Here is a 522232-nt window from a genome sequence, read left to right on the forward strand (position 1 = left end):
GCAAAGTCATTCAAAATTCAGTGTATCTTTATTTCCTGGTCTGGTCACTGTATTCTTTAATATTATCTTCCCTGGGATCAAGAAAGTCACTTTGCTTTGAAACGGTCTCCTTGGGGAGCTGACTTACGCATGCAGAACTGTTCTCACACCTGCCTGGTTTGGAAAGGCACCAGGATACAGAAGGGAGACTGCATTAAAGTCACACAGGAGGGTGGGGGTAGCTCAGAAATCACAGACTCAAAGGAAAATGATCCAATATTTCAAACAAAATCATGTCTCATGTATTTCTGCTCCATTACAATAGGGTAAGTTAGATCTAGTCTTACAGGGACTGCTATCTTAGATGTGGAACTCTCTAAGTGCTTAAAACGTCTTCTATGTTATTACATATACAAAGGAGCTCTTTAATACAGCAACTGTCTGTGACACGGAAGTCATATCTCGATTTTCTTTGTCGACTAAAACCACTCTAACCTAGAAAGCTACACCACTACTGAAGAATTTAACCAGCATTCCCCACAGGTGAATGGGCACTAGGTATGATTCAATTTTAAAAGGAAACTGTTCATTGACTAAATTACCGAAATAGTCTACCTGTCTTCTGTTAGTACCGTATTTTTATGACTTTTTAATACATGCAAAATGTTTCTTGAGTAAAAGGCTGTGCAGTATTTCCTTTAAAATGGAAAGATCCTTTGTAATTTATAAATAGGTTCATCTCCCCATTGTTAAGCTATGAATAAATTCCATTGATTCATGGCTTTAGAAAATAAACTCTTCGGGATGTAATTACTTTTTCAACAACTTCTCAACAAATTCACTGCCATGAAGTCTTATTATGTGCTCCATAAAAACAAATCTAAAATGCAAAGCTAATGAACCAAAACATCATGCAAATCTGAGATGAAGTTTATGAAACATAGGGAAGATGTATGAAGGACTAGCTTCATGCCTAAACTCTGAATATCGTGACTTCTATATATGTAGCCATGAAGTCATGTACAACAGCTAATGGTAAGCAAAAGTTGATTGGCTGGAAAACACAGCATAGAATCTCAATTTTCATATTTATCCAACAAACACTTACTGAGAACCTACTGCGTGCTAGCCATAAGACTGTCTCTGTTCTCATGAAATTAGCAATTGCAGTGGACATACAAATGAATAAACAGGCATAACAAGAAGGTCCAACATTAAATTCTTTTTATTGGGCGAAAGAATAGGGTATGATGGGAATGTGTAAAAGAGCATGTTATAGGGAAGTTGGAAAGTTTAACATAGAAATGACATTTAAACTGGTACCTGAGGAGTAAACATGACTTAGCCAAGCAAAAAGTAAAAGTCACTTTAACTATTCCGGACAAAGGAAACCATATGTGCAAAAGCTGGTGTGCACGTGAGAAGAACAAATTTCAGGGACCGAAAAAAATGTCAGTATGAAGTGATTGGAGTGAAGAGTCTGTGCATCTGGTAGCAAAGATAACCTTGGAGAGAGAAGCAGAGAACAGGCAATAAAGAAGTGAAGAGATTTGTAGCTGGAGCAATGGCGATAAGGAAGGAAAACGTGCACCAGCTTGAGAGGCCTTTGGGTCTGATAATAGAATAAACAGAACCAGATGCTTGGGTCAGTAGAGGGGCTGGGGGAAGAGTAGAGATGATTCACAGATTTTAGGATGGACCAGGATAAGGAACAAAGAGGAGGGAGGCGGCAGGGAAGGAAAGAGCTCCCTTTTGGACTTGCTGAGTTATCCAGAGATGTCTGAGAGAAGATGTACAGTTCTCAGCTGGATACATGACTTTGGAGCTCAGAGTCGTATGAGTCCATGAGTTGAGAGTCATCCTCAATGACTGGTGTCTGGGGCTGTGGAAGGAGACCACATCGTCCCGTTTGCTATAGTAAGAACCAAAGAGGACCCTTTGGCACCTGTTGTTTAAAGGTTAACAGAAGAACACTCAAAGAACACTGAGATGGGGAGAGTGTCAAATAAGTCAACAAGATAAAAATGGTGGAACTGTGAAGATAGACAATGTTAGCAGATAGGTGAAAGAAATGAGTCAGCAAAATAAACTAGGAATGAGTAGCCAGAGAGGTGAGAAGAAAACCAAGAGTGTGTGATGCCAAACAAAAACTCAAAAACAGAGCACCTTAAAAAGAAGAATGGTTCCGATACGACAGCGTGACCAGGAAGAACAGGGACTAAAGATTGTCCATTGGGTTCAGTGATGGGAGAGGATGGTTGGGGAGGAAGCCAGAGGTTCACTAACAGAGGCGGGTTGAGTGAAGACTGGTAAGAGAGGGAGCCGAGGCGGGAATCTACACAGCGTCTTCAAGGAGTGAACTGCGAAGGCAGAAAAGCGATTATGCGATGGCTGAAGGGAAATCACTTGGCGGGAGTGCTTTGTTTTAAGATGGGAGGGACTATTTTAAAGGTCCTTCAACTGATACCTGCAAGATTCCACAGGGCAAAGATATTGTAAACATACATTTAACACTCACTGCACTTTAGATTATATATTTACAGAGCCACACAATGAATTTACATCTCTCAAAATGGAAATTGATCTTTTTTTTAAATTCAGATTCAGTGACTGCAAAACCCTATGCAGAAATATCTGAGTAATGAAGATGTTAGCAAACCCAGCATGGTCCCTGGGCGTGGCTGCTGTGGGTTTGTTTGTTTTTACATTTACACTGTTAGACCATGCATTGAACACTCCCTATTAGAACCACAGAAACCCACTGGAAAGAGCCTTTAAAGCTAATCTTATCTGATTTGTTCTTACATCTCCTTTATGTATCCCCATCAAGAGGTCATTCAACCTGTGCTTGAAAAGCTCTGCGGACCAGGTATTGACACATTTCAGAAGTGGCTTGCTCTGTCCTAAAGCACTTCTGATTTCTAGAAAGCTCTCCCTTATGTGGAATTGAAATTGGCTTCCCTATACCTTCTTCTGCTTAGGGGTGATGAATGTAACTTTTCAGGTCAAACTTCCTGGGTTCAAACCCCTGCTCTGCCACTAACACATCACGTGACATGGGCGAGTCTCCTATCTCTGTTGTCTCCATGTATCCATCTGTACAGTGGGGATGACGATCAGAGGCGACGTCACAAGGCCCCTGCCAGGAGTAACCTGGGTGCTACATGCAAAGCACCTGGGACTCAGCACTCGGTGAGCATTAGCCATTATCACACCCATCCTGTTCAACTCCATGGGTCCATGAAGGGAAAACAAACACACCAGGGACATCTAATAGTCTCGACATGTTCTAACCCTTCAAACATTTCAAGAAAATTCTCATGTGGCTGCATTTTTCTCTTCTAAATATCCTAAGTTCCTTCACAGCGTCTCATCTGACATGAATTTAAATTCCTTCGCCATCTTGTTTACACTCCTTTGAACATGGTTTTATTTATATCCCCTTAAATCCCATTTATTTATACCCCTCTCCTTAGCAGTGTGGTGCCCGGAACAGGACTGAATACTCCAGGATGGTATGTCCTGAGAGACAGAGAGAGGGCTTATTGCTTCCTGTTTTCCTTATGTTGAAGTTTCGCTAGAGCTGCCTAAGACACCGTTGCTTTTTCGTTGTTACAGTCCCAGCCCACGGCTGAAGCATGTGGAATACACGACAGTCCCTGAAACAACACTGCCTATTCGCAGTAGAGTGACGATTCTGTGGAAAAACTCCCTGTATCACCTCCCAGCTCATCCCACCAACCTCTGTGTGCCTTATTTTCCCCGTGATGAAATGATATCATGATAACCACGCCTGTCTCACAGAGGGAGTGAGGATGAAGAAGGTTTAATGTATGTCAGTGCTGGGCAGTGTGCCCAGCAGAGAGTAGGCCTGATGCCTGATACTAATGTTACCTAGCAGTATTATTATTATTATTATTATTATTATTATTATTATTATTATTGAGATGGAGTCTTGCTGTGCCCCTCAGGCTGGAGTACAATGGTGAGAACGCGGCTCGCTGCAACCTCCGCCTCCTGGGTTCAAGCTATTCTCCCACCTCAGCCTTCTGAGTAGCTGGGATTACAGGTGCCCACCACCACACCCGGCTAATTTTTGTATTTTTAGTAGAGATGGGGTTTTGCCATGTCGGCAGGCTGGCCTCAAACTCCTGACCTCAGGTGATCCACCCGCCTCCGCCTCCCAAAGTGCTGGAATTACAGGAATAAGCCACTGCGCCCAGCCTATTATTCTAACAATATTATTTTATCCTAAGTGCAGAATATTACGCAGTTCTGCTGCAACTCTTGTTTTGAAGATACACGTTTGTTCCAATGCAGTTGAGATAGTAGGGAACGATTTGAGCTCAGCCCCAAAGTCGTATTTGCTCATGGGCAATTTCATCTGTGATAAACACTAGCCGAATACAGAAAATTGCATGGGCTGAACAGAGCAGCAAAGAAATGTACAAAACCCACACATGTCCACGCCTCAAACATCTACCAACGATTTCAGTTCACTGAGATTTTAGGAACTACTCCATCCACGCCTGCCGACACTCCGTTCTTCCAATTGCAGATAATGCCATTTCCACCGCTTCACAATAACCCGCGGACTATAGTCCTTCCAGTACCCACTCCCGTGAGCAATCTTCGGGGTTCCCTCTGGGTGAAGAGCCATATTCATGGTGGTATTTATGTTATTTCTTAACCACTGAACACGTGTAAAACCACGCTGGAATTTGTATTAGCTTTCCGTCTTTTTCTCAAATGTGTCACTGACGTGCTTTTGAGCGCTGTGCCCCAATCCCGCTTTTCTTACCAGCCCTGTGATTTGCGTTGCATGATTTTGCATAGCACCGACATTCTCAGGTGCGCACATGTCGTGTTAAAGCAGAACTGACTGCAATTCTCTGTTAAGTTTTATGGACTCTCAGAATATTTTGATTCTGATTCTGTTATTCCTAACATCTGACATTTCTAATCCTCATGTTACCCGTGATTTTGATGAGACTCTAATACTGCATATCCGTAAATCATTGAGGTGAAAGGCTATATTCTGAAAGATGGCCTTACAAAAATGAAAAAGGCACTTCCTGTGTGATAAAGTGTTTTCAGTATGATAATGAATTTTAAGTCATGTTATTGACTTAATTAGGTATTTTTCAATTTAGCTTTAGGAAGAAGACACTTTTTTTTCTGGTTATTGAAATCTTCTTTTAAGAAGACACCTTAAGGAATACTACACTGTCCTATAAAAGAGCAAGATCATGTCTTTTGCGGCAACATGGATGCAGCTGGCGGCCATTATCCTAAGATAATTAATGCAGGAGCAGAAAACTAAATGCCATATGTTCTCACCTATCAGTGGGAGCTAAACATTGGGCACTCGGGGACATAAAGATGGAATCAGTAGGTGCTGGAGACTACCGGGGAGGGGAGGGGGCGAGGGTTGAAAAAACTACCTGTTGGGAGCTGTGCTCACTGCCTCGGTGAAGGGATCAACTGTACCCCAAACCTCAGGATCACGCAATAGACCCATGTAACAAACATGCACATGGACCCCTGAATTTTAAGTAAAAGTTGCAATTATTTTTAAAAAGTTGATGACAATGGACTCATTCATTCATTCATTCATTCATTCATTTTTCTGTTCATTTAAATGAAGATTTATTGAGCACCTATTAAAAGGAAAGAGGAAGGGATGTAGCACTTTGGACCTTGGATGGCGCGTGTAGAATTTCCTACTTGTCTCTGCTTCAGAGATGAATCCACGTGGCCCTGGGAAATGAACCTTCTTACCAAGATCGCCCTCCGCTGGTGACAGAGCCAAGTCTCCGGGCTCCTAGTTCACAGCTCTTCCTACAACACCAGGCTGGCTCTCCGCGTCTGATCCAGAGCCAGGCCCGCCCATGACCGCAGGCTGGTGTTCACTCTAGGCAGCTTTTAAGACGGGGAGGGATAGCAGGAACAGTTATGACTTTTTTTTGGATACATAATATGTGCACATACTGATGGGGTACCTGTGGTAGTTTGCGACATGCACGGAATGTGTAATGATCACGTCAGGGTTTTAGGCTGCACATCCCCTTGAGCACTTATCATTTCTAGTGCTGTGAGTGTTAAAAGTCCTCTCTTCTAGGTATCCTGAAATATACAATACATTGCTGCCAACTATGGTTACCCTATTGTACTATCAAACATGAGAACTTATTCCTTCTAACTGTTGGGTAATTGTACCCATACCAATTCCTAATGAGTACTGTACCCATTAGTAATGGATACTATAACTAATCTCATATGCATCCAATACCCATCCAATATCGAATGGGTGTTATACCCATTACCCAACCTCTCTTCATCTCCCCACCGCCCCCGAACACACACACACTCCCCACTCTGGTATCTATCATTCTATTCTCTACCTCCATGGATCCATTTCTTTTAGCTCCCACACATGAGAGAGAATAAGTGATATTTGTCTTTCTGTGCCTGGCTTATTTCACTTACATCGTGACCTCCAGTTTGGTGGCAGCTTTTTGAAAGCTTCCAGGCACTCTGTGATGCCCCTGATGGGGCGGCCAGGACCTGCTTTCTACCTGGGACAGGACACTGGCCTCACCCTCACTGGGGCATGGGGGCAGCTGCCCCATGAGAAGGGTTCTTTTTGCTCATTAGAGCAAATGTTGGCATTATAAACACAAACCCGTGCCATGAGGCAAACCCTGCTCCTTCAAGGAAGTCTTGAGGCTTAAAAGTCTTAAGTGACTTTGCAGGGCTTTTGAAGGCTGAGAAAGCTTTCATTTTCTGGAAGGAATGGGAGAATAGTTCTTTATTGGTGTTGCTGATGATAATAAAATCGGAAACACCTAAGTCACTGTATATAAGCATACTCTTTCATTTCACTATTACAGAATAATTCTGATGAGTTCTGTACTGGGCCATCAGGTTCAATTAGTTCATTCATCTGTAGGATGCCTCGGCATAGTATCTTGACTTACCCATTCATGCACTTGGTTGACTTATTAATTTAGCTCTCTACTTATTGACCTCAGTGGGAACTCCTGGCTTGAATTATGTGTTCATTTGTTTGGGTGTTTGCTTGGGATGGGTAATATCCACACAGGCCACAGGATTTAGAAGGTACAAAAGAGTATAACGAGAAAATAAGTTGCCTTTTCTCCCCTGTTCTTCTCCTTTACCTAGGAGAGGCAATGACTTTTGATGCTATCAGAAAGCACGTTGGTTTTCAGGATGGCTTCCGTGTTCACAATCACGTGTGTGTCACACACATGGTAATATGCTATATACACATTGTTCTAGTCATTCTCAGCTGGGGACAGTTTTGACTCCCGGTGCCATTTCGCCATGTCTGGAGACATTTTTGGTTGTTACACTGGAGGTGGGGGGCCACAGGTAGCTGGTAGGTGGAGGCCAGGGAGGCTGCTCACCGTCCCGCAGTGCACAGGACGGCCCCCACCACACAGAACCGTCTGACCCAAAATGACATTAGTCCTGAGGTTAAGAATATCTCGCTTTTATTTATTTATCTTTAACTCCTTAAGTTGTTTGGACTATGATTCCTCAAGCAACTTGGCAGGATGAGAAGAAAGTTTTAAAGTTGCAGGCGAACCGGAGCTCTATTTTATTTCTCGATATCCTAGCACCTGCCAGAGAACACGGTTCTTAGAAGTCTCTCCGGCAGTATGCTTTAAATGCATAGGCAATTTGTTAATTATGGGTGAAGGGCATTTAACATAAGACGAAAGGTACAGTAAGCTGTTCTGTCTTCAAATCTGAACCTCCCAATTGTTCTATAGTGTAGATTAGAATTCGAGTACCGTAGAGAAATACAGCTCTACCTGTTTGGATTTTTTTTTTTTTTTTTTTTTTTTTTTGGACCCAAAGGAAACAATGTAGGTTAGGATGAAAAACTTCCATTTTGGAGGCAAATGTTGGAGAAATTAGCTGCATAAAAGGGTCCCCAGGTCCTTCACCTGTCCTCTGTGAAAAACAAGTTATTAAAACAAGCAGAAAGCTTGCCTGGGCTTTTAAACGGTGAGGCCAGTCAGTTACCCTGAATAAAAGGCGTTATAATACACATAACTGAGAGGGATAGAAGGTGTTTCAACTTCATCAAAAGGCTTGAAAAGGATGACACTCTTTGCATCTGTGCTTTCAGGAAGTTTTTCAGGGCTGATATTTATTTTAAATCAGAATGGCTTACAAAGCAAACCCCCTTTATAAAACGTGTCACATGTAGCAATCCTGGAGATGACCTCTACAATTCTAGGCTGGACAGAGAGATTACTCTTAAGAGAAAAAACTAGATCCCTTTAATCAGCTTTAAAAAAAACATTGTGAACAGTCACTTCTCTTATTTAAAAGTTTAACTTTACTTTCATCAATTTATAATCAGAGTTCCTCTGGTATGTTTGATTCCTGACAAACAAGGATAAAAGTTGTGTGCCCCCATTGCTAATGAGATGATAAAACAGCAGGGATCAAGTTTTTAATTACTACAGGCGATGCACTGGAGAGGTACCGATGATATTTTCTATTGCATGTCTAAGTTGTAACTTCAGGCTTATGACAGTCCTGCTGAGTTCGACTGCCTTTGATGATCACTCATTTTTGTCTCCTGAGAACATACAAAAATTTCTGAGCTAGAATCCTGGGGGGCTGGCAATTATTGGCATAACCTGGCACAGGTTCCCCTCTTCAACCATCATTGCTCAGTGAGGATCCAGTTTCTTAATGCCTGCCCTTACACCGAAAGGGAAATTGGACATCCAAAATGTCTATGAACTTTCATACTCAAATAATACCCATTCTCACACTCCCAGCATGGGCTTTCCGTTAATAATAAAATATTTAATTGAATTGGGAGATTTCTAGTACAGGCTGTTTCATTTCTTTTCAAAGTCATGATAGAAATTTTTTAGTTAAAACCTTATTTATCTGCACATTTGTAGGTGCATATTATATTTATCGCTCTAAACTATTTAAACATTTCTAATAGTATTCCCTTTGTTACTGCAGACAGTTGATAATAGAAATGTTTAAAGGTGCCATTATTTATCAAATAAGGTCAGATGTTCTCACCCTGTTTGAAATGGAAACTAGGAGTGGATTCCATTAACTCTCTTGTTCACACAACACACACACATGCACACACGCACACACACACACACATCTCAGTGGTTGGCCAGAGCATTCAACAAATAAGATTTGCTCCAATCCCTGTTTTTAGCTATGAAAATATGAGCAGAGAGTTCATGTGATATGTAGACAATTACCGGGCCAATCTGAATACAACCACCCAACTCATCAACCAACTAACTAACTAGCCACAATCTTTGAGCACTCAAGTAATTTCAAAATTATGAAGTAAGAATTGAGTGTCAGAATTACAAGCATTGGCTGAGTTTACTAAGTAGTTTACATTTCTAAGATTTTAGATCATAAGCAAAAAAAAAAAAAAAAAAAATGCATTCTCAGCTACTCCATTGGGAAAAACCCATAAATGAAAAGAGATTTACAAATAGCAAAGGTAAATGAACTCTTTTTTTGTCTGTCTCCTTCTCAGAATCTAAATTACAATGCCCTTGGGGAATTTCTTCTTTCTTTCTTTCTTTTTTTTTTAGACAGAGTCTCACTCTGTCATCCACGCAGTGGCACAGTCTCGGCCCACTGCAACCTCCGCCTCCCAGGTTCAAGAGATTCTCCTGCCTCAGCCTCCCGAGTAGCTGGGACTACAGGCGCCTGCCACCACGCCCAACTAATTTTTGTATTTTTAGTAGAGACGGGGTTTCACCATGTTGGCCAGGCTGGTCTCGAACTCCTGACCTCAGGTGATCCACCCTCGGCCTCCAAAAGTGCTGGGATTACAGGCATAAGCCACTACGTCTGGCCAGGAATTTCTATTTTTATGGTCTTTTAAAAAAATCACATATGTAAAATATAAAGACCAGATACTTGCAGCTTATTTTCTTCTTGACAAAGGAAAGTTAAAAATGTTTTAATTATGCAATTTGTGTATAATATAGAATTCACATTGCTTGTGTTAGGATAGAACAGCCCAGAACCTTGGTGGCTGGACACAGTCGATGTGTACTTTTTGTTCATGGAAGTGCTGCGAAGGTGGCTGGTTGGGCAGCCCTCCTGGACAGCTGTCCTCAAGGACTGGCTCCCAGAGTCCAGTGGCTCCTTATCTTCTTGAATGGCAGTGCTCCCTTGACTCTCCACATCTTGGTGGTGGCAGGGCACAGCCAATTTGGAAGATCTCCTGGAAGCTTTGTCAGCCTCACCTGGAAGTGTCTGTGTCTGTTTGCTCACATTCCATTGGCTAGAAGGGCAACAAGGCACCACTAAGATGCAGTAAAGCCCAGAAAGAAAATGAATTGGTTTGCTAAACAAGTGTGAACAAAAGTTCTCTGAAAAGGAATTTGGAGGAAAGAGACTTTATTCCAGTGAACAGTTTGCAAACTGGGGAAATGGAGTCTTTCCTATAAAATGAAGGTGTGTTGCAAAGAAAAAAAGGAAGGCTCAGGTTTTAAAGCGAAATGTCCTGCCCAGGTTCCCAATCAGATCTGTTTATGCAAATGAAGAATTGAAACTTGCTTAGTTCTGATTGGTTGATGCATTTGAGCCCTGATTGGTTGATACAGTTGAGCCCTGATCGGCCAAGGCAGGTGAACTCTGGTTGGTTGGTTCATCTGAGCTCTGAAAGTCCCAAAGATAAAAAAAAAATGTAGGGTAACTCAGAAGATAAAAATGAGTGATCATGAAAGGCCATGAAACTCAGCAGGACTGTCATCAGCCCTGTCACACTAGAACACGTGTGTGGCCTCTAGCCAGCAAATGGACGCTGGGCTTAGTCTTAAAGTTGGGCTCCGTCAGCCACTCAGGATTCATCCAAAGGCTAAGTTCATATTTGTTCACACAGCTTAGGTATTTTCCTGCATTAATTATAATAATACTCTACCCATATAAAATGCTTTATACTTGTTGAGGGTTTTATTAATATTGTCTCATTTCATCCTCAGAGTTTGGAAACTAGACAGACACTATTATTTACAGATAAGAAAACTGAGGTTCAAAAATATTAATTGCCTTGCCAGAGGTCAAAGAGTCGTTAAGAGCTAGAACGAAATGCTAGTATTCTTATTTCTGTTTTCCTTTGATTTGTGTTATATCACATGCTTGCCGTGATTTATGAAGCATACTCTCCTTTAGAAACAGTTATTATAAAGCAATCTGTTACAGATAAACAGTCTCAAAACATTTTCATCTTCTGCATAATGTAACTTCATATAAATTGACCATAAAATCCTAGTAATCTAAGCTACAGAAAGCTTTCTTGTTTTTAATGATCACTCGTTGACATAATTTGAAGTCTTTTCAAAATTTCATAAAGTATGAACACAGAATAAATAAGTAACCACGGTTATCAAAGTGATAGATCTTGAAATTTGTTTACAGATCTTATACTATTGAAGATTATATCCATCTTAATTAGAGCATGACTAACATTTTCATAATTCTAGTGATTGCCATATAGTTAAACCCTTATATTCCTTCCATGATGCTGGTCAGACCAGAAAAAAGGCATACATGTTAAAAATAATGGCCTAACATTATTGTGAAAATATATTCATACAGTTGAATAATATAGTAGATACATGAAAAAGCTCTTTTAAAAAAATTCTTTCAAGAACACGTAGATCAGAGACCTTTAATGGTCAAATTGCTCAACTATGAGAATTTTTTAGCAAAGCGATTTATCCAACAGTTTAGATTTGGGCAGGTAGGCAGGTTAGAGCAGGTCGTTGCTGAGTGAGTTCAAAACTAGGGCTGACCATGAATGGGCCAGGGTGTGAGTGCTTTCACCTGGTGACTCCAATATTGTAGATATTGACTGATGCCTGCAGAATCCAGCCACCGTACCCAGAATCCCATCTACATTATGGTGAATCCATGCAACAGAAATGCAAAGTGTTAGTGTAGGCCCGCTTCCCTTTCTTCTAATAAAGATTCATGGAGACAAAGTGTCGGGGAGAGCCTCATTTAAATTCAGACGTGGCTGATTCTGAAGGCTGTGTTGAGATTTTTGAAATCTGCAATAAATTGTGATTTTTGTTCTTCTTCCTGCTCCACTCCCTTTTCCCCTCCTTCCCCTCCTCCTTCCTCTCCTCCTCCCCCTCTTCCTCCTCCTCCCCTTACCCCTCCTCCTCTTTTCTCCTCCTCCTTCTTCTTGTTCTTCGTCTTCCTCTCCTTCTCCTCCTCCTTCTTCTTCGTCTTCCTCTCCTTCTCCTTCTTCTTCTTCCTTCTCCTCCTCCTCCCCTTCTCTTTCTCCTCCCCCTTCCCCTTCCCATTCCCCTTCCTCCTCCTCCTCCTCCTCTCCTCTTTCTTCTTTCTTTTCTTCTTCCTTTCTTCTTTCTTCCTTCTTTCCTCCTTCTTTCCTCCTCCTCCTCCTCCTCCTTCTTCTTCTAAATTAATAGGCTTTATTTTTTAGGGCAGTTTTGGGTTCCCAGCAAAATTGAGCAGAAAGTACAGATGGGTCCCATGTACCCTCTGTATCCACAGAGGCACCATCAACATTCTACACCAGAGCGGTCCATTTGTTACAATCATTTCCCCTACACTGACACATCAGTATCACCCACAGTCCATAGTTCACATTAGGGTTCACTCTTGGTGTTGCACATCCTATGGGTTTTCACAAGTGTATAATGATGTGTATCTGCCATTCTATTATCATACAGAGTACTTTCACTGCCCTAAAAGCTTTCTGTGTTCCGCCCATCCATCTTTCCCTCCCCTGCAACCTCTGGCAGCCACTGAATGTTTTACTATCTCCATAATTTTACCTTCTCCAGAGTGTCACATAGTCGGAATCATACAGCACGTAGCCTTTTCAGATTGACTTCTTTTACTTAGTAATATGAATGTAAGTTTCTTCCACATATTTTCATAACATGATAGCTCATTTCTTCTTAGCACAAAATCATGTTCCATCTTTTCAATGTAGCACAGTTTATCCATTCACCTACTGAAGGATGTCTTGGTGGCTTTGGCTTTCGAGTTTTGGCAGTTATGAATAAAGCTGCTATAAACATCTGTGTGCACCTAAGTCTTTAGTTTATTTGGGTAAATACCAAGGAGCATGACGGTCTTCCCAGGTGAAAATACATGCAATGAATGAGAGCTCCATATCCTTGCAAGCACGTTGCGTTGTGAATGTTTTGGATTTGCACCATTTTATAATAATACATGTGTACTATCTCGTTGTTGTAGTTTGCAGTTCCCTAATGACATATGATGTGGAGCATCTTTTCAGGTGCTTATTTACCATCTGCCTATCTTCTTTGGTGAGATATCTATTCATGACTTTTTTTTCCATTTTAAAATTGGGTTATTCATTTTTTATTGTTGAATTTTAAGAGTTATTTGTATATTTTAGATAACATTCTTTATCAAATGTTTCTTCTGCAAATGTTTTCTCCTAGTCTGTGGCATATCTTCTCATTCTCTTGACACTGTTTTTGCAAGGCAGAAATTTAATTTAATTTATTATGTTTTTTGAGATGGGGTCTTACTCTGTCGCCCAGGCTGGAGGGCAGGAGTGGGATCCCAGCTCACTGCAACCTCCGCTTCCTGGGTTCAAGTGATCTCCTGCCTCAGCCTCTCAAGTAGCTAGGATTACAGGTGCCTGCCACCACACCCAGCTAATTTTTGTATTTTTAGTAGAGATGGGTTTTCACCATGTTGGACAGGCTGGTCTCAAACTCCTGACCTCAAATGATCCGCCCTCCTCAGCCTCCCAACATACTGAGATTACAGGCATGAGCCACTGCAGCTGGCCTAGAAATTTAATTTTAGTAAATTCAGCTTATCAATTATCTCTTTCATGGATTGCACCTTTGGCGTTATATATGAAAGTCATCAGCAAACCCATGGCCATCTAGGTTTCCTCTTCCTTTTTCTTCCGGGTGTTTTACAGTTTTGCATTTTATGTTTATAAATGTCTGTGATCTGTGTTGAATTAAGGGTGTAAGGTTTGTGGCTGGCTTCATTTTTTACAGTGGATGACCCATTGTTTCAGCACCATCTGTTGAAAAGATGATCTTGTTCCATTGCACTGCTTTTGCTCCATTGTCAAAGATCAGTCAACTATAATTACGTGGGCTGATTTCTGCACTCTCTATTCTATTCCATTGATCTGTTTGTCTGTTCTTTCACCAATGCTGCACAGCTTTGATTACTGTAGCTTTGTAGTAAGTCTTCAGGTTGGGTAGCGTCAGTCCTCTCACTTTGTTTTTCTCCTTCAGTATTGATTGGGTTGATCGTTCTGGGTCTTTGGCAACTCCATATAAAATTTAGAATCAGTCTGTTGATAGCCACAAGATAACTTGCTGGGATTTTGACTGGTATTGCATTAAATATATAGATCAAGTCTAGAATAACTGACATCTTTACAACATTGAGCCCTCCTGTCCATGAACATCCATTTATTTATTTCTTATTTGATATTTTATGATACAATTTCCAACAGTGGAGACAAATCGTTCTGTATCTCTGCTACAGAATGGCTGTAGGGTTCTGTGGTTAGATGTGTACAGTGGTGCCAGACCGCTGGGGTCAAGTTCTCCCCATCCTTCTTGGGCAGGTTATGCCTTTCTATAAAATGGGGTGATAATGGTACCTTGCTCATGGTGTGGATTAAATAGGGGATATGCACACAGCAGGTGCATAGCAACTGTGCTTTATCATTATTCAACTTGCTGAACTTCATGAATAGATCATGAGTCACTTTGGTGACATAGTCAAAGCACCAAAGCCAACTAGCCATTGGTCCTTGGAAATCTGAGAGAAGACACATCCTTTATAGCGTTTACTTTATGGCCATTTCAACAGAAAGGAGCATCCTCACCCCCTCTAGATAAAAACCATCATTTCTAAGCATCCCATTTCTTCTAAGAAGTTGGCAATTACCAAAGTCAACCCACAACATCAGAAAGCAAGAAAGAGATGAAACCCTTCCCATGGAGGAAGCTGACCTGCACGTGTCTTACCAAGTTCTCCTGAGCCCCCACTGTGGGTCCAGCTCAGCCCTAGCCACTGGGTTCCAGAGGTCAAAAACACATGTTTTTTGAGCTTGCATTCAGGTAAGGAATTGCAAATACACCTGCTTTTTCTCTGAGAATTGGAGATCTTGAGCACACACACTGCCTAAAACACAATCAAAGTGTGCCTCACATACATAGATTTGGATGAAGGATGACATCATACACAGTTCATGCTGAGTCCGATGACCGGTCCCTTCTGCCCTTTCGTGCATTTTACCCACACAGGGCTTGCTTTGGACAGGAGTAAATGTAGGTCCATGTTTCTGAACTTGCTGAATTTGAAGCATAGGATAGAATCCAGTCCTTGATTGATGTTTTTATTTCTTCGACCGTCTGTTTCCACCCTGACTGGCCCTGAGGACACTGAATCACCCTCTCCATGACACTTTTCACACCTCCCCAGAGGGGAGGAGGCTGTAACGTGGGGCTCGTGCATGAAACCATCTCTAAACCATGACCCCATCAGTTTAAAACTATTAAAATTTATCAATTTTCATGAAATGTAAGCTACAAAATTGAATATATTGATGAACTTCTTAATATGTAAAAGCTCACTATACCTGGCTGCTTCATAAATTCCTTCTACTACCTCCAAGGCAGTAAGAGAAACAGCTTAGAGACTGGAAGTCCTTTGCCCAAATACAGCCCAGGAATCCAGCCCCCAAATCCAGCCTCTTGGTCATCCACTCTCTGGTGCTGCCTTGCACGTGGTTTGCCACTTTAACTTCCTCCTAGCCGCTCGCCAGGCATCCCAGGATAACGCTGTGGCCTGGGTTCCGTGAGCACCTCTCCCACCCAAAACACTGGAGGGGCCTCTTCTCATTTTCGGTAGACTGCAAGTGTTAGCCGTCGGGACCAGCTTCTGTCTGGAAGTTCGTCAAATTGCAGTTAAGTCCAAGTATGCCACATAGCAGATAAGGGAATGTACAAGACACTCGGTGTCGTGATGGACAGTGATGGCTGTGATGATGTCGTACGCTCAGCTGATCCTTCTCCCTGCTGAGAAGAGTTCAGCTGGATGCAGGGAGCCTTACGTTACATATCAGGAAAAACTTTCAAAAAAAGAGATGTGTTTCAACTGTGAGAGTTAAAATACTAAAGACTCGACCCAAGGACATTGAGTAACATTCTTTCCTGAAAATTTTAAGAGTCACTGGATAATGGTGAAGAAAGCCTGGACTGGAATGTCAGAGGTGCCTGAACTCAAGTCCGGTCACCAGCTGGGTCAACACAGGATAGCTACTTAATCACTCCTCATATCAGCCCCCACCTCTATAAAATGTGGACATTAATATTATCATGAAGGTTTATGGTGAGGAACCAAGAGAATGTAGCTAAAAATCCCAGAACATCATAATTGCTTAATAAATGGCAACTATAATGATTCACTCTTAATACCAAGAGAAATGCCTAGCTCTCTTTTGCTACTTCATTGTAGATGAACTGAATAACCATTTTGGTTAACTATGAATTAAACAGGAATGATCAAACATATACACATACAAACCATGATTAGGAAGGAGCTGGACTCAGGTGACTCTTGGTAATTGCCTTGGGAATGTTAGATGCTGGTTTGCAAGTCCCCAAACAGAACAATCTCCCATAGCTAAATACACTGGGGCATTAGGAAGATGGAGTGAGATTCACAATGGCAAAGACATGGAATCAACCTAAATGCCCATCAACAGTAGACTGGATAGAGAAAACGCAGTGCATATACACCATGGAATACTATGCTGCCATAAAAAAGAATGAGGTCATGTCCTTTGCAGGAACATTAATGGAGCTGGAGGCCATTAACCTAAGCAAACTCATGCAGGAACAGAAAACCAAATACCACATGTTCTCATTTATAAGTGGGAGCTAAATGATGAAAACTCATGGACACAAAGAGGGGAACAATAGACACCAGGGCCTACCTGAGGGTGAAGGGTAGGAGTAGGGAGAGGAACAGAAAAAATAACTACTGGGTAGGGTACTATGCTTAGTCTCTGGGTGATGAAATAATCCGTACAATACCCTGTGACATCAGTTTACCTCTATAACAAACCCGTACACTAATCTCCAGAAAGAGGCCTAGCAACCTGAACCTAAAATAAAAGTTAAGCAAAAAGATGGAGTGAGATCCACCTGCGCCACCAAGAAATGATCCATAGAACAAATCATTACATAAGAAAATAAAAATCACAGACGATTGCTCTCTATGGACACATTTACACAAATCCAAGTAAATGGAGAGGAAAAGGCGCAGGGGGGGATATGGATAAACAGCAGGGTGTTGACCACCAGCCGCTTGGGAAGAAGACCTGCTGTGGGGATGGAAGGGAGAGAGCAGGGAGGCCTCCAGGGTTTATACCCTGTATATTGTTCACGTTTTTTACAATGAGCATTAATTCCTCTGTCACCTATGCAATATTTTTTACATGTTCAAAACAATTCCTAAAAATTATAATTTCAGAGTGTGGCATGATAAAAAATGTAGTGAGGGATAAAACACTACAAATCAGATTCAGTGTATATTGCTTGGGTGATGGGTACACCAAGATCTCACAAATCACTAAAGAACTTACTTGTATAACCAAATACCACCTGTTCCCCAATAACCTATAGAAATAAAAGTTTTTTAATGCAGAGCAAAATTAGGGTGAAGGTTTATGTGGTAGAGTGTGCCACTATTGGAGGAATTTTTTAAATGGTATATACAGACAGACAGACATATCTTCTTCTTCTTTTTTATTTTTTTTAAGACAGAGTCTTACTCTGTCACCCAGGCTGGAGTGCAGTGGTATGATCTCGGCTCGCTGCAACCTCCACCTCCCGGGTTCAAGCGATTCTCCTGCCTCAGCCTCTCAGGTAGCTGGGATTACAGGCATGTGCCACCATACCTGGCTAATTTTTGTATTTTTAGGAGAGACACGGTTTCACCATGTTGGCCAGGCTGGTCTCAAACTCCTGACCTCAAATGATCCGCCTGCCTCAGCCTCCCAAAGTGGTGGGATTACAGGCGTGAGCCACCATGCCCAGCCCAGACATATCTTCTTATATGGACGAAAATAATCTCCAGAAGTAGGCCTAGCCACTGATGAGAATGGCAGTCCATAAGCTGTTACTGTTCTGGGGTGAAATTGTTACGTTTTAAATTTGCTATCTTGTCAATGTAGTATCTATTTAAGGATAATTACTTACATGTTAAAATAAAAAATAGAAAAATTTAGATGCCCAGAGAATAAATTAATGCTTGTAAAACCAAAATAAACACAGACCTGAAGCATCCCAGGTAAGGTTATGTTCCCTTTGACCATTGCTGTTTCTTTAGCTCAGTTTTAGGTGAAGTGTGGATGAAGAGGTGAAGAAAGGAGGTGATTCAAAGAAAGTCTCCACAAACCCGAGATTGTAAAATGTCTCATTATGAGGTCTGGTGGAAATGGATTTGAAAAGCCTAATTTCCAAGTTAAAAGAGGAAAAGAGGCTGGGCGGGGTGGCTCATGCCTGTAATCCCAGCACTTTGGGAGGCTGAGGCAGGTGGATCACCTGAGGTCAGGAGTTCCAGGCCAGCCTGGCCAACATGGTGAAACCCGGTCTCTACTAAAAACACAGAAATTAGGTGGGCATGGTGGCACGCACCTGTCGTCCTAGCCTCCTGGGAGTCTGAGACAGAATTGCTTGAACCTGGAAGGTGGAGGTTGCAGTGAGCAGAGATTGTGCCACTGCACTCCAGCTCCAGCCTGGGCGACAGAGCAACACTCCATCTCAAAAAAAAAAAAAAAAAAAAAGAAAAGAAATAATTCTAAAAGTATTCAAGCAATAAAAGTCAGCTGATATTTATTATCTACTATAGCCAAGGCATGGAGTTGGGGTTTTATTTGCCTACTTTCAGTGAGAAAGATGAGCTAAATCGTTTTTATGGAAAATAAAAAGGAAACATTTAAAGTAACAACAACCAAAAGTATCCACCAATAGTCTCTGCATCACTTGGGAAGCCGCTAGGGAGTGTGGGACACACGCTCAGCTAAACGGCAACAGAGAATCAAGCAACTGCTGGCTTTAGTGCCCTGCTACTCCTAAATATGCTTCAATGTTTGCCTCTTTCACTGGTTAAAAGCACTGTTGTTGGTCTGACGGTCTTTGGTTTCTCTTCTCAGGGAATCTCAGACCGAGCACTTTCATTTCCTTCTCACCATGCAGGAAATGAGTAGACGTGACACTCCTGTTTTGGTAAGAATTGACACACAGCTACCCTCATCTGGTGAACGGACGAATTGGGGCTAAAGCTGAATGGCTGACATGTCAACAACCTGAAATAAAAACAAACCAGCCTTGTTTAAGAGTGAATTTGCTTTGTGCAAATTGTCAAAAAGAAAACACGGAAAAACCGTCTCCTGCAAAGAGGAAGAAAAGGGTTACGTTGTTGACAAAATCTGGGTTTCCTTGCAAATAATGGTCTGTTGCTTGTATGCCATCGTCACATTTTGGATGGCAGATTGTTTAAGAAATTAAAAAAATAAATAAATAAATTATCTAGTTAGCAAAAGGTCTGGAGCACAGAGGCTGGTCATTTACCCCAGGGCCAGGAAGATGAAAGCACGTTCACCCGCCATTTGCGGCTGCCCTAGCGCGTTAGTACCATCTCCCCGTGCCCACAGATATCCACACACAGCAACTCTCAGGGGACAAATGCGAAGCCATGTGATTTTCCCCCTGCTATGTTAAAAATGCATTCCTATTTTTTCAAGCATGCTTCGATTAAAGAGGGCACATCTGTTTTAAGTCCCCTTTTATGAAAATTACTGAGCTTCCTCGGCGTGCTTATCTTTTAATTTCGAAATTCTTTGTAGCAATCACTTGGGATAATAACCAGCCATATTTCTGGCCCCTTTAAAAAATAAAGGGGAGGGTGGGGAGGAAAAAAGAAAGAACGAACAAGCCATTTTAGAGCTTTGAACTCCCTGTTCTAATCCTCCCGCTTTGGGCCTGGGTGGAAAGGGTCCCCCTTCGTTTGCGTTTAGAATGGCTGAGCCCCGCGCGCACTGCCTCAGCCTGGCCTGCCAGCCCCCGAGCCTGGGCCCAGCTTGACGCTGCAGCGCTATTCATCGACTCCCCGGCAGGGGGAGCCGCTGCGCACCGCCACCGCCAGGCAGCAAAGCGCTCAGCTTCCTTTTAAGGCCTCTTCATCCCCCCACCCCCAAACACTTTTCACAGAGTTTCTCACCCCTTTCTTCCCTCTGGAGGGGCTCCTTGAACGGACACCACCCTGGATGGCTTTTTCCTAGGCAGACCTCCCACCCCCGGCGTTTTTGTTTCGAATAGCACCTAACGGGCGGGGTTGCATTTACCATCTGTGTTTCGAATAGCACCTAACGGGCGGGGTTGCATTTACCATCTGTCTTTCTGCTGTTTTAAACCCTTGTTTAAGGCTCAGGCTGTTCAGAGACGTAATCCGGGGCTTGAGCAAAGAGTGAAAAGTTGAGATTCCTTCTCTGGACTTCCTGCACCGATTTTTTCCTTGTTTCCTCCAAGCGTTGATGAGATGAGAGATGGGCTGTAAGGTGGGGAATGGAACACACGCTTAAGTGTCTGGAAACCGTGTGATTCTTGGGGATGGCCACATAGCTGGAGAACCGTGGAGTCGTCGTGCCTCCTGGGCCACACCCGCCACCTGGCTTCAGTTGGCTGATCAGCAGCAAGAGGCAGAGCTTAACAGTTCTGTTTTCCTCCCCGTGAAATAAGGATAACGACAATTTCAGCTGAGTCTTTATAATCATCTGAAGAAAGGGATCCCTAGATGTCCAAGACGATTTACTGTGTGCTATGTTTAGAGGCTAAAGATAAAATAAGAAGAAACGTGAGGTAACTGGTCTCTTCTCGTCGACGCACTTAGGAAGCCCAAATACTTTCATCCTGAAAGCGTGCAATCCCCTGCCACATTCATGTCTGCAACACTGACTTGGAAATTCCCTGAATAAATAAGCGCATACGGCAGGAGATGCTAATCCAATTTAGAAAAGTTCTGCGGAGCTTGATTTTTCCCTCCCACTGGACAATGCCGGGGTCTTTCCATCTTTATCTTGGCAAATGGGGTCAGGAGAAGAGTGAAAGGTAAAAGTATTAGTTCTGCTTTAGTTCACAGCGCTGACGATCAGTATTCAAATGGGACTGGTGGTGACATGTGGCTTTCAGTCACAGCACACGCTCTCCCTCACCGTGGAAGATTGGTCGTTGAATGTATTTACTATTTAAAAAATGACCTGAATCAACAAAATCTTGCTCACCATCCATACGTACTTATTGTGTATCTACTGCCTACAGGAAGCCTCCAGGCCAGGCACTCAAGAGCAACGCCCATCAATAGAAAGATGTTTCCTGGAGTTAAGATCCTAATCAAGTTGGGGAGACGAGGTCTATAAGAAGAAAAGAATATTAATCGTTAAATGTCAAAGAGTTGCAGCAGCATTTATTCAGAAATTAAACAGCAAAATTATTCTTCATGCTAGGAATATAATTCCTAAGACAAGCAAAGTCTCTGCCATAGTGAAGGCTACCTGGGAGGAGATGGAGGACAGAAAGCAAACACGCAAACAAATAAAAATGTAATTTCAGGCCGGGCGCGGGGGCTCTCATCTGTAATCGCAGCACTCTGGGAGGCCGAGGCGGGCAGATCACTTGAGGTCAGGAGTTTGAGACCAGCCTGGCCAACATGGTGAAACCCTGTCTCTACTTAAAGATACAAAAATTAGCTGAGTGCGGTGGCAGGTGCCTGTGGTCCCAGCTACTCAGGAGGCTGAGGCAGAAGAATGACTTGAACCTGGGAGGCGGAGGTTGCAGTGAGCCGAGATCACACCACTGCACTTCAGCCTGGGTGACAGAGGGAGACACCATCTCAAAAAAAAAAAAAAAACCCAGAAAAAAAGTGTAATTTCAGACAGTGACATGAGCTATGGAGCAAACAGAGCAATGAGGTGGGAGGGGCGGGTGGGGGTGATATGGCAGCACCTCTGGGAAGATGGCACTGAAGCCCCAGGGAGGATGGCTGAGGCTGGGAATAGGCTGGAAGAGGGCTGAGGGTGAGGCTGGAGAGAGGCAGGGCTACATCATCCAGCGTGGAGTTTCCCATGTCTGACGGGCATGGGAGTCAAAATGCAGATTCTGGTTCCAAAAGTGCGTGCACGGGTTGGGGGATGAGATTCTGCATTTGGAACAAGGTGACGGGGCTGCCACACTTTCAACCATGCCTAGAGTAGCAAGGGCCAGAGATTTGGTTTTTGACCTCAGCCTCGCTAGAGTCACCTAGAGAACTTTTACCAATCTCAGATGCTGGGGCCCCTTCCTGGTGGTTCTAATGAACATCAAAGGTTGAGAACTACTGATTTAGCATCTTGGCCATGGTAAATGATAAGGGTCTTATTGTCTCACCCATTGGGAGGGGCTAAGAGCCACCAATCGGCCTTCAGAGGAGGCTTTCCAGGGTAGACCAGGGCTTGAGCCAGACTTCGGTGCACATCAAGCTCAAAGAGATAGAGGTTCAAAGAGATCCATTAGAGATGGATAAAAGGCATAAGCCAGGTTTCTCAACATTTTGCACCATTCTAACATTTTGCATCATAATTCTTTGCTGTGGGGGGGCTCCTGTGTGCTGTGGGGGCACTCCTGTATTCTGTGGCATGCTATGAGCAAACCTGGTCTCTACCCATGAGATGCCCGTGGAACCCTCCCAAGATGTAACAGCCAGTAATATCTCCGGATATTGCCAGTTGTCCCTGGGAAAAGAAATGGACCCCAGTGGAGAACCACTGACATAAACAAAGATGAAAAACCAGAAAAGTCAAAGATCCATGCATTATCTGAATGACATTCACTCCACATCTGTGGTTTACCATCCTGGACTCCGGCGGGCTTTGGAGACAGGTCTCCCTCTCTGAAGGCAGAGAAAACACAGGCTTGGGGTGCCAACAAATGCATACATTTATTTGAAAAGAAAAAATTTGACATTGAAAAAAGGCACCTGATATAGTTTGGCTGTGTCCCCACCCAAATCTCATTCTGAATTGTAGCTCCCACAATTCCCACATATCATGGGAGGAACCCAGCAGGAGGTAATTGAGTCATGGGGGCGGGTCTTTCCCATGCTGTTCTTGTGACAGTGAACAAGTCTCACGAGATCTGATGGTTTTGAAAACTGGAGTTTCCCCGCACAAGCTCTCTCTTTTGGTTTTGAACACTGGAGTTTCCCCGCACAAGCTCTCTCTTTGCCTGCCACCGTCCACGTAAGACATGACTTGCCCCTCCTTGCCTTCCGCCATGATTGTGAGGCCTCCCCAGCCACGTGGAACTATAAGTCCATTAAATATTTTTCTTTGGTAAATTGCCCAGTCTCAAGTATGTCCTTATCAGCAGCATGAAAACAGATGAGTACAGCACCCAAGTAGACACCACTGGGAGAATCAGAATTCTGTTAGTCTTCCTCATTTTAAGTTTTAATATTTCCTTTATTTAAAAGACTGGGCTGCTAATACAAGCAACAATGTGTATGAACCTAGCAGGCAGTCCTGGAGAAGACTCAAAGGAGCACAGAGTATTCGATTCCACCTATGTGACATTGGAGAACAGGCAAAACGAACTCAGGGTCTCGGGGTCGGATTTGTGATTCCCCTGCGGGGTGGGCTCAGGGGAGACTTCTGGATGCTGGAAATGTCCTATATCTCAGTGTTCCTTTCTGGTACCAGGGACTGGTTTTGTGGAAGAAACTTTTTTTACAGGCTGAGGTGGAGGTGGGGGGATGGCTTTGGGATGAAAATTGCACCTCAGATCATCAGGCATTAGATTCTCACAAGGACCCACTGGAGTCCAGGATGGTAAACCATAAACATGGAGTGAATGTCAGGCAGATAATGCATGGATCTTTGACTTTTCTGGTTTTTCATATTGCTGATGTCAGTGGTTCTCAACTGGGGTCCATTTATCTTGGGGACAATTTCTCTTGGGGACAATTGGCAATGCCTGGAGATATTACTGGTTGTTACAACTTGGGAGGGTTCCACTGGCATCTAGTAGGTAGAGACCAGGGTTGCTGATAGCATGCCACAGTACACAGGACTGCCCCACAGCAAAGAATTATGGAGCGTGCAGTTCACAATAGGGTTCGCACTCCTGTGAGAATCTAGTGCCACTGCCGATCTGACAGCAGGTGGAGCTCAGGCAGTAATGCTTGTTTGCCCACCACTCACCTCCTGCTGTGCAGCCTGGTTCCTAACAGGCCACGGACCAGTACCAGTCCATGCCCAGGGGTTGGAAACCCCTGCTCTCTCTGGAACTGGGTGGTACTTCTGTGAATGCATACAGACGCAGGGATTCGTTCAGCTGAACGCTTACGATTTGTACAGTTGGCCAGGTGCAGTGGCTCATGCCTGTAATCCCGGCACTTTGGGAGGCCAAGGCAGGTGGATCACTTGAGGTCAGGAGTTCGAGACCAGCCTGGCCAGCATGGTGAAACCCCGTCTCTACTAAAAATACCAAAAAAAATTAGCCAGGTGTGGTGGTGGGCACCTGTAATCCCAGCTACTCAGGAGGCTGAGGCAGGAGAATTGCTTGAACCCGGGAGGAGGAGGTTGCAGTGAGCCAAGATCGCACCACTGCACTCCAGCCTCTTTATTTTTTTACATCTAAAAAAAAAAAAAGATTTGTACACTTGATGTATGTTCCATGTATATAAAAGAGGCCCCTTTTTACAGAGCATAGAGGTTCTAAAGCGATGTCTGCCTAGGACCCAGGGCATACCTGGTTTCTTTCTGGCTGGATGATAAGATCTATATTGCAGTATTGTAAGCTGGGTACGAATCTTGGTGGAGGAGCCTAATGAGGAAAAGGCCACTGTCAAGACAGGGAGGAGCATCCAATCCTTGAAGGGTCTGCTCTTCTGCTGCTGGGAGAGTACAGTGCCCTCTTCCGGCAGCCAGGGTGTGTGTCCTCCATATGCTCTTCAGACAGGCCCAATGGAGATGTATCATCGTGTCCCCTCCCAGAGACAGAGCCGCCGACAGCTCCAATTAGGCTCCTGGCAGCAAAAGACCAAGAAGGATTGATGGATGACTGGACGGATGGGGAGATGAGAGGCTGGGAGGAAGCAGGCCAAGCGGAATGCCAGGTGCACAGTCTCAGTGTGGGCATTACGAGTTCTCTCTACAGTTCTTTCCATTTTTCTGTATGGTTGAAAGTTTTTATAATATAATGTAGGGAGGGAAATCAGCCTTCTTTTCTGTTTCTGCTGAGCTAAAACACCATGAGGGCTTACTAATAGAGCACATTTTACTGGAAGCTCTGTTACCATTTGTAACCATCACCACGCGTTACATCCTTGTTCACAATGAGGTTATCGTTGAGGAATGTCGTCTAAGAGAAAATACTCAGATGCTTTTCTGGAGGTAAATGTTTTTAAATGTTGGGATGATTTGTCAAGAAAAGACTTTTCGTATCTACCCTCGGATAATATGTAGAATTCCTTATAAGCGTCAGATGTCTAGAAACATTCCCCAGCATCTCCTTTCTAAAGAGTGCCCAATTAAGGATGGGACGAAGGACTTTTTTCTTTTCTTGTACAACTTTGTTATAATAGCTGAGTGAGAACGAGAGCTCTGTGCTGGAGCTGCTGGGAGCATGTGAGGTCACCGGGGAGAGCAGAGCCAGTCATCGGCTGCCCTCAGGTGTTGGGAGCCTGGTCCTCCTGGGAGAGGGATTTAACAAAGGAACGCATTTCAAAGTAGACACTGTGTTTTCCATCCTTTTTCTGAAGTGTTTTCAAACACACTCCCAGCTAAAAAGTCTTAGAAGTGAGAAAAGGAGGCATATATCAGACAACCCCCAAAGCAGCTGACAATCCGGAGAGCAAAAGATAGGGTCAGATTGGAGATGCTGGAGTCCGTGTACATTCTCGCCATAGGAGGGCTTGATTTATTTTTGCCCCACCCACTGGGTCTCAACTTTGAAATGCTCAGTACAAAAGAATTGGACTAATGCCCTACTTGCATGCATTCTCTCCTAAAATGTGACATGTCTGATTTCAATCCACTTTAACCCAGTGTGCTGCGTCTTTGTTGTCAAAGGGTGTTGCATCTGCTTAAACTCACACATCTCGAAGGTTGCTGTGAAGGTAAACAGAAAGCAACGTAAGGCACGGATGTTGATTCGTGTGTCGTGTGTGTGTGTGTGTGTGTGTGTGTGTGTGTGTGTGTGCGAAATTTGTACAGCAGTACCTGCATCTCTATCCAAAGAAATCAAATCAAACATTAAGTGCAATTTCCCCCGACCTTTTCTCGCCTTTGTCTCTCTCCCTGGAAATAACAGTTGGGTATGAATCCTCTAGGGTGGATATTAAGAGAAATTAGTGAAATTGGATTTTGTGCCCATAAATACGACCATTCTTTTAAACGTTCGCGAGGCTAGTGTATTGAATAGCATTCAAATTAAGTTTTTGTATGAAAATACCTCTTGTTTATGATCGGTCACAGGAGTCTTGAGCCCTCAAGGAAGGCACAGAGGAGAGCTAGCGTATTTCAGTCTGCGTGGCCTTTGCTTGCTTGTACTTTTGTGGATCAGTTAATTTTTTATACAAGTGAAATATAGTTAACATTTCGTTTTCATTTTAAACATTTGTTAATTATAGACACAATTTACATGGTCTATATAATATAGATTACCTATAGTATATGTTTATATATGCACACACATATATGAATATATATAATGTTCTGGCTAAAATCTGACTATGTGCTTTAAGAATTTCATGGTAACATTAAAGATTATTTGTGATTACTAGTATTATCAAGTATTACAATATTCTCTATTAATTACTGGTATTATCGAGAAAACTATAACCTAAAATATTCAGATTTAAGAATTTCTGATTATCAGTGCTGCTAAGGTGTGGCAATTTTTTGCAACAAGACAGTCTAAAATTCGTATTTTGAAAAAGCTGAAAGAATATTCCCCCAGTGATAAACTTTTTGCATAAGCAAGATATAAATTTGTAGGACTGGTATAACTGGTTGGTGATTAGAATTTGCCAGAGCACTCTGGCCCCACACGCCTGCCTGTCTCCCCAGAATAATTAGAGTAGAGACTGGGGCCAGACTGACTCATCACCTGAACTTTCCACCAAGTACCGGAGGTATCCACCCCAGAATGTTACTCATATGTGCTGAGATGTTATTTCTGGAAGATCCCTATTAGAGAACACAGATGTTCACGTAAGCCACAGTAACATATAAAGCCATTATCACCCATTCTCCCTCCTGCTGTCCAGAACAAAATAAAAATTATAGTTTTGACTCTTAGAGAGTGTTTGGATTAGATTGTAGGCAAGGCTACGGAGGACAAACTGGAATGGGCTGCCATGGATCTGTGTTTATGTGTGTGTGTGTGTGTGTGTGTACTTTTTAAAAATCTATTTCTATATGTATCTTCACATAGATAGTTCCTCAACCTCTTATCCAAACTCCCTAGGTCCAGATGTGTTTTGAAATTTGGGCAGTGTCTTATAATAACAGTCAGATTTCTGTAGTGAAATTATGTATGTTCACACTGTGTCATCGTAATAAGGCTATAAATAGCCTCATTTCTTATTGCAAAGTGTAAGGTTTCCAGAGCTGTTGGATGTAGGCCAAGAAAGAACCATAGACTTGGATTAACTCATTTAACTCTTGGAACAACCTGAAGAGATTGATAATATTATTTCTATTTTATGGATGAGGAAGCTGAAGCACTGAGAGAGCTGAGGACCGTGTGGCAGAGCCGGGATTCGAACCAGGGCACGTGACTTCACCCCACACTGCGCTGCCTCTGTAGATGATGGTTTATAGAAACAACATGTGACACTGTCCTGTGTTGGTTTTGTCAACCCATTACATTCACTCAGGCACAGAAAAACAGAAAGACAAACTTAGTGTGAAAATAGTGTAAAGAAAAATTTGATGATGATATGACATATTAGAGATTCGGGATCTCTCACTCAAACTTATACAGACATCATTCAGTTTGTCCTTTGAATTCAAAATTACCCCCATGACAGCGGTGCTGTGTGTGAATACAGGTACACCTGGAGAGACCACCGTATCTGTGTAACCAAAAGTATTTTTGCAATACACACATGCACTGTATTTTGCAGATTCCTGAAAGAGACTGCCTGGGTCAAAAATTCTGCTCTAATATGAGGCCAAAGGTTCCTGACCTATCTTTGTCTCAGTCTTCTCATCTGTAGGATGGGAGACGGACATAAAACCCAGGGAGTTATTAAAAAATTTACCCGCTGTCTCTCCACGGCCTTTAGGTCTGCACGCCAGCCACTTTGAGAGGATCAATTGCAGAGATGTGCCGGGCTTTGCTTAAATTGGCCTTCATCCAGTTTCAGCGTTCAAAGCAGGAACGGTGGGAAATGAGAGGGAGATGGCCTGTGCCCATGTGGGCTGCCCCTCACTACACCCACAGCCAGCCAGGCATTCAGATGCCCCCTCTGCGGGCGTGTCTGTGTTTCTTTCTGCAACTCTGTCTTAAGGGAAGGACTTCAGGGGCACAGGAAATTCCCACATCAAAGGGTAAATGAGGAAATGCTGCTGACGTTCCCAGGACCCTCCCGATGAATCCTAAACCACTAATTTAATTTGAAGGATGCTCACCTAAAAGCAAGTAAGGCCTGACCTGTAAAAGTGAGGTCATTCCCACCAGGTGGCTGAAAACACTATGTCCCAAGTAAAATGGATTGTATCATAGGAACCGTGAGCATGTCCTCACTGAACACAATTTGACAGTTTCAAAGTCCTCTGCATTCTAAATTGAGAAAGAAGAGTCATTGACAGGCTACTAATATTACTGTTACAACTAACACTCACACTGATCACCAAATTAATCATGTGGAATAACTAAAAATGACACATTGCTCAGCTAACATTTCTTTGCCAGGAAAAGCTTGTTTCTAACAGTCTTTCAGCCAGCTTGAAGCTTTTACTCTTTGTTCAGCAAACACTGTGATTCCTTTGAGCTCTTGTATCAGTCAGGATGGTCTAGGTTATGCTGCAGTAACAAATAAGCCCCAAGTATCAGTGCCTTAAAAGAACAAATGCTTATACTTTGTGTTACGAATTCACTGAGAGTTGTCTGCAGCCATTCTAGGACCTGGCAGAGAAGACTCATCTGGATTGTGGAGGGGTTTCTAAGGCAGAGGGGAAGAGAGAAAACATGGGAAAACCAAGCACTGGTTTTGAAGCTTTCTGCCAGATGTTTTGCAAGCCACTTGCACTTATACTTCATTGACCAAAGCAGGTCATGTGGCTGCTATGGCTCTCAAGGAAGTGGAAAGTACACCCTACCAGGGGCAAGAAGAGGGGAGGTGAAAGTATTTGGTGAAGAGTGCTGATAATTGCTACATCCACCTGCTCTGACCCCTGTCTTAGTCCCAGGGAGTCTCCCACTTGATCTAGCAAAGCCTACCTCCCACTGGAGATATGGAGATGCCACACTCTCCTGAAGCTGCTGGCAGGCAGGTGACCCAGGCTCTGACCATCAGAGATATGCACTGGAGATTTTAAACCTGTCACTAGTGGAGGAAAGGAGAGATTGCATGGGATCCACCCTGAGAGATCAAGCAATGGATCGGCCTCCAGAGGTCGTCCTGGTGGGGAAGCCCTCAGGACAGATGGCAGTGTCTGTTTCTACTGTGGGAGCCCACATCATGCTCCTGCATGTGAACCCACAAAGCCTTGTTCTCTGGCTAACCTAGAAATTATATTTGCTGTTTAATATCTTTTAATTTTAAATTGTGGTAAAATACACATAGCACAAAATCTGCCATCTTAGCCACTCAGTGGCATGAAATACATTCACAGTGTGCAACCATCACCACCATCCATCTCCAGGACCCTTTCCATCTGGCAAAACTGAAACTCTTTTCCCATTAAACAATCACCCCATTCTCCCTTCCTTTAGCCCTTGGCAAAACACCATTCTACTTTCTAACTTTATTAATTTACCAATAACTATTTTCTGCTTAAATTAGTAAATCCTTTTTCTGCTTAAATTAGCCAGAGTGGCTTTCTGTGGCTTGACATTAAGAACCTTGACTGATATTGACTGTAAGTGTTTTGAGGGCAGGGTTGGATCTCTGCCCTATTTTGTATCCTCACTGCTAATAGACAACTGTTTATCTGAAGCACTGAAATGATGAAAAGCCTATCATTTCAAATGTGGTTGCTCAAATAGGACACTGAATAACCCACTTCAATACTGAACACATATCTTACGTTCCGCCTATAGGATTAAAAAGAAGCATCCTTTTTTTTTAATCAAGAAAGACAAAGTAAAAAATTAATAAGAATTCAGTTTTTTGAGGTTATGATACATGAGAAATAGAGAATTTATGCCCTTGTGATGTATTAATGCTTTTAAGGGACTTCAAAATGAATCTATTCTGCAGAATAATCAAGAATGTGGGTATGAACAGCTGGCATATTGCCTTATCCCAACTCTTGCTGTCAGATCCCACTTTCCTTCATAACTAATTGAATCTGCAGGGAAATGTCATTTGCCCTGAGATGCATTCATTTGTAGAGAGGTTAGAGCATCTGCAAGAATCAATCCAACAGTGAAAAAATAATAATAATAAAAAGCTGGGAAAGAAAACAGAATGTGTCATTCAACAGAAATCACTAAAGGGAAAGAGAATCTACTGTGGACTGAGTCGGATCCCTGCCCCCCAATGTGGTGGTGTCAGGAAATGAGGTTTTGGGGAAGTAATTAGGTTTAGATGAGGTCATGAGAGTGGGGCCTCCAGAATAGAATTGGTGCGCCTAATCATAAGAGATAACAAAGAACCAGCTCTTCTGCTGTCAACCAAGTGAGGACACAGTGAGAAGGCAGCCATCTGCAAGCCAGGAAGAGAGCCGTCACCAGGAAATGTATAGGCTAACGCCTTGATCTTGGACTTCCCAGCCTCCAGAACTGTAAGAAATAAATTGCTATTCTTTAAGCCACCCAGTCTATGGTACACAGGAGCTTATATGTATGTGTATGTGAGGTGGAGATACATTTTATGAAAAAAAAGTCAGGGGGACAAAGTGACAAATTGGGTATTACTTAAGACTGGGTAATGAGGGAAGGCCTCTTTGCAGAGGTGTCACTTGAGCAGTGTATCAGTCTAGGTTCAGGCCCTATGACAGAGGTCACAGCAGGTATTTCAGCAGAGAGAATCTAATACAGGAAATGGGTAACATGGGTGCTGGAGGACTGACACAGCCAAAAGGAAACAGAAAGAAACCCAGCAATGGTAACTGCAGATACTACTGTCACCCTAGGCTGGGGAGCAGGGGAAGAGATGGGTGATCAGCACTTAGAAGCTCAGAGGAGGAGCCCTTGGAGCCATGGCTCAGGTCCCTGAAGAGGGGGTGCTATCCAGTGAATGCAGGAACCTAACGAGCTTGAGGAGGAGCCCCACTTCTGTTCTATCAGAAGCTGCTTCTGGGAGTGCTAAAGAAGCTGGAAGCTGGATTCACTGCTGATGTTGGGGTGAAGTGTCCCTGGCTGGACAGTGCTATTGCTGGGGTGGCTGCAACAGGGACAGCAAGCAAAGAGGTAGAAGGAGGCCCTTCTTGAACCTCGTGTTTTCTCTCTAGCACCGAGCCCCTGCCCAACATAACTGGTTGGCAGAGGAGAAGCATTCTCTGCAGAGGCCAGCCCAGGAATGCTGAGCAGAGCATTGGAGGGTAGGTTTGGAGCTGAGAGGTGACAGGTCAGTAACCAGCATGCACTGAGATCCAGAGGTAGTGAGAGAATGAGCCACACTAACACCCAGGGAGAAACAGTTCAGACAAAAGGGAAAGCACTGGCAGAACCTGAGGTGAGAGTCTGCTTGTACATTTATGGGACATGGCCCATGTGCCATGAACAAGGGGAAGTAATAATGATTTCTCTACCTTCCTGATGGCTCATGTTTGCCTGACATAAATATTGACATTTCCTTCTATATTCCCCAAGTAAATAAATAGAGCTGCGTTCTGCCATTGTCTGTACTCTAAAGAGTTTCTCACAATCTGGCATTAAGCCTCTATGAATTGCCTACCTTCTACACTCCTTCTGAAGCTAATCAACGTTGCCTTAAAAGCTCAACATTGCCTTAAAATTTTTCAAAAGGTCATAGAGACTGATAATGCCATAAAGGTTTGGTTTATTTCTTTAGCCTCCATCTGGGATTTTCCTTCTTTTTCCCGCCTGGAATAGATGCAGGTCTGGAGGTGTGGCAGCCTCCTTGCAGCCACGAGGTCACCACATATATGAAAGCCATGCACTAAGGAGGGTGGAGCGGGAAGATAGTGGAGTTGCTGCATCAGCCAGGCTTTTCCATCTCATGACTTCTTGTTATGTGAGCAAAACAAACCCCTATTTGCTAAAGCCACTAGAGTCAGGTTTTTGTTTTGTGGAGACAAGTGTAATTCCTAACAGATACTTGCAATATCTGTTGGTAGGGCTCAGTTTTGGACATTCGTTTGTTTCCCCAGTACCATAGAAAAATCATTTTTTTAGAAAAACATTAAAATTTTAGACATTGTCAACATAAACCTGGAATTATAGAATTGAGTTGTGCTCTTTCTAAAGAGAATCCACAGTTCTTTTATTTAGTAATTTAAATATCTGCAGTCTCTTAGACTTGATACCAAGATGGTGCTGATTAAAACAAACACTCCATGCTCAGGAGTCTAATTGCAAATGATTTTTTTTCTTTTATGAGACAAAGTCTCATTCTGCTGCCCAGGCTATAGTTCAGGGATACAAACATGGCTCACTGCAGCCTCTGACTTCTGGGCTCAAGTGATCCTCCTGCCTCAGCCTCCTGAGTAGCTGGGACCACAGATGTGCACCACTACACCCAGCTTTTTAAATTTTTTTGTAGGGATGGGGTCTCACTATGTTGCCCAGCTGGTCTCGAGGGGTCTCACTATGTTGCCCAGCTGGTCTCGAACTCCTGAGCTCAAGCCATCCTCCTGCCTTAGCTCCCAGAGTGGTGGGATTGCAGGTGTGAGTCACCACACCTGGCCGCAAAAGTTTTTTATGCAGGAGATATACTGTAAAAAGTTACAAGCCTCGGCTGGGCATGGTAGCTCACTCCTGTAATCCCACCATTTTGGGAGGCCAAGGCAGGTGCATCATAAGGTCAGGAGATCGAGACCATCCTGGCTAACACGGTGAAACCCCATCTCTACTGAAAATACAAAAAAATTAGCTGGGCATGGTGCCAGGCGCCTGTAGTCCCAGCTACTCGGGAGGCTGAGGCAGGAGAATGGCGTGAACCTGGGAGGCAGAGCTGGCAGTGAGCCGAGATTGTGCCACTGCACTCCAGCCTGGCCGACAGAGAGAGACTCCATCTCAAAACAAAACAAAACAAAACAAAACAAAAAAAAGGTTACAAGCCTCAACAACTTGCACGGGATATTTTTCTTCTCCCAGCACAGAGAGCTCCACCCAAGCCAGAGGATCATCTGAAAATGGCCTAAAGTCAAGTGCATCTTAAAGGCAACAACTTAAATAGTCCAAAGATGGCAAAAGCATGACTTGGCAAACACTACGAGTTCACAAGGAAATTTGAGAATGAGATGGCCTCAATAAAGGCAAAGTCAAATTTCATAGTGACCAGGCAGGATATCCATTATTCATCAAAACGTAAATGTATGTTACAAGAGTGGAGCGCAAGCTGTTTGAGAAGTGTTATTATTCTCCTGAGGAGGAAGACACAGTTGCTGGGGAAATGATGGTTGCTTTCACAGGCAGCGTACCTTATCTAATACAGTGGATTGGGTGTGATGACTTAGAGATCAATAGAGGACAAGAGCTAGAGCCAGATGATCTGGTTTAAATCCCAGCCCCAGCATCTCACAACAGGATCACCTCCAGTATGCGGTGTAGCCTTTCTGTGCCTCAGGATCCTCATTTGTGAAATGGAAACTATAATAGCATCTATCTCTTGGAAACATGAAAAGTAAAATGAGCTATATTTAAAATAACCAGTTGTATCAACTATACGTCTTCAAATCTTAGATGCCGTCCATTTTAAGGCCCACCATTAATTATATACCACTACTAATTAGGTTGACAGTTTTCAAACAGAACCCCAAGTATTTTGACATTCTTCTGTATAAGAAGTGGGGTTGGGAGGGGAAAGGCTTCCAGATAGAAAGGAAGAAGTAAAACTATCTCTACTTACAGATAACATGATCTTGCAAACAAAAAAGAAATCCTAAGGTATCCACAAAAAAACCAATAGAGTCCACAAATCAGCTCAGCAAGTTTGCAGGACAAAAATATCAACATGTAAAACTCAAAAAAATCTCTACACACTAGCAATGAACAATCCAAAAATGGAATTAAGAAAACAAGTACATTGACAATAGCATCAAAAGGCATTAAATACCTAGCAATAAATGTAAGAGAAGTACAAGGTATGTACACTGTCTAGAATATCATTTAAAGACCTAGATAAATGGAAAGAATATCTCATGTTCATGGTTGGGAAGGCTTAATATTGTTGAGATGGCAATACTCCCCAAATTGATCTACAGCTTCAAGGTAATCTCTATCAATGTTACAGTTGGCTTCTTTGCAGAAATTAATAAGATGATCCTAAAATTCACATTGAAATGCAAGAGACCAAGAATAGTCTAAACAAATTTTAAAAAAAAACTTTCTGAATTGAAAACTTGGTACACTGTTACAGTAATCAACACAGCATTGTAATAGCACAAGGATACACATGGAGATCAATGGGATGGAATTGAGAGTCCAGAAATAAACCCTCATATTTATGGCCTATTGATTTTTAAGAAAGGTGCCAAGAAAACTCACTGGGGAAAATAATAGTCTTTTCAGTGAATGTTTCTAGGACAACTGGATATCCACAGAAATAAGTGAGATTCCTACCTCAAACCAGACACAAAAATCAACTCAGGATGGATCAAAGACCTAAATGTAAGAACTAAAGCAATACAACTCTTAGTAGAAAACAGAAGGGTAAATCTTCATGACTTTGAGTCGGCAATGCCTTCTTAGATATGCAACAAAAAGCGTATGAAACAAAAGAAAAAGATAAGTTGGACAACGTCAAAGTTAAAAACTTATGCACTTCAAAGGACACCATCAAGAAAAGACAACTCATGTAATGGGAAAAAGTTTTCGTAAATTGCATTTCTGATAAGAGACTCATATCTCAAACATATAGAGAACTCTTGCAAGTCATTAACAAAGTGACAAATAAGCCAGTTAAGAAGCAGCCATAAGATCTGAATAGACATTTTTCTATTCTTTCCAAAGAAGGTAGAAAGATGGCCAATAAGCACCTGAAAAGATGCTCCACATCATTAATCACTATTTGAATGCAAATCAATAACACAATGAGATACAACTTTATACCCCGTAGAATGCCAACAATCAAAAAGAGTGATAATAAGTGATGGCAGGCAGGTAGGGAAATGGGAATCCTCATACATTACTGGTAGGATTATAAAATGGTACATGTCCTTTGGAAAATAGTTTGTCAGTTCTTCAAAAATTTAAACATAGAGTTACTACCATCCCACCCAGCAATCCCATTACTAGGTATACACCCAAAGGAATATAAATCATTCTACCATAAAGACAGATGCACGTGAATGCTCATTGCAGCACTACTCACAATAGCAAAGACATGATATCAACCTAGATGTCCACCAATGGCAAACTGAATAAAGAAAATATGGTACATATACACCATGAAATACTATGCATCCGAAAAAAGAATAAGATCATTTCCTTTGCAGGGACATGGATGGGGCTGGAGGTCATTATCCTTAGCAAATGCCATATGTTCTCACTTATAAGTGAGAACTAAATGGTGAGAACACGTGGACACAAAGAGGGGCACAACAGGTGCTGGGGCCTACTTGAGGGTGGGGGTTTGGAGGAGGGAGAGGAGCAGTAAAAAGAACCGTTGGGTACTAGGCTTAGTACCTGGGTGATGAAATAATCTGTAAAACAAACCCCATGACGTGAGTTTACCTATATAACAAACATGTACATGCACATGTACTCCTGAACCTAAATTAAAAGTTAAAACAAATTAAAATAAACATAGAGTTATCATATGACTCCACAATTTCACTTCCAGGTACATACCCCAAAAAATTGGAGGCCTGTGGCCACACAAAAACTGGTACATAAATGTTCACAGCGTCTCTGTAATAGCCAAAATGTCGAAACTATCTAAGTGTCTATCTTGATAAACTGATAATCAATATGTGATATCCCCTACAATAGAATGTTATTCAGCCATAAAAAAGAGGAGAGTGCTGACACAGGCTGCAACACAGATGAGCCTTGGAAACATCACGGCAAGTGAAAGAAGCCACACCAAAAGAAACGTCACCGATCATATGATTTCATGTATACAAGATGTTGAGAATATGCAGATCCACAGACCCAGAAAGCTGATCAGTCATTTCTAGGGGCTAAAAGGAAGAGGTGAGGAATGACTCCTAATGGGTATGGGGTTTCTTTGAGGGGGGGTGATAGAAACATATTAGAATTAGATAGCAGTGATGGTTGCACAATCTTGTACATATAATAAAAGCCACTGAATTTTACACCTTAAAGGGTGAATTTTATGGCATGTGAATCATAGATCAGTATGTTTTAAAAACAGACAGGAAACCATGTCTTTTTTTAACTTTTATTTTAGGTTTGGGGGTGCATGTGCAGGTTTGTTACATAGGTAAATTGAGAGTTGCAAGGACTTGGTGTACAGATTATTTTGTCGCCAGGTAATAAGCATAGTACCCAATAGGTACCTTTTCAATCCTCTCCCTCTTCCTACCCTCTACCCTCAAGTAAGCCCCAGTGTCTGTTTCCTTCTTCGTGTCCATGTGCACTCAGTGTTTAGCTCCTGCTTATAAGTGAGAACATGTGGTATTTGGTTTTCTGTTCCTGCGTTAGTTCACTTAAGATAATGGTTTCCAGTCCCATCCATGTTGCTGCAAAGGACATGACCTTGGGGAACCATGTCTTGATACTGGGTTCTATAATGGCTTGACCAGTAGACTATGGTGGGAGTGACCCCCTGTCACTTTCTACTCCCTCTCTCAGGATGCCTGCTCTTTTCATGCCCTGGCCGCCATGTTGTAAGGAAGCTAAAGCAGCCTTTGGAGAAACCCATGTGGAAAGCAACCAAGGCCACCAGCCCTCAGCACCGGCCACACTCCCACCAAGTTAGAAGTAAATCCTTCACGCCCAGGCAAGCAGCCCTGGGTGACACCTCACAGAACAGAGACAAGCTGTCCCCCTGAGCCCTGCGCAAATTGAAGATTTGTGAGCAAGATAAATGATTGTTATTTTAACACTGCAAAATAACACTAAGGAAGAAAAGTCCCTGCCAAATACAGTCTGACACAATGTCTTAATTATAATCTCCTGTGGCACATGAACCAGCTACCCCACCACTCTTGGCTGTGAAGTTTCTCTCATCTCTTCTGAGTGCCAGGGCAGTGCCTTTGGCCAAGCCTGGCACTGCTTGGCACGTGAGGGCTCATCCTTGTGCTCAAATCTCAGCTTCATCTATTTGTGGATGTCTTCCTGGATTCCCTAAAGCCTTTGGATGTTGCTTTGGAAGAAAAAAATGTGGAATTGGAGTCATTCCTCTTAAGACAACTATTTGCCTTTTTGATAGCCTACTGAGGCCTGCTTTTCAAAACCAAACCAAAGTGTTATTTTTTTTTTATAACACTTCAACAGTGACTAAACTCAACACATGTAGTGCTGACAGCATACATAAGTCACTGATGAACAGCTACGACCACGCGTGAGCCTGGGCAGGCTGTGATGACCACCATGTCACCACAGTGACCTGCCCAACAGCAATTCTAAGACGCCATTGGGGGCAAAGCCCATGTAGACGTCAGAGATGAAAGATGCTAGTCTTTGAATCAGTGAAATACAGCCTAAATGCTTAAGAAACGAGGCGGTGGCTGTTATTTGACCTCCACCAAGGGCAGCTGTGTGGCAATGTCATGGCTGAATTTGAGATGTAGTTGAAAAGGTAAAACCAGAACCGAGTTTTAAAAATCGACCCATTGACCTGTTTGTTTTTAATTAGGAAGTATACCCCCCAAATTGGCTACAGGGTGGGGGTTACTTACTTAGGTAAAATAATGCCATCGTGGCAAAAAGCGTTCACTGAAATTACCAAGTAAGTAAAGCCAACATTTCAGCTAGTTCCATGGAGATGGGGGAGGTGGAGATTTAGGTTTCAGGACCTGTTTCTCTGTTCAAAGAGAAAGGGGCCTCGGCATCTCAAGCCCCCGAGCTCCATGACCATCTCTCACACACTGTCTTCACCTCCTGTGTTCTCAGGCAGCTCCATCGACTCAGTGACCAGCTCCTCCGCTGCCAGGGCTCTGAGGTCTTGGCTGCTCACCCCCTGGGTTTGCCCCACTGTTTCTGATCGGCCTCCTTTGCATGTCTGCACAGCCCTGCCCTTCCTCCTTCCTGGATGGCCCCTCCTTGTGGCTCTTCCTGCTGTTTCCCATCACCCGGCCCTGCTGCTGTGAGGAGTTCAGGCCACCTGGGATTGCAGTGCTGGCCTGGCAGAGGCTTCCCTTCCTCTGTGGCCCTGGCTGTGCCAGCCTCCTGTCTGCTGCCCCACAGCCTGTGGCCTGTCCACTCTACACACGGTGCCTTTTGTCCCTGCGCCCATCCCAATTCCTGTCCTTCTCACTCTTCCTTCAAAACAGCATTTTCCAAACATTTTGGAGTGCAGCTTATGGTCAGAAAAGCATTTTTATCACAACTGTGCGTGTGTGTGTGTGTATGTGTATGTGTATATGTGCATGTGTGTATGTGTGTGTTTGTGTATATGTACATGTATGTGCGTATGTGTTTTGTGTTTGTGCATGTGTGTTTGCATGTCTGTGTCTGTGTGTATGCATGTGTGTATGTGTGTGCGCATTATGTGTGTATATGTGGGTATGTGTATGTGTGTGCATGTATGCATGTATATATGTGTATGTGTGTATTTGTACGTGTGTATGTGTGTCTCTGTGTGTGTGTATGTACCTGTGTGTGAGTTTATGTGGGTATGTGTGTACATATGTGTGTATATGTGTATATGTGTATGTGTTTATGAGCATGTATGGGTGTGTATGTATGTGTGTGTGCATGTGCATGTATGTATGTGTTAATGTGTTTATGTGTATGTGTGTGTGCATGTGTATATGTGCGTATGTGCGTGTGTATATATGTGCATGTGTGCGTGCATGTATTGTGTGTATATGTGTATGTGTGTGTATGTGTGTGCATTTGTATATATGTGTATGTGTGTGTCTGTGTGTGTTTATGTGTGTGTGCGTGTGTGTGTGTGTGTATGTGTGTGTATGTATAACTGAAACAAAAGTTTCACAAAATAGCATGTAGTCTGCGCCATGCAATCTGTTTATTTTCCATTCTGTTCTATTAATACTTCATTTTTATAAAACGTGTTGGTTGCAACCCACGAAATTCATGCCCTGACCCCTGTGTGTCACTAGCGGCAGCCCAGAGCCACTGCAGCCCACAGCCCAGTCAGCGCCTCCCCCGAAGCCTGCCCACATCCACAGACGTGGTTTGGCTTCTGCCGTGTGACATTCTCGCTCTCCCTGGAGGTTCCCTTTGTGTCCCTCGTCACAGGCTCTGCTTACATGCGTGTGGTTGCTTCCCGGATGTCTGTGCTGCACTCTAGACGGTAGGCTCTGTCAAGACAGGAGCAGTGTCTGCTGTTTGTCCATGATTCCTCAGGAGAGACTCCCAGGAGACTTTCTCCTGTGCCCCCTTCTTGTGCTGACTTTCCTATCATAGGAGGTGGGGCATCAACAGACGGAGCCTTTGCTCTCTTTTTCAGAAGGACCCTGGACCCTTTCTGCATCTCCCTTTGCAGATGTCAGCTGCCATTCTAGATGGGGGGGGGGCGGTGCAGCTGTGACATCCCCACAGCACATACAGCTGTGAACTCCCAGCTCCTCACTGAGCACACACCCGCCTCCACCGTCCTCCGGCACCGCCCACGAGTCCTGCCTCCCTGGGGTCCAGGATGTCGGGCTGTGGGAGAGCCTCCTTGGCAGCTCATGAGGAAGAACTGGAGACCTTGGTGCCCTGCAATTCCCAGGTCATGACTACCCAAAGAGTCCACAGTTGAGCCTGAGCTCCCTGCCCAACACAGGCCAACCCTGACCTGTCATTCAGCCCCAGCGTCTACCAGCATGCCAGCATCCAAGAGTCGCATAACCGCTGTGTGCTAAACACATGCCAGGAGCAACAAACAAGTGGCGAGCAGTGAGACCAGACTTCAGGGCTGGGAAGACAGCTGTGGAGGGAGTCAGGCAAGAGAGGGCTCATGAAGGCAATGGACACGGGTCCAAGCCACCTGGATTCCCGCCTGGATGAGGCAGCCGCCTCCCCACGGGCCTCCCCACTACGGTTCTTGTCCCCACCCCTGCTCTCCCCAACACTGCAGCCTTCCAAATTCTCTCTTCCAGAGTCAGAGCCACGATCGCCTCCAAGGCCACAAAGCCTGCCAGGTTTCCGTTCCCCTTCTGATGGCTGCACCCTCTGCCCTGGCTCCCTCCGCCCCAGACTGAACGCTTCCTCGCAGTTTCTGAACAGGCCAGATGCTCCAGCCTGGACATCTCTACCGCTGCTGTTTCCCCTGCCTGGACCTCACCCTCTTCCCTCTGGGAAAAATGCGGCTGCCCTGAGTCCCCCAGCCCCTGCTCAGATGTTACCTCCTCAGTGAGGCCCTCCTCGAGGGTGCCATCCGAAATCACAGCACCCCTTCCCTGGATCTCCATCCTTCTCTTTCTCCACTGCATGCAGAGATTTGTCGGCTGTGTCCATCGATGTGTGGCATCACCTAGACGGGTTCCAGGCACTCTGTAAGAGCTGCTGAATGAGGGCCCGAGTGCTGGACTCAACCAGGCTTGCAGGATAAGGCAGATGTTGTGGGTGGAATTGCCTCTCCCCACCCCCCATAGGTCCTCACCTCCAATCCCTGTGAAACTGGCCTTATTTGGAAATAGAGTCTTTGGCAGGCCAAGTGGAGATGATGTCGTTAAGATGGGCCCTAATCGAATATGATGTCCTTGTCAAAAGGGGAAATTTGGACACAGGGCAGGTATGCACAGAAAGCAGATAGCGTGAAGACACAGGGAGGGTGCCCGAGGCCACCAGGACCGGGAAGAGAGGCCCAGAGTAGTTCTCCCTCACATGCTCAGAGGGAACCAACCCCGCGGCACCTTGATTCCAGATGTCTGGCACCCAGAAGAATGAGAGAATGCACCTCTGTGGTCTAAGCCACCCAACTATGGTACTTATTACCACAGCCTTGGAGAACACAAAAACAGCAGGATTTCATAGTCACACTTGCTAAGGGTGGGAGAGAAAGCCTAATATGCCAACATGTGCCAGCCGCAAGGCCACACCATCCATGCAAATGCCTTATTTAACGCCTGGGATGGAAACCCCGGTGTGCGTGTCCTGGCTGTGCCATCAGCTGTACCTCTGTCGGCCACTCTGATCTACACAACCAGAAGACAGGGGTCGGAGGAAGATTGAAGGAATTAATCTGCAATAGCCAGGGCAGGTAAAGAAGAGCCCCGTCATGCAAGGTGTTACAGGCACTGTTGACAGAGTTTCGTGTTTGTCCTGAAAGTACTGGGAGGCCACTGGAGGGCTTTGTGCAGGAGGGAGTTCCGTGGAGGGCAGATTGGAGGAATATGGCTGTGATTACAATAGTCCAAGTGAAAGATGCAAGGAGCCTGCTCCAGGGTGGGGTTAGAAATGGAGAACAGTGGTAGGATTTGAAAGATATGTAGAAGGTTCATAGGTAAGACTTGGCTATCGGGATGAGAGTGAAAAGGTGACATGCTGGATTGGAGATACCTTTGAGTCATCCCAAAGCAGATATTAACTAACTGCACTAGAGATGTACATTTGTAAGTTATCCACATATGGGTGTTGAGTGAAGTCATGTGGGTGAGTGAGATGGGAGAGAGGAGAACGAGGTGGTCTAGGACCATTCCTTAAGAACCCTCTTTGAATGGCCCTGAAGAGAAGGATGAGCTTGCAAAGGAGACAGAGGAGAGAGACAGGAGAGAGAGAGAGAGAGAGAGAGAGAGAGACAGAGAGAGACAGAGAGAGACAGAGAGAGACAGAGGGGGGGAATAGGAGAGGAATCAGTGTGGAGTATCTAAAGAGGACATGATCAATGGACGGAATCCTGCAGGCATGTATGTTACATATGGCTTCCTCATTCTATGTAGAGATGTCATGGCACCCACTTCATCAAGTTGTTTTGGGAGGTCAGGAAACGCACCACACACAAAGTGTTAGCTTAATGCTCGGCACAGGTCAGGTGGCCTCAATGTGGAGATGAGTCTCGGACCGGGGGGTTCCCCCAGGACCGGTGTGACAATGCATCCTGGTTTGCTCAAACAGTCCTGGCTGACACCTGCTGTCCTGCGACTTATGAAAAGCAATTCTCTTTCATTCTCAAGAGGTCCCAATTTGTGCCGTAAATGATATGAGCATCCCTTCTGTGATGATTAGCACAGGGACTACTTAGGATAGCATGACTCAGGGAAGGGAGTGCAAAGCACACGTTCTCTCACTGAAAGCTCCTCTTTAAGATAAACTGCAAAATGGTCACAGACATAAACCCAAATGGGAAGAACCCATCAGCGCCTGCTTCAGACACAAGGGACTCAAAAGTATCAAAGTCAGGTCTCCCCGAAGGGAGACACGCGTGCCGTTCATGCAAGCAGGAAACTACTGCCATATAAAACCTGATATCAAGGTTTTGGAAATAGATGATTATTTTAGCCTAAAACCACCCACAGATATTTTCAAATAGTAAATACCCGTGTAAACCAAACTTCGTTGTGAAATGCAGCTTTAAATATTCCAGCCTCGAAGAAAAAATATCCTATCCTAGAGATTTCTCTCCACTCATAAATGAGTCATGCACTTACAAAGCATGCAGAGTTTTTATTTTTAATTTATATTCTTTTGATAAATTGCTAGCTATGGTGACAAATATTCTACAGAGCCCCAGAGATCGTTATTATATGATGTGGTGTTATAGATCATATTATACTGATTGACTAATTGTAAAACAGAAGTATTAAAAAAGATTTACAATATGCAAATGGCATAAAATTTTTTTTAAAAGAGCCTTTTTCTTTTTTTGAGACAGAGTCTCACTCTGTTGCCCAGGCTGGATGGAGTGCAGTGGTGCCATCTCAGCTCACTGCAACCTCCGCCTCCCAGATTCAAGCAATTCTCCTGTTTAAAAAGAGTCTTTGATGTTTATAAACAAAAAATACTTTATGTCATTGCTGAGAGGTAAAAAAAAAAAAAAAAAAAGCTAGGATACTAGGATATATTTAAAGGGTAAAGAAACAAAGACCAGTGTGACATTACCATTTATTTTAAAAGAATTTATTATGTTTCTATAAATATAACATGAAGAAATTTTACCACAGTGCCAAAAAAAGAGCCTCCTTTTCCTGCTGAGGACACCCCACAGGAAAATAAACACAAGTGACCCAACCTAGAAGAAAATCAATTGTGTAGTAAGTGACCGTAATATGAGCTGAAGCTCGTGGGAAATTCCAAGACCTACAAATGATTTTATTAAAATACATATTTTGTACAAAGATCTTGGCAAGATTGCGAAAAATAAATTATTCGCAAAGGGCTAGACGTTTTAAAATAAATTTATTGAGCCATAACTCACATACAATAAAATTCATCCCTTTAAAATTTACAATTCAGTAGGTTTAAATAGATTCATGTCGTTGTACAACCATCACCAATCTATCTGGTTTTAGAACATTTTCGTCATTGCAGAAAGAAACGGCATCTCCATTAGCAGCAGTTGTTATTGATTCCACCTCTCCCTGGGACTCAGAATCATTCGTTCACTGCTCTTTTTTTTTTTTTTCCCCTCACTCTGTTGCCCAGGCTGGAGTGCAGAGGTGTAATCACAGCTCACTGCAGCCTCAAACTACTGGGCTCAATCAATCCTCCCACCTCAGCCTCCCAAGTCACTAGGACTACAGGCATGTGCCACTATACCTGGCTAATTTTTAAAACAATCTTTGTAGAGACAAGATCTCACTATGTTGCCCAGGCTGGTTTTGAAGTCCTAACCTCAAGCAATCCTTCCACCTAGGCATCCCAAAGTGCTGGGATTACAGGGATTACATACACTACCACGCACAGCCTCATTAACCTGTTCCTGACTTTACAGATTTACCTATTCAAAACATTTCATGTAAATGGAATCCTACAGTTTGTGGTCTTTTGTGGCTGGCTTATTTCATTCAGCGTGTTTTCAAGGTTCATCTACATTGTAGCGGATGTATTGTATTCCTTTTTATGGCTGAATAATAATCCATTGTATAGAATACCATATTTGGTTTATTCGGTTGTCTCTTGGTGAACATTTGGGGTTTTTCCACCTTTGGGCTATTTTGAACATACAGGTTCAAGTTTTTACGTGACATATGCTTTCAATTCCCTTGGGTATATACTTAGGTGTCAAATTGCCAATCATGTGGTAATTCTATGCTAATGTTTTTGCAGAACAAACAAAACTGTCTTCCAAAGTGCTGCACCACTTACAATCAGAGCAGGAATGTATCATGGTTCCAATTTTTCCACACCCTTACCACACTTGTTATTGTCTGTCTGTTTTTTTATTACAGTCATCCTAGTGGGTGTGAAGTAATACTCATTGTAGCTTTGATGTGCATTTTCTTAATGACAAATAACATTGATAATTTTTTTTTGTCTTTTTTTTTTTTTTTTTTTTTGAGATGGAGTCTCGCTCTGTCGCCCAGGCTGGAGTGCAGTGGCACGATCTCAGCTCACTGCAAGCTCTGCCTCCTGGGTTCATGCCATTCTCCTGCCTCAGCCTCCCGAGTAACTGGGACTACAGGCGCCCGCCACCACGCCCAGCTAGTTTTTTGTATTTTTAGTAGAGATGGGGCTTCACCATGTTAGCCAGGATGGTCTCGATCTCCTGACCTTGTGATCCACCTGCCTCGGCCTCCCAAAGTGCTGGGATTACAGGAGTGAGCCACCGCGCCCGGCCCACATTGAGAATCTTTTTATATGATGATTGGCCTTTTATATGTCTTCTATGGATAAATGTCTATTTGGATCCTTTTTCCATGTTCAAAAGGCATGCTTTTTATGAGTTGTAAGAGTACTTCATATGTTATAGATACAAGCCCTTTATCACATGTATGATTTACAAATATATTCTTCTGTAGATTGACTTTCCACTTTCTTTACAGTATATTTTGGGGGCACAAAACTGTTTTAAATTTTGATGAAACTCATATCTATTTTTTTTCCTTTCTCCCTTGTGCTTTTGGTATCATAGCTAAGAAAAAGTTGTTTAATCCAAAGTCATGAAGATTTATGCCTATGTTTTCCTCTATGAGATTTATAGTTTTATCTCTTAATTTGGGGGCTGTGTTCCATTTGGTGTTAATGTTTGTATAATACGGTATAAGATGGGCATCCAACTTCATTCTTTTGCGTGTGGAATTCTAATTGTCTCTCACCATTTACTGAAAGGATGATCGTTTCCCCCATGGACTTGTCATTGCTTCCTTGTGGAAAGTTAACTGACCATAAATAAGAGTCTATAATCTGGGCTCTCCATTCATTCCAGTGAGCAGCTATATGTCTGTATTCATGCTAGCACCTCACTGTTTTGATTGCTATAGCTTTATAAGCTTTGGAATTGAGAACTATGAGTCCTCCAACTTGGCTGTTCTTTTACAAGATCATGTTGGCTGTTCTGGGGTCCTTGCGTCCTGACCTACAAGTTCCTGCTCTAGCACTGCTCCCTATAGCCCCTGCATCCAAGCCCCTGAGTTTCCGAGTCTCTGCCTATTTCCAGTGCTTGTTTCCCATCCTTTTCCCCAATTCTGCGAGCTCCCTTTTAGTTCCTTTCATTGTCACTGGCCAGAGTTCATTTCTGTTGCTTGCAACCAATGTATGGAAGCAATCCAGTAGCTTCCTTCCCTTGGGAGAGGGCTGTAAGGTTACTGTTGGTTAAGACCCTTCCAGCCCCCACTGCAGGGCCCTACTCTGTGCCATGGGAGGCTGACACTCATGACTGCTATTAGTTCCTGGGGCTGCTCTGACAAATCACCCCAACTGGGTGGCTTAAAACAACAGAAACATATTCTCTCGCAGTCCTTAGGGTCAGAAGTCTGAAATCTAGGAGGCAGCAGGGTCCTGCTCCCTCTGAAGGCTCCAGGGAGGATCCTTGCTCATCCCTTTTGGCTCTGGTGGCTCCTGGCTGTCCTCTGTCCCTCGCCTTGTGGCGGCACCTCTCCAGCCTCTGTCTCCATAGCCACATGGCCTTCTCCTCTGTGTCTGGGTCCTCTTCTTACAGAGACACCAGTCATTGGATTTAGGGCCTACCCTGAATTCAGGATGATTTCAGCTCAAGATCCTTAACCAATTACACCTCTAAAGACTCTATCCTCAAACAAGCTCATTCTGAGACTGGGTGTGGACGTGACTGTTGAGGAGACACTCCTCAACGTCCCTTGGATGGCATCCCTCAGACTCACTTGCTGTTGCATTTCGAGGTGGGTTCGGCCCGTGAGAGGCACTGGCCAGGAAGCAGAGAGCAGGAGCAGAGACAGGTCGGACGTTTCTTCCCACCGCCCTCTGCTGTCACACTCAGGGCTTAGTGTGGCTGTGCCCCGCGCACCTGCAGCTCCCGCTTACCAAGCCCATGTCCAAGGCCCTGGCCGTCTGCAGCTCTGGGAACGCTACTCCTTCCTCCTGCCCCCCAGGCCTGGGGGAGAGGGTACTACTCCTTACCATCACTGCTCCCTCGGGGCCTCAGCCTCTCTTGTGTTTTGCTTAACTTTGCCCACCTTTGAAGGGAGTCCCTCTATTAAAATGTCTTCCAGGGAACCATCTGAATGAGATTCTTCTCCCTGCTGGGACCCTGATTGATTCGAAGATTATCATTTATTCATTTGGCTCAGTACAAGTGATAAAGATGATCCTCATTGGGATGAGTGACTTTTTCATTTTATCTACAAAACAGCAAAAAGGGAATCTACTGGGCTCAGCCGAGCGCTCCAGTGATGCTTCCAAATTAAAATTAGCTTTTAAAAACTAGGAGTCATAAAGGACAGATGTTTTAGTGAAGTCAGCTGGCATTTGCACTCTTCTCCCGAGGCACCTTAATTCTCCAGTGTCTCCTCTAACCTATAAATGCTCTTCCCTACCGCTGCTTTTGGTTTGATTACCAAGCGCCACTGGTGTCCCATTTGATAATATTCCTCTGAGAGACCAATCCTGCCAATGGTTCCATTTGCTGTCACTTTCCGCTATGCTCATTGAGATGGCAAAAGAGAAAGAATCCTGTGATCCCAGTTGTGAGGTCTGGCTGCCAGAGATAGGAGCACACCCATCTGTGAGAGAGTTTGTCCTTTCTGAAGGAAGAGGGTCTTCTATTTATAACCCCCCATGGAAGTTAGGCAAGAGGATAACCTCAGGGCTGTCAACGGGCAGGGGGATGCCTGCCTTTTCCAGAAAAGTCTTTGCGGAAAGACTCAGCCCAAAACAAGGACCTCTAGAAAGAAGTCCTGTGCTTCCTGAGCTGACAATTTGATACTGGCTCTGCAGTCCCCTTTAAAAAATTGGATATTTTTATCCAACAATTGCGTGTAATTTGTACATATGCAGCTTGCTCTTACCTGCTATTTTTTTCCATTTAAAATATACCATAACCATTTTCATGTGTCATTAAGGATTATTTTGTGACTTTATTGATAATTACTGCACAAATTTTCACTCCATGCCTTTTATCTTTACTTAGCCAATTGCCTATTATTGGGAATTAACTTTGTTAGCCATTTTTCAATATTATAAGTAGTGCTGTAAAGAATGTCTCTGTCTATACTTCTTAGAGCTTATTTTTTACCATTTCCTAAAGCGAAGTTCTTCACTGTAGAATTCCTACGTCAGAGATTTGCAGATTTTGAAGAACTTTGATATGTGTTATGGAAATATCCCCAAAAAGGCTGCACTCGTGTGTGTTCTCACTAACAGGATATTATTATTATCATTATTATTATTTTGAGACCGGGTCTCACTCCATCACCTCAGCTGGAATTCAGTGGTACCATCACAGCTCACTGCAACTTCAACCTCCCGGGCGCAAGTGATTCTCCCAGCTCAGCCTCCTAAGTCGCTGGGACCATAGGCGAGAGCCACCACACCTGGCTGATTTATTTTTGATTTTTTGTAGAGACAAAGTCTCACTTTGTTGCCCAGGCTGGGCTTGAACTTCTGGGCTCAAGCAATCCTCCTGCCTCAGCTTCCCAAAGAGCTGGGATTACAGATATGAGCCAACACACCAGCTATTGTTTTCTAGGTTTGCTTATGGGATAAGCATAAAATGAAATTCCTTTGTTGTTGCATTTGTTTGATGAATAATGAGATTATGCTGTTTTTGTTTTTTAAAAAATTACTAGCTATTGAAGTGACTATCTATTCTTTGCCCATTTTTCCACTGGGTACATTAGCTATACTTGATTGATTTATAAGAATTCTTTAGATATTTGAAATTTTAAAACTTTATCCACAATACTTTTTGTAGTTTGTTATTTGCATTTTAAGTTAGCTTTTGAAATTTTTTAATTTTATGGAAAAGTTTAAATGTTTCTGTAGTCATGAATATCAATCTTTTCCTTAGTCTCTTTTAAGGAAGATATTTCATTTTCATCCTTGGAAAGGCATTTTTTACCATGGAAACAGACATGTAGCCATGTAATATTGTGGTCTAGCATTTCCTTAGTTTCATTTTTTACACTTACATATTTAAACTGCCTAAAATGTATTCAGAGAAAGTCATATGTTAGGGATTTAAGTTAATTAATTTTATTTTAAATGGCTATGTAAATGGCTATCTAGTTGTCTCAAAACAAATTGTTATAATAAACAATTCACCCTTCAACTCTGATTTGAAATGTTATCTTTCTTCTTATTTGGTCTTCTCCTTGACTTTATATCTTGTTCCAATGACCTGTCTGTTCATATCCTTGCGAATCCCCTCTATCTTAATTACCACACACACACACACACACATTTGACTTCTGAAAGTATTTTATTCAAATATAATTTGAATCTATACATATAGATAGATTATACACAAATTTTGTTGTGTAAAGTCATTCCTTGTTCGTTTTCAAAACACACTTACCTGTTGTACTAGTTTGGGTACAATCGGGAGACACAAATTGCACAGTGATTTAAACAAGGAAAGTTTAATGTAAATGATGATGATGATAAGAGATTAACTATAAAATATAGGCTACTCTAGGACTGGGATAGAAAAAATAAGGAAGGACAAGCTGGAAGGCCCCTCCCCAGGCTGGGCTCAGACCTCATTGGAGAAGGCTGTCCTTGCCCCTTTTGGAATGGCAGAGAAGTCTGCTGGTTTGCTCAGGCCAGCAGGGTCCTAGTTTCTGGGCCACAGGAAGTCCCCCTCTGGGGCACAAGTGAGCCACAGCTGGTGTCCCAGTACATGACATGCAGAAGCCTGGACCACGGGGCCTCATGTCGAGGGTTGGGCCAGGGTTGAAGGTTGCTGAGGAACCATGTTTTCTGGGTGCATGACTGAGGCAGGCACCCCCTGCTACCTGGTCACCCACACTGGCTGTCATGCTTATTCTTCTATATGCAGGTTAGAATCATCTTTATCTAGTTCCAAAATTCATACTACGGGAACTGAATTCAGTATATTTATGATTTTGGAGAAAATGATGCCTTTGCAATACTCAACATTGTTGCCCAGGAATACATATTTCTCTCCATTTATTTTTATTGTCATAGCAATGTTTTAGGATTTCTTCTTATGCATTCTGCTCATTTATTTTAGTCTCTTCCTTTTTGTTATTTCCACCTCTTATTTCTGTTCCTTGCCTTCTAGCATTAGCTAGAAGGTTATCAAATATGAGTAATGATATTTAAAATCCTTGATTCTTACTCTTATGGGGATGCCTCTCCTCTGTACCTTCAGGACAGCATTGACTATTAGCTGAAGGTGGATATTCACCCTCACATTAAGTCAGGGTCTTTCTATTTATTCTCAGCTATCTCTGTGTTTTATCGAATGCCTCCACAGATGTATCAAGAGGATCATTGGTTTCCTTCTTTAGCCAATTCATGTGAATGGTATTAGTAAGTTTCTAAATAATGAGCTATCCTTGCATCACCCGAAATAAAACCGCTCATTTGCTATGGTGCGTTATCTTTTCAGCATAGTACTGAATTTGATTTCCTAGTAGCCTGTTTAGGATTTAGAGATCTTTAATTGTGAAAGAGAATAATCTCTATTTTCTTTCTTGAATTGTTAGGTTTTGGAATGAGGATTAGGCTGGCTCTGTAAAACACTGGGAAGGATTCCATCTTTCTGTGTATAAGCAAATGTGTCTTCAAGTCTTGGCGATCAGAGCTCTACAATCTTTCCCATCCACGCTGCCCCCCAGTCCCTCTCCTGCCCTTGTTTCTGGCCTCATCCTTGCAGATTCCTAGCTGGTATCCCTGCCTGCAGTCTCTGCCCCTGGAAAACACATGGCAGGTTCATGGCTCCCCCCTGCAGTCTGGCCCCAGACCCCATGCCCTGGATCACTGTCCTAGGCATATAAGCTTTCTGTGCCTGTTTCCTGATCTGTAAGAGAACAATGATAATGACCCCTTTGTATTAGTTTCTGGGGGCTGCTGTAACAAAGTGTCACACTGAGCAGCTTAAACAACAGGAATGTGTTGTCTCACAGTTCTGGAGGCCAGGTCTGAGATTGAGATGTGGGTTAGGTTGGTTTCTTCTGCTCCAGGCCTCTCTCCTCGCTTCCCATGGCTGCTGGCCATCTTTGGCAATCCCGAGAGTGTGAGGCTTCACCCTGATCTCTGCCTCCATCCTCACATTCTTCCTGCATGCAAGCCTGTGCCCAAGTTTCCCCCTTCTTAGAAGGACCCTCATCACAACGGAGGAGGGACCCGCCCTAATGACCTCACCTTAACCAGTTACAGTTGCACAGACCCTATTTTCAAAGAAGGTCACATTTGGAGTTTCTGGGGTTGGGACTTCCACAGATAAATTTGGAGAGGTCAAATCCAATCCCTAGTGCCCCTTAATAGGGCTGTGAGGATGAATGAGCTCATATGTACCAATTACTTAGAATAGTGCCTGGCAACTAGTAAGTGCTCAGAAGTGCCAGCTGTTGTTGTTTTGTGGTTATTCAAGGACTATATTGAATGTCTCTTCCTTCAGAAAGCATCTCTCCTGGCTCCGGCCAGACAGAACCTCTCCTGCTGTTCTCGAGTAGCTTTTACTTTTGACTCTGGTAGAGAAATGAACACATTTGGCCTTTTGTTATAGTTTTTGTGTTACTTGCTCATCACAAGGCATAACTAAAATACAATCCCTTAATACTCACTCCCCCACAGCCCCCCCGCCCCCCCCCCCCACATCTCTCATTAAACCCGGCACGCTTGCCATTCTCCACAGGCGCCTTTAGCACTTTCCATCCCCTGCATGCCTTGGAAGCCATTGCTTCTTCAGGTCTGTGGGAGGTGAGGGCTTCCCCATCACTGGGGAACCATCCTGGAGTGCCCTGTTGTCCCTTGAAGGTGTCCTTACCCTGCCCATTTGTCTGTTAGGGGTCCCCTCACTGAATTCTCCCGATGCCCAGTGATCTCTGAGCCTGCATCACATTCCCAAGAGTAGGGGATGACTGCTCACCCATGGTCCTTGCCTCTGGACCAACGCGGGGGTAGAGACACAAACTAGCATTTATTTGTGTGAATACAGCGTAGGCACAGATGTGGATGCTTTGCACATCATCACTTCTAATATCCACACAAAGCAAGCATTGTCGGCTCCATTTCACAGGGGAGGAAATTTTGACCTCGAGGGTCTTAATTATTGCCCAAGTTTACGGACATTTTACCCACTGTTTGCCCTGCCTACTGAGGTAGCACGTGGGACTTGACTCTATAGGTGGGGCTTGGATACTGGAACAAATTGAGGACTAGCTAAAACAGGGCCAAGGCATAAGCAGCTTTCCATAAGACACGCCCACCAGTGTGCCATGTCAGTTTACCATTGCCATGGCAAAACCTGGAAGTTACCACCCTTTTCCTAGAAATTTTTGCAAAACCTGCCCCTTTATTTTCATGTAATTAAAAGTGGGCATAAATACGACTGCAGCCCTGCCTCTGAGCTGCTGCTCTGGGCACACTGCCTGTGGGGAGCCCTGCTCTGAGAGGAGCAGCACCTCTGCCGCTGTGCACAGCCACTTCCATAACAGTTGCTGTCCAGCACCACCGTCTCCCCCTTGAGTTCTTTCCTGGGCAAAGTCAAGAACCCTTCCAGGCTAAGCCCCAGTTTTGGGGCTCCCCCATCTTGCGTCACTAGGGTATCTTTTTCCAACTCTCAGCTCCATCCACTGACCCCCTTCCCCCAGCATCCATCCAGTGGATGTCTAACCATTTTGAAAACCTTTCTCAAGGCCAGGTGTGGTGGCTCATGCCTGTATTCCCAGCACTTCAGGAGGCCAAGGTGGGTGGATCACCTGAGGTCAGGAGTTCGAGACCAGCCTGGCCATCATGGCAAAACCCCATTTCCACTAAAAATACAAGAATTAGCTGGGTGTGGTGGTGAGCACCTGTAATCCCAGCTACTCGGGAGGCTGAGGCAGGAGAATCACTTGATCCTGGGAGGCAGAGGTTGCAGTCGCACCATTGCACTCCAGCCTGGGCAACAAGAGCAAAACTCTGTCAAAAAAAAAAAAAGGAAAGAAAAGAAAGAAAAAAGAAAAGAAAAGAAAAAGAAAGAGAGAGAGAGAAAGAAAGAAAGAAAGAAAGTGAAAGAAAGAAAGAAAGAAAGAAAGAAAGAAAGAAAGAAAGAAAGAAAGAAAGAAAGAAGGAAAGAAGAAAGAGGGAGGAAGGAATGAAGGAAGGAAAAACCTTTTTCAAATATCCCCTTCTTGGTGAAGGCTCTCCTGACTTCTCTGGAGTATCTGGTATCTTGCTCATGTCTTCTTTATAATACTCATCCTGGGGTTATTTCTTCTCTGACTGTCAAACCAGACCCGAAACTTTGAGGATGGGATGAGAGTCCAGTTTCCTCGGCTCCCCTGTATTAGTCCATTTTCACACTGCTGATAAAGACATACCTGAGACTGGACAACTTACAAAAGAAAGAGGTTTTATTGGACTCACAGTTCCACATGGCTGGGGAAGCCTCACAATCATGGCAGAAGGCAAGGAGGAGCAAGTCATGTCTTACATGGATGGCAGCAGGCAAAAAGAGGAGCTTGTGCAAGGAAACTCCCATTTTTAAAACAATCAGATCTGGTGAGACTCATTCTCTATCACAAGAACAGCACAGGAAAGACCCACTCCTGTAATTCAATCACCTCCCACTGGGTTCCTCCCATGACACTTGGGAATTGTGGGAGTTACAATTCAAGATGAGACTCGGCTGGGGACACAGCCAAACTATATTATCCCCCAAGATCTGTGCGCATCCAGAACACATAATCTTGGGTACACAAGACACTTCATTCTGAGCAGGAATGTCTGACTCCAAGGCAGGTGCCACTGCTGTTCCTTGAAAGTGATAGAATGCTTTGTTGGTTGGTACTACAGTTGGGATTAATACCCAGGGCTATGAGGCCGTATCACTGTGCCAGTCAAAGTGTGGTCCACACACTCAAGACAGCCCATGCACTGCTTGTCACACATTGGAGAGAAATTGGTACAGAAGGCCAGAGGAGGCACCAGAGCAATTTGATGGTGTTGGTAATTGACACTGGCTTTAGTCATGAACTTGTATTTTGCATATCTTTGTGTTTTCTCATTTCACTTTTTTCCCTAGAAATTTATCTTTGTTGTATTTTATAAAAGTAGCAGTTTGTAGCATATGGGAAGTAAATAACAACAAAGTTGGTATTTCCACTGACAGTGTGGGAAGCACTGCTTTAGAGCAGCATCATCTGTCCAGAAACTTGAGCATCCTACAGTCATCCTTGAGACAGTGTCAAGAGAAGAAAATCACCTGTGAATCCTAGGACGGTAAAAGAGGATTGTGTGGATTGTTCTATCACAAGGACAGCATGGAAAGACCCACCCCCATAATTCATCACCTCCCACTGGGTTCCTCCCCCGACATGTGGGAATTATGCTAGTATAGCAGTGGAAAAATATATGTTTGTTACTTTTATTTGGAGTTGCACCAAAGTTTTTGGTTCCTAAGATCAACAGATGACTCTAATCCTTTAAAAGTTGAGAAACCCATGTTGTTAGGCATGGGGGCATGAGTTAGCAGTTCTTCCATGCTTTCTCGGTAGATAAGAAGTTGCAGGCTTCTATTATTAGATCCACAATCTAATGTTTTGGTTACACTATATAGCTACAGCATGCAAACCTCATAATTGTGAGTCAGGCACTTCCCATATGAGGGAATCACTTGTGGTACCCAGCGTTGGCAGCAACAAATGGAGACTGAGAAAGTTGAATCAATAGCACAGATGCTCAGATCTGGAAAGAAGCAAAGCTAGAATCAAGTGTGGTGCTCAGAGCCCTGATACTTTCCACCCTCTGACCTAAGCATGGTGAGATAACGTTCTAGTCTGGGTATAATGAGCTCACGGGTGCCCTACTATTTTTCTTTAATCAGGCACTGTCTCAAATTTTAAGTAAGAAGCACGAGAAACTAAACCATTCCAACATTCCACAACCAGGGCACCAAAGTTATGGTAGCTAGAAAAAGCAATCTTTTAAACTCTATTGTATGACACTAGTCATCTTTTTATTTTTTGAAAAAATGACAAAATGTAGCTCAAAGATCCAGTACTTCAGACACTCACATTCATCTTGAGCAGCAAGAAAATATTTTCTCAAACGCGAGCCTGTCTGCGGATTAAAGGCAAACATTTCAAAAATTATTCTGTAGCTTAAGAAAACATACTTCAACAATTACTGTTTCCTTTTCCATGTAACCAGATTCACTGTACATTACAACCTTAAAGCTAAGATCTAAGGTTTAGATCAACTCTTTAATCCTGGCTGTGGCTTTGGGTACTTCCTGCTCTTCATGAGAAGGGCTCTAGGCCTGCAGCTGCCTGTGAACAACATCAGGAAAAAAGAAAAGAAAGTTAAAAAAGAACTTAGCTGACTGGGAACAAGGTTCTATAGCATTGCAAAGGTTAAGCTATGGCATCTGAAAATCTGACACTTGAAGAATGCATAGCTTAATGACACAACTCAACCTCTGTGCCCTTTAGAGAGCTTCATGTCAAATAAAATAACTTAGAAGAGAAGTGGCAGGTAATATCCTTCTTGTCAACTATTTAACTTAAAAAAAAAAGTTTGCATGCCAGGAACACCTAACTCTGTTTTTCTCAATTGAATCCACTTTTGTCTTAATTTGATATACTGCTTTGTGGATTTGCCTAGCTTTGTGAATTCCTTGGTTTTCATCTATATCACCTTAGTTTGACTCTACTACAGACATTAAAATGATACAGGCATGGAGGGAAGCCCAGCAAATGGTGCTGACGCTCACACTGTACTTCGTGATGCCAGGCAGAATCTTCATGAGCGTGGATTCGTGTGTGGATGTGAATCCCGGTTCCATAACTTACCAGCCTGTGGCCTTGAGCAAGTGACTGAATCTCTCTGGGCCTTCACTGTTTCCATCTGTCAACTAGTCACAAGACTACGGACTCGGCAGACTTGCTGTGAAAACAAAGCGAGATGGTAAATATCAAGTGATTTGCAACCTCTAGCGCCCTGATCTTATTTATTGAATTGTATTCCATAGACCCCCCCGTGCTTCACACTTCAATGTGCTGCTGCTAACTTTATTGTCACTAAGGTAAAAAGTTACCTTAGATGTTCCTTAGAAAGGAGAGGAGGTCGTGCAGTCTTACCCTCTTAGAAAAAGAAAATGCCCTGGTTCCACACATGTGGAACCTTTAGGGAGAAAGGAGACATCGGTTTCAGTTACATCAGCTGAATAAAGCAGGAAATTCAAGTTCAAAGGTGTCATGAGAATTTCCCTTTCCTTTTCCTTTATTCCCCTCCCATTTTTACACCATTTGCTCTCACCAGAAATGTTTGTTTCTGGCTTCTGGCCCAAGATCTTCTAGAGTATATTTAACACAGCATAGGAGATGCTGTGGTCTCCCGATAAAAATCGAGTGAATACCAGGATTGTGGTTGTTTCTCCATAACTCCTGACACCCGAATGCACCCCTGACCCTGTTATTTATTCCAGCTTTTCTTAAATAAAACCAGGCTGTGTCAAAATCCAGCTTGACTCAGCAGCATGCAAAGACACTGCAACCTCCAACACTTGAACCTTATCCTCAGTGGCCTGGGAACGTCTCCCACTCCTCTGCCTGCAGTTAGAGTTGAGTCCAAGTCTTCACACCTTGAAAATCACTCAGAGACGAAGTGTCCAGACTTTTGTAAATGTCCTGCCCCATGTATTTGAACTAACTCCTACTGGTAAAGTTGAATAAATCAGACATTTACTCAAGTCTGCAAGTACAAATGTAACTTGAAGCAGCAACGGAAAGGCGGAATTTTCCTTGCACCCTCTCCTTTCCTGTGTCCTCTTCCTTTGCAAGTTCGCAGACAGCTCCATCTCCCTGAGTGCCACCGACAACACCCACTAACAGCTGTCTATGCTGACAATTCCGATCTCCCCTGGCATCTCATTCCTGTTTACACTTGCACATCAAATGTGCCTTTGGAAAATTCCCTGATTTCTTGTGTCCTGTTTTCTTTGTTCTATTTCTATTTTGAGATGACATATAAGGGAAACAACTTATTGTAGCAACAGGGAAGTGATAGGAAAGTGAACCAAACTATGCACACACACACACACACACACACACACACACACACACACACACAAGCCAGAAACAGAAAACCACAGGCTGCAAGAAAGTAAATCTCAAAGCCAAGCCTTCCCAAGTAACCACCGGCCACGGCTCATCTGGTAGGATCCAGTGAGGTGAACTGTGGATTTGTTTGGGGAAAACTGTATATAAAATGGCAGGTAGGCTGGGCACAGTGGTTTACGCCTGTAATCCCAGCACTTTGGGAGGCCAAGATGGGAGGATCACTTGAACCCAGGAGTTTGAGATCAGCCTGAGCAATATGGTGAAACCCCATCTCAATAAAAAGCACAAAAATTAGTTGGGAGGAGGCTGGGAATGGTGGCTTATGCCTATAATCCCAGCACTTTGGGAGGCCAAGGGGGGCCCAAGGTCAGGAGTTCAAGACCATCCTGGCCAACGTGGCAAAACCCCATCTCTAGTAAAACTACAAAAATTAGCCAGGTGTGGCGGTGTGTGTGTGTAATCCCAGCTACTTGGGAGGCTGAGACAGGAGAATCGCTTGAACCCAGGAGGCAGAGGTTGCAGTGAACCAAGATCGCACCACTGCACTCTACCCTGGGTGACAGAGCAAGACTCCATCTCAAAAAAAAAAATTAGTTGTGAGGGGTGGTGCGCACCTGTAGTCCCAGCTACTTGGAAGGCTGAGGTGGAAGAACTGGTTGAACCCGGGAGGTTGGGGCTGCAGTGAGCCGTGATCATGCCATTGCACTCCAGTCTGGGAAACAGAGCAAGACCCTGTCTCAAAAAAAAAAAAAAATGGCACGTCACCAGCTTCTCTGGAATGTCACCAGCTATACCTAAACACCAGTGCCTGTTGCTGGCACCTAGCACTGCCCTCAAGATACAGGCTCCACTCTTTGGAACAGGCAGCAAGGGGACTCCAAGACAGAGCACCTGGGGATGGGATATAGCTTAGTTCCCACCAGAGTCGCCCCAGATGAGCATAAAATTGAAGTATAAACAGCTTCTTGATATGCACAGAGGTAACGCCACTGCCCCAAAATCCATGGCCACCCCGGTCTTATCATGAAAACTCCGGAGCTGGCACCGTTGCCCAACGCTGTGACAAATGAAACACCAAGGGAGGACAGTATTCATGGACATTTGTTTTAATTTGTAGCATTTAATGAAGTGGGAGAGGCCAGGGAGAGGCCTTCAACCATTTCAAACTAAAAACAATCCATATCTGGAAATAGAACTTTGCGGAGTTGGGGCTGGGGTGGGCACGTGGCATCCTGAGTATTTCGTGAACACAACACTGGTGTTGACAGGTTTGGTTGTGATTAGACTTCCTATCCCTGCTCCCCCAACCCCACCCCCATCGCAGGGCATTTAAATAACATCGTAAAAAGGCTTTGTGAATCCCTCTCTTTACCTTTCCAACAAAGCTGAGCTCAGATGATTCTCAAATCATATTTCTGTAGCTTTAACCCCCTGACCCCCAGGAGAGCTCGGCAGGCTACTATATAATAAAATTCTCACTGTAGGGAAACCGCCCAGGGCAAGTTCAGTACTATCAGGAGGGACCATGCTGTGCATAACTGTGCTCCGTTTTGATGAAATATTCATCTATATTGATATTGGAGCAATCAAATTATGGTTGAAAAGCTCTGTAACCTCTTTGTGAGCTCAGTCTCGACATGTTAAATGTCATTCTTTCAAAGGGTCACCGTGATTTTGATTTGGTGGCTGGATTCCCGCCCTTTACAATGAAAATGAAAACACAATTAAAACCTCTGATCCCCTAAGCTGACATCAACAGCTACTGCTTGATTATCTTTTAATGGAAATAAACTGTTGTTCTTTTATTTTTATCATTTTAAAAGGAATGTATTTTCACAAAAAAATGATACAAAACGCATTCAGTGGAAAATAAGCATGAATACTGCTACTCTCCAGAATATCCGACCTTCCAGATCTATAGATTCACTGCAATATGCATGCACATGCATGCCACATGCACACACACACACACACACACACACACACACACGGGGAGTAGTTCTAAATACGTGGAGAGACAGAATGAAATACAGGAGAGAAAAAGTAGAGGAGCCAAGAATAAGGCAGGAGACAGGAGGGGAAGGAAGGAGAGCAAATGGGAGGGCCAGAGAGGGACAGGAATGGGAGGAGAGGAGAGGGGATGAGAGGGGAGGGAAGGGGAGAGGACATATATTCTAAGAAGAGGTCATATAATACAAGCAAGTTCACAACTATCTTTTACCAATAACAATAAATTGTGTATTTTTTGATGCCAGTAAACATAGACCTACACATAATTTTTAGTGGCTGCAGATATTACTGCTGTACATACTGTAATTTATTCCAACATTCTCCTCCGAATGGACATTTCTGTTGTTTTCACATAGCCTGTTTTAAGGACATCTGTTTTCTATCATTTTAGCTGGAGGTTGACTCAAACACAACTGTCCCTAGAGTGCATTAATAAAAGCCAAATTTGAACAGTATTATCAGTTATCTAGCTCTCAACTGTTATCAACTCAGTTTTTAGGAATGTATTAATATTCCCTTGATTTAAATATGTCAGATCTCCTTGAGGAACAAAACGGATTGGCATAGAGAAGAAATAAACCTAATCCAAATGAAAAGAATAATTATGAGAATGAGGCTACATTCGGGAAATATTCTAAGATCCCAAATGTAAATGTAAAAAAAAAAGTTAGATATATATCTGTAAAATTGGTATATTTGCATACATTAATAACCTTGACTTTCAAACAATGAGGTGCCTTCTTCATTATGGTATTACACTCATCAAGGGTGTATTTTTAAACTACACCAAACCAAAAATCTAGCCATCTGTCTTTAGAACCAAAGAATACATGTCAGCCACATGAATTACTTTATATGAATCTACAAATATCATATCATTATATTGATAGACTCAAACAGACTCATCGACTATAGAGAATTGTGTCAACATGATCGCAATGCATCAATTTACTATGCACTGAAATATATGTGTATTGATTTAGGTAGAGAAATACAAACACGTGGACGGGGTCTTTGGGCTTAATCATTTATTAATCATTTAGCTATTAAGAACATGCATTGAGGCTCCAAAGAGAACTGGACTCACAAGCTGTTGATTCTAAGTGTGTGGTGCCCTTGAACAAGTTCCTTAATCCATGCAAGTCTCAGTTTCTTCATCTGTGAAGCAAGGATGAGTGCAGCACTTAGCTCCCAGGAGTAACATTCTTAACCACTCAGCCCGGTGCCTGATACCTGCAAATATTCAGTACACATTGGTTATGATGGTGATGGCGATGATGAAAGAAGAAAGGCATCGTTTAAGCTGAAGCTAATGATGATGAACAATGCTGGACATGGAAGCAAAGTTTATAGCTGATCAATGATATCATTGGATCTGAGGGCAAGTGGGAGGCAGGAAGAGTGTTCCAGGCAGAAGGAATGGCACCTGCAGCAATCCTGATATGAGAGAGAGCTCATAGTGGGGAAAGGAGCCGAGTCCGGTTTGCTGTGGCTGGGGACAATGGAGAAAGGTAAGGAAGGTGACAGCGCCCAGGACAGGCTGAGCCTTGGGGCCCATGCGGAGATCATAGGAGGATTTTCTATCGAGTGCCAGGATCCAGTGTAGATGATCTACATGAGCTAAAGTAAAACAGATATTGGAATGAAACACCATCGTTTTGGATGGAACAATGAAAATTCATGAAGATGTCCATTTTTCCCAAATCAACATACAGGTTTCTGACATGACCAATTACAACAGAACTTTTCTTGGAGCTTAACGGTGGTGTCACAGTAGCATTAACAGTAACAGCTATCCTTTAAAGAGTGTCCAGGGTGCAACAGATATGGTGTTCAGCATTTCTTTAAATTTTATCTCATTTTATCTTCATAACAACCCTATGGACAATTATTTCCATTTTTATAGTAGTTTTATTATATATATCATACAATTCACTCATCAAGGGTATAATTTAAGGTATAAAACAAATGACTTAGTATATTCAGAGTTGTGCAATCATCACCACTATTTTAGAACATTTTCATCACCCTCAAAAGGAACCACGTACACATTAAAAGTCACTTCTCATTTCAACTCAATCTGCCTAGCCCTAAGCAATCACTAATCTAATTCCTGTCCCTATCGGTTAGCCTACTCTGGACATTTCATATCACTGGAAACTTTCAATATGTGGTTCTCTGTGACTGGCTTCTTTCACCTGGCATAATGTGTTCAAGACGCATCTGTGATGTGACATATAGCAGTCCTTCATCTTGTGTACTGCTGAATAATATTGCATTGTATGGGTCCACCACACTTTCTTCATCATCCAGTTGATGAATGTTTGGGTTGCTTCCACTTGGGTGGATTATTTATGATATTGTTATGAATATTAATGTAAACATTTTTGCTTGGATATATGTTTTTATTTCTCTTGGATATAAATCCAGGAGCAGAATTGCTGGGTCCTGTGGTATCGCTATGTTTAACCACTGAGAAACTTCTGGACTATTTTCCAAAATAGCTGCATCATTTTACATTCCCACTAGCAGTGTACAGAAGAACCAGTTTCTCCATGTCCTCACTCACACTTGTTCTTTTTATCATAATCATGTTAATGGATATGAAGTGGTATCTCATTGTACTTTTTATTTTATTTTTCTTGATAATAATGATACTGAGCATTTTTTGGTGTGCTTATCAGCATTTGTGTACCTTCTTTCTCTGTTCAGATCCTTCGCTCATTGGATTGTCTTTTTATTATTGAATTGTATGAATTCTTTATATCTTTTAGATGCTATTCCGTCATCAGATTATTTATAAGTATTTTCTCCCATTCTTTCACTTTCTTGTTTAAGCACACAATTTTTAATGTTGATGAACTTCAATTTATCTTTTTTTATTTTGTTTGTGTTTTTATTGTCATATCTAGAAAATCATTTCTTAATCCAAGGTCAGGAAGATACAATCCTATGTTTTCTTCTAAGAGTTTTATAGTTTCAGCTCTTGCTTCTAGGTTTTGATCTATTTTGAGTGAATTTTTGTATGCGGTGTGAGGTAGATATTCAACTGCATCCTTTTGCATGTGGATATTCAGTTTTTCCATCATTGTTTGTTGAAAAACCTATTCTTTCCCCACTAAATGGTCTTGGCACACTTGTCAAAAGTTATTTGACTGTGAATGTGAGAATTAACTGTTGAATCTTCAATTAAATTTTATTGATCTATATCTATCCTAATGGCAGAACTACAATGTTTTGGTTATTGTTGCTTTGTGGTAAATTTTGAAATTGAGAATTATGAACCTGCCAACTTGATCTACTTTTTAAAAATTGTTTTGGCTCTTCTTGATCTCTTGCATTTTCTTATAAATTTTAGAATCAGCTTGTCAGTTTATGCCAAGAGGCCAGCTTGTATTTCAACAGAGATTTATTGAATGTGTAGGTCAATTTCAGATATTTCCATTTTAACTATAGTAAGCCTCTGACTCATGAATATTGAATATCCTTCCATTTCTTTAGGTCTTCCTTAATTTCTTTCAACCATATTTCTTCATTTTCAGAGTATAAGTTTTGTGGTTCATTTGGTAAATTTATTCCTAATTATTTTATGCTTTCTAATGTGCTCATAAACAAAATTGTGTTCTTAATTTCATTTCTGATTTGTTCATTACTAGTGTTTAGAAGAAGTATAGTTGATTTTCGGAACTGATGTTGTATACTGTGTGATGAACTTGTTTCTAGTTCTAATAGATTTTTACTGTAATTTTGAGGATTTTCCATATATATCACATTATCTGCAAGCAGAAATAGTTTTACTACTGTCTTTCCAATCTGGATGCCTTTTGTTCAACTTTCTTGCCTAATTAGCCTGGCTAGAACCTCTAGGACATTGTTGAATAGGAATGGTGAGAGCAGACAACTTTCTCTCCTTCTAGATCTTAAGAAGAGAACATTCAGTCTTTTGCCACTGAGTATGATATTAGCTGTGGATTTTTTTTATAGATTTCCTTTTTGAGATTGAAGAAGTTCCCTTCCAATGCTAGTTTGTTGAGTGTTTTTTATCATGAAAGAATGTTGAATTTTGTCAAATACTTTTTCTTCATAGAAATGACCATGTGATTTGGGTACTTTAATCTATTCATACAATGTATTACATTAGTCGATTTGTAGATGTTAAATCAACCTTTCATTCCTTGGATAAATTCCACTTGGTCATGGTGTGTGATCTTTTTTATATGTTTCTGAATTCAGCTTGCTAATATTTTGTTGAGGATTTTTGCACCTGTATTCATAGGAATATTGGTCTACAGTTTTCTTGTAAAATATTTGACTGGTTTTACTGTCATGGTAATACTAGCCTCATTAAAAAACTTGGGAAATAGTCCTTCCTATTCTTTTTTTGGTAAACATTTGTGAAAGTTTATGTTAATTCTCTTTTTAATTTGCAGTTATATTTACAAGTGAAGCCATCTGGACCTGAGTTTTTTTCTTGTAGGTAGTTTTTAAATTATTAACTCAAAGTTTTTACTTGTTATAAGTCTACCCAATTTTCTATTTCTTCTTGAATCAGTTTTAGTAGTTCTTGTCTTTCTATGAATTTGTTCATTTTATCTAATTTAGCTAGTATTATTTTCATTTTATAAATGAAAAAACTTAGGCTTACACAGATAAGAAACTTTCCCCAGGAATAAAGCTAATAAACAGTCCTATCTTATGCCAATCTCAAACTCAGGTCTGTTTGAATCCAATATGTGCAGCTTTACCCACTTGATGAAATAATTCTATGTCTTATCTAGAAGAAAGAACAACAATATAAAACAATATTCTGGAAAGAAAAATTTTTAAAGTGGATGACAAGTTCTATCAGATATTAAAACACATTATAAAACAATAATAATTAAAACAGTGTAGCACTGACACAAAGCTAGATAGACAGTTCATTACAAGAGAATCAATAACTGGAAAATAAATACACACACACACACGTACATATCAACATATGATTGGAGTGCTTGTCGCAGTATTGTCCATGGCCCAACCAACATCCAATATCCTCTTCCTCCTTCCTAGGAGAACCTGACTTTATTGAATCCATTTCCCATTCAACCATGGACCTGAGGCTGGCCCTCACTGGTTTTAGGAATATGTCACTCCCTTGCTAGTGATTAGCTCATACAAAGATACAATACACATTTCTGGCCATTGAGACATGAGAAGAGGCTTGCTACTATTCCCAGAATCACTGGCTTTCTAAGACTGTTTACTGTTTAGTAGAGATGGGGTTTCTCTCATCTCAAGTCTTCTTTTAACTATCTTCCTGGAAATTCTTTTATCTATTAGCCTATGTAAAACACACCCTGCAATGGCTTTCTGAGAAAGGGAAGTAAGTGATTAATTACTTGCATGTTTCAAAATGTCTTTATTCTACCCTGGGCTTGATTGATGAATGGGGTTTGGTAGGGCAATCTGTGGTGGAAATCATTTCCCTCAGGATGTGGAATATATCCTCCCCTGAATTCTAGCTTTCAGTGTTGATGTTGAGTAGTCTAATGTCATTTTGATTGGCAGTCTTTGATTGTGACCTCTTTTCTAACATGCAGTCTTCGTTTTATCCCTGATGTCACTGTCTTTTGTATCCTACAGACTATTTGAGAGGTTTAATATCATATTGGAGGCCAGGTGTCATGGCTCACACATATAATCCCAACACTTTGGGATGCCAAGGCGGGTGGATCACCTGAAGTCAGGAGTTTGAGACCAGCTTGGCCAACACGGTGAAACCCCATCTCTACTAAAAATACAAAAATTAGCTGTGTGTGGTGATGGGCACCTGTAGTCCCAGCTACTCAGGAGGCTGAGACAGGAGAATCACTTCAACCTTGGAGGTGGAGGTTTCAGTGAGCCAAGATCGCCCCACTGCACTCCAGCCTGGGCAACAGAGCAAGACTCCACATTGGCCGTTTTCTTATGCTCCTTTATGAGATGTCTGTTTATATCCTTGTCTGGCTGTCCTATTGAACTGCAAGAACTCTTTGTATATTATAGACATGAACCCTTTGTCTGTCTTCTGTGCTGCAGGTATTTGCCTCAAAACATCATTTTTTCATGTATTTTATTCATGGTACCTGGTGCCATACAAAATTTTTAAATTTGTAAATGTGTTTATACTTTCTCTTATAATTTCTAGGTTTTCTAAGTCACAAAAACCTCCTTAATTCCTATGTTGCAATTGATACTCTCCCAACTTTTCTTCAAATGCTTATGTTGTTTATTCCTTGCATGTAAATCTTAATCCACCAAAAGTTAGATTTTGTATACAGTGGAAGCTAGAAATACAATGTGATTTTTCTCTAGATGCTATGTTAGTTGCACCAGTCCTTTATCAAAAAATCTATCTTGTTCCCACTGAATTGAAACATGGCTTTTGCTATATCAAAGTCCCATTTATGCCAGTGTCTATTTCTTATCTCCCTATTATTCTCTTCTGGTCTATCTATTCCAGTGTTACTTCTGTATTGTTTTGAATCTGATGTTCATACTCGATAAGAAAGCTAGTGCTTATCATCTTTTTCCTTTTTTTAAATAAGTATTCTAATTTATTTTCCATATAAATATAATTTTAAAAATCTGTCCAGTACAAAATTTAATTGGAATAGCTTTTAATTTGTAAGTTAATTTAGAAGAAATAACGTTTCAGATAGTCACCTTCCCAGCCAAGAACTTGATATCTCCTTCCCTTGGTTCGCATCTTGTCTTGTGTCCTTCAGTGGGATTACACATCTTGCTAAACGGTAATACCTAGAGCTAGACAGGATGCAGTAAAACTGCTATATTGGTTAGTGGCAGTGTGGATTAGCTCCACTCTTACTGAAAAGCAATTTTACAATGTGCAAAGGGTCATGAAAATGAACATTTTGCTGAGATGGAGCACCATGCTCTGGGGAATTTGTCCTCAAGATATTTTCAAAAGAAAAAAAAAAGCACATGTGAAATATAGCATCGATTATAATGTTGAAAATCTGGAATCAATATAAAAATCCAATCGAAAGGAGACAGTTTTTCAACATTGGGTAAATTCAGTTAATAGTTAAGTCATCAAAATGGTAATTTGAAAGTTATATAACAATTAGTATATGATAAGAGGAAAAGTGGGTTATAAAATTGTATGGATAAGCTAAGACTGAAAATATGTAAAAATATAGGGAAAAATCACAGATAAGAATACATAAATGAAGCTTGAAGGCATTATCAGCTTTTGGAAATTATAGGTGAGCTTTTTCCTCTATTTCCCAAACTTTGTATAGTATCATTATTTGTTTTGACTATTTTAAAAGGCATAAAGTGTAACTAATCAGGATTAAATGAAAGGGCAACTGATTTTTTTTTTTTTAATCCTTTTGGAATGTTTTCTCTAAAAAGCAATTGGACTGATTTTAAATATACGTGGCAACAAGGATAAACTGCTAATGATGGGTTTGCAAATACAGATCCTGCTGAAACAGATAAAAGTAACTCACGATGAGCAGTTCCTGTGCGATCCAATACGCCGTTTCTTCGAGAACAGTCGTTCTCTTAAGTTGGTTAAATCTGTCTCTGCAATCTTGTTTGGAGGATTGATTTGCATCTGAAACCCTCCTTGAAGTACAAAGATAAACTTCAACTCAATTAAGATTGCATTATCCAGCATTCTCATTAACGAAATTTAACATAGTACAATTTCCCCATGCACCATCGTTCATCACATGAATAACGTTTTGTGTTCATTGTGATCAATAAAGCCAAAGTAACTGTCACTTTCTCTACCTATAATGCAGGCTTATAAACCCATTCGTAGCTTGACCTGTAAAGTGTGTTGTGTACACACGACATTCTAGGAATAGTTTTGGGCGCTTTATGTACCTTATCTCATTTAATTTTCATGATCCTACTGATCTCGCAGACTCAATCCAAGTTTCGTCTCACACTAGAGTCTGACCTCTGCTCACCACACTGTACCTGTCATCCCAAAGTTCCGTTTTCAGTGTAAATTTCTAGGACACTTCTGATCTGCGCAGGAAGAAAACCCATACCCTGTGCAGTGATGCATCCTGTCAAACAGCTCCACATGATTTATAGCAACCAAAACTGCAGGCACTTTCCTTTAGCTCTTGGTGTTTAAAGAATTGAAGTGATGATGGGTGAAATTTCAAAGGCACCAATAGGTGACTAATTAAATAGTAATGTAGATGAGGTTGGCATATCACATCCCAAATCAGTTCCACCTCTGCTACCGGTCGGTTCATACACTCAACAATTTCCAGAAGAAATATATTTTACACCAGTGCAAAATCCAGGGTACCTGTGTGACTAAACATGGGGAGAAATGGAAATCTATATCAACAATTTTAATTCTATGTATGTGATTTCAGTATTACCAATTGAGGCAATATGAGTCTTAATCTGATAATTTTTCAAAGTAATCTCTTATGTGAATTATCTGCATGCTGCAGATACTGAAACTTTGTGATTATTTCTACTAACAGTTAAAGTAATTTGGACAAGGTAGAGTTTGGCTTTGTACAGATTAGAGGCCGATGAGTGATGGATGGATAAATACAACAGAATTGCTCATTTTAAGGCATTTGTTTACCGCAAAACAGTCACCCCTGAAGTTCACCAAGGTAAACTGCATATTTGCCCAAACTGAATGTGTCCCCAACTGAATTCCGAATTTCATTTCTGCTTCGAAACACATTACTCTGAAAACATAATTTGGCAGTGTTTCTCAAAGTTTGATCTTGACCAACTGATATCAGAATCAACCGGAGAGCCTCTTAAACCTTCAGATGGCTGTCTCTGGGGACTGGTTCAGTTGTTTGGGCTTGGGTCCAGAGATCCTCATATTTAATTAGCTCCCGGGCAGCCCTGCTGCACATCCTGAGGTGGGACCCGCTGCGTCTTCCGTTAAGGTGTCCTGGGTTGCACCATCAGAAAGCCCAAGTGTAACTGGCATGACCAATAAAGAAAATTTATCTCTTGGAATTTTGGTCATGGTCCCAGGAGGTCTAGAGCAGCTCTGGGCACCACATACTTCAAAGTCCAGAGGCAGGAAGAGACCATCTCTTTGTTACGTCCTGTTTTTTCCTTTTTTTTTTTTTTTTCCTTTAATGACCCCAGACAAAATCCTCTTATATGTCTTTGGCCAGGATTGTTTCACATGCTGAGGTCTAAAATACACCATTTACTGGCAAAGGTTTTGGAGCTGCCACATTTGTTTAGAATAATTTCAAAGCAACCCTGAGTTACTCAAGGCAGTGGTAGCCACCCCACAATATGCTGAGTTCTGAGAGCAGAGGAGGCAGTGAACGATTGTGTGAGGCGAGGGACAGCCCAGTTACCCCGATTTGATCCGTAGACATCGCACGAACCTATGAAATATTGTAAGTACCCCCAAAATGTGTACAACTATGACATGTCAATTTAAAAAAAAGGTAGTAAACAGTCTTTGGGTGTCTCTGGTGCCAGGAAACTGTGTTCAAACTAATTTGGGCATAACAGCCAGTAGTTATGGCCACTCCAAAACAAAACTACACAGCTCTTGGGGAGGAAATGGTCAGAGAGAAGGATGCAATATTTGAAGAAGAAATGAACACAACAGGTATATAAAAATTAAGAATGCCAAAGGCCAGTGACTTTGCCCTTGGCCTGAGTTCTGAGAGGTACACAAGAATGGAAATGGACAAAGTGTGAATACTTTGTCGTGCAAAGGTGTTGCATAAAGCTGAACACTATTATGTACATTCAAGTATTCAAGAAATATTTCCTGAGACCCTCGGAATGCCAGGAACCAGACGCAATGTTGAGTAAGACCAGGATTCTGTCCTCAACGTGTTTTCCCAATAATGAAGGAAACGGGTTAAGTACGTGTTTACTTACAATTGTGGTGTGATAAATGCTATTGGAGAGACATAGAAAGGCTGGTAAGGTAAAACCACAGAGGAGAGGCCCTCACTGCAGGGATGCTGATCCACAGAGAGGGAAATGAAGGAAAGAAAACCTCATGGAGGAAGCGCCCAGGAGCTGAATTTCGAAGCTCTCTATGGCAGGAGCTTGGAATCCAGATTTGGGGAGAGCCTGGGAAAGGAGCAAAGTCGGACAGGCCGATGGAGGGGGGCCAAGCCACACCACAGAACGTGGGTTTGACCTGGCAGCCTAGCAATCCCCAAATACTTCTGATCATGCAACCAGAACAGAAAGTTTTGAGCATGAGCATCCAATATATTTATATTTAGTTGCAGTATGCCACTATACCTATTTGCAACATGCCACAGTATTAGGCACATAATAAAATACACCACTAATTAAAGATTAAAAATAAAATAACAGTGAATTAAATAAACATTTTCATTTGGTAAGAACTTTTTCTCACTACCATAATTATGAGTGATACTTATTTCTTTTCCGTTTAACTGTGTGAAATGAAAATAACTCAGCCTTTCCATCTGCCGAAAGCTTGCAGGAGGAGTAGAAAGAAATGCAGGTATCAGCTCTAACCATTTCTTGGGGTTTGCTGATGTTTGCATTTTCCGTATGTCCCCCCACCCGTTATTTCTTTGCAGAGGAATCTTTTCCAACCATTTCTTTTTGTGAAGGTTGGTCTAGAGAGAGTTGGGTTAGTAATCCCAGCCGCTGCTGACGGGGCCCACCAGGCCACAGCAGGTCACCAGAGGCTGGCTACGAGTCAGAGATGGGGGCTACCAACCCCGCCATGCGGTGGGGCTCCCACCCTCCACCCTGGACACAGCCATTATGCACAAGACGCAGGAACCAAAGGAGGGTACGGGCGTCCCCCGCATCTTACATATATTACAGCTCAACTTATTTTCTTATTTTTAGAATCAACTTTGTTCTAAGAAGCTCTCCCTTTGCCTCCTGCGGTGACCTTCCATGTCTTGCTCTAGAGGCCACTGGCAAAGCAACCGGGCCTAGTGCTAGGAGGGGAGGGCCAGGGCCGCTGGGAGATGCGCATATAAACTGCAGGGGCTAACACGGGCCAGAGTCGTCCAGGGCCGCTCAGCTGCAGAGGCCTGAGAATCCTGACAGCGGGAGGATGTTGAGTGTCACTCCTGAGCTCCGAGGGTGAGCTCGCTTAGCCCAGTGGTTCTCGACTGCAGGGTGAACCCGAATGGACTGGAACCAACGTGGTTGGCAACACACACGGCTGGCTCAGCCCCAGGGTTTTGGATTCAGCAGGTCAGGGCTGGGAGGCAAGGAGTTGCATGTCCAACAGGTCTCGGTGCTGCTGGAGCTCCAAGCCACACTTGGACTTGGAGAGCCGCTTTGTCAGTGCGTATGCATGAGGAGGCGGGAGAAGGGCAAACTCCTGTGGGTAGCTGCAATGACTGGCTATAGCTGGAGGAAGAAAGCCGTATCACAGAGGGCAAGGGGGATGGTGCTGAGATGGATAGGGCAGGCTGAGCAACACTCATGTGTCCCAGGGAAGACAGGTTGTCTGAAAGGAGCCACTGGGATTAGAAACCAAGAGGGTTCTGGAGCCCACGGAGGCCTCTGAGAATCAAAACCACACTGTGGGAGGGCAAGATGTGGACGTGGGGCCTAAGAAACCATTCTTTCAAGGAGATGGACTCTGGAGGGAAAAGAGGAAAGGAGGAGCCGTAGGGATTCATTTTTGTTTTACTTCTTTTTCTCCCCCCCAACTGTTTTTATGGTGGCAAAATACACAGAACATAAAATTTGCCATTTTAATCCTTTTTATGTGTACAGCGCAATGGTATGAAATACATTCATAATGTCGTAATGTCAGACAACCACCACCAACACCAGAGCTCCTTCCATCTTGCAAAACTGAAACACTGTCCCCATCAAACACCAACCCCGTTCCCCTCCCCCAGCCCCAGCAACCCTGCTTTACTGTCTGTCCTTGACTTTGACAACACTAAGTGCCTCTTAGAAGTGGAATGATATTTGTCTGTTCGTCACTGGCTTACTTCGCTGAGCTTAATGTCCTCTAGGTTCATCCATGTTGCAGGGTGCGTCGGGATTCCCGTCCTTTCTAAGGCTGGTAATACCCACTGCACGGATGACCCCGTTCTGCTCATTATTCATCAATGGAAACACACTTGGGTTGGGTCCACATATTAACTCTTTAACAATGCTGCTATGAACAGTGGGTACAAATATCTCTTCGAGACCCTTGTTTTGCTTCGTTCTTAAAGACGAGGATGACTAGTAAGACCCTGTCTCTTAAAAAGTAAAAAGAAAATATTAGCCAGCTGTAGTAGCCCATGCCTGTTGTCCCAGCTACTCAAGAGACAGGAGCCCAGGAGGTCGCGGCTGCAGTGAGCTATGACTGCACCACTGAACTCCAGGCTGGCTGACACAGCAAGACTCTGTCTTAAAATAAAATACAATATATACAAATAAAATAATAAAGAAAATTGATGAAGACAGCTAGACAACATTGACGTGTCAAGGAGGAAGCCCCAGAAGAGAGAAGTATTGAGAAGAAGAAGAGGAACTTGGGAGAGAGGAGGATCTTTGAGGAAGCAAGAAGGGGGACCCTAGAGCTGAGCTAAAGGGACTCCACATGATGAGGCAGGCACAGGTGTGGCATGGGCAGCTCACAAACCCTGGCCTCATTTTCTCAGGGGGAACACCAGGGTCAGAGGCTCTGGGGCCTGTGAAGATCAGGAATCGCCATGAGAGGCGTGGAAAATGGAATTAACTGGGAAGGAGAGGAGAAAAGGATGACTGTGGACTGTGTCCCCTCAGGCAACACTCTGCAGTCTGGTGCAGGCCCCTGGGTGTGGGTGGTTGGGATCCCCAAGTCGGTTGGGGGTGGCAGAAAGGCCACAATGCAGAGGTGCTGACAGTATGGAGGGGCATGTGGGGGGAGAGGCAATGGCCCCAGGGTCTGGCTAGCATTGGAGTAGAGGGCTGTGGATTGAACTCAGTTCACAGATACTCTGAGCAAGCTCGTGACATGCAGATCCCTGGGCTCCACCACCAAGAGATCCGGATACAGCAGGCCTGGGCAGGGCCTGGGAATCTGCATTTCTATCAGGCTTCCAGGCGAGGCCGATGCTGATACATTCCATAGGGTGCACTTGGACACGTGCCCATCTGGTCCAACATGCTCATCGTCTAGCGTGGAAAAAAGAATGCAGAGAGCTTAAGCGAACAGAACAGAACCCACTTCCTGGGGAGCCAAGTCAGGACCCCCTGCCTCCGTCACCCTGCCCACCCCAAAACATCCCCCTTGTGGCCAGACTGTGATATTCAGGATTTGTTCACATTTTGTATATAAGAGAACAGACGAACTTCAGCCTCACCCATTGCTCTTTCCCTCTGGATGAATATTCCTGGATAAACCTCCGGGCATGCTGTCTTGGGTACACTTGCCATTGCCATGCCGTCCCTCTAGTTAGTCCCTCTAGGTCAGGGGTCTCAGGGCCAGGGGAGAGGCTGGGCAGCTCTTCAATTCAGCCCAATCAGAACGACATGAGTCTGAAGGGAGAAGGGAAATGCTCTGAAAAATTACATTGAAGGGATTCATAGGAACTGCCTTAGATCTTGTTTTTCAACTCCATCTCTTCCTTTACAAACAAAATCTGGATCATGGGTTTAAAGGGGCTTTGAGATCCTTGAATGAAAGGAACTAGGTCAAAGCTTGCTCTGAGTATGTGGTTTTCTGCTTTAAAAACTTGGGAAACTGATTGGTTACAGAATATAGTCCAAAGCTCTGGACACAGCATGCAGGGTTCATGATGAGTTTCTTTTCCATCTAGTCCCTGTCACCCCCAGCATAATCTACCCAGATCATATTTTCAGCTTTACATGAAGTAACTTGGGATTTTTCTGTTCTCTGAGTATCTTCCATTGTTTCCCTTCCCTGGGATGCTCCTCTGCCCAACACTAGAGAGCACTGGTGGCCATTCCTAAAAACGCACCGGAAAATGTCCAAGTTTCCTGCTCCCCTTTAAAAACGTTTGAGCTGTCCACCAATGGATGAGTGGATAAACAAAATGTGGTCCGTCCAAACAGCAGAGTAAGATCCAGCCGTAAGGAGGACGGAAGCTCTGACGGGCTACGACGTAGGTGAGCCTTGAGAATACGGCGCTGAGTGAAAGAAGCCAGACACAAACGGCCACCTAGTGTATGACCCCGTTTCTATGAAATGAACAGGAAAGGAGACAGAAAGCAGATTCGTGGTTGCCAGGGTAGTGGGGGGAAGAGGGAGATGGAGAGTGACGGTTTTATTTTGGGATGATGAAAATGTTTTGGAACTAGAGGTGGGGGGTTGCGTAACATTATGAACGCATTAAATATCATGGAATTGTTCACTGTAAAATAGTTAATGTAGTGTTATGTGAATTTCACCTCAATTAAAAAAACAACAACAACAACAACCAAAGCCATCATGTGAGGCCCAGCAAATCTGAGCCCTCATTCTCTCCTGGTAACTGGCTAGGACTAAGCAGCCACTGGCCCTTCAGGTCAGCATCCACGTTCCCAATTGTCACACTCCCTGCTTCCCTTGTTGGGCCATCAGCGGGAGGGCAGAGTGTGTTTTATTCACATCAATGGGAGGACAGAGTGTGTTTTACTCACAGCACTTAACAGGGTGCGTTCGGCAGTCCAGATGCTCACATTTCCTTGCTCGCCAACTTCTAGAACCCGGTCTGTCCCTTCTGCAGCATCATCCCCTACGACTCCCCTGCCTGTGCCTGGCGTTGCTCCCGTGCTGGATGACTTGCAGTTTTCTAAACACCTCACATGTGCTCAGACCAACGTGCTCCGCCATGCCGATCCTCCTGTTCCCTGCAAACCCAAATCAGCCTTCAGGGCTTCAGCAGCGTTGAGTCACGAAGCATCCCTCAGCAACCTCCCGCTGAGCACCCACAGGATTGGTGGCACTCTGCTCACCTTCCCTGGTGGGTACACCCCTCTAGAGGCGGCTCCCGGAAAAAGAATCTGTAACTATTCATTTTTTAACTTCCAGAGTCAGGCACGAAGTTATACCTAGCAACGGATCCCAGAAGGGGTCCTGGTGGTGCTGTCAACATGGAAATTTTAAAGGTCACATTTTTTTTTCCTTGAATTTCTTTTCAAATTTTCGTTGAGTTTTCCTTTTCAAATTTTAGGTGAGCTTCTTGCGACATGATGTTTACACTCTCAGAAGAATGAGGGGTTTTGCCTCTGTCTTGCTATATCACAACTTATGTCTTTAGAAACTATTTCATACTTCACACACCAAGACACTCCAGCGATGTTCTTTAGCAGAGGCAAGTAAGGAGTTTAGCATATAGAGAAAATAAAGCAGAGGGAAAAGTGTTACTTCTATAGTGTAAGGTGCATTCACGGTATTTTTCTCCCGAGTTGAGGCTGTAAACATCTATTTCTTGTTTTATGGCTCCATCTGCTGGCAGGTCTCAGAATGTCTTTCTCATCAACACCTTAAATCCTTGGAAAAGTTATGTTCACATTGTATTCCAAAAGGCACCATTTAGTTTTTACAAAGCGAAAGCCTTTGGAAAGCTATTTTTCTTTCAAACTACTGGCTTCCAACGCCTTTTGGCCTCGCCCCAAATTTATTAGCCTTCTCTGAGCATAAGAATAACTTGATGTTACTTCTTGAAATTCCTTGCACCCGTCCCAGACCTCCTGGAATCAGCGTGATCTGGGAGTCTGTATTATTTGGAAGTTCCCTCAGTGGATGCTTACACTCAGGCTAGTGTGGGAAACGCTGACATCTAACCTGCCCCTTTCATGGCACAGATGAGACGTAGGATTTGGGAAGGTGGCTTGGGGAGCCTTCAGCCCTCTCCAGCCCCCGATTCCCAGGCATGCGCTTTTAAGTATGAATAATAAGCAATATGTAGGCCGGGCTCTGTGGCTTATGCCTGTAATCCCTGCACATTGGGAGGCCAAGATGGGTGGATCACTTGAGCCCAGAAGTTTGAGACCGGCCTGGGCAACATGATGAAACCCTCTTTCTACAAGAAATACAAAAAAATTAGCTGGGTGTATTTCTCGTATTTCTACAAGAAATACAAAAAAATTACTACAGGTGGCACACACCTGTAGTACCAGCTACAGGGGAGGCTGAGGCAGGAGGATCACCTGAGCCCAGGAGGTCGAGGCTGCAGGGAGCCATGATCCCACCATTGCACTCCAGCCTGACAGAGCCAGACCCTGTCTCAAAACAAAACAAAGAACACAAAATTATGTGGGCATGGTGGTGGGTGCCTGTAGTCGCAGCTACTCAGGAGGCTGGGAGACGGAGGTTGCAGTGAGCCAAGATCCTGCCACTGCACTCCAGCCTGGGCGACAGAGTGAGACTCCGTCTCACAAAAAAAAAAAAGGAAAAGCACTATGTTTACCGTATAAATGCAGTTTTAAAACCTGTCTGCAGAGGCGACCCTATTTCTACTACCTCCTACAATCATGTTTATAGTTATGGAACATAACAGGTCAGGCAGTTAGTGAGCCTCAGTCCCACTTCCACCTTGACAAATAAACCTGTTCTATCTTACAATATTTCCGGTTGTTTTGTGGCTGTTGACTTTGCCTCCATGAGGAAATTAACTCCTATGGAGGGCACCTAGCTCGGCGTAGACCCGGTCGCTACCACCTGCGATGCCTTGGAAATGCAGCCGGCGGGGCCCACCTGTGGAGCCTGCAGACCGGAATCTCTGGTCTGTGTCCTAACCAGCCCTGCAGGTGATCCCCCGCAGGTGAAGGCTGAGAACCCCTGCGGTCCACGTTGGCATGCACCCAAGGCACAAGTCATTGAAAGCTAAATTTCCAGGTAACGGCCTCCTGGCACCTTAGACTTGCATTGCAGTTTTATTTTCTTTGGGGTCAAAGTTCAAATCTCTGTGTGCTGAGTGAAAGAGCTTCCGACGTTAAAGGCCAGACCAAGATCGAGTCCACTGCTACAGTAGGGCGCTCGGTGCCCACGTGGGCACCATTTCGAAGTCTATGGAGGGTCTACTTCGTGCGCCGCCGCCCAGTTCCACGAGCTAGTAGGGAACTGGCCCGACCCCGTGTCCGCCTGCAGGGGGCTGGCACTGGGGGAACTGCAGGAGTCAAGCCAGGGAAGGCCGGGGGTCTGGGCGAAGCAGAAGAGGAACAGGGCGGGGCCTGGGTGGGGCTGGCCGGGGCCTGTGGGGAGGGGGCAGGGCACGTGTTGGGTGTCTGGGCGGGGCCAGGCGGGGTCTTGGGGGGACAGGGGCGGAGCCTGTGGGGCGGGGGCGGGGCCTGTGGGGGCCTGGGCGTGGCGTCTAGGCAGGGCCAGGCGGGGTCTTGGCGGGATGGGGGCGGGGCCTATGGGGAGGGGCCAGGGCATGTGCGGGGTGTCTGTCCGGGGCCAGGCGGTGTCTTGGGGGGCCAGGGGCAGGGCCTGTGGGGCGGGGCGGGCCTGGCTTGTTGGGCCTGTGCCGGGTGTCCGGGAGGGGCCAGACGGGGTCTTGGAGGGGCGGGGCCGGGGCCTGTGGGGCGGGGCTCCTCTGGTCCCGCCCCGGCCACATCAGAAACCGCCGTTTGCGGGGCAGCCAATGAGGGCGTGGCGCGCGCCGCTTTCCGCCGTTACTGGGCGTATGGCGTACAGACACGAGGCCGGCGCCCGGGAGGCGGTGTTCATCCGCCCGGGAAAAGAGCGCCTGTTGCTCGCTGCCCGCGTGTCCCTGGCTCTCTCGGGAACCCAGCGCCGAAGGCGAGGTGGGCGCGGGCCGAAGGAGGTCCTGGGAGGTCGGCGGCGCGGAGGGATCTCCGCGGGAGCCGTTGGGGCTGTTGGCCTCGGGCTGAGGTGCAAGGACCAGGACTAGGGCGAGGGCAGCGGTCCAAGGTGCGGGGCCAGGCTGAGGTGCTAGGTGTGCGGGGGCCGGGATGCGGGGGCGGCGGCTGGGGGTCCGGGATGTGGAGGTGAGGCTCGAGGTGCGGGGACCGGGTTGCGGGGGCGAGGTCCCAGGTGCGGGGGATGCAGGAGCCGGGTGCGGGGTCGAGGTCCCAGGTGCGGGAGATGCAGGAGCCGGGTGCGGGGGCGAGGTCCCAGGTGTGGGAGATGCAGGAGCCGGGTGCGGGGGCGAGGTCCCAGGTGCAAGGGATGCAGGAGCCGGGTGCGGGGGCGAGGTCCCAGGTGCGGGAGATGCAGGAGCCGGGTGCGGGGGCGAGGTCCCAGGTGTGGGAGATGCAGGAGCCGGGTGCGGGGGCGAGGTCCCAGGTGCGGGAGATGCAGAAGCCGGGTGCGGGGGCGAGGTCCCAGGTGTGGGAGATGCAGGAGCCGGGTGCGGGGGCGAGGTCCCAGGTGCGGGGGATGCAGGAGCCGGGTGCGGGGGCGAGGTCCCAGGTGTGGGAGATGCAGGAGCCGGGTGCGGGGGCGAGGTCCCAGGTGCGGGGGATGCAGGAGCCGGGTGCGGGGGCGAGGTCCCAGGTTTGGGAGATGCAGGAGCCTGGGGTGCAGGGGCCGGGGTGCGGGGGCGATGTATCAGGTGTGGGGGGTGCGGGGCCGGGGGGAAGCGCTGAGGCCCGACTTGCCGGGGCTGTAGGGCCGGGGTGCGGGGGTGCAGGGGCCGGGGTGCGGGGGCGAGGTCCCAGGTGCAGGGGCCGGGGTGAGAGGCTGAGGCCTGAGTTGCCGGGGGTGCGGGGGCGGAGGTCTCCGCATTGGCGGCCGTGCGTGAGACTGCGGGGACCTGAGAGCTCTGCAGGAGGGCCTTCGGGACCTCCCGCACTACCCACGCGGCCGCGGGGCGCGATCTCTGCGGAGGGCGAGGGCCCCTTCCCGCGTCCGCCGCCGCTGCGCTGCGCCCCCGGGAGCCTTGGGAGCCGGACGTTGGGAAGAGGACGGAACTCCGGAGGACCCCAAGTGAGGCGGCGACCGCGACGGCCGGGCTCTGCGAGGCCCGGGGGTCCTCGCGGGTGCTGGCGGCCCGGCCCTTGGCACCTGTGGAGGGAAAGGGGCGGCGGGGCGGTGGCGTCCTGGGATGGATGCTCTCGCCGTCTTCAGCCCCGGCGGCCTCCAGGGCAAAGCCGGCTGCACCCCTGCGCAGCCTGTTCTCTGAGCGCTTTTCTTTTCGTTTTTAAGTTGTGGCCAGAGAGACCCCGCTCGCATAGAATGTACCGCTCAACGGTTTTTAGGCGTGTGGCGCGGTGGTGGTTCCCACGTGCACGGCGTGGTCCTGAGCTCAGCGCCGGAGGGACGTTAGGTGGAAGCGTCTTTGGCAGAGCTGGTAGCGAATCGGAGAGGTGATTTCCAGCGAGTGTGGTTATTGGAAGCACACACTTGCTTTCTGACTTTAAGAATTCAATATCCAGACTGAGGTGGTTTTGAAACTGGAAGGAGATAAAGCTGAAAACCAGAGTTGTGCTGGGAAACCTGGACGTAGAGCGCTGAGCCCCCCAGGTATTTAGTGACCAGCACAGCGCGCCGCCGTGGGTTTCAGGCCCTGGAGATGATGAGAATCAGCTGGAGGGCTGCTTCCAGTCGGCTTCTAACTCGGGAGGGCTGAGAGCCGCTCCCCACCCCGTAATTTCTGTTCCCAGCCAGTCCAGATGCTGCCCGTCAGGGACCAGGCTTTGAGAACTGACGTGCTGCTTTAGGAATATTTCCTGCTGGAGATGAGAGTTCAGCTTGTCACTGTTTTTTAATCACTGTTTCACACCGTTGTTTGTAAGGTGTCAAGCGACGGACTGGGTGCAAAGGCATCAATTGTGATTCGCAGCCTAGTTGGAGAAGCTATGGAGTGCAGAGATGTGGGGAGGGAGAAAACAGGTTACCATGTAGTAGGGTGACCGTGGTCACGCCGGGGAAACGGCTTTCGGAGAAGGGAGCAAGGGATGGCCTGCGAGCTGGTCCTTAAGCGGTTCACTGGATTCTTGTGGTTTCAGAGGAGGGTGAGGCTTTGTTAGCAGAGGGTGTGCCACGGTGTAGGGTGAGTCACGGAATTGATAGTGATAGGAAGCAAGTTGTGTTTGCTGGAGTCTCAAGCGGATGCTTTCAGATTGATTTGTAGATCAGCAGTCCCCAGTCTTTTTGGCACCAGGGACCGATTTCCTGGAAGACAATTTTTCCACGGACCGGTGAGGGATGGTTTCGGGATGAAACGGTTCCACCTCGGATTATCAGGCATTAGATTCTCATAAGGAGCAGGCAGCCCAGACCCTTGGCACGCCGACTTCACAGTAGGGTTCTCACTCCTAGGAGAATCTAATGCCTCCACTGATCTAACAGGAGGTGAGCTCAGGCTGTCCTGCTCACTCACTGCGGCTCACTTCCTGCTGTGTGGCCTGGTTCCGGTACAGGTCCATGGGGCGTGGGGGTTGGTGGTGGTGGTTGGGGGAGGGGGGGTGGGGGGAGGGGGGTTGGTGGTGGTGGTGGTGGTGCTGCTGCTGCTGCTGGGGACGCTGCCTGTAGATTATCAGTAAGAGACTTTCATGCGCCAGTATGCCCCGTGTGTAAGCCGAGCATGCATACGTAATCATTGTCATGATGCGCACATTATAAAATAAATACAAAGCAGTTTAAAATGAGATTTAAAATTAGTTGTAATATGCTGGCACCTCAGCGGATTATCCTGTGTAAACTCCTTTGGAAATTGCTGATTTAGAGTCATATTGTAAGGGGTCTTATACAATGAATATTTGCTTTAATCCTGTAAAATACAATAGGAAGTCGGAGGTTTTTAAAATTGAAAAATGGCATTAGATTTATCTTTCTGTGAAGATCATGAAGCCAAGAATTTTAGAAGCTGTTAAAACTCAGAGGATGAAAAAGATAATGTGATTTAAGGCAGAGTGATGGTAGATGATGTCATCGCCTGCCCCTATGTAGAACCTTGGATGGTTTCTCATGTGTTGAGTATCCAAGCTGTCTGCAGGACCCTGAGCAGTCTGCTCCCTGCCCACATGAAATCCTCCACTCCCCTTGCCCCTTCTCTTTCCAGTCCCACTGGACGTCTTTTGGTTCTGCATCCAGTTCAAGCACTTATGTGTGGGTTGTTACCGTTTGTGTGAAAGACTGGTACCACCCTACCTTCCAATTCCTAATTCTCTGTTTCAGCTTAAATCTTGTTAGAGGTGGATAACAAGGTGCAACAAGTGTTAGAGAATTCTACCAAAGATATTTTGGATTTATCCTAAGATCTAACTACTTCATATGAAAAAGATAACACTACTAGCATCCTGCCTTCGTGTAGTATTCTAAGAAGCTGACTTCAAGTTGCTTTTAAAGCTGTGTGTAAATAACGTGTATTAACACGTGTAGTTATAATTTTACCTGCCCTTTCCATTAGGGCTAATGTTTGTTGACTGCTCACTAGAGGCCAGTGTGAGTTCTCATTTGATCTTCACCATTGACTTGTGCAGTAGGTTATTCCAACCATTCGACAAAGAGTCACACGCTATGTTGTTTTCTCATGTTGTCTAAAATGTGAAGGAGTTGGGTTCAGGCAGTTGAGCTCTGAGGCCTCTACCCTTAATAGCCTGATGACATTGTGTACCACCACGATGAGGGTGAGAGATTGTTACAGCTGAGCCCAAAGCTGATCCCAGCTCACAGGAAGCACTTAGTACCATCATGATGTTGAAGAAATGGAGAGAACGGTCCTGGCAGATGTAGGAGAAATAAAGGAGTGGTTTTGAAATCAATGACTCCATTCTTTTTATTTAGATATAACGTATATGGTGATGCCACTCACCAAGAATGAAATTATGGGACATGAGGTAGAAGAGATACTAGTTTGGGTATGTTCAGTGTAAGCCACACATGGAACTCTGGGAAGATCCAGGATGACTCATTATGTATGCAGAAGGATTTTCTAAGGGGCCTGGCGGGACACTTGCCACAAGTGCCTGTTTCCGTGTGTGTGTGTGTGTGTGTGTGTGTGTGTGTGTGTCTGTGTATGGGAGTATGTGTTAAGTGTGTGTACATGTGTATCTCCAAATGGGAAAGAAAGAACCAGCCACCAGCATCCTAATTCTTTCAGCACTTTCTCCTCCTAAGTCTGTTTATAATAAATAATCCAAATGAAAAACTAAGTCTTATATTAAAATAGGTTTTCCCCTTTGGCCCTACTGCAGTGCCCAGTGCAAGGTAAGCAACTGAGTTTGTTGAATGTAGGAATGTTACATTAAAAAAAACTGTCATTAAAGATTAGAAGGATACATAATAATTGCCTGGGGAGCTTACTTTTGAAACTCAAAGAAGTTTAAAGTAACATTGTAGAAATTATCAAATGCGATTGCCTCCATTGAGTATTGTCTTCAAGATTGTTTCCTCTCCAGAAATAGAAAACAATGACTGGGAGAGCCCGAGCCAGAGCCAGAGGAAGGGCCCGCGGTCAGGAGACAGCGCAGCTGGTGGGCTCCACTGCCGTGAGTGCTTCACCGTTTCTGACTACAGAAAATGTCTTTGACTCTTGATCAGCCTAGGCTGTTGAAAATAAACTAAAAACTGTGCTGGGAAGGATATAGGAAGTGAGCAAGGGAGATCATGCCCTGTTTCCTCAGGATATTAGAAGCTGATTCGTGACTTTATTTGGTGACTCTTCTCTCAAATTTATTTTTAAGAATAAAATATTTGATTATTAATTTAGATAGGTGTTGGTTGAATTCCTGAGACTTAAGACTAGAAATTTTCTCTGGTGTCTGACCGCTTGACGAAAAGAATGTTCTTTATTTGCATGTAACTACAGAGTCAGCAACCTGGTTATATTCAGCCTAGGCCTCAGCCGCCACCAGCAGAGGGGGAATTATTTGGCCGTGGACGGCAGAGAGGAACAGCAGGAGGAACAGCCAAGTCACAAGGTGAAGAGAAAGTAAAAGGAAGTCTTAACAACTCTGTTCAACATATACAGCAAATTTTATTGAATTAAAACTTGGTACAAAAATTTGTGCTGAAACTGTTTAAGAAACATTTCCTTATAATGTTGCCACAACACACAAATCAATTGTGGAAAATACTTAAATATAATTTCTTAAACATTCTATGTATCAGTCTTCATTAATAAATGACTTAAAAAAATGGTTACTCAGGATTGCAAATTTAACTCTATGGAACAGTTCCCTATCTGTAACAAGGTAGTGTCTACCTGTAGAGGTAAAGATCATTGTGACCATTAATACATGGGATAACAAATGAAGGCCCTGTTTTGTCATCTCTCACTGCTCTTTAGGGATTATACCTGAGAATTGCTTGTCACGGTAAATGCTCAAATACCTAATGTATTGTAGAAATTAATATAAGTTTAACAGATTATTGTTAATTAGACATTGTTTGGACCTTGATTTTCATTCTGTAAAGGGATGTGGATGCATTGAAGGATTCTTTTTTTTTTTTTTTTTTTTTTGAGACGGAGTCTCACTCTGTCTCCCAGGCTGGAGTGCAGTGGCGCGATCTCTGCTCACTGCAGACTCCACCTCCTGGGTTCCTGCCATTCTCCTGCCTCAGCCTCCCGAGTAGCTGGGACTACAGGCGCCCACCACTGCGCCCAGCTAATTTTTTTGTATTTTTTAGTAGAGATGGGGTTTCACCGTGTTAGCCAGGACGGTCTCGATCTCCTGACCTCGTGATCCTCCCGGCTTAGCCTCCCAAAGTGCTGGGATTACAGGCGTGAGCCACCGCACCCGGCCCATTGAAGGATTCTTAAATAGCACAGTGGTGTGAGGTCTGATGTGTGTTTGAAATAAAATCACTCTAGGAGCTGCATGGAAGGGGGAATTAGCAAGGTTCCCAGTCTTGTCCATTCTGAAATCTGTCCTCTTCATCAAGTGACAAAATCAAGCTTTGGCTAAGTGTCATAGCAGTACTGTATATCTCAAGCAGAACTGATTTCATCATTGTTTATATTCAGAAACTGGCAATTGGATTTTTGCGTCCAGAACTGAATTTTTTTAAGACAAATTAAAAATTTTTAAGGAAAAATATCAGCCTTTATGACCCTTCAGTGTCATCAGGTTGGATTCAGTATGCGTGATTTAGTGTAGTTACTCACCCAGTGCCATCAATACTTCAAACCAAGCCTCTGGGATAAAAAGCTCACTGAGAGAGACAAGTATGAACAGTTACATGTTTAAAGGATTTTTAGGTAGAGCCCCCTCCAAATCATGAGGTACAGAAACAAACATGGAAGTGCCTTGTAAAGTGCTTTAGACGTGATATTTAAAACTTCTGACATGCCTGTGATGCTTATTCTCAATTTTTCAGGTGAAGGAATTGACACTCATATTAAATAACTGGTTTCCAAAGTATAGCAAGGACTGAAATATTTTAAGCCACTGTTATTTCTCTAAGGAAGTCTAGAGAGTAGGCAGTTCTGGTGTTTGTGGTCAGAAGAGAACTGGACTCTGATCTTTTTGTTCTTTTGTCCTGGGCTCATGACTGCCATCATTAAGACCTCTGTTTGGTTCAGAACTTCTGTATTTGAGCCCTCCCTGCCAGATCCAGATTCCAGGCTCCATGGGCAGGGCAAAGGGTCAGGAAGTACAAAAGTCACATGTCAGCTATTGGCTCTCTTATGGAATTTTTCCAAAAGTGTCATCCTGCAATTTCTGCTTAAGTATCTTAGGCCATCCCTAACCATGGGGAGGGTGGAAATTTTAGTCTATTAAGTATATTACTCCAAAAATAGAATTTATTTAAAGAATGAGGGGTTAGTTATTGGATAGTCAACTGGTAATCTCTTTTACACAAGATAACATGCCTATTAATTGACAGCTGGAATTTTAATGCTTGACTACAAAGTTCATATTTGTTTTTTGGCTCACATCAGATTGTTGATCTGAGATAATTGTATAATTTCAGCAAATCAAATGACTTGAATAATTTAGGTTCTTATAACCACAGCTTGTAGCACTAAGCATGAACTGATTAATCACGACCTTATTACCTATACCAGTATGAGATGCGTGTCATGGTCATAGAATATGTGCAGGTGCAGAAATCCATTCTTCTGATTCTGAAGAGAGTCAGGTAGTGAGGAAGTTGCATTTTAGATGTAAGTTTTCTAATCCAGGTTACAGATTTAAACCCTCTAAACCAGCAACTTCTGTAGTTGTAATTGCATCATGACAGACTGTGGAAAATACATGAAGACCTTTAGGTAGTTATCAGACTTACAATACAGAAAAATAATTTCCCAGTCAGCAAACATATGCTCCTGCACTCTTGCACCACAGTCCAGTTGGCTTGATCTCTTGATTCAAGGTGCACATCTCTTGAAAGGGTGCATCTGCAATTGCCCAGGACAGTGACAAGGCCTTTATGAATGAAGTTATAACTAGGAAACCATTCTCTCGTTAGGCTGGCAGATACCTAAAACATGTTGATAGGATTGTTTTATGCCTTGTCTTCTACACCTCAGTATCCTTTGGATTACACATAATAGCACTATGGGAGTTAATATTGTCATCCTTTATTTCGTGCTTTATGTTGCTCAAGTACACAATTTTTTTTTAAGGACTCCAGATATCTGCTGGATTTCAGGAGTTATCGTTAGCAGAGAGAGGAGGTCGTCGTAGAGATTTTCATGATCTTGGTGTGAATACAAGGCAGAACCTAGACCATGTTAAAGAATCAAAAACAGGTAGGTTAATTAAGAATAAGTTTTGTGAGATTACATCTCAGGAACACAGGACAGTGAATTGAGGCACTTTAGTTTAGGTGTTTATTTGGCCAAGGATCCTGCATGGCTTTTCGATTTTCCTCACTTTCTTTTGGCGTTGATGAAGTAGGTTATAGATATCTTTAACTGCACATTTTGAAACGTCATCTCATTAAATATTAATAGATCATTTTTAAAACTCTTTGCCATGAAGAGATTTAGTTGGTTTTGTTGCAAATTATTTGTAAATTACTTAGTCTAAGGAAGATTTGTTTCTAAATGTATGCTTCTTTAGAAATTCACCTAAAGAGAGAGACTAGTGGTCTCCAAAGTCAGATGTCTGAGGACTTTCATGTTGTCTGCTGCTCTTAGCCTTGTGTTTACGGAACTGTGCCTGCCTTGTCATGGTAGGAAAGATTTCAAGGAAAAATAAACTTGATATTTTGTTAATTGACTATAACTTCCTTTTCCAGGTTCTTCAGGCATTATAGTAAGGTTAAGCACTAACCATTTCCGGCTGACATCCCGTCCCCAGTGGGCCTTATATCAGTATCACATTGACTATAACCCACTGATGGAAGCCAGAAGACTCCGTTCAGCTCTTCTTTTTCAACACGAAGATCTAATTGGAAAGTGTCATGCTTTTGATGGAACGATATTATTTTTACCTAAAAGACTACAGCAAAAGGTTATTTGGGAAAAGGGAGATGGGGGATTTCCACTTCAAAGCAGAACTACCACAATGTAAGATAGCTCACATGGCTTTTAGAGAGGCCCCAGGAGTCTCCTGTCTGATATGACTTGGAATAAACACATAGGGTACTTTGGCATTATTGTAGCATTGTCAGATTTGTCTGGGTAACTTGATGATTACAATTGAGTTATAATACACTTAGCCACTCTTTTTCTCAGAGCCATTTAAAAAAAATCCAGTTAAAACATTTTATGGTTTTCAATGTTGCCTTATTAAGCAAGCAGTATGTGATTGGGCATAATTGTCCTTTAAGGATTTAAAGTTTGGGTTTTCCACCTCTCTGGCTTCAGGTTACTGAAGTTTTTAGTAAGACCCGGAATGGAGAGGATGTGAGGATAACGATCACTTTAACAAATGAACTTCCACCTACATCACCAACTTGTTTGCAGTTCTATAATATTATTTTCAGGAGGTATGTGTTTTATTTCAACATTTTATTAAGAAAACAGCAAAGTTGAAATAATTGTACATTGAACATCTGCATTCAGTTCTCCTAGATTTTCAGCATTGGTTGGGATTATTGAGTTTCTCTGTATTGCAGTAACTTAAGGTGTGGTTTACTGATAGAAAATTCATCTATTTGCTTTAAGCAAGTATCCTGCCTTTACTTCCCTAATTCTGTTGACTTCAAATACTGTCTGAGCTTGTGTTCAGAACACTCATATCCTCGAGAGCTATTGCGAACTTGGTATTCCTTCTCCCCACGGTGGGTCCTTGATCAGGAGGAGGTGCAGAGTTCAGGTCGTTTGTTCCACCACAGGAGATATACTGCATGCTTGATAATTTGCTTTCAGTGTACATATCACATATTTCCTATCCAAAAGCAAGACACGTGTTCTGCAAAAATTTTTGTTTTTTGAGGGGGATGAGAAACAATCTGGATAAGGCTGAAATTTTCGTGAGAATAGTAGGGCATAATACTTGTATCTGTAATTTCCCTCTTTAAGTTAGTCATAAGATAACTGTCACTGATGATAGGACAATTCATTGTGATAAATACTTGTTTTGAGTTAATGTAACTGGTAAATTGATTTTTCCCTAAACGAGGGGTTGGCAAACTTCTCTCTGCAAAGGGCCAGATAGTAAACATCGTAGGCTTTGAAAGCCATGTCATCTCTTGGCAGCTCTTCAGCTCTACTACTGGACCGCCGAAACAGCCAGACACAGCGTGTGAGTGAGCGGTCATGGCTGTGTGCCAGTAGAACTATTGGTGGATGCTGAAGTCTGAATTTCAGATAATTCATGTATCATGAAATAATCTTTTATTTTTTCCAACCTCAAAGATATTTGAAAACCGTTGGTAACTCATAGGCCATAAAAAACAGCAGGTAGGTTGGATTTGGCCTGGCTACAGACCACAATTTGCCAACCCCTGCTCTAAACGACATGCTGTTCTGATTGTCGTATTAGAGATACTTATCAATATTCACTCTCTGACCTTTCCATTTCTAGGCTTTTGAAAATCATGAATTTGCAACAAATTGGACGAAATTATTATAACCCAAATGACCCAATTGATATTCCAAGTCACAGGTTTGTATGAAGTAGAACGTTTAATATTCCTTAGGCTTAATGACAGACTTTTGAGACGATAACCTAATTTGAAATGGTCAAATTTACTACAGTGACTGTTAATGCCGCCCATCACATTATGTGACTATTTAACTTGAATAATGAGGAGACATCCCAGAATATTTGGATTTTTAAAAAATCACGTAATTTACCTGTCACTAGGGAAGAATACATAGTTGTCCAGTGCTGTTTGTATTTTTGCCCTTAGGTAATAAAAATAATCAGTTAATGTGGTGTATCAAGATTGCAGCCCAACTGAAAAACCACCTGCTGGGTATTGTGCTCCGTGCCTCAGTGATGGGACCACTCATCCCCCAGACCTCAGCATTATGCAGTATGCCCATGTCACAAACCTGCACGTGTGCCCCTTGAATCTAAAGTTGAAATAAGAAATAAAAGGCCGGGCGTGGTGGCTCATGCCTGTAGTCCCAGCACTTTGGGAGTCCAAGGCGGGTGGATCACGAGGTCAGGAGTTCTAGACCAGCCTGGCCAAGATGATGAAACCCCGTCTCTACTAAAAATACAAAGATTAGCCGGGTGTGGTGGCTGGCACCTGTAATCCCAGCTACTCGGGAGGCTGAGGCAGAGAAGTGCTTGAACCCGGGAGGCGGAGGTTGCAGTGAGCCGAGATCGTGCCAACTCCAGCCTGGGTGACAGAGCGAGACACTAAGAAAATAAATAAATAAAAAACAAAATATTGCAGCCCAACAGGTTTAAGTTTATCATAATAATTGTGGTGCTTTCAATTAGATTGGCAACTTTTTAAAAGTCTTAGGCCAGTGTAATGAATAGCTGAATAAAGTTAGTACATTCATTTAAAATGAAACTTATACAATTATTATAATGTTGTTGAAGGTCTTAAAGCTGGAACCATGTAAATCCTAGAAATAAGGAAATTGATTCATTCAGAAACTTTATAGTTTAGACCCAGTTAATAAAAGTGAAAACGCAACTTAGTGTGTGCAGAATGTGTTGAATGTGGAGAGGTTCTTCATGACCCCCATCTCGTCTGACAGGTTGGTGATTTGGCCTGGCTTCACTACTTCCATCCTTCAGTATGAAAACAGCATCATGCTCTGCACTGACGTTAGCCATAAAGTCCTTCGAAGTGAGACTGTTTTGGATTTCATGTTCAACTTTTATCATCAGACAGAAGAACATAAATTTCAAGAACAAGTTTCCAAAGAACTAATAGGTTTAGTTGTTCTTACCAAGTAAGACTGCTTTTTAAAGTGCACAATAATTTTTTGTGAGTCAAAGTATTGTGGCTTTCTAGTTCTACCATGTTAAGAAATAGTGTTTAAAATTGAGTGGTGGGAATAGCACAAAACAAGGGTGAGGGTATTTTTCAGCTTTCCCAGGATCATAGTTTTGGAGATGACATAACTCATCTGGAGAGGACAAATAGCTAGTGATTTTTATCCTTTTAAATTATTTTATTTTCTGTAAGTAATTTAGTCACTTCCCCCATCCATCTGGCATAGTCTGTAAGAAACCCTGTTCCTTCTTTTTCCAACCTTGTATATAACCAGGTGATTTGAAATTTTAGAGAATACATGCTGTCTAGTCTCTCTTTTTAATATTAGTTCTTCACATTTCCATCAAATGCAGTCAAATCTCAACTGATCCCTAGGTATAACAATAAGACATACAGAGTGGATGATATTGACTGGGACCAGAATCCCAAGAGCACCTTTAAGAAAGCCGACGGCTCTGAAGTCAGCTTCTTAGAATACTACAGGAAGGTAAGATGCCAGTGGTTAGATCTCAGGAGAAATCCAAAATATCTTTGGTAGAATTCTCTAACACTTGTTGCACATTTGGAACAAGTTGCGTTTAAAGCTGTGTGTAAATGTATTTGTTAGGGCAATCACAGCATAATTTTATTCATTACCAAATTATTAAAATGCCTCTTTTTATTTGGTACAGTTCACATAATGAGAAATGCCCTCTCCTGGTTCCCTTTTTCCAGTAGAATGAAAGCTTACGTTTGAATTGAAGCCTATGGAGGACAAGTAGGTTGGATAACAGGTGGCGAGCAGTGGGAGTTAAGAGCTTGCCATACTGTCTCTCCCTCCATAATCAACATTTCATTTAATTTCACCTTGGAGACGGGTAGGAATTAAAGATCTTTGAACCTTCAGTATCATTTCTGCTAAATCTACTGCCTGTGGGTTAACTCTTAACTTTTGATTTACATGTTAACAAAATGCAGACAGGCTTGTTAGCACAGGCTAGATCAGTCTTTTGGGCGATCATCTAAAACAGTTTTTAAAGAGATGATTCTAGTTTTGAAAAGATCATCAAAGGCAAATAGCAGGAAAGAGCAGCTATTGACTAGAAGAAACTGAACTGTTCATGTAAGAATGCATGCTAACATTGTTTCAGTACTCAGATGAGCAGATCTGGCCCCCAAATCCTTAGAACGTCACATTCCATTTGATATGTTAAAAGCGCAGGAAGATTATTTCTAGAAAACTATCAATTAAAATCTCAAAACTTGTCTTTGAATTGCTAACATTTCACATTTTCTTCTACTTTCAATAGAGTATTTCCTGTTTCTAAAAATTTGGATAAATGAGCTTAAATATGAAAAGTATTCATATTTTGCATGGAAAGTATGCATCTTATCAGTGGCCTTGGAAAGGTCTGTGTGCTGCTGTCCAGCTGCTCTGCTGTGACTAAAAAGATGAGAAGCCACTACGGAGGGAGGGATTCTATGAGACGCTGCATGAAGGGCTGACCTTATTCCTGGCAAGATGGAAACAGCCAGGGGTCATTTCAGCATGTCTTTCCTCCCACTGTTTTCAGCCTCTTTACTCCTTGAGGACTCCAACCATGCCTAACCTGGATCCCTCTGGGTGTCAGAGGTTACTGTGAGGAATGAGTTGTGGCATTTTTCTGTCGTTAATTTTAGTGATCACTCTCAGGGATGGTAGAAGTTGGTATATCAACAGCAAATATAAAGGAAACATTAGCTGAAAATGTGATTTAAACCTGAAGCAAGGTCAGTGGAACCTCTCCCCTTCCCTGACTGGTACTGAGTGTCCTGTGGCAGCTCATCCTCCTGTAAGTGGTGTTTTACGTGTTATCATACTTAGGAGCTCTGCCCAGACCCCTTTTACTATATGTTCACTCCCTGGGTGATTTCCAGTCTCCTCTGCCCAGGCTTCAGGCATGAAATGTTAAGAATCCCCAGACTTCCAGTTCCAGCCTAGACTTGTCTAAGCTTAGCTGCCTGGTTGTTCTTAAGTATTTGGATGACTCAAAGATACCTCTCCCATGTTGCCAGTGTTGAATGTGTTCTGTCTTCTCAACACGGCCCCTACTCGGTGCTCTTGGTCAATGCAGATAAGGTAACTTGGACAGAGGCAAGAGATTTTATGGTTTATATACCCCATGCCTAAGTAGGTTCTTGGGTATTTGAATAAACAAATGGTGGATGAGTCACACGTCAGATCTCCGCACCTTCCCCTGCCTCCTAGTACTCTTTTGTCCGGTTCTGTCACTCACCTTGTTATCTGAATTGCCTTCATTTTTCTCCTTTTCTAAATGGCATCTCCTGTCCAGGCCCTATTTTTATAATTCATTTAACAAGTCTTAGTATTTATTTCCTCTACCTTCTGATCAATCAACTCATACACATCTGTTCTTCTTCTTCCCCTTCCCCCCAGAAGTGATGTGGCACCCGTGGCCCTGTGTCTGGTGAAGTGTGGTGATCTTTCTCCATGAGACCCTGCTTGCTGCTTTATTCTCATGGCGTGTCCCCCACTGTGCCTTTAGACTAAACATAGGGTTGTGTCCCCTCTGTTGGACACACCTTGTATGCTTATGCTTGAGATCTCAGCTCAGCTTCTTTCTCTAGGGAAGATTTCTCTGGAAATCAGGGATAATCAGATGTCTTTAGTAGAAATAATTAATGAAAGAGGTTGACGTTAAGATATTTAAAAGAATCAAAGCCTTCTTAGATTTTCTGGTAGAAATGCAGTTTTACTAGTAAGTGATGGTTTGGGATTGAAGATAATATCTAGGAAACAGAGTAGAAGAAGGAAGGGTGTTTGGTAGAGAAGGTCATAGTTGGTTTTTAAAATAAAAGGTTTAACAGTAATGTCTAATAAAAATGAGAGTGCTGTTTTTTCAGGTGTAGAGGAAAATGTTTAAAAATATTTGACAGGGCCAGGCACGATGGGTCATGCCTGCAATCCCAGCACTCTGGGAGGCCGAGGTGGGTGGATCACCTAAGGTCAGGAGTTTGAGACCAGCCTGACCAACATGGTGAAACCTCGTCTCTACTAAAAATACAAAAATTAGCTGGGTGTGGTGGCATATGCCTGTAATTCCAGCTACTCGCGAGGCTGAGGCAGGAGGAATCGCTGGAACTCGGGAGACGGAGGTTGCAGTGAGCCGAGACAGCACTCCAGCCTGGGCGACAGAATGAAACTCTGTCTCAAATAAATAAATGAATGAATGAATGACAGGCTGTTTGGCACCTAAGAATATAAAAGTGGAGGGGGCGTAGCGAGTACAAGTTCTGTATCAGGAACCATGCCCTTAAGGCCTTGGGTGAAATAGGGTGAGAGAGGACACATTTCTGAAATTACGACCACACTTCTACCACCTGTGTTTGCAAGTCAGTGATGTGGTGTGGAGGGTAACTGTTCCCAGACTCCTCATTTTAAAATGTGATAAAATAGGTAGTATAGCTACGTGAAGCAGAGGTCAGATGTGAGTGTTCTACTTAAAATTTTCTTATTTGAAACAAGTCAAGAACGGGCTAGAATTCATGGTTTCTTAATTCACGAGGGCTTGTAGTAGGTGGCCAGGACCTTGCCATATGCTAGGAATAAGAAATATGCAAGCACCCTTAGTCTGCTGATGAGAGACAGATTAAGGACATGCTGTGATGATGTTCCTCTGGTGTGCTCAGGGAAATGTGTGGTTTGTTCTTCTGGTGTGCTCAGTGGAGATGTGTGTGTGGTTTTTTGTTCTTCTGGTGTGCTCAGTGGAGGTGTGTGGTTTTTTGTTCTCCTGGTATGCTCAGTGGAGGTGTGTGTGTGGTTTTTTGTTCTTCTGGTGTGCTCAGTGGAGGTGTGTGGTTTTTTCTTCTGGTGTGCTCAGTGGAGGTGTGTGGTTTGTTCTTCTGGTGTGCTCAGTGGAGGTGTGTGGTTTTTTTGTTCTTCTGGTGTGCTCAGTGAAGGTGTGTGGGTTTTTTTTTTTTAAAGCTGGATCTGATTTAAGCAGGATGCTAAGAAAATCTGTTTTTGGCAAGATACAGGATATGGTAGGAAAGAGGATCTTTGAGACACAGAGCCAGAACCTGTACTGAAGAGAACTCAAACAAAGTCTGTCATGGTTCTAGAATTGCCGAACTGAGCTGGAGGCCAGAGAGCTCATCTTTTGAGGACATTAAATCATGAATATTGGCTGGGTGCCGTGACTCACGCCTCTAATCCTAGCACTTTGGGAGGCTAAGGCAGGCAGATCACCTGAGGTCAGGAATTGGAGACCAGCCTGGCCAACATGTTGAAACCCTGTCTCTACTAAAAATATAAAATTAGCCAGGCACGGTGGTGTGCACCTGTAATCCCAGCTACGCAGGAGGCTGAGGCAGGAGAATCACCTGAACCCGGGAGGCGGAGGTTGCAGTGAGCCAAGATCATGCCACTGCACTCCAGCCTGGGTGACAGAGCGAGACTCCATCTTCAAAAAAAAAAAAAAAGAATGTCATTTTTTATTGTTTAACAAATTGTCAACGCTTATTTTGGGCAGTGATTGCATCTGGGGAACCTTAACACTTCTCAATTGAAATTTGACTTCTTGAAAATATCAAGATTTTATAAAAAACTTTTTCTGATTAAACCTGCCCTGTAGCGTAGGAACTTCTTCCTTTCCCCTCTGTATTCTCACGGTGAGACTGCTTTTATTAGTAAGTTCTCTCAGTAACAGAGAATAGTTTTAGAGGAATCATCCTATGGTGAAGTTGCAGAGTTACACAGACTACTGTTTCTAAACCAAGAAATAAAAAATTAAGCAATGAGAACTGTGACTAACAAAGTCTGAACTCAGAACCATACTGTCCTGGACCATCACAGTTTTTAGGAAAAAGATAGGGCACTCAGTAGAGCATAGAAGTCACAACCTCTGTTTTAAGAATGTTAAAAAAAATGCCTTTTTAAAACTTTACTCTGAAGCTATTATCAGCCTTGCTATTGGCATCAGCTCTTTATTTTTTTAAAAAATGAAACCCTTTTTGCCCACTGAGATGCTACTCGAGGCATTTGCCGTGAACAGCGACCCTTTCGTCTCTTGAGCAGCAATACAACCAAGAGATCACCGACTTGAAGCAGCCTGTCTTGGTCAGCCAGCCCAAGAGAAGGCGGGGCCCTGGGGGGACACTGCCAGGGCCTGCCATGCTCATTCCTGAGCTCTGCTATCTTACAGGTACTGTTGCATTTCATTTACTCGGAAGGAAGCCACTGGATTTACCCTTTCTTTCCTAGGAGTCCTCAGACATTCCTTTACTTCCCCTTCCCTCCCCCCAGAAAACCTTTTATTAAAACTGCTTTGTCTCCTGGGAATTCCCACTCACCATCACCCTATACTCCAGTTATTTAGACCTGATTATTATTTCTTTAACCATATGCCTTTAAATGTCTTATTTAAAGGTCTAACTGATAAAATGCGTAATGATTTTAACGTGATGAAAGACTTAGCCGTTCATACAAGACTAACTCCAGAGCAAAGGCAGCGTGAAGTGGGACGACTCATTGATTACATTCATAAGTAAGTCATTGATTTCACTGGGGCAGGGTTTCAGTTTTGTGTTTAGTATTTTATGTGGCTTTGAGGGGTATCTTTTGAGGGAGTGGCAGAAAGTAACTTTCTCCTTTGGTATCTGTAGTATTTGGGGTGGGCTTGTTCTTCGTGTTTCTAAGCAAGGCTACCTATACCTCACTTATTCCTCAGGAAATAATGAAGTTAAACTTTGCAGTGCGTAGTCTTTCTAACTCTTCCATTAGCAAAAGGTGACAACAGAAAAAGGGGATGTTTCTGGTCAAATCTTTTTTCTATCTTTGTTATATCAAGGGGTTTCCTTTGACGGGGAGAAAGTTTGGGCATCAGAATTTTAAGTTAAAGAATGTCATGAAGAGAAGCCTGAAGGTGATGAGAGAAAGATGATTGTGCTCCTGTGCCAGCTGGCATTCTCACCAGCGCCTTCACCCTGACGGCGACATTGGAGTGTGTTGTAGGCTGGAGTGGATATCTGTTTGACTGTGTCTTCTTGCTGTGTCTCTTTGTTGAGTCGCATGTAAATGTGTTAAATTTACAGAAACGATAATGTTCAAAGGGAGCTTCGAGACTGGGGTTTGAGCTTTGATTCCAACTTACTGTCCTTCTCAGGAAGAATTTTGCAAACAGAAAAGATTCACCAAGGTGGAAAAACAGTAAGGCAGTTTTTCGTTGGTGTTGTTGTTGTTTTTGAGACGGAGTCTCGCTCTGTCCCCCAGGCAGGAGTACAGTGGTGCAATCTCAGCTCACTGCAAGCTCCGAGTAAGGCAGTTTTTAAAGTTGACAATCAAGTGAGGCTTGGGTCAGATCACAATAAAGCAAGTGGGAAGAACTGAGTTCCATGCCAGAATGATCTTTTCCTCACCTTTCTCTTCTCCCCTTGCACATCCACTCTCTATCAACCCACATGAACAGCCCGGGACCTCAGAAATAGGTACACCCCAGGAGGAGAAAACGTGGAAGCCCTAGAGAATGTGGAGCCTGTAGCTGGGTCCTCAAAAATCATCTGTAAGACTTAGCTAAAAAGTGGTTCGATTTTTTTTTTTTTCAATAACTTGAGCTAAAGTGTAGAATCCTAACTATCTGCTTGGGTTGATATTTTGACTGCCACTAAAATGATGGAAAATCCCTGATTTGATTGGCCTGGATCATTTGTTTATAGAGATAATATATTAATTATTATGATACCTTTTATGTTTCATTTTCAGAAAAGGAAAAGTATTCTAAAAATATTTTTAGTGTAATTAAAGCACTGTAAAGTGCCAACATTTTCATTTTTTTTTTTTTTTAAGAAAATGTCCTTCCTGCCTTTGAAATGTCCTGTGAACAGTGATCTCACAATGTAATTTAATATTCTGGTTGCATTGTTTACGCTATCCCCTGCGTGAGGCCAGGCAGGGAGGTGGCCAGGACACGCAGAAGACACCGGGCTGCTCCCTGTGATGACCAGCACTCGGGTGCTGTGCCTCGCGTTTATTTCACTTTCTGTCTTGCTGTCAGATGTTTTTGTAGCTTGCTTGCGGCATATAACACCTCAGTCAAGTTGTTTTACTCTCAAAGCCTTATTTTTTAATATTTTCATTATGAAGAAAGAGTAGCTATACTTGTAAGATTTTTTAAAAGATTAAGGAGAATGCGACTAAAGCACTTAGGGAAGTACCTGGTCCAAGTAAGCATTTGTGTGGCAGCTGTCAGTATGAGTGTATTTTAAGTAAAATTGCCATCATCCTTTGGATATATTTTAGAGTCTACCCCCATTGAGGACATTTTCTCTGTCCCTTTAATTCAAGCATAAAAGTAGTACACTAAGTTTCAAAATATGCCATGGTAGAATTATTGAAGACTGTTTGGCTTGATCACTGAGAACTTACAATGGAATTTACAGTGTGTCTGAACTCTCTTCTAGTTTGATTACAATCCACAATTTGCAGATTGGTCCAAAGAAACAAGAGGTGCACCATTAATTAGTGTTAAGCCACTAGATAACTGGCTGTTGATCTATACGCGAAGAAATTATGAAGCAGCCAATTCATTGATACAAAATCTATTTAAAGTTACACCAGCCATGGGCATGCAAATGAGAAAAGCAATAATGTAAGTTAATCAAGTCATTTCTGCTCTGAAAATTGCTTGGCAGTCATTTGGAGGGGTGGGAACTATTAAACATACAAACTACGTTATCTTAATTGAAAGGTTTGATGTGGCTCCCTGTAATGCAGATAAACAGAAACATATTTTAATAACTAAGAATGGGTGGGAGAAGCAACCAAGTAAGACAGTTTCTGAAACCTGCGTGCTTAAAATATTGCTCGTTTGTATTAGAAACAGCCCTTGGCATGAATGGCTAGTCTCGGTGTTTGATTTCATGTTTTATACGGAAACGTTTCCTGTGTTACACAGGAAGGTGTTTATGCACGGTCCATTTGTCGCTACTGTGTCTGAGTGTTGGATTGTGTACTTTCATTCTAGGATTGAAGTGGATGACAGAACTGAAGCCTACTTAAGAGTCTTACAGCAAAAGGTCACAGCAGACACCCAGATAGTAAGTAACTAATTGACATATAGGCAGTTTTCGGTGAAAGAGCTTTTTCAAAGGGGGCATGTGTACATTTTGGAACTTGGAGTTCTTTTTTCAAATGTTAATAGGTTCTCAAACTAGGCACAAAATATGTTTTGTAACCATAAAGTAGCTAAGCTAATGCTAGCTTTAGTTGTGCACCTAGGAGTTTGGTTTACATACTGCAAAAGGTGAGGAAGGGGTGGAGAAAAACAAAGCCATCTTCAATTTATTCAGACCCAAAGGCTTTACTTAGTCTAGAAAATTTGGAAAATACAGAAAAGCACAGAGGTAAAAATCAGCTGTTGTTCGGCACACGTAGACGTATGATTGCGTAATTACATGGAAGCTCCCCAGACAGCCTAGTGCCAGGTATGGGAAGAGTAGGGTCGCAGAGAGCAGGGAGCCCTGAGTGACACTCAGCAGCTTGTCAGCTTCCGCATGCATCCACATCACCCCGAGGGGTCGGGATAGGGATGCAACCACTCTCCTAAGCTCTTTCCCCTTTTACCTGCAAACGTGTTGTTGTTGTGTGTGCTTCACCCACCCATCCAGGTGAGTGAGTGATGACTCAGGAGGGGAGGACTGAGTCCCGAAGAGCCCATATGCCTGTTTGCCAGAGTCTCGCTACCTAGCGTGGGTGTGTGGGAGGTGCAGAGGGTTAGGAATTGGAGACAGGGACGTTAGATGATGGCAGCCACTTAATGACGGGTGGTTTTCATTGGTGATCTGAAATTGTGGGGACATGCAGCAAGTGTGTGTTGTGGTTTCATTTTTGTTGTAATCTGTAGCGCAGTTATTAAGAGGGTAAACTCTGAAATCAAACCCCTGGGTTCACATCCCGGCTCAGCCATTTGCCTGATCTTCATCAAGTGCTTCTGGCTTTATTTCCTTTTCTGAACAGATTTAGGTGGTAGTAATAATAGTAGTGAACCCTCACAGCACTTCTGAAGTTTAATGGCGGTGTCATGCCCGGCCCCTCCCTAGTAGCCCAGGACATGTTAATCACTGTTGCTGCTGCCGCCACCAGTCAGCTCCTCAAACTCAGCGAGTCTGAGTTAACTCTTCATTTTCCCAATCCCATCAGTGTTTTGAATTATTCAGGGGAAAATTACCCCCCTTTTCTCAAGCTAGTTTTTTAGGCTGTCAGGTATGTCTTGACTTCACTGTTTGTCCAGCTTTCTATAAATTGTTGGTTAGAAACTGTCCGTCACTCTCGCACACTGCTCTCTAGTACAAGGCCATCTGCCTCGTTCCTGTCGCGTCCCCAGCACTGAGAACAGGGCCTTCTATATTCCAGGCACCAGCATGTTGTACGACTATGGCCTGTCGTTGTTCACCATGGTGTGCTTTAGGCGTGGTCAGGCTGCCATCCTGCTCATCCTCTCTCTCATGCACACACCCCTGCACACACTTCTGACACACTTTTCTCAAACTTGCCTTTGTGTTTTCCAGCAAAGTTTTCAACTTGAAAGCTTTCTAAGTTATATTTCTTCTCTAACACTCCTCCCACCCCTGAAATTCTATCAACATTGATATGGTTGTTTTTGGTCTGTATCTAGAGTGTAGCCTTTATAAACATGATAGCAGTGCCATAGTTTTCTTGTAAGTCCACACACCCAGCCTAATGTAGCAAAATAGAGCCAGACTCATTGTCAGGGAACTCCGGAGTTGTCCAAGTCTTAATCACATTTGGTCTAGAATCTCCTTTGCATTCAGTCTTTGTCCAAGAACTTGGAATTGTGGCCTCAAGACTTCCTGGTCCATAGTGGAAGAAAGTAGGGCTTAGACATTTACTTTGCAGAAGTGAAAGCACAGCCGAGCCAAAGACCATGACCCCTGAAGAGCTTTCTTTGCACTCTACACCCCCATGCCCTGTTCCCATAACCATTCCCTGCCCTGCTCTTGCTGCCATGAGCCCCTGGGTGTTGGGGAGGGTGTCTCACAAGTAGTCCTTTTATTCAGGTTCTCTCAACTTGTCCAGTTTGAATATTCCATCTATTTTATTGGGGCCCTGCCTGATAAAATCTCCAAGACAAGTACTTCAGCTCTCCTTATTTTTAGCAGAGTTGGTTGGTTATTGTTAGAAAACTGACATACAAAGGTCATAGTAGCCTGGGACTGTAGTGGGTGATACATAGAAGTTCAGTCAATTCCTATTGCTTTTTATACCTGTAGCATAAAATTGCCAGAGATCTGCTGAGGGAACATGGAACTTGCAAAAGATAGAATGACAATATGAGATTAAGATGTAAGTGGTAAGGAAAATTATGATAGGTTCTACTATTATGTCATTATGATTGTAAAGTAGGAAGGGAAAAATGACATGCATGTGAACAATAATTAGTTCAGCGATTTCACTGATTATTAGGCATTTATATCCTTGGCTATTTTAAAAACAAGTTGAAAGTACATATCTAGTTCACAGGAAACATTCTGAAGACAGCAGCACATTGTGGGGTATCGAGTGCTAGGATGAGTTTCTTCTGCCCCGTTGAGTTTTCATACAGCCACATTGCAATGAGTTGGCAAAGACAGATTTAGTGATAAACAATACATCTGTGTTGCCATAAGCCTAAGAAATGAATTGGCTTCTTCTAATGTGTTCATTATTTTAGCCCTTCATGTCACACTTTAGATCCCACAGGCAGATAGCTATTATGTTATCTGGGTAATGGAAACACCCAAGGTGGGAAAATTATTTTGCTGGGCACTATAAAAAGGGAAGAGAAGAATCTGGGAATATAAATTGGAGAACATGGCAATGAGTTACAAGCTGGATTCAGGCCAGGCGTGGTGGCTCACACCTGTAATCCCAGCACTTTGGGAGGCCGAGGCAGGCGGATCACAAGTCAGGAGATTGAGAACATCTTGGCCGACACAATGAAACCCCATCTCTACTAAAAATACAAAAATTAGCCAGGCATGGTGGTGCGAACCTGTAGTCCCAGCTACTCTGGGGGCTGAGGCAGGAGAATCAGTTGAACCTGGGAGGCGGAGGTTGCAGTGAGCCGAGATCGCACCACTGCATTCCAGCCTGGGCAACAAGAGCAAAACTCCATCTCAAAAACAAAACAAACCAAACTCCCGAAAGTTAAACTTGGATGCCCAGAATTGGGGCAGGGGCATGTTGAGATCAGGCGCTCTGTTTTGTCCCCAGAATTGTCCATGGACCTCCTGTGGAAGTTCATAGTTTGATCAGATTCTCAATCCAGAGCTTTAAAGCTTACAAGTTACAATTGTAGATGAATCATGAGTAAATTAAGACTGTGGGAAATCTTTAATCTGTCTACCTGTCACTTGTCACTAAATTTTTCTGTGCTGGTTACATAGAGCATATTTAAGTTCTCAAGTTTAAACAGTATTCAGTTTTGACTCATAGTTTGCTTAACATGATTTATTTCCTTCACGTGCAATTATCATTTAGTTGAACATGATGAGCAGTATTTGTTAATGTCCTACTGATTAGCTGTGTGGCTGAAATGAATAGTAAAATAAATGATCATGTTCTTGACATTGATACTTCACAGGTGAGTTTAGTTTCCTGTCCTCTCCCTTGCTCTTAATCATCTGTCTCCTAATTCTTTGTAACAAGGGCACTTTGTTTTCAGGTTGTCTGTCTGTTGTCAAGTAATCGGAAGGACAAATACGATGCTATTAAAAAATACCTGTGTACAGATTGCCCTACCCCAAGTCAGTGTGTGGTGGCCCGAACCTTAGGCAAACAGCAAACTGTCATGGCCATTGCTACAAAGATTGCCCTACAGATGAACTGCAAGATGGGAGGAGAGCTCTGGAGGGTGGACATCCCCGTGAGTTTGATTTAATTGGTAGATGCCGTTTTAAAATTGGTATTTAAGAACATGGATTTACTTTTTAAATGTTGCTGGTACTCCATTGTATCTAAAATTACCATATTTGTATTGAAGCTGAAGCTCGTGATGATCGTTGGCATCGATTGTTACCATGACATGACAGCTGGGCGGAGGTCAATCGCAGGATTTGTTGCCAGCATCAATGAAGGGATGACCCGGTGAGTGAGACTGGGCTACTGTGGGTGGCAGTGAGGACATAAAGCAGGGTTCTGGAGGTTCAGGAGTAGTGTTCATTCTTCGTTGTTATCCTTCCAGTTTCTCAATCATATACAGCAACGAATTTAGGAAAGAAAAATAATGACCTACCCTAGCTCTTGAATGACTTTCATCCTGTATTCGTCAAACTGCATTTCAGATTTTTTTTAATCATATGTATTGGCGAGTACATCTTGTTAAATGTGACTCTCTCTAAAAATGTATTTGTTTAATAATATTTACTGGCCACTGAAATGTAGTTTCACATTTTGATGTAGAAAAACCACTTCAGTTTACCCAGTCACTTGTATTTCAACATAATAGCATTATTTTTCAGTGCTTTTCTTGGAACTAAGGGAATTGCCAAGAATAGTAATATATGAAAACTGAAGGCATGTTAGTTGTTGACATTAGTAATGGATATATTTCAAGGTCTTATCATTTTTAACTTTTAGTTTCAGGAGTGCATGTGCAGGTTTGTTACATAGGTAAACTCGTGTCATGGGGTTTGTGGTTCAGATTATTTCATCACTCAGGTACTAAGCCTAGTACCCAGTAGTTATTTTTTCTGCTCTTCTCCCTCCTCCCACCTTCCACCCCCAAGTAGGCCCTGGTGTCTGTTGTCTTCTTTGCGTCCATGAGTTCTCATCATTTAGCTGCCGCTTATAAGTGAAAACAGGTGGTATTTGGTTTTCTGTTCCTGCATTAGTTTGCTAGAGGTAACGGATGGAGCTGAAGGTCTTTCATCTTTTAGAAGAGTGAAACTTACAATGAATAGTTTCTCAAGAGCACAGCCATGAGTGTGCTTCTGTGCGTATTTAGGTGTAATAAACCTGGACAGCGCCTCTGGGTATTATAGCTAAATTCTGTTTTCTCCCCAGCAGCTGGAATCATGGTACTGATTTGTAATGAAAACAGACACAGTTTGTGATGCTGATACGGGATCTCTTGTATCCTGCTCCTTCTGTGTAAGGTTTTTATAAAGTATTTGGAGATGTTAACAGATGTCTTTAAGGCAGTTACAAAGATGACAGATTGCTAAGAGTGAAATAAATATAGAATAATTCAGAAAGGAAAAATTGATAGACAATTGCATTCTTATTCTAGCTGTGTTTTTCTCTGAATAGCTGGTTCTCACGCTGCATATTTCAGGATAGAGGACAGGAGCTGGTAGATGGGCTCAAAGTCTGCCTGCAAGGTTAGTCACCTGTGGGGTTGCCATTCTACTCTCTAAACTGGGGTCTTCCAGAAATTACCCTGAACTGTGTTATTGATGGGCCCAGACTTTGGGAAGAACAGACGAGTTGTGTCGTAGGCATGAATTGACATAAAACTTCTCTGGCCTGTTTCAGCGGCTCTGAGGGCTTGGAATAGCTGCAATGAGTACATGCCCAGCCGGATCATCGTGTACCGCGATGGCGTAGGAGACGGCCAGCTGAAAACACTGGTGAACTACGAAGTGCCACAGTTTTTGGATTGTCTAAAATCCATTGGTAGAGGTTACAAGTAAGCATGCAAATTGTAAAGCATTTTCTTTTTATAAAACTGCACCTTTGTATCTTTGAAATTAGCATCACAAGATGAAAGGATGAGGGAGAACCTAACTTGATAGGGACTGTAGGGCCTTTGAGGTGATGGGAAGGGCAGAGGGAAGTTTCTATTGGAAATTTTTCACAAGAAGGCTGTGTTGAGGGGTAGTATAGAGGGTCATTCCTTCACAGAATGGGACAGTAAGACACCATTACCAATCATTGATCAGCTTTCTTTCTTACCTAAGGCCTTGGAGTGCAAGTATCTGATAATTCTGTACATCCAAAGGCGTCCACAGGATTCATTATTGAAATAAGTGTTCCTGACAGTCTTAGCTTACTGAATACTTGTTTCATTTCCTTGTGGACTTGACTAGTGTTTGATCAGTAAGGTGATTTGGCGAGCATCTAGTCTCATGGGGCAGGGGTAGTTCTACTTTCTCCCTTTTTTTTTTTTTTTTTTTTTTTGAGATGGAGTCTCGCTCTGTTGCCCAGGCTGCAGTGCAGTGGCACAATCTCGGCTCACTGCAACCTCCGCCTCCCAGGTTCAAGTGATTCTCCTGCCCCAGCCTCCTGAGTAGCTGGGATTACAGGCGTGCACCACCACACCTGGCTAATTTATGTATTTTTAGTAGAGACGGGGTTTCACCACGTTTGCCAAGCTGGTCTCAAACTCCCATCCTCAGGTGATCCACCCATCTTGGCCTCCTAAAGTGCTGGGATGACAGGCATGAGCCACAACTCCCAGCCTCTACTTTGTCCTTTTAAGGAATGTGGACAGCCGAGGATGGTATCCAGATGCTGCACTTGTTTTCCTTTGAAACCCATATTGGTTTTTGTCTTCCTCTGCTCTCCTACAGACATTTCCGTCAGTGCCATTATGAGTCAATAAAATGTGTACCATCGCAAGAGAGCCATTCTAATCAGTTACGTTAACTAGTCCTCTTTATCAGATCTGTGAGTGATTTGAAATCAGGGACTGTTGTATTAAGGGCTAAGTGCATAATACATTACAGATTTAAAGATTGAACTTTTCAGGATATTTGGAAGATCTTGGATCCTGTTTCGTGTGCTTGCACATACATATTACACACCCATTATTCTTGTATTTTAGCATTTTGTATCATTATAGAAAGGAGGGATTCTGAAAGCCACTGGCCACATCTGGGGCTTGATTTTATCTGGTGCGTAGGAAAAGGACAAGCACCAAGAGGTCATTCCTTATTTCTACTAACGGGCTTCTGAGTCATCTTTGGCCAATGCTAAAAGGCCCCACACAATAAGTGTTTATCCCAGACGTTTCTTAAAATGACATGTGATGCCGTGAAGGTCTCAGAGAAAGTCAGGAGTGTTTTTATCTTTTTTGAAATAGTTGTGTTTCAGATTAAAAGACCACGCATTTTTTAATATTTTGGAAATGAAAGTTAATGTTCTTTCCTATTCCCTTAAGACTCTTAATGCTTATATTTTGTCAAATAATGATACTTTGTTTTCAGGCTTTAGAAGCCTTATTGTATGTTGTTCTCTGACTTGGCCTTTCTGTCTGTGTGGGGAGGTGTGGTGTGGTGTGTGCAGCAGGCAGTAAAGGAGGCTCTGACTTGGACTGCTTCTTTCCTACTCTTTTTTTCCTGCGATTTACTACTTGAGCACACAGTGTTTTCTAGTCTTTATTGTCATTTCCTCATACCTGAAGTGAAGGAAATTGTCAAGAAATGATGAATAGAGGTCATAGTGCAAGTTCGTCACATTCCCTTGAGCTGAATTGTAGGGCTACTAGGAGTACACACTCCTGGCCTTGCTGGGTCATCTCTGTTTCTTAGGGTCCTTTGGGTTTGATTCCCAGAAGGACTGGCAGAAATGGCTCTTGAAAAGGAGGTTGCCACCCTAGTGAATGAGTACCTGTGCACAGTCGTCCTGAGTGTGCAGAGTGGACCCTGGTGCAGCTGGTGGGTGCGCCTACCCAGCTCCATCAGCGAGTGGGAACACAGCGTTGCAGGGAAGGAGAACCTAAGTCGACTGCTTGGGCTGACACTTAGTGCACTGTTGCGTGAAGTAGACTGCACACTGTGAACTGTGGCAGTAGGGATCAGTGGTAAAAAGCAATATGTCTTAAAATCAGAGTTTGGTTAATCCCAGCTTTAGCTTCGTTTGTAGAAGAAGGGAACAGTTAACTGAGGCATTGCAAGGCGTAAATGAAAATATACGTAATGGACTTCACACAGTATCCAGTAAGTATTCAATACATGGTAGATAGTTCTGGGAAAAACCTTCAAGTTGTACATAAAGGTAAAATATCTGAAAATTATTCTTCACTTTTAGAAAATGCAAAGTTTGGACTTCAATGTTTGTCTAATAGTTATCATTAGAACCACAATGTTTGCTTTCAAATTGAAATGTTGCTTTTAAGCTTTTATAGCAACGTATCACAGGGCAGCTGATTTAGACTGTTTGATGCAAGAACAAATCAGAAAGTCATGCCAGCATATTTGTGACCTGTTTTTGTTACTATATTTGCTAAATTGTTTCTCGTGATGTTATAGGATTAACTTTATCCACCTTATGTCCTTCCGTTCCTAAGACTGATACTTGTTTTAGATGCTGTCATGAAGTCCTAGATAGTCATCACTTTCTAACAAGGCCCTATGCTGAACTTAATCTCTGTAAGTGGCAGAGGCATTTGAAACAGAGGGCTGCACACATTTTCAACACGTTCATTGTGGCTTTGTTATATTCAGAGCTATTAGCACGGGCAGTCGCTGGGCAGCAGTAGTCTGCGTAGGCAGATAGGGACATTTCTGAAGATGTCCTCTGCTTACTCAAGTACTCTCACTGAGTTTCTTGCCCTATTCAATTTTCAGTGAAAAACATCAGCAACATTGCCGAGTCAGACATTACTAGGTCCATACTGTATAAAACCCTCTGCTTCCCAGCATTGGAAATCAAGTGTATCTGTCCTCTTAAGGAACTAATGTTGTAGTTGGAGATGGAGGTGCTAATAATCATGTTTATCTAGTGCTTACTACCTGGCAGTGCTGTTCTAATTGCTACCTGTTCTAATTCATGGATTAACTACGTGGATTGTGTGTGTACAAGTGTGGCTGCTTCAGAAGGATTTGAAGTGAGCCTGGAGGAGGGGGTGGAAAAGGATGTGAAAGGTACTCAAGCAGACCAGGCAGTGCAAGTGCAGGGCTGCTCTCCGCAGGGTCAGAGGGAGGGCAGAAGGGCCAGGGATCTGCCGGGACGGACAGCTGATAGTGCACGGCTGTGTCCAGGCCAAGAAGCCTGATGAACCTTGACACAGGAGAGCCGCCTGAAGAATCCAGGTGGGGATGGGTGGCTAAAAAGGGCAGCCTCTAGTATGGGTGCATCTGGCGTGTGGTAGGCCAAGGAGTGTGGGGCCGTCCTGGGGTCTGCGGAAAACGTCATTTGAGACTCCGGTGAAACACGAGTATGAAAATGAAGTTACTCCTCCTGAAAAAGGTATATGAATATGTAGTATGTATGTATGAGTGTGTGTCTGTGTGTATCCCCGATATATAGTGAAACGGTAATTTTGAAAAGCACTACTTAAATCCACTTACCTGTCAAAGATTTTAGAGTTAATATTATATTTTCTACACAGTAGAAAATGCCCACTGAAGACTGTTATAAATTGTGAATTTTGAAGACATGCTGGATTTAACATTTTGGTGTGATTGGTATGTAATGTGTTTGGTCTATGGATAAACCATCTACATGACCGTGTGTCACAGGACATATGTGCCATTTGGTTTCCCTCTCACCGTTTATCCGTGGTCTTTACTCCTGTCAAGAGTAAGATCCTGATCCTTCTCCACAACCTGGACAGATGATACGCCCCAGGAGGGATGTGTTCCTTTTTAAATGGAGCATGTGAACACCTGAATGAATGAGTGCCCTGAAAATATGACTGGCTAAATGCAGTTACATTCATCATCATTTTTAAGCCCTAGACTAACGGTAATTGTGGTGAAGAAAAGAGTGAACACCAGATTTTTTGCTCAGTCTGGAGGAAGACTTCAGAATCCACTTCCTGGAACAGTTATTGATGTAGAGGTTACCAGACCAGAATGGTAAGTTCCATGTGATGAGCTGAAGGTTGTTTTCTCCTTGGTGGTGGTTTCTTTAGCATGGCCCCTATGCTTTACCAATTTTAATACATTTTACTTTTGTTCTTATATTTTTTATAAACATTAATTTTTTCAACTAATTTGGTCAAACATAATTAATAAAGCCCATGGTTTCCTGGTGTCTGAACAGAGGTTTCCAAGTACAGTTTTTCATTGGGGGAAAGAGGATTATTTTCTGTGGTATTAACTACACATAGGGAGATTAAGCATTGCTTCTGTAGATTGCTTTTATATTTTTTACGTACATAACCTATCCACAGATTGTTTTCTAGTAAAAAGTGTTTAGATTTGTAATACACTTAGTTGTCTAAAGGTCAAGAAGTTTTATCTGAGACAGAGGTGCTTATGAGTAAAGTGGCTTCTGAGCCGAGCTGCACTCACCGACCGCAAGAAAAGCAGAATGCCAGCCGGAGCTTACAGCGGGCACCGGCAGGCACAGGGAAATGGCCTTAGTAGCACGGGAGGATTCCGTGAGAAAGTCAGGAAACTTGGCTCCTTTTTTGGGACAGAGTCACTGTGTTCCCCAGGCTGGAGTGCAGTAGCATAATCTCGGCTCGCTGTAACCTCTGCCTCCTGCGTTCAAGGAATTCTCATGCCGTAGCCTCCTGAATAGCCGGAATTACAGGCATGCACCACCATGCCGAGCTAATTTTTGTGTTTTTAGTAGAGACGAGGTTTCACCACGATGGCCAGGCTGGTCTCAAACTCCTGGCCTCAAGTGATCCGCTCGCGTCAGCCTCCTAAAGTGCTGGGATTACAGGCATGAGCCACCACGCCCAGCCGAAACTTGTTCCATTTTTAGTGAGTTCCTCAAAAACCCTTTTGTGTGAGGTGTTGTTAATGCAGTGAGCATGTTCGTGATGGCAACCCATCAGTCATTCTAAGTTGACACTGTACTCAGGACAGCGAATCGTTGGGAGGACTTCTGTTTTTCTATGTAGGTGCTTTGGAACCTTTGTGAAGAAGGCGACTTTAAGAGGATAAAGTCTCGGCCTGTGTGCAAAGTTGACATGTGGAACACTTCTCCTGTGTGAATCTTGGGTAAATGAGGCAATACTATAGCGACTTTAGGTGGAAAATGATAATAGCATACAGAGTTTAGTCTTATCTAGTCTGCTCTGTTATCTGACAGTGGAGAGAAATTTTTATTTTGAAATACATTATCTTGGATTTCTGTCTTTTTCTCAGACAGATGTTATGGCATTGGCTTAGGTTAGGTTATGGCATTGGCTTAGGTTACAAGGTTCTAATAGGTTAGAAGGATTCTAGCCTATTGGGGAAAAATTGGCTAGAAAGACAAAAGAAGGCTAAGATGTTAACATAGCAAATTCATTTCTGCAGGATTCTCTTTCACCGTATTCAAAACGACCCCCGATGCTTTCCAACATTGCTACTACTCCTAACGCCAAAGCCCAGATGTGACATTGGCCTGAAGACAGTAACTTAAACAAATTGGGTAAAATCCCAGTTGAATTATGAAGTATAAAAAACGTCATGAGTTTTCACTAGATATTATTAAAATGTAGCAACTGCTGATGCTATTCGGACACCTGGAGAAGCCCACTCTTTTTTTTTTTTTAGTTTCATTTTAAGTTCCGAGACACACGTGCAGGACGTACAGGTTTGTTACATCGTGCCATGGTGGTTTACTGCACTTATCAACCCATCACCTAGGTATTAAGCCCCACATGCATTAGCTCATGCATTAGCTATTTATCCTGATGCTCTTCCTCCTCCTTACCCCCCAACAGGCCCCAGTGTGTGTGTCATTCTCCTCCATGTTCATGTGTTCTCATTGTTCAACTTCTGCTTATAAGTGAGAACATGCGGTGTTAAGTTTTCTGTTCCTGCATTAGTTTGCTGAGGATAACGGCTTCCAGCTTCATCCATGTCCCTGCAAAGAGCATGATCTTGTTCCTTTATATGGCTGCATAGTATTCCATGGTGTATATATACCACATTTTCTTTATCTGGTCTCTCATCAATGGGCATTTGAGTTGATTCCATGTCTTTGCTATTGTGAATAGTGCTGCATGAACATACATGTGCATGTATCTTTATAGCAGAATTATTTATATTTATTTGGGTATATACCCAGTAATGGGATTGCTGGGTCAAATGGTATTTCGGGTTCTAGATCTTTGAGGAATCACCACACTGTCTTCCACAATGGTTGAACTAATTTACATTCCCACCAACAGTGTAAAAGTGTTCCTATTTCTCTCAGCCTTGCCATCTGTTGTTTCTTGACTTTTTAATAATAGCTATTCTGACTGGTGTGAGATGGTATTTCATTGTGGTTTTGATTTGCATTTCTCTAATGATCAGTGATGTTGAGCTTTTTCATGTATGTTTCCTGGACACATAAATTTCTTCTTTTGAGAAGTGTCTGTTCTTGCCCTTTGCCCACTTTTTAATGTTTTTTTTTCTTGTAAATTTGCTTAAGTTCCTTGTAGATTCTGGATATTAGACTTTTGTAAGATGGGTAGATTGCAAAAATTTTCTCCCATTCTGCAGGTTGTCTGTTCACTCTGATGATAGTTTCTCTTGCTGTGCAGAAATTCTTTAGTTTAATTAGATCCCATTTGTCAATTTTTGCTTTTGTTGCAACTGAGAAGCCCGCTCTTAATGAGCACCAAAGTCATCTGTAATCACCAGCACTGCAAATGGTTTGTGCCTAAGCTGGGAAGCCGGGCTTGGATTCCAGCCCTGGCATGATTTCGCTGTTCTTTCTGAACAAGTCATTTAACATTTCTTAACTCCTCATTCTTTGAAAAGGTAGCTATACCATCTGTTGTAGATCAGTTCTGCTTTCCTAATTTTACTAGTTTTGATGGGCATAATAAATCGCAGGGTTAATTTCCTTAAATCTTTATTGGGTCAAATTACAATATCTCTGGATTGATATTTTATTGGTACCAAGAAAATGAAAAAAAAAAAAAACTAATGCGTATTCCTTCATATTTGTACTACAGGCGGCTCTCTTTATCTGTAGGTCCTGCAACCATAGATTCAACCAACCTCGGATCAAAAATACTTGGAAAAAAGTCTGTACTAAGCATGTGCAGACTTTTTCTTGTCATTATTCCTTAAACAATACAGTAAAACAACTATTTACATAGCATTTGCATTGTATTAGGTATTATAATCTAAAGATGATACTTTCAAGTATATGGGAGGTTATAGAAAGACAACATCATTTTATATTAGGGACCTGGGCATCCGAGGATTTTGGTATCCTCAGGAGGTCCTGGAACCAATTCCCAATGGATGGCTATACTTGGTTTTTGTTCTTCCATTTGGTCCCATACTAGTTTATATTCTTTCATGTTCCCTTCCACTTAAAGATTTGCATTAAATTCCTGGGGATTAAAATGAATTCTACTTTTGTTAAATAACAATGGGAACAGCAAGAGGGGAAAAGATTCCGTGGTAAAAGCATGTTTGGGGAGTAACAGTCCCTGAAGCTCGACCCACTCGCTGCCCCCACAGGTCGTGCTTCCAGAGTCTGAAGGCTCAGTCACATGGTTCGGGGGTCGGGGTGGAAAACAGGAACTGGCCAAGTATGCCATCGTTTTTAGCGCCCGTAACAAATGCTTGGTTCTGCTGGGAGGCATCATGACAGATATTTAAAATCAAAATCATCATCTTTATGATAAACATCTTTCACACATAAGCAGTCCCAAATGGTTCATGAATAACAGGCTCCTGGACTTCAAGGAAGCACGTTACAGCGTGAGAAGAGATGAGGTTACTGTAGTAACTTACAGTGAAGAGTGGTACAGAGCTTTTCACTGTAAGAAACTGGAATCACCCTAATTTTAGTTTTCAGCACATCCGTGTGTTTTCTGTAATTCCAGGTATGACTTTTTTATCGTGAGCCAGGCTGTGAGAAGTGGTAGTGTTTCTCCCACACATTACAATGTCATCTATGACAACAGCGGCCTGAAGCCAGACCACATACAGCGCTTGACCTACAAGCTGTGCCACATCTATTACAACTGGCCAGTAAGTGCTTCTACTTGTTGATGTTTAGCAAATAAAGGACATTCACTTTTCAAAATGAAATAGCTGTGGTTTAAAAGGCTTTTAGGGTTAATACTGAGATTTGCAATTGAAAGAGGCTAAGTCTAGAGTAATAGAACCTTTTTTTCCTTCCACTAAAGGGTGTCATTCGTGTTCCTGCTCCTTGCCAGTACGCCCACAAGCTGGCTTTTCTTGTTGGCCAGAGTATTCACAGAGAGCCAAATCTGTCACTGTCAAACCGCCTTTACTACCTCTAACCTGCAGAAGACGATGCAGCCGCTTTTCTTTTTGAAATGACTTTGGGATTTTTTTAAGCTTTTATTTACTTTTTTTTTAACTGTTATCTTTCTGGATGAAACTTGGGAAGGGGATTAGGAGATCTAGCATTTTATTTCTAGCATTGCTATTCACCGGCTTCCTTATTTTATACGTAAAAATTAAGATTTTATATTTTATCTTCTTGTTTCTCATAGATATTTTGTGAGCATTTTTTTGTTTATTTTGAAGAAATGTGGATAAGATACTTGGTAGTATAAAACAGACTCTCTGAGAGTATTTGAAATGTGTTTGGAGATTTACTTAAACGTACTTTCAGGAGTGAGCAAGTCCTACTTATAAACCTATATTAACTTTATTTTTGAGATACCTGTTTTGAATTTAAAGGAGATAAGAGGCGTAAAGTAGGATGCTCACTACAACCATAGGTGGGGTTTCAGCTCATATCTTAAAGATAAAAGGTACTATTATATAACCTATACACAAGATACAGGAGAAAATATGCTTGATTTTTATTTGGCAGGGGGGCTAGGTTGTATGGGAGTAAAAAAAACATTGAAAATTTTTAAATTGTCCAAAGAAACATTTTAAGACTCTTTAACAAAAAAGGCCATGAGTAAATCTCTATATTAACATTACTATTTATTTTGTTTTGGAACTGGGACATGATTCTATTTGTTATAAAATAAAATTGATGTGATTGTCACCTTATTTGAATAACTGTAATTCTTGTTTTACTGAAAGTATGTGCGTTTTCTTTTCATTTAATTTTTAAAAGTGCATACAATTCCATTCATAAAAGCTAAATTAGCCTGACCAACATGGTGAAACCCCATCTCTACTAAAAATACAAAATTAGCCAGATGTGGTGCCAGGAGGCTGAGGCAGGAGAATCACTTGAACCTGAGAGGCGGAGGTTGCAGTGAGCAGAGATCACGCCACTGCACTCCAGCCTGGGCAACAGAGTGAGACTCCGTCTCAAAAAAAAAAAAAAAAAAAAAAAAAAAAAAAAAAAAAAAAAAGCTCAATTAGTGTCTCTTACGAACTCTAATGTCAGAGTAAAATTTTTTAAGGAAATGCTGCCACCTCCAATATTTGTAGTATAAGAACGGGTATCCACAGCTTATAAGGAAGCACAGACTAAGAAGTCTGTGGTGTTGTGAAGTTGGTAATTGTAGTTTTTTATATCTACATATTTATAGGAATTCTCAGGAACGTTTGCAAAGAGAAGGCTTAAAATTAATGAATTATTGTAAATCCCGGGAACACCTTTAAACATTGCTTACAAATGTGATGAGTGTAAGCTTTAATGACAATACACAAGTCCCTGGAACTGTAATTTAAACTAACGCAGATCACTCAAGTCATTTGTCTTACCTTTGTGGCACACGGTCTCATTCTGAATTTAGCCTCATTAACATATTATGAATGAAAACCATTTTATTTTCCTTTTAGTTCTTAGAGCTAATAATTGTTGTTAACATTGTTCTGGGCAAGCAGCCCAGGTTCCTTAACCTGTTCGATTTCTAAGCATGAGAAGACAAGAAACACAGAACAGTGTGACCTTCAAAAGGAGGCCAGAGACAAACATTTCAATGGTAGAAGTTGCTTAAGGTTGTCCTAGCATTAAGGAATATAAGGAAGTCTAATCATACGACTGGAAAATATTAATTTATTTATGGATTTTGGTGGCTAGTCAGTTAGTTAAGTCATGAAAAGCTCATTCTTAGCAGGTCTCAGCTCTGCCTCAAAGTGAAAGTTGAATTTAATGTCTTTAGAACCGTGAAAAATTGGTAAATGTGATAATTGTGGAAAAGTTGCAGGTGTCCAGAGACCCCACTATATCAAGAAAGACTTAGTTGAAAGGGACAGAAAACTGGCTGAAGTTATTTTAAGCCAAAAAAGGGTATTGCTTGGTTTTGTCATCATCCTAGGTAACACTTCCCAAATTTACTAATCTGTTAGACATCACCTGGTTGGGTTTGTGATAACACAGACTGGGTTCCAAACTGTACCTAGGAATCGGGACTCTCAGGGGAGAGGCCAGGTGAACAGTCTATTAAACAAGTCCCAGGTGATTTGCCAGGGACTTTTGGCAAATGCTAGTTGAAAGGGGTCTCCTTAACATCGTCTTGGTTATGCCTCTGCTGTGGTTTTCATCAGACAAACCTGTTGCATGCGGCGACAGAGACTAGGTTGATGTCTGAGCCACACCGAGTACACGGAGCACTGTCAGAGAATTCACTGCCGCACTCACAAAGAACAAAGCAAAGACTCCGTGAAATCCCAATTTCTCCTTTCACGTGGGATGTGCGTATCTGAGTGGGATGTCCAAAAGCTTTAGTGTTAAACACACTGACCTCAGGCTGTCCCTTCCCAAAGCTTCGTCTGACCAGTCTACCTGGTGGTTCCTGAAGGAACCCCAGGGATTTGGTGGGTGGTTCCCCAAAAGTGCATGCCTGTAGGAAGTCTGTCCACTCTTTTCTGGGTACATTTTCCTTCAAAATTCAAAAATGTGACACTCATTGAAGCATTCTATTTAGCAATTTTACACGCATTCCCTAAGTCCTACAGGAGTTTTTTGGAGTAATCTCCTGAACCTGCTGCTTACACACAGTGACGGCTCTGGCTCTCTCCTCAGAGTCAAATAGAAAGTATTTTCAACAGCAGTTTCATTCTGATACTATGATACGAGTCTTCAGATATTTCGTACATTTCTAAGTAAAAGCTTAAAGTTTGTGTAATTGGTATTGTCATTCAGATACAAGATTTCAAAAGCTAGGTTTAATTTTCTTTACCTTCATTATTACTACCCAATGATTTTAAAAATCCATTGTGTACAATAGAGAAACTGTAAAATTTTCAAGAGTAGTCAGGAGGGAGTCCCTGCACTTGGAGTAAGATGACTCTTCTCTCTAGGCCACCATTCAAAGGAGGCTCCATGGCCTCTACACTCTGAGTTAAGCTGCCCTTCAAGCACCCTGTGCTGCCAGAACTCAAGTGGGCACCTAGAACTCTGCACTGCGGAGTCCAGCGCTCTGCCCTCGTCCATCGCAGCCTTCCCACTCTCATGCCTGGGAACCCCACGACCAGTGGCATGCCCCATCCCTGGGCTCTTCCCACAAGCCCAAAGCTCCAGGTGATCCCTCGTATTTCAGGCTCATCTCTGAGGAGCTCTTTGCAGTCTCTTTTTTGACACCATCCCCTGCTCCTCAACTTTTCCTGTGTCCTCTGGAGCTCATTCTCAACAGCCTCTTAGGGGCGGTTTCTTTACATCTCCCTTTAACAAACTCGGCTTTCTCCCGGGTCACTCACAGTGCTGCTGTTGTCTCTCCTACACTTCTCGTCTGCCAAGGTCTGGAGGGTGAGGTAGGTGTCCCTCTTGCTCCTCACTGATATTTCCAGACACCCCGACCCCCGCAAAAAAGAAACCACTCGGCTTTGAATCTACTTTGATCAGATCATGTCAGCCGCTCCCCCTCCCTTTGCCACTTTATGCTCCCCGAGCTCCGATTCCTCCTTGCAGATGGTAGCTCCTGGCTTGCTCACATTGTCCTGTGGTGCTTTCCTTCTAATTCTTGGCTAAAACACACCGGTGAAGTCCAGCTTTTTGCCTACTTGCCTGTTCCTTTGCAAATAAACACGGCTGGAGAAAAGCACGCAACCCTGTGTAATTGTTGTATTTCAATTCATGATCACAAGCAGGTATTTAATGCTGTCAATACATGTATGTCTAGCCATTGGCTCCACAGCTCTCTGATGTTTTTCATACCTTGTCTCCTTACACCACCACCACCACCACCTCCATCCGCATTCTCAACTACTGTCTATTTTGCTAAAAATCCAGGCAGAGCTTCACAAGCTCCCACCTGAACCGCGTTTGCTCTGCAGCCCGGTGTTGTGGCGGCACGCACGGTCTGTGCACTCGGCCAGAGCACACCCCACCTGCTTGGGCACAAGACATTCATTTTTGGAGGATGTTGTTTTGGAATCTCGTCTCTCCTTGTTTCCCTGCTTTAGTATTTTTCTTTTCCTATTCATTCCCAACAGCTTGCAAAACTGGTGTCATTTTTTTTTTATGTTAAAAAATAAAAGCCTTTTGGGCCCCATTGACCCTTAACTACTGTTCCATTTCTCTCTTTCCCTCAAAACTCCTGTGTTGTCTGGACTTCTTTCCTCCCCATCCTCTCTTGAATCCAGTGCCAGCTGTTCAATTCCTGGCCATCCTCCAGCCAGACCTGCTGCACGCCTGGCATGGTGTCCCCTTTCTCCTGGAAACATGCTCTGCCTGGCTTCCACGATGCCATGCTCTCTTGGCTCCCCACACCTGACTGTTCCTTCTCAGTCTCTTGCTGGTTCTTGTCTCTAAGGCCTAAATGTGCCTTCAGACTCTGCCAGGATCCCCTTTCTTTCTGCTCTTCCTCTGTTGGTGATTTCACCCATGACTCATTTGTATGAAGATGCTTCCCAGACCACATCTCCAGGCCCAGTTTCCTCCCTGAACTCCACACTCACATCATCAGCTGTCTCCTAGACGTCTCCCTTAGGCTGTCCAACACAATGCTGCTCAGACTTCTTGGTCTCGGAACTGCCTGACACTCTTCAATTACTGAGGACACAGAGATTTTGTTTATGTGAATTATATCTGTTGATAATTACCATATTAAAAATTAAAACATCTAAAAATATGCGTGCCCATATTCCATTGTCAGAATGATACTGTCAGCACATGACGTGTAGCCTCTGGAAAACACTGTATATGCCTGAGGGCGCGTTAGAGTGCAAAGGAAAAGTGACCTCTCAGTATCATACAGATAATTTTGATTTCGCAGAACTCCAAAGGAGTCTGAGATTTCCAGGGGCCTCCAGACCGCATTTGACAACCTCTGGTTGAACTGGTGTTTCAGTATGCTCAAAGTTAAACTGTGATTTCTTGAAGCCCTGTTCCAGCTCCGTAAATCAGGACTTCATCCTTCCAAATGTTCATTCAGGCCAGAAACCTGGGAGCCATCCTGGAGTCATCTCTTACATCACACCTCAGATTCCTCAGTGAAGTTTATCAGCTTCACTTTCAAAATACGAGTACCTGTCCACTAATCCTGTCAGCCTAGCCTTCCTAACCCATGTCTCTGCTCTTGCCTTTGCCCCGACTTTGGTCCATTTTCAGCAAAGTAGTCACAGTGATGAAGTCACACATCTGCTTACAGTCCCACTATGGATCCCCATCTCAGGAACACAGAGTCGTTGCCAGGTTCCCATGTTGTGTCATCCCAGCTGCTCACAGGAGACTCGGTTCTCCTCCTGCCTTAGGGCCTCTGCCTGGTTTCCTCTGCCTGCTGTGCTCGGAGCCCAAGTTCCCGTGTGTTCCTTCAGGTCTGGGCTGAAATGGCACCAGCACAGGGAAGCCCTCTGTGACCACCCCCTGTGAGCGTGCAGCCTAGACACCTACCCTTCGCCTCTCCTCCCCAGCTTCACTGGTATCATTAGCTAGTGTAGTGCCCAGCTTACCTTTTCTCTTACTCATCTCCCGCTAGATGCTGAGCCCATGAGGGCCAGGATTCTTGAGTGTTTTGTTCACTTTTGTCTTCCCAGTTTCGATGATCCCCAGTGTATAGCAGGTTCTCAGATATTTATTGAACGGATAGGTGAATAACTAGTGCCGCCCATAATTCAGAAAAACAGCCCCTAGTATTTCCTGGGCATGTTAAAGTTGAAGGGCTCTGCCCCAACAGTGGTCCTTGATCCTTGGGTGCACATGGCGGTCACCAGGGAGCTCTAGCAACCCCTAATGTCGGTGCGCACGCAGTTCACGGAACAATCTCAGCTGGAGACCTGGACGTGGATATGTTAGAAATCTCCCCTGGGAAGTAAGTTACACCAGGCAGAGAGGTGGGGCCGTCCAGACAGGCGAAAAAGCAACCCGGCTTTTGAGAAACCTGGATTCTAAATCTCAGCTTCCGGCTGTATCTGAACACCAGATGCTCTGCTGGCATTGGGTGGTTTTCTTCATGGGTGCCTGGAGGAGTAGGTCCAGTCCATCCTGGCCATGTCCCCACCCATGTGGCATAAATGCAATGCCAGGGTGTGATCTGGAGGCACGAAAGGAGCCCTTTGGTGTGGCCCTGTGGCCTCAGCTGTGGCAGGGCCTGAGGTACCTTAGCACAAGCGGGCACTTTGCCCTTGGTCTGGGGCCTGGGGGCTGCATCTGGCCTCATGATTTGCTCGCTCTCACCTTCCATCGGAGGCCAACCCTTCCCATTTGGTCCCAGGCCCTGTGAAGTGGAGAGCGGGAGTAGTACATGTACCTTCTTTCTGGACAGCGCAAGAATCTTTAAACACTTTAATGCTATTCTCCCTGACCCAACTTACATGCCATTGCTTCTGATTTAAATCAACTGTACTGAGGTCTAGTTTATTTACATAAAGTAAATGAATACAGTGTAATGAGTTTGGACAAATGTCTATACCTCTGGATCTACTGCCACCATCAAGTTTTAGAGAATGCCTATACCCTTCCTCCCACAAAGGTTCCATCTTGCCTCTTTGCAAGCAGTCCTCCCCACCGGGACCAGATGCAGCAGTGACCTGCCTCTGGAATCTCACCTGGAGAACCGGGTAGCATGCACTCTTGTGTCTGGCTTCTTTTGGTCTGCCTGGTGTTTTAAAGCAGAGTCTGTGTATCTGTGTAAGTGGGTTGTTTGCTGGGTGGTATTCGACCGCGTGATGAGTTCACCATTTGTTTATTCATCATCAATCAGTGGGTGTTTTGGATGTTTCCAATCTTTGGCTAGTATAGTAGACTACCATGAAAAACACTGTTGAGGATTTTGTGTGGGGATGTATGTTTTCATTTCTCTGGCGGATACATAGATGAGGAATTGCTGGATTTATATGGGAAGCATGTCTGCAACTTCATGAAAAGCTAACAAGCTGTCTTCTAAGTATTTATGCCCTTTTCCCTTTTTCTTTACAATGCGTGAGATTTCATTGCTCCACATCCTCACCAGTATTTGATGATGCCTTTTTAATTTTAGTCATCTTGTGGGTATGTAATCTTACCTTATTTTGGTTATTGTTTGCATTTCCCTGGTAAGTAATGTTGCTGAGCATCTTTTTGTTTACATGTTGGCCGTTCTTACATCTTCTTTTATGAAATGTCTGTTCAAATCTCTTGCACATTTTAAAAGTATTTTATTGAGTTGTAAAAGTTGTTTATGTATTCTGGATACAAATCTTTTGTTGTAGACATGCACTGTGAATATTTCCTTCCAGTTTCTGGCTTGCTGTTTTGCTTTCTTAAGTATCATTCGAAGAGAAGATGTTTGTACAACTGGATTTCAAAGTCCACTGATGGGGGAGAACCATCTGGTGAGGACTTAACACTTCCTACTCTTCGATGTGCTTCATGCATGGTTGAAAATGTAATTGTCAAAAAAGGCTGCCAAAGTTCTTGATTTGTATTCTGACTTGCAGTGTTTACTAAATAATATTTGGAATAGTATTTGGAAAAAAGTATCTTCCTTAGCTGTTTAATTCGCTGTAGGGTGAGATAGACTTACTTTAATGTAAGTTTGGCAGTTGACTTCATTTGTACCTGGTACTGGTATCTATAAATAATGCCTTTTTTCTTCATTCTTTTAAAATTTATTTGGCACATAGCAGACACTCACACATTTGTCAAATAAAAGAATTGTACAAATTTTTTTCTTATTGAAATTCAAACCACATTGAATAAACCTAAATGCTTCCTTGACAGTTCCTTCAACTCCCTCATCCCAATTCCCATCCAAGCATTGACAGTTCCTTCAACTCCCTCATCCCAGTTCCCATCCAAGCATTGACAGTTCCTTCAATTCCCTCATCCCAGTTCCCATCCAAGCATTGACAGTTCCTTCAACTCCCTCATCCCAGTTCCCATCCAAACATTGACAGTTCCTTCAAATCCCTCATCCCAGTTCCCATCCAAGCATTGACAGTTCCTTCAACTCCCTCATCCCAGTTCCCATCCAAGCATTGACAGTTCCTTCAACTCCCTCATCCCAGTTCCCATCCAAGCATTGACAGTTCCTTCAACTCCCTCATCCCAGTTCCCATCCAAGCATTGACAGTTCCTTCAACTCCCTCATCCCAGTTCCCATCCAAGCATTGACAGTTCCTTCAACTCCCTCATCCCAGTTCCCATCCAAGCATTGACAGTTCCTTCAACTCCCTCATCCCAATTCCCATCCAAGCATTGACAGTTCCTTCAACTCCCTCATCCCAGTTCCCATCCAAGCATTGACAGTTCCTTCAACTCCCTCATCCCACTTCCCATCCAAGCATTGACAGTTCCTTCAACTCCCTAATCCCAATTCCCATCCAAGCATTGACAGTTCCTTCAACTCCCTCATCCCAGTTCCCATCCAAGCATTGACAGTTCCTTCAACTCCCTCATCCCACTTCCCATCCAAGCATTGACAGTTCCTTCAACTCCCTCATCCCAATTCCCATCCAAGCATTGACAGTTCCTTCAACTCCCTCATCCCACTTCCCACCCAAGCATTGACAGTTCCTTCAACTCCCTCATCCCAAGTCCCATCCAAGCATTGACAGTTCCTTCAACTCCCTCATCCCAATTCCCATCCAAGCATTGACAATTCCTTCAACTCCCTCATCCCAGTTCCCATCCAAGCAGTAACCATTGTTTGGTTTGCATATATTCTAGCAACCTCTCCCCCCACCCCCCAACTTTTTTTTACTTTTGTATTTTTACTACTAATTTCAAACTGGAAAAAAAGACCAATGTCATGAACCTGGTTTCATCCTGCCTAGAAGTAAAGAAGGGGAAATTGCTGAGCCTCTGAAACCAAGAGGACCACTAAGGTGTCGGGGTGGAGGGGAAAGGCAAAGAACTCTGTGGAATATCCCTTATCCTTTGAAAAAATTGAGTAGGTTGAGTAAGGAGAAACTGTAGATGATTTTACATTTAAGGATGACACCGTATTTGTCTGACTGATTTGAAGGCATGTTGTTAGCTGATTTCTTATGTCACATAGCTTTTTTATACTTGTCCAAATTCCAGTTGCCCTGGGTTGTCTTCCCCAAAAAGTGGAAGATGATTGAAAGTAGTACTCAAGATAAAAGGGCCTTAAGTAACACAGAATCATGTGTTGAGGAACTTCTTTTCTTTCAATTATGTTACTGTTGATTATGTGCAGGAGAAAGTCTCTCTTGTTGTTGGGGTGTCTGGCACCTCCATTTGCTCATCATTTGATTTTAACAAAGCCAAACAAAGTAGGCCCTAGGTAGAACTAAGAAGCAAGTCCAATGAGTCTTCTTTTTTTTACTAGACTTTATTTTTTAGAGGAGCTTTAGGCTCACAGTTAAATTGAGTAGAAGGTAGAATTCCTATGTGTTCCCCTCACCCACACAGGCCCAGCCTCCCCCATATCAACATATCCCACCCCCCAGAGTGGTTCCCTTGTTACACTTGATGAACCTACAGTGACATCATGATTGCCCCAAGTCCACAGTTCACATGAGGGTTCACTCCTGTATCTACCGTCAAGTTTGAGAGATTGCCTGTGCCCTTCCCTTTGCGTATTTTGGATAACAGTCCTTTTATGGACAGTCTGTGGATTTGGACGGATGTATAATGTATGTGTCCACCATCATGGGACGACACAGAGTCCTTTCATGGCCCTAACACCTCCCTGTGCTGTGCCTGTTCATTTCTCCCTCCCCTCCAACCCGTTGTAACCACTCATGTTTTCACTGTCTCCATAGTTTTGCCTTTTCCAGATGTCATACATTCTGAATCACACGGTATGTAACTTTCTCAGGTTGGCTTCTCTCTCTCAGTAATATGCATTTAAGATTCCTCCGTGTCTTTGTGGCTCATTTCTTTTTAGCACTGACTAATATTCCATTATTTGAATGTACCAGTACATGTATCCATGCACTTGCTTGAAGGAGTCATCTTGATTGCTTCCAAGTTTTGGCAAATATGAATAAAACTGCCATAAACATCTCTGTGCGGGTTCTTGTATGGATACACCTTTTCAACTCCTTTGGGTAAATACCAAGCAGTGTGCTTCGTAAGGTAAGACTATGTTTAGTTTTGTAAGAAACTGCCTGTCTTTTAGAATGGCGTACCATTTTGCATTCCCATCACTAACAAATGAGAGTTCCTGTTAATTCACGTCTTTCCCAGCGTTTGCTATTGTCATTGTGGGTTTTGGCCATTCTGATAGGTGTGTAATGGTGTCATATTGTCATTTTACTTTGCAATGCCCTGAGGACATGTGGTATGGAACATATTTTCCTATGCACACTTGCCATCTGTGTGTCTTCTGTGCTAAGGTACCTGTTAAGGTTTTTGGCCCCTTTTTTAATCAGGCTGTTGTCTCATTGTTGAGTTGTAAGAGTTCTTTGCATATTTTAGATAACAGTCCTTTATCAGATAGGTCTTTTGCAAATATATTGAATCCTCTTTTTAAAAAACAGGTTAGGTGGCACTTAGTTATGGGAGCAATTGAAGGTAGAATGGAGGTGTTTGATGTTTGGGTAAAGTTACTGCCTTTGGAGAATTAAAATTTGTTAGCAGGGGCCACGAGGCCCTTCCTGATCTGGATCAACCTATATCTTCAGTGGTCACTTCCCATGTGGACCTTGGGTCCCAACCCTATGAATCCACTTGCAGCTCCTAAAGTGTGTGTTGTGCCCCGGAGTCGTCTAGCTGCCTCCCGGGTCTGGTAAGCCTGGACCTGTGAACCACTGAGTTCTCCTCATTGCTGCCTCTGCAGGCTAAATACTTCAACAAAAATTCCCTGACCCTCTTCCTGACCACCATGCTGCTTAGGGGCCTGGGCCGCCGTGGTCTGAGCCTGTGCCCACGGCAGTTTCTGATGTGAGTGCTCCAGAGCCACTTGCTGGCCAAATGGATTTGTCGTCACTTTAACCCCATTCTCTCCATTTGCAAACTGCCACATTGACAAGCAAAATGATTTTCTGAGTAATAACTTTGTTAGGCTTTTCAGGAATTCTCAGTAAATCATTGATAAAATCAGGTGTCTTCATAATTTCTGTAGTGCTGAGGCTAATGAGCTTCAATGTCTTCCTCTTCTCTCCCCTTTACCTCATTTCCCCCCACCCCAAGGTTTATACTGTTTAATTGTTGTTATATTGGCCAAAACCTGGGTTGAATTTTTGCCTTAAACTCTACATAGTTTCAGTCAAATAATACTACAGAAAGCCCAAGTTAAGTATGCTTTTATTTTTAAAACCAATTTTAGTAGTACAGTGTTTTGGAAAGCTGAAATAGTAAGAAAGTTTACACATGTTTGGTTAGGTTAAATATTTGTTTAAGTGCATTTTAGGAACTTTGTTTCTCAACTTAGGTGTAAACAAAATTCTCCTTTCCATGATTACTCAACAAGATAGATTGCAAGCTTTATCAGTTCCAGACTGTGCAGCTTTTATATATCAAGTCTTTACCGTTGTCCAGAGTGAAAAATTCTTAATTGAATTAACCCATAGTAAGTCTTCCAGTTTTTATTGAATTGGAGATGCATAAATAGATTTGCATTTTTCTTGTACAAATTGCGTTCCACCAGGAGGATATGCCCAGGGTGAGGCTATTTCATGAGGGACAAGTTAATTTGACCAGGGCCTGCAGGCAGTAGCTGGCTTAGAATACAAATTGAGGAGACGTGTTCCCTATGAGAATCGGAGGCAGCTTTACTCCTGAGACAAGGAATCAGGGTCAGTGACTAGGAGTTCCAACAGCAAACCAGAGCCCCCACTTGGATTTCCTGGGGATCGAATAGCTGTATCTTTGTGGTAGAACTTGAAGTGCTATGATCTGCCTACAGGAAAGCCAAGGTAAAATGTCTCTGACTTCCCTCTAATATAATGATGGGGCTTCTTGCAGTCAGGGATCTTCTCCAGATTTGCTAGTGATAGCGCGGCCCAAAGAGTATGTGAGCCTCAGCAGCTCCCCACCTCCCACTCCAGATTGGGGCGCTTTTTAAATGCACGTACCCAAGACAAAAATTATAGAGGCATCAAGTGCTAAATAGACCAGCCCCTGGCTGGTTCTTAGAAACCTATCGTGTGGTTTTCAAATTTTACGTAATTTTTGTTAAAGCATTTAGCCTGTGGTGAGGCATATTTGCTTTAACATGTGCTTATTACAGAAGTTATGTTTCACTGTAGAAATTTCTGGAAATACAAATGCAAAATAAAACACAAATCTCTGTCATTCTGCAGAAACAGCATTCTTTTGACCCCTTTTGTTTTATTCTATAGATGTATATTTTTGTGTTTACAGAAACTTGATCATACTATTTTATAACTTGCTGTTTCATATAAAATTATCATGAACATCTTTTGTGTCATGACATGTCTCTTCTTTTAATGAGTGCATAGTCTTCCAAACTACAAATCTTCCATACTCTGTTTAGTGTTCCTCCACTGCTAGAAATTTTGGTTGTTCCTGATTTTTATTTTCCCTTTTATAAATGTCTCTTTGGTGAACGTTATTAGACTTACAGTATAATCCAGTTGATACATAAGCGAATGAAGACAGTAACCCTCAAACAGATGTGTGTGTGGCATGTACATTAACTGCTATCCTTTCAGCACTTTGTTTTGTTGAAATGGCCATTTCCATTATGTTCAGGAAAACTCATTTTGGGAAGAATAAGCAATAAATTTGTAATTAATGAAATCTGGTTCAGTTTTTCAGTTTGTCCAGGTTTTAAGAGAAGTTAGGCACTGGCCTAGCTTTAACTGATGTCTGTTGCCAGTGAGTTGAGATCATCAGGATTGCTCTGAATACATGCCAGATAAGGACGCTGAGTACCAGCACATAGGCACGGGTGAATGCTGCTTCAAATGGTACAAAATGATGTTCACCCATAAAGCAACAAGAACATGTTAATGACATACGTTGAATGGCACCTCTTGAAGTCCAAAGTCAGGAGCTTTATTGATTACCATATGAAGTGTTTCCTGGGATGCCCAGCATGTTTCCAGAAGAGCTGCTGGGGTGCATCGTGGTTTTATACAAGCTTGGCCATGAAAGGACAGATACTCAAACTATTGTATGTTTTCATCTTTTAAAACAAACCTTGGTCATAGAAAACCAACAGAGTCTTGTCCACCTTTGTCCTCTAATGCCTCCCAACATGTTATCTTCCTGAGGGGAGACCCTAAATAGATGACCTTTTTAAAAAATAAAAAGATGACTTTTTTAAAAAATAAAAAATCTAACAGTTGCTCATCTTGAAGTTATTTACTCTTTGTTTTATTATCAGTTTCATTTTCCAGTTTTTGTATTTGAAATATTTTGGAGAAGGGAAAGATATTTTAGAGAAAATTCCCCGAAACAATAAACACAACATCTCTTTTTCGGTAAAATTGCTGTGCATTTTCTCTCCCTCTTCCACGCTCACCATAATACACTATTATGATTTTTATACTGCAGGGCTGTTAGTCTTTGCTTTTGATGAACTATTAGTTTTCATTTCCATAGATAATGAAGTGTGTAGTTAGTTGGCTTGGTGATGAGAAAGAATGTTAATATATTTCTGCCCACTTTACCAGCCTGTCCACAGTGCTGCAGATTTATTTTCAGAAGCTTTCTTAAAGCTTGTAATTGGATGGAATTTAAAGTGTTTTGTGTAATTCAAAATTGTCTTTTAAAGTACTTTCTTCATTGTTGAAACATTATCATGAGCTACTGTTGAAATCATTATTTCATAACATCCTTACGTGGGTTTTTTAGACTTTGCTCCAGTTCATTTGCTGTGCTGCTTTCGTTCATCAAATGCCTGATTTTAGTAACTCTTTAACATAGTTACCTACTTAACTGTGAAACAAAACACCCACTCAAATATATTTTTAACTTAATGTAAGTACTGCTTTAATATATGATGCAGTTTAACCTGTTTTCCTGAAGATGCGTCTATGTGAACGGCTTATAGATGTTTCATTGGCTGCGAAGTTCTCATGTTCCACACCTCAGGGCAGTTGCATGCACATTCAGAGATGATAAGAACTTATTATTTCAGCTTTCCGGATCAGTTTGAGGAGTGTCTTGAGATTTTAAGGCAAAACAGACATGTTTGTTATTTGACATTTGCACTGAAATCTGTGGCTCGGGGCTTTCTGGATACAGTGATGTCCCAAAAATTCAGAAACTGGGTATTAAAGCTGTTGAAAAATGTTACTTCTCCTCCCTTCCCTCCAATTTTAAATTTATGCCTATCAAAAGTCATGCTCTTTTTACCAGGTGACTGAAATGATATTTAAGTTGCAAATCTGGCCTTAAAAACATATCAGTCCTTTACTTGTCTATCTTAATAGATGTCTGTTTTTCAAATGAAACTTTCTGAAGCTCCTTGCTGCATGTTCTTCTGAATCTCCCTGTGCAGGTCTGTCCAAAGACCTAACCCACCGCCATCAGTACCACACATGCTGTGGTTTGGGAATGTTGTGGTTTGCTTCAGACTTTGTCTCTGATCCTCTTATTTGGATGCCATGGGAGAAGTTAAGACAGGAATAAGTAGATTGTTTGTTTCTTTTTTCATTTTTACTTTTAGAAAGGCTAAGATGCTCAGAATTGGAGCTGTCATAATCCTTGTTTTACAAGAGTTTATCATTGACCCCTGCATATCTTTTATTTTCCTTATTAATAAGGAAATGATAATAAGGAAATAATTATCCTTAATAATAAGCCCCCTTGAGCCCATCTCCCAATCCTGGAACTAAACCATGGCAATAGCCACCGTTCACCCATGCACACCACCCCTTCCTGTCTCCATTCACCCATGCACACTACCCCTTCCTGTCTCCATTCACCCATGCACACTACCCCTTCCTGTCTCCATTCACCCATGCACACTACCCCCTTCCTGTCTGCATTCACCCATGCACACCACCCCTTCCTGTCTCCATTCACCCATGCACACCACCCCTTCCTGTCTCCATTCACCCATGCACACCACCCCCTTCCTGTCTCCATTCACCCATGCACACCACCCCCTTCCTGTCTCCATTCACCCATGCACACCACCCCCTTCCTGTCTCCATTCACCCATGCACACCACCCCCTTCCTGTCTCCATTCACCCATGCACACCACCCCCTTCCTGTCTCCATTCACCCATGCACACCACCCCCTTCCTGTCTCCATTCACCCATGCACACCACCCCTTCCTGTCTCCATTCACCCATGCACACCACCCCTTCCTGTCTCCATTCACCCATGCACACCACCCCTTCCTGTCTCCATTCACCCATGCACACCACCCCCTTCCTGTCTCCATTCACCCATGCACACCACCCCCTTCCTGTCTCCATTCACCCATGCACACCACCCCCTTCCTGTCTCCATTCACCCATGCACACCACCCCCTTCCTGTCTCCATTCACCCATGCACACCACCCCTTCCTGTCTCCATTCACCCATGCACACCACCCCTTCCTGTCTCCATTCACCCATGCACACCACCCCTTCCTGTCTCCATTCACCCATGCACACCACCCCCTTCCTGTCTCCATTCACCCATGCACACCACCCCCTTCCTGTCTCCATTCACCCATGCACACCACCCCTTCCTGTCTCCATTCACCCATGCCCACCACCCCCTTCCTGTCTCCATTCACCCATGCACACCACCCCTTCCTGTCTCCATTCACCCATGCACACCACCCCTTCCTGTCTCCATTCACCCATGCCCACCACCCCCTTCCTGTCTCCATTCACCCATGCACACCACCCCCTTCCTGTCTCCATTCACCCATGCACACCACCCCCTTCCTGTCTCCATTCACCCATGCACACCACCCCTTCCTGTCTCCATTCACCCATGCCCACCACCCCCTTCCTGTCTCCATTCACCCATGCACACCTCCCCTTCCTGTCTCCATTCACCCATGCACACCACCCCTTCCTGTCTCCATTCACCCATGCACACTACCCCCTTCCTGTCTCCATTCACCCATGCACACTACCCCTTCCTGTCTCCATTCACCCATGCACACCACCCCTTCCTGTCTCCATTCACCCATGCACACCACCCCCTTCCTGTCTCCATTCACCCATGCACACCACCCCTTCCTGTCTCCTGACCTCTCTGCTGCCAAAGTGGATGCTGTTGAAATTATCATTCCCTTGCCTGTTGAAAAAGTTTTAACAAATGTACATGGGTCAGTATTAATTACTATTTATTTTTAGTTGGTTTTGAACTTAATAAAATTTACAGCATATCCTTGTCCAAATTTGCCAGTTTTTCTTTTATAGACAGAGTTTTCTGTGTTTTAAAACTTTTGCTCTAACCCAAAGTCAGAAATATGTTCATCTGTATTTTCCTAGAAGTTTATAACTTTAAATCTCTAGAGTAGAGCGAGTTGATTTTTGCATGGTCTAAAATAAGGGAACAATTTCCCTTTTCTCCATATGGAATGCATAGTCGTTTTCCACCTCCATGTCCCTTTCCTGAAGAATGTCTTCTTTTCATTTTGGTTTTTCTTTTTGAGTCTCGCTCTGTCACCCAGGCTGAACTGCAATGGCACAATCATAGTTTGCTGCAGCCTCAAACTCCTGGGCTCAGGTGATCCTCCTGCCTCAGCCTCCCGAGTAGCTGGGACTCCAGGCATGCACCACCTTGCCTGGCTTCTTTTTTTCCACTGATCTTCCATTTAAACCTCACTCACACATCACAGCCCCATAAATGTGAAGGGCCATTTGTCATTGATCAGTTAGTTGATCTATCCCAGTATCAGCATCCCATTGTTTTAATTACTATACTTACCTACATCCTGATGTCTGGTAGGACACTTTCCTTTATGATTCCAAATGGATTTTAGAATATATTTGTAACATTCATGAAAAGTTTAAGATTTTATTAAATTGCATAGAATCAATAGGAATATGTAGGGAGAGTAAACAATCTTTACGATTTTAGGTTTTACCATCCTCCAAATGGCTTATTATCCCATTTACTTGAGTTTTAAAATGTCTTTCATCATAAAGTTTCATAATTTTCTGTGTACTGATATTGTACATTTTTGTTTGATTTATTCCTAAGTGCTTTTAGAGTTGCCATTGTAAATGTTTTAAGGATTATATTTTCTAATTTTTACAAGTATATGTAATTGAGCTTTTTAATATTGATCTTACATCTAGCTGCTTTAATACACTTTTATTTCTAATGATTTGCCTGTAGTATTTTGTGTTTTCTATGTAGGCAGTTGTATCCTCTGCAAACAATGATAATTCTGTTTTCTTCTTTCCAATCTTTATGCTTTCACTTTATTAAATTTTCTCCATTTAAGATTACATCCATTATAGGATTTTTATAAACACCTTTTACCAGGTTAACAATTTATTCATAGCTTTCTAAGAGCTTTCAAAGGCATTTCTGTTGAGTTTTTTTAGTTTTTCTATATCTATTGAGATGATAATATGGTTTTTATCTTTTATTCTGTTAACATAGTTCATGTTAGTTTAAGATTTTCTCAGATTCAATCATTCTTGCATTCCTGAGATAAACTAACTTGGTTCTTTTTTTTAAATATACCATTGGCTTTTGTTTGCTAACATTTTGTTTAGAGTGTTTACACTTACATTCATGATGAAATGGGCTTATAATTTTTTCATTTCCTTACTATCTTTGGTTTTGTATCCAGGTATACACTTCTCTTAAAATGTCTTGAAGGGTGTTGTCTTTTTATTTTTTGGAAGGGTTTATATAAGATTGGGGTGATCTGAGTATTTGGTAGGATTCTTTTTGTTAAACTCTCTAGGCCTGAAGTTTTTCTTATGGAAAAAAATTTAACTATTACTTTGGTTTCATTTGTACTTATCATTTTTTTAAGCTTTCAATTTTTTATTAATCAGTGTCATTATTTTACACTTTTTCCAGGCATTTGTCTATTTTTTTCTGGGTTTTCTAATTTATTAATAGAGAGTTGATAATACTTCATCTTTATAAAATCGGCTGTATGATTATGTTCTTTTTAATTTAAAAGTATTATTAACATCTTCTGTTTGTTGTGATCAGCCTTTCCAGCTGTATTTCCTTTAGTCTAGTTCAAAGTTAGTTCACATCAACTTCGTATTGTTGTTTTCTGTGTCACTGGCTTCTACTCTTTATCTCTTTTCTTCAGTTATCTTTTCTTCCTATCTAACATCTTAAGTTCATTAGTGTGTCTTTTCTCGTATAAAGTTATAAATTTCCCTTGAAGCATTGCTTTCCCTGCATCCTGCAAGCTTGTCGTGCTTTCATTGTAATCCAGCTCTCTCTCTCTATAGCTGATACACGGGTTCTTTAGAAGTGTATTTTATAAAATTTCTAAGTTAGTGCCATTTGATAATTTAACTTCCACTTAGTAGCCAGGGTTAATTTACCATGTTGTTGGAAACCAGAGCTCCTAACATGAACCCCAAGTTTTTAAAAAATAGTAACCAAGCTTAGTTGTGATTTTCTGGTGTATTGTTCAATCTAATCAGCACTGTGATTAGTATTTTAGTTTTGTAACAAGTTTTTTTCTGTTACTCAGCTTCGTACTCTTAGTACTGCAGATAGAATAGGTATTTTAATCTTTTCTGATGTCTTCATTTCCAGGTTTTGGAATGTAATACATTTGAAAATAGTGCTGTGAGACAGTGGTCCACTGTCTTGTGTTTCTACCTGTCTGGTGAGAAGCAGTACTGACTACCTTTGTCCAGATGATGTTTGTGAGGTTGTTTGTACAGCAGACTGCCCCAGAAGGTAGAGATGGTGTCTCCCTTCAGAGCAGAGGGCAGGCATGCTTACAGGCCAGCGTCATAAAAATAATATCTTGCTTCAGGGCAAAAGTCAGACAAGGTTACTGCCCATTATAAAGGACTCCGGGGTCCCTCAGCCCAGGTTTCCCCTGCTCCAATTCAGCCACCTGTGTGTGTGTGGCATCACTGGTCCCGTTCACTTTGCTCCTTTGGAATTAGAGCTTGGGCAATGGGTACCAGTTATACTCTTTTTGCTTCTGACCACATCTTCTGTCTCTGACTCAAGGATCTCATGTCTTGTTTCCTACCCCTTACTCTGAAGTCATTTGTCATAGACCTTGTTTGGTTTGTTCCCTCTCTTTCTGCTCCTCTTCCCCTCCCTCCCTTTCACCCTTTCTTTTTGTTGTTTTCTTTCTCTCCTCTCAAACAGGTGAGGGCTGTATGCGGCCCACCCATCACTGGGCTAGACGGTGGGCTGGCTTGGCCTGGTCGTTGTCTCTCACCTGCTGGGCAGCTTCTTCTCCAGGACCGGTGCCTGCACAACTTACCTGGTCCCTGTCTCACTGCTTTGAAGCCTCCTGCCTTCCCCACATAGTTCTCTGTGCACTGGCACATATGGAAAATCAGAGTCCCAGCAGGTGCTGTCCCCGGGGCCCTCGCCCTCTTTCCCCTCTTCTGTCGTGTGGATCGCACTCCAGGGCTGTGTCCCTAGAATGGCTGTGGGCGTCTCACTGTTCTCTCCCTGCTTCCTACTAAGTTCCTCAGGAGTTGCTGATTTGGATGAGGGACAACCAGCAGCACATGGGCCTGAGGAAGAGGAAGGGCTGCTGAGCCCCGGCTTCTCGCCAAGGTGAGGCCGCCTGCCTTCTCACCGTCTCCGCTTCGGAAACAATGTCTTCAGGAACAACGCGGGTGAGACAGCGCTGGAAATTCTCGCTGGGGCCGTGCTCTCTCTCCTTTTCCCTCACAGTGTGTGGAGATTACGCCCCAAATCTGACGCAAGTCCAGCCATCTCTACAAGGATTTTATTGGAAAATTAGAGGCAGCTGTTTTGGTGACTGCTCATCAAATGCTATCAGAAGGCAGCATTGTTGTTTAACCCTTTCCTCCCCCGTCCCTTTTCCTCCTACTCTATCCCCAGAGAAGTCTTTTAAGAAGGGACTAGAAAAAAGCTTTATTATTTTCAATTTGTATGGTTACTTACATGTGTCTTCTTCTTCTGGTAACTAAATGGAATAGGGATTGTGAAGTGCGGAATGGTCACGAGGCTGGAGGCAAAGACCCCAGCAGAATGGTAGGGAGGCTGGAGGCAGACACCAGCTGTGGTAGATGAGGCCAAGCCAGCAGAGAGGGTCTGAGTGTCAGAGAAAATGGAGAAGGGCCAGAGAGGGGTGAGGATGCAGACAGGCCACCTGCGACACCCATGGGGGCATGCGTAAGGGGTCCTTGAACCTTAACAGAGATGCTGCTCCTGATAAGGGCCTGTGACCACGAGAGCCTTTCCCCCTAGTCACCGTCCTCACATGCGTGCGTCAGTGACCTGGTGAATATTCAATGTGATGACCCGGTCACTGTCATCACGTGTGTCCATCAGTTACCTGGTGAATACTGAATGTTGTGATGACCCAGTCACCGTCATCACGTGTGTGCGTCAGTTACCTGGTGAATATTGAATGTTGTGATGACCCGGTCACCGTCATCACGTGGATGCATCAGTTACCCAGTGAATATTGAACGTTGTGATGACCCGGTCACCGTCATCACGTGTCCGTCAGTTACCTGGTGAATATTGAATGTTGTGATGACCCGGTCACCGTCATCACGTGGATGCATCAGTTACCCAGTGAATATTGAACGTTGTGATGACCCGGTCACCGTCATCACGTGTCCGTCAGTTACCTGGTGAATATTGAACGTTGTGATGACCCGGTCACCGTCATCATGTGTCCGTCAGTTACCTGGTGAATATTGAATGTTGTGATGACCCGGTCACCGTCATCACATGTGTCCGTCAGTTACCTGGTGAATATTGAATGTTGTGAGGACCCGGTCACCGTCATCACGTGTCTGTCAGTTACCTGGTGAATATTGAATGTTGTGATGACCCGGTCACCGTCATCACGTGTCCGTCAGTTACCTGTTGAATATTGAATATTGTGATGACCCAGTCACCATCATCACGTGTGTCTGTCAGTTACCTGGTGAATATTGAATGTTGTGAGGACCCGGTCACCGTCATCACGTGTCTGTCAGTTACCTGGTGAATATTGAATGTTGTGATGACCCGGTCACCGTCATCACGTGTCTGTCAGTTACCTGGTGAATATTGAATGTTGTGATGACCCGGTCACCGTCATCACGTGTGTCCGTCAGTTACCTGGTGAATATTGAATGTTGTGAGGACCCAGTCACCGTCATCACGTGTGTCCGTCAGTTACCTGGTGAGTATTGAATGTTGTGATGACCCGGTCACCGTCATCACGTGTGTCCGTCAGTTACCTGGTGAGTATTGAATGTTGTGATGACCCGGTCACCGTCATCACGTGTCTGTCAGTTACCTGGTGAGTATTGAATGTTGTGATGACCCAGTCACCGTCATCACGTGTGTGCGTCAGTTACCTGGTGAGTATTGAATGTTGTGATGACCCGGTCACCGTCATCACGTGTGTCCGTCAGTTACCTGGTGCATATTGAATGTTGTGATGACCCAGTCACCGTCATCACGTGTGTCCGTCAGTTACCTGGTGAATATTGAATGTTGTGATGACCCGGTCACCATCATCACGTGTGTCCGTCAGTTACCTGGTGAGTATTGAATGTTGTGATGACCCGGTCACCGTCATCATGTGTGTCTGTCAGTTACCTGGTGAGTATTGAATGTTGTGATGACCCGGTCACCGTCATCACATGTGTGCGTCAGTTACCTGGTGAATATTGAATGTTGTGATGACCCGGTCACCATCATCACGTGTGTCCGTCAGTTACCTGGTGCATATTGAATGTTGTGATGACCCAGTCACCGTCATCACGTGGGTGCGTCAGTTACCTGGTGAATACTGAATGTTGTGATGACCCGGTCACTGTCATCACGTGTCCGTCAGTTACCTGGTGAATACTGAATGTGGTGATGACCCAGTCACCGTCATCACGTGGGTGCATCAGTTCTGGTGAATACTGAATGTTGTGATGACCCAGTCACCATCCTCACGTGTGTGTGTCAGTTACCTGGTGAATGTTGAATCCTGTGATGAATAGCTATGATTTCACTAGACCGGTATTGGATTTTTTTGTGAATTTACCACTTTTCACTATTATAATAATGTGATACATTTCTTAGTTCTTAAATCCTTGCCTAGATATCTCTTTTCAGTTGGATTCCTAGAAATGAGATTCAGTTAAAGGACATAAACACACACGTTCAAGGCTTTAGAAAGTCACTTGGCCAAGTGCGTAAGACACACGATAGAGACTGCAGCCCCCACGGCAGGAGCTCCCATCCTCCCCAATATCAGCGGTTTCATGTTTGGCTTTTGGGTAACTTTGGAGCAGAAAAATTTTGCATTATTAGTTTTTATTTCTTCAGCTAGTGAAGTTGGGCATTTTGTGTTTGCTGTATGTATTTTACGGATTCCTTATTGACGTCTTTGGGGTAAGGTTCTAAAGGTAGAGAAGGCCCCTACCATGCATGTGGGTGGAAAGCCTGTACCTGGGCCTTCTCGGCACTCTCTCTGCATAGCTCCTCCTGCTCCATGGAGTATTTCCACATAGGGTCGGATTTCTTTCGTATTCTTAATTTCACTTTGACACTTGATTCATCCTCTTTTTTAGAGACTTTGGTTATTGTTGTTCTACCATAAGCTCCATATACTGTTTGGTAGTCCCAGGCATCAGTTCTCTGTGATGAGAGGGGCTGCAGGAAGGGGCTGCGCCAGCTGGCAGCACAAGGGCCTGGAGTCCGACTGCAACAGTGAGCTTGCACGCGGAGGTGCACGGAGCCAGCCAGGGGATAGCTAGGTATTTTTTCTTTACCCATATGAAAGAGCACTTCACATAAAACGGTTTTCTTTTCAAAATTAAAAATGTTTAGAAGTATATCTTTTTTCTTTTAATATGAATGAGGCTTTCAATGTAGTTTTCTTTCTTTTCCCAAAAGCTTCCAATATACCTGCAAACAAGCTTTATTTAGCAGAACTTTTCCCAAGAACCCAGTTCGTCACTGCCAGACTGCCTCTACCTCGGGGCCACAGAAAAAAGTACCGTAGAAATTTCTGGAAGGTTGGGGATTTTTGCATTTTTTTTTTTTTTTCTGAGTGCAGCTTTAAATAATTTTCAAGAATAAGAAAATACAGTAAAGCTCACTTGGTGGAACACAGGAGTTTTGTGTTCTAGTTTAAGCAAATAGTTTATTTGAAAAGTGTTAGCGAGAGGATAGAAAAATGTTTATGTGCATGAGAAGTAACTGCAAAACGAAATTTGGCAAAAGTTTCTCATTTTGAATATACATAGGAAAGTCATAACAGAAAATGAAATTAAGAATTTAGGTATAGTTGTTTGTTGTTCAATGAAAATTGTGCCTTTACAGGTCAGGATGAGAATGGGAGGGTCATTCTGAATCGAAAGAATCACTTGTTTTATTTGGCAGGGGAGGGGGAGCAGCAGAGGCAAATGGATGGTAATGTGGGGAGGCGCTCATGGGTCAGGGCTGCAGCCACTTCCTTAGAAGCAGCGGGAGGAAGGGTTGGAGCCATTTAACTGCAAGAGGAAATGGTTTCTGTTCTTTGAGTACTCTGTACAGTTTGGGCTTCCACTTTTAGACTAACCTGTGAAGACAGAAAATTACACTCACACTGGTAATGGAGAGCTTCCTAACTTGTTTGGTACAATTTTCGGTCATAAAACAAAAGCAAAACATGGTTTTTCTCTTATCATCACCAGAAAAGGGAGATTGCTGAAGTGACTCTCAGCTCAGTCTGGGAGGGAGTTGGGGCTGGAATGAGTAATTAAATGTGACTTAAGCACTTTCTTGTCCTCAGGGTGGGTGCTTTGGTTTTAGGAAAATTGTACTTACTTATAAAATAGGGGGGAAGAAAAGCTAAGACCAGCTCATTATTACTTCAGGTTTGCCTACATTTTCATACTTTGGGGAATTGGTAAATATTTTCAAAAGATTTAGAGAAACATTAGTTCTGGATACTTTTTGTTAGCAACTCTTCAACTTTTCCTGTAAATACTGTAGGTAAAAAGATATTATGGTAGCAATTATGAGATAAATTATAGGTTCATGAAATTATGTACTTGAACTATATTTTCATCTTGCCGTAAGTGTGTTGGTTTTACCTCTTTCTTTGAAAAGACATCATCTGGTTACTTGGAGAATTCTAAAATAAGGCTTTTAGGAAAATTGTATGTATTTGGGAAGTTATATTTTGTTGTATTATGTTGCTGTAGCCGTTCATTAATTTCACTTGAATTCTAAAGCTGCCAGAGGGAATTAACAATTTGTGTTTGAATTCATCCTGGTAGTGCTTATACTGACTCCGTGCGAATGACCTTTTGTCACTGACTGGACTGTTACTGGTAGTATGAGAGTGTCACAACATTGTCAATGGCTCCCAAAACATAGACCAAAATTATTTTTGGAAAAAAAAAAAAATACTCCCAGAAACGGTAAGGTTATGGTGCTTTTTGTAAACATTAAGAGAAAGGAAGTCAGTTATCCCGCTATGATAAAATATTTAAAACAAAGAGAATAAACAGTGTTGTATAAAATAACAAATTTTATTTCTAGAAAATATTTTACACTAACTGTGCACATGCACACACCCACACAGAGCTTAACCACACATGGATTTCCTTTAATAATAAATCTACCACATACTATTATATTACAATTTATAATAGCGTTTTTGAAGACACAATGGGGAAAGCTTTGTCATTCATTTATAAACCGTCCATAAATTACAAAAGAAAGGCAGTCTGAAAAGTATGTATAAAGAGTAAAAACAATTTACAAGTGGACAAGAATTACAAAAGAGTAACCATCAAATACATCTGCCAGCAACTTTGTAAGTAAGTCTTTTGTTCAAATGCCAATGATGAAGATGGGTATGGACTCATTTGGAGCAGATTTAAATTGAGTCTGGTTTTGGTGTGGCTTATGCATTATGTGGATTACTTGTGTGCCATTCATTGCTGTGTATTTGGGTATGGCATTTTGACAACGAAAGTAACAGAAAACCATATGCCACAGAATAGAACATTAAAAGCAATGAAGATAATCGGCTTTCTGGAAGGTTGGAGTACTGGTGCTTTACCAAACAAAGTTACTTTCTCTCCTTTTCTCTTTTTTGAATGATTGAGTAAACATTTTCTGTGTGTAGCCTGGCTGGCTTTGAAAGACTGAAACTAGTATCTTAAAATGCACAGCCTGTACAACTTGATCTCAAACCACTGTGTCAGGATGAAGACCACTGAATGCACGACACATACAAAGTATACACTGTTTTTATTAGACAGTACAAATCATTGTGCATTTATAAGGCAGAACATCAAGGCGAATTAAACTAGGAATTTCAAGACCAGAGTCAAAGTGAAAGTTATGCATTATGAGGCAAGCATTTTGAGAAGGGAGAAAGGTTGAAAATCATTCCTTTAAGGGCAGATGACAAATGCACAAAGACTGGAATTACAGGTAGGGAGGGAGCTACAGGTGATAGCTATGCGCCCCCGTTTGTTAATAAGACGTCCCCTCCCACCTCCCAAATCAGAGCTTGGACAATGAGAGCAGACTGCCAGCGGTGACAGAGAGCAACCGCTCCTCTTTGTTCTCGTGGTTGGTTTAAAGTGGTTGGTAGTGCAAAAGTGCATTTCTCTACTGGTGTCAGGGGAGAAGATTGGGTTTTTTTAGGAAGTACTTGAGTCATGAAAGCCCTAGTTTGGAATTAAAGAAAATTACATAGATTTGGCAGTTGTCCGGAAGCACATGAATCATTTCACTGCACCCAGCTTTTTCAGCAGTTTCTTGCCTTTGGAAAGCAGCCCCTTTTTCTTTTTCGAGGACATTTCCCTGCCTCTCCCAGGACTACCAGAACCCATAGATGACGTAGGTGACCCCGAATGGAGATGGACTGTGGGGGATGGAGCTCTCCTTGCTGTACCTGAACCCTCAGGAGGAACCTAGTAGGTACAGTGTTACAGTTTATTGAGTGTGTGAGCGCCAACAACAGAATTCACTTGGTAACATCGTACTGTCCCCGTTTCCCACCAGGAAAGGTCAGGGGGGTTCATTTGTTCTTTCAGTTGTTGAAGTATGCCATGAGAAGCAAAGGTCCTCTCCCACAGCACGCCAGAGAGAGGCCCCAGACATAAATGTGTGGGTTCCGTTTCTCTGTCTCGAGGGAGTGCGGGGTGGCCGTTGCTTTGGCAAAGCTAAGGCAGGTAATAATTCACTTCATAAATGAAGACTAAGGGCAGGGGAGACATGATCTGAAATTAGGTTGATAGTAAAGTTGGCCGAGTACCCATCAGTAGTCTTAAAAAGCGAAAGTTCATAAAGGGAATTTTGTTGTATTTGAAACTATTTGGTTATATAAAATCCTGATATTGTTAAAGTGCATTCCTGGGGTGGTTGGTATACTATAGAAATATTGGAGATGGCACACTGGTTGAAAGAAAAAAAAAAACTAAAATGAACCTTAATTATAATCAAAGAAAGCTTAAAGGCCCTTAGTGGATGCTTGCATTATTTCCAAATAATTGAACATGAATCTTCCTCAGTAGATAGCACATGGTAGTATTTAAATATACGTTAAGCGCTTAATAGTGCTTCAGAGGGGTAGACTTTTACTCTAATACGCTGCAGGACGACTTCACCTCGCTTCCCTTTACAGCTAAGCATGTGCCTGAGTTGGCAGTGCAGCAGCATTCCTCTGGCCCTACCTCTCCAGAGCAACTCTTGCCATGTGAGTGTTTAGTATTCAGCAGGCAAATGCTGTAAGCCAAGGGGCTTCAAGCTTGCTTGGATTTAAAATCAAGGTCTAATTCTAATGGAAAACACCTAGTAAAGCATCCCAAAGTACACCTGAAGATACCATCTATTCCATCTAATGTGATCATTTGAGCTGCGTGCTTCATCAACTTAGTATTGCATTGGTATACCAACAACAAACGCGTGTTGCAGCAACTTCTGTCACAGGATGATTGTGCTTTGAGGAGGAGCATAGCTCTCTCGTAAGGTAGAGGCAGGGTTACTTAAGGAAAACACGTTCTGGCCACTCGAGCCAGTGTTTGGAGTGTTCAGAGCCAACACTCGATCACCTGTGTTCACTACTCATCTGCTTGACCTTGGGTTAAGTTTCTAAAGTAAAGCTTCCTATAGTAAACATGTTTGTTAGGTTGTGCTTTTTCCAAGAGTGGCTAACAATGCAATATGCAGCTCTCTCTATGTAAACACACAGTTAGCTTGTTAAGAAATATGTTCCCAATGTTGGCCTTTCAAATATTCTTAATGCAAATAGTAGGAAATGATTATTAAAGATGATTTGCTTCACTATAAATTCAGTTGCTTTACAACTGAGACCAAGTAATATTCTAATTATTTAGGTCCAATAGTTTTTTGAGACATATTTCTTTGTATCTTTTTTTTTTTTTAACCCCACAATGAAGCCTTAAGTCTACCACACTGGCCCGGTTAAGGTAGCTTAAGTTGGTATCTTTATCGGTATCTTCAGTTGCTCACTTACGTGAAGGCTACATTGCCTGATTAAGGTGTGAAATGAACACTCTTCTTCTGTTTCCAAGCAGATGAGCAAAGAAATAAAAATATATATATAAAAATATAATATAGAAAAACTTGCAGTGATGAAATAAAATAAAAATGAGATACTAAACATGAATGTAGTCTAATAGTTCAATATGCTTGAGAAGCCCTTGGATCCTTGTGAAGAGACTAAAGTCCTAACAGAGGGCAAATAACCTCCATTGCCCACCAAATCTGAAGAGGAGCCATCCCCTTTTCACTCTTGATCAAACTGAAATGTGCTTCTATAATGTAGGATGGGACATTTCTTTGTGAGTAAAGGCAGATTGATTGATTAGAATTGAAAGGGTCTTTTTTTGTAAAATGAGTAAGATTTAGAATTAAGAATTTTTAGGTACAACTCCCATGGCTTCAGGGCAGAGAAAAAAAATTCAGGGTGTATTTACGCTTTTCGGCCCAAGATATAAAAATATCAGTGCAAAGATTGTATTAGACCACATATGGCAGAACGGGACAGAGATTAAAAAGGCTAAATAGGTTTGCTTACCCTTTTTGCCTTTGAGCGCATTGGCGTATCTTGAGAGTAGTGGGATGGAGCATCAGAAAGATAGACTTCTACGTCATCAGGCACTTCTTCCAAGAAGTTTGAGGGCACAAGGCCTTTCTGCCCATTCAGCTCCCCCTAAAACACCAGGGGTGAGGCAGAAGAACTATTTATTTTTCTAGAAACCCACATCTTGCTTTGGCTAAAGGAATACAGCTCAGAGTACAGGTACATGGTGAGTTTATTCTGGTTCAAAAGTGGCAGGACTTGAAAGGACTCTAAATCAGGGTTTCCAAATTTTCCTCAGCAACATGCAGAGTCCTAAGCCCCTTTCCTGGGGTCTTGATTTCTCCTGTTCAGTGAGGAGCTGAGGAATCTGCCTTTTGGCCAAAGAGCCCCTGGGATTCTTAGGATCAGGCTTCTGAAGGAAACACTCCTTGGCAGATCTCATTTAGTGGTTCTCGGGCCTGGCTGATCTGAGGCACTAGGGAGCTGCTAAAAACACATCGCTCAGCACACCAGCCCAGACCAATGATGGACACCTTCAGACGGTGGGGACCTGGTGGTCCTAACATGCCAGCAAGCTTGAGCGCTACTGGTCTACTCAGCCTTAAGACTGTCCTCCCTCTTACTCATGGATAGGTTATTATCGTAAACATTCAAACAATATGGAGAAAATGAAAGTGTCTGTTGATAACCTCCTCAGACATTACTGCTTCAGGTTGGTATATATCCTTCCAGATCTTTCTACTCATTTACATATCTATGCCTTGTCTAAAGTCGAGATCCATGAGTCCATCTGCCTGCTGGTCATCTGCACCAAGTGGCTCACAGGCCTACCACGTCACTTCTTCCCCAAACTCATCTGCCCATAAAGTGCCTAAACCAAGTTCAAAATTGGCTGGCTCTGGGCAACACGGAATCCTGTTTCTCTGTTTATATGGTCTAGGAAATGACATAAAGAGCCTACTACATCAAAACACCTGTGCAGTGAAGGACACAGCAGAGTGATGAGTACCTGTGGAATGGGAGAAAATGTCTGCAAGTCATCTATCTGCTAAGGGGTTAATATCCAGAACATATAAAGAACATCAAAAAACCCAATTAAAGACATTTCTCCAAAAATGAGATTCAGGTGGCCAGCAGGCACATGAAAAGATGCCAGTCACCACGAATCTCCAGGGAAATGCAGTTCAAAACCATGTAGTACCACCTCACACTACTATCAAAAACAAAATGGAAAAAACAGGTACTGGTGAAGATATGAAGAAACGAATACTCGTGCACTTTTGGTGGGAAGGTGAGATGGTGCAGCTGCTGTTGAAAACAAGATGGCAGTTTTGCAAGATGGAAAGAGTTCTGTAGACGGATGGTGGTGATTGTTTGCACAATGTAAACATACTTAACACTACTGAACTATATACTTAAAAATGATTTTATATCTTTTTTTTTTAAATTGAGACAGAGTCTCGCTCTGTCACCCAGGCTGAAGTGCAGTAGCGTGATCTCGGCTCACTGCCACCTCCACCTCCCGGGTTCAAGCAATTCTCCCACCTCAGCCTCCCAAGTAGCTGGAATTACAGGCAGATGCCACCATGCCCGGCTAATTTTTGTATTTTTAGTAGAGACAGGGTTTCGCCGTGTTGGCCAAGCTGGTCTCGAACTCCTGACCTCAGGTGATCCACCCGCCTCAGCCTTCCAAAGTGCTGGGATTACAGGCTGAGGCACTATACCTGGCCAATTTTAGATAAATTTTATGTAGATTTTATCACAAAAATTAATTGGAAGAGGCAGCCCCACATACTTCCTGCATCTTCCTGTTCAGCAACGCTGCCAGGTGCACACTCACTGCCCTGCCCCGCCCCACTCTTCTGCTTGGACCTTGAAGGTCCTACTCTTATTTACCTGTGACTGCCCTGGGCCTTCTCTCACCGGCTCCATTATTAGCTTATTTTTCTCTGTTGACATTACAGACTATTTCTAGGCCACCTATCCTTTTTACTGTGCATGTGCCCCTGGCGATTTCTTCCTATCGAGGGTTTTTAATAACATCTAAATACGAAGACACTCAAAAGTTATAACCAGTCAAGTCCCCCCTCATTAGGTCCAACAGCCAGATTTCTCTGCCAGCCTTAGAAAAGATTCTTCCTCTGGCTGAGCACCAGATGGAGTAGTTGGCTTATATTTGGGGAGTGTGTTCTGTGAACACACACAATGTTATGCACACATCTCCGCTGGTGTCATGCTCACACCACAAGAGGCGTGTGTACCCCAGCCTGCAGAGGCTCCTGTAGAGCCAGGCCTCCAGGCCAGCCCCTGCTCTGGCTGAGTAGAATGTGGGTGGAACTGCCTGCACTGGTTATTGCTCTTGTTCTTTTGGGCTGAACACACACAGCCCTAGTAAAATCCACGTCAGAACGCACATGTACCATGTCACTCCCTTCCCCATGTCTGATGCCTCTACCACTGCGTGCTACTGCGTCCAAAGTGACGACGGGACTTGCTCGCGGTGTGAATACTGCTTTGGCCTAAGTTCCGTTCTGTTTGGAGAGGCTCAGAGGTCCTGTTCACACCCCTCAAGCTCAAGAGTTTCTAAGCCAGGTTTTCCATTCAACGTTGTTCTTATCCTTGCGTTCTCAAGGGCACCCATCACCTAGGTCAGAATCGAAGGCTCCCCCAGACGACATTCTCTGTCCCTCTGACTGGCAGTCAGAACGCTGGATAAGATCATCTTGAGTCTGCCTTCCCCTGGTACTGACGTATTTCGGGCCATGTTTCCTGCCTGGAGGGTTCCATATAGCATGTTTCCCAGCCTCCTGGACCCACTCCCATCCCCCTTCAAAAGTGTACCATCAAAACCCTTTACAGAATAACTTTCTCTAAAAAAATTTCACCTTGACCTTTCCCTCCTCAGTCCCTCCATAATTTGATCTCTGCTTCTCTCCTACGCCTCATTTCCCACCATTTCTCTATTTGCGGCCAAACAGTAACTACCTGGAGGCCTAATGTCCAGACAGAATGGGAATAGGCTGAAAGGCAGAAAACACCAAAATCGATCCCCTCCCAGTTTTCTCTGTGCCCCAGTCAGTGAGACATCCACTCGTGTTTGCACACTCCTCTGGATTATCTCCCGTACCTTAGTACGCCACGTGATGGCTTGCTTTTGACATAGGAAGGTACAGGATTTAAGGTTTCAGATACCGAGATGCTGGGCTATAGCAAGAACAGCACACGCTTTAAAACACGATGGGGTGTTAGAAGTCTTCAGTGACTTAATGGGGGCTGATGTAAATTATGAAATAGCAAAAGGAGGAAAAGGCCAGGGAGGACAGCAGGAGTCCCTCGGGGGTCCCTGCTTACGCTTGTTTTACTGATATGGGATATAGCAGAACAGAGAAAGAGGAGGGTGATATTACAATATTAGGACCGGTGGAGTATTTGAATTCGCTCTCTCGAGATGTTTAAGGTTACAGATATCAAAACAAAGTACCAAGAAATTTAAGATTTTTGGTATCAAATTAGGTGTCCCCTGTCATTGTTTATCAAATAAGAAATACTTAAATGAACTGGGCAGTCCGCTCAGTGAACATGACCAGCAAAATCATAGTAAAACCATTTGGAGGAGTGGTAAATAAAAAGAAGCATACGTTTCATATTAATTTAGATCTGATTCCCACTATAATATAAAAACTTAGGGAAGACTATTCAAGAAACTAAGAAGATAAAACATAACTGGGGAATAGAAACATGCAGACAAATTAGAAAAATCTTCTTAAATTCCAGGAAAGCCCATTGTTTCTACATGTGAAAATCTAAATGAAAAGTACATTCCTCTGAAGATATGTAGATTGTTAAAAACTGATAAGATAACCATTTAAGCAAATAAAAACTTTTGTGCAACTGCAGTCTAAAAAGATACTGAACCTAAAGGATCTCTCTCTGGGCAGATTCTAATAACCTTCAAATAATAGTAATTGCTGTGTCACTTAATCTCCTCTAAAGCATAGAAAAAGGTTGAAATTTTCTTAGTTTATTTGGTAATTCTAGCATAATCCCGGTATCAAAAGCTACAACAAAGGTATTCCAATGAATACAGATTATTATTATTTCTGGAATATAATTTCTGAATAAAATATTAGCAAATCAACTTCCAGTGCCTTAAAAATATTATATATGATGGCCAGTAATTTACTGATGAAAAATAAGCAGAGCAAACTAAAACTTTCTTAGCATTATAAAGGATACTTTCTCCGTATTATAAAGACCATCTATCTTTACTGATAGTCTAACCTACATATAACATGTAAAATATGAGTGGTATTCCTACTAAAATACATAACGAGTCACAGATTTCCTTATCTCTGTTATTCAGAATCGTTCTAAGTGATTAGTAAGACAATTAAAAATGATGACAAATTATAAATATTGGTGAAGAGGAGGCAAAATAATGACAATCTGTGGGAACCCAAGGGAATCGGTTGATAAGAGAAATAAATGCATTCAGAAAAATGATTTGTGGGGGACATGTACACACACACACACTTTTCCAACATGTTTTCTAAATAACAGTGGAATATATGCTAGGGGGAAAAATCATTCACAATCATAATAAGATCTATATAATTCCTTTTTGTTTGTTTTTGAGACGGAGTTTCACTGTCACCCAGGCTGGAGTGCAATGGCATGATCTCAGCTCACCGCAACCTCCACCTCCTGGGTTCAAGTGATTCTCCTGCCTCAGCCTCCAAAGTAGCTGGGATTACAGGCACATGCCACCACGCCCGGCTAATTCTTTTGTATTTTCAGTAGAAACGGGGTTTCACCATGTTGGCCAGGCTGATATCGAATGCCTGACCTCAGGTGATCAGCACGCCTCAGCCTCCGCATGAGTCACCGTGCCCGGCCGTTGGATCTATATAGTTCCTAAGAGTAAACTTAAGATATATAAAGGATGCGTAAGAATAAATCTATGAATCTTTTCTGACAGATGAAAGGAAAAACTTTTTAAGAGGAGGCGCATGCTATGTCAGAATTGAAAGACAATATTATGTCTATTTCTTCCAAAAGCTAAATGTACATCTAAACAAAAAAGTATAGGTTTGTTGTGGAGGTGGGACTCTTTACAAAATGTTCCCTCCCAAACATAAAAATGCATTATAAAAATACAATAATTAAGACAGCATGGAGTAGTGTTAAAGTCCATAAATACTCTAAGTATTAAATTCCTATTTACACTTTAATTTTAAAACGTATTCATTTTTTATTATTAAAAAATGATTTTTTTAAAGTAGGGAAAGTGCAGATTATTTAGTAAATGTGTTGAGACATTTGTTCTCATAGTTAGGAAAAAATGGTAGATACTTGAGATTTACATGTGGAAAGTGAAACTATAAAATTGAAACAAAATGAGGTGATTATTTCTATCACCTTGAAGGACCTTTTAGGCATGACCCCCAAGGCAGAAACATTTGACCGCATGCAAACGTGAAATTCATCCTTAATAAACAACAAAAATGGAGAAGCAAACACACACACACAAAGTTAAAAAGCAGAGGTTGAGCTGGAAAGAACTATTTGAAACACATGTGACAAAGTATGAATATCCTCACCAAAGGCAAATCAGAAACCAGGCAGAGGAGAGAGCCTGGGAATCCTACACATGCCTGCGGCTGTAGCATGTTTGACTTGAAGAGAAACCTACCGTCCAGGATGTCATCAGTTCTTGCCGATTCTGATAAAGGCGGTGGGGGAGCAGGTGGAAACACATGTGCAAGGTGGGGACCCCCACTGGGCTCTGCGCAGGGTCCTAAGTGGCCCTGTGGGCTTCTGGTCAGGGAGGGGCAGCTACTTGTAAAGATGCCCCAGCTGCGGAAACTCTGAGATAACCCCACCCCATTCCCTCCCTTTGCCCCAGGGAGTATTCAAGACATGCTCCAGGGGAACAGAAAAGGAGGGAGGGTGGCTCTGAGGTCCCTGCCAGGAATCACCAGCAGCAAGGGGTGGGGGCGGGGTGGGGGGTTCCAAGCTGCTAACAGCAGTTGGCTCTAGAAAAAAGGTAAGGGAGAAGTCCTAAAATCTGTGGGGTTTTAGGTTTTTGTTTTGTTTTGTTTTTGCTTATTTGTATTTCTTCCTTTTCCTAAAATTTATTTTTGACCTATACAGTTAAGTAATCTAGAAACTTAAATTGTTTTGTAAATGTTTGGGTGGCAGCAATTTAAAAAATAAGAATATGAATGTATTTGTTTTGTTTACAGTGCATATACATTGAAAACACTAGTATTAGCAAGGAAGAAACAATGAAGTTCACAGTCCCAACTTTCTAGATTATCTATAACTCAGCAAAGTTCTATAACTCAGCCAATTAAGCAAAGCTATCAGCAGGCGTATGACGTTCATGCCCAATTTTAAGAGAAGGAACGGACTAGCAAAACAAAACACACAAAATAAATGAAAATACAAAAATCAAATGGTACTTCTTGATATTTCAAAAACTTACATAATAAAATCCATCTTCATCAATTTCACCAAAAACTGTAATAATATCTCCTGTGCAAAATGTAAGTTCGGCCTGTGGAGATGAAACATAAAATTAATCGTATTTTTCTACACAACAGTAGTAGTTTTTTAAAAATAAGTTCTCTATGCTTTCCCTTACTATTTGAGAATTTCTGGTATTAATCTACTCTTTCAGTCAAATAAAGGTAGAAGCTAATGAATGGCTCTGTCCACAGTCTTCTAGAAAGTAAGAACAAACCAAGATAATGTGCACCTAAAAGGAAAATGCTGCAGTGCTTTGATTTTGGCCAAAATTCAAGATTATTACCATGTTCTACTGATAATACATTTTTAAAGCTAGTGAAATGGTTAATTGTAAAAACCTGGAATATTAGGGAAATGTTCTCTGCAGTATAAGGACCATTACGTAAATATCCTTTCACTGAGTATTTTAAAACCTACTCAATTATTAATGAAACATCTATTTATTTATTGAGACAGAATCTCACTGTGTTGCCCAGGCTGGAGTGCAGCAGTGCAACCTCGGCCCACTGCAACCTCTGCCTCTCGGGTTCAAGCAATTGTTCTGCCTCAGCCTCCTGAGCAGCTGGGACTACAGGTGTGTGCCACCAAGCCTGGTTAATTTTTATATTTTTTATAGAGATGTGGTTTTGCCATGTTGCCCAGGCTGGTCTTGAACTCTTGATCTCAAGCAGTCTGCCCACCTCCCAAAGTGCTGGGATTACAGGCGTAAGCCACCGCACCCAGCCTAAACATCTCTTTATTCAGTGTCTACGATGGGCCGGGCTGCAGCCCCAAAGCAGGCGGTGTCAAACACGCCCCACTGCCCTCAGGGGTCCAACTGACCCAGCACATTTCAGTTCCCAGTCACCCAGCAGAACATGGAAGCAGAAATCTAGACAATATTCACAACCAAACACATTTTCTTTCTAAATGTCAAAATGAGGGAATATAGTTGGTGAGCCAGTGGCTTGTCAGAGCAAAGTACTGTGTAACATGGGTTCACATACATCTTGTCATCTCAGCTAGTAGCTGCAGAGACTGGAGACCCCACCTCTCATTTCTGAAGGCAGTGGTTTCAGCCTTCAAGACACCAGGCATCCCAAGCTGTGCCAGGCGACACAACCTCACCTATCACTGGTTTCCTCTCTACTGTTCTATGTGTGGGGCCTGACTGCTTTGCTTTTGTTTGCTGACCACATGTGATGGGCTTTTATTTCTCTCCTAAAGATGGCCCTCAGGTGGCATCACCATTAGATGTGGATGACAGATTGTTCTTTCTGTCATGGCACAGGAAAATCTGGGCCATGGGGACAGGGCTTGTCAGGGGCTGGCCATGTCCCTGGGAATCCCATGATTTCTCTCCTGCGTGGCCATGTCTGTATCAGCCATCCCTCGGATCGGCAGCCCTTCCTACGGATGGTTCGGAGAGAAGGAATGAGGAGGTGAACACACGTGGCCTCAGTGTGGTGTACCACGAGGGAAGGGAAGGGTGTGGTTGTGTCCGTCATGAAGTGCAGTGTTTGGCTGGTACCTCGACATCGACGTTGGGCGAGCTTTCTCTGGGGTCGTAGTCATACAGGGCCACCATTCTCCGCGTCGATACCGAATGACGCCTGCCACTTCTCCTGCTTCTCTCTGTTCAGATCACAAGGGGGAAAGAAATCCATCATGAGGTTATTTCAAACTTAGCGGTGTTCCCCTCCTTCCGGGTCACACATGGCCAATACAGCCGAGACCTGGCACTGCTAACAGGGCCACGTGCTCCTGGGCACTCACATCAGCAAACGTCTCTACTTTGGGTCAGTGGTCTGGGACTCCATATTCTTATATTTTTGCTGTAGTATGGTTTCTCCCCCTTAGACTAACATGAACCTTTTCCTTCCTCCAGTCTGTCCATTAAACCAGTGAGACTCACATGAAGCACGGGGCTCTCGAACAGCAAATTTAGACGGCTTTGGCCAGCACGGGGAGGCCGTGGCTTGGGAGGCCCTGCAGAGTGCACGGTTGTGACATTGCTCTGGGAAGGCCCCATAGACACAGTTTTAAAAGTGCCTGTTTGTGTAACTATGGTGGCGCTACAAAATCAAGTCATGCTCCCCTAAGCATAGGCAAAACTAAGGCACTGTCCTCAGGAGAAGCACGAACATAAACAGGGATGCCTTCTCCACCCAGCCCAGTGGCTTCCCTCATGCTGCTTCCCTGGCATCCTTCCATTGTGGTTTAGCAGCGGCCGTAGAGAAGATCCCAGCTCTGCACAGTCGACTTAGAGGTGCATTCCCACGGCCTGGCTCTGTCTCTGCCACAGATCGGGGCCTGGGCATCATCCCAGCACACTCAGAAGCATAAGAAGGGGCTGCAGAGGAATTGCCCTAGGCTCTGCCCAGCGTGAGCGCTCCACACAGATAACAGGTGAACACTCTCAGGACGTAAGGAGGCCTCAGTGCAGAGCCGCAGAACCTGGCCCAATCACGAAACCCCTGTCAGACTGAAGGGGTGGGGCTGTGAAGGACTTTCCTCCTGGCGAAAGTTGGCATTTATGTGTTTCTTCTAAACACAGCCACTTTTTGCTTACATTTGATTTGGGGAATTCCAAACATACAGATGAAAACTATCAAAGGCAAATATCTCAACGGCAACTAAAGTCAGCGATGTGGCTTTTCAGTGGTTTTCAGCAGGTACAGGGGCCAGCTGTGTAGCCCTGCAACATTCCAGCGATTACTCTCCCCTTGGGTTCTGGTTAGGAGCCACTGCTGTAGTTTACAGGACGCACACACGCCTCTGTGCACATGTGTCCTCTGCAGGACCTGCACATGTGTGTCTCCTCCAGAGGTTCGTGTTTCTCAGCATTATTCATGTTACAGGGAATGTTACAAGTATGACTTTTGAAAGGTGGCATAACAACATACATGTACTTCTCACTGAAGTCAAACTTACATACACGAAGGCTCACTCTTCCCAGCGTGCAGTACTTTACGTTGTGATAAGCACACACAGTCCAGAAACCCCACAACAATCAAGATATAGACCGGCCATAGTCCTCTGTAGTCACTTCAGCCCAGATGACCACAGATCTGTTTCCTGTCCCAGACCTTGACCCTTTCCAGAATGTCACTAAAAGGGACTCATACAAAATGTAGCTTTTTTTTTTTTTTTTTTTTTTTTTTTTGAGATGGACTCTCGCTCTGTCGCCCAGGCTGGAGTGCAGTGGCGCGATCCCGGCTCACTGCAAGCTCCGCCTCCCGGGTTCATGCGATTCTCCTGCTTCGGCCTCCTGAGTAGCTGGGACTGCAGGCGCCCGCCACCACGCCCGGCTAATTTTTTTGTATTTTTTTGTATAGACGGGGTTTCACCGTGTTAGCCAGGATGTTTCAATCTCCTGACCTCATGATCCGCCCACCTCGGCCTCCCAAAGTGCTGGGATTACAGGCGTGAGCCACTGCGCCCGGCCCAGAATGTAGCTTTTGAGACAGGCTTCTTTCATCTGGATGACGCCTCTGAGATTCACCCCTGTCACTGGCTGTATTAGCAGTGGCTCTGTTCCATTGCTGAGTAGGCCCCATTGTGTGGGGCGCCTTCGTTCTGTTTCTGTCACCAGCTAAAAGCACCTGAGTTGTTTCCAGATTTTGATGACCGTTGGTCAAACCACTATTAACAAACATTCATGTACAGTTTTTTTGTGTGTGAACGTAAGTTTCCCTTTCTTCTGAGTAAGTGTATAAGAGGGAAGTTGTTGGATTGTATTGTAAGTGCACATATAACTTTACAAGAAACCAGCGAACTGTTTTGCAGAGCGGTGATGCCATTTTCCACTTTCACCAGCATGCACAGGCCCACCTGGCACACTTTGTGCCCACACCTGCGACGGCCAGCCGTTTTAATCTTAGCCATTCTCAGTGTGTGTGCATTGGTTTCTCAGGGTGGTTTTAATTTGTGTTTCACTGATGATGTTAAAGATCTTTTCATGTGCTTATTTGCCACCCACATATCGTCTTTGGCGAAAGGTCACTTAAATATTTTGTACATATTTTTATTGGGTTGTTTTCTTATTGATGAGTTTTGAAAGGTCTTTGTGTATTCTGAATGCAAATCCTTTTTCCAGTGGGTTTTACTTGCAAGGATTTTCTGCCAGCCTGTGGCTTTTTATTCTGCACTTTTTAAGTGCAGAGTATTTAATTTTGGTGAAGCCTAACATTGACTTTTTCCTTTTATGTATCATGTTTTAATGTCCTGTCAAAGAAATCGTTGCCTGATTATTATAAAGTTTTCTCCTGTGTTTTCTTCTGGAAATATTAGAGTCTTAATTTTTATACTTGAAACTATGATCCATTTTTATTTAAGTTTTTAATATGGTGAGAGTGTGGTTAAGGTTCATTTTGGCATATGGATGTGCAGTAATGTCAGCACCAATGATTGAAAAGAGCATCCTTTCTCCGTTGAATTGCCTTTTTACCTTTGTCCAAAATCAGTGGACTCCATATGTGTTGGTCTGTTTCTGGACTTCATTCTGCCCCATTAATCTATGTTTCTATCCTTTCTCCAATACCACGTTGTCTCGATTAGCATACCTCTATAGTAGTAAGCTTGCAATTAGCTTATGTGAATCTTCCAAGCTTCTTGTTCTTGTTAAAAATAGTTTTGGCTACTCTAGTTCCTTTGCCTCTCCATATACATTTTAGAATTAGCTTGTTGATTCTACATAAATCCCAGCACAGATTTCGAATGGTCTTGCACTGCATCTGTAGGCTCACTTGGGGCAGCTGACATACCAATATTAAGTCCATGAATATGATCTCTCTGTCCATGTATTTAGGTATCTGATTTCTTTCCTCAGTGTTTTCTGATTTTCGGCATACAAATACTGCACGTGTTTTGTTAGACTTAATGCTAAGTAGTTCATGTTTTGTTGTGTCATTGTAAACGGCACTACTTTTAAAAATTTTAATTTCTAAATTTTCATTGCTCACATATGGAAATAGAACTGATTTTTGTATATTGACCTTGTATCCATTGATGTTGCTACACTCCATTTGTTAGTTCTAGGAACTTTTTTATCCTTTGAGATTCCTTGAGATTTTCTAAGTAGATTTCCATGTCATCTGTGAACAGAAAAAGTTGTATTCCTTCATTTCCAGTCTGTACACCAGGTGTGACTTCCCCTCACCATGTCGCCCTGGTTATGACCTCCAGTATGATGTGGAAAAGGAGTGGTGAGGGCCGACATCCTTGTCTGTGCCTGGTATTAGGAGGATCACATTCAGCCTTTCACCATTAAGGATGATAGTTTCTGGCAATGCGGCAGGGGGCACATAGATATATCAGGCTAGGTTCCCTTGGCCATCGACATTTAGAAAAATAGCATAAAAAATTTTAATCTAACTGATAAATCAAGTTACCGTTCCTTAACAGAAATTCTTGTATACTTTCTGGGTCTGTGGTGTACAGGGCCTGTGCTCTCTTTGAAAGAGTCTTAGTCAACTTCGGGAAAGGAGATCTTAACAAAAGTGAGTAGAGGGGATAAAGGGCTCAAAGATCTTCGATCTCATGGATTTAATGTGGGCGATATATTCACACTAAACTTCGACTATTAGATGTGGATTCTGTCTTGAAACAATGCGTTTATTAATGCCAAAAAAGGTTGAAATGTTTTGATTTTGTGATTATCCTTAAAATTATGTATATTCTTTGAAGCACAGAATTTTGTCTTTGAAGTCTGATTTAGAAGCTAATCAAGTTTTGAAGTATTAAACCTTAAATATGAATGATATAAAACTGATATCTCTCTACAGCTTTTTAGAAAAAGCAGAGGCTTTTTTTGAGACTACAGAGGCTTTTTTTAATGAGGACATTGTTATTGCACGTGGAAAAAAATTTAAAACTCATAAATGTAATGTTGCTTAAAAAATCACTGAAAATAGTTTTGCTGCATTCTCACTGGTGCTTGCAGACTGGCTTAAGATAAATGAAGGAGTTTCATGTCTACCCAAACTAAAGAGAAAAGAGCTTGTGCCTCTTGGATAAGCAAAGGTCACCTAAAGAATGAAAGGCATAGCGGCCCCCCAACCACCCACTGAAATTTATTGTAGACAGGCTGATGTTCAAACCGTATTACCAGAAAGCAGCTAATCATGTGTTTTCTAGATGCGATAAATTGTTTGCAAGCAAGACGGTACTTCATCGCCCATTAGATCATCTGTGTCTTCACACTTAGGTGTATCTGTGTCCCTAAAGCACACAGGAGACTACTGGCAGTCCTGGTTCGTAGGGTGGCTTTTGCCCAAGAAAAATCACTGGTCAACATTTACATGACTTTGGCATATTTAAATGATGCAATTTGGGGTCTCCTCATCACCGCCTGCCTCTCTGAGCGGCAGGTGTTTTGTGGGATAAAATGCACAGGGAAGGTCGAATAGGGGTTTGCGCTTACCTATTTTCTCCACAGGTGTATTCAGAGGGAGAAAGCCCTGTCTAAGAAGCTGATCCATCATCTCCTCATCATCTGCTTGTATCTCAGAGACCATGTTACAAGGAATAAGGCCAAGCCGGGCACAGGTTTCCCCACGGTAGAATCCATCAGCGTCTTTATCACCATAAACCTAGAGCCAAGGGGGAAAATAAATCAAGCACTGTAATTGATTGGTTCAGAAATACAATAGTCCCACTGACGGTAAGTGAGTGTAGTCGAAAATATATTTTAAATATAGTTTAAAAATACCATAAATCACCTGCATAGGTCACCCACGTGTGTGCTGTGGATGTGTACATGTAACCCTCGCTCTATGACTCTGACTTAAGAGCCAGTTTTTCATCTAGTGTTTGGACAACCTGCCATTCTTCTCATCAGGCAGGGTGTTTGCTTGGATGAATGCATGTTATTTAAATTCACGCACATTAAAAGGGTGTGTGATGAGACCCCACTCTACCAAGAAGGACCAGGTAGGCTGCACAAAGTGGTGTTTCTGTCTGCCTGAAATGGGTTCCTACGTAACAAGATAGTGCCACATAGCAGGCATTCCGACCGTTCTCAAATGCCAACTGTCAGGACCCTTGCTGAAACTGCAAACAGGGTTCAAGGCCCTCTTTCTTTCCCCTCTCCTACTGAACAGCACACTTTCTCTCATTTTCCCTACTTGAGACTCACAAGGCTCCTCTCCTCTCAGAAGGCTGGATCTCACGGCCTGTAATCCCAGCACTTTGGGAGGCCAAGGCGGGCAGATCACTTAAGATCAGGAGTTTGGGACCAGCCTGGCTATCATGGTGAATCCCTGTCTCTACTAAAAATGCAAAAAAATTTAGCTGGGTGTGATGGCGCGCATCTGTGTTCCCAGCTACTCGGGAGGCTGAGGCAGGAGAATCACTTGAACCTGGGAAACAGAGGTTGCAGTGAGCTGAGATGGTGCCACTGTACTCCAGCCTGGGTGACAGAGCAAGACTCTGTCTCAAAAAAAAAAAAAAAAAAAAAAAAGGAACTGGGTACCAAAGGGATAGGAAACAACCTCCATCAGGTGTATTAAAGAACTAAGGCATGGAACTCCAGCCTCTAGCTGCTGATGCTCCCTTCTTCCCTTTTTCCCTCCCTTTCCCTCTCCCTCCTTCCTCTCTTCCCTGCCTGTCTGCTGACTGACAAGTGTTGTTTTAAAATTTGGAGCCTGTGTTATTTTTCTCAACAACGTAGGCCCTAATAGAATCCAGAGTTCACAGGACATATTTGGGTGTGTTTGTGTGCACACAAACCGGGCAGATGCTGGAGAAGGCACTTTGCAGAGGGCAGGGCCCTTGCCGTCACAGCACCATGCCACCTCCTCCCGTGCCTCGCCCATGGCCTGCAGGAGAAGGCCATCTCTAAGTCGATACCCTGTTGCCAGTCTCTGCCCCCATGACCCAGACCCGCCTCAGGGGCTGATGAAGCCGCCCGCAGGCAGCCATCCCGCACCTTGATGATCTGGCCTTCTTTAAAGGGAAGCTCCTCCTCTGCAGCATCTGGGTTTGGGGACATGGTGAGCGGGTCGTAGTCAAAGAGAGCCACAAAGATCCGGGCCGGGAGCTCTTCGGCACCAGGGTCAGTTTCTGACTCTTCATAGAAGTCTGGAGAAAGGCGGTCTCGCCCGTAATCGTCTGCGAGCAAGTGGGGGTGAAGAACAGAGCGGCAGTGAGCCTAACTGAGGAGCGTGCACGGGAAATGCAGCTTTGGAAAGCAGTGAGGATGGCAGCGGTTCCTTGACTTTTGTCTTTTTTGTGTCTTAACATGTAGGTGGAAATAGATCGGGAGGTCTAGGTCAGATGAATTGGAGAAGCACATAACCACAGCCACACTCTGTACCTGGCCACACTGCATGTGAAAGCATTGAGACAGGGCTGGGCCTCGGGGGCCTCCTCAGAGAGCACAGGCTGGGGCAGGGGCTGCGGCCGTGCCAGGGGCAGGATGGCCCATGCTGGGGAGCCTTCCCAGGACCCACACACTCTGCAAAATGGAAAGCTAAGCACAGCCCACGTTTAAAATGTTTGTATGTTAGTCAAAGTCCATAGAGGTGACCAACTGTTCACTTACGTAAATATGTAACTGGCAACAAATGCATCCTTATTACAGTGAATTAATAATTTCCTGGTGAATTGGGTTTCAACTCCATATACCACCCAGCTTCCAAAAGTGGTTCTTTTGGACTAGAGGAAATGGATACATTCCTAGACACACACAACCTCCCAGGATTGAATCAGGAAGAAATCGAAACCCTGAATAGACCAATATTGATGAAATGAATTCACTGCTGAATTCTACCAACATACAAAGAAGAGCTGGTACCAATTCTACTGAAACTATTCCAAAAAATTGAGGAGAAAGGACTCCACCCTAACTCATTCTATGAAGCCAACATCACCCTGATACCCAAATCTGACAGACACAACAAAAAGAGAAAACTACAGGCTAATATCCCTGATGAACACAGATGCAAAAATCCTCAATAAAATACTAGCAAACTGAATCCAGCAGCACATCAAAAAGACAATTCACCATGATCAAGTAGGCTTTATCCCTCAGATGCAAGATTGGTTCAACATATGCAAATCAATAAATATGATTCACCACAGAAACAGAACTAAAACAAAAACCATATGATTATCTCAATAGTGCAGAAAAAGCTTGCAATAAAATCCAACATCCCTTCATGATTAAAAAAACCCTCAACAATCTAGGCATTGAAAGATGTACCTCAAAAATAGTAAGAGGCATCTGTGACAAACCCACAGCCAATATCATATTGAACAGGCAAAGGCTGGAAGCCTTCACCTTAAGAACTGGAGCAAGGCAAGGATGCCTGCTCTCACCATTCCTGTTCAACACTGGAGTGCTATAGCCAGAGCAGTCAGGCAAGAGAAAGAAATAAAAGGCATCCATATAGGAAATAAGAAGTCAAATTATCTCTCTTCACTGATGATACGGCATCCATATAGGAAACAAGAAGTCAAATTCTCTCTCTTCACTGATGACAAGGCATCCATATAGGAAATAAGAAGTCAAATTATCTCTCTTCACTGATGATAAGGCATCCATATAGGAAATAAGAAGTCAAATTATCTCTCTTCACTGATGATATGATTCTAAACCTAGAAAACCCTGAAGACTCTGCTAAAAGGCTCCTAAACCAATAGACAATTTCAATAAAATTTCAGGATACAAAATCAATGTATAAAAATCAGTAGCATTTCTATACACCAATAAATTGTTCAAGCTGAGAGCCAAATCATGAATGCAATCCCATTGACAATAGCCACACACACACACACACACAAAATATACAGAATACATCTAACCAAGACACACAGAATGTACCTAACCAAGGAGGTGAAAGATCTCTACAAGGAGAACGACAGAACACTGCTGAGAGAAGTCATAGATCACATGAATGCTAAAATATTCCATGCTCATGGGTTAGAATATCATTAAAGTAGCCATATTGCCCAATGCAACCTACAGATTCAATGCTATTTCTATCAAACTTCCATTGTCATTTTATATAGAATTAGGAAAAACTACTCTAAAATTCATATGGAACCAAAAAAGAGCCCAAATAGCCGAAGTGGTCTTAAGCAAAAGGAACAAATCCGGAGGCATCACATTACCTGACTTCAAACTATACTATAAGGCTACAGTCACTATAATAGCATGGCACTGGTACAAAAACAGACACACAGACTAATGGAACAGAATAGAGAACCAGAAATAAAACCACATGCCTACAACCCTCTGATATTTGACAAAGCTGAGAAAAATAAGCAGTGGGGAAAGGACTCCCCATTCAATAAATGCTGCTGGGATAACTGGCTAGTCACATGCAGAAGATTGAAACTGGACTCCTACCTTTTACCATATACAAACATTAACTCAAGGTGGATCAAAGATTTGAACGTAAGACCTCAAATTACACAAATACTGCAAGAAAACCTAGGAAATACCATTCTGGACATCAGCCTTGGCAAAGAATTATGACTAAGACCACAAAAACAATTGCCACACAAACAAAAATTAACATGCATGACCTAATTAAAGAACTTCTGCACAGCAAAAGAAACTATCAACAGAGTGAACAACACCCTACAGAATGGGAGAAAATATTTGCAAATTGTGCATCTGACAAAGGTCTAGTGTCCGGAATCTGCAAGGAACTTAAATCAACAAGCAAAAAATGACTCCATTAAAAAGAGCAAAGGACATGAATAGACTTCTCAAAAGATCACATACAAGCAGATAATAAAATATAAATAAAAAATATATTTAAAAAATGTATAAAAATAAATAAAAATGCTCCACATCACTAATCATTAGAGAAATCCAAGACAAAATCACAATGAGATACCATCTCACACCAGTCAGAATGACGATTAAAAAGTCAAAAAATAGACGTTGGGGTGACTGCAAAGAAAAGAAACACTTAAAAATGTATATACCATTGGAGGGAACGGAAATTAGTTCAGCCACTGTGGAAAGCAGTTTGGAGATTTCTTGGAGAACTTAGAACTACCATTTGACACACCAGTGCCATTACTGGGTATATACCCAAAGGAAAAGAAGTCGTTTCACCAAAAAGACACAGGCACTCAATATGGTGATCGCAGCACTGTTCACAATAGCAGGGACATGGAATCAACCTAGATGCTCATCAACAGTGGATTGAATAAAGATGTGGTGCGTATACCACATGGAATGCTATGCAGCCAGAGAAATGAACAAAATCACGTCCTCTGCAGCCACTGGAGGCCATCATCCCAAGAAAATTAACACAAGAACAGAACACCAGATACCTCATACTCTCACTTATAAGTGGGAGCTAAACATTGGGTCCACATAGACACGAAGATGGGAACAACAGAAACTGGGGAACACTAGATGGTGAAGGAGGGAGGGGGCAAGGGCCGAGAAACTCCTGACGGGGCGCTATGCTCACTACCTGGATGATGGCATCATTTGTAACCCAAACATCAGCATTCTGCACTATACCCATGTAACAGACCTGCACATGTACCCCAGTGAATCCAAAATAAAAGTTGAAAGTTTATTTTAAGAAATCAAAACAATTATTTTGGAAATCCTAATACATATGCATATATATACATGTGGATCACTAAACATCATTAGATAGATGTGTACATATGTGTATATATGTATGGAGAGAGAATGGGAGGGGAGAGGGAACTGACAGATAATATTGGTCTGATCATGGGAGGTGGTCTCACAACACCATCAGGGAAGCAAGTGAGAAACACGCCAGCTGGCAGCAGAGAGAGCAGCATTGGGAGAAGCAGCCCAGTGTGAGCTTCTGTCCCAGCACGAGGAACACAGGTGGTGGGACGAGATGACACAGGTATGCAGAAGAGACAGGACAGGTGGTGGAGAAAGAACCAAACCGTTTGGCCTCTTTCACCAGAAAAAATAAAACACGCAGTCTAACAAAAGCACTTTGGCTGCAGGAAAGGTTGAATTTTAAAATGCAATGAATTGTTTACATTATTGAGATTCAGAGTCTTTTTTGAATGCCTAATCTAAAATGTCAGTAATTTCTGCCAGGGAACAAACCTTTTCCACAGCAGCCTTCATTAATTTCTCCAGGCTGTTATGATTTTGTTGATAGTCCATGAAAAAACCTGACTTTTTTCTAGTTTCAAGTGGTATCTGAGTTCAATAGAATGTGAAGCGCTCCATGGCCTCTACAACAGGCACAGCTGTGCAGCCCCTGCTCACACCCAGGGATGATGGTGGAGAACAGCTGTGGCTGCATGAGAAGGACGCCTGCTTTCCATTCTGCTGGAGATCTGCTGGAGGAACTTAATGACCATGTCAGTGTGATCTAGTGAATGCAGTTCCAGGTACGGAAAAATGCCAGTGGAGGAGAACCTCTGGCTACACCATTTTCCAAGCAAGTTCTCAGCACTTCCCAGCTGAGTTTATGTGGCAAGTTTGTGGCATCAAAACGTGCAGAGGGGTCAGGGGCTAAGGTCAGATTCTAGAGAGAGTTGGGTGTGGTCAACATACCCCTTGAAAATCTTTCAGGTCCCTCCTATAGCCTACGTAAGAGTGCATTTTCTCAGTAGGTGGCTTATACTCAAGGACCATGATCTGTGAAAACATCTTTGTGTCTTCAAGTCCAAACTCACATGGACCATGCAACTGGCCACACCACGGGAGGCATTTAGGCAGACACCCCAACACAGAGCTGCCTGAGGCCAGTCCCCCAACGAAGGCTCCTTCCAGAGAACTGCCCACAATGTCACGTTGTTTTGGGGGGAAGACAGGTGTGGGGTAGAGGTGGGTGGAGCACTTGGAGTTGAACGTATGTGAATAAAATCAGCGTATGCGGTGACTCCACCGTATGTTCTTCCAGAGAGGATGCACTGGATGTGTTATGAGCACCAAACCTCGACAGGGAAAGAGTAGCAGCCTCCCTGGAATGTGTCCATGGAAACTTGGCTTCACTGCAGACTGGACTGGGCAGTTGGGGGTCCCTTGTCCTTGGTGATGGCAGGCGAGACTGAAAGAAGCACTTACCTACAGCTGTCTGTCTGACCCTGGGGGGAGTGGGCACTGCCTCCCATCCTGCTGAGGAAGTGTGCTGGCCCAAGGGGTCTTTGTTAGGAGGAAGGGTGTGCATATCGTGTGGGAGATCAGGGCTCATGCCTGGACGCCTGGGTGGGCTCCCAAATCCACTGGTGCCATAAGAATAAGCACCGTCTTCTACAGGAGAGAGGTTTCCCTCACTACCTGGCCCAGACCGACTGCCCTCACTGCTACTGTCCGTTGTAATTTCTATGGAGATAAAGGGAATCATCTATTAAACAGAGTTGACAGCTTTTGATTTTTTTTATTGCAGGGAAACCTGAAGAAAAGAGCTCCCCTTTTTAAGGGGCAAAGCTTTGTCAATAGAGTTACTAATGTTTTTATTTTTCCTCCCTGGACACAAAGAAAACACGCTGGACTTTCCTCACTTTGTAGGCTCAGTAGCCAAAATAACAAAAAATGGGAGAATACAGAGGAGATATTCAGAGTTGATTCCTAAGAACAGAATCCTCTTGAACGTGGTGCTTCGGTTTTAGAAGAGTGAAGCTACAGGCCTTCTGTCTGACAGGTCAACAACTAGATAAATGCAAAGACCAAAAGTTATAAAGGATAAAAATCAAACCTAATTAAGTATATATTTGAAGCCACATAATTTTGTTTTTTAATCATGAAGGACATTTTTTAAATTTTGGAAATCCAGAAAATATTAAAATTTATATTATTTTTCATTGTAGGTCCACTGCTTATTAAAAATAGGAAGTGTATGGTTTACAGACTTAATTTCCTCTGAAAAAGATAAGTAATCCTTTGAAATATAGATTTCTAAAATATTGTTTTCTAGTATTTTCACAAGAAAAATAGAAGTAAATGACAACTAGAGGAATATCCTGTCTGTTCAGCTGTCACTGATGTTCATTTCCCAAAGCTCTTTGCCGAGTCCTCCTCCTCCTCAGGTGGGTGATAAGCACCCTCCGCTTCTGTTTCCTTTTGAAACCATAATAGGTGCTGAGATGTGTATTTGTGTGTAAAGTATCTGGTTAGAGTTATTTTATGTGGTGTCCCGGCTTGCTACATGATAAGAAGTCAGCACAATTAAAGCAAACCTATCATAGGTTTGTCAGTTAACTCTTTTCTGAGTTATGTTCAGAGGCTTTTTCCTTGTTAAGGTGTTGACATAGATTTGCTCTTTCACCCAATTTAACAAGTGTGCTACTGAAATTAAGACACGCATGCAGCCTTTGGAATTCTACGGCTTCAGAAAAATCCAACCACATTCATCAAAAGTAGTTTCATTTGGGAAGGGTTTTTATGATACTAATAAAACTTTAAAGCTTCTCACTGCTGATGAATGCAGTTTTAAAAAAAAAGTCTCAACAATATACAGCCATTTGAAAAGCAATACTGATCTAGGAAAATAGCAAACCAAAGCGGAGACAAAAAATAATTATTTAAGCCAATATTGAGTCTAAGTCCAAGCAACAAGACAACCCAGGACAGTAGATTTAAACCAGACTCTGACAGCGAGGGTCACCCTGGCAAGACTGCAGGCCCAGGGTTGGTTTTCTTGGACTTCCTGGCTCAAGTGCTGATTTGTCACAGCACAATTTTCAGTTCTCAGTCCTAGGAGACTGGAGTAGAAGACCTACCATGCCTCTTCCAAAGGACGTCCTTTCTGAGCGCCTACAGCATTAACTTCTCAGCGGCTACACCATCCCCAGGTCACTTCCTGAGCCATGCTTGCAGTCTTCACTCATTAAAGTTACAGTCAAATGAAGACTCGAAATCTCACCCTAACCACAGAGAGAGAATGAGAGCCTTGAACAGGGGGATTGGCCTTTTCCCCACATCGTTTCTCAAGGCAGGACATCTCGGACAGGTCATTTAACATGAAAGCCAGGAGAACCGATTTATTAAGCTCCATAGTCCCTCCAGAGGGAACGACACACGAATTGAATGAAGATTTGAGAGACACACACTAGGTTTAGAATACCCGAAAGGAATCTGGGCTCCACTAACCCTGCTAGCTGATCTGTAATAAGTGCCATCAATGTTCTGTGAGCCTGACTGCATCTTTTATTACTCAGTTAACTGAAAATACGGTTTCCTAAGGATCTTTAACATTGCATGAAATTTTTACCAGAGAAACATAAACACAATCTAAAAGCTGTGAAGATGGAATTTTTTTCTTATTGTTTGAATTGTACAAGGAAGAAAAAGTCTGGCAGGACACAATTTCAAAGAATCTGTTTTGCTTTATGAAGCCTTTCTTCATTTTGAATTGATGGAAAAGACCAATGGCCTTTTAAACTTCAGCTATTTCAACGAGATTCCAGGTGGCTTTTCAGTGGCCTAGACTATCCAGAAGTTATCCTCCTTGAGCCCTGTCATGCCAAACCAAGACGGTTTCTCCTCATCTATTTCTGCTGTATCAAGAGTTCTCCCTGCATTTATATGTGTGTGTGTGTGTGTGTGTGTGTGTGTGTGTTTTCATAGAAGCCTGGTTCCTCTGTGCTGATGACCAGCTTCCATTATCTTGTGCATAATACTTTTTGGAATTCTCCTTGCCATGATTGATTCCAATAATAGAAGTATCCCCCTCCATGGATTGATTAGGATGACTAAAACGATAGCTTTCAGCATGGCTGGCTGAATTCCAAAAAGTCAGGAAGAGAATGGAAACGGAATGCCAGATGACGACTCATGAGCAAGGGAGGTGCCCAGATGGATGTGGGGAGCACACATTTCAGGGGCACACTCAGCTGCACGGTGTCCCCCAGGATTTAGCTCTGCTGCCAGCGTGTCTTCTGCAGACAGGCAGCATTCCCTCGGGTGGGGCTCACAGACCCCTGAGGCACGCTGACATCCAGCTTCTGCACCTGCCATGGACTGTGACCCTGAGTGTCCCAGGGAGCCCATGCCAGGATGAGGGAGGTGACACAAAGTGGTCCCCCCTTCAGTGCTTACCCTGTGAAGCTCTCCAGGAAAAAATCAGCTGGGAGAACATGGATGTAGAAGGCCAATTTGATATTTCAAGAATACTTACAAATAGCTTTCATTTATCTTGTGCTGTTCCTGCCTTCTTTTTGCCATGAATAACAGTGTTCTTTGCTTAGCGGAAAATGCTACTCCTAAAGTTTTGTTCATGCTTAGATGGAGTAAGCAGCCACATGCTCCGCGGCTGAAAGACACAACAGCGATGATGGGGCCACTAACCGATGGATGGGACTGTCACGGGCCGGGACCTCTGAGGACCAGCGCTGCCACGGGGAAACCTCCGGCCCATGTGATCCACCCGTCCTGCAGAGGCTGGGTTCCCTAAAATCTAAAGACAAAACAACAACAAAGTCGTAAGTCTCGCCAGCATTGGGAACTGAAGAATTCAGTTAGCCAAATCAAGCGGGTTGAAAAGCAGAATCTGTAAAGGCAACTAAACTTAGCTTTTAACTGAAAGGTTAGCTGAATGGCCTGGGAGAGAACAAAGCCGGGCACCAGCACCCCACTGTCTACTCGGAGCCGCTGCTGGGCGCATGGTGGGGTGAGGGCAAAAATAATTCCTTGTGGGGGGGTCTCTTTTGGTTGCTGCTGCTGGTGCTGAAGACAAATGTTTTGGGACCAAAGAGACAATGGCTTGAATACATCCCACCCCGCCTTGGCTCCTTGGAGCACCTGAGTCCCTCTTAGTCTCCACATGCCCCCCTCCCAGCTGTCACGAAAGTGGGGAAGATGTTGCAGTTCCTCCTGTCCTGCTTGGATAAAAGTCGTATGTGAGGTTTCAAAAAACTGAAAGACGGAAGTTTCTACATTTTATCAGCTTCAAAACTCAACATTCTACTCCTAATCTGAAAATGCTGGTAACATTCTAGGACTCAGACGGGTCTCCTTTCTGGCTAAGTTCACCTCTAAATTCACCTTTAGATCAGGGTTAGGATTGACTAAAGACAATCACAGCAAAACCTTCTTCTTGCTAGTAAGTAAATGGAGTGAGGAAGTTCTCAGGAACACAGGCATGAATGGTGGGAAGGGAGTCCGGGGATGAGGCGTGTCTGCTGCAGAACCTGTGGCAGGGCAGGGGAGGCTGCGGGCTGCCGTGGGCGGCTGAGTCACTGAGGCACGGATCTCGCACCTCTCCTGGGTGGGCCCATCGCAAGCACACGGCCTCAGACCCAAGGCCTGGCGCCATGTGGATGGCTCACCTGTGTTTTCAATGAAAAGGTCAGCATGACAGGAGCAAATGTTCCGAAAAGAGGACACAATATAGAGATGAATGAAGCCTTCAATGAATCCCTATGCTCAAAACCAACAACAAGCCCAGACGGCAGGGCCGGCGGGGAGAAGGCTGATCATGGAAAATTTGTTCTGGAAACTGTGGGCACAGAAAAGAAATGGGAAAAAAACAAGAACTTTGGAAACAATATGCAAAAAAAAAAAAAAAAAAAATAGATTTCTTCAATCTTTTTTTTTTTTTTTGGTTATAAATGTCAGAAAGCAATGAAAAAAACTCCAAAATAACAAGGAAAAAAAACCCTCGACAATACTAGTAGTCATAAATAAATCCCTAAGGATCCCTGTGAACACAAACATGTTGCCAAACTTTCAGATAATCACACTTCAGCTAACCCTTAATTAAAATTTAGATTCAGTTGTCCTTTAATTCAAGCAGCCATACTCATTACTGATTCTGGGGGGTGGAAATCATTACTCTAAGCACAGTAAAGAAATCTTCAGCATGGTCAAAAGGTTGGGAAGCAAATCGGACTTGAGAAATCAAAAATGCAGGGAAAACGAAAGACAGCCAGCAAGAGAGTCCCCAGGGATGGACACCAGAACAAACAGAAAACCAGTGAAAGGATGGGACAGATTGGTTTGGCAAGCGGCTGTGAAAAGGAAGTTTAGGTCACACACCAGGGGGCCTTGTGCGACTCTGGGAGGTGGCTTTGCGTGGGGGGCAGCTGCCCTACTGTCGGGCATGGTTATGCTTTTCTTCCAGACACCCCGAAAATCTTGGTGCTCGGTGGGCTCGCCCCAGCCGTGCTTCCTGGGGGGCGGCCTCTCCGGGCCGGGCTGGGGGTCGTCGTTCCTGAGGAGGCCACCAGGGCCCACCTGCTCCCCAAAGTCCTCCTCCACGCTGCTCTGCCGGGTCAGCGTCCGCCGCCGGGCCAGCAGCGGCCTCGGGCCCCTCCTGCAGGGACAGTGACCAGGGCCTGGGCTGCACGCGGCCACGGTGTTTCCGAAGCCAAACCGCGACTCGTCCTCTTCACTCCCACAGTCCAGGCCGCTGTCCGGGCTCCGGGTGGCCGAGCGGCTGAACCGACAGCCCCTGTCTTCCAGAAGGAAGTCCTCCACGTGGGGGACGGCCCCCGAGCCCCTGTGCTTCACCGGGAACCAGGAGCCCCGAGGGGCCTCGTCGCCCCTGTAGGGCCTGCCGGGCCTGGGCTCTCTGGCCAGCCCCGTCCTGGCCCTGGGGGACGGCCCTGCACCCTGCTTGTGTAGCAGCCCACAGCACTCTCCGTCCTCTTCCGCTACTTCGGGGATACTGAAAAGTCTCTTCCTGTGGGGCTGGTGGGGAAACTCGGGCTGCTCCCAGAAAGTGCCTTCCGAGGTCCTATGGTCAGTGCAGTCCTTACGGGGTGGTGTGTCAAGAACAGGCGCGGGAAAGAGTGTGTGGTCAGCATGAAGTGGGGGCCAGGGGAGGAAAGAAAATACAGACAGAATTAGTCCTGGAGGCACCGAGGGGGGGGAAGCATGCGTCTACTCAGGCCGGGGGCATGCCGTGGAGGGCTCTGCAATGAAAACAGAATGGGTTACGGGGCTGGGGCGGGGTGGAGGCTGAGGCAGAGCACACGCAGAGCCAGCGGGCCGGGCAGGAGCCAGCGCCATGCATCCAGCCAAGGAGAGGGCAGGTGAGATCCCGGCGGCACATCAGGCCCCACAGTGCCCACGGTACCGCTGCTGTAGATGGTGGGTGTGGCCACGGTGCCAGGGGAGACTGCCCGGGGGCTACATCCTCAGAAACCCTGAGGGCAGCTGCCACTGGAGGCCGTGTGTGACTGGAGACAGTTCACCAGACACGGAGCCTGACCCGTCCCTGTCCATCCACTGGGCCAACTTCCCTTCCAGCGCTCGGCACCCTCTGCAGGACTTTCTAGTTAGGCTGACGTGTCACCCTTCTCCCTAAGATACAAGCTGCGTGAAACCACGCCATCCCCGGCCCCACCAACAGCGCCCGCACACCATCGTGCAGAGTCTGTGTCAGCAAAGGACTGGGGTCCGCCTGTCTCCTCTGCATCCTGCATCAAGTCCCTGAGAGCCACACTTGAGCCATCACAGTCTCCAGTGGGTGGCACAGAGCTGGCCACACCGGGAGCTGCTTAACCAGACCAGTGTCCATGACTTTTATACTGCCCGTCTGCACGCCATCACTCTCTGCCGGGGACAGCCCTCAACTCACCCTCTACCCAAAGAGCATGAAGGACTCCTGACTGGTCTCTCCTTCAAGGGGGCTTGGCTGACCGCCCAGGCAAAGCGTGCCCCTGGGTCCTGGCCGTCGGCCCTCGGGATGCTCAGTAGAGATGAGCCACATGGGCACGGAACAGGGCCACTTGTCTGTCCCCCCTCTTGCTGTGGGCCCCTTGATCTTGGGGACCATGTGGGATTTGCCTAACACAGGGTCTGCCATGGGCCTGGGACTTGCCACAAGCCAGGTGAGGAGGCATCGGGGCACACACTGTGCAGCTGATAGCTCTCTCCCTTCACTTTGCAGATTCGGGAGCACATCAGCTAATATTGGAGCGAATAAGGACATCGAAAACAAACCATCCTTAGAGGACAGGGATGGCAACCCCAGGCACTTTCCAAGGCAGGCGGGAATGAGTGAACCGGGCCAGCGGGGGCCGAACATCTGCCGTGCCCATCAGGGATCCGGCTCCGCTACAGCTCCTCACTGCCACGTGAGAACGTGTGCGCTGAGTGGCCAGATCTCTGTACCACATCTTGTAATTTCTAAAGAGAACCCAGAAATCCAGACCTGCCTACATGATTTCTATTTTTTTTTTTTTTTTGAGACAGTGTCTCACTCTATTGCCCAGTCTGGAGTGCAATGGCGCAATCTCAGCTCACTGCAACTTCTGCCTCCCAGGTTCAAGTGATTCTCCTGCCTCAGCCTCCCGAATAGCTGGGATTACAGGCGCGTGCCACCACGCCCAGCTAATTTTTGTATTTTTAGTAGAGACGGGGTTTCAATATGTTGGTAAGGATGTTCTCGATCTCTTGACCTCATGATCTGCCCGCCTCGGCTTCCCAAAGTGCTGGGATTACAGGCATGAGCCACCGAGCCCAGCCTCCTACATGATTTCTAAAACCAGACAACACCTTGTGGATGGGAGAGGGAGGCTGCTGCCATCCTGGCCAAGCTCCAGCCCCGGCGATCCCCCTGTTGCTAAGAGGTGGAGGGAGTGGGGCTGTGCCTGTGGGGGTGGGGCTCAGCCCAGGAACTTTATGATGAACTCGCTTGACCCTGGGCCACCTTCTGAGGAGAGAAGGTGACATTATTTCTCTACTGAGCAATTCCCGGGCTCTTCCTCCATCAAAAGGAAAGGCATCAGGGGGCGGGGGAAGACCAGCTGCCCGCCTCACCGGGCCTGACTCATGGGCACTTTTTCGGAGCTCCTGGCTCTGGGGCACACAGAGGGGTCGTGGGGTCAGACTGGACCACTCCGCAAAGGCCAGTGTGAATCTGCTCCGTGGTGTCACCTGGGAGCGGGGACGGAGGAGCTGCCGGGGATAGCACGTGCTGCACCATGCAGGGTTTGCATAGGGATCTGGCATGTTCTTTGGTGACAGGACATCCCCCAAGGCCCTGCCAGGGGCCTTTGCCAGGAGAACATAAGTCAGTCTTGTCTATGCAAGTAGGCACCGAGTTGGCAGGCCAGATTTGGATGAGTCTTCTGTCCACCATTCAAAATGCACGCCCTCTGTTCCTGGAGAAAGCAGTGCTGGGAAGCTTCGTCCCGGGGGATTTCCTCTCCAAGGCCTTTTTCATTTGGAAAACCCACAAAGCTCCTACCAATGGCTTGCCTTTGTCTGTCTCCCCATTAGGTTGGGACCTGAAGAGGGCACCCCTTAGCCTAGCACAGGGCCTGGTGCATAGAGCTGGTCATCCCGCACTGCCCTGCAGAGCACATGAATGCGGGAGTCGGACGCACTGGCCAGCAACCGCAGCAGCAATGACAAACATCTCCCCAAGGCCAGGACCAAGGGAAAGCCACGTGGATGGGAAACCCACCCTCCTTGGCTCTAGGGTGCCTCGAGCTCAATATTCCTGCAGGTAACTGCCCGTCGACCCCTTGCTGATGGCCTCTGCCAGAGCAGAAGGGAGAGGGTCTAGCGGGAGGTGGTCTGAGCAGGTGCATGGAGCCTCCAGCCTGTCTTTGAGGCCGGTGTGATCAGATGTGGGACACCCATCTCTTCCGACCTCACTGTGCTTGACCCCTGCCCACCACCAGGCAGGGCCACCATAGTGCCCTCCTTTAAGGAGCTCCCTGCTGACCACACCGTCCTGGCCTCCGCTTTACATTTAGAGGTTGATGCACGCTCTCTCGGCTGCCGATTCTCTCGAGATGAGACTTAAGGCTGTGGAGGGGGTTCTTCTTTGTTCTATTCCCCCCACTTCAGTTCCTGGCACAGAGCTGGGTGCCCCCTGGAGGGTGCCAAATAGATTCCTCTAAACTCCTTTACCCAGACCTTTTGGCCAAGAGCAAGACAGGAGTGTAGGTAATTCCCAAATGCAGATTCAATAGTGAGAAAGAAGCGAATCCAAATCCGAGGGCTACTGGTTGTAGGGCAAGGCCCCTCTGGAGCCTGCCTCACCAGCCCCAGCAAAGGGACGTGGATGGAGCTACTCTGGGGACGGAGTGCAGGGTCCCCCTTCCCCAGCCACTCACCTTGAGGGCATTGTGGGACGTGCCGCTGGGCCGCCTCCTTCCCCCATCTTCCAGCTGCATTTCAGAATACAGCTCCTCCTCGTCCTCCTCCATGATGTCTGAGAGGTCAGACCCCCGGCTGCTCTCTGTGTGGTACTCGTCTCCATGGCAACAGTGCGGCTGGGGGCCAAGAAAAGGGGCTACTGAGCGGGTGGCTCCTCCCGCATCCTACAAGAGGCCAGATTGAGCTTGCCAACCCTTTCCCTGCTTCGCTGACTCACGGGGCTCACAGGCCTAGAGACGGGCACAGGGTGTGTGTTACTCGTTCTGGAAAGTGAGGCTGGAGAGAGGACACACCCACTCTCTCTGTTGAAGTGGCACAGATGGGATCAGCGCAGGTCTCTCAGCTCCAACAGGTACAGAAACACCTGAGCTCTGGACAAGATAGAAAACCCACTGGGGCTTACAAGACACGCGGGCAGAATGTCCATTTCTGGGCACCCTCAGCTTCTCCAACTTATTGGCTGGACAAAGGCTCCAAACTCTGGTGACGGTGGGGATCAGTGCACACCAGGTGTACCCTGGATCCAGCATTGTGTCAGAGAGGCAGGGGGATAGTGGTAAGGTGAGGTGTATATGTACCATAAAAAGACACTTAGGCGGGGCGCAGTGGCTCACGCCTGTAATCCCAGCACTTTGGGAGGCCGAGGTGGGCAGATCACAAGGTCAGGAGATCGAGACCATCCTGGCTAACACGGTGAAAACCCATCTCTACTAAAAATGCAAAAAATTAGCCGGGTGTGGTGGCGGGCGCCTGTAGTCTCAGCTACTCGGGAGGCTGAGGCAGGAGAATGGCGTGAGCCCGGGAGGCGGAGCTCGCAGTGAGCCGAGATTGCCCCACTGCACTCCAGCCTGGGCCACAGAGCGAGACTCCATCTCAAAAAACAAACAAAACAAAAGACACTTAGGTTTTTAAAACATGCCACGTTGTCTAACACACACGCGCAGACACTGGCAGACAGCCTGGCCTGGCAGGAGGTGGAGCCACCGCACAGACTGTGTGCTTACTCCGGGCCCAGCTCAGCCTCAGCATGAGACGAAGATTGTGCAGATAGTAGGGGCACTGGGCGGAGGCTGCGGACAGCAGAAAGGCTTCAACAAAAAAAGTGTGTTTAAATGAAGAGGCTACCTGGTAACATGCCAGCTTGGAGACAGCGACAGCCCTGGTGGTCTCTCCCAGTGATGGTGCCAGCAGCAGCCGCTGGGTTTCCACTCACAGAGAAAGCACCTAGTCACGTGGTAACGGTATTCAAAGCAAAGTAAACCTTCGACAACTCGAACTACACGTTCTGATGCACTCAGATTGATGAATGTAATACATCCATAAAGATATTCTGTTTTTGCTACATGGTATCGATTAAGAACAGTTTATTTTGCGGAGGTGTGGCAAGACAAAGGTATTCAATAGCATTCTGTGACGTATTTATCTAAAAAAAAATCTGGTTTCAATTCCTAACCCAGATGAAGATGTGTATGCATTGGCGTCACGGTCAGTTCCTGGCCTGCTGAGGGAAGCTGCGTGGGGCTGCGGGCGGAAGGTTCCCTGCCCCAAGCCCGTGAGAGGGAGGACGGGAAGGGCCTCGGCCGGGCAGTCTGCAACACCAGCCTCTCAGCTGCGCCAGCCCTAATGCTTCCAACCAGGCTCCAAGCGGAAGGCACGAAAGCGAACTGGGTTTAAATGGATTTAAAAGGTGAGACTGGGTCTAACGAGGCCCTCCCAAGGCCTCTGGGGAGGGACTGCCTGCACCACCGCACAGTCTCACTTTATTCAACCCCAGCAGTGAGCTAGGGGTCAACTCCTGGGACGGAAGGAGGTGTCTGGCATTCGCCAGATGCTTGAGGTCAGCCCTCTCTCCATTCTTGGAATAGTGTTCTAAGCAAAGGTCACCAGCATTTCAGTGAGATGTCTAGTGACTGGCTGAAGGCGCTCAGCAAGTAAACGACAGGGCTGGGACCAGGGTCCAGGTCTGCCCTTGCCTCTGCTGACAGAGAACATAACCTTAGACACTCTACTTGGTGGGTGCCTTCTCCTAGGGGGACACGCAGCTTTACCCTCCAGTCCTCAGTGGAGAATGCCAGCAGGCAGATGGCCCTCCCTGGGGATAGGGGAGGTGCTGAGCCCCGCATCCAGCAGGAGGCCTGTGGCTATAAATTTCACTTATAAAGAGGCTGAGGTAAAGCCTCCACGAGACAGGATTTGGATCATCACTATAGCAAACTTCAGTCTTATCACTCGGCAAACCACCTTTTCTCTCGCCAAACTAAAAATCACAAATTCCTCTTAAAAGCCTCTTTCCTTAGATTTAATAAGGGTACAGACTTTCGGTTACATGTGGAGCAGGTTCTGGGGGCCTAGTATTCAGCATGGGCAATGACGGATGTACTAATTAACTTGACTGGGACAGTCATTTTTTTTTTTTTTTTTTTTTTTGAGATGGAGTCTCACCCTGTTGCCCAGACTGGAGTGTGGTATCACCATCTCGGTTCACTGCAACCTCCACCTCCCAGGTTCAAGCAATTCTCGTGCCTCAGCCTCCTGAGTAGCTGGGATTACAGGCACCTGCCACCACGCCCAGCTAATTTTTATATTTTTAGTGGAGACGGAGTTTCACCATGTTGGCCTGGCTGGTCTCAAACTCCTGACCTCAAGTGATCCACCCGCCTTGGCCTCCCAAAGTGCTGGGAATACAGGCTTGAGCCACCACACTCAGCCATGCTGACAGTCTTTACGTAATGTGTACCCACATCCGGTCATCAAGACGTACACCCGGAACATAGACAATCTTTGTCAATGAAATACTTTTAAAAATAGATAACTAAAGATATTATTTATTGGTACAGTGAGCATTTCTCATTGTGGACTTAATGAAAATGCTTTTGTAATATTGGGAGAATGGAGGTGATTTTTTCAGAGCAAATGTCCCAGCTACTCTCAGCCTCCCTTCTTTCATTCATTCATTCGACAAACATTCATTGAGCACCTACTATGTGTGAAATGCTAGAGATACCGTAGTCAACTAAAAGTGGAGGCTTCCACCCACTAGAACATCGGTGTCTTGGAGCAGATGGGATAGCGCCAGGGGGTAAGGGCTCATGTGACGGGGCGGGCAGCATGGGGAAGCGGATGGTCAGGGAACACTTCCCGGGTTGTAAAACTGGCAGTCTGTGCACCAGCTCAACTTCAGTCACTCCCTACCACTGTCATGATGCGTCACCTAGCCAGACGCCATCTGTATGATTAATGAATGTATTCTTTGAATTGAATCAATATTTAACGTTACTTTTAAAGAAAATATCTCAACTGTAAATGGAAAATAAGTATCACTTATTTTATGTTATATTATTATATTATTAACAATATATATTAACAATTAATATATTGTTATATTATTATGTTATGAATACAACATAAAACAATGCTGCTAAATATTAACGCTTTTTAAATTTTAATAGAAACAGACCTGTTTGCTCTGTTAAAAAACAAAACAAGCAGGAAAACGTGTTAATAGCATGCTTGGCCAAACAGACTTCCTCTGCAGTCTCATCAGAAGGAGTGGGAGGCCCTCGGAAGTGCAGAGCTGTGTTTCTGCCGCTGTGTTTCTACTCTTCTCTAGAAAAGTCATCTCTTGTAGCAGGTGTGGTCATCCAGAGCTGGGCGTCAGCACTGGTGGCCACCAGCCACGTGTGGCTGTTTACATGTAAACTAATTAGAATGTAAACTAATCTGGAACTAATTTTATAGAAGTAAAAATTCAGGGCCTCAGTCACACTCAGCCCCAGGTGGCCACATGTCAAGGGCTCTGGGGCCACCTGGGGCTGTGGCTGCCATAAGACAGCGCTGAATGCCGATCTCAAAAACCAGTGGGGGTATGGGTCCTTCACCCAGAGAACAAGTGCTCCAGCCTTTCCTCCGGGTTTGTAATCTGAGCAGATTGCAGGGAAGGTGATGATTCACTCCTGGATAGGTGAGGAGAACGTGGCACATGGGGAAAGGCGTGGAAACAGGTCTTCTTCAGGCCTCGGTTCAATCTAATTCCAGCTCTGTTAGGAGACCATCTGCGTAATCATGGACAAAAATTCTCAATTCTGTGGGCCTCAGTTTCCCTGTATACATAAAATAAGAGCTTACGTTTACTGAGCACTTACTACTTGCCAGTTGTGTTTTGCGTGTCATGTAATACACAGAAAGCCTCATAAAACCTGTGCTATCGTGGCAGGTGTTGCTGGCTCGACATTTGCTATGGACTAAGTTGTATTTCCCCACCCCACCCTATTCAGAAGTTGAAACCTTAACCCCCAGTGTGACTTTATTTGGAGATGAGCTATTTAAAGAAGTGATTAAGATTAAATGACATCATGATGGTAGGGTCCTAATCCAATAGGACTATTTTCCTTATAAAAAGAGGACAAGATACTAGGGATGTACAGAGAAAAGGCCACGTGAGGACTCAGGGAGAAGGCACCATCTGCAGGCCTCGGGGAGGCCTCAGGGGAAAGAAACCAGCCCTGCTGGTGCCTCGGCCCTGGACTTCCAGCCCCCAGCACTGTGAGAAACAGACTTCTGTTGTTTGAGCCACCTGATCTATGGTATTCTGTGACGGCAGCCCCAGCAGACGAGTACAACAGTCAACAGAAATCCTATCTCCAGAACTCACCCAGGGCCCAGCACCAAGAAAAGGAATCATCTGTGACCCAAGAGACCAAAACAGATACCTCTTTCTCAACTGAGATGGCCCCTAAGGTTAGGGAAATAAAAGGTACCTGGGGCCGAGGGGTCAAGGCCTGGCTGGCATGGCTGCTCTGTAAATTCCTACGCTGCAAGAAAACCCACACTCTTGCTAAACTCCAGAACAACAGGCGCTATGGGACTCCTCCTAACTCTCATTTACAACCCAGACCACGCAACTCCAACTGGGCAGAGGACCGGCCTTACACACACTCTTTTCTGATAAGCGACTGTAGACATTAAGCCGGTTTCAGCTTAAAGAGGCTTAAGCCCATTTTAGCTTAGGCTTTGAGTCGTGGGGTTTACCTTTTGGTGGAAAGAGCCAATTCCACCTCATTCTAACACTAAAACCCGCCCCATGTGCGGTGCACACAGAGGATGCTACAGATATGTCTACTCACTGCATGTGCGTGTGACTCCTCTCGGATGGATGCACAGCCTTTCCCCAACCTGAATGCATATGGTTCTGTGTAATGTGGACCCTGTGAGGCATAAAAATCACCCTGCCCTTCCCTCTTCAGAGAGAGCACCCTCAGCACATGCCAGAGCCTCTCTCTTCCTGGTCTGCAAACTGATGTCACCAATAAAGCTCTCCTTTCTACCTCTGAGCCTTCCTGGTGGGCTTTCGGATGACACATCACTGATAAGCCATTCATTGGAAGCCAGTTCCTGCCTGGGTGGTGGCCATGTGACCTCAGTCTGCTCAGCGAGATGTCATAGAAAGTCTGACTGGAAGGAAGTCTGGCTTCCGTCCATCCCTTTTTTCCTTCTTGGGGTGTTCTCATAGGACGGTGTGATTATTGGAGCTATGGCAGCCACTTTGTAACCACGAGAGAAAGGCCAAGAGAATGGACGAGACAGAACTCAGACCCCTGACACACTGAGAGCCAAAAATCCACCTCGCAGCCTCTACTGCAGACTCCCTGTGATGTGGGGTAATTAAACGACTTTGTTGTCTTAGCCGTGATTAGTTGGGCATTCCGTTTCTGAACGATTTGGATCTTCCAGATGAAGAACGTCATGGCCGGAGGAGTCGGGGGACTTGTTCACCTGTGGTCTGTAACCAGCCGGGACATAAACCCAGGCCTGAGAGATGCCAGTCCCCCTCTCCGGGTATGGGGCTGTTTTGCTGTGGGAGTGGGTTCAGAGGATACTGTGTGATCTGATAACTGCAGCGTCTTCGAGCTCCCACTATTTAGCATTCCCCAGGCCCTCGGTTATTTCCAGTCCCTCCTGTTGTCCAAGTTTTGTTCTTTACAGCATCTGAGGGCATTTCCATTAGAATATGCACGATCGGAAATTAGACAGAAACCCCAAACTGGCTGAATGTCTTCCTCATGAGCCCAGCTCTGCCGTTTTGCTGTTCTGAAGGACGAACACTGACTGTGTTATTTTTGGCTCCCATGATGCCTCCCTAGCACACAGATGGCCAACAAACATCTGCCCAGTTAACGGAGGTGAATGAGCGAATGGCAGGTTCTGCCTGAACTGAGCCTAACCCTACCCGGACCTGCAAAACCACCCCTATGACCGAATACCAGGATGGTGCAGCGGGGGAGGGTGGAAGCCCTGCACTTCGACTTTTTCAATTATCCCCAATGAGGGTATGTGACAGGCATTAAATATAAACTTCAGAAACCTAGCACGACTTAGGACCCCAGCTGGGCGTCTCCATCTCTCTCAGGGACCCAAGGGTAGCGGGGAAAGTGCCCATGTCTCTTGATCTCCACGGGGCCCGCTCCGAGCCCGCGCCCACCAGGAGGATGGTGTGGGGCCCGGCCCGCTCTCACCTGCTTGCCAAGTTCAGAGCCTTTCAGGAAGTCGTCCACCGAGGCGCCCCTCCTCTTGAAGTCTGGAGAGTCATAGGCGTCCTCCTCGTCTGAGGCGGCGTACTGCCCCGCGCTGCTTCTCTCTAGGAAGACGCTCCTTTTCTCTAACTTGGAAAGAAAAAGGAGGCACACGGGTGAGGCAGGGCCACCTTCAGCTACGCTCAGCCCCACCTGCATTCACCAAACCTTCAGCCCCTCAGAGCCTGGCCAGGCACCCCCCACACAGTGCTTTGGGCCCAGCTCTGCCGCCCTCTCGCTGCCCCAGACCCACCAGAATCTTTTTTTTTTTTTGAGACAGAGTCTCACTCTGTCGCCCAGGCTGGAGTGCAGTGGCATGATCATAGCTCACTGAAACCTCTGTCTCCCAGGTTCAAGCAATTCTCCTGCCACAGCCTCCCGAGTAGCTGAGACTACAAGCATGCACCACCATGCCTGGCTAAGTTTTGTATTTTTAGTAGAGACAGAGTTTCACTGTTGGTCAGGCTGGTCTCAAACTCCTGAGCTCAGGTGATCTGCCCACCTCGGCCTCCCAAACTACTGGGATTACAGGCATGAGCCACCGCGTCCAGCCTCTTTTTAACCTTTGAGGTAACATTTGGATACACAGATGACTCCTCATTCCCTCCATTGGTCTCCTCTGCCCAGCTTTTATTAATAATTTGATCAATTCACATTTGTCTGAAACATAGGACTTGGAAGTATTTGCTTTCTCTCCCGCCCCAGGCTTCCCTGCCTTCACAGCCTTCTTGGGGACCTGGAGCAGAAGTGGAGCCGCATCCCACAGGGCAGCTGCTACCCCGTCCTGCCCACGGCCTCCCCAGAAGCACCACCTCCCAAGCTCAGGGCTTGGGCTCCTGCCTGTGAACCAATCAGAGCCATGGTGAATTCACATATTCTGAAGGGCTTCCTTTATAGAAAGGCCACAAATTCATGTTTAGTATTTTTATTAGTGGCCAATGTCGAACGAATTAGCAAATTTCACAGAAAATTTCCAGTTTTTCAGGAGGTGCTGAGGTGCTGCCGGGGCAGCCCCACTCAGGAGGACGGGGTGGGGGCGGAAGGTAGCTCCCTGCCCAGTGTCACCATCGTCCTTTCTGTCCTCCTAGACACACCTGAGCTGCTCAGCATTGACCTCTCACAGTGCGTGCCCCGCCTCGGTTTCCCTGGCCCGGCCCCCAGCCCAGAGGAACACTCACAGGAGGACAGTGTAGGGTCCCGGTGAGACCCCACAGGCTGACCCAGCAGGGCCGAGGGTCCTGACCAGGGCTGTGCTGCCACCTCAGGTGGAAACGGGCTCAACACAACAGGAGAGATGAGAGCGGGTTCTGGGTGGGGATGCGGGCACACGTTCTGGCTCCCAGCCCCACATCTCTTCCCCTAGCCCTGCACGGGGGGCATTGCTCTGCAGGTGATTTCTCAAAAACGCACGTCCCGTTGTGTGTATCATCCGGAACATGCCCTACCACAATCCACATGCTCTCTCCTGGACCCAGAAAAGTTCAGTTAGCAGGCATGCAAATATGTATGCAGGGGTCTATATGTCCGTATGCGTTTCTACACATAGGTACAGATGTATGTATATACATGAGGGTGCATACAGATACGTGTATCTATGGGTGCATGTCCATATATGTATAGACACATATGTGCATGTGTGTGTATATATTTACATGCACACACACACAGAACCTAGGACTCTGCAGCCAGCAAAACCAGGAAGAGCCTGGTTCAGGAAAGTGGGTCCTGGCCAACTTCCACCGGGCAACTCTCAGACCCCTTGTCGCACACCAAGGCCATGTCTGGATTCTTCTGAGCCTGCTTTCTAAGCCAGGCAAGTGCCTGGCATTTCCTTAGTTATGTGGCTACATATTAGCAAATAAAAAACACCATTTAACTCAGTCAGGATCAGGCACATGACAGAGTCCACCAGCAAAGCGGTGGGCTGAGCGCGGCCCCCCTCCCTGCAAGCTGGGATGCGGGTCCCCCTCCATGGGCTGGGGAGATTACAGGGCCCCGTCCCGTGGGGTTTGGGGACTGAGGAGCCACCGAGGCGGGAGCCCCAGCCTTACCCTGCTGCTCTCGGCCACCCTCTGCGCGGCCTCCCGGGCCATGGCCTTGGCGACGGTGGTGGACACCGGGGTGCCCTGTGGCTGTGGCAGGATGCGGCTGGGTGAGGGCGACCGCCTTCCGGGGCCCACGGGCGGCTCCAGCATGTGCCCATGCACAGGGCCAGGTGCACGGCTCTGCTCCCAGGCCTCATCCATCCTGGCGTGGGGACCCAGGTGCTCGTCTTTGGTTTCGGGGACTCCAGAACTTGCTAATGGCTTTGATTGGGGTGCAGGTCTCGGGTGGGGGGTAGGAGGCACCAGGAGCTCGGGGGGAACGGCAGCAACTGCAGAGTCCACGGACTCGCCCTGGGCGGAGAGGGTCCGCACGGTCACGCCCTTGGCCTCCAGGCTCCGCAGCCGCACAAGCTCCACGGCCGTGCTGTCTGCCGTGGGGAAGATGACTTCAGCCACCTGTGGACAAGCAGAGCTGGCTCGCGGGCTGCCCGAGGTGAGCCCCGCGGTCCTGCAATGGGGAGCCGACCAGTCCTCTGCCCAGAGGCCAGGTGCAAAGGATCATGCCCAGCGACCTCCGACTCCAACCACCCGCCAGGTATGGAAGCTCCAGGAAGTCTTGCGGGGAGGGGGCGGGGCAGGTTCACAGACCTCAGGCCCCAGGACCCAATCAGTGGTAGAGGGTTCCGTCAGGCCAGTGACGTCAACCATTTATCTCCCATCCTCTGGACCCATTCTGAGTAGATGCAGGGGCCAGAGAGGGGAGTGAGTGTCAGGTTTATTACCACCACAGCTGGAGGGAAGAGAGGGGCTCAGGCAGAGGCCAACGTGGGCTTCCGACTGCTGGGAGAGAACAGGGCTGAGGGCCTCCTCTGCAGGGGCCAGGGCCCATGCTGGGGACTTCCCGCCTCAGAGCACAGGAGTCTGCAGGAAGCGGCTCAGGCAGACGCACTGCCTCTGTTCCCAAGTCACCCCTGCTCCTGCAGGGCGGAGCTGGGGACGGTGAGGAGCAGCTGCTTTCCCAAGCCCTCCCTGAGGGCAGATGCTTCTACTTCACCCCAGGCAGGGATAGGGGGCTGGTGTCCTTGGTTCCCCACACCAGGCACCAGGGATATACCCATTTCTTGGAGTCAAGGCCTGGTCACCTGTTCACGTGCAGACCCAGCAGTATCTTAAGGCGGGACGCGCCTTCGGCCATGGGTATCATCGTGCTAAGACTCAGTTTGTTGAAATTAATAAGGCAGTCATCAATCAAGAATGTTCTGACACTAGGGGTCCCCTCTCTGGCCCCTGCATTTTTAATCCAGAGCAGAGCAGGGCAGGGGATGAGTGAGGGGAGCGAGATGGGGGGAGTGCTGGAAGTGAGGAAGGGGTCCTGGGGTTCACGCTGATGGAGTCTTCGGGGTTGAGGGTGCCTCCAGTGATCAGGGCTGGAAGAGCAGACCCTGCCTCCTCCACTGAGCAAATACCGGGCCGGTCCCTGCTGCGTTAGGGCCTAACAAACCCTCCCCACCCACCCAACGAAAACTCACCCTCTGCCCTTTGGCATACACGCCGTAGCCGGTAACGTTTGCGCCATTGGACAGCCCGGTGGGCGTCAGCACAGGTGGTCTCCAGGAGACCCGGATGGTGGCGGGGGTCACCCCAGCCTGGACGGTAACATCTTGTGGGGGTGCTGGGGGTCCTGGGAGGGGACAGAAGGGAACGGAGGCGTTCAGGGACCAGCCCTGGCAGGTGAGCCGTGACTGGGCTCTGCCCATCTCACCTGGAAACGAGATCATTCGGTAAAGTCGCCAGGGAAAAAGAGAAGACAGTGTTGAAAGCACATCAGAAACTGTGGTGAGGTGGGAGGGTGGGGCCGGGGTACAGTCAGGTACCAGGATGCACAGCTGCCCTTTTCCTTTAAATTCGGCATTTAGTCACCATCTTCTGGGAAATGCAAACCTAAACTGTCTGTGGAACCACCTCCTTACCTGTCCTCAGTCTCTGTGACCCGGCAGAGCTACCTCTGTCCAGGGGTCTCAGGCCTGGCCAGGCAGCCACACGATTAGCTCAGAGAGGGGCCAACGAGACGCCGGCGTTTGGCAGATCGAATGGAAGAGAGATCTTGGCAGAAGGCAATCCCCTCATCCCCCCGCCCGCCCCTCATCCTCTCACCTTTTCTTCTCTCTTTTCTCTCCCTCTACCCTCTGCCCGGACCGCATATTCCCCATCTTACCACCCCATGAAACTGAGCAAAACTGAAAGATGAAGAGACCAGGTCTGATGACATCGTTGAACCTGAGAATCCATTTCTGCGTGTGTGTGTATATGTGTGTATGTGTGTGTAAATGTGTATGTATGGGTGTATGTGTGTAATGTGTGCATATATGTGTATATGTGGATGTGTTTGTGTGTAGATGTATATGTATGTATGTATATGTACATGTGTATGTGTGTATGTACATTGTGTGTGTATATGTGGGTGTGTGTGTGGGTGTGTATAGATGTGTGTAAGTGTATGTATGTGTGTAGATGTGTGGGCATGCGTATGTGTGTATGTGGGTGTGTGTATGTGGATGCATGTGTATGTATATATGTGTATATGGGTATATGTGTATGTGGGTGTGTGGGTGTGGGTGTGTGGGTGTGTATGTATTTGTGTATGTGTGTGTATGTGTGTGTGCGTGTCTGTGGGTGGGTATGTGTGGGTGTGTGTGGGTCTGTAGGGGTGTCGGTGGGGGTGTCCATGGGTGTATGTGGGTCTGTGGGGGTATGTGTGTGGGGGTGTGTTTTTGTGTATGTGGGTGTGTGGGGGTGTCTGTGGGTGTGTGTGGGGGGGATGTGTTTTTTTGTGTGGGGGGTGTATGTGTTTTTGTGTACGTGGGTCTGTGGGGGTGTCGGTGGGGGTGTTTGTGGGTGTGTGTATGTGGGTCTGTGGGGGTGTCTGTGTGTGTGTGTATGTGGGTATGTGTATGTGTATCTGTCTATGTGAGTCTGTGGGGGTGTCTGTGTGTGTGTGTATGTGTATCTGTGAGTCTGTGGGGGTGTCTGTGGGTGTGTGTATGTGGGTATGTGTATGTGTATCTGTCTATGTGAGTCTGTGGGGGTGTCTGTGGGTGTGTGTACATGTATTCATGTATGTGGGTCTGTAGGGATGTGTGTGTGTGGGGTGTGTGTGAGTATAAGCACATCCGTATCTCCCACCAGCTGTGTTACTCTGAAGAACACCAACCTTGCACCACCATCCCCGGGCATGGCTAACCCTGGCCGTACCTGCACCACCGTCCCCGGGCATGGCTAACCCTGGCCGTACCTGCACCACCGTCCCCGGGCATGGCTAACCCTGGCCGTACCTGCACCACCGTCCCCGGGCATGGCTAACCCTGGCCGTACCTGCACCACCGTCCCCGGGCATGGCTAACCCTGGCCGTACCTGCACCACCATCCCCGGGCATGGCTAACCCTGGCCATACCCAAGACCATGGGGGGATGATACATGGGGTGTGGTTGAAGCATGAATTCTGAGAAATGCTGACCTACATGTGATTGTCCCAACTACACCTTCTTCCTCCAACACAGACACGTCCCTCCAGTTTACTTCCCACTCTGAGACCTCATTCCCAGTCACTGGGGTGAGCCTGGGGACCCACCTCTGTGCTAAGGGCCCCTCCTCTACCTGAATCTCTCCATCTCAAAGTTAGTGTCCAGGGGAGCCTCTCCTGAAGGCCCCGAGAGAGGTGCCCTTCACCTCCTGACTCCCCACGGAGTGCCCGTGTCTGGTGTTTCTCGTTCTTCACCCCCGCACTCATCAGAAGGCATCGCGGGAGGCGTCAGTGAAAAGTGGGTGGCCTCATTATCCCAGCATTCTTGATCAACTCCGGGCAGTTGGGGAGGAAATAAAATGTCGTCGTGTAACAGATGAACTGACCCTGCCTACGTTAGCTGCTACCTGGACGTGCTGTCCCCCTCAGGCAGCGTCTGTCCCACCTACCCCTGACACCACTGCTCTGTCAGGCTCTAGCTGACCAAAGGTTTCATGAATATCAGAGCGGGCAGTGGAGGCTTCCGGAGGTGGGGGTGCTGGCTGCCCAGTAACTCAGCAGCACTGGGACCCTGGCGAGTCGGAGAGCAAGAAGACGAAGAAAGTGTCCACACTCACCCCACCTCCCTACCATCTCCCCAGGAAAGGAAGGGGGCACATCACACTCCCTGTTTGAGCGGAGATAGCAGAAAAGAACACTGGAGTTCACATCGCGGCGAAAATAGCTTCTGTGATGAAACTGCATCTCTTTTATACAAGCCACGTATGCATGCTTAGAGGCTTGTGCCTGTAATTCCGACACTTTGAGAGGCTGAGGCAGGCAGATCACGAGGTCAAGAGTTTGAGACGAGCCTGACCAACATGGTGAAACCCTGTCTCTACTAAAAATACAAAAATTAGCCGAGCGTGGCGGCAGGTGCCTATAATCCCAGCTACTCAGGAGGCTGAGGCAGGAGAATCGCTTGAAATTGGGAGGCAGAGGTTGCAGTGAGCTGAGATTGCACCACTGCACTCCAAACTGGGTGACAGAGCGAGACTCCATCTCAAATAATAATAATAATAATAATAATAATAATAATAATAATAATAATAATTTACAAGGACGAGAAAGAAGGAATGATTCTGAAAGGCACGTAAGCACTTCCAGGCAGTATCCAACTCAGTGAGTATGTGTCCAGGGGTGCATGTGACACGGAAGATGTAACCGTGTCCCCTGGGGGGACTCACTTCCCTCCTGTCTTTTGTAGGATGAGCCTCTTGTTGATATAAATGCTCAAAGAAAAATTGCCAACATGGTCCCTAACATGTTCCAAGGACTCTTGTGCACACGCACACACGTTCTGTGCTTCGCCGGTGACCTAAGGGATTTTCCAGGGTCATGTTGTCAGGATGGGGATTCCTGCTTCTGCCTGCCCCACCTTCCCTCCCCACTAGCAGGGTGACATCCTGGCGTTCTCTCCCTGGGGGACCCACGGAAGGACACAGGGCTCACCTGCAGGCAACGTGGAGAACTCCACAAAGGCCTCCTTCTTCTCCCTTTGCTCCAGCGGGAGCTGCCACGGCATCTGGTGGGGTTTGGCCAGAACCTTCACCTTATAGGCCATGTTGGGCCTGAGATTGAAGAACTGGTACTTGTACCTGGCGGCCTTGACGATGTCGAACTCCTCCTCGTTGAGGAAGATGACGTGGCTGTAGTTGCTGTTGGTGGGTAGCCAGGAGAGCTGGGCGGAGATCTGCGTGATGTTGTCCACCCGCAGGTGGGAGGGGGCCACCACCACGTCCTTGCCCACCAGCAGCGTGCACTGCAGCTCATCCGAGCTGCCCCTGCTGGTGACGCACTGCACGGAGATGCGGTAGGTGCAGGCTGCCATGTTGAGCTTCTCGATGAGGGCTTTAGTTCTGCTCCCCAGCGTGAGGTTCATGCGTGTCTCCTTGTCCACCAGGACGTTGTAGCTGCTCACCGTTCCCCATCCTGGTGGCACCGCCGGGGGCTCCCAGCCCACAATAACACTTTTGGCGAGTTGTTTGATGAGGGTGATTTTTCTAGGGTAAGGCACGATGTCTTCTCCGATGTCGTCGATGTTCACGTCCAGGGTCCCGGCACTGTTGTCGGTGATGCCCGCATCTATGTGGGTTGGGGAGTGGAGGTCCAGGATGTGCTCTCCCTCCAGGCCGATGCCGGAATGGTTGATGAAGTTCTGATCCTGCTCGTTCCCCAGCGTGCTTGCCAACCGCGACTCGTTGTCCTGCACAAAGTCCACGAAGTTGGAGGGCACCAGACCCCTCTGGCCATCGAGGAGCTCTCCTGTTGGGTACAAGGACAGAGTTATCACCCAGCCAACACAGCAGGGGCCTCGAGGCCCCCAGTGTACTCCCACCTCCCCCACCAGGACCATAAGGCAGAGCAACAGGGTTGCCCTGGGGCTCCTCCGCTGTTCCCAGGAGTCCATGCTGGGGCCAGCTCCACACCCACCATCTAAAGAGCCAGCTCCTCCATCCCCGTGGCCCAGTCTTCTTTTCTCCATGATACTTATCGCAACCTGAAACCATCATGTTTGTGTATCCGTGTACGTACACTGACTACCCCCTCCCAACACGAACAACACTCAGGGACAGCAGGGACCACACGACTATTGAATGCCCAGCCCTAGAGTGACAGCTGGCCCACAACAGTGCACAGGAAAGATTTGTTAGAAGGACGAGTCAGTCAAATCAGTGGCTTTTGGAGATTAAGAAAATAAACATCTTACTATGATTTTTGATTAAGAATTAAAAGGTGATTTCCTGGCCCCCTTGAAAAGCACTGGGCACATCTTAATGAATGCACAATGTGTCCAATTTGATGTGAAACAAAACTATCAATTTGGTGTCAGAACCACAAGTTGTGTGGCAAAAAAAAAAAAAAAAGTCAAAGTAGCTCTTGTGGTTAAGAGTGGACATAGTGGGGACCGCTGTATTTTGTGAAAGTCTAACTTCTACGTGCTTTCTTCATTAGTAGGGCTCACAAGGCTGCTAACAGCAGACGGCCAGAAAACGGAGAAGTGTTCAGAGCTTCAAAGATGAGGCAGTTTGGGTAATCTTCCAGCACAGACCCAGAATGGACCGTTTCCACCAATTCATCACAAGGTACCCACAGACCCACAGAGAGGGGCTGGGAAATGCTGAGCATTGGATTCTGCGCCCAGAAGACCCCCTGCCTCAGGGGAGCATGTGATGTGTTGTGGCCCAGGGGAAGACATGTCAACCATTTAGTTAGTCCTGGATGCTAATAAAATAAATAAGAAGGACTTGGATTCCGTTCCAAACCTCCACCTAGGGTGTGGGTCTGCAGGAGCCAATCCTTTGCACTGAGGATATGCTATTTAAAAATCCTTAGTTTGGCATAGGAGGAGATGGAGGTGATGGTGATGATGGTGACGGTGATGATGATGATGGTGGTGATGGTTATGAAGATGATTATAATGCTGGTGGTGATGGTGATAGCTACTATTTATTGAACAATTACTATGTGCTAAGCTCTATCCGAAGACCGTCGTATCTATTATCTCATTTCTCCTCAGACCCTCTATGAGGTGGGTACTATTACTATCTCCATTCTATAGCAGAGGAAGCTGAGGCACAGCGAGGTGAAGGAAGTTTCCTGCTGTCACACAGACAATGGAGCCCTGAGTTTTGATCCCTGCCTGCAAAGAGGCTCCTGGAATGCTTCTGTGGGCTCCATGTGTGGTGAGAAAGTTCCAGAGATTTCAACACAGGTTTTCTGGCAGCTGCCTTGGGCACATATTTCTGTGCTTATGTGAAAATCAGTGGTGATAATGTGGACTTATGGGAAGAATTCAAACTGCTTTGCTACCAACTGTGGTGAGAGTTCTTGGCTGGACCATCCAGAGCCAAGAACAGCTGGTGAGAGAGTGGTGAGCGAGTGGTGAGTGAGGCAGCTCGACTGCTGGGCTCCTGCTCATGGACACCTCTAGAAGTGACCCGACCTCACCCCAAGTAAACACCCAGGAAAAGCACCTGGGGCTTCCATCAGCTCCGAGAAAACAGCATGAGGTCACGAAAGAGAAACCTGCTAGCTTAGCAAGCAAGATTCCTTCTGCTCAGGGGGAAGAGGAAGAAACCAAGACCACGCTATTTGTCCAGGGCAGTTGAAACATGTAGGGAATTAGGGAATCAAATCCTTTAGAACGTTGATTTATGGGCTGCTGGTGCTGTTACATGTTTATTCTCAAGCTAAAAAGGCAACAAAAGGTGGGGCCTTTCAGATGATTTCAAATTTGGAGAGGAGACCTCGAGGGAATGAGCAGGGGCAACCTGGGGCCACCCCCTAAGTTGACAACAGTGCCTTGAAGTCAAGGAGATGGATGGCCTTCCACAGGTGCCAAGAGCCACCTTCCCGTGAGGTCACCTGGAGCAGAACAAGGCTCTGCCAGAGAGGGTGCCTCTGGGAGACCCTGAGGGTGCTGAAAGACAAGAGCAGGAGAGACACTTTTGGAAGCAGAGGGTCTGTCAGTCCCATGTGTCTGCAAATAGCTGCCAAAAGCTCTGCAGAGGTTAGCGGAAAACATCTACCATGTGTCAGAGGTCAGCTTAGAGCTGAATACTGGAAACCCCACTCAGGTTTCTTTCCAGTCGTCAAAGAGGGCAAACCTGGTAACTACGGAGTGGGGAAGGGTCAGAGAGGAGGGCTGGGTGGCCAGGAGTATGTTGGGAGCCCTGCCTATCTATCAGGCCCCTGGAAGAGGTGGTCTGCGGGGTGGACTGGCCCAGCCTACGTCCGCCACAGCCATGTTCCAACAGAGACCTTCATAGAACCCATCCTCATCCATGTCTCCATAGACGTAGAGGTATTTTCCCGCCGTGAGGGGCAGCTCAGCTTCGGGGTTCTCGTTCGGTCCATCGAAGGGGTTGTAACTGCAGAGAAAACACAGTTCCTTCATTAGAGGCTCTGGAGGACACAGCCCGCACCCCTGTCCGTGCAGAACGCCAGACGGGCACATGGCTTCTCTCCCACTCCTAGGGAATTACAAACCCACATAATCGTTCGGGGCTGATGAGTTCTCTGTACACTGGAAATTCAAGCCACTGCCAGCTCACACACACAGATTTAAAGTAAAAATGCAATTCGGAAATGAAGTTATATGCTCAGAACTATTTGCATCAGATAACAGGTTTATGATTCTGACATTCTATTCACACTTATCTCTTCTGCTGTAACTATACATCTCCAAATTAGCAAGCAGATGTGAAGAAAATTAACCCTATAATCTTTCAATAATACAATTTAGTGAAAACAGAATCATATATACTATTTAGCAACCTGCTTATTCTTCCACCTTGCAAGATAGCATCCTATACTTCTACCTCTTGAAATATTATCATCATAGTCTTTTTAATGGGTGTAGAGTATTCCACTGAACATATTAACATACTTTATTTAACCAGTTTCCTAATGTTGGGCAGTGAGGTTTCTTCTAACTTTTGGCTAATATAATTAGTATTGCATTATATATTCTTATAAACATATTTTTGCACACTTCCACAATTTCTTCCTAATGATAAATCCTAGGAAATATACTTATTTGGTCAAAGGCACCTACATTTTTAAGGTCTTGGGTGTGGACAGTCAAAATGCTCAGAAAAACAGACGCATGATTTTATGCTCCCCCCCCCCACACCCCCAGGAATATAAGAGTATCCATATTCTCCAGTCCTCAACATATTGGGATTAATAATTTTCAAAGCCGTGTCCAACTTGGAAAATCAAACACATGAAACAAACCCAGATGAATTGGGGATTCTCTAAATAAAAGGCAAATTAACTTAAAATAACAGCGAAGAACTCATTAAAAAATGAAAATAACATTAGAGTTGGAGAAGATAGCCAGACACTGTAATATTATAATTATGATATGAAAATGATTCATGCATCAGTGGCACTGTGCAGTTTACCAACACTTTCATACACGTTTTATTCGATGGCCATTAAATGTTAGGAAAACAGAGAAGATAAGGTCCCCAGTCTCAATGGCTGAGTGAGGTCAGGCAACATGCCCAAAGTCACAAGCTTATGAATCGGTGGAAGGGGAACCAGAGCTGAGACCTCCTGACCCGTCCTGCGCAGTTTTAACCACACCAGGTCACGTGGCCCCTCATGGTCAGGGTGCAGAGGTCCAGGAACCCAATCCAAGACCCTGACAGCACCCAGCAGGTCAGCCTAGAGGGCTGTGCACCAGGAACTGACATGGGCCACCCTCTAACACAAAGCTCGGCAGTGGAACGGGACAAGAGCTCTGGAAGAAGGAATAGCATGCGCCAAGGCCCAGAGGCAGGGAGGAGAGAGATGAGGTTGGCAGGGACCAGACTGGTTTTAACCTGATCTCACAAGCTGTGGGATGTCATGAAAGAGTTTTAAGCCAGGGAGCGACAGGATCATGTTTGCGTTTTACAAAGAGACCTCGTGGGTGCTGTGTGGATGGAGCTTGGTGGAGGAGTTCCAGCAAAGGAGTTTGGTCGGGGAGTGACTTAGGAGGCTGTGGAAATGCGGGTTGCCTGGCTGCAGGGATGAGGGACTGAGGTGCAGGAGGACCCTCGGCTTTCTGGCCTCAGGGTGAGCAGGCGGGGACACAAGTCACTGAGTGGGGGTTTTCAGGGGGATCTGCAGGGGGGTCTGGATGGGTAGATGGCCGAGACACAGAAGCTGGCAGAGTGTTCTCGGAGGAGGAGGAGGAGGAGGAGGGAGCGAGAGGAACAGGAGCCCCCAGGCCACGCCTTCAGGAGTGCCCACACCTGACGCTCAGGAAGAGAAGCTTCCCCAGGGAGCAGGTAGGGAAGACACACCCTGAGAGCTTGAGAGGGAAGCCGCGGAGGCCAAGAGGGAAGGTGAACACCGAGAAGGGTGGAAGAAGGTCCCTGGCTGGTAAGGGCACGGAGAAGAAGTGGGAGATCCTACGGCTGTCGTGACAACCTCGTCGGTGCTCCTGCGTGTGGGCCCTGGAGGCCACCCGACCTCGTGGGTGTTCAGGGCAGACGCTGCCACGTACTGTGTGGATGAGACCAGGGGACACGTCGGGAATGGGGACTCAACAGAGACAGAAGTAGGTCAGGGGTCACGCAGCGCTGGAGGCGGGGGAGGAGGGACAGGTGATCACTGATGGGAATGGGTTCTTGAGGGGCGATGGGAGACGAGGGACAGGTGATCACTGATGGGAATGGGTTCTTGAGGGGCGATGGGAGACCCCCACATGTGGCCGTGGCATCTGTGAGCACAGCAGTGGCCCTGGGCGGCACACTGCAAGTGGGTGAACTGTGCAGTGAGGACCATCTCTCCGTACAGCTGGCGAAAGGAAGGATGGTGATGAATGTGTCAGCCTCACCCTGGACCTCGGGTGGGAAGGACCCAGGAGCCCTCAGCAAGGCGTTCCCCACGGCGGAGGCTGCACCAGATGGAAGGGAGGAGACATGGACACAGAGGCAGCCCCTGCATGGAGGGCGGGGAGAGGCCGCTCGGCACCCAGAGTGAGCGCCCAGGTGAGCAAGAGGCTTTCGGTTTGCAGAAATGTCTAAGCAGGTTGCTGAATAATGACAGCAAGAGGAGACACTGATTAGACCCGGGGCAGAAAACATAACCCCCTCCCTACATCTACCTGCAAAGCCACCTCTTAGGGGCTCTGAGGGCTTTCAGAAAACTCAGAAACAGCTCTCTCGGGGACCAGCACTATATGCCCCTCACAATTTGACTTGGTTTGAGAGAGGGTGGGTGGTTAAAAAAAAAAAAAAGGCATAAATCCATCACCAGTAAAATAGGAATACCACTGAAAGAGTGAGATAAGGAGAATGTGCGTGGGCTGTGACTGGTGATGGCCACGGGAGAGGCAGATGTGCTGGCTCGTCACGCCCCCGCTTCTGGAGCCACACCAGCCGTGGGTCAGTCCTCGGGGGACATTAGCTCTAGGGCAGCTCCCCCCAGAAAAGCCATGCCCTCTCCATAGAAGTGGCAGGAACGCAAACCCAGTGGCCCTCTGAGGTTGGCCATCGTAGGTCGCATGTGGCAGCCTCGCTGGACCAGGCTCATGATTGGGAAGGAAGGCGTCTGTGGCACACCAGGCCCCTGCTTGGCTGGGAAGCCACCTCAGCATGTGCCAGGCTCAGAGGACACCAGCCCAGCGCTGCCCCTGTGCTGGCATTGAGGGTTCTGTGAATGGCTGCGCCTGGGCCTGCTCCACACACAGCAAGAACCGGACTGAAGGAGCCAGGGGTAGGACTGGGTCTTCATCCTGGCCCCGCCAACTGTGGCCCTGTGCGTCTGCATGCAATAGCCTCTCAGCGCTGTGATGCTGTCCTCCAGCATGGTGACAGATGAGCGGATGGTGGGCCTGCCCCCACCTGGGTGCAGCCAGCATTCACATCTGCCTGGGCTGGATTCTAATGGGAGCCCACAGCCCAGGGGCATCTACCCCAGTGCTTCTGCTACCTGAACCTCAGAAATGGGTTTGCTTTGGTGGAACTGGTGTATTACCAACGAGCGGAATGTGATCCGCTGATCCTCTTAATGGTGTTAGAAACAGCTCTTGCTGGAGAAAGCAAAAGGTATTCAAGGTGTATGGACTGGCTTAAATCAAGAGTCACCTCCTTTGCATGAACAGAGTTTAAGGATCTAGTGAGGGTGGCAACTGCACTGAAGCTTGGTCCCTAAACAGATCACGGGACTCTGGCTGCCCGATGCCAGCTGAAGGGCAGGGATATCTGCCTTTGAAATACTGTCAGGTCAGCCTCAGGCCAAGCCCACGCTCAGAGCTGTTGGAGCATCTGTGAGACAAAAGGCTGGGTCTTCACGAGTGCTAAGAAATGGGGGTGAACTGCTCTGTCTTGGGCCTGCTGCCCCTGGCTGATGAATTCCCAAGTGTCCGCCCATGGGCAGAGTTGGCTGCAGCTTGCTTTCCTTACGATCAGGTAGTGCAGTCCTGGGGGACCTCTCATCCTTGCCCACGTCCGCCTCTGCGGAAGCTCCCGTGGAGGACCTGAGAGGTGTGCGGGACAAAACTGGCTCATTACCTCTCAGCGAGCACAAACACTGAAGGCCCCTGCACGGGAAGCCCACTCAGCGGCTGTCATCGCAGCGAGATGCAGCCTGCAGCGCCCAGCAGAGGGTGAGGATGCGGGAGATCAGGGTGCTGGACACACCCCCTTTCACTCTCGGTGGTGGGGATCGGGGCTCTGGACATGTCCCCTTTCACTCTCGGTGGCGGGATGTCCCCTGGAAAGACGCACTCATGGACCAACCCCTGCACCTGTGAATGGGACCTTATTTGGAAACAGTCTTTGCAAATGTGATGGAGTTAGTCATACTGCAGCGGGGCAGATTCCAATCCAGGGAAGGGTATCCTTAAAGGAAGAGGGGAGAACGCACAAAGACAGGGAGGGCGAGGCGGCCAGGCAGGATGGAGGATGGAGGCAGAGACTGGAGCCACGCAGCTACAAGCCAGGGCCGCCTGGTCTCCCGGCAGCCAGAAGAGGAAAGAAGGACCCCTCCTTGGAGCCCTCGGAGGGCGAGACCCTGCCGATACCCCCATCTCAAACTTCTGCCTCCAGGGTTGGGAGAGGAGAAACCTGTAGTTTCAGGCCACCAGGTTTGTGACCTCCTGTCATGGCAGCCCTGGGAGACTTGCGTGCCACCCAAACTCTCTCCACCGAACCCTGCTCAGCCTCCAGGCCAGGCTGAAATCCCACCTTCTCCTCGTGCCCTGGGAGAAGGGAACTTCTCAGACCCCAGAGTGTTCCCAGACCCAACATCTCATCTGCCCCACTCACAGGGGCTCGGTGGACGCCGAGGGGCCGCACTTACCTATAGCGGGCAACACAGAGGTGGACCTTCCCCGAGTATCTCTGCTTGGAGGTATTGGAATTCCGTTCATTCTCCATCTGTGAAAAAGGCAATGGGTGTGTGGGTTATTGAAGCTGGAGGTGTCCCACCCCATTCCCGCGGCACACGGGAAAGCCCCTCGCAGCTTCCTGGGCCCCAGGAGGGACGGCCTGAGACTGTGGCACTCCCAGGAGGCACTGCCACCCGCACACCCACATGCGAGCTTGGAAAGGAGGGTGGTCCCTCGGTGTGGACCCCTTATTACATAGGCCCCCTCTGTGTTTGTAGAGAACCCAGTCCCCAAACAGGAAGGTAAGGCTCAAAGACTCCGCCCAGTGTCTCCTACAGCAATCCCGGGAGTCAGCGGCGTGGCCTTTTCTCATAGGGGTGGGGGTAAAATTAAGCAGTATGTGCACGACCCCCCAGTGATCCCACTCTCACTCCCCCTAGTGCATTCCCCACACAAGCTGGAACAGTCTTTAAGCAGGAATTAGACCACATCACCCCCTGCCTTAACAGCTTTCAGTGGCTTCACCTCGGACTCAGACAAAAAGCCAAACGCTGTCCTCTGCCCCCGCCCCCTCTCCAGCCACACCAGCCCCTTCCCATCAATGCCACAGGACAGGACGCGCAGGGCCCTCCCCAACCTCCACAGGCCCCTCCCGGCCAGCTCTGCGTCAACAGCCTTGCTGCGTCATCCTTGCACCCCTCGATGGGATTTGCTTTTCTAAACGCTGCCTCGCCAGTGTTCTCTCTGCTCCCCCTTAGAACAGGGACCTCACCTGTGTTCACAGAGGGGCCCCCCCACATTCCAGCACATAGTAGGGCAAGGGAATTAACAGGGGCAAAGGGAAGAACCAACCAGAAGGAAGACAGGGAGGAAGATGGGGAAGAAAAAACAGGACAAACTGGCCAACGTCCACACCAGACACACACAGCACAGGCAGCCCCGGCAGCCCCTGCGGGACGGGACTCACGTCTGACTCAGATCTGCATCTTGCGCTACCGGATCTCGACAGGAAGGTGGGCTTGGCGGACAGAGGCTCCGGCCTGTCACCAGGCTGCGGAAGGGGCCGGATATATTCACCGATCGCAGAGCTGCCTCCAATAGCGCTCTCCTGACCTGGCCACGAACATTAAAACAAGTTGAAACAAATATGCGAATAACATCGTCAAAGCACGTTGGTCATGCGCCTACCCGGGGTGCCTTTCCCCTCTTTGACAACAGCCACTGATTTTCATTTTGGGGTCCACCCGTCTCCTGCTCGCCATCTATGTAGGCTGGCGGCGCGACCCCACCCTCAGCTCTGGGCCCGTCCAGCTGGCAGAGCCACCCTGGCGGTAACGCTGTTTGGGGGCTCAGGACGAGGATGGTCCCAGGCAGAGGGAACTAAAGGAGAGTTGATGGCAAACAGGCTGCTCCTTTCCTTGGCTTAAAATTGAGCAGCTGTGAAGCTCAGGGAGGCCGCAAACCTCCTGCACCTGCGAGAGGAACGCTCACGTGAGGACGGCGCCTGCTCACAGCGAGACCGAGAGAAAGTGGATCCCGGCGATGGGCTTGGAGCCCCTGGTTCAAGATGTCCCTGAAGCCACGTCCTGGCTCTTCATCTACTCAGGTGACAGACAGACTCCTTTTTGCTCACACCAGTTTAGGTTGGCTTTGCTGTCACTTATGACCCTGAGTCCTAACTGGCCAAAGGGGTGGGTTTGTGGCTAAAAAAATACTCTTGACGAGAGATTTGCAAGGGCTGAAATAGTTCTTATCCCGTCCTATCCTCCTGGGGTCTCAGGGGCTGCTGAGCCCTGTCCTGGTTGCCTGGAAGGGAGCATTGAGCAACGTGACTAACGCTGGCCTGGGTGTCAGACGACAGCGCAGCACTTTAACCAGGATCCGGGTGTGAAACATGACGCGGCTGCTTCCTTCCCAAGCTCTCCGCTGCTGGGAATGATGACACCCCCTCCCTGGGGTCCTCGGTCCCTCTGTAGCTGTCACATCATGACAGTCACCTCACTGATGAATATGAATTGCTGAGTCCAAATCAGTAAGTATAAAATGATTTAAAAAACCATGAGGAATGTTCCACAACGGCTGCCCTAGGAGCCGCCCCTAGCAGGCCCCACAACTCCAGGCTGGAGTGAACAGCAGGACAGCGCCACCATGGCAGGGAATTGGAGCTGGGGCAGCCCTGCCCTGGGGTCCCCTGTGAGAACATCTGATCCTGGAGGGCAGGACCTTGTTGTATTCACTATAACATGGCTCGGCGTGTAGCAGGTGCAAAGTGAATATCGAACGATTCAGCTTCCAGAAGCCTCGGAAACCCAGCCGACAGCAGAGCCTGCTGCAGGCTACTCCCCTTCCAACTGGCATTGCTGCCTCTTCTCTGCTCCCAGCCACGAGAGTCACCTGGGCCAGTGAACCTTGAGGGGAGTGGCAGGCTCCACTTGTGGGCAAAAGCCACTTTTCCTCCCCACACAGTGGCCAGGGAACTTTCCAGAGAGGAAACACTGTCCTCCAGCGTTCCGAGACCTGGGGGGCCGCGTGTGACTGCAGCAGAACTTGGCCCTTCCTGCCTGACACCGCGCCACAGTGAACAGCAGGGGACGGCACAGCTGATGAAGGTGATATGAATACAGTAGTCACCTTGTATTCACAATTTATCCAAACCCAACTCTCTAGGGAAAAATAACGTAATCCCCGTGGCAGCTTTTACCTGCCATTGTGCCTGAGAAGACAAGGTGAGATTAGAAACAAAACGTGCAGTGCCTTCAAATGGGGCTGGTTCCCACGGGCCCCTCGAGATGCAAACACCGCGCTCTCTCATGATGGTAATGCTTCAAAATACGTATGTTCTAGAAAAATATAGGTCAAAAAAATGTTGACTCAAAAAACCCAGCTCCCATACTGGAAGGAAAACTGGCTGCGCCAGGGATAGGAGAGGCCACGCCTCTCCCCAACACACTCCTTCCTAGGAGGTTGCCGGGGACAGTGTGGCCCATGAGCAACGCCTGCCCTCACATACTGACTGCAGCGCCTCACTCTGTGTCAGAGGTGCCTCCCCATACAGGGCGCGAGTCCCTTTGTGGCCTGCCCCAGCCACAGGCTGGAGGAGCCCTGGGTGAAAGTGCAGGTGAGTGACAGCACATCCACCCGGGACCCCTTCTCTGTCTTGCGGCCAGCCCTGCACCTTCCACCATCCTCTCTCTCAGGTCAGTGTGGGAAGATCTGCGGCAGATGAACAGGTAAAAAATACAGATTTGAACACAATGGGATGTTATCCGGCCTCAGGAAAGGAGGACACCTGGCCCTTTGTGACAACACGATGCACCTGGAGGACTCTCTGCTACGTGGAGTAACCCAGGCACAGAGATACAAACATGGCACGGACGGCCCCCACTCACGTGGGAAACCTCAACAAGGCCAACTCGCAGAAGCAGAGAACAGAACAGTGGTTTCCAGGGGCCGGGCCGGGGGCTGTTGATCGAAGGGCACAAGATGAATACTCTTTGGGGATCTCCTACACATAAACGTGAATGCAGCTGAAATGCTGGGTTGTAGGCCAAGGCGGTGGCTCACACCTGTAATCCCAGCACTTTGGGAGACCGAGGCAGGTAGATCACCTGAGTTCAGGAGTTTAAGACCAGCCTGAACAACATGGTGAAACCCCATCTCTACTAAAAATACAAAAATTAGCCAGGCGCGGCGGTGCACACCTGTAATCCCAGCTACCTGGGAGGCTGAGGCAGGAGAATCGCTTGAACCTGGGAGGCGGGGCTTGTACTGAGCCGAGATCACACCATTGCACTCCAGCCTGGGCGACAGAGCGAGACTCCAATGCAAAAAACAAAACACAAAAAACAAAATGCTGGATTATAGACTTGAAGTTTACAAAGGAGGCAGATCTTAAGGGTTTTCACCATGAAAAGAAAAGGTAACCACGTGAGGATGTGGATAGGAGGTGGTATGTTAATTAGCTTGGCTGTGGTGATTATTTCACAATTGATTTATGTTACATCGGATCAAGTTGTATACCTTAAATATGTATGATTTCTAATTATCCACTATACCTCAAAGTTGGAAAAAATGTACAAAAATAAGTAAACACATTCAGAGAGTGGGGGAAGAAAGAATAAAACAAGAGGAGACCCTAAGCAGAGGCCTGGAAGAGGGGCCTGCGCTGTCTGCAGGGAGGAGTGTCCTGGTGGGATCGGGGTGCTGTGGGGCAGCTCTCTGGAGGCACTGGTGTCCACCGCCGTCATAAGCGACATGCACTGTGAGGGGAGTGCCAGGGCAATGCCAGGGGATATGGGCATGGGCCATGCCAGGCGACCCCTGGTGGGTGAGGAAACTGTGATTAAATGAACTGGATTCATTAGGAGGGTGCGTCTTCCAGACAGTTGTTAAACAGAAGCCGTGGTGCAAACCTTCTTCTCTGCCAGGCGGCCCTGGCTTAGTAAAGGCATGGTACCACTTTGTTTTTTTGGTTTTATGCAGTGTGCATTTTCCACAGTGGTTAATCAGATTCCTTTTTCCATGCTGGCCAATCCCTGTTCCCGCCTCCCTGTCCCGGGAGCTTTGCAGCGGGTTCCACATTCACATGCTGTGGGCCTCGGACTCACCGGGCAGGCCTGGGACTGCTGTTTACAGAAGGGCCAGCTTGCAAGGTGGGTCACTGGCTAGTGTCTGGAACTCAGCTTCTGAAATGTCCCCTACACTGGATGGAAACATCCCCTGACTGATAAAGGCAGGCCTAGCTTGTGCACACCACACAGCTCACACTGAACACCTGCTTTCCTTCCAGGAGTCTGGAGCTTCGGTGGGCACGGTGCCCGCGCAAGCAGCCCCCAGGAAAAGCTCTGGACCCAAGTCTCAGTGGGTTTCCCAGAGCAGAAGCCGTGCGTTTCTTGTCGCACGGAGTGGGGCTCTGTGTGGCCCTTCACGGGAGGGAGAGAGACAGCATGGAGACACGTGCATTCTGTTTTCCCCTGGGAAGAACGGAAACCGTCTTGTTTTCCTCCACTCTTCAGGTGTCACAGCTCAAATGTGGTTTCTTGGCAGCCGCCTTCCAGGACCATCTAGAAGAGCCCAAGTCACTGTCCACCTCATCACCTGGTCTTCATGCAGCGTCTGGATCAGAGGCTCCCCACGTATCGTCTGCCCGCCAGCGGGAGCTCCGCACGGTGCCCTGTCTGTCTCTCAGCGTTGCAACCTAGGCAGGGCATGCAGCCTGGGTGTCGTGAGTGCCTGGAGATGAGCGGCAGAGCGCTCGGACCCTGGTCCCTGCCTGCTGGCCTCCCACAGCCACGACCACTTACCCCACCCGGCATTCTCTCTGATGCGTGGACCAAAAGGGAAGGGCATGGGAAGGCGTGGGACGAGCGGAGAGGCAGGAGAATGTTTTTTAGCAAGACACAAGTGGCATCTCCTTATTTTAATGATAAAAAGCACCCAAGGTACTTATATATTCTGATAAGAACTAGGGGAAATTTGCAAATTATCTTTTTTACAGAATTCCAAAGTGAGGTTCAGACGCTCATCTCCCCTAATTTTTTTTTAAACCAACTTCTTAAACAGGTGGGCAGACCTGGCCATGAAACCTGTCTAACCTCTGCATCCCACTTAACCTTCAGCCAGGACGTAGCACCTCCACCGAGGTCTGATTAAAGGACATCTGTGATCGCTCTGCCTGCGACCAAGACTAAATCCCCCAGCACACACACAGGGGGCTTCTCCCCACCCGGCCTCTAAGCAGGACTGTGATGGGCGAGGGCTCATGTTCACCACTGCCTTTGCTAGAACAGAGGTTCCAAGCACGTCCCAACATCACCAACAAGTTACTGAGATGAGAAGGAAGGAAAAACAACGAACACAGAGAAATGAGCTTCACAGAGCTTTGGAGTACCCAGCCAAGAAATCCTTGTGGAGTCGTTGCCAGTGCAGACTCTGCAGCCAGACTCCTGGGTTCAAATCCCAGACTGAGCCTCCATCAGCATCTGTGTGACCCACACTAGTGCTTTGGTTTTTCTCGCCTGTAAAATGGGCCCATTTTACAGGTGAGAAAATGTGTGGGTCCCACATTTGTGGATGCCCGTGAGGTGCTGAGTGTACCGTGTGCCCCACGGCTGTGAGCAGCCCTGTTCTCATCCTTCCCATTGCAGTGGCGGGTCCCTGTACCCTCTGCCAGGTGTCACCAAACCGATTTCACCTGTGCACACCCTCGCAGGCAGCCAACGGCCATTCTCTCCCCACCACAGCCAAGGCGGAAGGTCCAGGCGCTTACCTTTGCCGAGGGAGGTGGCTAGGCCATTCATGAACTGTGGGAAAGGCTTGCTGGGGGCCGTGGAGATGTCCAGGGGGGCCACCGCGCTGCCACCCAGCAGGTCAATCTTGCCAGCGTGCTGCCGGAACTTCTCCAGGTCCCGGGACAGCAGGTTGAACTGCTCACTTTGAGTCCGGCATTTCTCTTCCAGCTCTCGAACCTTGGACTGCACGGCAGAAGCAGGACAGGGGGTCAGCGGTGGCATTTGGTGGTGGAAATGTGTGTGCGCCTGTTCACATGTGTTGTACGTGTGCACATGTGCACTGTGTGCACGTGTGTACACACGTGTTGTGTCTGTGAAAATGCATGTGTGGTTGAGTGTGTGCATATGAGCATGTATCCTGTGTGCACGTGTCTGTGTGTGACATGTGCAGCAGGGGCCGCCTCCCACTTTCACGGGAGAGCAGTGCCTGATAAACCCAGCTTCTCCTGCCACCTGGCTACTGGCCAATGTGAGAAACCACAGGTGCCAAGAAATCCTGCAAACACTCAGCTCCCAGCCAACCGTAGATTGTTCTGGGCTGTGCGTGCAGCCCGGGCACTTTGCAGTTGGCAGGCTTTGCTAGAGCTGTTTGGAACTTGGAGTATGAGGCTGTGATGCGGCCCAGACTCAGGGGAGCAGCTCAGGTGCTGTCCCATGGATGCAAGGATGCAATTCTTCTCATCCAGGGCGCCCGCCCCCTCGGACTGTAGAACCCTTAAGAGCACCACTTGGAGCAATAAGGACTCTCTATCTGCTATGTTCAGTTAGCAACACTGCTGCATTTGCAGACAACACGAAGCCACGTCGGGAGCCCTGGGGAAGGCAAGCGTCTCCCCCAGGGACACGCACAGGAAAGGGGTAGCCCAGCAAACTCCTTCCTCGGGTCAGGACAGGCCTGGGCTGTGTCCAGTCTCGGGACATCTCTGACCCTTGTGGGCTTCCTCCCAGGTCAGAGGTGCATGGGCAAAGCCCCGCTCCCTGCTCCCCTGGGACTTGAGCTCTACATAAGACATGGCCTCCTGACATAGGTTTCTGGCACCCATCACAGAAGGTGCAGGACAGAGGGGTCTACAGAGGACCCACTCTACCTTCTCACCCCGCGTTCCTTTCTCCACTGTGCTGACCGCCCCCCGGCACTGCAGTAGCTCCTGGGCTATTCGTTTCTTGTCGGTGTCCACGGCTACACTCTCGGCCCCAAGCCTCTGCTTTCTGGCTCAAGGACACACCTTCGATACTCTGCATGGACTCAGCACCCAGCAGGTGCTCAAAGAGCGTTTGCTGAATCAGTGAAAAAGGCGAGCCCTGAGCTGTGGGCACCGTGCTCCTCGTGGGGATGGCTTGTCAGGTCTGCATGCAAAGCCGCTTTCTTGCCACTCCTTACTTTAGGATGGCCGGGAACATCCCATTTATGGGGTTATTCATGTCATCTGTGGGGCTGACGACACTGACGTTTCCCCCAGTGAAATGTCAGCCCCATGAGGGCAGGGCTTTGTCTGCCTGTTTCCTGCTGCGTCCCGGACCTGAGCAAAGGGCTCAGCAACAGCCCCCCACCTCCCCCTCCCCTCCTCCGCCCCTCCTCTTCATCCATCCTCTCCCCCACTATCCCTCCACAGGCAGCAGGCTTCTCAGCTCCTTAGTCCAGAATGAAGCACTATTTATGGCTGAGATCATGGATTTCTAAAATAAACCTAACAAATCCAAAGCCTATAATTAATTTCTTTGATTCATTAAAAGAAATCAGCAGTATTCTTCTTTAAAAAGCTGAATGGGCTTGGCCAAGCCGGCTGTGTCTACCAAGATAGGCATAGAGCTAAAAACCCAGGGGCTCTGGGGCCTGACATGGAAAGCATCGGAGGGAACCCAAGCCCAGGGACAGCTCCGACCCCAAATGTGGGGTCTGCAGGTGGGATGACGACTTGGCTTCGCAGGGCTTGCAGGGGCTCTGACTCTGCTGGTTCAGCCCTTAAGACAGAGTGACGGGCCCTGCAGGGCAGCCAGGGTCCTGGCCAGGGAACAGCTGCCACTGCCCGCTGCAGGCAAGGCCGGACCCCGGAAGGCCCTGAGCTCAACTGTGTGAGCCAACGAACCCCCAGGCACCCATGGGGCACTCGCGGAGCCTTCCCAGGGTGTGGAGAAACAGGAGACATTTAATAGTCATGCATTCATTCTAACATGTGACAGGGAACATGTAACTGGCACACCCATTCCCTAATGTCGTGTCTATGAAAATGACCTAACTAAAATAGGCCAGGCACGGTGGCTCACGCCTGCAATCCCAGCACTTTGAGAGGCCGAGGTGGGCGGATCACCTGAGCTCAGGAGTTCGAGACCAGCCTGGCCAACATGGTGAAACTCAGTCTCTACTAAAAATACAAAATTAGCCGGGCAGGGAGACACGCGCCTGTAGTCCCAGCTATTTGGGAGGCTGAGGCAGGAGAATCACTTGAACCCGGGAGGCAGAGGTTGTAGTGAGCTGAGATCGAGCCTCTGCACTCCAGCCTGGGCAACAAGAGTGACACTCTGTCTCAAAAAAAAAAAAAAACAAAAAAAAAGTGAATAGACTTTTCATACAAAAATCTTGAAATGATAAAATTATAGCAATAAAGAACAGATCAGCGGTTGTCAGGGTTTTGGGTTAGGGGAGGGTGTGACGAGGGACGGTGCCATGAGGGAGTTTCTCTGGGTGACAGAGCCGTCTGTACAGCTGATGGTGGTGGTGGTGGTGGTTACGAGAATCTGTATATACCACCAAATGCCATACAGCTATATACGAAAAAAAAAAAAGAGTGGATATAAACACTCGAGAAAGCAAGTAAATTCCCCAGCATGCTACAGTGCTGCTCCCACGCCAGCTTCCCGGCTTTGAGAACACACTCTGGCTACAGAGACACCACCACCGGGAAGCAGGAAGAGGGGCCACGGGAACTCCCCCTGCTGTCTTTGTAAATTCCCGTGACCCTAAAATTACTTCAAAATAAAGTTTTCAGAAATGAAGAGATTTTAAACAATAGGAACTAAGAATACAGGTGGCATACAGAGATGGTGAAGATAATGAAAGGTACCACCCCATCAAGGGGGCTAAGGGCGGCTGAGGTCACAGGAGCCTAAAGCGGGTTCTGCATCTGATACACACCTGCCAGCAGCCTGCAGGCTGCGGGCTGCCTGCTTTTGTTTGCAGGAGGACAGGTCGTCGCAATACAGAGGGAACAGGGCAGGCTGTCTGCTCTCACATGGTTCCATGGGACTCCCAGAAATGACGGGGGGTGGGGGGCCAAGGACGAGGGTGAGCCGAGCAGCAGCTGCATACTCTCTGTGGTTTGGTCCCCAGGGCCTGGCAGGGCCACTCCCACGCCTGTGTCCTATGGGGGCCATAGTGGCGCTTCCCAAGGTCAGCCCCTTGCCCTGGCCCATCAGTCCATCCTCAACCGTTAGTTCACGACTTGGCACAGGGTGGACATTTAACAGATATTTGATGGATCACAATAAGCTGCGGGTAAACTAATCTACGCACAGGAACTGTGGAGTACCCTTCAGTTAGAGATGAACCAGGTCACCTCTGTCCAAGGGAGACAGAAAACGGGTGGAGAAGCAGCCACCAGGTGGCTCACCAAGGAACCCTGAGACCCCTGCACAGGGGCCGCTGTGTCATCACAGGCCTGGGTGTTCATCAGGGCCGGGTTCCCTCTCCCACGGGGAACCCTCAGCTCTAGGTATCCTGTGAGTCTGTGCTCCAGGCCCCACTCTGTGCACAGAGGACGCAGGCCCCTCGGTAGGCTGGAAGTGCCGTCAGCAGCAGCAAAGCGGCGCTCGCAGGAGCAGCCGTAATCATGGTGGCAGTATTGGTATTGATGAGCAGTACTAGTATCAGTAGTACTGGTATTTTCATCACCTGCAGTAGTAGAAGTCTTGCTTTGGTATTAGAGCATTAACAGCAGTGGTAGCAATAGCAGTGTTTTTTGTAGGAATAGCATTGGTATGAGTAGTGGTATAGTAACAGTGCTGTTGGTATTAGTATTAATAGCAGCCTAGTATTAGCAGCAGCAGCAGCAGCAATATTGGTATTATTTGTACTAGTAGCAACAGTATCATTATTACTACCTGCAAGCGTACTGGCGTTATCCTTCACAGTCACAGTTTGGTGTTAGTATTAGTAGCAGCAGCAGATGCAATATTAGCAGCAGCAACAGCAGGGATATTGGTGTTCTTAGAGTGGCAGCCAGCCACTGTCCTTGCTTCCCCCGCAGATTCCCCAGGGCCTGGCGCCGGGGACATCCACCGCGTTCTGAGGGGGTGTCGGGAGCAGGAGGCCCACGGGCAGCAGTGACGGGGGAGAGCCAGCTCGCCTTGAGCCCCGTCCCACAGTCCCCTCACCCAACTGGGCTCACTGCACAGGAGATTCCATGCCCTCCTGTGACACAAAGTCACTCCCTTCTTGAAGCCTGAGAAACGCCCCCAGGCTCCCAGCTGTCACCTCCTCCCGGAGGGTGTTTCTCCTCCAAGGGGCCACCAGATAGGGCCAGTGGTTCGCCATCCACAAGGGACCCATCCGCACGACCCAGCTACTTCCTGCCAGGCTCCACCCGTGACACTAGGGGTCACATTTCCACATGAGATGTGGATGGGAGGATGCCCTAGCCACACTGCCCTGCTTCTCTCGAGGCGGCTGCAGAGAGCCTGGCCCAGGGGTTGTAGGGACGCTGGCTCTGCCCAGCCCATTCTTGCCAACTGCTCCTTACACCTCGGGGGGTCCCGGAGTGGACTTGAGTGCTACAGCAAATCACCGTGTGGACACAGTCCTGCACGCAGACTGGCAGGGGTGCCAGCAGGGGCAGGGGCAGGGTAGACCTGCAGGAACTCAGGATGGGGTGGTGAGCAGGGCAACCAGCTCTGTCCAAAGGGGCCGGTGCCTCGGCCCGGGTGCAGCCCACCAAAGACAAAGCTAAAGCTTCTGGTTTCCCAGGAGCAGCAGGGCATTGTCCCCTCCACATCTCATGTTGAAAAGCTAAAGCTTCTGGTTTCCCAGGAGCAGCAGGGCGTCGTCCCCTCCACATCTCATGTTGAAATGTGACCTCCAGTGTTGGAGGCGGGGCCTGGCGGGAGGTGTCTGGGTCCTGGGGGTGGATCCCTCATGAATAGCTTGGCGCTGTCCTTGCCATAATGAGCAGGCTAAGTTCACACAAGGTCTGCTTGTTGAAAAGAGCCTGGCACCTCCCATACCCTCCTGCTCTCAGCACACGACACGCCTGATCCCCCTTTGCCTTCTGCCATGATTGTAAGTTTCCCAAGGCCTCCCCAGAAGCCAGCACACCCCCTGTACAGCCTACAGGACCATCAGCCAGTGACTCCTTCATAAATCACCTTCATAAACCTTCATAAATGGCCCAGCCTCAGGCATTCCTTTATAGCAAGAACGGCCTGACACACCCAGGGAATTTTCAATTCACCGGAAGTCTCACATTTTAAACCCTGCTGAGTATTTCAAGGCCCATCAGCAGCCTGGGCTGACAGGCATGTCTAGAGATGGCTGCAGGCTGTGGCTGCTGGCCGTGGTGCTGCTCTGCACGACAGCATGGTGACACTCCCGCATCAGCAGGTTGGGTGTGTGGGGGGTCAGGTTGGATCAAATGCCCTCATGGCCCTGTAGATGCCCCCGGCTGTACCCACATAAGCCTCCGACACACAGGACGATCCCTCACTTGCTCCTGGGCCTGGGGGGTTCTGGAACTTAGAATTTGTGACCCTCTGCATGCCTACATCCACCTGGGCATTGAACACGCACTTACAGACAAGCTGGGCGATGCATTGCCATAATTGAGGATCCCACCCAGGGGTGGCCAGTGCAGATACCAGGAAGGCCGCGCTGCCGCAAGCCTGGAGACAGCTGCCCCGAGGATGCCTGCCCGGCTGCGTCTCCACCGAGGCCCAAGGCACGCTACTCGGCGTGACCATAAGCATAAGGGATGGGAGAAACGGGCATTCGTTGGTTAAAGTGAAGATATGTCACCCAGCTCACACATCTTAGCACTGCCTCACCTTTGAACGAGCAGGGTGTGGACTAGTGAGGCCCTGCTCCTGCGGTCTCAGGCACAGTGCTCAGAGCTGGGTCTCTAGCTGGTCCTGTGTGTGGACGCTGACTCGAGGAATCTGGTTGCCCTAGTCCCTGTGCAGTTGACGTGCTTTCCCCGAATGAGCATCATGGGGCCAAAGCGCAAGCACCCTCCTAGCAGGGCAGAGCGCTGGCACCACGTGGAGCTCACAGACCAGGCATGGAATGTACCCTCTCCTGCCTGCTTGTCCACCAGCACGTGCTCCGTAAATGCTTGTCTGATGGGAGAATCTGCTGTGAGACTTGCTTTCCTTGTAACCTACAATGAAGGTGTGGAACAGGGGCACAGCCTCCCCCACCTCAAATTCCTACCAAGGAGAACCTAAGAGTCCTGCCCGCCCACATCCAGCTTGTTTGCACCTTTCCTTTAGGCTCCTCGCCTGAGCACAGCTCCCTGGCGTCTTGGCAGCAGGGAAGGCTCTCGTGACTGCCAGGGGGGTCCCTGCTGGGGCTAAGAGCTTCCAATTGCCTATGGGGAGGAATTGCCAGCAGCAGCCGCTTCCAAAGCATGCTGAGAGAAAAGAGCAACCCGTGGTCCTGCCCCAGGCAGGCGCATTTACACCTCGATATTTATTTCCGGATACAGAGTGCTGTCCTGTCTGGGTTTGGGACTGGGCCTGGGTGTCACCCCGGCTGCAGGGATGCAGGGACACACCCAGCCCCATGGTGCTGCTCCTCCCCATCCCGAGGCCACCTGCTCGGCGCTAGGGTCTGCAGGGCACTGCTCAGAAGCAACTGAGTCCGGACCAGGCAGGAACAGATGGCAGAGTCATCAGGCAAGTCAACTGTAATTGGAACAAACAGCAGAGGCTCGCAAATGTGGATGTGGCTATTTCTAAAGACAAGGGGGAAGCATCCAAAGACACCCCCACAGCTCCCCCAGCTCCTGGCTCAGTGCCCTCCTCTGGCTTCCCGGCCTCTGTGAAGAGGGGTGATAAGCAGGCGCTGTGCTGGCGGCTGGCATCCAAACGGGGTGGTTCTGAGAGCAAGGGGCCAGATGCATAATCACTCCAGAATCATAGGCAGAACCCAGGGACGGTCCAGGCTCACCGGGTCACTTGACTTAGTGTCAGAGGCGTTCAAACCACAGCGACTCCATCTTGAATAGGGGCTGGGAAAGATGAGGCTGAGACCTACTGGGCTGCGTTCCCAGATGGTGAAGGCATTCTAAGTCACAGGATGAGATAGGAGCTCAGCACAAGATACAGGTCTCAAAGACCCTGCTGATAAAACAGGGCGCAGTAAAGGAGCCACCGAGACCCACCAAAACCAAGATGGCAAAGAGAGTGACCGCTGGTTGTCCTCACAGCACATTACACGCTCATTATAATGCATTGGCTGCTAAAAGACACTCCCCTCAGCGCCATGACAGTTTACAGACGCCAAGGCAGCATCAGGAAGTTCCCCTACATGGCTTGAAAAGGGTGGAGCCCTCAGTTCCGGGAACTGCCCACCCTCCCCCGACAAAAACTCATGAACAATCTACCCCTTTTCAGCATATAATCAAGAAACAACCACGAATAGCCCACACTGCTGCTCTGCCTATGGAGTGGCCATCCATTCGTTTCTTCACTTCTCTCACATACTGGCTTTCGCCTTCCTCTACGGACTCACCCAAATTCTTTCTTGCGCAAGATCCAAGAACCCTCTCTTGGGGTCTGGATCGAGGCTGCTTTCCGGTAACATTAGGAAAATTTGGAAACAAATTGTCCCATGTGCTGTCTTTATGTGATTTCATTGATCACTGGCTGAATACCTACTATGTGCCAGGCCCTACGTGATTTCATTGATCACTGGCTGAATACCTGCTATGTGCCAGGCCCTCTGATTTCATAGCTCACTGGCTGAATACCTACTATGTGCCAGGCCCTACGTGATTTCATTGATCACTGGCTGAATACCTACTATGTGGCAGGCCCTGCGTGATTTCATTGCTCACTGGCTGAATACCTACTATGTGCTTGGCCCTGCCTGGGGGAGTCATGCATTGCTGCTGACTCAGAGAGACCTCCCCGGTAAGTTGGTGTTAGGCCATTGCACCAGGGCAGAAGACGAGGCCAAGAGGGACTTGCGGTCACACCCCCAGTGGGCAGTAGGACCCACCCAGGTCTCTCTGGCCTCTGAGTCTCTCTGTCCAGGGCCCACCTAAGCCCAAGCCTGTGCCCTCACTCACCCACACATTCCCCTAACACACTCACTGGCCCAGGGGTCACCCAGCCTCTGAACAAGAGCCAGGCAGGGCTGGTTCCCTGCAGGCCGAGCAGGCCCAGCGCCTGGGACCACAGCCCTTTAGCTTCAGGGGCCCACAGACATGGTTCCATTTTAGTTTCTTTTAAAATCAGAAAAGAAGTGAAAAAGGGTGAGACATACATCATGCATCCAGCCTGTGTAATACTCATCTTTATTCCACAATAGACGCAAAACACAACTGTTAGGATTATTTTATGGAGGAAGGGACGACCCCTAAAGGCAAAGGCCACACAGCCCACAATCATCCACTGCAGGCCTGAGGCCAGACGCCTGCGGGGAGGTAGACCTCAGCCTGCCTGGGAAGCAAGCACGCTGGCCACCCCGAAAGTCTCCCAGGGAGGAAGGGGGGCTGTTCAGGAAAAATAGCCGGGCTCCTCTGAGGCCGAGACGAACCAGGGCTGACATCACCTGAGGTTCAATGCCTCGCTCCAGGAGGAGACACCCAAGGCGCTGTGGAGAGAAGGCGAGGGACTCCCATCAGGGTGCCCTGAAGAACCACCACAGAGCTGCCGACACGCACACGCCAAGCACACAGCACTGGCACAGGCTCCTCATGACGTTCCCCTGACCAGGAAGCCCAGATCCTCATCTCTTAGCCCAGCCACATGGTGACAAGCACACCAGCCCCTAGACTTTTCTCAAAGCACCTGAGAGGGTGTTACCAGGCTGACTTCCTGCCCTTGGGGCCATGCCCTGGCACTTGGGAGCTGTGTGTCCTCGGGTAAGTGGCTCATTGTCTCTGTGCCCCGATTGCCTAATCAGCAAAATGAGGTGACAGAGAACCTCAGGCAGTGGTTTCAGGGGTTAAATATGACTGTATTTCTCAAGAGCCTGGGGTAAAGCGACTTCCTGCATTCCTGCCCTCTGCTACTGCTGCGCACCCAGGGAATACCAGCGGGTGAAGATGGCCCGGCCGGCGCTTCCTCAGTCTGGAGCTGCCAACACTGACTTATGATTCAGCCTCCAGTACGCTCTACAGGCAGGACCAGGGTCGCTGTCCCCTCTGCCCCCACCCAGCACCTGCAGGGAGGTCAGAGTTCTGAGCTGACAGGAAGCTGTGCTGTGCAGCAGCCGTGGAAGGCCTGGACTCCGGAGCCAAACTCCTGAGGCTTGAATGGGATTCTGCTCATGACTATCTGAGACCCTCAGGCAGGTCATTCATTAACCTCCCTGTGTCTTGGTTTCCCCCAGACATGAAGAAGATCAAGTGAAATGGGCATTATCTTGTGGATGTCTCGATGTCTCTCCTATGCACTCTCAGGACACGGCCCAGCACAGGGCACCTGTTTGAGGTGGTGGTGTTGCTCTCATTGTTTTCTTTTGCTTCTCTGTTTTGATAGGACGCTAAGTGCCAAAGGAATTATTTAACTCCTAGCAGCTGGAATCTCCCTGCTCTCAGGTTCTTAGGTTTACAAAAAGAACTGTCTTGACAGGCAAGTTCCTGAAAACCTCTGTTCTGTGTTTAAATCCTGATGCACATCTTTGCTAAACCCCAAAACTAGCTCAGGGTACTCCTGGGACCTCAGGACTTCACGCAGAGCAACCAAGAAAAAAGACACTTCCCCATTGCCACCAAAACCTCCTGGCCATTCATTCTTTAGAGAACAGGGCCCAGAAGTGTCCATGGCACTGGAGTTGTGTATGTGGGGACCGTGAAAGGAAAATAAATCTCAGGACCCCACAATCACCAAGCCAAAGGGAAGCATGAAGCTGGGAACCGTGTCAGCAAACCTGGCTTCCATTGTGCTTCTAAATAAGATAGCCGCAAAGATTAAAAAGCTACCTACCTCCCTCAGAATTTGCACACACAGAGATTCCTTGTGGACCTCAAGATCTTTATCCTAAAACAGTTCCGCTGAAGTTCACCCAGGCAATGTAAATTGATCGTTTATCTTCACAGGGATGGGACAAAGAACTCAGCTCCTAACCCTCTGCTCACCCGAGACAAAGGTATATCTGATTGTTTCTTCTGCCCTATTATTTATGCAAAAATGCAGATTCAATGAGCCAGACTAAGGCACAAATGACAATTCCTCTGCCTCCCTCTCACATGGAAATTGTGTATTCAGTGAAAGGCTCATCAGAGACTCAAAAGAATGCAACCCTTTGTCTCTTCTCTACCTATTGAAACCACCATTGCAAAATGATAACTGAGACAGTGAAAGAGATCTGACCTAACTCCATCGTGCTTCTAACCTCCAAGCTGTCCTTGTTCATTCCTGGGTGTAGGCTGAACGAACTCTGTGAGGAGCTTAGTGTGTAGTTTAGCTTTGAAACAAAGAAGATAACAGCCCTTTCCCAAAACAAGCCTCCTTCCCTGCCTGGAAATAAGACTGCCTTTGCAGGACTAACAAATTGGCCACAAGACTATAAATTATTGTTTAAGAGCCATGCAGCTAGAGGCTGAAAGATTCTGACCCTCCCCAAATTGCTCCTGGAGATAACATCACTATTGTAAAACCTAAGATCAGTTATTGAGATATTTTGTAGACCCTGCCCTCTATGGATGAACTAGCTCATCTGGTCTTGTGGTCCCCACCCAGGAACTGACTCAGTGCAAGAGGACAGCTTCGACCCCCTATGATTTCATCTCCAACCCAGCCAATCAGCACTCCCAACTCACTGGCCCCCTAGCCACCACATTATCCTTAAAAACTCCAGTCTCCAAATTCTCAGGAAGACTGATTGAGTAGTAATAAAACTCTGGTTTCCTGTACAGCCAGCTCTGCATGAATTACTCTTTCTCTATTGCAACATCCCTGTCTTAATAAATTGGCTGTATCTAGGCAACGGGCAAGGTGAACCCACTAGGCGGTTACACTATGACCCAGAAGCCCCCGCTTCAAGTTGTCTCACCTTTCCAGACCGAACCAATGTACATCTTATACTTATTGATGACTCACATCTCTCTAAAATGTATAAAAGCAAGCTGTACCCAGACAGCCTTGGGCACATGTCATCAAGACCTCCCGAGGCTGTGTCACAGGTGCGTCCTTAACATTGGCCATGTCCTGAATTGATTGAGACCCATCTCAGACACCTTTGGTTCTCCGTGTGCTCAGGCATTTTATGTAACATGTGTTCTGGGGTGTATCCTATCTAGGCGCCCTCTATTGTATCTGGCTGAGCATGGAAGCAGGCTGCCCAGTGGAATGTTCTGTCTACAGAAAGTCACGAATATGCCCCATTCTCCAAGGACACAAACACCTAGACATGAAACCCCCACTGCACACCACAGGTGGTTCTTTGATGGGTGAGTGGGTGGGACTTGACAGCCATGGTTTCTTGGTCAACAGCTGCAGTGTTGGGATCAGGTTCCCAAAGTGCTCACCCTGCAAAGGCCAGGGCTTCCCAGGGAACGCACTGCTGAAAATACTCTCTGCTTCCCAGGAGCTGGCCTCACAGGCTCCCTAAACAATGCTTCTCAGACCTCAGTGGCATGAGAAACATCTGGAAGGGTGATTACAGCCAACCTTGGGCCCCTCCCTGAGGGGTTTGGATTCAGCAGGTCCGAGGCCGGGCCTGAGAAGCCACTTTGCTCACAAGCTCCTGGGCGCTGCTGCTGCCCCGGGGAACCCACTTAGAGAACCACTTGTCCAGAAGTGGGAAAGGCCGTTCCTTCCACGAACTCACCATCCAACTCAGAGGCGTGGAAAACTTTCAAAGGCCTGTCTCGGGGGCAACCCAGCCTCTCCTCCACCCCAGGGGAATAGCAAGGGGGTGGTCTTTGACAGAGAGGAGCGCAGGCAGCCTCCCTGGCCTGTGGGAAGGAGCTTGCTGTCCACACAACGCAGAGGCAGAACGGAAGGTTGTGAGGCTCAGGCGTGCAGCTTGAATTCTGATGACCAGTAACCGAATTAACCGAATTCAGGGTTATCCGCTAGGCTCTCTCAACAACTCTGGCCCAAGGATAGAATCAACCCACAATTTCTCTCCTCTGCGGTCATCTGAACCCCAGGACTGCTCTCCCAGCCTGACAGTCACAGCCTTGGCAGGACGGGAAGAGCCATGTGTCTGGGCCTGCGCAGCACCTCAGCGAGCATGGCGTTGCATTTGACGCCCGGATGAGGGGGAGGCCCTGCTTGTGGAGCTCCTCGGAGCAGCTCCTCAGCTCCCCCAGGCTGAGGAACCCCGACCACCCCCCACCTGCGTCAGAAGCTGCAGTTCAGGAAGCAGAGGCAGGTCAGAGCAGGCCCAGGACTCATGGCCGCGTCCACTCACGGGAAAAGCATCGCCAAGCACGCCGGGCAGGGAAGATGCTATTCTCTAGAATACCTGCATGCTGTCCAAGGTGTTCTGCGCGAAGAGCAAAGCAAGACAGTTACAGAAAGACGCCGTAAATAAAAGACACAATTCCCAGCACATCCGAATTGCCTTGTTTTTCGAACCAAAGCACGCTGCGTTGCGACCGTCACCACATTTGAAAGCATGCACCACCAGCAGCACGGGGTGACAGGTGACAGCGGGATCATGGTGGAGCAGTCCCTCAGAGGCGGATTGAAGCCACACAGGGTCATGTCAATGGGCTCCGGGGCAACTGGGGAGAGGCAACTACCTTTTCTGCCAGGAGACGATGCAAATTAAAGTGCGGTGGATAACTCAGGCCAGGGAAAGTGAATTATTTTCCAGGGAGATAAATGGCCATTTGGAGGTCTGTTTCTATTCTCCCAGGTTATATATTTTCCTATTTGCTATTCATCACACTCCTCCCTCCAGATAGTCATTAACTAATGGAGGCTTTCAGAAAATCCATTTTAATATATAGGATGATAATGATGAAACCTTTTCCTGTGGGAGGAATAGACTTTAAAAGGCAACGTAAGAGATGCACATAGCCCGTTTTAAGTGGCTGCTGCTCCCCCAGGGACACAGGACAAGGTCATTCTGAAGAGGGCAGCCTCATCCAATATTGGCCTCACTTAAGGGAACATTACCGGGAGGACGCCACCCCAGGGCAGATCCCCTCCGAGGTAAATCTCTCCTTGAGGGGGTGGTGAATTACACGATCCTTGACTTCGGCAGGTGGGGGCCCCAGCTCACTGTAGCCCAGCCACTGTGCATGATGGATGCAGACAGCAGAGGCCTGAGGGGGACCCCATAGCCCTCCCTGTCTGCCTGGCTACTCACTCCCAAGGAGGCTGGCATTGGACCAGGAGCCAGGGACAGGGGTGGTCACTCCCAATACGCCACTCACGCAGGTGGGACGTAGCCGTTGTTTCCTTCCCAAGGCCCCAGTGGGAAACATCTCTGGGAGGCAGGAGAAGGCCACTCATGTCGTGTTTGCGAGGACCACACCCGGGGAAGTGCCTCAGATGGCGCTGAGGACTCTGATTCCCCAGGCCCTCCTTTCTCTGATCCTACAAATGCCTCCCCAGGATGGGTGTCATACCTTAAAAAGGTACCCCAAGGCAGTTCATCAGAGACCAGGATGGCCTCCGGAAGGTCCACCGGCCTTTACCCCTGGGGAAATTAATTCACAAGCAAGCGAGTGAGCCACGCCCCCTCACTTTCCACCCAAGAGGAGCCACCAGAGGACAGCAGACCACATCTGAGACACACAGTTCTGGGTCTGGATGTGTGGCCAAGGGAAAGCTGCTTAACCTCTCTGTGCCTCAGTTTCCCTGTAAGAACGGACCTGGTCCTGGCACCTGTAGTACTGGTTGCTTGTGAGGATGACATGAGAAGACACATGAATGGCATCTAGTAACTGGTGCACCAGGCGCACTTCATAAACATCATCTATTATTTCTAGCAGGCATCAGGGCAACTCTCCCCAACGTCCCCCACCCCCGGGCAGAAAGCAGGGGCACGCTCCTTACCTCTAGCAGCCGCACTGCGCCTTCATGCTCCTTCTTAGCCTCAACCTGAGCCTTTTTTATGATGAAAAGAGAGAAAAGAGTAAATGTCCAAAGGGGAAAGAAGACAATCGGATCAATGTCTGAATCACTGGGGGTGGGGGATCATTTATTTTTATTCCTCTAATAGAGGAATTAAAATTATTCCTACATTCATTATTTAACTTTTATTTGAGTTTCAGAAATACATGTGCAGGTTTGCTGTACAGATAAATTGCACATCCAGGGGGTCTGGGACACAGATTATTTCTTCACCCAGGTGATAAGCTTAGTAGCAGAAGCATCCCTCCAATGCCTCTGACAGCACCTTCATCTGCCCAAACATCCGACGAACTGCTTTGGAAACAAAACCTAATCCTGCAGACTTGACTCCCAGTCAGCTCTAGGTTCCCTGAGACCTCACCAGGCCCTGGAGGAGGGGCCGGGGCTGGGTCCTGAGCATGCAACAGGCCTTGGCACCTGCAGCCTGTGGCAGGGCCGCCCTCTTCAAAGCACTGGCGGCAAAGCCATCTGGGCCCCACAGAATAACTTCACATGTTTCACTACAGAAATGTCTCGGGATGGCTGCTGCCCAGGCAAAGGGCAGATTCAAGCACATCTGAGATGGAACACTATCATTTCTTGTCCTCACAGGCCTGGAAGTCCCAGCATCAAACACCGTTATTTCTTGTCCTCACAGGCCCGGAAGTCCCAGCATCATCATGATGGTAAGGACCTGTCGTGTTTCAATGGCTTTGATGTTTTGAAGGTCCTTGTAGCCCTCGGCATAGTTCCTTGAGTCTCACTAACTTTTCTGCAGACCTAACGTTTCAAAAGACCCATGGAGGCCCCTCACTCTGCTCCATCTAAGCCAATGCCCGTTGTCCCGTCACAGTCGCCAGGGGCCTGGACGGCTTATTGCTCTGTGCCCCATCTGACCCAGCTAGATGCCCAGCACTTCGGCCACAGGGAATCTGCCCTCCCTTCTGTGAGCGCCATCCCCCCAGATGCTCCTGCTGCTCCTGCTGCAGGGCCTGCCCACCTCCTGGATAGCGGATCCTCTGGGTAACAGGCCTGTTCCTCAGGCCTCTTCCTCCAGCGTCAGGAGCTCCTCTCCTGGGAAGAACCTCTGGACTGGCTGGGGTCTGGACCTCCCCTGTGCCAAGCACAGTCTGAACCCTCAGCGACTGGTGACCTGGGTGGTGTGGGGCCTACGGAGGGCAATGGGCCTCTGCCTGAGAATGCTGCGGGAGAGGGAAGCCCCTTTCTATTGGACTTTGGCTTGGGAGGAGGTGAGGCTGCAGCCACTTTGCCACCAGGAGGGTCAGGGCTGGAGTGGCTGGGGGTCTCCACAGGGAAACCAAGGCTGAAGCTGATCCAGAGGAGGGCAGAGAGCAGCCAAGTCCTGGTGATGTCGGGGAGGCCTTGGATTCTACTGGGTCTGAGGCCAGCAGATTTGAGCCCTGGATCTAGCCATGTCTGAAGCCACATTTTCAGTGATGGGCACAAAAACAATTTCCTGTTTGGGTTTTCTGTCGCTTGAAACCAAGAGTGCTAACGAACGTCATCGTCAACTGTGAAAGCATGGGACACTTCCTAAAGTGCGGACACTGGAGGTTGGTTTTCTGAGGCTGTAATGAGACAGAGAAGAAAAGACGAACCAGGCTCCCGCCTGCAGCACAGTCCACACTGTGCACCCCTCACACTGACATCAGCATCTCCCAAACATTCCCCGTGGAGCAGGAAAATGGGGGTTTTTAAGAAGCATTATTTTCTGACACCAGAGTGCACCTAGCTCTTAAAACGTGGAACACTAATAAAGAATCCATATGCTACGCTGTGACTTACATTTACAATTCTCAGTTTCTAGAGAAATATTTCCTCTAGCTGCCTGGAGAATAATTAGTGATGGACGATTCAACATCATAAATAAGCAAGTGAACATTATCTTAACAGTTTCTACTTCTCATTCTCAAAATTCCGTGCGCTGAAAACAGGGAAGAGCTTGGCTTCCCCAGCCAAGGGGAAATCTGCCATTCCCTGGGCTAAAAATGAAGAGTCGTCTGAGGTTTCTGTAGAGTTCATTCATATGAGTTCCATTCTCACATATTTCCAATGAGAGTTTTAAGAGCTGGGCAAGTGACTGGAACACAGCATGTTAATTACACCATTCTCAAGTTCAGCTCAACCGTCGAAGGCCGAAAACTGTTCCTTTCAAAGCAAAAACCAGCAAGAGCAACAATAAATAGCAAAATAGAAAAAGAGACAAACAAGCAGGGAACATACAGGGATTATATAAATGATGCCACCATTGACTCAGTTGAATCAAAGATAGTTTTCAACTGGCAGGATTGAAAAAAAAGACAAAACAAAAAATATTCCAGCAGGCTGTTAAAACTCAGCCAAGCTGGCAGTACAACTTCGCTTCCAGCTTCAGATGAAAACCAGTGCATTTTTGCAGGTGCAAACTGGGCCATTTGGGCAATCAGAATAGACTGTTGAAATTGGCAGCGCTGAATTCTTACAAAATCCAAGCAACAGCTTAAGCGAGGCTCATTTAGGGGCCAACACAGGGAAAGTGCGACCTTTACGGAGAGTGGTTCCTGCAGAGCAGGGAGACTGGAGCTCCCGACGCTGGAGGAAGAGGCCTGAGGAACAGGCCTGTTACCCAGAGGATCTGCTCTCCGGGAGGTGGGCAGGCCCTGCGGCAGGAGCAGCAGCAGCATCTGGGGGGATGGCGCTCACAGAAGGGAGGGCAGATTCCCTGTGGCCGAAGTGCTGGGCATCTAGCTAGGTTGGATGGGGCACAGAGCAATAGGCCGTCCAGGCCCCCGGCGACTGTGACGGGACAACGGGCATTGGCTTAGATGGAGCAGAGTGAGGGAGGGGCCTCCGTGGGCGTTATGAAACGTTAGCTCTGCAGAAAAGTCAGTGAGACTCAAGGAACTATGCCGAGGGCTACAAGGACCTTCAAAACAGGAGTTCCGCAGAGCTGAGGGCTGATGGACATTTTCTAATACTCCAGGAGCACACAGGATTAGGGCAGACACTGCCTGAAACTAACACAGAGGGTCAGCTATGACCCACCGCAGCCATCCACACACAACTGAGGCCGACAATCTGAGGGCAGCACAGCAAATTCAGTCAAAGCATTAACTATGCATCGGGCGGTGAGCTCAGCTTCTCTTAGTATCACACGTTACATAATAGCCTTAAGACTGAAAGCGGTCATTCTACCAGTAAGAGGAACTGTAGACCGAAGTAAAATCGGTCAAGTCTGCGGATGAATTATAAATACGGAAAAGCCCTTTAGCTCACACCACTGGATTATCATAATTGCCACTTGTCACAAGACAAGGATGTAACCTACACAAGAAACTGAAAGTCTGAAGCAACGGAGCGCAGCCGGACCCCAGGCTGACCATTCACCTGGAGAGGAAGCCTCAGGGTTTCAGAATCGGGTCTCAAGTGGACCACGGGCATGTTAGCCTCAGCCTCCTTATCCGTCACATGGAGAAAACAATGGTGCCTCCGCCCCGCAGGTTACACGAGGGCTGACTATTCATTGATTCCCTCCACAGGCATTTACTGAATGTTAATGAGAATTTATCCTCGGTCATCTTATCTGCGGGATTTTGACCCTACTGCCCCGACTGACGGAACCTCGTCACATCTCCAATTCCTTCTGTGCCCTTGAGCACCTCCGCCCATCCAGGATTTGCTGGGGAGCTCCTAGGTGTCAGGCGATGTCCTACGAGTCCGACGCGCCTTTCACGGAGCTGAAGTGCCAACAGGTGGAGGTGGGCAGTCGGCAAACAGCCACATGAGCGAGCAGGCATGTTTTGGCATCAGTAAATGGGGCGACATGCCCTCTGTCTGGGCATGGAGTGGCGTCTGGTCTGAGGGAGACTCAGTGAGAGAAATGAACCAGTTCTGCAACAACCTGGGGACCAGGCATTGTCGATAAGGGTCCCCAAGAGGGGACTGGCTTTGGCACGGTCCAGGGAGAGGAGGAAGCAGCTGCAGCATGGGGAGCGGGAGGAGTGGCAGAGGTGGCACAGCTCAAAGGAGGCCACGACTGCACTCCGGGTCCCAGCCCGGACACGCTGCACCAGCAGATTTGTGCCCAGAGTCGCTTCTACCATCGTCATGACCATTCACAGCCTGTTCTCACACCGTCCCACTCCTTGCTGTGTTGCTGGGACTTCACTGACATGAGACGCTCCGTAAACGTCTGTTGAGTGAATGGACGCAGGGATTTGTGAATGAGCTCTTGCTCCCGGTCTCCAGGAAGCACGCGTCTCCCGGGAGAGCCTGAGGTTACCAGCAGACAGCGTGGGTCCTGGCTTGGCTGCCTTTTGCCTTTTTAAACTGTGTCTCTGCTCAGGTCCCAGAGACGAGGGCTGCAGCATGAGCTCATTGTCCCTGGATTCCGGGAGGAGAGCCCTGGGCACTTTCATCACTCATTCGTCATTCACCCATTTGTTTATTTCTCCGATTTAACAAATGCTTTCCCTTTCACATGATCTTACGTGCTTCTCCCGACCGCCATGCAGGGCAGGAGGACAGGTGGAGCTGCCTGGGAGAAAGGTGCCTCTGGACAAGGTGCTGGGATGCAGGCCCCTGATATTAGACGCCTGAATGTCCAGCACCCTCTCAAGGGTGGTCAGGTCTGGGGGTGAAGCTGATCCCACCAAGGAATCTCTAAGTACTGCACAATGTGGCACAATCCACCTGTATTTCAGGAAAAATAAACTCCTGCCTCACATTGCACATCAAGAAAAACAACATTATAGGATGGAGGAAGCTGAGGATGAAAGCACAAAGAGGCAGGGAGGAGACCCGCAGACGGTGGGGAGGGGCATTTCCAGGACCTGGACTGAAGGAAGAGGCCAGGGGCTCCAGGCGGGCGTCTCCAAGGGGAAAATGGAATCAGAAGCCCCCCAGAGGACTGAGACTCTCTTGAGAGGAATTTTACAGCTTCAGCAGGGTATTGGGGAACAAAGGAATGATGGGTACACAGAGAAGTAAGACAACAAGCAAACAAAAAAGGCAATTAACTCCAGGGAAAGGAAGAGCTGTACAAAAACGGGAGATGCTGCCGTTTACGGAGCTCAAGGAGTTCAGCAGAAGTGCAGGTGTTGGTGAGGACAGAGGGGAGTTCTGTGTGGGACGTGGCGTCCGAGGCCCCCCAAGCAGTGGTGTCAAGCAGAGGGTGAGTAAAGGAATTGGGGCACAGTGGCATCGTCTGGCTTCCGGGTCTAAACCCGGGAGTTACCACGCAGAGGTGGTGCTGAAACCCATGCATCTATGTGAGGTCATGAGACAGTGAGTATAGACTGAGAAGGGATGTGACTTCAGGACTGAGTCTTAGAGTCACCTGTGATGTGTAGAGGGGCTGGTGTGGAGAAGGAAACCAGGAGAGGGTGGTATCCTTGGAGGCCATAAGCTCAAACTGGGCCTCCGGGTCAAAGAAAACGAGGACAGAGAACTACCCACTGGACCGTAAGCTCATGCATGGGTGACACTAACAAAAGCCACTTGTTGGGGGTGGGGTCCCGTGACGGCAAGTTCAAGAAAGAGCTGGGGTTGCAGAAAGAGAGAAGAGGGTCACTCCTTTGAGATGGCTCCACAGCCCTCTCATCAGAATCACCTTTGGGCCTTGGAGAGTCCAAAGACGACTGGTGACTTCTATCTTGGTAGGGGGATGAGGGCCAGTCTTCAGCTAATCCGTGCCTCATGGTGCAGGCACCACTGCCTGGTGGGGTAAGCACTCCAGCTCTGTGCCTCAGGCCCAAATTCAACCCCTGTTCCCTCCCTGGCTGCACCCCAGCTACCCGGCCTTCTTCCTCTTCCCTGGATGCGCTGGGCTGGTTCCCAAGGGGGCCTGTGTGTGCTGCTCCCTAACCCTTGCACACTCCTGCCCCAGCCCTCGGCGTGGTGGGTGTCATCTGCTCCTTGAACTGTCACCTGTATCTAAAGTCACGGCCCCGTCAATCCGCCACTCAAGCCTCTCAACTCCCTTCACCCCTTGCCATCATCTGGGCTTACTCGCTTTTTCACTGACTTGTTCGTCTTCCTTTTTTAGCCTGGGAGGGCAGAGCCGTGTCCCACTCGCAGCTGTGTTCCTGCTTCTGGAACAGCAGCTGAGTGGCTGCTTGGAGGGGCAGACGGCCGACCCCTGCTGAATGACGGTACGACGGAGCTGGTCACAAGTGCAGTGCAACGACCACCCACGTGGAAACTGAATGCAAAGATGAGCTCTGGAAAGAAGTCCCGGATCTCATTCCACTCAAGAGTCAGACTTCCTCTTCTCATGCTTAAAAACTACATCAAAGCCTCTAGAAATTACAAAATTGGCCCATTCATATTTCATCCAGTTTCTCTCCCTCTGCCCCTCGCCCCACTAGTGAAGCATCAGTGTGTCCAAAACAGAGACAATGGTGAGTGCGGGGGGATAAAGAACGCCAAGAGAACTGGACAGCACACAGAAGAGATCGTGGACGCGGAATAACAGAGTCAGTTCCAGGTCATTCTCCTTGGCATCAAATGCTTAGTAAATCTAACTCCAGGCTTCTAGAGAATGTTCTGTTGAGAGGAGACATCCTTTCCCCTTCCTGGACAGTCTCTGTGTTTCTACAGACTTATATCTGTCTCAGACGGTCCCCGCCTGGGGACGTGGCTTCTGGAGTGTGACGAATAAGTGCAGGTGCCATCAGGCGTCACCCGGCCACGGGAAAGGTCCTTGAGACATGGCAGGAGAACATAAGAGTAATATTCCTGCCCGTGTCCCAGCAATATCCCTTGCGGATAACATCTAATGAAATATTGCTGCTCCGGGTGCCTGCCACCTTATTATGACAGGTAATAAGGGCTGTGAAGTTCCCATCAGCGCTGGCTTAATGAAATCTATCCTTAATACGATCTCATGCTAAATGCTTAGAGAAATGGCATCAGAACTTATCTACCTGTTTCCACAAGCTCTGCTAATAAACTCTGGAGGAGAAACGCTGCTCCGGCAGATTCCTATCGCCCCCCAGGCTGGGTGAATGACTGTGAGCCCTTTATTTTGAGATCCAAGACCTGGATAAGCTGTCGGATGGATCGAGGGGCCACCTAGGGCAGAGGAGTGGCCCATCCCAGCCAGCACCGGGCGGGAGGCTGCAGACCAGCCAGCTGCACTCTGGCCACAGGGGTGGCTGCCCTGCCAGGAGGAGGAGAGGGCAGGGCTGGGTGGGGACACTGGGCTCTGGAAGGAAATGAGATGAGACCTGTTCACAGGTCCCCACCTTCTGATTTCTTCCTGGGGGCACCCCAAGCCCATAGGCTCCGGGAGCACCACCCTCCTACCTATCTGGAGAGAGACAGCAGGACCGTGGCTGAGGACTGGAGTGGGGTGAGGTTACCTTTCTCAGTCCCCAGACCCATCACAGGTGCCCAGGAGGTAAAAATCCCAAATCACTCAGTCCTTCCTTCCCTCCTTCCCTGGTGCCTCTCTCCTTTCTCTCCTGATTTCTTTTCCTTTCTGTCTTACTCATCTTGCCTTTTTCCTTTCTTACTGGGATCCGGCTATAAATATTGCTCTGCAACTCAGTTTTCTCACTTGATAACACATCATGCAACAGCCTCAAGACAGCAGAATCAAACCACCATGATCCTTTTCGCTGACATCACACGGCGCCTGGTGTGGATGGACCATGGTGCACACAGCCATCACCCTTAGGTGGGCATCAATTGGGTCCAGTCCCTGTCCCCACTGCCACACAGCAGCACTGCAAGAAAACAAAACTCCTTTTGAACTGGTTCCTGTACTCCTTGCAGGGCATCGTCCAGGATGGGGGTGGCAGGGTCACCTTCTGTGTGCCCTTTTAGTTTAAACGGATGCTGCACACTGCTTTTTCCAGAAGCGGAAGCAATTCACACCCTGCCAGCCATCTCTACGCATGTGTTTTTCCCGACAACCTCACCAGCATCAGAGGTTAGAGCTTTGCATCTGCTTTCGCGTTATAAAACATGAACACAGGTCTACTTAAGAAACACCACAGCAGGAAAGCAGAAATGACTCTGAATTCTTCTGTGCAAGCAGAGAGAGGGAGCGGCCTGGGAGCCAAGGCCGCAGGTCGGCCGCTCCACCACACCAGGGATCCCCGGCCCACCCGTGGACTCCCTGCCTCGCACGCCGCGCCCGGCTGCCCGCCGCTTACCTTCTGCAGAAGGTCAATTTCCTGCTGCTTGGCACTGAGAACAGCCAGGGCCTGGTCATGCTCCAACTGCAGCTGCTGCCGCCGTTCAGCCGCCTCTCGCATATGCTGTGGGGACAGAGAGAGGCCTGGCTGAGCAGGGCAGCCTGTGCCCATGGGCGTGCATCCTATACCCTGCACCAAGCTGGCTCTGACTCAGCCCGGTCACTCCAGAGCAGCCCCTCACCGCCCCACAGGGCACCCACCTCCGTGCTGCCAACAGGGCTCCTCCAGAGGCGGCACTCCCAATGCGGGAGCTATGACATAAACAAGCCCCCCACCTGCCACTTCTCCTCTGCAGGTTCCAAATGCAGCGAGCATTTGAGCAGAACTCTGTCCTCATGCAAATGTGACTTTCGTCTTTTTGCTTGTTTTGAAAAAGTGAATCTCCCTCCTGTGCCTTTTTTGCCCAGGTCCTTTGTATATAACAGCAAAGGCTTATTGATGCTGCCCTGTGTGCCCAGCACTGGTTCAGGGTTTTATCTGCATTTAAGTCATATCATCCCCATCATAAGCCTAGGAGGTAGGTTCTAGAAGTAGCCTCATTCTACAGAGAGGGAAACTGAGGCACAGGATGTCATCCTTGCCCATCGGGCAGCTGGGAAGTGGACGCCTGTTCAGAATGCAAACCCAGAGTCCGCACCCTCCCGGGAGCTTCCCGGCCTCGGGCCGAGTCCGCACCCTCCCGGGAGCTTCCCGACCTCGGGCTCTGGTCCTGACTGCCGACTCCAGTGAACCAGCGCACTCAGACCCAGGAGTCCAAATTCCTTCACTTACCCCTCTGGGAAAGTCGCAAGGTGGCCCCCATCAGCCAGGCCCATTTTCTGCAGCAGAGAGGACAGAGCCGGGTTCCTGGCTCTGTCCTCTCCCCCTGACAATCCGTCTGTCCTGCTTGGAGGGGCGGTGCTTAATCCCCAGTGCTCAGGGTTTAACTCTCACCTATTTGCCCTCTGCGGGCCCTTCCCTCCCCTCTGACGGGTCTCACGAGCCCAGAGTCACCACTGGGACCCTGACAGTGAGGACCAGGCCCCCAGACCCATGAAGCTCACAGCAGTGACCAGCCACGAACCCTGGCAGCCTGCAGGAGGAAACACATGGGAAATGACATTGGGTAGAAATGGCCACAGCGGGCGGGTGGGTAGTCACACTGGGAACAGTCACAGAAAACATTTCCTGGGGTCCCCAAGCCACTCCTGGGGGCTTGGAAAACCAGCTGCAAAATGCTAGAATTTCATTGTCATTTCCTTTCATACACACACACACACACACACACACACACACACACACACCTGTGGTAACTTCGTGGTCAACATTTTAAAATCTGGGTCTTTTATATAAAAGACCAGATTCCTTCAAAAATGGGAAGAGTTGGCCACGCATGCCTCCAGGAAAGGACTGAGAAGGGAGTGGGAGCTGCCCCTTCCGATGGCATATACCCCCGATGTCTGCGGCCCCACGGGCCTGCCCCCCATGTCCCCTGACATCCGAGGGCCACACAGATGACCCAGGTCCTAAAGCAAGTGGGTGTCTTGGCCCCAGCGAGCCATGGGGGACCCACACGCCTTCCTCCTGGGCTGGAACTGGTTGGTCATTTATTTTTTATTATTTTATTATTTTACAATTCCATTGATTTTTAGCCTTTTACTCATTTTTATTTATTTTTATTTTTTTGAGATGGAGTCTTGCTCTGTCACCCAGGCTGGAGTACAGTGGCAGGATCTTGGCTCACTGCAGCCTCCACCTCCTGGGTTCAAGCTACTCTCGTGCTTCAGCCTCCCTAGTAGCTGGGATTACAGGTGCCCACCACCATGCTGGGCTAATTTTTGTATTTTTAGTAGATACAGGGTTTTGCCATGTTGGCCAGGCTGGTCTGGAACTCCTGACCTCAGGCGATCCGCCTGCCTCGGCCTCCCAAAGTGCTGGGATTACAGGCGTGAGCCACCGCGCCCGACCACCTTTTACTCATTTTTATTTAGTTTTGGAGTCTTAAAGGCCTGTAGCCTTCGCAAGTCATGAGGTCGGACACACGCGTCCAAGAGAAGGTTAACGTGGTTTCCTGAGGCCGCTGCCAACTCAGCCTGAGCTGGAAAGAGGAGCCTGGCAGGGGGGAGGCGAGGGAGTCCCTGCTGAGACTGGCAAGCTGTGAGGGCGGGGGGCACCCAGGCTCAGGGGGAGGGGTGTGGCCCCTCGGGAGGAGGCAGGTGGTGAGGGCGGGGGCACCCAGGCTCAGGGGGAGGGGTGTGGCCCCGCAGGAGGAGGCAGACAGGCTGATTACATTCTTCTTGCCAGTTTTCCAAAGGTAGCCCTACTGCTACCTTTTTTGCTGCCTCTGAAAGCTCCTTTCTTCTGGGAAAGATCTTGAAACAGAACCACTTTAACTGAGGGTGGGGAAAGCCTCCACTTTTCATTCTGCAAAGCGCTGTGGTTGGTGGGATATTTTGTTTGTGTTTAAAAAGTGAAGTCTTCCTCCCGGCCCGTGTTTCAGGCACGGCAACCTCACGTGCTGGTTCATCTACATTTTTAAGCTGAATAAACTCGGCATCCTCTCTGCTGTCTCCAGAAGAGGCTCCCAGTGAACTCAGAAGCTGGAATTACCCTGCACCCCCACAGACATCTGGGGGTTTCACTGTTGCTATGGGAACTCTCACAAGAACCCGGGATCCGGAGAAAATGGAGTTCCCCAAAACATGAACAAAACCCCATGAAACACGGGTGTCGCGGTCAGTGGCCCTCGCCAGTTCACTCTGGGGCCAGATGGGCCCCAGGGAAACACCATGCTTGTATCTTCCCACGTTTACTCCAGCTCTGAGCCTGGGCAGGCCTGGCCCTCCTGGGAAGAAGCCCTGGGTATTTGCTGCACAGCCCTCCCGAGATCCGCCCTGACACACTGCTCCCCCCGCCCCGCTGGGCTGTCAGCCCATTTGGGCCTCGCCATTTCTAACGGTCTCTTTCCAAGAGCCTCAGTTTCCCCCCGACCCCCCAAGCCGCCACCACCACCACCACCCACCGCCCACCACCAGTTCACTGTGAGTGCAAACCAGCTGCATACATTGCAGGGCATTTTTAGGAGGACGGGGACAAGCCACCAAGACAAACTGACAGAGCCCTGGGGGATGCAGGGGATTCCCCGAGCTCCTGAGACGCTTTGGGAACTCTTCTCCAAACCCTGGCTGCCACCTCAGTGCGGTGTGGCTTTGCTCTGGTGTCAGGTTTCCCCATGAGGGTCCCAGAGGTCCTCAGGACGGACAGTCTCTGCAGACCCTCATGAGGCCCTCCGTGTGGGGCTTCCAGCTCCAGAGAGGACTATTTCTACTCCATTTATTCATTCATTGCTTCTTCTGGATATTGGTTCATCGGACTGGATTTATTGAGCACCTACTAGGTGCCAAGAAGCTGGGGACACAGAACAGGACAAACGTGTCTTCATGAGAGAACACCCCAGAGTGGGGGCACAGTGTGAAGGCAGATCGATGAAACGAGAAGGGCCCGAGTGTGGCACGGAGCAGGATGGAGGCACCTAAATGACATCTGTGGTCCTGGACTTCAGGAGTGGCCATTTCCTACATCCTAACACCAGCCTCAATCTGATACGAGGAGGAGATTTCAGCCAGATTCCACCAGGAGAACTCGCTCACTCAACTCACTCAACAAATACTTACCCAAGCACTTGTTTTGTGCCAGGCACCCTGCTGGCTTCTGAAGGCTACAGCAACGCAAAACAAAGCAAAACAAAACCAGCTCTCTTGGAGCTCACATTCTGCAGGGGAGGGGGCACACCTCATCCCAATACACCCATTGTGTGTGTACATGTGTCAGATTCTGCAGGGGAGGGGGCAGACCTCATCCCAATACACCCATTGTGTGTGTACATGTGTCAGATTCTGCAGGGGAGGGGGCAGACCTCATCCAAATACACCCATTGTGTGTGTACATGTGTCAGATTCTGCAGGGGAGGGGGCACACCTCATCCAAATACACCCATTGTGTGTGTACATGTGTCAGATTCTGCAGGGGAGGGGGCAGACCTCATCCAATTACACCCATTGTGTGTGTACATGTGTCAGATTCTGCAGGGGAGGGGGCAGACCTCATCCAAATACACCCACTGTGTGTGTACATGTGTCAGATTCTGCAGGGGAGGGGGCACACCTCATCCAAATACACCCATTGTGTGTGTACATGTGTCAGATTCTGCAGGGGAGGGGGCAGACCTCATCCAAATACACCCACTGTGTGTGTACATGTGTCAGATTCTGCAGGGGAGGGGGCAGACCTCATCCAAATACACCCACTGTGTGTGTACATGTGTCAGATTCTGCAGGGGAGGGGGCAGACCTCATCCAAATACGCCGATTGTGTGTGTACACGGGTCAGCAGTCCTAAGCACCATGGGGTCAGGCGGTCCTAAGTCCACAAATGCACGCACCTACTATGCAGCCACAAAAATTGTAAAAAATTAAAAATAAATAAATAAAAGGGGAGAAACAGAAAAAATAAACTGCTAAAAATATACTTTTACTTTTTATAAACAAAGGGGATGGGAGCTGCAGTCCTGCTGGGGGCTGGCCTGTCGGCTGAGAAGGCCAAGGAAGCCCCCCACCAAGATGGTGCTAAACAAAGGCTCACACCAGAGACAGAGCCCCACGCGGCTGTGGGTGGAAGGCGGGATACACAGTGCCCAGAGCCCCCACCCTCACCTACACACAGTGCCCAGAGCCCCCGTCCCCACCTAGACACAGTGCCCGGAGCCCCCATCCCTCACCTACACACAGTGCCCAGAGCCCCCGTCCCCACCTAGACACAGTGCCCGGAGCCCCCATCCCTCACCTACACACAGTGCCCGGAGCCCCCGTCCCCACCTAGATACGGTGCCCGGAGCCCCGACCCTCACCTACACACGGTGCCCGGAGCCCCCACCCTCACCTACACACAGTGCCCGGAGCCCCCGTCCCCACCTAGACACGGTGCCCGGAGCCCCTGTCCCCGCCTAGATGTGTCCCTGAGCCATGCCACTAACAGGGGCTGCGAGGGCTTCCGCGGCTCCTGGAAAGGCCCCAGAAGTTCCCCCAGGCACTGGCTTGCTGGCATGGACAATGTCCCATGGGAAGGATAGACTGGAGGCGAAACATCTCTCCAGAGTCTGCCGGCGACTGTCACTTAGGTGTCCTTGGCCGGAAGGAGCCCGATGCCCCCCGAAGTGGACCCCTGGCCCCATGTCGCATCCCAGCTGAAAGCCCCTCGGTGGGGAGTAAAGCGGCATGCTGTCACAGGGCCACCTGACTGCCTCTTGCCTCCTGATGCCGCTGCCACCACCATCTGCCTGCCTCTCATGCCCTGCTGTAACACCCTGGCTTTCGCGCTGTTTCTAAAGAGCAGACCAGTGCCCGCCTCTGGACCTTCACACGTGTTGCTCTCCCTGCTAGCCTGACTCTCACGTTCCAGCCTTTGCCCAGATGCCACTTCGCACTGAAGCCTGGTGGCCGCCCGGCCCCTCCTGGATACACCATGTTCTCCACCTGCCTTATTTTCCTCCTGAGCATCCTCATCCCCAGTGCACTGGCCGGCTCCCTTGCCTGCTATCTGCTCCTTCCCCTGGAACATGAGCAGGCACCTTGCCCCACTGTGTCCCTGTCCCCACAATGGGTCACTCGGCACAGATGCCAAATAATCAAACTGCCGCCTTCATGGCCTCTTGGAGCTCAGTCCCACTGCTGTCCCCACCACCCCCTTCTCCAGCCACATGGGCCTCCTCCCAGCCCCTGGAGCTCTCCACGCTGCCCACATCAGGGGCTGGCAGGGAAGGTTGGGGGAAAAGTGCTTCCAGCATTTCAGGCCAGCAAAAGCCATTAAAGAGCCTGAACACCTGGGCTCAAATCCCAGCTCTGATACTGGCCCGCTGTGTGGTCTTAGAGTAGTTACTTAACCTCTCTGTTCTCCATGTTCTTCTTTTGGATTAATTTTTCAACACTATTCTTTTTCAATTGGTTAGTGATTAGTGAAATAACTAATGTTGATTATTAATTAACACCCACTTCATAGAGGTGTTTTGAATTTTCCTTGGCATCTATTAAGTTCTCTGTGTTATGTTTTAGTCCCAAGAGGAGAAAACCCTTTCCCACTGGACGTGTGTAGCCCTGTGTGATGTCACTTAAACACCAGGTACAGGGTGGGAGGGAGGGACTCATGAGGCAACCAGGGCTGCACCAACAGGATGATGGACAGCTACCGCCGCATTGGTAAAATGACGGTGAGAAATCGGAATGTGGCTGCTGTCATTTATTAAGCACCTACTATATGCAGGGCACTATGCTTGCCCAGGCACTGTGTCATTTGAGGCTGAGGGTTGGGTGCTGTGGTCACTGCATCCCAGCAGAGCAACAGACTCAGGGAAGCTGAGCAAGGGCTAAAAGCCACAGCTGGAACATGGCCGATGAGAATGTCAGAACTCACAGCCAGTCTGCTCCCGGCCACTGCCCCACTTCTGGGTTGAGATGACTTACACCAGCCACTGCCATCTTGGAGCACTACGGGGGCCAGGGCAGAGAAGCAGCTTTCGACTTCCTCGCGGCCCACCTGGCCTGGGTGGCCGATTGTGCAGCTGCTTAATTCTGCCATTTTGGCTTAATTCTGGCTAATTTTGTGCTTCTCTTTATTTTGGAAGGGGGCACTGCCAAAGGCAGACTGTATCATCTTTATTTAGTTCTGGGAAGGAAGTTGTTAGCGAGAGGAGGGTGCCACCTTCCCTACCAGGACTCGCTAGGTAGATTCACCAGGCACCGAAACAGCTCCGGGCGTGGTCCTGCGGCCTCAGAGTCACTGAGGATAAAGGGGTGGCGGATGCTATGCTGGGCTCTTGCTTCGGGGTGCCAGTGAGATGAGGGTTTATAGATCAGATGGATGGAAACAAGTACAGGGAAGAAGTCTTTGCATTTCTACGGTTAATGAACCAAGTCCGTACAAAGCAGCTGTCAGAAAGGCGTGAGCGGGAGAAGCACTCGGCCCTCGAAGACAGCCTCAGTTTCATCACAGATGCCATGGCTGGGAGGACAAGGTTTGCTGGGGCTTGTTTTGGCTTCAGCATCTATCTCTCCAAATCTTACCTGTTTCTGCAAAGCCCTCATCCCCCTCCAGCCACTGCCCATGTATCTGCCTCCCATCTCACACGCTCTTCCAGCCCTTCCAGTCAGCCTCCCTCCTGTCACTCGGCTGAGATTCTCCCACTAAGGCAGCCGAGGAGTCCCTGCAGCCCGAACCCATGGCCACTTTCGTGCCCTGACTGGACCAAATCCCTCAGCAGCACCCGACACCAGGGCTGCTCCTCCTGGACATGCCCTGGACTCTGGCCCCCGTGGGGCGCGCTGACCTGGTCTCTCCCCCTGACCTCTGCAATGACCTCCCGCTGATCTCTAAATCCTGGAGGGGCCACGGCTCTATTTATACCATTCCTTAGGTGATCTTAGCCAGCTTTGAGGTTTTAATTGCCACATAATTCCAAATGAACCCTTCATCCCCGTCCCCCGCCCCCCCGCCACTCATACCCAACTGCCTACTCATTATCCCCACATGGATGTACAGGAGGAAGCTCAAATTTAGCCTGTCCGAAATAGAATTCTTGATTTTCTTCCTCAAACAAGTTCCCTCCCCAAGCTGTGCCATCTCGGCCAAGGACACCATCATCCCCTCAGCTCCTCCAGATGCAAAGCTGACAGTCATTCTTGACTTCCTGCCCCCTTTCCCGCCTTGTTCAACATCCAGATCTTTGAGAAAAAAAAAAACCTCCCAATTTAAAAAAATGTGCACCCAAACTCCCCCCACCCATGTCTGCCGTTCTCTCCTGTGTCCAACGCTGCCACCTCATCTCTCCCCTAGACTATGGTAGACTACGGCAGAAGAGCCCTTTCTGCCCCGAGACAGCTCCTCCTCTCCCCTGGACCATAACCAGCTCCTCAGAGCCCTTTCTGCCCCGAGACAGCTCCTCCAGAGCCACTGGCTGCACCAGAGATTGCCCCACAGCCATTCTCCTTCAAGAGCACAAAGGCTGCCAACTGCACCGGGAACAAAATCCAGACTCCTGGCTGCAGCCAACAGGCTCCTCTGTGATCCAGCCTCTTCTCTGCCCTCACCTCTCACCTCTGCCCCTTCCTCACTGTGCTTTTGCCACACTGGCTTCGCTCAGTTCCATGATCACGTCAAGGTCATCCCCAACTCCAGGTCTTAGCGAGTGCCATTCCTGCTGTCCGACATGCTTGTCCCTGCATCACCACGTGGCCAGCCCTTCACGGCGTGATGGGGTTTAGGATGTGTTCCCTCCAAACCTCAGGTTGAAATGTGACCCCTGTGTTGGAGGTGGGGCCTGGTGGGAGGTGTCTGGGTCACGGGGGCATAGCCCTCATGAATAGCTTGGTGCCCTCCCCATAGCGATAAGTGAGTTCTTGCTCTGAGTTCACTCGAGAGCTGGTTGTTTAAGGGAGCCTGGCTCCTCCTCCCTGTCTCTTGCTACCTTTCTCACCATGTGATGCACCTGCTCCCACTTTGCCTTCTGCCATGTTTGGAAGCTTCCTGAGGCCTCACCAGAAGCTGAGCAGATGCTGGTGCCATGCTTGTACAGCCTGCAGAACTGTGAGATAAATTCGCTTCTTTTCTTTACAAAATACCCAGTCTCAGGTATTTCTTTATAACAACACAAAACGGACAAAGACATGGCAAGTGTCCTGACCAGTGACCAGAGATTATTTTATTTACGTGTTTATTCTATGTCATCCTTTCCATCCCACTCCCTACCCTTGTCCATGAGAACCACAGGATCACAGGACTTGTTTCCCTGTCTACTGGTGCACCCCCGGCCCAGAACAGTCTCTGACACATGGTGAGGCAGAATCAATGACAGCAAAGGTGAGGCCTCTCGCCTAAAACATCTGTCCCACGCCCCCAGCCCACACTCCCCTCTCCATCCCTCACAGCCTCCCACATGACTCTGCAGCAATGCTGTAACCTGCTTGGTACCGTTCTAATTCCATGTAATTCTCACTTTCTCAACTGGACTAGAAATGGCTCCATTTCCGTGTGTGCACTCCACAGGCAACAGGAGTCTAATTAACATTTTCTAAGTGGAATTAAAGCAATGATTTTGAGTGGAGGATTCATCCTGTGGCTGTCTAGAAACTAGACTTTAACACTTGAGGAGCCTAGAGAAGATTGGATCCTCACTACCAAAGATTCCACATTTCACCAAACCCACAGTCAAAACTGTGAACCAGAGACATAAGCTGGTTCTCCTGGAGGCCATCACACTGGCGGAGTTAGTCACGCAGCTATAATAAAACATCTCTCGGAGATGGGCTTTGAGACTGATGAGGGTAGAGTGAAGTGGATGGCGAAAAAAAAGTTTAAGCCAAAAATAGGAGAGATATTGGCTGCAAAGGCTGAAATTCGTGGTGTTAGGTGGATGGTAGGGGAAAAGATAGCTCAGTCAGGGGGTGGTGGGGGCCGTAAGTTTAATATTAGTGAGGTCTACGAACCAGCCAAAAAAAAGAGAAATGGACAAGGCTCACAAACACACGGACATGCTAAATATATCCATCCATCCTGGCATGAGGACATACTGATTCATTCTGCACAGCGTTACTTTTCTAAATGTAGCCAGTGTGCATGTCTCTGTTGAAACATCTATAGAAAAATCAGTGTTGCAAGGCTGAGATATTAATCAATGTTTCTTTCTATCACTAACCCTCTATTTCTCCTCCATTCCCCTCCCACTTCCCATCCTGAGGGCTCCATTCCATGCTCACTGCCTCAGGGAGGATGAGAGATGGGTCAGGGAAGAGCAGAAACTGGGGACTCCCCTGGGCTTTGGTCTGCAGAGATAAGGGGAATCAAGAAGACAGCATACAGAGGGGTTACTGTGAGAAACTGAGACTAGATTTCCCTTCTAATCTGCAGAAATATATTGCTTCACCAGAGGCAGACAAATTAGCTGAGAAGAACCGATGCATGTATAGACACTGGTGGATGGGCTCTTGGCTCTGCTTTCTGGAAAGTTCCAGAGAGCTGACTCCTACAGAATTCACGGCTAGCATGGGGAGTTGAGAAAATGGAGCTTAAACAGCCTGGCAGGGATTTCTGAACGACCCTGGGATAGCTAAGAGCCCACGTGAATGCATACAACTAAACAATTAAATTCTTTCATGTCTTATATTTTACAATGTCTTCAAGTAACTTTTACCCTTGTCTCTGAAATAATGGAAACAACTGGTAGACGGTGGCTTGTCTACTTTTACAGCCTACATATAAGCAATACGCATCGGATAGAATGGTGGGAATCTGTGTGTGTACGCCTGGATGAGGGCAGGATGGAATCCCACAACATCTTGGCTTTGGGTCACCCTGCACCCCAGCCTAGATCTCACCTTGGTGTGCCAATCAACTGCCTCAGGTCTCTCAGATCTACTCTCTCTCCTTCTCTTGTTTTGCTCTGTATCAGAAAGAGCTACACTTCCCAGACGCCCTCGCCCTCTGCTTCTGGGTGGTCAGTCAACAGGCAGCATCGGCGGGAGGGAAGCCAGGGATTTCTACCCCTCTCTCTGCCTCTCGAGCTGTCTCCTGTAGAGGCTCCGTCTCCTGTAGAGGCTCCATCTCCTGTCTCTAACCCACGGTCTCTGCTCCTGACTCTGAGATCATCATCACCCCCACTGTCCCTTCAGCCTTAGAGGTGATGCCAGGTTCACAATGCAGCCATCTGGCTTCTTAGTTCTTCCACCCTGTGTGTCACAATCCCCTGTATTAATGTCCCTCCATTTGAAATACCTTGGCTGGCTCCTGCTTTTTGACTGAAGTCTGACCGGTAGACTGAAGGAAAAGGATGAAGCCAACTCCAAATTGATGACACATTTCTATCACTCTTTCAAAATGCGTGTCTTAAAAGTGAATTAAGCACTTTGGGAGGCCAAGGAGGGTGGATCACAAGGTCAGGAGATCGAGACCATCCTGGCCAACATGGTGAAACCCCGTCTCTACTAAAATACAAAAAATTAGCCAGGCATGGTGGCAGGCACCTGTAGTTCCAGCTATTCGGGAGGCTGAGGCAAGAGAATCGCTTGAACCCGGGAGGCGGAGGTTGCAGTGAGCCGAGACTGCACCACTGCACTCCAGCCTGGGTGACAGAGCGAGACTCTGTCTCAAAAAAAAAAAAAAAAAAAGATAAAAAAGAAAAGTGAATTAAGTAATGTTGAGGGGGTTGTTCTGTTTCTTTCACTTGAGTTGTTGCAACTGGACTCAAACCTGCTTCACAGACTTACTGTGACAATTCTAAGTTAAAAAAAAAACTCACGGAAATGTTGATTTTGCTGACCACCTACAAAGCAGAAAATAAATCTGTCCAGGAAAATGTACAATCTGATAATGTTTTTGTTTACTTATCTACAATTTAGCTTGGATTTTTTACTATCCCTTAGTTTGCTTGAAATTTTCCTATTAAAAAATAAATGGTTTTGATGCTTCTTCCCAACTAGGAAAGCTTGTTCTGGTCCCAGCTGTCAGACAATCCCGGGCTGATAGCTACTTTAATGAATCAGCAGCAGAAGTATAAATCGGGGTACAGGGAGATGGGGGTGAAGATAGAGGTGCTTGGTTTACCTCAAGAGTTATAACATCACGGGGCAAAGGCAGGTTCGGTAAGTTCCAGCTGCCATTTCTCTCCAAGGGCCAGGAAACAACATCTTAAGATAAAAGTCACTGGCCATAAACAACCTTATTCAAGGAAAATAATCTCGTCTGCAGGGCACCTGTGGTGTGAAGGCTGAGACCTGTGAGTTCAGCAACAGAATCGGCCAAGTGGGGGCTGCAGTAAACCCCTCGGCTTACCGGCCAGTCCACAGGACTAAAAGAGAGGCCAAATGCCAACTCACCCCGGAACTCAGCCACACCATAAAAGAGGGAGATGTGGTCAGAGTTCAGTGGGAGGGTGGGGAGCGAAGTGGGAAGCGGTCTACACAGCAGCTCCCGAGCCCCCTGTGTGTAGCAACAATCAAAACCCACGTTAGTGTTTATCACAGATCACCACCTACAAATGGTGGGAAAATGGTGTTCTTATTCCGGTATGCACATTGCTGGCACAGTTTTCCCAGAGAACCTGCCTGAGACCCAGCCCAGCTCCAGACATCAGCCTCCACATGCTCACCTAAACACATCTGAGGATTACTAAGTTCTAGAAGTACTGTTATGCTAAGTACTGAACACACATCACCCATTTAATCGGCACAACAACGCTTGAAGCAGGTGATATTTTTATTCCCATTTACAGAGAAGGAAACCAAGGCCCAGAGCGGTTAAGCAACGTGTTCAAGTTTGCCCAGCTAGGCCAGGCTCAAGCCAGGATTTGCACCTAGCGAGCCCAGCTCACTCTCCCTCCACTGTCTCTGCTCTCTGCTGTCTAAGAGGCCTCCTCCAGGACCTCTCTCATATTTGCGGGATGTGCTGATGTTTGCTGGGACTCTCTTCAAGGCAGTACACATGAGAACCTTTTCTGCAGTGCCCTGAAGTCACTCCGCCTCCTTCCTTCCAGAGTTCTCAGGCCACCACGCACACTGTTCGTGCCTCTGTCACAGAGCCATCTGCACTTCTGGGGGGCAATCGCACTTTCCTTCTCACAACTTCCACAAGCAGCTAGGAGTCTCTCGGTTCCTGGGAGTGCAAGGGGCCCAAGGATTCCCAAAGGGAGTCTGAAAACCTCGGGTTTCGCCCAGAGACAGAATCCCACCACACCCTGACACCGGGCTTCCGCCTCCCCGCGCAGAGACCTTCCCAGGGCACGTGCTGTCATTCATGGGAAGGCTTCACATCTGAAAAGTACTCAGGATTATGCGCCACGGCCAAAACTGCCTGTCTGAAACGCTCTGCCTGTGGCAGGATTTATTTTTAAAGCAGCGATATTTATAGCTGACTGTCGACATTCACGCCAGCACTTAAGCTGCCTACAAATGTCAGGGTGCCGCTATCCCAGGGAAAAGCTCGGATGTGACACGGAACGAACGAACCTGAAGCAAACTGAATTATCTCCTCAACGTCAGATCAAACGTGGACTTGTCCTGTGCTTGGATGCTGCCTTGCCTGAGCGAAGAAATTAAGGAAAAACCAATTTCCCCAAATAGGAGCTAACGGTGACACTTTGAATGTCACATTAGTGGGATCTGCTACGCGTGGTAGAAATAATGAAGCATTTATGTACACACGATTTGCTTTCACCCAGCACCTGGCAGAAGGAATGCAAGCACTCACAGAACCCACGTCTTCAAAAGCAAGAAAGACAAGGTCTTTAAAGCTGTTTGTTTTCATGGCATCACGACTGTCTGTCCTAGTCACAGAAGTCACACTCATTAAGAATGAGAATGTGTGTGAAAAACATTCATGTGAATTCAGTGAGGTCTATTTCAGCCCAAGTATTTTAGTTTCTCAAACTGGGAAAAAAAATGGATCCTTAGGAGTTCCTTTGGGGGAAAAAAAAAGAGAGAGAGAGAGAGAAAGATTTTCCTGAGTGTTGATTGGTCTTTGATCCTAAAGCCTCCTTCCTTCTCCTCTGGCCCTGATGAATCCTAGAGATGCAGGGGTGGCAACATTCATCCATGCTGCTTTGGGAGGGTTATTTTTCTCACACACAGTTTCTGTCCTGCCCCAGTGGCTCCCGGCTGTGAGCCCGGGATTTTGGCCAGCCAAGTAGAGGGGATCTTATCAGCTGGACCTGTGTTCAATGCCATTTCCAACACGTACAGGCTGTGTGCCCTGGGGTGAGTTAGGTACCTCTCTGAACCTCAGGTTCCACGTTTATTGAATGGCAACAAAAAATACCGTCCTTCCTAGGTTGTCGCAAGAATGAGATTAAATGTTAGATTCAAAGGGATCTGCACAGAACCAGGTGCGGCAGCTCACGCCTGTAATCCCAGCACTTTGGGAGGCCGAGGCGGGTGGATTGCTTGAGTCCAGAAGTTTGAGACCAGCCTAGGCAATATGGCAAAACCCCATATCTGCTAAAAATACAAAAAATTAGCCAAATGTGGTGGCAAACACCTGTAGTCCCAGCTATTCAGGGGACTGGGGCTCAGGCAGGAGGATGGCTTGGGCGCAGGAGGCGGAGGCTGCAGTGAGCCTAGATAACGCACTGCACTCCAGCCTGGGTGAGAGAGTGAGATCGTAGCTCAAAAAACCAAAACAAAACAAAAAAACAAAGTGACCTGCACAGGAATTAAGTTTCATGTAAATATCACTAAGTTTTATTTAGGTCTGCCACTCGATTTGGCTTCTGTTAGTTCCCTCCCATTTTCATTATTTGATCTCCCCTTTCCTGCCTTCTTTTTGTTTTTTGTTGTTTCTTTTTGTTCGTTTTGTTTTGTTTTTGAGATGGAATCTCGCTCTGTTGCCCAGGCTGGAGTGCAATGGCGTGATCTCGGCTCACTGCAACCTCCACCTCCTGAGTTCAAGCAATTCTCATGCTTCAGCTTCCTGAGTAGCTGGGATTACAGGCGTGTACCACCACGCCTGGTTAATTTTTGTATTTTTAGTAGAGACGGGGTTTCAGCATGTTGGCCAGGCTGGTCTCAAACTCCTGACCTCAGGTGATCTGCCTGCCTCAACCTCCCAAAGTGCTGGGATTCCAGGCGGGAGCCACCATGCCCAGCCTGGTTTTCAATTTTAATGTCTCCATGGAGTGCTGTTCTGTATGTTTTTATGTCACTCCTAGTGGTTGCCCCAGGGAACTCAATATACATATTTAAATTTAAACAATCTACTCAGAATTAAAACTTGCCATTCCAAGTGGAATTCTTACATGCTCCATCTATATACCTGAAACCCCATCACAGTGTTCTACATTTTCGTTGAAGTGTCATTTATGTACATGAAAGAGTCTACCAGGAGAAAAACAGCCTGGTCTAGCCTGTTACATTTACCCGGATATCCGCCCTTTCTGTTTCTCTCCTCTGTCCAGTGTTTCCTGAGCACCAACTACGTCCAGGTGGCCCGACAGGCACTGGAGACACAGTGGACACAAAGCTGAGAGGCCCTGGCTTGTGTGGGGCTGACATCCCAGTGGGAAAGACAAGCGTTGATCGGGTGAGGATATAAAAATGCAAGCTTGTGATGCATGGGTAAACTGAGGCTCACGGAGATGACTCAGCCCCTTGTGAGTACATCCCACACTCTGGGACAGAGCGCTCATTCTGTATCACTGCGCTGGGGACAGGGACAGAGCGGTTCAGAAGGACAGACCCCGCCCTGGCCCTCCTGGAGCCCACTCCACACCCCAGCAAGCATCAGGCCTAGAAGTTGGCACCTCCCCGCCACCACGGTTCTCCCTGCACTGCTCTGCCCCCGCCTCCACAGTCTCACGGTAAGATGGTGGATGCAAACGTGCTTTGAAAGATGCAAAGCACAGTGGCTCATACCTGTAATCCCAGCACTTTAGGAGGCCAAGGCAGGCAGATCACCCGAGGTCAAGAGTTCGAGACCAGCCTGGCCAACATGCTGAAACCCCGTCTCTACTCAAAATACAAAAATTAGCCAGGCATGGTGGCAGGCACCTGTAATCCCAGCTACTCAGGAAGCTGAAGAGGGAGAATCGCTTGAACCCAGGAGGCAGAGTTTGCAGTGAACTGAGATTGCCCCACTGCACTCCAGCCTGGGCAACAGAGTGAAACCCTGTCTCAAAAAAAAAAAAAGAAAGAAAAGAAAAGAAAGAGCAAAGTAGGAGTCAGGTAACCCACGGAGGCCTCCAGGACCCTGCACTCCAGCCCTGTGTGCTGGTTACTCAGGACACACCCTCTTCCCTGCTGTCCAGAGCACTTGGCCTTATGTGGGAAAAGGATGCATTTGTGACCGCTGGGTCACAAAGTACCACAACTGGCACTTCTGCTTAAGACAATGGAAAGTGTCCTCTCACAGCCCTGGAGCACAGAAGGCTGAAATCCAGGTGTCGGCAGGGCCGGATCCTCTCGTGGAACCTCTGAGGGAGAAGCCGCCCCATGCCCCGCTCCAGCTGCTGGCGTGGCCACGATGCTTGGTGATCTTTGACCAGAAGACACCTCACTCCCATCCCCTTGGGTGTCTCTGTGCCTCTTCTTCTTATAAGGACAACAGTCCTTGGGTTTAGGGCCTGCCCTACTCCAAGATGACCTTATATTAATGACATCTGGACAGACTCATTTTCAAATAAGGTCATATTCACAGATACATAGATTTAGGACTTGGGCGTCATTTGGGGGAACACAGCTGGCCCTCTACATGCCCTGAAATGATGAGGGGGGCTGCTTCACTTGCTCCCCATCTGCCTGGATTCATGCCTCTGGACACCTGCCCCAGACCAAGCCATCAGCCACGCTGGTACATGCCCTAGTGGCTCCCGCCTCAGTGCTGCCCGTTGTCTCCTCTTGCCCCTGTGAGATTTCCCCAGGGATGTTGCTTGGTCAGGCCACTGTCATCACGTGGGCCTCAGCTGAAGTGTCACCCCCTAACAGACATGTGCAGGGTGCCCTGCGCTCCCCTCTCCCTCCAGGTCACCCTGGCTCATCACCGTCTTCCTCCGTCTCTGAAATTCTTATCTATTTGCTGGATGACCTGATTTTTTTTCTGAGCTCCTCCCACCCCAGTAGAAGGTAAGTTTCATGAAAACAAAAATAACCTTGGACTTGCTCCTCGTTTTACTCCAAGCATCTGGCATGGTACCTGGCTATCCTTCTGTCTATTCTAGTAGATTCCTTTGAGGGTGTATATCAATGAAATTGCTCACGGTATTAGCAATTCTTGATCACTAACCTCTCCAGCACCAGCCACTATGTTAGATCACTGGGCACATTCTATGCTTTGAACCCTTACATCTAGAAAGGTACTTTATGGCCACTTTAAAGATGAGAGAACACCCCGGTTCTCAGAAATTAGTTAGCTTGATCACACGTAAACAACTAGTTAATCATCAAATTCAAATTTGAACTCAGACTGGTCTAACTAAAAGCCCAAAGTCTTTGAATTAGGTCATGCTACTGAGATCAACGGGAACGTCCCCCTAGGGTGGGTGATGATTCTGCCGCTGACTCATTGGACCTAAACTGTAAAGCATTGTGGACCACGGCAGAGAGTACGTCCGTGCCTGTAGCCATGTGATACGGTTTGGCTGTGCCCCACCCAAATCTCATCTTGAATAGTAACTCCAGTAATTCCCATGTCTTGTGGGAGGGACCTGGTGGGAGATAATTGGATCATGGGGGCGGTGTCCCCCACACTGTTCTGTGGTAGTTAATAAATCTCACAAGATCTGAAGGTTTTATCAGTGGAAACCCCTTTCTCTTGATTCTCATTCCCTTCTCTTCTCTTGCCTGCTCCCACGTGACACATGACTTTCACCTACCACCATGATTGTGAGGCCTCCCCAGCCACATAGAATGGTGAGTCCATTAAACCTCTTTCCTGTATAAATTACCCAGTCTCGAGTATGTCTTTATTAGCAGCATGAAAAAGGACTAAACCACCATCTCACTGTCCTCACTCCGGTCTCAGCAGCCCTGCTGAGCAGCTCTGGGGTAGAGGAGGCTGCGAGGGGTGAGGCTCCATCCACTTCCTGCAGGAGGGATGCTTCTGTCCACGGGAGACCAGCACACAGTGATACCTCATGAAAGGCCACGTTCCCATCACCCTGAGCCCCCTTCTATGTCGGGCCCCCAGCAGCTATGGCGCTGGGCAGGCCCGCTCCCCAGAAAGTGACCACATGATGGTTTCCTGCCTGTGATGGCCTCCTTCAGGCACACCTTTCTCTCACCTGCAGGCCACCCAGAGGAGCCAAGGAGGACCGCACACTTCTCTGCACACTGGGACTGCTGTCCTCTCCCTGAGGAGTGGGACCCTCAAGTTGTTCTGCCCAGGCCATCAGACCATGACTGCCCCGATGTCACTGAGCAGAGTACAGAGAGACTGGGATGTGTATACACTGGGGGCTTAAAACAACAGCAACCCATCCTCTCATGCCCTGGAGGCCGGAAGTCTTCAGTCGAGGTGTGGACAGGGCCATGTACCCTCCGAAAGCTCCAGGGCAGGCTCTTCCCCATCTTGCCAGGCTCCTGGGCGCTCCATGGCTCTGATCTCTGCCTCCATCCACACGTGGCTTCCTCCCTGAGCGTCTGTGTCTCTATCCAAACTCCCCTCTCCTTTCTTTCCAAAGCCTGTCACTGAACGAGGGCCCTCCCTGATGTGCGACCGCACCTTCACCTAGTTACATCTCCAAACACACTATTTCCAAATTAGGCCCCGCGCCCCAGTTCTGGGTGGACATGACTGTGGGGAGGCTGATTGAATCTACCCCTCTGTCCAGAAGCTTCTCACCTGCCTTCTGCTCCCTGGGCTCCGTAATCACTGATTCTGCTCACAGCCTCTGGTGGGTCCACCAGTCCCTGCCTCTAACTGCTTCTAGATTGAGCTCTCTGAATCTAGAAACCTTGTGAGTGTGAAGTTAAACCGTCCTTCCCTGCCAGGACTCTAAAATAAAAGCAGCTGTCGCTCTACCGCATCCGACGAACAGAACTGTCTCACGGGCCATGGGAGAAGGGGCTGGAGAGATGCGTTCTGGCCGTGGCTGTGAGCGAAGCACCACCGGTTGCAGTCCCTTTACCCAGGAGCTGGGGAGAGGCTGAGGACCCAGAATGTCTTGTGTATCAGGCAGTAGAAACTCACATGAAAAACACATGAGGCTTTTTTTGTTTTGTTTTTTTGCAGTGAGTAAAAAAGCCCAATGCGTTTTTTATTTGAATCTGAGAAGCTGGAGAATAAAAAGCATTTTGTTTATTTTATCACAATGCACTCACTTCTGACAGGCACCCTGCTTCAGAGGAGTGCTGGGTGTTTTGATCAGACTCCTGTGCCAGGACCTAAGAGGAGGACTGACTCTGGGTTAAATGCAACAAGGAGTGCGCGGTGGGGAGATCCTTGTCTGACACCAGCCTGGGCTGAGGAGATGCCGGAAATCACCAACTCTCCTGTGTTTATTCCCCTTGGAGAGTCTCTGTCTATTCCAGAAAGGAACTGCAGATTGATCTGTAGATGTGACTTTATACAGTCACCTGTGAGCCCCAGAGAAGCACCTCTGCAGAGAAGCACCCTGACTCCAGGCCTCCTGCTGCTCGGTCATTCTCCATGAAGGCAGCACTGACTCCAGGCCTCCGGCTGCCCCGTCATTCTCCATGAAGGCAGCACTGACTCCAGGCCTCCGGCTGCCCAGTCATTCTCCATGAAGGCAGCACTGACTCCAGGCCTCTGGCTGCTTAGTCATTCTCCATGAAGGCAGCAAGTGTCTGCAGTGCCGGTCGGTTCAGCGAGGCAATCTGTCAACCCCTCACTCATTCATGCGTGCACTTGCTCCGTTACTAATTCATCAATCAATCAGTATTTATCGAGTGTCTACTATATGCCAGATTTTGTGCTGGGCACTAGAACAAAGGCTGTCTTGAGGATGTTACATTTTGGTAGGGAAGACAAATACACAGGCAGACAGTTAAAGCAGACAAGATGAGTGCGCTGAAGAAATGGAACCCAGTGATGTGCAAGTGACCAGCAAGGGGGCCTCTGGTCCTTTAGACCAGGTGGCCACGAAAGCAACATGAAACTGAGACCCAATAAGCCAGGAATCAGAAATACAAAGTGCTGAGGGAAACAGCATTCAAAAAAAAAAAAAAAAAACACTCAGTGCAGGAAATCCGAGCTAGCCTGTGGAGAGGCCACATGAGGAGAGAAATGTCTGGCCTGCCCCCTCTCTTCCAGCCATCCCAGGAGAGGACAACATGCAGGCAAAGAGCCAGCCAAGGCTGCAGATGATTGCAACTTCAGTTGCCATCTGAGCGTAACTACCCAAGTGGAGGCCCCACGTGAGAACCATGTAGCTGCCCAGTCAACCCACACAGCCATGAGACATCAACACAAATCACTAATCTCAGCCACTCAATTTTGGGGTTGCATTAGTCCATTCTCACACTGCTATAAAGACATACCTAAAACTGAGTAATTTGTGAAGAAAAGAGGTTTAACTGACTCACAGTTCCTCAAGCTGTACAGGAGGCATGGCTGGGGAAACCTCAGGAAACTTACAATTACAGTGGAAGGCAAAGGAAACGCAGGCACATCTTCACATGGCAACAGGAAAGAGCATGAAGCAGGAGGGGCTACACACTTTTAAACCAACAGATCTTGTGAGAACTCACTCACCATCACAACAGCAAGGGAGAAATCTGCCCCCATGATCCAATCATCTCCCACCAGGTCTCTTCCCCAACATTGAGAACTACAATTCAACATGAGATTTGGGTGGGGACATAGAGCCAAACCATATCAGGGTGCTTTGTGATACAGCAATAGCTAACTTGTATACCTCTGTGCGGTCTCCCTGCATCTCCTCTTGCGTACTACGTCTCTACAGAGTTGCAGATATAATTCCTTAAAAATTCAGGTTAGATCACATCATTCTACTGTTGAAAACCCTCTAATGGCTTCCCATCTCGCTCAGGAAGGAAAGAGCCAAAGTCCTTATCTTGGCCTTCAAAAGCTTTAAGTGATCTGCTCCAAGTCATCTCCCTCATCTGACCTCATCTTCTAACTATTTCCCCGTGTTCATTCTACTCCTGCACCTCGGGCTTCCACACACTTCTCAGACACAGCAGGCATTCACCCTCTGCCCCAGGACCTTTGCACCTCTGCACAGCTCCCTCCCTGGCTTCATCCAGGTCTCTTTTCAAAGGACTCACCCACAGTGAGGTCTCCCCAACCACTAAATGTAAACCAGCTCTTCCATGACTATCACTCTTCGCCTCTTTTCACTTCCCCACCTGACCTGCACATTAATTTATCAACTCTCTACCAGAACCAAGGGCATGGATTTAGATCACTTTTTCCAGAAACTAGAAAGCGTTTGATGCAAAGTGGTTGCTCAATATTTTTGAATGAATATATCTTTAGGTGTGGGTTCAATTAGATTTCTTTATTTTTAACTTTTATTTTAGGTTCAGGGGCACATGTGCAAGTTTGTTATATAGGTTTTAATCAGGGCAAGGACTGTAGGCTTTGAAATTCTTCAGGAAGCCAGTGCCTGAGGTAAACAAATCCATTTCCCTTTAAAATCTGTATATCTGGACATACTCTTCTGACTCTTCAAGTGAAAATTACTTGGCAGCCCCCATAATACGGTCAAAAAGGGCTCTGTAAAGAACCATGTGGGCTGGATGCAGTGGCTCATACTTGTAATCCCAGCACTTTGGGAGGCTAAGACAGGCAGATCACAAGGTCAGGAGTTCGAGACCAGCCTGACCAACACGGGGAAACCCCATCTCTACTAAAAATACAAAAATTAGCTGGGCGTGGTGGCAGGCCCCTGTAATCCCAGCTACTCAGGAAGCTGAGGCAGGAGTATCGCTTGAACCTGGCAGGCGGAGGTTGCAGTGAGCCCAGATCACGCCACTGCACTCCAGCCTGGGTGACTGAGCGAGACTCCTTCTCAAAGAAAAAACAAACAACAAAAAATAAATAAATAAGCCATGTGTTGCTGTGCATAACCAATCACAGGCTGCAGGGAAGCAGGGCACGTTGTCTTTAGCTAAATTGAATGATCACTATTAAGACAGGCGGCACATCAGTGATATTTGGAAACAAAAAAGCCAGCATATGAATGTGACCAGTGGGCTAATTTTCAGTTCAGACAGGCCCTGAATGCACATTGGCACAGCTCCACAGCTGTAACTACCCCCGTTAACACAGGACGGGCAGTCTTAATTCACAGGCCGCATGTCCCCTCTTACCCCTCAGTCACTTTAGGACATGGAAGACACAAGACGCGTCAGGTGCTAGATGAGAACGGTGGCCACAGGATTTGGGAACAAAGGCCGTGGTGATGGCTGCCTGAGCTTCATGCTTTAACCCAAGTGAGCCGCTTCTATCACTCTACCACACGCGTCATCTAATAATGGAACAACATGGGTTTCTTGAGGATCAGCAGGGAGGTCCGTAGAGTGGGAACCCGGAGCTCTCCCACCCGAGCATCCAGGGGTCACGACACACTCCATCTCCCACACGTGGTGACGCCCTGACCCTGAACCGCACATCCCCAGGCTTCCCTGTCACAGCAGATGACACCATTGCTGCCCCAGAAATTAACGTCCTGACTCCTTCCTGCCTCTCACACTCCACGTCCAGTCTATCAGCAAACCCTGTTGATTCCACCTTGAAGACACACCCCGAGCCTGTGCACTTCTCCCCACCCTGCCTTGCTGGAAGCCCCCATCATCTCGCATCAGGACATGGCTCCCAGTGGGGTCCCTGCTTCCACTCCTGTTTTTTTTCTGTGCGGCCACTGGAGTGACCCTCTACAAACCAAAGCCAGATGCACCTCCTCTCTCAATTCCAGTGGCATCTGACATAAACTGATTGAAAACTATGCCACAGTCACTCCCTGCATCTGAGGTAGGAGGGTAAGAGATGGGGGTTGGACTCTGGACCACACAGCACTAGCTAAATTAGGTCCCAGGTAGAAGCACCTTCCCATGAGACGCACCGCAGTGCCATGTCAGTTTACCATTGCCATGGCAACGTCCAGAAGTTATCGCCCCTTTCCATGTCAGTGACCCAGCCATCCAGAAGTTACCACCATTTTCCAATAATTTTCTGCATAACCTGCCCCTTAATTTGCATGTAATTAAAACCTGGTTTAAATACGACTTCGGAGCTGCCTTTGAGCCACAACTCTAGGCGCACAGCCTGTGAGGTAGCCTTGCTCTGCAAGGAGCAGGACCTCTGCTGCTGCTATGCACAGACACTTCAGTAAAAGCAGCTAACCCCACCAGCTTGCCCTTGAATTCTTCCCTGGGCAAAGCCAAGAACCCTCCCATCCTAAGCCCTGATTTGGGGGCTCCCTGCCCCGCACCACATCTACATTCTTGCTGACGTAATTTCTTGGCTCCTCATAGCTGGAGACAGAGTCAGCTTCCCCATCCCCTCAAACCAGGCAGACTCTGAGCCTTGCTTTGGCCAACGGAATTCGAGAAGTGCCTTGCCCCATTCAAGCCTGGGCCTTATGAGGTCTTCCATGCCTCTGCCTCATTCACGGCCCAACTGTACCCTGGCCAGAAGCCCTGTCTTGCCTGATGGAGGAGGGGAGAGCAAGGAGCAAGGCAGTCACCCCAGCCCAACCAACCAAGACCCTCCAGTGGCCACCCAGGTGCATGAAGCCCCGGCTGGACCGGAGGAGCTGTTCAGTCCAGTCCGGTCAAGCTGAGAAGCTCCATGCAGCCAATCAGAGGTTTGGGAGCAATGATGGACTGTGACCGCTTCAAGCCCCAGGCTTCGGGACGGTTTGTTATGCAGTCTTATTGGGACGGGGGTAATACATACAGTTCTACAGTTCTTGGAATTCTACCTTGGCCTGTAAGACTCTGGCCAATTTATTCCCAATCCGGGTTTCATTTTTTACTTCCCTGCCCCTCCCCATTCACTGTCCGGCCCACTTTCTTCTCCTTGGACATGTCAAGCATCCATACATCCCAGGCCCTCTGCACTCCCCCTGCCTGGAATGCTCCTCCCTGAACACTGACAGGGCTGCTTCCTCCCTCTGCTCAACATGTAGGTCTAGGGAAGCCTCCTGGACCACTCTTTTAAAGTGCCACCATCAGCAGGAACTGATTTCCTCCTCGTTTACCCAATTTATTTTTCTGCAAAGCACTTATCACTGCCTGACAGTGTATCACACGCATTTGACTTTTTCTTCATCGGGCAGTTGAATGTTGAGGTCTATTTTGCTAACTGCTATACCCCTGGTGCCTGCAACAGTGCCTGGTACATAGTGCTCAATCAATCCTTGTGAATGAATGAACAGTCATGCAATAAGCAGCTCATGGCCCAGGGATGCCACGTGTGTCTCACTATATAGATCCCTGTTTAGGTGCACCGATGTACCCCTTTCCCTTGGTAGGGATGGAGGGGACAGGGAAATTCCCCAAAAGACAGGGTGGACTTGCAGGCGGAGTCTAGTTAGACCACCCCACTTGGTTCAGACTCCAGTGCTTTTCCATCTCTTGGTATTTTAAATTCCATAGACCAGGAATGAAGGGCTCCAGAATACTACATTTTCTCTTGTACAAGTCCCATCAAAAAGAACACAGCTGGGCATGGTGGCTCATGCCTGTAATCCTAGCACTTTGGGAGGCCAAGGTGAATGGATCACTTAAAGTCAGGAGTTCAAAACCAGCCAACATCGCAAAACCCTGTCTCCACTAAAAATACAAAAAAAAAAAATATTATCCGGGTGTGGTGGTGTGTGTCTGTAATCCCAGCTACTCGGGAGGCTAAGGCAGGAGAATCTCTTGAACCCGGGAAGTGGAGGTTGCAGTGAGTTGAGATCATGCCACTCCACTCCAGCCTGGGTGACAGAGTAAGACTCCATCTAAAAAGAAAAAACAAAAAACAAAAAAAACACCAAAGAACTCTTCTTGAGTTCTTCCCATATATGGGGCAATCCAGCCTTAGCGTTCCTCCCCAATCCTCCTTGCTAACGATGCAAAAAAGGCTTGAAAACTCCATATGCCATTAGGCTCTTCTTCTCCAAAGGAAGAGACTTGGAAAAATTGCTCCTCCATTGCTATGAAAATGTTCCTGACAACCATTTCTTCTGTATTTTTCTGCATCCTCTAACATAACATTCCGAGTAAGAAAACCATGTCCAGCACGCCATGCTTTGTTTTGCTGGGGAAGCAGTGAGCTCCCTTCCCCGAAGGAGTGAGAATTATGCAATTGTTCATATTTTCTTTTCTGTCCAGCCTCCCTGGAAACTCGGAGCCAAATGAGAATCTTGGAGTAACTATGTTCAGCCTCTGAGGTGGTATATCTTAGTTCTTTCTTCTCTTTATGCAAACATTCCACTTCCTTCATATCACTTCATTATATTTAATGATTTTGGTAATTAGGCCATATGCTTGGAAAGAAGCATAATAAAAACACATTCACAGATAATGAAGTCATCAATTATCATTTTTTAAGTAAGAAAATCAGGAGGGACTCAAATCAGGTTAAATATCACTGTGTGATCCATGCTGGGAGCAGGGGGGGGTGTCTAGTCAGTTTCAGTATTGTTCTCCCATGATTGTTTTAGGAAACATTCAGCCCCAATTTCAGTCTTTTCTATTTCACTGAAAGCTTTTATATTTGGAAGGAAAACTACATCCCGTTCACAATTCAGTAAAACCCAGTGGTGGGTGTGATTTGGTGGCCCGGTCACCAGGCTCTTCACCAGGCTGGCACTTCAGTGTCTTTGTTCTGTGCAGGCAAAGGGGAGGGGCTGTGAGCCGGCCCTCAGGCACACTTAGCTGGGAATCCTGCACCCCCTGACTCCTCCCAGGATGGGTCTCTGATCCCAGTAGAATCCTCTTCAGCTCTCAGCAAATCAGGTTGATTGAAACTCTGTTGAGGTTCCAATTCCACTCACATCACTGACAACAAAAGAAAAAATGCCACCAACTCAAAGGGTGTGAGGTCAGAAAGGAGGGAAGATGCTGCATCGCCGGCTTTGAAGGTGGAGCGCGAGGCCCTGAGCAGCCCTTGCAGCTGGAAAGGCAAGGAATGAATTCTCCCCAAAGCTCAGAAAGGCACGCAGTCCTGCCAACACCAGATCGTAGCCCTGTGAGGCTCATCTCAGACTTCTGACCCCCAGAACTGTAAGAGAATATGACTACGTCGCTTTAAGCCACCGAGACACTGTGGGATCACTTGCTACAGCAGCGATAAGAAACAGACACACGGTTTCTGAGCTCAGTACCACTGACACGTGGGACCAGGTGATAATCTGCTGTAGGAGACTGATCTGCACGGATCTGCGCGTGGGAGAGGGTTTTACATCCCTGGCCTCCCCTTCCCCAGTCATATCAATCAAACGTGTCCTCAGACATTGCCAAATATCCCCTGGAGGGCAAGTTGGCCTCACTGAGAACCATCTTTCATGGCTTTTTAATCCAACAGACTCTCCGCTAAGCTCCTTCCTCCCAGGGATTCACGGCACACCCTCCATTAAATTCACTAAGCCCTGAACCTGTGTCCCAGGCACTAAAGGCAGAGGGTTGGATAAGTCACGGTGTGTGCCCTCAGAAAACTCACAGTCATCGAGGCAGCTGCTTAAAGAATTATGTGGTAGCACCTCCTCTCTTGAGGGTTACATCCTGAAAACTTAGAGCACACAGTGAGAAGCAGGATGGTGAGCTTGCTGAGAACCGCAGGACCAGCTTGGTTCACATTCAGGGCCGGTAGTCAGAGAATAGGGCATCTTTCTTTGCTAATCGAGATGGCATCATTCTTTTCTAATTGAGATGGAATCCACATGCCATGAAGGTCACCATTTTAGTGTGCAGTGCCCCATGGTTTTGGCACTTTCACAAAGTTCTGCAGCCATCATTACCATCTAACTCAAGAACATTTTCATCACTCCAAAAAGAACCTCATACCCCTTAGTGGTCACTCCTCATCCCCATCCCCCCCATCCCCCACCCCCTCCACTCCCCCCACCACCATCCCTGGAGGGGTCACTCCTCATCCCCACCCCCCACCCCCTCCACTCCCCCCACCACTATCCCTGGAGGGGTCACTCCTCATCCCCAACCCCCACTCCCTCCACTCCCCACCATCATCCCTGGAGGGGTCACTCATCCCCATCCCCCACCCCCTCCACTCCCCTCCCACTATCCCTGGAGGGGTCACTCCTCGCCCCCATCCCCCACCCACTCCGCTCCCCCCACCACTATCCCTGGAGGGGTCACTCCTCATCCCCACCCCCCACCCCCTCCACTCCCCCCACCACCATCCCTGGAGGGGTCACTCCTCATCCCCACCCCCCACCCCCAGCACCCCCCCATCATCCCTGGCAACTATCCAGAGGCTCCCCTCAGAGCTCCAAACGCTTCCCCAAAGAGGCTACAGATGGAGGTAAAATCACTTCTTGATTTAAAGAGTATTTGCGGATGCAGCCTAATCCTGTTTTCTGCAATTGTGAAATGCAAATGACCCTGGTAATATATGTACTGGATCATAGAACTGGAGATGATTATTTTTTTATTTTTGTAAAAAAATGTTTTCCAGAATGATAATCCAATCAAATTTTAACACTTGGTGAAAAAATTCATTCAGCTTAACTCAGTGGCATCAATAGCAAATCAACCCACTGGCTAAATATTGAAGGAGAGCTCAGCTCATCAGGAATGCATGAGGAACATCCAGTTACCTGTACCCCCTGATAGAGCAAGGTTCTGGTTTAGCTATCCTCTTTATAACAAAGGTCATTAAACGTCTGAGGAGCAGCTTAAAATTCCTGAAGTTTGAAACCCACTGTAGCCACCTCTGGTCTTTAACGTAGGCAGACTCCATTTCCATTCAGGAGCGGTGTGCCTGCCACTGCACAGCTCAGCTGTGTTTAACATCCTAAAAAATGGAAATGCATAATTGGCTTTACGGGATTGCTTCCAGAAACACTGGAATTTTGTTATTTATTGCTTTTTATACCACAAAAAGGGGAAAAACAGCCCCAACATCTCTGAATGTGGATGATGGCTTCCAAAGGAGCTTTACATACCTTCTGCTCGGGGTCCTGCAGCCCCTCCTTCCTCACACCGACCTCACAAAGAGCAGAAGCGGTCCCAAATGCAGAAAGCCAGCTTACCTTCAGGACCTGTTCTAGGTTCTCCAGCTTGGCTTGGAGCTGGTGTTTCTCCTTCACGGCCAAATCGCGCTCTCTGGTCACGAGGGTGAGCGGATGGTTGAGATGCACATACTCTGCCTTCACCTGCAAGCGGAAGGGATGGAGACAAGGAGGTTATCACAACATGCCTAAGAGTTGGTATCCGTTGCTTCCTCTTTAGGAGCAAAATCTTCAATTTCCTCCTAGAGAATCCTTCCCTCCCTCCTTCTCCATCATGGACTGGGTCCACTCCTACTAGGGGTCACTACACATGACCAAGGGCTGGCCAATCAGCAGACGACCTCCATCTTCCTCCCTCCCACCTCCACCACAGCCTCAGTGATTGGTTCAGGGTTGCAAATGTGTCACAGGTCTGGCCAATCAGTGTAATCTCATCCCCTGGATGTGGTGATTGGTTGGGGAAGTCACATGACCCAGTTGCATTCTGGGGGAATGAGATCTTGCACTTGTATAGGAACCCGGAAGAACTCTCCCTTTTGCCCACTGGACTCGGAAAGTTAAAGACAAACAGCTGGAACTACTGTGGCCTTTGCCATCACGAGGGAAGAACCCATCTGAGAACAGAGCCAATGAGATAAACACAGAGAGATGCAGAGGGAAAAGCAGGATCCCCATGGCATCATTTGAGCACCCAAATCAAGCTGAGCCTGAAGCTAATTGTCTTTTCCTTTTCAGTCACTTGGACCAATAGATTCTCCTTGTTTGCTTACACCAATTTGAATCGTCTGTCCCCTGTAACTATGAGAGCCCTAACAGATACAAGTGTTTTCCCACTGTCTAAGCATATTTATTCTTGTCTAAAAATTTTATCTCATCTTAAAAGTGAATAAAAATGCCAATGAAATTCCACATGAACTAGAATGCATTCCCCCAATAAACCCAAAAACCACATAAATTCCATTCTCAGGCCACAACCCCCAGGGCCAAGCTACAAGCTTATTGGGAAGGCAAGCGCCATGTTCAGTCTCTCTCCTCTTCGAAACAAGTAAGGGGATGCTGTCAACGAAAGAAGTCACCATGGTTCCTTTCCCATTCATTTTCATTGTGGAGGCAACATGTTTTAACCCAACGGCAGCCTTGTAATTTCTTTTCCTCCTCCTCAAGTGTTATGATGTGAATTATGGCTTCAATAACAGACTAACATAATGTCACGCTTTTCAGCTGCAGAAGTCCTTTCTATTTCAAATACATTCTGTACTGAGTGTTAGTTTAACCTGACAACTTCTGGGGCACCAAAAGAAAGGGAGGCACCCACTTGGCATTCCCAAATGGGAACAGGGTTACAGGAAAGCTGTTATTAAGAGGTCGTAGAGAGGTCTCATTCGAAGGAATATTTTAATGCCATTTTGCTGCAACGTGATGTTATCAGGCAACGAACTTAGAGAAATAATCCAAATGCCCCCGGAGAAAATGTCACGACCTATTTGAATTAAACCACCCTCACTTCTGAACCTCAATACCCTGGGGTGCAGGTTTGCAGAAAGCATCACTTCTTGCATCCTAGCTGTTCAAGAACATTAGGACTTGGGGGTCATGCTTGAATGCCCCTAAATTCAGTCTCACACGGTGACCAGCACCATCTTTCTGAAATACCTGCCAGATCTTGCCTCTCCCTGCTTGAAACCTTCTGTGGTTTCCACAGAAATTAGAATAAAATCCAAACTCCTTGGTGGTCTAAAAGTCCTACCCACCTGCTACCCTGTTGCCACTATGCTGGGGACACCCTGGCCTCCTTCTGTCCCTTAAACAGGTCAAGCTTCTTCCCACCCCGGGGCCCCTGCACCTGCTGATTCCATTGCCTGCAGATCTCTACCCGGCCCTGCCCCAGTCTGCTCAGGTCTGGCTCCTTCTCATTAGGTGTCACCTCAGACAGGCCTTCCCAACCCTTGCAAGGTGACGAAACCCTTGCCTTCACCCCCTGCCTCCATGCCCCTCCCTCCCACACCACCATGCTTTGGTGTCCACGTGTGCTCAGCACTGTCCTCTGCGGCTGTTTGCCTTCTTCCTGTGGCTGCTCCTCATTGGAACAGAAGTGTCACCAGACAGAAGTTTTCTTCTGCCTTGCAATTTCCCATCATCAGCGCCCAGAGGACCGCCTGGCAGGGAGTCAGTGGTCGAGCAAGATTTTTGTACTGAATGGAATGGTGTTGAGGAAATTTCCAAGAGTGGAAAGGTGGCCCTGGCTCCTGGGTGGACTATTGCTGTCAGCCCTCCCAGACACAGGCCCCACTGTCATCAATCCCCCTTTGTGTCCTGAGAGGCTCATCCTCATGGCCTGCACCCCCCGTACCATCCGGCTTCTAATCAGGCTTGCCCAGTGGAAGACATGATCAAGAAATGATGGATCAGCATGACCCCCGGCCCCCGGCCCTCCCCACCAGCCTGCAGGGATTACCCTGAGCTGCTCCCCTTAGAAAGGCTGCTGGCGAGCCTGGCCCTTGGCTGGAGGCCTGGGAAGCAGGATTTGGGGAGAATTCCTACCTTCCCTAATTGATTAGGGCGGCTTACCACATCTAGGCCACTTGAACAGGACAGTTTATGCTGAACACCTTTCCTTCTGGGAGTCGGAATTTCAGTATGTGCCGGACAGAGAGTGCCCATGCCACCAGGTCCCCATAAAAACTCTGGCTGCTGAGGCTTTAATGGGCTTCCCTGACAGATGACATTTCACACACATCACAGCTTGCAGCTGCAGGTCCTCTAAGCATCCTGTGTGATTCTTGGGAATCCTCTTGGGAGACGACCTGGAGAGCCTGTACCTGGTCTACCCCGGCTTCATTCTGTGTGCCTCTCCCTTTGCCACCTGTGCTATGTGTCCTTTTGCTGTAATAAGTCACAGCCCTAAGGGCAGCTGCACACTGAGCCCTGCGAGTCCTCCCACTGGGTGGTGGAACTGGGGTAACCCCCAACAGTGTCCTTCTACAGGGAGGGCCTCTCCCACACCCTTCTCCCTGTACCCATAGCAGGTGGCCATGGCCCCCGGCCTCTGCTGGTCTCAGACTCCCAACCTCCTTTGCAGGTGTCCTGCCCATGCCCTCTGCCCCCCCGCCCCGGCAACAGCACCCACACCTTTGTTAGTACTTTCTTTTCTAAACTCTGCTCCATCCTCCAGTTTGCAAGTGCTGTGTATTTGCTATTGTGACCCTGATGGGTAAAATCTCCAAAGGAAAAAACATTAGCAGCCCAGAAGCACCATGATGGCTCAGAGGCTCCCTACATAAGGAGTTTCTAGTTTGGGGAGGAATCGATTCAGATTCGTGTTTCACAGAGAAGCCAACTTGGGTTTCAGGCTCCATGTGCAGAACCCAGCATGAAGATGCATTTATTATCCAGCTTTTTATAAGAGCACTGGACAGTCAGGAATTGCCTTCTAAGGGTCAGCATCCAGTGCTTTGGTCAAGAACAGACAACCTCCAACCTGCGGACAGGCTGCCGTTCCAGTGTGAACCTGGAAAGAAATCACCGGGCACCGGAACGCATTCTCCCACAGGTGTGTTACAAACGGCGCCAGAAGCTAGAGTCCAGCTGGCCCCTAAATCCTATTTGTCCCACAGTAGAGCTAGAAGGGAGCTAAATTTAATACGGTAGAGTGGAAACACTGTGTTTCTGCAGTGGACAATATGGTGGCAATTGCAGTGACTTAAGGCAATAATGTTGGGGGAACGAATGGGTGTGTTGACCTCGAGGTGATGCTCATAAGCAAAGTAAAAGGAAAGATCTTGGAGGAAGGTGAAGAGTCCAGACAGAGTCCATGGAGGACCTCGGGGCAAGCCAATGACATTTACTCTTTCTTTTTTTTTGAGATGGAGTCTCGCTCTGTCACCCAGGCTGGAGTGCAGTGATGCAATCTCGGCTCACTGCAACCTCCACCTCCTGAGTTCAAGGGATTCTCATGCCTCAGCCTCCCAAGTAGCTGGGGTTACAGGTGCACACCACCATGCCTGGCTAATTTTTGCATTTTAAGGAGAGACAAGGTTTTGTCATGTTGGCCAGGCTGGTCTTGAACTCCTGACCTCAAGTGATCTGCCCACTTCGGCCTCCCGAAGTGCTGGAATTACAGATGTGAACCACCTCACCCGGCTGATATTTACTCTTTCATGGACCTCGTCTCATGCCACAATTATGGTTTTGCATTTCTTTGACTTAAAATTCCCCATAGTGTCATCTTTTTGTTTACCAGAATGATGAAGGCCATGGCTCTGGTTCGCAACAAGGAGGAGAGGGTGTGTGGACAAGGAGGGGGAGGGAGAACCGAAAAGACTGATTTCCTGGATGTATAATGGCTGAATAACGGCCCCACACAAAGATGTCCACATCCAAATTCCTAAAGTCTGTGAATATATCACTTTTTGTGGCAGAACGGACCCTGAAGATGGGATTGCATGGAGCATCCTGAGAGTGGGAGAGCACCGGGGTTATCCAGATGGGCTCTACGTAGTCACAGAGCCCTTATCAGGAAAAGCAGAGTCAGAGACAAAAAAGAGAGAGCTTAGGTGATGCTCTGCTGCCAGCTTTGAAGATCAGGGAAGGAAGCCAAAAAAAGGCAAGAGGAGAGACTGTCCCCCAGAGCCTCAGGAAAGCACACCGGCCTGCTGACATCTTGACTTTAGGACTGAAGACCTCCAGAGCGGTGAGACACGGTGGTGTGTGTGCTTGTAGGAATTTGTCACAGCAGCAATAGGCAACTGATGCGGAAATCAGCTAAACAGCAGTCCTCGTTACCGCGAGCACGCGTCGAATTGTCACTCTACACCAACAACTGGCATCTGTCCCTGGAAAGCCCTAAGCCCCAGTGAGCTGGGTCCCACCCCTCCCTATTCCCCCAAGTCAAGGTTTGTCACTTCCTCTACTGGTACAGCCCCCAGGGCTTCAGTCACCCCAGTGGCTCCCCTAACCCTGCCTGCACCTCCTTAAGAATGCTTAGCAACCCTCAATTGCTTTTGGAGTATGCGCCATCTCTCTCCTGCTGGGACCAGACTGAGACCGTCTGTGACACGGTTCTGATGAGCCTGGAGCAGAAATCTCTAGAGGACAATGACCTTTCATGAAACAGAGCTTCGTGAGAAAAGCTTCAGCCCCTCTTCCTCCCACCACAGTGGGGATGCGACCCTTCGAGATGGAATACCACCTGTCTCGGTGTCAAGGAAGCCACCCTCCACACACGTCTCTGCTGGACAGGAGCCCCTGGGCCCTGGCTCCTTCTCCAGGCAGCTGCCTCTGGCCAGGGTCACCACCTCTGGGCTTCCTGAGCACAACAGTGCCCTTCGTATGAAACCCACCAAGCTCAGGCTTCTGTGAGGGGCAGCTGGAAATAACCCCAGCTGATAAACCTGGAGAAGGGGGCGTTCTCTAATTCAGCAGCCGCTGATCCCACCTGGATAGAGGACTGATGCCACTAAATTAAAACACGATAAATATTGGCTCCCACGGGCCACTCAAATGCTGGCGCCTGGGGCCGGTAGCCCAGAAGACAGCCTGGCAGTTTCTTCTCTGCCTGGTTGGGCTTTGCAGCCCAGCTCGTGCCAGGGAGTCTTGGTGGATGGGTCCTTGGTTGACAAATGCCCTGGCCTCTGGCTGAGCACAATATAGGGGTGCTGGGATCCCCGCTGCATCAAGGTCTCTGCCTCAAAGTCCATTGCTTTCTTTTTTTTTTCTTGAGAGAGCCTCACTCTGTCGCCCAGGCTGGAGTGCAGTGGCATGATCTTGGCTCACTGCAACCTTCACCTCCTGGGTTCAAGTGATGATTATGCCTTAGCCTCCCAAGTAGCTGGGATTACAGGTGCACTCCACCATGCCCAGCCAATTTTTGTATTTTTAGTAGAGACAGGGTTTCTCCATGTTGGCCAGGCTGGTGCCAAACTCCTGACCTCAGGTGATCCACCCGCCTTGGCCTCCCAAAGTGCTGGGATTACAGGCGTGAGCCACCGCACCCGGCCTGGGTCCCTGTCCCATTGCTCCTGGACTAGAACAGTCTCCTGGATGTTCTCAAGGGCCAAATCAGTCTCCTACTAAAGGAGAAAGTGGACTCAGAGTGACAAAGATGACTCAGAGATTTTCACTAAGACACACAACCAAAGAAAAAACATCCCAGATGTTCCAGGTTAGGAGCCCAGACGATTCTTCCTTTGTCCTGATGAAATGCAAGATGAACAACAGTTCCCTCTTATGCGATTTTTTTTAGAGAATAATATTCAGCTGCAACCCTGGGCTGGACACTCACCTTTCAGTCAAAAACTAAGCCTCACGAATCCCAAATGTCTATGTGTGTCATCCTTTTAAACTTTCATAATTTTTTTACTAGGAAAAAAAATGTTTAAAGAGGGAAATTGCTAGTAAGTTGCATGGTTGCCATCTCATACCAGTGTTTCCTAGCTGTGCCTATACTTCTACAACCTTTTGGGTTTCTGGCCAGCAGGTAAGAGGATTCCCTAGGTTGTAGGAAATTCTGACCCATGCTACAGCATGTGCTCATGGGTCATGAACTTAATGACCTACTAGTGCCCAGCTCCAGAATGTCAGGTACTAACAGGGTTTGAGTGATTCTCCAAGACCTGCTCACCACACACAAACACAACAGCACATTAGCAACCCTGGGCATCAGATCCAGACACTGGACTGGATTTTATTCTCTAAAAAAATCTCATAAGAGTGAACTGTTCTTCACTTAGATCCAGACACTGGACTCATTTCTGTTTCAAAATAGATTCTTGTGGCAGCAACGGTGGCACCAGGTGGAAGAGAAGCTTGGAATATTTGGCATCAGCTACTCAATGTGACGAAAACCTTGAACCTCAGACCTGCTACAGGAACAGTGGCCCAGTGCGGGGAGGAGGGAGCTTTAACAGGCACCTCCTAACCCAAACAGAGAAGAAATTTGAATTATTTTTCTGAAATCAACAAAAGGTTAGTTTTGCAGCTTCAAAGGCATCAAGCATATTCTTTGCACTATGTCTTGGATCCCAGCTCATCGGTTTCCTCCCACAAGGCTGCCTGCCTAAGAGAATCCAATTCAACACTCCAGACAGCCCAACATCACAGTTTGCACCTAAGAACCAATCATTTCCGCACAGGGAAAAATGCTGACACTGCAGTCTCTTTGCATTCATAATTAAGAGCTCTGAGAATTAATTTCCATCTCTTAATCAGTGCTACTGAAAAGCATTTTGCAATTCCAAGCAAGAATCAGATAGGGGAATTGCTGATCCCCAAGTGTCTCCAGGGATCCAGAAGGACACTGTTGTTTCTGCAGGTTTGCATTGACAAGCCTACCCATGAGTCTGGAGGGACAGTTGAATACTTCCATCAGCACAAAGTCACCCCCACACCTTCAGCCTCCCCAGCTACCACAAAGATGCTCAGCCCAAGAGACAGTCTCTGGGGACTGCCACTCCCTCAATGCCTCCCATGCAGGTAGCCAGCCCAGGCACTTGGAAGGAAAGCCAAGCTCCGCAAAGCAGGCTGCAGGACAGATCTGGGGTGCCCCTGCTGCCTCTCTCAAAGCACTGCTATTCCTGTCCATGCCGGGTGAGCTGCTGGGCTCCCTCAGACACCCATAAGAAGCAGAAGCAAAGGCCAGCTCATTTCCTGTGCCTTGCAGCCTTGTTTAAAAGGCCAAGCTGAGAAGACAGCAGGGGGAGAAATTCAAACCTCAAGCAAACAAACAAAGTGGTTTGAATCCTGCGGGAGCAGGGATGTCAAGCTGCACTACCAGCCATCCAGGAAAGGAGGCCTTTGCCTCTGTTGTGAGGGCTGAGCGCTGGGACCCCCACCTCCGCCGGCCCTTGCTGGCCTGGTCAATGCCTGCAGGGCTCAGCTCCAGCACCCCCATCCCCCCACAGCTGGCATTGCCTCTCCAGGTGCAGGAGCCCAGCTCAGGAGTGGAACGTGTACACATGCAGCTATTTTAGTCGTAGGAAGAAAGCCATCCCAGGATCCGACCTCCCTGTGCCCAGCTCCCCACCAGCCCTGTCGTCAGCCTGCGCTGGAGGCCTGAAGCACCCCCATCTTTTTTATATTTTTCCTCCTATTTGAAGAAAAATACTCCTGTCCTAAGAAAGTCACTAAGCCTTATGATGCATTCAGACCTCAGTGTGAGTGAGTTTAGCAGAGCCTTTCCTGCAAGTGTAGGTTTGGAAAGTGGGGGCTGGTGGAAAAATGGGGAAAGCATACTAATTGGAGGGTCAGGATATATTAAGACACTTTTTTTTTGAGACAGAGTCTTGCTCTGTCGCCCAGGCTGGAGTGCAGTGGCGTGATCTCCGCTCACTGCAAGCTCTGCCTCCCGGGTTCATGCCATTCTCCTGCCTCAGCCTCCAGAGTAGCTGGGACTACAGGCACCGGCCACCACGCCCGGCTAATTTTTTGTATTTTTAGTAGAGACGGGGTTTCACCGTGTTAGCCAGGATGGTCTCAATCTCCTGACCTCGTGATCCGCCCGCCTCGGCCTCCCAAAGTGCTGGGATTACAGGAGAGAGTCACTGTGCCCAGCCTAAAACACACCTTTTTAAGAAAAATTATGATAAAATACACATTACATAAAATTTACCATCTTAACTATTTTACATGTAGGTATTTCAGTGGCATTAAGGACATTCGCACTGTTTTACAACTGTCACTACCACCCATCTCTAGAACTCTCTTCCTCTTCCCCAACTGAAACTCTGTCTTCATTAAACAGCATCTCCCTATCCCCCCTCTACCCAGCCCCTGGCACCTCCATTCTACTGTTTGTCTCTATGGCTCTGATGACTCTAGGAACCTCATATAAGTGGAATCAAACAGTGTTTGCCCTTTGGGACTGGCTTATTCACTTAGCAAAATGTCCCCAAGGTTCATCCATGCAGTAGCGTGTGTCAGAGTTTCCTTCCTTTTCAAGGGTCAGTAATATTCCATTGGACACATATGTCACATGTTGTTTATTCACTCGTCCATCAGTGGAAATGTGGGTTATTTCCACCTTTTGGCTACTATAAATTTGTAACATGTACATATATCTATTTGAGACCCTCCTTTTCAATTTTTTTTTTCTTGAGACTGAGTTTTGCTCTGTTGCCCAGGCTGGAGTGCAATGGCATGATCTCGGCTCACTGCAACCTCAACCTCCCAGGTTCAAGCGATTCTCCTGCCTCAGCCTCCCAAGTAGCTGGGATTCCAGGCGTGCACCACCACACCTAGCTAATTTTTGTATTTTTAGTAGAGATGGGGTTTTGCCATGTTAGCCAGGCTGGTCTCCAACTTCTGACCTCAGGTGATCCACTCACCTCAGCCTCTCAAAGGGCTGGGATTACAGGTGTGAGCCACCACACGTGACTGCCTTTTCAATTCTTATACCAGGATTGGGATTGCTAGATCATATGCAATTTTATTTTTAATTTTTTGAGCAAATTCCATACTGTTTTCTATAGTGGTTGCACCATTTTACATTCCCAGCAACAATGTGCAGGATTCCAGTTTCCCTACATCCTCATCAACACTTGTAATTTCCTAAAAAACATACCTTTAAAAAATGGCCAGACAGGAAGGCAAGAAAATAAGTGTCAAATCAAGACAACTCTAATTTTTATATTTAATCACTAGAGCTCAGTTATTCCTTGAAATATGCATGGGCAAAGCTGCAAAATTAACAGCTTAAAACAACCCATCATTCAATAGATGTTGACTGAGCACCCGCTATGCATCCTTTGAAGGTACAGGAGAGACAGTCATGGATGTAACAGCAAAGCTCTCTGCAATCCCAAGCCCACATTCTCGTAGGAGACAGACAAACACATAAGTGAAGACCCGTGATAGACTAAGATAGCAAGAAAAGATACAAAGAACATGAAAACAGGTGTTGTCACATAGAGAAAAAAGGGATGGAGGGAGGGCTGTTAGAGTGGACGTTAGAGCCACGAATCCTTACCAGGAGGGACGCGTAACCTGAGGGTTGAAAGGCAAGAAGCTCCCAGCTGTTGAAGATGATGGAGTGGAGTGTTCTAAGCAGAGACAACCATCAAATGCTGAGACAAGCTTAGGGATCCAAGGAACAAAAGTAAGTCAGAGGTGGACGAGAGGTAGCAAGATGGACAGGATGGCAGCCACAGGGAGAAGCCTCAGTTTTATTTATGGAAGGCATTGGAAGGGTCAGAGGATTGCATGATCCAGAGGGCATCACAAGATCACTCCAGTTGCCATAGGGAAAAGACCACAGGATGACAAGGGAGCTAGACAGGCCAGTTAGGAAATGGCTTTGGCATCTGGGAAAGAGAAGATGACCACAGTGGAGAGGAGGGGGAGGAGAGCTGGGGCACGTCTGGTGCTGAGATGAGTGGTTGGTGCGCTCCATGGTTTGAATGCATCCCCCAAATTCCATGTGTGGGAAACTTAATCCTCAACAGGGCAGTACTGAGAGGTGGGGCCTTTAAGAGGTGACTGAATCATGAGCACTCTGCCCTCATGAATGGATAGGTCCATTCATGGATTAATGGATCAATGTGTTAATGGACCAGTGGGTTATCAGGGGAGTGGAACTGCTGGCTTAATAAGAAGAGGAAGAGAGCCCTGAGCTGGTATGTGAGCACACTCAGTCCCCTTGCCGCGGGGCACCCTATACCACCTTGGGACCCTACAGAGTCCTCATCAGCAAGAAGGTCCTCACCAGATGCAGCCCCTCAACCTTAGATTCTCAGCCTCCATAGCTTAAGAAATAGATTCCTTTTCTTTATAAAGTACCAAGTTTCAGGTATTCTGTTATAAGCAACAGAAAACAGACTTGAGCAGGGAGTTAGATTCGGATGAAGAAAGAGCAGCGCCCAGGAGGCCCCATCATGGAGGCTCAGGCAACCAGGAGTGGCCACACCATTCACTGGGGAGAAAGTGGTTTGGGAGAGTGGGCACCAATGGGTTTGTTCTGCCTTGCTGTTAAAGATACAGGTGCCTAATAGACTTCCAAGCAGAGATAACCAGCAGATAGTGGATGAGACATCACTGGGTGCCTCACGTGCTGGTCATGTGAAGAAGTGAGAGAGACCTGGCTCAGCCTCTCAGGCCACCTTCACACTGATGTTCAGTGATTCTTCCCTGCCCCTTCCCAGTTGTTCCTCCCTGGCCCAGCCCGCTCCCTCCAGGGCCCCAGATGGTCTGTGGACAGTGGTATCAGCTACCTTGTCATGCTGCCGGGCCCTTGTGGGAAGGCCTGCATGATGGGATCTCAGGAGATACTCTCCCTGGGTGGCATCCTTCAGTTCATTTTCCTAGGACAAAAGGAAAGGACATGTGAGATGGTGCCCCCATGTTTAGAGACTTGGTAGAGTGCAGTGGTTAGGAGCTCCAATGTGGTAATGAGACCCAAGGTTGGGCACTGATTCTGCAATCCATAAGCTGTGTATGAGTTGGGACTGATTTCTCTCTTTTTTCCAAACCATAAGTTTCCAAATCTACAAAAGGCAATCATGTTATATTATACGATGATTAGAATATAATACAATAATACATATTAATCACTTAGTGTCTGTGTCCTAAAAAAGCAACGGAACTTCTCGCCAATTGGAGTTGTTAATAAGCTTTGACCCATCCTTTTTCCCGTGAACACTGCTCCAAACATACAGCCACAATAAACAATAGACAGAGAAAGTTTAGAAATATTTAGCCACTCAAAAATAAGATAAAGCATTCTAAGGACTAAATGGCTAGACCACAATGTGGTGAGCGGAACTTCTGGAACCTTCTAGATTCAGAGTCCAAAAATAGGCAGGGAGAATTAAGAGTCCAGCTTTTTCAAGATATCCAAGATTCAATGTATTCCACATAAGACAAGAGACATGAACTAAGGTCACCACATGACCTGAGGCAACAGTTAAGCCCCCAAAGAAAGCTGAAAATAATCCATCACCTCCACCTAGAGCCAGAGCTTTTATGGGGTCATGCACCTAGAGAGGCAAGAGGGAGAAAACTCATTTTTAGGCTCAGTTTTAGGACTTGTCTTACTCTCTACTATCACCATGGCACAGGAACTCGGAGCTGCCAATAATAAAATCTAATTCAAGACTGAGATCACCTAGGGTGTGGTACAGTAACTACAAATAAGTAAGACAGGGAGAGTGAGCACAGAGATGGGATTAAGAATCTCTCATTCAAGATGAGTCTGAAAAGAGAAATTCCAGAACACATAAAGAGAACTAACCCTACTAAAGAGATCTCATAAACTTAATAATCAGGATAAATTTACTCCAGAGGAAATAAAAATAATAAAGCAACCTGAAAAGGACTTCAATAAGTTTAGAATCCTAAAAGAAGGAATGGCATCCATTCCAAAAGGAAGAGAAGCAGAAGGGATAATCAATGACTCACAGTGGAAGGCAGCTGGAACCACACCAGCTACCAGCTGTCAGGCTGAGAACTTCTCTTTTTCCCAATTGTTCAAGTTTGTTCTCTGTTCACACCCTAAATAAATTAATACTGGTGGGACACCCACATCTTGAATTGATCTGGTTCATCTCTGTTACAATATTTCGAGTGCTCAGAGTCTAGGCTCCATTCACACATCAGAAAAGCAGCAAGAAATCACGTGGTTTCAACACTTCCCACTAGGAGAGAGGCTCCTCCTGGCCATTTTCAGCTTCCATTTTTCAGTCAACCTTCCTTTTTTCTTAGCCACAGTCATAATGAGCTCCGCTACTCTGTGGTAGCTACATTTTCACAGCAATAAAACACAGCGAAGGAACCCAAACATAAAAGACGGTGGTGCTTTGTTCCGGGAAACAATGATTACCCAACCTTAGGGAAAGTGATTGATAATGGAGCAATTCCCTTCTGTCTTCTGAGATGGTCTGGATGGCATAACATTTATTGTTGCCTTTCTCAAGTAAAGCAGATCATAATGTAGTCCCACACTGGTTGCTTGAGAGAACTGCAGCCTCTTCAGCATGTCCCACATGGGGGAATCCCTGGAGGTCTTAAGGGGATGGGATGGGTGTACTAATCAAAATACCTGGCTGCTGACCTCAGAGACCAACATGCCCCAAGGTAAACTAAGGCAGCAATAGCTCAGAGAATTTGAGAACAAGAGACATTTGAAATAGGGGTTAGATTATGGGTTCTGAGGTCAAATTGCCTAAATACAAATGGGAGCTCTCCTTAAATGTGACCTTGGACAAGCTGCCTGGCCTCTCTGCACTCTCTGTGACTTAAGGAGGTAAAAGCTGCAACCCTAGCAGATGTTGTGAGGATTCAAGGACATCAATCTCACGGAACACAGAGCACATCTTACTGCACAGGGTCAAGGCTCAAACAAGTGGCCCCTTCCCTCCTGAAGGCATTGCAATGACTGCCTGCCTCTTCCACGTTCTGCCACCACACAGCCACCTGGTTCATGCCATCCGCCTCTCTCTGCATCGCATTTAGGAAGAGTGAATTGCAAGAAAGGAGCACAGGGAAGATAAACAAGGCTGGTCTTTCACCCAATTTTCTGGTGGTTATAGAAATGCTTACATCTATTTATTTTATTTATATTCCATCTCAGTGATTCAAGGTCAGTTGCTTATCCTGATGAAATGAAATCAGTCTTTTCAGGAAAAAAGCTCAGGATCTAAATCCTGTCCAGGAAACACCAACCCATGATATCCCAATGCAAAGGGAGAGAAACATCTTCGTCTCTTTCCAATGTAGCTTCCCAAATTGGTCCAAGCGTGAACAGGCACTTCAGATACCACTTACTATACTGGGCACACCCTACCCTAAAAAAGCCAGTCCAGCACTCTGGAAAGCCAAGGAGGGCAGATCACCTGAGGTCAGGAGTTCAAGACCAGCCTGGTCATGGTGAAACCCCGCCTCTACTAAAAACACACACACACACAAAAATTAGCCAGGCGTGGTGGTGGGCACCTGTAATCCCAGCTACTCAGGAGGCTGAGGCAGGAGAATCACTTGAACCCGGGAGGCAGAGGTTGCAGTGAGCTGAGATCACGCCATTGTACTCCAGCCTGGGCAACAAGAGTGAAACTCCATCTCAAAAAAAAAAAAAAAAAAAAAAGCCAGTCACAGGGAGATCTACTTGAAACTAACGACCCCCTACCTCACACTTCAAGAATCACAAAAAACTTAGCCAAGTGCCAAAGCCCTTCCTACCATGATGGTAAAGGAAACCCATTCAGTGACACAGACAGCCAGGTAAAGGCACAAAGAAAACAGCAAAGGTACCAGCTTGAGCCTTCTCATACTATGAGACTTTATTTGCCAGATTATGAGCATCCCACGTTGTCCATGCTTACCCTGAAGAAGCCCAGAGGTGGGCATGGGGACGTGTGGTTCCACAAGCAGCTCAGCAGGGAAGCCGGCATTGGTCCCCACTGTCCCCTGCAGTGGCAGGCATGGATACCACCCTGACATGCATGTGTTTGCAGGCCTTGGGGGGGAAATCAGAAAATGCCTACCTCTCACCCTTCTGATCCTGTGAAGATGCTGAAAGGCAAGATGGCTTAACCTGGAAGGCCTCATAACTGACCCTGTGTGCTACCAGAGCTGTCCACACAGGGAGGTGGACACTACCCCAATCAAATCAAGCCTTTCTGAATCAATCAGCACCACTGAAGAAATTTTGCAGGAATACCAAGAAATGCAGATCACCTATGTGCTGGTTGCACGCTTGAGATCAGAAGGCCTCCAAATGTGGGCCTGGAATCGCAACACAACAAAACGAGAGTCCCCCAGCAGCCGGCACCAGTGGCACTAGCCGTGACAGTTCCCAGGAGGAGGAAGAGGAGGATTGGGGGTGTGGGGGGTCTAATATAATCTGACACTCTGATTAACAAGCTTTTCTACAGCCTAGGGGGAGGCACCAGCACGTCAGTCAGATCACACAAACGCACGCGTGGTCCCACACCACAATGTAACTGACACACTTGCTGGGTTCCCCCATAGTGGGGCTTTGACGCTGTTGAGTACTGACCACATCTGAGTGCTAGTGGTCGAGTGTGATGCCTCATGCCCCCTGCCTAGTGACAGGAAGCCCATGACTCCCACACTGCTGGGACCCTGACGGGGAGAACTTTCTGAGCTCCAGCTGTAGGCACCACCCCCGTCTTAGCTTTGTGACCTGAAATAACAATTGTGAAAAGAGAAAACCCAGCTTCCAGATATCTTCTTGCTTCTTCAGAAATGTAATGGCTTTTTTTCCAGGGAAGGACATGTAAGCATTGCAATGGAATCGTTTCAGTCTCTAATCCTTTGAGGTTAAAGCCACACAAAAGAGGGTTTAGGGTTTCCCAGCCAGTGGATGCCCTCATGAGACAGAGCCTACCCTGTAAGAATCAAAACACACAGTCTGTGGAATTTAATTGTCTGCAGCCACAAAAAGGAAGGGCACTTCCTTACCTCCACTTATGCCCATCAGAGCATTCTGGGATTGGATGTGAGGACTCCTAGGGCCACATGTCCCTGAAATCCCCCTCCCAGGGCAGCTACAGAACGTGCCAGTTAAGGAGATATTTTAATCCATTAATATCCACTAACACATTAAACAGGAATAGCCTTATTTGATTTTCTAGCTGCTGTGTTGCAAAATCATGGGCAAAAAGTGAATTCTAATGAGGATGAGGGAGGAAGGAAAAGGGCCAAGGCAAGCCTTTCAAACGCCACTGCCCACAGGGAGAGCCGTGTAACACACTCAGTGGACAGGGCCAGAGGTGCTAGAGGTTCGGGGAACATGGCAACCGGCCAGCCCAGGCCCCAGTCTTAGAGGGCAGCTGCGACCCTGTCCCTCCTGCGGGTGCCACGTGGGGACGGGAACTGGCCCTGACAGCTGTCTGTGTCTTTAGGAGCTGGGACACTGGGTTTCCATCCAAAACATCCCTGTTTGGATATGGTGGCTACTAACTCAAAACACACATACCATGGGCTCCTTCCCAAAATAGACACATCTACAGGCGGAATTCGACTTCAAGGCGGGGCGCTGCGTAAAAGCAGCTGGACTTGTGCAGAGTCCAAGTGCAGGTGGGGTGAGGGGAGGTGCAGGGAGCCCCAGGGAGGCACGGACTTCCTGTGCGCAGGGAGAGGAGGAGGAGGTGGGTTTCCACGGAGGATGGCCCACAGTGCCTGAGGCTGTCTCCCTGCCTGCTGTGGACTGAATTGCATCTCCCCAAATTCGTACTTTGAAGCCCTAGCCCCCAGGGTGACTCTATTTGGAGATGGGACTCTTAGGAGGTAAGGAAGGTTACATGAGGTCATGAGATCCTAATCCAACAGGGACCGGGGCTTTCTAAGAGGAGGACGATCTCGGTCTCGCTGCCTGCCTCTCTTTCCCCCTCTCTCTCAGTCTCACTCTGCCTCGGTTTTAGTTTTTCTTTCTGCCTCTATGTCTATCTCTCTGTTCATTTTTCTGGCTCTGTCTCTATGTCTCTCTGCCTCTCTGTCTCTGTCTCCACGTCTCTGTTTCTCTGCTTCTTCTGTCTCTCCCAGTCTCACTCTGCCTCTCTCTCTCTCTCTGCCTCCATGTCTGTCTGTGTCTCTGTTTCTCTGCCTCTCTGTCTCTATTTCTCTGTGTTGGGGGGGGTTTCTCTGCCTCCATCTCTCTCTGTCCCCTACCCACTACCTGGCCGTGTGAGGACACAGTGAGAAAACAGCCATCTGCAAGTCAAGAAGCGGCTCGCACCAGGAACCGAATCAGCCAGCACCTTGGTCTTAGACTTCCAGCCTCCAGGACTGAGAGAGAGGAGAGCTCTGTCATTTAAGCTGCCCGGTCTGTGGGATCCTGCTATGGCAGCCTGAGCTAGTGTATAGCCTCTGCTAAAGCAACGAGACATGGACAGGAGCCTTCACAGTGTCTCCCGAGGCAGCTCAAGGGCTCGTCAAGGAAGAAACTGGGTCTTCTGAAGACACCCCCTTCCCCATCAGGAGCTCCAGTTAAATCCCCATTTCAATGGACAAGGTGGCCGCTTCTCTGGGGGAGAAACTGACAAGAGAAAGGAAAAAGCACGTTCTTTCAATAAACTTGTCAATTTTATTCATTTCAATAATCCCTCCACCACCACCACTGAGTGTGTATGTGTCAGTACCGGGCTCAGCAGGGGGCCCTGAGTGAGTGGGTGAGGAGCACCCTCTGCCCCCAGCCTTGTGGGTGCAGCAGACAGCGCAGGGCATTCTGGGTTGAGATGTCAGGAACGCCAGTTGCTATGGGGAGAGGTGAGAGGAATTCTCGGTATCTCCTGATACAGGTCTGGTCTCAGAGGTGGGGAAGAGGGTCCACCCAGCACAAATACATAACAAAGGCATGTAAGGGCACAGCAAGGTCTCTGGCTCTCAGGATCTGGTATCCACGCTACAGGATTCAAAACCATGAACATCCAATCTCCTGGCCACACTGGACAGGCCCCAGCAAGATGCTTCCTCGCAGCCTCTGCTCTGCTGGCCTCAAAGAGGTTGCCTCCAGATGCCGGGGTGGTGCTCCCAGCCCTGGAGATGGACACTGCTCCTGAGTAGGGCAGGATTTGGACACGGGAAGCTCCTCAGTGAGAGTGGACATGGTAATTAACCCACCACGTCTTTCTGATCACATGAATGCAATTAATTCTTGTGTAAATGAGATGCAACCTCCCAAGAGTACAGAAGCTTCTTCTCTGCTCTTCTTTGTCCTCTACCTGTGGTTCCAGAGGCATGAGCCAGGCCAGATTCCCAGTGGCCTCAAGCAGAGCCGAGCCAGGCCAGATTCCCGGTGGCCTCAAGCAGAGCCCAGCCAGGCTGCAGTGAGCAGGGGATACACCTCATGAGTGACCAGCCCCATGCACAGACCCACAGTGGAGAGGACACACCACATGCAGAGAGCTACAGACAGCTGGGCTCTGGCTGGACAGGCACTGGGGGTAGCAGACGTGAAGAGGCAAGAAGGGTTGGGTGGCGAGGACTTCATGAACCTCACTGAGGAGTTTGTACTTTATTTAGAATGAAATGCAGAAGCTGTCAAAGGTGTTTAAGTGAAATAATAGAAAAATAATATCTGCACTTGGGAAATACTGTCCTGGGTGTTAAGGGGATTGAAGAAGGGTCAGGCTGGAGTCAAAGAGACCAATTTGCACTCATTTAGGGGACAAGTGCCAGTGGCCAGAATTGAGATTATGGCAGCAGAAAGCAGAAAGAGGAAGGCGGGTACAGGAGTTATTAAAGCAAGTGAAATAGCATGGCTTGGTGACGAGAAAAGAAGGTGCCACATTCTGGCTTGGGGCTGCAGAGGCAGGGAGGAGGGAGAAAGTGCAGGTTTAAGGGATGGGGCACGTTCGGTTGCGCTGGGGCTTGGTGAGTGTGAGACCCCACGTGAGGCCCGGTGGGAATGCTCAGGGGACAGGTCCCCACATGGCCCAGAGCTCAGGAAGGAGAGCCTGACCCAGACCCAGATGTGAAAGTTGCACTGATACCGACACCACTTTGAGTCACAGGAGGGGAGGAGCTCTCAGCAAGATTAAGGAGCAGGAGACAGAGCTGGGAGAAGCCCAAGCATCACAAATGGGCATGAGCCGTTCCTGTAGAGTGCAGGGCAGAAGCAATGGGAAGCCAGCTCCAGGCTTTTCTAGGAGCTGAGTGACCAGAGCCTTGAGAGTGGGGACCGGCAGGTCAGCTACTGCCCAGAAGCCAAGCAGCATTGCGGGCATCTCCGTGACCTCCAGGAGAGGCTCTGGTGATGGGATAAGCAGAGGGCAGCATCAATGGGTGGGAGATAAAGAGGAAGAGGGAGGAGATGCTTTTTTGCAGAGTGCTGGGTGAGAAGAGGCGCAGAGAGACAAGGTCATGCTTAGAGCCTCCTAGGGGCATGGATGACTAAGGAAGGTAGAGAATGCCCTGGAGGCAGTCACAGAGTCAGTAACTCCTCCTTCCTCCCACAGGCGAGTGGAATGTGGGTAGCTGCCGGGAACAGCAGCCCTCCAGGAAGCCCAGTCAAGGCTGAGGGTGGTAACGTTCATGGGGGCATTGGCAGGTGCAGATGGACACATGGGGAAGGCATGAGGGCAGCAGAGAGAAGGACGGGGCACTTGGGGATGAGATCGTATGGGGGGAGATGACCCAAGGGGCTCATGTTGGATGATGCAGCAGCTTTGATCCCCTGGGCTTCTACGCTGGGCCAAGAACCAACATAAGCTCTTTGCTTTCCTCCTCTTCTTTGTGAAATCTCATCCAGTCCTCTCAGCACTGCCATGTGGCAGACATTCTTGCTATCCTGCTTGTCAAGGGAAGAAATTCAAGCTCAAGGAGGTTAAGTAACTGAGCGAGCAGCCTCCCCCGAGCATGTGGAGGGGTGGGACTCAAGCCCGGGCTGTGCAGCTGTCAGGTTTGAGACCCCCTCCTCCCTGCCCCAATTTGCCTCTTATTCTCCTGAGGAAGAGCATCATCCAGCCACTCCCTTGGTCCCAAGGCCCAGAGGAAGGTTCAGAAATGCCTCCAGTTGGCAGGGGTGGGGGGTTCTGGAAAGCCTGGGGTATCTTCCCTTGCACTAGAGACTACAGATACAGTCTTGGGGGCCTACAAAAATATTTCCTGGTATTTTTAGTTCCATGAAATCTAAAAGAATATATAAAGGAACAATTTTGTACCCTATTCAGGACGAAAGCCAACATCTACATTTGGGTTTGTGGGCCCTCCTGTGCCGGCCTGAAGAATCACCGTATTGACTGTCCTGAGATGCTGAAAGACAATGAAAGGTAACTCCAATGGTGCTTTTGTGCTCGATGAAAGCCAGATGACTTCTACAGGCTCAGGCATCAAAGATCTTGCAAGAGTTTGAAAGAGATCAGTGGTAGGAATTGAGTCAACTTCCAGCCAACTGTACAAAGGCATTAACTTTACTTATAAGAGGAAATGTGATTTAAGTTAAATATCATATGACACATTAAGTCACAGCGAGTTTGGGTTTTGAATTTTATTGGTGTCTTAAAGTTGTTTCTCTTTGATCTGCTCATTCATTTTGGCCTTATGTTTTAGAAAAGCCATAAAAATTTTATAACCAGTTTTATCTCTGGACACATGTAATTACATTATGAATTATAAATATATAACCATATTATGCTCAAACATAGACTATATAGTTATAATATACAAGTCTGGTAGAATAATATTATATAAGAATGATGTAATTATCAATTATAATAACGTAAAATAAAAATAATCTAAGTCAACACTGGAGTGTGCTTGGTAATATTTTTTCTTTCTGAAAAGGCTTCATAAGTGGTTCTAGCCTAAAGGCATGGGTGGGAGAGTAAAGTGAAGGAAGGGAAGGGAAGAAAAGCCGCTGGTGGGAAGCCTGGAGAGGGAGCCTGAACTAAGGAGAGAAGGAGAAACCACAGGGTGGAAGGCGAGTGGTTGCTGCTGTCCAGGGTCCTGATGGTCACTGAGCCCTACTCCCGCCCGCCCCTTGAGGTTAAGGCCGAGGGCAGTCAGCTAAGTCATCCCAGGGTGTGGAGGGACCGTTGGGACTTGGAGGACCTGGGTTTGAAGCCTATCCTAACACTGACCAGATGTAATTTGGGGAAAATTATTAAGCCTAAGTATTCTTGGCAATTTAAATGAGATAATTCATATAAATGTATTCTTCAAGTCGTAAAGGACAATTTGAATGTGAAATACTATGCTAATAAAGGGACTGGCACTAAAACAATTGCTTCTGGTTTCCCAGTGTCGGGGGAGGGTTCTGGGGGAGGCTGGAGAGAGCAACTCCAAACTTCTCAGTTCCCTTCTATTTTCAGAAATTTGCTTCAACCATGACTGATACATGCTATTCCTGATCTGTTTGATATTTCAGCATTGCACATATGCCAATAATGCAATTGCAGGGAAGCACATGGTGCTATTTAAAAACTGTGTTCCTAACACAAGTTAGAGACAAGCTCAAGTGGAAAAATATAATACATGAAGCAGATTCTCAGGTGAGTTTATGACATTTACATTCACCTTTTAAATAAGGCTTCTCTCAGCTTCTGCACAGCAAAAGAAACTATCATCAGAGCAAACAGACAACCTGCAGAATGGGAGGAAATTTTTGCAATCTATCCATTTGACACGAGTCTGATATCCAGAATCTACAAGGAACTTAAACAGACTTACAAGAGAAAAAAAAAAAAACATTAAAAAGTGGGCAAAGAACATGAACAGAAACTTCTCAAAAGAAGACATTTATGTGGCCAACAAACATATGCAAAAAAGCTCAACATCACTGATCATTACAGAAATGCAAATTAAAACCACAATGAGATACCATCTCATAACAGTCAGAATGGCGATTACTAAAAAGTCAGTCAAGAAACAACAGATGCTAGCAAGGCTGTGGAGAAATACAAACACTTTTACACTGTTGATGGGGATGTAAATTAGTTCAACTGTTGTGGAAGACAGTGTGATGATTCCTTGAAGACCTAGAACCAGAAATATCATTTGACCCAGCAATCTCATTACTGGTTATATACCCAAAGAAATATAAATCATTCTATTATAAAGATACATGCAAGCATATGTTCACTGCAGCACCATTCACAATAGCAAAGACATGGAATCAACCCAAATGCCCATCAGTGATAGACTTGATAAAGAAAACATGGTACGTATACACCATGGAATACTATGCAGCCATAAAAAGGAATGAGATCATGTCCTTTGCAGGGACATGGATGGAGCTGGAAGCCATTATCTTCAGTAAATTAATGCAGGAACAAAAAACTAAACACCACATGTTCTCACTTAGAAGTGGGAGCTGAATGATGAGAAGAGAACACATGGACATAGGGAGGGGAACAACACACACTGGGGCCTGTTGGAGGTTGAGGGTAGGGGAAGGGAGAGAATCAGGAAAAATAGCTAATGCATGCTGGGCTTAATACCTAGGTGATGAGTTGATAGGTGCAGCAAACCACCATGGCACATGTTTACCTATGTAACAAACCTGCATGTCCTGCACATGTACCCCATAACTTAAAATAAAAATGTCTCTCAATAATTGTACTTCATCAACTTACATGTATCTGCAATGCATACTCTGACTTCCAAGTGGAAAAGAAACATAGTTAAATTTATATTTGCTTCATATTGGTCAGTATAATCAGAACACAGGCAGCCCCAAAGGGAACTCTTTTCTACCAAAACAATGGGGTTGAACTTAGGAGAGAACAATTATGCCACACAGCTGAGGAGGTCAAAAATGGGAACCCTCATATATTTCCAGTGGAGATGTAAAATGGTGCAGCCACTGCAGAAAACAGTTTAGTGGTTCCCTAAAAAGTTCAACAGACTCACTACATTACCCAGCAATTCACTCCCAGGCTTATGCCCAGAGCATTGGAAACAGGTATTCAAATACTTATATACAAATGTCACGGCAGCATTATTCATAATAACCAAAATTCAGAAACAACCCAAGTGTCGATTGATGGATGAATGGATAAGCCAAATGTGGTCTGTCCATAAAGTGGAAGATTCTTCAGCCTACAGAAGGAATGACGTGCTGATTCACACCACAACAGGGATGAACCTCAAAAAATGACATGCTGATTCATGCCACAACAGGGATGAACCTCAAAAAATGACATGCTGATTCATGCCACAACAGGAATGAACCTCAAAAAATGACATGCTGATTCACGCTACAACAGGGATGAACCTCAGAATGACATCCTGATTCACGCTACAACAGGGATGAACCTCAAAAACATCACACTAGGTAGACAAAGCCAGACACAAATGTTCACATGTATGATTCCACATACATGAGATATTCAAGATAGGCAAATCTGCAGAGACAGAAAGCAGATTCGTGGCTGTCAGGGCTGGAAGGAGGAAGGAAAGAGGAGGGGCTACCTGGCTGGTACAGGGTTTCCTTTGGGATGATGAAGATGTTTTGGAACTAGATAGAGGTGATGGCCACACAATGTTGCAAATGTACTAAATGCCACTGAATTGTTCACTATAAATGGTTAATTTTATGTTATGTCAATTTTACGTCAATTTCTTTTTAAAAGATACCACCCAACCTCCCAGCAAAAGAGTCTGAAGGGCTATAAGGCATCAGTCCCCAACATTTTGGGCACCAGTGACCAGCTTCACGGAAGACAAGTTTTCCACAGACTGGGGTGGGGGGAATGGTTTTGGGATGAAACTTCTATCTCAGATCATCAGGCATTAGGTTCTCATAAGGAGTGTGCAAACTAGATCCCTCACATGTGCAGTTCACTCTCCTATGAGAATCTTATGCCGCCGCTGATCTGATAGAAGGCAGAGCTCAAGCGATCATGCTTATTCGCCTGCTGTTCACCTCCTGCTGTGCAGCCCAGTTCCTAACAGGCCACAGACCTGTGCTGGTCCATGGCCCAGGGGTTGGTGACCCACACTATAAGGGAAAAGAGACAAACCTATATCCCAACAGTATGTTTCCCTGGGTGTCTCCTGTTGAAAGAATCTCACCTGAGTGCCACTCTGGTGTGTAAGGACATCCATTCTTGGGACAGTGGAACCTCTAAACACAACCAGCCACTGCATTTGGTTCTCTACCAATCAACAACAATCTGCGCCAATACTAGAGGGAAAACTTCGCCAGGGGAACTTACCGAGACTTGATATGTTCAATATGGCTCCTTCCCTAGGGATTTGCAAGGGTAATTTTTTTCTATATGTGATTTTGGTATAATGTGTTGACTTTAGAACTAAACCCCTGCACAAAATGTGACTCTACCAAATGCTTGTTCAGACTATACAATGCATAGTAATTTATAAGCTATTTTCCCCTAACTCCCAAAAAATGACTTAAGAATGCTTATACTAAAAATATTTATACAATAAGGCAGCTAAGAATAACAATTTTTAAAAGAAAAAGGGGACAATATATAGAAAACCTTATACCAGGAAATCACATAAAAAGGGTTTTTACCTATTGACTGAACATTACATTTATGCTCTGAGCTTGCCAGCTGCTAGTGCCTGAGGGAAAACCTATCAATTATAACTTTATTAACATGAAGGATGTGCCTCCTAGGATTCTGCCACAAATGACAAAGCAATGAAAAATATTTGATTGCCTTTTTTTAAAAAATCACTTGCTTTTTCAAGAGCTGATTTATGAGAACTGCTGCAATATGGTACTGCTCCCTAAAGAGCTTCTGTCTTCTCACCTTCTCCTTCCAACCTAGGGGTTTTTCTTCACCACACTTCAAATTCTTGAGCAAGGCCACATTCAGTTATATGAGCAACTGAAACTGGTGGTTCTGCAAGCTGGTCCATGGTGCAGATTCAGGCTGTGAACTTGGACAAATTGAGCAGCTCTTCATGTTGCCTGCTCATTCAAGATGACCATGCTTCTCTCCCCAAGGACTGATCACTTTGATTGATGACCGATTGAATTTGCCTTATGTACAGGGTGACTCAGAGACCTCCAAGTATTAGAAAATGTGTCCTTAGTTTAGATCCAAATCTATCTTCTGCTCATCAAGTGATATATCTATGGCCATAGAAATCAGACAAAATTCCTTTCCAGATGGATTTTTTCAGATATTTTTGTTAACTTGTTAAATTGAGGTAAAACATACATGAAATGCACAAATCATAGGTGTACAACTCCATTAACGTTTACAAAGTACACATACCTGTATAACCATGACCCAGATGAAGAAGTAGGACATTCGCTGCCACCTCAAAACCTCTCCCCTGCCTCCTCCCAGCTGAGAGTCCCCAAAAGGTAACCACTGTTCTGATTTCTAGTCCCATGCATGTGTTTTGCCTGTTTTTCTATTCTATGTAAATGTAATAAAATATAGATTTTTAATGTCTGGATATTTATCTCAACATTTTATCTAGGACGCACCCACATCTGTGAAATAGCAGCCCTTCATTACTGTGTAGTATCCTCTTGTATAAATAATCTGAGATTTATCTATTTATGTTCAACTATTATTAAACATTAGGATGATTCCAGTTTGAGACCATTAAAAATAATGCTGCAAAGAACATTCTTGAGCACGTTTTCTTGGAGGCACATGTACATGTTTCTCATAATTACTCACCTAGGAATAGAACAGTGGTGCCTGCAGAGGTATGAACAGAGCAAAGTTCACCCATGTCATAGATTTTGTCTTCTAAAAGCCAAATGGTGGTGCTTTCAGAGATTCTAGTAGGTGTCCCTTCCATGAGAGTCAAAACCCAGATGCCTCTAGGAGTTACGTCTAATGAGATGCGTATGTTTAGCCTCTAGGAGTTACGTCTAATGAGATGCGTATGTTTAGCCTCTAGGAGTTACGTCTAATGAGATGCGTATGTTTAGCCTCTAGGAGGTACGTCTAATGAGATGCGTATGTTTAGCCTCTAGGAGGTACGTCTAATGAGATGCGTATGTTTAGCCTCTAGGAGGGACGTCTAATGAGATGCGTATGTTTAGCCTCTAGGAGGTACGTCTAATGAGATGCGTATGTTTAGCCTCTAGGAGGGACGTCTAATGAGATGCGTGTGTGTAGCCTCTAGGAGTTACGTCTAATGAGATGCGTGTGTTTAGCCTCTAGGAGGTACGTCTAATGAGATGCGTGTGTGTAGCCTCTAGGAGTTACGTCTAATGAGATGCGTGTGTTTAGCCTCTAGGAGGTACGTCTAATGAGATGCGTATGTTTAGCCTCTAGGAGGTACATCTAATGAGATGCGTGTGTTTAGCCTCTAGGAGGTACGTCTAATGAGATGCGTGTGTGTAGCCTCTAGGAGTTACGTCTAATGAGATGCGTGTGTTTAGCCTCTAGGAGTTACGTCTAATGAGATGCGTGTGTTCAGCCTCTAGGAGGGACGTCTAATGAGATGCGTGTGTTCAGCCTCTAGGAGTTACGTCTAATGAGATGCGTGTGTTCAGCCTCTAGGAGTTACGTCTAATGAGATGCGTGTGTGTAGCCTCTAGGAGTTACGTCTAATGAGATGCGTATGTTTAGCCTCTAGGAGTTACGTCTAATGAGATGCGTATGCTTAGCCTCTAGGAGGTACGTCTAATGAGATGCATGTGTTCAGCCTCTAGGAGGGACGTCTAATGAGATGCGTGTGTTCAGCCTCTAGGAGTTACGTCTAATGAGATGTGTGTGTTCAGCCTCTAGGAGTTACATCTAATGAGATGCGTGTGTTCAGCCTCTAGGAGTTACGTCTAATGAGATGCGTGTGTGTAGCCTCTAGGAGTTACGTCTAATGAGATGCGTGTGTTTAGCCTCTAGGAGGGACGTCTAATGAGATGCGTATGTTTAGCCTCTAGGAGTTACGTCTAATGAGATGCGTGTGTTTAGCCTCTAGGAGGGACGTCTAATGAGATGCGTGTGTGTAGCCTCTAGGAGTTACGTCTAATGAGATGCGTATGTTTAGCCTCTAGGATGGACGTCTAATGAGATGCGTGTGTGTAGCCTCTAGGAGTTACATCTAATGAGATGCGTATGTTTAGCCTCTAGGAGGGACATCTAATGAGATGCGTGTGTTTAGCCTCTAGGAGGGACGTCTAATGAGATGCGTGTGTTTAGCCTCTAGGAGTTACGTCTAATGAGATGCGTGTGTTTAGCCTCTAGGAGTTACGTCTAATGAGATGCATGTGTTTAGCTTTTGCTAAATAGCTTTTAGAAAAGTGGGGAGTGTCAAAAGAAGACATACAAATGGCCAGCAGGTATACGAAAAAATGCCCATCATCACTAATCAGAGAAATGCAAACTAAAACCACAATGAGATATCTTCTTACCCCAGTCAGAATGGCTATGATGAAAAAGTCAAAAAATAACAGATACTGGCAAGGATATGGACAAAAGGGAACTCTTACACACTGATTTGGAATATAAATTAGTATAACCTTTACAGAAAACACTATGGATGTTTCCCAAGGAACAAAAAATAGAACAATTAATACCATTCCATCCAGTAATTCCACTACTGGTATCCACCCAAAGGAAAACAAATCATTGTATCAAAAAGACACCTGCGCTCATGTGTTCACCATAACACTATTCACAATAGCAAAGCTAGAGAATCAACCTAAATGTCCATCAGTGGATAATTGGATAAAGAAAATATGGTATACATACACCATGAAATACTGTCCAGCCATAAAAAGAATGAAATTATGTCTTTTACAGCAACATGGATGAAACTAGAGGCCATTATCTTAAGTGAAACAACTCAGAAAGTCAAATACTGCATGTTCTCAGTCACAAGTAGGAGCTAAACAGTGTCTCCACGTGGACACAGAAAGTGGAATGATAGGCTGGGTGCGGTGGCTCATGCCTGTAATCCCAGCACTTTGGGAGGCTGAGGCAGGCAGATCACTTGAGGTTAGGAGTTCGAGACCAGCCTGGCCAACATGGTGAAACCCCATCTCTGCTAAAAATACAAAAATTAGCCAGGCATGGTGGTGCATATCTGTAATCCCAGCTACTCTGGAGGCTGAAGCAGGATAATCGCTTGAACACAGAAGGCAGAGGTTGCAGTGAGCAGAGATCACACCCCTGCACTTCAGCCTGGATGACAGAGCAAAACTCCATCTTAAAAAAAAAAAAAAAAAGAGAGAGAGAGTAGAATGATAGACACTGGAACCTTAGAAGGGTGGTGGGAGGGAGTGGGAGGTGGTGGGAGGGGAGTGGAAGGGGGTGGGAGGGGTGGATGATGAAAAATTACTTAATGGGTATGATGTATAATATTCTAGTGATGGTTGGCTGGGTGCAGTGGCTCACGCCTGTAATCCCAGCACTTTGGGAGGCCGAGGTGGGAGGACCACGAGGTCAGGAGATCCAGACCATCCTGACCAACATGGTGAAACTCCATCTCTAGTAAAACAAGAAAAAAAAAAATTCTGGTTATGCTAGAAGCTCAGGCTTCACTACACAATATATCCATGTAGCAAAACTGCACTTGTACCCCTTAAATATATGCAAATGTAGCGGGAAGTGTGAGAGTCCCCATGGCTTTGTATCTTCACCAACTTTGGTGCTGTCAATCCTTCTCTATGGAAGCCATCCTGGTGTGGCACAGTGGTGCCTGCAGAGGCATGAACATAGCTAAGTTCACCCATGTCATAGATTCTGTCCTTGAAAAGCCACATGGTGGTGATTTCAGAGATTCCGGCAGGTATCACTTCCATGAGAGTCCAAACCCAGACACCTCTAGGAGTTACGTCTAAGCAAAGCAGCCTGGCTGAAGATCATCCATGGTGGTTAGGATTGGCACAAAGAGGAGAGTGTCTATCTGTCTAGGAAACGGTCTATCACTCAGCTCCAGCTAGCTGTGGTCCATGAGGAACATGGGCCACCACTATTGGGGCCACTATTATTTTTGAAGTGAAACCAAATCAATATTTTTATGTAAAACATCCCCACCTGACGATGCTGGTGACTAAGGAAAGCCTGTCTGAAGCCCACTTGAGGTTCACCGGCTGCCCTTTAGCAAGCTCACGTCAGACCTTTGCTGACCTCTGATCGCTGGCCGGCTCCCTCAGCAAGGGCTCCGGAGTGTTTCAGCTTCCCCCTTAGTGAGCAGCTGCTGCTCTGTTCTCTGGGGCTGATGAATTTATGATAATGCTTTGAAAAAAGAACCTTAATCAGCTGGGTGCAGTGGCTCACGCTCCTAATCCCAGTGCTTTGGGAGTCCGAGATGGGAGAATCACATAAGGCCAGGAGTTTGAGGCCAGGCTGGGCAACATAGCAAAACCCAGTCTCAACTAAAAAATTAAAAAAAAAAATTGTTTTTAATTAGCAGGGCATGGTGGCACACATCTGCAGTCCCAGTACCCAAGAGGCTGAGGCAGGAGGATCGCTTGAGCCCAGGAGGTCAAGGCTGCAGTGAGCCAAGATCATGCCTCTGCACTTCAGCCTGGGCAAGCAACAGAATGAGACTTTGTCTCTAAAAATAATAATATTAATAACAACACTGCACAAGTACTAATCTAAGCACCATTGCATAGACTAACTCATTTAATCCTTGCAACAAGCCTGTAAAACACAGCTCTCTCTATATATATACACATAGATATACATACATATACACATATACATATATACACATATATATACACATATACATATATATACACATATACATATACATATATATACATATATATACATATATATATATATATATATATATATATATATATATATATATATACACATATTTTTTTGAGCCAGGGTCTTGCTCTGTCACTCAGGCTGGAGTGCAGTGGTACAATTTCAGCTCACTACAGCCTCAACCTCCTGGGCTCAGGTGATCCTCCTGTCTCAGGCCCTCCAAGTAGCTGGGACTACAGGTATGCACCACCATATCCGCTGATTTTTTGTTGTTGTTGTATTTTTTGTAGAGACGGGGTTTCACCAAGTTGCCCAGGCTGGGCTCGAACTCCTGAGCTCAAGCAATCTCTCCGCCTCGGCTTCCCAAAGTGCTGGCATTACAGGCGTGAGCCATCACGCCCAGTTGCAGCATTATTTTTATTCCCCATTTTATGGGTGGAAAAAAAAGGAGACAAAAGGCATTTAAGTAATAGTGTGGGTGGTATGTACAAAAATGAGAGAGAGAGAGAGAAACAGAGACAGATAGGCAGGCGGAGCTGGGGGACAGGTTCTTACCCATAAACATAAATATAATTTTGGGTTAACAGACATCATCCCCTGGTTATCCCTGGCCTCCTGAAATGCCCATGACCCCCAGAATAGGTCGACACTGTTAATCTCTGTGCTTAACACTGACTGGCTGAATTTATTCCAAAATAATCCAGCCTCAAGAATGAAGACCAAGCTCTCGCTGGATTTTACAAATCCCCCTCCGGTAATGGTTTCCAAAAGGTCTTTAGAATCCTTTATTCGCATCAAAAAATTTCACCGTCATACCCCAACTGCACGATAGTATCTAGACTTCCACTTACTTCCGCCATAGTCAACCCCTGGGCACTTACAGATTGGCCGACTTCTGCAATAATCTATTCCCCAACCAACTGGACCTTGGAGTATAGAAGTTGTTGCAGGTCCCTGCTGTCCAATATGGTGGCCACCAGCCATGTCTGGCTATTTAATTTTAAGTTTAATTTAAGTCAAATAAAATCCCAGTATGTAGAGCTTAATTTCCTTCTCTCAACTGTGGGCTGGACTTGGTGACTTGCTTCCTAAAGTGAGATGAGAGGAACAGCAACTTTGCAGATACCACCTTCACCAGGTGACCGTGGTTGACAGCACCAGCAGTAAGTCACAATGATACCGTGAAGCCCCTGATATGGCATGATGGGGAGGACACTTCTCCTCTGGGGTACTTTTTCCAAAAACCTAGAACCCCATTCTAATCACAGGAAAACACAAGACAACCCCAAATTGGGAGATATTCTGTAACATATCTGGCCAGTACTGTTAAAAAGTACCAAGGTACAATAAACAAGGAGGGACTGAGAAACTCTCACAAATCTTAGTAAGAAAACTCTCATTAAGGAGGCATGAGGGCCAGATGCAGTGTGGTGTCTTGGATGGGGTTCCAGGGCAGAACAATGATGCCACCAGGGCCACTTACACCCCAGCTCTTCCTAAACACAGCATCGACTGCAGCTGTGCACCTGCAAATGCTAGGGTTGGTTCCACAGAATGCATTTCAAGCAGACACGAGGCCATAGTTTTGCTTATTGGCTTTACGCCAAAAGTTTTGCCTTCTGCCTCTGTAGCTGACGCTCATAAGACTGAAATTTATTTTCATGAAACCCATTTTGCCACTGGCAGCGTAAGACAGGGAGGAGGTCTGGGAAAGAAGATAGCTCCATCACCCTACGGTACAAGGCAAACAGATGCAGGGCAGGACCTTGGAGGCCTCCCAGAACCCCCACATGTTTGCCATATTGCCATTAGCAAACGACTTAACCTCTTTGAAGTCTCACTTCCCTCTCCTGTAGAAGTGAGTATCCTGACCCATACCTCTGTGGGGTCATCGGGAAGGTTAAAATAACCAGCCTATGCGAAAGATCCGGGTGCATATTAGAAGGAAAACGAAAGTGAGTTTCTGTTCACCTCATGCAGAATTCTCAGTCCAGGTTGTACATATACGGTACATCTCAAATTGCAAAGGAAACTCTCGTCCTATCATAAATTCATCAGCCCCAGAGAACACAGCAATACATCCTGATTGCTTTTCATGGGAGGAAATGAGTTTGCCTATCTGCCTAGCATGGAGAAGTCATTAGAGAGGCTATGTCAGCGCTCAGGTCTAAGCTCAGATCATGTTTGAAATTGCCCCTTTGGCTGGACTCAGGGTGAAATGACTGCTAATTATAAGCACACTTGCTCTTGCTGTCTCCCTCCAGATGGAAGGATAGAATTGTCAACAAATTTGCTGTTTCCATTTTATTCACACAGGATCACTAGACTCCAAAAACTGACAAAAGCAAAATGCAGGTCAGTAGAACCCCTCAGTGTGGAAAAAACAAATAGGGCCTCATGCAGTCCTCAGTGTGGCAGGAAGGAGATGATCCAAGATGGCAGCTCGTGACTGCATTTGACCGTGGAGATGTTTTACGGGGCCCCAAGTTACTGAATAGTGTCATTAGGACATTTAAAAAATAGAAAATTTAATATAAAAATGAAAGAATATAAATAATATTTTAAAGTGCATTCTTCTTTCTATATATTCTCCCAAAAGCTCTTCACAGTGGAAAAAAAAATCAGAAAATTTGGCGATCTTGGGTCTGCATTTCCACAGTCACAATTAGCCGTAAACGTCCGTATGTTTGTCCTTGGTCCTCACTGCCCTTACTCATTTCTGGGATCCCTCAGAAACCTCAATTCAGTGAAGTGAGATGATTTAAGAAAGATCACACAGAGAATCCCCGAATCCACTCAACACTCCTCCAGCACCCAGCCACCCGCCCACCTATGCATACAAATGGCCCTGCATTTACATTAATTCACACCGTCAAGAAAAGCCTCCCTCCCCGTGCCACCCTGCATGCCAGAGTCTGCACACTTCAGCTCTTGAACCTCTGAGCTATAATAAGCAAGTATGTTTTCTGAAATGGCAAAATGGGTTTTATAGCATTTGCATCAATAGAGCGAGTCACGAGCATTACAGAGCTGCTGCCAGGCCTGGGCAGCAGAGAACCAAATACAGCCTGCTTCCCAACCGACTTCACATGCTCTCCCAGAGAGGCTTGAGAGTCATGGGCAGTGACAAACGTGGCTTCCTGCCCCCACTCTTCCCTCCCCGTATTGCCTGGGGATCGGGTGGTGGCCCATCTCCATGCATTTCTAGCACCAGGCAAGGTGGGAGGAAGCAGGGTGGTCGAGAGCTGGGCAGGGTGGGCCTGAGGGTGCTAAGGGTGGTAAAACTGCAGGGCATGTCCACGGCTCTGCAGAGCTCCTGGGGCTGTCGATGATCTTCAGTGGCTTTCTAGACCACGCTTCAGAAAATATGGCCTGCAGGCCACATCCAGCTTGCCCCTTTTAAATAAAGTTTTATTGGAACACACCCATATTCATTCATTTCCAAAAATCCCTATCATCAGTGAGCTTTGGGGGAGAATATATACATACATATATATTTTTACAATTTGTGTATAATGTTTATATTACTTGTTTCCTTATTTCCCTACATACATGTATTATATAACAGTGTCAGTGAATGCATACATAAAATATACTATGTTTATATAATATATATAACATGTAAAGAACAGTGTCAGTGAATGGGATGTAGGAATATGAAGGAGGAAACAAATGTAGAGATTTCTAGAAAATGTGATCAAAGAAGGTGATGTCTGAGCAAAGATGTGAAGGAAGTAAGAGTGTGAGTGCTGTGGGCACCTCGAGGGAGGAGCTCCAGGCAGAGGGAGCAGCACCCACAAACATGGTAACGTGGAGCAAGCTGGGGAGAGGGCATCATGGCAAATGCAGTTGATGAGGTGGCCAGGTGTAGGATATGGCAAATGCAGTCGATGGGGTGGCCAGGTGTAGGATATGGCAAATGCAGTCGATGAGGTGGCCAGGTGTAGGATATGGCAAATGCAGTCGATGAGGTGGCCAGGTGTAGGATATGGCAAATGCAGTCGATGAGGTGGCCAGGTGTAGGCTATGGCAAATGCAGTCGATGAGGTGGCCAGGTGTAGGATATGGCAAATGCAGTCCATGAAGTGGCCAGGTGTAGGATATGGCAAATGCAGTCCATGAGGTGGCCAGGTGTAGGATATGGCAAATGCAGTCGATGAGGTGGCCAGGTGTAGGATATGGCAAATGCAGTAGATGAGGTGGCGAGGTGTAGGCTATGGCAAATGCAGTAGATGAGGTGGCCAGGTGTAGGATATGGCAAATGCAGTAGATGAGGTGGCCAGGTGTAGGATATGGCAAATGCAGTCGATGAGGTGGCCAGGTGTAGGATATGGCAAATGCAGTAGATGAGGTGGCCAGGTGTAGGATATGGCAAATGCAGTCGATGAGGTGGCCAGGTGTAGGATATGGCAAATGCAGTCGATGAGGTGGCCAGGTGTAGGCTATGGCAGGAACTTGGGTTTTGATCAAAAGTTGATGGAAACCAGTGCAGGGCTGAGAGCAAGAGAGTAGCTTTCATCCAATGTGTGCTTTGAAAGGATGGCCTTGGGAAGAGGATGGATAGGAAGATGGGTTGCCAGTGGATGAGAAGGGCACTGGGCAGACTCATGGGTAGGCTGGTGTGGTTGGCTGAGACAGACAAAGGCAGGTGAATTAAGGAATCGCACACAAGAAAGGAGGTGAGCAGGGACCAGTTTTGAAATCACCCCAGTTGTCCTGTAGAACTGACGTTTATGGATTCTTTGAAAAAACTTAGAAAATGATCCTCCCAGTCTTGAAACTTGAGAAAGTTGCATTTGTCTTATCTGAGTTTCTTTCTCAGGAAACCGACCATCAGACCTCCCAGATAGCATCATGGAACTGAAACTCACCAGGTCACCGCATCTGGACAGTGACTCACCAGAACCTTCGCCCGTCATGACTGCCTAAGGGACCAACTGCTTCCTGCTGACCAACTCCCTGCCTAATTCCTGTTTTCCCCACACATGGCTAAATTTCTTCCTGTTATGTAAACCCCTAGTATTAGTTGGTCAGGGAGATGGACTTGAGACTGATCTCCCATCTTCTTGGCTGCAGCACCCGATTAAACACTTCTTCCCTGGCAATACTGACGGTCTCAGTGAGTGGCTTTCTGCGTGGTGAGCAGTAGGACCTAGACCAAGCCCCTGGCATTTCAGTAACAGTTTCTGGGTATTTCAAGGGGATTTGATGATGGGTTTCATGTGGGGGTGAGAGCAAGGAAGGAGTTCCAAGTTTTTGTTCTGAGAAGTGCAGTGGTGTTGACAATCCACAGAGATGGAACCAGAGAGGCTTGGAGGGCTACCAAGAGCTGAGATGAACACTCTTGGCTTGCTAACATCGGCTATCACAGGATGGAAGAGGAGGAGTGATAGCCCTGCTCCATCCAGAGCAAGAGGCCACTGCAGGGCCACAGAGTTCACACTCATCATTAAAATCAAAAGAAAATGAGCAGAGCACACTGCACTCCTGGGCAATCTCTGTCTATGGAGCAGGCATCCTCCTGTCTCTCATCTTCTTCCCTCACTTCCCCTGCCCTGAAACTCTGAGATTAGAGATCTTTCTTCAGGTTAGCTACACTCTACATGGACGCTTGCTTTCTGTGATCACAGAGGGATCCCTCTAGGATTCTTTCCTTATAGTAATTCTTAGTGGTGTCTACAGGTCACTGCTTTCTCTCCAGTCTGATGCTGAGGCATTTTGGAATGTTTCTTCCTCTTACACCAAAATAAATGAAGGCAACTTGTGGATGATATTGAGTGAAGATCACGGAATGATTCATTATTTAACTGCAAATGCTGAAAACACAGCTGTACTCACTGGGCCTAAGAAAGTGACTTCCTTCCTCTCATTGAATATAGATGTTTACTCATCAGCTTATTTTAAAATGTGATCTCAATGCCATGCCAATGAAAGCCTTTTAGTCTATGATTTCTTTGCCAAGGGAAATTGGAAATGTTTTCTTTGAAATGTTCTAATGCAGGCATCATCTGGCCATGGAGTTGAGACTGTTATCAGGAGCAACAGCTGAACAGCACCAGAAGCAACATTTACGTCACAGCTTCCAGGTGCCGAGCCATGCTGCAGACACTGTATTTGTATTGTTGTGTTCATTCCACTCATCTAATATATGTTTGTTGAACACTTTCTAGGTGTACTAGCTCATGGGATGCCTTTATGTAAACTAAGCAGAGGTTCTCTTCTGAGCAAGCTAATGCCCCCTTGGCAGACCTAGCCATTGGGCTGAGTGTTGGCAAGGTGACTTTTGGCACAACCATACTCAGGGGCTCTAAGTGGAGGCATCGCCTCAGAACTGGGGGTACAGCAAAAACCACAGAAGGCAAAACCCCTATCATAGAACTCACATCCTTATTGGGAAAATGTGGATGGAAATGTGGTATGTCAGGTAAAAATATGTTCTATGAAGAAGACAAGATGAAGTAAGCACAAAGAGAGAGGGGAAAGGATGCTGGCTAGGAAATTTTAGAGCAGAGGCCTTAATGATGTGAAAGAATGGCAGAGGGGCTGGGGCATGCAAAGGCCCCAAGGAAAGCAAGTGCTTGGGGTTTTGGAGAAGCAGCAGGAAGTGACTGCAGTCTTGTAGGGAAGATAGATGGGTGAGAGGACCCCTACATATGCACATTTTCCATAGGACATCAAATCTAGTCTACAATACTCTTGTTAAGTTCAAACCAGCACTATCAGTTCTCTCCTTCCCCTAGAATCTGAGATGAGTTTTTATCACAGATTATCTGTTGCATCCTCTGCCTTTGAAAACACACATAATCCTGCTGCAGAAAAAAGAAACAGCCAATCAAATTTGAGAAGAGGGTGGGAGATGAGGGAGAGTTCCTGAACTTCACAGTTTTGAAGAACTATTAAAGGAATAATCTTGTACTTATCGAAAATGATTTGCTCTGCATGACAATACTATTCTAATATCCATAGTCAAGGAAGGAGAACACAGAGGCCAGCAGCCCAACAAGACACATACAGTCATCAGTGTCCTTGTGACTCTAGATGCAATCTGCCTTAACCAAGACAATTCAACCTCCGGGAAAATGAATTCCATTCAGTGGGACCCCAAGTTTTCCATGGCAAATGGGAAAAACATTCTTTCTGTTGTAAATAGGAACACAACTTGTTTATGAGGATGCTTTAAAAAATAGAAAGTCATGGTCTACATTTCCATTGTTCCTCATTCATCCATTAACACAACATTTCTGTGGATCTTGTGAGTTGGTTGCTGGACAAATCTGTGGGGTTGGAGGGTTGCTGACTAGTGGGTACATAATTTCTCCAAATGAGGCTGATTCCATTTGCCCTTCCCGTCTCTCAGGGTTGGATGATGAACTGAGAAGGTATGTGCTTGTAGTTCCCACATTTATCTTTCAATATTCTGCCCTAATGAGGCTGTCAGGCTAAACGCCTTTCCAGAAAGATGACTCTAACTTTCTTCTCCATGGACAGTGTACTTGAATGGCATTTCCTCACACCCTTGTCAACATCAGCATTAGCATTCTTTAAACTATTGATTTTATAGGCAAAATCCCCATTATCTTACTATTTGAATTGGTTTGTAGCCCTTGACATTTTTCATACACTGATTAGCCATGTGCCCCCAAATATGGCCACTTCTTTGGTAATCATTATCTCATGTTCTGGGAAAAACACATTCTAAAAAGTTTAAATTACTTGTTTGAAAAAGGAAATGGGAGTTGTCATTCTAGTTCAGAAAAGATTCTAGCCCATACCAACCGTATTGCTGCAGAAAAACTCAGGCCAGCAGAAAACAGAAAGGGTAGGTAGACCAGCAGGCTGAAGAGGCAGTGAGCTTGGGGACTCAAAGCTCTTCTCCAAAGATGAGCCCTATAGATTGGGAAATATGAAGATGCCTCACGAGGAATTGGCCGTAGAGAGTGATGAGGGCCACCTCTTTTTGCTAAAAGGAAGATTTCTTCCATTCCCCCAGTTCTACAGGAACCCAACGAGACAGCACAATGACACCACATGAATTTGGCCACATCATGAAAATTAAGTTGGGTGCACCAGGTGGAAAAAAAAAAAAAAGTTCTTTCACCTATAAGAGTTTCAGGCACTGCTGCATCTTGCCAGTCAGCTAAATGTTTTCCTTACTGCCAATTTAACAGCAATTTAAGTCATTTTATGCCTCTTGAGCTTTGGAAACCTGTCCTGCTAGGCACTCAGGATGTTGATTTAATAGAATGTTTCTCTTGAAGGTATTTGGTAGGATTGTCACCGTTTTAACCTGTTTTTGTTTTCCTATGCAAACCACCTTATGATCACTCATCTTGGTTTCTGGGAGACATTTTAATTAGATCCCTTGGAGAATCTTACATAGCCTGGAACCTACCATTCTTGTCTCAAACATCTAAGGGCAGTTTGGCCTTTCCCCTGTCTCTCCATTTATCCATATCCTATCTGTAAGGCTTTTTGATGTCCTTCCTCTTCTGTCCTGACCCCTTTCACTTCCTGGCCACACACCCCACCCTCTCAATGTCCTGGAAGGGGAAGAGATGCCTCTGCAATATCGCTCTCCTCCCCAGTAGGTGCTTTTGTTAATCTGTTTTGTCTAGAGCTGTGTTTAAGCCATGCTGCATGGGAAGCACTCTCTGCTGCTTCCTGGGACAGGATTGGTCAGCTGGTCCAGGGTCCCCCTTTAAGCCTGATCCTACTCATTGATGCTGAGATACAGTAAGCAGGACAACCAGCAAGACTGCCGTAGAGAAGACACCACTCGCCTCCCTCTCTCCCTCTCCCTGCTTCTCACTCCTTTTAGCATCTTAGCACGCTGGTCATGTTTTACAGGCCTATACCATAGCAGGCAGCAGAGTGTTATAATCTAAGATTTAGATCCAGATGTAACTGGAGGCCTTTTTTTTTTTTTTTTTTTTTGAGATGGAGTCTCACTCCATTGCTCAGGCTGGAGTGCAGTGGCGTGATTTCAGCTCACTGCAACCTTTGTCTCCCAGGTTGAAGTGATTCTCCTGCCTCAGCCTCCCGAGTAACTGGGATTACAGGCATGTACCACCACACCCCGCTATTTTTTTAGTAGAGATGGGGTTTCACCATGTTACCCAAGCTAGTCTCCAATTCCTGAGCTCAGGTGATCTGCCTGCCTCCACCTCCCAAAGAACTGGAGGCCTTTATACTTCAGGTTGCATACTAAGACAGATGGAGAGAGTGCGGGTGAGAGTGGAAACTGTAGCACAGTGCATCAGCTTCTAGCTCTTGAATATGCATCTGCCTTGGGAACATATTCTGAAGGAAGTGTCTGTGGCAGGACAGGATTCAAGCATTTGTTTTTTTAGGCATCCATTGAACAAAATACCAAAATCTCACATTCACTTATAAAACAGTTTACTGGTAAATCTATCTGGGGACTAAATTGTACCTATATATCATTGTTTTTCAAGTGTTTCATTTGGAAAATTTTTTAAAAACAAGACTGTAAGGTCCTCAAGGGCAGAACTTTCTCGTCAGGACTCCCTGGTACTTGGTACATCTCGAGCACAGGAGATGTTAGAATCAGACGCGTAATTGCTGTCCCAGGCAGCGGCCGCTGGTGACCTGCAGCTACCGAACACATGAAATGTGGCTGTCTCAACCAACGTGTGCCCTACGTGTAAAGCAGACACCAGATTTTCAAGATTCAATGCCAAAAAAATGTAAAATAAGGTATTATGATAAATTATAACATTATAAAATATTGATTTAAATTAATTTATATTGATTTCCTTTTGAAGTAATATTTAAGGTTTATTAGGTTAAATGAACATACATTATTCAAGTTCATTTCACTTGTTTTCTTTTTACTTTCTTGTAACGTGGCTGCTCAAAAATGTAAAATTGCATTCGTGCCTCACACTCAAGGCTGACATTGTATTTCTATCAGGTGCGTCCCTCTAGACCCCAGCCGGGGTAACATGACCGAGGAACGAGCCCAGTTCAGAGCCGCCGTCGAGTGTCACGTCTGGGGAGGAGAGGGGAGCGCCGTGCTAAGGGGCTTACGCAGAATCTTCTTCAAAGCTGTCAAATCTCCATCTCCGCCAGCCATCACTGCTGCCTCTACACCAGAAGCACGTGAGAACGTGTGGGTCCCATTTTTCATACAAATGTTTAAAATATATTCTGTGCCAATACCGTTCTTATCTAGTTTATGGGATTGTGGAAAAACAAAGCCACAGGATTTAGGGCTCATCAAAAAGGACTTAGTTTCATTCTCAGCGCAGTAGGGAAAAAATCTTAACACAGCTTGGGTAAAGAAATGACTAAGAGACAAACAGCAGTGGGTTTTAGCGTGACATATGCCCCTCATGGGAGAGTCCTGTCCCCCTTTGGGATCTCATTGAGCAATTACAAATATCACTGCTTCTTTTTTTTTTTTTTTTTTTTGGGATGGAGTCTCACTCACTCTGTTGCCCAGGCTGGAGTGCAGTGGCGCAATCTTGGCTCACTGCAACCTCTGCCTCCCAGGTTCAAGTGATTCTCCTGCCTCAGCCACCCGAGTAGCTGGGACTACAGGTGTCCACTACCACGCCCAGCTAAGTTTTTTGTGTTTTTTGTTAGTTAGTTAATTAGTTAGCTTTTTGAGACAGAATCTCGCTCTGTCGCCCAGGCTGGAGTGCAGTGGTGTGATCTCGGATCACTTCAACCTCTGCCTCCCAGGATCAAGTGATTCTCCTGCCTCAGCCTCCAGAGGAGCTGGGATTACAGGTGTGTGCCACCACATCCACCCAATTTTTGTATTTTTAGTAGAGATGGGGTTTTGCCGTGTTGGCCAGGCTGGTCTCAAATTCCCGGCCTCAAGTGATCTGCCCACCTCAGCCTCCCGAAGTGCTGGGATTACAGGCTGAGCCACCGTGCCCAGTCTACTGCTTATTTCTGCCAACGTTCTTCAAAGATTAGAAAATATGATATTGTTATTTTCCAGAGACAACCTTCTTTTCATGCAAAACGAAATCTCCCATGTCTAGAAGAAGGCCGGTAAACTGGCAGCCCACCAGGCTGCGCGTGGATGTGTTAGTCAACGCAGTGATTTTCAAGAACTGACTCATTTGTTTTTTAATTTGTTATCTGCCAATATTTCAAAATCAAAACAATTTACATGGAAAGTCTGGATTTCTGACTTCTGTTAAGTTGGAAGCGCTGGCAACCCTGGCCTATTTCCCTGTAGTTTCACTTGATGGAATGAGAGGCTGGCCCTGTGAGATGACTCCTCCACTGACCCACCACAACCCCCACCCACTCCCTATCATCTCCCCAGTGCTGGGGAGGAGGAGGGACAGTTGTTATCATTGCTGTTGTAGTTCTCATATCCTGGAAATATTTCCCTGTCCCCCTACTTCCACTGAGACTGTGAAAATAAAATGCAGACTGGGTAATCTGTTTCTTATGTCTGTGTCTTCTCTATTCTTTAAACAAAAATGCTTCTGTATGTTTTCACCTAATACAGCAAAGCTCAAGACAGTTAGGGCTCTTTTAATATTGAAGACAACTAAAAAAAAATCTTTAAGTGTGCATACGCTCACACAGAAAGAGTTCTCCAAGCCTTGAGTTTCTTTAGCATTACTTAGTGTAGTTGGTTTCCTGTCCCAAATAATGGGGGGAAATATCTTTTGGGCACAGTTGTGCGGATTGTTTAGAAACATACATCTCTGATTAATATAAACATTACCTGCAACACAGAGCCCGAAGGCAGCCTGTTTTCTCACTATCGTATTTTATAATCTGTTAGACTTATTGCCATGTTAATCAAAGGTCTACTTTTCATGCTAACACTAGCTACAGAAATTGTCTCCCAGCAGTTTCCATTTTGAGGCCTTGAGACATCATAAAACCCCAAAGCAGCAATGCTGGCCTGGCAACAGGGTACAGAGATTACATCGATCCCTGCTGCAAAAGGAAATGAAATGCCTGAGCTACTCTGTCACGTCAGCCCCGAAATGGGGAAGATCAGGACACGGCTGCATCATTAGCGATTCCCAACTGGTTCTTCAGTAACTCTCCTGATGCCAGGGAGATCTCAGAGCAAAGCACGATCACAGAAAACTGCCTACGCTCGTTCCCACTCTCCAGTATTCTTCTGTTTTTCATCTCAGTGAAGACGGATTAGAGAAACTTATTATATTTAAGAAATACTCATTTAAGCTTCTAAGCAGGAGGTTTCTACCAAGAAAGGCCTAATCTCTCTCTTTCATCTCTTTCTGCCTACTGAATGTCTTGTAATTCTGCTGTTGATGATGCACAGACCTCCATGTATGGGGCTAAGGATGATCGTATGTCAAGTAGTAGACACTTTCAGCAGAAAAGCCTGCCCTGGTCACCCTCTGGTGACTGACCATGATCCAAAGACCATCAAAGACCAAAATGTACTCTCATTCAAAGCATGAACAGGAGTGACGGAAGACAAGAAGCCCACGACGGAAGACAAGAAGCCCACGGCTTGTTCCACTCGGGCCATGAAGTTAAGAATGTGAACAAGGGTGACAGGCATGATTCTGAGGCCCAAAATACACAGAGACAAAGCAAACTGAGGCACAGAGTTCTGAAGCCCCGTATCTCTCTAATTTCTCATCTTCCCCTTTGCCACCATTTCTGGAATGGTCTCCAAGTTCAGTCTCTGTAGGTAAAAGGCAATGGGTAATTTAAGAGTTTCATGTTTTATTTCCATGCCTTCCACTGCATTTTCACAGCTAAAGCTAAGATTGTGATCTCCCCAGCTTATCAGGCTACAAAATGTTTTCACGTGATCTATCATGCCCACAAAACTGCCCTTAAAATTCCATCTCTGATCTTTCCCAGGAGACATGCTCATCACAACCTTGCTGCCTCTTGGACTTTGTGGGTTTTTTTGCTTGTTTGTTTTTGAGACAGAGTCTCACTCTGTCACCCAAGCTGGAGTGCAGTGGCATAATCTGGGCTCACTGCAACCTCCACCTCCCGGGTTCAAGCAATTCTTCTGCCTCAGCCTCCCAAGTAGCTGGGACTACAGGCTCCCACCACCGTGCCTGGCTAATTTTTGTATTTTTAGTAGAGACGGGGTTTCACCATGTTGACCAGGCTGGTCTCAAATTCCTGACCCCATGGTCCCATGGGGTCCCCATGGGAGGCCTCAGCCTCCCAAAGTCCTAGGATTACAGGCATGAGCCGCCGTGCCCAGCCTACCTCTTGGACTTTGTTTTAATCGGGTGAGACCCTTCTTGAGATGACCACTCTTGATTAGCAGCCCTGTGGTATTTTTCAAAGGATTTTTGTGAAACTGACTCTGTGCCAATAATTCTGCAAAAGTATCTCTGTGAAAACTTCTACGTCTGTGCTAATAATTCTATTCTACCCCTAATTAAATACTCCTAGGAAACTTGTAAGAAATGCAGACATAGGGGATTTTATTCAGTGTGATTTCATTTGGGGAGGACTGCCTAATTCAAACGTGTAACTCTAGGCTGGTGGATATTTCATCATTTTCTCCAGCACTGAACCAAGAGCATCCTCAAATCCAAATAAAAACAGCCTCTACCATATGGACTAAGCTGGCATCTGATGCCCATCCCGGGGGAATGATACGACGACAGTTTTTAAATAAAGGTGAAAATGACTTGGTGATCTTTGGCTACTGTCAAGAGATAAAACAGTCCAGTGTTTTTTCTTAACTTGTATTTTAGGCTTGGGGTACAAGTGAAGATCTGTTACACAGGTAAACTCATATCACAGGGGCTTGTCGTACAGATTATGTCATCACCCAGGAATTAAGCCCAGTACTCAATAGTTGTCTTTTCTGCTCCTCCCACCCTCCACCCTCCAGTAGGCCCCAGTGTCTGCTGTTCCCCTTTGTGTCCACGTGTTCTCATCATTTAGCTCCCACCTACAAGTGAGAACATGCAGTATTTGGTTTTCTCTTCCTGTGTTAGTTCGCTGAGGATAATGGCCTCCAGCTCCTTCCATGTTTCCACAAAAGGCATAATCTCATTCTCTTTTATGGCTGCATAGTATTCCATGGTGTACATGTACCACATTTTCTTTATCCAGTCTGTCACTGATGGGTACTTGGGTTGATTCCATGTCTTTGCTACTGTGAATAGTGCTGCAATGAACATTCATGCGCATGTGTCTTTTTGGTAGAATGATTTACATTCCTCTGGGTATATATCCAGTAATGGGATTGCTGGGTCCATGGTATTTCTGCTCTTAGCTCTTTGAGGAGTCGCCATACTGCTCTCTACAATGTTAAACTAATCTACACTCCCACTGAGAGTGTCCAAGTGTTCCCTTTTCTCCACAATCTGTCCAGCATCTGTTACTTTTTGGCTTTTTAACAATAGCCATTCTGACAGGTGCGAGATTGTATCTCACTGAGTACACGCTGTTGATGTAATTCAAGTACTTCTGAAAACAAAGGGTAGTTATCGACTACATTGGAACTATGGGAGGAGAAAGGCCATGAGTGAGCGTGTTTGTCCTGGGAGAAGGGATGTCTACTGCATCAACTGTGGCTTTTGTATGCTGCTCATGTAGGTTCCATTTCTCTGTCTCAGACTAAAGGGGACCTACAACTTGCTCCACCCAAAATATTTCAATTTAAGAGATACACATAGAGAAAAGTGATGATGTTCAGAAAGCTTTCTCCTGAAAACATAAAGACAGCCCAGGAACATTTTTATTTGAATGGTAAAAATGATCACACAGCAAAGACAAAAGTAGGCTGAAACCTTCAAAGTCAAATGAAAGTAATTCTGAAGGGCGTCTGTACTTTAATTATATTGGGTGAATGTTGGTGTCCAGGCTGTGGTCATGGTACCACGGTGGTGAATGATGTTTCCACTGGGGTCAGCTGGGTAAAGAGTATACTCCTGAACAACTATGTCCTATTTTTGCAATGTTTATGTGAGTCTAAACGTACTGCAAAATGAAAAAAGGTTAAAAATTAAACTATAAAATGCCATGTCATTAGACATGATGTGGATGGCCCTCTGCCAATTCATCCATGATTTAACAGATACATTTGGTTTTCTTATTACACTTGAGGTGATGTATTAAGTTCTCTGGGAGATTCTAAAAGACACAAAAGGTAATCTCTGTCCTCAGGGAGCTTATGGTCTCCTTGGGAAAACAGAGACATAAACAGAGAGAAAGTTTTAAAATGACATTTATGGACTGTAAGTGACTTTTGAAGCTGCACATAAGTAATCATGAAGTTACTGAGATGAAAAGTGGGTGCCGCACATTAACTGGAAAGCAAGCACCTGTGTGTCTAAAATGTGGTGACATGATGTGTGGCACCACCTTCCAGAAGCTGGTGTCTATGTGCTGTTCATGGCTGATCCCACATTACCTGACCCACAATAATCACCAGGTCTATGTTCATTATTGATTGGATACAGGTGAATAAAGATGCTACTTGACCTAACTCTCAGAAGATTAAATCAAGTGAAGCAGGAATTACAAAAAGGAGGGTGACTCCAGCAAGAGCCCCAGATGTGGAAGTCCAAGCCACACCTGGAAAACAGGATCTCTGCCAGCTAGCCTGGCCAGTCATGATGGTAGAGAAAGGTGGAAAGAAGCTGGCATCAGAGGGGCTTAAATGGCAGGAAAACAATTCATATAATTGTGCTATCACCCTAGAAACCCAGAGACTGTTTCCCATGATTTGATTTGTGAGATATTTCTCACTTCATCTGTCTTATCTGTGTTCATGGGTACACGGCCATAGGCACTCAGATGTTGCATGAAAAAGAAATGTTAATCTAAAAAAAATGTCCCATAGTTTGCTATTTTTAAAAATATAGAATGCAAATCATGATAATTTTCTTCTTTGCCTGTTCTTAGATTTCTTTTTTTTCTTATCTTATTGCTTTGGCAAGGGCTGCTAGTCCAACAGTGAATTACAGGGGTGTTGTCATGCCTATAATTAGTTCCCTGTGTCCAATTTATAGAATTGTGCATTCTTGACAAAAGAAAATGCACAGATAGAGCAAGGTGAGATAGGAACCCAAGGAAAGAGAAGGGACTCCATCTGTAATGTTGCAGTGGGTCCCTCCAATGCTGCAAAGACCCAGAGCAAGCCTCAAGGAAGAATTCCACTTAGAGGTAATTCTTTTCCACAAAGGGGCCTTCCAGTCATCCCACAGAAGTGGATTCCTACATTAAATCCCCAAGTCACCATGTAGTCTTGCAGTTTCACATTATGTTAGTGGCAAATCATGAATTATGAGCTTAAAATAGGTGTAAACTGACAAAACTGCATCCAGTGATTTCAGATCCCATGTTAACTACATGAATTGTTAAACCAATGTTAAAGTCGTTTCCACAGCATTGGATTAAATTAGATAATGGGTTGCTTGGGCTCATAACTGCTTTAACATCTATAAGATGCATTCGCTAGTATGATGCTAAGGCATGGCAGACATAAAATCAATAAGAGAGCTTCTAATAAATGAAAGAATATCAACTGCTTCATGTGTTTTAGTGGAGAAATCATGAAATTCACATTCTGTGGAATAATTTTGGTCAGCCAGAGTAGGGGGTAGAGGGCCGTGGGCAGTGTATACAGGCTCAGTCAAAAGAAGCCAAATATTTTTCATGTGATAACCACATAAGCAAAGTTACCTTAAGACAAATCATGTTTTCTTTCCAAAAGTCACTTGAAAAGTAAATAAATTTATAAAAGAAAATTAGTGCATTAATATCTTTTTCAAGACAATTATATAACTGCAATAAGTTAGGACAAGATTTGTTTAAAACATAACAGGAAATAATAATGACAAGATAATGGCTAAAATGATAATGAGAGTGTTCTTTCCCTAAATAGTACTCCACTAAAATATGACATCTTAAAAACTGCTGGTGAGCAGATCAGGAAATGAGCATCATTAGTCCTGACACTAGAAATTCATGCAGCAAGGTCATGTTTTCACAACAAATCAGCTTGTTCATTCTGCCAGTTCAGTACAAAAATTAGTAGACAAATTCATGATAAAAAGGATCATGTTAGTCTTTTGTCTGCATTGATCATAGAAACTGATTAGAAAAGTGAGATTGTGTACATCCCAGGGTGACAGAGCCTTGTGCACTGTCCAAGGTGCTGATTAAGAGATACCCAGGGTCATTCCATTTTGCAGCAATAGTTATCTCAGAGAAAACAGGACAGGTCGCCGGGCGTGGTGGCTCACACCTATAATCCCAGCACTTGGGGAGGCCGAGGCAGGCGGATCACGAGGTCAGGAGATCGAGACTATCCTGGCTAACATGGTGAAACCCCATCTCTACTAAAAAATACAAAAAATTAGCCAGGCGTGGTGGCAGGTGCCTGTAGTCCCAGCTACTTGGGAGGCTGAGGCAGGAGAATGGCGTGAACCTGGGAGGCAGAGCTTGCAGTGAGCCGAGATCGCACCACTGCACTCCAGCCTGGGCAACAGAGCGAGACTCCATCTCAAAAAAAAAAAAAGAAAAGAAAAGAAAATAGGACAGATCACCTCTGATTCAGGGAAAACATGGAGGAAAGGGAAGGACAACATATGACTGGCTAGCCCCACACCAAGGAAGCACTGGACACAATAACACATACTATTATTATAACAATTAACACCTATCAAATGCCTCTTTCTGCCAGCTGCTGTGTTAAACACTTTCCCTAAATTTTCTCTTTAACATTTACAATAACTCTATAATGTGAGCATAATTATTATCATCCCTTATATATCAATATATCAAGATGTATATGTCAATATATCAATCTTAATATATAGAATTTGAATGCTAGGTGTTAAATAACTTGACAATTAGGAGGCCGAGGCAGGTGGATTGCTTGAGCCCAGGAGTTCAAGAACAGCCTGGGCAACATGGCAGAAACCCGTCTCTACCGAAAATACAAAAATTAGCCAAGTGTGGTGGTGCATGCTTGTATTCCAAGCTACTTGGGAGGCTGAGCTGGGAAGATCACCTGAGCCTGGAAGTTCAAGGCTACAGTGAGTCCTGATTGTGCCACTGCACTCCAGCCCGGACAACTGAGGGAAACCTTGTCTTGAAAAAAATTAATAGATTCATTAAATAACTTGACCAAAGACATAGAGCTGCCAGGTGGCAGTTCTGGGACTTGAACTAAAATCTCTGTCTCCCCAAACTCTACATAAAGATGGAGAAACTGTTAGGAAACTAGAGTTAAATTCAGTTCGTTGGTGGTGGCCTCAAAGAATATAGAGAAGGTATTGGAATTAAGGACTCTAGATTTATGGGATCACAGTAAAAATTCCAAGGACGAAAGAAATACATATTTATTCCTAGGTCCAGCAAACATTTACTGCAAGCCAACTGTGTTCCGAGTTTGGAGCACAAGGAGTGACCATCTGTAAACTCATTGATCTCGGGAAGCAGTGAATTAACTATAGACAAAAAAGAGAGAGAAAGCATATGTAATAGCAAAGAATAGGGACTCTGGGAGCAGGTACAGGAATCCCGACTTCAATTTCCTGTCCCATCATCACTAAGTGTGAGATCTTAGACCAGTCTCAACTTCTCTGAGCTTCAGTTTCCTCAATTCTTATGCACCTCAGAGGGCTTTTCTGGGGCCTAAATGACATAATTCAGTTCAACGTTTGCTAAAGTACCTAGCACACAGGAAGTGCCCAGGGAGTGATTAGCATTCTGCCCCCTCATTCAAGCATCCTAATGACTCTCCTGAGATCCAACACAAACAGGTAGAGAGTGCATCTGAACTAGGTGTGAAACCTCATGTTTGTGGTTATGAAATGGATACAATATACGGCCCTCATAAAGTGACCCTACTAACATCACCCTCAAATTCAATGACAGTTACTTAGGCTTACGAATACAGACTAAAAACAACAGAAGTTGTCAGTGAAGGCACTGTTGAACAGTACTCCTAAATGTTTATTTAACAGATATTTGAATTCACTTACGTGCTGCTCTACACATTTGATAAACATTAATTTGTTCAAAGTTCAAAATAACTATGCAGTGGGTGTCATCATTATCCCCATTTTAGAGAGAGGAAACAGAGACAATAGAAGTTGTCAGTGAAGGCACTGTTGAACAGCATTCCTAAATATCTAACAAATATTTGAATTCACTTATGTGCCGTTCTACACATTTTATAAACATTAATTTGTTCAAAGTTCTAAAGAACTATGAAGCAGGTGCCATCATTATTTCCATTTTATGGAGAGAAAAGAGAGACAAGAGAAGTTGTCAGGAAAGGCAACGTTGAACAGCATTCCTAAATATTTAGCAAAGATTTGAATTCACTTATGTGCTGTTCTAAACATTTTATAAACACTAATTTATTCAAAGCTCAGAATAACTCTGTGAAGTAGGTGCCATCATTATCCCCATCTTAGAGAGAAAAAACAGAGCCAAGACAAGTTAAAAGACTCACTGAGGTCACACAGAAAAGACTTGAACCCTGCGATCTGACTCCAGTGTTTGGGTGCTTAACTACTATCCTGTATCAGCTCCCTGTGGTGAACTTCTGCCTCTGTTGAGATGAATCGGGAAAACAGCTTATGTTGAACAATCAGATTCAGGAGAAAGCCCTCGCAGGAAAAAATGGTAAATTTAAAAAATAATAATAATAAAAAGCCTTTTCCAAAAGCCCATGTTGGCTCCTGGCTATGGCAGCAGTTAGTCAAAATGAGAAGCAGCGTGGGTCTCACATGATGCACCCCTCACCGTCCTGGACACAGACGGCCTTAGTATTTATACTTTAGCCTCTGAACTTTATTCCACTTAATGAACTCAAGCACCATAAATGCAAGCCTGAACACACAGCATGGCTCATTTGAAGACAGAAATATGATTATATTATTACAGAAAAACACATTGAAGTGGTAAGTGACAAAAGTGTAGATACATTTGTTTCCCAGAAAACCATCTGAATGTCTTAAAATCTAATAAAAGATCTATCCGGGGCACAGGAAAGCTGTTCAACAACCGCCTCACCTCTGATTTATAGCAGGCATTTTTATGATGTTTTTATGGCTTTGACCTCAGAAGGATTTCTCGATAAAGCAGCTAAAACACGAAACTGCTAGTGCAAAAGCCAGTTGCATGTACCAGAGGAGGGAGATTGTCCGAGACCTTGAAAATAATGCCCCATGCCTGGCAAAAGTTAATCGTCATCTGGTTCCATTCTGAGCAATAATCATGAAAGGCAGCCGTGCAGGCCGGCTCTCAGAAATACATTTCAATGAGCCAGGCCCATCGCCAGGCACGGAGAGGAGGCAGCACCCGACAGGAACATCATGGTTGTCATGGCAACCACATGGCATGGCAGGTGAGCCTCTGCCCCCTCGTACTTCGGGGAGGAGGAGAGGAAATGAACAGGATGAGCAGCACTGTGCTAGATTCTGACCGGGGAGTCAAGGCTTGCTGCACTTGTGTTCCTGGTGTCAAGCAAACCCGTGTTTTCAATGCAGAGTTTTGTTGTTCTGTTTTGTTTATCACTCCACAGCAGGCCCACCCTGGCAACGTGCACTCTGTCTGCCCGGATCTTCATTAGCCGGCTGCAGGATAAGAAGCACTGTGGCCCAGACCTTCCCCTCATGTGGCCTGCATAGGATAAATTCATATCCAATGGATCAAGGTGGTTTCTATGAAGCCCTAGAGACCGATGATTCATTCTCACTGTTTGCATAATTTTTATCTTACCATTTGTCTAAGATAAATGATTGGAACTCGGGAAGTGGTACCAATCAGGGTGCTGTCTGGAAACAGATAGAACCTCCAGCTGGGATTCTGAAAAGTTAGACAAGGAACAATGTAGAGGGGCATGGGCAGAATTAAAGTCCAGCCAGGGACGCTCGGGCACTCAGGATGGACAACCAAGCAACTGTGAGAAGCTGGTGACCCCCACATGGGGAGACCCAGGCCAGGGGAGCTGGAGCCTTGCAGGGAGGTGCAGCTGCTGGAAACACCCCACCAGGAAGGAATGGAGACGGGGGAGGCTCCCCACCTTCTCGCCTGCTACCCTCCCAACTCAAGATGGTGCCATCACCATTGGCCAAGCCCAAATGGAAAGCAGACAGCTAGAGCCCAAGTATGCAGTGCAGCCCCCAGGAACAGTGTGGAGAGGAGCAGGAAGGGGGTCAGGATGAGATGTGGAGAAGGTCAGAGCACCGGGCCAGTGAGCAAGTGAGCCAGCACTGTGCACCCTTAGGGCGTAGGTGCAGAGACGTCTTGCATCTCGGCTTCTTGATCTAAACAAGATGGTCATATCCTGTTATGGGTTAAATTATGTCCATGACCCCAAGTTCATATGTAAAGTCCTAACCCCCAGTGCCTCAGAATGTGCCCTTGTTTGAAAATAGGGTCTTAGCAGATGTGAGGAGTTAAGATGAGGTCATACTGGAGTAGAGCAGACCCTCGTCTCATATGCCTGTGTCCTTATCAAAAGGAGACCTTTGCACACAGAGCTGCACACGGGAAGAATGCCAGGTGAAGATGGGCAAAGAAGGGTAAAGCACCTACAGGCCGAGGAGTACCAAGGGTGCTGGCAGCCACAGAGACAGGGAGAGGCCTGCAGTGGAGCCCCCCACAGCCTCAGGAGGACCCAGTCCTGCTGGCCCCTGGAGCTCAAGCTTCAGCCCCCAACTGTCACGCCACACGTTTCTATCTAAGCTGCCAGTTGCTCCAGCAGCCCAAGAAACTCATCCGTGTCCCATCAGGCCATCTGAAAATGCAGTCAGGCCTGCCCTCAGCCATGCGAGTGACCTTGGAGGCGGGTCCCACCCTAGTGGGGTGAGCTGGGATGTGGAACACCCCCTGCCCGGGCTCAGAAGCAGAAGCCCCTTCCAAAGCCCGCAGCCCCAGGTGATGCCTAGGCAGACTCACCACGGACTCTGAGCAGAAGTCTTGGCTGAGCTGTGCCCGAACTCTTGACCCAGAGAAACCACAAGACAGCAGATGTGTGTTGTTTGAAGCCACCGAGTTGCTGTAATTTATTACACAGCAATCGGTGACAAATAGGTCACAGCTATAGATGACAAATTCAGCTACCTGCGGAGATTGATTTTTAAAAACATATTTTAAAATCCTCTTTTTTCCTGTACTTATCTGTAGACAAGAGTGTCACCTTGTTCGATGCCCCGCCTTCATCTAGAGACACCACCACAGACCCTGGGGTCAAAGCGCCTTGCTCCAATTCCTGCCCCTTCCCAGTGAGCAGCTGTGGCTTCGGCAAGTTACTTACTCCTGGCTCCTGCGACCCCGGTTCCTCACCTGAAAAGTCGGGCGATAATAGTGTCCACCTCATTGTGTTGCAGAAGGAAATAAACAAGCAAATAAGAGGAAATATGTGCTTAAGACAGTGTTCAGACTCACGTCTGGCATAGAATCAATGCTCAGTGATTATGAGCTGTAATGATTACTATGGTTATGACAACCATGATTTGATTCTATTCACCCAGGAATGAAACAACAACAAAATGCAATGGCAGGCTGACTTTTCCTGGGGTCATTCTTGCCGGTTTTTTTAGCTGACAGCATCCACTCAAGTTCTCCCCTCATTGTCTCACGGAGAAGAGCTTGCTAATAACACCCTAACAATTAGAAGGCAGATAAATCTGGAAATAAACATTTCCACAGTTATGATCATTTTGGACATATGGGATCATAATATTTTATGATCACCAACAGACACACCTCTCTCTGCAAACACACACAGCTGCCGGGGTGGGGCTGGGCTTTGCACTTCCTGAGATTGAAAGAGCAAATTTTCTTCCTCACAGTGATGGTGACAGACAGAAATCAGCTGCTGGCTACTTCCACTCAAGTCAGGCTAAGGGTACGTCAGCAGCCGTGCAGCTCAGTCCGACTCCAGGGACCCAAAAAAGAATGAGGCACGCTGTTAGGTCAGCAGGGAGAGCCCCAGAGACAAAGGGAAGAGACCGAGAATGCAGCCAGCCTGTGGTGTCACTCACAGGGTTGGGTGTGCAGTCAGAGGCCAGGCGGCCCCCTTGAGAAGGGCTGGTCCCAGCAGCGCATCCAAGACCTGCAAGGGCATCTGAATCCCCTGTGAAAAGGGTGATGATGACCTGCTATGTCCAGGGAGGAGCTTGCAATTCTGTGTTTCTAATCCGCTTCCAAGGGGACACTTTTCCTTGCTAAAATGTTAAATGACATTTGCTGTTAACAAACACTATATACTTCCAAGTAATTTATTGACTTGGTCATGAAATTGAAATTGTCAAGTAGGTTAGAAACTCACATTCTCCCTCTTTTTTAAAAGCTTATTAGTCTATATTTTCATAATCTCAACTTCTGATGATTTTATCTTCTCTTATGCCAATACCTTGTTTTTTAGATTTTATTTTTAATAGACAATAAGTGTATGTATTTATGGGGTACAATGTGATGTTCTGATATATGTTTATGTTATGGAATAATTAAATCCTACTTATTAATGTGTCAATCTCCTTATTTCTCTGTGGTGAGAAGATTTGAAATCGACTCTCCTGGTGATTTTCAAATATACAAAACATTGCTATTACCTATAGGCACCATGTTGCACAGGCAGTTCTCTTAGAATTTATTCCACCTAATAGATATTTTGTATCCTTCCAACAACAGCTCCCCACCCCCTACCCCATGCCCTGGCCCCAACCTCTGGTAACCATCATTCTCCTCTCTGCCCCCGTGAGTTCGACTTTTTTGGATTTCGCCTATGAGTAGATCACGTGCCGTTTGTCTTTCAATGCCTGGCTTATTTCACTTAGCATAGTGTCTCCCAGGTTTATCCAGGTAAGGGCAGATGACAGGCTTTCCTTCTTTTCATGGCTGAATAGTACTCCGCTGTGTATATACACCACATTTCTTTATCCTTATATCCGCTGAGGGACACTTAGGTTGATCCTACACCTTGGCGATGGGGAACCTCATGCTCTCTTAAAAAACACGATTCCCATTTGTTAAGGGTGGGCTGGGACTGCGTGCAGGGCACTGACAGGCGTACCTAATTCACATTAGTTCTTTAACTCCCTGGAGCTCCGTGAGACCACATGCTGTAGAGACTAAGGGTGCTGGCTTGGAAGCCACACCATGACTGTGTCAACCTGGGAGCTAGCAGGTATTTAGATCCCAGATCTAGCACTTTGTAACCAGATGACCTCGAGCAAGCTACTTGACTGCTCAAGGCCTCCGAATTTTCTTCCATAAAATGAACAACGGTAACACCTGCCTCGAAGGGTTGTTTAGGACATGCTCTGCACCCATGAGGCATTTGCTCTTATAACTCACTCTGCCCCCAGTTTACAGAGAGGGAAACTGAGAATGGGAGCAGGGGGTGATTTGCTTAAGGGCAGACAGCTGGTCAGCGGCAGAGCTGCCACTCAATCACAACACACGGCCAAAGTCCAGGGTTTGTTTAATCTGAGATCTGGGAATGACAACTCTCCCAGACGGAGGCAAAAATGTGTTCTAAAGGCAAAGTATTATTGCAGGTAGAATTTCTATTTCCCCCACCATATTCAGGTAATGTGGTAAAAGACTTCCTAAGTTCCCATTCCAGGCTATCATTCTTATTAAACCTGCTTAACTTCATCTCCCTTTTAATTTCACTGCAGATTTAATTTGGGGGGAGGGCAGAGTCGGGGGTCTCGGTTCCAGGGTTTCTCAACCTCAGCCCGGTGGTCATCTTGGTCTGGAAGATTCTTTGCTGTGGGGCTGTCTTGTGCAGGGCAGGACGTTTAGCCACACCCCTGGCCTCCACCCACTGGATGCCACTAGACCCCCCACCGGTAGTGACCACCCAAAATGTCTCCAGACATTGTTCTCTGGGAGGCAGTATGTGCTCTGCTCCCACTCCCATCCGCTTTGAGATCCCCAGTCTAATCTACCATAAACCATGGGTTACGCTTTCCCCATAACACAGCAACGCTGACTCCTCGCGTGGCCAAGCTGCGCCTTTCCATGGCCCCATGTTCATGAGTCAGGAGAGCAGCTCCTCAATCGCATGTGTCTTAACCAAATGGAACTCTACTTTCAAAGTAACGTTCAACAGGCATAGATCAACCTGTTAGACTCTACCCAAAATATCTCATCGTGGCCTCCCTCCCTATGCCCAAGAGCCCATGTCGAAATTTTCTTGCAATCCAGTATTAAGGGCTGAGTTGTGCCCTCACATCCAAATTCATCTGTTAAAGGTCTAAAACCCCCAGAACCTCAGAACATGATGTTCTTTGGGACTAGAGTCATTGCAGATGTAGTAAGTCAGGGGAAGGCCATGCTGGAGCAGGGTGGGCCCCTGACTTAATATGACTACAGTCCTTACAAAAGAGGGAAATGTGAGCACACAGAGACAGATACAAAGAGAACGCCATGGGAAGATAAAAGCAGAGATCAGGGTGATGCTTCTGCACGCCAAGGAGCCCCAAAGATGGCCACCAAATCACCAGAAGACAGGAGAGAGGCCAGAACAGGGGCTCCCTCACACCCCTTAGAAAAAGCCAACCCTGCCAACACCTTGATCTCGGATTTCCAGCCTCCAGAACTGGGAGAGAATAAGTGTCTGTCGTTTCAGCCATGTGGTCTGTGGTCCTTTGTCATGGCAGCACTAGCAAATGAATACACAGAGACACTTATTTTCCCAAAGTCCAACATATTTTATGTCTTCATTCATTTTCCTGATGTCTCAAACCAGGGGTTGAGGCAACATATTTAGGGAAGCTAGGCCCAGGTCAGTGTGGTTAAAAGAGGAGCGTCAGATAGTTCTTTGGGAACCTGACTGATACGAGCAAGGTACCCCAAACCCAATTTCCACCTTCTTCTTAATTGCAGGAGTTTGTAAGCCTCTTTCTCCTTGATTCAGAGAACCCTGGGTAGAGGGACGGGTCCTTCTTGCGTAATCCGGTGTGATTTTTCTGGTGAATCACATACAGAATACGGATATGTTTAACTCCCAACTGGCCATTAAACACATGTGGTCATTTGCGGTAGCTCTGAAAGGCATCTCAACTCCCATTTTTAAATTAAGGGATGAACATTCACTAAACATGATAAAAGGGGGTTTCTGAACGCAGAGGCAGCCATCCTAGCAAGGATGGCTTTAGTTTTCAAACTCTCCTTTAATTTTAACCCACACAACTCTTTTGCTGCACAAATCTGTTAAACAGATTTTAGAATGAGATCTTTTCATTCTCCAGAGTTTGGGAAGAGTCTTAAATTTATCTGAATTTATCTTTTATTAATAATTTATTCTGATGGTTATAGTAATATATGTTCACTGTCAAAAAATGTTAAAATATAGAAAAGTGCAGAAAAAATGACGGGAAAACTATCAAACTCTGCAAAAATGACATTACCTTTGATCTGTGAAATAAAGCATAAAATCAGACACACAAGGAGGGGAGATATATCATCAATTTTTAAAGTTTAAGTTTTAAAATATATATCCATCACTCTTTTAGTGCATTCTTTTTCTAATACTTAGCAAATGAAACATTTGTGTGTAATCTAAAATTGGATTTTATTAACTTACTTCAAAGCCACCCTCCATGAAACTTAGAATACTTTATTCACAAGGAACAATAGTTCCATAAAATTCTTAATAGAGTGGAGTTTTATCTGCTAGAAATAGAAAAAGCAATTTAAGCTAGCTTAATTGAAATGGAAAATTATGACTTTACCTAACTGGAAGTCCTGGCATAGATCAGCCTTCAGGAATGACTTGATCCAGGGACCCTACCTGGCAAGTGCCTGGCTTCTACTCTTTTCTGTATATCAAACTTGCTGTCAGGCTGAAGTGACATGGGTTCAGCAGGACCAGTCACCTTTGCTTGACAGCAACCAAGGGAAGGAAGTACAGGAGTACTTCTGGAAGCTCACATAGAAGAAAGAAAAATCTTTTCTAGTAGCCATCTATGAGCCTCTCCTCTTCTCTCATTGGCCAGAGTTGGATCACATCCCCTATCCAGGACCAACCCCTCATAAAGGCTGGGGTTCTAAGGCCAAAGGAGCTTAGCCTTGGCTACAAGGGTGGGGCCTTGGAAAAGGAGTGGAAACCTGAAAAAACAACAGCAGCTGGAGTTCTGTTTGGCAGGAATAAATGAAAAATGGATGTCAGCAAGCAACCAAGTGCCTTCTCAATTCTGTAAGAGTGGTCTGTATCTGACAGCTCATCAGAATTCCACTGGGCACATTCAAGAGTGAAGGGAATTTGAAAGGCAGGGGAAAATCACTGAGCTGGGAGTAACTCACTGTGCATTTAATAAAATCTAAGCAGAAATCTCTGACAGCGTAGCTTGGTATGACGGACGGCTGGCTGTGGACAGCTTTTGACTTTACTGATCTCATCTATCTTTCTAACTGAGGACTAAACCAGAAGCTAAAAACGCATTCACGCTGCATAAAATGTATCTGCTAAAACACTGTTATCCTGAGTTTGGTTCTAAATCTCAGAGGGCTTTTCAAAAAGCATCTTAAAATCTTAAGTGCAAGTGACACACAAGGACCCACCCTGTCAATTTCATATTCCCATCGCCCCTTAGACCACTCTACATTTTTCTTCCACAAATAAATGAATTACCAGACACTTGAAACGCGTTCTTACGCCCTGCCAAGCCTCTTCCTCAACAAGACACCTGGTGGCATCTCCAGCTGGAAGTCCAGTGATTAACCTGAGCATGAGAAGGCTAAATTGGTTCAAATACCAAATGGAAGAATAGATCAAAGGATTGCCTGAAAGTCAATGGGGTTGAATTTCTAGATCAAAGGTTAATAGCAAAAGGTTTAGGATTCTTCTACAATTATTAAGCTGTTCAAAGGAATGGCCCAGTCAGACTTCATAGGGAATCAAGTATGAAAACGGTGACTCATCATTGAGACTATACTGGGAGCTTTCATTTCTAATGCTAACATCCTTTGAAGGGATAAACAAATATGCCCTACTGCAGCAGGGCTTTATTTAAGTGCAATTATTTTTTCAGTGATGCTTATTTAAATCTTGAGCCGGGTTGGCCATTTCAAGCCAGTAGTCAAGTCATCCCAAATGTACATTGACTAGAAGTGGGTTCACAGGTACTCTCATCTCTTCTCTGTGTTACTGTAATAACCTCACCCTCTCCACCAACCCAGCAGCTAGAGCGATCCTTTTGAAATGTAAGTCAGCTTGCATCATTCTTCCATCTAAAATCCTGCAGTGGTTTTCCGTTTCAATTATATACAAAAGCCAAAAACCTTCCTACACCTGCTGGGCTCTACATAACCTGGCTTCCCAGCCTCCTCTGCTGCTACATTTTCCCCTCGCTCACTCCATCTCTACCACACCAGCCTCCCTGCTGTTCCTATACAAGTCAGGCAGTCCCAGTCCCAGGGCCCTTGCACCTCTCTCTGTCCCCTCTTCCTCTTCTCCCAGGTGCCCACGTGGCTAACTCCCCCACCCTTCAGGCCTGCTGTTCCTATACAAGTCAGGCAGTCCCAGTCCCAGGGCCCTTGCACCTCTCTCTGTGCCCTCTTCCTCTTCTCCCAGGTGCCCACGTGGCTAACTCCCCCACCCTTCAGGTCTTTGGCCATATTTCATCCGACGCCACCCTGACCACCTTTTACAACTTCTCAGATGTCCCCTTCCTCCTTATTTTATTTCCCCAGTCTTTTCAGCACTGTGTTTTTTTCCCAAAGCATTTCTCATTTAGATGCGCCAAATCTTTTACTTTTTTCTAACATTTTAAAAATTGGGGTGAGATTTACATAACATACAATTAACTATTTTAGAGTTAACATTTCGCCAGCAACAATGGTATAACAAATGGCCAAAAAGCCCATGAAAGGGCATTCAGCATTCTTAGCCATCAGGGAGATGCAAAGGAAATAGGGTATATACATACAATGGAATATTATTCAGCCTGAAAAAAGGAAGGGAATTCTACCACTTGCAACAGCGTGGATAGACCTCAAAGACATTACGCTAAGTGAAATAAGCCAGTTGCAGAAGGACAAATACTGTAACACTCCTTTTATATAAGGCCTCTAAACAGTGGCAGTTAACAGGGGATGTAAGAGGGGGATGTGGGGAGTTGTGGTTCAATGGGGTTCAAGTTCACTGATATACAAGATGCATTAGTTCCAGAGATCTGCTTTGCAACCCTGAGCCTACAGTTAATAAGGTACTCTGCACTTAAATTGTGTTAAGAGGGTAGACTCAATTTAAGTGTTCTTACCACACACACACAGAACAACAAGGAAACCCAAGAAAACTTTTGGAGGTGAAGAGTGTGTTTATTACCTTGATCACAGTGATAACATGAATGTGTACATATGTCCAAACTCAAACTGTATAAATTAATTATGTACAGTTTTTGGTATCCAATTATACCACCATAAAGCAGCAGGGGGAAGGAAATGTAAGTCAAAACCACAATGAAATATTACTTCCTGCCCTTTATGATGCCTATAATTTTATTTTTATTTATTTTTTTGAGAACTCTGTCACCCAGGCTAGAGTGCATGGTGTGATCATGGCTCACTGCAGCCTTGACCTCCCAAGTTCAGATGCCTATTATTTAAAATAATTTTTTTAAAAAATGGAAAGTTACAAATGTTGTCAAGGATGTGGAGAAATTGGAACTCAACCCTTGCTGGTAGGGATGTAAAATGGGAAACAGGGTATGGAGGATTTTAAACACAGAGTCAGCTATGACCCAGCACTTCCACTCTCAAACTAGGTATCATATCATTGTCAGCTGTCTCTCCCCAATGGATCATGAGTTCCATGCATCAATGATGTTGTTTCATTTGATGCTGGATCCTAGCACCTACGGTAGTGCCTGGAAAAGAGGTGGGCTCAAACTATGTGTCAATTAAGTGGATACACATGTGGTTGCTTCCTTATTCTCAGAAAAGAACTAAGCCATTCCCCATTTTATCACTATTTCTAGGATAACCATGAGCTCCCTTAACTCCGAGATTCCTGCTAGTATCCCAACTACAAAGCCCACTCCTTGTCCCCTCTTTTTAAAATTATTTTGTAGCTCAGTAACATGTTTGGGGTCTTTCTTTGTAGATCTTTTTATTTATTACCATCACATTTGTTCACACAGCAGCACAAAGGGTGATATGAAAAACACTGTTAACGAAATAAATAGAAAGCAGTGATTTCAGGGCTGTTGCCACACAGCATCCCAATTTTGCTGGAGATGGAAGAGGGAAGAGCCAATTTATTGCCATATTCCATTGTCTTTAAAATAATATTGTTTCTACTCCCAAAAATGAATGGTGAGAATGTGAAAACCTGTATCAGAGATGATGCATTTTCTTCCTAGCAGGCTTGTCAAGTATCAGTTCCTAACGAGAACTATGCGATGGAACTTGTCATTGATAAAGAGGGTCAAATCTGTAATCTGCCTGCCCAAGGTCAAAGGCTGTAATCTGCCAGCCCATAGGCTGAATTCATTTTGCTCAGTCTGCATAGTGTTTAACTTTTTAAATTTGTTGCCAATTTATACACACATGCACACACACACACACACACACACACTCACTCAACAGTCCTAGCTTCTAAAACATAGCAGGTGTTTGGGCAATTCTGGGCCCCACTTCCTGTAAGGCAATAATAGAGAAAGTGGAGCTGCTATTGCCCCTCTAGACAAGAGGTGCAAGGTGGCTTGAAAAATATGTCCACAAATTACCTGATGCTCTATCTTTAAGGAGGCGGAGATTAACTTGATTATGGGCTAAACTTAGTGGCTCACTTCTAACAGAATAGAGAAGCTGTGATACGTCGCTTCTGAGGTTAGGTTATAAAAGACACAGTGGTCCCTCTCTCATGAGTTGTTCTAGAAGCAGCAAGCTACCATTTTATGAACAGCCTATGGAGAGGTCCATGAGCTGAGGGTCAAAGCCTCCAGCCAATGACCAGCAAGGAGCTGAACCTGCCAGCAACCGCACCAGACAAGTTGGAAGTGATCCATCACCAGCTTCAGCTGAGCCTCCGGACTCTGCAGCCCCAGCCGACAGCTTGACTGCACATCTCGTGAGAAGCTGAAGCCAGACCAGGCAGCCAGGCTGCTTCTAGGATCCTGACCCTCAGAAATGGTGAGATAACCAGAGTTTGTTCTTTTAAAATTGCTAAGTTTGGGGATAATTTGTTACACAGCACTTGATAACTGATACAACACAATAACTAAGCAATACCATGCTGCTCAATGTCTCCTAGGGCTGCATTAAGGGATTATCACTCCAGCCTTCATGTTTTTCAGCTCCCTTTAATGGGCAGAGGGCAGCTGTGCCTACAGCTTCGATGGTTAGGGTGGGCTTAAATGCACAGGAAAGAGGGGAGTAGGAAATGCTTTCAAAGGCAGAGTCAGAAGAAAGGCATAGCGAAGATGAAAGAGGTGAAGGAAGTTGGTATAAAAAGCTCTGACCAGACCAAACTCAGGGAAAGTCAAATACAAAATACAGCCAGGGAAAATTAAAATTCTTTATAAGCAAGGAAGCTTTTGAGATGTCCAGATGGGTGAAATCTTTATAAGTATTCACATAATCATCATCTATGGATTCAGAAGAAGCAACCGTGGATTAAAGACACAGAACATGTTTGCAGGCCCCAGGTTTCCGCATGGTCTGGCAGCTGGCGTATGCACCACAAGAAGGCAGAGTCCCTTGTCCCACCACAAACTGATTACTAGAAAGGCTGATGCTTATTAGTTTGCATATGTTCTGAAAAATGCGAGTTCATGACATCACCATGTTAGGATTGCGCTCATGTGCACTCTGATGTACTTTCCAGCCTGGAGCGTGTCTTGCCTCCTCTGGAACCCACCCTTCTATCCCCCACTCTGCCTGAAGGGACACTAGAGGGAGACAGAACGGGGGAGAGGGAGGAGGGAGGGTCCCTGAGGGTCTTTGTCCAGTTGCCCCCCACATAACTGGGCATCGGCACGTCCCTGGGAAGGGGCAGCAGGTTCCTACTTGCCATTTTCCCACATTTGCAGGCTCAGCATCACATATCCCCCTGGGCATAGCAGCCACAGCGGCCAACACCCCTTTCAGGGGTCTGGGTCCCCTCCACCCTGCCTCTAAGTCTTAATCATCCCACCTCTTCCCCCTGGTCCTCCAGCCTTGCAGGGGGAGCCACTCGGCATCGCCTTTCTAGGTCTCTATTACCTAGCCTGCAGTTCTTCATAGGGAATTCTCTCTGTGGAAATAATTAGCATGGGCTCTGTCTCCTGACTCTGCCTCACCTGATACACCTGTGCCTTTCAGTGCACCTTGGCCTGTCTTACCTATGCCTTGGAGCCATCCCACGAACATCACCTGCCATGCACCAATTAAAAAAAAAGGCCCGTGGTCCCAGGACCATTATATATGATGTTTCCTCCAAAAGATAGCCTGCTGATTGGAAATCTAACATCAGGTGTCCCTCCATTCCAGATTAGTTAAGGTTCTCTCCATTGTCAGCAACAGAAACGGCCTTTGGCAGTCTTAAGGTAGGATGTAAATTTATAGAAGAAGGCAGGGTTTCTCATAACTTCTAAAGCAAAGCTCAACCAACCAACCTTGCAAGAGGGGAGACCCAGGATATCTCAGGGGACTCAGCACGGGGGTGTGGGGGTTTGAGAACTTTCTCTTCTGTGGCTGTTTCTCATGTGCTTCAGCTCCCCAGACAACTAACTCCTCTGCCTCCTGTGCAAGCATTAAGTTCCCAGGAATCCAGATCTAACAGTCTGGCTGGATCAGTGGTAACCCTAAGTCAGCTCCTATGCATGGACAGAGTTCTCTGGTATCCACACAGGCCCTGGGGCCAGTCCCAGAGAGCCGTGAGCAGACATTCAGCCTTTTGATCCTGACTTCTAATTTCGGGTTGACAATGACGTGCTCCCCTCTGGGAAACCCAGAAGCAATGGAGAGACAAGCTCTGCCGCTCAGGAGACTCCAGTGGCAATGAAAGTCTCTGCCAGATGAACAGCCCCTTTGCCAACTTGATCTGTGCGCTTCTTCCCAAGTGCTCAGAGCTAAATGCTTTGCTTTGAGACATCTGTTGAAAACACTTCCAGGTCCCCAATCCCACAGTCATGTTTCTTACGTAAATGATTTGATACACGCTATTTCACAAACTCTTTTTTTCCAGCCAGCTCCTGTGAGGTGGGCAGAATTATTTGAGTGCCAAGAGGGCATCTGCTGAGTAGGAAAGCTATTTCTGGATCCCAGGGCATTATCCAATGGAAAAAAACCCGAATTCCTAGAGTTGATTTCTAAAATGCCACGTGCCCTCCTCACACAGCCATTGTAACTATTGGAGCTGTGTGTTAGTGACAGGGCACCTATCTGACATCTACTGCCTTGGAGACCCCCCACCGAGAAGCTGGAGCAGACAGGACATCCTCATGTATTTTATGACTGTCTTCAGTTCCGTGTATAAAACCTTATTCTCATAGGATCACATGAAGCAGACTGGGAACACCTACTAGACAGTCCACACACTGCTAGTCCAGGACATGTCAGCTCCCTGGGCCCTGGGACAGCCTCATCCGGCTCTAAGTGAACCGTGTCACCACATGAACAGCATGACCTCGGTCACGACCTGAACGGCAGGCATCGGACTCATGAAGAAACATCAGGAGGCAGCTTCCAGAGAAGAGAAAGCCTTGTTAGCTTAAAGAGCAAAGCGTCCCCCTCCAGCCATCTCACTAACAGAATCCCAGGCTCCTTCTTCTCACGCCCAGTTCTTCTCCAAAAACTCACCGCACTCCAGTGACCCTTGAGAAAGCTGGGGCTGAGCCACGCAACCTAAAACCAGCTGTCCCCAACTGGAACAAATACCTGTCTACATAAACTGACATGCGCTATGGTTTGGATCTGCGTCCCCACCACATCTCATGTTGAATTGCAAGCCCCAGGGTTGCAGGTGCAGCCTGGTGGGAAGTGATTGGATCATGGTTTATACCATAGCCTTGGAGCTATTCTCCTGATAGTGGGTTCTCACGAGATCTGGCCATTTAAAAGCGTGCAGCCCCTCCCTCTTCTCTCTCGCTCCTGCACTCACTGTGCAAGACGCCTGTTCCCTCTTCACCTTCCGCCATGACTGAGCGTTTCCTGAGGCCTCCCCAGCCATGCTTCCTGTACACCCTGCAGAACCATGAGCCCATTAAACCTGTTTTCTTTATAAACTACCCAGTCTCAGGTATTTCTTTACAGTAATACGTATATGGCCTGATACAACATGACACGGCCAATTATTTGCATTTAAAAGGCATCTACTTAATGGTTTATATAAATAATGAACTCATTGGAAACCTACCTTACTCTGCACACACTCATTTCACACACACCTTTATGAGGAAGGAATGCCATCATGTTTGTATGAAAATCACACACCTTGATTATTTCCGAAATACCAAAGCACAGCCCGGATCTGCTTGACAGGAAGATCCACTCTCTTTCCTCTCTCTCTGTGATGTATTAAAACCTGGAATTTTAGGCCAGGTATAGTGACTCACACCTGTAATCCTAGCACTTTAGGATGCCAAGGCAGGAGGATGACTTGAGCCTAGGAGTTTGAGATGAGCCTGCGCAACATGGTAAAGGCCCGTCTCTATAAAAAACACAAAAAAATTAGCCGGGTATGGTGGCTTGCACCCGAAGGCCCAGCTAGTTGGGAGGCTGAGGTGGGAGGATAGATTGAGCCCAGGAGGCGGAGGTTGCAGTGAGCTGAGATCACACCACTGCACTCCAGCCTGGGCAACAGAGCTAGACTCTGTCTCAAAAAAAGAGACCAAACAAAAACCCTGAAATTTTAAGCTCTTTACGGGAACAAACTTCAGAAAGGAGGAAAACACTGATATGTCAACACCTGAGGAACAGCATAAAACAGGAGCAACAGAAGGTGACAGGTAAGAGGTGAGGACAGACCTTGGCTAGACTGCCTGCGCGACACCTGCTCTGTGTGGCTGTGGACGAGTCGTCTAGACTGCCTGCTCTCTGCACTGTGGAGGAGTCGTCTAGTCTGCCTGCTCCCCACCCTCTGTGGAGCAGTGACTCTAGCAGTTCCCACCACACACAGTCATATAGGACTCTGACCCAATGAGAACAGTGTTAAGCGCAACATCAGTTCCTTCTTATGCACTTTCATGAACATGATGATGACTGGGAATAATCAACAAGGTCACAGAATAAAAATAACTGCAGCAATTAGAGTGGGCAGGTGCTTTTCTTTAAGCAGGTGGATAAAGGAGAAATTAACTCCACAAGTGCTTACTGAAGGCCTGCTACGCATTGGGGGATGTCGCTGGTGCCAGGAACACAAAGATGGGGAAGAAACAGGCAAAGGCCCTGCCCTCATGGAGCTTAGAACTGAATTTATGGCAGGAACTGAGAAAAAAATGTCACGAGAAAAAACGTGCTGCGGTCATTGTTTTGGCACTTGAGGGAAGGGGCTAATCCATGGCGGGAAGAGGGCTGAGTTCCGGAAGGAGGAGGAAAGAGAGATATAGGCTTTACTGGGTCTGCATCATAAAGGGAGAAAGACTGGGGGGTTACTAGAGATGGGGGGGAGAGAAGTAGCTCAGCCAGGGGAGGGGAAGTGGGAGGCCATGACAGAAAACAGCCATGCATGGGTCCCCGCAAGGGGAACCACCCTGGCAGGTCTAGGAACTGCAACTCCCTGACACTAGATGTTTAGTGGTTTTTGACCACGTGTTCGCTGCCACACACAAGACTCAGCTGCCGTGTGTGCTACTGCTACCCATAGTAACATTTTTTTTTTTTTTTTTTTTGGAGACAGAGTCTCACTTTTTTGCCCAGGCTGGAGTGCAATGGCACAATCTCGGCTCACTGCAACCTCCGCCTCCCAGGTTCAAGCGATTCTCCTGCCTTAGCCTCCCGGGTAGCTGGAATTACAGGCGCCCGCCACCATGCCCAGCTAATTTTTATATTTTTAATAGAGACGGGGTTTTACCATGTTGGCCAGGCTGATCTCGAACTCCACAGTAACCTCTTAATGCTCAGACAGTTGGCACCACCTGCATACTCAAGACCCTCCTGTGCCGTCCCACCCCACTTGGGACAAAACGGGAACCTCACTGTGGCCTCCAAGGCTGTTTGTATCTGGCCCCCATGGCCTCTCAGACCTGCCATCTGCTGTGTCCCCTTCACTCACTCTGCTGCCCCACACTGGCCTCCCTGTGGCCCCCTCACACACCCAGGGAGCCCACCTCGGGGCTGTACATGCTGCCCCTTCCCACCTGGACACCCCTAGAGCCCCCTCCACCCTGAGCACCGTCCCTGGCTGCACTCAGATGGTCGGCCTGTCCCGGCGCCCTCGGTCACCTCTACCCCTTCGCTGCTCCTGCACAGCTGCATCCATGCCAGCCTTAGCCATTGGTGTATCTACTGTTTGTCTCCCAGCTAGCAGGTGCTCTGAGAGCAGACTCACTTCAGTTCCCTGCTCCACCCCCAGTGCGTGAAACAGCATGGCCAGGAGTTATGAGGAAGGCCGGGGATGAAGGAAACTTAGCACGGGTGACAGGGACAAAGCGGCCGGAAAACCCACAGACGTGTTAGGAGGAGGGGCCTCCCACTGCACGCACCACGGAGGTCCCAGCTACTTGGACACATCAGCAAAAGATGCCTTTGAAGACCCAGGCGCTCCTGAGTCCCAAATGCACTCACAGTAACCCCAAACATGGAATCACCCCCGCAACCAGCAGTCACAAAAAACCCATTGATTTTCCTTCTTCCCGGCTCGCATGAGCATCAGGTATAGAAGGGACCTTCCTTGGACACTCGGCTCCCTGGGCCTGACGGTGGACTCATCCTTTACAAGGCGGCTGGAGACGACCTGATTCTTCCATCCCTTTCCCCTGTGTGCAGGTTTTACTGGGCTGCGTGAACTTGCTGGATGATTCTAGAAAGCTGACAGGGGCAGGGATGTGACACCGATTTCCACAGCATGATGTGCTGTTATAGAAAGCACTGCTACAAAACAGACACAAGAGATGCAAACAGAAGAAGGCAGCTTATGCTCATTCGAGTTAATTAATCCAGAGGCTGTGCAGGGACTCACAGGGTTTCTCGGTGGAGAAGGGGCACTGCTCTGGGGAACGCTGGCACACAGCCAGCGCGTGTGCAGCAGGACGACCTGTATGCACTGTCACCACGGGACGGGGCCAGAGGGATGCACCCACCAACTCAGGGGACAGGTGGAGCGAGGCAGGAGCCAGGGTAGGAGCAGGGTCAGGAGGGCTGTGGGAGCTGTGAGGAGGGACCCAGATTCCGCCACAGGGCATCCTTCCCCCCGGGGGGACAGAGCTGTCCACGGCAGCTGCGAGTGACGAAGCCTTCTTCCCACAGCCACTGCTGGCTGCAGCCAAGCAGATCCAGTTCAAGTGCCCAGCGCCTGCCCCAAAACGTGGTCAGACCACAAAGCAGACATGGCAGCCTTTGAGAAATCAGTGAAGCAACACTGCAGGCCCCCTATAGCAATGGCTTCATCCCAAAAAAAGGTATATATGTATTTATTCTATGTATCTATACTTATTCTATATTTATTGCATACTTCATGTATATTATATTTTTATATTTATATATTGTAAATAACAAAGTAAAAGACTCGGAGCATAGAGACGATGATTGCAAAAATAACTGTTGGATTGCAGTAGGATCAGAGGTCAATATTTTTAAATGTTCTTTACTGTTAGTATGATACTTTTAAAGACAGATAAGTGTTCGCGCGTGTGTGTGCGACTGTGTGCGTGTGAGTGTGTGCGTGGGTGTGTGCGTGGGTGCGTGCGTGGGTGCATGTGGGTGTGCAAGTGTGAGGTGCGTGTGCTTACTGGAGATATAGACGTGATCAGAAAGTGAGCTGCATAAATGTATTAGCGATTCTCTGAGCTGGGTCTAATTAGACATTGGTGATGGGTCTGAACAGTCTTTGAAGTTCAGAGATGTGACTCTAGGACAGGGCAGGGTGGGCTGACCCCCACCTGGGGGGGTGATGGCTGTGTCTGGTCCTCAGTGACAGGGGTAGCCAAGGACATGGGTGCAGGAGTGGGGCAGGAGGGTGCAAGTGGAGAAACGCAGGAAGCCAAGTCAGCATGACACAGCCGAGCTGCCAAACTTTGGGATGTGGGTCATTTTGAAAGCGCTCTAGGCTGATCCAGGCCTGGAGCATGGCTGTCCACACAGAAATCCCATCCCCAGCAAGTTCCCCCAACATGCTCCCCTCCAGCTCACTTTCCAGCCTCCACCCACATCCCTGCAGGCACACATGGAATTCAGAAGTGAAGAAGGGAAAGAGTTGCCAATTCTGACGGGAAGGAAAATGGCAAGCAGAGAACTAAGCAGCTGGGTCTGTCTCCTAGAGTGGGTTTTCACATCGAGGGATTATCACCACGCTAAGGGATGGCACGCGGGGAGGTCAAGCTTACTTTCCCCCCTTCAGAGGGATTTAGAGTGAAACATAACTAGCAAACAAGGAAATCTAAATGAGAAAAAATTATCAAACAGATCAAAATAAAACCTTGTCATAAACACTATTTTGTTTCTGGCTGGAGCTAAATAAATGCAAGATGCAGCATTTTGAGAAACAGCAGCAGCTGTCCTGTTGGGGGGGTGGCGGTGGGCGGTGACATCCACAACCCCCATGTTCATCACCGAGGGGGACACCACACACATGGCGAGCTACCTCCTTCCCTAGGAACTCAGCCTCAAGGAGCTCCTATTCTCCAGTCAGCCTAAGAAAACCCCCCACAACAGAGTCAAATTCTCATCTCATTCTATTGCCAATGACATGAGAGAATTCTGGGGCAAGTTATTTCCTTTTAAAGAAGTCTGTGGTTGCCATCATTTTATCTTTTACATAAAAGCTCCCAGTGTGTGTGAGAGACATGGAGATGCATCGCTGAACCTGGTAGGCCGCAGGCAGCTTCCCCTTTCTGGTCTGAGGTCTCACAAGCTCCAGCCATCTGCAGCACATCAAAGTTCAAACGGCTGGGAGCACAGGAAGACTGAACAGTGGTCCCTGGCTTTTCTCAAGGACTCCAGAGAGGGCATCGGAAGCCCTGAGCAGCCCCACCGCCCACCCCAGGGCTCACAACCCCTCTGCCACCACCTCCTTGTGCTCTAGGCACTGTGGCCGTCACCCACTGCTTGCCAAGCCTGGTTCCCTCTGTCCACTCACAGGGAAGACAACTTCCTAGACCCCTTCATTAGCTAGGCCCATGCGGCCAGGTCTCACCCATGCGTTGTGAGCAGAAGACCTGAGTGCTGATGCCCTGTGCCAAGTCCTCCAGAATCACACCCCCCACCGCCACCCCCACCCCCAGACGCCCTGTGCCAAGTCCTCCAGAATCACACCCCCCACCCCCACCCCCAGACGCCCTGTGCCAAGTCCTCCAGAATCACATCCCCCAACCCCACCCCCAGACGCCCTGTGCCAAGTCCTCCAGAATCACACCCCCCACCCCCACCCCCAGACGCCCTGTGCCAAGTCCTCCAGAATCACACCCCCCAACCCCACCCCCAGATGCCCTGTGCCAAGTCCTCCAGAATCACACCCCCCACCCCCACCCCCGGCAGTAGCCTACAATGCTCACAGTACTAGAGTTGCTGGGGTCCCTGAGGAACAACAGTGAACAGAAGTTCCCACCAACCCAATGGACATGCCGCAGAGGCAAGAAACACACTTGAGAGGTTGGGGGCTGTTTGCTGCTATGGTGTGAGTTAAACTCTCCAGGCAGATATAGGAATAGAATTCTTCCCCTCCAACCCTTTTAAGCAATATTCATGTGACATTTCCATCAAAGTAAAGCCAAGTCCCCATCAGTGAACACATCTCTTTCTACTTTCACCAACGTTACAGTGTATGCATTCACCTATAATAACTACGTGACCCATTCCTGCCTGCAACTGTCGGGCCCTGTTCTAGGCACTGGGGATCCAAATGTGCATGAAACACACAAAGCTTTGTTCTCCTCGTCGTGCAGCGTGCTACCTAGCACATAGATGCAACATGCTAAGTAGTGATAAGCACTGTAAACACAAAGCACCATGAAGGGGATGGAGGATGAAGGAGACAGAGTGGTCAGCAGAGGCTGCTCAGATGTGGCTGCCCTGGAGCCGCTCACATGGGCTCACAGGAAGATCTCCTCCTAAGTCGTGTCTGTTGAAGTCATCTGGTAACTTGAAAATAATCGTGGTGGAAATATTTACACTGTGGGAATGGGCAAACTGCACAGCAAAATGTTCTGGGCTTTTTCTTTACTTCCCCGGAAAGCTGGTTAACAGGACACCCCCGGATATTTGAATTCAGAGCAGAGGAGAATGAGGGAGTGAGCTGGGTGGCTCTTTGCAGTGAGGAGGAGCATGGTGGACAGAACAACTGCCAGTGTGGAGACATCACAGTGGGAACTGTGTACTCTGCAGGGAGGCTGGTGCGGGGGGACCGTTAGGCAAAGGGGCTGCGGACAGGTGAGGGGGAGGAGGGGGCTGCAGATCGTACCTTGTAGGCCACGGTAGGAACCTTGCTTTGTATCCTGAGCATGAGAAGACGTCTTTTTTACCTTTCTGTATCTTTTAATGTGTAACCAAAACCACAGGCCCAAAGCAAAAACTACAAACAGGAACGGAGAGTTTCATGACCATAGACATGGGCATTTGCTTCCAAGAGCAATGGCCCTGCATGCTTTGAGAATCGCTGTGAGCTGTGCTTCTAGATCCTCAGCAGGTTGGCGCATGACCCTCAGAGCCCTAAACACACTACCCGTGGGCAGCTGGCAGGTGGCCAGCTGCATGCCGGCATCCAAGCTGTGCGGGCTAAGTATCTCCTCCCGCGGGAAGCAGATGGCCCCTGCATGTGCACTTGCTCATACCCAGAACCAAAGCAATCACCCAGGAAAGAGAATCAAGCCAGACTATTCAGTCCTCCCAGCCAAGTGGCTGGTAAACCCGAGCCTCCCTGGGTCTGGAAAATGGAGAGATGAGGATGAAGCACGAGCTGGCAGGACAGGGAGGACGGCAGGGAGTCCTTAGCACAAACTGCCAGCAGCAGCGAGGAGGAGCCCCGCCGAGCGCCGAGAGGCATATGTGCGCACCACATGCCACAAACACAAGCTCCGAGTCCTAAACGAATCACACCAGGATGGAGATTGCAGGATGGCGTGTTTCCATCGCGTGTCCAGGCGCAGTGCCTGGGAGCAAATATCTCCATGTAGAAAGAGACCGACAGTGTGGCAGGAGTCGCGGGGTGGAACAGGAACTTCTGGACAGAGATGGGGACAAAGAGAAGCGAAGGGGATGGCCCAGACCTTCACAGAGGAGACAAAATGTCCCGGCTGCAGCCTGAGGTTTGCAAGGTCACCATGGGCTGCGTTGAAGGATTTCTCCTTTCTTGTCTGGTAGAATGACTCACCCCTTTCTCCACTAAGCGCTGTTACTCTGAGCATACACCAGAGGCTCAGGTTCAAATCCAGTCCCCTCTATTCACTGTGTGACCTTGTACATGTGCCTCAAGCTCTCTGCACCTGTCTTCTCATCTGTAAAACAGGGATGGTAACGGTGCCTGACTTACAGGGCAGCTATGGTGACAGATTTGATTAGAACCATATGTGGCTCACTGGGTGGAAAATGGTGCCTAATAAACGCTAGCTATAATTATAACTGCCACTGTATTCATCCCTTCTCACACTGCTTTAAAGATATTACCTGAGACTGGGTAATTTTTAAAGAAAGGAGGTTTAAGGGACTCACAGTTCCACATGGCTGGGGAGGCCTCAGGAAACTTACAGTCACAGCAGGTCAAGGGGAAGCAAAGCACATGTTACAAGGCAGCAGGAGAGAGCACAAGCATGCAGAGGAAACCGCCATGTTTGAAACCACCAGAGCTCATGAGAACTCCCTCACTATCGCGAGAACAGCATGGGGGAAACTGCCCCATAATCCAGTCGCCTCCCACCAGGTCCCTCCCTTGACTCGTGGGGATTACAATTCAAGATGAGATTTAGGCAGGGACACAAAGCTAAACTATATCAGCCACGTTATTGCTATTATTATCATCATTATATTGTTATTGTCAATATTATAATTAAAAATGCCTTTATGGTGCAATAAACGGGAAGCTGACATCCCTCCATCTCATTTGAAATTCAATCCCTCCCCACCCGCCAACCCTCAGAGCTAATGTGAAACATCTCTTTAAACAATGGTAATTATGCGAAACAATAGCTATATAGTAACGTAACCTTTGTGGTATACAGGTAACTATATGCCGATTAGCTTGATAGTGGTAATCATTTCACAATGTCTACATCATCAAACACCCTGCCATACATCTTATATAGCTACGGTTTTTACTTGTCAATTATACCTCAACAAAGCTGGGGAAAAAAATATCTTCTCTGAAAGGCAGATGTGAACTGGATGGTTTCACATTAAGCCATTATCACCCAGTAGCACACTGTGGCAAATTATTCACAGGATTCAGAGATTCCAGGAAAGTAAAGGTAGTGCAGGCTTGGAAGCTGATGAGGAGGCATGGGTCAGGGCCTGAGCTGGGGCAGAAGCTCAGAGGATTCCATCCATCCACTTCTGAACCTTCCTGTTCTCTGCCTCTACTGGCCTCTGGTCTACCCAATGCCTTCTGCCCCGTTTCCAGAATCATCTTTCTCAAGCATCATTCTGGATGGCTGCTGCTCTGCCCTAGAATCCAACATGGCTCCCAGCTGCCAGCAGTACAAAGTGCAAACCTGCCTGACATCCAAGACCTTCTGCAGCTTTGCCCCTGCCTCACCTGTCCAACCTCGCCTTGACCTGACTCTCCAGCTGCATCTTCAGCCATGCACAGACCTGTTCTCCTGGCCCCAGTCGTACATGCCTGTGTTCTGTTTCTCGATCATAGCAAACTTGCTCCAGCCTTGGGGCCTGTGCACTGTGGGCCCCTCTGCCTGAACAGGCTTCCCTTGGATCTTCACGTTAGCTCATTCCTTGACATTCAGCTCTCAGCGCAAATGCCCCCTTCTCAGAGACTTCCCCTCGCTACCCAACGACCGAGTCCCTCACCCTGCCCCGTCTCCACACTTGGCTTGTGCCTTCCACTGCACGCTCCACTATCTGAAGTCGCAGGTCCTCATCTGGAGCCCTAGGGCTGAACATGTGCAGAGATTCAGAAAGGCTTGGATTTATAAGATGTGCACCAAACATAACTAATGCTCCCAGTGGTGTCTGACACCGTCTTTCATTATTAAATATATTCATAGTTCTGCGGTGAAATATGTAAATACAAATCAAGTGGGATTAAAAAAAGATGAGAAGTTGTCTCACATCCATTGGTTCAGATTTCAAGGACAAATCAGTTATTTCTCAGGATCTTTTGGTTTTCAGGGCCTTTTGAATATCAGAGTTGTGAGGAAGGGGTGGGGCATCGTAGCCTGTTGCTTCAGTTGTTTGTTCTTGGTCTGGTGCAGAAAAGAGCTCACACGGCACGTCTGAGCCCCGCTTTTGAGGAAGGGCTGATTGCAAGCCCGGCTGGTTGTGCGATCTTGGATCAGGAGGGCTTATCCCATTCCCTGGCTAATAAGAGGGTTCACAGTGGCTGGCCTTTTCTAGAAACAATGTGGTTTGGACTAGGTGTCTGCTTTCCTTATGAGAGCCTGGAATTTTGGTACATGCTGGGCAGAGGGTGCCGACGTGACCAGTCCTCAGTAAAAACCCTGGGCCCTGACTCTCTGATGAGCTTCCCTGGTAGATGACGTTTCACACCTATTGTCACAACTCGTTAGGCACGTCCTGTGTGACCCCACTGGGAGCGGCTCTTGGGAGCGTGTGTCTGGTTGCCTCTGGACCTGGCCCCATGCTCTTCTTCCCTTTGCTGGTTTTGCTGGTTTGCTTGAATACTTTTGCCAGAGTAAAACCCTCATAGCTGTGAGTATGACTGTGGGCTGAGTCCTGTGAGTCCTGAGAGAATCAGCAAACCTGGAGGTGGTCTTAGGGACCCCCAGCACACTCCCCCATTGAGCACAAGCTCATTGAGTAAAAGCACCTTATCTGTCCTGTGTACTAAGGCCTCACACTCGTGCCCGGTCAATAAATACTAGATGAGTGGACCCAGCAATGGTCGTGTTCACCATCAGACCAGAAGCGATGGTGAAGGGTCCAACAGTTCCCTGGCCACAATATAGGAACCAGAGCTCGAGGGAGGCAAGGGAGGCAAAACCATCACTTAATAAAGACCAGATCAGTATGGCTCACAGCCTGGGGCCAAATTCAAAATAAGTAATATTCAGTCTGGGAAGGCGAGGCAGGCGATCACCTGAGGTCAGGAGTTCAAGACCAGCCTGGCCAACATGGTAAAACACTGTCTCTACCAAAAATACAAAAAAAAAAAAAAAAAAAATTAGCCGGGCATGGTGGCAGGTGCCTGTAATCCCAGCTACTTGGGAGGCTGAGGCAGGAGAATCACTTGAACCCGGGAGACAGAGGTTGCAGTGAACCAAGATCACACCACTGCCTTCCAGCCTGGGTGACAGAGCAAGACTCCATTTAAAAAAAAAAAAAAAAGTAATATTGACCCCATATGGTTTGGCTGTGTCCCCACCCAAATCTCACCTTGAATTGTAACAATCCCCACATGTCAAGGGCGGGGCCAGGTGGAGATGATTGAATCATGGGGGTGGTTTCCCCCATGCTGTTCTCATGGTGGTGAATAAGTCTCATGAGGTCTCATGGTTTTATGAAAGGGCAGTTCCCCTGCACAAGTGCTCTTGGCTGCCGCCACGTAAGATGTGTCTTCCCTCCCCTTCACTTTCCACCATGATTGTGAGGCCTCCACAGCCATGTGGAACTGTGAGTCCATTAAACCTCTTTCCTTTGTAAGTTACTCAGTCCCAGGTATGTCTTTATTAGCAGCGTGAGAACAGACTAATACATCGGCTTTATTTGAAAATTTGATATTTTGTTCATCAGGGACTGCACATTAATTTTGATATTTTAAATACTGCATTAAGACCAGGTGCAGTGGCTCATGCCTGTAATCTCAACACTTTGAGAGGCTGGGGCAGGCAGATCACTTGGGGTCAGAAGTTTGAGACCAGCCTGGCCAACATGGTGAAACCCCATCTCTACTAAAAATACAAAAATTAGCTGGGCGTGGTGGTGGGCACCTGTAATCCCAGCTACTTGGGAGGCTGAGGCAGGAGAATCGCTTGAACCCTGGGGGCGGAGGTTGCAGTGAGCCGAGAAACAGCCCGGGAGACAGAGTGAGACCCAGCAATGGTGTGTGTGTGTGTGTGTGTGTTTGTTTGTGTGTGTGTGTGTATGTATATATAGATATATATTAAAATATCTCCTATCTTGGCTCCAGCTTTTTTCAGTGCCACCCACACACTGTGCACTGAGGCAGGGGCCTCGTGGCCGCACCCTCATCCTGCCCTTCACCTGCTCATATTCATGGGCCAGGCACTGGGGGTGATGGTTTCCAAGACAGGCAGGTCCTGGACAGAGCAGTGTGTTTGTCACATACAAAAGAGACTAGCTCAAGGGTGGCAGCCTCTGGGTCATCAACTGAAATGCCCCGTGGTCCCAGGTCACACAGGGGTGTGCCGGGAGTCAGGTTCAAACACAACAGGGTGGGGGGCGTGGATCTGGTGAGCTGAAGCCCACACAGGGGCCCCATCTGCTCCAGCAATGGTTTCCAACCTTACTCTCAGATCACTGCTGTCTTAAGAGTTGATTTTACATAAACTCCAAAAGTTCCATCTCCATCCCAGCTCCCTCCTCCAAGGTCCATGCTCACCCCCACTGCCCACCCAGCCTGTCCCAGTGGAGGTCTCAGAGGCATCATAAGAGCATCCAGAATGAAGCCGAGCTCCTGGCCTTCCTGCCAGTCTCCCCACCCCACAGCCCTCCCGTGCCAGTAGGTGGCAATTCCAGGCTCTCGCGGCTCAGGCCTCAGACCTGTCGCCTTCCTTCCTCTGTTCTCTTTGTCCTGTGGACTCTGACTTCAGGACATACCCGGAACGTAAGTACTTTCTCCACAGCTACTGCTATAAGCCTGGCCTGAGTCATCACCATTCCTCGCCGGGTTATGAGAATGGCCTCTCAATGGGTTTCTCCTGGTCTGTTCTTACTCCCCATTAGTAAGCTGTCAACATGGTGGCCAGAAGTCACAACACCAAAAAATAAGCCACACACTATTATTTTGCATATCACCTTTTAATGACTTCCCATCTCAGAGTTAAACCAAAGGCCCGAAAGGCTCTGCATGACCTGGCCTCTCCTCCCTCCCTGGCTCAGTCACTCTCACTTCACCACCACCACCACCACCGACCTCAGGACCTTTGCACCTGCTGCTCCCTCTGCCTGGCACTCTCTTCCGTGAATACCCACGTGGCTCACTTCCTCACCCACGTAAGGTCTTTCAGAGAAGCTTTCCCTAAACATCCAACTAAAATTACAAACCCCTCCACCTCCCTCCCTCCTCCTCTGCTGTCTCCATAGCACTCCCTACCTTTGAATACAGCAGATGCCTTTACTCATTTATTTTGCTGGCTTTTCTGCTCCCACTAGAAGGCACAGGGGCAGGGATTTTTTTTAATCTGTTTTGTTCACTATTGTATTTTCTGTGCCTGGTACATAGTGGACCCTCAATAAACTAGTATTGCACACCTGAATGAATGAATCTTGTTTCCTTCATTTCAAAGGTGAAGAAGTGGGAGCTCAGAGAAGTCAGACTGTTTGCCTAAGAACACACAGCCCAGAGGTGGCAGAGGCAGATAGTGTGTGATTCCAGCCCATGCTCTTCCTGCCACGCCCGCCCACCTGCAGTCAGGAAGCATGCATCCCCCAAGAGGGATGACGCATGGCACCATGAGCGGCTCTGGTGAGCACAAGCATTTGCCAGCTGCTGGCCAGCTTAGAGATGGTTGTGGGTTTCTTAAGCCATAACATCTTATTTGTTACCACACTGCCTTCGCTTGATCTAGACCAGTGGTTCTCAAAGCGCCACCAGCATCACCCAGGGCCCTGAAAGAAATGCACATTCTCTGCCCAAACCCAGGACCTGCTGAATCAGAAACTGGAGGAGGGGCCCAGCCCTCTGTCTTTCAAGCCTTCTATGTGGTTCTGGTGTAATCTGGGCTCTGACCTAGACTCCAAGTCTCCCGAGAGCAGGGCATTTGTCTAGTTCATTCATTCCAACGCCCTTAACACTATCATGCCACAAAGCTGTGTGGAGAATGTGTTTGATGAATGAATAACTGAATGCCACCTCCACTGTGACTGACTGTAAAAGCATGATGTCAACAGGTATTTGTTAACGTCCTCTTCTATACTTAAGAATGTTCAAGGGGCAGATATAAAAGTCATTAGGAGTGACTACTTTTTGTTCAAGAATTTACAATACAGCTGGGGGATTAAATAACCAACATGTTAAATATCAAATGCCACCATCAATGAGAGGTGCACAGTTCTGCAATGATTCAGTGCACCGACTCCATCCCCAGGCTAGCTGGGCAAGCAAAGGCAAGGCCCAACACTCTATGTTGTGTGGCCTTTGGGATGTGGCATAGTGCCTCCGCGCCCCCAGCTTCATCTGTGAAGGAGGGATTTTAGCACCTTCCTTGTGGGATTGTCAGGAAGATTAAATAAGCTAATGAAAGAAAACTGCCTGAAAAGGCCCCTGGCACCTAATAAACACTTTGTAGGTGCTAGTTATCATCATCACCATGACCATCACCACCATCACCTCATCACCATTACATCATCATCATCATCACCTTCATCACTACTATTACATCATCACTATCATGACCATTACATCACCATCACCATCACCTCATCACCATCATCACCATTACCACCATTACATCATCACTATCACAACCATTACATCATCATCACCACGACCATCACCACCATCACCTCATCACCGTTTCATCATCATCATTACCTTCATCACTAACATTACATCATCACTATCACAACCATTATCGCATCACCATCACCAACACATCATCACTATCACGACTATTACATCACCATCACCTCATCACCACCACCGCCATCACCTCATCACCACGACCCCCATCACCTCATCACCACCACCCCCATCACCTCATCACCACCACCGCCATCACCTCATCACCACCACCGCCATCACCTCATCACCACCACCCCCATCACCTCATCACCATTACCACCATTACACCATCATCACCATGACCATCACCACCATCACCTCATCACCATGACATCATCACCTTCATCACTACCATTATATCATCACTATCACAACCATCATCGCATCACCATCACCACCAACACATCATCATCACCGTCACCACCATTACATCACCATCACCACCATTACATCACCATCACCCCCATCACCATTACATCATCATCACCATGACCATCACCACCATCACCTCACCACCATCACCTCATCACCATTACATCACCACTATCATTACATATGATGTAACCACATATGTAACGGTGGTTACATCATCACCACAATCACATCACCACCATCATCTCACCACCTTATCACCACCATCACCTCACCACCACCATCACTTCACCACCACCATCACCATCACCTCACCACCATCACCACCATCACCTCATCGCCATCACCACCATCACATCACCACCATCACCTCCATCACCACCATCACCTCATCACCACCATCACCTCACCACCACCATCACCATCACCTCACCACCATCACCACCATCACCTCATCGCCATCACCACCATCACATCACCACCATCACCTCATCACCACCATCACCTCATCACCACCACCACCATCACCTCATTGCCATCACCACCATCACATCACCACCATCACCTCATCACCACCATCACCTCATCACCACCATCACCACCATCACATCACCACCATCACCTCATCACCACCATTACATCACCACCATTACATCACCACTATCATGACCATTACATCATCATCACTGCCATCACCTCATCACCATCACCTCATCACAACCATTACATCATCACTATCACAACCATTACATCATCACTATCACAACCATTACATCATCACTATCACAACCATTACATCATCATCACTACCATCACCATTACATCATCATCACCTTCATCACTACCATCACTATCACCATCATCTTTTACTCTTTTCTTTGTAACTACTTTTTATTTTGTATTAAAATTTCATTCTTTGTAACTATTATATTTTTATTTATTAAAGTTGTTCCATTCTTTTTTTTTGAGACAGAGTCTTGCTATGTCACCCAGGCTGGAATGCAGTGTCATGATCATAGCTCACTGCAGCCTCAATCTCTTGGGCTCAAGCAATGCTCCTACCTCCTGCGTAGCTAGAATGACAGATGTACACCACCATGCCCAGAAATTTTTTTTTAAATTGTCTTTGTAGAGATGAGGTCTCGCTCTGTTGCCCAGGCTGATCTCGAACTCCTGGGCTCAAGTGATCCTCTTGACTTGGCCTCTGAAAGTGAGAGGTTAACAGGCGTGAGCCACTGAATCCGATGACCACTCCAGCCCCATCATTGCTACCATTATAAGCCGTGGGTGTAACCATGTCCCCCACGGAGTGAGAAGGGGAGGGTCCTCTGGTTTGTTACTTTCTGCTCATGAGGCGGGGCGATGGGGAGATGCCTTTTGGACGTTTGGGGAGTGAAAAGGGGATCAAATACATTCGTCGAAAATTCGGTAGGAAATTCACAGCCCACACACATTTTGTTTGGTCTACTCAGTATTAGCACACATGAAAATGGAAAATGTTGAATTAAATGGCCACTTTTAGGGCAGGTTGTGGTCATATGTGCCTGTAGTCCCAGCTACTCGGGAGGCTGAGGTGGGAGAACTGCTTGAGCCCAGTTGGGGAGGTCCTGGCTGCAATGGGACATGTTTGTGCCACTGCACTCCAGCCTGGGTGACGGTGAGACCCTGTCTCAAAAAAAAAAAAAAAAAGAGGCCAGTTTTTAAAACCAGAAGATTCTACATGAGAATCTGGTTTTCTAACATCTTTTGAAAAATCCAAAGATCTAGCAGCACTGAGCCCAGGAAATTCAGTGGGCACTGAATCCAGGCTGCCCCTGCAGGGAAGTAGGTGACGTGGTCACAGTCCCCACCACTCCCCGCTGCCCTGGACTCTGCAGGGTTCTCTCACGTCTTGCCTGATTCCCACATTTCACTTCTTGGTCTGGCCCCCACAGGCCTTTTGAGTCTGCCAGCCCTGAGACTACTAAAAACAAAGCGTCCCTGAGAAAAGAGAGGAGGAAATGGGCCAAAGTACCCATGTGGGAGCAGCTCATTGTTTTCCTATGACTGATTTCTCTAATATTGCTGAAATGTATTTTAGTAGCTTAAAAGTATTTCAAAAGTAGTTATGAAAGTGACCACAGGCACTTTCTGTGATTAACCAGGAAATATTCACTAATCTGTCTCTGATGAGATAAATGTATTTCATAGCTTTGTCTTCCCTCAGGAGAATTTATAAATTAAGATGAAGAGGCCAGGGCGGTGGCTCACGCCTATAATCCCAGCAGTTTGGGAGACCAAGGTGGGTGGATCACGAGGTCAGGAGTTCAAGACCAGCCTGGCAAACATGGAGAAACCCCATCTCTACTAAAAATACAAAATCAGCCAGGCATGGTGGCAGGCACCTGCAATCCCAGCTACATGGGAGGCTGAGGCAGGAGAATCACTTGAACCCAGGAGGCAGAAGTTGCAGTGAGCCAAGATAACGCCACAGCACTCGAGCCTGGGCAATAAAAGGGAAACTCCATCTCAAAAAGAATAAGAAGAAGAAGAAGAGATGGGGGATCAATAGAACAGAACAGAGCCCTCAGAAATAACGCCACATATCTACAACCATCTGATCTTTGACAAACCTGAGAAAAACAAGCAATGGGGAAAGGATTCCCTATTTAATAAATGGTGCTGGGAAAACTGGCTAGCCATATGTAGAAAGCTGAAACTGGATCCCTTCCTTACACCTTATACAAAAATCAATTCAAGATGGATTAAAGATTTAAACGTTAGACCTAAAACCATAAAAACCCTAGAAGAAAACCTAGGCATTACCATTCAGGACATAGGCATGGGCAAGGACTTCATGTCCAAAACACCAAAAGCAATGGCAACAAAAGCCAAAATTGACAAATGGGATCTAATTAAACTAAAGAGCTTCTGCACAGCAAAAGAAACTACCATCAGAGTGAACAGGCAACCTACAAAATGGGAGAAAATTTTCGCAACCTACTCATCTGACAAAGGGCTAATATCCAGAATCTACAATGAACTCAAACAAATTTACAAGAAAAAAACAAACAACCCCATCAAAAAGTGGGCGAAGGACATGAACAGACACTTCTCAAAAGAAGACATTTATGCAGCCAAAAAACACATGAAAAAATGCTCGTCATCACTGGCCATCAGAGAAATGCAAATCAAAACCACAATGAGATACCATCTCACACCAGTTAGAATGGTGATCATTAAAAAGTCAGGAAATAACAGGTGCTGGAGAGGATGTGGAGAAATAGGAACACTTTTACACTGTTGGTGGGACTGTAAACTAGTTCAACCATTGTGGAAGTCAGTGTGGCGATTCCTCAGGGATCTAGAACTAGAAATACCATTTGACCCAGCCATCCCATTACTGGGTATATACCCAAAGGACTATAAATCATGCTGCTATAAAGACACATGCACACGTATGTTTATTGCGGCATTATTCACAATAGCAAAGACTTGGAACCAACCCAAATGTCCAACAATGATAGACTGGATTAAGAAAATGTGGCACATATACACCATGGAATACTATGCAGCCATAAAAAATGATGAGTTCGTGTCCTTTGTAGGGACATGGATGAAATTGGAAATCATCATTCTCAGTAAACTATCGCAAGAACAAAAAACCAAACACCGCATATTCTCACTCATAGGTGGGAATTGAACAATGAGATCACATGGACACAGGAAGGGGAATATCACACTCTGGGGACTGTGGTGGGGTGGGGGGAGGGGGGAGGGATAGCATTGGGAGATATACCTAATGCTAGATGACGAGTTAGTGGGTGCAGCGCACCAGCCTGGCACATGTATACATATGTAACTAACCTGCACAATGTGCACATGTACCCTAAAACTTAAAGTATAATAAAAAAAAAAAAAGAAAAAAAAAAGAAGAGATGGGGGAGCGGTGTCCTCCAACTTCCCCTCCTGCCTGGATGCTGGTGCTGCCCCCCACACACTGTTCTGCACCTGCCAGCACATATGATGTCCCTGTCCTTCCTCTGTCCCTCCACACAGTCCTGCCAGCACCCCTCATCCAGCAAGCCGGGGTCCTCGCCTCCCTCAGCATCTCAATCCCGTTCCTGTCCATTCCTGCTCCTGAGCCTTGGAACCTGCTGTTCCCCCATCCCATCTGAATCATCTCCTTTCCCTTCTGGCCCAACAATCCAACTCCTCTCCAATCTTCAAAACCCAGCCCAAGTCCTGCCTCCTCCAGGAAGCCCTTCATTCCCCTCTCTCCAGCCTCCAGCCCCTTCTCATGCTCTGAGCTTCATTTATGAGTATTCCCCAACCCACTGACAAGCAGGTTCCATCCATTCTTGGTGCCATATCCACATCCGGTCTGTTTAGCTCATTTTGTAATATTTGTATTTAAATCAATTCACTTTAACATTTTCTCAAGGAGACTCACCTTCAAGGAGACTTGAGTTCACTACACTGAAATGGAGAACCAGCATCATTCACTACAAACAGCAGCCATTAAAATAAACATGAGAAAAGCCAACTGCAATCAGATCTTGGCTAAATGTGCCACCTTGTCCCGGTCACTGCGAGTCACCCAAGACCTATTCTTTCTGCACGAGCTGAAGGGAGACACGCTGTTGGAGAGGTAGTGGACGTGTATCAGCACCCACCAGAGAGGTCCTCATTGTCAGAACCAGAAAGATTTCAGGAGACAAGAAAGCGAGTCCAATGCCATATGGTTCAATGGTTCGGAAAGCATTTGAGGACATCTCCGCAGAGCATATTCACTTTGTCACCTACTGTATGTTGTATTATCCTGTCATCTGTTGAACACATGAATATCGGTTCATTCCCAGATGAAACAGGAAGCTCAGTAGCTTCCCTAAGTGTCTGCCAAGATGACCACATAATAGAGCTCACAGAAGTTATCTGATGTAGACTGTGCTTAAACTGGTGTCCTGAACATGATTCAAATTCTTCTTTGGTAGCTGCAAGCCCCACGGGGGATTTGCAAAGATGGAATCAGGAATTCCTTATGAAATTAATCTCCTCCAGACTTTGGTACATTAAACACTCGGGACGTCAGCCTTCTGTCCTAAGCCCTTTCTGTCCTAAGAGAAGTCGGAGACTGTGTCGATAAGACTTGCTAACCAGTAATTGAAAAATCAATATTCAGATCTCCAGTGACTCTACCCTCATATCCCAGCTATAGTCAGCAACAACAATGAAATGTAATAATCCTTTTCAGGAAGACCCTGGCAGGGCTGTCAACCCAATTAATTCCAGCAAAGTAACGTGGGCTCTTTCATCAAAAGATTCTTACATACAAACACACACACCTTCACAAGTGCACATGTGCGCACACATACAACACACGCTTTGTTCTGTTTTGTTTTGCTTTCTGCTAAAATGAATAGAAAGACTCTTTAAAAAAGAAAAAAGAAAAAGAAAATAGCTCTTGGTGAAAAGCACTCATTGATGTACTCAATGAATCACTTTCTTCTCTGCAAACAAAGCTCCTTATTTCTCCCAGGAGGCTGCTTTGAAATCTTTGCTGGAGGATAGGGTCAGCCCCAGGACGAGATGAAGGCTATGGCTTCCAGTCCTGCCACACAGGCAGCTAACTCCTGAAACTCCACCAAATGACTGACGGATGGAGTGCCAGCCATGCCCAGTTTGTTCTCACCACAGAAAAATACTAAATAGGTGAGGTGATGGATGTGTTATCTTGATTTAATCCTTCCGCAATGTATAAATAGATCGAAACATCACAGTGTACCCTTATAGACATTATTATCTTTAAAATTAAAAATTAAGTATTTTTAATTTTTTAAAAATTGACCCAGTTTGAATAGCTCCTCCTGAACCCACCCTGATTCCCAGTGAAAATTAGAGCCTACCTTGAAGCCAGGCTTTGCAAACTTATCTTCACACTGAAATTACCAGGGGATTTTTTTAAACTCCCAAAGCCCCAGCCACATCCCAGAGCAGCTAACCCACAGTCCTCAGGGTGAGGCACTGGCACGGCCCCCTCGGGCTCCCCAGGTGCAGATGTGGTTAGAAACTGCTGTTCTTGAGTGAGTTTCTGGGAGGGATTGGAGTCTTCGACTCTCAGATACAAATCTACTAAGAATTCATTACATCTTTACAGGAAACACGTGAAAGCATTCTTCCTGCAGACGCTTCTACACCAGGAAGGCAATCCCCACACCCACGGGGAAAGGCAAGTTTAGAGTCAAATAACACAATGCCAAGCGGTCTCCCCAATGAGGGCTCTCAGCACAGCACTGGACATGAAGGAAGCAGAAATCCACATGGAGGAATGTCATCCCCACACCCTAGGCTGAAGCTCAAGGCCACCTGCCAACTGACAACACACGTAATTGCTCCTAATCAACCTCATCTCCCCAGAGACCAGGAGATAGACTCCCCAGGGCCACAGCACAAAGAGGCCAGCGGTCCCCAAATAACAAGCTCAAGCTTGCATCCCCACTGTCCCTCAGCTCCGCCCATCAGAGTCCCCGCCAGAATAAGCAATTCCAGCAACATTCCATGAAGTCTTCAATCCACCCAAGGGCTCCCCGCAGCCCTCTCTCATCAGTGGACAGCACACACTTTTCAGCTGGTAAAAAAGTTGAGGATCTTGCACTAAAGAAGGATGACAGATGAGGTTAGAAAAATAAGAGGGTTTACATCTGCACTAGGTGGCAGGTGGAGCTCCCTGCATTTCTTCTGAACACAAAACTTGTTTCTTTTGGAGCCCTCCGCTTGCCAGGAGCAACCAGACCTCCCCGCTTCTGAGGCACCTCTCATTTGCTGATAGTTTTGAAGGAATGCGGTTTTTAAAAACTGCCAGGAAAGCCCAGGATGGCAAGGACTCCACCTTCCATTTTTACCAGCAAAACAATCCTCACCCCCAAGGTGTCACCCGGATGGCTGGCTGGCTGGCTGGCTAGGTGCAAGTTGCACACGAACTTCCGTGAGGAAGCGGATTGTCGCCCCAGAGCAAGTGCAGCCAGGGGAAAGCGGGATGCAGACTCTAGCGTTCAACATCATCCAACAACGAGAGCAACGCACTTGGACTTCAAGAGAAGGATTAACATCTTCTCAGGGTGCATACTCCAGGTCATATCCATAGGGCTAAGCTTGCTGTTACCAAAAATGTTGATTAAATATCATTTTCCTAGGTCCTGGGTATGGAACCAGAAACTGACTTTAAAAATTAGGAGGTTAATAGGAAGTCAAGACACCACAATCCACAATGGACTTGTTGGTTCTGACATGGACCCAGCACATGGCTGGAACGTCAACTCTCCACAGATAGCCAGAACCACTTTCTGTACAGAGTCATTATTTTTTTAGATCTTGCAGGCTAGACTGTCCCTGTCGCAACCACTTTGCCATCGAGAGCAAACTCAGTGACAGAGGATTCATAAATGGATGGGGAGCACGGCTCCTAGGCAGGAAGGGTCGCCTGGGTGTTGAAGGCACTGTTCCAGGGAATATCATGCTGTTTCCTAGGACTGCCTTGACACATTCCCACTCACCGAGTGACTTAGAACAGTGGAAATTTATTCTCTCACAGTTCTGGAGGCCAGAAGTCTGGAATCGAGGTGTCATCAGGGCTGGGCTCCCTTGAGAGGCTCCGGGGAGGGGCGGGGGGGCTCCTTCCAGCCCCTTCCAGCTTCTGGGGGCTGTCGGCAATCCAGCCTCCGCCCTGACCCTCATGTGGCCTTCCCCTTTGTCTCTTAGAAGGGCCCTTTTCTTTGGGTTTACCACCCACCCAGGTGCTCCAGGACGATCTCACCCAGAGATCTGTAATTGAATTACAACTGCAAAGACCCTTTTTCCAAATAAGGGCATATTCCCAGGTTCTAGTGATTGGGACATAGACATATTTGGGAAGCCACCATCCAACCCCAGATAGAGACACTAAAAATCACTTGTTCTGAAACTCAAAGTTAACTGTGCATTTGCATCTTATCTGACAGCCTGGATGGCTGCCCTGCGCTGCACCACTGCCCCAGCCGAGCCACGTCCCAGGCCTGGAGTCAGAGAGGCGTGGAGGAGGCCTGTTGGGCGGAAACTCTCAGCGTCTGCAGGAGAGCTCAAAGCTGGGTCAAGGGGCTGTGGGGCTGGGTGTCCACAGCCCTTCTTCCTCCCGAGAGGTAAGAAACGGACAGCTGTTTCATGACAGTCTCACGACTGATTACCAGCACATGCCATATGCTGGTTATGCTGGTTATAGCTTAACTATGTCCTCTTCCACCTGTGTAACTGAGTCAAGCAAGCTTCTTCACCACAACCTGTTACCATCAGCCCTGGCGGGTGTTTCCTGGAAACTCAAAAATTATCCTAAGTCCCAGTGCCAGGGAGGCTGTGGACACAGAGAAGGGGAACGAAATAGTGGTCTCTTTTCTGTTTTGACAGCCACCCCTTTGCCTGTGGGCACTTGCTTCTCTGTGTAAAAATGGATGCGCTGGCCAGATGCAGTGGCTCACACCTGTAATCCCAGCACTCTGGGAGGCTGAGGAGGGTGGATTACGAGGTCAGGAGTTCAAGACCAGCCTGGCCAAGATGGTGAAACCCCATCTCTACTAAAAATACAAAAATTAGCTGGGCTCAGTGGCAGGCGCCTGTAATCCCAGCTACTCAGGAGGCTGAGGCAGGAGAACCACTTCAACCCGGACGGCAGAGGTTGCAGTGAGCTGAGATCGCGCCACTGCACTCCAGCCTGGGCAATAGAGACTCTGTCAAAAAAAAAAAAAGGATGCATTGCCCAGCAGGCAGTTACTGAGGGCACAGAGAACCCGGGGGACCTTGGCCGTGGCGGGCCAATCAGCCTGCATTTGTGAGAAGAGCGTTTCGCCCAGCACGTGGATTTGTTTCCCAGGCAGGGAAATCGGGAGCGGGAGAGATGGACAGCGAGCTGGTGAGGATCCGGGCTGCGATGTCGGGAGCGGTGAGAGCGAGCGCGGCTTCCACGCTGACCCTTCTGGCCTCATCTTCCATACTGTCACCAGAGGAAACGTCAGACCCACAAACCTGGTCATCTCACTGCGTTGCTGAAAACCCTCCCAGGGCTCTGCTTCCGCTCGGATAGAATCCACATCGCATCATTCAGCCTCGGCTCAGTTCCTCAAACAAACTAGGCTCTTCCCGGGCCCATTCCCTCTACGTGGAGCATCCTTGCCAGCACATTCTCCACCAGCCCATTCTCACCCACTCCTCATGGCCTGGCCCCGGTGTGGCTCCCCAAGGAGGGACCCTCCACCCACTGACAGCAGTCTCTAACTGTAGTGGCAGCCGCCCTCATCATCACAGCACTGGACACCTTTCCGCAACAGGGCGTCGTTCACACTGCTCTCCCACCACTAAATGGCTGGGCCCAGGAGGATGGGGCTGGGGGTGCTTCACCTCCTCCACATACCCAAGGACAGGCACAGTGCCCCGCACAGGGAAGACGCTTGAGAAACACTCCTGAACCTACGAATTGAGAGACCAATCTTGTTAGCCGTGGGATTATCTGCATTTGCAACTTCGACAGGAAGAAAAGAAAACCTTTCTCTGCAGGAAGCGAAGTTCAGCACTGAAGAAGGTCCCGCACCCTTGGCGGCTGGAGGGAGAGGAGAATCTGGGTGCTCCGTGGGCTGGATGGCGACGTGAGTTGGGCAGCTCTGTTCTTGCAGGAGCCATTCCACGTCATGCATGTCCAGTCTGATTTTATGGGAAATCCTGACTTTATGTGAATTATCTCCATTTTAAAATGTTAGCAAGTATTTTTTTCTAAACACTGCATGCCAAGCACAGTGTGTCTGTCTGAAGGCAACATTTGCTGATCGACCTCTCATTGAAAATCCCTGGTTTCATGGGTGGTTGAAAAATAATTACTGACTTGTCAAGAATTGCTCTTCTCACATTTCCAGAGGACTTTCCATCTCCTTTCCCAATCGCTACAACTTAGGTTTCTATTTCAATAACGGTTAATGTTATGAGGTTCTCTTCTGGTGGTTTGCGTTACAATGTCTTCCAGCTCCACACCAGCATCTCAGTAATATTGTTATGATTATTTCCAATACCAGAAGGCTGTGTCTTGATCCATAAAACATTCAACACCAATAATTTCCTTTTACCCTCCTAACATTCCGGAGGAAAGTATAATCTGTCCACTGTAGACACTGAAGAATTTGCTGGCCTTGTCTTCCTTTCCTCACTTCACCAAGTGAAGATGGGTTTCACTTTTGGGAAGAACCTTCCGTCATGTTGCACAGTCATGTGATGTCAAGACCCTGGCAAAGATCCCCGACTCCCAATTCAGACTGTTCACCATCAGAAAGCTAACTCTGGCTGAGCTCTTGCCAGAGAACTGTCCTTCAAAATGTGGGTCACAATTCATGCTCAGGTCAATCTAGTGGATTATGACCAGTATTTTGTAAACAAGACAGAAGATAAGACAGGTAGAGGAGAGCAGAAGACTCTAGATTGCATTGCACATAGAAGAGGGAGGTTTACTTGTATAATACTTATCTTTTAAGGCAGGGGTGTCCAACCTTCTGTCTTCCCTGGGCCACATTGGAAGAAGAATTGTCTTGGGCCACACATAAAATACACTAACAGTAGCTGATAAGCTAAAAGAAAATTGCAAAAAAATCTCATAGTGTTTTAAGAAAATTTATGAATTTGTGTTGGGCTGTGTTCAAAGCCATCCTGGGCTGCATGTGGCCCATGGGTAATGGGTTGGACAAGCTTGTTTTAAGGGGGGGGTGTGGGTATGTTTGTGTATATGGAAGTATGTATGTACATGTGATTACTATATCTCTATGTACATGTCTATGATTTATGGTCCCAAAACTCTAAAAACCCATTGTTCTAAAGTAAACAACTCCCAGAGATATTTTGGATTTATTTTAACCATAAATCATCTTCCATCTCAATTTGGGGTGGGATGAGAATGTCCTGAGCAAAGAAGGCCAAACTATTCTTGCCGGGGAGTAATACAATGAAACACAGCAATGGTAATTATTGTAATGGTGGCTGCTCACATTTGCTAAACTTCTACACCCTATCAGACACTATTTTAAAACACTGCCTTCGTTATTAAGGCCATTAAATCTATAAGATTGGCACTAGCAGATATTACCCCTGAGCAAGTAAAAGAACAGCCCAGTTAAATAATGCACTTTAAAGACATACAGTTAGTAGCAGTCAAAGACTGGATTTGAACCCAGGAAGTCCAGCTCTGGAGCCTGTACTCACACCCATGAGATTGAACCATCTCTCTCAGCAAACCATGCCCAAAGCCTGATGGGCTGCCCTGCAGCTAAACTCAGACTATTAAAACTTCATCTTGGCCGGGCGCGGTGGCTCACGCCTGTAATCCCAGCACTTTGGGAGGCCGAGATGGGCGGACTATGAGGTCAAGAGATCGAGACCATTCTGGCTAACACAGTGAAACCCTGTCTCTACTAAAAATACAAAAAATTAGCCGGGCGTGGTGGCGGGCGCCTGTAGTCCCAGCTACTCAGGACAGGAGAATGGCGTGAACCCAGGAGGCAGAGCTTGCAGTGAGCCCAGATCACGCCACAGCACTCCAGCCTGGGCGACAGCGCAAGACTCCGTCTCAAAAATAATAATAATAATAATAAAATAAAAATAAAAATAAAAAACTTCATCTTTAACAAGCATCTCTCCTTGCCTTGAATAATTAACAGCTGTCATTGCTTCTGCAGCGGCAAAGAGCCTGTGTGAGAACAATGCGCGTGCACTCACAGCAGAGGGAAGGAAGGGAAGCTCCTCCGGGAGACTTTTGCTCAAAGACAGCACCCCTGGGGCTGAGCAGGGCAAACGCCCTGTGCCAGGGAGCAGGGGAGAGTGCAGCATGATGCCTTCAGCCAGCGTTCGGCTAAGGAACTTGAGTTTCTGAAATCAAGTGTGCAAGGAGCTTAAAGGCGGAAGGACTCAACGTACCCAGTGTGGATATTGTTGGCATTTTCCAACACAGACAGAAATCTAGCACTGATACCATGATACCTCCTCTTTTTGAAAATCTGCTGTGCAGTTTCTGAACATACTGCTTCAGCCAAGAAGTATGGTAGAAAGACATCCCAGTAACCAACACAGATGTTGCAAAGCCATCGTCCCTGATGTTACACAGTTTACTTTCTAGGAGGCCATTTCAGACCTTCCCTTTGAATCCACTCACCCCGAATGTGCGCACGGTTCCAACTAATCAGCTGATTTTGTTCTTAAACTCACAACTGTCTGGAAGCAGGTAGGCAGGAAGGCAGAAAACAGACACGTGGAAACCCATTCATCAGGAAGCCATGGGTGATAATGCCGACAGCCTGCGTTTACTGAGCACTGACTGGGTGCTAGTCATTACACCAAGGGCGTTACTTTCATCTCCTCATACGATGCTGACAAAACCCAGAAAGGGGCACTATGACCCACCCCCACCTTCCCATTTCACAGGCGTTGAAACCAGGCTCAGACAACCTTGCCCAAGGCCACATAGCCCATCAATTGCAAAACCAGGATGTGAACTCTGCCTACAGGGCTCTGAAACTGAGGCTCATCACCCATAGTTAGTAACACCCACTCACAACGTAGGAAAACCGTAGAGTGAATTCACAAGCACACACAATGCCGAAGCCTAGAGCCACTGAATACACAGCAAAGAGGGTTTTCTGTCTCTTCTGCCGTAGTCACAGTGTGTAATGCGGTGCATGGGACACAGTAAGTGCTCGGTAACAGTTGTTAAATGAAATAAGGACACACATTTTAAGAGCCCCTAACAGCCCCACTGATATTCCTGTGCCATTGGGAAACGCCATCCAATCACTCTGCTCTCTTCAGTCAGATTTTTCAAAGATAACCAAACCGTATATCTGAACTAAGTATTTCTACAAAAATAACTCACATTAAATGGATGAATTTCGTGGAAGATACAAATGCCAAGAGTCCATTCAAGAAGAAATAGATAACTTGAGTGGCTCCATGTTTATTAAAGAAACTTAATTTATAGTTAAAGCCTTCATACAAAGAAAACTCCACAGATAGTTTTGCTGGGGATTTCTAACAATTATTTGTGGACAAATTAATACCAATTCTGCACAAACTCTTCCAAAAAACTGAAGGAACGGAACTCTACCCAATTCATTCTTTGAGGCTAGCATTAGTTACCCTGATACCAAAGTCAAAAGCATTATAACAAAATTGTAGGTCACTATGACTCATAAACAAAAAAAATTATAAACACAATTTGGAAAATTAAATCCAACAATATATTCAAAAGAAAGCCCATCGTTTTTATTTTTATTTATTTATTTATTTTTGAGACGGAGTCTCGCTCTGTCTCCCAGGCTGGAGTGCAGTGGTGCGATCTCTGCTCACTGCAACCTCTGCCTCCTGGGTTCAAGTGATTCTCCTGCCTCAGCCTCCTGAGTAGCTGGAATTACAGGCACATGCCACCACACCCAGCTAATTTTTGTATTTTTAGTAGAGACGGGATTTCACCATGTTGGTCAGGCTGGTCTCAAACTCCTGAACCATGATCCGCCTGCCTCAGTCTCCCAAAGTGCTGGGATTACAGGCGTGAGCCACCATGCCTGGCCAAGGTAACCCATCTTAACCAAATAGAGTTTATCCTGGGATTGCAAGTTTAGTTTAACATGTGAAAAATCAATCGATGTCATTCATTATACAAAGAATTCTATGATGATCTAACTAGACGTGCACACGAAAGTATCTGAGAAATGACAACGTCTATAACTGATAACACCACTCAGCAACATGATAAGAGAAAGAAACTTCCTCCATGAGATAAAGAGCACCTATGAAATACTTGCAATTAACAACCTTAAGGTAAAAAATTGACTGCTTTCTCCCTAAGATTGGACACGAGACAAGGATGTCACCCTTACCACTTCTATTTAAAATTGTACTGGAGATTTAAGCCAATGCAATATGACAAGAATGAGAAATAGACAGCATTTATAGATTGGAAAAGAAGGAGGAAAATGGTCTTTATTTGTGGACAACAGGATAGGCTAGGTGGAAAATCCAACAGAATTAACAAAAGAGCTACAAAGAACTATTAAATGAATTTGGCAAGGTAGCAGAAAAGGAGATCAACATACAAAAAATAATGTGTCACTATATACTAGCCACAAACAAAAACTTAAAGTTTAAAAAAATACAGATTAAAATAGCCTTAAAAATACAAAATATCTACAGGCACACTTGACAAAAGATATGAATGACTTGCCAACTGAAAATAACACAATATTGCTGAGAAAAATTAAAGACGACCTAAATAAGCAGAGAGATATCTTGCGTTTGTGGATCGGAAGAATCTATGTTGTTAAGAGGTCATTTTTTAATGAATTGATCTACAGATTCAACATGACCCTGTCAAAATCCAATTATGCTTTTTTTGTAGAAATTGACAAGCTAATCCTAAAGATCCACATTAAAATGCAAGGGATGTAAAATAGACCCTGCCAAAAAAACAAAATTGGAGCCAAGTGCAGTGGCTCATGCCTGTCATTCCAGCACTTTGGGATGCCAAGGTGGGTGGATCACAAGGTCAGGAGATCGAGACCATCCTGGCTAACACGGTGAAACCCCATCTCTACTAAAAACACAAAAAATTAGCTGGGCGTGGTGGCAGGTGCCTGTAGTCCCAGCTACTTGGGAGGCTGAGGCAGGAGAATGGCGTGAACCCGGGAGGCGGAGCTTGCAGTGAGCCAAGATCATGCCACTGCACTCCAGCCTGGGCGACTGAGCAAGACTCCATTTAAAAAAAAAAAAAAAATTGGAGAACATTATTTTAAGGCTTACTATAAAGCCACAGTAATCAAGATAGTAAGGTAATGCATCGGATAGACAAATAGTCCACTGAAAAAGAATAGAGATCCCATAAATAGACCCACAAATGTATTAGCAACTGATTGTCTTTTGGAATTTTTGATGGGGTCTATGTCACTCAGCGTGGCCTCAAACTTCTGAGCTCAAGCGATCCTCCCACTTCGGGCTCCCAAAGCACTGGGATTACAGCTGTGAGCCACCACACTAAGTTACAACTGATTTTAACAAAGATGCAAAGAGAATTTGATGGAGAAAGAGTTATCTTTTCCAAAAATGGTGATGGAAATATTGGAGAGTCATACGCAATAAGTAAACTTCAACATCCTTCACATCATATGCAATAAGTAAACCCATCCTTCACGATACGCAAAAATTAACGCAAAATAGATCATCAATTTGTGACTTTAGATTAAACAACTTTTTTTAGATCTGACACCAAAGTACATTCTGTCAGAACAAACTGGTAAATTAGATGTCATGAAAAGTACAAGGTTCTGCATTTTGAGTGACATCATTAAGAGAATGACAATAAAAGCAACATACTGGGAGAAGACATTTGCAACTAATATATCTGACAAGAGAGCGTATGCAGATTATACAAAGAATTTTCAATATTCAATAAAAAACAAGCCATCCAATTAAACTAATGGGCAAAATGATTTGAAAAACACTTCACCCAAGAAGACATATGGCAAATAAGCACATGAAAAGATGAGCAATAGCATTAGTCACTGGGGAAGTGCAAATAAAACTCAAAATATCATAATACCATGACTTACCCATTAAACTAACCAGAATTAAAAACACTGGGCATGCAAGTGCTAGCAAGGATACAGATGATTGGAACTCTCATATACTGCTAATCGGAGTATATAATGGCCCTACCATTTAAATAATTTGGCAATTAACTACAATGTGTTATAGTTGTACATATTGACAGTTTTACAGTTTCTGCAAATGTTAAATGCACACCTACGTATATCCAGCCATTTCATCACTACATTTTCCACCCAAGTGAAATTATTGTGAAAGGAAAATAATTCTTGGGGCCCCCAAATCACTAAGCTAAAGGTAAAAGTCAAGCTGGGCACTGCTGAGGGTAAACCTGCCCCATTCTATTCAAAGTCCCCCCTCTGCCCACAGAGAAATGCATATCCGATCACCTCCTTTGGAGAGGCTTATCAGAAACTGAAAAGAATGTAACCGTCTGTCTCTTACCTACCTGCGACCTGGGAGCCCCCACTCTGCCTCCACCTTTCTAGTCTGGAGTTGCCCCACCTTTCCTGACTGAACCAGTGTACATCTTACACATATTGATTGATATTTCATGTCTTCCTAAAATGCATAAAATCTACCTGTGCCCCGACCACCTTAGGCACATGTTGTCAGGACTGACAGAGCAGGAGCACTGCCATCTTGGACAAGTACTGCCATTTTAAGTTTCACCTTGATCAAAACCCACCAAAATCCAAAGGGCATCAGCCTAATGGCTAAGGTCAGCATGACCATACAACACAAATGACGTCTCCGACCAGAAACATTCCAAACCCCTCCCCGACCAGAGACCTGCCAGCCCCAAGATAACCTCCCCTCCTGCCGGAAGGATGTCAGCCCCAACAGAACCTCCCCGCTGGCCAGAAGGATGTCGGCCCCAACAGAACCTCCCCCGTCTGGCCGGAAGGATGTCAGCTCCAACAGAACCTCCCCACTGTCCAGTAGGATGTCAGCCCCAACAGAACCCCTACTCTGGCCAGAAGGATGTCAGCCCCAACAGAACCTCCCCTCTGGCTGGAAGGATGTCAGCCCCAGTGGAACCTCCCCTCTGGCTGGAAGGATGTCAGCCCCAATAGAACCTCCCCTCTGCCCAGAGACATTCCAACACTGCCATAAACTTCTCCCCTACACAAAAACATTCCAAGCTTGTGATAAGCCCCCTCACCCTAAAACCAATATGTACTCTTAGTCTGTAAGACAGAATGCTCCTGACTGAAATTGGCCAGAAGCCCGTGATCCGGTAGTTCATCTGAAAACTCATTTAACTGAATGCTCCAAGGGATGACCAAGCTGCTACAACGCTGCTTCTTCCCCTTCAAGTCTAGGGATGGTAACAGCTTCCTGCTGTTGCTAGACCCTGTATGCATCACTACTTATTGGTTCTCTTAACCTCCCCACACCTCTATAAGTTGTCCCTTGTAGCCATCTCCAAGCCCTAGCCGAGTACACCCTTCATTTCCTGCCAGGGTGCTGACTGCACATTCTCTGCAAGTCCACGCTCAACTCACGGTGAGCATTTATACACCTTGTCAGGAGAGCAAGCATGTTTGGGAATCAGGGTTTGGTTAACACTCTTACTGACAAGGCTCATTCTCTGTGTGATTTAACCAACCAGAAGGACGACCAGTAATCAAGATCACAAGCTAAAACTGAGTTAGTCCAGGCCGCCGGAGCTCTCACCTGAGTGAAATCAGACCAACCATATCAACTGCCTAAAAGCCACGGGCTGCTCACCCACCCTGGGGATGGGGTCAAAGAGGGCAGGCAAAAAAAAAAAAAAAAAAAAAAAAAGCAAACCGGCTGGTGAATGTGATTATCTTTTACTTCTTGTTGGATTGACAGCCTCTGGGTTGTGGTATATCCATCATGTTGAAAAGCCAGCTACATCCATGGATTAAAAATTAATTTACTGCCCAGCCTGGCTTCCAGCTTGATGCCTTAATTAAGTTTGTTATTGCAGTGGTGCTGAGCTCCAAGGCATCATTCAGCCCAGTCTAGAGACCTCAGTGTTTGGGGAGAGGTTTATGAGCTCTGTAATGCAATTATCTTCCAGCACACATAGAATGCTTATCTCCAAAGTCACTCTGAATTCATCCCAGGTTCTTTGTGCATATGTAACTAGGAAGAGAGTTATTGATCTACTTCTTCAAAGACACACTCACAATAGTCTTGAATCTCAAATGACAGGAGAATTTGATCCTATTGCTGGGAAAGACACTGCTTGGAGGAGCACATTAATTTAATTAAACATTTAATTGAGCAGCTACTATATATGTTCAGTATGCAAATAGGTGTGACATAATCCCTGTAGAAGCTTTCAGCGAACCTTTTAACTAAATGGAATGTCAATGAGAAGGAATAAAGGGACAGCTCCTTATCACACCCCCTGCAGCCTCTGGCCAAGAAAGGTCTCCAGAGATTTTTCTTTCTTTCTTTAAGAAATATTTGGCCAGGCACGGTGGCTCGTGCCTGTAATCCCAATACTTTCAGAGGCCGAGGCGGGTGGATCATCTGAGGTCTGGAGTTCAAAACCAGTCTGGCCAGTATGGCAAAACCTCGTCTCTACTAAAAAATACAAAAAAAGAAAAAAGAAATATTTATACAGTGCTAACTTGTGCCAGGCATATGACAAACATTAACCCATTAACCCTCATAATAATCAGAGAAATCCTAAGGTAGGTACCCACATTGTTCACATTTTGCTGAAGACGACACAGGCACTCTGCCGCCCATCTCTCTCAACACCTAACCTACCTTATCCATTTCAGCTCTGAGGTCCCAAAGGAACATTCAGCATCATAGGTGGGGCTGGCTGTGCTCCAGACACACCCTTTGAAGTTAGGAGGATGTGTCCCTTCAATGCCCTCCGCCCATTTGGGGGAGGTTTCTTGCATTTGCAAGGACAGTTTGGATGATGTGCACAAGTCCCAGAAATTCGGCCACCTGTGTGGCAGCGCTGGGAGCTGCTTCCCCAGGGACTCCTGTAAGCGTGGGATGGCTCCCGCCTTGTGTGCCATTGGCAGGGCTACCATTGACTTCTTTTGCTTGACTTTTTTGGTAGCAAACGTGTACTTTGATCATTGTCTGATGCGTAAGTAACAGTCATTAAAGAATTGAACAAACAGATGTAGACGGTCGCATGACAGAAGAATTCGCCAACGGTGGTTCTGTTGCACCATATTGTAATCAACAATGTTAAGAACGTGTTTCCATTTTTAATAGGATTTGGTGTTCTTTTAGCATAAACAGAGAAGTGTTATTTTGGCAGCTCAAAAATTGAATTATGACAATGATACTTTTTAGCTATGAGAATTCACCCTGCAAGGGGTCTATCAGGAATAATTAACACACCCCCTCCCGGAAGAGGAGAAGAACATATTTCTCATTTATAGAGATGAGGTTTTCAGTTGCAGCACTGGTCAGTGAAGCAATACAATTTCCACTTGTCAATCTCGTAATTTTAAAACCAAAATTGGCACCATATTTCATATTCAAAATATATCAAGAAACAGTACTAATAAAAAGACAAGCAAAAGATAAACTCAAGTGGCAAATGAGCACATGAAAACATGGCCATCACTAGCCATCCAGGATATGCAAATGTAAACAATGGGTTCCCATCAGATGTGCACATTTTACCAATCTGACTATACCAAGTGTTGACAAGGCAGGGAAGCATGCCCACCTGTACAGAACTGGCAGGATCATCAGTCAGTTGGCCCAGCTGCTAGAAGCACTGGGAAGTCTCTGTTGAAATAGAAGTGAGCACATCCTATAACCCTACTAACTTCAACGGACTCAACACATGTGCTCGGAAGGCAGGTGTAAGCACCTGCATCATGGAAGAGTGGAAACAACCCAATAGAGAAATGGATAAGGAAAATTTGTCAGCCCCAGTGCATCTCAAAACACAATGCAGATCAAAAATAGAAGATGCAGAATCATGTGCCCAGTATGATATTTATGAAGAAAATTTACATAAAACCATGTTTTTATGGAGACTGACAGATGGGTAAGTACAGGCATAAGATACACTTGCAGTCACGAGCTGAGGAACAATGTTTCCGTCAAGGAGGGACACATACTTGCCATGGTGGTGCCATAAGATTCTGAGAGAGGTGAAAGCTCGCTGTAGCCCTATAGCCCGGTGACTTCACAGCCAAGGTAACATCGCAGCACAGTGCATGACTCATGTGTGTGGTGACACTGCTGTAAACAAACCCACTGCACCGCCAGTCCTAGAAAAGCCTAGCACATATGATCCTGCAAAGTACATCATGCTTGATACGTGATAATAAGCAACTATGTCACTCGCTTAGATATCTCACTATGCTCTACTTTTCTCATTAGAGTGTACTCCTACTTATAAAATAACTGTAGAACAGTCTCAGGCAGGCCTTCCAGAAATTATCCAGAAGAAGGCCTTGTCACCCTAGGAGATGGCCGCTCCACGCGTGCTTTGCCCCTGGAGACCTTCCAGCAGGACAGGACATGCAGGTGCAAGACGGTGATGTGATGATCCTGACCCCGGGTAGGCCCAGGCTAATGTGTGCGTTTGTGTCTTCATTTTTAAAACATTTTAAACGGTGTTAAAATGTTTTAAAATAGAAAAAAATTCTTATGGAATAAGGATATAAAGAAAAGGATTTTTGTGCAGCTGTGCAATGTCTTTGTGTTTCAAGATACGTGTTATTACAAGAGTCAAAAAGGTTTTTAAAAAGTAAAAAAAAAAAAAAAAACCTCACAGTAAGCTAAGGTTAATTGATTATTGAAGAAATAAAAACAATTTTTGAAAAATGCCTTTGAATCATGTTTTAGGCTACTCAGTGCGGCCCGAGTGTTCAGTGTCCATAAAGCCTACAGTCGTGCAGTGGAACATCCTACGCCTTCACATTCACTCTCCACTCACTCACTCACTCACTCACTCACTCACTCACTCACTCACTCACCAGAGCAACTTCCGGGCCTGCAAGCTCCATTCATGGTAAGTGCCCTATACAGATGCCCCTTTTCTTTCTTTTTTTTTTTTTTTGAGACAGAGTCTCGCTCTGTCTCCCAGGCTGGAGTGCAGTGGCACGATCTCGGCTCACTGCAAGCTTTGCCTCCCGGGTTCACGCCATTCTCCTGCCTCAGCCTCCCAAGTAGCTGGGACTACAGGCACCACCACCACGCCCGGCTAATTTTTGTATTTTTTAGTAGAGACGGGGTTTCACTGTGTTAGCCAGGATGGTCTTGATCTCCTGACCTCGTGACCCGCCCACCTCGGCCTCCCAAAGTGCTGGGATTACAGGCGTGAGCCACCGCGCCCGGCCTCTTTCTCTTATCTTTTATACTGCATGTTACTGTGCCTTTTCTGCAAGGTTTAGATATGTTCAGATAGACACATACCTACTATTGTGTTACAGTTGCCTACAAAGTCCAGTACAGTCACATCCTGCACAGGTGTGTAGCCCAGGAGCAATGGGCTCCACCACACAGCCTCGGGGTGCGGTAGACTCCCCGGCTAGGTGTGTGCAAGTGCACTGCAGGGTTCACATGACGAGATTGCCAGCACGCCTTTCTCAGAACTCATTCCATTGCTCAGGACACAGGACTGTGAAAGTATACTTTAAAAGCTGGAAAGATACATACTATCCTAATAATATAATGGATGCTTCTGGGAGTGGAGGGTGGGTAGGTGTTGCAGTAGACTCTATAAATCAAAGAATTGAACTTTACTTGTAATGCCTGATTTATTTTTAAAGGTGGTCTGGTCTCTTCAATAAGTCAATCACGCGGGGAAACCGTGTTTCCAACTAAAAGAGACTAAAAAGACGTGGCTGCCAACATCATACATGAGGCGTGGCTGGATCTGGGTGCAATCAAAATAACAAGGTATAAAAAATGTCCTGGGGATAACTAAAAATTTTGAATATGGGATGACCACCGTATGCTATTGGGGAATTACTGTTCATTTTTAGGTATGACAATGGCATTGTGGTTGTGTAGAAAATAATTTTATTTTTAATGATGCATGATAAAGTAGTAATAAAGTGACAATATCTACAACTTTGAAATAACTCAGTAAAAAAATAGATGATGATAGACAGGCAGACAGCAAATATGACAATGCTGTTACATGATTGCGTCTGTGTGCTGTGTGGGGGTTCATTGTGCTATTCTTGCCATTTCAAGGTATGCTTTCAATTTTTCATAAGTAAAAGCTAAAAATGGGCCAGGCACAGTGGCCCACACCTGTAATCCCAGCACTTTGGGAGGCCGAGGTGGGCAGATCATTTGAGGTCAGGAGTTCGACACCAGCCTGATCTACGTGGTAAAACCCCATCTCTACTGAAAATTCAGAAAAAAATTAGCCAGGCATGGTGGTGGGAGCCTGTAGTCCCAGCTACTTGGGAGGCTAAGGCAGGAGAATTGCTTGAACCCAGGAGGCAGAGGTTGCAGTAAGCCGAGACCATGCAATTGCACTCCAGTCTGGGAGATAGAGCGAGACTGTCTCAAAAAACAAAAAGAAAAAGAAAAGAGAGGAAAAAAAAGCTAAAAATGAAAGGTTAATGTGTAACTTTTTGAAAGTATGAACAATAACAACTGGAAGTAAATATGGTAAAAAATAAAAAATAAAAAAAGATTGGCCCTGCCTGAGAGTCTATATGGTGGGAATTACACACAGGTGTTTTCTTGTCTGTATGTTTCTGAGAAAAAACGTTCTCCCAAATTAAAAATCACAGTCAGAACATTGCATTCCTGGGATTACCCCCTCTCACTATTATTCTACCACTAACTGCCTGGGCTAGGCCATAAAAAAGGAAGCATGGGGTTTGCAGAGAGGCACAAGCGTGACGCGTGGGCAGGGAGTCGCGCGTCTACACAGCTCCTCAGTTCCACGCAAGGAGGCAGGTCTTTAGGTGGCTGTCACCGCATCAGCGCTGTGGAGGCGGGGAGGAGTGCAGGTTGAAGAGGCGGAAGCTGAGCCAACAAGTCCCAAAAGGTATTCTGTGGAGTGTCTCTTGGGATTCACCATTTATAGCAAAACTCTTAGTGGCTTCCATCCAAACCTTATCTGAAAGTCTGCACTTCATGAGCTGTAAACTGTTGGAGCAAGCGGTAGAGATCATGAACTGGAGATACTCTCCAGCCTCCTCCTCACCTTCTAAATATGACCTGTGTGAAGAATTCTGCCCTGGTCCTACAGCCTGGCTTTTGCTTGAAGTCAAAAATAATGCAAAATGTCTCCAGGCCGCAACAGTCCGAGTCACCACAACAAGCAGTTCCAATTCTTTTTTAAGATGAAGTCTTGCTCTGTCGCCCAGGCTAGGGTGCAGTAGCGCGATCTCAGCTCACTGCAACCTCCGCCTCCCGGGTTCAAGCAATTCTCCTGCCTCAGCCTCCTGAGTAGCTGGGATTATAGGCGCTTGCCACCACACCTGGCTAATTTTTGTATTTTTAGTAGAGATGGAGTATCACCATCTTGGCCAGGCTGGTCTCGAACTCCTGACCTCGTGATCTACCCGCCTCGGCCTCCCAAAGTGCTGGGATTACAGGTATGAGCCACCACGGCCGGCCCAGTTCAAATTCTTTAAACACAGCTCACTCTACCAGTGAGCCTGAGGTGTAGAAAGTATTCCTTCTTCACGTTTAATTTCTGTATATAGTCCCAGCTTAAATCCTGTAATGCACCTGGGCAGAGCACTCACTCTCCCACAGACCCGGTCATCTGAAACATTCCCACTAAGTGTTTGCTGATGTTTCCAGGCGGGGAGAAAGGGCCCTACCCATGACCGCATCTGCTCAGATCACAATTTAACAGGCTGATTAAGATGATGTTTAATAGACGGGTGCCTCCAGTTGATAGCTTTCCTTGAATTTGCCACACAGTGCCCCGGCTAATCGTGGCTACTTGTGCATCCGTGGGTTTCTGCCACGTCTCCACACCCAGAACCATGCTTCCACATGCTCGGTGGGAACATGCTGCTTATTCATGGTGCTTTGATCATCTCCTGTGAGTTTCTCAGGGACAGGCATGAAACCACTGCCTCCTTAAGTCATCCTCACCGGCGACTGTTTCTCCACACTCAGCCCGAGAGCGAGTCAGACACAAATCCGACTCCCCAGCAAGGAGAAGCCTGCATTGGTCAGAAACTGCTCGGAATGCTCAGTAAGGGGAGCCCCAGAAAACTATTCATTCCACCAGGTTCAAGTTCCATCTCCTTTTTTTCCACTTTTCTCTCCACGCTGACCAAGCAGAAGCATCCATTTTTACAGCCGCTTAGGTTCTGTGTTGGGTGCAAGCATCAGAAATAAAGGCCATGACTCCACCAAAAGGGGAGCTCCCAGCAGGATGTGGGAATGTGTGGGGGTCAGAGGTTTGGAGGGCCAGGCGCAGAAGGTAGGGGTTCCCCTGCAAAAGGACCTGCCAGAAGTTCCTGTCCCCCAACCTGGAAACTTGCCACTGAAGTAAATATGCTCAAAACATTGATTTTTTTCCTTGATTCACTCAAAGATTCAGCGTCCTAGGACAGCGCTTCCAGTCAACCTTCCATGTCTGACCTCCCAGCCCCTGCCTGGGAACCAGGGCAGGAAAAGGAAAAATATCCAGTGGAAAGAGCTGCTAGAAAACGCTTTGGTTTCTGTTGTGAATGGGCAAGTTCTCCAAGCTTACGGCTGAATAAAACAACACACAACAGGACAATGGGAAACCAAGAGACTCTTAGGACTAGAGGATGCTGGGCAGGAAGGCCAACGACACCACCACAGGGGGTCGCAGACAGCATTTCCTATGCACAGCCCACTGGCATTGCATGTAGCCTCCTGCCTACACTGATTTCTCTGGGCCCTTCAGGGAAGTTTCAAGTTCTCAGGGCCAAAGAGACCTTCAGTCCAGGCTACGTGTGCCTCTTGCAGGTCTGATCACCCACCCTGGTGTCTCTCTACTGGGGAGGAGGGAAGTCTCAGCTCCCCAGAGATGAAGAGGCTTCCCCAGGTCAGGAGCTGTTGGGCTAGGACCCTCCTCCTGGGGGGAGGTGGGCAGTGGGGAGAAGCATCTCCACCGGGGAGGGGAGGCTCAGGCCCTGTGGGGACAGAGCGCTGCCCAGGCCACTCCTCTTTAGGACTCTGATTTTGTATGAGTTTATCATGTATCACGTGGCATTTTGACATATACATACCTTGTGGAATGGTTAAATCTAGTTAATTAGCAAGTACATTACCTCATAGTTATTTTGTGGTGAGAGAACTTAATACCCACTCTCTTAACATTTTTAACCAATACATCGTCATTAACTATGGTCAGCTTGCAGTGCAGTGGATCTGAAATGCACCCTCCTGTCTAACTGTAATTACACGTCCTTTAACCAGCATCTCCCCATGGCCCCCAGCACCCCAGCCTCTGGTAACCACATTCCATTCTCTACTTCTACGAGATCAACTTCTTAGCTGCCATGTATGAGTGAGGTCATTCAGTATTTGTCTTTCTGTGCCTGACTGATGACTTAATGCAGCATCCTCCAGGTTCATCCATGTTGTCAGAAAACTGTATGGAGGTTCCTCAAAAAGCAAAAATGGAATGGCCACGAGCCCACTATGTCACTGGTACCGACCCAAAGAAAATGAACTGAGTCTGTCGCAAAGCTGTCTGCACCCCCACGTATGAACTGAGTCTGTCACAAAGCTGTCTGCCCCCCCACGTTTATACAGCACCATTCCCACTAGCCAAGGTGTGGAATCAACCTAAGTGTCCATCGACGGATGAATGGATCAAGAAAATGTGTTCTCTACACAACGGAATGCTGTTCAGCCATTTTAAAAAAAAATGAAATCCTGACACTGATGTTGGCAGGGCCTTGATTAACCCTCCTTGGTGATATGGTCAGAGGGACCCCGACCCCCAGAGGAGAACTGAGCCACCTGGGGGACCTTCTCTGGTGAGGTCGGGGGTCAGGAAATGTTGGGCCTGGGTCACTTTCTTCTGTTGGATGGAAGCGGGGTGGTTAGTCAGGGTTCCCTGGAGAAACAGGACAGGATAGATACACATGAAGATACTTATTTGGGGAGTTTCCTCGTGTGATTACAGAGGCCAATAAGTCCCATGATCTGCCGTCTGGAGAGCCAGGAATACTGATGGTGGGAATTCAGCCTGAGACTGCAAGCTTGAGAACTGCAGAAGCCAACGGTATCGCTCCCAGCCCAGGGCTGCAGGTCTGGGAAGTGGGGGTAGGGCACTGGAGGGGGACTGGTTGAGGCCCAGAGTCCAGAGGTCTGAGACCCAGGAGCTTCAGCATCTGCGGGCAGGACAGACGGAAGTCCCAGCTCCAGAAGGGAGCAAATTCACCTCTCCCCTGCCTTTTTGTTCTGCTTGGGCCCTCGATGAATCAGAGGATGCCCTCATACATTTGTGACGATTCCTTAGTCCACTGATCCGAATGCTCACCTTCTCCAGAAACGCCCTCACAGGCACCCCAAAAAATAGTGTGTGGCCAGTTCTCTGGGCATCCCTCAACCTAGTTAAGTTGGCACAAAGTCAACCATCACGGGGGGAAAATGGGAAGCCTGCTCCTCCCAGTCCCTCCCGTTCTGGGGGAAAATGGGAAGCCTGCTCCTCCCGGTCCCTCCCGTTCTGGGGGAAAATGGGAAGTCTGCTCCTCCCGGTCCCTCCCGTTCTGGGGGAAAATGGGAAGCCTGCTCCTCCCGGTCCCTCCCGTTCTGGGGCCTCTGGCAGTTCAGCTTCCAGGGTCCTCTCTTCATCAAGTCTTGCTCCATTTCCAGGGCTTAAAGCTACACTTTGAAGGGAGGGTCTACGCCATCTGTGTGGCCCCAAAAGTCAGGTAATTTTTTAAAAACCTCTCCATGCTTGTATAATACTTAACAGATTTAATAAACACTTATCTCTTTGATAAATAAAAACAAAAGGATAAAAACTAAGTAATGTGTCCTAGCAATGTACAAGAGACTAACAAACATTTTGTGACTCATCAAAGTAATTTTCCTGCTTTTTTTTTTTTTTTTTTTTTTTTTTTGAGACGGAGTCTCGCTCTGTCGCCCAGGCTGGAGTGCAGTGGCGCGATCTCGGCTCACTGCAAGCTCCGCCTCCCGGGTTCACGCCATTCTCCTGCCTCAGCCTCCCAAGTAGCTGGGACTACAGGCGCCCGCTACCACGCCCGGCTAATTTTTTGTATTTTTAGTAGAGACGGGGTTTCACCGTGTTAGCCAGGATGGTCTCGATCTCCTGACCTCGTGATCCGCCCGCCTCGGCCTCCCAAAGTGCTGGGATTACAGGCGTGAGCCACCGCGCCCGGCCATTTTCCTGCTTTAAATTCACTGTCACCTCCCCCCAGTAACACCTGCAATGTCTCAGAAACTCACATCCATTGGAGGCTGTTGCTGCCCAGCGAGTCCCTGGCCACTCTGCCTCCGAGTTCCCTCATTTCTAAAGCTCTAGCAGCATCAGCTCCCAGGTGACTTCACCCTGGGGAGTCTCATCCAACACCTCATTTCACAGAGGAGGCCTCAAAAAGGCCAGGAGAAGAGAGCATTGTGCCTCTAGCCAGGCCGCCCAAAGCGGGCAGAGCCTGAACTCAGCCTCAGGCCACTGACATGGGCTCCGGCCTCCAGGCATCGCTGCCAACACCACAGGGACCGGGAACCGCCGCAGCTCCTGGAACTGCACATTCCCCTCCCATCCCACGAGCTCTGTCCCCACGTCCCCCAGACCCCACAGGGGAAGCACTCAGTGCCTGCCTCTCCAGGAGCCGCCTTCTCCTCCCTGATGATTGACGTCCCTCCCGTAAAGGATCTCTTTGAGCTACAGCCTCCATCAGACAATACGTTGCAGGATATTGGGGGCCCTTTTGTCTTCCACTCCCGCAGAAGCCAGGGCACCTGGGGCCGCTTCATTTACCCGCATCTCTGCCCCCGATCCTCCGCTGGAAGACACCGGCTGCCGGCTACCGGGCTTCGCTGCAGGTGTAAGTGGCAGATGCCACCATGCTGGCGGCGACGCGTCTCCTGCGGAGAGGATTTACCTCCGTAGCCTGGGCTAGGACCTTCAGGAGGCCTGCACAGCCTCGATTTAGGAAGCCCTTTGCCTCTAAATACACTGATGGCTTTCTCCTCCAACAGCTCGTGTCCCGCCCCGGCACACACATGCTGCGGAGTCTTGGATTCTGGTCTGCAAGGTTCTCGGTTGTACACCTGACAAACAGCTCAGGCCCGGCAAGCAGGACACGGAACCCATGTCGACCCATGAAACCCATGTAACTGCCTGTTACACGAAGGCTGTGGTGGAAAAAGTTCTCTGCCATGCAGGGCGCCTGCAAGAGAGGACCCCAGGTCTAAGAAGTTGCTTTGCAAGTAGAAAGTTGGGGAAAACCAATTGGCTGCAGGATTGATACCCGAAGCAGATACAATGCATCCTCTGAGAAGCATGTCCTGGATAGTTAAGGCGTCATGAGTCTTTGCCCTGAAGAGCCCGCAGGGCCTGCAGGGATCTGGGCAGCAGATCCAAGTCTTCCAGAGACAGTGTGCCAGGGCAGGTGCTCAGACATCACACAGCACAGCTCAGAGTCACGCAAGGTCACCTCTCTGGGCCAGAGAGGTGACCTCCAAGGAGAGCAGCTGCTTGGATTGACCTGTGTCCGGCCCAGACTGGAGAACAGGCCGCCACCTGTTCGCTCCTCAGCCTCACCTTCCACGGTGAAAACAGGCCTTCTGAGGGCTGAGTGCGGCCCCGGGTGTTTCAGTTGGCCAGGGGATCCAGCTTTTGGCTTTTTCATAAAGCATCACCTTCTCTCTCATGTATGAATATTTACTCAGCTTGGACAAGCCCTCAGGCCAGGGGTTGAAAGGTCACCATGCGTGAGCTGCTCTGCTGTGCGCAAAGCCCAATCCAGACAAAGTTTGGCCTGGCTGCTGGGTTAATGAAAAGCCACCCCAGGTTGGGGGTCCCCAGCCCAGCACCCAGTCTGGGGTATTCTGTACAGCAACCCAAGCTAAGAGAGCACATTATGGGAAAATGGTGTTTTTTAAAATAATTAAAACACCATTTGACAGGATGGTGAAGACCGTGGTGGCAAGACTTCAGAGGAAACAGTGTAAATGCAAAACGGGAGAAACCTGGAGGAGCTTGTCAAACACAGCTCTATGTCTTAAACAACTGGCTTCCCCAGTAACCAAACCGTGTGGACATCACCGCAGGCCCCCCTGGATGCAGACACTGGTACCTTATTCTGGGCTTAGACCCCATCCGGGTGAAGCAAGGTACACAGCCTGCAGGGCTGAGCTGGGATCTGTCACTTGCAATAGAGAGAGTCCGGATGGGTAAAACAGCTTCTCCTTTCCCTCCCCCCTCCCCCAAGTCCAGGACCTCCCGGGTAACCCCGATGATTACACAGCCTCCACCTAGTCTCCAGCCCCCCGTCATCGCCACCTGCACAGGCTACTTAGACCCTGGGTTACCATTCACCAGCTGTTTCTCCCTGGCCTTCCTTGATATACATTTCCCAGCTCCCTGGCCGGCAAGGATGACTAGGTGACATTTTTGTCCTCACGAGTGTCCTTTGGAAAGTCGCATCTGTCAGAATCCAGGACACCAGCCAGAAGGCCATGCCTGGTGAGTAATGAGGGGATGGGACGGAGGGAGAGTTGACAGCAGTGCTGGCGGGTTGCCGGGGCCAACAAGGCAGGGGACGCCGCCCCCAGGTACTCCAATTGTGGGAGCTGCGACCGCCCCGCCAGAGGGCCAGTGGGCAACCCACAGATACCCCTGCCGCAATCTCCAGGCTCCTACTGCGACCTCATCGGCCAAGCCACCTGGAAGCCACAGGGCAAGAGAACCTGAGTGAGGAAGTCCAGTGAGCCCAGCCCCCCACCCCGCAGGCAGAGGACAGCACAGAAGGAGGTAGAGGGTGGATCTGGGAGGCAAGCAGGGAACGCCCAGCACAGACTTCTTCCTTTCTTCGGTAAAGATTCAGTCTCGGCCGGGCACAGTGGCTCACGCCTGTTATCCAGCGGTTTGGGAGGCCGAGGCAGGTGGATTACATGGTCGGGAGATGAAGATCATCCTGGCCAACGTGGTGAAACCCCATCTCTACTACAAAGACAAAAATTAGCTGGGTGTGGTGGCGGGTGCCTGTGATCCCAGCTACTCAGGAGGCTGAGGCAGGAGAATCGCTTGAACCCAGGAGGCAGAGGCTGTAGTGAGCCAAGATCGCACCACTGCACTCCAGCCTGGGTGACAGAGCAAGACTCTGTCTCAAAAAAAAAAAAAAAAAAAACTCAGTCTCATTAAGAGACAGCTCTCATCGGCCTTTTCCGTTCTTCCTGCCTGGGATGCAGGCACAATGCCAGAAGGTGCAACAGCCACCATAGGACCCCAATGACAGCAGAGAGGGAGGGAGGCAGGTCCTTTCAGCCCTCATGCCACCCTGCAATGGTGGCCTCTGACTTTCTGCATGAGAAAAGCCAGCCCCGTCTCTGCAGGGCAGTGTTAGCAGGTTCTATTGTTACTTGCAGCTGAACGCTGTCTCACCTGATGCAACAGGCTGGCCTACACTTTATGTTTCGGTAGCACTTCAGACTTGGTAACACAGTTGCACGTATACTATGTGACTGGAAGCAGAAGAAATCAATGCCATTGTTCCCATTCCTTAAAGAGTACAATAAAGAAACAGAAGTTACTTACGGCCAAGGACTAACATGAGTTGGGGCAGCACCCACAGGAATCAGCGAAAACCATGTGATTAATTACCAACCTTGTGCCCAACCTCCCTTATCCTCAGAAGACGTTCAGTGAGCAACGTAAACAAACCGACGACATTCCCTCTGCCCTAACAACACAACACTTCTCACATGTTAGATGTGGAAAAACTGAAGAGCAGTAACAGACAGCGCTGGGGTATAAGGAAAAAGCAATAGGCCGCTCCACACAGAACCAGTGGGAATGTTGATTCCTGGAGTCTTTCTGAGAAACCATCTCTTGGAGGCGTAATTAAAAAGCATAGACAAATTCTGACCCAGAGATTCCCAGAAATTGATTCCACAAAATAAAAAACATAAGAATGCGCACATGAAGATCTTTAGCATAGCAGTGACGGGGCAAAGAAAAAAGGGGAAATCTTGCAGGTCTGCAGAGGAACATCTTTTCATGGTGGTCAAAGAAAATTGTGGTGTATCCGTGCCACAGACTACAATGAGGAAATGCAAAATCACAAGTTAGAATTCTATGTGTTGACATGAAAAATGTTCATGACGCACTTTTGAGTAAAACAAGTTATCAAATATATATATATAAAATACAGATATATAAAATATATATGTATATAAATACATATATTTTATATGTACTTTACAAAATGTTTTATAAACTATATACATATTTTTGATAACTTGTGTGTCTAGTCATCTTCAGATGTGTAGGTATGAAATAGGACAGCTTGGACAGCTCCCCATTTGTCTGGCAGGAAACGTGCAGATACTGTGTATGTGTATAAATACACATGTATATTTCATATACATATATACACGTGTATGTGTATATATGTGTATTATGTATATATACATATGTGTATTATGTATACATTATGTATATACATATATATTATATTGTATATTATATAATATATATATTACAATATTACAACATATACATCATATTATATATTATATACATAAATGTATATATGTACACATAATTATGTATATATACATAATACACATACATATATATATATATATATATGTGTACACACAAACATATATAGATATTTTTTTGAGATGGAGTCTCACTCTGTCGCCCAGGCTGGAATGCAGTGGCATGATCTCGGCTCACTGCAACCTCTACCTCCCGGGTTCAAGCAATTCTCCCATCTCAGCCTCCAGAGTAGCTGGGATTACAGGCACCTGCCACCACACCTGGCTAATTTTTGTGTTTTCAGTAGAGACGGGTTTTCACCTTGTTGGCCAGGCTGGTCTTGAACTCCTGGCCTCAAGTGATCTGCCCGCCTCAGCCTCCCCAAAGTGCTGGGATTATAGGTGTGAGCCACTGGGCCTAGCCTAGATTCTCATTTTAATAAACCAACAAACCCCCCAAGGCCTAGCTGTGGGGATACAGGTGTTTGTCTTTGATTATAGACAGGGAGAAAGGGGTGGAGGGACATGCATTGCTTACCTGGGCTATGGAATGTGACACTGTATAAGAATTAGGAGAGGAGAATTAAGAAAACCAATGCCCACTAAGTTTAAACAGCACCATTTTTCATGAACAGTGACAGGCATTTTCCTGTGGTGGTTGGCACCGGTTTCAAACGTCTGCCATCACTCTTGGAAGCCCCCCTGAGCCCACCCAGACAAGCTACATGGAGAAGTCCCCATACGCCTCTTAGATGCCCTCCTGCTCCGGGCGGGGACGTGGTCTGGACAACAGCGTTTGCTTTTTCACCTCTGGCAGGCACCAGTCTCCCTGCCTGGCAGGAGAGTGACGCAGTCGGATGCACACACACCCTAGCCTTTTGCATTCTTAAACCTACCCGCTGGGCTCTGTGTCCAAGAAGGGATGTCTGATGTTACAGATCACAACGTTCCGCCTGCACGTTTCCCACCAGACAAATGGGGAGCTGTTCACGGTGTCCCCTTTCATCCCTAGACATCTGAAGAAGATGACTAGACACATGCCACATTCTGTCTCCGGTTCCCCGCTCTCCTCTCCTTTCTGTACCCCCATCTGTTCTCCCCCCATGTCTCTCTCTCTTCCTCCGCTGTCTTGCTCCCTTCTCCTCCTCTCTCCTTCCTTATTTCTGCCTCCCCTATTAGTCTCCTCCTCTCATCTTCTCTGACTGTTGCCGTTTTCAGAAGGGCTCCTGGCTCGGGCCAGTGCGGAATCACCTGAGCAACTACCACGGTTGCAAACCTCTTCTTGAGGGCTTGCTGATTTCTCCTCAAACCTGTCTACAAGGCAGGATTATTTTTAAACCCATTTAAGAGCTAAGGAAACTGAGGCATAGAAAAAGTCGCCCAACCCATCAGCCATGTCTACTGGGCGCCCAAATGTGCAGGACACCATCCTAGGAGACAATGAATGAGATAGAGGTTACGGAATCTTCCCAATCCCGCACCTTCCCAGCTCATCAAGGCAGAGCCCAGGGCTGGCAGGAAGACGTGAATGTCCCAAGATGGGGTCAGCACAGTGCTCTGGAGTCTCTCCAGTGACAGGAGAGCTCCTTCTACATCGCCATGTGGCAGCCAGCAAAGAGTTTGGCCAGCACAAGCAGGCCACAGGAAGGAGAAGTCAGAGGGTGACTTTGGTTTCCAGCACAGAGGCCTGGAGAGCTCTGCCAGAGGCCTGAGCAGGAAGGAAAGGTTTTCGGGGACTGCTTGTGTGGGCTGTGGGTCCCCGCAACATGGGCCTTGGCGTCAGCTGCTGACCTGAAGTTGGGGTGCAGGGGCCCCCCTCCTCCTCTGCAGAGGCCCCCATGTCCCACTGATGAGAGGTTCCACCCCATCTCTCATTTTTCCAGGACTGCCAGCCTTACATCTCATGTTCTGAGCTTCCTGTGGGCCAGGCCTGGTGCTGAGACCCTACCAGTCTCTTCTGTGTTTCATTGTCACCAACGATCCCCCACCCCCGACCCCCGCCCCGAGTTAGTGCTGCCACCTCCATCCAGCACACAAGGGATGCAAGGCTTAGGGAACTAGAGCCCAGGCCCACGCCCTGCAGCTGGGAGCTGCTGGACCAGGCTTAGAACCCAGGTCCATCCTCATGCAAATGGCGTCATCCCTGCCCTTTGCCTCTCACTGACATTTCCTCTCCCTCCTCACTGGAAGGAGTGAGTCACCATCTCCCTTCACCAGACTCCATTTTTTTCCTAGCACACATTGCCCTGGGGCACCAGCTGAGAGTTCAGTCAATGCTGTGGCCCCACAGGCCTAGGCCAGCTACAGCTCCAGGCAGAAACGACAAGCAGGTTTCAGCTGACACCAGCTTTAGATACTGCTAGAAGCTGCTTAGTGGGAGGTATTGAGAAGGGCCTGGAGGCGGCCTTTCCTTTAGCAAAGGTGGGCTGCTTCTTATTTCAGCTGAAGCTTCAGAAAGTAACAGAGAGGGCCTTGGGCTGAGTGTCTATGACCTGACGCTAAGCAGCCCAGCACCTTCAGTCCTCGAAGGTCCGCAGATGCACCCCAGTTCTGAATTCACAGAATGCACGCAAATTAGATTATTCTGGTAGAACAGGAATCACTCCGTTGTCTGGGCTACTTAGAGATGTTGTCCAATCATTGGAAAACTTTGATTGCATCAGCTGATTTTCAGATTGCCAGGTCTCTTTAGAACTGGGAGATTCTTAGAAACATCTAACTCGGCCGGGTGTGGTGGCCCACGCCTGTAATCCCAGTACCTTGGGACGCTGAGGCGGGAGGATCACTTGAGCCCAGGAGTTTGAGACCAGCCTGGGCAACATAGAAAGACCTCTTCTAAAAAAAAAAAGTAAAAAAGGGGAAAAAGAAAGAAAATCTAACTCTCATAAGAGTCACGGATCCCCAAAGCAATTTTGCAAATGAAGAGTTAATGATGTTCTCCACTCCCCTAGATGGCAGGTTGCTTGCCCGTAACTATGCGTCAATGCCAGGCCTAATATTAATGTATTATCTAAATAATCATTCATACTGCATATGATCAGCACTCAACGCCTTCCTCTCATCACATTCACTCCTGGTTTGATCCAGTCAACACAAAAAGCTCTTTCCAGAGAACATCAGATTAGAAGGTTACACGTGTTAATTAACCTTTTTTATAGACAATGTACAGCACTGGATATATCGTAGGATCTTCATCTCACTCCATGGGCCCTGGTCCAAGGAGCGAGCCCCACAGCGGATCCTACTGGCCCCCTCCTCCTGGTAAAGACAAAAAGATCAGGTTCCCTTCAGTCTTAGGTTTCTCGCCCTCCCTGAAACATCCCGGTGTTCAGCAGGTGGGGAAGGATGAGGTTTGCCACATCCAGGGGCTAGTGTATTTGCCCTTTTGCCTAGTGCTGTGGGCTCCCAGGAGTTCTGCGGCTCTTCCTGCTCACAGCCACACCTGAACAAGCATCCTGAAGGCAGGTGGGAGGCTCCTCAGGAAGTGATTCAGGCAAAATGCCTTCCATGGAAAGTGCCTAGACGGAAACATCTTTATAGCTCTGTAATGTAAATAATCTTAAAGTCAAAATTTCAACAACATAAAGCAATGTAAATGGGAGACTGTGCACGAACGGGATGGAGAAGAGATTTTAGCTGCACCCAGTTGTACAAGGATCTGGCTAATAGTGCAAGCCTCAGCCCACCTAGAAAGAGAGGACCGAAGAAGGGATGGAGGGAGGAAGAGAGGACGAATGTTCGGACCTCTGTCCAGACTTTCATCACAAATGGGTCTTTATCTAAAAGCCAGAAGTTAGTTAACAGCTTTATTGCTGATGGACTTTTTATGTTAAACACACACACACACACCCCTTACTTTATAGCAAGCAACCTTCAAATTATGGCACCAAATAGGCAAAACTGAAGAAATAAGTTTTCCCATTATGTTAGTGTTAATTAATCCACTTCTTCCTTCAGTCATCCAATTATTTATTCCACAAACTTCTGCGCTATTTTCAGAGCAGCTTTCCAGGTACTGGGAATACTACGCGAGCAAAGGTGAAATCCCTTCCTCAATGAGGTCCACATTACAGCAGGTCACACAGACCACAAACGCACACGATTTCAGGCAGTGGAGGGTGCTACGCAACAGTCACTGCTTTACAAAACCAACCTCTGGAGCTCAGTCAGAGCTTTCATTCCCTCACCTCTTCCAGGACTGAAATCATTATGCTCTTTACTGATCACGTTATTGATTTTTTTACTCCTTGGGAAGCTGGTCCTTCAAATTCAGATATCTAAAACTTTCCAGTGTACAGAGTGGAGATGCTGCATGTGAGTCACCCATGCTAAACCAAGTGGCGATTTTGGAAAGTCCCAGTTCTGTATTAAGGGGTCTGGGAGATGTTCACACAAAACAGGAAATGCACACGCACGTGTTATTCTTTCCATGGCGACTGATCAGTGTGGATCTCTAATCTAGCCACGGTGTGTCGTCAAGGGGACCGCACAGACACCATGGCCCCAGGTTAAAGAGTAAGCTCTAGCTGTGCTCACGGTCCCTTATCAACCTCCTCTCCTAATCCGAAGCCCTTTTGTTTGCACCGGGGAGCTGGCTGCTGTCTGTGGATATCTATCAGCGGCAAATGCTTCTGTTGCCTGGTTACTCTTGGAGACTGCACAGGCCTGGGGTGGACAGCCGGTCAAAACACGTAAAGGGACAGTAACTGTGTGGGCAAAGAGGTGGCCCTGCAGACACATGCTGTCCTTGGTGCTCTGTGCCAGGAAGACAGAGGGCCAACATGGAGCAGGTGTGCGACGCTGTGCTGAAATCTGCCCCCTGACACATGGTGTGCAGACTTGACTTGATGTCGAGAAAGAGGCTCCTGGACCCCTGCGGCAACCGGTTGAAAAGGGCCTCCGAGGCAGTGGCTCACTCTTCTGGCCAGAGCTTCCAGACTCTGCTTTGGAAGTGGTCTGCTGAGGGCAGTCATGGTGCCTCACCCTCTCCAGCCAAGGGATGGGCACAAGACCGAAGTGGTGGCAGTTAAACAATCAGTCCCCTGAATTTAAATCTTGAGCAGAGGGACCCAAGGACAAAAAAAAGAACCAGCAGCCAGAGCATGTCTCCCACTCCCTCCCACCCCAGGCGGGTCATCCTGCAGCTCTCCTCCTCCCTGAGGCTCCCAATCCCTGATGCTTCGCTGGCCCTCGCCATTGGTCCTTCTAGCAAATCCCCTTCCCCTTTAGGTGGCCAGCACCAGGTTCTGCTGCGTGCAACCAGAGACCTCACGTTAGTTTCCTCCAGCCGCCGTGACAAAGTACGACAAGCCAGGAGGCTTGAAGAACAGGCATGCACGGCCCCACAGTCCCAGGGGCCAGATGCCCAAGCTCGGGGTGTCGGCAGGGCTGCTCCTCAGGTCACAGGCAGGCTCTGCCCGTGCCTGTCCCCGGCTTCTGTGGTGGCTGACATTCTTGGTACTTCGTGGCTCCTAGAAGCACCACCCCAATCCCTGCCAATGTTCTCTGCATCCAATCCCCCTCTCTGTAAGGACACCAGTCATAGTAGATTAAGGCCTAATCTAATGACCTTGCTTTAAGTTGGTCACCTCTATAAAGACCTCGTCTCCAAGTAAGATCACATTTTGAGGGGGCTGGGCCTCCAACATTCTTTTTGTAGGGAACACCCCTCACCCTGTAACAGACTCTGTGACCCGCAGTCAACCACCCCACCCAGCAGTGGTGAGCACCTGGAACCTGCAGACCTGGACTCCGGGCCTGGGGCACCTGTGAGCCATCCTTGGCATGGTTACATTAGCCATGGGCGGGCGAGCAACCTGCCTTGAGATCTGGCTGAATGGGGAGGCCTGAAAATATGCACACACCTCTGTAAGGAGATGGAGTCACCCCTTAGTGAGGGTGGGTTCATTTTTTTACCAGCACCCTGGGAGCTGGTCATTCCTACGTGGAAAGTGACCTTAGGTGAGTTGGAAACCCTTGAGTTCAGTCACCAGGCTCTGGAGATGGGTCTTCTGAAAGGTGAGGGTTAGGGTGATGGACTCCAGGTGGATCCTCCCCATGAGAGAAAAGCAGGGGGCACGTGCCATGGTCGTACACAGCCCTGCTGGCTTTTTGGGCCTAACTGTAGATATGATAATACAATGTGGGAACAGCGCCAGGCCTGTGAACTCCAAGTGCACCATTAAGGGACTCTGATTAAAGACTGACGCCAACACAGAGGAAAAGGATGGAGATTCCCAAAACATCGGCAGAGTTCCTGGACGTAGCCGTTCCTGAAGCTAGAATCTCCTCTCTTCAATTACACCTGTCAAGAGCTCCCGTTTTTGCTGAGGCTAGTTTGAGCTGGTTCTCTGTCATCTGAAATCTGAAGATCGCGACACACATAATATAATACCACGGGGCATAGCAAGCCCCAAGGCCTCTCTGAGCCCACGGCTATATCAGCAGCCTCATTTATGTGTCCTGCAGAACAAAAGGAGCAAGTAAATGACATCCCAGGGCCCGAGTTTACCAAGAGACACGAGTGAAATGGATGATACCGAGACCTGGGTACCATAGCTGGAAGTGTGACTATTTCCTCGACATTTCCAAAACTCTTGCCAAACACATTTGTACTCTACCCTTTTACTGCCCTTGAAGGTAAACCTGGAGCCATCGCTGAACCCAGCCTGGTACTGAGGCCAGCAGGCCAGCATCACACACACTTCCCGACAGGCCCAGGACAGCACTAATGACTCGTTTGACTGTAACTGGCACTGAGACTTCAGTATCAACAGAGCCCATTCCACGTCGACTTGTCTACTTTAAAAAATAATAACAGAACAAAATGAAACCAACAAAATGGAATTTAAAATACATAATTGCTTTAGTCATGAAGAGTAACGACATTAAGAGCCATTTTAACTAGACATTTCCGCACAAATAAAATTAGGCCGAGACAGTTAGTCTTGGGGTCCTGACCAAAAATGAGCCCTGAGAACTTGCAGGCCTGTTTGTTTCAGGTTGGATCCTGGGTAACAGGCAGGGCCTGTGGCTGACTGGAGCAGACGTGAAGCCCCCACAAGGCTGCATAGGAGGTTCCGGGGAACAGAGTCCCCAAACATCACAAGTTTTGCCATCTCTGTGCCCACTGTTAACTGACCCTCTTTCTTTAAATGGGCTTGTGTTTTACATACATAATTATATTGAAAAAGGAAACTACATATAACACAAAACTGTTGGTTAATTCACTAGTTATTTTGTACATAAATTCACTATTCACTAATTGTACGTATAATTCTCTACTATTTTTCATATATTTATATATAATATATATTTGATAATAGAGATGGAGTCTCACTTTGTTGCCCAGGGTGGTCCCAAACTCCTGGACTCAAGCGATCCTCCCACCTTTGCCTCCCACAGTGCTGGGAATACAGAAATGAGCCACTGCACCTGGCCTACTAGTTATATTTTTCCTAATAATTGTATTTTTTCCAATAACTACATGACCATAGCTAGCTAGGGTTTGTTGATTGTTTTTGTCTATTTTATTGCCTGTACAACACTCTTGGAAATATTGGGCTAGTTGGCAGATTTAGGCAATGCCTCCACTAGGCTGATAGTCGCAAAATTCTCCACAAAAGGCATAGAAGACAAAATTTCTCTCTCTCTGACCCTGCTCAATGCTTAGATGTAACCTCTGTTCCCAGAGCTCATGGCATCGAGTAAACAGTTCTTGCCTACTAAGCCCTGCAGGTAGGAACAAGAAGACTCATCTAACAGAGAAAATGAAAGAACAGATGGCGTGGACTGAGGTCTGGGGATACTGTTGGGGCCATTTCCTTCTAGTATCAATGGTTTCTTATCTCAACAAATATTTGCCAAGCATCTGTAGTGTACAAAATCAGGTTGCTGGGCTACTTACACAAATACATATAAAACGAAGGTCAACTGAATACTATTAAAGACTGAGGTAATTCCATCCTGCATTATTGAATTTAAAAAGCATATTATGATGAACACACACATGTATTCCCCTTTAGCTTTTTCTATATATTTCAACACTTATACAAATAGAAGCACTTTTATTTTACTTTAAGTTCTTGGCTACATGTGCAGAACATGCAGGTTTGTTACACAGGTATACATGTGCCACAGTGGTTTGCTGCACCCATCAGCCTGTCATCTAGGTTTTAAGCCCCACAAGTATTAGGTATTTGCCCTAATGCTCCCCCTCCCCTTGCCCCCACCCCCTGAAGTAGAGGCACATTTGCACAGATTCTCGAGTAATGTACACAGGTAGCATGGACAAGTATGTTCCCTGCTGTAGTACTGATAATAATTAGGCATGGTTAGGGGACAGTTAGTTAACTGTTGTCATCTGTGTGTGCATCTACATATAGCACAATTGTTCATCAACAGCAGCAAGTGCCTTCAGTGGGCATAAGCTGCCTCCCATAACCTCTTAGCGCTCAACTCCATGCACACCAAGCTGGTTACCACCAACACCTGCATTTCTGTGCCTGGGGGCTCCATCTAGCTGAGACCCAAGCCTGACCTACATGCAGGGCAAGCAAGACATGCTGGAGCCTCCATGCACCTGCAAGACCGCCTCAGCCAAGTGAAGAGTGCTGGTGGATAAATACCCCAGCTCCCTCATCCCTCAAGCAGATAATCCCACGGTGTACACCACAGTCTCCCAGAGGTTCCACAGCAGGATTGAGTCCCCATCACCCACAGTGGCAACTGGCTGGATAACACACACCCATTACTGACTTCCTGCCCTGCCCTGTCTCACTTCCACACTCCCCTCCCAAAATTTCCTGGGGTCACCTTCCCATGAAACCACTTTTGCTGGAATACTTATCTTGGGCTTGCTCTAGGAGAGCCCAGGCTGAGACACTCAGTATAGCTACACTGCTGGGTGAAACACAGCGATTTACAAGGCTGAGGTTGGGTGCCAATGTACTCATAGGAAATAACAGGCAAAGGTCTCTAGGAAATGTTCTGGAAATGGAAAATACTAATCTGCAGAAAAATATAGTTTTCTTTAAAGCACATACAAAATTATAGGACAGAGTTTCACATATGTTTGGAAGGTCCAAACTGATGACAGTGGTTAGCTTGGTAGAAGAGTCAAGATACATGAGATTTTACAAATTAAATATATAAATTTAGTATGTAAGTAATGAAAATTAAAAGTTGCAGAACAGATTATGTGTGTACTTGGACATGCACACATGGAGTTGTGTGTCCACATCCACTTTTGTCTATACACCTGCCTCTATTTTACACCAAGACGTGTGTGTGTGTGTAGATTTGTGTATGCGTGGGGAAAGGTCTGAGAATTCTGAAAAGAAACACCAAACTCTTCATAATGATTGCCAATGGGAATTAGGAACAGGAAATATTTATCAGGTGATTTTAATGTTTTACTTTATACATCTCTGTGAGATGTGACTTTTTCAGTGAGCATCTGCTGCCCTTCAAATCTGACAAGGTAAAATAATTTTGTTTTTTCTTTTACTGTACTGATTTAATTCACTTTAACTAGGATTATATTTGGGTTTCTTTGAGACGGAGTCTTGCGCTGTTGCCCAGAATGGAGTGTCATGGCACTATCTCAGCTTACTGCAACCTCTGCTTCCCGGGTTCAAGCAATTCTCCTGCCTCAGCCTCCCAAGTAGTTGGGATTACAGGCACACGACCCCACGCCCAGCTAATTTTTGTATTTTTAGTAGAGCCAGGGTTTCACCATGTTGGCCAGGCTAGTCTCAAACTCCTGACCTTGTGATCCGCCCACGTCGGCCTCCCAAAGTGCTGAGATTACAGGCATGAGCCACCACGCCAGCCGACCTATCTGGGTGTCTTAAATTGATACATAATAAATGGACATATTATTGGGGTACACGTGATATTTTGATACACCCATATAACGTGTGAAAGTCAAATCAGGGTAATTAGGATATTTATTACATTAATCTTTTTATGCTAGGCACTTTCAAATTATTCTCTTGCAGCAATTTTGAAATGAGCATAACTTTAAAGCTGCTCACACATACTCACAACCCCTGTGAAAGTTGTTGATAACTTTTCCAACTCAGATCTGTGAATAAGCATCTTAATATGTTTTATTGACATAGAGGGGCGCCGAGACCTGTCTGGATGGAGGGAAACGACAGAGCCGTTGAGAATGGTCATTGTGGATTTAGACAGGAAATGCTGCCTTTGGAGAGATTAAAATTTAGCAGCCACTGAGGTGTGCTTCAGGCAGCTCTAACTTCCTCCAGACTGGAGCTACTCTCAGAGAGCCTCCTCTTCCAAGTCAAATGTGCAGCCCATCTCAGACTCACGAACTAGGCCCACTCTTTCAAACAGTCATGAGGACCTATTTTCTAATTGCTCTCCCTTCATGGTGAAATAATTCAAACATTCCATTCCCTTCTAGAGTGAGAACAAGAGCTAAATTTAAATGCAATAGCTTAATGATGCATCTGCAATTCCAAGCAGCCAACAATCTATCAAAAAAAGACCAGCTCATTCCAAATATAGGAAAGACTCATACACACATACATCACTCCACTCTAGCTTCCAACCCCAGAATGACCAAAATTTAAAAATATCAAAAAAGTAATAAGCCCTCAAAATAATCTGCTTGTGATCCCTAGGAGGACTGATTGGCTTCTGTATCCCATAGGCCAAGTATAATAAATGCACTGGAAAAAAATTACAACTAATAACCCACACCACTCAGTTGAAACACACTCTTTGAAAGTGTTCTTAATGACACAATTTGTCTTTTTAGGGCATACAGATAAACATATTGTCATAAATTATATTCATTGAAGAAACTGATACCATTATATTAATAATGAAAATGAAAGGGTTTTGAAATATTTTTCAGGAATCTTACCCACCTCCAAGGATGCTGCCTTTACTCATTAAGTGATGATTAGTGGCTCTATTGTAATGAGAAACAAATGATTACCAAGTGTATATCCTACATTGGAAAGAGTTAAGTTTCACATCAGACCTTTTCTGCCTTCTTCTATGGAAAATGAATGCATAAAATAGGAATCAGAGGACTGGGTGTGGATTTAGGTCTACTGAACACATACTGGCTGGATCCATTACCATCATTATCACCACGACTACCGCCAGCATCACCATCAGCTCCTCCATCACCACGACTACCACTGGCATCACCACCATCTTCTCCATCACGACTACCGCCAGCATCACCATCAGCTCCTCCATCACCATGACTACCACTGGCATCACCACCATCTTCTCCATCACGACTACCGCCAGCATCACCATCAGCTCCTCCATCACCATGACTACCACTGGCATCACCACCATCTTCTCCATTACCATGACTACCGCCGGCATCACCACCATCTTCTCCATCACGACTACCGCCGGCATCACCACCATCTCCTCCATCACCACGACTACCACTGGCATCACCACAATCTCCTCCATCACCATGACTACCAGTCATCACCATCTCTTCCATCACAACTACTGCTTCATCACACCTCCTCCATCACCACAACTACCGCCGGCATCATCACCATCTCCTCTGTTGCCACGACTACCTACCACCAAAATCATCACCATCTCCTCCATCAACACGACTACCACCAGCATCACCACCATCTCCTCCATCACCATGACTATCAGTCATCACCATCATCTTCTCCATCACCACGACTACTGCCGGCATCACCACCATCTTCTCCATCACGACTACCGCCAGCATCACCATTACCACCATTATCACCACGACTACCGCCAGCATCACCATCATCTTCTCCATCACCATGACTACCACCAAAATCATCACCATCTCCTCCATCACAACTACCACCAGCATCCCCATCTCCTCGATCAAGTCTACTGCCAGCATCACCACCGTCTCCTCCATCACTACAACTACCGCCAGCATCATCAACATCTCCTCCATCACCAGGACTACGGCTAGCATCATCACCATCTCCTCCACCACCACCACGCTTACTGGAATCTGAGACTCAGACTCATTTGCCAAGCCCAAGCAGGGGCACCAAAGGTCCAGCTGATTCATCTTCTGCTGCGCGATCAAATGCAGGTGGAACAGTCAGTGCCACCAGTGCCTAGCCAGCCATTTCCGGGTTGAAAACCTTTAGTAACAGAAAGCAGCTGTTATTCTTACTACCCAAGATTGTCTCATGATCACACAGGGTGAAATGAACTATTGCCCTGAGTTCAGATCACACCTCTGCACAGGAAACCTCAAACCAAACATTTCACAAGGAATGAAGAAACCAGCCTAGAGTTCTCTCCTGAACCCTGAACCTGACCATCGAACTGTGGATTTTCCCGTGTATTTAGGTGTCAGTCGGGTAACTCAAACTCAAAACTGGGCTTCGGCGCAAACCTGAATGTGAATCTCCCCACACTTCTACTGCTCTCTCAGTCTTTCTCATCCTAGGAAATGGTCCTCCCCTTCCACCATGCAGCCCACGCCAAAAATATGAAGGCCATTCTTGTCACCCCCTTGCACTCCCTCTCAGCCCAGTCTATCACAATGGCTAGCAGGTCCTGCTGCCCCAATATATCCGGGACCTCTCCAATGACCCTCACGTCCACTACCATCCTGGTGCAGGCCACCCTTGCCAGTCATGTGGACTACATGGTCGCCGCCTAATCCTCTTTGCTCCCACGCTTACCTCCACCTCCATTCAGAACTGGAAGTGATCTTATTAAAATAAAAATTGGATCATGTCACTCTCCACCTAAAATCAATCACTACTCTCTGGACATTGTTCTTGAGATTTAGAATCAATACCCTAGCACAGCCAGCCCTGAGGTCCTGAATGAACTGCCCTGTCCATCTGTCCCCATCTGTGCTCCAGACACCCAGATTTTCAGGCATCAAGTTCTTTCTTGCCTCAGGGCCTTTGCACGGCTGTTCCCCATGATGTTCCTCTCTCTGTGAGGGTAAGGAACACATCTGCTCTGTTTACTACTTAGTCCTCTTAATTAGGGGACATACAGTTGGCACTCGATAAATATGCCTCAAATAAATCAACAAACCATGAAAGAACAGACACAGCCCCTAACTGATACAGAGGAATACTGCTTCTGAGAAAAGAAAGGACGACTTACCACAAAGTTTCTCTGCTGAGTTCCTGGTCTCAGGAGAGGAAGTGGGAAATTTCCCCAGCGGTCTCCCAAAGCTTGGGTCTGATCGAATGTGGCCTCAGCACCTGCAGGCTTCAGGTGTGGCGGGTCATTTCCAAGCTGCGGGAAGAAGTAGACACAATCTTCTGTCACCAAAGAATGACTTGCAATTTTGCTTGTCTGCCTCCTTCACCTTCCTTGATGCTTAAGAGCCAGGGAGAAGCAGGAATTCTGCTACCATTTTCCAGTTCAGAACACTGAGGGCTGAGTGAGGGACAGATTTGAAACTGAACTCATGGTCCTCCCAGCCTGAGATTTTTCTTTCCCTTCAACCAAATTTCCTGGTATGGAACAGTGCAACAATACAACACAGCCATTGACATGAAGCTTTTGTGACTCCTTGAGTAGACCATCAAGTTCCTGAATTTGCCAAAAGAAATGCACTTAGGGCTAATTATCCAGGATAGACAGATGATAGCAAGGGACAGAATTGAGGGCACAAGTCAATAACTGGGCATGCACTGCACATATCCTTAATTATCAAGATGTGACTGATGCCCAGCCGATGACAGAAAGAGTTATTATAGGTCAAATTAATTAATAAAAATAAATATAAAAACCAACAAGCATGCTACACATAGTAAACTCTTAAAGAATTCCCACCTTGGCCATCAAATATTCAAAAACAAAAATTCCTGTATATCAGTAGACCTTCATGTTGACATGCACAATCAAAATATCAGAAATTTCTTTACTTCTGTTTTGCTAAAAAGAGTTATTAACCTGCTCAGAACCACAGAATAAGATGATAAATTGAATTAACTTCGGTTTCATCAAAAAGCTTGCTGATATCCTGCATCCATATGAACCAGCAGGAGTGAGAGGAAGGATAAAAAGCAAGTGAGGCTTTATCCTAGAACTTGGAGCTGAAGAACCATCTGTATGGTCAAAATTCAATTTATTTCAATTTAGCAAACATGTTCTGAGCACCTGCAAAGTTCCTGACAGCTGTTAGGCCCAAGCATGAGTAAGATCAAGGCCTTCCAGGACTCTTCGTCTGACAGGGAATACCAGAACAGGCATGCATAATGTTAGTTCAAGCTAGAATCTAATAAAATTTAGAATTTTGTGCAAGCAATCTGTGAGGGAAACACATCTAGGCAGGAGACTGAAGTTTATTTTCTAGAGATATTTAATGAGGGAGCTCAGGACTCACATGCAGCAGGTAGAGGTCATAACAGCCAAGTGCTATTATATTGAAAACAGAAATTAGACAGTCCACCTGTGGATACCCCTCCCCAGATCCAATGCATTAAGCAGGTAGGTGGATGCTACCCCTCACCACTCTCAAACTAGGCAAGAGACTGGAAATATTTTGGTAGAAAACTACAATCCAAGAGCAAAGACCATGTTTGACATGAGGAGATTCTACAACAAAATGTGTTCAGCTCCCTCACAGCTACCCTGGAGTGAGCTCACCACTGACCTCCCCCAACCTGTCAAGACTATGCTCCAAAAGCAGTCTTGGAGTACCAAGGAGTACAGCTTCATTTAAAAACCTCTAATATGGAAGAGTAAAAGAACATAATGATAAAACCCAGAAGAGAGAGAGATCATCCAGCCAACCAATCAAGCTTTAAAAAAAAAAAAAAAAAAGCAACAAGTCTAACAAGTATCTTCAGAAAGCACATAAAAGTCAAGAACAAGATGCTAAAAAGACCAATGAAGGACAAAAAGAACTCTTGTGAATGAAAAAGATAGTTGCTGAAATAAAAATTTTAATGGCAGATTTGGATGATAAAAGATATGTCCCAAAGTGCTAGAAAATATTAAAGATAAAAAGAGACTATCAATCCAGGAGGTCTAACTTTTACCAATAAGGTTTCTAGAAAGAGAAAATAATAACAACAATCAGCTGACTGATGCCCAGCCAACTACAGAAAGAGTTATTGTCAAGTTAATTAATAAAATTAACATAAAAATTAATTATAAAAATTAATATAAAAAATATAAAAAGCATGCTACACATAAACTCTTGGGGAATTCTCATCTGGGCCACCAAATATTTAAAAACAAAAATTCCTATATATATATGTATCAGTAGACCTTCATGTTGACATAAACAACCAAAATATCAGAAATTCCTTTACTTCTATTTTGTTAGAGTTTTTAAACTGCCCAGAATCACGATAAATTGAAAATTGTCAGAAAAACATAAGAACATGTTCTAGATTAAAGGATCTCTGAGTGCTCTGCAACACAGATGAGAACAGACCTAAGCAAAGAGTACCATGAGATTCAAGAAGGTGAATGATAAAGAGAAGGCCCTAAATACTTCCCATAACCGTTAGAAAGAAGAGGTGGAATTTTAAAAAGGAAAAAAATGGGTTAGGGCATTAGACTTCTCAGCAGCAATCTTAGAAGCCAACAGAATGTCTTTAAAATTCTGATTGACTATTATTTCCAACTTAAGGTTCTATACCCAAAACAAGCTGTCAGTCAAGTGTGAGGATAGAGAAGAGAGATTACCATACATGCAAAGACTCATAAAATGTACCTCCGCAGCCTGTTCTTTCTTAGGAAATGACTGGAAGCTGTGCTGCAGCAAAACAAGTGGGGAAAAAAAAAAGATAAAAGGGAAAGCCACGGGATCCAGGAAACAACAAATCCTACCCTAAACAGGGATAGAGAAGAATTCCAAGGTGACAGCTGAGCCTTAGCTCTCAAGAGCAATGGGTTTGAAACAAGATTACAAAGAGCTTTAGAAATAAAGAATCTAGAGAAAAGAGAGACTCAAGAAAAGCTTTTGATATCAGAAAGAACGGGAGAAGAGTTTTTAATATGTGGATTGCAAATGGCACAATTGAAAATCAGGCTATTAATAACTCCAGGAAAACTAAAAAGCCATACAACGAAAGGGATGTAACCACAGTCACTAATTGGTGCTACCATTAGCAATATACACACAATAACAACGTAACAACTAAGTATTCACTTAAATAAAGTAGCAATTTAACTATGTGTATAGACTGGGGGAGGGAAACTAAGATAACTAAATCTTCATTTACCACAGAGCTTCTTAAACTCAGCAGTGTGACATTTGGGGCCAGGTAATTCTTCCTTGTGCAGGCTGTCCTGTGCACTATGGGGTGTTTAGCAGTATCCCTGCCAGTAGCAACCAGAGGCCAGTAGCACACACGTTTCCCTGAATCATGACAAACAGAAGTGTCTCCCAACGCCAACCCTGAAAGGCAAAACTGCCCGCTCAAAGCCCTTTGAGAACCACTTATCTACCACCCCAGAAAGTGCTGCTAATATTTTTTTACTTTGGAAAACTGGTAAGTCAAAAAAAAAAAAAGTTACAATATTGGCAATTTTTACTATTATTTAAGAGCTTCAAGAAGAAACCACTAAAAGTATTGAAAGTGGGCTCAAGGGACTGGGTATGGAAAGAAGAGACAGCACGAGATTGTTTCCATATACCTTTATACACTTAATTTTTCAAATTACATGCATGCACTTTCAAGTTATAAACTACTGTTGCAGCACAAAAGAAAGCATGCTTGTGTCTGGCTTGGGAACTCACTGAAGTCTTCCTCCACAAATCTTTCTCAAAGGAAACCTTATACTATCACATTAACTTACTTGATATGCCCATGTCTTTTCTTTAAACTACATGAAACAAATAGTTATCACATAAAAACATTTTTAAAAATCTATACATCTCCTAAAATCAACTGATGTAACACCACTGGTCCACCTACTTCATCGTGGGACGATTTCAGCAAAAAATAAAAGAGACGTTTCTAACCAGATCAGATGGGCTGGATGCAAACAAATCAAGGCAGACACCTCCAGTGAGATCCCTGCAGGCAGAGGCACATCGTCGTCATTGCTGACTACCTCCTTTTAGTGCAAACCCCCAAATCCTTACCTCCACCAACACACATCCTATTCTGCTCCTCTAAGGAATCATGTTCTCTCAGAGAAATCATTAAGAATAACATGAAAAAACGAGATTACAGGAAGTCACGATAATCTGCAAGTGATGTACATTTTTTTTTTCTAGTTCTATTACAGAAGAAAAAATTGGGGGGTGGGGCAATGATTCCTGGCTTCTCAATGCATTTAGTGCAGGTCGGTGCCCTCCGTACAGAACAAGTAAACCTACCGCTTTCTCCCCTCATCTTCCTGGGCTGCCGGGATGTGCTTTTTCAACCACCCTGTTCTCTTTGCTCTGGGGCCCCTCCTGTCCTCGGCTCGGCCTACTCCATCGTTAAAGAGGCTAAGGGGCTTTAATATCTCACCAGGCTGACTGGAGAGCTTGCTAATGATGATAGGGCATAAAAAACTACTCTGTATGGTTACATGTGAAGTATGTTAATTATTAATTCAAAAGTGGTCCAGCAAGTTAAAGGATTTGTGGGGCTGTGCATAACCAACCCTAATGAGCCCATGTAAAATTGAGTACAGAGCTTGAAGACCACTTTACACAAAGTTTTAATTAACAGAGCCATTTAGGCAGAGAGGAAAACAAAAACAATGATTCATTGATGTACGTTTTACTGCTGCCGTGGAACACCAGGACACATAAAACACCGGCCACCTGCTCTGCCCCATAAACATCTTCCTCACGGAGCACAGGATCATGCCTTCTGCCAGGAGGGAGGAGCCAGTTCTTGCTATTTAATGTTAGGCATAGACGCAGTTCATTTCATCTGTTTACTACAAGGTCCTCGCTACATAGAATAAAAAAAGAACCCCCCAGGTCTTAAGCCAGAGTCAGCACCCTCACGTTTTGCTGTATATTTCAACTAACAGCGGACCTACATGAAATTAAAATGCTACAATTATATCTATTGTCTGAGTATATTCATTATCTAAAGGGTGTTCAACTTTGTCTCATCATTTGAGCTCAAAGAATTGAAAATGTTGCACAAAAATTGAATACAGAGTAGGAATTTCCACTTGAGATTTCACAACTTTGAATGGATGCTGTTTCTAATGCCAGTTCTGTGATGCTTAAACTAGCAAAACCAAACTGTTCCCACCAGAACGGTGAATTCCTGAGGGAGGAAAGTTGGAGGGACAAATAACCGGACACCCAGCCCTTGCCTTTCCTCCTGAACCACATCCTATCCCGAGTGTCCCGCCCACAGCCCACCGAAACTGATCCTCGAGACCAAGGGTCTTTTCTAGCCTGATACAAGGCCTGAGGACAGATTTGGAACAGCATACCCACAGGGTAGTAACAGTGATTTGAGCCACAATTAAGACCCAAAGGTTTAGAAACCAGGGGTTATCACAACCCCTTGAGGCTGGAAATGCCTCTTCCCACCTCTCAGCCCAGAAAACAACCCTTGCTCTACAGCCCACAGCCTAGAAAGAGATTGATTTCCCGTCTGTGTCTAAGCTGTATCTCATTAACCCACGGGGCTCTTTCCCCAGCCCCAGAAGCAGGTACTTACAAGGCACCGGAGATTAGTGGTCTAGTGGACCAGACAGACTGGTCCAGGCCTCCCCGCCGGCCCCCCTTCCGGTCCCCGTGGACGCCAGCCTCTCTGAGCCTCGGATGTTTGTGCTCGGCACCAGGCTGGAAGGCTATTTACTTATTCATGGGCTGCCCAAGCCGGCCAGGAACTGCTTTGTGTCAGCTGAATAGGATGGTAATTCAATCTGCGAATGGGAGCCGTTGGCACACAGCACGCCTGTCATAATGAGTCACAGGGGGGACAAGCACCCAGCGTTCAGAGCCACTGGGAACCTGTCCTTCGACAACGAGCTGTGTCACAAGACACCACCTTCCTTTCCTCAGTCGCTCTCTTCCCCCCGAATCTCCCCACCCCTGATCAACTCTCCTGGAGATGCATGACACAGAATTACATATCCTTGGGAGCGGAGACGGGGAGGCGGGTAATGCCACCTGTTCTCTTGAGCTGTATACATGGAAATAGAGGAGACAGAAGTGTTGGGAAGGAATCTGAAGCAAGAAACGCGGAGTGAGGAAGCGGGAGGAAAAGCTCACCTGCACCAGGAGTCCTCAGGTTTAATGTTTTCTATGCCCTATCTCACACACTCCTCATCAAAGCCCTTGGAGCAAATGAACAATTAGCCTCAGGCAGGTTAACAATCACACCCGAAGTCTCTGACTGGGGGTCTTTGAGCCCTGGTCCATCTCACGTCACAAGCCACATGCTGCCTTTGGTCCAGCACGTCACATCATCCAATGCAAAGAAACCTGCCTCTCTTTAAAGATGACTTTTTTTTTTTTTCCAGACAAGGTCTCATTCTGCCACCTAGGCTGAAGTGCAGTGGCGTGATCTCAGCTCACTGCAGCCTCGACCTCCCAGCTTCAAGCTATCCTTCCACCTCAGCCTCCCAAGTAGCTGAGGCTACCAGTGCTTACCACCATGCCTGGCTAATGAAAAAATATATATATTTTTGTAGAGATGGGATCTCACTATGTCACCCAGGCTCATCTCAAACACCTGAGCTCAAGTAATCCACCTGCTGCAGCTTCCCAAAGTGCTGGGATTACAGGCCTGAGCCACCACACCCGGCTGACTCCACCTGTAAACAAATCATTTTCTGTTTCCAGTAACAACAGAGTCTCCAGCACATTAATTAAAGTCACAGAATCCAGAGCACACAAAAAAAAGGGAGCTGAGATTCAGAGATGAGAAGACCCTAGCCAGGTGACACAGCCCAGCTCCCCCTGCCCCAGGGGACCAGGCAGGATGGAGCCCATCCCCTGCCGTTCTCCTTCCAGGGTTTCTTGAGAGTTAAGGACATGCCTTTCATCAGATTGCTTTGTTCCAGTCTCAGGAAGCTCAGCAGTTCATTTTCTCCACATCCACTGCATGGGCTGCTGGTTACTGCTGTAGAAAAACCACAAGCCAGGCGGGCCAGCGCCTGGACCTACCTCTGTCCCCATTAGACTGTCACTCCAGGAGGGGAGGGACCCTGCTTATCGTATTCTAAGCACCCAGGAGAGCATCCGGCCAAAGGAGCTACTGAAACACTTGTTGAGATGCCAAATGAATGAAGTCTTCAACCTCTCTGTTGCCTTCCCATATGTAGCAGTGAGGATAGGCTGGACTCTGCTGTGGTTACAAATAATTCTGATTACAGTGGCTTAAGATCACCTGGGTGCATTGGTGGCACCTGCCCTGTGTCTGCAGCTCTGCTCCAAATCATCCCCACCTGGGACCCAAGCTGACAGAATGGCCACCACCCAGGTCACTGCACATCAGCAGGAAGGAGAAGCTCGAGGGGATACTGCTGGCATTGAGAGCTGCACCCCAAGACACTGGCAATTTCTGTGCTCTGGACACCAATTCGTGACTCACAATGCTATCTCATTGTGGCACCTGCTACTGTTTCCATGCATCATGCACAGGCCCAGATGGAAAGATGGGGCCCAGGGGTGCAGTCCCACCTAACATCTGAAAGGGACCTGATGAATGCCCACACATCTTATCGTCCTCCCAACCCTTCCCCACTCTACATTCCAGCTTCTGACTTCACTCCCCTGCATTCTCCTACTGGGGCCCCCTACATCCACTCTACCACCCCCTACTGTCTTCTCCACACAGCCAACTTGCAAAACGGAAATCTATGTCCCTCCCCTGCCAAAGCCCCTCTGCCTTCCAGCCTCCGAGTGAAGGTTACCATGCCACTCGTGACCTGGTTCCGCTAAGCCCTCAAGGTTCATCTCTTGCCACCACCCTCCATTTCCACGCTTTATGATGAACTACTCCTTCCAAGATCTCAAACGGAGTCTTTGGCCTCTCTCGGCCAGACCTCACACTCGCTATCCCCCAATGAGGCTGGTCTATACTCCTTGTCCCGACATGGCTGGCTCTATTGTCTTTCAGGCAGATGTCACTTCGCCCAGGAAGCCCTCCCTCTAAGACCTTTCATCTGTGTTCTCATGTCATCTTTCCTCCCTACTGGCACTCTTGAGCACCACACAGATTCCTAATTTCCTAACTACCTATTGGTGGTCCTCACAGAACTAGAACCACGTGGAGATTGGCGGTTGTATGTATCTTATTTACCAGCTGGTTCTGTGCAGGTGCGAGGACCCAGCTTTGTTTTTTTACCAGCTGAATCACCTTGAACACTCATTGGACCTCACTAAACCTCAATTGACTCAGCTGTGAAGTAGGTATAATAGTATCCCCTAATCCAAGGGCTTCTTAAATGGACTAGATGAGGTAATAACCACATAGCTCTTAGCCCAGTGTTGAGTATGTGCCAGATACTCGCACACTATTGAAGAAATGAATGGATGGGGAAATGAGTGAACACTAAACCATCAGCCAGCCCCATGACATGAGCCCAGCAAGGTAGGAATGTCAGCCTGGCGTTACAGAGAGTTTGGGTGTGGAGTCAGCACTGCAGAGAACAGCGCTGAGCTATGAGGAGAAACCAAGTCCTGACAGCATTACTGCAGCCCCTGGATCAAGCTGTAACTGAAGCTGGATACCTACAGCTGGGTTTTTCAGTTGTGTTTCAACACATTCCCTTTTAGGACTAAGTCAATATAATTAGGTTTTCTGCCACTTTTAGTAAAAACCAAACCCAAACCAATACACACCTAGTAATGCCTTGGGGATGGTGTCTTGTCGCCTTGTTCTGGGTACAGAAGAGCAGAGAATCATGAAGGTGTGTACGCTATGCCTATTCAGTACCATCTCTTTGGCTCCAGGTTGCATTTGAATGTTAAAATGGTAAAGTGTTCATAGCAGTATATATAGAAAATTCCACACTCCACAGCCATCGAATCTTTGCACTGAGATGTTCTGCGGAGCTGCATCCTGTTTTCCTGCCTCTGCTGCCTCATCCTGTCCTCAGATCACCTCTCAGCAGAGGCTAAAGCCCCACCGCATCTCCCCATCCCATCACCATTTAAAATGCTTATCACCAGTTGCCCCAGTGGAATGGGAGGCCTCTGGGAGTAGAGTCCTTGTTGGTCTCACAGCCCATGGGGCCCCTCCCAGCCTAGAGCAGTGCCTGGAACGCAGGAAACACTGGATTGACACATTTCGAGTGAATGAATGAATGGATGCGTGCCTGAGACAGCACATCGGACTGGAGGATCCACAATGCTTTAGTGTAATTAGTCATGCAATTAGTGAGTTCAAGAAGCAGCCCCCATTAAAATGAAAGCAATGTAAACCAACCCTGGGAACATATAATAAGAGTAATGTGATTAGAACCAAAGCTTCAGGCCACAGTTAAGGAATCCTAAAATTAATGAAGATAAAGAATTGATCAATGTATCCCTGCACTGTCTGCCGGGAGCAAAGGGATTTGTGGGACTTGGTTAGAACCAACCCTGATGCCTAACAGAATGAGGTAGAGCTGCGATGTCCTGGTGTAAATGTCCTTCTGCTAACAATGTCCTCTTTCCTATTTGTTGTTTATCCAGAAACCTTCAGGCCTGGCTTGGGGTACCTTCCTGTACAGCTCATGGGAAAGGAGAGGAGGGATGAGCAGATTCCCTGGGTCCTGCCGGCTTTACTGACTTTGGTTATTAAGAAGATAATATTCTGGTTGGTAAATAAGTTATTTGGGGACTTTGGCATTGACTGTGTAGACAGTTGGGAAAATCAGCCTTCTTGGAATGCAAACTTAATGACCATGGGTTCTAATGTCCTCTGAACCCAGCCCCAGCTGCTTTGGTATAGTGACTTCACCAACATCTAGTTGCTAGAATGAGATAGTATTGGATGAATAACTTGTGAGTCACGAAATTGGTGTCCAGAGCACAGAAATCGCCAATGTCTTGCCTTCTTGATTTCTCCAGGGTCTCCCCGGATGGACACACATTAAAGCCACCCTGTTTGGGAATAGACACCGATTAAGTTCAGCTTAGAATTACTCCCATAAGCAACCAAGATGTCTTTCATAGGCGAATGAATGATATATCCAGATACTGGAATAACTCAACACTTTTAAAAAATAAATTATCAAGCCACAAAGAGATATAGAGGAGCCTTCATTGCACATCACTAAGTGAAAGAAGCCAGTCTGAAAAGGATATAAACTATATGATTCCAACTCTATCGGGGTCCCGAAGCCCCGAGCTGCGGGCTAGTAAAGGTAGCCTGTTAGGAACGAGGCCGCACAGCAGGAGGTGAATGGTGGGTGAACAAGTGACTGCCTGAGCTCCGCCTCCTGTCAGATCATCAGGCATTAGGTTCTCATAGGAATGTGAACCCTACTGTGAACTATGCATGCGAGGGATCTGGGCTGCATGCTCCTTATGAGTATCTAATGCCTGATGATCTGAGGTTTCATCCTGAAACCTTTCCCCCTCCCCATCTGTTGTCTTCTATGAAACTGATCCCTGGTGCCAAAAAGGTTGGAGACCACTGAACTATAGTACATTGCGGAAAAGGCAAAACTATGGAGATCGTTAAAAAAAAAAAAATTAGTGGTTGCCAGGGGTGAGCAGCAGGGAGGGAATAACAGGTAGAACAGGAGGGATTTTTAGGGCAGTGGAACTACAGGGTCTGATGCTATGACAGAGACACATTTGTCAAAAGCCATAGAATGCACAAGACAAGGAGTAAACCCTAATGTAAACTATGGACTCTAGTTAATAATACAATATCAATATTGGATCATCAACTGAAACAAATGTACCATAGTAATAATAGGGGAAACTGTGGGGTCAGGAAGAGGGGGTGCTTGGGAACTCCCTGTACTCTTTGATCAGTTTTTCTGTAAACCTAAAACTGCTCTTTTAATAAAAGCCTGGCCGGGCACGGTGGCTCACGCCTGTAATCCCAGCACTTTGGGAGGCCGAGGCGGGTAGATCACCTGAGGTCAGGAGTTCGAGACCAGCCTAGGCAACATAGTGAAACCCCCATCTCTACTAAAAATACAAAAATTAGCCGGGCATGGTGGCAGGCACCTGTAATCTCAGCTACTCAGGAGGCTGAGGCAGGAGAATCGTTTGAACCCGGGAGGTAGAAGTTGCATTGAGCCAAGATCACGCCATTGCATCCCAGCCTGGGCAATAAAACTCCATCTTAAAAAAAAAAAAAATCTATTGGCCAGGTGCAGTGGCTCACACCTGTAATCCCAGCACTCTGGGAGGCCAAGGCACTCCAGACTAATAGAACAAGATCCTGCCTCAAAAAAAAAAAAAAAAAAAAAAAAAACCAACTAAGTATCACATTTTTTTCAAAACTGACCAAAAAAGTACCTCACCCCTTTAATTGCTGTTCTTTTGTACACAGCAAGTGTCTACACCATTCCGGGTCAGTGGATTTCCTCCTGGTCAGCAGGCTGGGCTCATTCAGATGAGTCTGGGCAGCTCGGGGGCTGGGACTACCGTGTCCTCTGCTATACTCCCAGTCCCCGAATGGCACCTGGCTCATGGGACCCGCACCCTAACTATTTTGTTGAATGAAGTATTTTATTTCTTGTATCTCCACTTAGCTACAAATGACAGATCATTAACAAGTGAAAATTGAAAGCCGAGATGAAAACCTCCCCCAGGAAACGTAGTCAGGCTGCTCCATTCTCCAGAGATGTAAATCAATAAAATAATTCCAGAGAGCTTAAGACGCTTGGATCACTCCATAAATTCCTGACATATGAGGGAGCCCTCAACTTCCTGGCGTTTCTGTTCCAGGAAGTCTAACCCTGTGGGGACCTGGCTAGCTTTCTAGTCAGTTCTAGTTGGTTTGAATTATTGCAGGCTGCACAGGTCATGCCTGTACACTCCGCCCCAGAACAATGGGCATCTCACGATGTTATTCTCGATCACAGACATTTCAGCCACCAAGGAAGATGGGGAACAAACACACCGCCTAGAACCAACCTTGCTGCTCAAGGAAACAGCTCAGAGAACAGGACACTCCCCGGGGACAATGTGTACCTGAGCTCAGCGATGCTTTGCATTTAATTAAACACACTTACCGCTCAAGAGCAATTTCATCAGCTTAATCATCTTACACGAAAATTAATTTTGCTCCCACTAAAGGCCCTGGAACAATTATGTATGGAACCTTCCATCACAGATTAAGCTTATCTTCAGCCCAATTATTTCTTTATTTTCAAACCGAAGTTCAGTGTATCGTGCTATTTTCTAAAATAAAGTTATGTTCAGAATTTCATTTTCCGTTTTAATGCTAGTTATTAACACTATTCGTGTCTGTAACCACAGCCAACATTTTGAGAGCTTCCTCTGTACTAAGAAAGGTTCAAAGCATCTTACTCAAAGTGTTCACTGAAGCTTCGAAAGAGCCCGTGAGGTAGGCACTGTGATGACCTGCGCTTGTTACGAGGGAGACACCACGGCCGGCCCAGAGGGCTTCAGGCACCTCCTGGTCCTACAGCTTGAAAGACAAGGCGTGGGGATTTGGACGTCGGCATCTGGCCCCAGGGACCGCACAGCCACTGGGCTTCACCTCTGCCCCCTCCTGTGCCACCCCCTAAGTTAGAGGATCAACACAGACCAAGGGGAGAGAGGCAGCTGCTCTGGGCCACCAAGGTTTTCAAAGGAAAAATTATTCTCTTTTCAGATGTGAAAGAAAAGCCTAAGTGGGCCTTTGGAAACATTAAATTGATAACTTTAATACTAGGAAACTACTGGGAACGCCATCAACCAAAGAAAGGGCAGACATGGCCCTATTAAAGCTAACTAATGTCGGCGTCACAGCCGTCCTGGCACTCAGCGCTGTTTCTGTGGTTGGGCAGGAGAAACCGCAGTCTTGCCATCATTTTAACTGATTCTAACACGTGCCTTGGAATGCCAGCACAGTGCTCTACTCGCAGCCACTGGCAGGCATGCAGTCATAATTACGAGATCACAGAAGGGTCAGATGGTCCCAAGTCCTCTTCTGTTTGCCATTCCAAGGACAGAAAGCTAAATCGTGAGCCCTGACCGCACTGCAAGGGCCAGGTCTCCCAAGACTGCAGGAAGCCTTCATCTCATGGTGACTGCCGGACACTCGGCCCGGCATCACGGGCTGGATTTAGGATGGTGACTGCCGGACACTCGGCCCGGCTTCACGGGCTGGATTTAGGATGGTGACTGCCGGACACTCGGCCCGGCATCACGGGCTGGATTTAGGATGGTGACTGCCGGACACTCGGCCCGGCATCACGGGCTGGATTTAGGATGGTGACTGCCGGACACTCGGCCCGGCATCACGGGCTGGATTTAGGATGGTGACTGCAGCGCTTTGCCTTTCTTCTGCATCATAACTGCCGCCCTCAATTCTTCTCTGCTAATCAGCCTCATGGGCAGAGAGCCCCTCATTAGTGCCTGGGAATTAACTGCCGTGCAAAACAGAAAAACAAACTGCGCCTGTGTTGTTCCTGGAGTCCTGGGGAAGGAAGAGGTGGCCGTGCTGAGAGCACTCCGGGAAAATGAGTCAGCCTCAGGGCACCTCATGCCCCTTATGCTTGGCTGGAGAGTAAACCAGGAGGACAGAGTGGTCAACACAGCAAGGGGTGCCGAGCGTGGCTGCACCGGGCTGGGCCCCTCAAAGCCATAGGTGACAATGACAGCTCGCCAGGGCCATCCGAGGATGGGGTCATACCTCAGTGCTGTACGTCATTAATCCCCACCCTGACTCTATAGATAAGCCACTACCCCCATTGTACAGATGAGAAAACTGAGGCAACCAGAGGTCAAATGCTGTGTCTAAGGTCACACAGTTTGTAAATAGCAGAGCCCAGAGTCAAAGCCACGTCTCTGGTGCTAAAGCCATGTTTCTAACCACTGTACCCCCAGCTTCCTGCCACTAGAGCCTGAAAGATCTTTGCATTGGTACTCAGGGCTCAGGGGACGGGATGTGGGAATCAAAGGCAGACCAGAAAGAGAAGATGGCTTCCCCTCCAGGACACCCCAAATGATGCCCCACACTCCAGGGAGAGGCCCTGGCTCCGGCTGGGACTCTGGGTTTAGTTTAGTTTTGTTTTGTTTTGTGTTTTTTTGAGATGGAGTTTTGCTCTCATCACCCAGGCTAGAGTGCAATGGCGCGATCTCAGCTCACTGTAACCTCCACCTCCCGGGTTCAAGGAATTCTCCTGCCTCAGCCTCCTGAGTAGCTGGGACTACAAGTGCCCGCTACCACGCCCAGCTAATTTTTGTATTTTTAGTGGAGACGGGGTGTCGCCATGTTGGCCAGGCTGGTCTTGAACTCCTGACCTCAGGTGATCTGCCCGCTTTGGCCTCCTAAAGTGTTGGGATTACAGGCGTGAGCCACCATGCCCAGCCTGGGTTTAGTCTTATAAGTCAGACTATCCGACTAGGAATAATAACCTTTATTACTTCGACAACCCACATCGACTAACATGCATCTATCCTCTTCCAAGCACCAGGCACTGTCCACGATGTTTTGCTTAAAGTCACTCATTTAATCCTGATAGCAACAACCTTATAAGTCAAGTCCCATCATTATCTCCACCTTGGGGATAAGAAAACTAGGCTACACATTGAAGCTCACACCAGCAGGTCACAGGCACCTTGATCTGAACCAGGCTGGCTCTGAACGGGTCACGTGCCCTCTCGGCCAGGCCACACTGCCGCTCACTGAGAGAGGGGCTAGAAGGAGGGAACCTGCTTCCCTCCGTGGAGCGCCATCAATTCTTTCCCCAGAATGGCATGAATTTATATCCCCACCTGCTCTGGAGTTTGAGTCTCGGACTGGACACATTCCAAATCCCTGCCTCTCTAAACGGCGATGGTTCTCCAACAGCTGCCTCAGGGGTCCTGGCTCAGCTGGCTGTGCTTACACGAAGTCCCCGCAACAGCCACCTGCCAACCTGTGCCAACCTTTCATTTTAAGAGGAGAGCTAAGCCCCGGTGAGAGTTCCCCCCTGCACAGTGACATGTAGGCCTCCTGCCTGTGGAACGCAGGGAGCTCACACTCGCCCTGGCCCCGGGTGCACGGGCCACAGCAGCAGCTCCCCACTCCCATTGGCAGGTCCTGTGATGTGTGTGGAGCATATGTCTCCTGTGTCAGGGAGAGGTGAGCCCCACAAGCGACCAGCAGGAGAGGATGAAGGGCAGGAAGGCGGAGCCCAAACCTCCTGAGGACCAGGACCATGGAAGCACAGAGATGAAAGCCGGTCCCTACAGAAATCACTGGGCCATGGACAGGCACCCCATGGGACTGGGGACAGGAGAGCTGTTGCCTACAGAAATCACTAGGTCAGGGGCAGGTGCCCCATGGAACTGGGGAGAAGAAAGAAATCACTAGGTCAGGGACAGGTCCCCCACTTTACAGATAAGAAAACAAATTCTATACATGCGGAGGGAAAGCAAGCCCACCCAGGCTGCACTCTGCGGAGGCGGGGACCACTGCTCCATGTCCTTCCATTCACATTTATTGAACACCTGCGTGGGACATGTGTCAGTGAATAACACGGGGCAAGGGTAAGGTCCTGCCCCAAGGAGCAGACATGCCCACAGAGCAACAGAGGCAAGAAACACGCAAGCAGACAACAGCCAGTTTCAGCTCATGAGAGTGAAAGAGAACAAGGAAACTGGAGAGCAAGCAGTGGGGTCTGCGAGGGGCAGCGATTTTAGACAGTGTGGTCAAGGTGGGCCCCCCAAGAAGGTGTCCTCTGAGCAAAGCCTAGAGCAGTGAAGCGGAGGTGGCCATGCTGAGACAGAGACAGAGAGAGATCCCAGGCGGCTGGCACAGCACATGCAAAGGCCCTGAGGCAGGAGCTGGAGCCCAGGCAGCCACCCTCCCAAAACAGTGCTCACCAACAGTCCTGATGGACATGAAGGATTCCGCTCTCACTGGCAGAAAAGCTATACTGTGGATTCAGGGGCCTGTAGCCTCTCCCATTGAGACGAAGGAAAGGAAGTGGAGAGGCAGACTCCCTAACAAGGCCTCGAACTCACTCACACACACACACTTGCTACAAGACTGGAAGGCAGAGAGGGTGCTGTGAGGAAACACACCACGTCCTGCCCCGTGGTTTTAGACAAATTAGCTTTCATGAGCTGCTCAGCTCTTAATCCATTAGGGCAGACACGTGTCACCTTGGTTAAGAGCACCGTAAGATCCAGCCCTGAGACGCCTGCTGCATTTAAAATACAATCGCACATCGATCTGGACTCTACCTGTGGCCGAATTCATTATCCAGTCTGGGAAGATTAACCATCACAAAGAATCTATATAAATGGGATGGGAAGATTAAAAGTATCCTTACTTCGAGGAGCCGTATCATCAAGTGCAAATTAATTTGTGCAAGGTAGCACACCTGCGTCTAAGCCCAGTGTCTGCGTATAAAGCCCAGGAATTACGGGAGACATTTTGAAGCCAAGTGATCCTAATCACCGTCAGACTTCAGGGGCAGCAAGGCTAGCGAGTGACGTCGGAAAAGCCACAGGACAGAGACCCTGAGCCCTCAGGAGCATATGGCCACAACCACTGCGTTACTTAGGTATGTCTGAAATCATCCTCCGGCCTGAGAACGTGGCACAGAGTCACTGGGCAAAGCACCCAACGGCTCTGGCTGACTTCACATGCTGACTGACTTCAAGGGCTGTGGCCCACTGGGTTTCCCCACACAGGCCCCTTAAGCAGCACCTGCCAGCGGCAATGACCAAGGACATTCTCCCAGTTGGGTCCGGGAGCCAGCGCCTAGTCTCTCAAACTGTGAAATACTCAGGAACACTGTGAACCCGTTGTTAAGTCACAGGTAGTTTGAAATCAGTTGTGGTTGGAGTGTTTACACCACAGAAATAGGCAAAGACTACAAATCAGAACTTTTTTTTTTTTTTTTGAGACAGTCTCACTCTGTTGCCCAGACTGGAGTGCAGTGGCGCAATCTTGGCTCACTGCAGCCTCCGTCCACCTCCCAGGTTCAAGAGAGTCTCCCGCCTCAGGTCCCCGAGTAGCTGGGACTACGGTGTGTCCACCACGCCTGGCAAATTTTTGTATTTTTAATAGAGACGGGTTTCACCATGCTGGCCAGGCTGCTCTCTACAAATCACAGCTTTTACCAGCACACCGCTCCCCCAAAACCAACTTCTATTATCCAGAGGAGAAAATAAACCAGAATTGAATTTTGTATGCTACAGACATTGGAGTTACTCCCTCCAGGCCCCTGAAGTTCACTGCTCTTCCCCAGCACTGGCTGGATGTGATATCGGGTTAACCAGCCAGCACCTTCCACCCCTACAGTCAGGACACGGGATGGGCAGAGAACTCAAGCCAGTTCAAAGTGAACTTTAGGATTGGAGAAAGTCATGCCCTCTCCCACTGGAGCAAGCACATAGCCTGGGGGACAAGGTCAAAGCCATTTTGTGGCTACAAGAGGAGTCGGCGTTAGCCCAAAGAGCAGAGAGAAGGATGAGAAGAAACAAAGTCCTCGCTGATGACATTAAGTCTCTGGATCAAACCGTGCCTGATCTCTTCCTTATCGCTGGACTTTCAGGTTATTTAAACTTACACATGCTTTTTATATTTAAGCCACTTGGAGATGCACTTTCTTTGAATAGAAAGATTTCTTACCAACAGAAATCTGAAACCAACTCTTTACAGTTTAGTCTTCCTTGCCTAACTAAATGGATTCATTAAAGCTCTTTTCAGTTACTAAGTCACTGAATAGCTTTGTTTGCACTCCTATGCTTTTAAAGAAGGAAAGAAAAAACCCAGGGAACAACACTTTGCGTTTCACCCAAGCATTGAAATCTGTGGTGCGGCAGCCAGTTCCCTCTCCACCTCCCTCACCACCTGCCTCTCCACCTCCCTCACCACTTCCCTCTCCACCTCCCTCTCCACCTCCCTCACCACCTGCCTCTCCACCTCCCTCACCACCTGCCTCTCCACCTCCCTCACCACCTGCCTCTCCACCTCCCTCACCACTTCCCTCTCCACCTCCCTCTCCACCTCCCTCACCACCTGCCTCTCCACCTCCCTCACCACTTCCCTCTCCACCTGCCTCACCACCTCCCTCACCACCTGCCTCTCCACCTCCCTCACCACTTCCCTCTCCACCTGCCTCACCACCTCCCTCACCACCTCCCTCACCACCTCCCTCACCACCTCCCTCACCACCTCCCTCACCACCTGCCTCTCCACCTCCCTCACCACTTCCCTCTCCACCTCCCTTGCCACCTCCCTCGCCACCTCCCTCGCTACCTCCCTCACTACTGCAAAAGGGATTGTTTCCTCCAGCTCCTAATGGCCCTCTGCTCCCATTTCCTCCTCGAGGTCCTGTTTTCAGATGCTTTCTTGCCCCAATCCAAGGTCGCAAGCACACGCATCTCCACAAGAAGAATGACAACCAATCTTAGAGGTATAGGGAGCTTCAAATTTACCCCATTGTCAGGAAAAGAGAAGCCCTATCTAAAACTTAAAATTGTACAAAGCTAGAGTTGGAAAAAAATCGTTGATGTCATCTCCTACAGGGCAAGAGAAAGCCGCCTCCAGGGGCGAATGATTTATTGCAGGTCGCACAACTCACACACAGAGTCCCTGAACCAGGGCTGAGAACCCAGCAGTTCAGACTCTGCAGCCACGACACACAGGCGCCATGGGCATGACAGTGGGTGAGGACGCCCAGCAGCCCAGGAGCCACATTGGTGTTTGCCAGCTGCACCTGCTCCCCATCTCCTGGCCTAGAGGCCCAGCCTTAGCCTACGCAATTCTCACGGGACAGACATATGCATGTGAGGCAGAGTGGGGACCCATCTTAAGGGGCCTGTGGGTCCCCTCCCCTCAGCATGGAAATAAAGGAAAATCTTGGGTTCCTTCACGGGGAATTCCAGGCACCTAATTGGCCCTGGGAAGTAAATAAGCAACTTGAGAAGGAAAAAGCTAATAGTATTCAAGACCAGCTTAGCCAACATGGTGAAACCCTGCCCCTAATAAAAATACAAAAATTAGCGAGGCGTGATGGTGCACACCTGTAATCCTAGCTACTCGGGACGCTGAGGCAGGAGACTCTCTTGAACCCGGGGGGTGGAGGTTGCAGTGAGCTGAGATCGCACCACTGCACTCCAGCCTAGGTGACAAAGCAAGACTGTCTCAAAAAAACCAACAACAAAAAAGAAGGTAATAGCAGCTTAAAACAACAGCCAAGGGAGTTAGAGTCAGGAGATGTTTGCTTCCCTATAGAAGCTAAAGCATCATCACATCTGTCTCTGGGTTGTTTTTCAGAAACCCAGACCCCCACCAAAATGGATTCACCTGCACCTAGACCTCAGCTACGGAGAGCGGAGGACTGAGCTCTGAGCACCAGTCTTTGTTCTAAATTTCTTCCTGAGGGGCCTGGAGGAGGTCACACCCATGAGCCAGAGCTAACATTCTTTTCTGCTGACCCTAAATTTTTACACAAAGTTTCTCCTCCTAACCAACTACAAATCAGAAAATCTTTGCATATACCTACAATTTGTAAGCCCCTGCATCCAGAGATCCCACCCTTTAAATCAAACCAATGCATAACCTCCATGTATTGGTGTGTGACTTTGCTGGTAACCTCTACCTCTCTGCCTTTAAAGACCCTCCCCTTTAAGCCATCTGGCAGTCCGGGTCTTCCACATAAGGTTCTCCCCGCTAGACGCCCTGCACTAAATGCCTCTCTTTCTCATGCTGCAAACCTCGGTGTGGCTGTTTGGCCCGACTGCAGTGGGTGAGTTGGACCCCAGCTCCGTTGGATAACACATGCACACACGTGTGCACACACATGTGAACACACGTGTGTACACACCCGCCTCACGTGGTACAGAAAGCCAAAGGGCATGTCAGGAGTCACGCGCTGATCATCACCGAGCAGATACATCCCTAGATTATGAGTTCCTAAACTTTTACACATCTTTCTTTTCTAAATTTTCAACAGTAAATACTAAAGATGAAAAAATGTTTCTCACAGCTGTCAAGGGAAAAGGGGAAATCCCATTTCGTGCGCCACTAATGGAAGAGGAAACAGACACGAACTCTCACTTCTCAAATGCCCTAAAAACATGGTTTTTTGACCCAGAAATTCCACCTTCATAAATTTATTTAAAGGATCATAATGGACAGGACTGAATCATCTTATCTTTTAGAATTACACACATAAGGTATTCATTGTAAAAAAAATTGAAAAGCATAAAGGAGAAAATAAAAACTTCGTAATATCCCCTTAAAATACATTCCATCTGTATGCGTCTTCTAAATCCCCCAGCAAAATCAAATTCAAGCTATATACATCTGATGTTATCCATGATGATTTTAATGAGGTATGTGTTTTTCTAAATTATTTTCTGTGCTTTAAAATTTTTTCTACAATAAATATATGTTACTCCATTAATCATAATCAAGTTAAAAACTATCTAAAATTAGTATCTTTTTTTTTTTTTTTGAGACGGAGTTTCGCTCTTGTTGCCCAGGCTGGAGTGCAGTGGCGCGATCTCGGCTCACCGCAACCTCCGCCTCCCGGGTTCAAGCGATTCTCGCTCCTCAGCCTCCCGAGTAGCTGGGATTACAGGCCTGCACCACCACGCCCAGCTAATTTTGTATTTTTAGTAGGGACAGGGTTTCTCCATGTTGGTCAGGCTGGTCTCGAACTCCTGACCTCAGGTGATCTGCCCGCCTCGGCCTCCCAAAGTGCTGGGATTCCAGGCGTGAGCCGCCGAGAAACGGATCGCACATGGTAATTTTTGCAGCACCACGGGTTAAATACTGTGGGCCCTGAACACCATTTTCATGTGGATTCCATGATCCTCAATGACCTCCTGACTCAGAGGCACGGGAGCAGATCTCCCGGCTTTTCCTGCCCTTCGTGGCGGCCGATAGGCTCAGTCGGAGGTGGGTATGGAGGTGGGTACGGAGGTGGCAGGAGGAAGCTATGGACAAGAGAGCAACCGGAGGGACAGAACCGTGCCAAGCGCGTGTGTGACTGCAAAGCCAGCCTCTAGGCCAAGTAAGGCGCTGGAATGTGGGGCTTGCTGCGACGTACGTTTCTCTCCTCCTCAGCGGAGAGATGAGTGCTCCCGGCCGGAGGCCGCTCCGCTCCATGCAGTGACTTAGAGACCCAGGCCCCTCCCTCCGTGGCCGCCCAACCCCTGGGGCCTCATGGCCTCCGCATCCAGCCAGTGGGGTACTGGGAAGGGCGGCGCCTTCCCCCGACTCAGGGCTCCACTCTCCCATTGGCCAGAACAAGCCACGTGGCCACCCAGACCCAAGGGCTGCTGGGAAATGTGCCCCTCCGCTGAGAAGTGGCTTCCCACAGCCGTTCTGTGCAATGGGGAAAAATCCGGGGTGAACGGCTAGCAGACTCTTCCTTGGAGAGACAGCGCGGGCCACATAGGAGACCCCCAAACAATGGATACCCCATGCTAGGAGGACCAACTCACTCACCCTGGTAGGCCTGGATTTTCCCACTTTCAGCCCTGGAGATCCTCTCAGCCCTGAGAAAATCAGAGATGTGGTCTCCCTGCCCCCTGCTCACAGTTTCACCAAGACAGCACCCGAACAGGGAGGGGTGCCCTGCTACCCCAGCCCCCGAAGAGGACGTGCGGGTGCTGGGAGTACTCTACTCAGTGACCCCAGCACTTCACACTCTGCGGGCCCTGGAGAAGCTGCCCCACCTCCCTTCAACCCATAGGCTCAGGAGACTCCAAAGTCAAGCCTTGTCTGCAGGTCGGAGATTCAACAGGAACAAGCGGTACGAGACTCTCAGAGATGAGGGAGGTGCAGAGTATATTGTTGAAGCTGAAAAAAAAAAACCAAACCTGAGGACCTGCTCCTCCAGTGTGGGGTGAACCCTCGGGGAGACGCAGTGGGGACTCGCAGGCAACCAAGGAGGCAGTCTACACAGAAAATTGCGGCTGCTGCCTTGCCCCCAGCACCAAGGGGGCTTGGTGGGCAGCTTGCAAGCTGTCCAAAGGGTACATTTCTGCCCTTCATGTGCAGCGTGGTCCCTGGGTGCTGACTCGTGCCCACCTTCCCCAGCAGCCAGCTGCCGGGTCCATTCTTAAAAACCTCCAGGGGACATCTGGGCACCCTTCCGAAACGTGCTGCCAGCTCCCAGCCTGGGGCTCTAAATAGAACTGCTCTTAACACCGCATGTGTGCTCTTCCTACTCCAGCCAGCCTTCTGCTCGTTGCTACCACTTTGCTAAATGCAAGCTTCTCACAACACTTGTTTTCTTTATCTGTGGATTCAGCAGGGAAGCCCTGCCATAGGGCGTGACCCAGTCACAGGGGCCTGCCCACCTGGGGGCTCCGTGTCCCCTCCAGCAGCACATGTGAGCGGATGGGTCCCCAGAGCATGCTCCTGTCTTGGCATTTGAAATCCGCCGTGGAAGCCTTCTGAAAATTGTGCTTTCAAATACAAATACTGACCTCAGTCCAAGCCCAGATTTACTCTAATTGTCTGAAGACCCCTTTCCACCAACTCAGTAAACAAGGGAGACTCTGAGTTGTTTTCTTAACCGATCATTGTTTTCTGGGGGGCAAAGTGGAGCGTCGGGGGAGAGATTTTTCCCCTCAAAACAAGCAATTGCTTTTATAATTTAAATTAGGCCTATGCCCTAAAAGAAAATCGCTGGTAATAAATGCAAGCCTGCTGACCTTGGAGGAAAATATCAGAGAGATTTCAAGCAGCATTTTCTTGAACAAAAATTTACACAGCCTTGTTTTTTTTAAAAAAAAAAAAAAAAAAGAAAGAAAAGAAAAGAAACTGCTTTGTAAATGTCACAGGAAGGATGCTTGGCGGAGGCTGAGAAAGCTTCCGAGCCACTTATTTCTGTTGAGAATGAAGAACTACAGCCTGGGTCAGGACTGAGGCTCCACTCCTGGCTTCTTAAAGCATCTCTACCTCCAAGCAAAGCTTCTCAGGGATGCTTTCTGCAAAAGACCAACATCTGGGGTCCCACAAAGCTCAGCACTTTTCAATTTTATTCTGCAGGGCACTCAGGCAGGTGTGAGAGAGATCAGCGGGCCCTGCTGGCGGCCTGAGGAGACCTCAGGGGGCTCTGAAAGACAGGTTCCAAAGCATCCATTGTTAGAGGGGAACGTAAGGACTATGATGACATAGATGGCAGGGCGATGGCGTTGAGGAGGCTGTCAACATCTCGGAGTTCTTCCCATGTGCAAGGCAGGGTGCTGAGCCTGTGATGCGTATGTATGAAGCCGTGTCATGCTCACCACTCCCCTATTGAGCAGGTGAGATGGTCATTCCCACTTTATAGAGGAGAAAACCACGGGCAGCCCTGGAGCCTGCCCACGGCACAGCCGTCCTGGCATGGCGGTCCTCAGGCTAATGGAAAACGCAGCGATGAACCCAGAAGAAAGCAAAACTTCACCTGGGTGGGATCTGGAAACACCCTTCGAGCTGAATCTTTTCATGTCTGTGTGTCTTTTCAAAGAACCAGCCCTTTGTGAGAGTCTTAAGTTAAAGATTTCTAGTGATGCACATTCATGAATTTAACACATTTCACATTATGAATTTGTGCTTGGAATTTAATTATCTGCAGGATTATGTACCAGCTCTACTCTTCGTTGAGAGACTGAACAAGTCCTGTGTCTTAGCAGTTATCATATTATAGCTTTTGGAAAGCTTTTTGATGTTAAAAAAAAAATGTTTAGGAATTAAAAGCATTTTATTTCATAGAAGTTTTAAAAAGCACCAGGCTTTGAGGTTGTTTGCTGGTTCTGCTGTTGTCTACTAAATCATTGTGTTCTGCTTTTCTCTTTATTTACTCTTCCCTCCTGCCTCAGCTTTATCTTGTTAGTCTTCTGGTTTCTAGCATTGAATGTTTTGATTAATTTGGGTTTTTTAAATACTCTTCTTCATATAAGAGGATCTGAAGCTATGTATTTTCCTTGGAGTGTAGCTTTGGCATAACCTTATGTATTGGTATATAGCAGGACCCAGGAAACTATGTAGCCTTTAGGCCAAATCTGGCCCACCACCTGTTTTTGTAAATGAAGTTTTGTTGGAACACAGCCACACCACTTGTTTACATAGTATCTATGGCTGCCTTAGTATATGGCAGCAAAGTTTAGTTGTTGCCACAAAGACTTTCTAGCCTGCAAAGCTGAACATGTTTACCATCTGACTTTTTTCCAAAAAAGTTTGCCAACCCTTAGAATGTAAGATCCTTGTCCTTAACTTCTAAATGGCTTGTAGTTTTGTTTCCCTCTTTGGTGCCCTCACTTTTTCATCTGTTACGCTCATTTTTGTTAATATTGTCCAATGGTTAGATTTGCAGAGTGGGGGTTTCTATTATCAATTTCTTAAAGGATTATATTGGGCCGTATCTGCATTCCCTTGAGGATATGGAGCATCTCAGTGGTCTTGCAGGGCTCTTAGGTTTTGCCATATGTATTATATTGTTTTTTCATTGCTATAAAGAAATACCTGAACCTGGGTGATTTATAAAGAAAAGAGTTTTAATTGGCTCATGGTTCTGCAGGGTGTACAGGCAGCATGGTGCCAGCACCTGCTTCTGGTGAGACCTCACAGAACTTACAATTATGGTGGAATACAAAGGGAAGCCAGCACATCACGTGGCAAGAATGGGAGCAAGAGAGCAAGGGGAGAAGTGCCACCCTTTTAAACAATCAGATCTCACGTGAACTAACCAAGTGAGGACTCACAATGGTGCTAAGCCGTTGATGAGGGATCCACCCCCATGATCCAATCACCTCCCACAAGGCCCCTTCCCAACAGTGAGGATCACATTTTGACATGAGATTTGGAGGGGGCCAACATCCCAACCGTATCATTCTGCCCCTGGTCCCCCAAATCTCATGTCCTTCTCATATTGCAAAATACAATCATGCCTTCCCAACAGTCCTCCAAAGTCTTAACTCATTCCAGCATTTACTCAGAAGTCCCACGTCTCAAGTCCCAAGCTCTAAGTCTCATTTGCAGATAAGTTCCTTCTACCTATGAGCCTGTAAAATCACGTCGTTTACTTCCAAGATACAGTGGTGGTCTAGGCGTTGGGTAAAGATTCCCATTCCAAATGTGACAAATTGGCCAAAGAAAGGGGCAACAAGGCCCATACCACTCTGAAACATAGCAGGGCAGTCATTAGATCTTAAATCTCCAAAATAATCCTTGACTCCGTGCCCCACATCCGGGCACACTGGTGCAAGGGGTAGGCTCCTGTGGCTTTGCAGGGTGCAGCTCCCACGGCTGCTCTCACAGGTTAGAGTTAAGTGCCTGTGGCTTTTCCAGGCTCAGAATGCAAGCTGTTGGTGGATCTACCATTCTGGGGCCTGAAGGGTGACCCTCTTCTCACCAACTCCACTGGGCAGTGCCCCAGTGGGGACTCTGTGTGGGAGCTGCAACCCCACAGTTCCCCTCAGCCTGTCCTAGCGGAGCTTTTCTGTGGGGGCTCCACCCCTGTGGCAGGCTTCTAGCTTGGAACCCAGACTTTCCCATAAATCTTCTGAAATCTAGGTGGAAGCCACCAAGCCTCCTTCATGCTTGCATTCTGTGCACCCGCAGGCTTAACAACATGTGGAAGCCCCAAAGGCTAATGGCTTGCACCCTCAGAACTCTGGCCCAAGCTACACCCAGGGTCCTTTGAGCTGAGGCTGGAGTCAGAGTGCCCAGGATGCAGGGAGCAGTGTCCTGAAGCTGTGCAGGGCAGCGGGGCCCTGGACCTGGCCCCTGAAACTATTCTTTCCTCCTAGGCCTCTGGGCTGTGATGGGAGGGGCTGCCTAAAAGATCTCTGAAATGCATTTGAGGCCTGTTTCCTGTTGTCTTGGATATTAGCACTTGGGTCCTTTTTAGTCATGCTAGTTTCTCTAGCAAGTAGTCACTCCACAGCCTGCTTGGATTCCTCTTTTGAAAATGCTTTTTCCTTCTCTGCCACATGGCTAGGTTGTGAATTTCTGAAACTTTTATGCTCTGCTTCCTTTTTAACTATAAGTTCCAACTTTAAGTCATTTCTTTGCTTCTGTATCTGAGCATAGGTTATTAGAAGCAGCCAGGTCCCATCTTGAATGCTTTGCTTCTTAGAAATTTCTTCCACCAGATACCCTAGGTTATCACTCTTTTAAGTTCAAACTTCCATAAAGCCCTAGGACACAGATACAATGCAGCCAGGTTCTTTGCTTAGGCATAATATGGGTGATCTTTACTCCAGTTCCCTTAACTTTCTCATTTCCAGCTGAGACCACATCAGCCTGGACTTCACTGTCCAAATCACTATTGGCATTTTGGTCACAACCATTTAACCACTCTCCAAGGAGTTCCAAACAATTCCTCACCTTCCTGTCTTCTTCTGAGCTCTCCAAACTCTTCCACCCTCTGCCTATTACCCAGTCCCAAAGCTGCTTCCACACTTTCAGGTATCTTTATAGCAATGCCCCACTCCTCTGTACCAATTTTCCATGTTAGGCCATTTTTGTATTGCTATAAAGAAATACTGAGGCTGGGTAATTTATAAGGAAAACAGACTTGATTGGCTCATGGTTCTGCAGGCTGTACAGAAAACAGGGTGCAGGCATCTGCTCAGCTTCTAGTGAGGCCTCAGGAAGCTTCCAATCATGGTGGAAGACAAAGAGGAGCCAGCATGTCACACAGTGACAGCAACAGCAAGAAAGCCAGGGAGGAGGTGCCACACACTTTTCAACAACCAGAATTCACATGAACTAACTGAGCAAGAACTCACTTATCACCCAGGGATAGTGCCCAGCCATTCATGAGGGACCTGCTCCCGTGACCCAAACACCTCCCACCAGGTCCTACCTCCAGCACTGGGATCACATTTCACATGAGATTTGGGGGAGACACACATCCAAACCATATCAACATAACCCAGCAATCTGGATGCAGAAAACACACAAATGACACACTAGAGGTCTCTACAGGGAGAGAATGGGGTGCTGGACAGAGGACAAAGAGGAGTGTGCCCTAGGCGGGGCAGCAAAGGCCTCTCCAGCGTGTAACATCGCCCCACCCTGCCAGCCAGCATTACTTCCCTGTTTTATTTTCTTCATTGCTCTTGCTGCTGTCTGAAATTACCTCGTTATATACCAACTGTCTGCCACTCTGTGAGAATGCAAACTCTGTAAGGACCTTATTTATCTTGCCTGATGCATTGTAACTATTCAAATATCTGTGGGAGAGAGGAAGACAGGACCTGAGGAGGACACATGAGAGGGAGGAAAAGACCAAGGAGGGGTGGGCAGGGCGGAGAGTCAGAGAAACACCAGCAGTGGAGGGAGGCTCTGGGGCCATAGAACAGGCCCCAAACCATTGATTTCCACTTTAGGGAATTTATTGAGATTTTCTTTCTGAACTAAAAATATGATCTATGTTTGTAAATGTTGCATAGACACAGAAAAAAATGTGTGGTTACTACACAGAGCGAACAGAGTTCAATTATTCAAACATTCACACACAGGCACACACATGTATATACAGGCAAACACAGATACATATGTGCACACACACACACCATCAACTTCAGCTCTCCCTCAGCTCCTCGAATTTGCCCTTGTTTGGACACCATCTTGAAGCCAGCCAGAATGAAAAGGGAGGGACGTTGGCTTCAGACAGAGCAGCTCAGGTCAAGGCACAGGCGACGGGAATGTGGGCGGAGGCACCACGCAGCCCATGGCAGAGGAGACAAGAGGGAAGATGCTGGGAGAGCCAGGAGTGAAAGGAGGATGCTGGTGGGAGCGCTGTCCTGGAATCCAGCCCTTCTGGGGAATGGAGGAAGCTCTCTCATGTCCATCTTAGAGCATGGGTTCCAGCAAGGCCGGCCTGCAGGCTTGGGGCTGGGGACACGGTGGAGGGTGGGGAGAAGGGACATGGCCAGCTGCTCTGCCAGCAGAATAAAGAGAGGTTTCTGTGTGGGCCCCGGGAGGGCCAGGAGCGAGAGAGCGAGCCTCGGTTTGTCTAATGTTCTATGGAAGATGGTTCTTAAAGGGGTTGGGGGACCCGGCAAGAATCACAAGGGAGCCATCTGAGAGGCACCTTCCCTCCCACAGGGGAAGGGAGGGAAGAGGAGGACGAAGTAGGATCTCCAGGGACCCCTGGCAGGCAGGGGCTAGAATTCTGCCCGTCCCAGTGGGGCTGGGCCAGCTCCTGACAGCGTCATACAGAGAGAAGCTTTCCCTTTCATGTCCCCTCTCCTGGGACTAAGCCAGTGCATTTGTGTCCTGAGGCAAACAAAATGCCACAAACCAAGTGTCTTAAACAACAGAAATTTCCTCTCTCAGCTCTGGAGGCTGGAAGTCTGAGATCAAGCAGCCCCAGCAGGCCTGTTTCTTTCTGAGGCTGTCAGGAGAATCTGCCCCGGGCTCCCCCTGACTCCTGGCAGCCTCAGGCACTCCTCCGCTTGTGAGCGACCTCCCCGCGTCTTCACACCGTCTTCCCTCCACGTTTGTCTATCTCTGTGCCCAAACTTCCCCTTTCTAAAATTTTTATGTTATTAACTTTCTAAAATTTATGTACTAAAAAAAAAAGCAAGATCTCATTAGCCGGGTGTGGTGGTGCACACCTGTGGTCCCAGCTACTTGGGAGGCTGAGGTGGCAGGATGGTTTGAGCCTGGGGGGAGGAGGTTGCAGTGAGCCAAGATTGCACCACTGCACTCCAGCCTGGGCAACAGAATGATACCCTGTCAAAAAAAAATTAAAACGGTCTCACTCTTTCACCCAGGCAGGAGTGCATTAGTGTAATCATAGCTCACTGCATTGAACTCCCAGGCTCAAGTGATCCTCCTGCCTCAGTCTCCTACAGACCTGGGACTATAGGTGTGTACCACCATGCCTACTATTTTTTTACATTTTTATTTCTAGAGATAGGGTCTTGCTATGTTGTTCAGGTTGATCTCAAACTCCTGGGCTGAAGCAATCCTCCCAGCTTGGCCTTTCAAAGCTGGGATTACAGGTGTGTGTCACCACACGTGGCCAAATTTCCCTCCCTTAAAGAACACTAGTCATATGGGATGAGGGCACATCCTCATGTCCTCATCTTAACTTTGCCCATCTGCAAAGACCCTATTTGCAAATAAGGTCACATTCACAGGTACTGGGAGTTAGGACTTCAACACCTTTGTGGGATGGGAGGGCCACAATTCAGCTCATAACAGCCAGGAAATAAAGCAGAGATCACCCCCTCTACACACACTGCAGGCTCCCAGCCGGAAGCAGGCCCCGGGAGGAGAAAGAAAAAGTTCTAAGTTCAGACGAGGTCAGATGTGGTTTGGATATTCTCATAACTAAACTGATAGAGCTTGGGGGATGGAAGACAGAGAAAGATCCATCGTCGAAGCAATGCAGCGGCATCCACCGGCACCTCCGTCCAGGGCACAGGGGAGAAGTGACCCGCAGAAGGGCTGTGCGGGGGCAGTGAGGGCAGAGGATGGAGCCCCAGCTGCGGGGGGCAGTGAGGGCGGAGGATGGAGCCCCAGCTGCGGGGGGCAGTGAGGGCGGAGGATGGAGCCCCAGCTGCGGGGGGCAGTGAGGGCGGAGGATGGAGCCCCAGCGCACTGGGCCCCAGGTCCCGCCTTCCACTCAAACATTTTATCTCGTTTCAGTGTGCGATCCCCAACCTCTGATGTTACACGGAACCAGCTACCCAACGAGTTGTTTTTTACATTTCCCTTTTGGTGTTCTATTTATCTGGCCTTAAACAGGCCTGGCTGAGAATATTTAAAATCAGAGAACGCACGGCTGGACACAAGGCAAACCGTATTCCACACGCGCATTTGCTTAGGAGCAGAGTTCAGCAACGTGACGCTGCCTCCCAAGGGCTTGGGTTGTTCCCCCATCCTCTCTCCACGACTCCGTCCCACCTTCCCAGTACTTAAAAGACGACGGCAGTAACCAACAATGAATGCCCCAGCTCAGGAGAGCAGCTTTGTGACCGGAAGGCCACGGCTTCCAGGAGCCTGAGGAGGGAAGGTCAGCCCTGAGGAGGGAACAGCACAAGCCAGGCTCGCGTGTTGACATGAAGGGTTCTCTGAGCCCAGCCTGAGCAAATACTAACACACACCGCCTGTGCTGGCTACTGTCTAGCAGCCACTGGTCCCGAAACTCCACACAGTCAGGCCATCTCTGAAGCCGCCAACACGCACCTACCTTCTGGGCAAGAACACGAATCTGTCATTTGCACTCGTGTATTTGCAATCGGTGCGAACACTCACAGTCTCTATGCTGCATGTGGGGAACACGCAGCCATTTCAACTATGAAAAAAAAGAAGACGGCAGACAACAGTTTAAAAAAAGGAGACCAGGAGCATCATATTTCACTGAGTAAATTGACAAAAGGTCAAAAAGCTTGATCTTGGCCACTGATGTGCTTGGTCTGAAAGCTAAACTGCCACTTAAATATTCATAGGCAAGCGCGGTAGCTGCAGCCTCCGGTTGCCCTGAGTCCACAGAGGAGCAAGGCTGGGGCCATTTTATGAGAAAAAACAAGCTCCCTCCCGAGCCGGGTTCTGGGCAGGAGAGGACTCTGCTCCTGCAACCAGCCCGCACCCGCTGAGCCTTCGTTGCTGTGTCCTGTATCCCAGAAGAATGTGAGTGATGGTCTTGCACAGGGAGGCGGGTGGCAATAGACCAGGCGGAGATGCAAGTGCACAACGTGAGAAAAAATGCTGAAACTCTCGGCTCTAAACCATGCTCTTGGCATCCTCACCTCACTCAATCTCCCTTCCTCCACCATGCCAACCTCCCTTCCTCCACCATGCCAACCTCCCTTCCTCCACCATGCCAGCCTCCCTCCCTCCACCATGCCAGCACAGGGACTCCCCGTAAATCATCTTCATCCCCCTTTGTGGAAAGACTGAAGATCTGTATATGACAAGGTCAAGAGTGGGCTCACCCAGTGCTATCCAAGAGAAACACCGTGTCAGCCACCTGCATAACTTTACACTGTCTAGTGGTCACCTTAAAAAAAGTGGAAAGTAACAGATAAAACTAATTTTCATATTTTATTTCACTCAATGTATCCGAAATATTACCATTTCAACATGGAATGAATAATTAAAATTATTAATGTCGGCCGGGTGCGGTGGCTTATGCCTGTAATCCCAGCACTCTGGGAGGCCAAGGCAGGTGGATCACGAGGTCAGGAGATCGAGACCATCCTGGCTAACACGGTGAAACCCCATCTCTACTAAAAATACAAAAAATTAGCCAGGCGTGGTGGTGGCGCCTGTAGTCCCAGCTACTCGGAGGCTGAGGCAGGAGAATGGCGTGAACCCGGGAGGCGTATGTTGCAGTGAGCCCAGATCATGCCACTGCACTCCAGCCTGAGCGACAGAGCGAGACTCTGTCTCAAACAAAAAAAAAAAAGTGGAAGTAACAGATAAAACTAATTTTCATATTTTATTTCACTCAATATATCCAAAATATTACCATTTCAACATGGAATGAATTAATAATTAAAATTATTAATGCCGGCCGGGCACGGTGGCTCATGCCCGTAATCCCAGCATTTTGGGAGGCCAAGGTGGGCAGATCATCTGAGGTCAGGAGTTAGATACCAGCCTGGCCAACATAGTGAAACCTCATCTCTACTAAAAAATACAAAAATTAGCCAGGCATGGTGGCATGCACCTGTAATTCCAGCTACTTGGGAGGCCAAGACAGGAGAATTGCTTGAACCCATGAGGAAGAGGTTGCAGTGAGCTGAGATCTTGTCACTGCACTCCAGCCTGGGTGACAGAGCAAGACTCCATCTCAAAAAAAAAAAAAAAGAGTTATTAATACTATTTTACATTCTCTTTTCTTTTCCCGCACAGGGTCACTCTGTCACCATGGCTGGAGTAGTGGCACAATCTCGGCTCATTGCAACCTCCACCTCTTAGGCTCAAGCAGTCCACCTGCCTCAGCCTTCCAAAGTGCTGTGATTACAGGCGTGAGCCACCACGCCCAGCCCATTCTTTTACTACGTCTTCAAAAATCTTAACATGACACATTTCTGTTCAGTCAAGCCACAGTTCCAGAGCTCGATGGCCACAGGTGGCTCCTGTGTCTACGAGACAGGCAGAGGGCCAGGCTAGTGCTGCACCATGCATTCAGGAAGGGAGCAGGAACCTCCTCTCTTCATTCTCTACCCTTCTCTCTGGAATCTCATGGGAATCTCCTCTCGGTGACTGTTCTTATTGCCACGTGAACAACGGACCAAGGAGGATGGAGGTCTCTGAGGAGGGGCAGGATTCTGGTGGGAACCGTATGAGGGGAAACTGGGAGACAGGCATGGCCTGAAATGGGGTCGTGAATATGGAGAAATCTGGACGAAGCTGGAGCCTCAGGGTTGGAAGAGTTGCGGTCTCTGGGCTGGTGAGCACAGACTCCAGCTGCCTTGAACTCTGGGGCCCATGACAGAAACTACTCTCCTGCCCCATGCTGGAGGCTGCAGGAGTGGGGCCACCCTGCCTGCGCCCCCACCCCAGGTTCGGCTCTTTGGTGGGTGAGGTGGGGGCCTTCCCTGGACCCTGTTTCTCTGATTGAGCATTTGACGTAAAGACGCCAGAGCCCCTTGAACCCATGTGCAATTTCACATGGCGGCACGCACCAGGGCTCTGAAGTATCACAGCTGGCGTGTCACGCAGGCCACCTGCATCATGGCCAGGCAGACTTGTATTCAGACACACCACCCACCTGCCCTCTACAAGCCCCATGATGTTGAAAATGACATAATTGGCCCAGCACGATGGCTCACGCCTGTAATCCCAGCACTTTGGGAGGCCAAGGCAGGAGGATCACTTGAGCCCAGGAGTTCAAGACCAGCCTGGCCAACATGGCAAGACCCTGTCTCAAAAAAAGTACATAATATCTCAGATTCTCAATTTTCTTACCTTAAAACCAGAATAACTGCCGCGGTGGACAGCTGCCATTCGCAGTCTGTATTCCAGCAGCCATGCCTCCTCTTGGTGGCAAGGACACCTAGCTTTCCTTGTGGACTAATCTATTGTTCCTCAACTGAGTCCAGGTGATCTGGGTGCCCCTGCTGCTTAGGGTCAGTCATGTGACCACACCTTAGCCAATCGGAGGGTATCATTCTCCTGGGCACAGTGATTGGCTCAGGGCTAGACAGGTGAGCTGAGCTGGTAATTAACTAGTAATTAACTAGCCTCAGCATTGTTGTGGGAGTTATACAAAAAGGCTCCTTTCCATGGCCCTCTAGCCCAGAAGCATGTGAGCCATTGGCTGAGAAGTGCAGAGAGACCAAGAATCTACACACAGTATTTGAGCTCCTAAACCATTACTGGTCATATGACCCCTTTGCACAAACTAAAAAGAGGTGCTGACCGCTGACAACTGTCTAGTGAGGTGAGCAAATCTGCAGTGCTGTGGTGTGTGTAGCAGGCGTTAGCATCTGATGTGGCATAAAGCTTACGTAACTACACGCAATGACCCTATCAGTGCCCAGCCTCTGACAGGTCAGTCTCACTAATAAATTCCCCTCTCTGCTTAAGCACAGTTTGGGTTAGAGTTTTGGTAACTGATGAATCAGAGCTGATGCAATAACTACGGTCAGTGAAGACAAAATGAAGCCACCTAGATAAAAACCCAAGCCTCGCACCTGCAGAGTAGCCCCTTCATGAGTATGCATCTCTGTTCCCGGTCACGACTGTGGAAATGAAGGTTCCAGAACTCTGAAAGTCTGGACTGTGTTCCCTCTTCTCTGCACTATTTCTGTATGTGTCACATGAGCAAGACCCTTAGGAGCTCTGAGTCTCAGCTGTGCAGGACTGAAATCACCTGGGCTTACCTACTTGGAGGGAATGGGGCTGCACTAGGTGCTTCTGCAGGCTGCAGCTGGCCCCACGCCCCAGCAGGGGTCACACGGACTCCATTGCCCTGAGCACTCCCTCCCAGGTGCATTCATTCCCGCTCATCACACAAGACCTGGGGTCTCCAACAAATTCCCTAAATTTCACCCTCAATCCAGCCAGTAGCTGACCCGTCACGCTCTGGGGAGAGGTCAGTCTGGGGCAATTCTCGCCAATGTGAAGGGTGCATGAGGGCTTGCACAGTTCGAGTCTCGCGTCTCCTCCTTGGCCAGGCTTCCTGCTTATGTTTCCTAGGCCAGCCAGTTTCAGCACCAAGCCACCTGGGAAGCTTTTAGGAATCTGGAGGCGGAGCGCGGTGGCTCACGCCTGTAATCCTAGCACTTTTGGAGGTTGAGGCGTGTGGATGACGAGGTCAAGAGATCGAGACCATCCTGGCCAACATGGTGAAACCCCATCTCTACTAAAAATTCAAAAACTAGCTGGGCATGGTGGTGTGTGCCTGTAATCCCAGCTACTTGGGAGGCTGAGACAGGAGAATCACTGGAACCCGGAAGGTGGAGGTTGCAGTGAGCCAAGATCACACCCTTGTACTCCAGCCTGGTGACAGAGCAAGACTCCGTCTCAAAAAAAAAAATCTGGATAGGCTGGGCACAGTAGCTCACACCTGTAATCCCAGCACTTTAAGAGGCCAAGGCAGGAGGATTGCTTGAGCCCAGGAGTTTGAGACCAGCCTGGGCAACATAGCAAGACCCCATCTCTACCCCACAAAGAAAAAATAGCTGGGTGTGGCGGTGCACTCCTATGGTCCCAGCTACCTGGGAAGCTGAGTTGGGAGGACTGCTTGAGCCCAGAAGGTTGGAGCTTCAGTGAGCTATGATCATGCCACTACACTCCAGCCTGGGTGACAGAGTAAGACCCTGTCTAAAAAAAAGAATCTGGATGTCCCAGCTGTTCCATAGGATAATTAACCAGAATCTCTGTGGGTGGGAAAGAAGGCACCTGGATATTTTTAAACCATCCCAGGTGGTTCCCACGTGCGGCCAAGTTTGGCTCTAACACCTTCAACCAGCAGGTTCTGCAGGCAGGAGGGGCCGGCTGGGTTATTTTTGCCAAGTATCAAGAGGATAACAGGGTGGAGGGAGGGCTGGGATGACTGATGGTCAGAGGTCAAGTATCTGCCACCTTCCTCCCCTCCTGCTCCACCCCCTCAGAAGTTGCTGTCAACCATCCTAAAGACAGAGAGGAGACAGCCCTGTCCATGCGCCCTGAGACAGCCTGGGAGGGGGCCAGGCACCTGTTGACAGAATTTCTGGCCTTTCATGGATTCAAATCCACATGTCTGGCCAAAGAATAAAATAGTGATTTCAACTAGGCAAGTTCAGCAGCAGACAGAAAGCTTTTATTTCTTAAAATTGCCTTTTTTTCCACTGAAAACAGGAAGAAACACAACTAAGAGTAAAAATTAGGTTTATAAAAGTACAAAGTGCCAGAAACATAAATAGATGACTCACCAAAAAGACACTAAAATGCCACTCAAAAAATGAAAAGATGTTCAACTTCACCTGTAAGAAGAGAAATGCAAATGAAAACTACACTGAGATACTCTCAAACTGGCAAGTTACCCAGCCTAGCAGCACCGTGACATGGGTGTCCCCAGACGCCTCTGAGTGGGGTAGGAGTCAGAACGGAACTTCCCGCTGGGTACTTTAACGAAGTTTTGGGTTCACTGGCTTCCTGACTGGCAACCCTGCTTCTAGGAATTTACCCTCAAGACAACATAAAAATGGCCTTTAAAGATATGCAAATACATATGCACAGGTTATTCCATACCGGTTTGTTAATAATTGTGAAATACCAGAAACAGCCTAAATGCTCACACATACGAGGCAGGTTGAATAAGCGCTGTCTTCACACAGCGAAGAACTGTGCAGGACCTGAGGAGGGGAGATCTCTGTGAAGCATTGTGGAGCAATTTCCAGGCTATATTGTGGGTTTTTTTTAAAAAATCTATTGTTTTAATTGACAAAAAGAATTGTGTATATATGTATTGTATATCTATAGTAACCCCTAGGCTCAAAAAAATAAAAATAAAAAAGAAGTGTCAACAAATACTGAACCCCACTTGGTAAAGTCTTTTCCCCTAGGATTAAGCAGATAAATATGTATGTTGCCTAAAATAGAATCCAGGTTTCTCAGTCTCAGAGGAGGGAGTTGAAATACAGAAAGAGGAGAGGCTGGAATAAAACATGTGCGGTTAAACTGGATTTGAAGGCATCAAATAGAGATAAGTTGGAAATAGACACAGAAATACACACACACATGCACACACATATGCACGTGCATGCACGCACGCGCATGCACACACACGCACGCACGCACGCACACACACGCACACACATGCATGCACGCACACACGCACACACATGCACGCACACACACGCACGCACACGCATCACACACTCCCCATCCTGGCTCTGTCGACTACAGGACCTGGAGGTCATGACACCTCGGCTGTCATGAGCACTCCTCACACCCAGATCTTGATTTCTAAATATCACTCGCCACCCAGAGAAGCACGGGCTCCTTCAGGAAGGGGCTAACTCTACAGCTATGTCAGAGAAAGTATAGGTTGATCCTACAGCATCTCATTTCATAGAAAGTAAAGAGGGACTCAGAAATGACAGCCACGTGTCCAAAAGACATGGGAACCAGCTTTGAAGGAGCTCCCGCTGACCTTTCAATTTCAGCTTTAAAATAATGGCAATAAATTTAACCTTGGAATAAAATAAGAATCCATCAGTCCATACTGATATAAATGAACATAAATAAAGGGGGGCGGGGCAGGGAAGGCTTTCCTGCCAAGGATGGGCCCATTCACAGAGGCCGGAGGGACAACAGGAAAACTGCCCCTTGTACTAATCAATCAACCGGAACAGCGAGCTGTCTGGACCAGAGCCGCCCTCAGCAGGTGTGAGCAGCATGCTGGAGTCCGACGAGGAACCAGAGTCTCCACTCACTCACCAAACCCTACCACAACTCCTGGCTTCACCAAACCCTACCACAACTCCTGGCTACGTGAAGAGGGGGCCCTGGGAATTTCACAGGAGAGCAATTCAACCATGTGATCAAGTTAACATCCCCAGTAACATGACATCCTGAAATCACGTGTTTCCTGATGCCATGCTCCGAGATGGAGGCAAATTCCTGAAAAAACACAACACCCCAGCTCATGCCTGTAATCCCAGCACTTTGGGAGGCCGAGGTGGGTGGATCACTTGAGCTCAAGAGTTCAAGACCAGCCCGGGCAACATGGTGAAATCCCATCCCTACTAAAAATACAAAATTTAGCCAGGCACAGTGGAGTGCACCTGTAGTCACAGCTACTTGGGAGGCTGAGGCAGGAGAATCACTCGAACCCGGGAGGCAGAGGTTGAATTGAGCTGAGATCGTACCACAGCGAGCCGAGATCACGCCACTGCACTCCAGCCTGGGTGACAGGGCGAGACCCTGCCTCAAAACAAACAAAAACACCCAAATCTAATTGTGAGGAAACATCAGACAAACCCTCCGTGAGGAACCTTCTGTAAAACTACTGTCCTTCACTCTTCAAAAATGGTCCAAGGGAAGAAAGACAAGGAAACATTACAGGTTAAAGGGGATTAACTGGACGCCACCAGTAAAAGTAGTACCTGGTATTGGATTGGATCCTGGACCAGAAACACACACACACACACACAGCTCTAAAGGACCTTATGGGGCAACTGAGACCATCTGACTGCAGACCCATCACGATACTGCAGCCATGTTACACTTCCCCCTCTTGATTATTTCCTGTGGTTTTGTAAGGAATGTTCCTGCTCTTCGGAAATGCATGCTGGGGCACGTATGGGGTGAAGGGAGTATCACATCTGGAACTCACTCTCAAACACCATTTGCCTCATCCTGTCTCCCTCTTTTTCTGAATCATCTGACAGCAACTTGTAGATAAGAGAGAAAGACAAAGCTAACAGGACCCAAGGCTGGCAGTGAGTGGATCCTCAGGGGAGGTGTATGGGTTCTATCTCTGCACATTTTTTTGGTAAGTGTGAAATTATAGCAAAATTAAAAGCTACCAAAAAAGATCCCCCTTCTTTCTAAAATTAATACTAAAGGGCCTAAAACAAATGAACACAGAAGCACACCTGGGAAGTTGTTATTTTATCGGAACTATGCAAGGGATATGGAAGCAGCAAGTGTGCAAGAAGAGAGAGTCTAAAACATGGCACACCCCTCGCTTCTAAGGGGCTTGGCACAGGTCACCAAACCCTGGAGGACTCTCTGTTTACCCACCAATGCCACTGATGAGCCACTCTGCAATACAACGGCACCAAGCAGTATTGTCTTCCTTTATCCTAATGCTCAAAAAACTGCATATATTGCTAAAGGCAGGACTGCCTTTGCAAGACAAAGTTTCAGTCCAAGATACCAAATTGTGAATCACACTCAATGCACCCCAGTTTCACTATCGCCTGCTGTGAGCTCAATCCTGTGTCCTACAAAGGAGAGGTGGTAACTATCCCCCATACCCAACACAGATCCTGGCACATAGAGATCAGTCAATAATGTTTACCAAAGGAAGGGAGGGAGGGGAGGGATGGAGGAAAGAGGGAAGGACAAGGGAATGAGGAGGAAGGGAGAAGGGGAGGAAGGGAGAAGGGAAGAAGAGGGGAAGGAGGGAAGGAGTGAGGGAGGGAAGGAAGGAGAGAGGGAAGAAGGGAGGGATGGAGGGAGGAAGGGAGGGAGGAAGAGATGGAAGAAGGGAGGGAGGGAGAGAATGGAGGGAGGAAAGGAGGGAGGGAGAGAAGGAAGAAGGGAAGGAAGGAGAGAACGAAAGGGAGGGAGAAAGAGAGGGAGGGAAAGAAGGAAAAAAGGGAGGGAGGAAAGGAGGGAGAGAGGGAAGGAAGAAGGGAGGGACAGAGGGAGGAAGGGAAGGAGGGAGGGAGGGAGGGAGAGAAAGAAGAAGAGGGAGGAAGGGAGGGAGGGAGAAAAGGAAGAAGGGAGGGAGGAAAAAATGAGGGAGGGAGGATGGGAGAAAAAAAGGAATGAGGGAGGGAAGGAAGGAGAGAGGGAGGGAAGGGAGGAAGGGAGGGAAGAAGGGAGGGAGGGAGGAAGGGAGGAGGCAAGGAGTGAGGGAGGGAGTGAGGGAGGGAAGGAAGGAGAGAGGAAGAAAGGAAGGCAGGAAGGAGGGAGGGAGAAGAGAGAGACAACATCCCTGTCTTTCAGGGGAGAAAAGAGACTTGACAGTTTCCTGCCCCAGCTGGAAACAGATGGCTCACTTAAACTGGATAATTTGAAGAGCATGAATAGAGGAATTGTTTACAGAGTTGTCACAGGATACAGGAATCAAAAAGACAGTGATGTTTCCACAGGCTGGCAAAATCTGGAAGCCCACCCTTGTGAGAAGAGAGAAGGTATGAAGCGGCATGGGAGGAGAGCAATGTGGGGCAGGCGCTGTGGGTTTGGGGAAAGGGATGAAGCTTCCAGCAGGGAGGAAACAGCCACCACCCTGCTTCCTTCCAGCCAGGACCCCTGGTGAGGGGATCATGCTGAGCCCCTACACAGCTGCAGGCGGAGGACTGGTCGTGAAGGAAAGGTGGACCTTGTGATTAGAGGTTTGGGGCTTGGAGCCAGGTGATATCAGCCTGACCCCCAGGGAGGGCGGGGGCTGGAGCTGGAGTTTGATCACCTGGCAATGACTCCCATCAATCACACCCATGGAATGAAGCCCCAGTAAGAACTCTGGCCACCGAGGCTCAAGGAGCTTCCTTGCCAGTGATAGATGGGGGTGGTGCCGTGTCCTGAGGATATGGAAACTTCACATTTGGGACCCTCCCTCAGACCTGGCCTTGTGTGTCTCTTGACTTGTGTCCTTTATGACAAATCTGTAATAAGTATAGCACTTTGCTGAGTTCCCTGAGCCATTTTAGGGAATTTTCAAACCTGAGGGGGTTGTGGGAATTCCTCAGGTTTGCACCCAGTTGTTCAGAAGCACAAGTGGCCCGAAACCGCTGCAATCCCTGAAACCACCTCCCTGGAGCTTGTAACTGGTGTCTGCAGTGTGGGGGCCTCAGGTGGACCATGCCCTTAACCTGCGAAACCCGACCCAATGCTGAGGAATGAGTGTCACAATTGCATTGAGAGCAAGTTCAAAGCGAAGGTGACGGTAAGAACACTCGATAACATTTTAGTGCTTCCAACATACGGGGTCCTGACCCCAGGAACTACTCAGCCCCACAAACAGCCTGTATGGCAGGGCAGCCTCAATGTCCTAATTTTACAGATACAGGGCCTGTGGCTGAGAGATATGGACCTGGGACGGGAGGCTGCACAGAACGTCTGCAGAGTGCACAGAAGAAACATCGGGCAGCCTGCGCGCCTCCTGCACCTGAGGAGCTGCGAGGGCAATGGAGGCAGCATGTGTGGGATGAGATGGTCAGATGGTCAGATCCTGGGGTCCAGGTCCAGCCCATGCTGAGGTCTGAGGGGAGTGGGTGGATGAGCAGAAAGAACACTCGGGGGCCATAGGCAGGTGAAATGGTTTTATTCAGCAGCAGCTCTCATTAACAGCTTTCTCACACTGGCTCTTTACACCACCTGCCCAGTCTCGGCTGCTTGAGCCGGTGGCTCCCACAAGCAGCTGCATGGCCGGCTCTCCCCTGCCCTCAGGGTTAGCAGCTTAACTCTTTCTCTCTCTGGGCACAGCACAAGCTGTGCCATGCCATGCCGTGCCATGCCAAGCTATGCCCTGGCTCCCCAGATGGACAGCTCTGGTTCTCTCTCTCTTTCTCTGGGTGCCAGTGCACCCTCCATGTTAAGCCAAGTTGAGCCAAGCCAAGCCCCGAGAGCCCCTGTACAGCGTTAGCAGGGCAATTATACCTTTTGCAGACAACAGTGGCTCAGAGCCATGTATGAACTTAAACAAACAGGTTATATAACACGTGGAGGTGTGCGCCTGCGTGCCGAACTCACTGAGTCACTCTGGCCAGACATGTGCCTCGACCTATCCTTAACCAAACACATCCATGTATCTTACAGAGACCAGCGGGAAGAGAATTCTGCACAGGGAACAGCCCAAACCAGGGCACAGGGGTGAGAGGGGACACGGGACTGTGGTGAGACAGACATGGCTGGAGCAGCAGGACTCACGCCTGGGCTGGTGGGGCAGTGTTCACGGCACAGCATGCAAATAGCACGTGCTTGATAACTATGTAATAAATAGGCTAAAAACTGGAATAGTAGCTTGCACTAACAAGATAAGACCCAAGGGAAGACACATCAGATGATATGGCTGGGCTCTGTGTCTCCACCCAAATCTCATCTTGTATTGTAATCCCCATAATCCCCACGTGTCCAGGGAGGGACCAGGTGGGAGGTGATTGCACCACGGGGCGGTTTCCCCGTGCTGTTCTCGCGAGAGTGAGGAAGTTCTCACGAGATCTGGTGGTTTTATAAGGGGCTCTTCCCCTTTCACAGCTCACTCTTCTCTCTCCTGCCACCCTGTGAGAAGGTCAAGCTTGCTTCCCCTTCACCTTCCGCCATGGTTGTAAGTTTCCTGAGGCCTCCCCAGCCATGTGGAACTGTGAGCCAATTCAACCTCTTTCCTTTATAAATTACCTGGTCTTGGGTATGTCTTCATTGCAGTGTGAGAACGGACGAACACACTAGGAATGCAGGAGCTCTTTCCTAGTGCCTGTGGTCAGAATACCCTTTCCGAGTGTGCCAGGATTCTTCTCTCTAAGCAGTGTAGCCACTGACGGTGAAAACCACCCAAGAAGTAACAAGCACCGTCTTCAAGTGTCCGTACTTGGGATCTGTGGTGGGTTGAAGGCCGGGGCTCAGTAACACACATTTAGGCCTTTTTCCACAGAACCTAAGAATGTCGCCTTATTTGGAAAAGAAGCTTTGCAGATATAATTAAATTAGGGATCTTGAGATGAGGAGAGCATCCTGGATTATGCAGGTGGGCCCCGAATCCAATGACTGCTGTTTTTATAAAAGACTCACAGAGGAGCACACAGATACACAGAAGAGGAGAGGGTAATGTGACCCCGGGGGCAGACACTGGAGTGATGCTGCCAGGAGCCCAGGAATGCCTACGGTTGGGAGAGACAAGGAAGAGGCCCTCCCTTGAGCTCTGGGAGGGAGCACAGCCCCGCCGACACCATGATCCCGGCCCCAGGACCTCAGACTTCCGATCTCCAGAACTGAAGTTTTAGGACTCTATATTTATGGTGATTTCTTACTGATGGACGTTCTAGGAAGGCATGGAGAAGCGGATCTTCCCGGCAGCCACCAGCGTGTGAGCATTTTGCCTCGGGAAACTAGAGGGCAGTAGTCATGTGGGTTCTCATGAACACGCCAGCCCTGCTCTCTCTCCTAGCTCTGGGCCCAAGGCCTTGGTATGTGCAGCTCCCTCCAACTGAGGCACCCTTCCCCCAGGGGTTCCATGGTCAGCTCCTTAGCCGACTTTATATATATGGAGGTCTCAACATAAAGTTTACACTTGTTCAGCACCATGAAGCCGCCAGTCCGACACCCATTCCCAGTACCCTTCTCTCACACCCGCCTCCACTAGAGAGGCTGGAAAGGAGAAACGCTCACTGTCCCACCCTCCCTTGCAGCTACAGTTGTCCATGGGGCATAGATCCACCCACCAGCTCATGAGAAGTCTGTTAAAGAAGATTTAGGAAGACTTTTCTTTCCATTTATTTATTTATTTATGAGATACAGTCCCTCTCTGTTGCCCAGGCTGGAGTGCAGTGGCGCAATCTCAGCTCACTGCAACCTCTGCCTCCCAGGTTCAAGCAATTCTCCTACCTCAGCCTCCTGAGTGGCTGGGATTACAGGTGCCCACCAGTACGTCTCTTTTAGTAGACACGGGGTTTCACCATGTTGGCCAGGCTGGTCTCAAACTCCTGACTTCAGGTGATCTGCCTGCCTTGGCCTCCCAAAGTGCTGGGATGACAGACGTGAGCCACCACACAGGCCGGGAAGGCTTCTGCTTTTCTGATAGGACAGAAAAGTAGAAGGGGCTAGATGGGGCTGGTGCCACGTTTCCTACCATGAGCACAGATGTGGTGCCTGGAGCTACAGCAACCATTTTGTGACCTTGAGGGGGCAAAAAAAATAAGAGACCCCGGCCCTGATCCAATGTCACAGCTTCCCACTTTCAGACTTCTGATCAAGTGAGAAATGAAGTCCCCCTTGTTTACGCCACCTCACTGTCAGATGCCGTCATTCCTCACTGCTCTGTTTCCTCACCCAAGAGGATGTCCCTAACATCTCTGACTTGCGTCTTTCCCTCCATCATCTCTACCACGTTTCTCTGATCGATTTCCCTTATTGCACAAACTAAAATTATCTCATTATTGACTGTCTGCCTCCTCTACGCCACCACTGGGATTTAAGCCGCATGAGAACAGGACCTTCTCCTAGTCACCAGCCTATCCCCAGTGCCTAGATGGGTACCTATGAACACGAACCTCCCCACCCCAAAGATTTGTTCAAGCCAGGGTTGCTCAGTCTCAACACTGTCGAAACTGTGGGCTGCCTCATCTGTTGCACAGGGCTTTCCTGGGCATGGAAGGATGTTTTGCAGCACCGCTGGCTTCTACCAACCAGAGGCCAGCAGCACGTCCCCACCCCCACCCCAGCTGTGATAACCAATAACTTCTCCAGACATTACCAATAGTCCCTGGGGGCAAAATCATCCGGTTGAGAACCGCTGGTTTAATGAATGGGTTTAATGATTGCCTGAAATGGCCTCCTCCAAGTGCATGTGGAAATGATACAATATTGAAATATACTGGTAGATGAGAAAGTCAGGCACCAAAAACAAAATTATTTTCATGCCACTTAGAAGAAAATTATTTATTGTCACATGAATCACATGATGCTATGGTCAGTGGGCCAGCATATTTGCGTACGTGTTCCTGGGCATAATTTGAGATGATATGATATGGTTTCAGCATGGAAAAGGGCCACATTCTTACATTTCCCACCTCCAGTGGAAGCTGAAAACTCCACAGACTCGTGTCGGTTGGACGACTCGGAATGTGCCTCCAAGTCTCATCAATGCTCGGAGAATTCTAAGATAATTCCCTTTTAAACCCTCAAATCTCTCACTCAAAATGCTCTGCTCTAATTCTAAGGAAATTTCCACAGATGGAGACAAAGATAAATATGTGCTCTTGGCCAGGTCTGCATCTCACAATACGACTCATTAAATCAATTAAATCACTCGCTTGGCAGCATTATTTATGGAAATAAGAAATCGTTTTCCATCAGCAAGTTTGAGGGTGGCTAAACACCGCTTCACAGCGGTAGGGTGGATTGAGCTCAGGCTCACATAATTATGAACCAAAACTTCCATCTTGTGAGGCCTCTTTTCACTCTCCCAAGTGCTTCCAAATCCACTTAGGACCTTGTGTCTCCCAGAACAGTATCTCCTTTTGCAGAGGGGAACAGCCTCACAGCATCTCTATGTGCAGATGAGAACTGGAAGCAGCACGTGGGCAAGTTGCCAGCTAAGCCAGAACCAGAACTCCAGATTTTAACAGCAAAACCTCCACGGGGGGTTGCAGAGGCCAGTCTGGCAGGCAGGGAGGTAGCAGCTTTGGGGAACTGAAGAACCACTGCTCCCCTCTGCAAGCTGATTGCAGCCGCTCAGAAACAGAATGGGTGTCGCCGGAGCCTCTCATTTCTTTTCTCAAGACAACTGTCAGAAATTCAGCTTATGATAGGAAAGTTTTGCACTTTGGGTTGTTAACATTAGCCACCAATTCAAAATTGAAAACACAGCGTTTACAGGCCTTATCCTAGTATTTAGATCCACACTTCGTCACCTTCACACTTTCCTCTGCCCAAATTCCTTCATTCCTCAGGAAGCCACCTCAAGTCGTTTCCCTCTCAGGGATTCGTGCTGCTCCCAGGAAACAAAGGAAGACCCAGAGAAAGAACAGTCTGTCTCAGAAAAAGGGCAGAGATTTCTCAAAGGAAGAACTCCCACTCGAGGATGGAAGAATCACCAGTGCCTGCTCCCGCCCTTCCTGAAGGACCAGGACTTGGGCTAAGTTGTTAGAACATCCACACATCGCTCCCCGTTTAGGTTCCTGGTAAACAGCAGGAGCTGCTCAGGCAGAGGAGGTGGGTGCCTCGCCGGACAACTCAACTCGCGGGCTGGCTCGTCTGCCAACCTCATCCTGGATCTGGGACTGGCCGTCAGATTTCCCAGGGGCTGCCACCCCATCAACCTGTTGCCGGCACAAAGAGGCTAAAAGCCTATTTGGCAAAACCCTAAACAAATGGTCGGTACCCCCAAAACCAAACCTGGAGCTGTAGCGAAGGAGGCTGAGGCACTGAAGAACCTTGTGATGCCTCAGCTATGCCAGAATCAATCCCCATGGCCCACCAGCTACTGACCTCCAGAGGCTGGGGAAGCGCCACAGCCCAGAGGCCCACGGAGCTTTGGGAAGAAGGCCAGGTGGGCGTGCCACTTGTGGGTCAAGGCCTGCCAGAAATCCTGCTTCGAGCCTGGATGAAAGGCCATTGCAGTAGAACTGGAACTGCATTCATGGAACCTCAGAGGGTTTGGGTCTGTGTTCCTGCCCAAATCTGAGGTCAAATTGTATTCCCCAGTGTTGGAAGTGGGGCCTGGTGGGAGGTGCCTGGATCATGGGGGTGGATTTCCCTTTTGGTGCTCTTCTTATGATAGTGAGTTACTGTGAGAGCTGGTTGTTTAAAAGTGTGTAGCACTGGGCCAGGCACGGTGGCTTACGCCTATAATCCCAGCCCTTTGGAAGGCCGAGGCAGGTGGATCACCTGAGGTCAGGAGTTTGAGACCAGCCTGGCCAACACGGTGAAACCCCATCTCTTTTAAAAATACAAAAAAAAAAAAAATTAGCCAGGTGGCGTAGCACGCACCTGTAATCCCAGCTACTCAGGAGGCTGAGGCAGGAGAATCGCTTGAACCTGGGAGTTGGAGGCTGCAGTGAGCCAAGATCGTGCCACTGCACTCCAGCCTGGGCGACAGAGTGAGACTCTGTCTAAAATTTAAAAAATAAAAAAAATGTGTGTGGCGCCTCCTCCTTTCCTCCTTCACTTTTTCTCTAAGTGTTTGGCGCCTTCTCCTTCGCTTCTCTCTCTCCTGCTCCAGCCATGTAAGACATGCCTGCGTCCCCTTCGCCTTCCGCCACGATAAAAAGTTTCTTAAGGCCTCCCCAGCCATGCGTCCTGTACGGCTGGTGGAACCATGAGCCAATTACGCCTCTTTTCTTTAGGAATTACCCAGTCTCAGGTAGTTCTTTACCGCAGTGTGAGAATGGACTCACACAGAACCAGAGGGGATGAGGACGTAGTTGTGCAGAGCAGGGCTGCTTCCTGGGGGACAGAGCAGGATGGCAGTGTGGTGACACCTGTGTGCACCTGGGCACCTGGGCAGTTCTGCATAGCTGGGCAAGCCAGGGACATAGCGGCATACACCAACACCCCTGTACCATCCCTAACGTGATCCTTTACCCCTCACGTGGGTTATTTTAAAATTAGGGTGAAATGCACACAGCCTGAAATTGACCATTTTTATACAATACAGTGGCATGGAGTGGCTTCACAATGTTATGTGACCATCACCATTGCCTAGTTCCAAAACCTTCTTATCACCCCAAGCCGAAACCCCATATCCATGACCGGCCGCTCCCCATTCCCCACCCCCGCCCCTGCACCCTCCATCAGCATGCTTTCCGTCTGTGTGGGTTCGCCTGCTCGGGACGGGTCGTATACGTGGGATCCTGTAACACGTGGCCTTCCGGGTCCGGCCTCTTCCACACAGCGTGTCCGCAAGGTTCATCCGTGTGGTGGCGTGTGTCAGGCTTCATTCCTTTTCGCGGCTGAATCAGATTCCATCGTGTGGATGGAACACATTCACGTTTCGTTTATCTGCTCATCTGTAGAGGGGCGTGCAGTGAGCTTTTTACAGATGTTCCCACCCATTCGTGTCAAAGAGAGCATCCTTGATCCAAAGACACAAACTACAAAAGGGCACAGCCGGGACTAGGACCCCAGTTGTCCCGAAGGACCTGTTGGCCGCCAGATAGTGGTTGAAGGAAGGGACGCAAGCCCTGGTTGACGGAGCCGCGGCCTCTGCTGAGACAGGCGGGTTTGTCCGCAGGCCTTCGGGAACGATGGGTGTCTCACGCTTCTACCTAAGGCCAACCACCAGTCAGTCCTCCCTCTCTCCTCGTCCTGCTCCACACAGCGCCCCGTGGAGCAGGCCTCCCCACCCAGCACTTGTCCTCATTTGTGTCTGTGCCCACAGGCTCCACCGCCCCAGCTCTGCCTGATCCACCACCCGCCAGCCTGCTCTGCACAGAGGCAAAATCTGTCCCTGCTGGGTTCCTGCCTCCCCTTCTCCAACAGAGCCCCTGCTCCTGCAATGCCCAGGCCTCCTTCCTGTCCCCACTCCCTTCCGTCCACCCCCATGCCTCCAGGCCGTCCACCCCCATGCCTCCAGGCCGTCCACCCTAAGCTCTGGGTGTCTAAAGAGAATCCTAGGTTTCCCCCGAAACTGCTCTCTGAGAGCCACACCAATCAGATCGGTTTCAGCTTTATACAAAGAAAGAATCCACGTGACTTTGACACAATTACAGCACTCCGATATAAAGTCTGGAGGTTCATGGTACAGCCAGTGTATTAAACAGCTGGGTGGTTTCTTATGAAACTGCTGTGCTTATGACCCAGAAATCCCACTCGGGTATTTACCCAAAACACATGGAAACGCACTGCCATGGTCTGAATGTGGGACCCCCGGCTAGACCTCGCATGCTGCAATTCTAAGCCCCTAAGGTGGTGGCATCAGCAGGTGGGGAGCTGTAGGACGCCACGAGAGCTAGAGTGTGGGGCTCTCACGATGGCATTAGCGCGCCATAAGGGGCTGAAGAGACCAGAGCTCCCGACTGCCACCGCGTGAGGACACAGCCTTGAAGACTCCATCTGTGAAGCAGGAGGTGGCCCTCATCAGGCACCGGACCTGCTGATGTCTTGATTCTGGGCTTCCCAGCCACCAGCGCTGTGAGCAACCAATGCCTGCTATTTATCAGCCACCCCGTTGATGGGGTTTTGCCACAGCAGCCTTGATGAACTGGGACACACATGTGTTCACACAAAAACCTGTAGGTGAATTTTTTTAGGGGCTTTATTCTTAACTGCCCAAAATTGGAAAAAAAATCCAAATGTCCCTCAGTGGAGGATGGATTAAAAAAAAAAAAAAAAAAACGGGGGCCAGGCACGGTTGCTCACGCCTGTAACACCAGCACTTTCGGAGGCCAAGGCGGGCAGATCACAAGGTCCAGAGATGGAGACCATCCTGGCCAACATGGTGAAACCCCATCTCTACTAAAAATACAAAAATTAGCTGGGTGTGGTGGTATGTGCCTGTAGTCCCAGCTACTCAGGAGGCTGAGGCAGGAGAATCGCTTGAACCCGGGAGGTGGAGGTTGCAGTGAGCCAAGATCGAGCCACTGAACTCCAGCCTGGGTGACAGAGCGAGAGTCTGTCTCAAAAAAAAAAAGAAAAAAGAAAAGAAAACACACACACAGTGGCACATCCATACAGTGGAATATTACTCAGCCACAAAAAGGAGCAAACCACCACACAGCCCAAATCATGGATGAGTCTCAAATGTACCATGAGAAGAGACGGTTCCAGACCCACAGGCTTCCTGCCGATCCCACGCATGTGGCCTGCAGGGAGAGGCAGAACTCCAGCAGGGACAAGTGAGGGGCTGCTGGGGTCAGGGTGAGGGGAGGGAAAGCCTGCCAGGGGACAGGAGGGAACCCTTAGGGGTGACGGGAAAAAGCCTGTGGCTTAGTCATGTGGGTTACACAGCTGCATGCATTTGTCAGCACTCACAGCAGTGTGCACCTAGAAAGGCACCTGTGTAAACCCTACCTCCACAAATGTGAGTTTCAGAACATAGTCTAGATTAGGGGTTTTCAATCAGGAGGTGATTGTGGTGCCCAGGGGACAGCAGGTGATGCCTGGAGACATTTTTGGTTGTTACGACTAGGGTGGGGGTGCTGTTGGCATCTGGTGGGTAGAGGCCAGGGACACTGCTCAGCCTTCTACGAGGAGCATGGCAGCCCCCTACAAATGGGCCAAGCATATGATGATTATGTCAACCACAAAGGTACACGGAGAGGCACTGGGAGTACACACAAGTGACAAGTCACGTGAGCATGCTGGGATGATGAGTGAGCGTCTTCCATTAAGGTTATCTTTAGGGCCGGGTGCAGTGGCTCACAGCTGTAATCCCAGCACTTTAGAAGGCCAAGGCAGGCAGATCACCTGAGGTCAGGAGTTCGAGACCAGCCTGGCCAACATGGCGAAACCCCATCTCTACTAAAAATACAAAAATTAGCTCAGGGTGGTGGCGGGCACTTGTAGTCCCAGCTACTCAGGAGACTGAGGCAGGAGAATCACTTGAACCTGGGAGGCAGAGGCTGCAGTGAGCCAAGATCGCAACACTGAACTCCACCCTGGGAGACAGAGCGGAACACTGTCTCAAAAAAAACAAACAAAAAAAAGATTACCTTTAGCACAGGTGTTAACTACGTGTTAATACAAAACCAGTCTGGGGTGGGGTCAAGCCTTTGTCAACTGTCCATCAGGGCCCCACTAGGCCTGTGTGTTTCCCTGAGCCAAACCGGACCACTGTGGCAATTTCCACCACTGTCCCCCCAAAATCATTCTTTATCCAGCATTCAGAGCAATGTTCATTTTAAAGCATAAACCAGATCACATTACACCTCGTTACCATTTCTCCATCGCACCCAGATGAATCCTTGCCTTGGCCTGAAGGCCCCGCAGAAGGCACCCCTCCTCCACCTGGCTCCCTCTCCCCTCCTCTCTGCACCCACCGTGCTCAGCACCTAAACAGGCACCTTCCTTCTTTCTCTACCCTTCTTCTTGGCAGAACAAAGGACTGTTCTGGATTGCCTGAGGGTGACTGGATGGGGAAGAGCCCAGTTCTTTCCTTATCGAAGTCCCTCCCACAAACAAACCTGGGTGCAGCCTCTATGACCCTAGACGACTCTTCCCTCTGCCTGGATTAGAGCCAGACACAGGCCTCCTGAGAGCAGAGGGCCTGGTGCCACCCACACTCTCTAAGAAGGCTGGGGGAGCAGCGAAAACGCCAACAGGAAACACGACAGGAGAACAAGCCCTGGCACACGTGTTCAGCGGCAACATCGTCCCCAGGAGCCCGAGGCTGACAGAACTGAAGCATCCGTCAGCGGATAGGTGGACGAGCGGATCGTAGTGCTGCTGCGCCACGGAATATTCCGCAGCCACCAAAGGGGCGAAGTGCCCGCTCAGGGTACAGCGTGGGTGCACCTTGGAAACACGACACCCAGTCAAAGGAGCCAGGCACGAAGGCCACATGCTGCAGGATTGCACTTTTTTTTTTCTTTTTGAGACAGAGTCTCACTCTGTTGCCCAGGCTGGAGCGCAGTGGCACGATCTCGGCTCACTGCAGCCTCCACCTCCCAGGTTCAAGCGACTCTCCTGCCTCAGCCTCCAGAATAGTTGGGACTACAGGCACGCGCCACCATGCCCAGCTAATTTTTGTATTTTTAGTAGAGACGGGGTTTCACCATCTTGGCCAGGCTGGTCTCGAACTCCTGACCTCAGGTGATCCAGCCCTCCTCAGCCTCCCAAGGTGCTGGGATTACAGGCGTAAGTCACCATCCCTGGCCTAGGATTGCATTTCTATAAAATGTCCAGAATGTGCAGGAAAATCCACAGAGGCAGAACGTAGACCCATAGTCAGCGGGGGCTTGGAGTGGGGATGAGGCGTGACGGCCAGAGGGGACAGGGTTTGCTTTGGAAGTGATGAAAATATCTTGGAACTAGACGCTGGTGATGTTTGCACAACACTGCGAGTGCACTAAAGGCTACTGAACTGGATACTTTAAAATACTTAATTTTATGTTATATGAATTTTACTTCAATATAAATAAAAAAAGACTAACCTGATCATTTCCCAACAACAACCAAAAAAAAGAAGGGTTATAGAATCTAGAAGAATGATAAATTGTGCGTGCGGACTTTTTTAGGTAATGCAAACGAATGAACACCTGCCTCTCCTATACAATTAGGAAACCCTGCATTTATCATCAGGAAAGCTGGGATTCCAGTTCGCTGGATTTGACTAATTCCCCTTTATCCAGTACAGAGCCTGGCATAACCAAAAGTCACTGGCCCCATGCATTTGTGTCTAGAGAACCATTTGTCCACGGGGCAGGACATAACCCACTACTCATTAATTACTAGGAAACAACCTCTTTTCTCTTGGAGAAACCATTAGTCTCACAATCGCCTTTTTAAACATCCACGTTTGCACAAGAAAGTTAATCCTTGGTGTCAGAGGTCAAGGCGGTGACTTCTCTCACTGGGGAGGTGATGGACGGGGCATGAGAGCTCCCAAGGTCCTGAGGTGTCCTGTCTCTGATGGTGCGGGTGCAGGTGCGGGCGCATTCGCCTGGTGAGAATCTAGCAGCTGAGACGGCTGTGATGTGTACCCTTTTCTCTATGGATACTGGGCTTAAAAAACAAACACTCTGTACAAAAATACTTCACCCTCCCCTCAAATCCATGTTTTCTGAAAAAGTAACATAAGTGGCTTTTAAATATGAGAAAGACAAGCCAAACTTCTCTCAAACAAAGAAATAAAAAATATAAAGATGAATGTCCCTGTGTTCACCCACCGCGGGAAGGACCTGTGACTGTGACCACGCAGAGAGTGTGTTCGCCCGCCACGGGAAGGATCCGTGAGTGTGATCATGCAGGCAGTGTGTTCACCCACCGCGGGAAGGACCCGTGAGTGTGATCACGCAGGGAGTGTGTTCGCCCGCCGTGGGAAGGATCCCTGAGTGTGATCATGCAGGCAGTGTGTTCACCCACCGTGGGAAGGATCCCTGAGTGTGATCACGCAGGCAGTGTGTTCACCCACCGTGGGAAGGACCAGCAAGTGAGACCATGCAGGCAATATGCTTTGTATGGAAACAGGAGCTCTCATGCATTATTGGTGGGAGAGAAAACTAGTCCAACTTCTTTGGAAAGTTCTCAGTAAAAATCTCCCAAAACTAAAAATGCACATACCCTGCGACCCTACAGATTATCTTCCAGGAACTTTTCCTACAGGGATTCTAACATGAGCATGAAATGGCGTTGAGGATGACTTGGCTTGTAAGAGTAAGGTTGAGAAAGCTCCTGTGTGCCAGTCCATAGTACACGGTGCCATGGGTGCCTTTGAATGGAGGGGGCCAGAGCTGTGAGCACACAGATGGTGTCATGTTGTTCAGTGAGAAAAGCAGGGCAGTGGGCACAGTCAAGGAGCACTTGTGGGTTTTGGCCATGTGGGAACACACACTCAGATACACACATACACACGCAAGCTTGGACATGCAAAGGCTCTCGCTCAAATAACACAAGACACCGACATCACTGCCTGCTTCTAGGACCGCGGCTCTCGGGGAGAGGCAATTTTGCCCCCACCCACTCATACACACAGGAAGCATTTGGCAATGTCTGGGGGCATTTCGGTTATTGCAACTGGGGAGTGGCCAGGGCTGTTCCCACCATCTGGTGGGTAGGGGCCAGGGACATTGCTGAACGTCCTACAGTGCATGGAACAGCCCCATGACAAGGGCAGCCCGGCCCCGTGGCAGCGCGACTGAGGCTGAGAGGCCCTGGGCTCAGAGGAGATCGGGGTGGGAGGAGGACAGTTCCCGCCACACTTCATTTCGTGCTGTAGGGATTTTGTTGTGTGATAGATTAACTTTTGAAGTATGTTTTTAAATCTGTCTCCATAGCTGAACCCTGGAGAAATCTCAGCTTATGCAGAGGAATACTCATCTCTGTAGCATCTACAGGGCATTCTCTGTGCAGGCTTTCCTGATAATTAATAATTGGTATCAGGACACCAGAGGTGAGAGAGAAATCTCAAGCCCCAAAGCTGAATATTTCAAAAGAGGAACAATAATTGCAAGTTCTGTAAAAGTAGCTTCCCATACTTATCAACTTTTATTCACAAGGACTATGATTAGCAGTGGCTCAAGCCTGTAACCCTAGTACTTTGGGAGGTCAAGGTGGGAGGATCACTTGAGGTCAGGAGTTCAAGAACAGCCCAGGCAATACAGTGAGACCCTATCTCTAAAAAAAAATAAAAAATAAAAATAAATGCATGTACTTTTTACAAATTTTTTGTAATAAAATATAACATAAGATGTAAACCATTTTAAGTGAACACTTTAGTAACTTTAAGTATACTCACAATCCTTGTATCCATCACCTGTTTTTAGTTCCAGAATTTTTTATCACTCTAAACAGAATCTCTATGCTCATTAAGCAATAACTCCCCCTTCCTCCCTCCCCTATTCCCTAGTAACCTCTATTCTACTTTTTGTTGATTTTTTTTAAAAAAATCAATCTCATATTTCATGTTAATAAGCCAAGTTTAAGCAACACTTTAAGATGAACTAAGGTCGTGTAAATTAATTGCCAGCCTTGGTAATTAAGATGCGATAACTCTTTATCCATCCCTCACATGACAACCTCACGCGAGTATTTCTCTTTCTTTTTCTTTTTTTGAGATGAGTCTCTCTCTGTAGCCCAGGCTGGAATGCAGCGGCATAATCTCAGCTCACTACAACCTCCACCTTCTGGGTTCAAGTGATTCTCCTGCCGCAGCCTCCCAAGCAGCTGGGATTACAGGGGCTCACCACCATGCCCGGCTAATTTTTGTACTAAAAATGTAGGTACAGGGTATCACCATGCTGGCCAGACTAGTCTCGAACTCCTGACCTCAAGTGATCCACCCGCCTCAGCCTCCCAAAATGCTGGGATTACAGGAGTGAGCCACCGTGCCCAGCCATGCAAGTATTTCTTATGCATACATGTGGCAAAGACAGATCTCACTATCCCTCGTAAATGTGGGGCCCAACTTCCATAGTGTGGCATTGCTGCTGGGTGGTGGCTCACCCAGGGACACCCTCCCAGCCCTTGTCCCGTATCCCGGTGAGGGGATGTGACCCAAGCCAAGGGATGCATCTCCTTTCCTAGACAGACAGCCTCGTCCGCCCTCCCTTCCCCCACTGCCAAGGGATGCATCTCCTTTCCCAGCCAGAGAGCCTCGTCTGCTCTCCCTTCCCCTACTGCCGGCTGGATGCTGGGGCCTCTGGGGCCCTGGAGCACCGCCAGCCCCAAGATGGAAGAAACCTGGGTTCCTGAGTGACCACGTGGAGGAAGCCACTCACTGACCATTGCACCTCCCTGCAAGGGGGAAATGAACGGGCTGTGCTGAGCCCCCAGAGTTCCTGGATTTTTGCTGCAGCTGACATTAACCTGACTAACACCAGCGCCGCTTATGGATGTGAGCAACTGAAATTCAAATCATGCACGGCGCACCAGGGGTGTTTAATAAAAGTTGTCACTGCTGAATGCTAAAAAGCTAAATTTTAAAAAATAGCTGTATGCTGTAAAACTTGATCTTCCAAAAAATTCAAAACATATCAGACACGGAGTGCGTGCAGTGGTGGGCAGACGATCGATTTCCTTGTGTCACTTTGTGACACTGAGCTGTGAGGGACGGGTCCAGTCACTCAGGCATTAGGAGGCAGCGCCCAATCTCTGCTTCCCAGACTTCTGCTCCTGGTGATAATTGATGAAGACGAGACTCATTGGCCAAAGCCGTGCTCACAAGGGAAGGAGCCTTCCACAGGAGTCTGAAATTTCTAATAAGATTGTTCACATCCAAGTATTTCTTTCAGATACGAGTACCCCGAGCTATGAGCAAAACATTTGTCCCAAAAAGATTTTTATAAGTAAGTCATGTTTCTAGAAGCTGATGGGCTTATTTTGTTGTCTAATTATGTCGGAGGCGCACTATGTCTCATTCTTTTATCTTTAAGGTGAGGTCGTAGTAGTTGAATAGTGCCTTCCCCAAAAAACCCACATGACCCCATTTGGAAACAGGGTCTGTGCAGGTATAATTAAGGTAAGGGTAGAGATGAGATCCAGGGGGGTTGGGGTGGACCCTCCATCTGATGAGAGTGTCCACATAAGAGGTAGAAAAGGACACACACAGACACGGGAAAGCTCACACGGATGGCAGTGGAACCAGAGGTCGGAGTGATGTGGCCACAAGCCCAAGGATGCCAAGGACAGCCGGGGAACGCAGGGAGCCAGGCTCCCCACAGAGCCTCCAGGGGGAAGGCAGCTCTGCGGACACCCTGACCTCAGGCTTCCAGCCTCCAGAGCTGCGAGAGGATGCATTCAGGTTGTAAAGGCCCCCAGCTCTGATCACTGGCAATGAATGAACTAGGAAATAAATTCTCTGGTGGTATTGTCAGAGGCATGTGAACCAGAGCAACTCCATCTTGAATAGGGGCTGGGTAAGATGAGGCTGAGACCTACTGGGCTGCATTCCCAGATGGTGAAGGCATTCTAAGTCACTGGATGAGATAGGAGGTCGACAAAAGACACAGGTCATAAAGACCTTGCGGATAAAACAGTTGCAGTAAACAAGCCGGCCAAATCCCACCAAAACCAAGATGACCACAAGAGTGATCTCTGGTCATCCTCATTGCTACACTCCCACCAGCACTACGACAATTTACAAACGCCATGGCAATGTCAGGAAGTTACCCTATATGGTCTAGAAAGGGGAGGTAAGAATAATCCACCCCTTGTTTAGCATATAATTAAGAAATAACCATAAAAATAGGCAACCAGCAGCCCTCGGGGTTGTCCTGCCTATGGAATAGCCATTCTTTATTCCTTTACTTTCCTAATAAATTTGCTTTCACCTTACAGACTCACGCTGAATTCTTTCTGTAGAGAATCCCCTTTCCCTCTCCAGGACTTTTTCCAGATCCAGGAGAGAATCAACTAAGAGTCTGGCACCTTTATAAGTCTGATAAGAAACATTTACATCTGTTCTCTCTGAAGCCTGCTGTCTGGAGGCTGCATCTGCATCATAAGAACCTCGGCCTCCACAACCCCTTATCTGAACCCAGACACCCCTTTCTATTGATTCCAGGTCTTCAGATGAACTCATTCAACCAACTGCCAATCAGAAAATTTTTAAATCTACCTATCACCTGGAAGTCCCCATCCCTACCCCCACCCACACTTTGAGTTGCACCAAATCAACGTACATCTTAAATGCATTGGACTGATGTTCCATGTCTCCCAAAAATGTATAAAACCAAGCTGCGCCCCAACCACCTTGGGCACATGTTCTCAGGACCTCCTGAGGGCCGTGTCACAGGCCAGGGTCACTCATATTTGGCTCAGAATAAATCTCTTCAAATATTTTAGAGTTTCACTCTTTTTGTCAAAGGCGTTCAAACCATAGCGACTCCATCTTGAGTGAGAGCTAGGAAAAATGAGGCTGGGGCTTGCTGAGCTGCATTTTTAGGAGGTGAGGTGTTTCCAGGCTGTAGATGTTTACGGTTAAGATAACAGTTTGATAACATTTACTAAAAAGACCCAGACTTAGGAGTGTCCTGATATCCCGATATCTTGAGAACAGAAACATTCCTAATTTTGCTTTAAAGATAATAATATCGATTCTTGCAAAATGTAGTAATTAAGAAAATTAATCCTTTATCACAAACCCTTACAGCAGAGCACATCTCCCCATGATCTTTTTTTATCCCATATATATACGAGTATTACCCTTAGGGTGGACACCTTCCTTCTCTTACTTTCGGGACTGCCCTGCTCCGTCTATGGAGTAGCTCTTCTTTCACCCCTTCACTTCTTCATAAACTTGCTTTCACTCTGCACTGCAGACTCACCCTGAATTCTTTCTTGCAGGAGATCCAAGAACCCTCTCTGGGGGTCTGGATTAGGACCACTTTCTAGTAACATTTTTGTCAACATGAGTTCATCACCCACATTTAAAACTTACAAGATAAATCCAGAAACCAAACTTTTTGGATTCTCTTGAAAAATAAGGAGCTCCTGCAACCTTCCTAAATGGCAGCCACCCTCTCTTATCTCCCCCACACCGGGGACAATGTCTGCTGCCTTCTCTCTCTAGCCCCACTCTGCTTCATTAATAATAATATGGAATTACAGTAATGATAGGATTAAGAAGAAAGAGCATTTTTACCTCTCCGTCTCCAGATGGTGGAGATGTTCCTTTGTTTTACTACAGTAACCCCTTTATATACGGATCTCATAACATCATGTTGTATATCTTAAATATACACAATAAAAGCTATTAAATAAATAATAAAATTGAAAAACAGATGTTAAAAATGGAACCAGGAAGGCTGCATGATTCCAGAACAATCGGAGACAGTATGTCCCTTTGGAGAAGTGAAGAAGACGACTGGGCAGGCGCCGTTGCCCTATGATGTCATCCGCCTGACCCTGTGAGCATTTGGTTCAAAATCTCTGCCCCTGGAAGACTGAGTGGCCCGGCAGCCACTGAAAAGCCTCATTTCCAAAAAGCCCAGGCAGGAAGGGAGCCGTGTGGCCGCCGTGGCTCATGGCAATGCTGGAGTCACTGGGCCTCGTGCTTCTGAGCCCTTGAACGGCTCAGGTTAAAGAGATCCCGCGACTCTTTATGTTCTAAAAGCAGATCACTCCAAACAGCCCCCTTCCCCTCAGGCCTGGGATGAGATTCACAGATGCCCTGCTCTGTTTACCTATGACAAGGCCAGACACAGCCCCTCCAAAATCTCAGCCTTTGCCTTCTCAGAGATGAGCTGAACTGCGTGTCCGCTGGTGGACCAGAACAAAATGCGCATCAGCCAATCTTTCTTTAAGCTCCTCTCCTTCCCCTAGGTCCGCCCAGGCCCGCCCCCAAAGCATGAGCCCCAGAAGGCCCCCAGCATCCCCCCGGGGAGCAGATGCACCCCAAGGCAGGACTTTCTCCCATCTGCTGTCCGGTCCTTGCCACCGTGGCCCCAGCGCCTCACACCGCACACCGCCCGGCACCTGCTCTTCCTAGCTGGTTTTCTCCTCCCTTTAAAGGGAAAACCCAGGCTGCCTGGCCCTGGAGACTGGCAGTCACGGCCAGAGCCCTCCCCACATTCCCGTTGCCCCTTCCTGCCGCCATAGGGATCAGTTACAATAAAACCCCTCCTTCTGGAGTCCAGGATTTCTTCTGTGGCCTCATCATGGAGCTATGGTCACTCAGGAGGACAATGGGTTAAGAAACGCCTCTACCACGCTTCACTCCCCTCTGCAAGGTGCGGCAGCACAGACCCCGCGCCCCCAGGCTGTCAGATTGCTCAAACCCTCCCCAGGAAAGCGCAGCAGCACTGAGAAGCGCGGCCCAGACAGAAACCCGGGCACCTCGTCCCCTTTGTCCCACACGAGGCATTCTTACACGGGCCAGGCACACCGGAGTCACGTTGTGCTGCTGGCCCCAGTGGCTGAAAGTAGAGGCTGATAAATTTAAATCACTGCTGAGATGACAGCCCATCGCTGTGCCAGGAGAGGAGCCAAGTCTGCCAAGATCAGGACTTGATGGTGAAGCAAACGCTGGCACAGCCGTGCTGGCCCCGGGCCACGCGCACATGGCCAGGGCGTTTAGCACTCGGGCCTCCGCACCAGCAGGAGCGAGGCCGTGTCTTCCAACTCCCTCGACAGGCGTGAGGGGCACCTGCCAGCGCCGTCGGGGGCCTGGGGCACCAGATGGCTGCAGGGCCGGAGGAGGAAGGGGTGTGGACTGGAAAAGGTGTCGAGGCGGGAAGGGGACGCTCTGCTGGGAGGAAGAGGCCGCTACGAGCCCAGAAGGCAGCGGGGAGAGAACAGCGCAAGGCACAGGCGGCTGTTTGCACCAACTCATTTGCCGGCGTATACCTCGCGCTCGCTGGGAAGCATTTGCACAGGCTGCAAAGCGCAGCGATTAGAGACCCGCTTCCAAATAAAATCACCGTGGAGAGACTACATTTTCTTTTCAGCTAATCCTTTCATTATCTCACCTTGTTAAAGTGAAAATGTCATTATAGCTTTTTTCAGGTCAGCGCCCAGATCCTGCTGCTAAAACCTCGTCTAGTTCCTGATACTTTATGAATCAGAGACCCATCCGCCAAAGCCATGTTCAAAGGGCAGGATCGAGAGTGGCAAGTATCACTGGTCACATCCAAGCGCCTCTTTCAGATGTGAGTATCGCTGTCTATAAGCAGAATATTTGTCCCCGAAAGATGTATAAGTAAATCATGTTTAAGAGATCAGTGGCCCTATTGTATTGCATAACTATTTCAGAGATGCCTCGCGTTTTAATCCACCTGTAAGATGTGGTATAGGAGGTTAACCAGTCGCCCACGCCCCCCAGCACATCTGGGTGGTGGTTTCTGCACGTTTCACTGTATAATTATTTTTATAAACTAAAGGAAAACTAAACAAAGAAGATGTGTGAAAGGTGGTCTTTGTGCCTTTGTTCTGCGTGGTTCTGTGATGTGTATTTTCCTAGATGTTTGTTTCTTTGGGTAAAGCTTCTAGGTGACTGGGCATTGAACAAAGTAGATGAATAAATACAAGTTGTACTTTCAGAATGGAAAATCATTTAGGCAATACAGAAAGGTAAGGAAGAAAATGCTTAAAAATTAAGAAACTCCCATCATCTGAAGCATATAGACTTTCAGACATCTTTCTACCCATATTCACATATGGAAGAATATATGGGCTTTTACTAAGAAAGTATAATAATGGCTTATTTTTAATTCATTGATTTGCAAATGTTCATTGAACATAGAGTGTGCTTTGGGCACGTGCCTCAGGAAATGAGCTTGCAGCAGCATGATAAATGCTGGCAATTACTTCCCAACATGTATCCACAGATGAATTAAAATAGTGCTCAAAGCAATCTGCGATTTTAGAAATTATTACCACGAGAGACAGTGAAATGAGCCCAAAGACCTGACAATCTCGGCCAACAGCTCAGATCAACTATTGTTAAAATTCGTACTGTGGGAAAGAGGGGCACATCACAGAAGTCACCAGAGAGCTTACAAAATGACACACTCGGTGACCAGGCTCTGATGCCATTCCAAGCATGGCCCCACAGCTCCCGGCCCAGCCTGCACTGTTCATGCTGCTTGGCTTTGTGAACAGTTGCGTGGTGGCTTCTCAGCGGCCTTGGTGGCATGGGCAACACGTGCCCAGCTCTGCACCATGGGCACCCGGCAGACCCTCCTGCTGTTTCTGAACTCCTCACCTCCAGCCTTTCTAGCCTCACTAGCCTCCCAAGCTTGCTCCCGGTCTCAGGGAGCCACAGGAACACTCTAGAACACTCTGGAACACTCTGGGGCCATTGGATAACACATACGTTTGCTTAGGTATCAGATCTAATGAAAGAGAAAGAGAAGTAATTGACATTGAGTGAACATACACACCACTGTCCCTCCGTGGGGGCGGCCATGTGACCAAGAGCTCCCCCAAGCATGAGTCGTCTTCACCCCTCCATCCGTTACCCCCTGTCAGTTACCCCGGGTGACCCTTAGGACTCTGAGCACAGCCGGCGGGCATTCTCCCAGCCCTGCAGCAGGAGGGTGTGCTGGCCTTTCTTGGTGCCCAAGGGCAGGTGACAGGTACAGGCAGGGGGACACTAAAACCCCACATTCTAAAGACCCCAAAACAGAGGCCACATGGCCCCCTTGGGGCTCATACAGAGACACAGAACCACCTCCACCACCACTGTCTCCTCCGGCCCCCAATTCCAACTGCTCAGCTGAAACGTTTCGAACCAAGTCTAAACTCTGCAAAACGCTGGCTGAAACGTGGGCCTCACGTTGCCTGAGGCAGCCCACCCCACTCTTGCCCAGCAGAACTGGAGCGAAGGTCGGTCGCAGGCAGCAGAGAACTGCCCAGTGTGCGCCGATATCCTCTGTCCCTTTTCATTTCTGAAAAGCGCCGGTTACAGCCCACAAAATTGATTTCATGGCTCCCTAATGGGCTATGACCTGCGCTTACAGAAACACTGATTGATACACCAGATAAATCCTCGAGACCAATTTTCTCCCACCCACACCCCTCCATGCCAACACAGCTGCACCAAACATGAGGGGCTCCCGTGTCCTGGGCCGGGCACAGTGGCTCACGCCTGTAATCCTGAGGCGGGTGGATCATCTGAGGTCAGGAGTTCGAGCCCAGCCTGGCCGATGTGGCGAAAACCCGTCTCTACCAAAAATACAAAAATTAGCTGAGTGTGGTGGTGCGTGCCTGTAATTCCAGCTACTGGGGAGGCTGAGGCAGGAGAATCGCTTGAACCCGGGAGGCGGAGGTTACAGTGAGCCAAGATCGCTCCATGGCACTCCAGCTTGGGCAACAAGAGTGAAATTCCATCTCAAAAATTAATTAATTAATTAAATAAGTAACGACATCCCCTTCTCTTTCATTAGACCTGACACATAAGCAAACTGCAGGCCCGAGAAAAAGGATGATCCAGGATCAGTAGCAGCTCAGCTGGGCCCCAGGCTGTCTCCCGTGCAGTACGATTCTCCCCTGGACGTTAGAATAGGTGGAGGAGCTGCCTCTGATCCCAAGGCTTAGCTGGGGAGGGGGACGGGCCCATCAACACTTCGAGACTGCACCCCAAGTGCTGATGGACACAGAGATACACAGAACCAGTGGAGCCAATCACTGTAAACCCTGCCCGCGAGTGGAGGACCCAGTAGAGAGGCTGTGTTCATTTTCTATGCATCGTACCAAATGATCACAGATGGCGGCTTAAACAGCCCCATGTGTTAGCTCATAGCTCTGTGGGTCAGGCGTCTGGGCAGGCTCAGCCAGGCGCTCTGCTCACAGTCTTGTGAGGCCAAATTCAAGATGCTGGCCAGGCAGGCTCTTGTCTGCAGGCTCAGGAGTAAGGGGAGAACCTACTCTCAGTGCACTCAGGCTGTGGGAGTTAAGCGCCTCGCAATTGCAGAGCTGAGGCCCCGTGTCCCGCTGGTGCTGCCAGGGCCTCTCAGCAACTGGCAGTGCCTTCGGGTCCTCACTTCTGTCTTCAAAGTCAGCAAGGGCGGGTCAAGTCCTCCTCCTGCCTCTGCTCCCTCTACCTCTCCCTTCTGCCACCTGACAGAGAAAGCTCTCGGCTTGTGCAGGCTCCAGGGATTAGGCTGGGTTCTCCCAGGCGGCCTCCCTTTCTCAGGGCCCACCATGCCCTGGGGGTGGGGATCATGGACACAGAGAGAGACATCGTCCCATCCACAGGCTCCAGAGATTGGGGCAGGGAATCTTGCTGGGCACTGCTAGGGGTCTGCCCGCCACAGAAACTGGTGCTCTTTCCTGCTGCCCGAGAACCTGAGAGAATGAGGCTCTAACAGCTTGAACAGCGGTTTTGCCACCATGAGGCAAGGACCCATTTCAGAATGCAGAAAGAAGAAGAAACACAGACTCTTTGGCAACATGATTTGAGCCCTGAATTGAGCCACACCTGATGTCTGCGGTATCCTAGATTTTTCACTTACTCTGGCCCATGCATCCCCTTTTGGCTAATTCCAGTGGGAGAGGGATTTTCTGTTGCTTGCAACCAATGGTCCTGATTGCAATAACTGTACTATTTTAGCATAATCTTTAGGGCTAGCAGTGAGTCCACCAACTGTAGCAGGCCACGCACTTCCACTGGAAGCTCCAAACACCGAGGAAAATGACAAAAGGTCTGAGATTTTTCTCGGGGTGGAATATGATTTCACACATCAGGAGCTTGAAGCCTGGGACTCAAATATCACTTCTGAGGTGCAGAGAGAACCCAATAGCCCTCAGGAAAGCCTGGTGAGGGACATCTTCCTCTCGCTCCCCAGTGAGATGCCCTGTAATTCACACCAGCCCACAGGGAAGCCTGGTGAGGGACGTCTTCCTCTCCCTCCCCAGTGAGATGCCCTGTAATTCACAAGGGCCCACAGAAAAGAATGTTAAACAGCGTGTTTCTTGTTGGGGGAGGAGGGAGAGGAGCAAATGGGTTTCTCTTTCCTCAGAGGTCAGTTCCTCAAAGGAGCTGCCAGCCCCGACTCAACAGGGCGGGATGAGATGTAAAGGGAGAAATCTCAAACGCCTCCAGGACCAGGGGCTCAAGCCTCTCCAGTGCCCTTGTTTTCCTACAGTAACTCCACACCAGACCTAAAGGAAGCCTGTGACTCCTAACACCTGCAACGCTGACCACAGCAACGGCTTCCTGGGAGTCAGTGAAGGCCCAGCGGAACCAACCCGAGGAATGTGTGCTCACAAAGAGGCCAGGAACAGGCAGGTGGCTGTAGCCCCTTCTACCCAGGAATGCCCCTTTCACTTAAGAAGTAGGTACACAGGCTGCGTGTGGTGGCTCACACCTGTCCTCACAGCACTTTGGGAGGCTGAGGTAGGCAGATCACTTGAGCCCAAAAGTTTGAGACCAGCCTGGGCAACACAGTGAGGCCCCATCTCTCCAAAAAAAATACAAAAATTAGCCGGATGTGATGGCCCACACTGGAATCCCAGCTACTTGGGAGGCTCAGATGGGAAGATCACCTGATCCCAGGAGGTGAAGGCTGCAGTGAGCACAGATGGCCCCACTGCACTCCAGCCTGGACAAAAGAGCAAGATCCTGTCTCAAAACAAAGAAGAAGCGGGTACCACAGGGAGCCCCACCCAGCTCTTGGGGGAGAAAAACAGCCCAGAAGGGAAGGAGCTCATGCAGACGGTGCAGCACATGGTAGGGGTGCCAGCACCCCCAGTTCAGATGATGTGCAAAATTATAATCTTCAAGTAGAAATTAGCAGGAGAATAGAGGCTTCCTGAGGGTGTGGACTGTGCTTTCCTTGTGGAGGCCCTGGGTGGTTAGAGCGGGTCTGGAACATGGCAGGGGGACGGGTTTCTAGAACGAGGAGAAGCGGATACAGTCTAAGATGTGGTCTGCGGGTGCTGCGAGGGGTCTAAGGAAAACTGCCCTGGATGCTGCCACGATGAAAAAGGAGATCTTATTTGTTGTAATCACAGGACTAGAAAGGGAATTGGAGAGGGCGTCTGCAGAGCTGGTGTGCAGCTGAACTTGCTGGGAAGGGATGAACTCACTACACTGGGAGATGAGAGGCCTGGGTTTGACTCCTGCCTCTGGAATGATACCTCAGCATTCTCGGGACAGAAGTGGGACAGAAGGAGAGTCCCCCTGAGATGGCACCTTCACCTGCACGTGGGGGGCCCCCCAGGGCCTTGTGGTCAGGGCGGGTCTGCTGCAGAAGCCTCTTCATGCCTCATTGATTCCATCCTCTCCCCTACCCCTTCCCTCTCCTCCCACTGCTTGTTTATAACAAAGCATCTTAATTGCCTGGTTTGAGCAACCAAGAATGAAGAATGATTTGACGAGTCTTTTGTTCTCCTTTTTAGTTATTAAATTTTAATTAAAAACCATTAAAGGCACCCTTCCCCAATTCACAATAATAAATCTCACCGAGACCCTCACGGTCTCCCTCCAGCCAAGACTGAGGCAGCCTCCTCCCCTCTTTCCTGACTCCTAGACCACCCCAAACCCTCTTTCCCCAGGAATGCCAAAGGTGCATTCTTAAAAAGAGTTATCCAAGCTGCAGGTCCTGCTGCATTGGATTGTGGAATCAATTTAGCAAGGCATAGCATGATCTTTAAAAACTAAACATGGAATGGGATGGGGTGCAGTGGAATAGGTGGAATGGGGTAGAATAGAATAGAATAGAGACATGGAATGGGTGGAATGGAATCAAATAGAATGGAAAAGTGGGATGGGATGGGTGGAATGGGATGGGATGGGATGGGATGGGATAGGGTAGGGTAGGGTAGGGTAGGGTAGGGTAGGGTAGGGTAGGATAGGATAGGGTAGGGTAGGATAGGGTAGAGAGATGGGATTGAACGGCTGGAATGGGATGGAAACAAACAGGTGAGAGTTAGGGAATAGAATGGCAAACACATTTATAAGTGAGGAACTTGCATCAGCTCCATTTTACAGACAAGAAAACTGAGAGTGAAGATTGCTCCATGACCAAGTACCTAAGACACGATTTGAACACAGAAGTTTCTCCCATGGCCCTCCAGCTGCCCCCATACTCCTATGGGAGCATTTCTTAGGAAACACTCGTCTGTCTCCCCACCGTGTCCATGAGGTCCCTGTGATATGACTCCGTGCTCCATGCCATGGTCATGTAATGATTCAATTGATTGAAAGAAAGAATGAATGAATGAATGAAATGTGAAGAAAAGGCACAGGGCCATCTCTCACTCCATTCTTAGAGATAATTTAGGCAATTGGGGAAAGTCTGGGTATACACACACTTGCAGACAATCCCATGCTATCCTAACGATGCCTGTGATGGGGGGTCGCCTTGAGGATTGTTAGGGCAAGCACAAAAGGGATGGCTACTTCTCAGACTGCTTCCATTAAGAACTGGTGACCCCCAAAGCCAGTGATGCCCAGCAATTGTGTGCAGAATCCACTTCTATGCCCACCGTGAGAAAGGCTCTCAGGCCAGAAAGTAAATGTCCACTGGGAGAGGAGAGCAGGTGCTTTGAAGATCACCAGGGCCTACCCCATATGCATTTTGGCCTTCTCCTTTCTAACAGAACCCAAGTCTCTGGAGGTGGTCATGGAAATAGCTAAATAGCTACATTTCCCAGATTCTGGTGCAGACTAGGGTGGCACATGACAGCTCCAACCAGTGAGTGTAAGCAGAAGTCACTGAAAGGCGTCGTTCCCAAGAAGGCCCTTTAATTGCGGATGATTCAGCTGTCACTTACTTTCTCTTGCCCCTCGTCCATTACCGCTCCCTTGCTTCCTGCCTGGAATGCAGGTGTGCTGGCTGGAGCTCCACCAGCTGTCTTGAGAGTATTAAGACAGGATTGTTGTCATCAAGATGGCAGAGCAGCAAGCCAGAGGGAGCCCAGGTCCCTAAGGATGCAGTGGAGCCTGCACACCAGGAAGCTCTGGGATTCCTGCATCCGAACTTCCATGCCATAAGAATATAAACCCTTCTCTTGTTTGAGGCACTGCGTAACTGAGCATAATTCTGAATGAGATGTCCAGGACATTTATCCCAAGCATGTGGACCAGAAGGGGGTGGTGAATGCCAGCTGTGTGCAGGCCCCACCCCTGCCAAGAGGCTGCACAAACCAGAACTCTCAAGCAAAACCCTCCTTGGAGGAGGAGTCACTGCAAGGCCACTGCCCTCAACCAGGGGAACGAGCCATAAACCTTGACTTGAACATCAACTCAGCACTTTGCCCTTCATTCAGTCAGTCACCAGTAGTCATGGCCTCTAGTTCTCTCCCTACCTAGGAGGCAGAAAAATCATCTGAAAGTGGATATTCAACCATGTCATTCTACATAAAGGACCTTAGAGGCTACCCATGACCTTCAGGACAAAGTCCAGAGTCCTCACTGCTGCTCGTGATCTCACCCTGTCTCATCGCCAACCTCACTGTGTGCTTCTCTCCTTCCCACCACGCTCCAGCATGCTGGCCTCTCTACGCTCCTGCCCAAGGCCTTCTCGGGACTGCTCCCCTTCCTGGAAAGCTCCTTTCCACGGCCCTCCCGTAGAGAATTCCGCTCATCCTTCTTCTCTGCATGGATGGTGCTTCCCTGGACTGGCTTAGTCCCCACTGCGGCAACTTTCCTTGCAGTTGTCATTGCTTGCCACACAGGAGGTAGCAGACACTGACAAAAGTGATTACAAAGATGATAGGGTGGGCTGGCTGCTCAGGACAGCCCTGGAGAGGGCACACAAAGAAAGGGAAGAAGCCACATTGGACACGCGGACAGCCATGTTCTTAGCCCTTGTTCTTAACACAGGGCCTAGCACGTAGTACGTGATCAGCAAACACTAACCAAATGGGTACACAAACAGAACCCAGTGCCTGAGCTGTAAAGTTTATTCCAGGCCAGACTGAGGATAAGCGAGATCCCACAACAGATCAGTTTCCCGTCAGTGTCGCTCCCATTATGAACGCAAATGTCCAGTCGTGAACACAATATCTGCCCTTCCACTAGGCTCTGGAGCACCTGTTCACTACAGAAATAGGGAGCATTTCATCTCCACTTAGTTGTCTGAGGTTTTCTTTTTTATAATCCAAGTGCCACCAGGTCAGGCCCACATGCTACATCCTGCCTGGAGCCTTCCCTGGTCATGACAAGACCGCAGGGCCCCTCTTCTTCTGAGCCTGAGTTCCTGTTCACTCTGTTAGCTTCCAGCTGCATCAGCTCCCACGCGAGCCAGGAGGACCACGTGGCCTCAGTCTCCCATCTCACCAAACCCACACTCAGACTTCAACTTGATCTCCAAATAAGTGACACACTGTCTCAGAGCTACGTTGACAGGATGGAAAGGTGCTGCTCTCCACACAACCTTGTTAAACACTCGACATTTAAATAAACTATTGAAGGCCAGGCATGCCGGCTCCCACCTGCAATCCCACCACTCTTGGAGGCCAAAGTGGGAGGTTCGCTCGAGTCCAGGAGTTGAAGACCAACCTGGGAGGGAGGGTGGTACATGGTGAGAGTGGGGAGTCCAGGCAGGAACCTCATTCCAAGCGGGCAGGAAAACCACTGGAAGGTTTTAAGCAACAGAGTGAGGTGACCTAGTTTGTTTCAAAAAGATCAACCCCTGTTTCTGAGTGGCAACCGACCATTGATCAATAAGACTAGAGGCCAGGGGACGAGGCAGAGGCTAGGATGGCTGTCTAGGTGAAGGGCAGGCTGGTCTGGACTAAGGAGCTAGCAGGGGAGGTGGGAAGAAGAGGTTAGGTATGTTGAAAGTTTAGAGACGTCCAGATGTGCTATGGTTTGGATATGGGCTTGAAGAGGAGTCATGGTTGATCCCAAGGCTTTATACTGCAGCAACTAGATGAAATACGTTGCCATTTACAAAAATGAAGACCCCTGGAGGAGGAGTACATTTATGGGAGTAAGAAATTGCAAGTATATGATTTTGGACAGATGCATTTCAGATGTGCATTGGGTCACCAAGGGGAGATGCTACATGGGCAACTGATCACCTACTAAATTCCAGGAGCTGCAGAAGGTACCAACGATGCATGGACACAACCCTGCCCTCCATGCTCACGTCCCAGCCAGCAGGCTGACGTGTCCACAAGGACAGGCACATGATAAGGGCTTTAACATGGGTACACGCAAAACCTTACTGGGAGTGCAGAAGACGCCTGCACAATGCAGCTGCCTGGGGAGGGCAGAGACAGACCCAGCTCCTGAAAGGAAGAGGCCGCTGATGGGAGTCTGGGGGATGTGTGTGGTGATCTGGTTTTTCTATACATCAGTCATTCAGAGGCTACCTTCAAATGTGTCATCTGCATCCCTCAAGTTTGATCTAATAATTTTCTTTAAATTACTGACATTAAACCTGAGTAAGGTTTAAATTTATAGATCACCACCACAAAATGAAAGCCAACATCATCAGCCTTAAATGTAAAGTAACAATTAATATAGGTTGTTTTAAAAAGCAGAAGGATATGAATTTCTAGCTAGATAGCTGAGCTGACTCAGCATTTTGAGCCAGAGGTTCACAAAGCGATCACTGTGAACATTGATCATTTAACAAATGAGGTTTAACAAAGGTGATTAGCAAGAATTAGAAATATCAAGTCCAACTAACACCAAACTGAGACTTTCTCCTTGATTTAATCAGAAGGAGTAAGGGGAATTAAAAGGAAATAAGTGTGCTATTCTGTAATGCCATGTTGTTCAGCAATGTTTGAGAAGCCGCTTAAACCTCTCTTTGGAGTCTCAGTTTGGGAAGCACTGTATCTGGTCAGAGAAAAGGCAGCATTCAGGGCAGTGGCAACAGCTTCTGCAAAAGCACAGAGGCAGGAAGCAGCCGAGCATGTTTTGAAAGCTACAAATCATCTCACGTGGCTAAAGGGAGAGGTGAACGGGGGCTGTAAGGTGGGCAGGAGTCAGATTGGGAAGTGCCTCGCCTGCCAGGCTGAAAACAGGGGATTTTATTTTGCAGACAATGAATAAGTGCCTCCGAAGGGTGTCAAACAAGATGATGGGATCAGGTTCATATTTATAATGAACACACAGGATGGAATGAATGAAGACTGCCAGACTGGAGGTACCTCAGGAGACACAATACCGGACGAAAGCCATCCTGAACTAAGACCACAGAAATAATAGAGAATTCCAGACCCAAGAAGTATTAATGTGGCCAGGTGCAGAGGCTCATGCCTGTAATCCCAGTGCTCTGGGAGGTGAAGGCGGGAGAACTGGTTGAGGCCAGGAGCTCAGGACCAGCCTGAGTAACATAGCAAGACCCCTCTCTACAAAATATCTCTACAAAATAGCCGGGTATGGTGGTGGACGCCTGTGGTCCCAGCTACTCGGGAGGCTGAGGCGAGAGGATTGCTTGAGCCCAGGAGTTCAAGGCTGCAGTGGGCTATGATTGCACCACTGTTCTCCAGCCTGGGTGCAGAGGGAGACCTGGCCTCTTTAAAAAAATCATAATAATTGTGGTAGAATTGGCAGGCCTTGGCAACTGATTGGAGATAGAAGTTCAGGGAGGAATATTCTGCAATTGTCCTTGTCCTTCCTAAATTGGATGTGGTGCCATCAACCTTCATCAAGAACACAGAAGGGAAATTAGCCAGGCACAGTGGTGCCCACCTGTGGTCCCAGCTACTCCAGAGGCTGAGGCTGGAGGATCGCCTGAGTCCAGGAAGTCAAGGCAGCAATGAGCTATGATTGCACTGCTGCACTCCAGCCTGGGCCACAAAGCAAGACCCCATCTCTTTAAAAAAACAAAAATAAAAGTGGAAAGAAGGGCGAGTGTTGGTGAAGAGACAGTGAGCTCCATTTGGGATGCACTGAACTTGCAGGAAATGCAAGAATCAAGAAAAGTTGTCTAGGAAGCAGCTGGAACCATGTTTAATATTTAGGGGGACATTTGGGGCAGGGATTTGAGCCGTCTTCAACAGCTAACTTGCGGTCACGGGCGTGGAGAGGGACAGCCTGGAGAAGAGGAGAAAGTTGAGAGCTGTGCTGTGAGGCCCTTCTTCATAGGAGGGGCCATGAAGGAGACAGAGAAGGACAGGGAAGGTGGGAGGGGAACCAGGAGGCAGCAGAGTAACAGACCCCAGAGATAAAGACTTTCAAGGGAGAAGGCGTGGGCCACAGAGCCAGAGGGGGTGCAACCGTGACTTAGTGAAGCCCCTTCCTTTGGGTCTCGTTACAGCCACAGAACCCGCCTCCATCTGACTCAAACACTGTCCTTAACTTGCTCACTTCAGAAGGCCGTCCGTCCCTGCTACCGCTCCTAATGTCCTGGTCTCTGCCTCTCCTCCTGCTCCTTCACATGACCTGTCAGGAAGGGACAAGCATGACTCAGCCCCACAAAATTCCAGTGTGTGCAGTTTACAAAAGATGCTAGAAATACAAGTTTTAGACTGGACGCAGTGGCTCACACCTGTAATCCCAGCACTTTGGGAGGCTGAGGTGGGTGGATCTCTTGAGGTCAGCAGTTCAAGACCAGCCTGGCCAATATGGTGAAACACCATCTCTACTAAAAATACAAAAATTCCTAAAACCATAAAAATCCTAGAAGAAAACCTAGGCAATACCATTCAGGACATAGGCATGGGCAAGGACTTCATGTCTAAAACACCAAAAGCAATGGCAACAAAAGCCAAAATTGACAAATGGGATCTAATTAAACTAAAGAGCTTCTGCACAGCAAAAGAAACTACCATCAGAGTGAACAGGCAACCTATAGAATGGGAGAAAATTTTTGCAACCTACTCATCTGACAAAGGGCTAATATCCAGAATCTACAAAGAACTCAAACAAATTTACAAGAAAAAAACAAACAACCCCATCAAAAAGTGGGTGAAGGACATGAACAGACACTTCTCAAAAGAAGACATTTATGCAGCCAAAAAACACATGAAAAAATGCTCATCATCACTGGCCATCAGAGAAATGCAAATCAAAACCACAATGAGATACCATCTCACACCAGTTAGAATGGTGATCATTAAAAAGTCAGGAAATAGGTGCTGGAGAGGATGTGGAGAAATAGGAACACTTTTACACTGTTGGTGGGATTGTAAACTAGTTCAACCATTGTGGAAGTCAGTGTGGCAATTCCTCAGGGATCTAGAACTAGAAATACCATTTGACCCATCCATCCCATTACTGGTTATATACCCAAAGGATTATAAATCATGCTGCTATAAAGACACATGCACACGTATGTCTATTGCGGCACTATTCACAATAGCAAAGACTTGGAACCAACCCAAATGTCCAACAACAATAGACTGGATTAAGAAAATGTGGCACGTATATACCATGGAATACTATGCAGCCATAAAAAATGATGAGTTCATGTCCTTTGTAGGGACATGGATGAAACTGGAAACCATCATTCTCAGCAAACTATTGCAAGGACAAAAAACCAAACGCCGCATGTTCTCACTCATAGGTGGGAACTGAACAATGAGAACACATGGACACAGGAAGGGGAACATCACACACCGGGGACTGTTGTGGGGTGGGGGGAGGGGGGAGGGATAGCGTTAGGAGATATACCTAATGCTAAATGACGAGTTAATGGGTGCAGCACACCAACACGACACATGTATACATATGTAACAAACCTGCACATTGTGCACATGTACCCTAAAACTTAAAGTATAATAATAATAAAATTTTAAAAAATACAAAAATTAGTCAGCCATGGTGGCAGGTGCCTGTAATCCCAGCTACTCGGGAGGCTGAGGCAGGAGAATCACTTGAACTGGGAGGCAGAAGTTGCAGTGAGCCGAGATCATGCCTCTGCACTCCAGCCTGGGTGATGGTGTGAGACTCTGTCTTAAAAAAAAAAAAAAAAAAAAAAAAAGAAATACAGGTTTTATATTAAAATATCCCAATTTTTAAAATGCTAGCAACCAATTTTAACCATTTTTTCCCTAATTCTACGTAGGCCAAATAGAAAGCGTGTGTGGGTGGCTCTCAGCCCACAGATGCCCATCTGCTACCCCTAAGGGGCAGCCATGTTCCCTCCCCAGCCACCCAACTGAGGAAAATGCTTCCTGAACTCTTACTAGCCAGAAAACATTTGATGGTCTTCCAGTTGGTGTGGTTTTTAGTTTATTTTCTCTCAATCTCTAATTGGCAGGCCATTTCTACAAAGACCCACACAGCCCCAGGCCCGCAACAGCCAAGGTCCTTTTCTCCCTTCACCCATTCCCCGGAAAGATGCCTGGAGTTGAGGAATCTCTAAGACACCAGCCACACCCCGCAAGGGTCTGCAAGACGGTCAACCACGGCAGTGGACTGAGGAATGTCCCCCGAGAATCACGTTCACTCGAGACCTCAGAATGGGACCTCACTTGGAAGTAGGGTTTTTGAAGATGCAATTCTTAAGGTAGGAATTCAGATGGGATCATGCTGGGTCAGGGGCCCTCAATCCAACGAGAATGTCCTTCTGGAGATGGAGAAGGCCACATAGAGCCGCAGGAGAAGGCCATGTGGAGACAGAGGCAGAGGTGGGGGCAGGGGGCTGGCCACAGCCAAGGAACACCTGGAGCCACTGGAAACTGGAAGAGGCAGGAAAGATCCCACCCTGGAGCACAGCCCTGCCAGCGCCTGGATCTCAGACTTTCGCGTTCAGAACTGGGAGGGAAGAGATTTCTGTTGTTTTAAGCCCCCTAGTTCATTCTAAGTTATTATGACAGCTGCAGGAAACTGATCCAACCACCCAACAAATTCCAAACGTTCCATCACACAACAAGCACCTTGTGAGCACCTCCTGTGCACACCTTGTGAGCGCCCACTGCATACACTTTGTGAATGCCCACAGTGCACACTTTGTGAGCACCCACTGTGTACTCTTTGTAAGCACCACTGTGTACAAGCACTTCCTGTACTGAGCATGGTGTGTGTGCCACATGTAACATGGCCCTGCCTTTTAGCAAGTAGTTTTCTAGGACAGACAAGAAGAGTGCACAGGTCTCTAGAACACAGGTAAACACTGAGAAGGGCTAAAACACAAATACAAGGTTTCCGTGTGATTTCGAAGGATGGGCAGGATGTCATTGCAGTTGGAGGCCACTGGGTTCAGCTGTAGACAGGGAGCCACTCTGAGCCATGCCCACGGGGTAAGAAGGGAAGCAGCAGAGCCCCCCAGCAGGTGGGAGCTGAGCCGGGGCCCTCACGCTGTAAGCCCCCCTAACACAGCGGGGTGGACAGCTTTGCCAAGCTGCCTGGGAAGGCCTTGGAGTGTTCTATAAATACAGAACCAGCAGGTGTTGTGGTTGGAAGACATAAAAGCTACGTGGCACTTTCTGCCTTACACTCAGCTTACATCACACGTGGAACTGCTTGTATTGGAGTTTACAACCCCTGAAGACACAAGGGTTCCAAAGAATGCCGACAGCCAGTAGGTCCCATATCACACTCAGGGGCGGAGAGCAGCCCAGGGGAGCCGGGCACAGGAAACCTTCACAGTCAGGCCCGCGTCTGAACATGGGGTGAAAAGTACCTTGCTGGGCACGTTGTAGGGGAAGGTGTCTGAGCAAGGAAGGCGTGAGACTGTGAGACCGACTGTAGCACCTGATGCTGACTTGAGCCCCCTCAAAGCCATGGGACACAAATCGCTCCTGCTTGACAGTGTGGGAAGCTGCAAAATTCATTGTTTTTCTTCAAGATCTTTGGGCCAAATAATAGCACGTCTTTAAATAACGCATCCTTCAACTCAGTGGGCAAAACAAGTTATACCTGACAACCTGCCTTAAAACCAAGGAGCCGGGATCAGGGTTGCCATGGCCCACCCCTTCCCATAATGCTTCCTTCACCCCGCTGGAGGTACATGCAGCCCACACACGTATGTTCTAGAAGGAACAGATGCTCTAGGGAAGGGACTGCAGGCACAAGGCCCACCAAAACATAATGCGGCACGAAAGAGGCCCCCATGTGGATGTTGCTCCCTGTGGCCAGCCAATTTCAGTCAATAATCCAGTACGAGGATGAGCCCAGCCCACAAGACACATACTCTTCCTAACTAAACAACAAGGGTCCCAGCTGTTTGCATTACAGTGGGGGAGGAAAATCTAAGCTTCTCTCTAGCTGAACCCTTAGCAATGATTTTGGGTAAATTTCCAAATTGCCTCCACCACCAAGAGCAATGAAATAACCACATGTGGGACCGGGCACAGTGGCTCATGCCTGTAATCCCAGCACTTTGGGAGGCCCAGGTGGGTGGATCACCTGAGGTCGGGAGTTCGAGACCAGCCCGATCAATATGGAGAAACCCCATCTTTACTAAAAATACAAAATTAACTGAGTGTGTTGGCACATGCCCGTAATCCCAGCTACTTGGGAGGCTGAAGCAGAAGAATCACTTGAACCCTGGAGGCAGAGGTTGCAGTGAGCTGAGATCATGCCACTGCACTCCAGCCTGGGCAACAGAGCAAGACTCTGTCTCAAAAAAAAAATAAAAAAATAAAAAACAAGAAAGAAGGAAGGAAGGAAGGAAGGAAGGAAGGAAGGAAGGAAGAAGGGAGGGAGGAAGGAAGGAAGGAACCACATGTAAGATGAAGGAGAAGAAAATAGGAATGGTGTGTGTGAGAGCAAGACAGGCTGTGTGCAAGCCCTTCCTGTTTTGTTAGTATTAATTTCTTTTAGTAAGAACCATGGCCGGGCGGTGAGGACAGAGGCCCTGGAATCAGATGATCCTGATCGGAATCTTGGGCCCCTTCCCCAAACCCAGTTACAAATTGTGCACCTTTGGACAAGTTGCTTAATTTCTTGGGGCCGCTCTTTTCTCATCCATAAAACTGGAATTAATCATAGGGCTGTATGGAAATTCCATGAAATCAACCATCCCGGGTGCTCAGCCGGGACCTGCCTCAACAGGGGTTGAGAGCATCTACTTCTTTCCTCCTGGGCTGAGACAATGAGACTGTGATTTCCAGCAATTTATTCATTTCAGAAAAATGCTGCTGCTACTCAGATGCCCGGAGAAGTTCATTAGAACAGGATTTTCCTGTAATGCCTCCAGGTCACCAGGTCACTGCAGCAGGCCAGGGGTGGGATTCTTTGCCTGGCAGTTGGAGATAATTGCAGTTGCCAAAGTGGTCCGGCCTCCTAGCATGGGGGCAGCCAATTAACCAGGAGAGTCACCCTCCTGGTTGACAGATGACGCCTGGTGTTGGCCTTGTGCACCCCGATTAACCTCCAGGCGGGCTCCCCCTCCGCCCTGGACATTTTCAGTTTCCTGCACTTATTATGAAGCCTGCCCAAGAATCCCTAATTCACTAATAAGAAAATCACCATCTAACATCAGTGTTTGAAAATGACCTTGTGTTAGAACTGTGGTGGGAAGAGTGCTGTATTCTCAAACGATCACTGTTTTTTAAAAGCGTGGCACGGGCACTCCCTCGGCCACCCGCCTGCCCTCCCCAATCCCTCACCCACTGCTGCGACCACCCGGTGCTCAGCTCAGGGCTGAGCCGCAGTCTGAGGGCCGGGCCCTGGCATGGGCTCCATCAGATCCCGTAATCGGATCCGGGCGCTTTAGCCCTCACGTGACTAGGGGCCACCGCCTAACCCTGATTAGCGCTCTACATCACCCACCGCTCAGCCTCCCCTGGGGTCGGGTGGCTTCTCCACGTCTTAAATAAGATTCAGTTGTCATGTGTAGTATATTGGGAGTGCGTTTGAAACGGTGTTTCCTAGGGGAGAAGAAAGGAAAACAGCACCCACAATTGAACAGCTTAGGAAATACAGAGAGAGAGAGAGAGATCGATCTAGAAGCACGGAGGGAACCCTGAGCCTGAGCCTGAACGCAGCGCAGAGGTCTGGGGCCCGACCACCCTGGGAGGCAGTGCCCCAGCTGTGCTCACCGGTGAGGGGAACACACCACCTTCCTGCTACTTTAGGGACATCAGCAAAGTCTCCCTTAAATATCTCCCTTTCTGTACCAAGAAAGCTATAAATCGGAGCCCCATCCTTCCAGATGAAGCAGCATTTTAAAACCTCAGTTTCATCTGGAAAGCAGCTGGGGAAGCACCCCATGGCCAGGTCGACTTCCCTCCAGGCACCAGAACACAGGCAGGGAGGACAGAGGAAGTGCAGGAGGAGGGACGAGGACCGAGGAGGCAGAGGGAGGGTGCTCTGTGGGCCCTGGCAACTCAACCCGCGTCCCAAAGCAGCTCTCATTAGGGCTGGGCTCCTGACGTCTTGTTTAAAAAATAAACAAAAAGCCAGGGGTGGTGGTTCATGCCTGTAATCCCAGCACTTTGGGAGGCCAAAGCAGGTGGATCACCTGAGGTCAGGAGTTTGAGACCAACTGGCCAAATTGGCGAAACCCTGTCTCCACTAAAAATACAAAAATTAGCCAGGCATGGTGGCGGGCACCTGTAATCCCAGCTACTTTGGAGGCTGAGGCAGGAGAATCACTTGAACCCGGGAGGCAGAGGTTGCAGTGAGCCAAGATCATGCCACTGCACTCCAGCCTGGGCAACAGAGCCAGACTCCATCTCAATAATAATAATAATAATAAACAAAAGTAAATGGCTTCTAAAGGGAAGTTTTTAAATCTCAAATTAATTAGATGGCACTCCGCATTTTCTAACCCACTTTCCAAAGGTGTTCCCTCCGTGGACTCATAACCCCTCGCCCTGCCACCACCGCCTCCACAGGTCTGTTTCCCAAAGCGTAGACTGCCAGCCAGAGAGCACCTGCAAGACGGGCCGAGGCTCCGGGGCTCCACCACCAGGGTCACCGGTTCAGGTCCTGGCATCGCTGCTCTCTAGCTATGTGATCTTGGGCTAGCTGCTTCACCTGTCTGTGCGTCCAAGTCCCTGTCTCCACGATGGTGGGGACAGTGATACCCTCCTGTGCTCGTTTCCTGGGCTGCCATGACAAATGACAAAAAACTGGGAGGCTCAAAACAACACACATCTCTTCTCTCATAGATCTAGAGGCCAGAAGCCCAGAAGCCGGGGTGGCAAGACCAGCTCCCTCCAAAGCTGCGTGAGGATCCCTGCCTCTGCCAGCACCGGCTGCCTCTGGGGGCTCCTCTCCGTGGCCACATTGCTCTGGTTCCGCCTTCAGAGTCACACGGATGTGCCTGAAACTGAGTTTTTCACAAATCAATGACACTGGAGGATGCATGAGTTAGGAAGAAGATGCCTGCACACCCGAAGCCCAGGAGAACCAATGAGATGTTAATATTCCCACTGGTGAAAAGCAGAGACCAAGACTAGACAGGCTCATGAAGCCGCCCGGAGCCTCCCGGCCAGTCACCACGCAACAAAGACCGGGGCCCTGGCTGCCGCACCACCGCCCTGTGCTTCCTAACGCATCTTTCACCTCTGGGGAAAAGGAGGTTCAGTTTCCCCATTTGTCATGTCCGTGACTGTGGGCCACAGAAGCCTCCTGGGGGAGAGGCTGGCAGGGAAGGGACGCAGCTGTCCCAGGCCCACACAGGAGCCCACGTGGTTCCCTGTAAAACGCTCTTCCTGACCAGCTCCTCACTAACGAACAACTCAGCACAGGCGTTTGCTGTGTTTCTCTGCGGTTCTCACGCCTCTCCTGCTGCACACCGCTTTCCTGCTCTTTCTCTCCTTCTGTGACGCTGGAGCACACTGGGTATGGCAGGAGTGAACTGCTGCAGGGCCACAGGCGCCCAGCCTGCAAAAACGTCCCAACACAGACAGGGCAGGCCCAGTGCCCCAAGGCAAACGCCCACCAATGGGGTGGCCAGGTGTGGCTGGGACCAACGGAGGCAGAAGCCGTTCTCTTCCCAGCCTACCCATCCCTGCAAGGTCACAAAAATGCTGATGGTTACTTCGTGCAAAAGTGTCTCCCTCCTACCGTGACCGGCTCACTTCGCACACACTTTAGACAGCTCTGCTCATGAGAAAGGAAAAATAAATACACTGCGGAAGCATCTACAAGAAATCTGGGCTGCACAAGCTTCAGAGGACCCGTTTCTGGGACTATCTGTATTATTCTACTAATTCCATTCACATGCTAATGATTGGTCTGTTTGGAGTTTAATAATAATAGCAGGAATCGTAATAGCTAATGTTTGTTGAACCCTCACACTATTCCAGGCCCTGTTCTAAATGCTCTGTGCCATTGAAGTCATTTAATCATCAAAGCACCCCTTCTGCCGTCCCCATCTGAATGGAAATAAAGGCAATTGCTAATCTTTATTGAGTGTTGCAAGATACTAAGCACTTTTCCCCAGTGAATGCCTTCAATAACAATCCGTCGAGGAGAAGACGGATGCTATTGTTACCTGCATTTTATGGATAAGACAACGAAAGCGCAGAGAGGTTCAGAAGAGAGCCTGTGGTCACACAGCCGGAAGTAGCAGAGCAGAGATCGGGGCCTGCCAGCCTGGCTCCAGACTCTGCCCTGTGACTGTGGCTAATTCCACCAGTGAAGGCTGCTTCCGAGGGACACGTTCACGGAGCAGCTCCCCGCACAGATGCTGTGGGGCACAGGCAGGTCCGCGCTCCCCATGGCAGCATGGCGTAGTGGCCAGGGGCAGGCGCTCTGGCGAAAGTGCCCAGTGAATCTTGGCTGCTCCACTCAGGAGCCATAAGGATTTGGGCAAGTGACTTAACCTTTCTGGGTGTTGGTGCCTTTTGACAGTTAAATGAGCTAGCTGGTGGGAAGAGTGCAGAACAGGCCTGGGGTACGGTGAGGATTCAATGAGGCCGGCTCTTGTTTTCATGGCTCATGCTATTGCTCTCCAAACAGACTTATCACCAAAATTATCATGCAGTGATTCGGCAGCCGCCAGTGGTCCCAAATGCCGCAGGCTCATTCTGCAGATTGATGGAGAATGGGCATTTCCCACAAGCTCCGCCAGGTCTAGCTTGTGCCTCTGCTGAGAGACCCACCTTCCCAGCCCTACCCCATGGAAGAGAGAAAAATCCTAAATTAACAATGTGAAATCCTGAAATGACCAAGAAAACATCAAGTAACTGAACGTGTCCTCAAGCGACAAGATTCTCTTTCCTGTTCTTGAGCAGGGCCCGGGCGTGAGAGCTGAAGCAGGCCGGGGTATACACAGGACAGTGGCCCAGGGGACACCCAGGCCTGAGAGCAGGAAGAGCGGTGGGGTCACAGAACAACCCGGAAAGACGCAGACACACTCAGAACTTCCAACTGCCAGTCGTATCCAGCTGCAGATGCTGGCATAGGTACGCAGAGGATTCGTGCCCTCACAGAATGGAACGGTGCCCACCTGAAGGGAGGCAACTGGGAGGAGCAGGGAACAAGGTCCCCCCCACGCCCAGGAGTCCTCCCATGGGGAGGGAGGGAGGCACATCAAGAAACAGAACAGGTGATAGGACAGGAGGTCCAGATGGCTGCTGTCATGGCAGGCAGTCAGGGAAGGCTTCTCAGAGGCGGTGACCTTTGAGCAGAGCCCTGAACAACATGATGAGTGAGTAGCTGGGAGAAGAGCCTTCCAGACAAAGACATGAAGGAGGAAGAGCTGGCAGGCCTGTGGCCATCAGGAGGCCCTTGCGCTTGCTCTAAGTGAGAATAAATGCAATCAGAAGCTTCCAAGAGTGGGCGTGGACTGAGCCGTTTCCAACAGGAGCCCTCTGGCTGCTGTGTGAGAGTGACTTGCAGGCAGAGGTGGACACAGGAGGCCTGGGGGCGCTGAGGCAGTGTGGCCCAGGGACAAGACCAGGGGTCTCTGGCCAAGGGGACCGAGGCGGCCCGAGCAAGAAGAGCTCAGAATCAGGATGTGAAGGGAAAGTGGCGGATATTAGTGGATCACATGTAGGCAACAGCTAGATAGAGGCTGGGAAGAGGACATGTTTGGCAAAGCAAATGCTTAGCCAAGAAATGGGGGGATTGAGAGAGAGGGAGAGAGAGAGAGACTATACGCATTACACATGACTATATTTGCAATAATCTCAGGCCTTTTAGAAAGTACTGATGCCTGTGGGTAAACATGTGGTCCAGCCACACAGTGGAATATTATTCAGCCATAAAAAGAGATGACGCTCTGACACACACCACAACACGGGTGAACCTTGAGGATGCTGTGCTGAGGGAAAGAAGCCGGCCACAGAGGACCATGTGTAGTATGATTCTGTTCACGTAAGATGTCCACGGCGGGACATCTATAGAGACAGCAGATTCGCAGTTGCCAGGGCTGGGAGGAGAGGAGAGAGGAGACTGGTTGCTTAATGGCAATTTCTTTTTGAGGTGATGAAAATGTTCTAACATTGATGACAGTGATGGTTGCACAACTCTGAATATACTGACAACCCCTGACTTGTACTTTAGATGGATGAATTGGATGGTAGGTAAGTTATATCTCAGTAAAGCAGTCTTAAAGCTGGGCATGGTGGCTCGTGCCTATAATCTCAGCACTTCAGGAGGCTGAGGCAGGAGGATCGCTTGAGTCCAGGAGTTTGAGACCAGCCTGGGCAACATAGCAAGACCCTGTCTCTACAAAATATAAAAAATTAGCCAGGCATGGTGACACGCGCCTGCAGTCCCAGATACAAAGGATGCTGAGGTGGGAGGATCACCTCAGCCTGTAGGTCGAGGCTGCAGTGAACCGGGATTATGCCACTGCACTCCAGCCTGGGCGACACAGTGAGACCCTGTCTCAAAAAAACAAATTAGTGAAATAAAGCTGCTTTGAAAATACTGTTATACCTGCGCCCCAGCTCACTGCACCTTCTCTAAGAGGCTCGCGTGGGCCCTGGACACAGGCGTGTTTCAGAGCTCCCTGGGACTGCATCTGACCCAGAACCGGCTCCGCCCCAGCTTCTCTGGGATCTCACAGGTCCTGCAGCGCTGTAGTCCCAACCCAGCTTCGCGGTCAGGCAGCCCGGGTTTGAAACTGGGCCCATCTCTCCCCAGCTGTGTGATCTTCAGAGAGCCCCTCCATCTCTCAAAGACTATTGTCTCATCTGTAAAATGGGTCTACATGAGCAACAGGGCCTGCCGCAGAAGGGCTGTGTCATGCATGTAACCGAGGAAGGCACCCAGCAACGTGCCGGCAACAGCAGTCCGATGCATTGCTGCATTTGAGCTGGAAAAGCTGTTTACACAACTTCCCATCTTTAATTCTCACGATCCAGAAGCCACGATGCAGGAGGCAGTCACCAGGGCTGGTGGGCTTGGGGACAAGCAGGAAGGAAGCTGGGGAACTGTCTGGACAGAGGCATGGCCCTCCCGGGGCCCCAACTGCCATTCGCTGCATCCACCCTTCCCACAGAGACAATTATTGAGCCCCAGCCAGGTCTCAGCCACTCGCTGGGCACTGGGGACTCAGCCACAGGCTGAAGACGCAGAACCCACACCACAGCTGGGGCTGGGGCAGGTCTCTGGGCGTGACGCCCGACAGCAGAGCTCTGGCACCCGCAGCCTGCGGGGCAGCTCCAGGCTAAGGAGTCAACACGCAGCTCGAGCCCTTGGCCCTTGAACATGGAGCGCTTTACAGACCTGGAGCTGAGTCAAGGCACGTTTCCCAAGATTTTGGGGCTCCCCTCTCAGGGAGAGGGAAGGAAGAGTCGGAAACAAAGCTGCCTGTTGCCCCCGTCCCAATATCTCCGTCCAAGGAGGTACAGGGGCAGCGTGATGGGGTGTGTTCCTGCTCTTGGAAACCACGTCGGTAATAAGCATGAAGAATGCCTTGAGGAAACCCCCCCCCTTCCCACCCAACCCAGCGGCCCGTTCCTGACATTCCCATCGCGGACACACACTGGGTGTGGCACCAGGAGCGTTTAATCAGAGGAACCTGTACCAACGCACCCCCAGGCCCCCTCAGGAGGCCCCTGCTGCCAAAATGGCCAAATGGGCTTTCTTTTTGGTAGCACTGGGCAGGAGGGAGGCAGGGGAAGGAGCGCGGTAAGAGGCATAGGAGGGGCAAGGAGGACCTTCCACCCAAAGGGACACCATGACCAACTCCCCATGGATGGAAATGACAAAAAGTACACCACTGGCCCCCTGGTTTCCGGGTATCCCTGGGAGCTCACGGGTGGACACCGAGGGTCTCCAGGAGAGGGGTTGGCTCTGCAGCCCCTGTGGTCCCAGCTGCTCCAAAAACACCCAAGGAGCAATTTCTGCACATACCTATGAGAATCAAAGCCACCGAGCAGCTCGCAGATCCATTCCTCCCTCTGCCCTCGGGGCCTGAACCTCTCTCCCAGGTGTCTGCACCTCTGGCTCCTTCTCAGGGTCCTGTCTCAGCTTCAACGCCACCTCCTCCCTGAGACCCTCCCAGATCATCCAGGTGCGGCCCCTGACATCAGCCATTGGAACCCTCTGCTGGGCACTCCATCAGGGCAGCTGTCTCTGGTGTAGTGATTATTCATTCACTTGCCCGTTGTCTTACACATGCACACACACACATACACGCAGGCGCACACACACACATACACACACACACGTACACACACACATGTGTGCTCCCCATGAGGGCAGCACCCTCCTCTAGCTTGTTCACTGCTCACCTAAAATGTGAGTCAGTATTTAGCAGGTGCTTAAAGGTTTGCTGAATGAATAGGTCATGCCCTGCCTTCCTGGGTCCCACACAGATAGAGAAGTGGCAGGTGCTGCACCTCCCCCGCCCCAGGCTCAGCACCAACAGGAAGGACCTGTCCACACAGCTAGGCCAAGGAGAGAGCCCCCCTCATCTCCCACACTGGGTCTCTCCAGCAAGTGCTTATCCAGCACCTACTAATGACAGACCACAAAACACCAACAAATGAGAATATCCCAAATGGACGTCTTCAGGCCTCTCCCTGCTCTACCTGCTCCTCCACAAGCCCCACTGCTCCCAATCCTCACAGGCCCCGCACGTCACACGTGGGGTCCCATGGAGCCCTGACAGCCACCTCCCTTTCTCGTGTAGGTGAGCATTAAGAAGAGGCTATCTGACCAGGCACAGTGGCTCATGCCTGTAATCCTAGCATTTTGGGAGGCCAAGGTGGGCAAATCGCCTGAGGTCAGGAGTTCAAGACCAGCCTGGTCAACATGGCGTAATCCCATCTCTATTAAAAATACAAAACTTAGCCGGGCGTGGTAGCCCACGCCTGTAATCCTAGCTACTCAGGAGGCTGAGGCAGGAGAATCGCTTGAGCCCAGGAGGCGGAGGCTGCAGTGAGCTGAGATCATGACACTGCATTCCAGCCTGGGTGACAGAGCAAGACTCTGTCTCAAAAGAAAAAAAAAGAAGCTATCCAGCCTCTCACAAATCCAGAGAAGCCCCAATTTCCTCCATTTTCTGAGGTTCCTTGTCCAGGGAAAAATTAAGAAATGTCTATTACCCTTTTCACGTTTTGCTGGATTCCATTTTCTAATTTACTAATACTTGACTTAGAATGTGGTGTCTGTGACCATGAGAGTTTGGCCAGCACATGTTCTTCCTTCTGATGGCCTCACTGGGGTTTTGTATCAAGATTATTCTGGGCTTTTAAAATGAGTGTGCTTTGTCTTTTTTCTCCATTTTTTGAAGATGCTATTTGGAGTGATTTACTTAGGACGTCATTTGGACTTAAAGTTTATATTGTGTGAAGGTTTCTCATTACAGATGCATTTGCTTCTCACACATATGAAAATAACCACAAAAAAGTTAAAATAGATTTAGATTAAATGTTACTTTTCAGGGACCCACCTCATAAATGAATACTTCTAACCCCACAAACCCTAGTACAGTGTGACTGGCTTGTTCAAAGATAAATGCAGTCACGCCTTGCTTAACAAGGATGCGTTCGGAGAAATGCCTCATTAGGTGATTTCGTCACTGAGCGCACCTCACACACAGGTACACTGCACACACGCCCGGGCCGCACAGCCTCCTCCACGCCCTGGCTCGATGGGCAAGCCCATTGCTTCCGGTTTCACAGCTGTGCAGCCCGTGACTGTACTGAGTACTGTAGGCCACTGCCACACAATGGTGAGTACTTCTGCATCTAATCATAGAAGAGAGGCAGCGGAAGTAAGATCTAAAAGATAAAGCATGGTGCACCTGTATAGGGCGCTTAGCATGAATGGAGCTTGCGGGACTGGAAGTGACTCTGGGTGGGTGAGTGAGTGAGTGAGGAGTGGACGTGAGGGCCCAGGCATTCCTGTACGTGTCTGTAGACCCTACAGAGGCTGCACGTTTAGACTACGCTAAATTTATACAAAAATATTCTTCTTTCTTCCATAACTGCCCTCAGCTTACTTCGTTGCCTTATACATTTCTTAATTTTTTACCTTTTGGACTCTTTTGTAATAATACTTAGCTTAAAACACACATTGTACAGCTGTACAAAAATAATTTCTTTCTTTATATCCTCATCTATTTGCTTTTCCCTATTTGATTTTTTTGTTTGTTTGCTTTTTAAACTTTGCTGTTAAAAGCTAAGACATAAACACACACGTTCACCTAGGCCTCCCCGGGGCCAGCATCATCACATCACCGCCTTCCACCTGCACGTCCTGTCCCGCTGGGAGGTCTCCAGGGGAATAACACAAGGTGTGCCGTCGCCTCCCACGATGGCCATGCCTGCTGTCGGATCCCTCCTGAAGGACCTGCCGGAGGCTGTTCCACAGCTCACTTTTGTTTAATAAGTAGAAACAATACACTCTAAAATCATGATAAAAGTTACAGTAAATCCATAAGCCAGTAACATAGTCATTTATTATCATCGAGCATCATGTCCATGCATGACTGTATGTGCTGGACGTTCACACTCCAGGCAGCACAGTGGGTTCACCCACACCATCGTCACTAAACACGTGAGACTAAAGCTTCAAGCTGAGCAGCTACGACAGCCACACTGGGATGGGGATCTTTCAGGTCTGTTCTAATCGCACAGCCACCGCAGTACGCATGGTCTTCACTGATGGAAATGTCCTTCTTATGCAGGGCGTCATCTGGGAGATTTTCTTCAAGGAAAGATGGATCCACACAGGAGCGTGGCCCAGTGGTGGACACAAGCAGGGGTGAGTCAGAGAGAGAGACTGAGAGAGGGAGAGGAGGAATGAGGGAGGGAGGGAGACTGAGAGAAAAGGAAAGAAAAAACAAAGAGGGAGAGAAAAGGAGAGAAAGAGAGGGAAGAAGGGGACAGAGACTGAAAGAAACGGAATAAAAGAGTGAGAGAAGAAGGAAGGAAGGAAAGAAGGAAGGAAGGAAGGAAGATAGGAAGGAAGGAAGGAAGGAAGGAAGGAAGGAAGGAAGGAAGGAAGGAAGGAAGGAAGGAAGGACTGAGGAGTATGGTTCAGTGAAACCTTTGCACACAAGGGTGGTGGCACCAGCATCACCAACAAGAGATGCAGGTGTCCTCAGCTGGTTGCCCTTTGCACACAAGGGTGGTGGCACCAGCATCACCAACAAGAGATGCAGGTGTCCTCAGCTGGTTGCAAGCCTCCTCCCACACCATAGGGGATCAGACAGCTTTTCAAATGGGTGAAAGTCAAAAGAGAAACTGAGGACATAAGCCATGCACTACCACTATCTACACGGGATGAGGTAAGTGGAGAACAGAGTTTTCTGGAATCAGCAGCTCTGCTTGATCAACAAGAGACCAGCACAGCCGATCCGGTTCTCCCCCGGGTTCCCAGCACCACGCGGATTCCAAACCTTGGGGCAGAAGTGGGAAACACTGAGACGTTCAGCCGGCAAGTCTCCGCCCACCTGGAACAGATGCTCATTGCCGTGCCCTAGGGAGACTCCCGGACACAAAGGAAGCTCCCGGGTCAGGCCCTCTGGTCCCTGAGGTTTGGCACTTGCGGGTCTAGACCAACCTATGAGGCGTGCACTCAGCTTCATGTATGACCTCAGCCAAAGGCCAACAGAGAGCTGGCAACATGCCCCAGAGATGCGTAAAGCGCCTCCTGGTCACGCTGTATTCAAGGATCCTCAAAGTGGGGTCCCTGGATGCCTCCACCTCCCCTGGGACTGCGTGGGAATGCGGATTCCCGGCTCCTCCCCAGACCTGCTGGATCAGAGGTTCTGAGATTTGTAGCCCCTTAACCCACCCGCCAGGATGCCAGCGCTCACCAACGTGTGAGAATCGCTGCTCCAATTAAAACTTCAACCAGACTCCAAAAATACAAACGTGGCAGGGGGTGGATTTGAAATGGAAAGCGAAGCAAGCTCAGGAAAGAGCCAGCTCCTGCCTCTCCTCCCGCCCCCTGAGCACATGCTGGTCTCTTCCAGGCGCCAACAGTGCATGGGGCCAAAGAGATGAAACTGAAAGCTACAGTGTAGGGCCCACCGCTTGTCTTTTCATCTTCATGGCCAGGAGCTCTCAGCCCGGCTGCACGCTGGCCTCACCTGGGAGGCTTCTCCACCACCCACGCCCACCCCCGGACTCTGCAGGCTTGGGGTTCTCTGCCGGGCTTGCAGCATGGGGGAGGCCGGCTGCTATGCCCCGGGGAGGGCTGCGTGGCGCCTGCCTCCTGCGTGGGGGGCGGCCCCCATAGCGCCAGCATCTTCCTGTCTCCCGGGCACGTGGGCAGTGCCACCCTCTCCCTGACCCAGTTTGCCATCCTCTAGGAAGGGGCACGGGGGAATAGCCGCTGCCAGCGCCTTCCCTGAAATAACCTGGAAGGGCTCCACTCTGGGCCCCAGGCGGCTGCCATATGGCCACGGCACAGCCCTCGACCCCAGGCACGCCCCACCACCCCCCACTGCAGAAGGGGTGCCCGCCGGCCTTCCCCTCACACCGTGCCCCCAGGGAACCTCCGGAGCCGGTCAGACCCTGCCCATCCCACTGGGAGCTTGGGATCATGTCTCACAGGACAAGCCAAGACCCCACAGCCCAGCGGGGGATGAGTCTGAAGCTGATTCCCGGACAGCCCAGCAAGGCTGGGAGGGAGCCAGGGAGGGGCCATGTGCGTGGGGGAGGTGGTGATTTTTTAGAGCCTTCCCCCACTGTTCCCCTTAGAAACCGGGTGAGTGAGCCTGCACGCCAGCTCCCCTCCCCTGCCCACTCCTGCTCAGAGCCCAGCAGCCTGGCCTGCCGCAGGGCCCAGAGCCCGGACACCTCCTCTTCCCACCGATCTTCCATTTTCAGAGGGAGCCGCTCTCCCTCCTCTCAGGCCTGCTCCATCTGTGACATTTCCCTTCCCTGGACGAAGTGGGGTTTTCACCCTTGTGAGCAGAGTCTCCTTCAGGGCTCCTCCGTGAGAGAAATATGGGGCTGGACAGGGTCCCCTTCCCTCCCTCCTCACTCACCCTAAGAACCTCCAGGGACCCAGAGGCCACGCAGGCACGGAGCCAGCACCCCCGCCTCCCCCGGGGCCAGTGACCAGGCCGGGAGGTGAAGCAGTCCTCCCTCCCTCCGGCCAGCCGCCACCCCGACCTCAGCCAGCGTGCGCTCCCCGGGGACAGGAGGGAGGCTGCTTCCACCGAGGCCTCTGCTGACAGATGTCCGGGCCCCCACCTGGACCTACCCAGACCTAAGCTCCTGGGCGGGTGGTCCCGTACGCGCTGCCTTTCCCGGTGAAATACGGTTTCCACTGGGAGAGTCTGCCCCCGGCCAGCAGCCCGCGCACACTGCTCACACAGGCACACGCATGCACGCACACACTCTGCCGGGGAACATCTGTTTTGACAAACACATTATTCAAGTCAGTCCATGGGACGTGAATTGACAGATTCCTGGGCGCAGCCTGCGGGCTTTGTGCATTTGCACCTGAGCCGAGCTGGGGACTCTGATGTGTTTGTCCCACGTCCCCTTCCCCCCCTCCACCCCGCCCCCAAGAAGACAAGTCCAGGCCCTGAGCCGCTGCTGTCTGAGAAGCCTGGGGCGCACTCCCCAGGCGAGCGGGGCCGTGTCCATCGGGTGCCAAACTTTGCCTGGAGGGGCCTTTCTTAAAAGCCTGGGGTGGGGGCCATGACAGAGCCACAGCACCCCTGCAGCTGACACCCGGCACCCAGGAAGAAGCCCGTCAGCCCTTCCCTTCCGAGACGATCCTGAATTCCAAGCAGCACCGACATGCCAGCAGGGCGAGCCGCTGCTCCCCGCACCCAGCGCCCCCGGACCCCACGCTGAAGGGCATTCTCCATCCGCTGCAAGATAAACTTTGTCTGGGCAAAGAGTTTCCGGCTAACCCCCTGTGATCAACGCCGCTGCAGCTCGGGTGCAGAAAGGCGAGGGGAGACGGGAAGCTATTTTTAGGAGAAAAAAATAAATCTCAGCCTACCTTTAGAAGCGAGCTGTGCCAAGGCTCCGGAGGTTCACCTCGGAGACAACTGCAGTGTACTGTGTCAGATTACAAACTGGGGGCGAGACGGAGGGAGGGAGGAGGGGGAGAGGGAGAGAAGGAGGGAGGGAGGAGGGGGAGAGGGAGAGAGGGAGGGAGGGAGCAGCAGAGGGAGAGACAGGGAGCGAGAGGCAGGCAGAGGCGGCGCCCAGTCAACATTGCAGGGCATTGGTGTGTCTGCACTGCTTGCATTCAGCTAGACATGATTCATTAGTTTTCTGCAGGCAGGCAAGCAGGTCGAGAGGGAGAGAGGGAGGGAGAGAGAGGGAGAGAGAGAGGATCATCCGCCATGCAGCAGTAACCAGAGCCTCTGAAACGTCAGTGTTTGAACGCACACACACACACACACAAATACACATGCACACACACGTGCGCATACACACACCAAGATGGCTATACCCCTCACTGCCAGTTTCTTTCACAGAGCTGTGGTGAAAAGCTCGGACAGAGATGGAGGCAAACAGCTCTCAGCCATGCGGGGCTTGGGGTTGGTGCTTTTCTCTCCATCCCTGGGAAAACAGCACAGGATCTTCCCTGCAGGAGGCCGGGGGTCTCCTGCAACCGACAGGCAACCGATCAGCACATCAAAGTAAAAGCTGCCCTGGGCTCTACTCCAGGAAGCTCAGAAACTCAAGCGCCCTCAGAATTAAGTGATGAAGAGGAGCGACCCAAGCTGCCTGGGTCTTTGCTCTCCTGTCCGGCTCCCCTCCCCACCCCAAGCCTCCAGTGGCCCCGCAGATTCCCCCTTCCCACAGAACTTCAGGTGGTGGCACAGATATACCCGCTACCTAGCAACCGGGTGGTGCAGGAGGGAAAAAACCCTGGGAAACACGCACGGACTTCACACACTTGCTTCCTTCCCTGGGGTAAAAATCCCATGGCTTGTTACTGAAAGGTGCTGAATAAGATAGCTCATGCGGAGGAAAGCCCCTTTGGTATTTTGGGCTCCACATACCCTAATTGAGGCTCTGAGGGCTCCTACTAATGATGGCCCTGTGCAGGGACAAGACTCGAGTGTAGGACACGAGAATTCCAAGGAAGGGCTCACCACGGGTCCTTTGTACAAAAAGGAAGGACTTGTCCCGAGGTGCTTTCTGTTGCTTCTCCAATTAAGGCTCACTTTACAAGTTTTTTAAAAAATGGGCTCCTTAGTAAAACCAACACATCCTACCATCACCGTGGTTTTGCTTGTGATCTTAAAGGAATCGCAAAGGTCTCAAACCTAGACAGCCAGAGGAAACCTCTTCCCAAGACAACTTTTTCAACACTGTGGCAGACGGGTCCAGCGAGTTTTCCCAGTCAGGACTCATTTTGGCCTCCCGGATAGGCTTCTGAATTATATGCCTCTGAATTTGGCTGCAAGACTGGAGGCTTCTTTCAAGCCCCGTGTAGAGTGGCCCCAGCCTCTGTGCATGGAACAAAGAGATACGTGCTGTATCCAGGAGTAGGTGGCAAACCACAGATGATTCCTTTTCACCCTGCAGCAGAGTTATCAGGTCACAGAAACTACAAGACTGCAGAAAATCGTGGAAGGGACTGGTTACCAGATACTCGTACACACATGTTCACAGCTGCGCTGCTCTCAACAGCCAAAGGGTAGAAATGACACAAGTGCCCATCAATGGATGAATGGGGAAACAAAATGTGGCATATCCATACAATGCAATATTATTCAGCCAGGAAAAAGGAATGGAGTATGTGATTCCTGCTACCACATGGATGGACCTTGAGAGCACCATGCTGGGGAAAGAAGCCAGACACAAAGCCCATCTATCGTATGAGCCCATTTTTATGAAATATCCAAAATAGGCGAATTCATAGAGACAGAAAGGAGACTGGTGGTTGCTGAGGGCTAGGAGGAGAGGAGATGAGGAGTGACTCCTTACTGGAGTGGGGTTTCCTTTTGGGGTGGTGAGAACACATTGGAACAAGAGAGAGGTGGCAGTTGCACAAGACTGTGAATGTATTAAATGCCGCTGAATTGTTTACTTTAAAATGGTTAATTTTATGTGATGTGAACTTTACCTCCATAAAAACATATGAAAAGACCGTAGAAAGTGCCTGTGAATTGGGCCCCACTGACCCAGTCTGCCCCTTCCTGACTCCATCTGTGTGGCCTGGAGCAGGTCAGTCTTTTCCCACATCTGTAAAACGATCGTGTCTGCTTATCACATAATGTCTACTTCACGGGGCTCTTCTAGGGGACAAATGAAATATTTGACAGAAGGAAATAAAGCTATTCCCCCTTAGAAAGGATTCAATCTTTTAAAAGGTCATTCAGTGGCATGAAAATGACTCTCCACCTTTGTTTTCTCAGCAGAGAGGAAATTAATTGTTAAGGAATGCCATGGAACATTTAGGCCAAAAAGCCAAGGTTCGAAAACAAATAAGCTGCAAAAAATGTTTCCATTCAAAGATGCTGGGTTCTCCCCATACAGGGCCATTGCTGTCTGCACCAGCCCCACTGAGTCTCTGTCATGGCTGCACTGTCGTCTGCAGTATCCCATGTGTGTGGGGCTGCATGTCATGGGTCTCGGCGTGAGGAGCCCACTTTTTCAGCTGGACAACTTGAGACCAAAGAGTTGACTGTAGCTGCCAAGAGACACATGGTCAAATCATAGAAAGAATGCAGGGCCAGGCACAGTGGCTCATGCCTGTAATCCTAGCACTTTGGGAGGCCAGAGTGGGAGGATCACTTGAGCCTCGTAGTTCAAGACCAGCCTGGACAACGTAGTGAGACCCCATCTCTACAAAAAATACAAAACTTAGCTGGGCATGGTAGTGCACGGCTGTGGTCCCAGCTACTCAGGAGGCTGAGGTGGGAGGATGGCTTGAGCCCAGGGGGGTCAAGGCTGCAATGAGCTATGATTGCTCCACTGCACCCCAGCCTGGGGGACAGAGTGAGACTCTGCCTCAAAAAAAAAAAAAAAGAGAAAAGAAAAAAAGGAAAGAAAAGAAAAATAATACAGGATTCCATTTCTTGGTGTCATGTTCTAACTTCACAAAAATTAGGTAAATTTTGTGCATAAAATACTGAAAAAAATGTAACAAACCAGAGACTTTCATAGGTAACTAACAATCCAGATGAAGCCATTCTGGGCCTGTGAAGAATGAGGATGTATTCAACCCAGCAGGAAGGAGCTAGCCAGTTCTGAAAAATGAGCTGCTGTGGTGGGGACCAGTTTCGGTGATGGAATCAAAAGTGCTGACCCCCTCCAGCGCTTGTCATAGGCAACCTGCTAGCTCTGGACTGCACACAGGCCACACAAAGGCATTGCTACTCATCGGGTCTATTAGGCCGTTAAAGACTCCTGTGAATAAGGCACCATTTGTTTTATCTGGTCCTGGATGGAACGAGTGTTTGCCAGATGTCAGGAAGTGTGAGATGCAAAGCTGCATAATTGCCATTCACAGTTTTCCAGCCCTCCGTATGGAGACAGCACAACTAGACAGTTTCCACTTGGAACTGCTGTCTGAGAAAATGCCAGTCATTTTGTTTGCAACGTAGTTCTGAAGCTTCAGCATTAAAGTGGAATCTCCTGTCGCTGGACAGCTAATAATAGGTCTGTGCTGACACTGACCATCAGCACCTCTGCGGGCCCGAGCTTCCACAAAGCACAGCAAGTTTTCTATGAGGCCAATTCCAAGGCCGGTGGGTAAGTGCAGCCCCCTAAATCCTTTCAAGTAGCCTTTGAAGCTGGGTGTTCACCATAAGTGCAGCACTCAGCTAGGAACATCTCTCGGAAAAACCTGCCCTGTTTACAAGTAGTAGGGTAGTCAGAAAGGTCTAAAAACTAGGCAGTATTGGAGATGACATGATGATCTACCTGGAAACCCAGATGAACCAATCACAGAAAAACTGTTACAAATAAGAATTGAATAGGAGAGGATAGAATAGGTCTGGCGTGGTGGCTTATACCTGTAATCCCAACACTTTGGGAGGCTGAGACGGGAGGACCACTTGAGCTCTGGAATTTGAGACCAGCCTGGGCAACATGGTAAAAGCCTGTCTCTATGAAAAATACAAAAAATTAGCCAGGTGTGATGCCTCATGTCTGTAGTCCCAGCTACTCGGGGGCTGAGGTGGGAGGATCACCTGAGCCCAGGAGGTGAAGGTCGCAGTGAGCCATGATCACACCACTGCACTCCAGCCTGGGTGACAGAGCAAGACCCTGTCTCAAAAAAAAAAAAAAAAAAGGAGAGCTCTAGATATATTCCATAATTGAATAGAATAGTGTATTATTTTAGGTTCCCAGCAAATATATATTTGTATATTATTGCATATTATTTTGGAGGAACAAAAATAATATACAAAAGTCAATAGGTTTCCTATATAAAAGCAATAATCAGTTAGGAAGTATAATGGAAGGGGAAAAAAATTCCATTTATAATAGCATACAAAAAGAAAGGCATGCCTAGAAATGTGTAAGATATATATGAAGAAAACTGAGGAAAAAATAAAAGAAAAATGGAGCAAAAAGAAAAGCCAACCCCACACTTGGAGAGGGTCCTTAAATTTTATAAAATTCTCCTGAAATCAACCTTAACATTTAATATGATTACAATCAACATAAAGCCGAGATTTTTTTCCAGACCTCTGGAAGCTGATTCTAAACTTAGTATGGAAATATAAGCACAAAAGTATAACCCAGACATTTTATTGAAGGCAAGAAAAAGTAATGAAAGAAAACTAGTTTTACCAGACATTAAAATATATTATAAATATATAAATAAAATTGTTTTGTCATGGTACATGAACAGACAGACCCATAGAACAAACTGGGTGGTCCATAAACAAATCCAATTACATATGAGAATTTAATATATGATAAAATAGTATTTCTAATCAATAAGAAAATATAGAATACTCAATAAATAATTGTCAGAATACAGGATAATTAAGGGAAAAAGTTCTTACACATAAGTTAATTCCAGATAAATCAAGTATTCAAACATATAAAAGAAAAATTAGACATTCTAGAAAACTTATGAATTTTTTTCATTATTGTCAAATGAAGAAGGACTTTCTAAGAAAACTCAGGAACAATAAAAGGAAATGCTGATTAAATCTGATTACGTGGAAATGTAAACTTCTGCACAGTGGGAAAATGCCACAAATAAAACCAAAAGATTTGCTACAACTGAGATAACATATTTGCAACACATATTTCAGATTCAGTTGTGGGTCCAATTTTGTGGGGCCTGGAGTTTATATAATGTGGAGAGCCCTAGTTAAGAAAAATAAAACACAAAGAACACCAATACAAAATACACAAATGATCATTTATCGAGAATAAGAAAATAAATCACAACAAATTCCAGATGTTAAAATGTTGACAAATCCCACAAATATCACAAAATCCAGAAAAATAGCATATATTTATTGTAATTAACTGCCTAAGACTCTACTATAATATCAATTTTATTGATATATGATAAATGTACATAATTTAGGGGTACATGTGCTAATTTGATGCATTCATGTAAGTATAAAAATAAAATCAGGGTAATTGGGCTACCTATCACCTTATAATATTTGTATAATATTTGTTTTTAACACTATTTGTGTAATCTTTGATTACTTCTCCAGATGACAATGATTTTATAATTTTGTTTTCTTTTGAGAGAACAGAAAGAAAACTCTTTCCTCTAGCATGATGATCAAAATTGGCTTTTTAAAGTTATTATTGAAGGCTTAAATGTCTTTTTTAGGCAGCTAGAGAGAAAGGGCAGGTCACCCACAAAGGGAACCCCATCAGGCTAACAGTGGACCTCTCAGCTGAAGCCCTACAAGCCACAAGAGATTGGGGGCCTATATTTAACATTCTTAAAGAAAAAAAAATCTTCAACCAAGATTTTCATATCCAACCAAACTAAGCTTCCTAAGCAAAGGAGAAATAAGATCCTCTTCAGATAAGCAGATGTTGAGGGAATTTACCACCAGACCTGCCTTATGAGAGACCTTGAAAAGGGCACTAAATATAGAAAGGAAAGACCACTACCAGCTGATACAAAAACACACTTAAACACACAGACCAGTGTTGCTATAAAGCAACCACACACAAGCCAGCATAATAAGTAGCTAACAACACAATGACAGGATTGAATCCACACATATCAATACTAACCTTGAACGTAAATGGGCCACATGCCCCATCTAAAAGGCACAGAATGGCAAGTTGTATAAAAAAGCAAGACTCGATGGTATGCTGTCTTCAAGAGACCCATCTCACACATAATGACACCCATAGGCTCAAAATAAAGGGATGGAGGAAAATCTACCAAGCAAATTAAAAACAGAAAAAAAAGCAATGGTTGCAATCCTAATTTCAGAAAAACCTACTTCAAACCAACAAAGATCAAAAAAGGCAACAGTACATAATGGTAAAGTGTTTAATTCAACAAGAAGACCTAACTATCCTAAGAACACATGCACCCAACACAGGAGCACCCAGATCCATAAAGCAAGTTCTTAGAGACCTACAAAGAGACATAGACTGCCATACAATAATAGTAGAAGACTTCAACACTCTACTGACAGTATTAGACAGACCATCAAGGCAGAAAATTAACAAAGATATTCCGGACCTGAACTCAACATTGGACCAAATGGATCTGATAGACCTCTACAGAACTCTCCACCCCAAAACAACAGAATATACATTATTCTTATTGCCACATGGCATATATCAATGACATAACTAGACATAAAACAATCTTCAACAAATTCAAAAGAACTGAAGTCACACCAAACACACTCTGAAGCCACATCACAATAAAAATAGAAGTCAAGACTAAAAAAATTGCTCAAAACCATGCAATTACATGGAAATTTTAAAAACGTGCTCCTGAATGACTTTTGGGTAAATAATAAAATTAGGGCAGAAATCAAGAAGTTATTTTTGAAACTAATGCAAACAAACATAAACATACCAGAATGTTGGGGACACAGCTAATGCAGTGTTAAGAGGGAAATTCATAGCACTAAAAGTATTCATAACATCAAAAAGTTAGAAAAATCTCAAATTAACAACCTAACATCACAACTGAAAGAGTTAGAGAAACAAGAACAAATCAACCCCAAAGCTAGCAGAAGATAAGAAATAACAAAAATCAGAGCTGAACTGAAGGAAATCAAGACACACACACACACACATACACAAATCAAAACATCAGCTAATCCAGGAGTTGGTTTTTTGAAAAAATAAGTAAGGTAGATAGGCCAATAGCTAGACTAATAAAAAGGAAGAGAGAAGGTCCAATAAATACAATTATAAATGACAAAGGGTATATTACCACTGATACCACAGAAATAAAAATAACCATCAGAAACTACTATGAACAACTCTATGTGCACAAACTAGAAAACTGAGAAGAGACAGATAAATTCCTGGACACATACACCCTCCCAAGACTCAACCAGGAAGAAATGGATTCCCTGAACAGACCAATAATGAGCTCTGATTTATTAAATCAGTAATAAATAGCCTACCAACCAAAAAAAGCCCAGGACCTGATGGATTTACAGCCAAATTCTACTAGGTGTACAAAGAAGAGCTGCTACTATTCCTACAGAAACTATTCCAAAAAATTGAGCAGGAGGGACTCTTCCCCAACTCATTCTATGAGGACAGCATCATCACGATACCAAAACCTGACAGAAACAGAAACAAAAAAAGAAAACTTCAGGCCAATACCCTTGATGAACATTAATGCAAAAATCCTCAACAAAATACTTGCAAACCAAATCCAGCAGCACATCAAAAAGCTAATCCACCATGATCAAGTAGGCTTCATCACTGGGATGCAAGGTTGTTTCAACACACACAAATCACTAAATATGATTCATCACATAAACAGAACTAAAGACAAAAACCATGTGATTATCTCAATAGACACAGAAAAGGCTTTCAATAAAATTCAATATTCATTCATGTTAAAAACTCTCAATAAACTAGGTATTGAAGAAACATACCTCAAAATAATAAGAGCCATCTATGACAAGCTCACAGCCAACATCAAACTGAATGGGCAAAATCTGGAAGCATTCCCCTTGAAAACCAGCACAAGACAAACCAGCACAAGGATACCCTCTCTCACTACTCCTATCCAACATAGTACTGGAATTCCTAGCCAAAGCAATCAGGCAAGAGAAAGAAATAAAGGGCATCCAAATAGGAAGAGAGGAAGTCAAACTATCTCTGATGGCAGATGACATAACCTTTTTTTTTTTTTGAGACAGTCTCGCTCTGTCACCCAGGCTGGAGTGCAGTGGCACGATCTCGGCTCACTGAAACCTCTACCTCCCGAGTTCAAGTGATTCTCCTGCCTCAGCCTCCCAAGTATCTGGGACTACAGGCATGTGCCACCACACCTGGCTAATTTTTTGTATTTTTAGAAGAGATGGGGTTTCACCATGTAAGCCAGGCTGGTCTTGATCCCCTGACCTCATGATCTGCCTGCCTTGGCCTCCCAAAGTACTGGGATTACAGGCATGAGCCACCACACCTGGCCTAGATAACATAATTCTATATCTAGAACACCCCATAGTCTCAGCCCAAAAGCTCCTTCAGCTAATAAAAATCTTCGGCAAAGTTTCAGGATACAAAAGCAATGTACAAAAATCACTAGCATTCCTGTACACCAACAACAGTCAAACCAAGAACCAAATCAGAAAGGCAATCCCATTCACAATTGCCACAAAAAAGAACAAAATACCTAGGAATACAACTAACCAGGAAGGTCAAAGTGCTCTACAATGAAAATTACAAAACACTACTCAAGTAAATCAGAGAAGATACAAACAAATGGAAAAACATCCCATGCTTATGGATAGGAAGAATCAATATCATTAAAATGACCATACTGCCCAAAGCAATTTACAGAGTCAATGCAATTCCTATCAAACCACCAATGACATTCTTCACAGAACTAGAATAAGCTATTTTAAAATTTATATGGAATAAAAAAAAGAGCCTGAGTAGCCAAGGCAATCCTAAGCAGAAAGAACAAAGCTGGAGGCATCTCGTTACCTGACTTCAAACTATACTACATGGCTACAGTAACCAAAACAGCATAGTACTGTTTTGGTATAAAAACAGGTACATAGACCAATGGAACAGAATAGACAGCCCAGAAATAAGGCCATACACCTATAGCCATCTGATCTTTGACAAAGCTGACAAAAACAATGGGGGAAAAGACTCCCTATTCAATCAATGATGCTAGGAGAACTGGCTAGCCATATGCAGAAGATTGAAGCTGGACCCCTTCCTTACACCATATACAAAAATCAACTCGGGATGGATCAAAGACTTAAATGTAAAACCCAAAACCATAAAAACCCTGGAGGACAACCTTGGCGATACCGACCTGCGCAAAGGGCAAAGATTTCATGACAAAGATACAAAAAGCAATCACAACAAAGGCAAAATTTGACAAGTGGGATCTAATTAAACTTAAGAGCTTCTACACAACAAAAGAAACTATCAACAGAGTAAGGAGACAACCTACAGAATGGGAGAAAATGTTTGCAAACTGTGCATCTGACAAAGGTCTAATATCCAGCCTCTATAAGGAACTTAAACAAATTTACAAGAGAAAAAACAACCCCATTAAAAAATGGGCAAAGGATATGAACAGACACTTTTCAAAAGAAGACATACATGTGGCCAACAAGCACATGAAAAAAAATCTCAATATCACTGATCATTAGAGAAATGTAAATAAAAACCACAATGAGATACCATCTCACACAAGTCAGAATGGCTTTTATTTAAAAGTCAAAAAATAACAGATTGTGGTGAGATTGAGAGAAAAGGGAACACTTACACACTGTTGGTGGGAGCGTAAATTAGTTCAACCATTGTGGAACGCAGTATGGCGATTTCCCAAAGAGCTAAAAGCAGAACTACCATTCGACCTAGCATTCCCATTACTGGTTACATACCCAGAGGAATGTAAATCATTCTACCATAAAGACACATGCATGTGAATGTTCATAGCAGCAGTATTCACAATAGCAAAGACAAGGAATCAACCTAAATGCCCATCAATGACAGACTGGATAAAGAAAACGTGGTACATATACACCATGGAATACTATGCAGTCATAAAAAAGAATGAGATCATGTCTTTTGCAGGAACATGAATGTCGCTGGAGACCATTATTCTTAGCAAGCTAACACGGGAACAGAAAACCAAATACTGCATGCTCTCACTTATAAGTGGGAGCTAAATGATGAGAACTTATGAACACAAAGAAGGAAACAACAGACACTACTGTCTACCTGAGGGTGGAGGGTGGGAGGAGGGAGAGGAGCAGAAAAGATCACTATTGGGTACTGGACTTAATACCTGGGTGATGAAATAATCTGTACGACAAACCCCCCGACACAAGTTTATGTATGTAACAAACCTTCACTTGTACCCTCGAAACTAAAACGAAAGTTTTAAAAAAATGGTTTTTTTAATGAATTTATTTCAAGTAGAGTTGTAGTAAAAATAGGCTTGCTGTTAGGCTACTATTATAGAGTGTGTCCTTTAAGCATAGGAATTCTGACGTCTTTTTTATTTGAATACCATTAAGAAACAAAATAAATTTAAGATGGTTCATACTTGTGTTTGCTGCATTATTGAGAATATTCCGGACAGAAGAACTTCTCTTCTCACCGTGCATTGGTGACAGCCACATCCCCCATTTGCAGTTTATATCTGAAGACTGAAAGAATTAGCCACAGACTGGCTTTGGTCTCCACCCATTTCAAACCTCCTTTCTCACCCGCTACTCATGTTTGTGGTGCCAAATACCATACATGTTATATGATGATAAAAGCTTTGGTCACACAGGGTCATGAAGAATAATTCAGTACAGAGAGTGGGGGAAGCATGACAGGAAGTGGTACCATGATGGCTGCTGATAATACAGACCCAGAAGTGACAGCAAACCAGTTAAAACACATCCCTCTAAATTCAAATTCAAGGTAACTGTAACTTAGATTTATCTTAGCCTAGTCCCCAAAAATGCCCACAGCCTCTCTGACATCACTCACACCAGGGAAAACCTCGGTGGAAAGATACAATCATTTTAAATGCTTGCAGTTAAAATAAACCTGAGTCAACTTTGTGAACCCATTGCTCGGTCCTCTCCGGGGTCTCATGAGAGCTTATGCAAGGGAGGTCTCTGAAATTTAAGCGTCATTGGTTTCATAAGTCTGTCTCTTGACAAGCTGAGGACTACCTTGCTTAATATATAAAGAGCTCTTACAAATCAATAAGAAAAAGACCAACAATCCAATAGAAAAAAATTGGCAAAGGATATAGACACACAGTTGAGCAGCCCCCAATGAGGTGGTGCTACAATACGATCTCCAAAACATACTGAGTGGGGAAAAAAGAATGGTATTATGTAGTCTTGTATTTGCATATTAGACAAGGATGCCTGTATGTGTACTGACTGTTACAGGATGCCCACCATGGGAATGGCGGTTACCTCCATAGGGAGAGAGGCTGGGGACTGAGAGTCTGGGAGTGAAAGATCCCTTTTACACCACTATCTCTCTTTTACTCAAAGCTCTATTATTTAGTAAAAATCATTGAACTTAAGCCTAAAAAGGGTAAATTTGCTGTATTTACGATAAAATCTTACAGGTATTTTTAAAAGCTATTATTAAATATCACTAAATTTATACTATATACATGTTAGATATTACACATATTACACATATTCACACACATGCACATATATCCACATAGGATGCAAGCATCGAAGACAAAATCGGCCCTTGATAATCCACCAAAGTAAGACTGCGCCGTGCAGGATGGAAGGTTGGTATCTCAGGTCCCCTGACTCCTGGGTTCTGGGACTGTGGGAAGAGCTCTCCTCTCATCCAGAGCCTTGTGCCAGGGGGAAGGTGGAGCATCCACACTCACACTAGCACTCACACTCGCACTCACACACTCATACTCTCACACACACACTCGCACTCTCACAGTCACGCACTCGCTCACACTCGCACTCACACACTCACTTGCACTCACACTCGCACTCGCACACATACTCTCACTTGCACTCAGTCACACTCGAACTCGCACTTTCACACTCGCACTAGCACTCACACTCACTCACACCACTCATACTCGCACTCACATCACACACTCATACACACACTCACACTCGCACTCACACACTCATACACACTCATACACTCACTTGCACTCACATTCACAGTCACATATTCGCACTTGCATACACACGCTCACACACTCACTCGCACTTGCATTCACACTCGCACTCACACTTGCACTCACATACACTCACACTCACACTCATACACTCACTTGCACTCATTCAGTCACATAGTCACACTTGCATGCACACGCTCACACACTCAGTCGCACTCACATTCACACTCGCACTCACACTTGCACTCACACTCATACACACACACACTCACACTCACTTGCACTCACATTCACAGTCACATAGTCGCACTTGCATGCACACGCTCACACACTCGCACTCACACTCACACTCGCACTCACTCTCACACTCGCACTCACTCACACACGTGCACTCACACTCCCTGTGGAGACACCTGTCCCAACAGCCACAGCAGCTCCCACTGAGGCTGTCTGAGCAATGGCTCCATGTCCCGGGGCTGCCACCGAGCAGCTCTTCCTGGGCTGGAAAATCACAGTCCCACGTCCCGCCGTACACTGCTGTGGCTGTGGGTGACTCCGCGCTTGCTTCTTGTGTTTTTCAGTTTCCTATAACACATACATTAACTTTTTAAAAATAAAGGTTACTTTCAAAACCTGAGAAAAACAGAAAATCACAGTCCTTCAGGGCACAGTAAGAAAGGCTGAACCACCGGGCCCAGCTACTGGGGAAACTTACCCCCGAGTTCAGGAAATGCTAAGGGGGCCTGCGTCCCATCACAGTGCACACCCGGTCTCCCTCTGCAGGTGAGACAGGCCTTCCTCCACCTCCAGCAGGGGTGGGTGTGACGGGGGTGGGGAGGGGGGGGAGGAGAAAGAGGAGCAGAAGAAGAAAGAGAGGAAGAAAGGGGGAGAGACAGGCCGACCACTGTGGCTGGAGTAGAGAAGGTTCTCCTGCTGTGGACTCTGTGGCTGGAGTAGAGAAAGTTCCCTCACCCCCTCCCCCACCTTCCCCCACCCCTCCTCCCCACCCCTGCGCTGAAACTGCTTCCAGGCATTCTTCCTGCCCAGGCTGGTCAGCTTGCAGAGTGGATGCAGGACAGCAGGTCTTCCCGTGCCTCAGGGCTGATGTGAGGATCTGCCTGGCCCCTCTACTTAAAGGACGGGGTCATTCCATCAGGACATCTTTCCAAGCATTGACTCTGTGCCATGCACTGCCCGCGGTGCCCAGAGTTCAGCAGAGGCGCTGATAGGGCCCCTACTCTCACCGGGCCTCTGTGCTCAGGACGGAAAAGCAAACAGTAAACAAATACCAATCAACACTAGCAAGGCAGTTACAATCAGTGCTAAGAAACCAGGGACTGGGGAGAGATGGGCCTGGGGTGGCACGGGAGGGCCTGGGAAGGTGGCCGTGGAGGGAGTGATCTGGGGAATGAGGGAGCCGGTGTGCATGAGGAACGCGTGCCTGGTGGAGGGAATAGTGAGGACACAGGCCCCAGGAGGAGATGTACAGCATGTCTGAGGAACTGCAGAGGCCAGCATGGATGGGTTACAAGGAAGGAAGAAGGGAGGGAGGAAGGGAGGGAGAGAAGGGACCCGGAAGCCAGCTGGTGTGGCTTTTAGATGTGCAAGAACTCCTGCTTCATTGTGAGCAAGACAAGAGTCACTGGAGGGATCTGGGCAGAGCAACGCGGCCTGGTGTCTGCTGTTTTTAAAAGCTGGCTCTAACAGTCATCCCAGCGGAGCGCAAAGTCAAACATCACAATTCTCCACTGGCTCAGGGATGAAATCGTTTGGTAACAGCCAACAAGAAGGCAGCTGCCCTGCAGAGAAGGAACCCGGGAAGGGGCAGGGGCACACGCTGGCCACTGGCTGTTTCCACGCATCACTCTTAATACACTTCCCCAGAGAAGCAAAAAGCCGCTTAGAACCCACGTGCCTGGCGCTTCATCAGGCTCAGCCCCTGTGCTCACATCTACAAAGACATCATGTTCAAACCCAGAAGTCCCAGAGACGCGGTTTCTCTTATTTTATCTTCCTTCTGCTTAGAGTGTGTGTGTTTTTCTTCAGTCCCTTTAAGAACAAGAGCTGTTTACAGACTTTGGAATTTCTCCAAAAATTATAAAAAGAATGATTTGAAGCCCAACATAGCGAAGCACAGATAAACCCTGAAGGAGATTGGTTGGAGACATTTCTGACGGCCTTAGACAGCTCTGAATTGTTTCATCTCCTTGATTACGTGAAAAAAAAAAAAAACACTGAGAATATTTCACCTAAAAGCAGAGGAGACCCATGTTCATGAACAAGGAGCAGTAGAGACATTTTGGACTTTTTTTTTCCTTTGGTACAGAAATTTCAAAAATGTATGTGTCCCACCAATTACAGAGAAGGCCCCAGCGATGAAACCAGCATCAGTTTACCCAGCTCGTCAGGAAACCCAATAAACTCAAATAAAAAGCACTCGTCTTTCTTGATACTGCTTTAGCAGAACAGTTGAAAGCTTAAATCAGGGTTTGCAAAGTCAGATGCTGACCAGGGACTAAGCAGGTCACATGGGAGAGTCAACACCTAGCAAGAGACACGTGTCGCCCTGGGGTCTCGTATCTTCCAGCTTTTGATAGACACATAGGATTAAAGATATGTCACTTTCCTCTTACTTCTACTATAATAAAAGTGATAAGAAAACACTAGGTAGTTTCATCGGAGGAACTTGATATCCATTGCCAAACAGAGGATGGTGAGTATATGAGCTTGTCCAGGCTGCCATAACAAAATACAGCAGACACGTGGCTTAAACAATAGAGGCATATTATCTCGCAGCTCTGAAGGCTGGAGGTTCTGGATCAAGGTGTTAACAGGGCTGGTTCCTCCAGAGGCCTCTCTCCTCAGCTTACAGATGGCATCTTCTCCCTGTGTCCTCATCCCTCCATGCATATCTGTGTCCTAATCTCCTCTTTGTAAGAACACTGGTCCTATTGGGTCAGAGCCAGCCCTCATGACCTTATTTTAATTAAATCACCTCTTTAAAGACGCTGTCTCCAAATACAGTCACATGCTAAGGTGCTAGGAATTAGGGCTTCAATGTATAGATCTGGGAAGACACAACTCAGCCATGATAGAGAGGCACCCCAGAGACCACAGCAGGAAGCCAACACCATAGGCTGGGTAGGTAGGGAGAGCCCAGGACGGGGCTGCTCCCCAGAAGCTGGAGCCACAGAAGAAGGTGCTGTCCAGGGGAGCTGGGGCCACAAGAGATCCACGGGCATAGGTGGTGCTCTGAGCAGAGACAGCAGGAGAAATGCCCTGGCCCTTCTCTGCCCCACTCGCCAATCTCTGGAGATCCATAGCTTCCTGCATGGATCCTCCCTGCGGCCACCCAGCAAGAGAGCCTGGGGGTGTATTTTCAGGGGCCACGGAGCAGAGCAGGAAGTGAAGGGGGTGGACCCAAGAGCACACAGTCACTGACCTGCTCAGGGCCACCAGGTGGGTCGCCACCTAAGAAAGGAACCTTCTGAGTCTTTAAGACAAATTGGAGATCTGTGTGTTTATGTGGCATCTTCCCATTATTTCTCTTGTGTGTAGGTCTCCAGTATGCAATGTGCAGTTTAAAGTGATAAAGATGGTGGATGGAGGTTTCTTCCAACTGAATACAAGGAACACACAGGACCCTGTCCCAAGAGCCATGGGGGCACAGAGCCCCTCCCAAAGGGCCTAGATAAAGCAGGAAGCAGGAGGGCTTCCTGGAGAAAGCAGCCCCCACAACACCATGGATGAGGCCATCCCGAGAGCTAATCTAGAATGTTCCTAAACCAGGATCTTTACCAAATAATGATTCTGATCTCAGAAAACTGTGAGGGAACAAGACGGCGCCACGTGGAATGAGCAGGAGTCTATCTTGAACAACGTAAGAGGAAGACAGACCAGGCCAGGGGGTTTGGTGTCCAGCCTGTGGTGAGGATATTGGCCAATCCCTTCACAGGGACTCAGGGCAGAATCCCCCCAGTGACGTCTGTAGTCAATGTCTGAGTTATTTGTCGAACTATCCAGTCTTTCCTGAGCAAGCTTTGGTTGTTTGCGCAGTACCCTGGGCTAAGGACGCCGCTGGCTTCGTGATCAATAGCTATCGGCCAGGTAGGGGCCACCTGGCTGTTACAAGAGGCTGGGCCGTTGCAGATGCCTCACGCAATGTCCTATTCCCAGTGCACGTCTCAGCCTAGGTGCGTTGCTCACAACGACCACCTCCTGCTTTCTGCGCATGCTTCCCACCACTGTGCTCTTCCCCACCCTGCAAGACTTCCATAGACAGAATGTGGACTTCACGCAGCGCTGTTTGCAACAGCCAAGGTGTGGAAACAACTGACACGTCCATCAACAGATGAATGGATACACCAGACATGGTCCACGATCCACACCGTGGAATACTACACAGCCTTTCAAACGACGTCAGTTCTGCAACACGCAACAACACGGGTGGACCTTAACATTGCACCAAGTGGAATAAGCCAGTCTCAGAAGGACAAATCTTGTATGATGCCACTTAGATGAGGTCTCTGAAACTGTCAAATGCCTCACAGAAGCAGAGAGGAGAGTGGTGGCTGCCGTAGGCTGGAGAGGGAGCGCGGGGAGCTGTGGATCAATGGTGTAAAGTCTCAGCCACGCTAGGTGAGTGTGCACTAGAGATCTGGCACACTACATCAGGTCTGCAGTCAGCAATACTGTACTTTGTGCTTAAAAATTTCTTGAGGCCAGGTGTGGTGGCTCACACCTGTAACCCCAGCACTTTGGGAAGTTGAGGCAGGCAGATCACTTGAGGTCAGGAGTCAGCCTGGGCAACATGGTGAAACCCTGTCTCTACTAAAAAAAAAAAATACAAAAATACAAAAATTAGCCAGGTGTGGTGGCACACACCTGTAGTCCCAGCTACTGGAGGGGCTGGGGCAGGAGAATCACTTGAACCCAGGAGACGGAGGTTGCAGTGAGCCAAGATCGCACCACTACACTCCAGCCTGAACGACAGAGCAAGACTTCATCTCAAAAAAAATAAACGAATAAAAATAAAGACAGTTTCATTCCTTCTGTCCCAATCTGTACATCTCCTACTTCCTTTTCTCATCTTACTGCACTACCTGGGACTTGCAGTATACAAAGTTGAACAGGTAAGAGGGGACATCTCTGCCCTGTCCCCAATCTTAGAGGGAAAGTGTCCAGTTTCTCGCCACTAACTATGATGTTGGCTGCAGCACCTGGGCCGTGCTTGTTTTGCACGCTTATTAAGTGTTCACTGTGTTTCTTTAATAGATATGGGACTATCTAGATCACCTGTTTCTCTTGAGTGAGTTTTAGCAGATTGGGTCTATCAAAGAATTGATCCATTTCATTTAAATTCTCATATTTGGCCAGGCGCAGTGGCTCACGCCTGTAATCCCAGCGCTTTGGGAGGCTGAGGCAGGTGGATCAAGAGGTCAAGAAATCGAGACCATCCTGGCCAACATGGTGAAACCCCGTCTCTACTAAAAATATAAAAATTAGCCAGGCGTGGTGGCGCGCACCTGTAGTCCCAGGAGGCTGAGGCAGGAGAATCGCTTGAACCTGGGAGGTGGAGGTTGCAGTGAGCTGAGATCGTGCCACTGCACTCCAGCCTGGCGACAGAGGAAGACTCCGTCTCAAAAAAAAAAAAAAAATTATTACATTTGTGGACATAGTGTCGTTCATACTTTTTTCTTAATATCCTTTTTTCTGCCCTTATTGGTTTTGGGTGAGTGTTTGATATGATTTCTCTCTTTGACCTTCACTTATATACATTTTCGAAATCTTTCCAGTGCCTGTGCTGGAGCTCTCCACGGACATTCACCTGAACTATAGTCCACCTTGGAATAACACGGCTCCAGCCCGAGTGAGTGCAGACTCTTTGTGGTGGGGCGTCCTGGTTTACGTCTCCCGTTCCTTGTGACATGGCCGTTTACTTCAATTAACCAGAATCTAGAATCATCCAATGCATTATTACTATTATGATGCCAAGCAAGACATTCTATTTTAGATCAATTAAGAGTAAGAAAAATCAAAGACCTTACCACCTCGTATTCCCTCCCCAACACTCTTGTTTCTATAGATCTGAGTTTCTGACATACTGTTTTTCTTTTCCCGCAAGAACTTCTTTTAATGTTTCTTGCAGGGCAGGTCTGGTGGTGGTGACTTCTCTCTGTTTTTATACATTTTTTTTTATTTCTATAGCTTTCAAGGTACAAGTGGTTTGGGGTTACATGGATGAATTGTATATCGGTGAAGTCGGAGATTGTAGCACACCTGTCATCCAAGTAGTGTACATTGTACCCAATGAGTAGTTTTTCCTCCCTCCCTGCAAAGCCTCCCCTTCCTGAGTCGCCAGTGTCCACTCTATCACCCTGTCGACCTTTGCATACCCAGAGCTTAGCACCCACTGATATGTGAGAACACGTGGTCCTTGTTTTCCATTCCTGAGTTATTTCACTTAGAAGAATGGCCTCCCGCTCCATCCAAGCTGCTGTGAAAGAAATTCTGTCATTCTTTTCTACAGCTGAGTTTGCGAAGTATTCCGTGGTGTAGACATACCACATTCTCTCCATCCACTCATCAGCTGACGGGCACTTGGGTTGGCTCCATATCTTTGCAATTGTGAACTGGGCTGCAATAAACACACCGCTGTGTGTGTGTGTGTTTTTCTTACAATGACTTCCTTTGTGCACTCAGTAGTGGGATTGCTGGATCCAGTGATGGGACCGCCTTTTAGTTCTTTAAGGAATCTGCATGCTGTTTTCCAGAGGTGGAACTAAGGCACATGTCCACCAGCAGTGTACACATCCTCCTTTTTCAACGCATCTAAGCCAACATCTATTGTTTTTTGGCTTTTTAATAATGGCCATCAGGTGATATCTCACTGTGGTTTTAATTTTCATTTCCCTGGTTCCCTCTGTTTTTGTTTTTGTCCGAGAAAGTCTTTGTTTCTCCTTCATTTTTGAAGGATAATTTTGGTGGATATAGAATTCTAGGTTGGGGTGTGTGTGTGTGTGTGTGTCCCTGACACTTTAAATGTTTCACTCCTCTCTCTTCTTGCGTATGTGGTTTCTGGTGAAAATTCCCCTGGAATTCTTATCCCTGTTCCTGCACAAGTCAGGTGATTTCCCCCGGCTTCTCCCAAGGCTGTCTCTCCATTGGTTTTCCGCGGTGTGACTGTACCATGTCCAGCCATGTCTGTTGGTATATTTCCCGCTTGGTGTTCTCTGAGCTTCCAGGATCTTTGGTTCGGTTCTGACATTAATTTCAGAAATTTATCAGCCCTTATTACTTGAAATATTTATTCTGCTCTAATCTCTTTTCCTTCTAATATTCCAGCTATACGTATATGACACGTTTGATATTGTCCCGCAGTTGTTGAATGTTGTTTCGACTTGACTTGTTTTGCTGTTTGTTTTCCCATTGTGTTTTTCTCATGTCAGGTTGGGAAGTTTCTGCCGACCTGCTTTGAAGTTCACTGACTCGCCTGGGCCACGCCCGATCTACCGATGAGTCCGGGAAAGGATTTCACCATTTTTGTTTCAGTGATTTTCATTTCTAGCATTTTCTGTGATTCCTTTTTAGCATTTTCATTTCTCTACCTACCCATCTGTTCTTTTTTCCCCCAAGTTTATTGACGTATAATTGACAAATAAAAATCATATCTATTTAAGGTATACAATGTGATGTTTTGCTCCACCTACACACTGTGAAATGATTACCACTATCAAGCTAACACAGCCAGCAACACAGTTACCTTTTGGTATTTGTGTGTGATGAGAACATTTCAGATCTGCTCTCTTAGCAGGTTTTAAGTCTGCAATACAGTATTATTAAACATAATCATCATGCCGCTCATTCAATCTCCAGAACGTATTCATCCTGCACACGTGAAACTCTGTACCTGCAGCCACATTTACCCATCTGTTCTTACATGTTGTCCACTTCTTCCATTACAGCCTTTAACACATCAATCGTAGTTCTTTTAAATCCTTGTACGGTAATTCCAACATCTGTGTCATCTTTAAGTCTGGCTCTGATGGTTACTTTGTCTGTATTTTTCTCTTCCCTTTTTACAGGCTTTGCAATTTTCTGTTGAGACCAGACATGCTGTGCCAGGTAACAGGACTGAGGTGAGCAGGGCTGCAGCCTGAGGACGTACATGGCTGGGCCTGGGTTGTGCTGACTGGTTGCTGCAGCTGCCGGTGCCGGAGGCTTCCGGCTCCTCTAACGTCCCTGCTGGTGTCTCACCTGTTGACCTGGGGCTTCCCTAAGTCCTCCTCCTCAGGGAGGGTCCACATCTTGCAGCCCTTTCGGCTGGAACCCAGGGTTACGGCACCGGAGCCGTGTATGTGTGGCGGTGAGGTGTGGGGGAAGGAAAGCATCCAGTCATCCCACGATGGAGTCTCCGTTTTTAGGGGCTATGACCTTCACAAGTGTTCCTCCAGTGACGTAGCTTTTCTGTTCCCCTTGGGTGAGACAGGGAGGCTAAAGAGGGCCGGGGTGGAAGAAGTGCCTCCCCAGCCTCGGCAGGCCTCGGAGCAAGCCTGTGTTGGGGAGAACACTCTGGGCAGATTCCACAAGGGTGACTCTTCTGCTCCCCTTTCCAGAGCCAACGGGGATCTTTCTTGGACCTTCACTTGTGAGAACGTGTGGGCTTCCTGGAGGTTTGAACCGCAGGAGTGTGAGGGACCCCTAGGAGGGAGGCCCCAGGGTTTCTCACTCTCAAGCTTCCACACTCAACCTCCAGCAGCTCAGCAAAGTCACCACCGGGGTGTTCCCATCCTCCCCCACTCATTCGAGGTTTCCACGACTTCTGCCCCAGGCCTGCATTCACCCATCCTTCCAGATTTCGGGGTGGTGGCTCATCCACAACCTGTTCTCTGAGGGGGCCGAGGACATCCTCGGGTTCTGAGCCTGTTCAGCTGTTTCTTGCTGGAAGTAAATGATGGCTTCTGGGCTTCCTACACGTCAGAGCTGGAGCCAGCCGTCTCTCTACTGCCCCTGTTTTAACTATTTTATTTCCTCCTTTTGTTCTTCCGCTACTGATTCCCACCTTTAGCTTTCCTTATCTTAAAAAGAAGATGCCTTGAGATCTAGCTCTTGAGCTATTAAATTTTTCTACTTACATGATTTTAGCTCTCTTAGTTCTCCAGTTTTATTTTTTTTATTTTGCTTATCATCTGGTCTTATAGTTCCCTTTATTTTTATATCGGGTCCTGTGGTAACTCATTCATTCAGCAATTCTTTGTCGCGTGGCCCCTACGTGCAGGCTCCTGCACTGGGACACACAACGGTGAAAGCAGTGGGCTCAGGCCTGCCCTTGGGGAGGGACTGGCATCAGCACTCTAGTCGCAGAAGCTGTCATTGCAAACTGCAGCAACGTGCATGAAGGAAAAGTGCTGAGAGCTGTGGGAACACAGAACAGGGGTCCCGAGCCACTCCAGGGATGCAGAAAGTCGCCCTGGGCAGGAGGCATCTGCACTGAGACCTAGGGAGAAGCAGGAGACGGCAGACAGAGGCTGCAGGTAAGTCCCGCGCCATCACCATCGTCATTTTTGTCGGTCTGCTTGTTGTTTTTAGAATTCCTTATGACCCGGGAGGAAGGGTGGTCACTGCAGGAAAGTTCAGACCCGAGGCAGGAGGGAGTCATGCGCTGTCCCCTCAAACTGGTCCAGTGCCTCCCTCTGACCTCCCCCATGAGATCACCTAAGTGAAGAATTCCTTTTTTAAAAATAAAAGTTAGATGCTACATAATATTTACCTTTAAAAAAATTTATTATACTTTAAGTTCTGGAATACATGTGCAGAATGCGCAGGTTTGTTGTGCAGGTTTGTTACACAGGTATACATGTGCCATGGCAGTTTGCTGCACCCATCAACCCGTCATCTACATTAGGTATTTCTCCTAATGCTATCCCTCCCCCAGCCCCTCCACCCTCGACAGGTCTCGGTGTGTGATGTTCCCGTGTCCATGTGTTCACATTGTTCAACTCCCACTTATGAGTAAGAACATGCGGTGTTTGGTTGTCTGTTCTTGTGTTAGTTTGCTGAGAATGATGGTTTCCAGCTTCATCCATGTCCCTGCAAAGGACATGAACTCATCCTTTTTTATGGCTGCATAGTATTCCATGGTGTATGTGTGCCACATTTTCTTTATCCACACAATATTTACCCTTATAATTGTCTCCAGTAATAGAACCCAGATTTTTATCTGGCCACATTGCTGTCCAGAATAAAAATTAAGTTCCTTAATTAAGTTCCTGCACATCTAAGTCCAGCCAATGAGTATAAGAGGAGATTGTGTGTCAAACTGCAGGAAAGGCTGCTTAAAGGTAGGCCCCTCTGGGAGGGGCATTCTTGTCCCATTTCCCCTTCTTCTGGTCTACCACCTGGAATGTGGATGTGATGGCTGGAGCTTCAGCCACCATACTGGCCTATGAGGTCACCTTAAGAATGGAGTCTTCACATGAGGATGATAAAGCAAAAAGATAAAAGCTCAGTCCCTCTTGGAGCTGCCAAACTAGCTTCTGGAATTTTTTTTTTTTTTTTTTTTTTTTTTAGACAAGGTTTCACTCTGGTTGCCCCAGCTAGAGTGCAATGACATGATCTTTGTTCACTGCAGCCTCCACCTCCTGGGCTCAAGCGATTCTCCTGCCTCAGCCTCCCAAGTAGCTGGGATTACAAGTGTGTATCACTGCGCCCAGCTAATGTTTGTATTTTTTGTAGAGACAGGGTTTCACCATGTGGACCAGGCTGGTCTTGAACTCCTCAGCTCAGATGATCTGCCCACCTCAGCCCTAGATTTCTGTTACATGAGAAAGGAGTAAACGTCTATGTCTAAGCCACTATTATTTTTGCCTGTAGAAGCAGCTGCGCCCAGGCCTAACTGGCACAGCTGGATTATTCAGCAAACCCAGAGACTAACACGTCCTCCAGGATAACTATGACCTTACAGTGCCCTTGAACTGATTCCACAAGTCAGCCTGCAGCCTGAGGTGGAACTGAGCCTGTATACATTTTGGTCCACCCAATTTTTAAACTGAATTTGATGGCAAGATTTAAAAATCTGGGGGTTGCACACGCAATTCCAGATTTCTGACTTCTCTTGAAAAACCAGATCTAGGGACACTGGCCCTCTGCCCTCAGGCCAGCAGTTGGCAGCCTCTGGGCAGGGGGTGCCCACTGTCCTTGGGCCCTCCGCTCCCCTGCCCACCCCAGCATCCTCTGTCTGGCTTCACCCGCTTGTTCGTCCCTCCCACCCTGGAAGGGTGTGAGTGTGTGAGCCCCAAGTCGCACAACTTAAAGTTGGTGACACCTGCCAGGCATAAGGATAGACCACAGATACAGCATGAGAGGGAAAGCAGGGCGTGAGAGACGGCCAGTGACCCCATCCCCGCAGAGGGGCCCCCACGGGAGGAAGCCCAGGAGAGGGCCCTTTGGGGACACTTGGTTCCACCTGACACCGAGCGGCTTCAGCTCAGTGACTCCAGTTTGACCTTTCCCCCTAAGAGGGTCCCCTCCACGGTCTGGGTGCTCCCAGTGCTCTGGTAAAGAGAAGGTTCTCTTGCGATGAGAAAGTCTGTATTTGGATTTTTTAATGGAATCAGGCAAACTTTTGCTGGACTATTTCCAAAACCCCAAAATCAGGGCTGCAAAACATGAGCATGAAACATCCACTTCAACTTTTTAAAATACGTATCAATCCTCTTTGCAAAGGAAAAAAAAACAGAATACACAGAGATGGCTTGAGATGTGGGTCTCCAGCACCCCCACATCCTTCCCCGATAGACAGATTCCTACAGAGTCCACATATATACGTCTCCCCAGATACGTTCCTACATGTGCTCACGCTGCATGTTTCCGCCAGTGCCGGACATCTTCACGTTGTGTGTTTCACTGGCTGACACCCCTGCCCCATTGGCTGGAAATCCAGGAGCAAGAACCCCACTGCTGGTCAAGCCTGTGTGGCAGCTATCACACAGAAGGTTGACTATCTCAATCTAGTCCCACTGTGGGAATTGCCCACAAACCTCCCTCTCTGAGAAAATAAACTAACAGATTGTCTCCAACCAACCCCCAAGCCTAGAACACTCATTCCCCTCGGCTGCTGACTTGCTGGCGCCCACCCGAAACACCCTGGGACTAGAAGCCTGGGCTCTTGTGCCACCAAGAACCGGCTGTGGGTGCAACACTTTGATCCAGAAGTGTCCTGGCCGATCCAGGTTATGTTGCCCAATCTGCACAACCAGACAGAGCTAAACAAACTAAGCAAAGAGCCACATCCTTCTGAAGCGCTGGGTTCCCTGGAGTGTGCCTTACAATGATGAAAATTCTCTTCTTGGAGTGTGGCTAATTGAGGCACTAAATATAAACATCCTGATTTGGTGAATTTTCCTTTTGGGATTTAGCATCCTATGGCTGCAAGAGATAGGAATTCTAGAAAATGATTCCCTAATTGTCAAGACCTCACAAAGAGGTGGAAAAGAAACATCATCTCACGGTCAAGCGGAACCCATAAATGCGGGGAGGCGGGAGGCAGAAGCAGGGAGTGGGGCTCGTGGGAACTGGAGGAGCCCATGCCCACCAAAAATAACTCAGATTAATTTAAAACTGTACAAGACAAACAAAACCCATGTGTGTCAGCTCTTGGTTGAGGTCCTTCTTTATAATAATTTTGATATAGTTTGGCTGTTCCCCACCCAAATCTCATCTTGAACTGTAGCTCCCACAATTCCCACATGTTGTGGGAGGGACCCAGTTGGAGATGACGGAATCATGTGGGCGGTTTTCCCCATACTGTTCTTGTGGGAGTGAACGAGTCTCACGAGAGCTGATCTTTCTCTCTTGCCTGCCGCCATGTAAGACATGCCTTTGCTTCTCCTGGCCTTCTGCAATGATTGTGAGGCCTCCCCAGCCAGGTGGAACTATGAGTCCATTAAACCTCTTTCCTTTGTAAATTGCCCAGTCTCGAGTATGTGTTTATTAGCAGCATGAGAAAAGACTAATACAAGTTTCTAGAGGAAAACCTCTTGACACAGGCAAAGGGGACTTGGCCGTTCTAAGCCCAGTTGATGTCAGCGCCCTTGAGATCATACAACAGGCTGCTGCACAATTTGATTCCTTCATTGCAAATTTATGTGCCAGCAATTAAGACCCTAAAGCTTCTAGGTCAGAGGCTAGAGAGTAGAAATATCACCCCTAAGGAGGAATTCTGAGTTTTCAGGGCCAAACAAGTTGACTGTGGCATAAGGTGCAGATCAGTAGACTATGGCCCATGAACCAATTCTGGCCCACCGCTTGTTTTTATAAATGAAGTTTTAATGGAACGCTGTCACAGCTAATTGCTTACATATTCTCCATGGCAGCTTCTGCACTCTTATGGCAAGGTTAACTAGTAGTGACAGAGACTATAAGGCCAGCTGAGCCTAAAATATTTACTGTCTCATTCTTTACAGAAAACGTTTGCTGTTCCCTGGTCAAATGTTTTGTTTGTTTTTGGTCAAAGTTTTTTCCAAACATTTTGATCATATACATATATTTAGCATACCTCTACTGGCAGGAATGATCAAAGATTTCTAAATTTTAGATATCCCTACTGGTAAAAAAGCTATGGGGGCTGCACCTCTAATATATGGGTGAAATACCAGATATTTACACAGCTTCAAAGCATCTCCCCATGAACTATTTATTAATTACAAAGGGGAAACCAGTAGCCTCAGAGTGGGAAATCTATAACAGACACTACCTGAACCAGGCGACCAAAGTCAACATCACCAGCAGCGGGACCGACCAAAGTCCTGCGCGTCCTGATAGGGATACTGAGGCCAGGACGTCACTTCCACAGTAACTTATCTACATATCATGGGCCTGCCAAGGACGCACAACTAAACCAAATCATGACGAAACACCAAGCAAACCCAAACCCAGGGACGGCCTGCAGAGTAACTTGCTATACTCTTCAATCGGGTCAAAGAGACGGGGACTGCTCCAGATGGAAGGAGACTGGAACACGTGGCCAACACATGCAGTGTGAGATCCTGGGTCGGCCTCTGGACTGGGAAACAAAGTGGCCATTAGGAAGTTATTGGGGCAGTTGATCAAATGAGAATAGGGACTGCAGATTAGGTCATAGTATTGTATCAGTATTAGATTTTCAGATTTTGAACTTTGTATTGTGGTGGTATAAGAGAATCTCCTTGTTTTTAGAAAAAAACACACTGAAATATTAAGGATAAAGGATAAGATATCTGAATTTACTTTCAAATAGATAATTCTGGGGGAAAATCTCTTTCCTCTATTTCCCTCTCTTCTCTCTGTATGGATAGCAGACGATAGAGGGATGACAGATAGAAGATGGATAGATAGATAATTGATAGGTAATAAGGTAATAGATAGGTGATAGGTAGACAGATGATAGATAATAGCCAGATGATAGATAATAGATGATCAATAGATTGATAGATGATTAATAGATATAGATAGATAGATAGATAGATAGATAGATAGATAGATAGATAGATACCAAGAAACCAATGATAAAAAATTGGGGCAAAATATAAACAGTTTAATAATTCTGGATAAAGGTTTGAAGGAGTTATTTACACTATTCTTGCTGCTTTTCTGCATTAAATTATATCAAAATAATAAAAGTTTTTTAAGGCAGTAGAAAAATCTCTAAATCATCCCAAAGACAGAGAAAGCTCTTTTCTTTGTGTCATTCCTGGGGGCCATGCTCTCCAGGCTCATTTATCTACAGGCCAGTAATGCAAAGGGCATTTACTCTGAGCTACCTGAACACCGACCCCACCCCAGGCCCTCACTGTTCACCTCCAGTAGACTGATTTCTGGGTGTCTGTCCAGACTGGCATCCCTGGGCACCTGCTGGAGGGGCTGGGATTCTCTGTGGCACTGATGACCTTTGGATTTGGTGGAGAGAACCCTTGCAGAGGGCATCGCCCTCTCCCTGGTGAGGTACAGGGTGAACAGTTCTCCTAAACAGAAGAGGAGAAAGTCATTAGGCAAAACTCAGTACCCCTAATGGGACAGATACTGCTAATGCTTTCTGATATCCATTCACCCCTTTTCCTATATAAACAGAAATATACTGATTAATTCAGGGTGGCAGTGAACCCTGATTCTGCTGGAGCAACAGGTAGCTGTGTTACACTCTTCTGGCCAATGAGGTCTAAGCAAAAATCTGACGGGCATAGAGAGGAGAGAGTTCTGGGAAAGTGCTGGCTTTCCTTATAAGAGGAAACAAATGAAATTAGTGTTATCCCTCATTCCTCATTCTCCTGCTTCCCATTCTGAATTCAGATGTGATGGCTGGAGCTGTGGCAGCCATCCTTCAACCACGAGGCAAAGGCCCAGAGAATCATAAGAACGACAGCCAGGCATCCTCGATGCATTGAATCCTTGCTCTCAGTTGACCATATTCAAACCCCTCCTCTTGTGAGAAAAACAAAGCCCTATGTGTTAAGCCACTGTTAGCCATGTATTCTATTGCTTTGCTCAAACCCATTTTAAACGAATGTAACAATTTTCTTCCTTTTCATTTTAAGCTCCAGATATAGTTGTAGTAAAATAGACCGCACTATATTTTCTTAGGGTTTCTTCCTGTCCTTCTCCCCACAAGGTAGTTTTCAGTTAAAATATGAGCAGCTCTTAGGCCCTAATTCAGGTGACATTCCCACTGGGGGAAGGCTCTGCATGAGGCTGACCACTCCTCCTCTCCTTCCCAGAGTCAGCGTCCTCCACATCTACTTCGCTACTGAGATACTGCTGATGTGTTTAAGAGGTGAGCCCAGCAGGAAGGATGTTTAAAACACCAGCGAGGGTCTCCACGAGACTGGTAACTAAGCGCCAAGCTGCTCCAGCCCACCTTCCCTGAGCCACCCAGCAGCTCATGCACACGTTTCTGGCTTTGCGAGCAGCTCTTCTGCCTGGTCTGTTTGTCCAGTTGGCTGATAGATCATAGGGTTCATGCCCAGAAAAGCTATGAACCCTGGACTCCATGGGGAATAGCAAATGCTGATGCCAGCAGAGAAGTTGTGTGTGAGATTCATTTGTCAACAGATCCAGAAAGGAAATCTAGTTCCAGGAACAGATCCTCTCCAGCCCACCTCAGGAAAGGACACAGAAAACTGTCAATATCATGCTTACTGCTTAATGCATGATCCAGAAACAACAGCAACTAAAATACACAACACTGGAATGAGAGGACGATAAGACTCTTGGGGCAGAAGCAGCTAAAGAAAGAATGGTACCAGTGAAAGGGCCAGGATGAAATCTTGGTGTAAATACATCTCATGCAACAACCTATTGCTCAAAGATCGAATATTCTACCGCTGAAAGATAATCCTTTAAGTTAAGAGACGACGATTCCAAAAAGCCCAGTATAATTGGAAAGAAGAAACATCATTTTATGGTAATGCTAGGGGTTTTATGCTTCACACAGGAGATTTCCCCAGAGTCTTCCAAAGACTAAATATCCGTATGTGTTGCCAACATGTCTACAAGTGTGAATTAACATAGCAATGTGCTGTTCACAGGTTTATTACCACAGCGTACATAACAGAGTCTCTTAGGCCACCCCAACCCCTGTCTCGGTTATTTCTTAGAGTCCCTGGAGGATATTTTGATTAGTCCTTATTTTTTAAGTTCAGACGGACAGCCTCCATCTGAACATAAGCATATGTGCACACACATGCATACCTGTGCACACACAGACAGGTGCGTAGGTCTTATTTCCCATTCTATGTCTTGATGTCAGGGACTCAAGAATTTGTAGTATTTTTCAACTGTACCACATACTTGATTCCACTATTCATCTCTCATTTAGTACCTCAACAATCTCTTCCCAAAATATCGGAATTTCTTTGTGAAAGTCCTCTCCAGAATCCTAGTTTCTTTCTATTACTAAGCTATTCCATGCTACACATAAACCCAAACGTGCCACCCAATTTCCTAAAACATAACTGAAAACCAGTACATGCCCTAAATATACACAACGCGTTGTTGTGTTAGTAGGTAGAAATCTCAGAACATCACTCCCTGGCCATCAAGCAATTCATGAGATTGTTACAAACCGTCGTTTTGAATGCGGTAGCTCCAGGATTTCTCCCTTAGTGCCATAACGTCTGAGATGCCTGGTGAGATGCCCGGTTCTTTTGCTGACACTGGGTGACCTTTTCAAAATATCTACACAAGATTTCAAGGCTCTACCCATTGCATGTTGAGTGTGAGTTGAGATTTTGTCCACTTATCATTTTGTTTAAAATATTGTGTTGAACTTAGGGACCCAAAATTTACATTTTCTCTTTAAACACATTCCTGAGAAGTGATATATGTATATCATATATATATAATATTCAATATTGTATATGTTATATATATGTATATGTATATATACACATGTTACATATACATATATGTGTATATATGTGGATATGTGTATATACACATGTATGTACATATAACATACATATACCATGTACAATATTTAAATACAATATTTAAATAATGGAACAATATATACACAAAGATTTAAATGCAATTTTTAAATTGTATTTAAATATACATGAATATTTAAATGTAATGTTTAAATTGTATTTAAATATATACGAATATTTAAATGCAATATTTAAATACCAAATATTTAATATCATATCTTATTTTATAAACCAAGAAGCGTACTCTTCCTGGAACATATCTACTGAGACCCCCTCCCCGCCATGGGATATAACTGTTTTTGAAGAACTGGGCTTTGAGGCTGGAACAGAGCTAAGGTTGAATCATACCTGCTCCACTTAGTAGCCATGTGAGCCGGGTGTGCTACAGAAACTCTGTTTTCTCTTGCATAAAACAAAAATAATAATAACGCCTGACACAGCGTGTTGTAAAATCAAATAAAATAATGCACTTTTTCCAAACCAATGCACGTTAATAGGAGCCAGAGAGCAGCCGTCCCCAAACTTTTGGCACCTGAGACCGGTTTCATGGAAGACGGTTTTTCCCACAGACCGAGGTGGGGAGGGGTTCCACCTCAGATCATCAGGCATTGGATTCTCCTAAGGAGCAGGCAACCTAGACCCCTCACACGCACAGTTCACAACAGGGTTTGAGCTGCTATGAGAATCTAATGCTGCTGCTGGCCTGACAGGGGGCGGAGCTCAGGTGGTCACGCTCGTCCACCACTCACCTCCTGCCGTGTGGTGCGGTTCCTAATGGCACCACTCTGTGGCTAGAGTGGGGACCCCTGCTATGGAGAATAAGGAAACCAGATACTTGGTTCCCTTTCTTGCAAGAGGAACATATTCGTGCCCATCCCCCTCTACTGACTGAAGCAGAGCCATGGCACCTGCTCCGGCCAACACACTGTGAGCAGTCATTGGTGTGCATGTCACTTCAGGTGAGGCGCTCTAGGAGTCCATGTGTGGTTTACCATGATCTTTTCCTTGTCTCTACCCACATGGAAAAATGCTTTCAGATGGAGCTTCCTTCCACCCAGACCCCTAGGAACTACAACAAGCAGAGCCCTCTTGATGACATATAATGGACATATAACATGATTGAGAAATAAACATATTTTTCAACCACTGAGGTTTTCAATGTGTTTGTTACAGCAGCATAACCTGCCCTATCGTGACTCACTCTCCTTGGCTCCTATTAAGTGTGCAATAAGACCTAGCCACGGGTGACCTTGGAAAAGTTGTTTCACCTCTTTAAGCTTCAGTGCCCTCATGTGTAATTCGGGGATGATGGCAGTCATATCCACCTGCTGGACCATGGTGGGGCTTAAATGCAATAACCCATGTTAAGTACTTAACACAGTAAGGGTTTCATAAATGTTGGTGGCAATTGTAATTACTATTATCATCATTATGATCATTTCCAAGGTAGTCAATAAACACTTTTGGAATTTAGCTGAGCTGGCCGGGCACAGTGGCTCACACCTGTAGTCCCAGCACTTTGGGAGGCCGAGGCAGGCAGATCATGAAGTCAGGAGATGGAGACCATCCTGGCCAACAGGGTGAAACACTGTCTCTACTAAAATACAAAAATTAGTGGGGTGTGGTGGCGGGCGCCTGTACTCCCAGCTACTCGGGAGGCTGAGGCAGGGGAATTGCTTGAACCTGGGAGGCAGAGGTTGCAGTGAGCTGAGATCGTGCCACTGCACTCCAGCCTGGCAACAGAAAAAAAAAAAAGAATTTAGCTGAGCTGGGTTTATCTATTCTCATTAATGGAGGGAGAAACTGACTCCATTTTTTCTGAGAGCCTGAACCCATACATCTCTGGCTTCTATGTCCAGGTCAAAGTCTCTCAACTGCTACACTGACCTAAAGTATCCGTGTCCTCAGGGTTGCTATTTTCACTCCTGCTCCCTCCATAGGAAAGGGTTTAGACCAACAGGGTCAGCTCTCCACTCTCCCAGCCTCTCTGTCCCCTCAGAGGAAAAAGCTGCATAAGCTTCTTGGCAGAACTCTCCACTGTTTCTCTCTCCACCGACAGCTTCTCCGCCCCTTGCATTTTCCTGTTTTCACTTTGCTTCACAACCGCCTGAGATTATCTGATTTTTAAGGGCAGCACTTGGCTCTGGCTGTGCTTTATAGAGCCCAAGGTGTGCTTAGGTGCCCTCGATGGTAGTAATTTGTCACTGTCTAGCTTGGCATGCCCCCTGCTCCATGCAGGCCTCCAGCCACAGGGGAGCCAGGCCCCACACACATGCAGAAATTGCAAAATCACCAGTTGCACATGGGATGGCAGAGAACCAGGGGCTTCACTTTAAGGCCAGGCTGGCTCGCACCAGCCCTGACGCAGCCTGAGACAACTGCCACCCTCTGGCGCCACCTACTGACAGCTTTCCCTCTCCCTCGAAGCCTCTGCACCCGCAATAAAAAAGGGAAGCGTTTGAGCTGACTGCAGCCTCTTCTGTAACTACCACTATGAGAATGGAAGGATAGCATTCAGATGCCTAAGGTAATACAGTAATGCATGCCCCTTGCAGAAGACACAAAAAAGCCCAAAGCAAAATGTCAAGTCCACCCCAAAAAGCCCTTCTTTGAAATAACCGTTGCTGGTATTTTTGGGACCTACCTTTCCAATGTATTTTATGTTATTATTTTATGGACTATACATACATTATAATTACGTGTATTTGTATACACATATAACAGTAGATGAAGACGGTTGTGATTTTATTTTGTTTTCCTAAATTCTGTTTTGTAACCTGATGTGTTCTACAGAGTAAACACTTTCTCATCATATAAATTTTTCTTTAAATCGTGACCTGTGAACATTACTATTACAGGAGCATTTCATAATGTATACAATAAGCATCTTCTGCTGCTTGGTGCCTCACTCGTCAAATTCTCCGGCGAATACCCCTGGATAGGACATTGGCTCCACCTCTTGCATTGTTTCATGGCCATTTATTCCTGGGAACAAAATGCCTGGATCAGTCGACACACGCATTTCATGGCTCTTGGGTCATGTTGCCAAACAGCCTTCCGGGATGCACCGATTTACATTCCTGTGGGCAGGCCTCTCTCGCTGCATCCCTGCCAACAGGAAGCATCATCCTTTTTTACAGATCGCGGCTAACTTGGAGGGTTTAAGATGGCACCTCTTTGCTTTGTCTGGGAGGCAGCATGGTGTGCTGACAGGTGCCAGAGATCTGGGCTCTGGTGAAATCCCAGCATGGCCCCTGACCAGCTGTGGGACCCTGGGCAGGTCACCTAAACTCTCTGGGCCTCAGTTTCTTCATCCATAAAACGGAATGATGAGAGCGCTGATGCCCCACAGGTATCGACGAAGAGTCGGACTCTGTAAAATATTCGAAGCTTATTCTGAGCCAAATATGAATGACCATGACCCGTGACACAGCCCTCAGGGGGTGCTGAGAACCTGTGCCCCAGGTGGTGGGGGCACAGCCTACTTTTATGCATATTAAGGGAGACACGAGACCTCCACCAAATACATGTAAGATTTACATTGGTTCCATCTGCAAGGGTGGGACAACTCAAAGCAGGGGTGGGGCTTCCAGGTCAAATGTAAATTTAAAATTTTCTGATTAGCAGTTGGTTTGTGAAAGGAAAATATCTTGGGCCCCCAAAATCACTAAAGAAAACTCAAGCTAAGAACTGCTGAGGGCAAATCTGCCTCCCATTCTATTCAAAGTCATCCCTCTGCTCACTGAGATAGACACATATCTGATCTGCCTCCACTGGCAAAGCTCATCAGAAACTCAAAAGAATACAACCATTTGTGTCTCACCTACCAGTGACCTGGAAGTCCCCTCCCAGCTTCGAGTCTTCCTGCCTTTGCTTCCAGTTGTCCCACCTTTCCAGACCGAACCAGTGTACTTCCTACATATATTGATTGACGTCTCATGTCTCCCTAAAATGTGTAAAACCAACCTGTGCCCGACCACCTTGGGCACATGTCATCAGGACTTCCTGAGGCTGGGTCATGGGTGTGTGTCTTCAACCTTGGCAAAATAAACTTTCTAAATAGTAACTGAGACCTCCGTCAAATGTTCTAGGTTCACAGGTTGAAAGCATTACTATCAATAGAAATAAATGTCTGGGTTACAATAAGGGGTTGTGGAGAGCAAGGTTTCATGATGCCGATGAGGCCTCCAGGTAGCAGACTTCAGAGAAAATAGACTGTAAATGTTTCTTTTCAGACTTAGGGTCTGCGTTGATGTTAAATGCTAATCAGCTTTTCCTGAGTTCCAAAAGGAAGGAGAGGAAGGCCAGGCGCAGTGGCTCACGCCTGTAATCCCAGCACTTTAGGAGGCTGAGGCAGGAGGATCACTTGAGGTCAGGAGTTCAACACCAGCCTAGCCAACATGGTGAAACCCCATCTCTACTAAAAATACAAAATTTAGCTGGGCATGGTGGTGCACACCTGTAATCCCAGCTACCTGGGAGGCTGAGGCCACATGAATCACTTGAACCCAGGAGGCAGAGGTTGCAGTGAGTCTAGATTGCACCAGCCTGGGTGACAGAGCAAGACTCCATCTCAGAAAAAAAAAGGTAGGATAGGAAAATGAGGCATGACTGACCTGCGCTTTCCATCATGCCCTGAACTAGTTTTTCAGGTTCAATTTGGAATGCCCTTAGGCGAGAGGAAGGGCCCATTCAGAAGGCTGGGGGCCTTAGAATTTTATTTTTGGTTTGCGTAGGTTTGTATGAACCTGAAATAAGGGAATCCGTGAACGGCGCTGAGAACAGTGCCTTGCACACATGAGTATTGGCTACCTCGATCGTCCCATGTTTAACTAACTGTGAACCCTGAAAATTTGAGACAGATCTCAGTTAATTTAGAAAGTTTATTTTGCCAAGGTTGAGGACCCACCCATGCCCCAGCCTCAGGAGGTCCTGATGACACATGCCCAAGGTGGTCGGGGCACAGCTTGGCTTTATACATTTTAGGGACACATGAGATGCCAATCAATACATGTAAGAAGTACATTGGTTCTGTAGAGAAAGGTGGGGACAACTCAAAGCAAGTCCCCTACACTGGGGGCTTCCAGGTGACAGGTAGGTGAGAGACAGATGGTTGCATTCTTTTGAGTTTCTGATAAGTCTTTCCAAAAGAGGCAATCAGAATATACATCTATCTCTGAGCAGAGGGGTGACTTTGAATAGAATGGGAGGCAGGTTTGCCCTGCATGGTCCCAGCTTGAAGAGGCCCAAGGTATTCTCCATTCATACAATGAAAGGTTGGCACGCTTTTTCAATCACCTGTGTATTTGGACAGATTTCATTACCCTGAGTTCACAGTTGCTCTCTTGAAATGAGATTCTTTATTTGTGAGCTGCACTGGCTTCTAGGACATTTACCATTAGGAAGATTTGATCTAAATATTACCCTATGGAGTGGAAGGGACTTTAGGATGCCGACGTAACTTTCAATTGTGTAATTGAAAGTTAGAATTGAGTCTATAATTCAATTTCAGAATTTTAAAAGCTGCTTTTGGTTAAAGACTACTACGACGGATTCCATGATGGAGAGAGTGACGGTGAGATGATGGATGCTGCCAAATGCTAACCGCAGAATCCAGATGGTGGTTCGTCCGTGTTACAGAACAATTCTTTCCCCCTTCTTAGATGTTTCAAAATTGCCATAAAAATTGTTGATGAGAAGAGCTGCTTTCATTGCATTGTTTCATTTATTTACTCTGGCCACGTGGATTTCTCCGTCTTTTTAGCTAGATCTGTCTTCTTTGACTGATTTTCAGATTGTTTTTACAGGGTCTGGCACTCAGCTCTTTTTTTAATATATGTAAATGTGTATCCTCCAGGAAGTGAAACCACTCTCAGGTGGTCGGCCGTCACTTCCCCCTGATAACTTTCCCGTCTGTCTCCAACTCAAACCCCTTCTCTGTCCACACCCATAGTGAAAGCTGGCCACAGACCTCACCCCAATGTGTCTGAGCAGCATCTCACAGTTAACAAGATCAAAGCCAGTGCCATCATTATCCTCACAGCTTCCAAACCTTCAGTCCTCCCACCCCACCCTCAGTTCAGCTGGTCACGAACCGTGTCCCGCCACCTCAGAGCAGGCATGTGGATGCCGCAGCAGCCTGAGGATAAAATAACCCCCATTTCATGTAGACACAGTCGCTTTCCAACCAGGTCTAAACCCTTTCACTACCTGGCCAGCCTCATCTTATCAAGAGAGGCTTAGCGAGATGACTGTCAGGGCATTGTTACATTCCTTTAGCACAGTGGGTTTGCTTTTATTTATTTATTTATTTATTTATTTATTTATTTTATTTTGAGACGGAGACTCGCTCTGTCTCCCAGGCTGGAGTGCAGTGACGCGATCTCGGCTCACTGCAACCTCCATCTCCCGGGTTCAAGCGATTCTCCTACCTCAGCCTCCTGAGTAGCTGGGATTACAGGTGTGTGCCATCACACCCAGCTAATTTTTGTATTTTTAGTAGAGACGGGGTTTCCCCACGTTAGCCAGGCTGGTCTTGAACTTCTGACCTCAGGTGATCTGTCCGCCTCGGCCTCCCAAAGTGATGAGATTACAGGCCTGAGCCACCGTGCCCAGCCTGTTTTCTTCTTATTATTGTTTTTTAATCTTGGGATTCCACCAGAGCTCAGACTCCCACAGCACTTCCGGACAAGCCACCTGCTGAGCCGTTTGTCCCTGCCACGGTCACCTAGGAATTCTCTTCCGTGTGCTCCCTCTCTCCCATCCCAGGAGGATTACTCAGAGCTGCTGGGCATTGTGGGAAACTCCCTGGAGTCCTCCCCTCAGGAGGCCCTTGTGCAGGAAAGCACAGGCCGGCGGGCTCATCCCACCCGTGGACCACCAGAGCCCCCTGCTGTCTGGGATCCTCCACGGGGCCTGAATGGTCTCCATCTCACAAAAGCACTCTCTGCAGGGATGCCCCAGAGCAACGCCCTACAGGTGCCATTGTGTGCGGATCACTCCTACACGCTGGATTTCCAGGCCTTAAGTCCCCGAGGCCGCTCTTCAGCAGCACCGTACACAGCTCTTAAGGGGTCACGTAGGTCAAGGAGAAAATGGGATTTGATTGACACAGATTCTATTGACCCAAGGTTTTTAAGAAAACAGTTGCCACAGAGACAAAGCAGCCGCATCCACAGCTGGGCGCGAGCTTCTCCTGGGAGCTGTGGCAGAGCGCTCTCTGCTGCTCACCCCATGCTCCGCAGGCCTGCAGGAGCGAACACAGAACACCCCAAACGCCCGTGAGAGGGCAGGTCCCGGTCCCAAGTCCTGCACGGAGAAGGGGACAATCACTGCTTTTTATTTGTTTTTTTGTTTTTTTCTTTGAGAGGTAGTCTTGCTCTGACCCCTAGGCTGGAGTGCAGTGGTGCATTCTCGGCTCACTGCAACCTACAGCTCCTGGGTTCAAGCAATTCTCCTGCCTCAGCCTCCCAAATAGCTGGGATTACAGGCGTGTGCCACCACACCCGGCTAATTTTTTGTATTTTTAGTAGAGACGGGGTTTCACCATGTTGGCCAGGCACTGTTTTTTTTTTTTAACTGATACATAGCAGGTGTACATATGTGGGGGGTTCATGTGATCATTTTATTCATATCATTTATAAAGATCAAATCAGTGTAACTGGGATATCCACCACCTTAAATATTTGGACAATGATTTTATTAAAAGCAGCTTTATAGGATTATAATGAATATACAGTTGACCCATGGTAAAGATGGCATTGGATGGCTTTTAGTAAACGTATAATTAAGCAACCATCACCAAAATCCAGTTCTAAGGCAGCCACATCAGTCCAGAAAGCTTCACTGTACCCCTGGCAGTCAATCCCCACCCGCATCCTCAGGGAACCACGGATCTACTTTTTGTCTCTACCGTTTTGCCTCTCCCAGAAATTTCCTATCCATGAAGTCTTGCAGTGTCATCTGGCTTCTTCCATGTCAGGCACTATTTCGGAGGCCATGCCTGCTGTGGCGTGAAGCTGCAGCGCATACTCTCTGACAGCGGGGCAGTGAGTCCCAGGGCGCATGGGCCACACTTGCTCAGGTGGGCACCTGCGGATGGCCATCCAGGCCGTTTGAAGTTTCTATAGTAATTAGGAATAATGCTATGAGGAACATCTGTAGAAAGCCTTTGTGTGAAGGTAGGTTTTTCATTCTCCTAGTTTAATACTTAGGAGGAGAACTGCTGGGTCACATGGTAAGACTCTGTTGAACTCTTTAAGAAGCTGCCAAATAGTTTTCCAAAGTGGCTGCACCATTTTTCACTCCCACCAGCAGGGTAGGAGGCTCCTGGCATCCCCACATTCCCACAGCCACAGAGTCCCCGCCTTCCGCCTTTCTAGGAGACCCCTTTCTCCTGCCTATTTCCCCATTCTGGGTGCTAAAGTCCTAAGGTCAAGCCCACCTGCCACCAACAGGAAGTCATGCTGTGGGGCAGCAGTGGCAGGAGCAGGATGAGGAGTGGGAGCTGAAGGGCGAGACTGGAAGCCAAGCAGAAGCAGGAAGCAAAGTAGGAATCAGAAGTGAAGCAGGAACAGGAAGCAAAGGAGCAGGAAGTAAAGCAGGAGCAGGAAGTGAGGCAGGAACAAGCAGCAGAAGCAGGAACCAAATGAGCAGGAAGTGAGGCAGGAACAGGAAGTAAACCAGAAGCAGGAAGTGAATGAACAGGAAGTGAGGCAGGAGCAGGAAGCAAAGGAGCAGGAAGTAAAGCAGGAAAGGAAAGCAGAGCAGCAAGCACAACAGGAACAGGAAGTAAAGCAGGAGCAGAAACTAAAGGGGGAAAAGGAAGTAAAGCAGGAGCCAGAAAGAGGCAGGAATAGGAAGTAAAGCAGAAGCAGGAAGTGAGGCAGGAACAGAAAGGAAAGCAGGAGCAGGAAATGAGGCAGGAACAGGAAGTAAAGCAGGAACCAGAGGGAAGCAGGGCAACAGGTCCTCCCTTCCACTCATCCTTGCAGCCTCCTCTAGCCTACCAGTGGCCAGTCCAGCAGGCAGACCCTGGCAAGGCAAGAATGAGGCTCCCAAGCACCAGGCCAGCCCCAGAAAATGGGTGCAGCAGGAGCTTGATGTTGAAAGTCAGTGGCTTCCAAGTAGCACATGCATGGAAACTCCAGAACCACCAGAAGGAAAAGCTTCAAGGTCCCCTGCTTCCTGCCCTTGAGAAAGCAGCCTCTGTGTGTGTTGAGTGACAGCTGATGCTCGCCCAGCGCCTGCCGTGTGCCAGGAGCCATCCTAAATACCTCCAGCCTTTTAATTCAGCTATCCCCAACATTGGAACACTATGGGGTGGGTGTCACAGTCACCCCCCTTTCACAGATGAAGAGACTGAGGTATAGAGCTAAACAAGGCTCCGGGTCACTCCAGGGCTGGGACTGTGACGAGGCAAGTGAAGCGCCTGGGGCCGGGAATTTAAGAAGGCACCCTGCTCAGGGGTCTGCCTGCACGTGCACTGCCCCTGGCACCTCACTCCCCTCACCCCAAGCCCAGTGCTAGGCCACACAGCTAGTGAGTGGCAGACACTGTATTTAAATGACAGCAGTCTAGCTGCAGCCTCCCTGCTGAGAACCACTACGTGAAGTGCATCAAATACCTTGAGTTTAAGGAAGTGCAGTATATGGCATAAAAATATACACATGCAAGAGCTCACTAAATGCAGCCAGATTCCATCATCTGAATGTGAGTTACCCATTTCAGTAATAGCCTTGGCCAGCATTTAACCCCAGGACAGCTTCCTTCTGGCACCTAGCCTGCTGCTGGGATGTCTTCCTCCTTTTCACCCCTCAACCCCCCTCATTTATTAGGGAGACTGATTTTAAAAGTTGGCTCAAAGGTAAATTAAAAATCAGACAGCAGGCCAGGCACAGTGTCTCACGCCTGTAATCCCAGCACTTTGGGAGGCCAAGACAGGCGGATCACGAGGTTGGGAGATGGAGACCATCATGGCTAACATGGTGAAACCCTGTCTCTACTAAAAATACAAAAAAAAAATGTTTTAAAAATTAGCCGGATATGGTGGTGGGCGCCTGTAGTCCCAGCTACTCCGGAGGCTGAGGCGGTAAAATGGCGTGAACCCGGGAGGTGGAGCTGGCAGTGAGCCGAGATCGCGCCACGGCACTCCAGCCTGGGCGACAGAGCAAGACTCCATCTCAAAAAAAAAAAAAAAAAAAAAAATCAGACAGTAACTTCAGAAGTTTTGTTTTTAATTGTCCATGCTTTATTTTCCACCAACACCACCATTTCCATGGACAAAGTGGGTTCCAAACTACCGATGTATGAGTCAACATGACCCAAGTAAGATGGAGGACTGTGGTCTCAACACACATGGTCAGGTCAACAGCAAGCCCAGTTTGATTTTTCGACGGAAATGCCAGGTTTTGAAATAATCCTTGCAAAGGCTGGATTTGCTCCTAACAGGCCTTGAATTGGCCTCCAATGATCTACTAACTTGTTATTCACCAGGAATGGCAATTTCTCTCTCCCCAAAATAGTTCATTTGGTCATGAATGAACAGAGACAGGAAAATTGAAGCAAACTAAGGTGAGTTTCATTGGCTAGGACTGTCCAGGGACATTTAACAGACAAGAGCTCAGAAAGCAATAAGCTTTGAGTGAATGGTGCCAATTCCGCCTCAGCAGCCCTGAAGACCTCCTGCTCCCTTCGAATCCCCCAAAAGGGCAATGGTTGTCAAATATTTAAACATATGGACTTGAGTTTTTTGGGGGTTTCTTTTGTCTTTGTTTTTGGTTTTGTTTCTTTGTGTGTTTTTTTTTGGTTGTTTTTGTTTTTGTTTTTGTTTTTGTTTTTGAGATGGAGTCTTGCTCTGTTGCCAGGCTGGAGTGCAGTCACGCGATCTCAGCTCACTGCAACCTCTGCCTTCCGGGTTCAAGCAATTCTCCTGCCTCAGCCTCCTGAGTAGCTGGGACTACAGGCATCCACCACCACGCTCAGCTAATTTTTGTACTTTTAGTAGAGATGGGGTTTCACCATGTTGGTCAGGCTGGTCTCAATCTCTTGACCTTGTGATCCGCCCATCTTGGCCTCCCAAAGTGCTGGGATTACAGGAGTGAGCCACCGCACCCAGCTCTTCTTTGAGTTTTTAAGGCCACATAAGCTGTGGATGTTATAGAATTTCTTATTTCCCTGGGCAGCAACTGGGCCTCTATTGAGACCCAAATGCCCTCTTCAGAGGGAACTACGAGGTCAACAAGCACAATCCCCACATGTGCAGTGAAGTCTCCATACGTCCACTCTGGAGGAGGAGATGACAAGGCAGGGAGGCTGTCATTTCCTACTTGGGCGGACCCTTCTAGGGGCGGTCTGCTCTGGCCCCTCCGCAATTCCAGTCAGCAGCCTAGCATGTCACTCTGGGAGGACCGCAGGAACTAGCAAATCCAATATTCTGCTTACAAATGGAGAGACGGAGGCCCCAAGAAGAAAGCTAAGAGGTACCATCATCAAAGGTAAGGTGATGGGAAGCTGCCCCATGCCTCGGTGTTCCACTATGAGACAGAAGACACAGTGGTTATAACTGCCACTTACCACTGATTGTTAAACTCAACTTCATTTCTTTTTATTTTTTGCCTTTGCCATGATAGATTTTATATCTTATCACCACAACTGTGTGGTGATGTGGTTTGGATGTGTGTCCCCTCCAAATCTCATGTTGAAATGTGGTCCCCAGTGTTGGAGGTGGGGCCTGATGGGAGGTGTTGGATCATGGCAGTGGATTCCTCATGCATGGCTTGGCACTCTCTCCTTGGTGATGAGTTCCTGCTCTGAGATGACAACTCAGATAACTCCATGCTGTGGTGCTAGCACCTGAGAGACCCATGACCGAGAGATCTGCCCCCACATATAAATCCAGAGGGATGGGGCTGGCCTGCTGCTTCTCTTCAAGAACCAGTAGAGGCTGACGCTGCAGAGAGGGCAGCACCCCAGGGTCAAGGAAATCACCAACAGAGGGGACCAGCAGGGGTCACCTAAGACCCCAGAACAAGAGAAACCTTTCTTAATTTGCCACATCCAGTGAGTTCAATAGAAGCCTCCTGTTTCAGCCAGGGGTCCCCAGGGAAGCAGAGTAACAGGACATGCGTGGATATGGAAGTGGACATAAGCACGGGAATGGATGAATATGGATATGGATATTGATATAGAGAGAGGTATGGATATGGACATGAATATGGGTATAGATACAGATAGGAATATGGATCTAGATGGATATGGATACAGATATGGGTACAGATTTAGGCATAGATATGGATGTGGACATAGATATTGGTATAGATACAGATATGGATATGAATACAGATATAGATACAGATGTGGCTATGGAAATAAATTTGGATGTAGATATGAATATAGGTATGGAGGTACATATAGGTATAGACACAGATATGGCTATGAATATAGATACAGATATGGAAATGGATATGGGTATAGGTACAGAGGTGGCTATGGGTATAGATATAGACATGGACTTGGAAATGGATGTGGGTGTAGACATGATGAGGGTGTAGATATGGATGTGGCTGTAGATATGGATACAGATGTAGGCACGGATGTGGACGGAGGTATGGATGAGAGTGAGATATGGATGTGGGTGTAGATATGGATGTAGGTGTAGATATGGATGTGGGTGTAGATGTGGATGGGGGTGTAGATATGGATGTGGATGTGGGTGTAGGCGTGGATGTGGGTGTAGGCGTGGATGTGGGTGTAGGCGTGGATGTGGGTGTAGATATGGATGTGGGTGTAGATGTGGATGTGGGTGTAGGCATGGATGTGGGTGTAGATGTGGATGTGGGTGTAGATGTGGATGTGGGTGTAGATGTGGATGAGGGTGTAGATGTGGATATGGGGTAGATATGGATGTGGGTGTAGATATGGATGTGGGTGTAGATATGGATGTGTGTGTAGATATGAATTAGGGTGTAGATATGGATGTGGGTGTAGATATGGATGTGGGTGTAGTCATGGATGTGGGTGTAGATATGGATGAGGGTGTAGATATGGACGTGGGTGTAGATATGGATGGGGGTGTAGTCATGGACATGAGTATAGATATGGATGTGGGTGTAGATGTGGATGTGGGTGTAGGCATGGATGTGGGTGTAGATGTGGATGTGGGTGTAGATGTGGATGTGGGTGTAGATGTGGATGAGGGTGTAGATGTGGATATGGGGTAGATATGGATGTGGGTGTAGCTATGGATGTGGGTGTAGATGTGGATGTGGGTGTAGATGTGGATGAGGGTGTAGATGTGGATGTGGGGTAGATATGGATGTGGGTGTAGATATGGATGTGGACGTAGGCATGGATGTAGGTGTAGATATGGATGTGGGTGTAGATATGGATGTGGGTGTAGGCGTGGATGTGGGTGTAGATATGGATGTGGGTGTAGGCGTGGATGTGGGTGTAGATATGGATGAGGGTGTAGATATGGATGTGGGTATAGATGTGGATGTGGACATAGGCATGGATGTGGGTGTAGATATGGATGTGTGTGTAGATATGAATTAGGGTGTAGATATGGATGTGGGTGTAGATATGGATGTGGGTGTAGTCATGGACGTGGGTGTAGATATGGATGAGGGTGTAGATATGGACGTGGGTGTAGATATGGATGGGGGTGTAGTCATGGACGTGAGTATAGATATGGATGTGGGTGTAGATATGGATGTGGACGTAGGCACAGATGTGGATGTAGGCATGGATACAGACGTAGACATGTATGTACATGTAGGCATGGATGTGGATGGAGGCGTGGACATGGATGGAGGTATGGATATGGAGGTATTCATGGATATATGTATGGATATGGGTATATAAATGTAGATGTGGATCCAGATAGGAGATTTCTTTTTGCGATTGGCTCATGTGATTAGAAGCTGTCAAGTCTGAAATCTGCAGGACAGGCCAACGGGCTGGAAACCCAGGCTGAGGCTGAGGCTAAAGTCTTGGGGCAGAATGTCTCCTTCCTTCAGCTGACTGGGTGAGGCCCACTCACGCTGTGGAGGGCATTTGCCCTTACTAAAAGTCAGGTGACGGGGCACATCCACCATGTCCACAGAATACCTTCCCGGGAGCACTGAGATTCATGTGTGTTTACATAATTGGGTGCCATGGCCTAGCCAAGCTGACACCTAAAGCCAACCACCACAGCCCACACAACCACCACAGCCCACACAACCACCACAGCCCTGCCAACCACCACAGCCCACACAAGCACCACAGCCCTGCCAAGCGAGCCCAGCCCTGTCTCTTTACCCCTCTTCCCTGGTGCCAGCATTGCCTGCTGTGGGGAGCAAAACCACAACCAGCCTATGAAGGGCTGAGCAGGGCGCTGACAGAGGACCCTGGTCCGGCCCCTGCTAAAGCCTCAGCCCACAGCAGGGTGCAGCTTAGAGGGGAGTGAAGTGGAAAGCTACACTGAGAGCGCAGCTCATTGCCTGGGACTGCATGGGCAGAGGTTCCTCATCTAAAAATACTCACGAGCCACCCCCTTTCGGTGCAGGGAAGGGAAGTGGGTCCCACTGAAGGAGGCTGAAAGGGCAAGGGGAGATGTGGTTATCGCCGTGAAAGTCTCCTGGGTCCAACACACCCTCCCAGTTCACGCTCATTCCCTTTGGAGGGACTGAGTCACCTCCCCAGACACCCCAAAGATATGGGAATAAAGTGGTTATATCAGAAAAGGAGATCTCTCCAGCGACAGGGGTATCTCTCAGTGTGACTTCTTGGAGTCAAGGTTTTCTGGAAGCTGAGAGTGTGTCTGCCCCTCCAGGTCTGCCTCCACCCCAAGAGGACCTCGTGGACGTGGTGCCTCAGGCTCCACCATCCCCAGGAGAAGAGGTGGGTGTTTGTCATTTCCTGCTCCACCCCTGCAGGCCAGATCTGAGGGCGGCTGCACCTCCTGCTCCCTCGGCAGCCCCTCGTGTTCCTGTGTCCTCCCCTGTCCTCGGCCCTACTCTGTGGGCCTCCGGGGACCATTCCCTCTCTGGTCCCCACAGGCTTGGGCGAGGCGACCACTTCCCACTTTGCTGGTCCCAGGATGCATCCCATCCATGAGAGTCCCCTTAACCTTGACCTCTGGAAAGAGCCCCATCACTTTTCTCTCCATTCACCCATGTCAGGAATGTTGAATTCCTTTGCTAGCAACACGGAAAGCCTCGATCGGATCCTGTCGTCGCGCTGCCTAAAGCCCGGTGACAGCTTCCCATGGTGCTTAGAATAGAATGCGAAGCCCAACGGGCCCTGCCCAAGCTTCCACCTCCCTCCCAGCCTCCTCCCCTCACTGCACCACCAACAGCCACCACCTTTTGTCTCCTCTGATGTCCCATCAGTGCCATGCTTGGACTCGTTTTTGCTGTTTTTGGGACAGTGGTGCCATTCCCCTCCCGTGACTGACTCCTGCGTGCAGTCCCTAATCTGCCCATCACCGCCGGGGCACTGTCCACAGCATTCTGTTGATTTCCTCCACACTGTCTAACACAACCTGAAACAACCTCATCTGCCCACCACGTCTCATCTGTGCCTCCCTGCCTGGAACGGAGCTGCAGGAAGGCAGCGATGTTTGTCTGGAGGTGAGCACTGCGGTGGGCATTTGCCCCGCACGTGGTGGGTGACCATTGGGCGGGTGGGCACCCCCCGAGGCCTCAGAGCAGCAGACGCCCCTCCCTGAGCCTGGTTGGGCCTGCACCACAAGCAGCACCCAGGTCCCACAGGTCCCTCTCCACACACAGCTCAGTGCAGGCCGTGAGCAAGTGGTCGCATGCACACTGCTGACCACCTGCCTGGCATGGCGTCTGGTAAACAGCAGGTGGATATTGGTGTAGATGTGCCACCTCGAATTGCTAGATTGGGCAGAACCCCGCTAGAGCCCATCCAGTTGCAGACACAAACCCAGGGCCCAGCAGATGGTGCTGTCTGCTAGGACAAGGCTGGAGAGCAGTCGCTCCATCCAGTCACCGTTTCCCGCATCTGGACGCCTGCATCATCCCCTGGACAGCCATGCAGAACCCGCCCTGTGCAGGCATTGGAGGGCCGGGGACAGGAGGCTAACCCTCCATGGTGGGGTCCAGGCTACCCCGCACAGCATCCTGCAAGGCAAGTTCCGCACCGCGACCACAGGCGGCCACAGCCCCGCCACTGAGCACTCAGGGGCAGCCGCGGTGCAGGAGCAGAAGTTTCTGTCTCACTTTGTTTTTATTTCAGTGTCCACCCCCTGGTTGCAGGTTCCCTGTTCGCTGGTGCGGGTCTATGAGGAGGAAACACACAGAAACCAAAAGATGGAATCAGGCTGTCTCGGGCCACTTCCTTCCGCCACAGCTCTGCCTGGAGTGCCAGCCCCAGCACAGGTGAATACACAGAACCAGCGCCTCCCTCCTGGAGCTTTCCTGGGGAGACCAGTGAGGGTGAACAAGGAAGCGGATAGAGAACTCCCCGCAGCGTAAGTGCAGTGGGGACATTTGTGGCAGGGAGTGCCTGGGGAGGGTGGTCGGGGAAGGCTGCCCCAAGGAGTTATCATCTGAGCAAGACCCAAAATTGTAAGAAGTAGCACGCGGCGCTCCCAGGGAAGAGCATGCCAGGCTGGAGGCCCTGCGGAGGGGACAAGTTCAGCAGCTTGGAGGACCAGAGAGAAATCCAGGTGGGTACTGGCCAAGGTGGAGGTGTGAGAAGGAGGGCTGAGGACGGCTGGGGTCACACAGCACCAAGTTGTACCAGCCCAGGCACAGTTAACCATTCATTTTAAGAGCAAGTGAATCCCACATGCTTGACCCAAGGAATTGCTGGAAAGGTGCTGACGGATCCAAAGGATGTAGAGTTCAATGCCAAAGGGTGTGGCAGTCACCTCTCAGAGGCTCGGAGCAAGTGGCAGGGCAATCAACTCCCCTGCATTTCCATCCACAGTGCACTAAATGCCACTGAATCATCCGTCCACAGTGCACTAAATGCCACTGAATCGTCCACTCTGGAGTAGTTGATAAGATTGTTAACTTATGTTATGTGAGCTTCACCGTGAAATAAATGTGTGTGTCTTCATCCACAGCTCCTGCCTCCTAACTCACACAGCCCTGGTTATAGCCTTTTGTTATCACGTTGGGGCAGTTTAGGCCTCAGGAAGCTGAATCTCAAGACCCTAATCTGACTGTGGGTCAGAAGATCCTCATTCCAGGGTGGGTTCTGCCTCATCCCCTAGAGGAAGAAATGCTGCCGAGAAGCTGAGAAGAGTCTGGGCCAGGCGTGGTGGCTCATGCCTGTAATCCCAAGACTGGGAGCCCAAGGCGGGCAGATCACCTGAAGTCAGGAGTTCGAGGCCAGCCTGGCCAACACGGCAAAACCCCATCTGTACTAAAAATACAAAAATTAGTCGGGCATGGTGGCACGTGCCTGTAAAACCAGCTACTGGGGGTGCTGAGCCAGGAGAATTGCTTGAACCTGGAAGGCAGAGGTTGCAGTGAGCCGAGATCACACCACTACACTCCAGCCTGGGTGACAAAGTGAGGCTCCGTCTCAAAAAAAAAAAAAAGAAGAATCTGGACAGACAAGCCCTGCTGAGTTTACACCACGCCCTGTGTATCCAGTTGCATTTCTACATGGTTGTCAATCATTCCTGTCCAACGATGTCTCCATCAAAGGCCCAAGAGGACAGGGTTCAGGGACCTTTCAGAGAGCTGACCACGCAGAGGCTCCTGGAGGGGCTGCCCAGGGAGGGCATGGCAGCTCCACGCCCCTTCCCCGTACCTCGTCTGTGCATCTCTTCATGTATATTCTTTGCAATATCACTTATAATAAACCAGGAAACGTGTTTCCCTGACTCCCGTGAGCCACTCTAGCAAATTAATCAAACCCAAAGAGGGGGTTGTGGGAACCCCAACATCAAGAAGTTGGTCAGAAGGCCCAGACGTGCAGCTCATGTCTGGAGTAGGGGGGGAGGTCTTAGGACTGAGCCCTCTCCCTGTGTGATCAGACACCGTCTCCAGGTAGAGGGGTCAGAATAGAATCGGAGGATGCCCCTGTTGGTGTCCGCTACAGCAGTGTTGCTCACTCAGTGGTGGGGAGAAGCCCCAACTCTGCGTTTGCTCACAGGAGTCTTCTATGTTGATGATGTCGTGGTGTTGAAGTTGATGATGTCATGGTGTTCATGATGTCATGGTCTTGATGATGTGTTGATGATGCAGTGTTGATGATGTCCTTGTGTTGATGATGTCTTGGTATTAATGATGCCGTGTTGACGTCATGGTTTTGATGTTGTCATGGTGTTGATGTCACGGTGCTGATCTCATGGTGTTAATGATGCAGTGTTGATGATGTCCTTGTGTTGATGATGTCATGGTATTAATGATGCCATGTTGATGTCATGGTTTTGATGTTGTCATGGTGTTGATGATGTCACGGTGCTGGTCTCATGGTGTTAATGATGTAGTGTTGATGATGTCATGGGGTTGATGATGTTGTGTTCATGATGTCATGGTGCTGATGTGGTGTTGATGTTGATGTGTTGATATCATGGTGTTGATAATATCGTGGTTTTGACGATGTCATAGTGCTGATGATGGTGTCATGGGGTTGCTGAGGTCGTGGTGTGGATGATTTCCTGGTATTAATGATGCGGAGTTGATGAAGTCATGGTGTTGGTGTGGTGTTGATGTCGTGGTGTTAATGATGTCGTGCTGATGTCATGGTGTTAATGATGCGGTGTTAATCATGTGATGTTGATGGTGTCATGGTGATGTCATTGTGTTGATGACGTCATGGTGCTGATGTCGTGATGTTATTGATGTGGTGTTGATGATGTCACAGTGTTGATGATGTCATGGTGCTGATGTCATGGTGTTGGTGATGCAGTGTGGATGATGTCATGGGGTTGATGATGTCATGGATTTGATGATGTCGTGGTGCTGATGTCGTGGCGTTGATGTGGTGTTGATGTCATGGTGTTTATGTTGTGGAGTTCATGATGTCATGGAGTTGATGATGTTATTGTGTTGATACTGTCATGGTGTTCATGATGTGCTCATGGTGTCGTGGTGTTAATGATGTGGTATTGATGATGTGTTGTTGTGGTGTTGATGATGTCATGGTGTTGAAAGTGTCATGTGTTGATGATGTCACTGTGTTAATGTCATGGTGTTGATAGTGTCATGGTGTTACTGATGTGGTGTTGATGATGTCATGGTGTTGACAACGTCATGGTGTTGATGTGGTGTTCATGTCACTGTGTTGATGTCATGGAGTTGATAGTGTCATGGTGTTAATGATGTGGTGTTAATGATGCGGTGTTGATGATGTCATGGTGTTGATGATGTCATAGTGCTGATGATGTCATGGTGTTAATGATGCAGTGCTGATGATGTCATGCGTTGATCATGTCATGGTGATGTGGTGTTGATGATGTCGTGGTGATGTCATTGTGCTGATGTTGTGTTGATGTCGTGGAGTTAATGATGTGGTGTTAATGATGTCATGGTGTTGATGTCGTGGCATTGATGGTGTCATGGTGTTGATGACGTCATGATGTTAATGCAGTGTTGATATCATGGTGCTGATGATGTCATGGTGATGATGTCACGTTGGTGATGTCATGGTGTTAATGATGCAGTGTTGATGATGCCACGGTGTTAATGATGGTCTTGGTGTTGATGATGTAGTGTTGATGTCATGGTGTTAATGATGTGGTGTTGATGATTTCATGGTGGTGTTGATGTCATGGTGTTGACATGTCATGGTGCCGATGATGTGGTGGTGTTAATGATGCAGTGCTGATTATATCATGGTGTTGATGATGTCGTCGTGTTCATGATGTCATGGAGTGCTGGTAGCGGGACAGCAGCTTGAGTTTCTTCAGAGCAGCTTCTTGGAAGTGTGTATTCACTCCTGCCCACACCTCCACCCCAGGGACTTAAAACAATCTCAATGCCAGAATATCCATACCTTGGGAAGTCACTCAGCCATCAAAAGGGATGAAGCCCCGACCCGTGTTCCAACATTGATGGAGCTTGCGAGCACCACACCAAGGGAAAGAAGCCAGGCATGTAAGGCCACATACTGTATGGCTGGAAATGTCCAGAACAGGCAAATCCACAGAGACAGAAAGTAGATTCATGTGGGGAGGGAATGGAGAGTGACTACTAATGGCAACAGGGTTTGTTTCTGACGTGATGAATGTATTTTGAAGCTAGACAGAAATGGTAGCTGCATGCCATTAGGAATGCACTAAATGCCACTGAATTGTACACTTTGGAGTAGTTAATAAGATTGTTAATTTATGTTATGTGAGCTTCACCATGGAATAAAATAATAAGTGTATGTATGATAGAGGAGACCTCAGAGTCAGGTTGAAAACAGAAAGCACCCATCAAGTGCTTACTATTTGCACTATTGAAAATGCTGACCATGACCCCATTTAATCCTCACTCTGCGAGGGAGAACTATTAATACTGTTAGCTCTAACTCTTGGATGAGGAAACTGAGGCACAGAAAGTGGAAGTGATTCAGGCAGGGACACAGTGGGCAGCAAGGGTTCAAGCCCAGGTAGTATTTCTTAAAGAGGTCACCAATTTGCATAAGCTTCAGGCCTTACAAAGCCAGTTTCACATTAACATCACCACCACCATCATCACCATCGTCATCACCACCTCCACCATCACCACCATTATCACCATCACCACCACCACCATCACCATTATCATATAATCATCACCATCATTACCAACACCATCATCACCATCGTCATCACCATCACCATCATCACCATCACTATCATTACCATCACCATCATTATCACCATCATCATTACTATCATCATCACCATCACCAAAATCATCACCACCATCCCTATCATCACCACCATTATCAATGTCACATGCCAGTAGTGAGATGTAAAACAAATGAAATTATCATGCATTGCTGATGGAAGCTTGGAAAGAGAGAGAGGAAAGAGAGTGGAAAGAACAAAGGGAGGAAGAGAGGGAAGGAGGAAGGGAGTGAAAGAATAGGGGGGAGAAGAGGAAATTGGAGAGGATGGGAGGGAGGGAAGGCAAGGGAAAAAAATCCTAGGAGGTGGCTTGGGCCCTCTGGCCCTTCAATCCCTAGGGGCAAAGGGCTCTCGGATGTGGGGCAGGGTCGGGAGGAGGAGTGCTACAGGGATGTCTCCCTCACATGGCAGACAGAAAGGGTGAGTGCTCAGGACAGCCCAAGAATGATGTGCAGGGTGGGCCCAACCTCCCATGACCCCTGCACCTCCCTCCCAGCAGGACACTGCAACTCTCCATCCACTCCTCCCCACTACCAAAAGAACACAAAAATAGGAGGATGGACTGCTGGTGCTCGGTGGTCCACAAACAGATGGCTCCCTTTCAACTCCAGCCTCAGCCTGGATCCCGCCTGGGTATGAATCCACCTGGCCCAGTAGGCAAGGCCAGATACAGGAGGGGCACCCAGGCCTGTCTGCGGGCAACACCAGCAGCATCACCACTCCATGGTCAGCTTGGGGCATCCTGCTCTTAGGATCAAACACTAGTGTCAGAGGCGTCCTAATCAGAGTGAGTCTGTCTTTAATAAATGTGGGATATAGCCATGCCTGCAGGGTTACACCCCCAGGGGGTAGGCACTCTTGGGCACAAGATGTTTATGGTTGAGGGAACAAGTTAATGATGCTAACTAAATAAAGACGCAGAATTTTATGGCAATCTCTTAATATTTTAAGAACAAAAAGCATTCTTAGTTTAAGAGTAGGTTTTGATTTAAGGTTAATAGTACATTCGTAAATCCTTGCTGAAATCAGTAGTAACATAGGAAAATAATACTAATAGCCTGTCAGAAGCTGATCACCAGCCTCTGTAATAAAGCACAAAAGACCTCTCTTCTTAGCTCTGTTAACCTATATAAATAAGAATCGTATTTAAGGTGTGCGCGTTCCTTCTCTTGCTTTTGGAGGACATCCTACTCTGTAACCGAGTGGTCTCTGATAAACGATTTTAACTTTACTATACTCTGCCACTCACCTGGAATTGTTCCTCATCCAACATCCAAGAACCCGCTCTTGGGGTCTGGGACAGGCCTCTTATTCCAGTGACATTAGGAAGGGGTTAAAAAATGAAAAAAAAAAAAAAAAGCACTTGCCTTTCAAGATGCCTGCTTGGTCCTTCTCCAAGTATCCTTTCCTTCCTTTCATTCATGTTCTAAAGCCTTTTAATAAACTTTCACTCCTGTTCTGAAACTGGCTCCGATCTCTCTTTCTGCCTCATGCCCCTCAGTCGAATTCTTTCTTCTGAGGAGGCAAGAATTGAGATTGCTGCAGACCCGCACGGACATGAATTCACCACCAGGAACGTTTTGATGCCATGACTCAAATACGTATTTTGGTGCTGCATGACTCAGATCTGTTCCTGGTGGTAAGACACCTCTATGCCTCACCTTCTTCGGCTAGAGATGCTCAACGCCTGTACACAATTTTCTTCTCCCCTTTTGCTCTCCTGTTTACTAACCAATGCCCAGAACAATTCCCCTTCGTTGTAAGTGACTCTGCTGATCTCTCAGTTCACCCTGATGGGTGGCTTGCAGGGGTGGGAAGAACCCTGGGGTCTGCACCGAGTGGAACTGAGGCACTGATGGCCCCCTGGAGACAGAAGACTTGTGAGGGTGGTGGGGCTAAAGCCTAAAGCCTAAAGCCATGCAATGTCTGGGGTTTCCTCTGCTTTTGCAACTAAAATCAGCTCTTTCCCAAGAACCCACAGTGCCTAGTCTCCTGCTTTCTCTGCGTGTGTTCTGCCTGTGGGGCTTTTAAACACTCCCTGGTATTCCCTGGTGTCCACAGCTCTTACTGCATTTGTGTGGCACCAAAGACATGGGCTCCCTTGTGGATCCCCCCTGAGATTTATATTTGTTCTCACCCTACCAGCTCAGATGACCTCCCACCCTTCCCGTCTGCTGCCGCACTGCCGGGGCAGATACTCACTGGAACTCCAGCCCTGTCAGCTCCTTATGACCTACCATGTGATTTCCATTTCTGTAAAAAGGAAAAGAAAAATGAGGCCGGGCACAGTGGCTCATGCCTATAATCCCAGCACTTCGGGAGGCTGAGGCAGGTGGATCACCTGAGGTCAGGAGTTTGAGACCAGTCTGGCCAACATGATGAAAGCCCATCTCTACTAAAAACACAAAAATTAGCCAGGCATGGTGGTGCATACCTGTAGTCCCAGCTACTCTGGAGACTGAGGAGGAAGGATCACTTGAACCTGGGAGATTGAGGCTGCAGTGAGCCAAGATCACACCACTGCACTCCAAGCCTGGGTGACAGAGCAAGACCATCGCAAAAAAAAAAAAAAAAAGAAAGAAAAAATGAAAAAAGGAGGCTCTATCCCCAGGTTCTTTCTTCACCCTGGGAATTCTCCACAACTCCCATGGGAGCAGGGCTGGGAGACAGTGCAAAAGAGTCTTGAAGCCGGACAACAGCGGGGGATTCCAGCACTGCCATTCTCTACTGGAATGCTCAGCTGGATGCTTGACCCTGGAGAAATTCTTTCTCTCTCTGAAGTTTTCCTTAGTGGAGAGGGAGAAAATGAAAAAATATGCATATGCCTATTTTGTTAAATGTAAGGTAATAATAGCTATTAAGATTCAACTATTTGTAAGAAGGTGAGAGTTAAAAGACAGTCTGGGAGACAAGCACAACAGGCAGGACCTGACATGGAGCAGAGTGCTCATCAGATTGGGTTTTTCTCAACCTTCAGTGATCACCATAAATTTTCTATGACTTTCTATTCATCCCATCTATATCATTCATCATTTGAATACTTTTGGCTGTTTAATTAAACACATTGACTCACTTTTCTTTTTTACTTAAATATGTTTTAAAGGAAGCCTCATATCTCAACCAAAAATGGAAAACTAATATATCCATTGCCATTAATAAAAGGTAACAATATAATAAAGAAAATTCAACAGTATCATCAAACTGCAGCTAGCTTGTACAGTCAGTTGAAGGCGTCATGCTTGAGGCCCACTTCTGCCTTTCTCTTTTTCAAACAAGAAGTTTAGAAAGGTTAGAGATTGATTGGTACCCAAAGGAGACTCCCTTGTTGATTTAATTATTAGAAAAATGGGTAATTAAAAAGTGATTAACTTCACTATGGATTCAATGTTATATCTGTTATAAAAAATATTAAAAACTTAAAAATAGGCAAAAACAAACCACTAGGTGTGTCTCTGTGGTTGGCTTTCTATTGACTGAACTATTTTACAACTGTAGAATAGAAGTTCATGTAGAGAATACAGCAGTGTGCATGCTTCTTATCTGAGAGCAACACAAAGCTTCCTCTATGGCAATGTAATCAGTGTTGTTCACTGTAGATGCAACTGATGCTCATGTCTAAGGAAAGATGATCCCAAGTATTACTTACACCTTATTGTCCTGTAGGATGTTACCCAAGTTTGCATCTATTATCAAATTCATTTCAGCATGCCTTTGTTCTTCACATTGTCCTTTGAACCAGCCTTGACATCTGCTGTGGTCTGAATCTGTCTCCCCAGATTCATGTGTTGGAAATGTAATCCCCAGTGCAACATTGTCAGGAGGTGGGGCCTTTGGAGGTGTTTGGGTCATGGGAGCTCCACCCACATAAATGGATTAGTGCCTCTGTAATCTGGGGTTTTCAGGATGGGTTCGCTCTCTCTTGCCCTTCCACTTTCCGCCACGTGAGGATGCAGCAAGAAAGCCCTTGTCAGACGCCAGCATCCTGATCTTGATTTTCAGCCTCCAGAACTGTGAGAAAGAAGTTTCTATTCTTGATAAATTGCTCAGCCTCAGGTGTTCTGGTCTAACAGCACAAAGTGGACTAAGACAACATCTTACAGGTACCCTCGTTTACTGATGAGTTAAATACAACATCTTACAAGTTCCCTCGTTCACTGATGAGTTAAATACAATCCTTTACATGTGCTTATTTTATATTTATAGAACAGTTGTTTTCCACCTTTTGAAAATTACATTTTAGCATCCAATTGTACCGAAAATCACCTCCTATGCTGGTTAGGGTCTCCTACCAACCTCATTCAACTATCTCATTTATAGTTGGTACTAAGGCCCAGAAGGGGTCAGTGCCTTCTCTGAGTCTGCACAGCAGTGGATGCTAAACCTGAGACTACAAGCCAAGTTCCTGATTCGTTTGTGTTTCTCTTGGCCATCCGCCTCCCCTTAATGGCTACCCAAACCTACCTCTCTAGAGGTTCCAGTCCCCTCTCACCTTTCTGGATGTAAAATGTATTCCTAATCTCTCGCCTCTACCCTGGCAACCCACACTCCTCCTTACTGCTTCCCTAATTCCCAGATAATACCCAAATACAGCCTTCCTTCTCTGCCCTCTCCTTGCCTCCCTGAACCAGAACACCTGTCTCTTAAACTTAACCAGGGTCCCACACTCCTCTCCAAATACTCCCCGCCATGACCTACACACCCGACACATTCTGGCCGCTGCCCTCCTCTCTACCTCGGTCCCACCAATCTCCCCAGCTCGACACACTCTGCACTCGACCCCTCACTCTGTCCCTTAAACTGCCAAGTTGCTCCTGCTCCACGGCCTCTGCCCTCACAGCTCCCACAGCCAGGGGTCTTCTCCCCACTCCTCCACCTTCTTCACATGCCGTCCTCCCTTCAGTTGGCCTCTCCCTGGCCACTGTGGTGAACACCCCTACCTCCACCACCTCCTGGCCACTCTATCCCAATACCGTGCGCCCAATTCTTCACAGTCTTTCTCTTGCTCTCATTTCAGAGCTGTATGGGGTTTCGGCTGGCTGGTTTACTGTCGATCTTCTGCACTAGAACCTAAGTTCCGGTGAGCAAGTTCCCTGTTTGGCTTGCTCAGGGCACCTAGAGCCAGGCCTCGCGCAGAGCAGGTGCTGATGAATATTTGCTGAATGGCTGCACACTGCCTTAGCTGGTAGCAGCCCCTGGGTCTCTGAAAAGGCTCGCGATGTCAGACAGGGCGACACATGCTGCCTCTGCTGCTGACTGTGCTACCTGGGCTCTTTCCTTCAAGTAACATCTATTTCATGCCCAGTACAGCTCTAGGTGCTGAGAAAATGGGACTTGATTACATACAGTGGCTGCAGTGAGGAAAGAAAGGGGTTCGTGCCATGGAAACCAGCAGGCAAGAGAAGGTATGCTCTCAGCCCAGCATCCTCAGCTGACTTGGGCCACCAGCCTCACATCCCCTTTGTTTCATTGACTATCTAAGTCCACTTTGCATTGCTCTAAAGGAATACCTGAGGCTGGGCAATATATAGAGAAAAGAGGTTTATTTGGCTCATGATTCTGCAGGCTGAACAAGAAGCATGTGCCAACAACTGGTGAGGCCTTGGGCTCCTTCCACTCATGGAGAAAGGGGAAGGGGAGCAGGTGTAGCACATGGAGTGGGACGGGGGAGTGGGGAAGGGTAGGACATTGCCGGGCTTTTTTTTTTTTTTTTTTTTTGAGACGGAGTCTCGCTCTGTTGCCCAGGCTGGAGTGCAGTGGTGCGATCTCAGCTCACTGCAAGCTCCGCCCCCTGGGTTCACGCTATTCTCCTGCCTCAGCCTCCCGAGTAGGTGGGAATATAGGCACCCATCACCACGCCCATTGCCGGGCTTTTTAACAATCAGACCTTGCAGGGACCCATAGAGCGAGAACTCACTCATTACCACAAGACAGTGAGGGGGAGATATCCAAACCACATCACTGATCACTTCCAGAACATGGGCCTCCAAGACACAGGAGGTTCAGGACCCAGCGTGAGAGCAAGGACACACAGCCTTCCAGAGGAGACTCCCAGTGAGGCCACCCCGCACTGGGGGATTTCAAGCCATCTGGGAAAGATCTGGGGAAAGATAAGGTGACTATTCCAGCCACCTCCAGTCATGGAGAGGCAGGCAGGTGTATGCAGAAAGACAGAGGACAAGGTAAAAGTGTTGGGGGGACTCATGTGGAAATTCAACAATTGTGATATTTTTAACAAGTTCCTATTGTCTTAATTTTTTTTTTTTTTTTTTTTGAGACAGGGTCTGGCTATGTTACCCAGGCTGGAGTACAGTAGCATGATCTCAGCTCACTGCAGCCTCCATCTCCTGGACTCAAATGATCCTCCCACTTCAGCCTCTGAATTAGCTACCATGCTCAGCTAATTTTTTTATTTTTTGTAGAGATGAGGTCTCACTATGTTGCCTAGGCTGGTCTTGAACTCCTAGCCTCAAGTGATTCTCCTGCCTTGGCCTCCCAAAGTACTGGGACTGCAGGCACAAGCCCTGCACCTGGCCACCAGTCCCTACTGTAAAAAGGAAAAAATACACACACACAAGCACATATATATTACAGCAAAGAAAGGGGGCTGGATTTTCGGATAACTTATCTGTAGCTCCGAGGACAACCCGGTTCCCCAGGGATTCATTAAGTCCTTCTTACATGGCTGCTGAGTCTTCACCATCAACAAGCCCAGCAACCTCCCCAAAGAAAGGATTCTGCAGCCTGGAGAGGGCCCTCATCCACTGATGATTATGTTTCTTGCTCAGAGGAAACTAAGTCTAGCTCCCTGCTAACGCAGCCTTGGGAAGCCAACACTTCACCGAGAACCCTGAATCGGCCCCTCTCAGAGGCCGGGAAGGCAGTGGGGCTGGCAGGGCTACCGTTCTGAATTCATGTGCACCGACTGCGTCCCCTGAGCTACGCCTGCATTCACCGCACTGATTCAAGACAGCCGCATCCATTCACCAGGCTCTGTGTCATCAACATCACCCTGTGACGTGCCAACATCAGGGATCCCCCACTCTGAGCTCAGGAAGACCGTCCTAGGATATTTTTTTAAAGCACAGTGAGAGAGAAATAAGAAGGCCAGTGGTAGTGACAGACCTAAGAGTGTTCTGTCCCTCTTAGGCCCCACGACGCGCACCGCTGCGTGCTGCCTGGGAGCTCATTCTTAGGTTTTTAGGTCTTTAAAGAGGCTGTGAAGAGGAGGGTATTCCGGATGCTTTGTAAACTGACAGACTTTTTAATTAACATAACACCGTGATATTATCACATCCAACAAAACTAACACCAATCCCTTACTATCTTCTAATACCCAGTCCATAATAAATGTATCTGCTTATCTCAAAAAAAAAAAAAATTCAGTTGGTTTTGTTCAAATCGGAATCTCAACACGGTTTAGACAACCTTTGGTATTTCTCTTAAGTCTCTCTTCTCTTTTATTTTTTTTAACAGATGCATTAACCTTAATGAATCAGGAATATATCAAAAGAGCAAGCAGGCCGGGTTCAGTGGCTCACGCCTGTGATCCCAGCGCTTTGGGAAGCCAAGGCAGGTGGATCACTCAAGCCCAGGGGTTCGAGACCAGCCTGGGCAACATAGTAAGATGGCCATCTCTACAAAAAATTACAAATACAAAAATTAGCCAGGCATGGTAGTGCACGCCTGTGGTCCCAGCTACTCAGGGGTCTGAGGCAAGAGGATCATTTGAGTCTGGGAGGTTGAGGCTGCAGTGAGCCGTGATCGCACTAGTGCACTGCAGCCTGGGTGAGAGAGAGATCCTGTCTCAAAAAAAAAAAAAAAAAAAAGCAAGCAGGATATTAAATGAAGGAGCCATTTTAGCCAGGGAAGGGGCCGGAGGACGCAGCACATCCCTTCCGCATTGCAGACTTGCAGTCTGTCTCTTGGAAGCTCACAGAGATCTCCATGCATCCTGCTTAAGATCAATGGTCAAAGACTATCAATCCCATCTGCAGCCAGGAGATGGGAGATTACATGACTCTGCCAAGGGACCCAGACTTCCTTTAAGGGATTTTCCCAAATGTCCTCCCTAGCAGTAAGGCCGGATATCACCAAAGGAGGCGAAGAAACGAATGAGAAATACGCAGTGTCCAACAGACTGACCTGTGTGCCCCTGGGGTGTCCTCATGGTTCGGGTTTTACAGCTTTTACAGGTTTTCTTCAAAAACCCAAATATCAAGGTGAACATGGCACATCCTATTAAAAGGGAACACGTTAATCACTGTGTGATTTCAGAGAATAAAAAGATCTCCTGTAACCCACACAAACGCCAGGCCCCATGTGAACCAGGCTGTACGCGGCCCACATAGAAAGAAATACTAGGATTCACGAACCAAAGGTGATAAAAAGCAATTCCTGTCTTTAGTTGTGCTTCTTGGAAAAGCTTTTAGGGCATCTAATTCATAGTCCATAGCAATACTTTCTTTTTAAAAATCTACATTAATTAATTAATTTATTTATTTAGTTTTGAGATGGAGTCTCACTCTGTCACCTGGGCTAGTGTGCAGTGGTACAGTCTCAGCTCACTGCAGCCTCCGCCTCCCTGGTTGAAGCGATTCTCCTGCCTCAGCCTCCTGAGTAGCTGGGATTACAGGTACCTGCCAACACGCCTGGCTAATTTTTATATTTTTAGTACAGATGGGGTTTCACCATGTTGGCCAGGCTGGTCTCAAACTCCTGACCTCAAGTGATCCACCCGCATCGGCCTCCCAAAGTGCTGGGATTACAGGTATGAGCCACTGTGCCTGGTCTTCTACTTTTTATTTTGGAATAATTTTAGATTTACAGGGAAGTTGCAGCAGTAACATCTAACATCTCCTTCCCTTTCACCCTCGGTTCTTCCGCACTTTGCAATCTGTTCTGCTGCTTTTCTCTCACTAACTCCCTACCCGGCCCACCTATCCCCCAAAACATACTCTTCCTGGCACCCAGTTTCTGTGAGTTTCAGTCCCTCCTGGGTTTCCTCCTCTTGTTCAGCTTTTTTATTTCACAGCCCACCTGAGCTTCTCTGGCATGTTTTAGTTTTTTCTCCACTCATTTCACTCTAATTTCCCCACCAAGGAATGTGCTGGAGCCAGCTGGGCCGGCCAGAGCCCTCTCCCCCTTCTCACGGCTCTCTGCTTATTTTCTCCACTCGGCCCATTCCCCTGACTCCATTCTGCATGAAAAAAGGGAGCCCGGGGGAAGGACCTCATTCTCCTTAGAGGGTGGAGGAAGCGCGCAGTGTGAAAACCTCCAGTACAGGAGGCACGAGCGATGATGGAGAGCGCTGGAATCGCTGACGTCTTCACGGGTCGCGCCTGCTGCCCTGAGGAGCCCGGCCCCAAAGGCTCAGGCTGGAGCCAACCAAGCCAGGGAGGTCATCCCAACTGCACCCTGCGGCCTCCCCGGGCCGCGAGGAGGGAGTTCTGCAGGGCAGGCAGCGCCTGCAGAGGCGGAGAACACCCGCACAGCTGGGGCCCCTCTGCTGAGATGCTGCCCAAAATACCCCGCTCACGACTGCCTTCCAAGCTAACTGCTGAAGCCGAGAGTTCTGACGGGCAGCAGTGGGCGTGCATGAAGCCTGAGTCACCATTTCAAAGCGCTGTGGCGGAGCAGAGGCATCTGCTCTGGGCACTGGCTTCCCAGCTGGAAGGAGGCACCTCCCAGCAAGTCGCCCTTGGGCCAAGAGCCTTGGAGCTCCCTCCCGGTCTCCCGGGTCCCAGGACAGGCGTTTTCATTTACCCATGGGTCTTTACTACAACTTGCGTTAGGCACTACTTCCTTACAAAACCATCCATGGGTCCAAAGACAGTTCTGTTAGTCTCTCTCTGACAATACCCCAAAACACCTCTAACCTCCGTGTGTGCGGATCTGCTGTAATCTTGGCCCTCACTTTGTAATAACAGCAAACATTATGGCCGGGGTCAGAGCCAAAGTCCATTCTCCCGTTATTTCATTTAACGCTCGCTGAATCAAGCTGCACTGAGGTCCTATTGTTCAAACAGGAAGTAGCAGTGCAGGGGACGATGCGGCCGCAGGGCTAGAAAAGGCTGGAGCTGGGGTCAGAACAGGCTTTGCCTCCATGAGAGCGCTGTCCAGCTGCTGGTTTCTGGCCCCAGCCGGCTCTCCTGTTACTGTTCTGCTGCACTGTGGCTGGTTTTGCTTACGCTCGCAGTGCTGCTATAAAAACTTAAGTAGCACAGGGTTCACCTTCTGGACTAATGTAAATAGCCAGAGCCGAAATATTCACGCAAAATGCATTTCATCACATTTACTGAGTGTCTATGTGTCAAGTAACACCCTAAGCTCTGTACGTGTAGAATATTTTTTTTCCTTTTAGATATGGGGTCTCACTATCCTGCCCAGGCTGGAGGGCAATGGCTATTCACACGTATGATCATAGCGCACTGCAGCCTCGAACTCCAAGGCTCAAGTGATCCACCTCAGCCTCCCCAGCAGCCAGGACTCCAGGCACATGCCTCCACTCCCGGCTTTTATGTACAGTCTTATTAAATACTCGCTGTGGCCCAAAAATGTGAGCACTGTTATGAACCCATTTTACGGAGGAGGAAACTCAGGCTTAGGATCATTAAATAAGTTGCCCACAGTCACACAGTCAGCGTGGGAGCCAGGCTCTCAGCCAGCAGAGCTTTCTTCATGCAGGATTCCACCTCCTCCCTCAACTTCAGACCCAGCTGGATCCTGGGGGGCTGAGGGCCCCTGCCTGGCATCACACTAAGGGTCAACACCAGTGCAGGTGCACCGACACCCTGAACAGCCCATGCCTCTCCCAGGGTACACCTGCTTAGGAAAAGGCCTGACAGAGACTCCATGCCCCTGGCAGTAACTCCCTGTGTTAGAAAGCAGAACACAGTGACGGGCCACAGGCCAGGTGGGGACACAGACTTGTGTGGTTAGGCACATGTAGGTTTTTGTTTTTAAAATGAAATGGACATTTTGAAAAGCCAATCAAAATCTCATAATTTCCAGTTTCTCTTGAACGTTTGATGCCCAGCAGCCCTTGGCTCTTATTTGTACATGGCAACAGCTATAGCCCCAAGGCAGCCTCCTGCCACCCAGAGCCTCCAATCCACAATTGCCAGCATCCCCACTCCCTGATCCCACATGCTGAGGCACTTGTCATGTACCCTGGGCTGGCACTGCTGCTTCTGCCCAGTAAAGAAAGGTCTCTCTGTGCCCATGCTCTCTGCTTCCGGTGAGGAAATGAAACACAGAACCTCCTGGCTTCTGGGACGTCCCCTCCCTGGCTGGCCGCTCCTCCCCTCCTAACTTGGGAGCATCAGGGGTCCAGGGCTCACTCCTGCCCCTTGTCTTCCCCCTGTCACTCACCAGCCAGGTGCTCCTGTCATTCATCCTGCGGCCCTCTCCCCAGAGCCAGTGTTGAGTGTCCAAATGCTTCCCCCATATCCCCTTGCATATCTGATCACAGCCGAGACCTAACTGAACTCCTGGGCTAGGCCCAGTGGCTCATACCTGTAATCCCAGCACTTTGGGAGGCTGAGGCAGGAGCACTGTTTGAGCTCAGGAGTTAGAGACCAGCGTGGGCAACACAGCAAGACCCCATCTCTACAAAAAAATTTAAAAATTAGCCAGGTGTGGTGGTGTGCACTTGTAGTCCCAGCTACTTGGGAGGCTGAGGCAGGAGGATTGCTTGAGCCCATGAGTTCGAGGCTGCAGTGAGCTGTGATCATGTCACTGCACTCCAGCCTGGGCAATAGAGCAAGACCTCATCTCAAAAAACAAAACAAAAAACACAACTGAACTCCTGAAACTCTTAGCCCTCCCCTAACACTTGCCCCTCCTCTGTCTGCTTTCCTCCTTGAAGACCATCCTTCCAGCTGCCCAGGCTGGTCTTCCTTGCCTCCTCTCCTTCTCAGACCCCAACACCAAATCCATCTGCAAATCCTCATTTCTGTTAACATTGTTGAGACATAACTCATATACCATACGATTCAATTGTTCTTAGGATATTCACAGAATTGTGCAACTGTCACCATTAATTTTAGAATCTTTTCATTACCCCATAAAGATACCCCATACCCTCTAACAGCCCAGCCAAAGGGCTTTTGACTCAAACCTCAAAGTATATTGATAAAGTGTCCAACCTCTTTTGCCCCAACTTCAGCTGCCACTCTAAGTCCCCGCCACCTCCTGTCTAGATGGCCTCAGGAACCTCATAATCGCTCTTCCTTTTTGTTTTTTTGCGGAAGAGGGGGACAGGGTCTCACTGTGCTGTCCAGGCTGGAATGCAGTGGTGCGATCTCAGCTCACTGCAGCTTTGACCTCCTAGGTTCAGGTAATCCTCCTGCCTCAGCCTTCTGAGTAGCTGGGACCACAGGCACACACCACCACACCCAGCTATTTTCTAATTTTTCACTATGGTGTCCAGGCTGGTTTTCAACTCCTGGGCTCAAGCGATCCTCCCGCCTCAGACTCCCAAAGTGCTGGGGTTACAGGTGTGAGCCGAGGCACCTGGCTTGGTCTTCTATCTTTTTCTACCCTTTTGGCACATCTACCCACAGGAGTCAGCACAACGCCTTTAACACATAAGTGTTATCAATTGTACGTATACAATCTTCTAGTCACTCCCATTTTTGACAGAGTCAAAGTCAAAGTCCATATGATGGCCCCCTAGACCCAGAGTGATCTGGCCCCCCACCCGCTCACCCAAGCACACACGCCCTGTGGTCTCTCTCCCTCCTGTCCGGTCACTGCAGCGACACAAGCCTCCTTGCAGTTGCTTGGACACACCAGGCCCATGCCCACCTCAGGACCTTTGCATGTACCTCTTCCTCAGCCAGGAAAGCTCCTTCCCCAGAAATCCAAGGGGATCGCACGCTTACCTGCCACTGGTCATCATCCAAATATCACCTATCATAAGAGCTTCCCGACTGCCCTACACATGGATGTACAATCCCCACACAGCATTCTTCATCCCCTCGGAGACTTATTTTTCTCCAAAATTTTTATCACCACCCAGCACAGATACATTTGACTTAACCATTTTGTTTGTTTCCTGTCTCCCTCCTCTAGATTACACCTTGTTGGGACAGTGATTTTACCGGGACCATTCACTGCTGGATCTTGGCACATAGAATCTTCCCTGGCATTCAGTCAGAGTTGTAGAAATATCTGAAAAACCAAAGAGCTGCATGTTTCATGAAAAAAGTAGGAGAGTAAGCTGGGCGCAGTGGCTCACACCCAAAATCCCAGCACTTTGGGAGGCCGAAGCAGGATTGCTTAAGCCCAAGAGTTCAAGACCAGCCTGAGCAACATGGTAAAACCCCATCTCTACAAAAAATACAAAACTTAGCCAAGTGTGATGCTGGGCAACTGTAAACCCAGCTACTTGGGAGGCTGAGGTCGGAGGATCACTTGAATCCGGGAGGCGGAGGTACAGTGAGCCGAGATTGCACCACTGCACTCCAGCCTGGGTAACACAGTGAGGCTCTATCTCAAAAAACAAAGGGTGCTGGGGGAGCATACGTACTTCTTTGTGGAAGGGCCAGATGTTGCTGTGTGTTTCCCATGTCTAAGAATCCCACCTAGGATGCACGCCGAAGCAAAACATAGCATCTGTGAGGGATCTGAGCTTGTGATTCCTGCATTAGAAGCTCAGAAAGAAACAGAAAACTCCAACGTGTGTAGAGCCTGGAGTGAGTCATGGGAGCAAGGGCCTCCTACCTTCTTTCCCCGCCCGGAGCAGCAGGGGCCCTGCCCCATGCAGAACCACAGAGGCAGGGGCGCCGCCTCACCCCTCCTCCACCAGCGACTCCTGCAGCCTGGGCTCCTGTCTTCTGGCAGGTGCCCACCGGAGCAGCTCAGGATCGCAGATGTCTCAGAATCTTCCCTCTAGCAAAGTTACTCCTAAAAACCTATCCCAGCCAGGGCAGGGAGGAGACAGGAGATGCCCGGCTCTGCCCGCCTGAAGTCAAGGTCCTGCTGCCCACTGTGGGCTCCTGGCTCCAGCTGTGTGGGACAGCCCAGCAGTCAGCACATCCAGGCCTGGGCACGTCTCTGCGGGGCCCAGAGCCCAGTGGGTCCATGCACTCGAGGTCTTGGGGTGATTCCACTTAGCAGAGACTCAGAACAATCAGCTGCCATCACCTCCCGTGGAATGGCTGTGATGCCATGATGGGAAGAACCAACCAACCCACCTGTCTCTCATCCACAAACGGAAGCAAACTGCGAGAACCTCCTCCTCCAGCAAGGGTGGTACAAGCAGCTCTGCAGAGCCACGGAGCGTCCACCGATCCCCAGGACAGGTTGTGGCTCAGGGAGGCGGCACCCACAACAGGCTTCCCAGGCCGCACCTCCAGGCCCCGATCTCTGCTCTCACCTCCTGGGCTCACCCTCCCGGGGGAAGGAGGGGCTGGACATGGAGCCTGTGGCTGCTCGGTGTGGGTGGTGACACTCTTGGTGACGTCCCTCGGTCGTCAGGACTCATTTCCCCGGTGTTGGATGCAGCTCGAGGACAGCAGAGGGGCCCAGCCCATAAGGATGGGAAGGTCTAACTGTAGATGCTGACACCGAATGCCGGAGACGCGGATGCTTCTACCCCAGTGGCACCAAGGCTGCTGTCTGCGGAATCCCAAAGGTGACAGCTTTCTCTACCACGGGCCGCCCCAGCCCGCCAGCTTTGGGCTTGCCGTGCATGGGATTACGTGCTAAACTTTGTGGGTGTCACAGGATGCTTCTGACAATATGATAATGAGAACCGGGGAGCGACTGGTATTTTCAAACTCAGTCATCTTTTTCTACTTACAGAGAATCCCGTTTGGAGAGATGTCATGGGAGTGTAGTTTTTTGTTGTTTTGGTCTAGGGAAAAGTAGTCAGATAGGCCTTCTGGCTACAGGCAAAGATAAAGCCCGAATTCTATTCAAGAATAAAAATGTTCAGAAAACCAAAGAGTAAAGCCACACAGTACTAATTCACACTTACGATGTGCCAGGCACGAACCCAAACACATTGCATTATTCCACACGTGATCGTCCAACGGGCCTATGAGGTGGGGGGGTGTCCACCCTGTGGTCCCCTCCAGCTGTGAGGTGGGGGCAGGTGTCAGCTCCATGGTCCCCTCCAGCTGTGAGGCGGGGGGCAGGTGTTGGCTTCACGGTCCCCTCCAGCTGTGAGGTGGGGGCAGGTGTCGCCCCATGGTCCCCTCCAGCTGTGAGGTGGGGGCAGGTGTCGCCCCATGGTCCCCTCCAGCTGTGAGGCGGGGGGCAGGTGTCGGCTCCATGGACCCCTCCAGCTGTGAGGTGGGGGCAGGTGTCGGCTCCATGGACCCCTCCAGCTGTGAGGTGGGGGCAGGTGTCGGCTCCATGGACCCCTCCAGCTGTGAGGTGGGGGCAGGTGTCGCTCCATGGACCCCTCCAGCTGATGAGCGACCCCCGCTGCCCAGCGACCCTCTGCTGCTGCCCTGGTTCCCCTACCCTGTCACTGACTCAAGGTCTTGGTTTCTATAATTAATCCCTCTCTCTTGCATATAATTTCTTCCCTTTTCAGTATCTATTATTTCCCATGTAAAATACTAACACCCTCCACTGACCTCACATTCCCTCCAGTTATCCTCCCTGTATAACGAAGCCCTCGGCAGGGCACGGCCTCACCTCCCACCTCAGCAGGGCACGGCCTCACCTCCCACCTCAGCAGGGCACGGCCTCACCTCCCATCTCAGCAGGGCACGGCCTCACCTCCCATCTCAGCAGGGCACGGCCTCACCTCCCATCTCTGCAGGGCACGGCCTCACCTCCCATCTCAGCAGGGCACGGCCTCGCCTCCCATCTCTGCAGGGCACGGCCTCACCTCCTACCTTAGCAGGGCACGGCCTCACCTCCCACCTCAGCAGGGCACGGCCTCACCTCCCATCTCTGCTGAGTCCACTTCATTCAGGCTTCCGTCCCCAGCTCCCTCTGAAACCACACCTGTCCAGGTCACCAGCGAGGTCAGTGTTGCCGAACCCGGTGGCCCCCTCTTCCTGGCCTTCCCAGGGGCAGCTTCCCTGACTGACCACTCCCTCCTTCTTGAACCTTTTTTTTCACTTGGACTTGAGGACCCCGTACTCTTTCCCATCCTTGCCCTCCCCTCAGTTCCACCTCAGGCTCCTCTGCTGAACCCTCGTCTTCCTCCAGGCCTCTAGTTCTGCAATGCCCCAGCTCCCAGTCCTGAGCCCCTTCTCTCTTCCCACGTTCTCCCGGGTTGGTCTCCTCTAGTCTGTGGTTTGGGGCACCATCTACACAGATGCTTCCCTGATTTTCCGTCATCAGCGCCTCCTTCCCGAGCTCTAGCCTCATATCTTCAATGGCTGATTTAATTTTTGACTTCTATGTCCAGGTTTACCATTTACAAAGCACAACTCTTGATTATTCACCAGCAAACACACTTTCCCCTGCGTTTTCTCCTCCTAGCAAATGATCTCACCACTGACCTGTCTGCCTGGGCCGACACCTGGGACCACCCCTGAGTCCTCAGCATCCCCGCAGGAAACAAGCCAGTGAGAAGGACGATTTACATGAAAAGGCCTGACTGGAAGGGCTACTCTCAGAGATGGGGGCAGAGATAAGCAACAAAGGACAGATGTTAAGGACCCAGAGACCAGCGACAGCAGGAAGTCCCCACCACCCTAGGCCAGAAGGGACCAGAGAGAAAC

The 522232-nt window shown here is 47.2% G+C and overlaps 2 protein-coding genes and 3 long non-coding RNA genes across 57 annotated transcripts, besides 35 other annotated features; 2 read left to right on the plus strand and 3 right to left on the minus strand.

Moving 5' to 3' along the window:
- Positions 1 to 55039: 55039 nt before the first annotated feature.
- Positions 55040 to 56227, minus strand: LOC107984480 (uncharacterized). Of its 2 annotated transcripts, none has more exons than XR_001749179.1 (3): positions 56156 to 56227; positions 55868 to 55961; positions 55040 to 55345 (listed from the first exon to the last, which is right to left on the minus strand). It is a non-coding gene; the product is annotated as an uncharacterized LOC107984480 (long non-coding RNA). The 2 variants fall into 2 exon arrangements; XR_001749178.1 differs by having other exon boundaries at positions 56113 to 56196.
- Positions 56228 to 71022: 14795 nt separating this feature from the next.
- On the minus strand, positions 71023 to 75070 carry LOC101927786 (uncharacterized). Of its 3 annotated transcripts, none has more exons than XR_945554.4 (4): positions 74150 to 75070; positions 73739 to 73948; positions 72460 to 72634; positions 71029 to 72271 (listed from the first exon to the last, which is right to left on the minus strand). It is a non-coding gene; the product is annotated as an uncharacterized LOC101927786 (long non-coding RNA). The 3 variants fall into 3 exon arrangements; XR_945553.4 differs by having other exon boundaries at positions 74054 to 75070; XR_242978.5 differs by having other exon boundaries at positions 71023 to 72271; positions 73739 to 75070.
- Positions 73841 to 74010: an enhancer, noted in NCBI's record as "experimental_25825 CRE fragment used in MPRA reporter constructs". NCBI's record gives its function as "activates a minimal promoter by MPRAs in K562 erythroleukemia cells, with activity observed for both the introgressed and non-introgressed 12:130819641 variant alleles {active_cell/tissue: K562}" and the evidence as "EXISTENCE:reporter gene assay evidence [ECO:0000049][PMID:34662402]".
- A 1646-nt stretch (positions 75071 to 76716) lies between the features above and the next one.
- On the plus strand, positions 76717 to 165090 carry PIWIL1 (piwi like RNA-mediated gene silencing 1). Of its 9 annotated transcripts, XR_007063144.1 has the most exons (23): positions 76717 to 76976; positions 81410 to 81499; positions 81820 to 81931; positions 84583 to 84708; positions 85200 to 85414; positions 85771 to 85892; positions 86933 to 87013; positions 88069 to 88266; positions 88686 to 88797; positions 93367 to 93493; positions 93718 to 93835; positions 94383 to 94497; positions 95748 to 95935; positions 96311 to 96383; positions 100010 to 100210; positions 100328 to 100431; positions 101596 to 101666; positions 101821 to 101974; positions 105963 to 106088; positions 110006 to 110153; positions 151464 to 151688; positions 157175 to 157381; positions 164830 to 165090. XR_007063144.1 is itself a non-coding variant. In NM_004764.5 (21 exons), exons 2-21 carry the CDS (start codon positions 81422 to 81424, stop codon positions 110426 to 110428), a joined length of 2586 nt encoding a protein of 861 aa, NP_004755.2. In that variant the 5' UTR covers positions 76717 to 76976; positions 81410 to 81421; the 3' UTR covers positions 110429 to 111467. The 9 variants fall into 9 exon arrangements, 8 of the variants coding, with proteins under 8 accessions (NP_004755.2, XP_011537304.1, XP_047285848.1 ...); NM_004764.5 differs by lacking the exons at positions 151464 to 151688; positions 157175 to 157381; positions 164830 to 165090 and adding an exon at positions 110312 to 111467; XM_011539002.4 differs by lacking the exons at positions 151464 to 151688; positions 157175 to 157381; positions 164830 to 165090 and adding an exon at positions 110312 to 111467 and having other exon boundaries at positions 76717 to 76849.
- Positions 95051 to 95220: an enhancer, noted in NCBI's record as "experimental_25828 CRE fragment used in MPRA reporter constructs". NCBI's record gives its function as "activates a minimal promoter by MPRAs in K562 erythroleukemia cells, with activity observed for the introgressed 12:130840851 variant allele {active_cell/tissue: K562}" and the evidence as "EXISTENCE:reporter gene assay evidence [ECO:0000049][PMID:34662402]".
- Positions 98227 to 98396: an enhancer, noted in NCBI's record as "experimental_25829 CRE fragment used in MPRA reporter constructs". NCBI's record gives its function as "activates a minimal promoter by MPRAs in K562 erythroleukemia cells, with activity observed for both the introgressed and non-introgressed 12:130844027 variant alleles {active_cell/tissue: K562}" and the evidence as "EXISTENCE:reporter gene assay evidence [ECO:0000049][PMID:34662402]".
- Positions 99385 to 99554: an enhancer, noted in NCBI's record as "experimental_25830 CRE fragment used in MPRA reporter constructs". NCBI's record gives its function as "activates a minimal promoter by MPRAs in K562 erythroleukemia cells, with activity observed for the non-introgressed 12:130845185 variant allele {active_cell/tissue: K562}" and the evidence as "EXISTENCE:reporter gene assay evidence [ECO:0000049][PMID:34662402]".
- Positions 130491 to 130991: an enhancer, noted in NCBI's record as "H3K27ac hESC enhancer chr12:130876206-130876706 (GRCh37/hg19 assembly coordinates)". NCBI's record gives its function as "activates a minimal SCP1, AML or CMV promoter by ChIP-STARR-seq in naive H9 embryonic stem cells {active_cell/tissue: H9 hESC(naive)}" and the evidence as "EXISTENCE:reporter gene assay evidence [ECO:0000049][PMID:30033119]".
- Positions 130992 to 131492: an enhancer, noted in NCBI's record as "H3K27ac hESC enhancer chr12:130876707-130877207 (GRCh37/hg19 assembly coordinates)". NCBI's record gives its function as "activates a minimal SCP1, AML or CMV promoter by ChIP-STARR-seq in naive H9 embryonic stem cells {active_cell/tissue: H9 hESC(naive)}" and the evidence as "EXISTENCE:reporter gene assay evidence [ECO:0000049][PMID:30033119]".
- Positions 130992 to 132279: a biological region, named in NCBI's record as "BRD4-independent group 4 enhancer GRCh37_chr12:130876795-130877994".
- Positions 131080 to 132279: an enhancer, noted in NCBI's record as "BRD4-independent group 4 enhancer chr12:130876795-130877994 (GRCh37/hg19 assembly coordinates)". NCBI's record gives its function as "activates an origin of replication core promoter dependent on BRD2, P300/CBP, MED14 and CDK7 cofactors, and independent of BRD4, by STARR-seq in HCT116 cells {active_cell/tissue: HCT116}" and the evidence as "EXISTENCE:reporter gene assay evidence [ECO:0000049][PMID:35650434]".
- RIMBP2 (RIMS binding protein 2) lies at positions 134963 to 455129 on the minus strand. 35 transcript variants are annotated; one of them, NM_001393629.1, is made up of 23 exons: positions 455052 to 455129; positions 367152 to 367286; positions 256658 to 256747; positions 245478 to 245600; positions 217742 to 217846; positions 209523 to 209573; positions 195326 to 195530; positions 190025 to 190170; positions 189030 to 189106; positions 183990 to 184099; positions 180678 to 181490; positions 177195 to 177346; positions 175672 to 176121; positions 173564 to 173710; positions 167009 to 167167; positions 162972 to 163688; positions 161283 to 161391; positions 152955 to 153136; positions 151449 to 151617; positions 146556 to 146659; positions 145002 to 145073; positions 138509 to 138643; positions 134963 to 136379 (listed from the first exon to the last, which is right to left on the minus strand). In NM_001393629.1, exons 5-23 carry the CDS (start codon positions 217841 to 217843, stop codon positions 136191 to 136193), a joined length of 4089 nt encoding a protein of 1362 aa, NP_001380558.1. In that variant the 5' UTR covers positions 217844 to 217846; positions 245478 to 245600; positions 256658 to 256747; positions 367152 to 367286; positions 455052 to 455129; the 3' UTR covers positions 134963 to 136190. The 35 variants fall into 35 exon arrangements, with proteins under 35 accessions (NP_001380558.1, NP_001380543.1, XP_011536405.1 ...); NM_001393614.1 differs by having other exon boundaries at positions 134963 to 137991; XM_011538103.3 differs by lacking the exon at positions 455052 to 455129 and adding an exon at positions 374089 to 374450 and having other exon boundaries at positions 134963 to 136133.
- Positions 151350 to 151519: an enhancer, noted in NCBI's record as "experimental_25849 CRE fragment used in MPRA reporter constructs". NCBI's record gives its function as "activates a minimal promoter by MPRAs in K562 erythroleukemia cells, with activity observed for both the introgressed and non-introgressed 12:130897150 variant alleles {active_cell/tissue: K562}" and the evidence as "EXISTENCE:reporter gene assay evidence [ECO:0000049][PMID:34662402]".
- Positions 186186 to 186685: an enhancer, noted in NCBI's record as "H3K4me1 hESC enhancer chr12:130931901-130932400 (GRCh37/hg19 assembly coordinates)". NCBI's record gives its function as "activates a minimal SCP1, AML or CMV promoter by ChIP-STARR-seq in naive H9 embryonic stem cells {active_cell/tissue: H9 hESC(naive)}" and the evidence as "EXISTENCE:reporter gene assay evidence [ECO:0000049][PMID:30033119]".
- Positions 189348 to 189974: an enhancer, noted in NCBI's record as "H3K4me1 hESC enhancer chr12:130935063-130935689 (GRCh37/hg19 assembly coordinates)". NCBI's record gives its function as "activates a minimal SCP1, AML or CMV promoter by ChIP-STARR-seq in naive H9 embryonic stem cells {active_cell/tissue: H9 hESC(naive)}" and the evidence as "EXISTENCE:reporter gene assay evidence [ECO:0000049][PMID:30033119]".
- Positions 192517 to 192681: a silencer, noted in NCBI's record as "fragment chr12:130938232-130938396 (GRCh37/hg19 assembly coordinates)". NCBI's record gives its function as "represses an EF-1alpha promoter that drives an FKBP-Casp9 reporter gene in an ReSE screen in HepG2 liver carcinoma cells {active_cell/tissue: HepG2}" and the evidence as "EXISTENCE:reporter gene assay evidence [ECO:0000049][PMID:32094911]".
- Positions 201980 to 202479: an enhancer, noted in NCBI's record as "H3K4me1 hESC enhancer chr12:130947695-130948194 (GRCh37/hg19 assembly coordinates)". NCBI's record gives its function as "activates a minimal SCP1, AML or CMV promoter by ChIP-STARR-seq in primed H9 embryonic stem cells {active_cell/tissue: H9 hESC(primed)}" and the evidence as "EXISTENCE:reporter gene assay evidence [ECO:0000049][PMID:30033119]".
- Positions 208440 to 208941: an enhancer, noted in NCBI's record as "H3K27ac hESC enhancer chr12:130954155-130954656 (GRCh37/hg19 assembly coordinates)". NCBI's record gives its function as "activates a minimal SCP1, AML or CMV promoter by ChIP-STARR-seq in naive H9 embryonic stem cells {active_cell/tissue: H9 hESC(naive)}" and the evidence as "EXISTENCE:reporter gene assay evidence [ECO:0000049][PMID:30033119]".
- Positions 208942 to 209441: an enhancer, noted in NCBI's record as "H3K27ac hESC enhancer chr12:130954657-130955156 (GRCh37/hg19 assembly coordinates)". NCBI's record gives its function as "activates a minimal SCP1, AML or CMV promoter by ChIP-STARR-seq in naive H9 embryonic stem cells {active_cell/tissue: H9 hESC(naive)}" and the evidence as "EXISTENCE:reporter gene assay evidence [ECO:0000049][PMID:30033119]".
- Positions 210506 to 211006: an enhancer, noted in NCBI's record as "H3K4me1 hESC enhancer chr12:130956221-130956721 (GRCh37/hg19 assembly coordinates)". NCBI's record gives its function as "activates a minimal SCP1, AML or CMV promoter by ChIP-STARR-seq in primed H9 embryonic stem cells {active_cell/tissue: H9 hESC(primed)}" and the evidence as "EXISTENCE:reporter gene assay evidence [ECO:0000049][PMID:30033119]".
- Positions 220340 to 220589: an enhancer, noted in NCBI's record as "active region_7343". NCBI's record gives its function as "activates an Ori minimal core promoter by ATAC-STARR-seq in GM12878 lymphoblastoid cells {active_cell/tissue: GM12878}" and the evidence as "EXISTENCE:reporter gene assay evidence [ECO:0000049][PMID:35858748]".
- Positions 221140 to 221740: an enhancer, noted in NCBI's record as "NANOG-H3K4me1 hESC enhancer chr12:130966855-130967455 (GRCh37/hg19 assembly coordinates)". NCBI's record gives its function as "activates a minimal SCP1, AML or CMV promoter by ChIP-STARR-seq in naive H9 embryonic stem cells {active_cell/tissue: H9 hESC(naive)}" and the evidence as "EXISTENCE:reporter gene assay evidence [ECO:0000049][PMID:30033119]".
- Positions 242725 to 243225: an enhancer, noted in NCBI's record as "H3K4me1 hESC enhancer chr12:130988440-130988940 (GRCh37/hg19 assembly coordinates)". NCBI's record gives its function as "activates a minimal SCP1, AML or CMV promoter by ChIP-STARR-seq in naive H9 embryonic stem cells {active_cell/tissue: H9 hESC(naive)}" and the evidence as "EXISTENCE:reporter gene assay evidence [ECO:0000049][PMID:30033119]".
- Positions 243226 to 243726: an enhancer, noted in NCBI's record as "H3K4me1 hESC enhancer chr12:130988941-130989441 (GRCh37/hg19 assembly coordinates)". NCBI's record gives its function as "activates a minimal SCP1, AML or CMV promoter by ChIP-STARR-seq in naive and primed H9 embryonic stem cells {active_cell/tissue: H9 hESC(naive and primed)}" and the evidence as "EXISTENCE:reporter gene assay evidence [ECO:0000049][PMID:30033119]".
- Positions 253170 to 253868: an enhancer, noted in NCBI's record as "H3K4me1 hESC enhancer chr12:130998885-130999583 (GRCh37/hg19 assembly coordinates)". NCBI's record gives its function as "activates a minimal SCP1, AML or CMV promoter by ChIP-STARR-seq in primed H9 embryonic stem cells {active_cell/tissue: H9 hESC(primed)}" and the evidence as "EXISTENCE:reporter gene assay evidence [ECO:0000049][PMID:30033119]".
- Positions 295122 to 295291: an enhancer, noted in NCBI's record as "experimental_25887 CRE fragment used in MPRA reporter constructs". NCBI's record gives its function as "activates a minimal promoter by MPRAs in K562 erythroleukemia cells, with activity observed for both the introgressed and non-introgressed 12:131040922 variant alleles {active_cell/tissue: K562}" and the evidence as "EXISTENCE:reporter gene assay evidence [ECO:0000049][PMID:34662402]".
- Positions 301658 to 302857: an enhancer, noted in NCBI's record as "CDK7 strongly-dependent group 2 enhancer chr12:131047373-131048572 (GRCh37/hg19 assembly coordinates)". NCBI's record gives its function as "activates an origin of replication core promoter dependent on BRD2, BRD4, P300/CBP, MED14 and CDK7 cofactors, with strong dependence on CDK7, by STARR-seq in HCT116 cells {active_cell/tissue: HCT116}" and the evidence as "EXISTENCE:reporter gene assay evidence [ECO:0000049][PMID:35650434]".
- Positions 301855 to 302024: an enhancer, noted in NCBI's record as "experimental_25896 CRE fragment used in MPRA reporter constructs". NCBI's record gives its function as "activates a minimal promoter by MPRAs in K562 erythroleukemia cells, with activity observed for both the introgressed and non-introgressed 12:131047655 variant alleles {active_cell/tissue: K562}" and the evidence as "EXISTENCE:reporter gene assay evidence [ECO:0000049][PMID:34662402]".
- Positions 315769 to 315938: an enhancer, noted in NCBI's record as "experimental_25901 CRE fragment used in MPRA reporter constructs". NCBI's record gives its function as "activates a minimal promoter by MPRAs in K562 erythroleukemia cells, with activity observed for both the introgressed and non-introgressed 12:131061569 variant alleles {active_cell/tissue: K562}" and the evidence as "EXISTENCE:reporter gene assay evidence [ECO:0000049][PMID:34662402]".
- Positions 346609 to 346805: a silencer, noted in NCBI's record as "fragment chr12:131092324-131092520 (GRCh37/hg19 assembly coordinates)". NCBI's record gives its function as "represses an EF-1alpha promoter that drives an FKBP-Casp9 reporter gene in an ReSE screen in phorbol 12-myristate 13-acetate-treated (for megakaryocytic differentiation) K562 erythroleukemia cells {active_cell/tissue: K562(+PMA)}" and the evidence as "EXISTENCE:reporter gene assay evidence [ECO:0000049][PMID:32094911]".
- Positions 352236 to 352830: an enhancer, noted in NCBI's record as "H3K4me1 hESC enhancer chr12:131097951-131098545 (GRCh37/hg19 assembly coordinates)". NCBI's record gives its function as "activates a minimal SCP1, AML or CMV promoter by ChIP-STARR-seq in primed H9 embryonic stem cells {active_cell/tissue: H9 hESC(primed)}" and the evidence as "EXISTENCE:reporter gene assay evidence [ECO:0000049][PMID:30033119]".
- Positions 372735 to 373252: an enhancer, noted in NCBI's record as "OCT4-NANOG-H3K4me1 hESC enhancer chr12:131118450-131118967 (GRCh37/hg19 assembly coordinates)". NCBI's record gives its function as "activates a minimal SCP1, AML or CMV promoter by ChIP-STARR-seq in naive H9 embryonic stem cells {active_cell/tissue: H9 hESC(naive)}" and the evidence as "EXISTENCE:reporter gene assay evidence [ECO:0000049][PMID:30033119]".
- Positions 399624 to 400123: an enhancer, noted in NCBI's record as "H3K4me1 hESC enhancer chr12:131145339-131145838 (GRCh37/hg19 assembly coordinates)". NCBI's record gives its function as "activates a minimal SCP1, AML or CMV promoter by ChIP-STARR-seq in naive H9 embryonic stem cells {active_cell/tissue: H9 hESC(naive)}" and the evidence as "EXISTENCE:reporter gene assay evidence [ECO:0000049][PMID:30033119]".
- Positions 442628 to 443372: an enhancer, noted in NCBI's record as "H3K4me1 hESC enhancer chr12:131188343-131189087 (GRCh37/hg19 assembly coordinates)". NCBI's record gives its function as "activates a minimal SCP1, AML or CMV promoter by ChIP-STARR-seq in primed H9 embryonic stem cells {active_cell/tissue: H9 hESC(primed)}" and the evidence as "EXISTENCE:reporter gene assay evidence [ECO:0000049][PMID:30033119]".
- Positions 467260 to 467803: an enhancer, noted in NCBI's record as "H3K4me1 hESC enhancer chr12:131212975-131213518 (GRCh37/hg19 assembly coordinates)". NCBI's record gives its function as "activates a minimal SCP1, AML or CMV promoter by ChIP-STARR-seq in naive H9 embryonic stem cells {active_cell/tissue: H9 hESC(naive)}" and the evidence as "EXISTENCE:reporter gene assay evidence [ECO:0000049][PMID:30033119]".
- On the plus strand, positions 495797 to 501953 carry LOC105370080 (uncharacterized). Of its 8 annotated transcripts, none has more exons than XR_001749400.2 (6): positions 495797 to 496947; positions 499569 to 499636; positions 500128 to 500367; positions 501019 to 501233; positions 501336 to 501431; positions 501834 to 501953. It is a non-coding gene; the product is annotated as an uncharacterized LOC105370080 (long non-coding RNA). The 8 variants fall into 8 exon arrangements; XR_001749402.2 differs by having other exon boundaries at positions 501339 to 501431; XR_001749398.2 differs by having other exon boundaries at positions 495797 to 496248; positions 496843 to 496947; positions 501019 to 501431.
- Positions 500730 to 501535: an enhancer, noted in NCBI's record as "H3K4me1 hESC enhancer chr12:131246445-131247250 (GRCh37/hg19 assembly coordinates)". NCBI's record gives its function as "activates a minimal SCP1, AML or CMV promoter by ChIP-STARR-seq in naive H9 embryonic stem cells {active_cell/tissue: H9 hESC(naive)}" and the evidence as "EXISTENCE:reporter gene assay evidence [ECO:0000049][PMID:30033119]".
- Positions 500780 to 500929: an enhancer, noted in NCBI's record as "active region_7344". NCBI's record gives its function as "activates an Ori minimal core promoter by ATAC-STARR-seq in GM12878 lymphoblastoid cells {active_cell/tissue: GM12878}" and the evidence as "EXISTENCE:reporter gene assay evidence [ECO:0000049][PMID:35858748]".
- Positions 514738 to 514887: an enhancer, noted in NCBI's record as "active region_7345". NCBI's record gives its function as "activates an Ori minimal core promoter by ATAC-STARR-seq in GM12878 lymphoblastoid cells {active_cell/tissue: GM12878}" and the evidence as "EXISTENCE:reporter gene assay evidence [ECO:0000049][PMID:35858748]".
- Positions 515454 to 515748: a silencer, noted in NCBI's record as "tiled region #14372; HepG2 Repressive DNase unmatched - State 1:Tss, and K562 Repressive DNase unmatched - State 20:ReprD". NCBI's record gives its function as "represses a minimal TATA promoter and a strong SV40 promoter by Sharpr-MPRA in HepG2 and K562 cells {active_cell/tissue: HepG2 | K562}" and the evidence as "EXISTENCE:reporter gene assay evidence [ECO:0000049][PMID:27701403]".

Source organism: Homo sapiens, chromosome 12, assembly GCF_000001405.40.
Source record: "Homo sapiens chromosome 12, GRCh38.p14 Primary Assembly".
In the NCBI taxonomy this organism is placed as follows: Eukaryota; Metazoa; Chordata; class Mammalia; order Primates; family Hominidae; genus Homo; species Homo sapiens.

Coding starts and splice junctions, on each gene's coding strand:
- PIWIL1 (NM_004764.5), top strand. CDS start 81,422: ATGACTGGGAGAGCCCGAGCCAGAGCCAGAGGAAGGGCCCGCGGTCAG. Junction 88,798..93,366: donor TCTTAGAATACTACAGGAAG/GTAAGATGCCAG, acceptor TCTCTTGAGCAG/CAATACAACCAAGAGATCAC. Junction 95,936..96,310: donor CAAATGAGAAAAGCAATAAT/GTAAGTTAATCA, acceptor CTTTCATTCTAG/GATTGAAGTGGATGACAGAA.
- RIMBP2 (XM_011538103.3), bottom strand. Junction 167,168..173,563: donor GCTCTGAACTTGGCAAGCAG/GTGAGAGCGGGC, acceptor CTTGGCCCCCAG/CCGCACTGTTGCCATGGAGA. Junction 151,618..152,954: donor AAGAAGGCCAGATCATCAAG/GTGCGGGATGGC, acceptor CCTTGGCTCTAG/GTTTATGGTGATAAAGACGC.